Raw genomic sequence first — 564,799 nt, 5'->3', positions numbered from 1 at the left:
CACATCTGGCGACAGTGGTGAATCCTGGCCAATATGACATGCCACGTGGCCGCATCGAAACAATGGAGGGGGCCGCTGATCTGCCGGGGCCTGAGGAGGAAACTCGGAGGAGAAAGGGGTCTTCGGGGATCAGCGGGGATCGGCTAAGCCGGAAAGGGCAGGGGGCAACAGCATCGGCAAAGGCTCGGAGGGAAGGGGGCGGCTCACTGGTCAAGCCCGTGGGCAGGGATGCAGGAGGGAGAGGGTGGGATGGGCAAAGGTGTGAGTGCTCCCCCTGGAGGGTTGAACCCCCTTTTCTTTCTCCAGCTCACTGGAGCCCCCCCTGCCCAGAGCACCCCCTCTTTGTGGGGTGAAGCCTCATTCATGGAGCAGTGCACCTCCTGGGGCTACGCGAGGACCAATGCCATCTGACAAGCTAAGCCCCCCACCCCTTAGCGAAGCAGGACACGAGGCATCTCGTTCTCTCTGAGCCAGCGGCAGACGGGGGGCTCTAAGAGAGATTGTCCTGCCTTACCCAGGACCCCAAATCTGCTGCCCCAGTGGCCCCCAGCCCATGGTCTGCATGGACCTCTTTCCCTGCATGTCTGAAGGACAGACCCCACAAACATCTGCATCCTTAGATCAGGGGTTGCTATTTGGAGGTGGGGAGGTGGAGACTGAGCACAGGCGGGCAGGGTGGGTGTCCACACGCACACACAAAGCCCCTCAGTGCAAACAGAAGCAAGTGGGCGGCGTGGGATGGTTCAAAGGGCAAGGGCCTGGCTCTGCCCAGGCCATCACGGTCCAGTGCAGAACTCGGCAAGGTCACAACCTGAAATCAACCTGGCCTTCCCGGTCCTTCTCAAGGATATTTGTCAAAGTAGGAGTGTAGAGCATCTTTCATTTAACAGTTGATTAGCTGAACGTATAAGTTTTAAATATTTAGACGTACGATTCCTCCCTTTGTACCCTGGCCCTGGACCCTGCGCTTTCCGGGCCAGGCCTGGGTTGGGGGCTGGCAGAGTCTGGAGCGACCCTCCCCCCAGGACTGGATGTCCAGGTGCTGCCAGAAGGGGTTCAGGAGGGAACCAACGTCCAACGGGGGCTCGTGCCAGCAGGGTGGACAGGCCAAGCCTGCGGGGTGTCGGACGGGGGCCCGGCACCAGGATTCGTAGGCCTGGAGAAGTCAGGAGAGCTGTGCCCTGCACAACCTCCCAGCGAGTGGTTCTAGAAGGAAGAGTGGAGTTCACATCCAGCAAGAGACCAAGAGACCGAGGGACAGCACTGCCAGCATGGGCAAGTGTGAGCGAAGTTCAGAGGCAGATGACGAGCAGACAGAATTCCCGCAGGAGACGGAAGTAGATGCCAGGGCCCAGGTCTTGGAGGACCCTAAACACTGGAGGGGGAGGAGCTGACCCGGAGGGGATGGGCTGCCGGTTTTCACTGTGAGTCTGGCCTCTCCCCTCCGTCTGGATGGTAGCTCGATCTTTGTGAAATGCAGCATCCCCCCTTCATCATGAACCTGCAGTGGCTCCCTTGTTTCTGGTCCGCAGCCTGGGCTCTGCAACCTGGTGCCACAATCCGGGCCTCCGTCCTCCTGGCTGCCGGCTGCACAAGAGAGGCACCACCTGGTCTGGTCTCTGGGCAGCCTGTGGGTGCTGGTGCCCCGCAAGGCCAGCGTCTGGTGCTTGCAGGACGCGGGAGAGAGCAGGGGGTGCCTGGGGCATCCGGCACTTACAGCCTCGTGGGGAGCACAGCTCTTGGCTTTGGACAAAGGCCTCAGACGCATCACCTCCTCTGACCCCTGCAGCCTGACAGCTGGGCTGTGTCCCCTGGTCCTTGGTTCTGCCGTGACCGTGAGCGCCTTTGTGCTGACGTGTGGAAGCCCTAACCTGCTCCGCCTGCAGGTCCCGAGGTGGATTCAGATGGTGGGGTGCATTGCTCAGAGCGCCCCTAGGATCCTTGACTGGGCTTCCAGGGCCAGGAACCCTCCTCTGCCTGCAGCTGCCCCTCTCCCTGCAGCTCCTGGGGACGGGGTTCATGAGGGCCAGCCGGGTGCAGGGGATGGGCATCTCTGAGCTCCTGACCCCAGCCCCGCCTGCAGGGTCCCGCCAGGGAGTTAAGGAGGGAGAATTGGCTCAGGCCGACACCCCCCCCCCGCCTCACCTCCCCTCACTCCACCCCGCACCCCCTTCCCTGTCCCCTCCCCCCAGTCTGCTCCGTTCTACATCCTCCAGCCACCCTCAGGGCACACCCAGCCTCCCTCCAGGCAATGCCTCCTGCACACACTTCTCTCCTGTGCCCCAGTGTCAGATCAAACCAGGACAGGGACCGACGGCTCTTTACTAACACCTTCCTTCCAGACCCCCGTCCCCCAGAATCCTGAGCAGCCCTAGTCTGCAGGACCCTCTTCTCCTCAGCCTCCTGCCTAGCTGAGCCCAGGGAAGCAAGGCTCTGAAGAGCACAGGCTCAGGCAGGGCCCTGGCTCGGGTCCCCCTTTCCGTGGGCGGGTGCCCAGGGTTTCCTGGACAGGGCAGGTGTGGGACCTGGATGCAGGTCCTCACCTCATAGCCAGGGACCCCCGCCAGACCCCCTTAGTCAGCCAGCAGCCAAAGCAGAAGTTCAGGATCCCCTTGGTCAGATGGGGACTTCTGGCAGGTGCCCGGATGTGGCGGCCACAGTGAGCGTGGAGGGTACTCGGGCTGGGCTGACCTTCAGTAGCTCCCACTGAGGCAGCGAAACCTGTAGTTAAAATCTCGAAACGCCCCTGTGCTGACGGACCCCAGCTCCTCACATGCCCCCCACCATCCCGACCCCTCCCGTAGCCTCCCCAGAATCTAGGACCCCGCTCCAGTGCTAGGAAGAGGACCTGTTCTGATGGGTGGGTTCCTGCGCCATACGGATCATAAAATATTTTTAGCGTCTTTCCCGACGCGGGCAATGAGAAGCTGATAGCAGCAGCCGGGGCTGAGCGGGGTACGCTTTGCCGCTGCTCGGGGCACCTCCTGACCTCAGGCAGAAATTCAAGGCTGATGTGCTGCCTTGGGATGGGGGGGCTGGATGGTCATGGTCAAAAACTGACACGTGGGCCAGAAGCCCCGGAGAGCCCAGGCTGGGGTTCCTCTTGGGCATCGCAACAGGACCCCACGTTTCCGGCTGCCCCGCCTTGGGATTGGAACTCAAGAGAACACGGTGACCTGTTTCCTGGGACCAGGAGGGAATCAGGGTGAGGCTGGAAATTAATCAGACCCTCGCCTGACCCCCAGGGGTTCAGAGGTCACCTGTGAGTATCTCTTTTCCCAGAATGCACTGGGCGCGGTTGGCCCCCTCCAGGCTGGTGGGAAGGGCACTTGAGGGCACATTCTTCTCGTCCTGCACTTGGCACGTCCCAAAGACACACAGGGGGCTATTCTCCTGCTGGATGGGCAGGAACTGCCTAACTCTGGCCCTGGGCCCCAACCAGAGGTGGTCCAGGTGCTACTGGGGTCCCCCAGCCCAAGCCCTCACCTCCCTGGATCAACAAGTCACCCTCATAGCTCCAACCCCCACCCCACGTCACTCACTCGGCTGTGATCTTCTTGTGGTCAGGGTCACACGTGCATCCGCAGTGCCCAGCTCTGATCGCTGCAGTGAGTCACAGGACATTCACGAAGGAGAGGGACTCCTTCCCAGACCCCAGAGGCAGTGACTGAGGTGGTGGGTAGGGGGCCAGGTGGGCATCCAAGACGGTCCTAGGCCAGAACAGAAGCCTCCTCCCCACTGGGAATCCCACACCTGCAATCTCAACGACCTCGAGGTTTCTGGAACACCTCTCGGCCAGACCTGTTTTATGGATTATTAAAAAAAGAGAATTTCATGAGACTTGCAATTACTTGAGTCCCAGGGAGATTTATTTCCAATATTATTAATAAATTCTAATGCCACCTGTAACTTTGAGTTGCCAGTTAATTAACATGCAGTTGGTGCGTTGTAAAAGGCAAATTAAATACTTTCTCAGGCGGGGGCTGGTAACTCTAACGAGCCCATGTGTCCCGAAGGAGACAGCTGGGCTCACACGTCCCAGTCTCCCACTCGCCCATATTGCTGGGTGTGTGACATATTGATGGGCAGGTGATAACCGGGCCTCAGTGTCCCTATCATAAAAGGGGATCACAGAACCCGCCTCCGGAACTCTCGTGGCATCTGGGGTTGAAGCTGGTTTTTATTCACATAAATACAACTTGAAGGGGATTCAAGTGATAATTGGAATCAAGAGTCTGGCTCTGTGCTCCCACGGGCTGGGTGACTGGACCAGTTTCCCGAGGCTGCGTTAACAAATTGCCAGAAACTTATCCTCCACGGTTCTGGAGGCTGGAATCTGAAATCAACGTGTCCGCAGGGCCGTGCGCCCTCTGACTCCTTCCGGGAGAGAATCCGTTTTGCTTTTACCAGCTTCTAGTGGCCCCAGGCATCCCTTTGACTCCTGACTACATCAATCCAACCTCTGTCCCTGTCTTCATGGCCTTCTCTCTCCTATGTCTGTCTTGTCCTCTATGTGTCTCTCATAAGGACACTGGTCACTGGGTAATCCAGGAGGATCTCTTCATCTCAAGATCCTTGACTTAATCCCATCCACAGAGACTCTCTTTCCAAATAATGTCATGCTCAGAGGTTCCGCGATTGGGACTTGGACATATATTTGGGGGCCATTCTTCAGTCTATGACAGTGGCCTCGGGCAAGTCACTTAACCTCTCAGGGCTTCCGCTTTCCTTGTCCGACACATGGCCGCTTCTCTGAAACAGTAAGAGCAGCTGCTGCCGCGGGTCAGACAGCGTGCCGAGCCCGTCGTGTGCATTGACTCATTCAATCCCCACACCAGCCCCAGCGTCTGCCATCTTCATTTGTTGCAGGTGATCAAGTCCGGGCACCAGGAGGTTAAGTGACTTGCCCCAGGTACCAAGTCGTGGGGCGAGGATTTGAACCCAGGCCACCTCACCCTGCAGCTTACACCCCCCTTTTTGTAATTGAGCTTTTTAAAATCAAGCAATAATTCACATGCCATTCAACTCCCCCATTGCAAGCGCACAATTCAAGGTTTTTAGTATATTCACAGTTGTGCAACCGTCACCACAGCTGATTTTAGAACATCTGCATCCGCCTAAAGAAATCCCATATCGCTTAGTAATACCCCCCAATCCTCCTGTTCCCCCCACCCCTAGGCAACCACTGATCTGCTTCCTGCCTCTATGGATTCACCTATTCTGGACATTTCATAGAAATGGAATCGGACGCTTTTGTGTCTGGCTTCTTTCACTTAGTATGATGATTTCAAGGCTCCTTCATGTTGTGGCTGTATCAGAGCTTCATTTCTCTTTGTGGCAAAACAAGAACCTATATGCTTCACCACTACAATGACCTGTAAGGTCCTGGCTGCTCTGAAAGCCCCTCTGTAGGACTGACACATTCCAGAAATCTCAGTCAGACCATGAGGTTTGATCTGCGAAGATTCTGTAGGACTTGGGGAACAGAATCTCTCACCCTCTCTGCCCGCGGCACTGTCCTCTCCCTTTACCAGATTCCTGGCGCGGCCAGAACCCTGGCGAGGCCGGGCACCGGTGGGTGAGGTAGAAGAGCAGCCGTCAGGCCCGGTCACTCATGAAGTGCAGCTGCTCTGCCCTCACCTGGGGCAGAGCTTCCAGATCTTTCTCACGACACAGCTCGCAGAGAACAGGATATTATTTGCACAGCACTCGGGGGAAAAAAAACAGCCAGAAATGCACCCAGCGATGTGCCCAGCCCGGGGGCTCTGACTGTCCCAGCACCACCCTGGTAGCCTCCAAGGGCCGCCACCCGAGTCTACCTGGAGCCCACCTGCAGCACAGGGCTGGGAAGCTCTGATCTCGGGGGTCAGGGCTCTCACCCAAAGGATGCTCCTGCCGGGTGTGAGGCGGGAGGAGGTGCTGGCTGTTCCGGGGCCAGGCCTTCAGACCGTCCTCTGTCGCTGGTTGAGGAGGGGAAGGGAGGGCACGAGCCGAAGGATGCCTGGACCAGGGCTCGACAGGCCTCGGTACCCGGGTCCTCAGGGAGAAGAGAAAGGGGGTGGGTGGTTAATTAAGGCTGGAGACCCAGGGCCACCAGCACTGCCTACAGCTGTGCCGAGTGGAAGGTCAAGGGCACCAGGCTGGGGCCCCTCGCACTGACTGCGATAGGGGCCGCTTTGGTTATAAGCCAGATGAACCCATTCCAAGTACCTCCGAGAGTAACAGGGCTTATTGCAAGGCTCCAGGGACCGCAGGGGACCCAAAGGACAGGGGCGGGAGCAGGGGCAGGCCCCAAGGGAACAGCGCCGGAGCCGAGCCGGCCCTGGGGACCTCTGCAGCGGGAGGAGGTTGCTGATTCTCGTGGCTCTGCCGCGCGTCCATCCGTCCTGTGCCACGATTTGTCGTCTGTCTCCGGTCTCAAGGCTGCTGCATCCTCCCACCGTAGCTTGCCACGGCCTCTCGTTCACTGTCCTCTCACAGGAGGTGGCTCTGCGGTCACCCAACATTCAGGGTGGTTATCAAGCATCTTCACGGTCTCCACTCCAAGGGCTCGGGCTCCCCGGCCCCTCCCCAGAGGAGGCCTCCTTCTCCTGCTCTTGGCAAATGAGCTCAGGTCCAGGTCTCACCCCCTACAGCCCGGACACAGATACCTGATAGGCAAGGAGAACTCTGGGGACCTAAGTCCAGAACCCCAGAGAACGGGCAGTGTGGGCTTCGCTGCCTGGTGGTGGCGAAAGCTGCCTTCCCAGGAGGGGAAGGAATGCTTAGGGCCCCAAGCTGGGCTCCTCTGGGCCAACAGCTGAAGTCTCTGCTTTGTTTTACATCATAGCTGTATTCTCAAACATGACCGTTCCACCCCCGCCCTCCAGCTAGTCAAGGACCTTGATGACATCCATCCAGGCCTCAGGATGTATCAGGAGTGCATCGCTCTCCACCTTCTCACCCCACCGTCCATGGCCCACCCCCCCATGCTCCAACCGCTCTGGCAGGCCCAGCTCATAACCGATCAGACGTGAAAGGACCTTGGCCTTAATTTTCCCTTGGCATCATGGCTATAAAAGGAGGATTTTTTTTTTTAAAAAAAAAGACAAAACCAAAAAGTGCATCTTAATTAGGGAAGATGTTCAGTGAGGCCAGACTGAGCCCTGCTGGGCACCAGCCCTCCACTTGGTGAGAACAAATGCTTTTAACACAGCCCCGTTGCCAAGGTGATCACCGCATCTCAACTTACTGAGGTGGCATTGCAGATCTGTGGGGAAAGAACAGATTATTCAATAAATTATGCCGGGACATTTGCTTAGCTATTTGGAAAGAAATAAAATTAGCTCTTTCCTTCACACCATACTTCAATATAAATTCCAGAGGATTTAAAGAATTAGATGTAAAAAGGGAAATTATAAAAAAAACCTAGAAGACATTATAGACAAATATTTGATCTTGGGGTGACTAAAGACCTCTAAACATAAAAGCAGTGGAAAAAATAAAGAGAATAAGATAGGTAGAATTTAATACATAAAATTTAAATCTCTTTGTGTTTTAAAGAACCTTTTAATTAAATTTATTGAGGAACTACAAATAAGGCTAAGATAGTTGCAACAAATATGACAAAGGGTCATATATAAAAAGCAATCACAGGACTTGCCTGGTGGCGCAGTGGTTAAGAATCTGCCTGCCAATGCAGGGGACACAGGTTTGAGCCCTGGTGTGGGACTATCCCACAGGAGCAACTGAGCCCGCGCACCACAACTACTGAGTCCGCATGCCACAAATACTGAAGCCCACACACCACAACTACTGAAGCCTGTGCGCCTAGGGCCTGTGTTCTGCAACAAGAGAAGCCACCACAGTGAGAAGCCCACACACCACATCAAAGAGTAGCCCCCGCTCGCTGCAACTAGAGAAAGCCCGCGCGCAGCAACAAAGATCCAACGCAGCCAAAAATTTTTTTAAAATAAATAAATAAATAAACTTTTTTAAAAAGCAATTACAAATAAATAAAAATGAATGTTCCAATAGAAAAATGGCCAAAAATAAATGCACAAAAGAAGAAATAAAAAAAGGCAATAAACATATTTTAAAATATTCACCTTCGCTGGTAATCAAAGAAATGCCCAGTAAAACACCAATGAGATTTTCCTCTCTCACCACTTATGTTAAACATTGTACTGGAAAAACAAAAACAAAAACAAAAAAAACCACATTGTACTGGAGATTCTACCCAGAGTAATTAGACTAGAAAAATACAGTTTCCCGGATTGGTGATTGCTGGAAATTTGTTCATTTCATCTAGGTTATATAATTTCTGGCATACACTTATTCCTGGTATTCTCTTATAATCCTTTTTATTTCTGTAAAGTCAGTAATAATGTCCCCACTTTCATTTCTGATTTTAGTAATTTGAGTCTTCTCTCTTTTTTTCTTGGTCAGTCTACCAAAAGGTTTGTCAAATTTTCTGATCTTTTCAAAGAACCAAACTTTGTGTTTTGTTTTTTCTCTGTTGTGTTCCTATAAGGTAAAAATTTAGGTTATTGGTTTGAAATCTTTATTCTGTTTAAATATAGGCAATTAGAACTATAACATTCCCTCTCAGCACTGCTTTTAGCTATATCTCACAAGTTTGGGTATATTGTGTTTTCATTTTTATTCATCTCAAAGTATTTTCTAATTTCCTTGTGATTTCTTCTTTGACCCATTAGTTATTTAAGAGTGTGTTAGTTGATTTCCACATATTTGCAAATATACTTCTGCTATGGATTTCTAATTTCATTCTGTTGAGACAGGAGAACACATGCTGTATGATTTCATTCCTTTTCAATTCATTTAGTCTTGTTTTATGGCCTAACATATGATTCCAACTGCAGATTCCAACATATGATTCCACGTGCACTTGAGAAGAATATGCGTTCTGATGTTGGAGCGCTCTGTAGATATCTGTTTAGGTTCAGCTGGTTACTAGTGTTGTTCCTTTAATTCTTTAGACCTGGTTTCCTTTAGTTCTTTGCACATATTTATAACAGTGTATTTAAAGACTTTGTCTAGGGCTTCCCTGGTGGCTCAGTGGTTAAGAATCCACCTGCCAATTCAGGGGACACGGGTTTGAGCCCTGGTCCGGGAAGATCTCACATGCGGTGAGCAACTAAGCCCATGTGCCACAACTACAGAGCCTGAGCTCTAGAGCCCGCGAGCCGCAACTACTGAAGCCCGTGCGCCTAGAGCCTGTGCTCCGCAACAAGAGGAGCCACCGCAATGAGAAGTCTGCACACCGGAACAAAGAGTAGCCCCTGCTCATTGCAACTAGAGAAAGCCACGCACAGCAATGAAGAACCAAAGCAGCCAAAAATAAATAAAAACAAGTAAATAAATAATAAAGAAAGAAAAGCAACAAAAATATAAAAAAATTTTAAAAATAAAAAATAAATAAAGTCTTTGTCTAGTAAGTCCAGTGTTTAGGCTTCCTCAGGAACAGTTTCCTGTGAATGGGCCACACTTTCCTGTGTCTTTGCATGTCTCATAAATTTTTATTGAAAACTGGACATTTAAAATAATATAATGAGGGCTTCCCTGGTGGCGCAGTGGTTGAGAGTCTGCCTGCCGATGCAGGGGACACAGGTTCGGGACACAGGTTCGTGCCCCGGTCCGGGAAGATCCCACATGCCACAGAGCGGCTGGATCCATGAGCCATGGCCACTGGGCCTGCGCGTCCAGAGCCTGTGCTCCGCAACAGGAGAGGCTACAACAGTGAGAGGCCCGCGTACCGCAAAAAAAAAAAAAAAAAAAAAAAAAAAAAAAAATATATATATATATATATATATATAAAATGAAGCAAATCTGGAAATCAGATATCTCCCCTCCCATGCAACACCATTTGCCAAGGGGTTGTTGTTACCGCTCTTTGTTGTGATTGTTGCTGCTACTGTTTATTTCTTTAGTGACTTTCCTGAACTAATTCTGCAAAATCTGTGTTCTTTGCTGCGTTTGGCCACTGAAGTTTCTGCTCAGTTAGCTTAGTGGTCAGCTAATGATTAGAGAGAGATTTCCTTAAATCCTTTAAACCATTAAGTCTTCCAGCCTTTGTTGAGGGGCTTTGCATATGTGACAGGGCATATACCTTCAATGCTCTAGTCTTAGCTTTCACTTCCTGATTGTGCAGAGCCTCAAGGTCAGCCAGAGGTGAGAAATTAGGTCCTTCCTGGGCGTGTACAGAGCTATGCACATGCATATGGCCTTCAAGCAACCCAAGAATATGTTGGAGCTTTTCAAAGCCCCCTATGGACGTCTCATTGGCCAGCTTTTCCTTTTAATATTTTCTTTAGCCCCAACTGGTACCGCCACTTCAGGCAGCTACAAAATTAAACAATTGCAGCTGATTGTTTTTGACAAATACCCTGGAGCTAGGGCACACAGAGCAAAGACTGAGGTCAAATAAAGACAATCCCTGAGAATGCAGCTTTTCAGGGAGCTGCCAGACAGGTCAAACAGTGACAATTCTCTGGCCATGGGGTTTTGGGGGAAGCTCCAAACCTTTTCTTTCCCTTCTAGTAGCTGCTGGGCTACTGGTTTTCACAACCACCATAGTTGTGAGGCTATTGCTTTTCAAAACCTACAGTGGAGCTGTGAAAAGGGAAATGGGAATAAGGCAAGTTAAAACTTCACAAAGCTTGCTGTTCCAACTGTGATTTGGCCATATAATTTAAAAAACAAAGCAAAACAAAACACTCCTCAAGCGTTTAAAGCCTCTGGTTAATTTCTAGAGCCATGAAAAAGTTGATTTTGACAATTTTTGCCAGCATTTTCATTGCTTTTATGAAGTAGCATATTTTTGGAAGTCCTTGCTCTGTCGTTCCGGAAGTGCTTCCCTCCCACCTGTTTGTGTACAGAAAATATTATAGGAACACAGCCATGCCCATTCATTTATATATTATCTATAGCTGCTTTCACACTACAATGAAGATCTGAGTAGTTGCAACAGAAACCATATGGCCGGCAAAGCCTAAAATATGTACTCTCTGGCCCTTACAGAAAAAGTTTGCCAACCCCTTTGGTAAGGCAAGAAAATGCTATAAAGATTGGAGGAAACAAATTGCTGCTATTCACAGATGAAGAGATTTTTGCATTAAAAATGGTTTTTTTTTAAATTTGTGAACAACTTGTTCGCATTAGTAAGTGAGTTTAACAAGGTCACTGAATGTGTTATACCAAACCCAATTATAGGGCTTCCTGGACCCAGCTAAGACAGTGTAAGCGCACTCCACCTTACCCCCCCCACCGATGAGAATGAAAAAGCTTGGACAGAATTCATAAAGCAGCTATCTGAGGACTCTGGAAAGTCAGTCCTAAGAAGTGGACTGGGGAGGGAAATCCAAAGGCAAAGAATGACTGAAATAGCTGTGAGTTTTCTGGTTTGTTTGTTTGTTTGCTTTTCTCCACATCTCCTGGGTTAAACTTTAGCATAACCCAAATCCTGGAAGTGAAGTAAAGTGAATCAAAACAGAATAAGCTCTAAGAAAAACCCTGTCTTCTGGCAGGAGAACCAGGAATGGGGCATCTTGCAAGACTGAGAGCCTGGTGGGTGGGGGTGTGGTGATCCCAGTTTTTTTCTTTCACTTTTAACTGTCTCGGTCCTGAGACAAGCCCCTGTCAGGAATCTGCATTCCTGGGGTTCCAGTAGACCCACATGCACCTAAAACTCCGAGAGAAAAAAATTCCCTCTGATCAGACAACCCCGGCACTTTGCAGGCAGTATCTTGTATGCCTCTTAATTTACTTAATTTACTTCATTGTTACTCCCATTTTCTTGGTGAAGAAACTGAGGCTCAGAGAGGTTAAATAGCTTGCCCGGGGTCACGCAGCAGTGAAGTGGCCGAGTTAGTATCCAATGCAAGGCCTGGCTCAGAGCGTCCATTGACCCATGTCCGCTTCTTGAACCTGTGCACACACAAAGGAAACCAGCCTCCAGCCTCCCAGGCTGACGAGGAGAGGCCTTGAACTCCACTCTGGATCAGCCTTTTTCGAAGCAGATGAACTGCTGTTGATGTGTTTTGCACATAATTTTCAGCGAGACAGAATCATTTAGAAAGCCATAAATACACATTCAGATGCTCACGATGGATAATAAACTGGGCTCCAACGAGTCACTTGAGCCCCCATAAATCTTGGCTGCATTTTCTTCCCTGGTGCCGGTAAATCAGGCCCTATCTCTGCCTTGTCTCTGTCATCCTGCCGGCCCCTACCGGCCATGCACCATGCCGCAGGTGGAGCGTCTGGCAGCTGGCCTCACACACACTGCCCTCGTGCCCCGCGCGCACCCGGCTGCTCCCCTGAGGGACCCAGGCGTCTGGCCCATCTTAGGCGTCCTTTGTGCTTTTCTGAACAGCAGTCACCCTGCACATCATGGTTTACACAAGCCTCACGGGGTTTTCACAACATGCAATTTTTTTTTTTTTTTTTTTTGCAGTACGCGGGCCTCTCACTGCTGTGGCCTCTCCCGTTGCGGAGCACAGGCTCCGGACGCGCAGGCTCAGCGGCCATGGCTCACGGGCCCAGCCGCCCCGCGGCATGTGGGATCTTCCCGGACCGGGGCACGAACCCGCGTCCCCTGCATCGGCAGGCGGACTCTGAACCACTGCGCCACCAGGGAAGCCCAACATGCAATTTTATAAAAGCAGGCTGTAGCTGTTCTCTGTCTCTCCCTCTCCTGGGCTTGTGCCTCTGTGGGCTATTGTTAATAAGCTGACAATGCCAGGGGCCGGGAACACCTCACAGGGTCTGGAGTCGGGCACAGTGGGCTGACAGTGGTTCTAGAGATTTCAGCCAAGTCCCTTTTCTGGGCCTCAGTGTGCCCATTTGCGAGATGGAAACAATAATCCCTATTTCCCAGGACTGTGTTATTCAGGGTAATAATGCACAGGTAACCAGCGTGAGAGAAAGCCTCAAACCTCCGTTTGTGCATAGCCCAACACAAAGTTTAATTTTTGCTGCAAAGTCCGATGTGGAGGAGGCCTACTTCCATCTCATAGCTTCATTATCTGGAACGTGAGGCCCTCCAAGATTGCCACAGCGGGAGAAGAGAGACATGGAGACACATTGGCTCATAACAGCTTCAGCCCAGAAGGGATGTGGGTCACCTCCGCTCACATCCTATTGGTCAGAACCAGTCACATGGCCCCAGGCTAATCGCAAAGGACGCTGGGAAATAGAGAAGCACACGGCTGATTGGTGAGCATTTACATTCCTGCCAGAGTGGTTGAAAATGTTTAATTAAATGCAATTCACCAGGGACAGCAAGGAAGGGCTCTAGTAGAAGCTCAAGATGTCAGAGGTGAATCTAGATCAGTATTGGCTGATGGGGGATTTACACCCAGCCCTCTTCCAAAATGGTGTCTGTTGGTCCCTGCTCATGGATAAAGCATTTGCCATCATGCCTTCCTTGGGACCTGGTTGGGAAGGACCCAGAGCCAGGTTCCTAATAGGTGCTCAGGAGGTGGGACTCACCCAAGGTCAAGCAGTTTTCCGTGATACACTCTGCATGCTCCCTGCGAGCCAAGCTCTCTCCCGTCACACTCCCGCCACCGGCTCCTCCTAACAGCACTTAGCAGCTCCTATTCTTTCCCAACCCCTGGTGCCTCCCAGCCTCCATTGTGGTTTCAGGCTCCCGTTACTCAAGAGAATGGCTCCCGCCCCCCGCCCACAGCTGGGTCCCATCTACAGGAAGCCCTCTGTGATTTCCCTGGCTCTTGTGTTTGGGGAGAGGGTAGGTGGTTCTCTGAACTGTGGCTGGATAGGGAGGAGGTGATCTGGCATATGAGGGTCTTCCTCGTCTCAGAGCCCGCCCGCCCACTGAACAGCCTCCCACAGCTGGGCCATGTGATTTCACAGCTGGAACTCCTCATGCCTTCTGTCCCCCTTCCTCATGCACAGAAGCAGCAGGTCATGGTAAGGCTTGGAAGCAGGAAGTCCAGGAGGCCAGGGCCTGGTGCAGCTGGAGGAAACAGACTGATTTGGTGCCCTCTGCTATCAGGGTGGGAGGTTGGAGACCCCGAGGGCCGCTCTCCCATGGCTGGAGACGGCTGGGCTAGAAAGAATCAGCCTAAGCTGTCGGGGCAGATGCCCCGTGTTCCAATCCTTGCCCGGCTCCTAAATGAGCATGTGGCCTAAGCTGATGGTTTCATTCCTGGGCCTCAGCTTGCTCATCAGTAAAATGGAGATCTGTATTCATTCTATCCAGCTTACAAGATCAGCTACAAAACACTTGAGAACAGGGTTCAGGGTGGGGGTGGGCATGGGAGTGGAAGGTCGGGAGCCAGGGGACCTCTGCTGGGGTCTAAAATCCTGCCTGGGACCAGCTCTGGGCCAGGGCAGCGACTCAGTTCCTCTGGACCCAGGTGGAGCCCAATGGTGAGCACTGGACCAGAGGGACTGTTTCTCCTCTCTCCTTCCTCCCAGCCTAATGATGAAATCTGCTGCTTATTCCTAGTGGAATTCTCTTTTTCCATCTCCCATCCTCAAAATCACCCCATAAAACACCAAAAATAAACACTGTGCCTGGCTTTCATTTGGGGAAGGGTTTGCCTGTCCCCTTTAATTACTTCTTACCATGACATACCAGCCTTTCATCTTTGCGTGCCCGGGTTGGTAACCCTACGAGGCAGGCCACAGGCGGTGCGACTGGACCTCTTTGGTCAAATGAGGACTCAATACTTAGAATTCTGGGGTAAGCATGGGGGACTGCCTGGGCTAGGCAGCCAGCGCTGAACAGATGAGGAGACATTGAACCTGGGTTTAGAGGGATCAGTAGAAGTTTGTCAGGTGGAAGAAGTTGAGGGAGAGCATTCCCAGCAGAGGGAACAGTATGTGCAAAGGGGTAGAGAGAGGAATGGAATGGAATGTTTTAGGAGGAAGTAGAAGTTCAGTGAGGCTGGATATTAGGGTGCCCGAGGGGGGAGAGGGGGGCCCAGAGGTGCCGGGAGAGCTGGGTTGCATAGCCCTTGAATGCCAGGCTAAGGAGTTTATCCTAAGGGCCATGAGGAGCCGAGGAGGACCGTGAGTGAGGTGGGGACACCCCCGGACACCCCCGGACACCTGGCCACCAGGGTCAGCCTTTGTGACGCAGCTGCTTGTGTCGACGGAAGGTTGGGGGGGTGGCAGGGTGACCCATTTCCCCCGCAAACTCAACTTCCCTGGTGGAGGAAGTCTTGAAAGAATCTAAGAGGAGCCTCCACATAAAATGACTCTCTTAAAAAGTCAACATTTCTGCGATTTTGTAGAAATTAATCAGGAACACATGTGTTCTATTTTTCATAAATCGCGAGGAATCAAAAGGGAAGGAAAAACCTCTAAGGGTAAGAGATGTCATGAGATCCACCACCCGCTGCAAGACTCCACGCCACTGCCTTGCAGCCTGGGGCTTTCCTTCCACCTGGCATCCCCCGTGCATCCCGGTGGACATGGGCCCCAGGCTGGTGTGGGACACAGAGGGAGCTCAGACGCAGCCCAGATGCTAAGGTGCTCCCGGGACGAAGGGAACAGCAGCCAGTGAGGGGCCAGGGCAGTCGCTGTGTGTGCCGGGTGCGGGGAGAGGACGCCCGGCACTGGGGGAACCCAGAGGAAGCCTCCAGCCCAGCTGACTGAGGGACCAGAAGAAGGAACACTTAGAGAACAGATGAGAGAGGTGGGAACAGATGAGGACTGCCTTGAATGCACTGCTAAAGAAGCTGGATTGTCCCCTGTATTTAGGGCCCCGGGCTTGGGGACAGAAGCTCCATTCAGCCTCCCTCTTACAGTGGGACCTATCCCAGACCTGGAACCTCAGTGTTCTCCTCTGTCAAATGGGTGTAATAACGAGGCGTACCTCCCCCAGGGGAGCCGTGCGGAGCCGTGGATAGGCGCGCGCTCACCTGGGCCTCTGTCACCCTGGTCTCACCCTTGCTGGCCTCACCTGTCCTCTGTGGGGGCCGCGCTCAAGGGCAGAAGAGGTGAGGAAGCAGTTTCTCAGGCCTCCACCCCGCCGATGCCCTGTTCCACAGCAAAGAAGAGGGGCCCAGGCCTCCCGGGGTCCCAATATCCCTGCATCCATCCCGGGTGGAGCCAGACCAGGGGGCCTGCCCGAGGCACAGAGCCCCGTAGGCCCCTCGTTCTTCAGCCCCCAGATCAGGGGCTTCCTCCCTCCCCACCTCCCTCTCCATTCCGGGCCCCCCCAACCCTGAGCTGAGCAGCACCCAGCCCGCCCCCGCTGTGGGCGCCGTGCCAGCCCTGTGGACGGGCGCTGGGATAATCTGGCTAGACAGGCTGCCACCTTGGCACGTCCCAGGGCGCCCGGGGCGGTGGGGAGCCTCAAAAGGAAAATTAATGTCTCTTATCAGCAATTAGAGGAAATTATTTCAATAGAAATCTTGTTTTATATCTCCCCATCCTTGTTTTTCAATCCCCAGCCTTTGATTTCTTTCTTCTCTGGGGACTCTCGGGAAGGCATTGAGAGCCTGGGCCGCGCACCCGGGCCTAGGGAGCGCCGGGGCCTCCCCTGTGGGACCCTGGGGTCTCCCAGCGCGGCTGGCGGTCCGTCGGCAGCCGGGGCCGTACTCCCAGGTGGGCAGTCGTGGGTGGGCCTCTGGCTGACTGGCTTTTCTGCTGCCCGATGCGGGTGACTCTGGGGCCCAGGCCTGGCCAAGGTCACGGTGTCAGGGGGTGGCACGGTGCTGAGAGGGGGGAGCCCAGGATGGGAGGGGCCCAGAGGCCTTCTGGGTGAAGGCCAGCAACCTTCCTCTCTCCTTGGGGAGACCCCCTCACATCTGCACCCTTCATGTCTCCCCAGTGCCTCAGACAAGGTCCCAACTCTGCAGCCTGGAGCTCAAAGCCTTGCAGATTCATGCCTTCCAGCTCCCCTGGCCTGGTCCACCCCTCCACCCCCATCCCCCGCTGCAGCTGCTCTGGATGCCTGGCTTGACCCAGAAGGGGGCCGAGCAGCTGTGGCCTGAGGTCCCTTGCACAGCCCGGGCCTGGAATCAACAGCCTTTTCGTTCTCTACCTGGCCAGCTCAGGCACCTTCTTCCAGGTTCAGCCCCGCCTCACCTCCTCCGAAATCCTGACTCGGAGTGCACCCCCCAGAACGTTTGGTGCTCCCAGCCCTTAGCACAGGCCGCTGCCCTGCTCCTGTCAAACTATTCACGGGCCGGCTGCCCTAGGAGCTCCTTGAATCCAGGGAGCAGGTTTGCTTTAGCCCTAAGTCCCTAAATGGGCTTCAGCCAGCTTCTGCTTGCGTGGATGGGTTATGCTTAACCCATAGAATGCCCTGGAAGGGACACTGTGCTAGTTCCAGTCCCGGCCTTTAAGGAGACTGGCCGCTTCTGCTTCTTCCCTCTTAGAGAACCCCCTCTTGGAATCTAGCCGTCATGGTCAAGCACGTGGAGAAGGTACATTCAGGCACTCTGGTTGACAGCGCCAGCTAAAGTCCCCGCCAACTTCCAACAATGAGCCACGGGGATATTCCAGCCCAGTCGAGCCCCTCGGTGGCTGCAACACAAACGAACATGACTTACAGAAGAACCTCCCAGCTGAGCACACTCAGCTCGCTGCAGGATCACGAGATTTAGCAAGATTGTTTCTCTTTTAAACCACCAAATTTGGGGGCACTCGGGTGCAGCAACAAATAACTAAAACATATAGCATACGCATTTACCAGGTGTGTATGCATTTCTAAGTATTTAACTACTATTTTTCAAAAGATTAACCATTCTACACTATAGAACAGGAGTCCAAAAACTACAGAAAACAGCCAGCTGCCTGTTTTTGTGCAACCCGCAAGGAAAGAATGGTTTTTACTTTTTTTAAAATATGTTATTTATTTATTTCTTTTTGGCTGTGTTGGGTCTTCGCTGCTGTGCGTGGGCTTTCTCTAGTCAAGGTGAGCGAGGGCTACTCTTCATTGCAGTGCGCGGGCTTCTCATTGCGGTGGCTTCTCTTTGTTGCGCTCTAGGTGTGGGGGCTCAGTCGTTGCGGCACGTGGGCTCAGAAGTTGTGGCTCGCGGGCTCTAGAGCGCAGGCTCAGCCGTTGTGACGCACGGGCTTAGTTGCTCCGCGGCATGTGGGATCTTCCCAGACCGGGGCTCGAACCCGTGTCCCCTGCATTGGCAGGCGGATTCTTAACCACTGTGTCACCAGGGAAGTCCTGGTTTTCACATTTTTAAGTGGCTGGAAAATCAAAAGAAGGATATGATTCGGTGAGTGGTGCATGAAGATTATATGAAATTGAAATTTCAGTACGTAAAGGGTGATTGGAACACAGGTATGCGTCATTTGTGTACGTATGATCCTTGGCTGTTTTTGCACAGTGGCCAACTTCTGTGGTCATGGCAGAGACCAAACAGCTGCAGAGCCTAAAAGATCTGTCTGGTCCTTTACCGGAAGTTTGCCAACCCCTGCTGGAGGACATTAAATGTGCTTCATTTTGAACTTCAAACACCACATCAAAAGATTTGTATGTGTTTCTAAGCATTTATTTCCTTGGTCCACTAAGTATTAAAAAAAAATGTGGAATTTTTGGCTTATTTATTTGTTTATTTGAAAGTCTGAAAGTTCGAAGAACTATAAAAATGGTCAAAGAGTGTACAAAAATTTAACAGATTATGGGAGGAATGCTGAGAAATCGTTCAAGGAGAGGTCAAAAGGAAACGTTCTGGTGATGGGGAGGAACGGAGGATTTTGAAGAAAGAGATTAAAAATTGGGGGCTTCGCTGGTGGCTCAGTGGTTGGGAGTCCGCCTGCCGATGCAGGGGACGCGGGTTCATGCCCCGGTCGGGGAGGATCCCACCTGCCACGGAGCGGCTGGGCCCGTGAGCCGTGGCCGCTGAGCCTGCGCGTCCGGAGCCTGTGCTCCGCAACAGGAGAGGCCACAGCGGTGAGAAGCCCGCGCACCGCAAAAAAAAAAAAAAAAAAAATTGAAAAGAGGGCCCAGCTAGACAGGGTCACCGGCTAAGGCTTTCGAAGCATCCAGGCAGACTGCCTCCTCCTTCCCTTCCCCCCACCTCCCCCGCACCATCCTGCCCAGGCCAGCGCTCCAGGCCTCACGGCTCTCTCTGGGAGGGGTCACAACAGCTGTCCCCCTCCTCATCCCCTGCCTGCCTTCCTGCCCTCCACTCAAAGGCCCCTACAGGCCTGAGTCAGCCATCAACCCCGCCCCCACCCTAGCTCCCCCTCCACAAAGCCTTCCCCCACCCCCAGGCCAGCATTCACCACCTTCTCTGTGCTCTTCTTCTAAGATCCCACCTGCCGTATCATACCATGGAGACCCACTTATTGTCCTGCTTCTAGGGCTGGAAGCACCTCCAGGGCAAATGGCTGGATCCCAGGGGAGGTATCAGAGCCCAGCTGCTGAATGAAGGAGCTCCACAGCCCTTACTGAGCGGTGAGGACCAGAAGCCCCAAGGATGCTGAGTGGGCCAAACCATGTAGGTTTCCGTGATGCAGCACCCCCTCCCCACGCCCAACCTGTTGGGACCAGGGATGCGGAGAGCTCAGGGTCTCCCGACCGGCGGGCACATTCGGGGTCACGCCTGAGCCGCCTCACCCTTGCCTGGCCTCCACCTCCCTTTCACAAGCCAGAAGCTGACAGCCGGGTTCTGGAGAACAAGAAGCCCATTCAGGGTGCAGGGCCCGGTCGGCTTGCTTTCAGGTGCATGATCTCACCTTTTGGAAACGCAGACGGCCTGCCAGGGGGCCTCGTAAAGCCTTTGATGACCCACGTGCAGGACACAAATCACAGGCCCCCGGGCCTCCGGGGCCTGGCCGACACTCACATTCCAGTCCAGAAAGGGGCACAGGTGGGCGGGGCCGCGAGCTGCACAGGCAGGCAGCAGGGTGTCCACCCTGACGGCAAGCCCAGGCCTGGCTGGGGCCCGGGACCCACCGAGCGCCCAGAGCAGAGGTGGCCCGGGGCCCTAGGCCCTGCTCCCTGGGAGCCGGCAGTACGTTCGCTCCTGTTGGTCGACCTTGACACAGCTGACTGGGGACGCCAGGCGGACACACACGACCCCAAACCGATGGCCATAACACACCGGGCCCAGCTGGGAGCTGGAGCTAGAGGGACTTTGGGTCCAGGCTTTGTCCCCTGGTGGCCACCAGCTCTCTGCAGGGTAGGGACCAGCCAGGGGAACAGCTGGCTCCCTCTTGGATGGAGAATTCCCTGGCCGGCAGCTCATGGGAGCCCCAACTTTTCTGTGAGCTCACAGGGCATGGCCCGGGAGCCAAAAGTGACCCAGAAGCATTGGAACCCAGATGGCCAAAGAAGCCACTGCCCTCTGTCCTCCTGGCACAATTACTTGGCTCCACCTGCAAAGACGGGACCGTGGCCTCCGGCTTCTCCGAGTGCCCGCAGGACGGGAGATCAGGACAGGGCACGCTCACCTCTCCCTATGCCCAGCCTCGTGTCCAGCAGTGGCTTCTGTCATTGCTTCTGTGGATGGCAGCACTGGCTCGCCATCTATTCCCTGGAGGGAAGGCCAGGCCACGTGGCCCACGTGGGCCCCCAAGCCCGGGAGGGCAGCTCCCAGCGCCCTCAGGATAAACCTCCAGCTCTGGCTGGAGGCCCACGGCCCTGCCATCTGACCCTGAGGGCTTCTCTCAGTCTCAGGGCCTGCCTCCTGATCACCCGTGAACTTGGCCGTCTGCTGGCCGCCCCCTGGCCGCCCCCGAAGCTCCTCCTGTTCTGGCAGCTCAGGCTCATCGGTCCCCAGGCTTCTCCCTCTGGCCCTGGCAGCAAGGGGTCCCTCCTCCACGCCCCCCAGGACACTGTGCAGCCCATACGTGGGTGGTTTATGGATGCACCCACTGCTCTCTGGACACAGCTGCTCTGGAACAGAGACCAGGGGTGAGCTGGCCCTGACTCCCAGCCCCCAGCATGGACCTGGCCAAAGGAGGTGTCCACTGGTGGTTTGCAAAGTGACTGGTGCATTCAGAAAGTCTCCGGTCAGCAAAAGACAGTCTGGCCACACCCTTAAGAGTAGAAAGATGGCGGGCTTGGAGGGCAGGAGGCCCTGGGCATCCTTGGCCATTGGACGGGGGTCTTAGCTTCTCTGAGCCTCCGCTTCCTCATCGGCAGGATGGGAATACTATATGCACCATCTTTTTCGTTTTAGCCATTCCGGGGGGTGTGTACCTTCTTGACGTTTTAATTTGCGTTTTCCTTATGAAGAATGACGTTGAACATCTTGTCTTTATTTGCCGTCTGGATATATTGTTTTGTCACCTACCTGGGTTTTTGTAGATTTGGGGTTGTTGTGCCATGATTGATCTGTAGGATTTTTTTTTTTTTTTTTTTTTAGGTGCGTAGGCCTCTCACTGTTGTGGCCTCTCCCGTTGCGGAGCACAGGCTCCGGACGCGCAGGCTCAGTGGCCATGGCTCACGGGCCCAGCCGCTCCGCGGCACGTGGGATCTTCCCGGACGGGGGCACGAACCGGCATCCCTGGCATCAGCAGGCGGACTCTCAACCACTGCGCCACCAGGGAAGCCCTGTAGGATGTTTTAAAAGTATATTTAGGAGATGAGGTCTTTGTCAAGATCTATTTTCAGTTATCACAGGGCTAAAGCGAGGTTTCAGAGAGATCAACCACAGGAAGCCCCAGGCACAGGGCCTGGCACCCAAGTGTTCAAAACCTGTCAGTTTCTCTCCAGCCTCAGGCACTGCCCATCTCCTGTCTCTCAGGGCCCACCTCTTTGCTTCATCCCCGGGCCGTCTAAAACGCCCCCTCGTCCTAGACCTTCACCGTTTCCCTGGTGTCTGCCTCGGGGTCCATGACCTGCCCCGTCCCTGAGCACTCTGTGGCTATCCATGTCCTCTGTGCCCACCCCCCGGAAACAGCCCAGAGCCAGGGACGAGACCCCCAGGACAGGCAGCGGGGAGAGGAGCACTGGGCACAGAGTCTTCAGCCTCAGCCTCTGGGGTTTATTCTGCCACTTCCTGCCTGCGTGTCCAAAGACAAGTCGCTTTTCCTCTCTGGGCCTCAGCCTTCTCATCTGTAAAATGGGCTCTCCTGCCTGCCTGGCCCACCTCCCAGATGGTGGCAGGCCTGAACCTCAGAGTGGGGGTCCAAGTGTTGTGGAGACTGTCGAGGGCTAAGTACCAGGTGGCTCAGGCCGACCCCCCCACCCAGCACTCGGTGACAGGGAGCTCACCCCCTCACTGGCAGGTTGCATAGAGACAGGCTCCGTCCAGGAGGGCCTCTCTGGATGGTTGCCCAGGGAGTGTCCGCGGCCCCTGGTCAGGGCTCCTCTGGGCCAGCTTGATCTATGGTCCCGTCTCCACGTCTCCCAAACTGGACAGCAGGTTTCTGGGGCCCCCACCTCCCTTTCCATTTTATTTGGAGATGCTCAAGCTGGCCCAGGCCTCCTGCTTCTACAGCAGACTCCTATCTCTCGCAAACGCTTTAAGCTTGGAGGTGGGGCAGGAAGGAGAAAAAACCAGTAATTGCAGAGCTGGTGGGGGCACTTCCAGGAAGGGGCATTCCACTCAACGGAGGCCCATGTGGAAAGAGGAAGGCTGGACCAGGACGGCCATCCCAGCAGCCTGAGCCTTGTGGCCGCATCCTTGGCCCTTCCATCCCCCACCTTGGTGGCCAGGAAGCTTGCTCCCCAGCGGAGGTGTTTGGAGGCCTAGGGCCGTGTCCTTGGCTAATCCAGCACCTTGATGGGCCCACTGTGGGAGGAAGGGAAAGGTGTGAGCTTTCGAGCTGGAAGTGGCTAGAGCTATAATGTAACCCCCTTTGCGGACCGGAAAACAAGGGGTCTCAGAGCAGATCACAGGCAGATGGTAGCAGGCATGTCCTCCCACCCCCATCATGGTCCTGGGAGACCCCGGATTCCCAAGTGGGTGGTAGGGTTAGGCTATGCAGGGGACCCCTGGAGGCCTACAAGAAGAGGAAAACTTCTCCCACCAAACTTGGAGGAAGGTGTGAGGCGGGCTCGACAGATGAGGTCCCTCCACGGCTGCTTCTCTCTGCACTCAAGGCCCCAGGGCTCAGGTAGCCTCAGCCCTCTCTCCAGGATGCGGAAGTTCCCTTTCCTCTGAACATCCAGCTCCTCCCCAGTTGCCAGCCTTCTGGTGCCCCAGGGATGCAGGACTGTGGCAGCATGAGGATGGCTTTGTGGACCAACCATCTCCGGGCGCACGTGGACCAGCGGGGGCCCACCTGCTCAGGGCAAGGACGTCCCCGGTACCTGAGAACAATGAGGAGCTCACGGTTGCCAGGAGCTGGGTGTCCCTTCCGTGCCTCATCTCTGACCCTTGCACTGAGCCATCGACGAGGACACTGAGGCAACCCAGCGCTGGGTGGCTCACCCAGGCCCCAAAGCTAGCGAGTGAATAGTGGAGCCAGGACGAGAAACCAGGGCAACCCCAACTCCTGCGCTGGAGTCACTGTGACACACCACTGGAACCAAGGGTTTCAGCCCAACTACCCAGAGTAACTCTTACCCGCAACCTTGCAAGGCAGCTATGTTATGTGTCTTAGCCTGTGGTGACAAGTAGGGGATGAGGACCTAGACTGCCTGGGTTCAAATCCAAGCTCTGCCACTTACTGTGCAGCCTAGGGCCAGTGTCTGACCCTCTCTGGTCTCAGTTTCACCATCTGTAGAAGGGGATAGTAGTAGGCTCTACTTCCCATGGTTGTGGAGGAGTTCTACATGTGAATGCATGTGAAGCACAGCGCCTGGTACACAGAGCGTTCTCTTAAGTGCTGCTGCTGCCTTTTACAGGAATCTGCAGGTAAACGAGATTGCCTTGCTTCCAGCCAGAAGCTGAACTGAGGCAGCCGGGACTCACATGCCAACTCGTCTGCCCTCAGATTGCACTTTTAACCTTGCACCCATGGCTGCTTCGAAGATGCAGGCCCGGAAAGGCCCTGGGGAAGCCGGGGCCGGGCGAGGCTCCTCATCCGTCAGTAGATGGCGCTGTGCGGCCATAAGGGCCACCCTCGCAGCCAGAGTGAGAGCTCACGCAGCAGGCCTTGCAGACTGAGGCCACCAGCCAGGGCCAGGCCCTACACCGGGTGCTGCCCTCGGAGGGATGTACCACCCACCCTGTTTCTCTGATGAGAAATACGAGGGCCCAGAGTGGTTAAGCCATTGGCCTGAGGTCACACAGCCATAAGGCTCTGAGGCTCTCCAGCCTCAGATGCTCCAGTTGAGATCTTCAGCCCTGTCCTCCTGCCACCCACCCACTCCACTCTCCAAGGGGCCTCTGGAGCTTGATGGGAACCAGGCACCCCCTCTCCGCCCCCACCATGGCTGGACAATTCCAATGAAGCTGAAGCCCCCAGCTTTGAAGTCGGAGCTAAGCCCCCGATTAGGGCGGCTCCAGGCCGGCCTGTCCCTCCCGGCCCCATCGCCAGACCCACGCCATGGGCTTCCCCAGCCCAGTCCAGCATCCTCGTGGTACCGAGAAGTCTGGGGCCCAGAGACGGAGGGACCTGCTCAGCAAGACACAGCCCATCTCCTGGATGCCCTCTTCTTGGTCACTAAGGAGCCCCAGGTCCCCCACGATCCGTTACAGGCCCCAAATCACATCTCACAGTCCCCCGTCATCACCCAAGAGGCTGCATGCTAACATGCCCCCCGCTTTTTCCCTTGACACACACGCATTAGAACCCATCACCCCAATAACAGGTCTTGGACAGGAATGTGACCCTGACCATGTTCAGGGGTGTGAACGGAAAGAGGGGGGGAGTGTGGTAGGTCTGGAGCTGGGGAGGGGGAGCTCCCTCTGGACCTTGGCTTCCTCATCTGTTCACCAGGGTTCTTCTGGCTCAGTCTGCCCTGGGCTCTGTGATTCTGGTTGGACCCCCGTGAAGCCATGCGGGTGTGGGGGGCGGGATACCCCACTGTGCACCAGGCAACGAGCTAGGTGCCTTATGCACCCCTATCTTTCTGCTCTGAGGAGCAACTCGGGTTCTAAAAGCCAACCAGCCCCATCCCTGCCGCGCGTTCACCTTCTCCGGCTTGCATACCTCCAGTCACGGGTAGTTCACTCCCTACTGAGGAGCCTGTCCCCAGGATGGCTCAGAAAGCCAGAGAGGTCCAAAGGCTGGGTCCCTGTTACTCCAGACACCTGCCCAGCTCTGCCTTTTGGGACCCCTGAGCCAGCTGCACGCTCTGCCCCAAGACAGGGATTTGAAAATAGGTTTTCCCGGACTTCCCTGGTGGTGCAGTGGTTAAGAATCCGCCTGCCAATGCAGGGGACACGGGTTCGAGCCCTGTTCTGGGAAGATCCCACATGCCGCGAAGCAACTAAGCCCTCGAGCCACAACTACTGAGCCCGCGTGCCACAGCTACCGAAGCCCGAGCGCCTAGAGCCCGTGCTCTGCAACAAGAGAAGCAACTGCAATTAGAAGCCCACACACTGCAACGAAGAGTAGCCCCCTGCTCGCCGCAACTAGAGAAAGCCCGTGAACAGCAACGAAGACCCAACGCAGCCAAAAATAAATAAATACATAAATTGTAAAGAAAATGGGTTTTCCCCACGCTGCATCCACAGACTCACAGGACACTCCCCAACCTCCCTCATCCCTGATCCTGCCCCCCCCAACCCCCCCGCTTTAGCTTCCCTTCACCTTTGTCAAGTGAGACCCGAGGGCTGGACGTGTGAGACAGACAGGAAGAGATGAATAGACAGACACTTGGGGGTCCCGGGAGGCCCAGATGAACCCTCAGCCAGACTGAAATCTTGGCCCAGCCCAGGGGCTCAGCTCACAGAGGGAATGGCGTAGTTTTCCCACCAAACAGACTCTATGGCTACTGGGGCGTCCCCTCGGAACCTCACCGCTTGCCTTCCCCACCCCCAGGCCTGAAACTCCACCGGGATGTTTCTTTATTGCTCTGAGGTCTAGCGTCCCCATTCCTGGCTGAGGACACCATTGGCTCCCCCTAGCCCCCCACCCCTGCCACTTCCTGGCTGTGAAGAGGTGCAGAGTCACCCCCAGGGCTGCCACGGAGACAGAGCGATGGTGGCGCCGCATCAGGCAGGGTCTCTCCAGCAGCCACGAGGTCCTGGAGGGGCCTCACCCGCCCGCGGTTAGCAGAGCCTCCCGGGGAGATTCCCCGCCCAGCCGGCTCTAAGCCCCGGGGTCCACCCTGGAAAGACCTTCAAAGGACTTGGCCATTCTTGAGTGAGCGCCAGGAGGGAATCTGCTCTCAGAATCAATTTAGCCGGCCACGCGGGTGGAAGGAATTTGCCATTTCTCTTAACAGTGACCCCCTCGTGATTTATACGGGGGCCACTGTCCGAAGGCCCCCGTGAACGGATCACAGTGGAAAATGAAAGGCCTAGACCCAGGCGTCTCACTGGGCTAATTACCCTCAATAAGACCCAGCTGGCTGGGGGAGCCGGCGGGACCGGGGCAGGGCAGGATCCCTGCACGCGGCTCCCTGGGGACACAGAGACTTGCCGTGGCCACGCCTGGGCTTGCTGCTCATCACCCTCCAGGGCACGCTGGGGCCACCAAGCATTCCGGGAGAGCCAGCCCGGCCAGCTTACGAGTCAGGTCACCTCTGGGGGGTGGCCACGGCCTCAGGGTTTGCCGCTGCCCGAAGAGCTGGAAATCCCCGGGGCCCAGAGAACCACAGGGTCCCATTCTGCCTGTGTGGAGACTAAGGCCCAGACAGATAGGCAGGTCCCATGGGGCCTCGGGCATGGCTTTGGCCTGCGTGCAGGCCCTGACCTCAGCCTCTGGCCCGTGGTGTCTTCCTGGAGGCCCAGACCTCAGTGCTGGCCACGGAAGCTGCCTCCAGAGGCCTCATGCACCTCAAGGTCAGCTGTCTGGGCCTCCTGGAGTTGGTTAAATGTTTCCCAAGAGTCTGTTTTGTGCCAGGTCCAGTGAGGGTGGCTAGGGGTAGAGTGATGGGCAAACTCCAACCTGATCCCAGGTTTACAGCTCTCTGGGGAAGGCCAACATCATGTACATCTCCCCAGCAAAAGTACTTGGTGCCATGAAAGTACACAGAAGGGGATATGACCTATTCCAGGCCTCAGGGACAGGGCATGTGACGTGGAGCTGAGAGCAGAAAGCTGAGTAGGGGTAATTGGGCACTTATCCAATGGGAGAGTGGGAGAGTGGGTGGGAGTGTCCTAGGCAGCAGGAGCAGCATATGCAAAGGCCCTGTGGCAGGAGGGAAGGTAGGGCACTCAAGGAACTGAATGAGGCTGTGCAAGGAAGCACAGAGCCGTAAAGATGGTGGTAAAGGGGCAGGTGGGCAGGTGGGGGAGGCCACAAGTAGTTCTTGTACCTTTAAAAAGGTGATTCCAGATATGATGACTCAGGAGGGAGGAGTCATTTTCTCTCTGGCTTTCAGAAGCCTCAGCCCCCACCCCTGGAAGGGGCAGCTCTGTGGACCACCCCAGCTGCCTGGACCAGAGGAGGACCCGGAGGAACCCATCTAGGGGTCGTGGAGCGCCAATCCAGGTGTCCCTCGGGAACTAGACAGAGAGTCATGGAGACTGAAGGCAGCTGGTGGTAGGCCCAGGTCAGGGGCAGCCAAGACCCCCAATGAGCCCTCGCTGGAGGGGGAGGGGCCCTGAGCAAGCAATGCCGTGAACAACGCCAAGAGAAGCAGAGGCCAGGGCCTTGGAGCCACAATAGCCTCACGACTGGTCCCCCACTCCCCTCCCGCCTTCTTCGCCCTAGGCCACTGGAGCCTCCTGTCCCTGTGGGTCCCCCACCCAGAGCCCAGGTGGGTGTTATATAGGTGCTACTGATTGCGCCTGGGCCCTGGAACAGAGTGGGTGTAAGTGGACAGCTGTCTGAAGGGCGGAGGAATGAATGAGCAAAGGAAGGGCTCCCAGTCTCCCCTCCTGAGCTGCCTGGAGCCCCTCCAACCTTCCCCACTGGCCACCCCGTGAACCCGTGGAGCCAGGCCGATGCAGGGCCAGCAGGCCTGGTGTCACGGAGTAGGGCAGCCCGGAGCTGCCAGATGGGGGAGCAGGTAGCCATGGCTCCCGCTCCCTCCAAAAGTTTGGCTCTGGCCTGGTTCCTGGGGACACAAACAGGTCTGACGAGTTCCTCCGCAGCTGAGTCCTTGATTTCCAGGAAAGCTAAACTCTTCGAGAGCAGAGAAAGCAAGGCCTGGGAGGAGGGATCTTTTGGAATATTCCTCTTCCTCTGCCTCGGGGCTTTCCCAGCCCTGCTCTGCAGATCTTGCCCCTTGTGTCCTGAGCCTGGGAGCCCCAGGCTGATGGGGACGCCTCTCTCCCCACCTCCCCCCGAGGGAACATGGAGTGCAGGAGGGCAAGGGACAAGGAAAGGGACCTCCTCACATGTCCCCGCCCCCATGTCCCAGTGCAGGGTGTAGCAGTGCGGGGTAGAGCTTATGGGCACGGGCTCAGAGCCATGCTGCCTGGGTTCCAGGCCCAGCTCTGCCATTGACCTTGTCACCTACCTCGTTTCTGTTTTCTGTTTTGGTTCTCTTTCCCTTATTGATGTGTAGGGTTTTTTTTTTTTTTTTTTTAAACCCTTGCTTCCATGGACTTTACATCCTTTTTAAAAACAAATTTATTTATTATTTATTTTTGCTTCGTTGCTGCATGCAGGCTTTCTCTAGTCGTGGCGAGCCAGGGCTACTCTTCATTATGGTGCACAGGATTCTCATTGTGGTGGCTTCTCTTGTTGCGGAGCACGGGCTCTAGGCGCGTGGGCTTCAGTAGTTGTGGCATACGGGCTCAGTAGTTGTGGCTTGCGGGCTCTAGAGCACAGGCTTAGTACAGGCTTAGTAGTTGAGGCAGACGGGCTTAGTTGCTCCACGGCATATGGGATCTTCCTGGACCAGGGCTCGAACCCGTGTCCCCTGTACTGACAGGCGGATTCTTAACCACTGCACCACCAGGGAAGTCCCGATGTGTAGGATTTTTTTTTAAAGTATATTCGGGATTTAAGATCTTTGTCAATATCTGTTGTTGCCGATATCTTCTCCAGCCTGGGCTTGCCTTTTCACGCCCTTCATGACATCTTTTGCCGAGTGGAAGTTTTCAATTTGAAGTCCGGTTTCTGCCCTTTTATTATATGGTTGGTGCTATGCATGCCCTGTTCAAGAAATCTTTGCCTCTTCCTTCAACATCCCTTGAATCCACCCCCTCGCCCCCACCGCCTTCTTTGCCTCTGTCTGGCTTCTAGCCGCCAGGTCTCTCCTGGCCCTCTCCCACCTCCTCCCCACTGTGTCCCCACCCCAGTTCTTGTCTCCCTCACTGCATGGTCCTTCCGCCGGGGACAGGGCTGGCTCATCTCCATGTCCCTGGGACTGATACCAGGGCTGGCACGCACTAGGTGCTCAATAAACGCTTCATCAATGAAGGCGCTGTCCCGTGCCCCAGCTGGGGACCTTCAAAACTGCCAATTAGTTCTAAACACCAGCTCATCAGGAACATTTGAGCAAAGCCAGGAAGTAAAAACTTTGGAAAAACCAACAACATAGGAATGTTTAGCTTTCTCCCCAACCGGAGCATTAATCACAAAACCTCAGACCTTGTTACATTATTTATTCTTACTTTGCCGCTGACCCACAGGCCAGGGAGCCTTTTCCTCACACACACACGCTGGCTGCAGGGGCTCCTCACCGGCCGCCCCTCTTCCCCACCCCGAGCCCCGTGTTTGCTGCCTCTGTATGTGTGTCTGGGGTGGGGGTGGGCGTCGGTGGTCCCCTTTTAGTCCTTCTCTTCACCATGCGTGATGACGTAACACAGGTTCCTATAGTCCAGATTGCCACACACATCTGGCGGGAAAGCAGCAAACATCTGCTTGATCTGGGGAAAGAGCCGGGAGTCAGCCTCAGCCAGGGCCGGTGGGGGGCGGCCAGAGACGGGGGTCACCCAAGGGCATCGGGCAGAATGTCGCTCCCCTCTTTGGAGAGGGAGGCATCAGGGTGGAGGCCACAGAGGCCAGGATCTCACCCATCCTTGTTCCCAATGTCACCATCATCTCAGCAGATCGCTAAAGAAAGAGCGCTTCCCAGGAAGATACCTGTCGGCGCTGGGCCGGGCCCTGAAAAGGCGCCACTCACCTCCTCCTCACTGAAGCGGTCCGCCTGTGTCATGAGCTTCTCTTTGATGCTGTTCAAGGGAGAGGAAGGGTCACATTCAGGGTTAAGGGCCACTCTGCATGTGGACACGCAGATGCTGGGGCTGATGGCCCAGGAGGACACCAATCAGGGCTGACCCTACAGCCCCCAGAGGGCTGTGTGACCTCGGGCGGCCACTTCGGCTCTCAGCCTCCGTTGTAACGTGGACTCCCCCCTTCACATCAGATGGGAACCCAATGAAATGACCTTGGGACCCCGACATGACTGGGGGGGGCCGCTCTGATGTCCCATCGTGCACTAATGAGCGACCTCTAGGTCACTGAGGGGAGCCTCTTTGCCCTGGTTCTAGACGCACTGCCTCTTCAGCATATGATTTTTGCTGACATCTGTAAGGTGCTTCGGAGCGTGCAAGGTGCTTGCACTCAGCCAAGGAGCAGGAAGGCTACCCAGGTCCGTGTCGTCCTGCGTCGGCCCAGGTCTTCTTTGCTCCTCACGGCCCTGGGAGGTGAGTATTATTATCCCCCTTTTACAGAGGGGGAAACTGAGGCTCGGGAGGGGTACTGGCGTGCAGCGGCAGGGGGGTGGCTGTCCCCCTGCGTGGTCCAGAAGAACAGCTGCCCACAGGGGCCAGAGCTGCCCGGGGCCCGGAGGAATGGCCAGAGGTGGGGCATTTGAGGCTGTGGGGGAGGGATTGGTGCCCCCAGGAGCTCAGAGGGCCCCATAGAGCTCTCAGGGGGTGCAGAGGGCCGGGGTGGGACCAGCACCCGTGTGCCCTGCGGCGCCGGCAGCCGCCGCCCTGCTCCAGACCGACGCACATTTTCCACTATTTATGTTACTGAAGGACAGTCACAGTTTCCAACTCTCCACGCTGGGGACTTTTCACAGACTCTCTTTCAACCAGAGCCTCCTCTGTGGCCTCTGCCTGGCAGGTAGCCCCGTCTTTCAGAGCCCATAGCCCGGGGATGGCGCCTGAGGTTCCCAAACTGGGTCTCCAAAGGCTTCCTCCCAGCCCTGACTTTGCTCCAGTGGGAGGGAAGGTGGATGGCAGGAGAGGGGTGGGTTCGGGTCACCCCGGGGGGTTCCCCCAGTGCCCCTCTAGGTCTCCAAGGTGGGGCTGGGAACCCGGACTCTGAGGAAGGGGTGAAGGAGAGGGCCGCAGCCTGAAGAAACCCTCGGGAACCTCGGGAACCCCTCCCCGACCCCTGAGGAGAGGGTGACTCAAAACTCTGGGGGGTGAGGGGCTGTAAGAACGTCTGGGAGACAAGCTAGACCCTCCCCACTTCCTCCCTGCCCCCCTGCCCTCTCCCACCCGACCTCCACCACGTGCTGTGCTGATAGTGAATAGAAAGCAAAATTAGCCTCCAGCCGAGGCCCCGAGGCCTCCAGCATCGCAGTCATTGGCCCCGCGAAGCCTGTGACTAAGGAAGAAATCCCGCCTGCCCAGGGTCAGCCACGGGCCCAGGGAGGCCTTGGAGGCCCTGAAGGGACAGCTCAGAGGCTGACTCAGAAGGTTCAGTGTCTCAGCCCCTGCACAGGCTGCCTCTGCCCGGCCCGCCCCGGCCCGCAAGTCTCGGCTGTCTGCCCTGTGCCCTCCCCGGGCTGAGGCTCCCAGGCACAGCAGGCCTTAGCGCTTCCTGCCTCGGGGACGCCGGCCCAGTGGCGGCCGGACAGCTGCCCACAGCCACCTCACTCTCTCTGCAGCCCCAGCTGAGCTGGTTCCTTCCCAGGGCTACGCCTCCATCCCCACATCGCCTTGGGCCCTGGCTAACATCTGGCCCAGTCCTCTTCCCAACACCCTGGCTCCCACTGGTACCGGCCTCTTGTATTTCACTCACCCACCCACTCGCCTCCGTCCCGTTGGCCAAGACCCTTGCGGCGGCTGCAACCCTCTCTCCTCCTCCTCCAGGCTGGCCTCCGTGTTGCCCCTGCCTAACTGCTTCTTAGGCTCTCCCACGCCCCCAGGGCAGACCCACGGTCCAGGGCTACCCCGCACAGGCCCTGCCTTCCTCTCTGTGCTGCCCGCTGCCCACCCCCGCCGCCCTCCAGCCACAGCCGGCTCCTCCTCACCAACCCCAAACACGCCCTCTCTGCTCTGGCCAGGGCGATCCTTAGTCACCCTGCAGGGCCCACCTCTACCCCCAGCCATTCCTCCCTCGCTACCGGGAAGCCCTCGCCTGGGGACCCCATATTCCCCATACACATCCACACAGAGGGGGACACCGAGGCCCAGAGAGGGGAAGGGACGTCTAGTAATGGCTGAACTGGGCAGGGCAGCAGCCTCCTGGCTCCTGGCTGGAAGCTGCCTGAGATGCCTGAGTTCCAGGCAGGACAGGAGACTGGGCTGCGACCCACCCTGACCTGACCCCAGCCCATCTATCACCTGAGACCTTGGGGGAGAGAAAAACCAAAATGGAAGGCAGAGGAGTCTTACAAATCAGCCTTGACGAAACCTTTCCCTTCAGTGTCGAACACCTTGAAGGCGTGGAGAATGGTCTCCTCCGGGTCCGTACCTAGAAGCAGCACACACAGGCAGGGGGAGAGCATCAAGATGAAGAGGCCAGGCAGCGGCTGGGGGTGGGGCAGGTCCCACGGCCCCTGCAGAGGCCAAGGGCTCAGGGAGCTTCCTCCCCAGCTTCTAGTCCACAGTGAGGCCAGAGAAGGGATGTTTCAGAGAAACAAGGAACAGTAATCATAGCCAAGGGCTCTGCATATAGTAACATTCAGCCTGCACAGATGCACCTGGAAAAGCCTACTAGGCATTTACTATGTGCTTAACCCTCCTGCCCATTGGTCCCATTTTACAGATGATGAAACTGAGGTTCAGAGAGGTTAAGTGACTTGTCCAAGTTCTCACAACTGATGCTATGTGATTCGGCTATGGATGGAGGAGAAAGAGCTTTTACTTGGGGGCTGGAGGTGGGGGCTCTGGCAGTGGCACTGGAGGAGTCTGAGAGGTTGTTCAGGCCGGAGGCAGGGCAGGTGGGTCCACAGGTTTGTGGGAGTGAGGGAGCACATCCAGAGCAGTTCTGGTTTTATCACTTTTATAGTGTGGGCTTTGGGGAAAGATGTCATTAGAAGAAATGGTTCTACTAACACAATGGGATTAAATACGCAGCCCCCTGGTGGTACAGATGGGGAAACTGAGGCCCAGAGAGAGGAAGGGTCTCACCCAAGGTCTCAGGGACTGTGTGAATGACAGCAGGTGGCCTGGTGACCCTTACCTGGTGCTCTTCCCCCCGTCACGCTGACCTCCCTTCTCACTGTGGAACCAGGGGATGTCCCCTTCCTGCTTAAGGCTCAGCTGTGTCATTGGTGAAATGGAGACAAGGCCGGGGTTTGCTGCCCGCCTCCCAGGATCAGTTAAGATAAAGGGTCATTAATGGTAAAGGTCTTGACCGACATTATCACGGCTACAGGCACATCTGAGTGCTCTGTGCCAAGTCCATCCTGCAGCTTCGGCGCTGTACCCCGTGGGACTCCCGCACACCCCTTGTGGTAGGCCCTGATGCGCCAGTTTGTCAAAGAGGAAACTTAGCCTCAGAGAGGCTCTGTTACTTGCCTGAGGTCTCCCGCTATAAGGGGAGGAAGGGTTTGAAGCCAGCTCCTTGAACCTCCAGAGCCCCTTTCTTGCTCTGCCATGCTGTGTCCCCCCCATCAGACTGGGTCAGGGCCAGCTGTGTCCCCCCCATCAGACCGGGTCAGGGCCAGCTGTGTCCCCCCCATCAGACCGGGTCAGGGCCAGCTGTGTCCCCCCCATCAGACCGGGTCAGGGCCAGCTGTGTCCCCTCCATCGGACTGGGTCAGGGCCAGCTGTGTCCCCCCATCAGACTGGGTCAGGGCCAGCTGTGTCCCCCCATCAGACCGGGTCAGGGCCAGCTGTGTCCCCTCCATCGGACTGGGTCAGGGCCAGCTGTGTCCTCCCCCATCAGGATCATCCAGGACAGGATGATGTCTGAGTCACTCAACATTCCTGAGACTGGCCCTGAGTGACTGGGCCGGGCTCAGTGCTGGCCTTGCCAGCCTGGGAGCTCCTAGAGGCAGAGCCGTGGGCTTCCTCTAGGTAGGGTGGCAGGGAGCCAGTGTGCCCAGGCCAGAGGCTCAGTCCAGGGCCCGTCACAGCCTGGCCTTGCAGGAGGAGAAGGGGTGGCCATGGGATCACGGTTGGGGAGCTGCTGTGCAGTCTCTGCCTCCCAGGGTCTCCGGGGAGAGACCTCCGTGCCGGGGCAGCCTGGCTCCAGCCTGCCTTCCTCAGGACTGGCTGCATGTGGACCAGCTGCCCCGGGTTCAGGCCCCATGGCTGGACATTTACCACACCCGATCCTCTCCTCTCTCCTCCCAGAATGGGCCTCTGCTCTGCAGACTGCAAACCTCATCAAATGGGCTGCAGAGAGACTGCTTCCCCTCATTGCTGTTGGGAACCTCATGACAGTGTCCTTGTCCCAATTAGAGGGACGAGGTGGTGCCTGCCCAGCCCCGCAGCTCCTGTCCCCACCCCAGGCTCGGCCAAGTTTGCATGACAGGCTCAGCTGGAGCTCCAGCCCCGGAGCCCCTGCGAAAATGAGAAAAAGCTGCAGCCCTGGGTCAGCGCTCTTAGCTCAGCTGCGGACAGACGCGAGCTCCAGGACTTGCTTTAAAGTCACGGCTGGAGTCATGCATGCCTTTTCCTGTGAGTGTATCCCTGCCTGCCCCCTGGACTTCTGCGCTCTTCAAGGTGGTGGCCATGGTCCCAGGAATAACCCCTAACAGCTGCCCAGAGGTGGGCCTGAGGGCACTGTTCTGTCAGCTGGACAACACCGGGCTGTCGTGGGCTTAGTGGTGGCCCCCAAAAGATACACCCAGGTCCTCATCCCCAGGACCTGGAAATGTCATCTGGAAAAAGGGCCTCTGCAGATGTAAGGAAAGGCTCTTGAGATGGACTGATTATCCTGGCTTATCCGGGTGGGCCCTAAGTCCAATAACAAGTGTCCTTACAGAAGTGAGGCAGAGGAGAGACAGAAGAGGAGGGGCAGCGTGGCCACAGAGGCAGAGGTGGGAGCGAAGCAGCCACCAGAAGCCGGAAAAGGTGAAGCACGGGTTCTCCCCTGGAGCCTCTCAGGGAGCCTGACCTGCCAGATCTCAGATTTCTGGATTCCAGAACTGAGAGAATACATTGCTGTTTTGTTGAGCCGCCAAGTTCGGGGTCATCTGTTACAGCAGCCTCGGGAAACTAACGCAACCCCCATTTTACAGACAAACAAACTGAGGTGCAGAGAGCAGATCAGCCTTGCCCAAGGTCACCCTGGGGGGCAGTGGGAGACCAGGTCTTAAGCCCAGTTGTAGCCGAGGCGCCAGGGGAGGGTATCAGGCAGGGGCCGCCTGAGCATGGGATGGCGATGAGACCCACCCCGCAAGGGCAACCGCAGCCCAGGCTGGCCCTTCCTTCCGACCACGGAACCCCAGCCCGGCCTGATGCTGCGTCTCAGGGGAGCGAAGTGGTTAGAGCCAGAGGCGGGGTTACAGTTCCATCCCTGCCACTTCAATGCTGGGACGCCTCGAAGGAGGCCCCTGATCCTTTCCCTGGAGGAGAAGCCCATCCTGGACTGGGGTTGGCCACAGAAGCTTCCAGAAGCCCCCTCCCCCATACCACCTTCTCCTGTCAGCAGCGGGTGGTAAGGCAGAAGAGACAAGATGAGCCCAGCGCTAGGAAGGGGGGGCTGCGGCTGGGGCACCTTCCTGGTGGTGGGCAGAGGGTTTTCTGGCAAACTGTCCCGCTGGGCGCCTCACAGCCCTGCAAACCGGGCTCATTACATTCACCCCACTCTGTGATATAGAGGTGGAAACCGAGGCAGGGTCTGGTGTGTGTGCCCCGGGGGGCCGGTGTCTGGGGCTGCACCATTCTCCCAGCTGTGGCGTGCGTTGATGGAGGGTACGTCAGCACACAGGGCCCTGCCTACCCACACCCACTCGCCCGTCCCCTCCCCGGGGCCCCCTGGGGACTCACTCACCCTTCAGCTTCTCCCCAAACATGGTCAGGAAGACGGTGAAGTTGATGGGCCCTGGGGCCTCCTTCACCATGGCCTCCAGCTCCTCGTTCTTTACATTGATGCGGCCTGGGGGAGACACCCAGGAGTACAGGGAGGGTCAGAGGGGACCCTGCCTGCAGGCAGCCCAAGAGAGCAGAGCTTGGGACCACGGAGCAACCTGCAGAATCCCCCAGCCCTACCGTCTCACCCGCCCGCCACTCAGCCCTAAGACCCTGCCCCCCTGCTGGGAGACTTCAGGATGGAGGCATGTTCAGCTGTGGTCAGCACCGGGCTGCCCCCGCCTCACCCCCCCCGCCACCACCCCTGCCTCCTTGGAAAGGAGAGCAAGTTGGTGGTTACACCCATTTTACAGATGAGGAGACTGAGACCCAAAGAAGCTGAAGCTGAGGCACACAGGAGAGGAAGACCTGGGCCTCGTGGCTCACGTGCCCCAGGAGGGACGCACCGGCTGCCTGGAGATGGGGACTCGGGCTCCTCACGGTCCCAGTGGCCAACCAGATCTCTGGGAGCTTAAGGTTCAGTCCGGAAGTGAGTTGCTTACGCCCCTGTCCCCCAACCCCAGTGCCCCCATCCAGGCTTAAGGCCCATCCCTGGGCCCTCAGAGAAGGCAAAAGCCTCGCTGGCAGCTGAAGACCACCCAGTAACCCAAGTCCCGCCCCTGGATATCTCCAGCCTCTTCCCACCCCCCTGCGTCTCCCCCTGCTCTGCTGACCCCTCCCCTTCCCCCTCCCAGACTTTACACGGGCCACTACTGTCCCTGAAATGCCCCCCTCCCTCCCCTGGCCAGTCCTCCTCTAACACCCGGGCGTCTCCCCTGACCTGCCAGGCGGTGGCCGCCCCTCCTCGGCACGCCCAGAGAACACCAGCCCCTCACACCCCCTGTGCCAACCGCCCTGGCCTGCCCCCAGCCGCCCACTCTTTCTGGACGGCCAGGGCTCGGCCCACCCCCAATCCCCAAGCCTCTGGCTGCTGGCCACCCACCCAGGGCAGCAAAGGTGTCCCTCAGGTCCTCCTTGTCGATGAAGCCATCCCGGTTCTGGTCCATGATGGTGAAAGCCTGGCAGAGACACGGGCACTGAGCAGCCACCTGCCCACCTGCCCAAGCCCAGGCCCCCTCCCCAGAGAGGTCCCCCCCTCCCTGCAAGGGGCTGTCCTCTCAACCACTGTTGCCAGGGCAACCTCAATACAGGCCCTCTGGCCACCCGGTCACCCAGCTCAGCATGACATCAGCATGAGAGGGATGGTTAAGCTGCCCTGGGCTCCTACTGTGTGCCAGCACGTGCTGGGGCTTCGTGGCCATACCTCATATCACGCTCCCAGCAACCCCATTTGACAGAGAATGAAACTGAGGCTCGGAGAGAGGAAGGGCTTGCCCTAGGTCACACAGCAAGCAAAGGCTCAGGGAGAGAGGGGTCGGGGCTGCCCAAGGACGGCTCGTCACATCTCCAGAGTCTAAGCTATAGCATGGCAGCTTCTAAGGAGAGTGATGTCGCCACCCCCCCAGGGACTGAGGGCTGACCCGACGCCTTGCCGGCTCCCTAAGGGCTTTCCGTGCATTCCTGTAACCCTCCCAGCGGCCCTGGGGGCGGCTGACCAACCTCTTTAAACTCCTGGATCTGGGACTGATCGAACATGGAGAAGACGTTGGAGCTGGCTCCTCCTGCTCTTTTCCGGGCTCTTCTGGGTGCCTGCGAGGTTCCAGGGGAGGCCTTACAGAAGCCCCTTCCTGGGAAGGTCCCCCATTCGCCCCACGCAGCCCTCAGGGCTCATCTCCTGAAGGACACTGCCCGCCCCCACGGACGCCAGCAAACAGACCAGGCTCCTCATGAAGCCTGGCAGAGAAGCGGGGCGTTTCCCTGCTTCTTCTCACCGGCAAGAAGCCAACAGAGCGGCTTCCCCGCTGGGCTACCTGCTACTTCCCTGACGGGCCCCTGACTCCAGAACACAGGAGGTCAGTGCCCAGGATGCGGAGCAGAGAGGGGCGTCTTTTCTAGCGCCAGCCGCCACGTGGGGGCCCTCCTCTCCTGCCACCCTCCCCAGTGTTCAGGGTAACACCCAGATCCCTTAGCCCTGTGAGGTCTGTCCCTTGTCCCTCTCCCAGAGCATCCGCCCCCCCCCCCACCCCAACCTGGATCCCCCCAACTTGCTTTGCGCTTCCTTCTCTCCCAACTTTTGCTCCTGCCATTCCCACTACCTGGGACACCTTCCCTGCCTTCCATCGGGATGAATCCTCATCCTTCAGGCTCAACTCCTCTGCCTCCTCCTCTGAGAAGCCTTCCCTGACTAACCCCGACCCAAGGCCAACTTAGAGCTCCCCCACCCCCCTGCACCCCCCCACCAGTCTTGGGCTTCCACACCCTGTGGCACGTAGCACACTGTCCTGCCGTATCTCCCTGTGTCTGTCCCACCACTGGGCTCTCCTCCCCCACCCAGGGCCTGGCTCCGATCGGGGATTGGTTTGGAAATAGCTGCCCAGAGCTCAGGGCACATCTCGGGGCAGTAGGCAGAGCGGGTGACCACCCACGTGGAGGGTCTCTGGCCAGACTTCCTGCCTCCGTGTGTTTCTTTCTGGATGTCATGGTGCCTGAGAGTCGTCCACTACTGGGCATTTGCTGAAAGCTCTCTGTTCCCAAACCCCTCCAAGGGACCTTTCTCTCAGCAGCCGTCACTAAGGTCCCCATGTGCAAGGAGCCCCAGACTTGGCTTGTGATGGGGGGAAAGGACAGTCGGGACTTCACAAAGGAGGACGTGGAAGGGGACACTCCACAGACGTGGGCATCCCCACACCCAGCTCGGGCCTCCATCTCAGCCCCTTCCACCCTCTGTGCCCAGCCCCTGTCCACCCCATCCCAGAGCCCGGGCTTCCCCGGCGCCCCCGCGCCCGCCCCCAGCGCCTCTGTGGTCTCCCCTCCCCGCGGCTCACTCCTGTCTGCTGGCCTAATGTCCCCACCCGCGCACTTGCCCCCAACTCCCCTGGGTTCCTGGGCTCCCTTCAGGAGCTGCAGTGCCCGGCTGACTTATAATTAGCTCTTACTGCGTCCTTTGTCTCCACTAATCCTTTGAAAGGGGGCTGGCAGGGCGGCCAGGACATTGTGATGCTGTAAAACCCCTGTAATATTTATAAATCCCTTCAGACATCATAAAGAAAAGAACCTCCCTGTGGAATTCATCTCACATAATTACATATACATTTCCTTCTGGTTAATAAAAAGCAATCACTTCCATCTGTGGGATATGCTACCCTTTCTCTCCTCAGAGCTGCCCTCGGCCACGGCATCCCCCATCCCTGTCTCGCCCCAGCCTTTCAAGTCCATCTGGGGGAAAAGTCACCCTACTGTGTGACAGACCCTGTTCTAGAACCTTGCAAGGAAGGAAGGGGTTGTTTTCTCCTACTGCACAGGCAAACCTGAGGCCCAGGGCCCTGGCCAGACTTCTGACCTCCTAGCCAGGACCCTTTCCAGCCCAGCTGTCTTGGAAATTCCCTTTTATAATGTGCCTCTAAAAAATAAAAATCCGCTGAAGGAAACATCTCAGGGCAGAAGGAGGTCACCCAGACCTGAGTTCTAAGCCTGGCTTTGCTACTCACAGCCTCTGTGATGTTAGGAAGATCAGTTTTCTGCCCTGAGCCTCACTTATAAAACCGAGACAACGTCTCCCTCAAAGCATCCGGACATGTATTAGGTACCTGCTGACCTCCAGCCAGGCCCTGTGCCCAATCCCAGGGACCTAGAGCTGAGTCAGGCCCGGTCCTTGTCCCCAAGGAGCTCACAGCCCAGCTGGGAGACAGACAATCAGTAGAGGGTGATGGAGGTGGGGGAAGATGCTGAGAACACAGAAGAGCCTCTGTACTGCTGGGGTACTCAGGGCAGACCTCCTGGAGGAGGTGGCTTCTGAGCTGAGGCTTGACAGAGTTCTCAGGCCGGGAGGCACTGATGAGGGTGAGTGAGACAGGGGCATGAAAGAACAGCACCACTGAAAGCCTGCAGGGAGACCCAAGGGGCTGGAGCACAGGGGCAAGGAGAAGGTGGCAGGGCAGGCCCCACATGGCCTGAAGGACCCCACAGCAAGGCCAGCAGCCCCCATGCCAGGCTCCACAGACCCAGGCTGTCCTGGAATAGTGACCCCGACCCCCGTAGGAAACATGTTCGCCTAGTGAGATCAGAGCCCCACTTTTCCCTGAAACCTCCAAGCCTGGCCCACCCTGTCCCCCTCCACCCTCCTCTTCCTCGACCCCCGCCCCAGCCTTCACCTCGGCAACCCCCACCGAGTCCAGGAAGGCAGAGGCCCAAATCAGGACCCACAAGGATGGACTGGCCGGGTGCAGGGATGACATCAAGGGTGAAGAAAAGGTCAGGACAGTCACAACATCAGGTCAAGGTCAAGGATGTCAGTGAGAGAGACAAGGTCAAGGTCAGGGTGAGTTCAGGCAATGAGGTAAAGGTCAGAATCACAAATGAAGCCAAGGTCACAAGATGAGGTCAAGGTCAGGAGGTGGGGCAGCACCAGCCTACCATGGTCTGGATGGCTCCCTCGAGCTGCAGCAGGGCTGGGGGAGCGCGGCGACAGCTCTTTAAATAGTGCTCCAGGTCCGGACAACAGTTTGGAAGGTGACAAAGGACAGGAAGGGGGCCTCCCTGCCAGGCACCTGTCAGGGGCCATTGAGAGCGGGTGGAGTTGTGGGATCCAGAGACTGTCCAAACCACAAGGCTCGCCACCAGTGCAGGCCAACAGGATCTCTGCAGCCAAGGGACAAAGGCCCAGGAAGGGGCTCCTGGCTGAGGACACACGGTAAGTTGAGGCCTGGAGACAGCTGGGAAGACTTGGCCTTGGGCCAGGCCAGTTCAGGAGAGCTCCCAAGGCAGGGCCACCCATGCCAGCTGGGGAAACTCAGGGCGGCACCGTGGCCTGACCCCTCGAGCTGTGTGACCCTCGGTGGGACACCCTCCTCCGGAAGGCTCGGTCCTCTCACATGGAAAGCGGGGAGCACGTGACTCTGCCTGGTCAGCCCGTGGAGAGGGTTTCTGCATCAGCCTGGCCCGCAGCGACCCCTCAACCGATAGTACTACTGCCACCATTACCCACCCCAGCCTGGGCCCCCTGAGGGCGTTGAAAATAGTCCAGGGAGTTGAAAGAGCAAAGAGACAAACGAGAAAAATGGAGGTGACTCTGATGAAGGAGAACTGAGAAATCACATGCCCATCCACTCTGGCCACACACACAGCGGGACGTAGCCCGTCCCCGCCAGGCCTGGGCCAGCCCAAGAATTCTCCAGTTCATGTGACAAGCCGAGCCTGCACCTGCCCCTGGCAGGGGCCCCCTGTGTCCAAAGCAGCAGCCCGGCTGCCCAGTCCATCCAGCCAAGTCGGCCCCCACCTGGGGCCACCACGTCTGATGGGCTGCCAGGGCCGGCAGCGCTGGGCTCAGGCTGTGGGTCCGCCCGGCCCCAGGCACAGGACGGCTTAACTGTCCCCGGAGCTGGCCTTAGGCCTCCAGGCCCCAGTACGGCTGATCCCCTGTCTTGGGGGAGGGAACGTGCTGACAATGAAAACGAGACGAGTAGCTAACATTTACGAAACACAGCAAGTCAGGCTATGTCCTAAAACTTGTGTCTTCACGTTGACTCCTTTACCCCGTTTTCCAGGTGAGGAAACCGGGGCACACCCGGGTTGAGTCACTCACCCAGGCTGATGAGTAGCGGTGCCAGGATGGGGGCTCCTCTCGAGTGGTTCCGGAAGGTTTTACCCATTACGACGCTCCCCTCCCCAGGCCATCCTGGACCAGCTCACTCTGACCAGCCCCTCTGACCTCCCCGAGAACTGTGATGGAATCTCCCGCCCTGAGCTGGGCCAGGCCCCGCCATGCTGGCCCCTGGCAGGGACCAGCCACGTGGGCTACAGGGGTTCAGCAGGTCAGGGTGAAGGGAAACTGGCTCTGGGCACAGGAGCCGGGATTCCAGTCCCAGCCCCGGCTCCACCCACTGTGGGAGCTGAGCTGTGTGAGCACGGCAGGCACCTGCCCCTTTCTGGGCCTGCGTGGAGGAGGGGCAGGTGGCCACTGTCCGTGCCAGCTCTGGCAGCAGCCTTTCCTGGCCTGGTCCATGAGCCTGGCCCTGGGGCCTCCTGACTCTGGGCTTGCTGAGCGGGGAGAGACGATGCCATCCGGGGCTACCACCCCTGCTTCCTGCTGGCCGGAGGTGTCCATATGCAAGGCCTGGGTGTCCCTGAGCTCCTGCTTCTGGAGATCACTGCTCAGGACAATGCAGGGGCTCCTGAGGGCCCAAGACAGTCCTGAGCTCTCGGAGAGCTGCCAGCCTGCCAGGAGGAGGGAAATGCAAGAGGGAATCGCAGTGAGTCACAACAGAGCTTACAAATGCTGAGTAAATGAGTCGCCATGGTTTCCTTCCCTGGCCGCCTCCTCCTTCATATTATGAAAGCAGGAAGAGCTGGTCAGAAATCTGGTGGAGACCGTGGAAACCCCCCAGGAGACATGGTCGGGAAACACTTGTCCCTGGGGTGGAGGGGAGTAGAGGGAAATGTGAGGCGCATGCGGCGGTCCTGAGAAAAAGAAGCTCTGAGTTGCACCCTCGCTGTGGGACTGTCTCTCAGCAACACACAGACCCTCAGTTTTCCCCATCTGAGAAATGGTGCCAGAAAGCTGGCTGCTTGGAAGCGGCCATCAGGCAGCCCAGTGCCCTGGGAAGGAGTCTCTGGCCCGGTTTGGAGGGCAGAGCCCCCACATGGATAGAATTCTTTTTTTTTTTTTTTAATAAATTTATTTATTTTTATTTTTGGCTGCGTTGGGTCTTCGTTGCTGCGCGCGGGCTTTCTCTAGCTGCGGCGAGCGGGGGCTACTCTTTGTTGTGGTGCGCGGGCATCTCACTGCGGTGGCTTCTCTTGTTGCAGAGCACGAGCTCTAGGCACACAGGCTTCAGTAGTTGTGGTGCGCGGGCTCTAGAGCGCAGGCTCAGTAGCTGTGGCGCATGGGCTTAGCTGCTCCGCGGTATGTGGGATTTTCCCGGACCAGGGCTCGAACCTGTGTCCCCTGCTTTGGCAGGGGGATTCTTAACCACTGCGCCACCAGGGAAGCCCCTGGATGGAATTCCTGATGCAACTTACCACCACAGTCCCCCATCAGCCTGATGGGGCTATGGCAAGTCTGTTGCCATCACCAGGTCACGTTGTTTGGCTCGGCTGACCGCTGGGAGACGGCCAGTCGTTGGGGTCAGAGAGACCCCCTGAGGGGTTTGTGGTCCCAGCCAGGTGCTCCCAGGAGCAATTAGTCTCAGAACTGGAATTTCAGGTGGGCCCCAGGGAGTCAGAGGACTCAGACGCTTGTGAAGAGCACCCCACTTTCCAGAGGGCAACCCGAGGTCTCAGGGGTGACCAAGCCAGGATGGGAACTTGAAAGAGACCAATCGCCTTAGGACAAGGCCACCCCGCTGCAGGGTGACAGCCGTCACCCAGACCACATGAGAGCAAGCTGGGGCAGGTGGCTTTACCCCTAACCTCTCACCACTAACTCTTTGTGATCGGCAGGCTGTCCCCTGCCCCCCCAGGCCCACTGCCCTTGGATACTGCCCCCACCGCCCCAGCCAGCCACCACCTTGACCTCCAGTGCTTTCCAAATCCTTCCTTCATTTTCCTTCCTCCAAGCCTTTGCCCAGGTCACATGCCCCCCCCTCCCCTCCCCCACTGGAGTCACTGTCTATCTCCAACCTCTACTCCGCAGAGCAAGGACCACCTGCTTTTCCCTCACCACCCTTGCCCCACCTAGAGGCTTTCAGTCACCTGGCCTATGGGAGCATGGAGGGAACCATCAGCCCTCTGAGTCCAGCCCTGCTAGATGCTGAGTGTCTTTTGCAGCCTCCCCATCAAGTGGCTGTTGCTTGCATACCACCTGTGATGGGGAGCTCACCACTTTCCAAGCAAAGGCAACTCAAATTGGCAAATGCTCATTGATTGTCTACTGTGGCCCTCCACTGGGTGTTCTGGGGGACTAAGAACTCATCCTTGACAATTCCTGGGCTTGGGTCATTGTAGTAACCCAGTCAGACAATGAACGCTGAGTTTCTTCATTCACTCATCAATTATCCATTGGGTGCTACGCACGGAGCTGAACAAAACAGGTGTGGCTCTGAGAGTGAGGGGACCAGACAAAAAGTGCCAACACCCGCCCGTTCAGAGGGGACATTATGGGCTGGGACCCAATGAACTGGGCCTTGAAGGATGAGGAGGACGCAGTGGGAGAGGTCACTGCTCTGAGAGGAGAGCACATAAGGTGTGGGTGTCCTGGGGCACCCATGGAGTTGCTCAGATATGAAAGGCCGAGTGGGAGGGGCCAGGGGCCAGCGGGAGAGGGCAGCAGAGGGGGCAGGGCTGTTCAGATGTGGCACCCCGACCACTGAGAGGGGACCTCGAGGGCCCAAGCAGGACCCAGCAAAGGATTCCCAGACCGGGCTTGGGGCTCCATCGTGTCTTGGTTTAGGGCCACTCTTGGCACACTGGCAGAGGAATCCTGTCCATTCTCCTCCCGCAGCTATTTTTATAGCAGGATGCTGTGGCCACAGGCCCCTTGAACGGGGTGCCTCTCCCACACTTCTGCAGATCAAGCACACTGGGCAGCCCTCTTGGCCGCTGCTACGAAACAGGCAGGAGGCATCCTGGGAGACATTCTTCTTAGCTTTAAAGGCTTCCTTGTCTTTTCTAAGTGGCTCTAAATTAGAGGAAGTCTCCAGACAGGGGTGGGCCTGGGGAGGAGGGACAGCAGGGAGTTTGGGAAAAGGCAGACCTCCCCCTAATTATCCTTAAGATCTCCGTCATCCCGTCTGCTAATTAGAAAGTTGATGTACGTGAAAGGCAATTTCCTTTGGGATAAGAAGGCGCACAGGGTAAATTGGCTCTGAATCTGGGTTCTGCTGGAAACATTAACTGCAGAGTGGTGGCCTGAGTCTGGCCCCCCGTCACTCGGGAGGGGGTGGATGCCTCAACCATGAACACAGGGACTACTGTGCCAGCAGCGTGTGTTGGATGTCCCTCGGCCAATGCCGGATTTATTGGTCTGGATTCTGAGTGGGGAAAGCGGTCTTCAGGAAGCTTGCATCTCCCTGGTATTAGGGCCCCGCCTCCCAGGGATTATTTGGTGAGCCTAGTTGTGGGAGGGAGGGGACTGACCCCTTTGTCCAGCCTCTTATCTCATGACTGGGGATGTGATGGGGAGGTGGGGGATGGTGAAAAGCAGGTATCAGAACCCAGACCTCCTGAGCCCTGGCTTGACCACCCCCCCGGCCCCCCCCCAGGGGAGGTCCTTCTCACGTGCTCGCATTGCCTTCCTCAGAGTTAAGTGGCTACAGAGTTTGACAGGACGTATGGCGACCAGGTCACAGCCAGGAGGATCCAGGGGTCCCCGGGTAGAAGTGGGGGCTCTCACGGCAGCATCACTGCAGAGGGTGACGTGACTTGTCTTTCTAGCCTCAGCAGCCACAGGGCGGGTCAGACCCAGCAGCAACTTGTGCTGAGGGGGTCACAGGGATGTACAGCAGCACAGGAGTAACCTAGGGATTGTAGCTCACAGCCAGCTGAGCTCAGACATGCGGTTGTAAAAGTGCAGGTATTCTTGGGTTGCATTCATAGAGGTCTAGGTCCTCGATACAGGGAGGTGACAGTGCTACCTTCTGTTGACCTACACAAACCATAGAAAACTTAGGCTTGAACCTAGCACTGAGCTTTGCAGGGGAGGGCTTTTTGGAGGATAGCCATGTGAATTGTGGCTGAGGGGCTGGGGACTCTCAGCTGGAGATTGACAGCCTCGGTGGGAAGCATAAATGTGGCAGTTTATGAGCTGGGCCATGCACGGCCTGTACCCACCCAACTGGGAACACTCTTCAGCTCTCCAGCCTCCACTATCCTTCCTCCAGGTATTTGCCGTCAGGCTCACAGGCTTTCTCCAAGCTCTGTGCCTTGGGAAGAACTTTCCCCTCTGTTATCCCCTTTTAGTTCTACTTTGGGTTATGAGCTATTGCTACGTAAAGAATCACCCAAATCACAGTGGCGTGTTCACGGTTTCTGTGGGTCAGAAATTCAGAAAATGCATAGCAAGGAAGGCTCGTCTCTACTTTGTAATGTCTGGGACACTAAGGCCAGGGATGGCTGGACAGCTAGCACTGGAAACCTCTGAAGGCTTGACCACGCATGTGTTTGGGGTCTGGGCTGGGAAGGGGAGAGGGGGACAAGCGGTGAATGGTGGGGACCAGCCCCCTGGCTCACAAAGCACAGACCTCATCCCATCAGACAGCTGAGAAAACTGAGGCCTGAGGCAGGGAAGGGCTGGCTCGAGGTGCCACTGGAAGACTTTTACCACATCCTGGAAGAGACCTGGGAGCTGAGTCAGAGGGGATGTCCAGACGGGCTTCCCACTCACTCTTCGCGTTGTGGGACATCCTGGCGGCAGATGGTGGCCCAGGCAATGCTTGGACTCGGGGGCCTCCCAGGGGCCTGGAGACGGCCAGGCAGGCCAATTTGCTGTACTAACGTGTGCTTCCTGCGGCTCAGGGCCTCCTCACAGCCTGTCCTGTGAGCCGGGCCAGAGGCAACAGGACAAACTATAATAATGTCAGGCCACGCCCCGCTGCCCTGGCTTAGCGATTAGCCCAGTTGCCCAGCGTCCAGCAGCTTCCGCCCCCGCCTGGCTCAGGGTGGGGTGAATCAGAAGCCAGGACAGGGGGTGGGCCACTTTTTAATGCCCCCTACCACCCCTACCCCCCAGGAAAAGAGCCTGTAGATGGAGCTTCCTTGCCCTGTGAAGGAGATCGTGGAGCCGGGCCCCCCTCCCACTCCACAGGCTGGAGCGCCCACAGTGGAGGGACGGTGGAGAGCAGAGCCCTCCCTGGAAGGCATCCCTCCCCAGTGCCCGGGGCCTGTGGGCTGATCTGTAGGGGGAACAGCAGTATAGCTGCAATCTTCTCCCCAGGGTCTGGGGGCTGTGGATAGACCAGAGCCCGAATTTGGAATTAGACCTGGGTTTGGGTCCTGCTGGGCCTGACTTCTCTGTGACCTAGTACACATCACTGAATTGCCTCAGGGTCTCTGTTTCCTTACCCGTAACCCGAAACTGTTTGTATTTAAGAAAAAATTTGATTGAAGTGTACTTGATTTACAATGTCGTGTCAATTTCCCCTGTGTAGCAAAGTGACTCAGTTATACATATATGTATTCTTTTTTCATATTCTTTTCCATTCTGGTGTATCACAGGATATTGAATATAGTTCCCTGTGCTCTACAGTAGGACGTTGTTGTTTATCCATGCTGTCTATCAGAGTTGGCCTCTGCTAACGAAATCGGTTGTATTTACTCAGCAAGTTGGTTATGAGGGTTAAAACCTCGCGTCTGGAACTTGATCGGTGATTATCAATTGGGGCTACAAACCCTGTCTGGTCGTTGGCAGAAGACATGGCTGTCAGAGACAAGATCCCCCAAACTGCAAGGCCACGTGGCCCAGCCGTCCTTGGGCCCAGGGTCTAAGCCGGCTATTATGTCACTGCACTTCCAGATACTAACTTGCAGGGGAATGCCGGCTGCGTCTGTGTCACGCACGTATAGGCCTGCACCCCAGCCCGAAGCAGAGGACCCAAAACACAGTGGGCCCTTACCATCAACAGCTGTGGACTGTGCTTCGCATTGATGCCTTCTGCAGACGCTGGCTCGACCACAGGCCGGGCTCGCATCCTCCCCTGTTCAAGAAACAGATTAGCTTCAAACTCGTCCCAGTTGTGTAATAACCGTTCGTTGAGACCTTCTGGAAAGATCAAGGAAGTGTCAGCATCTTCGGTGGAACGGAACACAGATATATTGGGAGGATGGTGGTTGGGAAATGTGGAGGTCGTGTGTGTGTCTGTGTGCGTGTGTGTGTAGATAAATGCTCACCTCCTACAGTAGGAAGTCCTTAGATAAACTTGACACTGAGGAGCCAACTGGTAGCAACACAAGCTTGTTATTTAGTGCTACGGAGGGAACCCTGAAAGAATCAGCTGGAATTGAGAGCGGTGGCCTCTGCGGCAGGGGAGAAATGGGGCAGGAGGAGGGGTAGGCCTGTGGAACTGTGGAACTACGTAACTCTTATTACAGCCTCTCATTGAGGGGCCTGCTTACATTTGACAAATTAAAATTAAAAGGAAGAAGTATGTACAGTTGAGTCGACCTCTGTCTCCCTAGTCTTCGGGGCCCTGAGGGCGATGGGTGGGGAGCAGGGCTGCCTTGGGCCTGGTGTAGCCCACGCAGGGCTGGGCACATCGTGGTCCTCAGGGAAGCCACCCGAGGTCACGCTCTCACTGTCACCAGACCCTGGGGCCCGGTGGAGCAGCAGACGCCCCGGACCTCCGAATGCTCACGCTGCGGGGAGCCTGCAAGGCGCTCCAGTGGCCCAGGGGCACTTTTGAAGTCCCAGTACCTTCTAAGCATTCCGTTTAACAAGCTGGGTGCTGCAGGCACCTGGATGAAAGATGCTGTATGAAGACAGGAGACAATTACCCATTAAAGCCATTTTCTTAGAAACAGGAAGGTCCCATTTGCCAAGAGTAAACAGTGGGGGCGGGCCCAGACTGGGAAAGTCGTTCTGGGGGCCTCAGAAGCCGGTGTGAGTCAGAGCTCAGGGTCAAGTAAGGACAGAGCTCCCTCCCCCGAACCCCGAGGGTGAGAAGTCAGCAGAGATACAGCGGCAGGGCCCCCCCACAACCCCAGGGTGGCAGGAGAGGCCCCACGCCACGGCTCTCCACCCTGCCTGGCAGGAATGGAGGAATACCAGACCAGCCCAGATGGAGGGACACCTCCACGGAACTCAGGGACACCCACATCCTCTGCAGATGTAACCTCGATGAAGGGACAAACGGGGAAGCGAGCCCTGGCGCTCCCTTCTCACGAATCTCACAAGCCGCTGTTGAGGACCTCCTGCGTGATGCTGGGGGCCTGGGCTGAAGCACTGGGCGGGACAAGCATCCTGCCCTCCTGGGGCGCAACTCTTAGTAGCCAAGCCTCTTGGGTGCTTACGGCGGACCAGACAACTCTGCCAAGTGCTTTAAGGGCTGTGGCTCTTTTTACCTTCACCCTGACCCTCGAAAGTGGTCTGTTAGGATCCCCATTTACAGAGGAGGCGAAGTGACTTGCTGAGGTCGCCCAGCTAGTAAGTGAGGAGCTCCAGGCTCTGAGCAAGTAACCACTGCACTGCCCACCCCCCAATCTCCTCGGCATCTGCCCTGCCTGCAGCTGCGAGGCTGGTAATCCGGCTGGTGTCCATCCCTTGAAGGGCAGCCTCACCTTGCAGACTCCCAGCCTCCAGGAGGACTCGAACCCCTCTCCAGCCCATGCCTCTTTCCTGGAGGTCCCTCAAAGCCAGATCAGGGAGTCAGGCACTCCCTCCATGCTGACTGCACCCCCATCACTGAGAACCATCCATTCAAACTTCCAAGCCAGTGAGCTGGGGCCAGTTCCAACTCCTCCTGCTCCCTGCTCTCCAGATTTCATCAGCTCACAGAGAGGAGAGGCTGCATGTCTCTGACGGGCCAAGTAGAACCTGGGGTCAGGACCCAGCAGCCCAGAGCATATCCACAAAGAGACTCGGCTCCTTTTACCACGTGTCCTAGTTACCTGGTTACTGCTGGCCGACGGCTAATTCCTGCTCCCCTGCCCAGTGGGAAGGTTCCTTGTAACCTATAAAGTCCCTAATAATGGAAGCAAGTCTTACAATACTCAGGTCAAATGTACAGGCATAGCTTAGTCTCCCAAGATCACATGGTTCTTGGAGACGACTGTATGTAGCATTTCACAAAGCAACCTATTGTGTTCTGGCATCTACCACGTGCTGAGTGGATCTCAGATCTTAGCTACCCCAGGGTATCTCCGATAACCCGTCCTCACAAATGAGGGGCTTGATCCTCCAGGAGTGTAAGTTCTGCCAGGAGTGAGGGACAGCTACACCAGAGATCAGCTCTATCCCTGATGCCTCCTGAATTAGTTTTCTATTGCTACATAAAAACATAACCAGAGATTTAGTGACCTAAGACAACACACACATTTGTTACCTGACAGTTTCCTTGGGACAGGAGTCTGGGCACAGCTCGCTGAGTCACCTGCTCAGCGTCTTACAGCCAAGCTGTCAGCCGGGCTGTGTTCTCATCTGGAGGCTTGACTGGGGAAGAACCCGCTCCCACACTTATTGTGGCTTTTTCAGAATTCATTCCATTTCCCGGTGTCCGTATGGCTGAGGACTTTTTGCTGGCAGTCCACTGCAGGTGGCCTCGGGTCCTAGAGGCTCTGTGCTATTCCCTGCCACATGGCTTTCTCCAACATAACTGCTTCGGGAAGCCAGTAATGAAAGTCTCTCTCCAGTCTGCTAAAACAGAGTCTTATATAATGTACCGTAATCATGGGAGTGGCATCTCATCACTTTTGCCACATTTTGGGGGGTTAAAAGCAAGTTACAGGTCCACACACACTCAAGTGGAAGGGATTGTACATTGGGGGTCATATGAGGGTCTGCTCCTGATGTGCCCCCAGGAAGGAAGAGGGGCGCTCCTGACCCCAGTGGCGTTGCCACTGGCCAGGCAGCCAGGCAGCACCGGCGGCCAGAAGGGCACGCACACACTTGCACGTGCGCAGGTGCACACACCACGCACCTTCCTGCTGGGAGTTTCACATCAAAGACCCCATCACGAGCTCTCACTTTCTCGGATCCTCATCTCAGGAAATCCTCACCTGGTCCCCCGAGCAGGAAGCAGGGCAGGGCTTACTGTCCCTTCATGAGCACAAGAAACCAAGGCTCCCAGTTAGTCTGTGGCCAGGCTGTCCCCTGGCCTCCCGCCCAGTGTGTAAGCCCTCACCCCCGTGCCTAGGCTGTGTCACCTCTTCTGTCCTGCAGCGTCAGCGCAGCCTCAAGCTACAGCCCTCTCTAAGCCCTGAAGGAGTCAACACACCGCTTCCCGGCAAGAGTGTTTCTGCAGCCTTGTTTACAGTTGCTGAACTATTTTCGTCAAATTAATTAGATACATGCTAAATCCTCTCCAATGTGTTGTGCGATAAATTAAAGATGCTAAGATTGTGAAATGCATAACAAAACCTGTTTATTCTGATAAAAGCCCACATGACAGCCCTGAGACAAGCGTCTGATGGTCCAGGATCTGCTTCCACCGCCGGCTTTATCAGAGCGGGGCTTCTGGCCAACAAGCCCCTCGGTGGCTGGGGTCCCAGTGAGCCCACGTGGCTACCCAGAAAGGGGACCTGAGACTCAGAGGGAGGCGATGGCTCCCACATCACCAGAGCAGATGCTGCACGGAGGCCAGGGCTGCAGAATGCATTGTCCTTCCCCAGAACCTCCTGCTGGCTTCCTACTGCACCGGGTCAGCAGCTTGGAGGAATGATAACAGCTAATATGGGCCTGGTGCCATAGCATATAAACTCAAGTAATCCTCACGCAATTCTCAGAGGGCAGTGCTGCTATTACCCCATTGTACAGAGGAGTAAGTAAAGGCGTTGCAAGTAACCAGCGGAGTGCACACAGCCTAGGACATGGAGGAGCCGGAATGGGGCCAGCAGTCCAACTACAGAATTCTGTGCCACTCATTCTATGTACACGGGCTCCTCCTCCAGCTCTGGCCACCCATCCCCAGGCCAGGCTATAGTCCCAGAATCCCTCTGGGTCCAGGACACACACCACTACCACCACCACTCCATCCCACAGCTAGTGTCTGTCTCACTGTTCCTTCTCTGTGCAAAGTGTGCCCCGTGGGCCACGTGAGCATGACGGGTCACCTGTGAGAATCCCCTGCACCCACACAGGGGCACCCTGCAGCTCCTGAGAAAAAGAGGGCAAGGGCATTGCAGCCATCCAATCTGAGGCACAGAGAGCCTTGCGACCATCAGCCTGTGGCCCAAACCCTCCTTCCCAGAGCAAGTGGATGTATGGATTCAAAGCGACTCCACAGCCACTACCCATGTGGGTCGCTTCGCCAACCCCAGAACTGTGCTGTGTTATCCCATTTTGTGGATGAGGAAACTGAGGCCCAGGGAAGAAAAGGGACTTGCCCGACTCCCATAGAGAGATTGTGGGATAACTAAGTTTAGACCTAGAAAAGGCTGAGCTGCGGGTACCACCGCCGCCTGGTCATCACTGTCACTCAGCCTCCCTCAGCCTAACCAGGTGTTCTGGGCATCTTGGGACCCAGAGCGCACTTAACAGAGGTCCCGATGCAGGCCTGACTCCACTCCAATCCTAGCTTCCACCCCCACGAGTGGGCATTTGCAGTACCCCACTTGCTGAGCCCTTAAGAACCTCAGAGCAGGGGGCTTCCCTGGTGGCGCAGTGGTTGAGAGTCCGCCTGCCGATGCAGGAGACGCGGGTTCGTGCCCCAGTCCGGGAGGATCCCACGTGCCGCGGAGTGGCTGGGCCCGTGAGCCATGGCCGCTGAGCCTGCGCATCCGGAGCCTGTGCTCTGCAACGGGAGAGGCCATGGCAGTGAGAGGCCCACGTACCGCAAAAAAAAAGAACCTCAGAGCAACTGTGGATTGTTACACCTTGTAAATTCTGAATCCCAAAAGCGATGGTAACTGTTAGCAGTACTGCTGCTGCTGCTGCTGAGGAAGAAGAGGATGAGGACAAATTGGGTGAGTTCCAAGCTGGTCCCTCCATCCGAGGCAAGCACCCCTTATTCCTATGTGTCCACTCAGGTGAGCCCACACTGCCCAGGGCCAGGCTTCCCAGGAGGGGAGGCAGGACACACACCCTCAGTGCTCTCTCCCAGAACTCTCTTGCCCCTTTGGTGTCCCCAAGTGGTTTGGCCCTGGCTCCCTCGCAAGTTCTTTGATGACAGTTTGACCACGTGGCTCCCGCCCCGTGATGTCCCCTTGCTCCTCAGCGCATCGGCTCCCATCCCCCTGGCACGTGGGAGGTCTGCTGACTGGTCACTCATAGGCACAGGAAGACAGAGGGCAAAAGGCCACTGTCGTCCAGTGGGACAGGGCGAGGACACTGGAAGCCCAAGGAACCGCAGGAGAACCAGAGGGAGTGATCCCTTCTAATGGGGGCCAGTGGGGACGGTGTGGCCCAGGGAACAGGTGAGCAGAGGTGAGCACTGAGGCTGAAGTTCTGAAGGATGAATAGGAGTTTTCCAGACAGACACGGGAGTGGTGGCCAAGGTGGGGAGTGGATCCTGTCTGCAGGATCCTCTCCCTCTCGCTTTTCCCAGAACAATCATTAGCGACACTGTTTCAGCAGGGGTGGAAGGGGCGATTCAGAGTGGCTGACCCAGGGCACAGGATGAGGAGCAGGTGGAGACTTGCCTGTGAAGGTGGTGAGTGTGGGTCTGGCAGGGTCCCTGAACCCCAGGTAAAAACCTTGGTCCTCGTGCATGGCTGGGAGCCGCAGAGAGATTTGGGGCAGAGAGAAATACGAGCCACAGACACAGAGCTGGACCAGAGCTAGAAAACCAGAAAAGACTGATAAAATAGTGCAGGCAAGAAGTGACAGAGGCCTGGATGGAGGAGCACATGGTGGGGGTGTGGCCATTAGAGGGACACTAAGGGCATACAGCCAACAGGACATGGGGAGCAAGTAACTATGAGCTGGGGAGGAAGCGGGCATCCAGGCTGCTCTCACTTACTCTGATGTGGGTAAGGGGTGGGCATCATTCGGGCTCAGCGAGGGAAGCAGAACCCCGGCGAGGGTTATAGTATAGGAATTAGCACCCGTACCGCTGGGGAGGGTCTGGGAAGGAAAGGTCCAAAGTAGGGAGCTTTATGGGTACCAGGGAATGTCACCAGCCAGCCCTCTCTAAGCAGGGGTGCAGGTGGAGCTTGCAGAAAAATCTGGAAGCCAAATGGGTCTGGCTGCTGGAGAGGGAAGGCAGAGCCAGTGTAGACTGGCTTGATGGAAGTGACTTCACAGCTTCTGCTCTGTGAGATCATAGCCAAGCATCCGGTGGAAGGCCCAGGACACTGTGAGCCATCAGGACCAGCAGTCCTCAAAAGGAGGACGGAGGAAAGGGCAAGGACAAACCAGAACCTGCTGGCATCTCTGTGTCTGTCTCTCCCACCTCTAGCCTTGATGGCCTCAGAGCACAAATTTCTCTTCAGGCCAACTAGAGGGGAGAGGATTCTAGGGAACAAGGTTCCAGCCAAATTGATCGGCTTGAGACACCACAGGGGGATGACACAGCCATTTGCTGAGACCCCACACCCAGGAGGAGGTAGGTGCAGGGCCACCTGGTACAGTTGTGCACGTCGTTCACTGCTCAAGGGCACTTGGCTAAGGGATCCACAAAGGCTGAACCCCTGATCCTGGCATGAAGCTGCATCTACCTGGATTCAGGGGTACCTTTTTCTAATTTATATAAGATATTCTTTGAGCCTGGGCAGGGTGCAGGGAAAGAGGATGTGTTCCAGGTGGGATGGGGGGGTATCTGGGTATCTGTGGGGGATAGGCTTCCCCATCTGTGGCCAACACCAAGGAAGGGATCATTTCCCTTTAAGGGCCGGGCACACAGGTTTCTTGTTAATGGCTGGACTAATCAATAACAGGTGTGAGGCATAAGGTGCTGGTCTTAAAATCCCCAGAGGGCATAGCTAGGCCCAAGGAAGAAGCGCAAAAGTGGGCAGAAGCCAGCTTGGTCTGAGGGAGAATTCTGCCCTAGGCGAAGCTATTTCAGATACAACAAGCTGACTTTACAGATGATGAGCGGCCCCCCACCCCCCATCACTGGAGATATGCAAGCAGGACCTGACGGATGCTTAGAGGGTTTGGTGCAGGGGATGTTATGAAGCATCAGTGGCCATTCAGCTACCTGACCCTCCTGGGCTGTGAGTCAAACAGGAGAGAGATCTCTGATGATGGGAGGGTGGGGCTCCCCGCAAGCTCACCCCCACACTTTCTCTCTGCTCACTTCTTTTTGGAACCGCCTTGGGTGTTTAGAAGATTAATTTCATGTTTGTGCAAAGCAGGGGATTAGGAAGGGAGGAGACTGAAGTTCTCTGTAGGCTGTTAAGAAAACATCTAAAAAAAGATTGGCAAAATCGTTGTGGATACAGGTTACAGTTGAATGCCCTGTTTACTACCAACAACCCAGGGCTTTTAGTTGTAGGTAATTTGCTCTCATGCTCTGCAGTCTCAGAACCTAAACCCTTGGGCTCTGGGATGTTAAAAGACAGAGCCTGGAGGGGTGGCCTCTGTCCCTCAGGGCAGGGAGAGTGGGGCATCTTACCACCACCCCTGTCCTGCCAGGGTCCGGGCTACAGACCTCAGGCTGAATTCTGCCATGGGGACCCCTGGCTCCTCTGTCCACTGCTGCTTCCTGCATCGCTTCTCAGTGCTCCTGGGGGAATCAGGGGAGAGAATGAGGCTCAGAGAGGGCACAGGCTCACACAGAGCAAGTTGCTGACTCCTGGTCTAGGGCTCCTTCTCTGAGCTGCCACTTGCTCTTTGAGATCAAGATGGTGGGAGCTGCCGGACCATAGCAGGCCTTTCCGGGAGGGCCTCGGGAGACACAGCCCACACCATCCATCATCCTATCCTTTTTTTTTTTAACAGCTTTGTTGAGATATAATTCACATACCATACAATTCACCTATTTAACGCATACAATTCAAGGGCTTTCAGCATATTCACCTTGTTGTGCAACCGCCACTACAATTGATTTTAGACCACATCTATCACCCCAAACAGAAACCCTGCACCTTTCAGAAGTTAGCTTCCAACCCCTGCCAGTGGCTGCCAGAGCCTCCCCCCATCCCCTGGCAACCACTCATCTATTTTCTGTCCCTGTGGAGTTGCCGACTCTGGACATTTCATACAAATGAAATCTTATAGTAACTTGGTCTTTGACTGGCTTCTCTCACTTAGCGTAATGTTTTTGCAATTCACTCCCGTTGTAGCATCCATCAGTTCTTCACTCCTTTTCATGGCTGAATAATATTCCATTGTATGGATACACCATATTTTGTTTATCCATTCACCCACTGATGGACATTTGGGCTGTTTCTACTTTGGGGCTACTATGAATAGCCCTGTTATGAACATGTGTATATAAATTTTTTAAAATTAATTAATTATTAATTAATTTGGGGCTGCATTGGGTCTTCGTCGCTGCGTGTGGGCTTTCTCTAGTTGCGGCGAGCGGGGGCTGCTCTTCATTGTGGTGGGTGGGCTCCTCGACGCAGTGGCTTCTCTTGTTGCAGAGCATGGGGTTCTAGGCACGTGGACTTCAGCAGTTGTGGCACGAAGGCTCAGTAATTGTGGCTCGTGGGCTCTAAAGCGCAGGCTCAGTAGTTGTGGCGCACGGGATTAGCTGCTCCGCGGCATGTGGGATCTTCCCGGACCAGGTCTCGAACCCGTGTCCCCTGCATTGGCAGGTGGATTCTTAACCACTGCACCACCAGGGAAGCCCGTGTGTATAAGTTTTTGTGTGGTCATATATTATTTCTCCTCAGGGAACTGGAATTCTGGACATAAATAATAATTATAAATGGGGAGTAATTATGTTGGAAGAAGTGGGGCTGGAGGGAGGATAAATAAATCTTCAGGTCTTGGTGGAAGAAGTCGTCGGATACTTAAAACTGATAAATCAAGGGCTTCCCTGGTGGCACAGTGGTTGAGATCCCGCCTGCAGGTGCAGGGGACACGGGTTCGTGCCCCAGTCTGGGAAGATGCCACATGCCGTGGAGCGGCTGGGCCTGTGAGCCGTGGCCCCTGAGCCTGCGCGTCCGGAGCCTGGGCTCCGCAACGGGAGAGGCCACAGCAGCGAGAGCCCCGCGTACCGCAAAAAAAAAAAAAAAAAGTTGATAAATCAAGAAATACCAACATGGTAGACATATGTCATCCTTGTCAACTACTCTGAGTCTGGGCTCCTCTCCATTGTTTGGGGAATCTTCCTCCCATCCAAAAAAAAGAGAAAATGACAAACACTCTTTCCCAGCCTCCCCCACAGCCAGAGTCAAGCTCATGCCCAGCCAATCAAACGCACCCCCTCAGACTCGAATACTAAAGTCATGAGGTGGAGAAGCAGACTCGCGCAGGTTCCATTCTGGTGAGGCTGGAGGCTGCTTGGGGAGACAACACTCAGATTCTAGAAGCGGCAGGGACCACAGAGCAGTGTCCAGCACTGAGGGCTCTGGAACAAGAGGCTGCACCACGCCGATGCTGGAACGCGAATTGGGGTGTCATTCCTATGCGAACCTCCACCCTCTAGATCTCCAGCCTCCCGCTGATGTTGTAAATCTCTCGATATATATACTTCTAATAAATGCCTTTTCTACTTCAATTTCCCGGAGTTGGTTTCTCTTGCCTACAACTCACATTGCTGACAAAACAAGCGACACCGGCTTGTTCTTAGAGATAAGAAGGTATCTTAAGCATCCGAGGATGCTTAAGTCTCACAGTTGACCCTCCGAATCCGTGGATGATTCAACAAACCGCGGACCGTTGCTGTTGAGCGAATCTGCGGATGTGGAATCCAAGGATATGGAGGGCAGACTGTATACATATTTACTGGGAAAACAGCTAAGTGGACCTGAGCAGTGCAAACGCGTGTTGTTCAAGAGCTAACTGTAATAAGTGGTTGTCGCCAAAGAGGGGGACGTGGGCAGGGCTCCAGTGCTTTTCATTATATAAGCCCCTCTGTATGATCTCTCTTTGTTAAAAAATTTAATTTATTTATTTATTTATTTTTGTCTGTGTTGGATCTTCGTGGTTTTTTTGTTTTTTTTGTTTTTTTGTTTGTTTTGTTTTGTTTTTGCGGTACACGGGCCTCTCACTGCTGGGGCCTCTCCCGTTGCGGAGCACGGGCTCCGGACGCGCAGGCTCAGCGGCCGTGGCTCACGGGCCCAGCCGCTCCGCGGCACGTGGGATCTTCCCGGACCGGGGCACGAACCCGCGTCGCCTGCACCGGCAGGCGGACTCTCAGCCACTGCGCCACCAGGGAAGCCCTGTATGATCTCTTTTTAACCCATGTGCATTGATTAATTTGATTAAAATGTTAAATATATATTTTTAAATTTCAGGGGTCAAGTTCTAGTTGATGATAAGGCTGAGGTGTGACAGTGGGTGGAAGTGGCTGAGGGATGTGGTGAGGAAGTTGCCGGCCAGGGTGTGGCATGTGTGACCCACAAGGCAGGAGGCCATTAGGGTCGTGTGAGAGAAAGCCGGGGGGTTGGGGGGCTAAGGTCTTCACTGAATCGGGGGGTGATGGGGATGGGTGAACCGGGGGTCCACAGATCCTCAGAGCAGTTTCTACTGCCAAGCCAGGCTGGCGCCCTGCAGCCCTGGGAGACAAGCTCTGTACTTGGTCCATTGCTCCAAGCTCCCTCCAGGCCTCCAGGCTCATCTCCCTGCCCTCCCACAGGTTCCCCTCCCACTCCATGGCCAAGTCTCCCCAAAACCTGAAAAAGCCTTAAGAAACATCCCCCAGGCCCTCATAAAGCCCCACACTGGTATGTGCACGGGAGGGAGTGGATTTGATTTTCAGACAGATCAGCAGTGTTGTTTGGAATGAACTGAGAAACTAAAGAAGTTTCCCCAGAAGGAGAAGATGGGGGTGGGGCAGAAGGGAGGACCAGGCTGCCGTTGGCCCACATCTGCAGAATATCCAAGGAAGAGAGGTAGAGCCTTCTGAGTGGTCCCGCATCTGGGACCTCATATGGCTGAGCCATCAGCCATGGGTCCATGCTACAGGCAGTTAGAGTTGGGTTCAAATAAGGAAGCCCTTATTAAGGGCTTATTAAGGAACTGTAACTCTAAGTGGTTGTTGCCAAAGAGGGGGACGTGGGCAGGGAGGCGCAGGGCTGTAGGAGTGAGTTCCCCATCAGGGGAGGTGTGTAAGCAGAGGCTGCACCTCCACCCAGCTGGGATGGTGTTGGCAGGATTCCTGCATGGGATGAGAATCCTCCAACCCTGAAATTTTAAGGAAAGGAGATGAGGAAAAGGAGCAAAGGGAAGGAGAGCAAAACAGGGCCCAAGGCAAGAAAGGAGATGCCACAATAGCAGCTGCTGGAACAGCAGCTCAAGATGGAAACATGCCCTTATTTGTGGGGAATTTGTTTCAGCAAATGAGAGACAGTGATGATGCCCAGGCTGTCTCCTAAAATTAATACCATCTGGAAAAAAATACCAATTCAATAGGACTCATTTTTTCCCCCCACGAATGAGCTAAGTCAAGTTTTGTGCCCATCCTGATTTATCTGTTTAGAAAGAAGCTCTTTATTTCCAGGAGCTGGACCATCCTTCTGGCCAGATGAGGGCTCATGACCGCAGAGAAGTTCCATGTCTGAGGCTTTTTGGTAAAACGACGTTTCTTGTGAAATATATCAGCTCTACACAGAATGGAGTAAATGTGTAGGTACACTTTATATGATAAACATGAACTTGACACCCAACAACCCATCTCCTGGCTTAAAAACTAGAATATTACTAGAACCTTAGAAGCCCCCTGTGTGCCCTTGGGGGTAACCGCTGTTCCAAATTTCAGGTTAATTACTCCCTTGCTTTTCTTTAAAACCACCTACATGTATCCCTAAATAGTATGTTTTTCACTTTGCTTCTCTGTGACCTTAAAATAAATGGACTCATACTGCATACATTTCTCTATGACTTTCTTCTTTCAATAAATATTGCTTTGAGATTTATTTACATTGAGGTACGTAGCTATATTTACTTTGTTTTTATTCTCCATAACATCCTACCCCATGAATATGGATATGTTTTGATTAACTTGTGAACTGAGACATTTTTTAAAAATTTCTAAATGTATACTGGTTTTCTGGTTATCTATCATTGATTTGTAAATTAATTTACAAATTAATTCTAGTCTTATTCTAAGACTAGAATATAGTCTTATGATACCCATGCTTTGAAATGTGTTGAAGCTAGCTTTATGAACTAACGTGTGGTCTTTTTCATAAATATTCATGTGCACTTGAAAAACATAAATATTCTCCTCTGGTTGGTACAATGTTGTCTACGTATCCACTTGATCGAGTCTGTGATATATACTATTAAATATTTTCTGGTTTTTATGTACTTGATTTATTAACTATTATAAGCAATAATTTTAACTGTCCCATATCATTTTGGACTTCTGTATTTCCTTTCATGTCTGTCCATTCTTTTTAAAAAATTTTTTATTTATTTTATTTATTTATTTTGGGTTGTGCCGGGTCTTAGTTGCGGCCGGCGGGCTCCTTAGTTGTGGCAGGCGAACTCTTAGTTGCAGCATGCACGTGGGATGTAGTTCCCTGACCAGGGGGATTGAACCCGCGTCCCCTGCATTGGGAGGTGAATTCTTAACCACTGCGCCACCAGGGAAGTCCCTGTCTGTCCATTCTTGCCTTAAATATTTTAGGCTATGTTATTAATGTATAAAAAAAATAAGAATTTTTCTACCTTCCTGGTGAATTATCTCTTTTTCATTCTTCATTGATCTTCTTTATCTTTAGTAAAACTTTTAGCCTTAAAGGCAATTTTTTTTCTGACATTAATATAACCTTTCCATTTTTCTTTTCTTTTTTCATATGCCTACAACATATTTTCCCATCCTTTGCTTTTCAATCTTTCTGTGTCCTTACGTTTTGTGTACATCCCTTGTAAATAGCATATGGTTGAATTTTATTTTAATGCTGTTTGACAGTCCTTGTCTTTTTTTTTTTTTTTTGGCTGCACCGTGCGGCAAAGCGCTGAGTCCTAACCACACGGCCGCCAGGGAATTTCCGACGGTTCTTGTCTTTTAACTAAGACAGTTTTAGTCCATTTATGTTTCAGCGATTGGTGATCAGTTCGGGTTTATTTCTACCATCTCATTATATTTTCTAACTTGACCCGCATTTTCTGCTTCTTTCCTCCCGCTCTTCTCCTGCCTTCTTTTGACCTGTGTATTAATTTGATGTGACTGCAGTAATATTGCAACAGACAACTCCACAATCTCAGGGGCTCACGACGACAAAACCGTATATCGCTCCCTCTCAGGCTGAGGTTGGCTGCAGCTCTGCCTGCTCTTCCTAATTCCATATTGTGGGTCGGTTCCCAACATATGCTCGCTGGGACTAGGGTAAAGCAGCAAAGGCTCTCTAGGGCGGGTAACAGTGGCAAGAACACGAGAGACAAAGCCAAATCGGGCAAGGACATCTCAAACCCCTGTTTGTGCCACATCTACTCACGTTCCACTGGCTAAACCAAGTCACGTGTTCAAGCTCAAGCTCAGTGTAGTGGGGCTATCTAATTCCTCTCGTGGAGCGGGACGCAGGCAGGGTGAATTCTTGCTAAACGGTAATATATCCCGCCATGAGTGAGCGACTGAAGATTTTAGAGGCGGTTTCCTCTCTCTTTTTTTTCCATTTTATTTTCCCACCTTGTCCCCATTTGTTTGAATAATATATTGCATGTCTATCCTTTTAGCCATGCTAGCTATTTTAACATTCATACTTAATAAATTCCACAGTTAACGTACTTCCCCCTCCTGACAAATATAAGAACCCTAGAACTTTTTAAATTACTTTTTTTTTTTTTTTTTTTTTGCGGTATGCGGGCCTCTCCCGTTGAGGAGCACAGGCTCCGGATGCGCAGGCTCAGCGGCCATGGCTCACGGGCTTAGTTGCTCCGCGGCATGTGGGATCTTCCCGGACCAGGGCACGAACCCGTGTCTCCTGCATCGGCAGGCGGACTCTCAACCACTGCGCCACCAGGGAAGCCCAAGAACCCTAGAACTTTTTAAGTGAAATCACTTCTCCTTCCAATTGCCATGCTTTCTTTGATCAGCATTTTAGCGCTCAACTGTTTCCCCGCACACACGTTAGGCGTTATTATGTTTTTACAGGCGATGTTTATTTCTTTGCCCCCACATTTACCATTACTTTTTGCTCCTCCTTCCCTTCTGCATCTCAGTCTTTTCATCAGAGATCCTCTGCATTCCTCAAGCACAACGAAATTTCATTTTATAAAAGTCTGGCTGAATATTTGCTTATCTGAAAATGTCTTTATCTCACACTCATGACGAATATAGAATTGATTCATTCAGCATATATTTACTGTGGGCCTACTAGATGCCAGGACACATCCCAGACATTTGGGACACTTCAATGAACAAAACCCCAAAACGCCCTGCCTTGGAGGAGCTTACATTTTAGAAGGCAAGGTAGGGATAATAAGCAAAATGGACAAACGAAGTGTCTTGTATGTTACAAAGTGAAAACCCACATCAAGAAGAAAAGTAGAGCAGCATAAGGGAAGTCAGAAATGCCTGCAGAAGAGCCGGTGGTCAGGGTAGAGCTCCGAGAAGGTGACTTGTGAAAGAAGAGCATTCCAGGTGGAGTGAAGGGGGCTGGTGCAAAAGCCCTGAGATGAGATCAAGGAACAGAGTGGATGGAACAGAGTGCGTGAGGGAAAGGCTGTGAGAGGCAGTCAGAGCTAACAGAGGGGCTTGTAGCCGTTGTAAAGGCTTTGAGCAAAGAGAGCAGCTACTGGAGCATTTCGAGCAAAATGACATTTATCTGAGTTTTTGTAATGATCATTCTACTTTCTGTGTTGATAGGTAAAACTTATTTTATAACAAATTCTGGAGAGGGTGTGGAGAAAAGGGAACGCTCCTACACTGCTGGTGGGAATGGAAGATGGTGCAGCCACTATGGAAAGCAGTATGGAGCATCCTCAGAAAACTAAAAATAGAATTACCGTATGATCCAGCAATCCCACTCCTGGGCATATATCTGGACAAAACTATAATTCAAAAAATACACGCACCCCTATGTTCATAGCAGCACTATTCACAATGGTCAAGACATGGAAATAACCTAAATATTCCTTGACAGATGAATGGATAAAGAAGATGTGGTACATATGTATACAGTGGAATACTACTCAGCCATAAAAAAGAACAAAATAATGCCATTTGCAGCAACATGGATGCAACTAGAGATTATCATACTAAGTGAAGTACGCCAGAAAGAGAAAGACAAATACCATATGATTATCACTTATATGTGGAATCTAAAATATGACACAAATGAACCTATCTATGAAACAGAAACAGAATCACAAACAGAGGACAGACTGGTGGTTGCCAAGGGGGAGGGGTTGGGGGAGGGATGGAGTGGGAGGTTGAAGTTAGCAGATGGAAGCTTTTATATACAGGTTGGATAAACACCAAGGTCCTACTGTAGAGCACAGAGAACTATATTCAATATCCTATGATAAACCATAACAGAAAAGAATATACATAAAAAGAATGTATATATATATATGTATAAATGAATCACTTTGCTGTATAGCAGTAATTAATACAACATTGTAAATCAACTATACTTCCATTTTTTTAAAAAGTAATTTTATTTCAACACATTGAAAATACTGTTTTCCACTGCCTTCTGACTTCCATTGCTGCTGTTGGAAAGTCAAGAGGCCCTGGGAGATTCTGGGATGCTTATGGTAGACCCAAGTAGGAAGTACAGTCTCTTCCCTATGGGCCTTGTAGCTGGGGGTCCCCGGGTTCTGCTGGGCTCTCCTTCTGGCCCCGCCTGCAAGCATCTGAGCCCACGATCTGGGCCCACTCAGGCCTTGCCAGCCCTGGGGAGGAGGGTGCCCCCTAAAAAGTCTGTTGATGACCATCATGCACTTCTACCTGGAAATTGGGGGTAGGGTTGGGGGAAGGGGAGCAAGGCGGAAGTAGGGGGCTGGGCGGGCTTGGAGTGCACGCAGCCCCTCCCCTCTGGCCAACCTGCCCCTGATGTCTCTGCAAAGGGACCTTATTAGCGACTGGGAAGCTGGTCCCACCGCCACCCCCAGGCCTCGCAGGAGCTGAGAGACCGCCTTTCTGCAATCCACCGTTATCCCTTCCCTCACCCCGTCCCACTACCAGGTAATTCCACTGTTAATTAAAATCCTGCAGCCTTTAATACCACAGATCATAATTGCTGTTTTCACCAACCCCGGATTGGCTGTGCAGGCCTTGGGGGGACCTGGAATTTTGTTTCCTGAGCCTGACTTTGGCAATGCTCTCCAGCTGTATATTCACTTGTATTCAGCCAAGACTCCCCATGGCTTCAATAGTGGGATGAGGGGGCCAGTGTCCCCCACCCTGGGGGCCACCCCAGAACACCCTTGATATCTCCTAGGGGGAGAGGTTAAAGAAGGAGGCAGGCCCTCCACCCCCCAGAGACAGGGCTCCAGGTATAACTCCCAGCAACACAGCCTGGATGCAGACCGGCTCCCACTCACACAGTGGGCCTGTGAAGGTGTCCCTCTGGCCTTGTCCACCTGCGGCCGTGCTCATTCTCATCTCCATCTCCTCTGAGGCTCCCCACTGCCCCGAGTCCCCATGTGCAAGTGAGGAAGCTGCAGATCAGAGAGGGAGGAGGATTTCCCAAGGCCACACAGCAGGCAAGCAGCAGAGCTGGGCTTCCTCCAGCCATACCCTCCACACTGACTTTCACGAACGTTTTCACTTTCTTGCTCTCCACCTCCACATCCTTCTCCTCCCTCCCGACTCCCTCCCACTCCCCACAGCGCTTGCTTCTCTTCCTCGGTCATGCTGGGAGTGGACCTAGGGTCCTGCAAATGTGCGGAGGCGGGCCGGGATGGGGGAATGGGAGGGGGACCAGAGGACCATGGCTAGAGGTCACGAAGGTCCAAGGCTGGGGGCCCCCTGTGGCCACAGTGGAGCCAGGACAGCTGAGTTTGGCCCTGCCCCGATGATCCATGGCAGTAGATGCTCTACTGCTCACCCCAAGTCTCCTTAAGGTCTGAAGCATCATTCCCAGTGGCTGGGAAATTGATCCATTACTCTCTGCTGAAGAGTCAATCCACCCGAGGCCAGGACCTTTCCTGGGGCAGCCTGTGCCCAAGAGTGACGGGTCCAGGGCTGCAAAGTTCCAGCGCCAGCGACGAGGCCCTGCAGGGTTGGCTGAGGTCTACCTCTAACTCCCGGCTCTCCCTGTGCGCCCCCCACTGCCGTCCCTCCACCCGGGCGCTCACCCCTAAAGCACCCCCGTTCAACTTCCCGCACACATACTCCATCTCAACTCCACTTTCAGGGGACCTGACCTTTTAGAACCATCCTTCCAGGTGGGATTCCAGGTCCTTCTCCCTTCTCTCTGTCCACCCCCACTACCCCCTCCACCCAGGAGCCCAGACCCCCAACACCACTGCCCGGTACCCAAACCCAGCTCGTGCTTCTGGCTCCTCTACTCCTGCAGAAGGAGGGACTCAGCAGTCAAGCTATAAATACCCCCGGCACCCCAGCTGAGAGTCTCTGGAGGCCGAGGACCCCTTCAGGGCCCTTTATGCCTCTGGGGTCGGCTGTGTCATTCCCATTTTACAGATGAAGGAACTGGGAAAGCTGTCGCCTGCCCCAGTCTGCACCGCTGGGAGGTGTCAGAGCTGTACCACAGCTGGTCCTCCTGTTGCACCCAGCTCACAGGTGCCTCAGCTGACCTCCTGAAACACCCCTTCCCTCGCTGCCGGCTCTGTGAGAAAATCAACCTCTTAACTCCCCTGCCCTCACCGATGCCTCGGATGGAGAATCATGTTTACAAAGAACTGCTTTCATTCATTCACGCACCGACTCATTCATTCATTCACTCATTCATTCATTCAACAAATACGTTTTGAGCACCTATTTTTTTTACCGGCACTGTGTTTGGTGCTGGGGACACCTTGGTGAAGAAGATGGACAAAGTCCTTGTCCTCACGGAGCTGATATTCTATGGAGGGAGACATACAATAAACACGATAAATAAGTAAAATAAATATACACTAGGTAAGATGGTGCTAAGTGCCAAGGAGAAAAAGGGGGGGGACATGAAAGGCTTGGGGTGGGGCCTAAAGGGTGACAGTTAAGACAGTGTGGGCAGGGGAGGCCCCATGGGCAAGGGCACTTTAGACTGCAGGGTGCAGGGCCCATTTGTGAATGATAGGGCACCTGGAGCCCTTTTCCTGGGCTCTTGGTGGGGACAGGGACACTCCTCCCAGCAGGGTCTATACCGGCCCTGCTTGCCTTGTCTGGTGGTGCTGGTGGGGCAGCCGGCAGGGCTCGGACCACCCACCCAGGGGAGGCAGCTTGTGAGAAGGCAGAAGGTCCCCTTGTCCCTGCGGACACCTCTGAACCCTGCCCAAGCCCAGTGCCCCGCTCTGGAGGCCCTTCCTAACACCCAGGACCTCGGGTGCATCCTAGGGAAGAAATACCTGCGCGCTCCTTGCAAAGACGACTGGATGTTGGCAGAGCACCAGAGATCCCAGATGAAGGCCATTACCTGCCCAGAGGTATCATATGTTCCCGGAGCAGAGGCCAGTGGGCCCCACCTACTAGCTTCAACCAGGGCCCCAGGCTCCCATGGGAGGTGTACCTGGTAAGGTCCTCCTGGGCACAGTTCCTGAGAACACCCAAGCGTCAGCACATTCCACCGATCTGATTAACTGGCTTCCATGTCTTTCTCTGGCACCCAGCCAGTGACAAGGCTCAGTCCCAGGCGAGAGCTCTGTGACATACCACTGGAGACCTTTGGTGAATCTGTGCCGGCCACCCTCTCTGATGGAAAAGGCTTCTTTCTGAGGAATCAGGGACAAACGCCATGCTCTCCCCAGTATGTGACCAAAACATCTCTCTTTGGCTCTTATGTGTGGAGGAAAGGCTGAGGAAGGTGCCAGAAGGAGGGATGAAAGCATGGCAAATACAAGACAAACTGCCCAGGGTCCTTCGGATCGGAGCTGACCCTGGGAGGCGTCTGAATTCACAAGGTTCGGGGAGTTAAAAAGAAGTACTCTGCTCGAGGCCGGAGGATGATTGGGAAGAGACGAAGTAGCAGTGGGCAACAGTTACAAATTCAAAGGCAAGGGAAATGCCGTGGATTGGGCAGACCCAGGACCCCGATATAAAGTACGCCCCATCACCTCCTTTTTATTGGTGAGGAAGCTGAGGCTCAGGGAAAGTAAGCCCCTTTCCCAGGGAGTACAGTGCGGAGTCAAGCCAGGGTCGTCTTCTTTCCAAGAGACAGTCCACCCCCCAGGATCTGTACCTACCGCACCCCTCCCCAGGTGGGCCCTGGTCTCTGACACTGGACCTGCAGGGAAACGTCCTCATTTGGTGTTGGGGGTGAGCTGCTTGAAGACCCAAGGAAGTGTTTTGTTCAGAGCTCTGGCTAAGAGGGACACCGATTCTCCACGACTCCTTGGGTTTCTCTGCCCCATTCCCTCGGCCAGCCAGTGCCCCAGAGCTCGCCCCCCTCCCACCCCTCACTCCAAGGCCACCTTGAGTGCCAGCAGGAGGCAGTGTGGCGCAGAGGAGAAGCGCAGGGTCACTGGAACCAGACCGACCCGGGATTGGATCTCAATGCTGTGCCATCTTGGGCAAGTTACTATGCCTCTCTGAACCCCGTTGTATTAGTTTCCCGTGGCTGCTTGTAACAAGTTATGGCAAGGGTAGTGGCTGAAAACAACACACATTGGGAATTCCCTGGTGGTCCGCTGGTTAAGACTCCACACCCCCAGCACAGGGGGCGCAGGTTTGATCCCTGGTCAGGAAACGAGATCCTGCATGCAGCAACTAAGACCCAGTGCAGCCAAATAAATAAATTAGATAAATATTTCAAAAAACAAATCAAGGACCCTGTGATTACATTGGGCCCACCCAGAAAATCTCTTAGCTTAACATCAGCTGGTTAGTGACCCAAATTCTCCCTTACCACTTAAGACAACATGTTCCCGGGTTCCCGGGAATAGTACACAGACATCTTTATGGGAGAGGGCAGGGGAAGCAGGATTATTCTGCCCGCCACACCTGCTTTCCTTACTGAGTGGTTATGAAATAAAGATGAGTTTGCGGAATTCCCTGGCGGTCCAGTGGTTAGGACTCGGCGCTTTCACTGCCTAGGCCCGGGTTCAATCCCTCGTCGGGGAACTGAGATCCCACAAGCCCCTGTGGTGTGGACAAAAAAAACAAGAAAGAAAGGATGAGTTTGTGTGATAAAAGCCCCAAGCACAGCGGTTATCAGAAGTAGATGTTTCATAAGTGCTCCGAGTATGTGTTTTTTTATACTAAATTATTTAAGTAAGAAACCGTTTCAAGGGAAATGCAAATGCATCGGGGAAACGCACATCGAAACCGCAAGGAGGCAGCACCTCACACCTGTTAGATGCCTATCATCGCACAGGGAGATCAGCGCAGGTGCTTCCTGACCAGCTAGAAGGGTGGGCTAAGGAGGGTGGGAGGGCGGGAGATGCAAGAGGGAAGAGATATGGGGCTATATGTATATGTATAACTGATTCATTTTGTTATAAAGCAGAAATTAACACACCATTGTAAAGCAATTATACTCCAACAAAAACGTTTAAAAAAGTTATTAAACATCTTAAAAAAAAAAAAGACGAGAAACCAAGAGCTGGCGGGATGTGGAGAAAAGGGAACCCCTGTGCACTGTTGGTAGGAATGTAAATTGGTGCAGCCCCTATGGAGAACAGTATGGAGGTTCCTCAAAGAATTAAAAATAGAACTTCCAGATGACCCAGAGATCCTACTTTGGGATATGTATTCAAAGGAGACGAAAGCAGGATAAAGAGATACCTGTATTCCCATGTTCATTGCAGCATTATTCATAATAGCCAAGATCTGGAAACAACCTAAGTGTCCATCAGTGGATGACTGGGTACAGAAGAAGTGGTGTATACATGATATGGACTATTACTCAGCCACGAGAAAGGAGGAAATGCTGCCATTTGTGACAACGTGGATGGACCTTGAGGGCATTGTGCTGAGTGAGATAAGCCAGACAGAGAAACACAAGGTATCACTTATATGTGGAATTTTAAAAACAAATTTAAAAAGTCCAACTCGGGCTTCCCTGGTGGCGCAGTGGTTGAGAGTCCGCTTGCCGATGCAGGGGACGCGGGTTCGTGCCCCGGTCCGGGAGGATCCCACGTGCCGCGGAGCGGCTGGGCCCGTGAGCCATGGCCGCTGCGCCTGCGCGTCCGGAGCCTGTGCTCCGCAACGGGAGAGGCCGCAGCGGTGAGAGGCCCGCGTACCGCAAAAAAAAAAAAAAAAAAAAAGTCCAACTCATAGAAACGGAGAATAGAAAAGTGGTGCTGAGGGCTGGGGGCTGGGGGAAATAGGGAGAGGTTGGTAAAAGGGCACAAACTTTCATCTATAAGTTGAATAGGGTCTGAGGAGCCAATGTATAGCACAGTGACCAGAGTTGATAACACTGTATTATGTAATTGAAATTTGCTGAGAGTCAAACTTGTGTTCTCACATACACACACGTGTAAAGGGATAAACGTGTGAGGTGTTGGATGTGTTAATTAACTAGATGGGGAGAATCCTTTCACTATGTATATGTACATCCAATCACCATGATGCTTCTTATAATTTTATTGGTCAATAATACCTCAATAAAGCTGAATTTTTTTTTTTAAAAAAAGGATAGAATGTGATTTCCTCACTAAAGGGGTCACTTAAAGGATCCATGGGCAGGTCCTCCCTGCATCCCCCAAAGCCCACCCCTGGTCAGCTACAGGCCTGACAGTGAGGGGGTCCCTAGGGGAAGTTCTCCCCTCAGCTGGAGGTTCTCACCCCACTGTTAGGATGTCTTCTTGGGAGGTGAGCTGGCCTGAGTTGTATGCCAGGATTTAATTAACCCTGGCACAACCAGAACTCCAAAGCCAAACTCTGGAGCTGCTGGGAATGACCCACCCCAGATCGGGCATTCCCCAAAACAACCCCAGGTACAACGGGCTGGGGGACCACCTCCCAGTCAGCCAAAGCCAGCTGGCTCCTGGCCTCTGGAAGTGCTAGTACTGGCTGTGCACTGAGCTTTCTGACTCTTCTTCAGATACTTCAAAGAACCCCGGCCTAAGGGAATTTGCTATTTGACGTCTTGTGCATTTAAGTGAAATTCAAGCCATTGATTCAGAGTCTCGTGTCACTGGCTTTTTACAAAAACATACAAAGTCCTAGAATCCTTCAGCAATTTTTCTTGAGAGACAGGAAGTCAGATTCCTCTTGTGAGGTAAGCCCTGAGTCTTCAAAATTCTAGGGAGGAAGGGCAGGTTTAGGCTGCTCAAGTCCTTACTGCGGGACAAGCTTCCACTCCTGGCTGCTATGGACAGTTGTGCAGTCTGTGCACTGCACAAGTGTACCCAGCTGGGGTGTGGGAAGACTGAGCATGGGGGCTGAGATCCAGCCCACACTGTGCTCACCAAGGGCATGTATGCCCTCCAGTTGGCTCCTCCCAGAGTGGGAGGCACAAAGGCACGGTACAGGCTCAAACTCAGCTTCTCAAACTAGATGTCCATCAGGGATAGCACGTGGTCCCTCTGCACACGATCAGGACACTGCTCAGGCCAAACGTGACGCACTTCACAATTGTATTGTCACAAGCTGACAATAACCAATTGCATAATGTATATTTCCTGTTTGAGGAGATAAGTCCATGGATCAAAATTTAGCTGTCTTTACAATGTCGAATTTTCCATCCAAGACACTTAGGCTCAATTTTGGTGCTATTTTGTGTCAACCAGTTAGCCATTCACATGGCACTGGGCCTGGAGGCAGCCCTGCCCCCACCCTTCAGGAGTCCCCCCAGGACACTCTGGGACCTCCTGACCTCACTTTTTGGGAGAGGGTCAGAAAGCAAGGGCAGAGGCGAGGTCTGAGAGTGACTTGAGGTCTTGGAGTGCTGTCCAGAGGGGAAGGCATTGAGCCCCCCTTTCCACTATACCTGCACATGCTCTCAGCTGGTGTGGACAGGCCATCTCTGGGGAAACATGACTCTCTGGGCTCTGAGAGGCTGCCTGGCTTGTGTCCTGTTTGTGAGAAGGCTCCACGTCACCCCAGAATCCTAGGCCAGGTCCTGGTGGCATGACCAGCACAAGGTGTTCTGGTTATCTACTGCTACGTAACTAGCCTCCCCCACCCCCAGACATAATGGCTTTTAAGATGTTATTGTTATCTTACTCATAGTTCTATAGAGCTGACCAGGTTCAGCTGGATGGGTGGCGCTGGCCTGCTCGTGTAGTTGCAGTTAGGTGTCAGCAGGAAATAGGAGTCACCTGAAGACTCAGCTGGGCTAGAAATCCAGGATGGTTTCTTTATTAACATGTCTGGGGCCTCAGCTGGGGCCTGCCCAGATCTCTCTCTCTCCCCGCACCAGACTTCTCTATGTGGTTAGCTTGGGCTTCCTTACAACATGGCAGTCTCAGAGTAGTCAGACTTCTAGCATCGTAACTGACTTCCCCCAGGGCAAGCCTTACCAGAGGTCCAAGTGGGAGCTGCACAGCCCTCTTTTGATGTGGCCTTAGAATTCACATGGTCAAATTCACTGCATTCTATTGGTGAACACAAGGCCAGCCCATATTTAAGGGGAGGGGGCCATACAAGGGTATGAATACCAGGAGGCATGGTTCACCGTGGATGCCACCTTTGGAGACTATCTACCACCACGACTATCTACCACCACGGGGTCTTCCTACAGCAGGGGCAAGGTAGGGGGAGAAAAGGACAAAGGCAGCCAGGGAAGGACAGCTTGACTGTTCCCTCTGGCTCAGAATTGAGAGGGACTTTTTGAGAAACGTTGTCATTCATTGATTCCACAATTGTTCTCTGGCACCTGCCACCTGCCAGGACTCGGCATCAGCCCTGCTCTCAGGGTGCCCAGAGTCACCTACTCTCAGGAATACAAGTGTGTTTTTCCTACAGGAAATTGTCCTTCCAGGTGGAAAAACAGTGTGAGATATTCACACTGTTTTTGGATTGAATAGTCCTCACTATTCAATCCAAATCACGGATTAAATATCTATATTTTTAATTAACTACAGCCTACTCCATGGTCCAACTAGTTTAGAAATGCCCAGAACTTTTTCCTCAAGCACAATCTCAAAATTGTGTAACTCATTAGCAGATTTATAGCCAGTCCAAGGAACTACACAGCTCTATATCTATCCACCCATGTGATTCTGATAAAGCTCTTCCCTTTCCAAGTCTTGGTCTTCTCCTGTAAGAGAAGGGAGGGAGATGAGGTTGACCAGATGACTGGACTCCAAGAGACACCATCATGACCAGTGGGCTCCAACTACTTCTGTGGCCTTGGGCAAGTTGCTGCCCCTGTCAGGCTCTTAACTTCCCACCTGTAACATGGAAAGTCAGACAAGATGACTCTAGGGTCCTTTGAGCACCGTCATTCTTTAATTCAGACTCCCATCTGGACTCACTTCAGCATACGCAAGAATGCATCCATTGCCTTAGGACCGGGACTCAAGCCCAGCTGTTTGGTGCAGATTGTTATTCCCAGGTCCAAGTCTCCCTGCAGTCAAACCATTGTAGACAGGCAGACACTGCCATGGAAACTGATCTGGAACCCATTCACTGGCTCCCAGCTACAGCTGAGTGATGGGCCAGGCTGGGTGGCAGCTTTGTGTAGGAGAAAAGATTGAGATGAGGGGTCAGCCAGGCTGGGTAAAAATCTCAGCTTCTACTTGGTTATGGCATGACCTTGAGAAATTCCTTAACGTTTCTGAGCCTCAGTTTCCCCATCTGTAAGATGAGGGTCCTCACGCACACCTCCTGGGAAAAGCCTAAGGATTCAAGATCATATCTGAGAAGTCTTGATGTAGTGTCTGTTATTCCTCAAACTGCATGCTGGAAAGCAACGTCTGTTTTGAAGGCAGTGGCGCTGATTCTTGTCACTGGCTCAGAGGCTTCCCTGAGATAATTTAAGAGGTCTGGGTTTGGGAGTGCTCCCCTGGCAGATCTGCCACCTCCCCTGTCGGCCACAGGATGGATAGGCCCCTAGCCCAGCTGGAAGGGCTATCCATGCCGCTGTCTCCAAAGATGCTCTGGGCTGTCACACTCTCCCGCACGCTGTGCTAAAAAAACGACTCCAAAGAAAAGTAAGCAGACACTCCAGGCCATAAATATTTCAGAGCGGAATGAACGTCCTTCCCACAGCACCGACTTGCCATATATATTATTTATAAAACCATAACTTGAGTTGAAAGGTAGTCGTCAAAAGAATAGACGGTCTCACTCAGATCCACTTGGTGACTGGAAAAACAATCTAGAAGGAGAGAAAATGGTGTCTGAGCTATGATGTCACAGGAGGTCATCTGGCCCCGCCCCCTGGCTCCAGCCCCGCCCAGAGGGAGTCTGGCAAGAGGGACAGGATGGTCCATCAGTGACAGGCACTGGACACCAGCAAACTGCTGGGTTTCCACAGCCCCAGCCCTCACTGGATTTACAGGAAGTCTCCATTAAATTACAAACAGAAATCCACAAGTTAAAAAAAAAATCTTCATCCACCTTTATAATAGGGAACGGAGCTCATCATGAGAGAAGAGGCTGGGAAGGGTTGCCAAAAGCTATTGGATGAGCAGGAAGAGCGCTGGGCCAGGAACTGGGAGACCTGGGTTCAAATCCTGGTTCTGCTTTTTCATGGTGTGACGTCCAGCAGGTCACTGTGCCTCCCTGGACTTGATTTTCCCATCTATGAAATAGGGGGCTCAGTGGTCCTCAGTCCATCAGACCCAGCATCCTTGTCCTGCAGCCAATGCTGGGTAACATCTCTTATTCTCTCTAGAAATAAAGTTCGATAATATAACCTATCCGCATACACAATTTTAAAGATCAACGTAGTAAAGTCTCAACCCAGTGATATGTACCTGTTCACATATTCACCATGAATATGGCATTTCCAAACACAAGCTGACACTGTGCTCTTCTATTGGCCACTCAAATACCAGAAGCAGCCTTGCATTTGGGGATGTGATCATCTAACCGTAAGCACTCCTGGTGAAATCGTGCGACAAAACAAAGGACCTTCTGCCTCAATTTCCACTCTGGCAGCATGCCTGCGAGAGTCGGTGTAGGTTAAAACTGTGCAAAAAACAAACAAACAAACAAAAAAACCACCGTGTGTTAGGATGTAAAACAGAGTTCAGTTCTCGGCTCAGATCATTTTCAAAAGGTTTCTCACCCATAGGAATGTCTGGCCGGACATTTGCAATTTGTGTGGGCTGCAGTAAGCATTCTTCACGGAGCGGGGCCGTTGGGCACATCACAGAATCCGAGGCACCCCCCTCCCAGCATCGTGAGGACCAATTAAGTGCCCCCACTCACGTCCAAAACACCCCCAGGATGGAGTGAGTCCACAGAGCCACCAGACAAGCTGCTCCCACAGCGCTTCTGCACTGCTCTGGGCATCGGATGCCTCCCACGTGCGCCTCAATGACGAACACTAACCTTAGGGCCAGCCACGAGGCGACCACGCCAGTTCCTGCCCTGCTGTCACATTTTGGTGGCAGCGGTGACTGGACTTTCCAGACACACCCACCTCTGCTTGAATGGAGGCTGGAACCAGGGTATGTGGAAGCGACGCCTGATCCTTCCCTGGTCCTTCCCCTCCCACACTCTGCCCATTTGGGAAGTTGGGTGTCCGATGGGCACCCCCCCCCCCCAAGCGGGGACTCCAAGCCATCCAAACAGCAGTGCCGTGAGCGTCCTAGAGGAGGGGAGGGGCCCGAGCCGGGCTCCTGGGGCGGTGAACACCCCTCGTGGCGTCCTTACCGTCAGCATCAGCCAGTGGGAAAGGAGCAGAAAGGGGACAGCTGCCTCAAAGAGGTGACAAAGGGAGCGTGGATTTTGCCCCTGAGCGCTGACAATGGTGAGGGCTTGTTGCTTGATTGAATATATATATGAATCTTAACTCTTTCTAGTAGCCCAACTGGGAAGCAGTGGGAGGGTTGGAGATTAGCTGTAATTAACTGTAAGAGTCAAGACATCTTGAAGACAATAGCTGTGCTCCAGAAAGTCTAGGAAGCTCCTGGATCCTTCCTGTGAATAAACATCTCCCCTACAACCCGTCAACCGCCACATCTCATCCGCCGCTGTCTGCAGCCCACCGTCCTCCGGACAAGAGCAGATACGCAGAGCCTTAAGGGGGCCATCATTCAGGCGCAGGAGAGGCTTCCCATTACAACTGCCTCGGATGGCTGGTGAGCTGGGTTTGGTTTTCTTTCTATTATGTGATCGCTATGGGAAATTTAGAAAACACAGAAAAGCATGAGGATGGAAATAAATGTCACTGGTAATTCCATGACCCAGAGGTAGCTCCAGTGAGCATTTGGGGGGGGGGGTGCATGTGTTTACATGTCTATGCATATATGTATACACATATACGAACAAACATGTACACACATACATATACATATACATATACATAGATATGCTATAGGATAGTAAGAATGAACTTTAACTTAAACTTCCCTATTTTTTCTCCCACCTAAGGAGTGGGATTCCCAGCTGCCACATGGAGAGTGACGGTGACCCAGGGCAGCCCCGTGGAGAAAATGAGCAGACATGTGTGCCTCCTGGCACAAGGAAGAGGGCTCAGGAGACCCAGAAGATACTCCTGGCATCAAGGCCAAGTCCGCTGCTCCAGAGCTGCACAACACTTGGGGGCTGATGAGGAAGGATTGGGATCCGATGGGGCTTCTTCCTGGGGGCGACCTGTTCAATGTGAATATAGCACCATTCTCAGCTCCCCAGCCAGAGAGGCTGCCCTGAATATCCTGCCCTCTGCTGGCGGTGAGCAAACATTCCGGGACATGAGTGTCCCATCAGAGAAGATCCGGGTCTTTGGGAGGCACTTCGTAGCTGCCTGGCCTGTGCCAGGAACCAAGAGGATCCCAAAGTTCTGAGGGCGGTGCCCGGCCCTGGACTCACAGCTTCTTCGGGGGGGCAGGCTCACCCATGAAGCGCGGAGTGAGAGCACAGCCACGTGCCACCACAGGGCAGCCTGTGCAGGGCTTAAGGGCGGCCTTGCTGACACACTGCTCTGCCACTCACCAGTTGCCCTTTAAGCCTCAGTTTGTTCAGCTTTAAAATGGGTATAAAGATTGTTCCCACAACATCAGTGTATTGGGAGAACCCAATGAGATAATGCATGTAAACTGCTCCATAAATGGTCACCTTATAATTATTATATCCAGAATTTCCCCAGGCCTTGCCAGACACTTTCTTATAAGAAGCCTTACTTCCCTGACTCTCACCCCCCTGCTCATGTAGGCCCTCCCGCCCAAAACCTCACTCAGCAGCTGGAAGTGCCCTGGGTGTATTGCATGTGAGCTCATGATTTTCTCTGCTACCCACGGGACCACCGTGATACTTTCTCCCTACTGGCCAAGACCACCTGCCTGCATAGGAGACCCGTCCTCTCTGCCTTCCAGGGCACCCCCATTTGCAGTCCCCATTCTGAGATGTCCCCCTCTGTCACCCAGGCTCTGGGCAGAGGGCCTGGTACCTCAGGATCCTACAGTTCCCCAGCCCCAGTGCCCCAGCTCTGGCCAGCTGCCGCCTCTGCATAGACCAGACCCCAGGCCAGGGACCAGGCTGGGTTCTAGTTCACCTTCACCCCCTGCTCAGACTGATGGCTCCGAGTGGATGACCCCTCCCACCCTACCTTCAGCATACTGGGACATTTTTCCATGCCCACGGTGGACACAAATCTGCCTTCCAAGGTCAGCATATCATGGGGGCGGAGCAATGGGATATGGGGCGTGGTTGTGTGGTACATGGGCTGGGAATAGCCTGGAAGACTTCTCAGAGAAAGCAGAAGCTGAGCTGGTGAGGCCTGAGCCATGATGGGGCCTGATGCCAAGAGAGGGGGTGGACCTCCCAGGAGAGGAAGGATGTGCCCCCAGGCCCCAACCAGAGCCAGATGTCACCCAGCCGGCTGGGAGCCCATAAGGTCACAGCATCCCCCAGGGACACCCACCCCCAGGGACGGAAGCCGCCGCATCCTCAGACTTTTTAAGATCCAATACCTTTTTTCTCTCCCAGCATTTGAGGGGGGAAAAGAGCACATGGCCCCACTGAGATGGGAGGGAACAATGTCTGGTGTCACTGTGTCACTTCTCAGAGGGCAAAGACTCCTCCCCTGTGTTTGCAATACCTGCCTCAGGGGTAGATGTGAGAAGGAAAGGCAGAAGTGGACATAAAAGCCCTAGAACTGCAGGCTGGGCCCATGTGCATCGGGGCCATCATTCATGCACAGGAAGGCCTGATGGAATCTTCCAGACCGGTGGCTTCTGTCAATGGGACAGCACGTCCCAGGAGGCCTGCTCTGGCCCCGGGAACCTCCCCCACTTGCTCATCCCAGGGGTACTATGTTCTTCTAGTTGGTGGGCACGGAAAATCGTCCAGGAAACGTGCTATGTGCGCACGCGCTTCCTCAAACGGTGTTTCCACCCCCAGGTCCTGGCAGGACCCGAGGCCACGTCAGGGACAGTGGCCCCTGTCCCCAGCTTCAGCCTGGACCCACCTTCCCTCGAGGTCTCTCCTCAGCAGCCCTCGGGGTCCTCTCAGAGAAGCGGCCTCAGCTCCTCCTCGGGCCCCCGCCAACCTCCCCCCCATCTGGAACCACCCCCCCCCCGCACACAAATTAAAGAAATAGAAATAAAAAACTGGATGAGTTAATTTGCTAAAATGAAATGGAGTGCAATAACTGATTACATTTTTCCCCAAAGGAAACTTGAGTTAATTTGGCTGGTGACTCATATGCCAGACTGCCAGTTCCAACACAGCATCCCAGACACGACTCCTCGCTGGGCCCAGCTGGCAGCCGCCCTCCCCGCTCACTGCTACAAGGCACCAGTTCCCGCCTATGAGAGGCGGGGGCCGGGGGACAGAGTGCCCACCGGATAGAGAGCTGTTTGTGGCACTTCTGAAACTGCGGGGCACACACACACACTCACACACGTAAGTCCATACGGAAGCATGTGTGTCTACATCACACTTGGCAGACGAGCATACACACATCCATATATGCACACGCATGCACACACGCGCGCGGGGGATGCCACAATAAACTGAGATGGGCCACTCAGTAAATCATCCAGCGATAACCTCTACATACCAATACTGGGGGAAAATCCAATTAAAGTAACTCACTTCTCAGTCATTCCTATTTTCTCAGCATCTTAAAGATCCTAGAGGGAGAAGAGGCTAGCCAGGGTACTAATGTGAACTCTGCTGAGCTTTGGGTGGATATTCCTTGCCCTGCATCCCATGGGTAGAGGCCCCAGATGGGCTTTCTCGACTACTTAGGGAGTATTGAGACCCCACTACTACCACCCATACTCCTCACTTGGTCACATTTCTAATGAAAGCAGCTCCCAGCTCGGGCAGAAGCCCCCAAGGCAGGCCCTGGAGTTAGAAGGCCCCCAGGCCCAATCTTGTCATTTACATGCTGTGTGACTTTGAGCAAGGCAGTTACCCTCTCTGAGCCTCAATTTTTTTTTTCTATAAAATATTTTCCTCATCTGGTTGTACAATAATATGAATGTACTTAATACCACTGAAAGGTACACTTAAAATGATTTTATGTTGTATGTATTTTAACACAATTTTTTAAATTGGGGGAAAAAAAGGCATAAGCTTTCCCTTCCTCTTTCCCCCTTGCCACTGGTTGGGATGTAGAAATGATGGCAGGAGCTGGGGCAGCCTTTTTGGATTCAAATATGGAAGTCACCTGTTGAGCGTGGCAGAACAGCAAGATAAAAGGACAGTGGGTCCTGTGACATTGCAGAGTTGCTGTATAAGTCCTGGATTGCTTGTGTTCGGACTGTTATATGTGAGAGGAGTAAACTTCTATGTTTTTAAAAAAATATTCGTGCTCAAACATGGAGAAAACGAAAACCCTTCAAAAGGGTTCATTCATTGGGACAAAGACAAGAGATACTCCCTAAGATCCCTCACCCAGTCATCCCCAGTGAGGGCACATGACCCAGGGTTCTGGGTTCTGGTCCAACTCACCCACCAACATCTGTGCAACCTCAGGTAAATCATTGTTTTTCCCAAGCCCCAGTTTCCCTATCTGTCTCCGGACACTAATACTGTCAGCCTCAATTTTCCGCATCTGGTTAACGAGAGGTCCAAGCAGCAAAATCACTTGGAGGAGTGGGGAGGAGCAAGACCGGTGTCCAAGTGGACCTGACAGAGGGCCAGAGCAGAGGGCGGAGGGAGCCCGCGGCACCCAGCCCTTGGTCCTCTTGCTAAACCCATCTTACAGGAGAGGGAGCTGGGGAAGAGCAAAGAGGCCTGAGAGGCTGCCAGAGCCCAGGGAGAGTCATGAAGAGTGGGAGGAGGAGAGAAGCAGGAGGCCTCACCACTCAGGTACCGGGGGTCAGAGCTTTCTGGAGCCAACACCCTCACTCCCAGATGAGAAAATGGGGGCAGACGCCCTCCGAGCTCAGGGCTCTGTGTGGTCTCCCGCCCCTCCAGTGCCAGCTCACTCTGTGGGTCTCCCCGGGGCGCCGTGGGGGTAGAGGGGCAGCCAGTCTCCTAGAGGAAGACAGCAAGGACCCCAGTGGTCAGTCTCAGCACTTGGGGCGGGGATGGGGGAGGCAGTCGAGAGATAGGGAATTGGTGGGATGTGGAGAGGTGGAGAAAATGTTTGCTGGTCTCCCTGGAGGGCATCTTGCTTCCTTGGGAAACCCAGGAGTAGTTATCAGAGATGCCTGTCCCAGGATAAGCGCTAAGAAATCTCTCCTTGTGGGTTGACACCCCGCAGCAGTGCTCGGAGAGACAGGACCCCGTCCTAGTCTCCTGCCTAAACTCGGGGCCCAGGGCCCAAGCAGAGAAGAACCATCCACCCATGACATCACAGCCCGGGGGAGCAATGGCCAGGTTTCTGGGCATCTGGCACCAGCTGCGCCCACTCTGAGGCTCACCCAGGCCCAACCGTGACCTTGATACTAGCCAGTACTCCTCTGGACAGCCTTGAGGTCGGTTGAGCCCTGCTGAAAGCCTCCCTCTGTCACTTACAGAGGGACCCTGGGCCAGGAGGTGTTATAACCTCCCTGAGGTTCAGCCCCTGCCTCTGTAAGGAGGTACCCACACGGGGGCGCTAAATGAGCTCGTGGCCCTCGCCCAATGCGAGCCCCCTCCCCCTCCACCGTGGACATCTTGGCCCCGTGGCTCCTGGGAAGGGCATTATAAAAGGACAAACAGTGCCGGTCAAATTTGTGGTCGGCACCCTCCAATTTCCACCACAATTGTCGTTTCAAGAAATAAAACATGTGCTGACATGTCCCTTCTTCTCCAGAAAACAGAGACTCCAAGCACGGCCGACAAATAGGCACAGTAACTGCCTGGGTCCATCAGGCCCCACTGAGCATCTGGGTCTCTGTCCCTCCTCACTTGGGGTCTGGAGCAGCAGGTTCTGGACTCTTCCAAGCCCCAGACATAGCAGAAGAAACACGCAAGTCCTTGGGCACCTGGCTTTCTGAAGCACATACCAAATGGCTGCTTTATTTGTGACTCTATGAATGTCCTCATATTTTCCACCTGAATATCCTTATATGGGATTCTCAGACTGAAGTAAAGCTGGGGGCTCCCAAGGTCCAGCTTTACAGAGAAATTTCCCTGAGCGGCCATGGCCCAAGTGAGTGTCTGCTGAGAGCTGGGGGGGGGGGGGGGGGGGGGCGGAGCTGAGGCCTAGGGATAGGGTCAAGGAGACAAGGGGCCCCACTGCACGGAGTTTGCAGGTCCCTCTGGGGACACAGGAGGGCACCCAGCTGCCCCAGGAAGGGATGCAAGGCCTGGAGGAGGGTAGGTTGTCCCCAAATGCACACCCAAAGGGGCAGCTCTGCCCAGTGCTGCACTCACACTTTCACACACGGATGTGCATTCAAAGCACATACAGAGACATCCATTCACGTACACACACAGACACACGCAGACGTGCATTTACACACTCTCACGTACCTACACACACACCAATACCACCACCACACTAATGCCCCCAACATCCCAAAGCAGGTATGCAAGCCTGCCTCCCCTGAGGTTCCAGTAGCAATGGGCCCCCAGTCACTCCTAAGCCCTTGGACCACGGACACCTCCAGCCTCACAAGCAGGAATTACTTAGCGCCACGGGGTCGGCTTGCAACCCAGAGCGCACAGGGGCCCACAGCCCACCCCACCGGCCTCTGGCCTCTGGCAGCCCCTGGCAGGTCCTTGACCCTCCCATCCCCGAATCTTCTGGCTCAGGACCCCACCCCAAAGCCTGCCCCTCCCTCCTTATTTCAGCCCTACCCTGAGCCCCAGACTTGTACCCAGACCTCCCCAACCCCTGCTGACCCTCCGGACCTTTCTTCCTCCCCAGCCAGTCTCAAAGTTTCCTCCCTTCTCTTGCCTCCCCTTTCCGCCCAGAGACTGGGCAGGGTTAAACCACAGGTACGGGGGTGGGGTCAAGGTCAAAGCTTAGTGTGCCTATCTGCTTCCCTCCAGCCCCTGCCACCACGCATACAGACCCTTAGGCATCAGGTGTCACCTTCCGCTCCTCTGGGCGAGGTCCAGGGGCGGCCCCTCCCTCCTGGCCGCCCTGTCTCTGGTCGGGCAGAGGCCAGAGGAACTCAGGACCCAGACAGAGGGCTGGGGACGAGGTCGCGCCGTCGCTTCCCCAAGGCGCCGCTAGGTGGCGCCGCGCCAACGAGGATCGGGATGGACGGGAAGGTCTGCGCAGCGAGAGCCGGGTGCCGCGCCCACTCCTCCCACGCGGCTGCAACCATCAGGGTCCTCGTGCCTCGGGTCCCCATGTCCCCGACCCCGGCCCAAGCTCTCCTCAAGGCTCCAGGCTCGCCCTGGGGCTCAGGTCACGCCCCCTGGGACCCTCTTCACCACTTCTGCACTTGGTCCCTGAGTAGCTCACCTGGTCCCACTGGCTTGGCCAGCTTCCCCAAGGCCATACCTTCTCTGGAGGCGGTGATCCTGATTCCGGGGTACAGTGCGGAGGTGGATAGATAGGAAACTTGTGAGGAAGAAGAGCCTGAGTGTCTGGGTTGGGGCCAGCCCCCCAGATGGGACCTTCCCTCCCTCTGAATTTCTTTATCTATAAAGTGGTATTGACCCCAACCCACAGAGTAAATGAGGTCAGCATGGATGACTCCTGGCACCGGGCATGGCACAGACTTGGTACTCAGTGAGCAACAGTCCCTCAGTTTCCCCTTATACCTCCCAGGGATGGTGCCTTACCTCTGCCTTTGCCCTCCTGGTTCCGGGGTCCCCGTGCCTCACTGTAGTACAGACTGCAGCCCAGAAGCATCTAATGAACAGCTACCTGCATCTCAGCCCGCCACCCCCAGAACAGGAAGGTCATATTCTCCACCCCTTGGCAAAATTGGCCCAGTCCCCGCCCCCCTTTCAGCATCCTGAGAGACAGGAGAGGCCTCTAGGATGCTCCCATTCATCAGACTCCTCCTGGCCTCTGAGTCTGTCCTGAGGATAGTCCCACTCCCACTGCCAGGCTGTGGGCCCCTTGGGACAGAGATATCCCATCCGCTCAGTGGGGCCTGGCACAGGGAGGGGGACGCAACAAATGCCCAATAAATGCTTATTAATTTGATTCATGTAAGAAGGAGGGCACTAACGACACACATTGACCCCACTCTGCATCAGGCGCTGTGCCAGCGGCTTCTTTAATATATTCTTCCAACAGCTCTGAGTGTTTTTCCCACGAGGAAGCTGGGGCTCAGAGCTGTCACACGGGGGGGTCAGTGACAGCTGGAGTTGCCCTGCTCCAGGGTGCCCCAGACCCTCTATGCCATGAGCCCCTCCTTCCCTGCCTGAGGCTAAACCCCAAGGCGTGGTGACCAGGCCACTCGCAGACTTTCTGACTCTGTGGTCCACTTCTGACCCTCTGAGGCTCCCACTGTCCTCAGTCACCTCCTAGCCTTTGCAGGGGCTGACCACCCTGCCAGGAAAGATGTCTTCCCAGCCTCATTCCATAGGGGCCACCCTAGCATCGCCTCCTGCAGGAAGCCTTCCATGACTACAAGGGTCCCCAGCCTCAGAGCCTCACTTGGTCCCTGGCTCAGACACACTGTGGACTCAAGCAGCTATTAGGGGCCAGCTGAGAACACATCACCACAATGCTGTGTTCCATGCGGGAGCCTACACCACATCCCAAACCCAGTTTACAAACAAGCTTTTAGAAGGGCATTTATGGTATCCCATGGACTGAAGTTTAGTGCCCCCCCAAATTCATATGCTGAAGCCCTAACCCCCAGTGTGATGGTATTAGGAGGTTGGGCAGGCTTTTGAGAGGTAATTAGGTTTAGATGAGGTTATGAGGATGAAGCCCACACAAAGGGATTAATGTCCATAGAGAAGAGGAAGAGAAACCAGAGTCTGTCTCTCTGCCCTGCGAAAGACACAGCAAGAAGGCGGCTGTCTGCAAGGCAGGAAGAGGGCCCTCACCAAGAACCAAATCTGCCAGCACCTTGATCTTGGACTTCCCAGCCTCCGAAACTGTGAGAAAAAAAAAATGTCTGTTGTTTAAGCCCCCAGCCTATTGTATTTTGTTACGGTAGCCCAAGGTGACCAAGACAGGGTAGATGATGAAACCACGGCTCAGAGAGGCCAAGTGACCAACACAGTCACACAGCAAACCAGAGCAGAGACTAGACACAAACCAAGGTTAAAAAAAAAAAAGAAAAGGGACTTCCCTGGTGGTCCAGTGGTTAAGAATCCGCCTTCCGATTCAAGGGATGCGGGTTGGATCCCTGGTCGGGGAACTAAGATCCCACGTGCCATGGGGCAACTAAGCCCACGCGTCGACTGAGCCCGCGTGCCACAACAAAGATCCCGAGTGCCGCAGCTAAGACCCCATCCACACAGCCAAATAAATAAATAAATAAATAAAAATATTTTTTAAAAAATAGGTTTCCCTGGTGGTGCAGTGGTTAAGACTCCGCACTTCCACTGCAGGGGGAGCGGGTTCGATCCCTGGTCAGGGAAGTTCTGCATGCCACGAGGTGAGGCCAAAAAAAAAAAAAACCACACTCACTCAAGGGGCAGGGCAAAGTGAAGTTGTAGAATACAGCTGGGAGAGGGGGTAACTGTGCTGGGGGTGTCCTGCGCTGGGCCCCAGGCCTCTGTCCCCGCATCACACATCATCACCCAGTTTGTGTAACCGAGAAAGCTCTGCCATCCAGTTACCAGGACTGATACCCTATAGGTATGCTGGGCTGGTTCAGGCCGGGCCAGCCCCTGCTGTCCCCAGGACAGCAGAAACCCACTAACTCATCATCTTAGCATCTCACGCTGAGATTCATCAGGCATTCTTGAAATCGGCCCCAAGACAGCATCATGTGGGACTTCCCTGGCGGTCCAGTGGTTAGAACTCAACACTTCCGTTGCAGGGGCACAGGTTTGATCGCTGGTGGGGGAACCAAGATCCCACATGCCGTGTGGCACAGACAAAAAAAAAAAAAAGATGGCATCATGGAGCCAGCCCCGGGCTGGGGATTGGAATTAGGATCTGGCCCTGCTCTGCCCCTGCCCCTGGGTAGCCCTGGGCCCTTCTTGGAGTTTCATCAATACAACAACAGGCTGGGGGTGGGTGGGCTCTGAGTAGCAATGTGCCGGAGGCAGCTCACCCGCCACTATAGAGAGATGCTGTGCCCCCGGCCCCGGCGGGAAAATTTATACCACGGAAAGCAGCAAGCACTACTGCTTTTTCCTCTTTCTTTCCTTCTTTCTCTCCATCTCTGTGTCTGTCTCTCTCTTCTTTTAGAGCCGGTTGTTAATCATTTATCTTCAGGGCCTGGGAGAGAGGCACATTGCTCCTCCACCGACAGGACAGGCCAGCCCAGGAAGCCGGCCGGCACCTCCCAGCAGCGGGCCTGGGCCCTCTGGTGCCCCTGGACCTGCCAGGGCACACGGAACAAGGCAACATCTGTTTTGCCACTTGCTTGCTTTCTTCTTTCTCTTGCACGAGCGCGGGAAACCAAGCTGATCCCCCCCCCACCCTAATTGCCATGTGCCCCAAGCTTGTCTGGTCCCAGAGTGTCCCTGGAAGAGACAATACTTTTAACAGAGTCACTGCCAGGCCTCACACGGACCATCGAAAACAAGGAGCGAGGGCTTGTAAGGTTCACCTTGCCGGGGCGGGCACGCAGCAGTAAACCCGAGCCACAGAGGGCCTCTTCACTCCTCGCCGAGGGATTGCAGGGGGTTCAATCAGTGAGCTTGGAAGGCAGGGCTCTTGTGAATTTGGGCAGCCCCAGTGCGGAGCTGGCCTAATTTGGACACGGGCTCAGCTAAACCTGGCCAGCGAACACTCTAAGGGAAAAAGAAGGAAAAAAAGGCTTTGCTAAACTATAAGCAGGATCGCGAAGGACATGCTTAACGTGCTGAAGGAAAATGATCACTTTCGAACACTCAAGGCAGGCATTGAAGCGCACTCCCCAAACCCATAGCCTGATTACGACTGCCCTTTGTTCCTAGAGATTGACAGCCTCCTTAGCTCTACCCAGAAGGCAGAATTGCTGTTCCTGCTGAATGTCAATAAAACTCCCTTTGAAGAACATCCAGCCAAGCATTGGGCCAGCCAGCTTTGCTCTTTTCCATTTAGCAACATTTCTTAAATGACAGCTGTGGGTAAGCCCTGATGAGTCCACACACCCGGACACTTTCTGTGTCCCGTTGGCCTTGCCACCCCTGTTGTGGGATCTGAGTGCATTAGACCCCAGGCATCTCCAGGTACGCAGGCGCCACGGCTGACCTCCCGCCTCGGTCTCTCTCGCCCCGCGATGCGTGTTGACGGGTCCTGCTCACGCGCTGGCTTTTCATTCCGTTTCAGCCATCGAACTTGCTTTACACGTGAAATCGTACGCAGGACCCTGGGATGTAAACGGATGAGAACAGAACAGCTCCAGGTGAAGGGCAAGTTGCTAGCTGCCTCTCTTCCTGGACCTTCTCGGAGTCTTCCGGCTTTAATAACTTTGACTTCCACTGAGGTCTGATCCTTCCCTTCATCCGGGAGCCCAGGTTTACAGGTCACTCTAACAGGCGGATGTAAAAAAAAAAAAAAACAATACAAGAAACGGAAGCTGGAGGCTACAATAGCAATCCCCAGAACTGGGGTTCCTCATCTTCCTGGGCTCCACCTTTAGCCACTTTGCCCCTGTTTACTCTGCGGATACTTCCAGAAACCTCCAAACAGAATTTTCTTGTTTCCTGGCTGCTGGCGGCTCTCTCCCCTCTACTGCACCATAGCATCACTGTAGCAGTGATGTTTCTGGTACGGCCTCTACCAAATCAATGGGATGCTGGGTTGTTGAGACCTGGCCCCCCACTGCCCCTACCTGCGCCTGGGACAGACTGGACAGGGAACCACCTCCCGTGACTGCCCAAGTGACAGCTGGCCCTTCAGTGGTTCATTCACTCAGCATCACCTCCGGGCCAGGCCCTGTGCTGGGTACCAGGGACACGATGGGGCCCGGGTGAGGCAAAGCTGCGTCCTCCGTGCATTGTGGGTGGATGCTGGGAAGGAGGTAGGCAGCCCCAGCCTGGAGCCGTATGTGCACTCATGAGGGCAGGAGGGGAGCCTTTGGGGGCACATGGGAGGAGCTGGACTCAATCTGGGGGTCAAGGACCCCTCAGGACTCTGCTGATCCAGGAACTGTCCGCGGCTCCCGGAGGCGCCATTGCCCTCATTTTCCAAAAGGGCGCCTCGTGGGGCCGACAGGTGGAGAAAGAGTGGCGCATTATTGTGCAGTTTTTCTTAAGTCTGTGATAAGCTCCTTCTATTAGACTATAGATCTCGTCACATAAAATAGATTTGTGGACTCGCAGCCAGGGAGAGCCATGTTCCTGAGCCGCGGAAATAGCTCATTTCCACCCCCCCTTCCTTGAGTAACTGATGGTCATGAATTTTTCACCCAAATGTCGCCACTAAAGGTGTCACCAGCCTCCCTCCCCTGGCGATTTTATGATCTGGCTCTAATGGGGTGGGGGTGGGGAGCACGGAGAGAAGGGAAAGTCTGTGTTCTGGAGCCGGAAAGGGGACTCAATGTAGGGGGTCGGGGGGGGGGCGGAGAGTGGGGCGCAGAGGCTGGGGTTTCAGCTCTGTTTATTGAGCAGCTACTGTTTGGCTGACCAGAGCCTAGGACTTTCCTCCTACTAACTCATCTCAGCCTCCAACAAGCTAGGAAGGGAGGTGGGCACGTGGGCTGGGACTCAGGGAGACTGAGTAACTTGCCCAAGGTTACAAAGCTTATTAAAGTAGCAGAACTGGGACTTCCCTGGTGGTCCAGTGGCTACAACTTGTCTCTCCCTATGCAGGGGGCCCGGGTTCCACCTCTGGTCAGGGAACTAGATCCCACATGCCACAGCTAAAGATCCTGCATGCTGCAACAAAGACCCGGCACAGCCAAATAATTAAATATTTTAAAAAGTAAAAATAGGGCTTCCCTGGTGGCTCAGTGGTTGAGAATCTGCCTGCTAATGCAAGGCACACGGGTTCGAGCCCTGGTCTGGGAGGATCCCGCATGCCGCGGAGCAACTAGGCCCATGAGCCACAACTACTGAGCCTGCGCGTCTGGAGCCTGTGCTCCGTAACAAGAGAGGCCGTGATAGTGAGAGGCCCGCGCACCGCAATGAAGAGTGGCCCCCCGCGTGCCACAACTAGAGAAAGCCCGCGCACAGAAATGAAGACCCAACACAGCCAAAAAAAAAAAAAAGCTTTAAAAATAAAAATAAAATAAAGTAGCAGAACCACAGGCATTGGATAAGTATGAGGCTCCTGGTTTCCGCCTCTGCTCCCTCCAATGCAAGACGGGAAAGGAGAGGGGCTGGAGGTGGGGTACACTGCAAGGTACAGCAAAGGAAATACATCTTAAAAGCAAACACCAGAGTTTCCGGGGCTGGAGAGGACAGACCAGCATCAGATGCAGAGCCTCCCATTCGGGGGAACCTCTGGCCTTTGTTTTCACCCTGCCAGTGATGGAGAGCTCACCCCCTCCCAAGCCCACTCAGTCCGTCTTACAGCTCTGACTGTAGATGAAGCAGAATCAGCCCCTCTGTAAGTCTGGCCTCTTCATTGAGCCATTCTTCTGGGGACTCTTAAGACAGTGGTCATCCAGCCACACAATTCCGCCAAATATCAGAGGCAGCTCCATGGCTCCCAGAGTGCCCTCTTGCCCGCTATCTACTCAACACACAATCCTGTGAGGTCGGAAACCCAGGCCAGGGTTACCGTCCCATTTTTCAGATGTGGACATTGGGGCCTCATATGGAGCTGGTGGGGGGAGGGGCTTGGAAGAACAAGGCTTTGTCCCCGGCACTGGGTAGCCGTGCCCAGTTCCTGCCACCCTCTTCTCTCCCCAGCTTCACGTCACCTGCTCAGAACCAGCACTAGCTGGTCTCTAGCCCTGCTGTGGGTCCAGCCCTGACCATGCTGAGCCCTCTGGCCCCATCCCCAGGCCCCAGGGCACTAGCTGGGAAATCAGGGTTACCCAGGGAGGCCTGCTGTGGGACGGGGGTGCACCTGCCAAAACCTGCCCCTAGTCTGCCCAGACTGAGAAGCAGGGGGCCCTGATTCTGGTCCCCTTCGATCCCTCCCCAACACAGCCTCAGCTTCCTGCTCTGAAAGAAGAAGGAAGGGGCTTCTGCAACAAGGTGAGACCCCCCCCCTCCATCCTCTCTGTCTCAGTCGCAGCCAGTGCATCACCCTTTGGGACTTGTTGCCTATGAAGCTGCCAGGACCTGTGATTGGGGCCCGGGATGTGTCAGCTGGGCCCCTGTGTCGTAGCGAGGCGTCCAAGGAGAAATGACGGCAGCCCTTCAGCTCTCCAGGACAAGCGGAGGTCCGCGCCCCAGCCACTCTGCAAAGCCTTCTCCCCCAGGCTGAGGAGTGGGGGCAACGGGGAAGAGGAGACCCATCCAGCGCCAAGCCCCCAGGGGGGAACTAGAAAATGTCCGAGGATTGATTGACACTTTACAAGAATCAAACACTTTGCTCGTGGCACTCTGGGCTGCAGCCAGATTATTGCCTTATAAATGAGTAAGAAGCACGTTGACTGATTCACGACCAGGAGGAATCCAGCCGGAGACAAGGTAACAGGCGATTACAATGCAGCCCAGTAACTCTAATAGGTGCTGTGAGAGAAAAAAGAAGCTCAGAGGGCTTGCTGAGCAAGTTACTAGCTCTGCCCAGAGGCACGGAGACAGCCGGGAAGACTTCCTGGAAGAGAGGACAACTCAGCTGATAACCATTGGGGGCACTTGGACTGCGATTCTCCTGATGGAAGATGGTGATTTACACCCTGGGGTGGGTCAGCTGTGTGGAGGAGAGAGGGGCTGGGGCAGTGGAGGGGGCGTGGATACAGGGCCGGGGCCAAGCTCCAAATTGCCTCAAAGCTTAGGGTTTCATCTTGAAAATACGTTTTCAGATTACTTATCACACTCGTGAGTAGACAGACACATGGGACAGAAAGGCAAGCCCAGAAACACACGCTAAAACACACTGGAGTTTAGCGTACAGTAGAGGTGGCCTCTTAAATCAGGATGGTAAAGATGAGAGTTTTAATAAATGGTGTCAGCACAACCGGGAAACCATCTGGAGAGCAATAAAGTTGGATCTGTTCTTCACTAGAACACCAGGAGAAACTCCAAGTGGATCCAAGATTTTGCTGTAGAAATTAAAACCATAAGAAAATCAGAGGAAAACATGAGTGAATCCCTTTATAACTGTGGCATGGGGAAAGTCTTCTAACCACTCGAAACCCAAAAGCCAGAAAAGAAAAGATGATGAGTTAAATAATAAGAATAACAAATTCTACAGGATAAAGAACCCCATAAGCAAAGTCAAAGACAAACAGGGAGAAAATATCTGCAACTCACATCATAGCCAAGGGGCTAATCTCCCAAATATGTAAATCCGGGAAACAAGAAGAAAAAGACCAACAATCAGATAGACAAGTGGGCAGATTTGAACGGAGCATTCAAAGGAAAAGAAATATAAGTGGCCCTTAAACATATGAAAAGATACCCCGCCTCATTCACGTGAAAAGAAATATGGATTAAAACTACACCAGGATGCCATTTCTTACCTATCAAATGGGCAAAAATCCAAAAATAGGACAACACAGCCTGTTGGTAAAGCTGTCGTGCTGGGAAACACACACTGTCATGTGTTGCTGGTAGGAATGCAAAATGGTACAACCCCAATAAGAGATGATTTAGTCATTTCTTGTAAATGTTACAGATGCTCTTACCCTGTGACCCAACAATCTCACTTCTGGGAATTTGCTCAACGGGACGGACACCGTGAACACGTGAGGAAGGAGGTAGGTACAAGCATGTTGGTCGCAGCCGTGTGTAGCAGCAAAAAGCTGGCAACGACCCAAGTGTCTATGGGAAAGGACTAGTGAAATAAACAATGGTACATCCACACAGTGGAATACTATGCAGCTATTGGAGGAGGAGGGGGAGGGGGAGGAGGAAGAGGAAGGAGGAGGAGGAGGAGACAGCTCTATATGTTCTCACATGCAAGTCTCCAGTATATACTGTTGGAGTAGAACAGCATATATGGAAGCAAATACGTACTGCTTGATGCATTTACGTAAAAAAATACTGAAGGACACCTAAGAAAGTGAGCGTTTCTCTAGGGAGCAGGGGGATGGGTGGGCCGGGGCATGGTTGGAAAGGGAGCTTCTGATGGGTGCTTTCTCATGTGGATTTCAAACCATGTGACTGTATTACACATTCAGACTTTGATAATGATGTTAAAGTAAATAACTTGCCAGGTAAGCAAACATCGATGTTTACAGGTATTTCTTTGTCCCTAAGACCTGGGCCCATAGGAACCTGTCCCTCAATTTGAGTAAAGGGCTGTAGGCAGTGGGGAGCCCCTGAGGGTTCGGAGCAGGGTAGACACACGTGGGCAAGAAAGCCCACAGCCCCTTGACCAGGGCTCAGAGCCAGTGGACATCTGCAGGACAAGGGCACCTGTGGCTGGAGCACTGGGGGGCAGCTCTGGATCAAGGTGGAACCTCTACGGGCCCAAGCCGCCACACCCCTCAATCTCGAGGTCTAATTTCCCTGGAGGCGGCTTAGCACACAGCTCCTGGCTTCTCTGCAGTCTTCTTTCTACTAAGGAGGACTCCCTGATGTGGGGAGAGAGCAGCCACCTCCGTGGCTCAAAGAAGCCCATGAGAGCCAGGTTCCCAGGGTCCAGGGAGTCGGCTGGCAGGACCCAGGGCCCTCAGCCAGCAAGAGAGCAGGTGGCCAGGGAAGAAGCTCTGGCGCTCAGTGGGGACCTCATGGGTCTCTCTTCTTCCTCTCTTTCAAAATGAAGATTTCCTTCTCGCCTCAGACAAGGGATAGGTGGGGAAGGAGGGATTCCTAGATGGCTCTCCACACCCCCTCCTTCAGGAAGCCTTCCTGGGTTCATCAGAATGGTGGGACACCTCTTCGGACCCCTTCTGCTGGGCGGGCTGCCACCTGCCCAGGGCTGGGACCCTTGATCCTGATGGCACATCCCAGGAGCCTCCCTGTAAGCACTGGCATCCTGGTCCCCTATCCCGGAGCACCCAACCCTCACTGTCCCGGCCCCAGCATGGGTGGGGCTCTGCCGTCCACATAAACACACCAGCAGGAACACTTTGCAAACTTTAAAGGGCTGTGCACCAGTAATGTCTCCCTGGGGTGGAGTGGGAAGGAGAGCAGGAGGCTGTCTGACTTGGTTCCCGACCGTGGGCCTGGGTTTTACTGCCCACACTAAATGCCATGTTTGTTTGCACCCCACCCGGCGGCTTGTACACTCCTGTATATGGAAGGTTGTAATTTTTCTGCATGAATCACAGGTAGGATCACACCCAATTTGCTGGCACTCTGCTCCTTAGGGCGAGCTCTCTGGGCGGTCGCCTTTTTCTTCTAATTATGCTGTTTTTTACTGCTCTTTTAACTATAACAGAAACACCCAAAGAGGCAGGGTCTGGCGGGCAATTAATGACACGAAAAAGGCCACATAAAGCCACCAGATTTGGGGGCTGTAGGAAGCTCTGCGTCTGAACAAGGCACTGTCCATCTAGTTGGGTATGAAGAGGTTGTGTGGGGTAGTGGCTAGTGCATGTGCTCTGGCATCCCGTAGGCTCTGGTACGAACCTGCTGTGTGACCCCAGACAAGTCACTTCACCTCTCTGAGCCTCCATCTCCTTTTCTGCATAATGACACTGTCGTGGGGAGACTGTGCTGCCGATGGAGTGAAATGCCTGCTACTCAGGAGACATTCCACCAATGCTGAGTCCTCCTCAGGCCCTGCTACACTTAGTGCGGTTTTACAGACATGTTTCTTCACCCTGGGCACACAGTAGGCGCACAGAGCATCAGAAAGAGCAAGGGGCTTTGGAGTCCATTTTTCATCCATTCCGTAAATACTAACCAAACACCTCGATGTGCTATGGGCCGGGGATCTGGAGACCAAATATCTGCCCTCAAGGGGCTCACAGTCCAGCCAGAGAGGAGACCCAGAGCAGTAACAGGTGACACAAAGCAGGTGGCAAGTACCACCATCAAGGGAAGCCCAAGGGGTGCCCCTCCCTTTCCAGAGCAGGCATAGGACCAGTTTGATGGCGCAGAAAGGGTGATGCTTGCCTGACTCTGTGTCCTGGAGAAAGAGTGGCGGGAAGTGGGGAAAGGAGGAGAGCCGTGTCTCAGGCAGGGCAACAAACTGTGCAAAGGTCCAGAGGTGAGACACAGCTGGAGGAGGTCTGGGAACAGCTGCAGCATGGACAGGAGGACATGATACAGAGAGAACAGCATGTGCCAGAGCCCTGAGGCAGCCCTGCAGCTACAGGGGGGGATGGAGCATGGGAGAAGGGCCATGATGAGGACTTTGGGTTTCATTCTGTGTGCAGTGGGAAGACGTCAATAAGAGCTGAAGCAGAGTGGGGTTAGGGGGATGATCTTTGATCTAATTTTGGATTTTAAAAGATATCTGGGAAACAAAAAGATCACTCTGGCTAAGTGGAGACTGATCACTGGGGAACTCCTAGGAGGCTCCTAGCTCTGTCTGGGAGACACATGATGGTGGCCTGGGCCAGAGAGGCTGCAACAGAGGAGACGAGGTGTCGACGCATTGAAACAGGCCTCTGTGTTGAGCCGAGGTCTGGGGTCAGCAGCCCCCTGGCAGCCCCACTCTCACCACCAGTCCCTTTGCTGGGCAGCAGGGCCAAAGTGCCATTTCACATTCAGCCAGCACCTGCTCTGAGAGCCCTCCTGTCCCCCAGCCTAGCATCCTCTTGGCCACGAGGTCCCCTCCTGCGGAGGCACCCACAGGTCTTAACATACCGTGTCCACATTAACCCTGTGCGTCACGTGCTCTTGGAGTCCCTAATACCAATGGGGAAACCGAAGTTCAGAGAGGAGAAGGCATTCACTCAACATCACACAGCAAGTGGAACCCAGGACGGACTGGCCCACTGCCCCAGGCTGGGTCCCTAACTGGAGCCCACCTCTTCCTCTGAGCCAGGAGGCTGAAGGGAGGTGCTGGCAGAAAGCTGCCCTGCTGCTCTTTCTTTTTTAAAAAAATTAATTAATTAATTTATTTATTTTTGGCTGCATTGGGTCTTCGTTGCTGCGTGCAGGCTTTCTCTGTCCCCTGCATTGGAAGGTGGATTCTTAACCACTGCGCCACCAGGGAAGTCCCTGCCCTGGTGCTCTTGGCAAACAGGGGCAGGACCGACGGCCTGAGCCAGGCTGGGCCCACACAGCCTGAAGATGGCAGCACTCTCACCTCCAGAGTGCCGGGGCACACCGGGTTCCAGAAGCAGGAGAAATGAGAAGGCACTAAAGATAAAAACTTTGAACCTCCCTCCGTCCCCGGTTGTATGCTCTAGGCAGCTGTAACCCCTTGGGGCTCAGTTATTAGCTGCAAACTCTTCCACTTAATTCCCCAAATCAACAACAGATGTAGGAACTCAGCCTCTTGTCCACCCCTCGCTAATGCTGGGGTCCCCTCCGCCATTGGTGGCTGTCCCTCCCCTGGCTTGGACGCCACCAGTGACAGAGCCTTGTGCTTATCAAGGGAGTTTATGTCATTTGACAACAGCTACCAGAAAGTTCCTTTGAGAGGTTGGATCCTGGACCACTTGCCCCCTCATTAGCAGTCCTTTTGGTTAAAGTATGGTCTCCCAAAGGCCACTGCAGGGTGAGGGTGTGGGACACTTTGTAATGGGGACACCGGCCTCAGAGACCAGAGTCAGATTCAGGACGAGGCTTCGTCCCTTCCTAGCCAGAGTGGGGGGGGGGGGCTCAGGATGTCACCTCTCTGAGCCGCACTTTGAGCAAAGCAGAGCTCGTATGACTGGCTCGTGTGGGTCCTCCCAGGACCGCCCCCCCATGCAGAGCACACACGGTTTCCCCCCAACACCCCCCGCAGTGACTATGGGACTCTGGGATAAAGGGTGAAGTAAGTCAGACAGAGAAAGCCAAATACCATATGATATCACTCATACGTGGAATCTAATTTTTTAAAAATGATGCAAAAGAGGATGTGGTACATATATACAATGGAACATTACTCAGCCATAAAAAAGAATGAAATAATGCCCTTTGCAGCAACATAGATGGGCCTAGAGATGATCGTACTAAGAGAAGTAAGTCAGGCACAGAAAGACAAATATCATAGGATATCATTCATATGTGGAATCTAATTTAAAAATGATACAAATGAACTTATTTACAAAGCAGAAACAGACTTACAGATATCAAAAACAAACTTATGGTTACCAAAGTGTGTATATGGGGTTAACAAATACACACTACTAGGTGTAAGATAGATAACCAACAGGGACCTACTGGATAGCACGGGGAACTCGACTCAACACTCTGTGATAAACGATCTGAGAAAAGAATCTGAAAAGAAATGAATTTGTCTATACGTATGACTGAATCACTTTGCTATCCCTCTGAAACTAACACGACATTGCAAAGCAACTCTACTCCACTACAATTTTTTTCAATAAATAAATAAAAATTTTAAAAAATTTCGGGACTTCCCTGGTGGTCCAGTGGTTAAGACACTGCGCTTCCACCGCAGGGGGCACGGGTTCGATCCCTAGTCGGGAATTAAGATCCCACATTCCCGGCGCTGTGGCAAAAATAAATAAATACTAAAATAAAATAAATTAAATTCAGAAACAAATTCTTGAAAGGGACCAGAGAGGCCAGCCTCTCCTCCTCCCCCAGGGGGCCCCCACCTCCCTGTAGATCTGTACCCACATCCCTCCAAGGCTGACCCACCCTCGCCCTGTTCTCCAGGGCACTGCAGGCCCCAGCCCCATCCGCCCCCATCCTCCCACCCACCCAGGCCTCGGCCAGCCACCGCCTCCATCCAGGCCCCCTCCCTCCCTGCAAAAAGCTGCAAACGCTTCTGAGGGCTGGAACATCTGGCTAATGACGGGGAAAGTGCTGAGACGACAGGTTATTTCAACACTGCCATCATCCGTTGGGTATTTCAACACTCAGTGCTTGTGCAAGAGACATAATGGGACCTGTCATAAACTCACGCCGTCTCAAAGCTCGGGCACGCCGCGGCGGGGCTGCCGGGGATTTGTTGGGGTTTCGAGATAGGCGCTGTCTTGGGGCCTGCAGCCTCCTCAGGGTTATTCTGGCTCGACCGCAGAAGGCCCCGGAGAGAAATCTCAAGGTGTCAGAGAAAACCGAGAGCAATTACCTCTGGGGGTAATTAGATGGTGGCAGAGATAGATCGCCCACCTTCCTGCCTTCCCGCCTTCCCTGCTGCCTGCCAGGGACGGGGAGAGGCAGGGAGAGGGAGAGGGACAGGGGGGACCAGCCTGTCCCGTCCCACTGGGCCTCCCCCACTTCACCCAGCCCCCTGCGGGGAAGAGGCCGCAGATGACCTCATGGAAGCAGCAGCTGTGAATCACCGCCCTAACCACGTTCCCACTTCCCTGGGGGTGGGCAGGCATGTGGGTCCTCAGAGGTACGGCTCAAGGCCCGCAGCTGACCCCCTTGCCATCACGGCGGCGTCTCCAAAGAGCCGCGGGGAGGCTCCCGGACCCCGTGGCCTCTGCAGCAGATCAGAGTCACAACGCGGAATCCTTGATCTGGCGCAGCCCCCACCCAAGATTTCATCTGAACCCCAAGCCCTCCGCCTTTAGGAAGCCAAGTGGAGGATGGAGGAGGCGTAGCGTCAGCTGCAGCAGGGAGGTGAGGTCCAGGGGAGGGGAATTGCCAACCCGCACAGAGACACCTGCACTGGAGCAATGCTGAGCCCTCCACCCCAGCTTCCCAGCTCTCATGGGGCGATCAGAGGCGCTGCCCCGAGCTGGCAAAGGGGAGAGATGAGTGGGCAGAGACCGCCCCCCCCAAAGCCAAGTGGAGCCATGCTGAGCTCAGCCAGGGTGAGAACTGGCCCCCACCCTCCTCCTGAGCCTCCAACCCCGTGCCCCCACCCCGCCCCCAACACACACATCCCCGGAGCGTTCCAGGAGAGGGTCCGGGTGGGTCCTGGCAGGACCTCGCGGAGGACAGGAAGGGAGCCAAGGAGTCCCACCTCTGGAGAGGAGGGGCAGGAGGTGCAGGAAGAGGACGCCAGGGGAGGGAAGAGTGTGGAGGAAGACACGGGGTCTGGGACACGTCGCAGGCCAGGTGGGGAGCACGCAGACCCAGCCAAGGCCGGGGCCTCTGGTAGGGGAGGCCCAGGGGCGAGGATTCCTTTGAGTGGGCACTGGGGAGCCACAGAAGGTCTTTGACCACGGGGGTTCCAAGTGCACCGGGGTGCTCTGAGCCCTTTCCTAGGCTCCATCTGGCAGCAAAAAAGAGGGTGACGGGTTCCGGGGGAAGGTAGAGGAAGGCAGAGAGCATGACCAGGAAGCTGGACAATAGCCAGATGGGGACAAGGGCCAGAACGGGGGGGGCGGGGGGGTGGAGGAGAAGCAGAGAGAGGGGTGTGGGCCGGAGGACGTTCGGGAGTGGACCCCCTGGATCGGGTTCCACACTGGGAGGGCTGGGACCAGGAGGGGGCCCTCCCCAGAAATGGGCCACAGAGGCTGGGAGGGGTTCACATGGGACTTTGGGGGTCTCTGTGGAAATCGGCCCCCAGAGGACCCCAGCTGCTGCCGCGCCCCTCCACCAGCGGTGATGCTGATCAGGACTCTGGACAGTCAGACCCTCCCCGAGGGACAAGTCAACCAAGGAAATGGTTCCCTGAGGCGCTTGGCTCTAATCCAGGACCCAAACCCCTTCCTCCCCCGCAAAGTCTACTCTCCCCGGATGCCATCTCCTCTTCCTGCAGATTCCCCTCCGTCGGCCTCTCAAGGGCTTCGTTCAAGGTCCCCTGTAGGGTCACAAGAGCAGACTGCCAGCCCCTTCAGCTGGCTCTGCAGAGACCCCCACACGGCCCACGCCTGTCCCTCCGCTGTTCAGGCCGCACCTCAGCCCCCACCTGCTACCCGGGCTCCTACCGCAGCCTCCTCGGGGCCGAGTCCCCGTAGGAAGTAGGAAGTGTCGCCACCTTGGTCTCAGCCAGCCCCTGGCTGTCCTGGGACAGGGACCTGTCAGCGGAACTGTCACATCCCCTCCGCCAGAGGCTGTTTTCCAAGTATTGTCTTTACAGTGGTGGTATTGTATCACCACCTCCAGACAGGCAAAGGCTGGGTAGGAGGACGGTCTCCTCTGACTGGCGCCTGGGTCAAGTTGATACTCACCCCTGTCCTGTGTGGCCGGGGCTGTCATCATCCCATTTTATAGACGAGGGGCGCGCCTCTCCCATGTGGCAGGGCCCTGTCCAGTCAACCGTGGCCTCCAATGCCTGGGATACCCTTGACCACGATGAAGTGGCCTCAAAGTGGATGTGACCTGGCCTTGGGGGTGGCAGCCCCAGCTCTGGCCTTGATTTTGGGGCCATCGTATTGGGGAGTTATTTACCACCACGGGGGTTCTGCTTCCTCCCTTGCAAAAGGATATAGCGGCCTCCATTTCTCGGGTCAGGACATGGCATCAGGGCATGGTGGAGGAAGGCCTCTGAGTACAGGCTGGCCGCTGGGGTTTCAGCTGTGTCTCTTAAAGCTGGGCTCCCTCGTTGTTCTGGGCCTTGCTTTCTCATCTGCAAATGGGGTATAATAACGTCTCTCTCATACATAGCCCAGGGCAGGTGCACTGGGGGTACTGTGTGATGTTTTCAGCGGGATGGTCAAGGTTCCATCTGGTTCTAGAACCATCTATTGTTCCTTAGCAGACCATTTCCCCAGGGACAGCTCAGCACCTCTGAGGCTGAACCACCAACCCCTCGCCAAAAACAGGCCCGTGATCGCAGTAAAGCCACAGCGGCAAAACCAGAAATGAGCCCTTTCCCCAGCAGCCCTCAGAGAGCTGCCAGAGCCGAATCCAGGGGTGTCTGGGGGAGGGGGGCTCAACACCCCTGAGGCTGGGCAACAACTCAGGAGGCACCACAAGCCCCTGCCCACCCAGTGGGGGCAGAGCAGCTGACCCTCTCTCTCTCTCTCTCTCTCCCGCTCATCCCCTCCGGGTACCCCCGCCCCCGTGGGTGCCCGCACCCAGGCGCTCTTCTTTGCACTTGACGCGTCCCTCCCGGGGGAGGCACATTCAAGGGGTTTGAGACTGACTCACACGATAACCAAATACCAAGGGAGGCAAATGCACTAGGTACTCAGGATGCGGAGCAGAGAAGGGGGAGCCAGCCCCGCACCAGGCCTGGGACGGTGGCGGACAGGAACGGCCACGTACCCTCCTCCTGGCTCAGTGCCAGCCTCTGGGGTCAGAGGTCCCTGCTCCCCACCCTCCAGGAGACACTCTCAGCCCATGGAGGGGCAGCACCCGGGAGGAGGAGAGGCCCCCAGCCCTGGCAGGGCGGCCGTGGTGCGGTGGGAGACCCAGAAGGGCGCCCAGTCTGCCCTGATCCCCGGGACGCTGGAGCGGCCTGGCTGCCTGGCCTCCTGCTGGCAGAGGGGCAGCGAAGACCCGGCAGCCCAGGCCCCGGGCCTCCCGTTGTAGCCTCCCCCACTGCTCTGCCGGATGGCACCGTCTCCTAATGCATCTGCCTGTTTACATTCCCCCAACGAAAAGCAGCTTTGTTTATGGAAAAGAGCTATTTTAGTTCCACATTTTCTCTCTCCACTCCTCCAGCTCGCAGGCAGAGTGGTTGCTGCTCCCTTGGGGAGCTGAGAGGGTGACGGAGTCCATCTCCTCCTGCTTGGGGAGGGTGCCTCAGGCTCCCTCCGGTGGAGACCCAGGACAGGGGACCAGGGCACAGGGCTGTCTCCTCCCGCAAGGTCTCTAGGAAAAGGACAAATGGCCCACACAAGTCAGACAAGTCTCGCCCGGGGGCAGGAAGACGGCGGTCCCCGCGAGCCGGTGACTCAGGACATCACTCCCTCAGTGCACCCCACCCGCCCTGGGCTCATCAACCATGTCCTTCTCCTCCCCCTGCCGGGTGAGTACGAGTATCCCCATTATACAGATGAGAAACTGAGGCTCCCAGAGGTGAAGTGGCCTCTCCAACATCACAAAGCTAGAGATACCCAAGGCCTTGACTCCAGATCTTGCGTCTGTTCCCCGCCGTGCCGCCCTGGGATGGGAAGAGACGCACCTGTGTGATGGGGGGAGGTTGGGTGGGCCTCCATGGTCGTAGCCATTTCTGTAAATAGCCATGGCAAACATTTCATTCCAGGCTCCAGAAACAGCGAACAAAGCGTGAGCGGGGATGGTCAAGTTCGACAAGCAGAGGTGTTTCTCCAGAGGGAAGCCGCTGTTTTCCAGATGGGAACCCCAAATATCAGAAGGGGTAGGAGGAAACAAGCCATCCCTCCAAGAAATAACAAGAGGCGGGTTCCCTACGCCCATGTGCCTGCCTTCCCAGGCAGGAGAAAGAGGGGTGACGGCAGAAGGGTCCACAAAATGCTCACTGTGGTCCCGTGTAGGATGCCTCTCCCACCCTCCCTTCCTCTGTGGCCCTGATCCCTTCCTCCACGCAATTTGTCATTTCTGGTGCACACATGTTCCCTAGATTGCCGAGGCAGGTCAACAGCTGTCACCATGACAACAGAGAAAAAGAAAAAGAAAGGTTGATGGAGGTGGAACACAGAGCTGTCATTGATGATTGGCCAAATGGATGAAGGAGCAAAAGGACACGTGACAGGAGAGGAAGCAGATGGCCCACGACAGGCCTCTGGGTTGGGCCATAAGGTCAGGTCATGCCAGACAGTGGGGCTCCCTCACCAGCAAGAGCCTCACCCAATATGTCAAAGGGAACCTATTTGTCATGCCTTTGCCTACCCAATGCCGCTAAACGTGTCTCCTACGTTTGCGGAATACCCCACCTTAGGAGTTTTCCAGCTTCTTTCACAAAAGCCAGCCTGCCACCGTCCAGCCTCCCTTGCAGCTAGGGTTTAATCGTGTGACCTGGGCTCTACCAATCACACACCCACCAGACTCACATGGGAGGGGTGACCCAGGAAGCAGATTCCCTGTGGAATCCATTCTACCCGGGGAGAGGTGGACTCCCGTGTCCAGATTCTGGGGACGGTGCTGTGACTGGTGTGGGACCCCATCAGGGGGCTTGCCCTGGGTATGCCCATCTGCAGTGGGATCCTGGTTCTGGTACTCTGGCTTTCTGGAGAGTCTGGGCTATGGGGTATCCTTGTGGGCCTTACCCAGCTGGAGCTGGTTTCTGTGTCTGAAATTCTAGACTCTGGGGTGTTCATCTCACGGTGATGGAGTAAATGCCCCAGGAAGCCTCATGCAGGCTGGGCTCTGTGTCGGGCAGCAGGCCGGGTCCTCCCTGACCTGTGAGATGCCCACCTGCTAAAGCGGGACCAAGACAAGGGTCTGAGTAGGGGCTGCCTTGAGATCCCGGGGCCACCCCATGGCTACGGGGCGTGGCTCTCCCCGCCATGCCTCTGCCCCTCCCCCCACAACCTCCACTAACTCCTTCTCCTCATCCTTTAAGACTCAGTTTCTCACGCTCTCTCTCAGGAAGCTTCCTGGCCCATCCCTTTGGGGCTAGGTGCCTCCACAGTGCTCCCAGGTCACTTCGGCCAACACCCTTCCACACTGCATGGTAACTGCCCATTGCCACGTCTCTCTGTCTCCCTGCTAGATGCTGACTCCCTGGGGGCAGAGGGATCGTGTCTGGTCCGCCCTGAGCAGTTGCACCAAGCACAGTCCTGGCACTTAGGAGACAATCAGGGAATGTTTGCTGAATGACTGAGTGAGTGTTAGTGAATGTGCTTGCCCTTGGGAGAAGCTGGCGGTCTCCAGGCTCCATGAGAGCAGCAGAGAGAAGAGCAGTTAGTTACAGGGTGGCCCTGGGGCTTGGCGGCCAAACCCACCCCTGCCAGAACCCCCCCTAGGCCAGGCTTGGCTGTGTCTGTGCAAAGCGGGTGCATAGGGTGGGGTAACACCTGCTTCTCCATCTCCTGTGGGTCTCTCAGCAAATCCAATGGAAAAAAATTTCCCAGGAAGTAAATCTAGAGCCACCGGCTGACTTCAAGGCCCCCGTTCTCCCACACTGATCTGAATCTCGGCCATTTCAACCTCTCTGTTGGTTTGCCAGGGATACTTGTCAAGCAGATGTCCAGGCACAAGGCAGCAGTAGTGGTTCCCTGAGCAGCACTGAGTAGAAGTCAAGTGCATCCCTTTGGAATCACTCTTCCTCCCCCGACATGCAGGCAGGGGAGGTTCCCCAGAAGTTCCTTGGGGGGAATCAGGCCGCTGTACCCCACCAACCGGGCTGCAAGAGTCAAAGTGTGAGGGGTCTCTGCTCCTCCAGGCGGCGGCCACCAGAGATTCACGCCCCAGTGTTGCAAGCTGGGGTCAGCAGGGTCACGCAACCCTGCAAGGCTGAGCCAGGATGATTCACAGCCACCCCGGCCCCTGGATGGTGGAGGAACGTGAACTCATTTCCCAAGAGGTCTGCAGAGTCTTGGGTGGGGGCAAGGCCGGTCACATCTCGGTTGCCCTTGACCTGGAACTGAACGTCAGTTTGGGGATGGTCTTGGCTCAAGATGGCTCAGTCCTCCACCACCGCCATCCAGATGTAGAAATCCTTTTCCTTACTTTCCATCCCCAAACCCACTCACACCAGGCATTTGTGTGGATGGAAAGATTACTGACTGTTGGAGAGGCAGAGGCATGTGCTGTGCAATTATAGGAACCTACTGAAGTCCTTCCCCCTAGATGTGTCTCTGCTATCTCTGCCTGGCACCCCCTTCTCCTTCTTCCTCCTGCCCCTAAAATCCTGCCTCCAGCCCAAGCCCCTGGGGTCCTGTTTTCTAGAGAGTCTAATCAATTTTCTGAAACAGGAGGACTCACTTCTAAGGGGAATTCTGTACCAGTTCTCAAAACGATGGGTTTTTATCTCACCGCCCTGGTACCAGACTCATCTTCACAGAAGATGCACTTCCCTCTTGCATCTTGCATCACAGGGACCCAGAACTGAATGGAACACAGATCCAGACGTCGTGGGGCCCTGGGGTGGAGAAGCCCTCAGGAGACCACCTGGGCAGAGCAGACAGGTGATGCTGGGAGGGGGAACCCACGACACAGACCCAGGGAAGACGGATGCGGGGCAGCTCCCTCCACTTGGAGGAGCCAGAAAGGGCTTCACTGACGAGGTGATGGGAACGACAGCCTTGAGAGGGCTTCACGAGGAGAAGCAGCAGCTGGGACAGAATCTGCCATCAATTCCTGTCTAAGACGAACTGCTCACCTGGCACTGTCAGAGTCCGATTTTGTGTCTGCCTTCTCCATCAGACTGGGAGCTCCTGGAAGGTGATCTCCCTTCCAGGGCCAAGTGCAGTCAATCTCAGCCTCAGGAGGAAGAAAGGGAGGGAGACAAGTAGGGGGGCGAGCTGCAGAGAGCCCCCGGGAGCCCAAGGCCACAGGACCCCTGATGCTGCGGCAGAGACAAGAGGCGGAACTGGCTGGATTTGCACCCTCCACGTGGCAGAGGACGGGATCACTTCACTGAAAGTAAACAGGGCGGGGGGCCGGCGGGTCCTTGGGCCACGCCTATGAAAGGCTTCTACATCAAGCACTCGTGACCCACCAAGAATCCCATCGCAAGCCCTCTGCGCTGACAGGAGCCACGGGCTCACATCTGGCCAGCACTTGACGGTAGGAAGATGCTTTCGCACCCATGAGCTCAGTGGAATCAAGGTGTGGACCCTACAGGACTGAGGGAGAGGATGGACAGGGAACACAAGGTAAGCTCTAGACTCCGCACATTGTGAGATTATTAGCCAGGAGGGTACCGGGTCCCTGCTGTCCCCCTGTTCCTGGAACTCACAAAGCCGTGAGAGTGGGCAGTGTGGCAGTTAATTACAGGCTGCCCTGACTTGCTCTCTAATGACTCTTTCAGGATTGGGAGGCTCCTCATCTGTACTGGATCCTCGAGGGCAGAGGACGTACTTCCTGCATCTTCTCTGGGCCCACCGCCGCCCCGGCCCCCACCCCCCTCAGTGCCAGCCCTGAAGCAGGTCCACGGCGCACCTCCAAACCCAGCGGGCTCAGCCACTCCCTCTGCACACTGGCTACTCATCAGACGCATCCGGGAGGTCTGCTAAAATACTGATGCCTGGGCTCCGCCTCCAAGGAGACGGATTTAACTGGTCTGAGGCAGGGCCCGGGCATCATTATTCTATTAATCTAAAATGATCATTCTTGGGCTTCCCTGGTGGTGCAGTCGGTGGGGGTCTGCCCGCCGACGCAGGGGACGCGGGTTCGTGGCCCGGTCCGGGAAGATGCCACGAGCCGCGGAGCGGCTGGGCCCGTGAGCCATGGCCGCTGGGCCTGCGCGTCCAGAGCCTGTGCTCCGTGGTGGGAGAGGCCACAGCAGTGAGAGGCCCGCGTACTGCAAAAAAATAAAATAAAATGATCATTCTAGTGTGCAGCAAGGGCTGAGAATGCCTGCTGTAGCATCTCCTGCCACAAATGCAGCAAATGCTCCTGGGAAATGTGCCCCTGGGAGACTGGCTGTTGGTACTAAGTTTTGTTCCTTTCCTGATCTCATCCACCTCAAAAGCCTCCATTCTCCACGGCATCAGATGGTTCCTAAATCTCAACATCCAGCCCAGAGAGACTTCAGGCTCCAGAATAGAACCCCCCAGGGACAGATGCATACAGTACAGAGCTCCACCTGTACCGGGGCCTTGGTGTATGGCGCCACCACCATTCTGAACAGCGGTATCGGTCATGCGCTTTAGGCTGTCCATGATGGGAAGCCAACTGCAACTAGTCCAGGCAACAGAAGGATTTGGTGTATGGTCTGTAGCTGTGGGGTATGGGATACAGGTGGGTCCAAGGGGCATTGGGTCTAAGACTCACTAACATCACTAAGGACCACATCTCTTCATGCTGAAATATGCTAGGGAAGGACTCTGATTGGCCTGGTCAAGTGTCTGCCCTACACCAATCAGCTGAGGCCAGGGGCATGGGGTCATGTAGCACAGAAAGGGATGCTAGGGCCCATTCTCATATAAAGGCAAAGGGACTCCATTTAAGATGGTGGAGTAGGGCTTCCCTGGTGGCACAGTGGTTGAGAATCCGCCTGCGGATGCAGGGGACACGGGTTCATGTCCCGGTCTGGGAAGATCCCACGTGCCGTGGAGCAGCTGGGCCCATGAGCCATGGCTGCTGAGCCTGTGCGTCCGGAGCCTGTGCGTCCGGAGCCTGTGCTCCGCAATGGGAGAGGCCACAACAGTGAGAGGCCCGCGTAAAAAGATGGTGGAGTAAAGCCGTCATATCTTTAACAATCTTTTTTCCCCCAAAGACTAACCATTTATAGAGTTAGATGAATAATGACAATAACAGCAAAATCCAGAGAAGGCATTTTTAAAATTTACAATGTTGTGTTAGTTTCAAGGGTACAGCAAAGTGATTCACTTACAAATATATCTATTCTTTTTCAGATTCTTTTCCATTATAGGTTTTTGCAAGATACTGAGTGTAGTTCCCCATGCTCTACAGTAGGTCCTTGTTGTTTATCTATTTTATTTATAGTAGTGTGTATGCGTTAATCCCAAACTTCTAATTTATCCCCCTACCCCACCCCCGCTGTCCCCTTTGGTAACCACAAGTTTGTCTTCTATGTCTGTGAGTCGATTTCTAGTTTTTCTTTTTTAAATTTATGTAATTAATTTATTTCTGGCTGCGTTGGGTCTTCGTTGCTGCGCACTGGCTTTCTCTAGTTGCAGCGAGCGGGGGCTACTTTTCGTTGCGGTGCGCAGGCTTCTCATTGCAGTGGCTTCTCTTGTTGCAGAGCACGGGCTCTAGGAGCACGGGCTTCAGTAGTTGTGGTGCACGGGCTTAGTTGCTCCGCGGCATGTGGGATCTTCCCGGGCCAGGGCTTGAACCCGTGTCCCCTGCATCCGCAGGCGGATTGTTAACCACTGCGCCACCAGGGAAGCCCCTATTTCTGTTTTGTAAATAACTTCATTTGTATCATTGTTTTAGATTCCACATATAGTGATATCCTATGATATTTGTCTTTCTCTGTCTGAAGGAGAAGGTATTTTTGTTAACTGGGTGTATTAGTTAGAGACCTGGTAAGAAACAGATCTTGCACTAAAGGGGTCATTGAAGAAACTTAATAACGAGACTAATTACAAAGGTGAGAGCGGAGAGAACCAATAGGGTTGGTGAGGCACCAAGGCTTAACTGTTACACCCGCCTCTCCAGGCGTGAAAGGGCGCGGGAGGCCAGCAAAAGCGGCAGCGCGGGAGAGGCCTGCCCAACTCGTGGCTGCCTTCGTTGGATGAAAGCAGCCACTGCCAACCTTGAAAGAGTAGGCACTGGGGGATACATCCACCGCTCTCTCGGCCTGGTCCTCTAATCCCTCACTGGCTGAGCATACCTGGAAGCCAGAGAGAGCCCAAGTGATGCAATCCATAGTGGTCAGGCTTGCAGACCCAGCGCAGGTGGAGAAGCACGGAAAATACGTCCGAAGGAACAAAAGTGAATCCTGCACGTTGGGCATCCACCCAAGGAATGTAGCCTCTCAGCTGCCTTCACCCAGGGGCAGTAACTTTAAAGTCATCCTTGGGACTTCCCTGGCGGTTCAGTGGTTAGGACTCGGCGCTCTCCCTGCCGGGGCCCCGGTTCGATCCCTGGTTGGGGAACTAAGATCCCACAAGCCGAGTGGCGTGGCCAAAAAAGAAAGCCATCCTTCCTCTTCACTCGTGTTCTTCTCCCGTAGTCCATCACCAAGTCACCTTCCAAACATTTCTGGGGTCCATCCCCTTCTCTGCCTTCATTTTCTCTCCTCTGGACTAGTGCAAATGATTTCTCAACTGGCTTCTCTGTGTGCAGTCAAATCCACCCGCCAAGATGCAGTGGGGCTTGACCATGGATGGTCCTTCCCAGCGGAAACCCTTCCAGGCCCCCCATGCCTTCAGGATAACAGGCAGCCTTACCCTGTGAGCTCCCGAGGTCCATACCTGCTCCAGGAGAGTTGGAGACAGATCTCAAGGTTGATTGACAGTCTGGCTAAGGAATTGGGCCTCCCTCCTTAGGCAGTGGGACAGTAAAGGAGTTTTGAAAGCAGGATTTTGCTGTTGTTCTTGTTAACTTTTTATTTTGAGATATTTCAGACTTCCCCAAAAGTTGCAAAAACAGTATGAAGAATTCCCATGTGATCTCTATCCAGATTCTCGAAATATTAACATCTTACACAGGACAGTGATCAAAATCAGGAAACACTACGACCTAATCAAAAACCTTATTTGAATTTCCCAGGTGGTCCCAGCCTTGTCTTTTTCTGGCCCAGGATTCAATGTAGAATCACCTTGCTTTTAGTTACCATGAGTCTTATCTCCTTCAAACAGAAACAGTTTCTCATCTTTGTCTCTCATGACCTTGACACTTGGAAACAGTACTGGCCACTTGTTTTCTAGAATGCCTCTCTATTTGTTTTTCTCTGATGTTTCTTCACCATTAGTTTCAGGGTGGGCATTTTTGGTAAAGATGCCGCAAAAGCGAGGTTGTGTCTTTGTCAGTGCATCATATCAGGAGGAAAGTGATGTGAGTTTGCCCCCAATATTGTTGACATTAATTTTGACTATTTGACCTAGATGTTGTCTGCCAAGTTTCTCCAGTGTAAAGTTGCTATTTTTTGCCTTTGTTATTAATAAGTATCCTGTGGGGAGAATACTTTAAGACTCTACCCTGTTTCTCGTATAGATTTTGCCCACCGATTTTAACATCCATTAATGATTCTTGCCGGAAACAGTTCTTACTGTGGCATTTGCCAAATGGTAGTTCTCAAGTCCATCATTCCTTCTAAGTTTATTAGTTGAAATTCCACTGTAAGGAAAGGGAAAGCAGGATATCTACCCAACAGAAGATGGTCTGCAGGGATCAAAACAGCCTGCCTGATATATTGCAAATCATATACCTGATAAGGGACTTGTATCTAGAATATATAAAAACCCTTACAACTCAATAACAAAAAGACAAATAACCCAATTTTTAAATGGGCAAAGGAGCTGAACAGACAGTCCTCCAAATTTTTTTTTTACAAATGAACAATAAGCACATGAAAAGATGTTCAACATCACTAATCATTAGGGAAATGAAAATCAAAGCCACGGTGAGATATCACTTTATCCCCTTGGATGGCTATAATAAAAAAATAATAAAATAAACAGATAACAAGTGTCGGAGAAATTGGAACCCTCATATGCTGCTGATAGGAATGTAAAATGATGCAGCTGCTTTGGGAAACAGTCTAGCCTTTCCTCAAAGGTTAAATACAGAATTACCATATGACCCAGCAATTCCACTCCTAGGTATATACCCAAGAGAAATAAAAACATACGTCTACATAAAAACTTGTACACAAATGTTCACAGCAGCATTATTAATTCCAAAAAGTGGAAACAATCCAATGCTCATCAAATGATAAATGAATAAATAAGATGTGGTCTATCCATACATTGGAATATTTTTAGCAATAGAAAGAAAGAATTTACTGATACATGCTACAACGTGGATAAATCTTGAAAACATGACGCTAAGTGAAAGAAGCCAGCCACAAAGGACCACATACTGTATGATTCCATTTATGAAATGTCCAGAATAAGCACATTTATAGAGACAGAAAGTAGATTCGTAGTTACCGGGGGCTGAGGCCAGGGAAGGAACGGGGCATGACTGCTAATAGGTACAGGGTTTCTTTCGGGGGTGACGAAAATGCTTAAAAATGGTGGTGATGGTTGCACAATTCCATGAATATACTAAAAACCGTTCATCTTACACCATAAATGGGTGGATTGCATGGTATGTGAATTATATCTCAGTAAGGCTGTTATTTAAAACACACACACACACACACACACACACCAGCGACAACCGGCCGGGAGCCTCCTGGGAAGAGGAGGCCTCTACAGCCCCGCCCCGCCCAGCCCCCCTAGTTCCTGTCTGCAGCAGCCACTGTTTGCTTACAAAGGTTACTTGCTCCCAACAAGCCAAGCAGAAAAGCGGCATCCTCGCAGGCCGGGCAAACCCGGCAGCCACTGGACAGAGTTTCTCGTGATTCAGATCAGGGAGATGCACAGCTGTATTTTGAGCAGCTATCTCTGTACTCCCCAGTGAAATATCCTGAGCCAGACTGTGGTTTTGTGCCTTGAAGTCCAAGGTCATGAATCAACATCAGCTACTTATCAAGACCCAAGGCTGCGGTCACCGTGCCTGCAGGAGCAACAACTCATATTTCTTGGCGCCTTCGTGCCAGAGTGCTGGGCCGCACCCTGGTGCCCCCTGGGGGCCGTGCCCATGAACCTGCTGGACTAACCGGACACTGGCCCGGACCATACCTTTCCCACAGCCGTCACGGCTGTGCCACTTGGAGCCTGGCAGTCTGATTACCCACTGGCCGGTTCAGTGACCCCTGGCGAGCGAGCTAGGCCGGGCCACGCCGGCGCTGGCTTCTCTGGCTTTGGCTTTCTTGCTCTTGTTTACGTGATATTGTAAAACACAACACCACGAGGGGTGGACGAACTAGGGGAAGGGGGTTAAAAAGTCCAGACTCCCAGCCATAAAATAAATAAGTCCTGGGGATGGGATGTAAGGCGTGGGAACTATAGTTAGTCAGACTCTATTGTCTATTTGAGTGTTGCTAAGAGAATAGATCTTAAAAGTTTTCATCACAAGAAAAAAAAGTGTTTGTAACTGTGCGGTGACGGATGTTAACTAGTCTTATCGTGGTGATCAGTTTGCAATATATACAAATATCAAACTATTATGTTGTACAACTGAAACTAATCCGATGTTATAGGTCAATTATATCTAAAATAAACAAAAACAACAAACAAAAAACACAACTCAAATCAGGGCCACTTCCTTTGGTTACAGCCCTTCCCAAGATAAAGACAGGGCTCCTGAACTTGGCCTGATGTGTCTTCTAGGAGCACTGCCCACTCGAGGACCTGTCAGCTCACGGCCGTCACACTCCCGACCACACTGGCCTCACTTTAGCTCCTCCAAGTCCCTCCGTCCCCTCTCACCTCGAGGCCCGTGGACAACCTGGTTAGTTAGCTCACTCTGTCTTGAGACCCCTGCTAAAACTCACCCTTCAAGGAAGCCTTCCCCGATGCCCCAGGACTCTTGCACATCTCTTTCCAGCACTGGTCAGCGTGTCAGCGTGGCTGAGATTATTGAATTAATGTCTGTCTCCCCCTTCAGGCTGTGCACCCCCTAAGGGCAGGGGTCTGTCTGCTTCACCCACACTGACACCCACCACAGCTGGCCCAGAGCCTGGCACACAGCAGCCGTTCAAAAAGCCTTGTAGATAGAACAAAAGAATGTTGTTCTGAAGTCTCCATAAAGCCCATTCTCATGTTCAGCTTCCTGGATTTTCCCGTTCCTCCCAAACATAGATCAGATCACATCCTTTCCACGCCTAGAACCCTCCAAGGGCGTCTCACCGTAACGATAATAAAATCCAAACTCCCTGCCTCGATGGACAGGGCCCTGCAGTGCCTGGGCCCCGCACCTCTCTCTTATGTCATCGGGGGAAGGCCCTGGAGGGTGATAAGCCGAGAACGGCTTTGCCTTCTGACCTGCCACTTTGACCTCTTTGTGCCCTTTGACCTCTCCAAGTTCATTTCCATCTCAACCTTGTGCCAAATCAATCAGAAAGGGGGGCCAGCACTGAGGACAAGCTCGAGAGTCACCTGTGCAGGGCCAGCACCCCCGTGGGACAGCAAGAGGTGGAGGGTGTGCACCGGCTGCCCCCCGTGCAAAGGCACGTTTTATCCCTGACATGGTTTAGAATTGCCAGCATACGGTGATGGTACAGAGCAGACCAACTCTGAGTCAATTTCGTTATTGTTGCTAACTCCTCGACAGACCACGCGCCGCCTTACCGCGTGCACCCGGTGCCCCCCACTTAACACGACACAGCTCTGCGGGACGATGTCCACTGCTCGTTCCCCTCTCAGTCAAGTGTAGGAAGAGGGGAGGCTGCAATCTCATGTTCACCCCTTAGGCGCTACCTGATACGGGATAAGGCAGATACAGGCATGAATTTTATGTCACCCCACACGGCTGGCCAGGACAGTCATTTCCTGCCAGGGAGGGGAGTGGGGACTCAGTGACGTGGTCAAACTGCAGGAATTCAAGCAGTGACAGGCTTTCTGGACTGGGCTTGGGAAGGGCTATGCCATCCCCACAGGATCTGTCAGCTTCCTCTGTGATAAGCATGGACATTCTGGATCCTTCTTCCGAGCCTCTGTAGAGGCCGGGAGGAGGCTGGGAGATGGTGCTGTTGGAGGAGGCGGGGGGGGGTACGAGCAAAACAGGAAGAGCCTCTGAACATTCTTCCTGGCTGTTCCCTCTGCCACGGCCTCCCCTCGTCCCTGACCTCTGCAGATCTCGCCCTCGTATCAGGGAGGCCGAGTTCTCTGCACTTTTTGGATGAGTAAACTGGAGCAAAGTTATAGCCAATGGGGAGCCGACTAGTCAGACTCCAGCGGGAGGGGGTGTCTGTGCCGTTTCCCTTGTCGACTCCTCTGGGCTTTCCTAAGTCCCCCGGCAATAAATGGCAGCAAGAAAAGAAGCAGGGTCGGGGCCCTACTCTCAGAAAGGATCAAACAAGTGCCTGCTTAATCATTAGCCGGGCAGTGGAAATCCTTGTGAACTGTAAAACTTCAACAGAAACACCAGGGAAGGAAACAGTGGCCAGGAAAACAGACTTCTGTTCCAGCTTCCGTGGGGGGATTCAAGACAGATTCGGCTGCTCACATCCAGCCCTTGTGAGGGGCGCACCACTGGCCCAGGCATTAGCACCCACAGTTTGATTCATTCTGTCCTCACCCCAACCCTTGGAGGAGGACTAATTATGCCCATTTTACAGATGAGGGAACTGAGTCTCAGAGAAAAGCAGTAACTTGTATAAGGAAGCCAGGCTCTCTGCTTTCTAGCCCAGGGCTGTTTTCAAGGGAAACGGCGAACTCTAACCTTCCCAGCCCACCCCCACTCCCCTCACTGGCTCCCTACACAAGCCCTCCCACCCCCCGCCCCCATGTTCTCAGCAGGGAGAAAGGATCTGATTGACATGTTTTAATTACTCAGACTGCTGTGTAAAGAACGGATGGCAGGGGGAGGGGCTGTGGCCGTACAATGTGCAGGCAATGGAGGAGGGCAGAGGAGACCGGGGTGGTGGCCATGGACACGGTGACTAGTGGACGGGGTACATTTTGGAGCTGGAACCTACACGGAGGTGTCAGAACGATTCCCAAGTTTCTGGCCTGGGCAACTCGGTGGAGGGTGGTGATATTTCCTTTTTTTTTTTTTTGGCCCTGCTGTGCAGATTGCGGGATCTTAGTTCCCCAACCAGGAATTGAACCCGGGCCAGGACAGTGAAGGCATGGAGTCCTAACCTAACCACTGGACCACCAGGGAACTCCCAGTGGTGATACTCCCCGAGGGGGGAAAGAGTAAGAGGTGAGTTTGGGACATGGGGAGTTGGACACACCCTAGAGACAGCCAGGAGGAGGTGCTGGGGCCACCAGGTGTGTGGGTCTGGCTCAGGGGTGAGAGCCAGTGGGCGAGAGGGTGCGTGAATGACCAAAGGGATCAGATAGGGGGTGGATGGGCAAGTGGGTGCCGTTGCTAGCGGTCTGAGCCTGGAGTCACTCTTCAGAGGACCTAGGAGGGGAGACTCTCTGAGGAGGGAGACCGGGTCGATGCAGCCCCTCCTCCCACCTCCTGCTCCTCCGCCTCCAAGGTCAACAGCTCAGGGGCGCTGAGGACATTCCTGCAGTTTCAAGGAGAGCAGAGGCATCGGTGCAAGGAAGGTGGATGCAGGCAGCCTCCAGCGAGGAGGGGGAGGAGAAGAGAGGGGCGCAGAGGTGTGGCCGGGAAGCCCTTTCCTCAATCTGTTTGCACAGCTGTCCGGGCCAAGCTGGGCGGAGAGTCACTGGCTGCCCTTTTCTCCCTCCACCTCCAGGGGAGGGCGACTTGCTGTAAGGTAGGGAACTCGGTGACCAAGCCCTGGCCCTGGGGGCTCTCCTCCTCTCTCCGTCCTCCCCTGCTTCTCTGAGCCCCTCGAACAGCCCCCCTGCACCTAGAACACCCTCTCCTCCCTGCTCCCTCCCAGCCGCCTCCCCAGGCCTGGAGCCCTTTCCCCTCCTTTCTTTGGCTTTCCCACCTGTATGCGAGGCCCTCCTCCGTTCCCCATGCCCCCTCACCACAGCCTATATGAGAGCACCCTTTTCCGGCCCCCCCACCCAACGGTGAGCGGCTGAGGACACATCCTGGGCAGCCTTGGCATCTTTTCAACCTCTCACCCCCCACACACTAGGTGCTGAATCAGTGTTTTGGTGTGTTCAACTAAAAGCACTTGCTTCATATTTCTCGAGCCATGTTTAAGATCTCTCTCTCTCTCTCTCCCTCCTCTCCCTCTCTCTGAGAGGATAGTGTCCAGGATTGGGGTGGAGGGCTTCTTCTCCAGGAGACTTGCCCCAGCTCTGGATGGTTAAGGAATTTTTTTTCTCACCAGGTGCCATGTCTGCAAAAGGCACCACCCAGCCTATCTCCAGCCCCCAAACCTTGCTGAGCCATGGCGCTCCTGTATGGCCGGCGCCACGCTAGCCTCTTCACCTGCCTTATCTTGGGGATCCTGTCAATACCCCCATGACGTGGGCACTCATCTCCCCATGCTGTGGTTTAGGGGATACCTTCAGAGGGTCAGAGGATCAGGAAGGTCAGTGACTTCCCAAGGATATTCAGCAACCTCGGAGTGACTTGTCTGGCCTCAGGGTCCCTGTGCCTGGTCACTTTGCCTCCACTTGCCACGTGGAGGGGCCTGAGCTGCGCCCAGAGGATCACGGGAGGAAATCACGTGACAGTGACTCCGCTCCCCAGCCCCGCACCCCGGCAGGGGCACCGCAGTCTCCCCTCTGTGACTCCCCCCAGGCTAGCCTGAAAGCCAGAGGCATGGTGTCTCCAGCCTGGGACAGAGAGGTGCAAGCCTCACATCGACACCAGCAACGGTTTACCCACTTGGCTTCCTGTTAGGTTTTTTTCTTCCTTCCCCGCAGGGGTGTCTCTTATCTTAAACTTCTTAGGGGGTTTGTGCCGTCTGCTTACCATTGGGTGACAGTTGGTGCCGGAACCAGCCTCTTGGGACAAGCAAGGCGGAGCAAAGCAAGCCCCCTCAGTCACCTGCACGGCTGCGGGGTCCACACGGGATGGGACAAGCGGGCCCCCTGCGGTCAAGGACCAAAGCCCCACCCGGCTGCCCTGCTATGTCAGGCTCTGTCTTCTGCATGGGGTTGACTTAGGCGAGTGGAAGTGAGCTGTGCTGCCCTGAGCTCCTCCAGCTGCGGGGAGCAGGCAGGGAGCTGCAAATCAAAGAATCCACCAAATAGATAAGTGAGAGGCGGCTGGGTCTGCTGGGCCCAGGGACTTGCTTTGGTCTGGGAATTCGGAGCTCTGGGTTCTTCGTGACCACGCAAAGTGAGAGAATCGGCTGCAGAAACTGGACCTTCCTCATCCTCCCGCTTCCTAGCACTCCTTGGGTCAAGACTTCCTGATGGGGGCTTCCCTGGTGGTGCAGTGGTTAAGAATCCACCCGCCAGTGCAGGCGACACGGGTTCGATCCCTGGTCTGGGAAGATCCCACGTGCCGTGGAGCGACTGAACCCGTGCGCCACAATTACTGAGCCCGCGCTCTAGAGCCCGCGAGCCATGTCTACTGAAGCCCACGTACCTAGAGCCCGTGCTCTGCAACAAGAGAAGCCACCGCAATGAGAAGCCCGTGCACTGCAACGAAGAGTAGCCCACGCTCGCCGCAGCTAGAGAAAGCCCGTGCGCAGCAACAAAGACCCAACGCCGCCATAAGTAAATAAATAAATTAGTTAAGAAATTAAAGCACATCAACTAAAAAGAAACAAAAAGACTTCCTGAGGCCCAGCAGTGAGAGCTCTGTCTGACCCTGTGGCCCAGCTCTAATAAGTGTCTTCCATTCTCCTGGTGTCTCCAGGGTATAGCCCAGCCCCTAGCCCTGGGCTCCGCATCACCCTGGACCCCATCTTGCCCTCACCAATCTGCTCAGAACCCTTGGCAGTCTAGAGCCACACAGACACCTGGCCGTCCTCATACCCTCGCAGACACCAGAGCCTCTCCTCAGCCTCACTCGGCACTGCCAGGCTGCTCCCGCCTCCTCCTATCAGCTCCTGTCCCCACACGCCCGTTCACCCGTGATGCATCCTAACCAAACGTGACTCTACCTCTCACCCTGGGAGAGTTAGGGTCTGGATCCCTGATCACCAACCACCTGGAGACCAGCCAGCTCCCAGGCACCCTGAATAGCCCTCTGGGCCTGTCCAGGGTCCATGTTCAAGGCTGACCCAGATCTCACTAATCCTGAACCTCTGTCCAATCCTCTCACCGTGCAAGGAACAGGTGCAATGAATGAACAGAGAGGTAGAGCTGAGTTGGGTTCATTGGAAGCAATTCTCGTACAGTAACCAGAGTCGGAGGCATGGTCTCAGGCTGGGTTGGCCAAACTCTAACCAGGGATGGAATAGGAAATGTTCTCACCTGTTACGTAGAAACAGATTCTCACAGCCGGGAGGGGAAGCTAGACCCTCGGAGTCCTGATTTTCGCTCAAGAGCAACCAAAACTCAGGGAAACAGCCCAGATGGAATCCCGAGAGCCTTACTAACCCGCCACTCTAGAACTCTGAGATTCGGGAAAGAAGTCAGCGCCGAAGAGGGCCATGTGGAAGGTAAGTAAGCAAGTGACACCTGAGGAGGGAGGAGAAGGCGTGAGAACCCCAGGTGGCAGTCCTCAGTCAGTGCCTCTGCTGCCTGGCACCCCACCTCACCCCCCAACACACACGCGCACACACACACACACACACACACACACACACAACCAGGCAGTGCAGCGCTGCCCAGAAAGTGCTTGAGGGAGGACAGAGAAAGCCAAAGGAAGGAGAGAGACAGCTGAGAAGGCAGACTAGTGCTCACAAAACACACTGTGAAGACACATGCGGGGACCTCACGTGCCCCGGGACGGTGGGTAAGATGGGGATACCGAGGCCCCAGGGAGTGGAAGGAAAACTGACTTGTTTGACAGTTTCTGAAGTCACTCATTCACTTTCCCATTCATTCCTTCAACCAATATTTATCGAACATCTTCTAGGTTTATAGTCCAGTGCAGAGATAAGAGCATAGACTCTGGGGCCAAACTTGCTTTGTTTCCCCCGGCCCTGCAATTTTTGTTTATTGTTGCAAAATACATATAACATAAAATTTACCATCTTAACTATTTTTTCAGTGAGCACTTGACCACAGTCTGGGCAAAGGGACTGTCTGTGCTTCTGGCTCCACCTAACAATATCTTTCCAGTGCTTTCTGTCTCCTGGTGGGCAAAGGCTGGGAGGGACGTAATATTATGGATAGAAATCCTGGGCCTTGGGATTGTTCTAGCTGTGCCTCTCTTGGGCAAGTGGGGTGTGTGTGTGTGTGTGTGTGTGTGTGTGTGTAGGGGGCGTCTCTCCTCTAACTTTGAAAAGCTCAGAGACCCTTCTGGAAGCCTGAGTCAGCCTGCAGTCTGCTTTTGCTCCAGAGGCAGGACCAGCCCCTTCGATGTGAGGGTGAGGAAGCTTGGGTCACCTTCAAAGTGACTGGGGGGCGGGGTGGGGCAGGGCTGGACCCCACGCTGACCACTCTGGGGTGGAAATCCCCACGGGGAAGGCGGATGGTTGGTGGGGAACAGGGCAAAGGCGCTTTAGGGGAGACAGGGCCTGAGGGAGGAAGGGGTGTGTTGAAGACCCAAGAGGTGAGAATGACCAGAAATGAGAACGTTGGAGGGGCAGGGTCACCTCCCCCCTGAGAAGGGAGGGTCCCTTGCTCTCCTCTGCATGGACAGAGCAGTGGCTGTTCAGGAAGGTGAGTTTGGCCTCACTCAGGAGACAAACGCTCACCCAGAAGACGTCATGGGCTCTGGAATGTGGAGAGAGGGCTGGGAATGCAATGACAGGGGCCTGGCAACCCGCAGGACAGGAGGAGGGCCCGCCCATCCCTGCCCAAAGGCTGGTCCTTCTCCTTTCATCAGGGACACTTTACAGAATGACAAGTGACCAGAACGGACTCTTTGAATGTCCCCACTGGAAGGGCCCTTAAAGATGCAGCCATCTATCCTACCGACTGGGAAACTGAGGCTCAAAGAGGTGGTCCCAGCCCCCCCTGGCCCCCCCCCGCGAATGCATCCCCCCCCCCACCGCTCTGCCCGCGCCAGGCAGGTCCCCTATGGGAAACCCTCTTAAAGAGTTTTTCCTTTCGCGTGAACTTACCGCCTCCATCCAGCCGCGCGGTCTCAAAGGTGAACATCACTTAAATGCGTTACAGATGTTCTTCCTCCCATTTTTGGCTACCGCGGCGCGGCGCGCCCGGAGCGGAGGCGGCCACCGCGCGATCCAGGCCGCGTTTTGCGTCCCGCCCGCCAACTTTCTCAAGCTGTAGTTATTTGATAATGATTTTTTTTTTTTTTTTTTAAACTCTCCAAATAATTGTTATCCTCCCCGCCCGGTGCAGCTCAGGTGATGGGCACAGACTGCAGAAGCCTCCTCCTCCGGATGCAGGGCTGCCGACCCAGGCGAGAAGCCACTGCCCAGGCGCCTTCTGCAAAGCCAGGGTCGAGGTCCGGCTCTGGCCCAGGCCAGCCCAGCAGGACGACCCCCAACTGCCCCCCATGAGGCCTCTGCATGACCCACCACCCAAGGTCACTTCTCCCAAAGCCCACTCTCCAGGGGACATGGCTGTCTGACGGATGACTGAACAGAGAGGCTGTGCTGGGTCCAGAGTTCCATGCTGCAAACATTTATTAGGCACTTACTGTATTCACAGGCCCTGAGCAAAGCGCTGGCCTCAAACGCAAGCAAGAACAGCCTCTGCCCTCAGGGCTCCCGGTCCAGAGGAGACTGGGGTTACACACCCCTCATCTGGAAAGAGGAGAGGGGCTTCCAGGGTGGAATTCTGGACAGAAGCAGCTCAAAGTGGCAGGGCTCCCCAAGGAGAGCTCCACGACAGAGCTCCCCCAGCACCCATCACCTTCGACCCTTCCTCGGCCCCCTGCGAAGGGCCGCCGCCAGCCTGGATGAAGGCCTCTCAGAGCCTCTTCTAAGAAGCTACAGGGCTCAGAAAATACCTACCCCCCAGGTGCGGGTACGTAGGGGCAGGGCCCGGGTTCTCTGAAGCCACCCAAGCAGATAGCTGAGAGGCAGGCCCCCAACAGAAGCACTAAATCTGTTTGGAGTTTGCCCCCCAAAGGGAGAAGTTGGCTGGGCAGCTGAGCACCTGCTTCCCCATCTGAGGATCACGTGTGGCTTTTGATGCTAAGCCCCAGTGGTTTGAGCGGAGCCCTTTGCTGGGTTCATGAGTCCACGCTCAGCTCAGTTACACCCCCAGAGAGCCCAAAGCGCTTTTGTTACCCTGAATTAAGTTTAAGTTTTAAAATTCATACATTTGAGGTGGAATTTGGGCAGCCAGCCGCAGGGGGTGAAAGAGGAGGAAGTGGAAGGGTAAGAAGGCAGAGGAGCAGGGCTGGGGGTGCTGGCTGGGGGGCTGCCTCTCCAGAAAGGAGTGTTCTTGAGCAAAATCAGGGAGCAGGGTGGGAGGTGTGGCAGCAGCCCCAGTGCCCAGAGAGGATTTCCGGGCGGCCTGGGGGGCCCCCAACTTGTTAACCGACAGTGGTTCCTCATCCTTCACTAGATAAAACCAGTCTCTCAGTGGGGCCTCATGGGCCCCCTCTTCTATGTGGCCCTTAGATGGACCTGTACCAGCTCCTGCCTCGGCCTGATTGCTGCAGTAGAGGTGACACATTCCCTGCCCCAGAGTCACTCTAGGTTCAGGGAAAGCCAGAGGGTTATTAGAGCAGACTATCCCCTGAGTGGCACCTCCTGCCAGGCACACAACCGCCACCAGGCACTCAGAACTCAGAGCCATCGTCAGCCCTAACACGCTCTGTGTTGCATTTTCTCGCGCCCTTCTGCGGAATCCCCCAACCCAGACGCACTCCTGTACTCATTCAACTTTGCTGCCCAGTCTCCACTCAGCCAGTGCCAGACAATCCCCAAACGTTTGCATATAGCTCCAGCAGAACGAAAAAAACAAAGAGAGAAGAAAAGTTGTCTACATTTTCCTTGCCCTGAAATATTCTGAGATGATCAACTCTCCTATTTGTGTATGTCCACCACTGCTAAGTGGCGGTGTAAATTCTGTTGAAATTTGTGATTCTGTAAGTGGTGTATGAAATTCATCATTTGGCAATTTAACTAGCAGCCGCTTAATAAATTTACCTCGCAGGTCTTAAAAATAAAAGCTCATCCAAACTTTTCAAATCAGAAAATCTTTAGAAAGATCTCTTTCTTTCATTTTTCACATATGTATAAGTTTTATGGTTTAGGCTTTAACAGCTTTTTCTCTTTTCAGTTCTCTGCAGGTAGGGGGACACATCATCTGCCCAGTCTGGGGCTTGCACAAGGTCCAGATCGGGGCTGCCCCCTCCGGGAAGTCTTCCGGGCTCCCCAGGCTGGGTCAAGTTCCCTCTGTCCTGCTCCCACAGCCCCCGGAATTCCACTGTTGCCACCCCAGCACACAGTCTTGTTTGCCGACCCCTCTCCCTCGCCGTGAGCCCGTGGGAGCAAGAAGTGGCGTCCCATTCTTCCCTGTGGCCTCAGCAGTGCAAAGAAGCTGTCAGTGACTGTTTGGGGAACCAAGAGCCAGCCTAAGGGATTTCCCTCCTGCTTCAGCTTGTGGCCCTGAGTCTTGCTGGGATGAGGCGTGCCCAGGTGGCTCTTCGCAAGCCTGCCAACCCCCCTCCCTGCACCCCCCATGGGTGTTAGGACCCTCTTTGGAGACTTGGAGAAATCCCTGTCTTCCTGTCTCCTTGGGTCAGCTGCAGCCTTCACAGCATCTCCCAGAGCCGCCTCCCCTTCCAGTGCAGCCTGCAGGAGGGGGGTCAGCTGCGGGGATGGAGGCCCCTTGTCTGCGCAGAGGCAGGATTTATCTCAGTTTGGGGAGGTCTGGGGCCCCAGAGCCCCTAGATCATCATTAGTTCCATCAAAGAGGCGGCTATGATCTGATGGGCAAGATGCATCGTGTCCAAATTGGAAACAGCCTGGTGGGCTATGGGGTAGGAGCCAGGCGGGGAGAGGGCTCGGGCCGCCCTGGGGGGGAGCCCAGGACACTGGAGGAGTCCCACAGACAGTGCACAGGAAGAGGAGGAGGAGGAGGGAAGAGAAAACATTCCACTCGGGCTCCAGGGAAGAGAGCTGCACGAGATGGAGCACGGCCAAGTCTGCAAGTCAGCTCGCCCTCCCCAGGGAGGCGGGAGGAGGTTGGGGTGGGGAGGAATCAATCCGGCCCACGAGATGAGGGCCTACTGTGCGTCTGGCCCCCATGCCGCACACCTGCCTGGGCCCTGTCTCACCAGCCACAGAAGCGCAAAGCAGAGCTGGGGTTCAAGGCCAGGTGCCCCGGTCCCCAGAGCTTCAGCACCTCCCTGAAAAGGCAGAGCAAAAGGAATATTGGGCTTCCCAAGCTCTCCATCCTCATATCTCCCTGTTGGCAGGCAGCACCGAGGCGGTGCTGATTATTAACTCCAGGTTAAATACAGAGGTAGAGAAACAAGGCAGAAATATCTTCTAGGTACTGGGAAGTGGAGACACGAGTGGACAGGAATGGGATGTAAATGCCACCTTCAACTCGGAAAGTAAAGTTGCAAGAGCTTTCCCATCCTGCTGCTTTTCACTGATGACCACGTTCTTTCTATACACAACCCCCCAGTTCCAGAGATGTCCTGCACCCCCAAAGGTGGCATCTGACGCCCATGCTCTCCAACAAGCCCCTCTCTCTAGGGGTCAGAGCGGAGCTGGAGCCACAATCCCTGGGCTTCAGTGCTTGACAAGGGAGGGAGGGGCTCTGCCTTAGCGACCCCCTGCCTCCAGCCCCCAGTGGGCCCCTAGAGGGAGCCCAGGAAGGGCATTAAAATGTCTGCAAGGGGGGCGGGGGGTGGTGATTCTTTCATGGGACAGATAAATGCCAGATAAATGCTCGGGCTAGGAAGCTGCCCTGAGGGAAGGGAGACAGGAATGAGTGACCAGACAGACTTCTAACCACGGGTGTTCCAGAAGCTTTGCAGACAGACCTCATTTTATCACACTTCACTTTATGGCACTTCGCAGATACTGCGTTTCTTACAAATTGAAGGTTTATGTCGACCCTGCATCAAGCGAGTCTGTTGTCACCCTTTTTCCAACAGCATTTGCTCGCCTTGGGTTTCTGATCACATCTTGATATTTCTCGAAATAAATAGCACCAAAAGTTGACAATTCCCTGAAGGCTCAGATGACGGTTAGCAATTTTTAGCAATAAAAAAATGTTTTCTTTTCTTTTTCGTGGCAGCACAGCATGGCTTGCGGGATGTTAGTTCCCCAAGCAGGGATCAAACCGGACCCCTGGCAGTGAGAGTGCCGTGTCCTAACCACCGGACCACCAAGACTTCCCTAAAATATATATATATATATTTAATTTTTATTTATTTATGGCTGTGTTGGGTCTTCATTTCTGTGCGAGGGCTTTCTCTAGTTGTGGCAAGTGGGGGCCACTCTTCATCGCGGTACGTGGGCCTCTCACTATTGCAGCCTCTCTTGTTGCAGAGCACAGGCTCCAGATGTGCAGGCTCAGTAGTTGTGGCTCACGGGCCCAGTTACTCCGCGGCATGTGGGATCTTCCCAGACCAGGGCTCGAACCCGTGTCCGCAGCATTGGCAGGCAGATTCTCAACCACTGCGCCACCAGGGAAGCCCCCTAAAATATTTTTTACATTAGGGTATGTACATTGTTTTCTTAGACATAATACTACTGCACACTGAATAGACTATGGTGTAAACATAACTTTTATATACGCTGGAAACCGACACATTTGTGTGACTTGCTTTTACTGGGGTGTTCGCTTGATTGGGGTGGTCTGGAACCGAACCTGCAATATCTCGAAGGTATGCGTGTACGATAATGGTGAAAAATGGGAAACAACCTAAACTTCCAATAACAGTTAAATAATTTCATGTGGTGGAATATCATGTAGCCATTACAAATGATGCTCATGGATTTGGTTTATCGATGTGGAGGAAAGGCTGTCAATAAGACTTAAGGGTTAGATAAGCTAATTTTCTCTTTTTTTTCTTTTTTTAAAAATCGAAGTATAGTTAACTTACAATGTTGTGTTAGTTTCAAGTGTAGAGCAAAGTGATTCATATATATTCATATATAGAATATACATCTATATATCATTTTTCAGATTCCCTTCCATTGTAGGGTATTGCAAGATATTGAGTATAGTTTCCTGTGCTATACAGTAGGTCCTTGTTGTTTACTTACTTTATATACAGTAATGTGTATATGCTAATTTTCTTAAAGGACCCATCACAGTGCCTGGATGTCACAAACACTCACAAACTGGTGACCCCAGGTTGGGTGTGATAAAAGCAGGAATGAAAAAAGCATACACAGAACAACCCCAATCTTGTAAAACAACCACCTCACAAATGCATGGAAAAAGGCAGGAAGGAAATGCAGTAGAATATTGCTGAGCTGTGAGATTGGAAATTTGGGAGTTCATTTTTCCATAGTTGCCAAATTTTCGACAATGAGTGGCTGTGTTTTAAATTTTTTTTCATTCGTTAAATTTTTCCCCAACATTTTGTGATGAAAAATTTTAAACCTATAGCAAAGTTGAAAAGATGTCACAGTGAAGTACACATACCTCTTCCTAGGTTCTACCACTGAAGTTTTTTTATAATACCTTATTCTGTATCCATCCATCTATCCCTCCCTCTATCCACCCATAAATCCACCTTATTTTTTTTCTTATGCATTTTAAAGTAAACTGCAAACAACAGTACACTTCCCCCTAAATACTTCAATGTGCATGTCAGGAAAAAATGTTTTTAATAGTCTTCAAGAAGCCAGAGGCTGCCCTTACCCCTGAGAAAAGCGGCCCGCAGCCCCACCCTCCTTGCAGAAGGCAGGTCAGGAGGAACTGGTGCTGGGTTACGGTGAGGCCCAGCCCTTCCGCCTTACTCTCTGGGTGACCTGGTCAGTCCCCAGGGCCCTGAGCTTTCTCCACACCTGAGGCAGGGATAATGAGAAGCAAAAAACCTCTGCTCTCCCAATCATCTGAGGGTGTGGTGCAGATTCCCCGCGATTCGGCCTGCACTCACCTTGGGTTTCCTGCAGGGATAAAGTTGTCAGATGTAGCAAGTAAAACTACAGGACACTCAGTTAAACTTGAACTTCGGATAAACACATTTTTCAGTATAGGTATGTCTTGTGCAGTATTGGGGACACGCTTATGGTAAAAACATTATTCAGTCTGTACTTTACAAGGCAAGATGGGGAAACAGAGCCCTAGGAAGGGAGGCATGCCAGAAGTTCAGAACCAAGTTGGGATTTTTGATAGTAAAGTCTCATGTTTGTGCTGTTCTTTGGATTTCACAAAGTGGTTTTCTGTCTGTCATCTCGCTTAAGACTCTCTGTCACTCTCCAGAAGAGTAATATTTTATTCTCATTTTATTTATTTATTCATTCATTCATTCATTCATTGGAGTATAGTTGATTCACAATGTCGTGTTAGTTTCAGGTGTACGGCACAGTAATTCAATTTTTTTCAGATTCTTTTCCCTCACAGGTTATTACAAAATATTGAGTAGAGTTCCCTGTGCTACACAGTATGTCCTTGTTGGTTATCTATTTTATATATAGTAGTGTATATATGTTAATCCCATCCTCCTAATTTATCCCTCCCCACCCCCTTTCCCCTTTGGTGGCCATAAATTTGTTTTCTATGTTTATGGGTCTATTTGTTTTTTTAAATAAGTACATTTGTATCTTTTTTTTTTTTTTTTAAGATTCCACATAAAAGTGATGTCATATGATATTTGTCTTTCTCTGTCTGGCTTACTTCACTTAGTATGATAATCTCTACGTCCATCCATGTTGCCACAAATGGCATTACTGCATTCTTTTTTACGGCTGAGTAGTATTCCATTGTGTATATGTACCACAACTTCTTTATCCATTCATCTGTCAATGGATATTTAGGTCACTTCCATGTCTTGGCTATTGTAAATAGTGCTGCAGTGAATATTGGGCTGCATGTATCTTTTCGAATTATAGTTTTCTCTGGATATATGCCCAGGAGTGGGACTGCTGGATCATATGGTAACTCTATTTTTAGTTTTTTAAGGAACCTCCATTCTGTTCTCCATAGTGGCTGTACCAATTCATATTCCCACCAACAGTGAAAAACCTGTGAAAACACAGTGACCCATTTTAGTGTTGGAGAAACAGAGTCTCAGAGAGATCCAGGGCCCCCACCCAGCTGACAAGGCGCAGAGTCAGAACTCAGTCTCAGTGTCTGGTCTTCAGGGGAGGCTCTCCCCCACCTTAGTTCCTCTCTTTGAGACCCCAACAGACCACAAATGTTGGCCCTGAGACCCACAAATGGGGCTCCAGGACAGGGCCTACCAGCCCGCAGCTCCAGTGTTCGGGGTCCACCATCTATCTCTGCAACGGTTCATTTTATGCGTCAATTTGACCAGGATATGAGGTGCCCAGATATTTGATTCCTGGATGTGTCTGGGAGGGTGTTTCTGGATGAGTTTAGCGTTTGAATCAGTAGCCTGAGTAAAGCGAATTGCCCTCCCCAAGGTAGGTGGGAACCATCTACTCCATCAAGGGCCTGCATAGAGCAAAAAGGCAGAGGAAGAAAGAAGTGGCAGGTCAGGCCACCCTCGGGGGTGACATGTGGCTTCTGGGGGAGGACACAGCTGCAGGTGGTAGCAGCATGGCGTGACAGGGGCTGGCTGCCAAGGCACTGCAAACAGGAAGAAAGTAGGCACCCCTGAGCTGGTAAGCCCTGCCCAGTCCTCCAGCTCCCCACACCTGCTCTGTCTCCTCCAGTGGCAGCCGCCACCTGGAGCCCAGTGCAGCATCCTCGCCCAGTCGCCCCGACACTCCTCCTGGCCCCAGGCTCTTTGCCTCTAGCCCACCAGACCTTCCTGTCTGCCTGCCTTCAGCCACCCTGGAGACCTGCCCTGTCACCCATCCATCCATTCATTCATTCATTAGAATTTGATCGAGTGTTTGACAGGCAGAGGAAGACAGTTCACTGACATGCAGTGATAACTCCCTCTCCAGCAGCGGACCTGAGAGAAAGGTGGATGAGGTATCTCCGGTTCGTTATTCTTTTTTTGGCGGTACGCGGGCCTCTCACTGTTGCGGCCTCTCCCGTTGCGGAGCACAGGCTCCGGACGTGCAGGCTCAGCGGCCATGGCTCACGGGCCCAGCCGCTCCGCGGCACGTGGGATCTTCCCGGACCGGGGCACGAACCCGCGTCCCCTGCATCAGCAGGCGGACTCTCAACCACTGTGCCACCAGGGAAGCCCCGTTATTCTTTTTTTTGAGAAGCTGTGAATGGTTTCACAAAATACCATGGTGATTCCTATTATGTCCCTCCCTCAACCACTCCACATTCAACTGAACTGGGGCAGCCAGTGTGGGGACCTCTGAGTTAAGGTTTCAAGGGTAAATTATGGAAATTGGGCCCATCCCAGGGTCAGCTTCTCAGAGGTGAGACAGAACTCGCAAAGCCCACCCACCTCTTAGACGGGGCTACACGGTTCTCTGAGGCACCACCAAGCTCCTTGTTTCCCTAGTTTTGATGCCAGCACCTGCCCAGATGCTCTTAGTATCAGCCACCAGGTCTAACACAGGGTCAAAAAAGAATCTCCTCACCTGCCGCATGGCTTGGCCAAGCCGGAGACAAGTGCAAGGCTAAGATGTAGGCACTTAGTGGGTGATGGTGTTGACCCCCAGCTGGGACAAGCCATCATGACAGAGGCTGAGCTCTGGTGAGACTCAGGTTCTAGGATCTTTCTTACGTGGCATCTGCAAATGTAACCCATATGTCTGGCCATTGCTTCACATACCTGTTCATTGCAGTTAAACAGTTATTTAAACACATAATTTGTGTTGCTGTAATCACTGGCTGAAAAGTATGCCTTTAAATTTAGTAATACAGTAACCAAACCTTTATGAGTTGACTATTGTCAGATGCTGTTCTGACAAAATAGAAAAATAGTCACCATCTGAATTTCCAAGATCTTCCCCCTGCCACACACACCCTGCCTCACGCCAGAATTTTTCTTCTCTGAAGGGAAGGGTTTTTTCCTTTTGTTTTGTTTTTACTTTGAACCCCTGAGATTAGTTTTTGGCAAGTTTCCTTTACTCTCTACCAAATGGTTTTGAAATAGTCATCATTTCTCTAGATGATAAACACTAAAAGATTGCTTTTACTTTTGAAGGCAATGAAAACATGTCTATGGTTTCGCTTTGAAGCTCATCAGGAAAAAAAAATAAAACCCTCCTATAACATTCAGCACGTGTATAGGAATTCTCGATTCGTGGGCCACCTGCGTGTCTGATAATCATTTAATGATGCTTCCAAAGTTTCAATAATCTTTGGAAGCCTCTCAATCACAGCAAACAAAGCCTGGTGATGGATGACCCAGTGTGACTTCAGCAAACTACCTTCGTGTCGCCTTGCCACTCCTGTTACATGTGTTTTGGGTAATGGCCAATCTTTCCACAGATGAATGTATAGCGTAGATCAAAGAGTTGAACGCTGTGAAAGCACATAGAAGTTTTTTCTTGTTTCTATAAAGTCCTCAGCATTGCACCATCCAACCAATAGGTATGATTCCTTCTCATGCCATGCTGCAGGGTGGCCAAATTTTCCCCACGATGTCAAGCCTTCAGTGGTGGATTTGACCCCTACTTTGTTTTGAACCCCACTTTGATTTGCTGCAGATAACTCTCTATGACCACATCTAAGTTGATCTTCGCCGTCTTTTCAATACTACCAAAATCCATGCATCTCTATAATTGGGAAAGTGATGGAGATTTTTCTTACATAAACTACAGTGATTCTTTCACTACCCAGCCAGTGGCCTTGTCACAGGTTATTGAATCGGGAACTAATGATTTCACCTGCTGTGTCTTCTAATGTTGCAGGTTTTCTTTTTCTGCTGATTTCATTTTGAATTTGCTAACTTCTATAGGCATCACCTGATTTATAAGTTAGACTACCTCGCTTTATCTCTTTTGGCAACTCTCTCCAAATTGCCTTGATTCACAGATGAAATAGATTCCTCATGACTTCTTAACAATAAACACTGTTTTCCAAAGAATAAAATACGTTTAACTCTGCATTTCAGGTATGTTCTAGTTTCCTCAAGCTGTTGTGAGTGAACAGATAATAATCTGTTAGTGACAGTTTCACCAGGAAATCAATATTCTCTCCCTCCCAACTGCAATGATTTCAGGTGCATTTTACGTCTTCTGTGTTTTCAGAATTTTTACAGAGATTTTCCCCCCCAAAACGGAAACTCATTGTGAATGATTCTCCTCTACAGGTGCATTTTGTTGGCAAATGTGTCTCAATTGCCACATCTGTAAAATGAGGATGAGAAAGATTCCTGTGTCATGGGATTGTGTTAGGACTAAAAGATTTAACACGTCTAAAGCCTCTGGAAGCATGCCTCGCATAAAGTAAGCATCCAACAAATATTTGCTATTATGATTGTGTCTTTGCTCACCCTTCTCCTTCCACCTGCATGCCCTCCCACTCCTGTTACTTTGTGAACTCCAGTTCATCCTTCAAAACAAAACGCAGAGACTTCCCTGGTGGTCCCGTTGCTGAGACTTCGCCTTCCGTTGAGGGGAGTTCGGGTTTGATCCCTGGTGGGAGAGCTAAGATCCCACATGCCTTGCTGCCAAAAGGCCGAAACATAAAACAGAAGCAATATTGTAACAAATTCAATAAAGACTTTAAAAATGGTCCATGTCAAAAAAAAAAAAAATCTTTACAAAAAAGAAGGGAAAAGAAACAGGAGTTTCGGGCTTCCCCGGTGGCGCAGTGGCTGAGAGTCCGCCTGCCAACGCAGGGGACACGGGTTCGTGCCCCGGTCCGGGAAGATCCCACATGCCGCGGAGCGGGGGGGCCCGTGAGCCGTGGCCGCTGCGCCTGCGCGTCCGGAGCCTGTGCTCCGCAACGGGAGAGGCCACAACAGTGAGAGGCCCGCATACCGCAAAAAAAAAAAAAAAAAGAAACAGGAGTTTCCTAAAAAAAAATATGCAAAGTCCAGCTGTGGAGCCCTCTGTGACTGCTCTGGGCTGTATACTCCCTTCTGTGTTCCGTGCACCTCCATGCCAACATATGTCGCATGGAGCCCCGAGTCCACTTACCTATCCACATCCTCAACTAGACTGAGTCCTACTTACCCTTCCCTGATGCCCACAGGGCCGGCTGGTTGAATGAACGAGTAAAATTTCAGAAACGGTGATGGTAGATTTTTAGCCAGTATCATCTTTGAGAATAAACTCTAAAGACCACATTATAAAGGAGAAACCTGATTTCTACTTCTGCCATCTCTCTTCAAGTTGTAAAAGACTCACTAATGGTTCCAAAAAGAAGAAAAATGTGAACAACTCGAGAAAAGGTTGGACTTTTTTTAGAGAGATAATAAAATAGAAAAGCTTTTTTGTTTAATTAGTCATTATGATCAGGTATCTATGGAAACAACTGGATGTTCACTCTCAAAATAGACAACCATCTCTCTGTCGAACAATGCGTAATCAACACAAAAGTTGGCGCTTGGAAAAACAAGCTTCCTCCCTTCAACGAGTGCTTCTTGATCTTGAATGATATGGTGAGAAATCACAACTCAGTCCCTGCCTTCAAGGGCGCCACAGGTTAACAAGCAACAGGCAAAGACTTAGCAGTAAGGGAGATGAGGTGGACCAGGTGGGAGAGAAATGCAGGGGCAACAACCTTGAGGAGATTGGGTGGGGGCCAACAACATCAAAGGGGAACTTCTTGGGATCACATAAAGTTCTAGAACTCGATGAGGGAAAATTCTAGAACTTGACGGAGTGATGGTTACGTGAGTGTATACAATTGTCAAAATGCACTTGAAAATGGGTATATTTTATTGTATATAAATTTTATCTCAATAAAGTTGATTTTTTTTAAAAAAAAAAGCCCTGGAGCGGAAGAAAACGGCTGTGTTTGCTGATGAGTGCTGTGAGGCATATCGCGTAAGGGCAGGAGTGGGTGTGGAAGGGAAGGTTCTGAGCTCCATTTCGAATATGCTGAGTTGCAGGTGTTTGTGGTCTTCCACTAAAAGCACCACCGTGAACCCGCAGCGTCAGTGTCACCTGGTAACAAAGACTGTGTGCTTGACCAACGTCTACTCAGGCTCCCCGGAACTTTTTCAACTCGGCCCTGATTTTGGACTTCCGTGTTCGTTTCTTCGTGGTCGAAGTTTAGCAAGAATCCTGCTAAGTCATTTTAACCAGAATCCCACATTCTCTGTATCTGATCACCCTCGATATTTGACCAAATTCCTCATCCCCTTCCACCATCCCCCAGGTGATGGCTTGTCACCCTGGCCTGCCTTCTGCAAGTATCCTGTGAGGGTGGTTTAACCAGAGCCCACTGACCCCTGATGTTTCACTTTAGTCGTTTTCCATACGCTGGCCCCCCACCCTGCTCCTTGGCTACAAATTCCCACTTTTCCTTGCGGTATTACGACTTGAGCCCAATCTCTCTCCCCTCCTGCAAGACCCCACTGCGGTGGCCCCTCTACCTGGCACAACAGTCCTCCCTTGAATAAAATCTTCTTTAACTATCTTTAACAAGAGTCACTGAATAATTTTTCTTTAATACCAGGAGCTTGTTAGAAACTGCTAGATCTCAGGGTCCGCCCCAGACCTATTGTCCAGAGCGCTCACATCAGCGAGGTCCCCCGGTGATCCCTACGAATGTCAAAGTTTGAGAAGTGCTGATGTAAGGGGCCCGGAATAGCGCCCATGAAACACCCACAGCTGTGAACACTTAAGCCCACAAGAAAAGCAAAAGGGACAGACAGGGTGGTGGGTCTACATGGGGCGCCCCAGCCCTTGGGTGGCAGCCTGGGCTTATTTTCTCAGGACACGTAGATCTCTGCTCACAGATCGGCTGTCGTCGGAAGGGTCCTCTGTGAGCCCCCTTTGTAAAGCAGCTCCCCTCACCTGTTCTGCACAGCTCTGAACATTCCCTAATATTATGTTGTATATGAATTGTTTTATTTTGTTTACTTTCTGTCTGCCCTGACCTGAATAGAAAAGCCAGAATGGTAGGGACTTTGTTTTGTTAATTGCTGTATTCTCCAGGGCCCAACAGTACTTGACATTGAAGAAGCACTCACTAAACATTTGCTGAATGAATGAATGAATACAACCCGGCTGTCAGGTTCTGAGGGTAGTGAGGAATTCCCTCACCAGTGTGTCGGGATTTGGGTGAACGCATCCTTATTTCCACCCTCTATCTCCTCTGTGGTTTGCAGATTCAGCCTGTCACACGTCACTGTTCCCAGGGAGATAGGAACCTCATCTTCCTCTTGACCTTGGATGGCCGATCTTTCCCTTCCCCATGTCGCCCGAACCCCCGGCAGTACCTCCATCCCCTGGGTCCTTCTTTCCTCATCTGAGAATGTTCTCTCCCATGTGCCAGGCAAAGTGCCAGAGAGCTTGTAATTCTGCCTCATTGCCCCTTTAATGCTCACAATCAGCCGAGAAGGCAGACACAATTACACACAGAATCAAGGCTCAGAAAGGTTAAGTAACTTCCCTGAGGCCACACAGCTATTAAAGAAGCAGAGTGGAGACTCAAACCTAAGTTCCCTGAGTTCTGTTGTCTATCTGTCCCAATGGATGTCAGTTCTGGGGTCTGAGTGAGGGCCTGAGAACACAGACAGGGCTCTGCTCATGGAGTCTGCTCTCCTGGAATGTTGTCTGACAGGTCAGGCAACCCTCTTTGGTCCCTACTTTTAGAACACCCACCAGGAACACGTGGGACTCAGGGAAACAGGAGGTAAGAGGCTATGAGGTCACACCACGCTGTGTACTGCTCCTCCGGTTCTGTAGATGACTCAAGGGTCAGGAGCAGAGGGGGCTGGGTGAGTAACCAGGCAACCCAAGCAGGGTCCAAGCCACCATCCGGAGCGGCCTCTCCCCCTGGGTCCCGATGCTGCAAAGAATAGGTCTGGCCCTACCTCCATGACAAGCCTGCTCTCGGCCTCAGCAAGTAAGCAGTGACAGACAACTCATTACCCCATCACATTTCCTGACAGCTCTGGTGGGAAAGGGAAAGAATGTTCTTCCTTATGTTGAACTGAAACCCTTCTTCCTGGAAGCTTTATGGCCTGAAAGAACAATCTTTCTTCGAGGGAGGGAGGGTCTCCTGTCCCACTGAGTTTCCTCCCAGTGAAATGATTGTGGGTCCCCTAACTGTTCCACACATGACAGAGCTCCCGCATCACCCTGCTCCTTCTCTAAAAACACATATTCTGGGCTTCCCTGGTGGCGCAGCGGTTGAGAGTCCGCCTGCCGATGCAGGGGACACGGGTTCGTGCCCCGGTCCGGGAGGATCCCACGTGCCGCGGAGCGGCTGGGCCCGTGAACCATGGCCGCTGAGCCTGCGCGTCCGGAGCCTGTGCTCCGCGGCGGGAGAGGCCACAACAGTGAGAGGCCCGCGTACCGCAAAAAAAAAAAAACACAAAAAAACCCCATATTCTAGGGAACAGGACTGTCACCTCCTTTTTTTATAGATACTAGGCCTCTAGTAATGTAGCCTATATTCACATTTGCTCTCTGGGTGGCCATCTCCTAGAGCGTGGAATTTAGGAGCTGAGCTTTGAAGAATGACAGGATTTTAATCCAGCATCTAACACAGTGATGAGCAGGTTTTTGGTCTCAAAAGTACATATAAAATAGGCAGAGAGATTAGTTTGGCCAAAGCTATAAAGTCGGGAATGACCACGGCCTACTTGGAGGAAAAGTAGATCTGGCCAAGCCAAGTGTTCATGAACAGGTAAGTTGGGACAGATCGTGCAAAGCCTTGAATGACAGGTTCGGGGGTTTGGACTCCTTGCAGGTCAAGAGATGTGACTGAAGGCTTGTTAGCAAGGTGACATGATGGCCCTTGATTCAGAAAGTTTATGGGATGGGCTGTTGGGGTGTGTGCGGGGGGAAGGGAGACCACATTAGAGTTTGCCCTGCCATCCAGGCAGGAAATGAAGAATTATAAAACATCACCCTGGGAAGATAACGAATGATCTACATCTCCCATCATCCACGGTGAGAAAATCAGGGCCCAGAGAGGGAAAGTGACTTGTCCAAGGTCACACAGCTATCAAGGAACAGAGCCTGAACCAGACATGATTTTTTTTTTTTTTTTTTTTTTTTTGCAGTTTGCAGGCCTCTCACCGTTGTGGCCTCTCCCGTTGCGGAGCACAGGCTCCGGACGCGCAGGCTCAGCGGCCATGGCTCATGGGCCCAGCCGCTCCGCGGCCCATGGGATCTTCCCAGACCGGGGCACGAACCCGTGTCCCCTACATTGGCAGGCGGACTCGCAACCACTGTGCCACCAGGGAAGCCCCCGCCCCTTTTTTTTTTCTTTTTAAAAAAAAATTTTCAGCCCAAGGAATTCCCTGGCAGTCCAGTGGTTAGGACTCTGTGCTTTCACTGATCAGGGCCTGGGTTCAATCCCTGGTCAGGGAACTAAGATCCCACAAGCCATGCAGCTCAGCCAAAAAAATCAGCCCAGATGTCTTTCTGTTTCATGGGCCCTCCCAGGGGGCAACTCAGACCTTGGCACCCAATAGGTATTCAAAAAATAAATGTAAACTTGGTTCGATATGCTGCCTGGCCTAGGTTGGTGGTGATAAGGAGGTATTCCAGAATAGGCAGTAAGGAGAAGAAGTTGGGGCAGGGTTCCACTTGTCCGATGCAAGGGGGAGCTATGCTAGAGCATCTCCTCCAGGGGTCAAGCTGCTGAGGGCCCCTAGGGATCCAAATGGCTTCAGAGACCTCCCTGGTCCACAAGGCCAGGGTGTGGGGACACCAGGGAATGATGCTTCTGACCTCTGGAGAGAGGCAATGAGCACAAATCCCTGCCAGGCCTGTGGAGGGGGCCCCCCAGGGATGCTCTGTCATCCTCCCTCCAGGGTGGGGGACCCAGCACGGGAGAATGGACTCCACAGGGTCAGCTGAACCAGTGGGCTCACCGGGTGACCTTGAGCTCATCACTCACCCCCTTTGTGTCTTGGCTTTCTCATCTGTAAAATGGGGATGATGATACTTACCTACCTCATCGCCGAGTTATGAGAATTAATTAATGTTTATAAAGGACCTGGAGATCCACAGATGAAAGGTGCTATAGAACTACAAAGTATCATTACTGTAATTACATTACACTATTATATCTCAGGCCAAGGGCTTTCTGCAGCTTCGCTTATTACCGAGAATGGGAGATGGGGTGTAGATAAAACCCAGTCTCCTTCAACCGTTGTTCCAAACTCCAACCAAAGACATGACAAGCGTCTCCAGCCCAGAATTCCCCAGGGGCAGGGAGACACGGTGTCTCCTCCTGAGAGCAGCTGTTCTGGGGGGTTCTTAGGAGATCGGGGGCTATTCTGAATTCATCCAGAGGCTAGACTCTATAGGCCAGTCTGACCCTGGGTCATCTGGCCAGGCTTTCTCTTTTTGGGGTGCCCTCTTTGTGTTAAATTGGAGTCCTGGTGGGGTCCCTTCCCACAATGCCCCTGGCCCCAAGTCAGACCCAACTTGAGGCCAAAAAAAAAGAAAGGGCCGCTTGGCCTCCGATGTCAAGCTCCCCTGTGTTATTGAGCCTCTGACGATTCCACCATCACCATCATCACTATTTCACAATACCCCGACCTGACCAGGTGGGCGAAAGGGAGATCAGAAAGAAATATAATTACCTTTTTACGAGCTTATGACATGGTTTCACCCTCCTCGCCTGCCAGCTTGTCCAGTCGCTCACAAATGATGATATATGTACTATAAATTATATCATTATCGACCTATAATTACAGGCAACATCTATAAGAATCCCACCGGAGGACACTAGGCTCCAAGATTAAGTACCCTCGCGCCCTCGGTCCCTTGGGAAAAAAGCCTGGTTGCCAGGAGGAGAGGTTACGTTCTTCCAAATATCAGAGATGCTTGGTTCAAACAGAGATGCCCCCTCCCATCTTCATGCATGCACCCCCGGGCTCCCCCAGAATGGATCGGCTCTCCCCACAGAGCGCACAGAGCCTGAGACGTTGGTGTGGACAATTCGGACGTGTGAGGGCAAACTCTCCGGGGGAGGCTGAGAGCAGAGGGGCCCTGGCAGGGGGAGCTCTTGGGGAAGGGACAGAAGGAGGAGACCCTCGGACACTGCAGCTCGGTGGAACAAAAGCCCTGCGGCTCCCTCGGGCCTTGGGAAACACACTCAGGAACATCTCTGCCTCCCAGGACTAGCTGAGCATGGGTGCCGAGACGCCCTCCCTCCACAGGGGCAATAGCCAGGCCCTGGCAGTGGTCTGGGCCCCCCCTGGGCTGGACCTGGCTGAGGTGGGCCATGGACCCTCTGGCCTCTCGGCCGATGACAGGGAGCTGGGAGGTGCCGAGCCCAGCCCAGTTTGAAGGGAGATGGCAAGCTGGAAGTGGGAACAGGACAAGGACCGCTCCCCTAGTTGCACCCTCAGCTCCCCACTGGGTGCAGGAGCCTGCAGTCCACTCCTCCCTTCCTTCCTCCTTTCCTTCCGTGGGCCTCCTTTGCAGCTGTGAGCCAGGCTCTGGGAAGCAGCCATGAAAAGGGCACAGGCCGGTCCTTAGGGGACCTCATGGCCCAAGGAGTCCCTACCCTGAGATACATGTGATACCTGGACAGGACTCTGGGGCAGAACAGAGGGACATGGTGGGGGGGGGGGGGCAGGTCAAGAAAGCAGAAGCAGGGATTCGAGAGATGGGTAGGGATTTTCCAGGTGGGCAGAGGAGACTTTGAACCGAGAGACACCCCCACCCCACCCTCCGCCCATAAAGGCATAAAGGGATGGATGAGACAGTCTGGTACGTTCAGGCCTTGGGGGAATTCCTGCAGGACGCACGGGGCTAGCAGGGCAGTGGGGGGAGGGGAGGCTGCCTCCTCCCTGGATGGGACCAGTCCCACCCCATCCCGCCTCACTGCCTGTTCTTCCTCGTGCAAACCTCCACTCGACCCGCCGGAGCCCTCGGCGTCCCCTCAGTTCCCTGTACACTCCACGGGTCCTTCTCCCTTCCTCCTCCTGCCAGCCCAGGCCTGGGTCCCCTTCAGGCTCCAGCTCAGGGACCCCTGCTCTGTGATACCCCCCTCCTCGAGGTCCATCCAGAAGGGCTGGTCACAGCTGGCGTGTGGAGTCGGGGTGGTTCTCTAACCTGACCTGCAAACAGCCAGGTCCTGCTCGGCTTCTGGAATCGGTCCCCAAGCCCATCCACCAGCAGTGAGAAGTGGCGGGGAGGGGCCACCGGGGCTTTGCCCAGAGTCACAAGTGGCAGGCTGAAGGCAGCCAGGAGCCTCCCCTGTCTGGATAGCAGGCGACCCCAACTGAGGCTCGTCCTTGAGCCACATCTTGTAAAAAATCATTTGCACATTTGGATTCAAAGCCCCTCAAACCAGTATAAACACCACCATCCTGAGTATCATAAAAATCACGCTGAGCATTTATGGAAACTAAAACATGTGTATTAACATATGGCAAAAATTTCACTTACTGCATCTTTTTAGCATTGGACTGATGCATGAGGCATCTGTGCTAAAAGTGTTTGAATGGAAGCATCAGAACTAGAAAAAGGCTGTCGCAAAGACTGGGCTGCTGGCAGGGCTGCAGGGAAGCCCAGGATGGGTCCCTGGTGAGGGCTGGGGGCTTTGGCGGAGGGGCAGGGGCTCAGCCCACCAGCCTGCACGTGCAACACAGTTCATTCACCCAGACACTCCAGGGCAGGCTCCCTCTCTCCCGCTCCCCTCTCCCTCTTTCTCTTCCCTCATTTTTCTCTCCTCCTATCTCAAAGAGCAGATGGGTCTCAGGGGAGAGGTGGTCAGGGTTGAGAACAGGAGAGAGATGCTTTCCCGGTTCTTTTTTCCCACCTCGGCTCCTGGCAGGAGAGAGCTGAGTCTTCCAATTCCCCACAGCCAAATCTGATGGGGTCCTGGAGCAGGGCTTGTGTCAACTTCTACCTTGAACCAACAGCTAAGGGTTCCCTAGGCCCCTCCTAGGCTCTCCTAGGTCACTGCAGACTCCCTGGTTTTCCCATCTCAAAGGCCAGCCAGGAGCATTCCTCTTCTTTCTCAAAGGAGTGTTCGGGGTTCTAGGGTACAAGAGGTCCTTCTCACCAGAGCCCAAATCCTCATGTCAGGCTCCATTTCCAGGTATGGCAGATCCAGGTGAGGATGTCAAGGGCTTTATAACACTGAACATCTGGGTGGCCAGTGGGTCCTTGATCTTAACTCAACACCAGCTTCAGCCTCAACCTGGCAACGGGGGGTACCCCCAGGCTGGCAGATGGAACTCTGACCTGATTCCTCAGGTCAGCACATGGGCAGGGATGCCATGGTCCAGAAATGTGCTGGTCCCCCTGAACTGCTTTGGAAGAATAAGCCAGCCTTGTAAACAGCTACTAGCCCAGGGTGAGTTATGGTTTAGAGGAGACCATTTTAATATGTGCTTTGATTTATTTTGTTACTATGTGACTTTGAAAAGAGGACAGATGGGCTTTCAACTTCCTTCTAAGTGAGAGAGCATCCCAAAGGGTGATGCCAAGAGCATGCGTGGTGAGGGCTTTGCGACCAAGTCATTCTTCTAATTCCGTGACCGTCAAGCGTGGAGGTACTGGAACCTCAACACGGCAACACCTTGCAGGTTGGGCCTGGGGCTGGCCCTTTGCCATCTGATCGGGGTCTCTTCTAATTGGGGGCTGGGAGGGGGGAATGAAAAGCTGTGTTCCTGGAAGCCAGTTAGATCATCATCACCATTTCACGATCATGCTAGCCGCTAAGAGGGGACCCTCCGATGTGGATGGAATGGGCCCTTGGGTGTTCTTGTCCAGAGCTGAGCAAGTCCGTCTGTCTCTCAGGCGACAAGATCACAGCCTAAGACAGGCAGCATGGGGTAACCAAGCCCGTCTGGAACCGGGAACCTCCACTGATGATTCCCAATGGCAGCTTTCTGGGTCCACGCTGGTGATTTGCTCTGTGCCCGTGTCCTGTTTGTCAACTGAGGGGATAGACTGAGGATTGCTGACCAGATCCCCACAGGACCTTTCGAAGAGTACGGAGGCTCAGCCTTACAGGGAAATGAGAAAATTAACCTACTGCCCTCCTACCCGTAGAAAGCTCCTAGCTGCCTCCAGAGATGCAGGTTGCAACGTGCTTTCATACACATTGTCACGGTTGAGATGTGCGGAGGGCACCCTGATTGTCATCTGTTTCTTACATGTGAGGAGACTAAGAATCAGAGATGAGAACTGAGGTGACCAGCCCAAGGCCACATGGTTGATGGGTAGGGGCAGCCTTCAGAACTGCAAACAGCATGCCTAATCCTGGTCTGTGGGCCCTCCTTCCCCCAGAGGACCCCCAGTCGGGAAATCTGGACACTTATATTGAAAGCTTATCTCCAGAGAGTGGATCCCACTCCCTTCCTTGCACCATGGGTACTAGCTGGGTGCTTGCTACCTCCTTACCAGAAAGTGGCCTCCCCTAGGTCACCTAATTGCCTGGCCCGCCATCTCTTTAACCATCCGAACCTGACATTGAGACAAAATAATAGCTAGCTTTCCCTCCTTGCTTTGATAAAGATCAAAGCCCCAAAGGTAATGTCAACCCTTGCCTTAAGCCAGCATCCTGGATTTGGAGCTTACCCCAGCCCTGTGAGGTTTCTGGCCAGGCAGAAGAGACATGGGGCTTCCCAGCTCACTCTTTCCTTTTCTGTTCCTCTAAAAGAGAGAGAGAGAGAGAGAGAGAGAGAGAGAACAAGGAAGCCTGGGGCACAAACAAGCTGTAAGAAGATAAGATGATACCCTCTTGTCACCCTCCTGGTATTTTGATGTCCAGAGATGGCAGCCCCGTGCTTGCATTGGCAAAGAAAGTGGGGTCATTGACCTCCCTTGCGACATCTTTCAGAATGGGCTCCTCCCTGCTTTAATTTCAGCCTCAAGGTGCGGAGAAGAAACAAGAAAAACACATCCTCCTGTTAATCAGTGTGCAAAATGGCTACAGGCCTTTTCCATGCTTGCAGACAGAGAGCGCCCCTGAGGGTCCCTGTGGGGTCCAGGGACCTTTTCAACTGGATCTGTCCCAGCTTCTTCCTGCTGGATGAAATTCCAGAGTCTTCTGTCCCGAGTAGCCATGGAAGCCAGGCTGTGGCCTCTGGAATAAAGGTCCAGAGACAAATGCACGGAAACAGAAAGACAACTGTGAAGTGGGGGGTCGACATTGCTATGTCTCTGGCATTCGATATCCCCTATGATGGGAGGAAGAGGCCCTTCCTGATTTCCCAAGGGAACTTTGAGTGACCCCACTGGAAGCAGGCGTGCAGGTGTCCGATGGGTATTTGCCAAGGGGCAGGACCTGGGATAAAGGGGCTGGAAAAGGAGTGCTTCACAGTGGCTCAGACAGCAGGAGACCCACTCAGAACATTTAGCCCACATGGGCCCACTCCATGGACATAGAGTGATGGGGAAAATGTCACATGGAGAACCTGATACCACCGGCTGGGTGACCTCATGCTGTTACTTCTGGTCTCTGGCCTCGGAGTCCCGCTCTGTAATAAGAGGTGATAACTGACCTCCCAGAGTTCCTAGAAGGTCAAGTGAGATGGGCGTGCAGGAGCCTTGCACTCTGTCAAACCCTCTTCAAAAGTCAGGAGGACGCCAGCGTGAGTAGACATTGGTCCAGAGTGGAGTGACATTTCTGAAGTTCCCCTGAGAATCCACCACCCTCCGCATTCCTCTGGGAAGAGCCTGTGTCTTAGAACAGTCCCTGAGGAGTGGACAGGAGTCGGTACATTTATCATTTAAAAAAAAAAAAAAAAAAAAAAAAAAAGAGGCATTGTCTGCGCTGGCCGGCTCATGGTCACACAAAATTTCTGGGTCCTTCCCAAGCAGGCAATGACATCTGGTAACCCCATTGTCTGCTATCTGCAGGGAAGAAAGTGTTAGACGCAAGGGGCAGATGGAGTTTGCCTAATGTGTCTGTTCTCTTCTTCGCTGCCTTTTCAACTCTTCTTGGGAATGCAGCAAAATAGCAGCTGTTCATAATTTCATGAATAAAGAACTATGTAAATTTCAACTATGAAAATGTGTTGCATCTCTTGTGGGCAAAGTGTGGTGTATGCCCCTGCTCCGTCTCTATTTCCGTCTGTGTGCATCTTGGGGTTTATCTAAACTGCATTCTCCAGGCAACTGCTCAGTTTCAGAATCCGTCTTGGTTAATTGATGACAAAAGCTATCGTTCCCCGTCCCTCCCGGCCAGAGCGAGAGGCTTGCAGGCCAGGTTCCCAGGTACCAGTTCCACCTCCATCGCTTCTGAGTGGGGTGTCAGTCTCCATGTGTTTCTTTTTACCGCTGTAAAATGGGTATATGATGTTTCTCTCTTTCACAGAACACTTGCATGATAATTACGGATTTGTGAACTGCCTTCCAGCAGCCTTTGGATGGGGAGGCCAAGGACCTTCATGGTCTTCTTATAAATACCTGCAGGAGGTGAAACTTGTCAGCCAGCATTCCATCCTGATTAGGTCCAAATAGGTACATACTGCTTGGGGGCTGTCTTCTACCCCGTTTTCTGTACTCCTGGGGGCTTCAGAAATAGTATTTACACTATGTTTCTGAAGAGCATGCTGTACTCTTTAGTAACAATCTTACCAGCTCAGCTCAAAAATGGCAGGAGGGTCCCTCTCTGTCTGATGGGTGTCATGTGGAGAGAGATCAAACCTGTTGCGAACGGATCCAAGGTATGGAGCTAGAACCCATGGTGGAAGCTGTAGTGAACCCACATTCAGTTCTTTGGAAGGTGGAGTTTTCTGATGGTGCCCGAAGAGATGGACCACGCCCCTCGGGAAAGATGGCGAGTTGATCAGAGCACTACTATTATCCTTCAAAATGCACATGGATCACCAGGGGACCCTGTTAAAAGGCAAATTTGACTTAGCAGGTCCAAGGTGGGGCTGAGACTCTGTATTTCTATGCAGCTCTGAGGCTGAGGCTGCTGGTCCCGGACCACACTTAGGACCAGCTGATCTCTGACGTCTCTTCCAGCCCCAAGTTCCTGCACTTCTGTGCTTCTGTGATCAGATGACCACTGAGGGGTCCTGGTCTGCTTGGGCAAGGGAAGGCGCCTGAGGGGAGTTCAAGGGCCTCCCTCCAGGGGGCGTTCTTTCTAGTGCCTCCCACCTGCATCCTCTTCAACCAGTGGTTTTCTGTTTGGTGATTAGTAAGAGGGACACCAGTTGCCTCTGACCCTCCTCATTGTGGACGTTTGGGACTCTTGCAGTTGGGCTGCTTTGGAAAGCTCGGCCCCAAAGGGCATCCACAGAGGCTTGGGCTGGTGTGGTCAGTCGGTTTCAGAGACAAAGGTCCTTTCCACAGCCAAGGTGAACAAAAGAGAGCAAGTGACAAGAAGGTCATTGTGCCCACAGGTAACTGGCTGGTCGGGCTGAGGGACTTAGTGAACATGACCTTGTTTCTGCAACGGTGTTTTTGTTGCCCGAGGCTCCCTCCCTGTCCAAGCCCCGAGCACTCCTGTTCGCTCCGCGTCAACTCTGAACTCTGTCACTTTGGATCCAGCACGTATTTTCCAAAGGTTTCCCTCCTCTGGCCAGGAAGCAGGACTGGTGGAAGGGAGCACAGAGGTGGACAAAGCACGGGGCTTCGTCTCACGTTGTACCATGAAGACAAAGCAACCAGTATACAGAGAAACGGAGGAAGACTCCTGTGGACTGGGTTAATCAGGGAAGGCTTCCTAGAGGAGGTGAGATTTCAGGTAGGCCTCAAGGATGATAAAGCTAAAGATCACGGAAGTGGATCAGAGGTGAGGGTGGGGAGGGGGTGAAGAATGCACGTCCCAGAAAGACCCCCACAGGAAAAGCCTATTCAAGAAGCCCCTCGTGCTTTGGAAAATAGTCTGAAGTTCCTCCAAAGGTTAAACATAGAGTTAACCTTTGACCCGGCAATTCCACTCCTAGGTATGTACCCAAGAAAGAAGAAATCAAATCGTCCCATGGAAACTTGTACACAAATGTTAACAGCAGTATTATTCACAATAGCCAAATACTGGAAACAATCCAAAGGTCCATCACCTAATGAACGGATAAACAAAATGTGATGTATCCATGCAATGGAATACTATTCAGCCATAAAAAGGAATGAAACACTGACACAGGCTGCAAGGTGAATGAACCTTGAAAACATCATGTCAAGTGAAAGAAGCCAGACACAAAGGACCACATATTGTTTGATATCATTTATATGAAATTTCCAGAATAGGGAAATCTATAGAGACAGAAAGCAGGTTAGAGGTTGCCAGGAGCTGGGGAGGGGACTGGAGATGGGGAGGAATAGGGGGGTGACTGTTAATTGGTATGGGGTTTCTTTTGGGGGTGATGAAAATGTTCCAAATATGATTGAGGTGATGGTTATACAACTTGGTGAATTGCAAACAAACCATTGAATGGTACGATCTAAATGGGTGGATTGTATGGCATGTGAATTGTATCTCAAAAAGCTGCTGAAAAAGAAAAGAAGAGGAAGCACAAGGGTAGTTCTTGGTCTAAGAGTCATCAGTCATGTCCTTAGAGTTTTACCCTTGAAATGCAGCCCTGGTCCCCTCAGCAGCCAATTTCCAGTCTCATCCCTTCCTACCTTCCCGCTTATATTAGGTCATGTTCCCCAGGAAGCAGAATCTGAGGCAGAAATTTGGGCCCAGGAAGTCTACTGGGAATGGATCGAGATTTTTAAGGGAAGCAGGTTTGAGCAGGGGGAAGGATTGAGCTGCAATGCGGTCACAAAAAGGCCTCAGCCAATCCCATGAGGTCCGCTGAAACTGGGATGGCCCATCGGAATTGTCTCACTTTGAGGCAAGGGGGCTGGGCCTCTATACCCTCTGTGGTAACCAGTCACAGGATGAGGGCTGCCCCTGGGCAGGGGCATGACCTTGAACAAGGTGGATGTCTTTGGGAAAGGGGCATCCTTGGGGAAGAATTCAGCTGAGTTCTCCCAGCAGCGGGGGGCAGGGGGGACAGAGACTCTCAGTGCTGAAGGGAGGACCTAGGCAGTGCTTCCATTATTCACTATGTTGCTCTTGCAAAGGGCTGGCTGACCCATGCTTCACCTGGTTAAGAGGAACTTCATCTCCAATAACTGGACCTGTCCCCTTGGCCTCACAGCACAAATAAAATGAGAGAAGGCAAACTTGGTTTGAAAGGACTGTTATAGGATATTCTGTAACAACAGCTGCAGTATAGAACATTTCTGGAACCCAATTCTTGACATCTCCTCCATGTCTTCTTGGTTTGTTTTTTTTTTTTTAAACTGAGATAAAATTCACATAATGTAGAATTCATTCCTCCTTGTTTTTAAATCTTCTTTTCTCGCCTTCTACTGTTTGAAGGTGTTTGGGTACGAGGCTCACCCTTGAAGCAGCAACACGTCTGACAGTAGAGAAATAAAGATCAGCGGAGCATTTAAAAAATGGCAACAATAATGACAGTCATGAGCTGACTCGCTACTTATTGGAGAAATAAGAAGTCACTCCTTATTCAAAGAGATGGGATTCTCAGAAAAGTTATAATATGTCCCCTCTTGGTTATGTATACAAACCACTGAAAAACATCCATGTGAAATAAAAAGAAATGGACTCTTCCTTTGAATATTCTTTCAGCGAAAAAGGAGGGTTTTCCCGTGCTGAATTTACAGTATTGCAGCAGCTTTTAAAAAATATATATACAATGTTCTGTCCCACACATGAAACCAAATTGGATAATCAAATACCTGAGTCATCTGAGAAGCCACCTTCCAATACCCAGAGTTCCTACCTCCAAATAAAATTAAGTAGAAAAACAAGTTTAAAAAAAAAAAAAAATCCTTAAATAATTATGGAAGTGGGCAGAGTTTTTTCTGCGATTGAAATGGTTGCTAACGCTTGTATGAGGAGTGAAAAACATCTCATGTAAATTTAATCTGAGTGTTTTTGTTATTAAAAATCTCATGTGAATCATGAATTATGGGAAACATGACTAGGGAGAGCTGTGAACAAGTTGATTCAAGTATGTTAGGCATCTGATGACCTCACATCCCAGTCCAGCTTGGCTTCTGGGACTGCCAGGATTTTATCAGGTTCAGAGCTTGCTGATGGCCTAATGCTGGCTCCAAGCCTCGGCTGGCTCCTTTCACAGGCTCAGCGAACTGTGGAGAACCAGCCTGATCACCGGTGACCGCAGTGGGTTGTGGCTGGTATCACTCTCCCACTCTTAAATATGGGGAAACAGAAACCCTGGAAATGAAGGGCTTGGCGAGATAGACCTCATGACCCCTTGACCTTTGACTCTTAACTGAAGAGTGAACCAGGCTTCTTCCCTCCTTCCCTCAGCAAACATTCTTTAAACCGCTACTATGTGCCAGGCCTGTAGGTGGATGGGAATGCAAAGAGAAATAACACTAGGTCATCTCCTCAGATAGCTTAGTCCGGTGGGAGAAACTAAAAAATTACCGAAACGTGGTCAAAGAGATTGCGGGTAACGTTAGATTCTGGGATGGAATCTGGGATGTGCGCTGGGGGCCAAAGGATGGCCTTGACCTCAGGAGTCAAGACCACCTGCCTGCCCAGAGGGGCCTGGGCCATTGGTCCCCATCTTCCACTCTTTGTAAATACAAAGCCAGCATCCAGCTGCTATTTTTTTTTTCTTGGCCGCGTGGTGCGGCTTGCAGGATCTTAGTTCCCTGACCAGGGATAGAACCGGGGCCCTTGGCAGTGAAAGCGTGGAGTCCTAACCACTGGACCACGAGGGAATTCCCAGCATCCAGTTACTTGATGACCACTTCCCTCACGTCACCCTTGTCCATGACCTGGAAGCCGAAAGCAAGAACAAGCCTGTGCAGACCTGATTGCCACATCATCTTCTAATCCCCTTTTTTCAGGTCTCCCTAAGACCTGATGCAGCCCAGCCCGGACTGGAGGAGAAGTCCGCACTGACCACGCCCCTTGGGGGCGCTGCGTCCACCTGGCCTCCTTTGAGAGTTTGGCCAGAGGACTTGAGACAGCCCCCGTGCACCATGGGCAGACCAATGGACATCAAGGTGGAACCACAGCGATAAGTCTTAGCCCCAAGAACTTGAACTTCTACCACGCACCAGACACCACACCCGGTATTTTCCATGCATTACTTATGTTTTAAGTAGACCCTCCTCCAAATCACAAAGTCATGGAATATACTCCTCAAAATGGGTCCACAGTGGTGGGTGGAGCCCAGCAAGGATGCCAGGCCATAAGCTAGATAAGTCTTTGGCAGTGTGGCCAGCTCCCGTGCACTTGCCTGCTGGCCTCCAGTAAAACTGCAAATTAGCCCAGATCACAGACCTTCAGAGTTGCTCCCAAATCCCGGAACCCACAAACGTTCAGCTCACCTGTGCTGTGGGTCTATGGAATTATCATCACGTTACAGATGAGGAAGCCTTACTTGTAGTAGAATCTATTCCAATTGCCACCCGGTCTCAGAAACCGCAAGTCTTCCTGGAGAGCGGGGGGGGTCTCCTATAAGACTTCCCTGGTGGCGCAGTGGTTAAGAATCCACCTGCCAGTGCAGGGGACATGGGTTCGAGCCCTGGTCCAGGAAGATCCCACATGCCGCGGAGCAACTAAGCCCATGTGTCACAACTACTGGGCCTGCATTCTAAAATCCGTGAGCCACAACTACTGAGCCCACGTGCCACAACTACTGAAGACCGTGCACCTAGAGCCTGTGCTCCACAACAAGAGAAGCCACTGCACTGAGAAGCCCTGAGAAGCCTGAGAAGCTCAATGAAGAGGAGCCCCAGCTCACCGCAACTAGAGAAAGACCACGCACAGCAACGAAGACCAATGAAGCCATATAAATAAATAAATACATTTATTTAAAAAAAAAAAAAAAAGGGCTTCCCTGGTGGCGCAGTGGTTGGGAGTCCGCCTGCCGATGCAGGAGACACGGGTTCGTGCCCCGGTCCGGGAAGATCCCACATGCGGCGGAGCAGCTGGGCCTGTGAGACATGGCTGCTGAGCCTGCGTGTCCGAAGCCTGTGCTCCGCAACGGAGAGGCCACAACAGTGAGAGGCCCGCATACCGCAAAAAAAAAAAAAAAAAAAGACTTCCCAGGGTCCCTTGTGAGCCATTTCCAAGAGTCTGTAACACTTTATTTATTTATTTACTTATTTATTTATTCTTTTGGCTGCATCAGGTCTTAGTTGCGGCACGTGGGATCTTTCATTGCAGTGCGTGGGCACTTTGTTGCGATACACGGGCTCTGTAGTTGTGGCGCGTGGGCTTAGTTGCCCCTCAGCATGTGGGATCTTAGTTCCCAGATCGAACCCGCGTCCCCTGCGTTGGAAGGCAGACTCTCAACCACTGCGCCACCAGGGAAGCCCCGAATTTGTTTTCTTTATTCATTTTCATTCACGTAATTATAAATTAAATTTATATTTTGAAATTCCTGCTGTATCAGTCAGGGGCCTAGTGGGGAAACAGAATCAAACGTAGATGATTCAAGGGAAGTGAAGAAGGGACTAGGTATGAGGTGTGGGCAAAATTAAGGGCGCCAACTAAGGATGTTGAGGCCCTCCCCTGCCCCCCACCCATCAGCAGTAACAGTAATAGCAGGAAGCGGTTACTACCCAGCGGCCTGGGCAGGGGGATGTGGCCATGGGGGCCTGATGGAAGCTAGAGTTGTGGGAGGATGCTCAAATTCCAGACGCAGAGCAGGAGTGGGGAAGTTGGCCAAGTCCCAGCCACTGCTTCCTCCTGTCTCCACCCTCCAACCTCCCACAAAGCAGGCACCTCCATTAGCCCAACCCAATGGGAAACTGCAAGAGTGTCCTCCCTGGGGCTCAGGTATGGGATTCCAGGGCAGACAGTGGCTGCAGGGGTGGAGGAGGTTCACAAGAATAACAGTAAACTTTGCAAGCATTGGAAAGGGGCTCCTCGGAAATAGGCGAAGTTGTCCAGGGCGAAAGCATTCCATAGGAGAATGTTGCCGCGATGGCGGATTTGTTGGTAAAGGAAGAGCCTTAGCACAGAAGGAAAAGGAAAGTTAGGCTAGTCGGTTAATCCGGGCTCGGGTGCGTGATTTAGTCTCAAGATGGGAGGAATGGGAGGGCGGGGTAGGCGACTGTGGTGGTTCCTCCCTGGCCTGTCTGTATTGATCAACTAAACCGATAACCGCCAGCTATCTCCATCCCTTTGTGCCGTGAATTCACAGCCACAATGTGTGTGCATCTGGCCCTTCACGAGAGTTCATGGAGGCTGAGTAACGTCTGGAGGGAGAAAAAAAAAAAAGACTGCGTATGGTAATATGATCCCCAGCAATTGACAGCTGGTGATAGAGGGGCTTTCAATCTTTTTTTCTGTCTCGGGCTGAGCAGCTAAGTCTGGTGTTTAGCTGTAGTTTGTATTGATTTCCAAAATGACAAAGAAAATTTCCAAAGCTGTCAAACAAACACGAGACATTTATGAAATGAAGTGGCGTTTCATTGCGATTTCTGCTTTCTTCTTCATCTATTATGGATATTTCATTAGCAATTAGTCAGAAACTTCTGAAGCTAGCTTTGAAGTTTGTCCTTTAGAGCTTTCATGTCAATTTCCTTTAAAACACAAGAAATATCACTGCTATAAATAAAGCACAAGGCTCAGCACGGAGGGAGAGAATGCAATGCAGAAAGGCAAATATAATTTCCAAGTATATGCAATTATGAAAAATAGAATAACAAAGTAGGCAATGTTTCAAATTAAGTTCCTAAATGTACATTTCATTTAAAGTTAATAAAATATCACTTAGATTGCAGTAATACCATTTAATTATTAAAAATCCTATCCAACCAGATTAATAACTATGTAAAAGATGCTTGTCTAAATTCTAAATTTCCCCTCCATTCAGCAGTCCCTCATTATGAAGACTATCCCTCATTTTAGAAAGAATTTTCTTCGGTCCCTCAAAGACCTGCTGAGAACTCATTTTTAACACTGTGAATTATTTACAGCAGAATCTTGGAAACACAAAGCAAAATAGGGCAGTTGTCATGGACGCGTCATTTTAAGTTTATTTTTCACCTACTATATCTTCTTGGGCTCAGGCCAATTTTAAAGAAACATCATTCACAAAGGTCTACAACTAGCGTGTGCTGGTACACGTGCTAGGTATCTTCCCAGAGAGCGGACGTCTGTTATTACTCTTTGCATCAAGTCCCTGAGGCAAGTATCATTGCCCCCATTTTATAGACGGGAAAAGAGAGGCTTGAGGATGTCACAGCCAGTAAGCAGCCTGATCTGACCCCACGTGTCCCGCCTCCCCATTTTCTGCTTTCTCCACGAAAACACACTGCTAGGGCAACTTGTCATAATGACCTACTATAATTCTCAGCCTGTTGTTCACATCAAATTCCATTGCCAGATTCCATTGATCTGGCTTTTGTTGGATCACTAGCAACCTTAACGCCTGATAACAGCAGTGGGGCCGACCCCTTTCCATGAGATGCTGTCTGTCTCTAAATTGATGGTTTTATTAACCAGTGACACGCCATGGAAATTCAGTCTCACAGGGTAAGAGTTTGGGGGCCTGGCAACCAGACAGGATGTGCTGGGGGAAGTTTCTGTCTATGTTTAAAATATGTTTTTGAAGTTTCTCCCGTCCTTTTGTGGTTGCTTTCTACTTGATGGTTATTGTAATCTCAGCCTCGGGGCACTAAACAATCAGACCTCAGTTCCTCGTTGGGAGCTATGTTGGGTGGGAAGGCTGTTTTTATTCCACAGAATCCATTGCTTCTTTCGTTGAGTTTGGGCTTCAGAGCCTTTGGACTCAGGGAGAAGCGTCAGGGATTCACTCAACCTCAGCACCTGCTGGCAAGTCAGTGATGAGGCCAGTGGCTCAAGGGTAGAGGCCCAGAGTCTGAGAAAGGCAAGGCCATGACCCGTGGTTACAGCAGAGCCCAGAATTTGAAAGGTTGTATATGTACGTGTGGCCATGGGGGCAGGGGTGGGGGAGGGGTTGGTGGGAAAGGACATATGGTCCCTCCTGCTTTGTGAACTGGGGGACAAGGGGACGGGGCCTTCCACTACCAGTACTATTTACTCTTCCGGAACTTACAAGACATTGAAGGAACCTTGATCCAGAGGCCCCTGGCCAGGGGTCTCATTCACTACCTCCAGGGACAAAAGCTGACTCACCATGGGCCCTTACTATATGACTTGAGGACAAAATAACAACTGTTAATTTCAGCTCCTCCAAGAAGGGATGCTGTCACTTCCAGCTGTGGGTCATTATTTGTGAGTATTTAGGAGGGCCAGGGGCAAGTAAGAGCACCTGCTTTACCTTTTTAAAAAAATATACTTTATTTTTTAGAACAGTTTTATTTTATTTTATTTTTTAATTTTTTGGCCATGTGACACGGCTTGCGGGATCTCAGTTCCCTGACCGGGGATTGAACCCGGGCCCACGGCAGTGAAAGCGTGGAGTCCTAACCTCTGGACTGCCAGGGAATTCCCTAGAACGGTTTAGATGTGCAGAAATATTGAGCAGATAACACAGAGAATTTCCATATTAGGATCCCCCTTAACATCTCGTGTTAGTACGGTACATTTGTTACAATTAATGACCCGTGTTGATGTGCTATTATTAACTAAAGTCCACAGTTTACATGACGGTTCACTCTTTTTAAAAAAATTCATTATTTATTTATTTATTTAAAAATTTTTATTGAAATACAGTTGATTTACAGTGGGTGTTAGTTTTAGGTGTACAGCAAAGTGATTCAGTTATGTGTGTGTATATATGTGTGTATATATATATAGTATATTATTTTTTCACTTTCTCTTCCTTTATAGGTTATTAAAAGATATTGCGTATAGTTCCGTGTGCTATACAGTAGGTCCTTGTTGGTTATCTATTTTATATATAGTAGTGTGTATATTTTAATCCCAAACTCCTAATTAGGGATTAGGACTCCCTCCCCCACCCTAGGGTTCACTCTTTGTTCTCTATTCTTTGGGTTTTGAGAAATGCATAAGGGTATGTATCCACCATTGCAGCATCATACAGAATAGTTTCCCCGCCCTAAAACTGCAGTGTTGTGGACCCATTCCTCAGGCAATTTGATCATCCTGAAATTAAGCAGAAACCGTACTCCTGGAACAAGAAAGTATGGATAAGTGTTGTACTCCGATGGGCTGGGAACATTCTATGACGTGGAGCTGGGCTGGTGAGCAAACACTGTGAAAGCTATGGAAAGAGTTAGAGACAGAAAAGTAAAAAACGGTTATTGAGGGATAGTGAGTCCAAAAATCCCTTCTGGAGTGAGGAATAAGGTGGAGGAAGCGTAAAACTTCACTGAGGGATGTCCATGCCCACCTCTAATGCTTCCAGTGCATTAACTCTTTAATCTTACAAGGTAGGTGCCATAATTATTCTCTTTCACAGATAAGGAGGTACAGGCAGAGAGTTTAAGCAGTGTAAGTCCAAGGAAACAGAGATTTTCCTGTTTAGGAAATAGGATTTGAATTCAGGCAGCCCGGTATCAGGGAATGTGCTCTTAACCTCCATCGTTAGGTGGAAGTTTGCTACATCACTTCCTCTCACCTTCACCCCAGCCCTATGGGATGGGTTAGTTATGATTCAGATATTCCAGGTGAGGACAGAGAGGCTCAAAGAGGTTAGGTAAGCAGCTCGAAGCCGCCCAGCTACAAAGCTACAGAGCCTAGGGTTTGCACACAGGTCCGTCCCGTCTGAAGTCCACGCCCGTGACCTTCTCTGCCCCTTGGCCCGGTCTCCTCTGAGAAGGAGGGTGGGAGAGGATTTTGCTCCTCTGAATAGTGGTCGATGCAATTGTTCCAGGGAGCTGGAGGGAGGCAGGTTTTAAGAGAAGCAGCGACAGGAAATTTGGTCTATTGTTTGAAACAAGAGGTGCAAACAAGACTCCTCTTTGAAGTGCTGAATACCAAATTCTGCTGGGAATGGAAAGGCGAGAAGCTACAAGATTCCTGAGCTGGTGTCAAATGCGCATGGCGGAGGGCAAGAGGGGAAGAGGCGGCCCTCGGAGAAACTGGGGCAGGATTTGTTTGAAGGGAACGTCTTAAATAGATCAGGCGACAGAGGACAGAAGCAGGGGGCCAGGGATCATTCTTTTTTTTTCCTAAGGGAGCCCGGTTTTGAAGGAAAACATAGCATCCAAATGTGGGGATGGGAGGCGACCGGCTCAACAGTAAAATGCCGAGCGGTTCCAACAGAAAACAAAACCAAACCCGCCACCTGGTCCGACTCGGTTGGTAATAAAATGCTATCGGATGAACGGAGCTTGTGTAAACGAATGCCACCTCCCACTCACAAGTCAGCATTAAATTTTGGAACGAGAGAGGGGGAGATACCGAACTTGGGATTCCTTGCAATCACTTTACTAAACTGCATGCCTTCAACTCTGATAGTGTATCCACGACCCCACCCTCCCAGCCAGACTCGTAGCCAGAAAGGGATTGTTAATCAGATACTTCCACTGACAGTCCATTAGAGCAGACTCCCCTAAGGTGAAGAAGTCAGAGCCCTGGGCAGTTAGCAAAGAGATTCCCAGCGATGACTCGGGAAACACACCCGTCGCCAGCCGCTTAGATCGCCAAACATCCCGTCTTCCTGGACTAAAGAGGGACTTTTGACTCTGCCATTGTCTCTCGTTTGCAATCGATGTCTCATTCAAGACCAAGGTCAGGTGATCAATCTTTATTATAGATGCCCTGGACCAGGGTGTCTGGAGCCTCCACTGCGGCAGAGAAATGCCTGGAGATGAGAGCTCCACCGAGGACTCCTCGCCAGCGGGCTGCTGCAAGGTAAGATGGAGGGATCCCTCCTGGGCAGGTAATACTCTGGACTTCCTGAAGGCGTGAAAGAGAGGCAACCTGTCCGACGACCCAGGTAAGTTCTGACCAGGTTGGGGCTCAGGTGTGACAGAGCAGCTGCAGGTAAGCCTATGGCGGTGCAGAAAGCCCAGATTTGACTCACCAGTGAGCAAGTCACATTGGAGAAGTCTCTTTATCTCTCCGAGCCTCAGTCTTCTTATATGTAAAGGGGACTAAGGCTTCCTGCCTTGCAAACCTGCTTCAAGGATCAGAGATAAAGGTGTGTAAAGCGCAGGACAGAGGGCAGATGCTGGATGGATAATAATTGTTGTTATTAGGTGGTTTTACAGGTAAAGATAACTCTTCCAGGCATGTGCCTTTCAATCTGGCCTTTCCACCCTCAGGACATCAGCAGATAATAGGATGTCCTGCGTTGGCTCTATCCCCAGCCCCCTTCCAAGAGTTTCCATAAATATGTTTTATTTGGGGGAGGTCAGACCTGAGAAGTCCCCAAAGGGGAAAGATGTCCAAGGGAGGTGCATGGCTAAGGCAGAACGGGGCTGGGTGCCTCGGATCTAGATGTCTCAGGAGCCGTATCTACAAGCTATGGCAACGCACCTGCGTGTGTTTGGGATTTTCAGGGCCTTTACCTCCATCAGATATGATTTTCTTATCCCATCAAATAACCTATAAGATGGAACCAGTTACATGTTTCTAATGTCTTTTCAGCCAGATTTTAGACTCTCACCAGGGCAGGAGCTACTGCCCACCCCCACCCCCCCGGTGCACATGCCCGTGTACACACACACACACACACACACACACACACACACACACACACACACACCCATCCCAGCCTGATACAGACTTCAGGAGCAGGAGCAACTGCAGATTTGCATTGACTTTATTTCACATCACATTTGGGAAAGCAGGAAACTTGGCTTCTCTGTTGGTGGTTGTGGTCTCAGCCCTGATTTCTGAAATGAAAGATCCCAGGTAAACAGGCCTGGAAGCAGAATATGAGGATAGCCCTCCCCAAGGTCAGACCTTTCAAAGATTTTAGTCTGGTAATGAGGGCTTACGTTGCCAAAACAAAGAAGGCTGAAGGATTACCGTGCTCTGTAGCATGAAGCATGTAAGTCAGGAAAGTGAAAGGGGTTTAATCACCAGCAATGACATGGCACAGGATGGGAAGGCCATGAGGAGTGGTCCCCTCTCACTCTGGGATTTCTCCTCGCGGTGCTCAGCTGTCCAATGGAGAAGGGGCAGGGAACTCCCTCAGGCTCCGAACCCGGCACACAGTAGGCCCTCAATAAATATTTGCTGGAGGAATACATAAATAAACACATCAACTGCTTCCGAAAGGCATTTGGGAGGGTGCAGCTGAGATCACGACATTAAGAGGTGATCATAAAATTGAACAGGTGCTTGGCAGCCTGATTGAGAGATTCAGCCTCTCCGTCAAACAACTTTTTGGTGCTCTGAACCTCAGTTTGCTTTTCTGTAAAATGGTATTAAAATATAAGCGGGAGTGCAGAGAAACAAAGTTAGGGTAGGTGGATATAATGCAGTTGAATGGATTAAATAATAACAGCTGACTTTTATTGGGCGCTTAGTGTATGCAGGTAGAGCTCAAAGCATTTTCTGTGGATTTTCTCGTTGAAGTCTCCTGCACGTAATGAAGCATGAGCTTCTGCTGTGGAAACTGAGACTCCGCAAGGTTAGACATCATGCTCAAGGTCAAAACGCCTTTCACCAGAATTTCGGTCCATGTCTGACCCCGTGGTTATGTGCTTCAATGCAAACTGCTTCTCCTTAGCTCTGCTGTTTAGATGGTGGCTCGACTGATAGGACAAGGGTCTTTTTGGACGTGGTGAGTTGGAAATGGGAACTCAGGGGGAATGGGTCATTCGCAGCAACTGCACGTCACTTGGCATCACCACGGCTCATCACCCACGGTGGAGGACTCCCACTTGCCTCTTCCAAGATGCCACCAGCATCTTCCCATTTGGCCATCCTTTACGATCCCAGCCTGCTCTCCACCTCCTGGGCTCCCAGCTGGACAGCCCACGCACTGTTTCCCTTTTTTGTATGAGTTTAGTCTGTGCTGCATTGTGTCTGCTTTTCCTGACCCCAAATACCCTCCATCTTTCTTTCCAGCTCTTACATCCTGCCCTGTCCAGCACCCCATCATTTCCGAAATCTTTCGCTCATCTAAACTGAGAATGAATCTCAGTTCATTGCTCACATCCAAGCTGATGCTATGGCATGTATCAGCCTTTTATCAGTTCCTTTCCTGGATATTGTTTGTCTTCTGCTTAAGTTGAATCATTGTTCCTCACCCCACCCACACATGTTATTGCTCTATTCCCCCCAAAACTGTAAGCTTCTAAGGGCAGAGACCTTTTCCACTGTTTCTGTGTTTCTTGATAGTGTCTGACAGAGTGCTTTGCTCAACAGATAGTGATTGGTGATTGGACAGTGGACACCCCAGCATTACCGGTTACATCCTTATCTGCTCCCCACCCCCCAACGCTTTTTAAAGAACACAGAATCCTGCACAGCCAGTTTGGCATCTGGCCTCATCTCTGACTTCAATTTCTCTCAGACACCTTTGTCTTTTTGGCATCTGGCCTCATATCTGACTTCAATTTCTCTCAAACACCTTTTGTCTTTCCTGCTGTGGAAACAGACTTCGCAAGGTTAGACATCATGCTCAAGGTCAAAGCACTTTTCACCAGGATTTCAGCCCACGTCTGACCCTGTGGTTATATGCGTCAATAAACCGGCTTCACTTTAGCTGTGCTGTTTAGATGCTGGCTGGACAGATAGGGCAAGGGTCTTTTTTGACTTGGTGAATTGGAAATGGTAGCTCAGTGGGAATGGGTCATTTGCAGGAACCACAGGTCACTTGGCATCACCACGGCTCATCATCCAAAATTGTGGACTTCAATTAGCATTAATAGAATAACACTTTGCACCTTTATAGGCTCTTTCCTTAGAGAACTCAAAAGCATTTTACAAGAAAATATTAATTATTCCCATTTTACAGGCAGGAAACCCGAGGCAAAATCAAAGAGTGACTTAGTGGCAAAATTAGGACATGATTTTTCTCTCTTTGTTTTCAGTTGTCTACATAATCACTAGATCATGCTATCCCTTCTAGGTTAGAGTTAAATTACGGTTGAAAGACATGACATACCAAGCTTTTCACCATCCTTACTTTAAATAATATTTGCTCTTTTCCTGCATTATAAAAGTAGCATATGCTCATGTAGAAATTATATAAAATACAGAAATATTAAAGGAGATAACACTTACCCATAAATTCATAGTCCAGAGACACCTACTGTTCTTTTGGTATCCTATGTGTCTGTGGAACACGTTATTCTTTGTGACTGAGCTCACCGTATATCCTGTTTTCCTCTTAAGTACTAAACATTTCCCCATGTCACTATGTATTTTACTAAACATAATTTTTAATGGCTACACACTTTCATCATTTATTTAATAATTTCTGTACTGTTGGACTTTTATGTTGTTCCATTTCGTTGTTTTTTGGTTTGTTTGTTTTGTTACCAGAAATACTTCTGGGATGAAAGTATTTGCATTTTATTCTTTTCTTTAACATATATGCTTTCCAGATTGTGTGTGTGTGTGTGTGTGTGTGTGTGTGTGTGTGAGTGTGTGAGCATTTTAATAAGAAAAAATTATTGCTAGATTAGAGGCCCACTTTCCTGGCTTCTTCCTTCTATCTCACACACAAACAAAATTTTGACATCCTAGGAGATTCTGCTAGCTACTTAGACCTCTAAAGATATCGTAATACAGATTCTCAAAGCTGACACTAGATCAAATATTTACTGTGAATGAAGCTTGAGGGAATGAAAAAAGTTTTGTACTCCCTGCTAGATAGATCAGCTTCCCTCTTTTCCATTGGAACAAGCTTTCAAAATCTTACAAACCACACTTACCCAGGAAAAAAATAATATACAGTCTGACAGTGCTTATGACAAAAGAAAATCTAATTACATTTCATGAAAACAAGCCTTCATTCAACTCCAACTGTACAACTGCAGAGATGTGTCATCAAGGATCTTGGGGAGAAACAGAACAATATTTTGCTTCATGTCATGAATACAATTAAAAAAAAACAAAACTGTGTCCCTGCCCTATATGTCCTGGCACCAGGGACATACTTGTGTGTTTAAAATATTGGATGGCAAACTGATATCATAAGAGCAATATTAATAATGAAAGGTCAATATAAATAGAATGCATAGGGGTCATATCTCCCAGGAGGAAAGAAAAGGAACTAATATATGGTCTTAGCACAGAACTTGAACTTGCATTAAACAAGATAATAATAATTATATAGTCCTTTACATATTTCAAGCCTTTCATGCTCCTGATGATGTACACTATTAATTCCTAGTGATTCAGCAGTGTCATCGGTGAGAGTCATCTAGGATGGCATTTATTTCAATAGCATACAGGAAATATGTAATATGACACGTATGTGGGCCTCTCATGAGGAGGAAGAAGGAAAAAGGGGAAAATGAGACGTGATATTCTAATAAATTCTAAATTTCAAGAAAGTTTATATTAGAATATAAGTTTGGTAACAAAGAGACTGGGGCAGGGGGCTGTGTGGCCGGTGAGACGGGGCTTGGGCGCTTGTGGGGTGATGAGAAGCCCCGGCTCCCTCTTAGGGGTTTGGAAGTCCCGAGGTAGTGAGCCCTTGAGTCCATTAAGCTAGATGTATTTTTCCAAGCGTAAGACGGAGCTCTGTCTGAAAGATCCAACTGCAAGCTTTTTTGTTTAAGACACGCAGAGAACAGAACGTAATCGTTAGAGGTGTGGAAAGACACCTAGAGCTAGTGGCATTGACATATGCTGTCCAGAAGTGGAAAGCAAACTTAAATGGTGGGCCAGAAATTAAGTCTTTGAAGATTCCAAAAAGGGTCTTGGAACTGAGCGATGCTGTCACCAGAGAGAGGCTGAGGGGGTTGGTGAATAGGAGAGTCTATTGTTTAGAAATCATTATAGTTTGTTCTTACAAGTTTGGCAGGTTCTTGGTGCAATTATATAACTACACATACATTTGGCATATAGAGATGAATTATGTATTCTGCATGTAATTACATGTAGCAAAATGTGTACTTTTATTTGGTGGGTATTTTTACATAGTACGGTGAATCGTGTACTCAGAAATAATTAGCATAAAGTATTATCTAAAAAACAAAACAAAAGTTGTTTGGTTTTCTTGAACTTCAGAAAAAAAAAAAAAAAAGAATCTGGAATCTTCCTTTCATTTATTCCAATAGTCCATGCCAAATTGTTCGGGAAGGCCATTGCCAAAGACAAAAGTAAGACACTGTAATTTCCCTCTGTTGTCCATCATCTTTTGATTTAAGGAAAAGGCCTTTTCAAATTTAAAGTGTCTCAATACTTCTGTCTGGCCTTAGATATTCCTAAATTTAAAACATTTGCAAATTCAGTCAACTTGAATGAATACCTAGATATAAATCTTCAGCTTCTATATTTGTAAAACTGAGACTCTTGTATGACTCATTAGGAGTATTAATAATTTTTTTACTGTGCATCAAAAAGTAGCAATGTCTTTATGTTTATCTGTGAATAAATTATGAAGGAAACATTTAGCATTATATATTGTCTCTGGTTATCTGACATATTTCTTGTTGGAAACAATTCAAAACCAGTTCTAATTTGGATGCAAAAATATTCAGAAAGTGAATTAGGTTTTAGAACTGAATCTCCTTTGAGTTTTCTTTTTAAGCATATCACATAGGACAGAAGATTTCTGAATTTTTTCATTATTCTTGGCGTTGGCTTAAAAACTCTATTCTCCAACTTTTTCTGGAGATAAAGTTTCTAAGTGAAACTTAATTTTATGAGTTCATTATAAATAAGATCTTAGAACATAGAGACTCTTTTGTGAGGGATAAAGAGGATGGCTTTTTTTATAATGCCCTAATTGTAAGACATTTTTCAGTTTGGAAGAAATTCTTGATGGTTAATTCCTTCAAGGAATTAGGTTAACTATATCAGAACGATTACTAAATTAGAATCTTTAGGAAACAGGGTAATATATTTTCCTTTCTTGGGGCTATCAAAGGAGGACCAATTTAGTAATAATCAACCCATATGGCATTTTAGAGAATTTGCCAATTTTCACCTTAATTGATTTAATCAACTATATGTAGCTGTTGGGAGAAAGGAGGGTCCACCAACGCCAGGAGGGTAGGAAAGTGTGAACTTCTGAAAGTGCTTTACAGTGTTCTGTAAGTTACATTCATTAGTATTATCACATCCCCATTATAGGCAAAATAAAGTGGGTCAGAAAAGAAATTTAGGCATTCTGGACTCATATTTATTTGTCTGACCTGGTACGAAACTGTAATTATTTAAAGCGTTCAGGAACAAACATCATTTTGGTCAGTCGTCCCATCTGATTACCTGGGGGTTGATTTTTGAAAGATTGGGATGGTGAATTAGTCATATACTTGGGAACTGTGAGCTTTCTTTCCCTAAAGGGAGAGCCAGAACATCGGTGTCTCTGGGTTGTTTTTCTTGTGCTTCATTCTAAGTAATATCGTTTGCAAGTCAAGATGCTTCTCGTTTCCTGGGCCAGTTATCTTACTAACCTGCCTCTGTCTCAGACTTCGCTCTGGGTTCTTATAGCCATTATTCTATTGTCTTTGTAGATGCTAATAGAGAGCTAGGTCCTAAAACCTTTCCATTTTCTGAATATTTTATACAGTACACAGCTCGTATAGATCCACTATATTTGGATGTCAGCAGGTCCTCCTGATCTTCTACCAAGGGGAGGCTGAAAGTCAATATAAAAAGAAAGAAAGAAAGAAAATCGCCTTTTGAAATAAATATAATTTGTTCTTGGTCTATGTCTATACTCAAGAAAAAGAAAATGTACTTTAAAAAGTTTTTTTAGGTCTCTGCTGATTCTTTCAGGCAGCTAAGGTAATTTTTGATCAGTGATTTATCTGGAGTGCTTTTCCTTTAAAATGGTAGCATTTTGTGGTGCTGGTAAACTTATTCTAAACGTTTTTCCCCCTGTAGAGAGCAATTAGCCTTGTATAGCTCAAAACTTTGGTAGAATTAATCTAAACTTTATTTAAATAAAGCTTAAAATTTGGGCCATTCAATGTAGTGCTTTTTCCACTAAGTCCAGTTAGCATGTAAATAACGTAAGTATAACCAGAAATGTAACATAGGTATTTAATACTCATCCAAATTTATTTCTGAAATGTTGCTGTGGATTCAGAATCCTGAATTCCAACCAGATGTATTTCTGGAGTATTACACAGGTCATATATATTTCACTTTTTTTGGTTCAAACCCTGGGGATCGACACGATAATTAGATTGAGAACATCTGCACCAAATCCAAACCATTTCCCTGATCCTTCCTTGAGCCTTCCCCACGGGAGGGATTTTTTTTTTTTTTTTTAAAGCCCTTGCACATTTTATTTGTCTAGTTACCTTTCGGGCAATTCCGAGGTCTCACCTGCCTCCCACTGCACAAATAGGAGGGGAAGGCAGACGTACCCTCAAGTGTGGGAGTGGGAGGAATCTTTAGATGTGGCATTTCGTCGGGACGGCAATCGCTAGAGGTGGCAATGCTGTTTCCCGCTAGGGGCCTGGCTTTGGGACAGGGCGTGGCCAAGCGCGGGGCGCGCGGGTGGGCACGTGCGCAGGGACCAGAGGACGCGAGTGTCGGGGCGCCGCTGCCCTCTACCGGGCGGCGCGGTCGGAGCTGCAGCGCGGTCGCCGGCCGACTGCGCGCGCGGGCTCGGGCGCCCCACACCGAGCCGGCCCTCGGCGTCCCGAGGTCGGGAGTGCCCTGCCTGGCGCGGCGTCACTGCATCTGGGGCCAAGGCTCCCGGCGCCCGCCCGCTCCCACCCACCTGCTTCCTGCCCTTGCTGCTCAAAGCTACCGCCGGGACGCCCAGGGAGCCCTCCTTGCAGACCTCGGGAGTCGTGCGTTGTCGAAACTGAGGCTCCTGGTCGCCAGTGGCAGACCTGGGGGCACGTGTGTTCTCCAAATCTCGGGGACTTTCATTTCCAGTCCCTTCATTCAAAAATGTTGAGTTCACTCCAACGATCAACGCTAAACCCTCGAACTCAGTTGAAATGTAATTATATCCCACTTACAAGTTTTATTTTGTGTTCCTTACAGATTTTATTTACATATAATTTTCGAGATTGTGGAATGTGGGGATTTGTTTTAACTAATTACACGTTAAAAGAAGGGCGGGAGAGTAAAAGTACAGTATTCCTACTGGAAACTCAAACACACACGTGTGTTATAATCAATTAAAGATGACGACCATAAAACGCGTACTTCTTGCCAGGTTTCTTCGAAGAAAGAAATCAATAGAGAATTGACTTTGGGGTTTATATTTTAGCATTCCTGTAAACTAGGGACCATGCTTTTTGTTATGAACGTACCCACACTTTCCAAGTTTTTGCACCCAAACCGATGTGTCTGAACTACAGGAAGTTTCTAAGGCTGTTCCGCTTAAGCGGTGCGGGGGGATACAGAACTGGGCTCCAAGACTTTTCCTGTCGTGGCCTAAGCTGGCGCAGCTCCGGCGGACAGGGGCCATTGGGACCCCCGGCCACCGGGGGCGCGGTGCGGCGCGGGGACCACGCGGCCACTGTGCGGGACATTAACGTGTGCAGCGACACGGGGGTCAGGGCTGCTTTCCCCCGGCTCCAGTGCCCCCAACATGAAACGCCGTTCGTGGCTGGCTCGGTCTCTGAATCCGGCTGGGTCGCAGGGAGAGGGTGTGCGGCAGCCGACCGCCAGAGCGCCTCGCACCAGCGCCGCAGCCGTGGGCCGGGTCCACGCGGGGTCGGGGCTCGGGCAGGTGGTCACGGCGGATCCGCGCGCTCGGCGCCCTGCCGGAGGGCGAGTGAAAGCGACGCGGGGCCGGTGCCCTCCCCAAACGGCCGCCCGCTCCCAACAGAGGGCCCAGAAGGGGCTGCGCTGCGTCGTCGCCCGAGACCGCGACCCCCCGGCGCCCGAAAACCGCCCCAGGTGAGCCGGGCCCGGGGCCTCCCGCGGGGGCCCGGAGCGCCCCTCCCGTCGCCCTCCAGCGCCCCCTCGGGGCCGGGGAGGCGGCCGCCGCCCGCAGGGGCCGGGGGCTCAGGAGGGGCGGGGGTCGCGGGCCTGGCGGCGGGCGCGGGGGGGCGGGGGCAGGGGCCGCCCGAGCGAGGCCCGGCGGCCGCCGCCGCGCCCTCGGGCTCCGACTCCGGCTCCGGCTCGGGCTCGCCATGGCTGCGGCGGCGCCGTGAGGAGGAGTCCGCGTCCTCCGTGGCGGCGGCGGCGGCCGGCTCCAGGCCGGGTTTTGGCGCCGCCCGCCTGCTGCCTCCTGGCGGCTCCTGAACTCCAGCCCCCTCTCTATCAGCCTCTCACTCCGTCTCAATATGTCTCAAGATGGCGGCCAATGTGGGATCGATGTTTCAATATTGGAAGCGCTTTGATTTACAGCAGCTGCAGGTCAGGCTTCTCCTCGCTCGGCCTCTCGCCCGGGGGTGGGGGCTGCGGGCGGTCGCGGCCTCCCCCGGGGCCCCGGGCTGCCCGGCCGCCGGGGGGCCGCGGCGGAGGGGAGGAGGGGGGTGCCGGGGAAAGCGGGGCCGAGTCGGGGATAAGTCCCTCTCGCTCCCCGGCCCCCATTGATAACTCGCTTGATCAGAAATTGATCCTCTTTGTTCAATTCATCGATCAGCCCAAGATGGCGCCGGGAGCCGCCGCCGCCACCGCTGCCCCCGGTGTCGGCCCCCACCCCGGGCGCCCCCCCGGCCCTGCGCCGCCGCCGCCACCGCCGCCGCCGCCGCCGCGGGACCGGGGAGGGGGCGGCCCCGGCGGTCCGCGGGGTGCGCGCGCGAGCGGGGAGCGGGCGGCGGGCGGCGGCGGCGGGCGCTGCGCCGGGAGGGGGCTGCGGCCCGGCGGCGGCGCCCGGCCGCGCGCCCCGCGCCCCCGGCCCGCCGTATTCCCGGGGAAAGTTTGTGGGGAGTTGCTGTGGGGGTGAAGCGCCTGCCTCTCCAGGAGGAGCCGCCGCCGCCACTGCCGGCGGCGCGGCGGAGCTGGGGCTGGTGGCGCTGTGGTGCCGCCGGCTCGGGGGAGGGTCAGAGCGGCCACCGGCGGCGGCGGCGGCGGCGCGGCCCGGCTCCGGCCAGGCGGGCGGGTGGCCGGGCGGTCGTCCGCGCTCCCCGGCCGGCCCGGGCCCCGGCCGCGGCCCCTGGCCGCGGCCCCCGGTTGTCAACGGGCGGGGACCGCGCCGCCGCTCCCCCGCCAGGCGTGGGGCGCCCAGCACTGACCCCGGGGTTTGTTTACGTCCGGGCGGGTGACCGGGGGCCACCCGCAGACCCCGCAGCCGCCCCGCTCTTTTGTGTGCCTGCAGGAGCGGCGCGGAACCGGCCCCTCCGCGTCCGGGGACCCCGGTAGGGGCGCTTGGGGAAACTTGCTGGGGGCGGCGGGCGCCGCGCACGCGGAGCCCGGGTGTCGGGTGTCCCGGGGGCGCGGGTACGGGCGCCGGAGGAGGGCTGCAACTTTCCCCGAACGCAGGCCCGGCTCTGCGCCCGGGCGCGCGGTCTATCCGGGCCGGGGGCGCTTGCTCCCCGGCGCCTGTCCGGGCGGCCCTCTCCCCGCGCCCAGGGGCTCCCGCGGACCCCAGTAAACACCCCCCACCCCCCGCTTCTCTCTGACCCTCTCCTCCGAGGCCCTGTCCTCCCAGCAGGGTCCGCGAGGGGCAATGGACCGCGCCGCGGGTCCGCTTCGAAATGCCTACTCCGATCGGGTTCTCGAAACCAAAGCCCCGGGGGCCTCGCTGGACTGTTGTGTACCGGGCTGTGGTCCACGCGCCGAGCCGCGGGCGCCGAGGGGGCATCGTGCTGGGGCTCCACATCCGGCGCCCGAGCCGCAGGCGTGCCCAGGGGGCGCGTTCCTGCCTGCCAACCCCCACCCAGGGGAGCGGCGCGCCCTCGGGGTCCGCCCGGGACCTGCCAGCTCCGCGCTCGTGGCGCCTGGACGGCCCCGGGACTGTGCCAGGTGGATGTGTGTAGCCGGAGCCAAGTTGAAGGTGAGCGGCGTGTGGGCCAGCAGCTCCGCGAGCGCTGGCGGTGGGGTTGGGGGGGTGTCTGCGGCTTAGAGGGACCCTGGGCGGCCTGGCGCTCCGGGGCGGGGGGGGGGTGGGGGTGGGCCCTCGGCGTCCCTGGGGGACGGCTGTTGCTCCCAACTCTAAGATGTGCTTGAAGGTAAACTTGGCCGAACTTTCCTAACCGGGAGGACTGGTGATAGTGACCTACAGTACTTTTAGGAGGAGAGCAAATGAACTCCAGATGCGGGCTTGTATGCAATGAAGCGGATTGGATTAAAATGTATATAAACGGAGTCTGACAACTTTAATTGTGTGTGCTTGTTTTCTGCTCTTGCCTACGTAAGAGCGGTAAAGCAGACTCATAGTCGTTATGAAATTTCTTCAGATTTCTCACTTAACTAGCAAGAAGACTATGTGAAATATGTATTTCCGATAAGATTAAAACTTAAAGGAGTTCGTGTTTATTGACTAAAATAGATTACTCCAAAGTGTCTATTGTGTAAATTAGATTCCTGAATGTAATGAACACAGCTGAATGGCATTTTTGATAAATTGGTCTACCCTGTTTTAGTAAAAATAGCTCCCTTTTACCATAATTTAATTCCTGAGCTTACTGTAAAACCCGTTGTGGAGTTTTAGGAGACAAACCTTAATTTTTTTTTTTTCTTGTCTTCCTAAATGTGACATTGTAGCTTAACACCAATGCGGTTTCTTCTTTAAGCATCCTGGCAAAACTGCCTAGGAGGTGGATTTGGTTTCTAGGGAGTTATTATATGAACTCTTTGACCCCGCCCTCCCCCCCTTGGTGATTAGCTAGTTCTTCAGGGTAGCATGGTTAACTGTAACTTTACTGAAAAGTTTCCCTGTCAGTTCATGTCAACGCACTTTCAGATGTTCATCTTGAATTTTAAAAATTCTTTGAGCATCGTTTTTTTTTTTTTACTGAGCAGCCATTGACTTTTGGTGATAGATAAGGATTTGGCCTTCGATGATTTCCTGTTGCCGCTTCATCGCCTGTTTGAAAACCTTCAGTTGCCTGTGGAACGCCCAAGTTCCAGGAGAAGGCTAAACTAGTTCTTTCTCTGGGCCCTGAAGAGGCCTTTTGAATTGATATCTAGTTTAGCGTCACCTCTATTCCCACAGACAGTAAGTGAGCCAGTGGGACTGCAGTTTGAGAAGAGAGAATTCATTAGTTTCAGACTCTTCTCATCTTTCCAGAACCCCTTACACCGCGATCGGGTTGCCTGCAGAGCCCAGCGAGGGTTGTGGTATTGCTAGCTGAGGGTAAAGAGGCTGGCTGGGTCTCGGAGGGTCCAGGTGAGTTGAGGCAGTCGTGCCCTCGGCAACAATGCGGGGAGCGGGGTGCTGAGCTCTGGGCCCTCTGCTCGGTCTGACTTGAAGCTGCCTTGAGCTGTGCAGTGAGTGCCCAGGAAGAGAGTTTCTCAAGACTGAGCTCTATTTTGTTTCCTTTTTAGTCCCAAAGTCTTGTTGGTATGGGAATTTCAGTGCTCTGGCCTTGTTAAGACTAGTTGGACAAGTTTTTATCCTATCCCAGACTTGTGAAAACCAGGATTTTTTTTTTAATAAGAAAACCACTATTGTATAAATTTGCCTTTTAAATACACGTTTGGAAAGAGGACACTTTCTAAAACGAGCTCATGTAACTCTATGTTAGGGTAGCTTTTTGCCAGTGCCTGGCTTTCCTTTAGGGCGTTCATTATTCCGACGTGGTGACCAGTCTTCCCCTTTAAGGAACCTCTGCAAAAGTAACCTTTAAATGTTTTCCTCTTTTTCAAAATAAGAAAACAATTTCATTTTTGCTGCAAGTCCATTTTCTGGTTGCTTTTATTTTGTTTTCTCCTGTTAAGGAAGTGTGTATGTTACCAGCCCTCCAGAACTCTTCCCTCTAGGAAGTATATTATTTTGATTAAAATATGTATCTCATCTAGGACCCTTTATAAAATAATGAGTAAAGAAGTGGAGGGGTTCCATACAACTGCTGTTTTTGTTTTCTTGGTTCTCTTAATATCATTGTCTTTGAGGTTGAGTGTGGGAAGGGGGTTATTATCAGTTGATTAAAGTTTTTTTTTTTCTTCTATACAAAACTATGTGTAGGGTTTTTTTGGGGGTTTTGTTTTGCCTTTTTTTTTTTTTTTTTTTTTTTTTTAAAGGTGTGAGTCAGTGAAGGGGTTGAGCTACGCAGCACCTTCTGAGGCAGTTGGATCCATAGAGGCCCTGTTCTCCCGCTTCCCCAATTTCACCCATCTCCTGCCAGTAGTTAGTGACATGAAACTGACAGACTCCTAGTCCCCTCAGGAATGACTCCTAATCCACTGAGCTAACCTTAAAATTAAACATACTGTCTGGTGAGCTGATGGAGCCCAAGACCTTTAGTTGCTGTTGAAGAAGTTCTCTGCCCTGTTGTATGCAATTCAAACGAACCCACTAGGGTTCATGTCGGGCCGGGGGTGGGGGGTGGTGTGGAGGGGGGGGTGTCCCTGTGCAGAGGCACCAGGCTGTGCTTTGAGACCCTCCACTCCGAGTCTGCCTGGAGCAGTCAGCAGTCCTAACTGCTCCTGAGGCTGTGCTCACATTCTGTGTCTTAGGAGAGAAAACAGGGCTCCAAGTAGAAAATCCATGTGCCTTTCAGCTCATTTATAAAAGCACAAGGAACATCCGCAGTGAAAGGAAGGAAGGACAAATTTGTTAGAGGAAAAGTTGTACATTTTTAAAAAGAGAAATTCATCCTGTGAAAAATCCTGCAGAGCTAGGCCAGATTCCTACCTGTGCTTCCGTTTTTTTCAGGTCACACGTTTGGCCTCATGTAAGTGTCACATATTTAAAACACAGGTATATCTGATGGACTGTAACATAAATGCTGACTAAAAGTTACTATAAACATTAAATATACAGGATCATATATTTTTAGAAATTATTTAAAAACCCACTTAAAATTAATGTATTATACATACATTATGTATATATAGTAGCTTTCCCTATGAAAGTTCTGATTTTTACAAGTAATTGTCAAAGATAGAAATTCGTGTGTTTCATCCTTTTGTTTTGTCTGAAGCTCTGCATTATGGCTGCAGAGAGAGAGTTTTGGTTTCAGCTGAAATTCCCCTGCCTCTGATTGTCTAAACCAGACCCTTAATCTTATTTTAACATACTTAAAATGTTCAGAAAACCCGGAAGAATTGTTTTGTATAAGTAGCGAGTGAATGTGGTTTAAACACTCAAGCAGTTCTGGTATCTAATTGGAAACAGGTGGAATTCTTGGAATCCTGTGTTTGAATCTTATTATATAGCAAAGCACAGAGACACTTCTTACTTATGGCCATTCATTTTGTCGAAGCTGTTTAAAATGGGGCTCTGTGACCTCTCCCTGTGCCCCGCTGCTGTTTACCTGGATGTTCAGCTGCGCTGGGTGTTTTAGGGACCGGATACCTGTGTGTGCTTGGACTCCCAAGAGAACTGTGCATGTGTGGATCACGGAGTGAAAGGGGAACTTTAATGGCATAATTAGATGAGCGATTTAATATCTGTATTATATAACGAATATAGCAAAGAAATTTGTGATTTCTGATAAACATTTGTTGACATGAGTATTTGGGTACCTTTTCTTACACCCTTATAAACATTTCAAATTCAGAAAGCAATTACTTTCCCTAAGTACATTTAGAGTTGTAACCTTAAATAGCAACCAAACCAAACAAAAAACCTGGTTAGGAGAATATTTCAATAAAATGTTCATGGTGGAGCCCTCTGAATTATTTCAGTCATTTTTCCTGTTCTACTTTTCAAAGCCAGCTAATAGCTGAAACCAAGTTTCAGTTGGTGTTCAGGTGCTGATTTGTGTTGAGCTGTCGGTTCTCACAGTCTTGGATTTGCTGAGCTGTAATCAGTCCTGCTTTTCAGCTCTCCTCTGAAAACGCTGGTAGAGGAGAACAGTCTTTGGCTGGGCAGGAGGTGTTCCTGCAGGGACTTACCTGGGATTGAGGGGGTACCTGTGGCATAGCCTTCATTTGTACCATGGCTTGAAGCTGCTTTGAAGCACCTGGGCTAAGCACCTGGGCTAATGCACCTGTGACTTAAAAAGTCTGTGTGGTACCCTGTTCACGTAATGTGACATAGTTAAAAAAACACAATGAAGGAAAAGAGATCTTCCTGAAAGACACATATCTATTTGTTGCAGACCGCATCAAGTACCTTTCCTTTGAAAAGTAAACAACTCTCTAATAAGAATAATTCTAATTCTTGCTGTAATTAAATTCTGATAGGATGATGTTAGTGTGCAAAATAAATGTTGTCAGTTTCTTCATTTGAATCTGAAGGCGTTTCCTTATGCAGGAGGCCCCGGGCAGGCAGCAGAAGTTTTGTGTTTATGAGTCCTGGGCCTGGGGCAGCCCGGGAAGTTCTTCAGATGTATGATTGGTAGGATCCCTACAGGGAGAGAAGGTTTCCCCCCAGCCCAACCTCAGGAACCCCATGGGACAGGTGACCGGCAAGGAGCAGGGTTGGGAGTGTTCAGTCCTTCCAAGAATTTACCCAGCACTGCAGAGCCACTGGAAGAATAGGGAGGTGCACACGAAACTGACTAGATTCTGCTTCCTTCTTTGAGGCACTTGTGACGCCGGGAACACCAACTATGTGATCCACACCTTTTATAAAACACAAGAGGCCACAGCAGGGCCTACCCAGCCTTGCTTGTGGCCGGCTCACTCAGCTGACAGTTGAAATCCTGGATGCTTTTGACTGTGATTTATGAAGTTAATGTCGGAAGAAATTACCAGAGCTCTCTCTGAAGCTTGTGCTTTCTTAGCATTACCCTGAGTATACCAGCATGGGGCCGTTTTCTTAGACATCTTTCTCTTTGACTGTGTTTATCTAATAAGTTAAAGCAGTTAACGTTTTTTTAAAAAGTTATGCATAGTTGTGAGGTGTCTTGAGTTTGGTTAAGGGAAAAACAAATTGACAAATTAGCTGTTTCTTAAGTGAACATTGCGAAATTGTGAGAAATAGACTGCCATTCTTACTGTCATTAAAATTTTATTTGGGTGTTGACAGCTTTTTGCTAAATGTAAGGCGTTCAGTTCCTGTCCACCCAGCTGTAAAAAACAAAAAACCCAACCAGCTCAGAAGCTTCCTTCCAATTTTCCAATTTCTCCCAAAAAGCAACACGGTCTTTCTTAATCACTGGGTCTTTTCCCCTAATAAATTGTTAACATTTTATTTTCTAACATAGTTTTACATTTTTAAGGCCAAAAAGAATATGAACTCATTCTAGGCATCTTGGTTCAGTTGTTATTTTGGACCCGCAAGGGTCTTTGGTTTGTCGCCACCTTCCCTTGGATTTTTGGAGGAGAAATTGCTGTTTAGATCAAAATAATTTGATTTAAAGCGAGTAAGTGACACCAAAGGCAAATCCTTGTCTTGAAGAGCCGGAAGATGCAAGTAGAAGCAAGGCCCGTGAGCTGCTGGCAAAGGGCGGGCCGCTTCGGAGCTGCCCTCGGCCCGGGTGCTGCCCGCCCCAGGTGCCCGCTGTCACCCTGCTTGCCACTTCTCGTCCCCCTCTCGGCTCCCGCCCTGCCAAGCCTGTCCGCTCCTTCGTTGTGACAACTGTGTTTTTTTTTTTTTTTTTTTAAGTATTTGTGGAGCTCCATTATTTTGAGATTCTTGGAAGAAAGATACTATGTAAATGAAAATTAAAAATAAAATTCTTGCTGGAGGGAATTGTACATTCAATTTTTTGATTAGGTTTGGAAAAGATTTTTTTTTCCCCTTACCCTGAAAATCAGAACATTCTGTTGCTCCTGTCACCATTTTTGCTTCATTCTGAAAGGTGTGGCAGATAATGGTGAAACGCATCCTTTTATTTTCTGTTTTTCACCGTGACAGTTGCCCTAGAACTTGAACCCATGCAGTTCTGTGTACAGTGAATTCTTTGTTTCACATGGTTCTACTCTGCCCAGCTGCCCATAGGACACGAACCTTTTAAGGGGGAAAAGATTTTGGCTCATCACCGTGCAGAAGTTACAACTAAAATACATAGACCTGCAAATAAAATTCCACCTTCCCTTCCCCTTCACACAGGAAGAGGTGTTGTAAGTTGCACGTTTTTGAAACAGAAAGCTGTGAGAACCAGAGCATTCATGTAAACCAGTGTAGAAACCTCAGTTTACTGGAATTGCTTCATTTCACTTGTACCTCGGCCCCTCGTTTACATAACACAGTGTGCTGTCGCACCGGTCAGCCAGGTAGGGGACAGGTCAGGTTTGGAGTCATGCTTCATCTCCACAGGCATGTGTGGGACCCAGGAGCCAGACAGGAAGCCCAGGCTGCTGCCGAAGCGCCCTGTCCAGGTGACCTGGGCTGCCAGGGACCTCAGGGGCGAGCGCAGAGGACCAGTGAGGTGGCCAGGGCCTGGCGAGCACTTACCTTGGAGGGCAGCATGACGCAGGCAGGAAGTTGTCACCTGGAGCCGACCACCCCCCGGGGGGGGGTAGGGGGAGGGACACATGCTCTTCCCCCCACGGTTCCTCAACCCTGGCACCCCAGTGTGTCAGCATTGATACGGGATTGGAAAAGGAAGGATATTGCCAGTTATGGTTGAAATGTCATTGTCAGGAGGAGTAAGAAGTGGTTTGTGGTGATTGTTTTACGTTGCTCTGTGTTGGTATGTAATTATGCTGTCATTTTAAGACACACTGATACTTTAATAAATCTCGTGTGTGCGCGTGCATGTGCGCGCACACTTAGTTTTGAAGGCTGCTTGTATGTGAGAGCCAAATCTTCCTAACTACAAGAGCTGAGGGTGTAGCCTTTACCTGTTTGAAAATTGTCTGTCTGAAACAGGTCGCAATCCATTACGTACGTGGCTGCCAGATGAATCTTCCCAAATCATTGATTTCATCGTGTCATTCCTCTCCTTAAAGACCCACAGTGGCTCACGTTGGCACACAATGGCGACCACATTCCTTAGGAGGCAGAGTTCCTGATGGTTGTCTCCACCCCGCCTAAACCTTTTCCCCACTTAGAAGGACCCCAGATCTGTGCTTCACTGGGGAAACTCCTCCTCCTCCCTCTGCACACCTGAGTCTCCAGCCTGGTTGATGCACTTCTTGTTCGTTTTAACCAACGCCAAGGGAGCCCCTGTGTGCCAGGCACTGTGATGCAGGGTGAGAGAGGTGCGGCTCCCCCCCTGCTGGAAGAGCGGGCAGCCTGCTACGGGCAGAGGTGCGCCGGGTGGCTGGGAGACGGCTGTCACGGAGCATGCGCGTGGATCGGTGGAGGGCTGCAGAGGATGGGTGTCCAGATCCGGGTGGGGTGAGCGGGGAAAGCGCCCAGAGGCTGGTAAAGCTTGAGCCGAGTTCTGTGCCCCTGGGGAGGCATGGGAGGGGGCGTTCCAGCAGAACGGTTGGGGGTGGCCGGTGGTCCCTGAGCTCTGGCCGTCTCCTTTGCTGTGTCTCATGGCCCCCCCACAGCACCCACTTAGCTTCCCAGGCACGTTCCGTACGTTGCTGTGCACCTGCTGTTCACTCTGCCCTCTGCTGTGGCACCCACCACAGTTCTTGGCACCCAGTGAGTCCTGCTGCACGAGAACTGCGGGCTTCTCTTAGGGAGCAGTCCTGTGTGTTTCTGATTTGGGACTCACTCAGCTAGTTAGTTGAAGAAAGCAAACGGAATTCTTCTTAGGATTGTGAAAGGTAGGCAGGGTATATTAAAATGGCTGTATTTGAAAGCTACTGATAGATACACACCGATAGAACATGCATTTCTTTTTTTATTCCCATTTATTAAACTCCTTCTTTGCAAAAGTGACATATATGTTGGTTAAAATGCACATAATTGTATTTGTGGCACATAACACAGAAAACTCACGTTTTTAAAAATAGAATCGGGCAGAACAATTCTTTGACAGAGATTTATTCCCTGACTCTGCTCACAGCCTGAATGGGAGGAAACTTCCCCATGTGAATGGGGAAAGTTGGTATTGCAACGATCAGGAGTCCAGCAGTGCAAGAGAAAGCGAGTGGCAAGAAACACGAAGGCTTGGGGGTCAGCGCTGGAGAAACGTCTCCGGAGTGCTCGGCCCCCAGAAGCTGTCCTGTGGGCCTGGGCGAAGGCTCCCGAGCAGCTTGTTTCACGGCAGTGGCCTTCATAGCCTGCATGCCTTCTCTGCTTCTTCATTTACAAAGAAAGTACCTAGGGTATTTTTGTAGGGGTGACGTCAGTGTCTGGCTGCATCAGCATTTGCATGGATTTGGGGAAGTGAGGGCTGCCAGGACATCACCAAGGGGGGGCGCTGAGAGGAGCCACGGTCCCTGGGGTCCAGCCTGGGTGACTGATGAGGGGGGGCAGGGCCTGGTGTCCAGAGGGACGGGGAGGAGGAATAGGAGCCACCCCAGGCAGTGGAAGAAGACATGCTCCTTTGTTGGGCTTTGTGGGTTTTGGGGGGGCTGGCAGGAATTCGGGGTCTGAGCCCCGGGAAAAAGGAGGGATGAAGTGCAGTGGAGAGGTTTTGATGCTGAAGTCTCCAAGATGGGTTGAAACCCTGGGTTTGAAGCCTGTGGAGGATTTGTTTGCTTTCTGGTTGGTGCTTGAGAGTTTGGCATCATTTGCGGTGGGGAGGGCTGAAGAATTAATCTGGTCTCCCCCCCACCCCCCACCTTGTGTCTTAACTTTCCCATTTCTGGAGCTGGGATTGCAGTGATGCTTCAGGAAAAGGCAGAGAAGAGAAGGAAAGTATTGGATTCCTCATATTGTAGCTGGTTTTATGTCCACTAGTGACAAGACAGATGCTTTAAAAATTTTTTTGAATTATATATATATATATATATATACATACATATATATATATATGGTATCAGCTCTCATTTCCTGAGTATTGACCCTGGGCAGGATCTGGTTTAGGCTGTTGATTTCTTTCCTGTCGCCCACACCACAGTCCCGTGGAGGAGCTACGACCCGGCTGGAAGGTGAGAAGCCGCGAGGAGAAGGTGGATGCCTGGGACTGCCTCTGTCCCGTCCACACTTTCCCTGCCACCCCTGCTGTCCCTGAGAGGAGCTCTCCCTTGAAGCGGGGTCGTCGTGATGAGGCGACAGGGGGAGCAGAAGGGGTCCCCTGTCCACAAGCTGCCCGGGATGAGCTTGGGGGTGGGTGAGTCACTTAATGTGAACAGCTGGGGATTGAATAGAGAGTCTCTGAGGTGCACGTGAAGGTACTTGGGTGACCGGTGGACAGACACCTTCTGGCCAAGGCCTCGCTGGATCCGAGACATTTTCTAGAGCCTCCCCTGCCCTGAGACTTCAGAGTCAGCTCCCAGCAATAGAGCTCCAGGGAGAATTACCTGAGAGAGAATCCTTCCCGAGGCAGTGAGTACTCCCGTTAGCAAACTTTATCTTGATAGTTGGGGTACAGTTACAGCATTGGGCTGAACATAACCCTCCTTGTGTCACCTGCTGTCCTCAATGCCCCGTCTGTGCACAGAGCAAATTTGTGGGAAGGATTTTGGGGAAATGGAAGGCAGGTGAGGGGCCTGATGGTGGGGCCTGGGCGGCTGGGCGGGAGGGAGGGAGGGAGCTGGCTCAGGGGAAGCCAGGCGCTGTCCCATGGGCAGCTCTGCCAGGAGTGCCGCCTGTGGAGCGTGTCTCTAACCAGGACTGTTCTTTGACACACCTGGCCTGACGCTGGTGCTGGGCAGCAATTCGCCATTAGGTGCTAGTATTCACCTTTAACCTCGCGAGGGCCAGGACGAACCCGCCCCCCTCAGCCCCTGGGCATCTAGTTGCTTTAGCCACTGTAGTGAAACTGGATTCATATCCACTCATATCACCGAAAAGCGCCAACCACACGGGGTTTTGTTCCCAGCTGCATGTGAAGGCGGTGCTGGGGTGTGTTCAGTAAGAGGCCAGCTCTGTAAGGGGTCTTCACCTGGACGTCCATCCCTTGATAAGAAGCGTGATCAGCTGACACGCCTTATTTTCCTCAAGGAGTCATCATGGAAAAGCTGAGTGTTCAGGCTACTCTGAATTCATATGATTATTTTGCATGCCTGATTTTTGGGAGATGACGCGGCTCGTTTTGTAATGAAGTTGTACATTGAGTAAGAAAATGTGCGCAGAGGTGCGCTGGTCTCAGAAATAATGCAGCATGTTTGAGTGGGGGTTTGCAGTTTTGTTTGTTTGTTGAATGACTCATTCTTTTTCGCAGACTGTTGGGGCGTCTCATTCATTCATTTATTGAGTGGGTCTCCGTGGTGCCCAATGTCTGCACTGGATCCTGTTCAAGCCCCTGGGGTACCAAGAGGAATGAGCCCTGCGGCCCCGCTGCTCAGAACTGCAGGACACACGGGGCGTCCTCAGGCGTCAGGTTAGGGGCTGAGGGTGTCTGGTGTGTGCGGAGGGCAGGACAGGGGCCTGGAAACATGGGCCTGGGACGTCGTGCTCCACTGACCTCCCCTGTGAGCCACGTGCTGCTGTTCCAGCACAGCCTTCTAGTGACCCGAGCAGCAAGACGTCCCTGCCCTCAGGGAACTTACGATCTAGCAGGGGGGACAAGACAGAAAGTAAACACAGGAGGAATAAGTGCATTACAGAAGTGCAGGTATGTGCCCGGGGCCTGGGCCCAGACAGCCTCTGTGCAAAGCCCTGCTGAGTCAGTTCTGTGTTCTGAGGGCCCTGAGAGATGCTGCTTTTCAATGCGAGAGGGCCAATTCAGCACACAGATTTGTGTTTAGGAGGATTCTTCCAGGAGCTCCTTATAGGACAGGCTGATCAGAGTGTGAGGGGGAGGGGTGGTGAGGGATGGAGCAGGGAGGGTAGGACATCCTAGTCCAGTAAGAGGTGGAGAGGGACTGGGCCAGGAGAAAAGATGCCAGGCTGAGTGCTGGTGGCCGGGAGAGGAGGAGGAGGCGCCCGGGTCCTGACATGTCCAGGGAGGCTGCTGGGGTCATGGTGGCGGCCGTGGCAGAGTTGGGCCGAGTGAGTGGCGTTTGGACAGGCCGTCAGGGGAGGACGCTGGGGCTGGGGGAGGGGCGGGGAGCAGCGCCGGAGGGAAGGAGTGGTCTTCAGATTCCGGGCGAGCAGCCTGCAGGCCTGTGTCACCTGGTGCCTGGTGCTGACCCTTCCAGAGGTGGCCCTTGCGCACGGCCACTGTGCTGGGCCCCAGAGGTTGATTAAAAGCAGGTGGGGTGCCGTCCGCCCTACTTGAGTGTCGGGTGTGACTCAGACGTGCGCGGAGTCAGCGTATGGTTTCTTTTATTCATCCCTGCTTGCTTTTTGTCGGTAATCCTTTGTAATTCCCTAGTTTCATGGTGTAATTTTAATGGAATTAAACTTGAACACTTCAATTTGTAATTAATTCTGTTCGGCCTCAATTACAATGACTAATTATAATGTGATACCTGGTGGCAAGTCAGGTACGTCCTGCTGGCGGGTTCCTGTCTGCCAGCTATTAGGATGGCCACTCTCTGGCCCCAGGGGTGCGGCTGCCTTTGGGGCTGCCCGGTGCCTCTGTCCCACCCCACCAGGGGCAGCTCCAGGACCTGTGAGGTGTGCAACATGGGGGAGGTGCCGGGACGGGGCTGGTGGGCGGGGAGGCCTGTTTTAGGATGCAAAGGCTCAAACGTGTTTTCAGGTCAGAGAGCTAGGAAAGCAAGTCTGGTGGGGGGGTGGTGGCCAGAGGGGAGGAGCAGGGCACGACTGCGGGATTCCTCTACTTTGGGATATTGGAGGGAGGTCGCACTCAAGTCAGCGTGAACACGGCCTGAAGAAGTGAACGTGGCCTGAAGAACGGGCAGGATGGTTTAGGGAGAAAGGAAAATGTGCAAGAACCGCCGTGGGGTGAAAGAAGGGGGTGGGGTGGAAGCCAGGTTTAAAATGTCACTGTGGGAACTCTTCTCAGGTGGCCAGTGTGCAGGGCTCGGCCAGTGTGCAGGGCTCGGGGACCAGTAAACTGCCTCAGACCCCACGATGGAGCTCTGTGTTTGTGGGCTTCCTCTTTGCATGTGGTGGTGGTAGTTTTATTTTGTGTTAGGAGGAGGGGGTCTTGCTGAGAAATCTGAACCCCGATCGACCGTTGCCCCTGAAGCTGGGCACTCCCGTCTCCCGCTGGTGGGGAATGGCAGCCCTTCCCAGAACTGGGCTGGGAGGGGCGGTTGCATGTTCGCTCGAGGGCGCCGTGGTGGGCCTCCCGCCCCTACCCGCACAGCCTCAGTCTCCAGACACTTCTGCCATCCCGCTGTCCTCCAGGGAAGCTTCTTGGAGTGGACTTTCAGCAGTGGTGCCCACGGGTGGCATCCAGTGTCTGGTGGCCTGTTAATTTGAGAGGCTCAGGGCATCTTTTCAAAAGCTGCTTCTTACACCTGCGACTAGAGAGGTTTTCTTGATGCTCATCTGTGAGTTTTCCAGCATTTCCCCTTGGGATCGTGCTGGCCAAGGGGCTGTGTCAGCAGCGCAAGCTGAGGCGGAGTTTTGGGTTAGGCCATTAGGGCACCCAGGTGTCTTACGGGTTTCTGCTCTTTAAGGGAGAGTTAGTTTCACACTTCGGAGAGGGAGCGTGATGGCGCAGCACGTGCCCGGGAAACGCCGTCCTGGGGCACAGACAGGGCGGCTCCCTCGACGTGATGCCTGATACCTCTGCTCGGTTACTTTTTAAGATAAAATTCATACAAAACTCACCATCTTAACCTTTTTAAAGTATTCAGTTCCTTATTTTTTGGTATATTCGCAATGTGGTGCAACCATCACCACAGTCTAATTCCAGAACGTTTCCAACACCCCATCGAGAACCCCATACCTGTCAGCGGTCGCGCCCCACCTGCCCCGCGTCCCCCAAGCTCTGTGTAACCTTTAATCTACTTGCTGTCTCTATGGGTTTGTCTATTCTGGATATTTCACCTGTAAACGGAATCGTACAATATGGATGTGGCCTTTCGTGTCTGGCTTCTTTCCCTCACTGTGATGTTCTGCCGGTTCGTCTGTGTTGTAGCAGCTATCACCGCTTCATTCCTTTTTATGGCTGAATAATATCCCATGGTGTGGACATACAACTTCTTGATTATTCTTTCATAAGTCGATGGGCATTTGGATTGTTTCCACCTCGGGGCTAGCATGCAGAAGGCTGCTGTGAACATCTCTGTGTGAGCGTTTATGTGACCATAGGTTTTCAGTTTTCTTAGGTACGTACTTAAGAGTGGAATTGCTGGGTGGTAGGTGGTGACTCTGTTTAACTTTTTGAGTCTGTTACTTTGTGGCTTCTCCTGTGTAACCCCTGTTTTCTCTGGGGGTGCTCATTTTAAGGACCGGACTGTTGTTCCACCTTAACTCTGTTCTGTTCTGCTCTGGTCTTTCTCTTGACTCCTGCTCGGGTGCCTTACGGATGGGGATTCCCCCCCCCCCCGCCCCCCTTTGGGACCACTGTTATGTGCAGGTGGGTTGTGGAGAGGCTGGGAGCAGCTTGAATGAGAGCCCACGCTGTTGGCCGCCCCCCTCCCCCCATCTCTCCCCTCCCCGCCTCCCCTCCTTACTCACCAGCAAGGGGCCTCTCCCCTGGCCAAGTGTGATGGGCATTTCACTTCGTTTTGGCCAGAGAGACGGGGACTGCCAGGCAGATTTGGTTATGGTGCTGCTTCTTTGATAAGAGGCGACGAGCCAGGACAGACTGCCATTTCCTGCCTGTGAACACGCCTGTGGGAGAAGAGGCTGCCCAGGCCTGCAGCCATCATCATCTTAGCACCGAAGTGGGAAGCTCCGGATGACAGGCAGCCGCCGAGGACGTGGAGCAGGGAGGTGGCAGGCGCCCGGGCCCTCGCGCCTGCAGCCGCCCTCCGCCAGCTCCCTGTGACGCCAGAGGAGCATTCTAGCTGAAGTCCAGACCCCGGGAAGCTTCTCCTGACTGCTTTGGCTGGGTGTGGACGTGCAAGTCAGCTTTCTGAGATGCGCTGGTCCTGGCCGAAGGCAGACCTGAGGGCGTGAGAAGAAAGTGAGCGCTCGAAGCTCTCTTTTCTGATGGCAAGCAGGATCCCATTTGCCAAGCCAGATGTCCTTCGGTACTTGAGATCCAGCCGATAAAGCACTGAGCGTTTAGAATGGTCAATATAAGTTAAGTACGATTAGAAGCTGCTGTAAATTGTGAATGAAATTGACAGGTTCCACAAGTTACAGCAAAATACCAAATCTTCTTCAAGTAGAAGATGTATGTGTATCTCTGTGGTCTGTCAACCCACACAGGTATATCATCTTACCTCCTTGGAATAGAAGTGAGGGGCTGCTATCAACCCAGTTCACTATAATTCTGAAAGTTTAGAGACACCTTGCCAGTTGTTTTATGTCAAAGATTGAAATCCTTAAGTCAAGTTGTAAGAACTTTAATGCTCTCATTTCTATACTATGGGCAGGAAAGATCAAATCCCTATTTTCTGCCTGCCTTCAGGGCGCGCGCGCGCGTGTGTGTGTGTATGTGTCTTGTGTGCATGTGTACACACACGTGTCTCCCCCCACACGAGTTGCAGTAATCACTTCTCAGTTCACATCATGATTCATCTTACTAAATTTTTTCTCCTTTCTGCTCTATCCCCATTTCTAGTCCCCTCCTCTCCTCATTCTAACGTGTTTAATATGCCTCTATGTGGAGGTATTCTTGTAAAGTATGTGGCCTGTTTTGTATGTGTAAGTAGTTATAATTCGTAAGCGTGGCATCGTGCTCTAAATCTTTCTCTCCTTCCCTTTCACTTCTCACTGTTTTTGAAATCTGTCCATGTTACCCCCCATAAATTTCATCATTCATGAGAGTTACATCGGATTCCACCTTAAGAATCCACTTGTCTTAGTCAGCTCAGGCTGCTATAACAAAATACCATACACAGGAGTGGGGGTGGGTTAAATAGCAGACATTTATTGCTCACAGTTCTGGAGGCTGGGAAGCCCAAGATCAAGGTGCCTGCAGATTCAGTTCCTGGGGACAGCCATCTTCCTGCTCTGTCCTCAACATGATGAAGGGTCTTGAGAGAGAGTGAGTCTTTCCATAAGGACACTAATCCCATCATGGGGACTCCACCCTCCTGACCTCATCTAAACCTCCCAAAAGCCCCACCTCCAGACACCATCACATCGAGGGCTAGGGCTTCAACATAGGAATTTGGGGGACACACCATTCAGTCCCTAGCACCACTCTAGCTCACACGTCCATTTCCCTGGGGGGTGGCCCCCTTTGGTGGCCTCGGGCATCCTTACGCGTGTCTCCTAACAGATGCCCAGGAGTAGGATTGCTGAGTCCCAGGGTGAAAAGTGTTCTTAATTTCGCCGAGCGCTGCACCATGCTTCTCTCCCACGGTCTCATCAGCGCTTCCTAGAGACTTTTGCCATCCTGACGGTTTTAAAGTGGCCCTTCAGCGGTGTGATTTTTCTCTGATCACCGGTAAGTTTTCTACTTTTATAAACCTCATTTTATACTTGTTTAGGTTTTCGGATTTACTTTTTTGTAAATTGTCTGGTCATATATTTTATCCTTTTTTTTTCTTTTTTGAAATGGTTTACCGTCTTTTTGTTGATTTGCAAGAGTTTCTTGTATGTTTACATGCTAACCCTGTGTTGGTTTTCATGTTTATAAGTATCTTCTCCCAATCTTTCACTCGTTTTGTTGATTTGTCTGTAGTGTCCTTCAATAAACAGAAAAACCTAATTTTGATGAAGTCAGATCTATCAGTTTTTCATTTCCGTCTTGTTTGAGAAAATCTTTCCCCATTCAAGATCACAAAGATACTCATACTTGGACGGCCATAGAGATTTGTTTAGATTTTTAGGTTGGAGATGGTTTTTTGTGTAGAATGTGAGATAGACAGTTTTTCCAGCACCGCCTGCCAAGTGGTCCAGTCTCCTACCCAGTGATTTGGGAAGTTACCTCCACTGTATGCAAAGTCCCCATATACACATTGGGTATGTTTCTGGGTTGTTCTTTTATTCCACTACCCTATGTGTTTCTTCTTGCACTGGTGCCACACCATTTTAATTTCGTGGCTTTATACATGTTTTACTTTCTGATCAGGTGAATTTGACCTTTGCTTTTATCTTTCAAAATATCTCGGCCCCTCAAGGTCTGTTATTCTTTTGTGCCCATTTCTGTCAAGTTCCCCTTAAGTTCTGCTGGAGTTATATTGGATTTGGATCAAATATACAGATTAATCTGGGGGAGAATTAAGAACTTCCAAGTTGTCCCGTGACCGAGAATATTTCTCCATCTGCTTAGGTCTTTCTCCAGAAAGGTTTTGTGCCTTTGTCATTAGGTTAATTCCTAGTTCTGTACAGTTTCTGTAGTATTGCGAACAGTGACTTTTTTATTTTTAAATTTTTTTCTGATTTGTTATTGTGGTGTGGAGGAAAACAACTGTTTTTGTTCACTGATTTTGAAACTGGCCAGCTTGCTGAATCTCTCATTGGTTTTACTAGTTCACTTGAATCTGTTGTATTTCTCTGGGGAGGATATCATATGCAAAAAAATGACACTTTTGTTTGTCCCATTCCTTAGACTCCTCATACCAAAGTGACTTGTATTGTCAGCTGGAACCCCAAGGACTCTGTTGCAGAGTGGTGATGGGGCTTTGCCTCTTCTTTCCTAGTCTGGGGATGTGCGTAATGGAGATTTTTGATAGCAGCTTTAATCAGGTTAAGGAACTACAGGACTCCATTGTCTCCACTTTTCTGAGAGCTTTCATCATAAATAGGTGTTGACCTTTTCCTTTAAATCTATTCATGTCTGGGTGATTTTTATCCCTCAGTCCATGAACGTGGTAAATTACAGTGATTGATGCTCTGATGTTGAAGCATCCATTGCATTCTTTGATCAACCCTTCTTTGTCTTGTATTTTAAAATATTGTTGGATTCGATGTATAGTTGTCACATCTGTGTTACTAAATAAAATTGGCCTACAATTTTCTTACCCTTATCTGGTTGGAATTGAGGTTATGCTGGTCTCACAAAATGGGTTAAACTGGTTTTGGAACCATTTGTATAAGATGAAGATTATCTGTATCTGAAATTTGTTAGGGCTCCCCTGTAAAACTGTGGGGCCTGAGCCTGAGAGTGTGCTGGGAGGCATTTATCATTTCATTTTCTTTGTTATTAGTCTGTCTGAGTTTTCTGTCCATAGACTGATTTTGGCATTTTATAATTTTCTAGATGTGTATCCATTTCATCTAGGCTTTAAGTTTTATTCTTGTGTGATTGTTCATAATATTTCCATTATTTTTGTAAATCTGTTTTGTGGCTCTTGCTATTTCATTTTTCTTTCTGCATCTGTATTTCTGAATTTGTCTAAAACTTATTTATTTTCAGGCTCATGTAGACTGTTGTTCATTTTACTAATCTTTAAAGAAAACCCAGCTTTTGCTCTTTTTAACCTCTTTGTCTCTATTTTTTGTTTATGTGGCTGACTTCTCACCTTTATTTCACTCTTGTCTCTTTGAGGTCACTCTCTTTTCCTAACTTCTTTTTTTTGAAGGCTCAGCCTTTTAATTTGATTTCTTTCTCATTTTCTGATAAATATATTCAAAGCTGTAACGTTTCTTCTAAGTATTACTTTAGTGGTGGTCCACAAATTTTGGCCTGTAGTGCTTTCATTTTTATTCACTTTGTAATTTTGTATTTATTTTGTAATTTCCATTATAATTTCCTTTTTAACCAAAAGGTTATTTAATAGCATACTTCTTTTATTAGAGTTTTGACATTTTTCTTTAATAACTTTTCTTATGCTATTGGTGTCTGTTTTTATTGCATATGGTCAGAGAATATAGTTAATGTGGCACTGACTTCCTTGGAACATGTAAGAGAATTTTTGGTGCATTTACACAGAATGTGTTTTTGTGAATGTTCCACATGTGCTCAAAAATAATGTGTTTTTTGTTTGGGGATACATTCTTCCCTATATTATTTTGAGCTTTTTCATGTTACTTAATTCTTCCGTATCTTAGTTTTTTTCTTATAGTTCTTTTTTTTTTTTTTTTTTTTTTTTTTTTTTGCTGTACGCGGGCCTCTCACTGTTGTGGCCTCTCCCATTGCGGAGGACAGGCTCCAGACGTGCAGGCTCAGCAGCCATGGCTCACGGGCCCAGCCGCTCCACGGCATGTGGGATCTTCCCAGACCGGGGCATGAACCCGTGTCTCCTGCATCAGCAGGCGGACTCTCAACCACTGAGCCACCAGGGAAGCCCCTTTCTTATAGTTTTGACAGCTGTGATGTTATATTATGTTAAGGCTATACTGTTAGGTGCACATATGATTATTGTCTTTATATCTTCCTGATTAATTGTTCCCTTTTCTGGTGTATATGTCGACTCTTCATCCTTTATGATGTTTTTCACCTTAAATTCCATTTGTTTTGATGTTAAAATTATTCTCCTTTTTGTTTGTTTTTTCCTTTGTTTTTAGTTTCTGTTTGCCCCATAAAGCTCCTTCTCTTTCATTGTTTCCAATCTTTCCATATCCTTTTGCTTTAAATATGTCTATTATAGATGCGTGGTGCAGGATCTTGTTTTTTAAACCCAGGATGAGAGTCTGATTAGTGGATTTAACTCCTGTACATTTATGAAGATTGTGATTATATTAGGACTAATGCAATTTTATGTTTTCTTTTTGCCATTCCTTTTTTGGGAGGGGGTTCTTTGTTTAAAAAAATTTTATATTGGAGTATAGTTGATTTACAATGTTTTGTTAGTTTCAGGTATACAGCAGAATGATTTAGTTATACATTTATGAGGGTATCTTTTCTTGTAATGTTTCATCCGGGTGAATTTCCTCTGCTGTATTTTAAAATTGTGCAGTCTGTTTTATTCTTCTGAAATTCAGAATCTGGATTATTCCCGAAATTATTAAGACCCATCCATGTGTTTATTTTTTTCCTATCAGTTTCTAAAGTTTGTCAATACCTCTGTCCTCTTTCCTGTTTCACTGGCCTTTCTTCTCTCTCTTCTGGTTTTGACCATGCTCATTTTATGTTCTTGTTCTTGAACTCTGCCTTCTCTCCTCAGGCTGTTGGACTAGTTGATCTGTCTCTTCTGGTGTTGGCTGTTTTTCCCTGTGACCTGTTGTCACCTAGGCCCCAGGGTATCAGCTGATTCCTTGCCCTGGGTGGGGAGGAGTTTGGTGGAAAGGGGTGTGCGCAGGGTGGAGGGCTTAGGCGGGGTGCAGTCGGCCCCTGGGGCGAACTCCTGGTGCCTTGCTCCAGCCACACCTGTTCTCCTGGGGCTGCCTCCCTGTGATGTTCTTGCCCAACCTTCACTGTGTTTCGGGATCCCCTGGGGGAGGGGTCACCCGCCGAGATTCTGATCCTGCTAGTCTCAGGTGGGCACTGGTATTTTTTCAGAGCTTCTCAAGACATGAGTGGGGTATGATGTAGACTGGCTATGGTTGATCAGTGTTGAAGCTGGGAGGTGGGTGCTTAGGGGTTCATTATACTCTTTGTTTACGTTTGAGGTACTGTCTGTGTACAGCTACAAGTCGGATTACCTCCTGGCTGAGACTGACTGACACTGACCCTTGGTACAGGATAGAGGTGGAGGGTGGGGAATGAAACCTAGCAAGAACCAGCAAGAACCTGTGGGGCTCCTGGGCAGGAAGCCTTTCAGACAGTTGCTAATCAGGGAAGGGAGGGATGCAGAGACAAGGGAGGAGCAGCCAAGAAACAATAGTGGAGCCTTGGGGCAGGGTCCTGGTTTGCCTCAAGGGATACACGTAGCAATATCTTTGAGCTCTTTACAGAACTAAAACCCCCCCCAACAAATGGAAGATGTTAGCATTCTTCATTCCAGAGAAGACCACAGTTTGATAATCTCAAGAAGCTCAGCAGGAGACCACCTGGGACCAGATTAAAGGAACCAAGAGAAGCTCATTAGGAGAAGACCCCCTGAGGCCAGATTAAAGGAGTGCAGGCCCTGCACACACTGTAATCTTTATCAGCAACCCGCCCTTGAACCATTGCTGTAAAACTCCTCACCAAATCCTCCCGGTTTAGGGACTCACAGTTTTGAGGGGCACCGGCCTGCTGTGTCCCCATTTGCCTGGCGGAGCAATAAAGCTATTCTTTTCTACTTCACCCAGAACTCTGTCTCCGAGATTCAATTTGGCACTAGTGCACAGAGACTGAGTTTTCCACATCAGGAATAGAAGAGGCTAGCTGAGGCTGCCAGACATTGACGATGACTTATGTGGCATGTATTCTATTTATCTTGGAAAGTGCTGTTCTCATCTAGACCCTGGTTCTCCAGTGGTCCATGAACGAGCAGCAGCAGCTGGGAACTTGTGAGGAATGCAGAGCCTCAGGCCCCACCCCAGACGGACTGAGTCAGAATCCACATTTTTATGAAATCCCCAGGTGATTCATATGCACATTAAAGTTTGAGAAGCACTGGTCTAGGTTTTTTTAAAGGGATGGTTGGTTTCATTTAATTCCTGTTTTAATAGAGCGACTCCTCCCTTATCATCCCAGTGGAGCTTTCCAGAACAGAGGTAGCAGCCAGTGCTCTGAGCAGCTAGGAAAGGTGCACACCGTCTGTGTGGTTATGCAAGGGAGGCCCTTGGGCCCTCTCCCAAGCCTGTTTTAAACCTACGTCCTTTTTTTTTTTAACATCTTTATTGGAGTATAATTGCTTTACAGTGTTGTGTTAGCTTCTGCTGTATAAGGAAGTGAATCAGCTATACAGATACGTATATCCCTGTATCCCCTCCCTCTTGTGTCTCCCTCCTCCCCTCCTATCCCACCCCTCTAGGTGGTCACAGAGCACCGAGCTGATCTCCCTGTGCTGTGCAGCTGCTTCCCACCAGCTATCTATTTTACATTTGGTAGTGTATATATGTCAGTGCCACTCTCTCACTTTGTCCCAGCTTACCCTTCCCTCTCCCCATGTCCTCAAGTCCATTCTCTATGTCTGCATCTTTATTCCTGTCCCGCCCCTAGGTAAATCAGAACCTTTTTTTTAGATTCCATATATATGTGCTAGCATATAGTGTTTGTTTTTCTCTTTCTGACTTACTTCGCCTTGTATGACAGACTCTAGGTCCATCCACCTCACTACAAATTACGCAATTTCATTTCTTTTTATGGCTAATATTCCATTGTGTATATGTACCACATCTTCTTTATCCATTCATCTATTGATGGACACTTAGTTTGCTTCCATGTCCTGCCTGTTGTAAATAGAGCTGCAATGAACATTGTGGTACATGACTCTTTTTGAATTATGGTTTTCTCTGGGTATATGCCCAGCAGTGGGATTGCTGGGTCATATGGTAGTTCTGTTTTTAGTTCTTTAAGGAAGCTCCATACTGTTCTCCATAGTGGCTGTACCAATTTACATTCCCACCAACAGTGTAGGAAGGTTCCCTTTCCTCCACACCCTCTGCAGCATTTATTGTTTGTAGATTTTTTGATGATGGCCATTCTGACCTGTGTGAGGTGGTACCTCATTGTAGTTTTGATTTGCATTTCTCTAATGATTAGTGATGTTGAGCATCTTTTCATATGTTTGTTGGCAATCTGTACATCTTTGGAGAAATGTCTGTTTAGGTCTTCTGCCTATTTTTGGATTGGGTTGTTTGTTTTTTTGATACTGAGCTGCACGGGCTGCTTGTATATTTTGGAGATTAATCCTTTGTCCGTTGCTTCGTTTGCAAATATTTTCTCCCATTCTGAGGGTTGTCTTTTCATCTTGTTTATGGTTTCCTTTGCTGTGCAAAAGCTTTTAAGTTTCATTAGGTCCCATTTGTTTATTTTTGTTTTTATTTCCATTTCTCTAGGAGGTGGGTCAAAAAGGATCTTGCTGTGATTGATGTCACAGAGTGTTTTCTGCCTATGTTTTCGTCTAAGAGTTTTATGCTCTCTGGCCTTACATTTCGGTCTTTAATCCATTTTGAGTTTATTTTTGTGTATGGTGTGTTCTAATTTCATTCTTTTACATGAAGCAGTCCAGTTTTCCCAGCACCGCTTATTGAAGAGGCTGTCTTTTCTCCCTTGTATATTCTTGCCTCCTTTATCAAAGATAATGTGACCATATGTGCGTGGGTTTATCTCTGGGCTTTTTATCCTGTTCCATTGATCTATATTTCTGTTTTAGTGCCAGTACCATACTGTCTCGACTACTGTAGCTTTATAGTATAGTCTGAAGTCTGGGAGCCTGATTCCTCCAGCTCCGTTTTTCTTTGTTAAGATTATTTTGGCTATTTGGGGTCTTTTGTGTTTCCATACAAATTGTGCAATTTTTTGTTCTAGTTCTGTGAAAAATGCCGTTGGTAGTTTGATAGGGATTTCATTGAATCTATAGATTGCTTTGGGTAGTATAGTTATTTTCACAGTGTTGATTCTTCCCATCCAAGAACATAGTATATCTCTCCATCTGTTTGTATCATCTTTAATTTCTTTAATCAGTGTCTTATAGTTTTCTGAATACAGGTCTTTTGTCTCCTGAGGTAGGTTTATTCCTAGGTATTTTATTCTTTTTGTTGCAGTGGTAAATGGGAGTGTTTCCTTAATTTCTCTTTCAGAGTGTACAGGAATGCAAGAGACTTCTGTGCATTAATTTTGTATCCTGCTACTTTACCATATTTATTGATTAGCTCTAGTAGTTTTCTGGTGGCATATTTAGGATTCTCGGTGTAGAGTATCATGTCATCTGCAGTGACACTTTTACTTCTTCTTTTCCAATTTGGATTCCTTTTATTTCTTTTTCTTCTCTGTTTGCTTTGGCTAAAACTTCCCAAACAGTGTTGAATAATAGTGGTGAGAGTGGGCAACCTTGTCTTGTTCCTGATCTTAGAGGAAATGGTTTCAGTTTTTCACCATTGAGAATGATGTTGGCTGTGGGTTTGTCATATATGGCCTTCGTTATGTTGAGGTAGGTTCCCTCTGTGTCTACTTTCTGGAGAGTGTTTATCATAAGTGGGTATTGAATTTTGTCAAAAGCTTTCTCTGCATCTATTGAGATGATCGTATGGTTTTTATCCTTCAGTTTGTTAATATGGTGAATCACATTGCCTGATTTGCGTATATTGAAGAATCCTTGCATTCCTGGGATAAATCCCACTTGATCATGGTGTATGATCCTTTTAATGTGCTGTTGGATTTTGTTTGGTAGTATTTTGTTGAGGATTTTTCCATCTATGTTCATCAGAGATATTGGCCTGTAATTTTCTTTTTTTGTGTGACATCTTTGTCTGGTTTTGGTATCAGGGTGATGGTGGCCTCGTAGAGTGAGTTGGAGAGTGTTCCTCCCTCTGCTATATTTTGGAAGAGTTTGAGAAGGATAGGTTTTAGGTCTTCTATAAATATTTGATAGAATTTGCCTGTGAATCCAGCTGGTCTTGGGCTTTTGTTTGTTGGAAGATTTTTAATCACAGTTTCAATTTCAGTGCTTGTGATTGGTCTGTTTATATTTTCTGTTTCTTCCTGGTTCAGTCTCAGAATGTTGTGCTTTTCTAAGAATTTGTCCATTTCTTCCAGGTTGTCCATTTTATTGGCATAGAGTTGCTTGTAGTAATCTCTCATGATCCTTTGTATTTCTGCAGTGTCAGTTGTTACTTCTCCTTTTTCATTTCTAATTCTGTTGATTTGAGTCTTCTCCCTTTTTTTCTTGATGAGTCTGGCTAATGGTTTATCCATTTTGTTTGTCTTTTCAAAGAACCAACTTTTAGTTTTATTGATCTTTGCTATTGTTTGCTTCATTTCTTTTTCATTTATTTCTCGTCTGATCTTTATGGTTTCTTTCCTTCTGCTAACTTTAGGTTTTTCGGTTCTTCCTTCTCTAATTGCTTTAGGTGTGAGGGTAGGTTGTTTATTTGAGATTTTTCTTGTTTCTTGTGGTAGGATTATATTGCTGTAAACTTCCCTCTTAGAAACTGCTTTTGCTGCATCCCATAGGTTTTAGGTCATCGTGTTTTCATTGTGATATGTTTCTAGGTATTTTCTGATTTCCTCTTTGATTTCTTCAGTGATCTCTTGGTTATTTAGTAGCGTATTGTTTAGCCTCCACGTGTTTGTATTTTTTACAGATTTTTTTCCTGTAATTGATATCTAGTCTCATAGTGTTGTGGCCAGAAAAGATACTTGATACGATTTCAGTTTTCTTAAATTTACCATGGCTTGATTTGTGACCCAAGATATAGTCTACCCCGGAGAATGTTCTGTGAGCCCTTGAGAAGAAGGTGTATTCTGTTGTTTTTGGATGGAATGTCCTATAAATATCAGTTAGGTCCATCTTGTTTAATGTGTCATTTAAAGCTTGTGTTTCCTTATGCATTTTCATTTTGGATGATGTGTCCGTTGGTGAAAGTGGGGTGTTAACGTCCCCTACTATTATTGTGTTACTGTCGATTTCCCCTTTTATAGCTGTTAGCATTTGCCTTATGTATTGAGGTGCTCCTATGTTGAGTGCATAAATATTTACAATTGTTTTATCTTCTACTTGGATTGATCCCTTGATCGTTATGTAGTGTCCTTCTTTGTCTCTTATAATAGTCTTTTTTTTAAAGTCTGTTTTGTCTGATATGAGAATTGCTACTCCAGCTTTCTTTTGATTTCCATTTGCATAGAATATCTTTTTCCATCCCCTCACTTTCAGCCTGTATGTGTCCCTAGGTCTGAAGTGGGTCTCTTGTAGACAGCATATGTACTGGTCTTGTGTTTGTATCCATTCAGCCAGTCTTTGTCTTTTGGTTGGAACATTTAATCCATTTACATTTAAGGTAATTATTGATACGTATGTTCCTATTACCATTTACTTAATTGTTTTGGGTTTGTTTTTGTAGGTCTTTTTCTTCTCTTGTGTTTCCTGCCTAGCAAAGTTCCTTTAGCATTTGTTGTAAAGCTGGTTTGGTGGTGTTGAATTCTCTTAACTTTTGCTGATCTGTAAAGATTTTAATTTCTCAATCGAATCTGAATGAGATCCTTGCTCAGTAGAGGAATCTTGGTTGTAGGTTTCTCCCTTTCATCGCTTTAAATATGTCCTGCCGCTCCCTTCTGGCTTGCAGAGTTTCTGCTGAAAAATCAGCTGTTAACCTTATGGAGATTCCCTTGTACATTATCTGTTGCTTTTCCCTTGCTGCTTTTAATACTTTTTCTTTGTATTTAATTTTTGATAGTTTGATTAATATGTGTCTCCACGTGTTTCTGTTTGGGTTTATCCTGTATGGTACTCTCCGTGCTTCCTGGACTTGATTGACTATTTCCTTTCCCCTGTTAGGGAAGCTTTTGACTATAATCTCTTCATATATTTTTTCAGACCCTTTCTTTTTCTCTTCTTCTTCTGGGACCCCTATAATTCGAAGGTTGGTGCGATTAATGTTGTCCCAGAGGACTCTGAGACTGTCCTCAATTCTTTTCATTCTTTTTTCTTTATTCTGCTCCCTGGCAGTTATTTCCACCATTTTATCTTCCAGCTCACTCATCCGTTCTTCTGCCTCAGTTATTCTGTTATTGATTCCTTCTAGAGTATTTTTAGTTTCAGTAATTGCATTGTTCATCACTGTTTGCTCTTTAGTTCTTCTAGATCCTTGTTAAATGTTTCTTGTATTTGCTCCATTCTGTTTCCGAGATTTTGGATCATCTTTACTCTCGTTACTCTGTAAACCTACCTCCTTTTTTGTTTTTTGGTTTTTTTTTGGCGGTACGTGGGCCTCTCACTGCTGTGGCCTCTCCCGCTGCGGAGCACGGGCTCTGGACGCGCAGGCTCAGCGGCCATGGCTCACGGGCCCAGCTGCTCCGCGGCATGTGGGATCCTCCCGGACCGGGGCACGAACCTGTGTCCCCTGCATTGGCAGGCGGACTCTCAACCACTGCGCCACCAGGGAAGCCCCTACCTCCTTTTTGACGCACAGTTCTGATAGTATCGATTATCTGATATTCAAGGTCCTAACATATTAAAACAACAAACGGGAAGCAGGCAAGTGAAGTCCCAGTGGCAGTCCCAGAGGTCTGCCTGGGAGTAGGAGACCAGAAGACAAGATTGCAGGCCGGGGCTGTTTGCTGGAGAGGCAGCTCCTCTCCTGTGGAGGTTGTTGAGGAACATAGAGATTCACTGCCGATTTCAGCATTGACCTTCGGTATGATTTGTCTGAGCCACTAGGAAGGGACTAGCTGACGTTGTGATGAATATACCTACCACAGCCATCGTGTGGAGAAGGTAGTATTGTCACCAGTGCCGTAGCACATGTCAGGGCCAAGACCGGAGACAAACGCTTGTTTGGAGAATGCACTTTGGGGAGCGTCTCCTCCACTCATTGTGCTGGGTCCCTGGCACACTGTCCCCTGGTGGTGGCAGCTCTCAGCGTGAGAACGTGGGGTTCCTAGGTGGCCTGCCTTTGGGTGGCCCAGACCCACCAGCTCATCTGACTTGGGATCTCCATTTACTGGCTGTGTGACCTTGGGCACTTAACCTGCTTCCTCTCTACAATGGTGATGATAAAACTCCTTAGTCTCTAGGGGACTTGCTCACACTCAGTTTAGGACAGAACCCGATACACTGTCCTAAGTGTCTTTTAGCCTCAAAATGACAAAGTCAAGGAAAGGATGTAGTGTTGGCAGCTCACCAAGAGACACGGCCTTCTAGTAAAAGCGTAGTACTGGTAACCCAGATGGGAATGTCCTATGTCACAGTGTCAGTACCGCCGTCTGGGTCACTGCATACGTGTCAGTGTGTTGTTTACTACTTTTATTTCTTTTATGCTTTTCCCCAGAGATTGTGTTCCCCTTATATGATGAAAAATATCTGCTTACACGTTAAACCCACCTCCGTTTGAATAATGCATTCAGGCAAAAGCGTGCCCCTGGGTGTGAGCCGCTCGCACATTGAGTGTTCCGCAGGCAAATGGAACATGTGAGTCGTGCAGTACTTGTCACCTTCGGCTTCTGACATTTGGCGGCAGCCTTCCTACAGAGAGGAGGAATTGCTGAGCGGAAATCCTCTCAGATCCAGACAGTGAAAGGATCCTTCCAAAGAAGCCGCTGATTCCTAGCACCGACTGGGACAAGTGATGATTTGAATATTTTTCCTCCTCCTGTTTTCTCAGCCTGCTAGGCCTACATGGGGGCCAGATTAATCCCGATTTACCACTTCTGTGCAGAGTGCGGCTCTGTGCTCACCGGATGGGCTTTCACCCCTAAGGATGAGAACCAGTTCTGGTACCTTCTGAAATGCACAGCAAATAGCAAACGGAGAGTGTGTAGACCAATAGCATACTTGCAGGGCATCTCTCTGCCGCTGTAGAGAGCTTGGGTTTGCTCTCTCTGGTGTATTTAAGATCGAATACATTCACGATGTACAACTTCTTCTTCTTTTCTTTTTTTTTCTGGCTCTTCTTCCAGCCATGAGCAGGAAAAGCTACTGTGCCTTGTGACTTACCTGTCGGGCTTGGAGTTCTGTTTTCTTGGCAAAGATCTTGAAGACTTTGCAAGTAGGTGTTTCTTCCTTGGCGGGAGATTGGGGCTCTTGGGCGGTCAGCCCTGTCCTTGTCTGCAGGGGAGCTGAGTTGGGGGCTTGGGAGAGTGAGCCGAGTGGCTAATGCGAGTGCTTTGTCCTCTCTCGAGTAGTTTTGGCTGAACTTTGAATGTAGGAAATTCATATGAAGCACACTTTGATCTGACTTTTAGATAGACAACAGAGCTGAAATTTGGAGAAGGTGGTCAGATAGTTGTACAGAATATGCGACCAGCAAGGGTTTCAGAAGCAAAGTCAGAAAAATCTGGTAAACAATCTTGGGTGACAAGGAGAAGAGAATGCAACGCTCAAGCCTCCACGGTTCCCTGCTGCACAGGTGCCCCGAGGTATCTGGCAGGCCCAGAACTCCAGGAAGTGGGGGCCACGGTTGGCTCACATGTGCAGGCCTCCTGGGCTACGGTTTCAGGCCTGGCAGCCCTGGGCAGCCTCCTCTACCTGACATTTTCCAACCCAGGTAGGAGCAAAGCTCCCAGGTTCAGCCACTTGCAAATAGGTAACGGATGAGAGAGGTTTGGGAGTGGGAACAGTTACAAGGAAGAATTAATGCTTTTCCACGTGGCGCCTGTGGTTATCACAGTTTAAAATTGTTCAAGGTTCCCCCCCAAAAAAGTTGTACATCTTGAATGTATTTAGTCTTAAAAAATTGTCTAAAGGTAATAACCATTGTTTTTTTTTTATATTTTCTTTGTTTCAAAACACTTAATTTTCATTTTTTCTCAAAGTTCGCTAAGGCTCAGTATTTTTTTCTTAAATATTGAGTTCCCCAACCAGGGATTGAACCCTTGCCCCCTGCAGTGGAAGCACAGAGTCCTAACCACTGGTCCGCCAGGGAAGTCCAGGAAGTCTCCCGTTGGTTCGTCTCTGCTCCTTTTTTCTCTTGTTTTGGTCCCACTTAGAAATTTCGTGAAATGTCTGGTGACATTTCATCATCTGCCTCTATATAAGAGCAAGGCACTAGCATGCTTATAATGGAAGCTCGTGTATGTGTGTCTTGAGGGGGTGGTTTTGGGGGCAGTTGACTGGTGGCCTTCGCTGTAAGTGATCAGCCCCGGTGCTTTGCTGGGGGGAGTCCCCCAAGTGTCCGTGTCTGTGCTCTTTTCTCCTGGGCTTGACAGTTTCTCCCATGGATGCCCTGGGTTCCATGCCGGGTGGGGTCGTTAAGCCTGGAAGTCTGACGGTCTGTCTTGAGGCTGAGCTGTGAGCTTCCTGTGGTCTGTGAAGTCTGCTGTGGCTGTCAGCAGCTGGAAAGCTTCTAGGATTCGGTGGACTTCTCCTTTGCAACCGTCTCCTGTGAGACTGGACCTTTCTGTCTGGAGGGAACGGAGAGAGCTTGGGTGTCAAGCTGCTGACTTTAAGCTGGAAGCCACACGTTTTCAAAATGCCTCACTTAATGTATGGGGTAAGGCTGTATGTCGGTGACGACACCGGTTTTCTAGGAGACACGTCACAGCAATCTTCTGGGAGCTCCTTGCAGCCAGGCTGCCCTGAGTGACACGTGATTAACACGCGCTGGGGATCATGTTCAGAGGGACTTGAAATGCCTCGAACCGTGGGCTCCCTAGCCTAGGAGCCTTGACTGTGATGGGAAGAAAGAAGCCGTGTGGGCTTTGGAACCCAAGGCCTGGGTTCAGATCCTCCACCGTTTTGTGGTTGGATGTCTCCACTCCCTCGTCTGAAAGGCGAGACCTTCCTAACTGGGTTGTTATAAAAACAAAAAGAGGGAATATATGTGAAGTGTCTGCCGGTAGCTGCTCTGTAAATGGGAGCTATTATTAACCGTAACATCCTTACTGGACTAAGAAATGGCACCCCCCGTCTCGTCTCGCATCTGGGTGGCACCTCATTCTCAGTAGTGGTTATTCACACACACACTCAGAAGAGCTCAAAAGGGACTTGGCTTGGATTGTGCTGCTAAACTGCAGGGGTCACGTCCCTCCCTCCCTGTTATTTCGTCTCTGGCCTGTAATCTTCCCCAACACGTTGATGCTCCACTTCCTGCGTCCCCCGCTTTTGCCGGGGCTGGACCCCATCCCTTGGAGCCCCCAGCTCAGGCCCTGCCTCCCTGTGAAGGCCTTTCTGCCTTCCCAGCCCCAGGAGCTCCATCTCCTCGGAAACCCCTCCTTCCTCTGTGGTGATACTGAGCCCCATTCATCTGTCTTGGTGGCCTTGCCTGCCAGGGGCCACCCTGAGGGGCATGGCCTCTCTCCGTAGAGTCTGGTCATTTCTCCTCAGTTGACCAAGAAAGCAAGGCCTGGGGAGAGGTAGGGTATTACCTGAATTTACAGGCGTCACAGTGGGAGAGTCAGCAGTGGGTTTGCAGGAATTTTACCATCTAAGTCACAACATTCAGTCTGGCACTTTGTGCTAACCGTAAGTTTTAAGTTGCCAATGATACATAATGACCAGAACGTTATTCCTCAGTTGCCGTTTGTTTATTTCACTGGCATTGCATCTTCATCCTTTCTCTGCGCGATCCTGATGGTTTATGGGAGCCAGTGTTCCCCATTCCCTCACTGAAGCCTCTACAAGTGGGCCCAGCCAGGAGTCTGGTGGGTCTGGAAAGTGACGGGGACGCCACGGAAAGATGGTGGTGCCAGCATACTCCATTCCCTCTGGGTGGAAACCCTTCCGAGGGCTGGGCTTCTCTCAGCCGGACAGACGCAGCCACGCGATCTGTTTCCTGCAGGCCCGAGGGAATGCTTCCTCCTTGCGGTTCGTGACTTCACAAGCTGCCCCAGTCTGACAAAGTTCAACTGTTTCTCCAATTCTGGGGACGCTGGGGCAGCCGGTCGCGCTTTGAGGAGAAGCCTCCTTCTTACCCCTCTTCTCTCTGGTTCCCTCTTCATCACTAAACCGAAACTGCTTGCTTGCAGCTGGATGCATGCTGCAGTCCCTCCTCGGGCCTCGTCCTCTGTGACCTCCGCCTCCTCGGGCTCCCACGTGTGCAGCTGACCAGGCCCCGGGTGTCGGAACCCCCCCTCCCCGGTCAGGCCTCCGCTCGTGCTGCCCCCTCCCTCCCTCTCCATCCTTCTCCCCCCGGCCTCTGAAGTCCTGCTGCCGGCATCAAGTTCCTGTTTCTGTTTGAATGAAGCCCTTCCGATCCCCTCCAGCAGATGGAATCTGTCCTCCTCTGACCCCCAGGGGCGCTCCTGGCCTGCCCTATATTTCTGCCCTCGCCGCACCTAGGGTTACGGTCCTCTGGGTCCCTGTTTTATGCCGGCTCAGCTTATCAGCGCGAGTGGGGACTCGGCACCTCCCACGGTGCCTCGCATAGAATAGGCATAGCATTCAATAAATGTCATAGTTTTGAAATATCTGTTGAAATAAAAAGAAATGCTTTTTTTTTCCAGGAGTCAAAATGCATGGCTTTCATCCACTTTCAACACATAAAAGATGTTTTCAACACAGAAAGGCCTTTCACTGCTCTTAATAGTCAGCTTTTGGAATGATGTGGACTAGAGTGAAAGATGAGGATGAGCCCCCCTGAAATCAGCGGTTTTGAATTAAACAAAGCAGCGTGAGGATGGAATCAGGTGGAGTGAGAGGATGGGATTTAACCAGAGGAGGATTAACGTGCTGGGTGCCTTGGAGCTCTGAGGGCCCGTCTTCCCACCCATGAGATGGGAGAGGACGGACGGGGCTGGGCCCCACTCCTCCCCCGACCAGCCCGTTACCCCCTTACCTGGACTTAGGTCAGAATGACTTAGCCCTCCTGCAGCTTCGCAGAATGGCAAGGAAGTTTCTAGGGTTTTTCTTATTTCTTTTGAGTTTTTTTTTGGGGGGGGATGGGGGGGTCGGGTTTTTTTTTTCCTTAGCTGTTCTTCCTGGTGATTTTCGGAGATCAGCTTCATCGGTAAGGATGCTGAGGCCAGAGAGCGAGGAGGCCCCAGGCCCTCGCCGCTCCGTGGACGTGTGTTTGCACTGGGTGGACTGTGCGTCCATGTCCCGTGCTCTCGGTTTCCCTGCCTGCTCCACCTTGAGCACAGGGCCTTGGGGTGCTCTGCGTCCGGTAGCCAGCTTTGCAGAGTCTGCATGTTTAGCTGTCCGTGTGAAGACAGACTAACGACACTAAGTACGATGGGAATTCCCTGGCCGTCCAGTGGTTAGGACTTGGTGCTTTCACGGGTGAGGGCGTGGGTTCAGTCCCTCATCTGGGAACTAGGATCCCGCAAGCCGCACGGTGCAGCCAAAAAGTGAATGAATGAATGAATAAAGAAACAAAATAAAATCTCTAAATATGAAGCCAACCTACTCAGGCCTTTCAAGACGCACTGAACTGACCTCTCTGTCTCAGTGAGGCCAGGCAGCCCCAGTCTGACCGTGAAAGCGGTGGAGGTGATTCTCCGCTGCCTGAGGCAGGCTGTGGCATAAACTTCAGCAACAGGTGAGCGGGGCTTCTTGTCTCCATGCTGGCTGGGGACGAGCCGAGGCCTTGGCGTTGGTCAGCTGGTAGAACTGACCCTGGAAGATTCTGGGGCCTCCAGGTTGGCCGACTTGCCACGGATCGTGTGGACAGCGCTGCTGCTGACTTTGTCTGCTCCCACGTGGTCCCTCCCGTCAGGCCTGTCCCCTGTGGGCGGGTGGGCGCTGGCACTTCTCGCGGGAGCTGAGTGGCCCCCTTAGGACCAGCCGTCCCCGCGGTGCTGTCTGGAGGGTCACCTGGGGCTGTTTCAGGAGTGCAGTCCAGTGTGGATCAGTGTTTGCATCAACGGCCCGGCTCTGACATTTTAACTGAGGGCTTTTTTTTTTTTTTTTTTTTTTTTCCCCTCTCGATCCCATGCCCCCTGCATTGGAAGCTCAGCGTCTTAACCACTGGACCACCAGGGAAATCCTTAACCGAGTGCCGAGATCGGCTCTGCTCAGTACAGGGCTAATGCTGGAAACGAGAGGATTTTAAAGCCCGACACTGTATTTCAGTTGTTACCCAGGAGGAGGGCTCATTACCAGGGAACTGATGAAAAAAAAAAAATACCGTATCTAGATTCCTCAAGGCTATGGCAAAGCTAAAGCAGCTTGGAAGCGGGCAAATGGACAGAAGTCTCGCCCACAGCGTTTTGGTTTCTGTTTGGGGTTGGTGACGGGGGTTCCACTGCAGGGCCGGCGTTGGTTTGCCTCGGGGGGTTTTACTTCCTTCAGGTCTCAGATGTCCCCTTCCTGCCCCTTAGAAACTAGCACCCCCTCTTGGCCCCTCACCCCCGCCTCCCGGACCTTTTTCTTCTGCAGTGACTTACTGTCACGTGAGCCACTATTTATAAAAGCTACCTCCTCCCCCCTGTGTGAACTGTGGTGCCTTAATGAAGGTACACGTTGGCCCTTAGAACTGCAACGGCTTTTAATCACAAGAATGTCCTCTTATTTATCCATAGATTGTGAAAACATTTGTACCTTTTCTTTGTTGAAGAAATCCAGTAACGTCAGGCTTTCTAGATTCAAAGTAGGTCAGATGGCTAGCGATTGAAAATGGATCGGCGTCCGGAGTGTCTTTGGAAATGGGAAGCTAAAGTCTTTGAGCCTGTGTTTTTGTTTATCCCCTTATCATTCAAGTGACTGGGCGGAGGCTGCCTTTGCAGTGGCTGCTGACCGGGGGTTAAGGGCAGAGCTGCAGGGAAACTAAGTTAAGGCTTCCCTCCCTCCACCTGAGCTGCGAGGGAGGCGGGCTTATGATTAACTCAGCGCTGTCTTAAATGCAATTTCTGGGGGCTGAAAACATTAACTTTAAAAAATGATTTAAAATTACCAATTGACCATATCCGGGGCCGAACCTGCATGATTCAGCTCCTTTTAAAAATATCTTTTCTCAACAGATTGCTTCCTTAACATTTTAATTTGTTGATCATAAAGGAAGCTTGCCAAATATTAGCCGTTCTTTTCCATTTCCTACAGCTTCAAGCTTTCCTTATTTGGCATATTTCAGTGGAACTGTAAGGTCACTCCCTATTTTTCTTCCCAAATAACTATATTTATTACTGTCAAGTATTGGCGGGTTTGATCCAGCTGTCATCAGAATGTTTGGAAATACTGTTTTTTGCCAGAATGCTGATTTAATGATCTAATACTGACATGGCTTGTTTTCTCTGCTGACTTGATAACTTGTTCAATAAGCTACCCTCTTTTTTTTTTTTTTTTTTTTTCTTGCCATAAGCTTTATGGGGCAAGTGTCTTTTTTGTTTTTTATTTTTCTTTTGGCTTGTGGGATCTTAGTTCCCTGACCAGGGATCAAACCCGTGCCCCCTGCAGTGGAAGCGTGGAGTCCTAACCACTGGACCGCCAGGGAAGTCCGGGGGGGGGGGCGGGGAGTGTCTTAAAGACAGTCATAGAAAGGTTTTTTTTTTCTTCCTTTTCCTTCTTCTTCTTCCCCCACCCCCTCCCTTTCCTTCCTCCTCTTTCTTTTTTTGGAGAAGACCTAGATGGTAACAAAACTCTCCTTGAAGAAGCTGGCGTTGCTGCTGCCTGGTATTTTGGAGAGTACTTAAGACAATTTTTCCTAGTGAAACCTTTCAAATATACACCAAAGCAGAGGCAGCTCTAGTGAACCCCCATGTATCATCACCGGCTTTACCAGTTAACGGCTCACGGCCTAATTTCATCCCTACCCCCACCTATTTCTAGAATTTTGAAAAGGCTATCGTATTATTTTATCCGTAAACATTTCAATGTGTATCTCTAGAAGATGATGCGTCTGTCTTTTTTTTTTTAAACACCGTAATACCGTGACCACACCTAAAAGATAACGCTGGAAAGAAGGCGTTTCACCCGAGTGGCACCGAAGGGAGACAGTCCGTGGGTGTCTCGGGGGAGAGGTGGCCTGGCCGAGGACTCTGCCCTCCCCCGCTCCAGGGCCTGGGGCTGCTTACTGCTCTTTTTCGAGCCTTAGTTGCTTCATCCAGAAAACCAGATGCACTAGTTCTTCTGTCGGTCTCTGAAAATCTTCCTTTTTAAAAAGAATATTTCACACATATGTATATATGTTTTAGTTGATTTCTTTTTTTTTTTTTTTTTTTTTTTTTTTTTTTGCGGTACGCGGGCCTCTCACTGTTGTGGCCTCTCCCGTTGCGGAGCACAGGCTCCGGACACGCAGGCTCAGCGGCCATGGCTCACGGGCTTAGTTGCTCCGCGGCACGTGGGATCTTCCCGGACCGGGGCACGAACCCGTGTCTCCTGCATCGGCAGGCGGATTCTCAACCACTGCGCCACCAGGGAAGCCCATTAGTTTATTTCTTATTGTGTATAGTTGACTTGTCTCTGAAAATCTTGAGTCTCTGAGCGTGTGAGGTGCTGCCTTGCTTCAGAATCGGTCCCTCAGCCCCGTGGAAGGAGAGGGGGGTGGGGGGTGGGCGGGCGCTGTACTGTGTCGGGTTCTGCCTCCTTCCTGCCAGCTGCGGGAGTTTGAATGTCTGACTCCAGCTGCTTCCATCTGGTAGTTGGACGTGTGCTCCTGGTCGTCTCTTTTATCCTGGCAGTGTTTCACGTGCCACGGATTCTCCTTTGTTGCCCGCGCTGACCATCTGAAACTCTGCGTAATAGTTGCTTCTCGAAGTGGTGGAGGCTGTTTTCCACATTTAGTGGTTAGCGGTTAAGGGTCAGGAGCAGGTGTCACACTTGCAACCCATTTTCACCCCAGTCTTTTGGAACTGAAATGTTTTCGTTATTGGAATTGAACAGACTGCCTGGCGCTGCCGCAGATGCTGGAGCTACAAAGCTCGTTTGGTGCTGGCTGGACCTCCGGGAGCCCCGTCTGCGGGGAGGGGACGGGTGCCCAGTGCCTTAACTGCTACGGGGGGGGGAGGCCTCACCAGGTGTAGGGCTTGGGTGCAGGGCTGGGGCGGGGTGGGCAGCAGGTCCCGATCTGGCGATAACGGTGCCCCGGGGCCTTGAAGCATGGGTGGGGTTTCTGTACATCCAGGCTGTTGGGCGGTGGTGGGTGGTCACGTGTCTGACACCCATAATCCCACTCTCAGGGTTAGAATCACCGTTAACGATGTGATTCGTTTGGGTATTTCTGCATGGATACATGGATTTCTGCTATCCACTCCTGCAGTCAGCAAGGCAGCTCAAGAAACACGTCTCGAGCATCTGGCTACACGCCAGACTCTCTTCTTGCTTCTGGGGTGGTAGGGAGAGGTCAAGGCGATTCCTGCCCTCAAGGAGCTTACGCTCTGGTAGGTTTACGTAGTAAATCGCACCGTATAGTAGATGCCGTTTGTATTCTGTTTAGTTCACGTCACAGATTACACCAGGCCATCCATGGATTATTCGCCTGCCCTGCCAGCCTGCTGTTGCCCTTCAGCTTGACAGAGAACAGCTGTCTGTGAAATGTGACCCTGACAGGCCAGCCTGCTCCCTGCCCCCAGCCCCCAGCCCAGGCTCAGAAGGTGTTCAGGGAAGGCTTTCAGCTGGTGGGCTCAGGACCTGCCCCCTTTCCCTTTAAGTTGCCTGTAAAAGGGTGGGGGTTTCCTCTTTGTGAGTAATTATACTGACTCTGTATGCATCGAGGAGCATATTTAAAATCCGGGTGTAATTTGCAACCCAAACATGCCCTTAAATCATTTCATTACCAGGGTTGGCATGGGGGCAAGTGTTGTGTTGGTTTTCTCACGGTTTACAGTTTATGTGCTCGAAAATGTCACATCTGAAGTTTAATGCCCAGAGAGGATAAGACCCTTTATTGTTCAGTGTACCTGGAAAATGTGGCTCCACATTCAAATACCCAAGCAGAAGAGCAGAGTGAGGCCTTTTGTACCCATTACCCAGCGTCGGTAGTTTTTCACTTACGGCCAACTTCGTTTTAGCTGGACTTTGTCCTTCTCTACCCAACTTAATTTTGAAACAGATGCCAGGCCCCATATTCTTACTTCATCCATAAATATTTCAGTGTGTATCTGTAAAAGATAAGGACTTTAAACCACAGTACCATCATCATATCTCCCCCTCAAATGGCAAAAAATCGGTAATATCAACTATCCAGTCCATACTCAAATTTCTGTTTTCTCATAAATGTCATTAAAAAAAAGCTGGTTGAATCAGAATCCGAGTAAGATCCCTATATTGTGATTGGTTCATACATCTTTTAGTCTTTTAAGTCTCTTAATCAGCAGTTCCCAACCCCCCACCCCCTTGTAATCTATTTCTGAATCTGAAGATCAGATTTGGATTTTTTTGTTTGTTTTTCATTTTTTTGGCTAGGTTTCTTCCTAGGTGATGGTATGTGTTTCTCTCAGGAGGTCAGGGCTACGCTCTTTATGTGTAATACAGGGATTTTTCCCTTTCTAATGTTTAACGTTACAGAATACACATAAAATGTACCATCTTAACTATTTTTAAGTGTACAGTTCAGTGGCATTAAGCACATTCATATTGTGTAACCATCCACAGCTTCCATTCACAGCACTCTTCTCATCTTGCAAAATAGAAACTGTACCCATTATACGCTAAGTCCCCATCTCCCCGCTCCTCCCATCCCCTGGCACCCACCATTCTACTTTGTGTATCTGTGAGTTTGACTACCGTAGGGACCTCGTAGAAGTGGAATCTTGCAGTATTTGTCTTTTTGCGACTCACTTGCTTCACTCAGCATATTGTCCTCAAGGCTCATCCGTGTTGTAGCAGGTGCCACAATGTCCTCCTTTTTTTAAAGCTGCATAATATTCCATTGTATGGATGGACCACATTTTGTTTATCCTTTCGTGCATGGGTGGACACTTGGGTTGCTTCCACATTGTAGCTATTGTGAATAATGCTGCTCTGAACAAGGGTGTACACAACATAACTCTTTGAGACCCTGCTTTCAATTCTTTTGAATATATCTACACCTAGGAGTGGATTTGCTGAATCATATGGTATTCTATTTTTAACAACTTGACGAACCGCCATGCTCTTTTCCACAGTGGCTGCACCATTTTACGTTCCCATCAACAGGGCACCAGGTTTCTTTCTATTTTTTCTTTTTAAAAAAATTTATTTATTTAATTTATTTATTTTTGGCTGCGTTGGGTCTTGGTTGCTGTGCACGGGCTCTCTCCAGTTGCGGCGAGCAGGGGCTACTCTTCGTTGTGGTGAGCGGGCTTCTCGTTGCGGTGGCTTCTCTTGTTGCAGAGCACGGGCTCTAGGCACACGGGCTTCAGTAGTTGTGTCTCGTGGGCTCTGGAGTGCAGTCTCAGTAGTTGTGGCGCCCGGGCTTAGTTGCTCTGCAGCATGTGGGATCTTCCTGGGCCAGGGCTCGAACCCGTGTCCCCTGCAGTGGCAGGCGGATTCTTAACCACCGCGCCACAAGGGAAGCCCTATTTTCTGGTTTTTTGATAGAAGCCATCCTAGTGGGTATGAGGTAGTAGTATTTCATTGTAGTTTGGATTTGCATTTCTGTAATGACAGCACTTATTTTTAATAACTTATTTAAACTTTATATTTCATCTGGGGGTGCTTCAAGGTGGGGCATATATTTAGTGAGCCACCTTAATTATGTCTTTAAAAAATAAATGGGGGACATACTATTTCCCCAGCAGTATTCACAATACATATCATTTGTTTGAAATGTTTTGTAGAATCACCCAAATTAGACCAGTCCTCTCAGTTATCCACAATGAAACTGAGACCCACAGGGGCTGGGTCTTTGTCCATGGCCTCAACCGTGGGAGAGGGAAGACGAGGCTGGGCCCCAAGTTCCCGGGTCCGATGTCCGAATCTCCTGCTGGCCCTGGCCTCCTTGTCCTTTCTCCCCACTTCTAGGCCCGGCTGTGGTCCTTCAGTGGGGAGGGCCAGGTGCACAAAGCCCTATTTGTTTGGCTACACATGCCCACCAGCACAGTTGCTCTTATTATAGAGCAGTTATTCTTATTTGTCAAGAAACTCAGAACAACTGTTTTTATTCTTCACAGTGGATGCTTATGCACATGACCTTTTGAGAACATATTTCTGGATGCTGCAGAGGCACTGATGTTCATGCAGATTAGCTAAGTTAAATCTTTCTTTCAGCTGAAAATTGCCTCTGTCCCTTTAAGAATTCCACTTTGCAGAGAGTTACTGTGTTTCCTTCTCCTGTTGTTAAACGTTGATTAGTAGCCCCATATAAATTAGGTTATTACTTTCAGATGACAGTAGGACCCCTTGGTAGAGCCGGGTTCAAGTCTGATGTTAGTTAAACCTTACTTATGCGGTGTTCAAGTCTGACGTTAGTTAAACCTTACCCTGCTTATCGCGGTGGGGGACAGACAGTGCCCGATGCACGTGGGCAGGACGGGGTGGAAGGGTGGCGTGACAGTCCAGCTGCAAGCAGCCATGTAGCATGTCCCTCTGGGGGCAGCGCATCCATTTACATGTTTCTGTGTAGTCTCTGAACACAGATATTTATGAAAGTGGGAGGCATATGCCTACACCTACGTGTATGATGGCCGTGATGGAAAATTCACTCATCCAGTAGTTACACTAATTTTTATTGTTCGGTTAGTAAGGACCAGGCACAATGCCAGGTATCTGGGATTAGCACTGAGAAAATGACAGCGCCTGCCCTCATGGGACTGGCATTTTGGTGGTTTCAAGGGAAAGCAGCACTTGTTTTTAAGGGACCTTGGCAAAGCAGACGACCTTGAAATCTACCAAAGGCAGCAGTACTTGGCATGCTTATTTTACAGTCTCCAGACAAAAGAATCATATCAGACCCTCTATTGCAGACATGAACATTTATTTTAAGGACTCAAATTAAACTAGAGGAGATAAATGAACAGGCATAGTTGTTTGCTGATCATTCATGGCTGATACGATGAGCAACTCATTAAATTGTTGGTAACAAATGGAGTCATGAGAATTTCAGCCCTGAGACACTCTGAACAGCACAAACCATAAAGCATTGAGTTAAAGGTGATTCTCCTTTGTCCTCCAAGCATCTGATTGATTTCAAAGCTTATAAAGAAGGCACCACTGGGGCCTTTGGGAAAAGTGCCATGTAAGAAAGTTCAAAAAGTTTCATAGAAGTTAATTTGAAGTTTCAGTGTGATTTGATTTTCCATGGGATAATTAATATGCTGTGTATCACTACAAGCATTTTACTTTCTGTTTTCTTCTGTATGCTGAATTTTCCAAAGTGGAGAAGAGTCACACAGCAGTGGATGAAATAAATGATGGTGGTTCCTTGCACAGATGTGTGTGATGGAGCCAGCTCAGATGGCAGCATCCCAGTCATTCAGGGGGCTCTTCGGATGCTCAGGTTTTTTGTTTTTTTTTTTTGCGGTACGCGGACCTCTCACCGTAGTGGCCTCTCCCGTTGCGGAGCACAGGCTCCGGACGCGCAGGCTCAGCGGCCGTGGCTCACAGGCCCAGCCGCTCCGCGGCATGTGGGATCCTCCCGGACCGGGGCACGAACCCGCGTCCCCTGCATCGGCAGGCGGACCCTCAACCACTGCACCACCAGGGAAGCCCGATGCTCAGTTTTAACGGCAGATTATTTATTAAGTCTGGCCTCCAAGTGGCGAGTCTCACAGCCAGAGCCTCACAGAAGCCCTCCTTGTCCTGGAGTGCCGGCAGCCACCAGGATGAGGTCACACCCAGAGTGTCAAATGCATGGCTGTCACAGACCTGAGGCTCGACTGCAGGGGAGAAAGGGGGAGGGAGGGAGGGTGTTGAGGACACTAGCGAAATTCTCTGTGCATCCTCCCCTGACACCTGGCCTGGGGGGCGCCTCACAGGAACCAGTGAGTGTGTCAGCTGATCAACACTTCACCTGCTGTTTTTTTTTTTTTCCTCTGGACCTTCATCTCTGGGTGTCCCCGGAAGCTCAGACTTCAGATAATTTAAGCCAACTTCTTTGTAGAATCACTCACTCGTAGCTTTAACTGTCACCTCGATGTCCAGGTGTCAGAAGTCCAGTCCTTCCCGACTTGGTCCCTGGGTGGCCCACCCTCCCTTCAGTCTGTTGGGACCCGTCTCATCCGTTCCCATCTCCCTCTGCAGAGCCGGCTTCTGAGGTCTTCCCGCGGGCCGCCAAGCCCTGGTCTTGTTGGGGCCCAACACCTGCTCTGGCCAGCAGAGGGTCTTGACCTTGCCCCCTCTGGTCCCTGAGGCTCTCCCAGTTGCAGGCAGCGTCAGGGTGTTGGGAGGCGCCCCCCTCCCCCCGCCCCTCAGTCTGTCTTGCACTGGGGACGTGCGAGCTGCCTGCACTCCAGGCATGTGGACTGCCGACCGGACACACAGCACCGTGACCCTCAACAACCGCAGGCTGGGCCGCCCTCAGGAAGCCCCTCACTGCCCGGGGCGCCGACTCTTCACGGGAAGAGCTCACCATGGAGAACCTGGTCTGAGCTAACTGTGCAGGAAACACCATGAGCAGCAACGATCTCAGAGCAGACAGATAACAAATGCTTTAGGCATCGCCGGGAGAAAGGTCCCTGTGCAGGCAAGGATGCTGGGCTGATCCGAAAGGGCGCTGGGGAGGGGGCGAAGCGTTAGTGGGAGCTGGAGAGTAGAGGGCCTAGAGTGCCGGGAACAGTGCTTTAGGCCTGACCCGCCGGGAGGTGGTTCGGCTGCAGGGACGCGTCAGGGAGCCTCCCTGGCTTCGGAGATGAACAGGCAGAGGGCCTGTGACGGTGGCAGGGGCGAGAAGGAGTCAGAGGAACCCCACCCAGGTCGTGGTAACTTGTTTGGAGGCAGGGAGAGAGGATGAACCCAGAAGTGCACTTGGGCCCGAAGGATTTCGGTCAGAGACCCAGATGGCGGGAGATATGTGGGGAGGACACACTGCCTTTCAGACGTCCTGAGTAAAGAGAACTGCTTGAGAGACAAGGGTGGGTCTGTCCTGTCTCTGCCCGATTCCCAGTGCCTGGGACACAGTAGGTGCTTAATAAACCCGGGGATCAAACACACGAGGTTGAGCGGAGTCAGAACTGGCCGCGGGTCCTCCCTCTACCTGAGCCTTCGTTGACTCCGCGGAAGTGAGTTTCCCAAGGGATAGGATGAAAGGAAGAGGGGCCGAGAGCTGAGTGCTGGTGCGGGGAGCCTGCAGTTCGGGGTGCAGTGGAGGCGGGAGGGTGCCCAAGGTCAGCGGAGGCCAGGAGGCTCCCGGGAGATGGTGGTGACGTGGTTACAGGAAGCCTTGTGTCCTCACCATGGAGAAGGTGGACGAGTGAGTGGGCTGGAGAGAGAGAGTAGAGGAAGGGCTTGGCTTTCCAGTGCCCCCCCGCCCCCTGCCCCCGGCCGCCTCTGCCGAACCCAGACACTGTCGCTGACACCCGCTCTGGTCCTGCTCCCCCCAGAGCCTCACTTCCCACTCCTCTTTCGGGACGCCGCTTCATGGGCCGCAGTGCACTGTCCACCCGCCACGTGCACCCACCAGCCTCACGCCCCCCACCTCCCGGAGCCAGGAGCCACCACCACCTGGAGCCCGGACGAGGTCACGTTGGCCGGCCAGAGCAGCTGCTCGGCCCCCACGTCTTGTTTTACAGCCGGGACCGTCGTGTTGTCCGCTCGCCTCCCGGCCCGCAGTGGGGTGTCCCAGGGAGCAGAGAGGAAGTCAGAGCTCCTTCTTCACTGCCCTTCGTAAAACTCTTGTCTAGAAATTAATGGGCCAGAGGATCTAGGGGACCTTGTCCAGTGATACCTTGAAGAAATCTCGCAAGTATGAACTTAAAGGGAAACATCATAGCTCTGTCACTGAGAGTGTGGGACGGTAAATTCCTTAACCTTAAGTGGCTGAGCTGGTTTAACAGGATGTTTCTCTTTGCGGTGGAGTTTTCATTTTTCCCCTTTTAAAGTTGTTCAGATAAAGCTGTGAGGGTGGTATAGAGTTTTGCTTTTTTAAGTTGGTAACTAGTAATTTTAGGATAGATGCTTATGGAGGCTGTAAATAATCATTTAAAAACCCTTACCTAGTGCCATGCTCATACCAGTTTTTTGGTTTTTTTTTAAACTTTTTATTTTGGAGTGTAGCCGATTCACAACGTTAGTTTCAGGTGCACAGCAAGGGGACTCGGCCATACGTATACATGTATCCATCCTCCCCCAAACTCACCTCCCATCCTGGCTCTCATATCAGTTTTAATAAATATTCACGTAGCTGGACTCACCTGTCTGCCGGAGGGGCTGAGCGGGTCCCCAGGGTGTGGGAGTGACCCAGAGTGGGTGGACGCCCACGTTCTCTCTGACGTTTTCTGCTCGGAAAGAGAAGGTTGATTTTAGTCCGTGATCACAGCCCCCAAGGTGGGGGAGATTGTGAAGTTACTCCTCCTGCGGTTTCGTCAGCAGAACATAGGCCTCAGCTCCATTTAATTTGGTCCCATCATGAGGACTAAGAGGGGATGGTTTCAGTTACATGATGGCTTTTAAAGCTAAAAGCCTTTAAACAAAACAAAACAAAACAAAAACAAACACCCATCAGAGTGGCGAGATTTTAAGTCTGAAGCTCTGGAGGGTTCGCAGTGTGATCTCTGTGTCCTGTCGGTGGGCTCGTGAGCCAGAACAGCCACTTCGGAGAGGGATGTTGAAGGTGCACAGGTACAGGGGAGCGGGCTCCCTCCGGGGTGAAATGTGCTAGAGGTGCTCTCGGGCATGTGTCCCGGGCGACGTGTACAAGACCAGGAGTGAACACCTGGGGAGAGCGTGGAGGTCGTTGGGGGAGAGTGGTGTTGCCCAGGGGAGTTGTAGAAGGCAGGCTCCACGTGCTGGTGGACCTCACAGGCACAGCAGAGGGCGGAAGGGGCCAGCCGGAGGGCCCACACGGCGTAATCCTGTTCATGTGGAGTTAAATAATGTGAAGCCATACCTCGTGTTGTTCATGCCCCCATGAAGAGCTAGTGAACACAGAAAGATTTTTTGGGAGAAAGATAAATGCCAGATTCTGGAGATGTGATTATTTGAGGGGGAAGGAAGGGAGAAAATGGGACTGGAGGAGGGTATAATGGGGGTGCCGACTATCATATCTTACCCCTTTAAAAGCAGCAAATATGGCAGCATGTGGAAATTTGATGACGCTGGGTATAGGTACGTAGGAATTTATGCTTTTCTGTATGGTTGAAATATATCATTATTAAAAAAAAATAACGTATACTAGCTGTCTGAACGTATGTGAACAGGCTTTAGTAATCTATTGTATTTATAGCTTAAAGTTCTCAAGATCGGGGTGTCTTATATGGGACCCTCTTATATCTCTCTTTTTCCCGTTCTCTTAGAGGATTCTAAAATTATGGTGGCTTTAATTTTATTTGTTGAAGAACTTTTACGGTCTCTTGTTTTAAATATCGGAAGGTTGGTGAAACTTTTTAGGTCTCTGTACATTTTAAGAAGACAATTTTAAGGTGTATTTTCTCCTTTGGATTATGCCTTTTGATAGAAAAATAGGTCCTTGCCTCTCTTTCTGTGTAATCACGATGAATTTTCTAGAAAAACAAGGACAGGAGAACTGAAGGGAAGAGACCCACGATGCCCGGCATCTCCTTACGTGTGGCCCTTAGGATCCTCGGGATCCTGGGCAAAAGTAAACTGTAAATTATACCTAATATTAACCAGGCCGTGGGTCTGGGATGGTTTCATATTGTCACTGGAGCAAGAGATGCTTCTCAGAATGAGATTTCTGGCTTAATTGAATTAGCATCCTTGCAGTCAGGACGGGAGTGAGATGGTACATTCCTGTCGTGCCAGTTGTGGGGGATGACATTAAAGCCAGCCGTTGATGGAATAATATCCTTTACTCACCTGCTGTCTTGCTCTGAGGAAACAGGAGCTTAATGTGCCCCATTCAGTTAATCCTGACAACATCCTTGAAAAGGTGAATAGAAGGCAGGTAGTATTATCTCCCTTTTACTCAAACAGGGGCTGAAACATGACGAGCCTGAGCTCCCCGGGAGCCTCCACCCTCCTCTCCGAGCTCTGGCCAGGGCCGTGGTCAGCGCAGCTCACGGGGGAGGAAGGAAGCACTCAGGATGTGTCGCCTCGGAGGCCGGCCCTGCTGGGGAGTCTCAGGATCGCGATCACTTCTGATGCTGAGGACAGTCCTGTGAGGCCGTCGGAGGGGGTCATCCCGGCCTCTCCTCGGGACGTCCAAGTCCCTGGCCCGAGTCCCCAGGCTGGTCAGCGGCAGGCTTGGCTCTGCCCTGCCAGACCCTAGGTTCCTGCCTGGTCACCAGGCCTTGTGTCCAGCCCCGGGGCGGGGGGGGGGGGAGGGGGAGTGGTGGGGATCCATCGGGATCTGTCCTCTGAGAAAACAAAGCTTCAACCTGCTTGAAGCAGAGTCGGCAGCGACCCCGTTGTGGTGGCTGTCACGTGGTTAAGACCACTGAACGGAGCTTCACTTGAAAGTAACTTGGGGTCGTGGAGCAGAGAGGGGTTCAGGGCATCCCACCTCCTACTTCTCGACCCCCGGCAGGGCTGCCAACCCCCGAGCGTCAAGAACAGATGTGACTCGCGTGGCATCTGCCGATAGACTTCATTCTGTTGCTTAAACCGTTTGCCAGGGCCAGATCACTCTCGAACGATTCTGGTTAGAAGTTGTGGGGAGGGTCAAGAAAAGGAAACAAGGCTGACGGGGGCCCGTGGTCTTCGCCGCTGTGTCTCCGTGTCCTGACCCGTCCTTCGAGCCAGGCTGATTCAAGGTGAGGAAGAGGCAGTCAGGAGGATGAACTTGCCCCAGGCCGCGTGTTATTCAGTGGCGGAGCTGGGGTCCAGACCCAGACCTCTTGGATTCCAGAGCGCACCGTCTCTCGGGTACGATAGACCTGCGGCCATGCCTTTGGCCAGCTGATGTTTGTTTTGTTGTTTTTTTTAAAAAAAATATTGCTAATCATTCATGAGAAATGAGGATGAAGGCTTCGATTTCAGCCACTTAGAATTGGACAAGTATTGCTCTTATTATAAGCAGGGCTCTTTATTAACCGAAAACACTTGGCTCTTAGATGTGGTGTTTAATTGCTGTTGAATATATTTTTGTCACACTGCCCTGTGATAAGCCAGAGAACGGTTTGTGCCAGACACAGAAGGAACGTGAAGGGGGGCTGACAACCCTTCTGCTCGCGCAGCTCCCCATTGGAGCCCGCGGTCTTGTGTTTGCTGTGTTGGGTCTAGTTTCAGTTTACCGCACCTGGTCTGGAGGCTGATCAGGACCTGTGACGGGGGAGACCCTCCCCGGGGGGGGGCGCTCAGGTGCATCTCCCTCCCTCCCTGAGCCGGTGCTCATCTCTTCCTGGCTGTTCATCCTTGGTTGTGCAGGCCTTCTAACGTTACAGCACTGATAGAGGAAGATCAGCTACTGAACTTGGCCTTGGTTTTGTTTGTTTGTTTTGCAAAGTGGAAGTGACTTTGTGATTTGAAAAAGTAAGAAATGCTAGTAAAAATTAAGAAACTATGAAAACATGACGAAGGAAATAAAACTCATCACTAATCTTATTCCTGTTAACATTTTGGTATATGTTCTTCCAGACGTTTCCCTGGCTGTGGGTTTACAAAACTAGGTGAGTGGAATAAACACTTTGGATACTGTTTGGTAACAATCTCTCCCCAACCTAGAGTTCACTATGCTACTAAGAATATCTTTCAATGTTAGTTTAGAAAAACTAACACGCTCTTTGTTGAACTTACACGTTCCGTGGTGTTCCACTGATTTCCCATGTTTCATTAAATTGTTCTTCTCTTTTTCAACTTTGTACTACCTTAGACTGCACTGGGATGAACATCTTTGTGCATCCATGCATGTTTTTGCTTTTTAAATTATAGTACTTTTAATGTTTGATTATTTCCTTAGGTTAAATTTCTGAAAGCAGAAGTGCTGAGTGAACGGTGTGTGTATATTTTTAAGACTTCGGGTACATGTTACCCAAACTTCCCAGAAAAGTTGGACCAATTTATAGCAGCAGTTGCACTAACTTCCCTTGTAGTACTTTTTTCTGAGTAACATCTCATGGTTCCCCCCGCAAAAAAAAAAAAAAAAAAGACATAAAGAGAAGTCTCCTACCTGCCCTGCACTGCCCACACAGAAACAAATACGAATACATGTTGTTTCCCCCTTTTACACCCATAGTCTGGCGTGCTGACATACTCTTCTGCATCTTGCTTTTTTACTTTTTAAAAATTATCAGCATTCCTTGGGCTTTCCAAATCAGTACATGAAAGCTGAAAATTCTATTTCTATTTCTCTCTCTCCCTCTCTCTCTCTCAGAGCTCCGTGACATTCCCTGATATGGATGGCCATACCCGATGTACCAGGTTTCCCATGGATAGATATTTGCGTTGCTTCTAGTCTGTGCTCTCACAGCAACGCTGCCTTGAAGGGCCCTGTGTGTTCACCGTCTGACACTGGTGCACGTGTACCTGCAAGGAGAGTTGCGGGGTCCCTGCACACGAGCATCTGTGATGTGCTCGGTGCTGCCACCTTCCCCTCATGTGTCCCTTTAGACTCCCCCCAGCGCAGCTCCGCTCTCCGCTGCCCCGCCACAGAGTCCACGCTGGGCTCTAGTTCTTTCATGATCCCTCTAGCCGTGCATCGGTTGCTGTGAGGACCCTCCCCTCCGTACCCCAACGTGAGAGAGCCTTCCTCCCCTCCCCACTGAAATAACGCCACTTCCTTTTACGGGCAGGCAGTGGCTCTCCATGTGCCACCAGGAAAGCAAGTGAGTTCTGTTAGAGCCTGACCTCACAAGGAGCCAGCCATGGACGGTGGCGTGGCAAACTGGGGTTTGGGGTAAACGGTCCGACAACGCAGAGCTTGAGGAACCGAAATGATCACAGCTGAGACTGTGACAAAATGCAGGCGGGGCCCAGTGAAGGCAAGTGGTGGCCATGTCCCTGTTGGATGTAGCCCCACTGGTAGCAAGAGTCAGCAGTCAAGCTCCAGCCAGAATTGGGGTGGCCCAGACGAGCCCACCTTCATGCACTTTTGATCAAAACGGGGCAGATTCCAAACCACAAAAGCAAACTGACACTTTTTTTTTTTTTTTTTTTTTTTTTGCGGTATGCGGGCCTCTCACTGTTGTGGCCTCTCCGGTTGCGGAGCACAGGCTCCGGACGCACAGGCCTAGCGGCCATGGCTCACGGGCTTAGTTGCTCCGCGGCATGTGGGATCCTCCCGGACCAGGGCACGAACCCGCGTCCCTGCATCGGCAGGCGGACTCCCAACCACTGCGCCACCAGGGAAGCCCCAAACTGATACTTTTAAACACCATGTGGTTTTAAAAAATTTTATGAATGAAGAGAAGAAAGATGAAATAACGACTTACAAGCTTTTAAGTAGAAGAAACTCTTTTCTTCAAAATACTGTTAGGGTCAGAAGCCTGTTTGCATTGTGATAAGGGGGTACTTGCCCTATCCGTTCTTTGTAAATGATACGAACCTACATGCTTGAGTATCTGGGATCGTTGGATTTCAGGGGCTTTTCAAACTCCCCTGGGAGCCGGTGTCCCCAGGGCTGACTTGTGCAGTGGAGCTGAGTCCAGGAGGAGTTCAGGGGCGTCCGTCAGAAGGCAGGGCACCACCTGGGAGCTTAGGGTGACCTTGACTCTCTCGCTGCCCCTCCCTGTGTCCCTTTCGGATGGCTTTAACGTACAAATATTTGTAAATCATCTACCCTGTGCAAGAGTGGTCTCCTCTAAAAAACACTTTGAAATTAGGGTGGATCCCTCCCTCCCTTCTCCCTATTTTATTTCTAGGTTGGAGCCATTTAGTATAATGTAATTTTCTGCTTTATTCTTCTAGATAAACACATTCTAACCATTGGCATTTCAGAGTTTCTTTCTCAGGGACAGTTAGCCCCTTCCTGGATGAGGCTGGTCTTGCATGGCTTCAGTGGCGTTCGGTGTTTCTCTTGGGCTTGCTGCCTCCCACTCTGAAGGCCCGGCCAGCTAGCAGTCTCCTCAGGCAGTGGACCCCACCGTCGGCTCGCCTGGCCCACCCGAGGGCTGGTCTGCTTTCTACTGAGACCCAGCGCGGTTCTCTTCTCCCACAGCCTAGCCCTGCCGGGAGATGACGTGGTCCCGCCAGGTGCTTGGCGGGCGGCCTGCGGGGCCCCTGGTGGAGGTGCACGCGTAGCAGTGATTTGCCCGTAGGGTCTGCTCCCGCCCAGAGGCAGCACAGCGGCTCCATGGACGGCTTCCTGGTGGGTGATCCACGGTCACCAAGCACACGTGGGTTCGAGTTGGGGGGACTGCAGGATGATGCTCTGATCTTCCCCCAGCTGTGGACACTGGGGATGGGTGGGGACAAACAGGAGTCAGCTGGGACCGAAGGGAAAGGTGACTTTGCTGCGGGGGAGGGGGGAGAAAGGGATGTGTTTGTGGATGCAGTGGACACCCGGACCGGAACGGTCGGTCGGAGCACCTGTGGGAAGAGGCTCGCTTGAAAAACAACAGCTAAAGGCGCACAAGCCTCAAGGCATCTACAGAACGCATTATATAATGTGCTCCATTGAAAGGAACATCGTGAACCAACATAGGAAAGGGATCTTTTAAAATGGCTTTCCTAAAGATACTCCTAGGAATGGGTCAGAGGGTTTGGAGAGCTTGCCTTCAGAAAGCCCTAATCCGGCATGGAGATTGTTGACGGAATCCTGTTGTGAAATGTTCAGAAGCCCGTATTCCTTCGGAACGGCCTTGTTAGGGATGGCTGTGTACAGAGTGTCGGGGGGAGGGCGTGCAGGCGTGGGCTTTGGGGGGCCTTTCCTCCTTATCACACATCCCCCAGACCCCTCTCACTGGCCTTGTAAAGAAACAGATGGCTCCCCAGGAATAGCTCCGCACTCACGTTGGCTCCTGGCTGTATAAAGAGAAAGGACAGGGACCATAAAAATTTGAAATGTCCCAGGAAAGGCAATTATTTCCTCAATGAAATATCGATGGAAGGGGAGCATTTAAAACGACAAAAATTATGAACCCAGATTCAAGTCGAACCAGATACTGCACTTTAACCTTTTTGAGAATTGTTCATTTAAAAGCAAATAGGATGAAATATAGACTATAAAAGCAAATTAAATCATTTTTATGCTTCCTGGGCTTTTGGTGTCACGTGGTTGGAAGAGCTAACAGAGAGAAGAGCGGGTTTTGGACGGAGGACGGTGGGGCTCACGTGAGATCAAGCGCAGGCTGTGATCCTTGAGGAACAGAAAGAAGCAGCCGGCCGGCAAGGGCCCAGGGTGGAGAGCCCCACGGATCCCAAGAGGCCTCCAGAACGGAACCCTCTGTTAGGAGCATTTTCTCGAGCAAAAAATGCCCGTCTCGTGTCCGACCAGAGGGAGCAGGTGTTTAAGAAAGGTGTGTTTGTCTGATTGATTTGGGGGGAGGCCCCCAGCAGTTGATGTTTTATGTGGAGGTTGGGGGAAGCTGGGGCCGGGTTATGCATATCTACCTGCAGGAATAAATAATTCTTTTGACACATCACGAGGGGAAAAAAAAAAAAAAAAAAAGCAGCTTCAGATTTATCTGAAAAGGAAGTGGGAAGTTAAAGTTGCTGGAGATCTCATTACTGTCTGTCTCGCTCACCGTAATTAAAAAATGCCTGAATGATCTTAATAACACATGATTCAGCTGACAAGCACTAATTGCCCCATATCAGGCCAAGAGAAGATGAATGTTGTCAAGAAAACCGCAAGTCAGACAAGCTGATTCTCTCTTAGTCTGACACCGTGTTCCATGTACAGACCAGTTTTTACTGGAGCCTTTCCAGTATCAGAAGAAGCTCTTTACCTTGCCATTCGTTTCCATCGCTGGCAGGCCCGAGTTGTTTGTGACGCACTGTGCTCATTACGCCTGCTTGCTAGCTCGAGAGCCTGGGTCTGCAGACAAAATGGAAATGTGTTTCTTGCTCTTATCTTGGTCCTTTTTAAGGAAAGAAATCCGTCCCTATTCAATCCGAATGCCCTGGTGGGCTTGTCACTGCATTACACGACATCTGGGAATTGATTTTCTGACGCCGCCGATTTGTCAAGAATCCCGCGTGCTTTTTCAGCGATTTGACAGAACCTGTTGGACCGCCGCATCCTGTGATGGGCTCCTCGGCCGGCCGAGAAGGGGGAACCAGGGCCTTGTCGCTTGGGCATCCCGAAACCTCCTCGCAGGGGGTGAATTTTGAGGAAGGAGCGGAGAATAATGATACTGGCTCAGCCCTACACCTCTATAGGATGGCTGAGTCATCCTGTCCTACCAGAGCCTAGCCGTAGTCTGAACCTAGTGAAGCTCAGTTCCTTAAAAAAGGCCGAGCGCCTCCACACCAGAGCAGAGCTCCGGGGAGACAAGGGGCCCCAGCGGGAACAGCGCCCCGGCTGTCCCTGGCCACCCACCGCGTCCTCTCACACCCGCAGGCCTTGGTCCCCCGGCGCCAGGCCCTGTGCTGTGGGGAGGCTCCCTGTCACGGGGAGGGAGACGGGTCCGTCACCTGCCCTCACCCGGCTGGGCGAACCTCTGCAGGAGAACGCGGCAGCACGGCACACCGGGTCCAGATCAGGCCGGCATGCGCCGCGGTACCCTGTGCGTGCCCCCCCGAGAGGCAGGCCAGCGCGGAGTGGAAAGGCTGGCCTCGCAGGCTGGCAGCGGTGCGCTCCGGCTGTGCGGCCCGGGGCCGGGCCTCCAGCGTCTCTGAGCCCGGGTCCTCGTCCGAGAAAGGACGTCGCGGGGCCGCGGGGAGGTCTGAGCGAGGCGCCGCTCAGCGTGGCGCTGCCCGAGCACAGTGCCGGGCCCGTGTGGCGCGAGGCGGTGTACGTCTGTTGATGTCACCCTGCAGGGCTGGGGAATCGGATGAGGGGGTTCGCGTGGCCCAGCACCGCGAGCCGCACACGTTAGGAGCAGAGTCGGTTGCTGAGACAGAAACTTCCCTCCTACGGAAAGAGGCCGATCAGGCTGGCAGATAAACGAGCAGAACGCAGAAAGCCACTCAGTGCACTGGCTTGGTGAAGTGGCAGCGACTGGTCCCCGAGTGTTCCCCGCTGGAGGGCGATGCCTGGTCCACAGGAGCGCCCGGAGCCGCCCCACGCCGAGCCTCGGGCTTAGCCTACTTAGCGAAGATGACTCTCACCAGAGACCTATTTTCCTGAAATTAAAATAAAATGAAAATCTGTGATGATTATCAAATACCTTTAGTGTGACTTAGTTGTAGGGGGAAAAAAAAATCATAAAGGAAGTGGTGCATGGAAATAAAGCCAGGGTGCGCTGGTTTTTTTTTTTTTTTTTTTTGCGGTACGCGGGCCTCTCACCGCTGTGGCCTCTCCCGTTGCGGAGCACAGGCTCCGGACGCGCAGGCGCAGCGGCCACGGCCCACGGGCCCAGCCGCTCTGCGGCATGCGGGATGCTCCCGGACCGGGGCACGAACCCGCGTCCCCCGCATCGGCAGGCGGACCCTCAACCACTGCGCCACCAGGGAAGCTCCAGGGTGCGCTTTTTGCTCTGCATTCAGAACCTGTGTTTGGTGGCCTCTCTCTTTCTCTCGTTACCTTTTGACTTTGAGACTCAGGGCCTCGAGCAGTGTGCTACCCACGACGCCGCGCAGCCCTTCACGCACTGGTTCGGGAGGACCCAGAAGAAGGATCTGTGGGGGTCCCTGCTCTGAGTGGGGCTCCTTGGTCAGAATCTGGCTTTCCTGGTGACCTGGTGGCCTCCAGGGTCACTGGAGGCCCGGACCCCCCGGTGGCAGTGGACAGGCTGGCTTGGCCCCTGCCTCTCCAGCTCTCAGGTTGTCCCGGGATTTGAAAGTCAGGGGGTAAAGGCTTGGCAGACCTCAAAGTCCCCGCTGATTCTGCGTAATGCGAGTAACAGCACCTCTGTGTGGTGGTGTGCCACCTTTGTCGTTTAATTTATGCATGGCCCTGAGTCAGTGGGAACCCCGACCAGAGAATCTAGATCAGCAGCTTATTCCAGACCTCAGCCTGGCTGGCTCAGATTGTAAGTTCTAGGCTGTGAAAGGGACGGCTGTTCATTTAACCTTCATATTTCACCGATTTTTCGTATGTGGGAGTGGTGCTCTTCACCGTTTTTTTTTTTTTTTTTTAAATCAAGTTATTTATATTATGGGCTAAGTCTGTCACATGGTCTGAATGCGGAATGTTGCCATCCTTTTAAACAGAATCCTGCCAGTAATTTCTGTTTACAGTAGAGCTGTTGAAAATTATATTGGGGTGAAACTAGCATAATATAGAAATTGTTGGCTTGCGTGCGATTTTTATAATATGTACATACAGACAAAGTGGGCTTTAGTTCAGAAGGCTATTTCTATCTGTTGTTGTGCTTTTGTTAGCTAATGTTCCAGAGCGGGCCGGGTGCTGTTGGGAAATACGGGGGATGGGAGTACCTCGCCGTGGACCTTGAGATCTCCCGTCTTACCTGTAGCATCGACCCGGTGGCGTCCCAGAAATGTCTGATTCCAGAACTCCTTTCTCCTCTCCCATGTCTGGATCCATAATTGCTGCAGGCCTAGTTTGTAGATGGGGTGGGAAGGCAGTGTACCCCCGTGGGGGCCTCCTCTGTTTCGGGCGGGTCATTGTTTGAGCCCCCCTGCAGGGTGGGAGCGCGTTAAACTCCCAGCTCCGGTGTCCCAGCCGACCCTGCGCGTTGGCTACGCAGAGCACCTGGGAAAACAGACTTCTCCCAGAGAGAACAGCTAACGGGCGGGGTTTTGAGACAGAACTGCATGCCATCGTCAATTTCATGGATTACAGTTAATTCTGTTTGATGCCCTTTCCCCCCCTCCCTTTTTGCCAAGTCCTGTGCATCATAGAACATCGACTTGAGCACAGAAACGCTTAAAACTTGATTTGGCGCTTAAATGGATATTTATACGGTGACACCACAAATGTTGGATGGACAGGGGATCTTTTCTAATGAGACCTTCAGTGATTCGAAGCCGTTTCCCCCCTTGCCTTGTGCAATCCAGGGCTCCTCTTCTGCCTAGTTGTGGTGGTGCCGTAGCAGCCAGAACGCTCGCCTCATGTCCTCACTGGGTTTCAGGCTCTCTGAAGCCCGGGCCTCCTCCCCTCTCTCTGTGTGCCCTCTGCCGCTGTGCCTATTTCTGTGATTTGCATGTAGCGGAAATAGTTGTTGAACCGAATTATTTTTACACACGGGCCTTTCATATGGCCGGTGTTCTGAGGTCTGTTTCCTTTGGCCGGAGGCTGGGAGAAACCTTCCAGTTCACCGAGGAGTGATGATGGCTTCGGGTACAGGGGTGCCCTGCGCGGGGCTGGGTGCGCCCCGTCTCGCCAGGAGGATCTCCAGCCAGGAGAGGGGGCCGAGACGGGTGCCCACATCCTCCCACGGCCCCCGCTGCGGTGTTGGGGAAGTCTAGGGGGCCTTCGGGGTGATTCTGCTCCAAAGAGCAGGTTGCTCCGGCGGCCCGGAGGGGAAGAGGGGAGAGAGGAGGGGATCTGCCTAGAAGACCCCTGACCTCAGAGGCCCCTTGTCCTTAAAGGCCCAGCTCAGTGCTGTTGAGCTTTCCTCTTCGTATTTCGTGACTTATTTAAGAAATACCCGGGCTTCCCTGGTGGCGCAGTGGTTGAGAGTCCGCCTGCCGATGCAGGGGACGCGGGTTCGTGCCCCGGTCCGGGAGGATCCCACGTGCCGCGGAGCGGCTGGGCCCGTGAGCCATGGCCGCTGGGCCTGCGCGTCCAGAGCCTGTGCTTCGCAACGGGAGAGGCTACGACAGTGAGAGGCCCGCATATCACAAAAAAAGAAAAAAAGAAATACCCATGTTTTCCAAGGGTATGTTGCCTGGCTTTTTCTGATGAGGCTTTTGGCTTCAAGGAGCAATCAGTCACCACAGCTCGCACTTAGAGAGCGTGTCCTCTGTGTTTGGGCTGTTCTGAGCGCCTCCCACCTTCCAGCTCCGTCGGTCCGCACAAGCTTCGTCCACAGCAGAGGAAAGCGAGGCTGGGGACCAGTGCTCAGCTGGCCCTGGGGTCCCCTCGCCCCTCAGGAAGACTTGCTGGGAGACGCAGTTGGAGAGTTTCTGAGCCTCTCCCGTCTCCCAGATGACCCAGATGCCCACGCTGTCATGAGCCTGCCGTGTGTCACCTTCCAGAATGCCCGTCCCAGCCTTGGGGATCCTGCAGGGACTTAGCATCCTTGAGATGCTGCAGCGCTTGGCGGTCAGGTGGGCCTGGCTTTTGGAGGAGGCCCGCCCGGCCCCTCCTGCCCCTCTTTCCTCCCACTGGCCCTGGGTCACTTTCTCCTCTTGTGGTGTGGAGACAGCTCAGGCGCGTTTTCCGGCCCTCCCAGGTCTAACGCTGCTCTGCGGCGGTGACAAAGGAGCCCTCGGGAATCAGCCGCAGGCTTCCCCCACGCCACCCCAACTGCAGATCAGGGAAAGCAGTTGTGCCCAGGAACGTGTGTTCTTGCAGACGGGGTCAGTGATGAACCCTACTGGGAGTCGCCTCTGGGCTGGTGAGCGCAGCTGGTGAAGCTTTCAAGGGGCTCTGCTGGTGGCAGTTGCTAGGAGGCACCCCTGGCCGGGCAGCAGAGATGCTGCTGCCCTTCCTCCCCTCTTCGAGACGTGGACACAGTCTCACCTCTCTTTTTAACCACTCTCTCCTCCTCGTCCCCTCTCTTTCTGAATCGTGTGTGCACGAAGCCGGTAAGAGCCATCCAGGACACCAGGACCAGCGTCAGGACCACCCTCGTGAACCCAAGGCCGAGATGCCTCCTGACCTGGATGAGGGCCTCCGGGAGGAGTCGGTGGGCGGGACGGGATCCACAACTGCCGTGTGTGCCAGCCAGTAAAACAAGTGTCCTCCTCTGGGGCTTGTTCTCCTGTGGCATTCCTTGCTCTTAGTGTCTGGGGATTGAGAAACCGAATCCTACCACTGTATCTGGTGCCGAAAATGACCTTTATTTTGCCTTGAAGCTTAACAATTCTCAGGTGTCTTCTGCTGTATGTGCCCCCCAGCAGTTATGGGGCCCTGTGCACGCTCGCCCCAGGAGAACACATCCAATGCCAAGACACTGACATGTGAAGTTGAATTTAGGGACTTAGAGGAGAAAGCTCCCTGAAGGTTAGGTCGATAAGTTCAGTAAACATTTTTCAGTGTTTCCCTTGTACCTGGCACCGTGCTTGGTCTCTTTCAATTCCACTGGATAATAAATGAAATTCGTATTTGTCTCTAGACTCCCAGACATCTGTACACTCATATTTACTTCTAAATGAATGTATTGAGCACATTGCTTAATTGTCCTTCTCCCGGTCCGTACTGTCAGCTTGACTGTCTTGTTCACTGCGATCGTTTCAGTTCCCAAACTGTATGCGTGCATGCATGCTTGAGTGAATGAATGAGGCCCATTTTTTTCCTTTTGCCCCAGGATCTGGCACGTAGGAGACGGTCATTAAAGATTACCGAGTTTAATCAGTCCTCACAAAACCCTACAAAGTTGCTGTCACTCGTATTTTGCAGATTAGAAAATTGATGCTCAGACAGCGAGAATCTTTCCCCAGGATGGTCTGTGGAAGAGCCGTCCCCTTTCCCCTGTCCGATGCCTTCTCCCCGGTACCGCACAGCCTCGCCTCCAGGTGCACATTAGCATTTGGGTTTTTTTTTTTTTTTTTTCCCCTTACTTTGGTTCTTCACTTTAAGCTCTAAAGGATTCATAAAATAGACTTGAGAGGAGTAAACCAGGATTTTCTTCTACAACATCCAGTGCTTGTGAAGTGTTCAGGAAATAATTTCTTAGAAGAAGGAACCCTGCAGTTGCAAATACAATATCTTTACTGGTTGCACGCAGGGCACTGAAACTCTTCGTTAATCCAAACGATTGGAGATGCTCTGTTTTCTGGAAATCCAAGCTTTCCCACCCCTGCTTAGCTTAGACAGGGTTCCAGGGTCTTTGCAGCAGAGACACAGCTGCCCTGAAAGTAGTAACCATTCCTACTGGCACATGGTGGGGTGTCCCCAAGGATGTGGGGAGAGGAGAAGCCAGTGGTAGGAACGGACTGGAAGAGAGAAACGTGGGGTCACGGACGGATGGGTTTTAGTGTCAGGGAGGCCTGCTGTGGGATAGGAGACAGGTGAGTGTTCAGAGATCCAGAGTCTGTCTGCTCAGAGCAGGAACCCCACCCTGACACATGGGGTAAGAGGGCCGTGGTTGGACAGAGCAGGGCGTCAGTTCCAGGGGAACCGAAATCCTAGCTGGTGACCAAAACGGGGACGTGAGAGCTTAGGAGTCAGAGCAGACCTGCAGGAGGGCTCCTCCCCTCCGCCTCTTCTCCATCTTCCCCTCCCCCTGTCTTGCCCTGCCTTGGGTCAGAGCTGGCTGGACAGCCACCCCGACCCTGGACCCCGCTGTCTGTCCTGGGCAGGAGTCCGGGCTGGAGGGTGCAAAGTGCCTGGCAGAGCCGTACGCTAGATTGGTTCGTGGGATCAGAGTGAAACGCACCCCTTGTGTTTTTAAGCTGCTGCTTCTGTGGGTCAGCGTGGAGCAAAATGGTGGATCTCTTTTATGAAACATTTATATAAAGGTTGTTTGGAAAAGTAGCAGCTCAATTCTATTTGTGCGTTTTTGCTCATTGTTGAGAACACAATTCTGTCTTCCTCCTTTCTGAATTGTAATTATCTGATTAAATTGTAATTTAATCGTTATTTACTTAATGAATTGGACAGGTTAACCTTGAACCTTTCCATGGCTGTGGTTTTTACCACCTACTCCTTCTCACTTTACACGCGAACATGAGATCTTTTTTATTCTGAAGTGTGGCTTGACATTGTTTAAGCTGTTGTTTGCTTCTTATTTTCGACTCTTTTTTGTCACTTAAGTAGGATGTCTTAATTCTTATTTCGTGTTAGATTATTTAGCAGAATTTATTTTTGCTTTTTTCCTCTTTTTTAATATGGTTTTGTGTTGCATTTTGAATACTTTCCTAAGGAGGCATGTTTTAGAATTACTATAGATCCTGTAACCCTCTTCTCAAAGACATTTAACTGTTAGATGTAAACACCAAAAACACGTTCTTCAATCATTTCATTTAGAACTGCAGTCCAGGGAGACTGTCTGGAACGTGCCCCAGAGTCTCAGACCGGATCTTCTTTGAGTGCAGAGCGGACATTCAGACTCACTTCATGACCGGGGTGTACGTCTGATCTGCACTAGGTGCTGTGGGGAATCCAGAGATGAGCAAGACAGCCCCCGTCTTCTAGGAGCTGTGCCAGTGGCGTCAAGAAGACCCACTAATGACCGGAGAGCACATGGAATGTGACACATGCTGCAAAGTGCAGGAGAGGAAGAAGTGGTTCTGACCAGTGGTAGAATAGAACAGGGTTCGTGGAGATGGTGGCATTTGAATTCCATATTTGGGGTTGTTGGGTTCCATGGTAATCTTGGGGCAATAGTCCTTTATATTTAGTTCCCCCCTAAATTCGAAGAAGTGGTGGCATTTTGGTTTTTAAACTAGTTGGTGTGGGTGTTGGATTTCTGTACGGAGAGCGTCTGCTCACTTTTTTCCTGTCTCCTCCGCTGCAGAGAGTCAGTAAATGTTGAATTATTTCGAAGGCCTTGTTGTGGTTGTTGCTGTTAACGATCTGGGCTGTACCTTTTGTTTGGCACACTGTAGACTGGAAGTCCCAGCCGGGTAGGGCAGTGCACATTTTAGCTTTTTGTTCCTACAAATGGACTTGTCAGAGGTGGGGGACTCACTCAGGGCTCATTGAATGAGTAGGATCCCAGAGCATATTTTTTGCGTTTCAGTGGAGAGTTTGTCCCTGTTCTTTCTGTCCCTTTCCTTGCTCTGAGCTGGCCGCCAGCAAGCCGAGGGCAGTTGGACTTCTTAAGAAAGCTGCATCTAGAAGCAGATCCGCTGGTCAGATTCTTTTAATTTTAGGGCTAGTGATGCTCCTTTTTCTCTCATTTGGTGAAGTGGTGTGATGCTTTAGCACATTTTAAATAGGATTACGCAAGCTGCTGTTAGCTGGCTTCAAGTGTCTTTTAATCTGGAGAGAAAATGTTACTTCCTTCATTTGCGAAACAGCGTGTTTCTCTCACCATATCCCAAGAGTATCTCCTGGTTGTCCCGTTTTTCAAAACTGACTGGGGGCTTCTGATTACCCTTATTTAGACATCCAGGGCAGAAATTGCCACTTCAACAAGGAAATTTTGTAATGAGCCAGAGGAAATGGGCTGGTCATTACCGTGTTATATATATGCAGCCTAAAAATCTATGTGGATTTTTCTTTCATGAGAATGTGACTGTTTAACTGAGAAATGTTGTTCAAGTGTCCTTTGCCCTTCCCATCAGTCTGTTGTTCATGCTTATATATCCAAGCTAGAGTCAGTTAAAATTGGTGCCCCTTTGCCAGAATGCTTCTTTTTCATTTTTGGTGCAGGATTTTGTGTTGCTAGATCTATTTTTGTTTAATTAGGCCCTGCAAGAAAATAAGGGAGAGCTGTATTTAAATTTTCAGACCATTGAAGAGCCTCAAACTATCCTAGATGAAAAGCTCAAAAAATTAACTTTACTATTTATTATATGAATAAAACCAAGAGGGAGAATAGTTCCAGAAACCCTTTCTCTTTTTCCTTGTTCAGACAGCTGGCTCAGATTAATAGCAGGCCAGAAAGCAGGCACATTTGCTACTTTTCCTCGTTCTGTTACTAGAAAATAACTCTCCAAGCAACAGACACTCTCAGTCTCCTTGTATTTGGGGGTCAGGTTGTAAACTTTATAACTCACTCACATAATAAAATGTCTGTTGGTCACATTATCCAATTTTGCTCTCTGGTAGAAGAATCCTAGTCTCTCCTTTTATTGGGATTCCTTTTGCAGTTTTAATCCAGAAAGCAAGACCATGTGCATGTGACAGACTTGCCTCGTCCGTGGAAAGTTCTAAAAACACCAGTTCCAGGGCTGTGGAACCAGGCTGGCTGGCTTCTGGCTCGAGAAAAGCTTGGAGGGAAGCACGCCTGGGGCCCAGCCAGAGAATGTTCCTCTCAGCATTTGACCAGCGGTACCCCATTTGAGCTGCGGGTTAGCCAAAGACTCTTCTGTAGAAAGGTGGTCAGACCCAGTTGCATCAAACCAAGATGAGAGACGGAAGGAAGGAAGGGCGACCCCCACCCACCGGAGCCCCGGTATTTTTCCCCTCCTTTGGATCCCCCAAAGTGGATTGGCTGTTGTGGTAGAAAACGTTGTCAGCCCTATGTAAATGAGAAGGAAAGCGAAAGTGCATCTCGTGCAGGTAATTTCTATGTAGATAATTCGCCATAAAAATTTATATCGCAGTCCTTAAAGCCTTCAGAGATGTAGTCTGTTCTAGGGAAAGGTGATTTATATGGTATTAAAACACGTTTTATGTCCCAGTCCTTTAGATTTAATGTTTATTGCCCATAGAAATGAAATCTTCTTGTGGATATTTAAAAGTTTGGGTACTGTGTGAAATACATATTCCAGTTAGAACCTGAACCGCTTTGGGGATGTGAATGAGGGGCGGATTCTCTGCTCTGAAGTTGGCTCCGCCCGCGTCGGGCCCACGTCTCCGCTCGGCACACTTAGGAGGTTGCGCGGGTTCGGCGTGTCGTCACCGCGGTCGGGTTGCCAGGTAGGAAGATGTCTTCTGTGGGGAGGGTGTTGATTTCTTTAAAAAACCTGAATCCGCTGACAAGTCCAGAAGCATGCCCATTCCTCAGAAACTCGGGCAGTGTGTGATCAGAGTGTCATGCCAACCTGCAGAGGTACGTGAAGGATGGCCCGGCTTTTAAAGAGCGGAAGTGCTCTGGCAATGCAGTATCAAGTGCAGAGCGGTGTTTGGACCTTCGCAGCCGCTCGGGTTCCCAAGTCACGGCGCGCTTTAGCACCGGCCTTGCCGAAAACTCCGAGAGAGTAAATCATACGGCGGGAGGCGCGGTTGCCGCGAAGGGGGAACCATGTGAGCATCTGGGGGGCTCCCGAAGGATGTCTTTTGAACAGACAGCCCTGGAGACGAGGAGCTGCTTTGCTTGTGAGCTGAAGCATAGTCTCTGTAGGCCTAGCGTGTGCTCCGCGGGCCTCTCGTCCCCACCCCTGATGCTCTCTGTGCGCGGGCAGTGGCTGCTGCCTGAGCGCGGGGACGGAGACGGTGGCCTCGCTGAGCCTTACGCCCCAGGCTGAGCCCTGGGCGGCTTTCCAGGCTCCTTCGAGGCTGGGCATGTTAGAAATTTTAGAAATGACGTGGGGAATGCTTTTCCTGGAGGTTTGCAGGAAAAGGTGGAACTCATCAGCGAGGCCACCCCAGTATAGCCACGGTGGGACTCGCAAGGGCAGGGCCGTAGGAACACTGAGCCTGCCCTGGGGTACTGGCCGCTCTTTGAGGCCCAGAGTCGCAGGGAGAAGAGACGGGGTGTGGAGACTTTGGTCAGAATGTTTGGCCACGGATGCAGGCCTGTCAGTGAGATTTGCTGAGTGGCTGCCCCATAGCAGGGCTTGGCTCAGCCTCCAAGGGCAAGAGGAACCCGAATTCTTCAAAGAATCTAGGGAGGGCGGACAGGGAGAGCGACGGAAGTTCTGAAGCCCTCAGGATGGAACTCGAGTGGCTTCCTGCAGTGATGTGCCCGGCCAAGCCTGCCTCCAAAAGATGTCGCGGTGATCTTTCAGGCAGAATCAGTGGAGAGGTGACAGCTGTTGCCTAATTATTGTAGTGGTGGCAGTGAGTAAGAGGACGGATTCCTGAGGATTCAGGAGCCACAGTTCCTTGTATCACCAACAGGATGAAGCGGGATCCATGCCCCAGGAGAGCAGACCACATCGACAGCCTCCCGGTTTCCAGCTGCCTGAAGCAGCGCAGCTGCTTTCCAAGGCGGTGCAGAGATGTTTCTGACAGCAGTGAAGTCTCAGAAAGGGGCGTGGTGGGGAAGCAAGCGGCTGGCTATAGGACAAAGACCCGCCAAGTGCAGGGCGGGGGTGGGGGCTGGGGGGGTGGGAATGATGGTCGCCACCCAGAGTAGGTGTGTCATCACCCTGCACGTGTTGAAAAGTAAGAGGGTGTGTGCAGGTGACAGTCCCCTCCCCGCCCAGGGAAGTAACCGCAGTCAGCTTTGTGTGCAAAGGGCCGGCGACCAGGCTGCCAGCGTGGCTTCCCACAGCTCCGCCTGCCCCCAGGAGCAAGTCGGGGAGCTCACACACTTCAGCTTCACAGCGGCCCCCCACTCCATCGCCGTGAACCCCACCATCTGAAGGGAACTCGAACGCGCAGACTTTCCAGTGACAGCGTGTGAAGTGAGGCCACTTCCACAGCTCCATCGACTAATATTTTTGATATAAAGCCTTGCCAAAATTAATTCCAGTCTGAAACTTGATGAATTCTCAGTCATGGAATTTACAAGTTTCAAATGGAAAAAAAAAAAAAAATTGGCTTGATTAAAAAATAAATGTATGTGCCAGAAATTTGGAGCCCGTCCCTAACAAACCGAATGTGTGGTTCTTTTTCATTTCGGAGGGTCTGTTGGCCTCTGTGTCTTTACCAGGGAAAGTACATATTCACACCAGAAATGCACAGACCACTAGCCATGACCCACCGGCAGCGGTCTCTCACACACACGAGCTGGCAGTCCTTTATTGTCCTTTATGCCTAAGGCCTGCCTTCGGTCCACGTGAAGAATAAGATGCCACCTGGCTCCACGGGGGACTCTGACCCTGGTACAAAGCAGGTCACGCACGTGCTGCCACGTGTGGAGCACGTGGTACCGGGAGGGCAGCCTCCTTCCAGCCAGCACATCCACCCGATTTCCTCTCATCTTCCTAGGCCTTCTCTGAATGTACGTCAAGTAAACCATTCAGGACACTGTGTGTGTTTCATTTTGTTTTCAGTGGGGTGTCAGACTTCCGTCGCCCATCTCTGTCCCCTGAGTAACAGCACGGAGCTCCACGTCATTGGATATTGACATCTGTGGTTTGACACCTTGAAGGCTGAGCCACTCCTGGGTGTGTTGGGTTAACACAGCAAGGAGAGAACAAGAGGCTCTTTATTTGGAGTCTGGGGATTCTGCTCCCGAGTTAACGAGGAGACTTCTAACAGCGAAGAACGAGCTAGGCTTCCCTTAGTTTTGCTGGTTTAAGGATCGCACGTGGGGGCATCGTAAACACTTGGCTCTTTTCATGCCCGGCTTCAGTGTTGAATCACACCCAGAACGCAGCACGACCAGCCCCTTTCCATCCCCAGATCTCAATAGGTTTAGCTGTAAGAATCGAAAACCGAGGAACCACGTTTGTTTTTTGGTGTGTGTGCGGTTCAAGAGAAGCTTGCGTTCCTGGATTCATTTAAGTAGGAACAGCAATGCAGAAAAGCTGGATTTTATCAATAGTTTTTGTTTAAAAAAAAAAAAAAAAAGTCCACACCCAGGTGTCCCTGTAGTGCCAGAGCTGCCGGCTAATCCGTTGCGCCATCCTCCGGCCGTGGGAGCCGGTAGCGCGCCCCTGTCTGCCCCAGGAGGCCTCTGGCAGCCGGCCGGGCTCGGGATCCAGCAGGGCGAGGTCACCGCGGGAAAGGGCAGATGTGCCGGGAGCGGGAAGCCCGCTCCCCTGCTTTAAACCACAAATGTCTTTTGATAACTAGTAAAATTGGCAAGCAGAGTGATTGAAAACATGTGAGACGTAACTGGATCTACGTTGCAAGTAGTACATATTTGAAACGTTTTCCCCAATGTAAAAGTTACTCTTTAAGAGCCTTAAACTAATAAAAACAAGGAAATTCCATGTTACGGCTGCCACTCGGCCTTTCCATTTTTATTCCAGCAGTCAGACTTGACAGGTCCGCCGCTGATTGGCTCTGGGACCCCCACGAGCATGTGAAGCAGGGGGGACGGAAGCAGAAGCTGGCAGCAGCCGGGGTGGAGAAAGTCCCCACCGCTTTTCTGTGCCAGGCTTGTAATTCCATTTTAGTATATCCTATTTTCCCTTCTTGTGGCGGCTTCCTGTATTACTTTATTGACTGAAGCCAATTCAGGATTCTTTTAGAGACGTTTCTGGTTCCTTTCCTCTTTCTTGATCTCACGGCAGATTTTACGGGGCGGCAAAAATCCCTCGCCCCGTGGCTCCTTTTCTGAACCGCGTGACCAGCTCTCAGCCTCTCCTCTCTCAAATCCATTCTCCCTGTCGCCGCCCGTGTGATCTTTGTAAAGCACGGCAGTGCTCCTCAACAGCCTGGAGTCAGCCACACGTGGGTTCAACACAGACTCAGACGCACGTTCAGGGCTCCGATGAGGTGCCCCCGCGCTCTCCCTAGATCCACTTCCTGCCTTTCTTAGTGACCCAGCAAATAACAGGTAGCTCTGGTCTCGAGACCCCACTGTCTTGCTTTTTGCACCAGTAAGCTGAGGGAACTGCCCCCATCCCCGGGGTAGGGGAGGGGGGCGGACGACAGAAAAGGGAGGCTGGGGGATTTGAAGAACCGCGTCACCAGTTCCACCGTTAGGACATCATCACAGAGCCTTAGAAGAGGCAGGGACCCCAGGGTTTCCCCCTTTGTGTCCCCAGAGCCCACCATCCCCACATCAGCCCCAAGCCTGGTGCGCTTCCAAGAGCGTCCTTCTGTAGTGGAGGGAGCAGCGTTAGGTGCAGAAAACGTGGCCGTTTACATCTCCGTCCGTAAATGTGTGATCTCGGTCAGGTCCCCTTCACCTCTGAACCTCGGTATCCTCGCTCATTGGTGGAACAGGAGTGATGGCTGCTGTAGGATCACCGTGGCCATGAAAAATGACAAGGGGTGTAAAGCATGAGGTGATAAACTGTAGCTGCAGCGGTTTTTATCATGTCTCTCTGCCCCATTCTTTGCCTTCTGGAATCCTCCCACCTCCCCCCCTCAATGAAATCACACCCATCCTTTGGGGCCGTCCCCTGCTACCTTTCCTATGAAGTCTTCCTCGATCTTTTGTTTTCGTATTTGTTTGCTTTTTTTTTTTTATTTTTTGGCCGCGCTGCAGGGCGTGTGGGATCTTAGTTCCCCGAACAGGAATTGAACCCGTGCCCCCTGCAGTTGGAAGCATGGAGTCTTAACCACTGGATGGCCAGGGAAGTCCCAAGTCTTCCCCCGACCTTCCCTCTCAACTCCCAGCTGTCTCAGAAGCACTCCTGGCATGTCCTGCCTCACAGCATCCGGCTGTCTTTCTTGGTTGTGAGCTCTGAGCACTGGTACGGTCTGTTGCCCCTTTGGGGCCCTGTCTTGTCCTTGCAGGAGGAGCTCGGGAATGCCCCTGCTGGATGGATGAGTTGACTGAGGGGCCGGGTGGGAGGGGAGCAGCGTCCCTGGGGCATTTGGGCTGAATGGCTGTGCTAGTGGAGGGAAGCCTTTGGTTTCCTTCGGCCCTCGTTTCACACAGGTGTGCACACTTGATCCCACCGTCTTCTGAAACCAGTCACATCCTTTCTTCTGAGAGTCTTCTGAGAGTCTTCGGGATGCAAGCGGAGTCTTCATGGTTAGTCCATGATTCATTGGACCTCCCCAGTTCAGAGGTTCCTGCCGCAGCCGTGCATAACAAGCCTTTGCTAGTGGCGATTATGTGCAGTTTCTTTAGTATGATACAGGTGTCTAGAAATCCAGTGAGACCCGTTAAGCGGACACTTAGGGATGGAGTTTTATAGCTAGGAGTAAAGCAGGAAATCCTCTTTTGTCTCAGTTCTTGCTGAAAATCTTGATAGGATAAATATATGGGTGTGCTTTCCAGAATTAGGAAGTAGAGTATGCGGGACACGATTGATTGCTTTTGTTTTTGATGATTGAAGAGCTTGATTATCATTTCGGATCTATGGCAATATTTCCTTTATGTTTACGTTAGCCTGGCAGGATCCAATGTTTGCTGGCAGAGACGACAGTGGCTGCTGCTTGTACAGTACTGCCTGTGGCTTCCTGCCTGTGATGGGATGATGTGGTCAGAGGAAGAGCCAGAGAGTGTGACCAAGGCCACTTGGCCAGCGTTGCCTCTGATGCTGCATGGGCAGCGCCCTGGGGTCCCCGCCTCTGACTGATGCTGCCGAGGAGACCATGGGGTGAGAGGTGTCCTTTTATAAATCACACTCTCCTGGGAGCCGCCTTTTGCCCCCAGAGCAGATCAGGACCTTCTCCTCCCCGCTGCTCTCAAGAAATCACACAGAGAACCAAGAACAGAGGGTATAGAGAAATGTCATTCCTGGGCCATAACAAGTGGCGTCATTTTACTGAGCTCAGAAATCTTCTGGGTGTCTGTGTAGTTAAGAAATAACACCCAGAGTTAGGGGAAAACAGATGATGAGACCCTGAACTGGGAGGGGTCACAGAGAGGTTGGGAACGATTTGTAATTGGCATTGATTTTCTGCCTCAAGAACTAGCCCCCTCCTCCTATCTGCACACACACAGCCCCCTCCCCCTCCCACCCCCAGCCCTCATGGGTCACTGAGGAGGCCGTGGAGTCACCTGTCCACACCGGGCAAGAGCTTGCAGTGGCTGAGGGCTCTGGATGTGAGAATCTGAACCCATTCCAGAGTCAGTAGTAGTTTGCTGTAATTGTGCTGGTCCATTGTGTGTCCTCATCCTTTCATGTGAGTTTAGAGAGTTAACAATAGCTCTGTAGCTGGCTCGATAAAGTCTGAGTTAAAGTGGCCCTCCAGGGGCTTCCCTGGTGGCGCAGTGGATAGAACTCTGTGCTCCCAGTGCAGGGGCCCTGGGTTCGATCCCTGGTCAGGTAACTAGATCCCACATGCATGCCACAACTAAGGAGCCCATGTGCCGCAACTAAGGGGCTGGCAAGCTGCAGCTAAGACCTGACGCAACCAAATAAATAAATATTAAAATAAATAAATAAATAAGGTGCCCCTCCAGCTTTTTTTTTTTTTTTAGAAAGCTCCCCGGACAGGGTGGAGTGGGCAGACTGGCAGCAGCACTTCCAGGGCAGCTCCCGGAGCAGCTCTTTTTTTCTTCCCGGGTGTCCCTCTAGCATAGCCAGAGGTGAAACTCTCCGAGGATTGAAACGGCCCCTTTAAAATCACATCCCAGCTCTCGGCACCGGAAGCCCTCTCATGTGATGTCACCTGTTGCTGCCCAGCACCCCGGTTCCCTGATAGCGGCCAGCAAGCCTGGTGCCAGGAGAGAGTGAAGGAATCACATGCGACGTTCACTTTGCCACACGAGTGTCACTGTGCCGGGCTATCTGGCGGGCAGCAGTTCTCCATGGCCGTCCAGCCAGTGGCAGGCTGTGGTAAACCTTGCTCGCTTGAAAATTAACTGCAAAAGTGAAATCAAAGCTGGCCCAGAGGTGGCATCTCTTGTCCTGAAATGAGCTATTCGGATGAACCTGCTTGGCATTGTCGGTAGATGTCTGTTAGGGGTTTGGTTTGGCGTCTTTCAACTTTTACTTAACAAATTCCAGGCAAAAACGTTTTGAGAGCTTTCTGGAGTTCTTATTTGCTAATTAAAATGGGAGAAGGGAACACAGCTACAGGTAGAGTGCTTGTGCAAGCCACAGCTGTGATTTAAAAAAAAAAACCAAACCTGACAGTTCCAAAATGAAGTTATTAACACTTCACCTGTAACTGTGATAGCTTTTAACTTTCATGCTCTGTCTCTTAAGCCCCCCTCCACCCCCGTAGTGTATAAAAAAGGGAGCTAAGTGAGGAAATTGTAGGATACTTTATCCTTGCAGGAGATAAGAAGAACTACCCTTTCTGTGGAAGTTCTTTAACTTGCAAGAGCTTTTCTTATTCTTTATGTCATGCAGTTTTCCAACAACCCTTCGAGCCAGGGTAGGTGGCATATTTTACAGATGAGGAAACCAAGGCTCAGGGCATCTTGGTGACCTGGACAGATTCTTGTAGGCAGGATGGAGCTGGCTCTTCCTGAAATTCTGCCGCTTGCCTCCTAGACTTCAGTAATGGTGGGAGAGGCAGGGCCATGTGAAGAATCACCTGATATTGGGCCCCAGGCCTTCCACCACCTTCAAAATAATTAAAGAGAAGAATGTCCTCTGCTCCTGGAAATCACTTTCCGCTGATTGCCCACTGAGCCCAGCTATGTATTCCTAGTAATAACCCGCAAAGCGCGTCTGTCCTAGCACACACACTGGGTTTGATTCACAGCCTGCGTCTGCGCCGGCAGATGTTTGGGGCCGGGGCAGCCCCGGCAGAGAGCGAGTGAGCTGCAGGCCGGTGGATGGCTTTGCCGCCAAGTGTTTTCCCAGAGAAGTGGAAGGGAACCTTTGCCAGAGTGGCTGGTGCCCTAACGAATTGATTCCTGCCAAACAATAGAAATAAATATTTTCAACAGACAGAAATTTTGGCTCTTAAAGTATTCAAATTAAAGGCTTATTTCTGAAACAAATACTTTAGGAGGAAAACATTTACCAGCGTAGATGAGATTGGAATCACTCCTTTTGGCAGTGGTATAATTTTTTTTTTTGAGATTAAAACACGTTTTTCCTGCTCCCGCCTCATTTTTAGCCCATGGCCTTGCCTCCTGTTTCCTGGAGAAAGTCAAGTGCGTTAAGCTGGAGCTTGGGAGAGAGACATTGCTGGGGTTTACCTCAAGGAGCTCCGGCTTCCATGGAGTTAGTTACCCAGAGCTGGATTCAGATCTCCTTTCCAACCACGTCGTGGTGTGATTTGGGCAAAGCCTGGTCATCGGATCATCAGTTTACCCAGTTTGTGAAATGGGGCAGCAGTCTCTGCTTCGTAGCAGTTAATAATGTTACCTTCAGAACCTGGGGAGTCCTTCCAGACTGTCGCTGTCCAGCAGAACTTCCCACGTTGATGGAATGGTCTGTGTCTGTGCCATCGAATACAGTTGTCGGTGGCCCTCAACATGCAGCTACTGCGACTGAGGAATTTGTAATTTAATTTCGATTCACACGTGGCTAGTGGCCACCGTTTTGGCGAGTGCCTTTCCCATTCGTCTGCTTTACCCCAGTAATTGGTCCCTGGTTCCAGTTCATTGGTTGGCAGCTCAGCCCACTGGAGATCTCTCGAGTCTCTCTCTCTCTCCATTGTGAGTCCGGGAGTTTAGGCGGATCTGTTCTCTCTGACGTCCGTCTCCTGTCCTGCAGCCAGACCAGTGGGCCAGTTGCACTGAGCTAGGCAGGGAAGTGAACGCTTCAGGCAGAGATCTCCCCCACCCGCCAACCAGATCAGCCTTTGTGGACATTTTAACATTTTAACAAGACTCCACTTAGTTTCGGCATTTGCCTCATAATGTACAGTAAGCATAGGAAGACTGAGAAAAGACACGGAGCCAAGGGCCTCTTCCCTGGGCACTTGTTAGCAAGTACGTCGCGTCCACGCCCGGCCTTGGTCTCCTCATCTGTGACGTGGGATTAGCCAAGCTCCTGTGGCTGCCTCTCCCCCAAGTGGGCTGAGGCCCACGGGCCAGGGAGTGCCAGCGGCCACCTCAGCAGGGGATGGCAGAGGCTGTGACCTGGGGGGGGCAAGTAGAAGGTGGGAGACTTAGCCGGGAACAAGACCGCCAGGGGAGAAAGTGAGAGCTCAGGAAAAGGAGACAACCAGGCAGCAAGGACCGACCCTAGTGGCACCTTGGGGTGGGGGTGGAGGGTGGGGCATGAAAGGCTTTTGGGCTCCTTGGAGAAGTTTTAAGTTCAGAGAGGGAGAGAGCACTTCCCGCCATTTGGAGCCGTGTGTGCCTGAAAGGCTGAGGCTTGCCAAGGCAGAATTTCGTTTTGCTTTGCCATGTGGCCAAAGAGCAGTAAAGAATGCAACTTATGAAACAGACATTGTTGTAGTTCAGAACTGGGCAGATGGCAGCAGTTTCATTCGTTTCGGTTAATAACGTAAAGCAGAATCCTGTTAGTTAGGGTTAAAAGGCGTCCTTCCCTCTCCCTGCACTGGTCCTGGGCCACAGCGACCCGGGCCTCTGATGGCCTGTGTTTCATTATGCATCACCGAGATGCCGTCTCTCACATCTCACTGTTTAAATGAGAGTCTGGCCAAGTATTACGTGTAGTGCAACGCTGGGTAGATACATCCTGGCATTTTTGTGTCTGCGTAGTGGGTTTCCGACGGGGTGAAAAACAATAAGAAACAAAATCTTGTTCTCTCTTGAAATTTCTCTGTGCCGAGGAATTCACAGAAAGGCTCGTAGCTTTTGTTAGGATGATTTATTTATTTTTGTTCAATTTTATTTTCTGAATAGGTAACGTATTCACTCGATCCAAAATCAGGGTTCCATTTAAAAATGTAAGAAATCTGCCCCCCACCTCTGTGCCAGCCCACCTTTAGATGGAAAGACCTCAGGCAGTAAGTGTATGTTGGAGTGAATTGTTTCACTTGAATTTCTTAGATTGGGAATTAATATCAAGTCATCTCCCAGAATCAGGAAATAATGAGTACGTACTAGATGTATGATACGTACTTGACGTATGATAACCTTTTCTTCAGAGTTAAAGGAACATGAGAAAACGATCTTTATTTGAGGTGGGCTCTAACATTCTCACTTGTACCAGGCATTTCATCTTATTTCATCCTCACAGCAGCTCTGTGTGTATCAGCGTTCCCGTTTCAGGTTAGAGGGCTGGCTTGGTTCAGAGCTAAAAGGTGGTGGGAGTCTGTATGCAGACTGGTCTCCGCGCCGCCCTGCCGGCTTCCCCACCCGCCCACCTAGTTCCTGGTCCCTGGCTGTTCTCTCTATTTCCCTGGGCACGGGGAACCCCACTGTGCTCTCGGAGACCCCGCCAAGGCGTCGCCTTCTGTTCATTCGACTCTAAACTCCAAGACGGGAGAAGATAGCTAACTACACCGTGCAGGTTTCTGCAAGGGTTGAAACGGCGTTTTTGATTAAGCCCCCCAGACAACTAGAAACTTCGGCTGTAGGCAGTCCCTTGCACGTTCCCATGCCGCTTGGCCGTTCCCTGAGAACCTCAGGGTGTGATTAACCCAGAGAGCTCGCCTCCTGTCCGCCCAGCGCCGTGCTGGGGCTCTGCGCTGGGTGCCCCCAGGAGCTGTGCTTTCCCTGCCTGAGGGCCTCCTCCTGGGATCTCCGTCTTGGGGAAGCAGACACAAGCCCTGCCGGGGAGGCCCGGGGGGAGCCTCAACGGCGAGCCCTCCACGTCTGCTTTGCTGCTCTCTATTTTACCCAAAGCACTGTTGGCACGGACTTTTCCTGTCCCTGTTTTTCCTGTTTCCTGTTCTCACGGTGGAGCTGTGATGACAGTGGCTTCCTCGGCTGCGGGGAGACCTTGCCCCGGCGCCTTCAGCAGAGATGAGCCCCTCGTAGCCAGATGATCCGAATTCTTAGAAAAATGGTACCATCCAAGGAACCACCCACGGTCCTTTGAAGCTGAGCCAGAGGAGGGTGTGGGTCTCCTCCAGGCACCCCTGCCCTCCCTCCTCATCTGTTCTTGCCTTCAAGAAGTTGCCTCTGTCAACTTGTCCCCTGCCTCCACAGCCTCTTGAACTGTTCTAGACTGTTCTCTTTCGTTCAAGGGTCAGTGCTTGGGCCAGCCTTTTTCTGGCAGCCTCTCTCTTTCCGACTGGAAGCCTTGCTGTCTGCAGTTCTTAGATTTGTGCCCTCCCCCTTTGTTGGTCTCTCTGTCGGGTGTGCATCCTTCCCCACCCCAGAATTCTCTCAAAGGTGCTGTTATTTTCATGAAGCTGTTTCTGATTTTTTTTTTTCCCCCAAGCAGAAGTAACCTCTCTTCCTTTGAACCCTTTTGCACTTACTCTGAACTTCTGTTGGAGCATTTAGTTTATTTTGCCATTCTTTTTCATTTTCCTTGTTTTTTTTTTTTTTTTTTTTTTTTTTTAGCTTACTCTTTCCTTTGACAGATTCTAACTACAGTAGTCCCTCGGTATCCATGGGGATTTGCTCAAATCCCTTAAATAATATGAATAATATGGCGTAGTATTTGCATATAATCTATGCCCTCCCGTATACTTTAAACCCTCTCTAGATTACTTATACTACCTTATACAATGGAAATGCTGTGTAAATAGTTGCGGGATTGTGGTGAATTCTAGTTTTGCTTTTTGGAACTTTCTGGAAATTTTCTTTTACACGAATATTTTCAATCCCTGGTAGATTGAATCCCTGGGTGCAGTACCCACAGGTACGGAGGGCCAACCACGATGTGCCCCAGCACCAGGTGAAATGAGCAAAAACAGTTCTTCCCAGAGCTTACAGCCTGTGGGGCGCCCAGAGTTAAACAAGCACCCAGGCTTGTTTAATACGGAATTGCAGACAGGCACGGTTTAGGGAATTGGGTGCACACTTTCTGGGCGGGAGGGGCAGGGGAAGCGGTGTCTGAGCAGAGATCCGACAGGTTCAATGGGAGAGAGAAGGGAAAGTCTTCCAAGCAGAGGAAAGAGCCTGTGCTGAGGGCCTGAGGTGAGTGAGGGGCCTGGTGGACCCCGGTGGTCTCACCCAGGCTCCCTGGGAAGCCCCTGAAGGCTTTTGAGCAGTGATGACAGGTCCCCTTTCCTGCAGGGTGTGTGTGTGTCCTGGTGACCTTATAGCTGTGTGGCGATTAACACCCATGAGGGGACAAGGGCACCTCGGTCTGGCATCGAGGGACCCTCCCTGAGGCCCCCTGTACACACGCCAACACCTCCTGCCATCCTGCCTTTGGTCGCTCTGCTTTTCTCCGTTTGTTCCCCTTTCCTGCACAGCCTGCCTTCTGTTGAGATCCTCCTGGGCCGCGTGCAGGTCCGTCTAATTCTGTAGGACTGTGGCTTCCTGGGTGGGGGTGCTGACTGCTGGCCCGCAGCCTGACCTCACGTGACAGAACACTGTAGCCGGAATTCAGATCCTTGTATCGCCCGGTGGTGAATCAGAGACTGTGAGTGGGAAAGTGATGGCTAAGAATTGAGTGTCTGAAGGAACACTTGGGAAATACGGGGTCAGACTTGGTTCCCTGCCTAAACTTATAAAATAAGTGAGACCGTTAACGTTTCCCCAGGGAATTCTGCAAGGTTCTCCTTGAAACAGAGACCATCATCCGTCCACACACAGACCCGGGAACAGGACAAAATGCACTTCCTGCAGGGCCCCGTGAGGGCTCTGCTGGGACTGAGGCATTCATAGGCTCTTATCAGTCCTTCAAAGCCCACGACTCGTTATAGGGGAAAAAATGAGATTTTAAAAGACAAATGTTTACTCTTTAGGAGGGGTCGTTACATTTACGTGTACAAAATCCACAAGATACAAAAGGGGAGACAGTGAAAGGACCTCCCCCCGCCCCAGGGCCCCTGCCCATTCATTTTCCTCCCCGGCGTGAGGAGTGGAACCAGGATCTTGAACCCGGGGAGCCTTCCAGAGCCATCTCGTGTATGAGCACAGTGAGTGTGCGCGTGCGTGTGTGCGTGCGTGCGTGTGCTCACAGTGGGTGTCCTGGTCAGTGTCTGTGACTTCTAACTGAACGCAGTGTGTCCATTCTCACCCCAGCCGCCTCTCAGCAGCCCTTTCACCACTTCTGTGCCCAAGCCAGCCTCCCCGGGGGGACCTGACCTGGGTCCTGCTCCATCGAAGCCCCCTTTCATGGTCTCTGACAGCACCAGTCACAGCCAGAAGTTGTGCTGGGGACTTGGTGAGCCCAGAGGAGGAGGAGGAGGTGGTGGGTGACCGGCGGACCCAGGCCGTCCCGCACACAGGCCCCAGCCGAGATGGGCATCTTTCACGAAAACCTGGAGCCCTTTCTTGCAGGCAGTGTGTCCTGCCTTACCTAACCTCGGCCTGTTTTCACTCCACCAGCCTGGTCCCCTCTGTCTTGTTGCTCTTCCTAGTGTCCTCAGCTGGACTGTGGGTACCTGGAGGTCAGGGTCAACTTCCAATTCACCTGTGCATCCCTGGAGCCCCCAGCTTCGCTGGGGATACTGGTGGCAGAATGCGTTCTAGCCTGAGGTCAAGCGTGTGGCTCTGATGGTACAGAAAATCTCCCCTCGATGGAGAGCTCACCATGCCTCAGGGTGGACGTGCATTGCCTTAGTTATCTCCAGGGAGGGGACATCACTGATCCAAACCACACAGGTCATAAAAGGGGTGGAGCCTGGAATCCAAACCAGGGTTCTCTAAGGCCACTGTCTGAAGGGCCTCCAGATGTCCCGTGGAGGAGGCCGGAGGTGGGGGGGCTGATGGAAGGAGGCAGGTGGGTGGGCTTGGGGTTTTCACCCCTTTCTAGTCAGAGTAGCTTCCATTTGTCCAGTGATTCCATTGCAGGAAATGAAACAGAAAATGTTCCAAGGCCTACTTCATGCAGAAACCATGGCTGGCCTTCCCCTTTCTGCACAAGTTCTCTCTCTCCATTTTCCCTAATAAAGACACTTTAAATTCTTATATAGGATTTGCTGTTAATTAGTTGACAGATAAGCCCTGAAGAAGCCTCAGATGAACCAACTCTTTGAGTCAAAGTTAGCGACAGTGAAAAGACAACACTTTACTCGCGTCTCTGATGCAGTTGGCTGGTGTGTTTTCCCCACCAGCCCAGGGGCCCCAGGGGCAAAGAGGGCCTGTGTGCATCTGCCCAGAGCACTGGCAGGCCTGGCCTGGGGGCCTCAGGGAGAGAGGATCTCGCAAAAGTTGTGGCAGCATTGCAGACACACACACACACACACACACACACACACACACACACACACACACACGGTTTTTTTTGTGTTTTTTTTTGTGGTACGTGGGCCTCTCACAGTTGTGGCCTCTCGTGTTGCAGAGCACAGGCTCCGGACGCGCAGGCTCAGCGGCCACAGCTCACGGGCCCAGCCGCTCCGCGGCATGTGGGATCTTCCCGGACCGGGGCACGAACCCGTGTCCCCTGCTTCGGCAGGCGTACTCTCAACCACTGCGCCACCAGGGAAGCCCCAGACCCCCGTTTAAAACCAACAACTGACATTCACTTTAAAGGCGAGGGGTTCCAAACTGATCGTTGACTTTATTAAGAGACGTGTTGTTTTCTTTGGGAGACACTTCCCCCAAAGTTTCTTTTAAATAGGCAGCTACATGGTCGCTTTTTATTTGTGTGTGTTTAATAAGTCTTTAATACTTGGCTGAGAGGCTGGAGTTCAGGCAGAGAGAAACTTCCAGGGTTGGGAGCTCTGCCCTTTGAGGATCTGTCAGAAATGGAGAAAAAGCATCCCAGAAATCAAAGTCAGTGAGGAAAACAGGATTTCAGCATCCACAGCTCTTGGGGCAGTTCCCCAGTTTCATGGGGTGAGGTGTCCAAAGCCAGAGGTCTTTCCCTGGACCTTGTCACCCCCTGACATCAGTCATCCCATGACGACTTTGAAAGAAAACCCCAGAGTTTCTGCAGCCAGGTGCCGTCCTTGCAAGATGCTTTGTCGTTACCATTTCTAGCTCTTTCGGCCTAGTTGGAAATGCCCCTGTTCAGGGCCCATGGGTTTGCTACCAGTTTCCATCACCTGGGACCTGGGGGTTGCCAGGTGTTTCCGGCAGGAGAACAGTTGTGAACAGTTCAGAGAGGACGCCCTCCTCTGCCCCTCCCTGGGAAGGTCGGGGCTTGACTGAGTGGTGTTTTCAGTGACCGGCCACCTCCTACTCGTCTGTAAGCCCTGAGACTGGCCAGCATGCAGCACGTTGTGCAAGAAACAGCTGTTGTTTTGACAAAAGGACGCGCTTGCCTCACTTTTTGAATCACCAGAGTGAGTCAGGGGTCATCTATCCCAGGCCTCTGTCCCTGGGCAGGTGGACACGGAGACCACGCACACTCGTATCTGGGGACGCAGCATGTAAAGTATGTTTGTGTAACTATATGTGTGTGCGTTTTTTTCACATTAGCAGTTTTTGAATGTATATAAAATTAATATAGCGACTTTTCTAGTCAGATAATTCATATACGTAGCAAAATAGCCGAAAGATACATGAAGAGCAAGTCCCCTCCTCCCCGGGGCCTCCTCAAAGCCAAGCACGGTTTCAAGTTCCTCCATCTTTCTAGAGACAAGCAAAGCATATGCAAACATGTGTATAGATACTCCTTTAAACAATGTAGCATAGTTTTGCACTTTGCTTTTTTTTTTTTTTGCTTAAATATATCTTGAATATCATTCCATCTCATATTGTGTGTATGTTTTTTGTTTTTTGTTTTTTGTTTTTTTTTTGCGGTACGCGGGCCTCTCACCGCTGTGGCCTCTCCCGTTGCGGAGCACAGGCTCCGGACACACAGGCTCAGCGGCCATGGCTCACGGGCCCAGCCGCTCCGCGGCACGTGGGATCCTCCCAGGCCGGGGCACGAACCCGCGTCCCCTGCATCGGCAGGCGGATTCTCAACCACTGCACCACCAGGGAAGCCCTAGGATTGTATTTTTGCAAAATAATTCTTGAGTGGATATGCCGATACACTATGAGCTATTGCTGGACATTGAGGTTGGTTCTACGCCTTTTTTTGTTTGTTTGTTTTTTGGTTCTTTGTGAATTTTTTTAAATATAAATTTTTATTTATTTATTTAGGCTGCGTTGGGTCTTTGTTGCTGCGAGTGGGCTTTCTCTAGTTGTGGTGAGCGGGGGCTACTCTTCGTTGCTGTGCGGTGGGTTCTCTTGTTGCGGAGCATGGGCTCCAGGTGCGTGGGCTCAGTAGTAGTTGCTCGAGGGCTCCAGAGCGCAGGCTCAGTAGTTGTGGCACATGGGCTTAGTTGCTCCACGGCATGTGGGATCTTCCCGGACCAGGGCTCGAACTCGTGGCAGGCGGATTCTTAACCACTGCACCAGGGACATCCCCTTTGTGAATTTTTTTTTTTTTTTGCGGTACGCGGGCCTCTCACTGTCGTGGCCTCTTCCGTTGCGGAGCACAGGCTCCGGACGCGCAGGCCCAGCGGCCATGGCTCACGGGCCCAGCCGCTCCGCGGCACGCGGGATCCTCCCGGACCAGGGCACGAACCCGCGTCCCCTGCATCGGCAGGCGGACTCTCAGCCACTGAGCAGCAGGAAAGCCCGCCTTTGTGAAGTTTTGACACCTTTCAGATGTGGAGACTCCGTGTGCTCCTTGTTACATGTGACCAGTGACTCAGGGGCTGCGGGTTCTGTATTTTAGGTCCCCACTGACACTCCCCTGAAACATTAAATTCCCCTGTTACTGGATCATCGTATATGGCAGTTGGAGGACAGACTGGCTGGGTGGATAATAAAACAGTATTTGGCTTCTGTTTCATAGCCATTCCCTGCCTTTGTGTTGTCCCCACACCTTGATGTTCTCCAGGACTGAGACTGTGAGCCTTGAACCTGAGCAGCCAGACCCAGGGTGGCAGAGGCTCATGCTTGGTGGGTGGCGGCACCTGGTGCCCTTTGGAGAGTCCTGTTGGTTTCTCACTCGGGCCTGCAAATGTCTGCACGCATGGCGAAGGGGGTGTGGCACGCCCCCCACGCCCCCCTCCCCCCCCCACCCCCACCCCCCCGCCTGGGTCCCTGCCTGCCAGCAGCAGGTCACCTCGGGTGCCCTGGCCCTGCTACCTCGCAATAGGGGTGGGTCAGTTTCCCTTCCGTCAAGCGACCTGTGCCAGGTTCAGCCCTCCGCAGTCAGGCTTTCTGATGGATCTGCCCACGGAACCCCTTGATACCGGGCTGGGCCAGACCTCAGAGTGAGAGGTGTGGGGACCGAGGGGCCCAGGGAGGCCCACAGACTGTGTGCTCTTCGACATCTCCTGCAGTGCTGCCCCCGTGGTCCCCGAGTTCTTGCCACGAGGTCTGGGACCCCGCAGTCAGCTGTGTGGCTCCAGCATCCAGCACCTGTCGGCAGAAGTCACCAGACACCCTCTGATTAAGTGACCCCCCCACCCCAGGAAGTAGGGTCTTCACTGAAAGCTCTTTGGTTTTCTCCAAGTTTTCTGCATCTGTGTGTGATTGGAACCAAACATCAACCTTACTTTTTTGGTCGTATTTCAATATTGGCTTTTTATCCCCTTTCTTGAAGTCTCCTTTTATAGCTTCTGCTGCTGCTGCTTAAATATAGGTGTCTGGGCCCTCCTCCTCCTTTTACCAGATTGTTTATATTTTTGAGAAGCCTTCTGTTTATCTGCGATTGCTCTCTCCTCTGTCTCCACCCCACGCTGCCACATTGGTTTCAGTTGCTCTTTTTTTCCCCCCTGCCTTCACTTGACTGGGATGTGTTTCAAATGTGGTCTATCAAAATGTGCAGTGTTTCCCTCTTTTCTGCAGTAGCTTTGACATCTGTTCTTGAATCCGAGCCCACGTTATTCTTTTGGACTCGCTTGCCCAAGAATTGCCGCCATGCCAGAAGCGCGGAAGGAGGGAGAGAGTGCGGTGTGGTGGCATCTCCCCCACCCCCTGTGCCTCCCCCCAGCCCCCCACCCCTTTAAAAACTCTGCCATTTCCAAGTTGACAGCACCCTAGATGTTTGTTCCAGCACTCTGCCGCCCCGTCTGGCAGCGGCCCACCCTGTAGCGGAATCAACGAAGTGCTCAGCAGCAGGGCTCGCAGACGCCTTTGGTTACTTCCGCCAAAAAGGAAGCCAGGCGGGTGGAGGGTGGGTGTAGAAAGCCTCTTGGCTTCCTGGATGTCTGTGCATGGATCTTCAGCTTGGAGTTTCCTCGCCTTCCCTAGCTCTGCTGGGCCTCGGGGCGACGGGCTGTAGCACTGAGAAGCCACTTGGAGCCGCCGCTCGCATCCTAAGCAGAATGTGCCCGTGTGTGTCTTCAGTAGCCAAAGCCACCCAGCACGAAAAATGCGACTCTCGGTGGCTTCGGGAGTGTGTCCTTGCACTCCTGCTGTCCGCCCAGGACGCCACCCTCCTGGGCCCATCTGCTGCAGGCTTGTTGCAAACAGAGCCTCTTGGCTGCTCTTCCCAGAGCTTCCAACGCTAGGACACAGGTTCTCTGACGCTCTGAGTGTGGGTTTGCTGTGTGCAGCAGAGGTCCTCTCACGGGAGACCCACTCCTGGTGGTTCTCAGAGTCTCAGGGGCAAGTCTGAGGGTTGGGGGCTGACACTGTTTCCGGGTGCCTCACTTCCCAAGTTGACACGACGCTGGACATCCTTATTCCTGGGACTTGCCTCTTAAGGTCCCTTTTGAAAACAACTAACAGGTCCTGAACATGATGTCTGGCCTCTAGTAAGCCCATGCTAAGTATCTGTCGACCAAAAGCAAATCAGATGTGACTACAGAAGATGCCAGGCCCAGAGAGTCAGACAGGCATGCCCCGGGGAGCCGCCTGGACTCAAGCAGCAGGACTGGGGCCCAGAGACGTGGCAGGAAAGACGCTCGTGAAGAGCAGAAGCGAGTGACTCCGGGGAGGGGTGGTGTTGGGGCACTGGCCGGACTCTGGTTTTAGCAGAGAAAAATGCATCTGCGCGTCCTGTCGCAGGAGCAGTCACTTGTGACGCGCCCGTTGACACACAGCACGTCAAGCCGAGCGGCTTTGCTTTTTTCGAACCAGTCGGTGCACGGGGGCAGATGGGAGCCTCCTGGTGGTGCCCCGGCCCCTTTCCGCTGGCCCCCAGCCCCTCCTGGACCACGAGGTGGTGGTCCCTGGAGCCACGGGCTCCCCCACCGCCCCGTCACCCGGTGCCCTGGTCAGGTGCAGATGTGCTCTCCTCCCGTACAAAGTGCAATTACAATCTCGCCTTCCCTTTTTGTTTCTCCCCACAGCGGGAACTCGATGCCACCGCAACAGTATTGGCGAACCGGCAGGATGAAAGCGAGCAGTCGAGAAAGCGGCTCATCGAGCAGAGCCGAGAGTTCAAGAAGAACACTCCAGAGGTGAGCGGCGGCTCCCTCCCTGGCTCTCAGGAGAGGGGGTATCTTACTACCGTTGTAGCGCACGTTTGTTCGGCGGGTGTGTCGCCGAACGTGTCGTAAGCATTTCATTCCTAGCAGACGGGGTGGGGGGGGTGCGGCGGGGGCGGCGTCTGCTCCTTCCTTTTGGCTGCCCTTGGCCCCAGCAGCGAGCCCCTGTGCGGGCTGGGGACCAGATTGAAGCCCGAGTGAATTCTAGATGCAGATGCTGAACCAGCTGGGGAGCCAGGGGCAGGGCCCCAGCCGCTCCGTGCCCGTGTGCTCACGTCTGTAGGCAGGACCTCAACGAGCATATGAGTACAGCGACAGAGCCGGGTGGCAGGGCCTCAGAGGGGGCCCCGCAGGCTGCACGCATCCGAGGGTGCAGTAGGCCGACGCTTCTTGCGAAACAGACATTTAGTCTGGTCTGTCCTTTTACTTGCCTTTGTGTTTCCTGAAATAGGCTTTAAAGGGCACTGGAAATGTGCTCTTCGTGAGCTCCTAAGTTTTCTTCTTTGGAAGTATGTGTTCGGAGGACAGTGTTTAGAGCGGCCGGGGCGGCCTCTTCCTGCCCTGTTGTCTCGGTCCCTTGTTCCCTGAGTCCTTATCAAAGGCTTCAGAAGAAATGAAAAGACAGGAGAGTTTTACAGACAGTTGAGCAGACGTGAGGATGGCTTTCCGCGAGCTTCTGCCAGTTGGACCCACAGTGGTTCTTGTGCCGTGGGCTCGTACCCAGCCTCCTGCAGCCTCCACTCAGGTGTGAGTGCGTGGCAGGTGTTCAGAGCTTCAGCCCTGGCTCCCAGGCCTCCAGATTCTTCCATGGAGAACAGAGGAACAGGCCTGGAAGAAAAGCTGCTTTCTGGGAGGGATGCTTTTACCTTTTATAATAGTCCTGGAAAATGATGTGTGAATTGAATTTGCTTAAAAGTGGAGCCATTTGAAGTGCTCCAGAGGAGCTTGCTGTTTAAGGGAGTGTTATTGTGAATCATTTGAGGAAACAAGTAATTAACCCTCTATTTTTCAGAATAAGTATTTTCGGAGGAAAAATCGTGGTAGTCCAGTGGAAAGAGATAAGACTCGAGCAGCAGACCCACCTAAGAGTTTTAAATTTTAGATTCATTGCTTACCCTCTGCACCCCACCCTGCCCTGAAACAGGGATCTCCCGTGTTGTATCAGGACCAGGCACGCGGGTCAGAGTCATTCAGGCTTGGGGGGTTGCTGTCCTCCATGCCGCTGGGGGGTTGGGGGTGGACCGCTGGTCTCCACGTTCCACCTCGTCATGTCATGAGCAAAGGCAGGATCAGAGGAGGCAGTCGAGCGACAGGCCACCTTCCTCGTCTTGGGCTGCTCAGAGCAGACCTTCCCGGAGGAGGGTCTCGCCGCGGGGTTTCTTGCACTCTTGTCTTTGACTCTGTTTCCCTAGACCAGCCCGGGTCAGGTGCGTCTCTCGAGCCACCTTCAGCACTGATCTAGCAACTAGTTGTCCCCGCGTCCTGTGTTCTCACTGCTCTTCCCTTGGTGACCATATGTCCAGGGGTGGCCGTAGAAAAATCTAAAAAAGAAGGGCAAGGTCATGCTTCTGAGGCATCAGACAACAGTAGGTAAAGATAATTCGTCCTGTGAGGAAGTGCCGTGAAGAGGACTGGATTTCCTGGGTGTTCCTCTTGGGTCCCAAGGTCCTGTCAGCTAAAGGTGGTGCCAGCCGAGGAAGGGCGTGTCCCCTCCGGCCACCTCGGGCTCAGCGAACGGGCCCCGTCCCTCCATTGCCATCTAAACAGGGCTCGTCTGGCAGGAACTGGGCGCCGGCTCCCATCCACGGCCTGTGTTGAATCCCAAGCCAGTTACTTGATGAAACCTAGCCTCAAACTTTGCATTCTTTCTCCTAATCCCAGTAAATGGAAGAGGCTTGGGGAGGAGCAGCCTGGTAGGGAAAAGCCATTTGGGGCATTGCTTTCCAGGGCACGTTTTGTTTGTTTGTTTGTCCTTGATTTTTTTTTTTTTAATTTGTTTTTATTTTTATTGGGCTGTAGGATATGGGTTGGGAAATATCTCTGCAAATTTTGCCAGGGCACGTTTTTAGACACCGTCCTCCATGGAGAAGGGGATGCAGAACCCCGCCTAGAAGGGGTGGACGTTGCCATCCTGCTTGTCCCTGGCTCTGCCAGCTGGTCGGGGCTGGTGCCCTCTCAGGCTCCTCCTGCCGCAGTCAGGAGGCCTTGCTGCAGCGCAGATTTCCAAGATGTGTGGAAGGGTAAAGGCGCTCACCAGCTCTTGCCCTGATGGCTCCCCTGCATTTCCCAATCCCGGACCCATCCTTGAATTTGGTGTGGGTTCCCATGGGAACTTGAGGCAAGACCCTGTAGAGAAGACAGGTTCACCTATGCTGCCAGCCATCCAGAATCTTCTGTAGATTTGGAAACCTCTTAAGGCTGCAGTGGAGGTGGGGGTGGGTAGCTTCAGCGAGGTCCTCCGGGGTACATGATGGCGGTACTTAGGGCTCCTATGGTATTGGGGTGTCTGGGGGCTCTGACGAGTGTGGGGCCTGGGTCATCACCTTGTTTGGAGCTTCAGTCCCGAGGAGCCTGACCCGTCTGTGACATCAGTCATTTCTTCTGATTATTAAACAACTGAGGACAGATTAACACGTACTGTCAAGGGAACACTTCTGGAAATTGAACGTGTGAAGATGAAGGTTGCTTAGAACTTTGTTCTCAGGGGTAAAAAAAAAAAAAAAAAGTTGGCTTGTTGACAGCGGCGGTGGGGGGGGGGGGCGGGGGGCATCTCTGGGTGTGGACCCAGACCTGCATCCTCACGCCTCACACAGTCGGCCGAGTGAGGACCAGGCTGGCAGGGCAGAGCCAGGGCCATGGGTCTTGCTGGTGTCACCACACCAAGTGCGATGATTCTGGATGAACACGCTGATGTCCCTCTTTGTTCCGGGAGAGGAGAAACTGTCCTCCCAGTGTCTGTTGAGTGTCGAGTAAGTCTTTTAGGCAGGTTCAGGCTTCAAGGGGCAGTCAGAGGCGAGTGAAGCTGTCTGCCGGCAGGGAGTTTGTGTTTTTCTGTACTGGTGCTGCCCAAGGGCAACTGGGAAAGCCCGGGTCCGGGGGTGGGAGTGTGTGTGTGTGTGTGTGTGTGTGTGGACATGGGCGGGTCAGTGCCCACCCCACCAGCCAGGAGCCCAAGAGGCACCGCGGAGGCCGGAGCCTTGAAGATTTTTCATTTAGAATGAAGTTCTTTCAGTTTCAGTTTTATGTCATTAAATGAACATATTCCTAGTCAATTGATATTCTTGCTTCTGTCTTTTTAAACTCAAAATTGTGGTTAATCTGAAGGAGATGCAGTTACTCTGCATATGAAGTTTCATGCCTTTTCTGACTCAGAAAAGAGTCCCTTTTGAAGAAAAACGTTTTAAATTTGAATTTTGTGACTAAACATCCATTCCCTATTGAGTTTATGATTGATAATGGAACATAAAAGACCGGGGGGGGGGTGATTTCTAGGTTGTTTCACTTTTTATATTTATTGCTGCAGGTGTCTTACCGGCTGGTGTCATTGGGCAAATGACTTAACCTCCCAAAGTCTCAGTTTCATCATCTGTAAAAAGTGTAATTGGCAGGGCCCAGCTCTCAGGGTTGCTGTGTGTGTGTAGTGTTTGTGTGTGTGTGGTATGTAGTGTGTGTAGTATGTAATGTGTGTGTAGTAAGTAGTGTGTGCGTGTGCGTGTGCGTGCACGTGTGTGCGTGTGTGTCGGGGGGGAGAGCTCCACACAGGCCCAGCACCGAGAGCCTAGTGCCTGTTTGTTACGAGCATTAACTTGGAAAACGTACTACGAAACACATGAGATACAGTTGTCTTCTCCTCAAAGCCAGCTCAAGGAACTTAAAAAACAAAACCCACAACAAATATAGGTTGTTTTCACCCAAAGTGTTCCAAAAGTTGGCGTGTAATAACAGTTAATCATTTTACAAGTATTTTTGAGCACCTTCCACGTGTCAGATGGTTTGGCCCTGGGGATAAAATCCTATCCCCGTTCTTAAAAAGTTCCTTATATTCTTACCAAGCAAGTAAGCCATCCTGATAAGGCATGTTAAGTATAGGACAGTGTCTCTGGAATCTTCTGAATACAGACTTTCCCCCAGAAGCACTCTTAGATCAATGCTGGTAAATTCCAAGCTGCATGTGTCACAGTGATTCTTGCTATAGGTGGGCAGGGCTGCTTTTTGAGCCTAGGTTCTCAACCTTTGAAGCATTGGGGAAGGACCTGCCCCCCGAGAAATGCACACGTTTGCACATAGTTTAGTTTCTCCTGGACCCCCCTGAAACTCATCCAGGAGCCCCTGGCTTAATGCACAGCTGCAGGGCACACGTTGGTGGTCTCAGGGGTCTCGGCGCACCACCCTCGAGCTCTGTATGTGTCTCCCCCTTCACCTTCCTCTTAGTTGTGCCCAGACTGGGGTGGGGGTGGGGATGAAAGATGGGGGAAAGGGGCTGCGTGAGAGATGAGTGCTGAGGCCTTGACCTCTGGACAGAGGCCACTGCACTTCGGCCCCCGGGCTGGATTTTGGGGACCGGGAGGTGGGTAGAGGAATTGGGCCACCCCCGCTGATGAGGGGCCCTGCAGGCTGGCGGCAGGGGCAGGTGCCTCCGTGCTGGCTGGCACATTCTTCCTGCCCGAGGCTGGTGAAGAGCATGGCTAGGCTGGAGGCAGCTTTCTTGAAGCTCTTGAAGCCTGGTGGGTTCAGTGCAGGCCAAAACCCCGTGCCTTTTGCTTTTCTGTTGCTTTGATCAGAGAGCCAGGGTGCGGGCGGGATGACCTTTGATGCCTCAGTGTTGATAAACCTAATGGCAGATCAGAGGACCAGGGATGTGGAGGGCCCTGCCCAGAACCTGCCTAGGGCACACGCGGCTCCTTACCCCTGGAAACTGAGTTACTTCCCGTGGGGGGTGGGGATGGAGATAGGGACAGCAATGCTAGGGTTTCATGATTCTACCTAGGAGTTGCTTTTTTCTTGGTTTTCTGTTTGGTTAACTTTTAAGTTTGCTCCTGGGACCAACGTTTGTCTTGACAAGGATCTCACAGCTGCTACTCGGCCAGGCTGGGACTTGAAAACTGGCAGCCTGGCCCCTGAGTTGGTGCTTTTAGCTGCCTCCTCGATGGCCTGAGCATCTGGAGCGGTGCAGGCCCGCAGAGTCAGGTCACGGGAGGTTTGCAGGGGGTGCCGTCCCAGCTCAGCAGCTCCAGCTATTTGAATATGATGCTCAACTCTCAGAAGAAGGGTCTTCTTCAGTGTTAGACTTGCTTCCAGATGGAGCACAAGGGATGGTTTTTGTTTTGTTGCCTTTCTTTTCAACAGCAGAAGAACCATCCTTTATGGGGAGGAGGAAAGGAAAACCTCCGACTGGAGATGCTGCAGTTTTATCATAAAACCATCTTTGGGCCTCATTTTTGTCCTGGCAGAGTGTCCAGCTCCTAACCCAGCATGTATCTTAGGCACCTGACTGTCAGACTTTGCTGGATTAATCTATGTTTCCTATGAAAGGGGTCACCATCTCTTCCGTGAGGTTTAAACTCAGCTGCACTTCGGGAGCTCTCCTTGCTCATTTTTTCCCCTGATGTATTTTTGCCTCAACATTTCTTGCTCTCTTGAGTGTTAATCCTCGTGACACCTGGTCCACCAGGCTCACATCCTGGGTCTGTTTCCCACATTTCTCCTGCGCAAACGCACGTGGCCTCTTTCTCCCGTCACCACCTCTCGCTCCCGTCATGACAGACAGAGCTGGGTCCCCGCCCTGACCCGGTCACGGCTCCCTGACCACCCTCCATCCCCGATGGGGAAGGTGGCCCCGGGCCTGGCGCCACCCACAGCCTCACAGCCCCGCCTCCTGGGTCAGCAGGCCTGGCTCCATGAAGGGAACGTTCTCTTTCCTGCTGACATAACCGCCTGTTCGCTGGCGTTCATTTCCTGAGCGCCAGAATCTTAATTTGCCCTCTCTGCTCTGGCTGGAGTGTTTTTCTGATTTTTACATTCTTAGAAAACCGTTATGGAATAGTCAGGAGTCGTCTTGACATACAACTCGGGAAGCAATCTTGCACCACGGCTGAAATGAACTAGATTTGTGGATTTCTCCCCAGCTCGGGCAGGTGGGGGCAGGGCGGCGGCGCCTTCTTTGGGAAAGTCCCCAGTCACTTTCTTATTGATCAGGATGGACTCCTGAGTGAGGTAAAAAGTCGCATGCCCCCGGCCCTGTCTCCTGCACGCGTGAGCCAGCTGCTCCCCTTCTGCGGAAGTGAGGGGCACAGAAGGACGGAGAGACGCTGCAAACTTTGAGGCTCCTTTTGCGCTCCCTGTGAGAAAGGAGTCAGCAGGCTGGGGGAGGGAAGGAGGGGGCAGTAATATAGTTGTGGCCCGGGCCCAAATGCATTTAGTCACTGCCTCTACAGCCTTTATATAGACACTGCAGGCAGTGACTCAGCCTGGAAAAAGAGCGTCACTTAAAAATAAAGTTGCAACTCAGATGGACACGTCCTGCACAGGCTGCCTCGAGACGGCGTGGCCGGGGCTTGGTGAGAAACCTGTTGGGGGGGGGTGTCTTTGCCCCACATGGCCCTGCAGGGGTCCCAGGCCGGTCAGGTGGCCGAGGTGAGGATGGTCGTTAACAGCTGCATGGTGGAGTTGGCATGAGCATTAAACGAGCTCATATATGACTCCCCAAGCTTTTTAAACTATCAGACAGTGTTCAGACGTTCTTCGCCACAACTGGACATGCTTGCCTGTTGAGCAGTGACTGAATTCTTCGCTCTTCTCTTGTTTTCAAGAAATTGACAGACTGTGGAGGCCTGTGTGGCTTCTGTGTTTGCTTCCGTCCCCATGAGAATCAAAAAAGACAGTGCACGTGGGAGACTAGAAATGTGAGCTTAGTTTTCCTGGTGTCTCCCTGGACATGGGAGTACGTTCATTGACGACCCACTGCACTGATTTGACAGATTGTGACTTTTTTTACTAGTTTAATCCCACTTTATTAAATACACATGATCATACAGAGCCCAAAGCCTGGAGAGTTAAACACCAAAATGCCAACCTTATATTATTTCTGTAGTGAGTAGGGGAGGGGTACAGGTGACATTCATTATCTCCTTTCTGTTCTTCTATACTGTCAACAAATTGTGACTTTCTTTTTAAACCATAACTAGGACTTTTTTTTTTTTTTTAAGTTTTATTGGAATACAGTCATGGTTTCTTGTTTTTTAAGTTTTATGTATTTATTTAGGCTGTGCTGGGTCTTCGTTGCGGTGCGTGGGCTTATTTGCGGTATGTAGGGTTTTAGCTCCCCGGCCAGGAATCAAACCCAGGCCCCCTGCATTGAGAGTGCGGAGTCTTAACTGTCGGACCACCAGGGAAGTCCCAACAAATTGTGACTTTTAAAGAGAAGGGCAGACCAGACGTGCCCCTAGGGACGCGGGCCTTTCAGGAAGGGTCGTGATGGGGAGGAGGCCTGTAAGCTTGAAGACCGGGGGATGCAGGCGGACACCATCTAGGAGCACGGACACCCCCAGTGCCCACAGACCACTCACATCGGGGATCCAGGAATCTAGACGCAGCCCCTCTGCTGAGTCTGCAGCTCTGGTACAGTTACTTCCTCCCACTTCTGAAGGGGAAAGGCCTGTTGTAGGCCGGAGCTGTGGCTCCATCCGTTATGTGTGTTTAGCTGTGCACCTGGGGCACCGTGGATTCCGGGTGATCGTATTTATAGCGTTCGTTTAGGAACCTTGTCTATACAAAACAGAATCTTTAAAATACGTCTTAACGCATATGTGTGGAATCTAGAAAAATGGTTCAGATGAATGTATTTGCAGGGCAGGAATAGAGACACAGATATAGAGAACGGACATGTAGACCCAGTGGGGGAAGGAGAGGGTGGGATGAACTGGGAGATTAGGATTGACATAAATACATTACCATGTGTAAAGTAGCTAGTGGGAACCTGCTGTACAGCACAGGGAGCTCAGCTCGGTGCTCTGTGATGACCTAGAGGGGTGGGGGGGTGGGGGATGGGAGGGAGGTCCAAGAGGGAGGGGATATAGGTATACATAGAGCTGATTCACTTCGTTGTACAGCAGAAACTAACACGACATTGTAAAGTAACTGTACTCCAACTTAAAAAAATGTTAACTATACTGCTCTACAAGATTCATTTCTCAAACAGGCCGATAAAATTTTACTTAACACTTTAATTTTATTTTCTGTACAGAATTTTTTAAAAATTTCAAGAACTGCCTTTCTTTGGCAGTTCCTCAAAATGCTAAACACAGAATTACCCTATGACCCAGCACTTCCACTCCTAGGTATATATCCAAAAGAATCGAGAACATGTCCACACAAAAACTCGTATGTGAATGTTTATAGGAGCACTATTCGAAATAGTCGAAAAGTAGAAACAACCCAAACGTCCATCAAGAGATGAATCAATAAACAAAATGTGATATATCCATACAATGGAATATTATTCAGGTATAAAAGGAATAACATGTTACAATATAAATGAACTTTGAATCATTTTGCTCAGTAAAAGAAGCTAGACACAAAATGCCACATGATTGCATTTATACGAAATGTCCATAATAGGCAAATCTATAGAAGTAGATTAGGAGTGGCCAGGGGGATGGGGAGTGACTGTTGATGCTCATGGGGTTTTTTGGGGGGAGATGATGGAAACGTTCTGGAATTAGATAGTAGTGATGGTTGCACAACTTTGTATATATGCCAAACACCACTGAACTGTACACTTTATTTATTTATTTATTTATTTATTTATTTATTTTTGGCTGTGTTGGGCCTTCATCGCTGCACACGGGCTTTCTCTAGTTGCGGCGAGCGGGGGCTACTCTTCGTTGCAGTGCGCGGGCTTCTCATTGCAGTGGCTTCTCTTGTCGCAGAGCATGGGCTCTAGGCGCACGGGCTTCAGTAGTTGTGGCTCGCGGGCTGTAGAGCGCAGGCTCAGTAGTCGCGGTGCACGGGCTTAGTTGCTCCGCGGCATGTCGGATCTTCCCGGGCCAGGGCTCGAACCCGTGTCCCCTGCATTGGCAGGGAGATTCTTAACCACTGCGCCACCAAGGAAGCCCTGAACTGTACACTTTAACAGGATAAACTTTATGATATGTGAATTATATCTCAATTAAGGTTTTTTTTTTTTAATGCCTTTCTTTGTGGGGTGTGGGAAATCCCTGCACAGGTGGTCTGTTCACTTGTTCTCTCTCATCCTCTGAAGAAATTCCCTACATAAAAGGGTCTTGTGGATTTCATCTGGGCAGTGGCCAGCTTGGTTTGGAAAAGGCTGCTTCAATATTTGGCCAAATTATAAAGCCCAAATAATCAACTTGGGTGTTTAATCATTCCAGAATCACCCACTGTTAAGTCATAAGAAGACTTTAACTAGAAAAAGTTTAAAAATTAAAAGTGAACTTTTAACTGTTACCAATTAAACCCTTTAAGCCAGTTTATCAACCCAAGAGGTTATTTTCTGGTTTCTTCTGGGTCCCTAGGAGAGAAAACCTGCCTCGAGGGTGATAGATAGATGAGTAATGAATGCAGCACAAACGTCATTCAGCCCCCAGTCGGTACCGGCTGGTGGCCACGTTATTCCCCCTCATTCCGGAGAGACCCTGCAATATGCTCCCAACGCACCGAGGAGGCCTCTAGAGCAGAAGAGGACTTAGCTCAGACTCGGACACATGGAGTGAGTCTAGCTCCATGGCTTAGTGGCATTGGGACAGAAACTTAACCTCAGTTCCTCCATCTGCAAAAATATATTCTGCTTACTTCAAGAGGTCATGTTGAGGAACATGTGAGATTTCTGGAAAGTAAATGGCCGGTCCCGGGCTGGAGTGGAGTGGACAGCCAGTAAGTGGTGACCAGGATGTTTGGGCTAAGTTACCGTGACCAAGATCACCAGGCATTCTGGGACGCAGACCCCATATGTATAAATAGAACTGACAATATCCCAGCTGCTGGGCAGGTGAAATGAATTCAATTGTAAGGAACATATAGTAGGTGCTCAATAAACACTTTTCTTCCTGCATTCTTCCCTCCCTTCCTTCCGAGCCCTTTCATGGGCCCAGGGGCCGTCTGAGGTTCTGAGATACAGCAAGACACCGAGAGAAGGTTCTGGCTCATGTGGGGAGCAGGCAGACAGTGACCATGTAAACAGATGACACACAGGATAATTTCAGGTGGTGATAAGAATGAAAACAGGACAGTACGGCAGTGAGTATGGATGGGTGAAGGATCTTCAGGAAGTTAGGACAGTTTCTTGAATCAAAAAATGGAAAATGACCCTTTGCATAGCTCCCTGCTACCCTTGCTGAATTTGGGCAGATTGTTAGCTGCGGGGTCCCTGTAATTTCTTTCAGCTGGAGGCCGGATGGCCTATGTTTGCTCTTATTACTCAGTGACTTTGAGACACCAGATTCGGCCCCTCTGCTTCCTAAGACCGGGAGCTTTTCCATTCGGATGTCAGAACGTTCGGTCGGTAAACACTTGAGCTGGAGGGAGGCCTTGCTTTGTTTGACTGCCTTTGGCCCAGAAAAGTGAATTCGTAGGTAATCAATGAAGAGTTAATCTCTCGGTCTGTGTTGGTTATACAGGAAGCAGGCGGAACTGCTTGAGGAGCCCTGACCTGGGGGCCACGCGTGGCATCTGCAGAGCCCTCCGGCCCCGCTTGCCTCCCAGGAGCGGCCTGTCCCGACTCACTCACTGAAATGTCGCAGGGCTGCCGTTCCCTTTCCTTCCTGAGCCCGTGTGCCGCTTCCTCTACGCGTCTAGCCGTTTTCAAAGGGCCATTTTAAGCATAACAGACAGATTCTCTGAGAGTTTAATAACTGTCAGAAGGAAAAGGCTGTAATTAGATGCATGTGGCATGGAAGTTTAGTCGAGACCACTCTGAGTTGTATAACCTCCGAGCCTCCATTTTCTCATCCAGAAAATGGGAGTGATGAAACTCTCGCGGGGGTAATTTATGAGTCAGACAGAATTGCCGTAGACGGGCCAGAGTAGCCTTGGCGGATAGCGGGAGCTCAATAAATGGCCTGTTGAGTGTATGTTATAGAAATCTAATCTTTTAAAAGGAGAAACTGTGTTCACGAGTGAATTTTAAAGCTATAAATGAGCACTAAAATTAAAACAAAACAAAACAAAACTTTTTTTTGGGGGGAGAGGGGGGCCTCGCCGCTCGGCACGTGGGATGTTAGTTCTGACCAGGGATCAAACCTGTCCCCCCTGCAGTGGAAACACGGGGTCCTAACCACTGGACCGCCAGGGAGGTCCCCCCCACACAAAAATACTCTTAAAGCGTTAAGTAGACCTGTAGGTCTATAAGCTGTAGACCTAGTTTCTAGGGCAGACTTGAATAGATTCAGTAAACTTAAAATACACTCCTTCCATATGTGTCTAGATGGTCATTTTCTCTCCCTTTGCATTGGTGCTGCTGTTCATGGAGTGGAAATATTTGCCTAAACTCTCTCTTTGGAAGCTGTTCTTTGGGAGCAGCCCATAGCTTGTCTTTCTGGTCCATAACCTCAACCGAAGTACATTCTGGGTAGAGAATGTCATTCCACATAGGGTGTAGTAACAACCCGGGTATAGACAGGAGCTCACAGCTCTTCTCAGTAAACATCCTCGTTGTGTGCAACTTGTTAGGTGTGATGGTTAAATGGGAAGGCCATAAAATTTGGTTGAAATTGTGGTGAACTGTTATTTATTACCATTTATTGAGTACTTACCAAGAGCCAAGAATTATGCTAAGTGCATCACGGTCACCCAAGGAGGTGGGCGTCCTTAGTGCCACTTTACAGAGTGCAAGCCACCTGCCCCCCGGGCAGACAGACTCCCAAGAACGAGGCCATAACCATTGTGCCAGGCTGTCCCCTTTTAGCTTCCAGAAGTCAACTTTTAGTCAGTTAATTGTAAGCGGTTTCTCTTCTGTTCGTTAAAAAAACAACCAAAAAATATATATATATTTTTTGAGTATCGCTCTGAAGTGACATACCCATTTAAAGGGTGTTGTATGTGTTGGGTGTTCGTTTTGTGGGATTATACCCAGGGAAGAGCGGTTAGGCTAAAACCTGGCGTTTACTTGAAAACACTGGTTACCTTACGGGAATTTTTATAACCCAAAGCACAGGAAAATCTTCCTTTCTGTTTTGAGATTTTTGTCAGTCAGGAAAGAGACAGATGACAGGTCCTGCTGACCCTGAGATCTGTTGTCTTAAGTTTTTCTTTCTTTGCCCAAGAGGGCTATGGGCAGGAGTAGTTGGGGCTAATCATCGAACACTGATTTTTTTTTTTTTTTTCCACGCCGTGGGGCATGCGGGATCCCAGCTCCCCAACCAGGGATTGAACCTGGGGCCACGGCAGTGGAAGCGTGGAGTCTCAACCATTGGATCGCCAGGGAAGTCCCGAACACTGATTATTGACTACTGTCGGCTCTTGGTTTTAACTTGAAAATGTAAGTTGCAGAAAGAGTAATTTACAGGGAGCATTACGCGCCTACCATGCAGAGTGTGATAATTTTCTTTGTGGTCCAGTATTTTAACAGGAAGACATGATGGTATTGTTGATACAGTTAAAGGGACAGTTGTATCGGGAATCAGGACACTTGGATCCTGATTCTGGTTCTGCCACCGACTGGATTTGAAGGCTGAGCAGGCCAGGTACCCTCTGTTGTTTGATGGCCGTGCAGCGTGGCCGAGGTCCGAGGGCGCTTGAGCCGGGCCCACTCCCTCCCCGTCTGGTGCACTCCTGTTCATCCTCTATGGGCCCAAGTCTTCTGGGCTGCCCTTTATTCTCAACAGGCCTCACCTGCTTTACCTCTTGGGGTTTTTCTATTCAGAATTCATCCTGCACACAGCAAAACGTCATGGTGATCCCATTGTATGTGGGTTGGGGTATACCCGGGCAGCTCTGTTTTTAAGGCTCTGGTCACTGCAGGGACACAGCGGGAAGAGCTCATAACAACAGCTGACACTTACTGAGCGCTTACTGTGTACCCAGCACTGTTCTAAAGACTTTAACTGTATTGGCTGATTTAACACACAGGATCCCTGTGAAATAGGTACAATATTTCTCTCCATTTCAACGAGAGGAAAACTGAGCCTCTTAGAGGAGGGAGGAGGTCCACTAGGGCATCACAGCTCAGAAGCGGAGAAGCTGGCTGGAGGTTGGGAATGCAGGCCCGCTGGCGGCAGGTCTGAGGCCCCTGCGGTGGGATGGGTCCCCGGAGCCGCCTCCCCTGCCTCACGCAGCCGCCCCATTGCCTCCCTGGCAGCCAGACTCCCCAGCACAGTCCGGGGAGGGCACAGAGGCTGGATTACTTCTCACATGGGTAACTTGCATCCTGGGCCACTTCAGCTGCAGGGTCCCCCCCCCTCTTGGCGGTTCCCTACTTCACACTTGAAAGGTCACTGTTGTAGTTCCGAAGTCCAATTGGGGCCCCAATTTCACCCCATATTTATTCATCCGTACACTGTCTCCGCACCGTTGTCAAGAGCGTCTGCCGTCAGGTATCCTGAGATTGGACAGTTAGTGACAGTTGTCTTCCTGGGGGATCCCCCCCACCAGCCTTGGGGAGGCGGGGCCACGTCAGCTCCTAACACCTCCCACTCCACCTTCAACGTTGTGTCACAAGAAGCTCTTGCATTTGTAAGGTACTGGGTAAATTTTAACCTGCAAACGTTTTGAGTCAAACAGACCCTGGCACACACATCTTCCAAGAACTTCTTGTGCAAGGGAGTGGCCCTTGGGTAGAAAGACCCAGAAGGTACAACTGCCTTTGCCTCCCCTGGGTCCCACTCACAGGCCTCACACAGGATTTTACCTGCATGACATAGTTCTTTTATATGCAAAGCCATGTGACCGGGTTTTTTATTATTATTATTATTATTATTTGCGGTACGCGGGCCTCTCACCGTTGTGGCCTCTCCTGTTGCGGAGCACAGGCTCCAGACGTGCAGGCTCAGTGGCCATGGCTCACAGGCCCAGCCGCTCCACGGCACGTGGGATCTTTCCGGACCGGGGCACGAACCCGTGTCCCCTGCATCGGCAGGTGGACTCTCAACCACTGCGCCACCAGGGAAGCCCAGTTATTTTTTCTATGAAGTATTTCTAGCATACCAAAAAGCATAAAAACAAAACACACGTTTCTGTGCCTTTCATGACGACTGGAAAGATGTTAACGTTTCGTCCATTTGCTTCTGATGCCTGTTTTTCAAACAGAAATAAACTGTTATATATGCAGCTAAAATTCCACCTCCCTGCCTTCCCCCTCCTTTCTTCCTTAGATATAAACCTATCCTGAAACTGATGTTTCATTGCCGTACGCTTTTTGCATTCATAGCAATGTTTATGCACTCATAAACAATAGATGCTGTTTTATATATGTATATCTATTTTACTATTTACACACATGGTAGGCAAATGGTATCTTGCGATATCTGTATATATTCTCTGCCACCTGGTCTTTTAAAAATTCATTCCACTGTGTGCATGAACCACAGATGATGTATCCATTGCCCTCCTGAGATGGCACGTGGATTTCTGGTTGTTGTTGACACTCTTTATTATCATTACCCGTCCTGGGGAGTGGGTTCAGGAATTTACCGAGGCGAGCCCCCCACAAGTGTGGCCCCCGGTCACAGCTTGGCCAGGTGGGTGTAGCCAGTTAGCTGCCCTCAGTGGCTACATGCTCTCATGCCCCCCGTCTCCCAGTACCTGTTCCGGCCACATCCTCATTGGGTTTTGCTCTATTTCCTTATTTCTAACGTGGGAGAACATCCTTTTGTACAATGACTGGCCTGTACAGTTTCCTCTTTTGAATCTTAACTGCTTGTATCTTTTGCCCATTTGCCCATCGGGCTGTTGGCTGTTTTCTTACCGACTTGTAGGAAATGTTAATATCCAGAATCTGGGTCCTTTTGTTGCATGTGTACATGGCTGCTCTCTCCTCCCAGGCCGTGGCCTGGCTTCTCACTGTGTTTATGTTGTCCTTGGTCACATGGAAGATTTTAATTTTAATGCAGGTGGCTTTTATTTTTCCAGTTCTTGATGTAAAGTTTGCGTTTTTTAATCTTATTTCAGAAATTCTCCCTATGCTGATGTCATAAAAACAGTCTCCGGTATTTTCCTTCAGCAGTTTTTTGGTTTTGCTTTTTACATCAGACCTGTAAAGTATTGTGTGGATGGTGACTGGGTGAGGCTATAATTTTATCTTTGTCCATTGAGGGCCCCTCGACCCAGAACCATTTACCATGGAGTCCCCCTTTCCCGGGGGTTAACTTCTGCACCTCTGCCAGGCACCACGCCCGCCCCTAGGCCCCCAGTCTGTCCACCCCAACACTGTCTGGATGATTATTACTATATTATTGCCATAATTATTTCCATACTATTACTAAGTCTTGATATCTAGTAGAGGAAGGCCCATCCTCATGGTTCTTCAAAGCCATCTGGACGGTGCTTCCGTATGACTTTTAGAATCATTCATTCGGTGCCATTTGGAAAATTCTCTCGGGATTTTTCTTGGAAAAGCGTCGAATTTGTAGATTAATCTGGGGAGACTTTATAAGGTGTTTAGGCTTTGGATGGAATTACTCTAGATCTTATTCTTAGGTGGATTTCATTCCATGCCTGACTCCAGGGGTCCATGAAAATGACACACTCTTAACTCACTCTAGTTCGTTGTGTGGATACAAAACAGTCAACATTGAAGGATTGATCATTGTAGTCTGGAGCCAGGCATAAAAATAAACCCCACTCTGTTATCATAGGTGGCTGTGATTAAGATCAGGGGAAAGGTCAGCTGTGGGCCTCCTCACATTGACAGTTTCCTTCAGAAGATTAAGTGGTTCTTCATTTTTGGCCCAGGTCATCAGTAGCTTAAAGCCATTACTGTCTATTGGCTGTTTGGTTTGTTTGAAATATGGGGCTGGTCTCAGCCTGTTTCCCTGGGGTCAGGTGTGTTCACATAATCAAAGTGCCAGGACCCCATATCGTATGCGTGTGTGTGTGTACGTACACAAAGTAGCCTTCTCCGGGGAGGGATGCACAGCGCCAGGATACAGAGATGTCCTTTCGTGCCTTTGCATTTAAAAATGTGCGTTCTTTAAGTGTTTTCGAGCTTATTTTTGAGACGGGCTTTTTCAGCCCACGGTCACATGTGCTTTGGAAAATGACCGTGTGTGATGCTGTCAACCCATGCAAACTGAAGAAAAATGAAGATGGCTTTTCTGTCGACGTGTGTTCAGGGGTTTTCATTAGCCCAGTGCAGTTCCCATGCCCTGTTCCGGGAAGGGTGGAAACTTCTGTTTCCTTTCATTAGGAGTTGATGATGAGAATATTTTTATTTATTTTGTTTACATATAAACAACCCATGAAAAGTATTCCATGTATATTCAAATGATTACTTTGCCACAGTAGAGAAAAAAAAAAAAAAATGCTGGTTCCAACAGTGACAGGAGACCAGAAAAAGAAAAACTGACCTGTGAATAGGGATGAAGAAATTAAAGTGAAAAATAGGACCAGGGCAGGTTGGGCTAGTAAAGTGAAGAGTAGAACTTGGAGTTTAATTTTTTTTGCTGTTATAAAGGGAAATGTTTATCTTTCTTTCTCTCTTTGTCTTTTCCTTTCAAATCCATTTGTACTTGAAACTAGATAAAATGTTTGTATTAATTTTCTTGATTATAAGTGTGGGAAAGGAGTTCCATGGTAACCCTTCTTAAGTAAATGAGCTCATATGTTAGAACCAAAAGAGTTGAGAGTAATTTTTATTTTAAAATTCTTTTTGCATTAACACATCTGCAATGTTGAGGAATATATGGAAAATTGAAATAGTGCTTCTATCCTGCTGTGTCTCCAGTACATCAATAAATCACCTTTTTTTTCCTTTTAAAATGTCTGGCCTTGTAATTTATGTTTGCATAACCCATTACTAAATTCATAGTAGGTGTTTTAGTTGGCAGGCATTATTCCAGGGGTTCTGAGGATCTTAAAAAAAACACAAAACTACAGAGCCTTTGTTAGTATTTATATGTAAGTGGACACTTCCCTGAAAAAAAAAAGCCAACAATATTAAAGCCCATATTACCACATTATCAATTGTCATGGATTTCTTAACAGACTTTATTGTTTTTCTTTCTTTCTTTCTTCTTTTTTTTTTTTTTTTTGCGGTACACGGGCCTCTCACTGTTGTGGCCTCTCCCGTTGCGGAGCACAGGCTCAGGACGCGCAGGCTCAGCGGCCATGGCTCACGGGCCCAGCCTCCCTGCGGCATGTGGGATCTTCCCGGACCGGGGCACGAACCCGTGTGCCCTGCATCGGCAGGCAGACTCTCAACCACTGCGCCACCAGGGAAGCCCCACTCTTTTTTTTTTTAAATGTGATGGAACTGCACATTTTTAAAAAAAATTTATTTTTAATTTTTGGCTGTGTTGGGTCTTCGTTTCTGTGCGAGGGCTTTCTCTAGTTGTGGCAAGCGGGGGCCACTTTTCATCGCGGTGTGCGGGCCTCTCACTGTCGCGGCCTCTCTTGTTGCGGAGCACAGGCTCCAGACGCGCAGGCTCAGTAGTTGTGGCTCACGGGCCCAGTTGCTCCACAGCATGTGGGATCTTCCCGGACCAGGGCTCGAACCCATGTCCCCTGCATCGGCAGGCAGATTCTCAACCACTGCGCCACCAGGGAAGCCCTCTTTCTTTTTAAAATTAAAATCGGCAGAAGAAAATGATGTTAAGATCATACTAATTTCTAGATAATTTTCCATAGGTTTCATGTTGCACAGAAAATAAAAATTTGTTTCCCTAATTTTTAAATTTCTTAAATGCCATTGACTATCTTAGTTATAAAGTGAAGATGAATGTATTCATTCATTTACGCTGTTTGGTGCCTGAACAGAAATAGCAACGTTCAGGGTTAGTTCTCATACTTGTGGCTTACCGTTGAGACTTTCTAATTTTTAAGCAGACATTTGAAAATAATCATTATGTCTTCTAGCCCTAAGTTAGGGAAACTTTTAGGGCCTTACTCTGAGATGATGAAAAAAAGTTATTTCTGTTTTGTATTGTAAAAAAAAAAAAAAAATTTTTTTTTTTAAAGTGATCTTCATGGTAGCTAGAAAACCGGAAGGGCCACTTATGGTTTTTGGAAAAAATTTGTTTTATTCGATCATTCTTCCCTTCTCTTTCCCCAACCCCCATCAATTGGTTAATAAAACGTTTTCAGTATAAAATATGTATTTCAGCCCATTGAAATCTCTGTGGCCACTCAGAAGAGGAATTGTTTCTCCCGCCGGGGAGCCTTAATATATTTACCAGGAAGTCTGTAGCCCCCTCAGTCTCTTTGTGAAACAGAATACAGGTCATTGTTCAAAGGATATGTTTAAAAATTCAGAGTTTAACCTGTTCAGACTCTCTTCTAAAAGTCCACTCGTGCCGTAGAAGTTTGAAAGTCTCTCTGCCTTCCTCCTACTTAAGTTAGGCACTAAAAGAAATGACAGCTTTCTTTTGTTTTTGTTTATGTTAAACGTAGCTAATGTGACATTTTTTAAGTGCCTTATTTTCATTACAGCTTTAGTTCCTTACCAGAGACATTTATTCTGGTGGTATTGCTCTGACAACCTCTGCACTTATGAAATAATTTCTGTTGGGTTCCAAAGGTGCCTCTTCCATTTCTGCATTTATTTCTGGAAACTTCGGGCTCTTATGCGCTCTTCCTGGCAAGGTGCAGGGTTTCGAGAATCTGAATCTGTCCGACTTTCTAAAAACGCAGCTCTCAGACCAGAGCCTTTCCTTCCAAGAACAATGAAGGTAGATTACAGAAACGGTGTCACAGCTTTCAGGAGATAAGAAACACACTTTCTGGCTTTTAGTGAGGTTTTCCTCCCCCGCCCCATCCTCCCTGGAGTTGGTGGCCCTGCCTTCCTGAACCCTGTGGTTGTGTCCCAGAAAGCGTTTCCACCAGGCAAGGGTGCTGAGCCAGAAGTCGGGAGAAAGGAAAAAGGAGGTGTTTATCGTCCCGAAGACGCCTTCCAACTTTTATTATTAACTCCTTTCCAAAGTAAACTTTCGGGTTTGTTTCAAGTCACTTCTGGCCAAAGTACAGTTGGGTTTGCTGTGTCCTCTAGGGGGAGAGGCGAAAACAGCATCACCGTGGGCGAGGACGAGGTGGCGGCCTGTTCGCTTAGGGAAGGGAGAAGGGAGGGGATCCGAGTGACAGCTGGGGGGTGGTGAACAGTTGGGATTGAGAGTCAGCTGCGGGCCGGGCCCCTGGGAGGCACTGGGGTATCCGGGGCTCCCCACGGGCACCCCCGGCCCAGCCAGAGAGCCGTGTGTGGTTAGACTGTTTGGATAAAGAGTAATAAGTGACCAAATGGTGAGGGCAGTGCTCAGAGGACACTTGGAGCAAAGAGAAGGGGCTCCCGGGGAGATGCAGGAGTCTTGACCCGGGCTGGGGCCAGCGTGGGGCGGTCCCCACGAGCGATCAGTCCATGGGGGTGGGAGGGGGTGGCACGTTGTGGGGCTCTGGCCGCTGCTGGGGAGGTTCCAGAGCGAGGCTGAGGAACAAGGACCTTGCTCTGCCTGAGGCCCTGCCAGGGGACCACAGGGTGCATGCCCAAGAGTGACCCGGCCTGGCCTACACGTCGCAGAGTTGGGGCCCACGCTCTGGCGTGGAGCATGGATGCCCTGGGAGCAGAGGTGGGACCGGAACCGCTGGACCCCTGCTCTGGGGGGCTCGGTGGGAAACGGCTGCTCTCTCCACAAGCAGGTGATGTCATATCCATTCAACAAATACCTGTCGTGCACCTTCTCTGGGCCAGGCGCTGAGGATGCAGCAGTGAACAGAGTGCCAAGCCCCTGCCCTCGCGAGTGCCGCCTTCAAAGGGAGGAGACCGACCACCAGTGAACAGACAGGACTGAGTTCCAGGGGATGCTGATCGTGGGATGGGGGGAGGAGAGACGGGGAATTTTGAAAATGCTTGGCTGAGAAGGGCAGGAAAGAGGCGGGGTGGGGGTCACTAGGGAAGGACAGGTTTTAAGGGGGTGGTTTTACCCACCCCAAGGAGACCAGAGCTTGTTCTAGGTGGGGGCAGGCTGGGGGAAAAGGGGAATCCATGTGTGGTGGGGTGTAATTCCAGAGCAAGGTCAGGGTCACAGAGGCGGGAGGAGAGGGAGTCTACGTTCCAGGGAGCGGCATCCGCTCTCCCAGAGAAGGAGGAGAAGTTGTCCTTGAAGGGCGAGCAGGGGGCTGAGTGCTCGGGGAGAGTGGACAGGTTTACAGTGGTCGTGAAGACGGTAGGAGAGGGAGAGGGATTTGGCAAAACGCAGTCAGGAGGATGGGGCGGTAGGCGGTCTCGGATGTGTGGTGGCCCCTGGCCACCAGGTGTGCAGAAGGGAGACCGTGGGCGTCCTGTTGAGGATGGTGAAGGACAGGTGACCAACCCTGCTGGTTGCGTTCGGGCTTCCTGTCTCTTCCTTGACTTGCCTCAGTCTGGATGCTTTTGAAATCACGCCAGACCAGTTACTTCCAGGTCGCAAAGCCAAGGTTCTCGTGTCTCCGAATTTTAAAGGTGAAGAAATCAGCTTCGCTTCTAGCCATGCAGGAGCCACCCTATGTCAGTATTTTCCTAAGTTAGCTAATTATAAAAGTCTCCTGGGTGTGTGCTTGTTAAATAAAACTACCATCCCTGGGCCCCACCCTACACGGAGCGAGACATAATCTCCCAGTAAGGGCCTGGGGACCTGCATTTAGAATCAGCGCCTCGAATTCTTACTCAGGAGCCTGTTGGGGCACCCAGCCTCCCTTGATCTGCCCCCAGCTTGGATGATTCCTTCCTCCATGAGGATGTAGGATGTAGAAAGCCAAGGCTGTGGCTGGCATTTCTCCATCTCCCCACAGCGATGCTCGGGGAGCGTGTGTCCAGTGACCAGCTGAGACCTTGGGTGGTCAGGGCGTGCGGGCGGGGTCAGCCTCGGTCATGAGCGTGGAAAGGCAGCCCGTGAACGACGTCAGCGCTGCCACTCCTGGGGGGGCTGGGAACGATCTCGGGGTTCCGGAAGGCCTCTGGAAATGAGCATCCTCTCGAACGGGCAGACCTGGAAGCGTTCCCCGGGTTGTCTGGTCCAGTCTCCTTATCACGCACGGTAGGAAGCTGAGGTCTGTGGCCGGCCGAGGCTCCGCCCTGTGCAGGGACGGTGCCGGGCGTCTGTAGGATTGTTTTTGACCAGAGATCACCAAGCTTTGGCTTAGGCCAGGATCGTTCACAGGTCCCAGCCCGTGGCAGGCGGTGCCCCGGAGGGAGCAGGCACCCAGGCTGGAATGGAAGTCCCCCGACCTCAGCGGGAGAGCGGGCGGGCGTCCTGTAGAGATGACTCTGCTTTGGAGTGTGGTGAAGGTTAGAAGCCAGGTCTGCAAGGCCCCGCCCAGAAGAGGACTTGGTGGTGATGGTCTCTGTGGTGCTCCCTTGACAACACCTCCAAGTACGAGCGTGCTTGTGTGTGCACGTGCGTGTGTGTATTCTTTGGGTGACTTAAAGCGGTTTTACAAGCAGAAAGTACGGTTTCAGTACCGATCACGGGCGCTAGCGCTCAGAGCTCACGGCCCAGCAGGCACTGTGCTCACATGCTCTGCCCGTGTCTTCCCCGTACTCCTCACAACAGGCCCCGGAGGCCAGCTGGCTCACCCCCGTCCTGCAGAGGAGGAGCCCGAGGTCGGAATTGCCTGGGGTCGCCCGGCCAGGACGTGGCAGAGGCAGGACGTCGTCGGAGCCGGCCAGCCCGGCCCCAGAGCCCCCCCGCCGTGCGCGGTGCTCTCCACCCCTGGAGTTCGGGACCCTACGCCGCTGAGCGCTCAGGCCGAGCAAGTCTCCTGTCTTTTCCATTAGTGATGTTAGTGGTTTTCTGCTTATTCATTTCATCCTCACGACACTTCCTAGCAGATTTGAGTTGAACGGGCACCATAGATTTTTATAAATCATGGGAGACCGTCTTGAGAAAATTCTTGCTCTCTTCTACCCACACTTTTACCACCTACCCATCCCTACCTCCCGCAAAAGCTGGGAAAAGGGCGAACACTAATGACCATAGCGAGTATCCTGGTCTAGCTCCTCACGGGGCTTTACAGATACCGGTCAGTGAGCATGGCTTTCATCTTTCTGGCCGCACTCTAATTCCTTTTGTAGTACTGGCGTGGAGATGTTGGTGTAAACTCAGTCCTTCGCTTGGGGAGAGGTTTTTTTTTTTAAAGTCAGGTTTATACCCCTTCACCCCTTCTTAGGGGTCCGCTTCTGAGAATTTCGGCAAGTGTGTACCTTTGTGAACCACCCCCACAATGATCGTGCAGGACGGCACCCCAGTCCCCAGATTCTTCTGTGCCTCTTTATCGTCAGCCCCTTCCCTACCTCCAAGCTCTTGGTGACCACTGATCTGTTTTTCCGTTCCAGTTTTGCATTCTCCAGGCTATCACGTAAATGGATCGTACAGCCCCCCCTGAGTCTGGCTTCTTTCCTTCAGTGTAATGCGTTTGAAACTCGGCCGTCGTTGAAAGTACCTGTAGTTCCTCCCTTTTTAGTGCTGAGTAGAGTTTCTTTGTATGGATGTACCACAGTGGGGTGAGGTTTGTGCTGTACTATATCTCAGGATCCCCAACATCCAGGCCCCCGGGGGGTTTAAAGCTGCACACGGCCTCGCACCCAGTGCTGCCCGATACCCTGACTGGTTTGATAGGGAGGCCGGGCAGGTGCACTCTGATCCCTGCCGAGAATGGTCATGTCAGTGCTCTGCCGTTTCTGCTTCAAACCCACCCTCCTTCTGAGTGCGAGGGGTCTTCCTTGAAGGAGGCGGGGTTAGTACTAAGTTGGCAAAGCTGACCGTTTTCTGGTCCTGTGTCCCAAAGGATTTGAGAGTTGCTGGAAACAAGCTCACACAGAGGATGCCAGCCCCCTGTTGACGGAGGCTGCACCTGCGCTGAGGGACGGGTGTAGCACTTCAGTAAACCAGGCATCTCGCCCCCTTTGTGCTCTTGAGTTGTAGATGCTCTTCTAGTATTTCCTTGTGTTGTTATTTCATCCCTCCGTGATGTGCTTTCTCCTACTTGTATGCTCTGGGAAGGTAAGAACAATGCCTCCCCTCCTCCCCCAGCCTTGGTTGGATCTGGGATTGGTTGATTGATTACATGCTGTAATGCAGATGTGCAGTGATCCAGCCCGCCCTCCCCCAAGAATGCTGTCGTCACAGCTGTGGACGGGGTGGGGGGGGCGGGTGGGTAGGGAGAGGGGCTTAGCAATCACTAGCCCACCTTGTCATGTTCTTCTGGAGAAAACTGAGGCCAGACAGGGACACCAACTTGCCCAGAGTCGCACGCCAGTTCATCAGAGGGGCCCAGGACGTGGCGGAAGGTTCTGCATCCCCACTTCCCCCACCCGCAGTCCACTGCCCCCCCACAGCTCATCTCCACACTGTAAATTCGAAAAGTCAGAAGGAAGAGGGCAGCGTGCTGGGCTTCCTTGAGGCAGGTGGCTCTTTTAAATCTGGGGCTTGTTGCCAATCTGACCTCGTTTCCATGGAAGCAGCCAGCGGGGGCAGCTTGTTCCTGTCCCCCTGAGGTCTGGTGGAGCCTCAGCCCCTGACAGCTCGCCAGCTTGCTCACTTGGAGGAGGGGACCCAGGAGCCCCGCCAGAGGCTCTTTCCACCTTGCTTTTTGCTGCAGGAGTTCGGCGGCGTGAAGGGAAAGTTGGTGCATCGCTAGCCCCAGCCTGCGCTTTCCCCAGGACTCGCACGGGGTAGACGTGTCGTCACTGCTCTGGGGAGACCTCCTTTGGGAGCCCTGCTTAGAGGTGGGCTCCCCCTGTAGACTATATGGCCCTCCCATCGTTGCTGGAGAATCTCAAAGACAGAAAAAGAACTATCCAGTACGTTTATTTTGTGCTGCAAGCGAACTCTCGGTGGAATCTAGTTCTTGAAGTTAATTTCATCAAGCTACTGGCTTTTCTTTCTCGCTGAGATTGCCGTTCAGCGGTTGTGGTGTGATAACCCGATCGTGAGAGCAGATTTGCCTTCTCTCCTGTCCGGCAGTTTTAATGTCTTGGCATTCCTGAGCCGGGTCTGCTTCGTCTCATGCTGGGATCACGGCTCAGTAATGAAGCCTTTATTATATTCACTCGTCAACAGATAACATTCTTTGAAGAATCCTGAGTTTTTAATTACCCCGCTTAAGCCTCTGGACACACGGGTTCTAAGGGGCATTTTTGCATTGCTAAATTCCAGAGTTGATTGCAAACCTTAAAAGACTAGAAAATGCTAGGAGCAACTTGTAAAGTCACAGACCCGGGAAAGGTTCCCCCCTTCCTCCCCCTTCCTGCCCCTCCCCTAATCCTGTTTTTCATGCCTTTTCGGTCGGTGGTGTAAGTGCACTTTTATCAGACGTGCCAGCACACATTGTTTCCCAGGTCTGTTTTTGCATTAAACGTACCCAACCTCTGTTCCAGTAGGTGGAGAAAGATGCTTCAATCCTAGAAGCACCACTCACCTACCTTTTTAGGGTATTGCAGGTTTAGCTTGAGGGCTGGAGGGCTTCCAGAAAAGTATGACTAAGGGAGAAAAGGGCTACTCCCAGAGCTAACAGGGTGGAGCATTGCAGCCAGGATAGGAAAATTTCCCAGCAGGGAAACCGTCTTGTCTGTAATGCAGACACGCTGGGTCATAGATTTGCTTTCACAGAGTAAGTGAAATGGAACAAAGTTTTCTGAGTTCTCATTCCCAAAGGCCCAGTTTCTGCAGGTGTGTCTTTCGGTCCCAACTTTCGTATCCGGTATTATATCAAACAGTTTGCACTTCATGCCGTGTCTGCTGCAAACCAAACAGCTGGCTGGCTGCAAAGGGGAGTGTCGCCCGATCATGCTGCCAGCCACCTGTCCTAGGGCAGCGTCTCTGCCCCCCTCCACCGGCCACCCCAGGACCCTGCTCTTTCCCTCCCCTGCTGTCGTTTCTCCTCTGCTCGTTAGCAGCTGGCGACGCACCCCTGGCCCTCTGAGAGCCAGCGTGCGGTGTCCACCAGATGCTGGTCTGTCACTGAACGTCTCTGCAACTCAGTTCAACCTGGATGGGAATCCTTCCTTCTTAGGTGGCTGTGATTAAATAATCAAGGCCGCTTCCCTGCTCAGTGTCACTTAGCACCCCGTGCACAGGTGTCTGGGGGAACATTTGCTTTCCCTCCCAACCTGGTAACTTGCTCATATACTGAGTCGCAGGAAAATGAACAATTCATCTAACTCTGGGCAAGTTAAGTGATGCTTTCCGACACGCATGTGGCTGAGCTCAGCCCTTCTTGGGGCATCTTCTGGCCCAGTTTTGGTGTTTTCTCTCCGGTGGGCTCTTTTCAGTATGATGCGTCATAGGCGGGATGCTAAGTGAGAGACAGGCTCAGAGGTGTTGGGGGTGAAGGGAGTAGCGGAGCCAGATGTCGGTGGGAGCAATGTTCTCTAACAGTTTGAATTTTTGTTTTTTAAAGAAAGGCAGGGATAGGTTTGTGGGCACCTGTTGGTCTTTGGAGGTTCAGAATGCAATTTTGGTCACTGCCGTAAACACAGCGCAGTGCTGTGTTTAGGCATTCAATAAATGCCTAAATGTGTATAGGCATTCAATAAATACCATTAAAAGAAATGAATAAGTAACTTGTGAAAATATGGCTAATGCTCTTGCCTTTTTCACAGACAACTGATTGCAACTTTTTGTTGATTGTATCTTTGTGCTGTCCTGCAGTGGTGCATGAAAATCTGTATAGAGCACACCTTTGCCTTTTCAGAGTGCGGGGGGGGGGGGCAGCGGGGGGGGGAGATTTGTTTTTTCCTCATCATTAGGATAATATGGGCCAGTTGGAAAACATTCAATTAATGAAGAAACAGAGTCACCCTAAATTCTGCCATCCCGAGCTAACCACCGTTAGCGTTTTGCAAACAGCGTTTCGGACACCTCTGTGCGTACGTGCACATCCAGGCTCAGTTCTGCTCGGTAATATTAAAAGGCGCCGACTGCGTGCCAGGGACTCCGGGGACCTGCCACTTACGTGCTCTTCTGCGAGCTCGTGTGTTGGGGACGTCTGTCCAGCGGGTCTGCCCTGGCCTGGCCGGCCTGCACTTTTCACAGCTGTGTAGTGCCCCAGTGCTGGGCACCCCCAGGCGCATTTAGCCAGTCTCCTCTTGGTGGAAGTTCAGGTTGCTTGTTGTTGTTATTTTTATTTTTTATTTATTTCTTTATTTTTTTGCGGTACCGCGGGCCTCTCCCCGCTGTGGCCTCTCCCGTTGCGGGGCACAGGCTCCGGACGCGCAGGCTCAGCGGCCACGGCTCACGGCCCCGGCCGCTCCGCGGCACGTGGGATCCTCCCGGACCGGGGCACGAACCCGCGTCCCCCGCATCGGCCGGCGGACTCTCAATCACCGCGCCACCAGGGAAGCACAATTTTTAAATAAACCGTGTCTAAATCACGCAACGTGAGCCGCCCGCGGGTTCTTGCCGAAACCTCCATTAGTGCCGTGACTCAGGAAAGAGTGCTTGCTTTTCCTTCGGTTACTGGGCTCGGCCATTCCCAGGAGTGAGTGACCCAGGCCCGGAGAGCGAGTAATTGACTGTCAGAGGCATGGGAGGGATGGCCCCAGCCCCTCCCGGTGGCTCTTTCCAGAAAGGGGGCAGTAGGCAGTGGGGCTGGCCGTGTGAGAGGGGCCTCCGCGTTAGAGCGGGAGGGGCCCTCGGAGCCTGCCGGTCTGCAGCCCCCGCGGCCCCAGAATGGTGGGAGACTCCTGCTCTTCCCGAGGAGGGTGTTGATCAGCGATAGGAAGGCATCAGCCGTAAGTGATGCAGCCCAGCCATCTTAGTGGGAGCAGTTACCTAAACGCACCCGCTGGGAGCTGGGGAGCGAGGCGGGAAGACGCTTGGTGTTGCAGTCCGGCTCCCTGGCCCAGGGCCCCGGGGAGATGGCTACTCCGGGCGGACGGACCCGTGGCAGCCGAGGAGAGAGACCGTCACTGTTAGGAGCTCTCTGTTCTGCCCGGACTCTCCTCTGCTTTCCAGTGGTGGCCACGGAACCCGCAGCTGAGCCCAGTGTCCCGGCCCACCCCTCTTCCTCCGCAGGTGAGGCAAATGGGGGGCTGCTCGTGGCCGTGCTTCAGGAGCCCTGCAGCCGGGCCAGAGTCTTCCCGCGGAGCGAGCGTGCTGTGTGCACATCTCTGCCTCATCGTCACCTGCTTCCGTGTGTCTTCCTGTTGGTGATTCTGCTTTTGTTTTCAATGAAACCCCGTGCCTGTGGGTTGGTGCTCGGACTCTTCCAGGGTCCCATCAGCCTCCAGCGGACACCCCGGTCTCCCCAGAGAGCAGGTGGCTGCGGCCAGGTTGCTCCTGGGAGAGCCGGAGCCCCCCACGCCTCGTGCCTGCCAGCTGCAAGATGAGGGGGCCTCTTTTCTGGAGCGAGGCACCGCAGGCTGGCCTGGCGAAGAGCATGTGGGTCAAGGTCAGCCCCGCTCCTTCCGTTACCCAGAGTTAAAGCCGAATGCCGCGTGGGTGCGGAAAGCAGTCAACTTTCCCAAAGTGCTGTCACTCCTGGGTGCCATCCCCACCCCCGAGCCAGCTTTGGAACTTCCCGTTCAGCTCACACTCGCCCGTGCCGAGCCCTGGGGCAGGCGCTGGGTGTGTGCCGGGAAGGGGGTCGGCATGGGCCGTCCCGAGCATGCGGGGCAGAGCCACCCAATGACTTGGACCACAGCCCGCTCCAGCCCAAGCTGGGCCCCAGTTCTGAGGGTTTAGCTCCAGGATCTGTTTGCTTTCGACACATCCACTATCATTGAGATACAAAGCATAACACGGCTGAAGCTCGTCAGTGGAATTTAGAGTTCATGCCAGGAAAATAGAATAAATCAAAACAGTCATTAATAATTTGCTGTAAATTGTGAGTAAATTCCCTCTCTGTTTGCTGCATTTTGTAAATTATATCCAGGAGTTAATTTATTGCTATTTAAAGTTGCACAAGAACTCATGGGAACTGTGTCTTTAATGAGTGCCCTCTGTGTGCCAGGCGCTATGCCTGGGCCAGGCTCAGCTAGGTCGGCGTGTCTGTGGTCCTGACCCGCTGTGCACAGGAGCACCGTTCTGACTCTGGAGGTCACGTCTGGGGCATGTGTCTTCTTTGCGTCCTTCCCTTGGGTGTGGGTGACAGTGTTGGCTCTGTCCCCCGGGGCTGGGAACACCAGAGGTGAAAGGAGTGGCTTGGGAGTCAAGCTGAGGCATTTGCTTTCACAAAGAATGAGTTCTAGATCTTTCCGCACTGGGCCAGAGGGCTGGGACTTGGAGGGAGGCAAGCTAGAGTTGGGGGTTTGGAAGGGGATGGCAAGGGAGGCCCCAGATGAAGCCCGTGGTTGGGGACCGGGGAGGGGCTGGCCTTTTCTAACATGAGACATAGACCCGAGAGCGGTGGTGAAGTGGCCGGCGAGTCGGGGCTGCTTAGGAAGAGGAGGGCTTCAGGAGGGTTGGCGGTGGGGGCCAACGCTGCAGAGCGAATGTTAGATTTGGAGTTTTGAGGCGGGTGGGGAGTGGGCCAGACTGTAATGCAAAGGGGCAGGAGAAAGGAAGGGTCTCGTTTGCTGAGCCCCAAAGCCAAGGGCGTTGCTGGGCCCATCGCACGCATCCCCTGTGGTCATCCGAGGCGGGTCTTGGAGTCTTAGCTGTACAGAGAGAGCTTGCCCCGGGCCTTCACCTGGAGTCCAGACGGGTTCCGCTAACCCTAGGCTGCGGCCAGGGACGGCTGGGGCGCGTGTCAAGTCAGCCCGAAGAGGCAGCGCTCCTGGACCCAGTCTCCCTGCGGGCCCGGTGGAGAGCAGAAGATGCAGAGCAAAGGCAAGCACGAAAGTGTCAGCTCATCGATGGTCGGTCCCTGTTTGCAGCCGGTGGAGAGGGGACGGGACGAACGGTGCCGGTGGGTGAGGAGGATGGAAGCAGGTCCGAAGACCAAGGACTCGATGACCAGCCTTTATTTCAGATGCTTTGGGGACAGACCTAAACGTGACTGACTTCACTCCAAAATGATCTCACTCTCCCAGGAATGAGCCCGAGCTTGAACGTTTTCCCTGCAAATCCATTGGTTAGTGCTGTGCCCGAGTCCACCCGTTTCCTGAAGAAAGGAGCTGATCGGTGTGGGATGTGCTGGTGGACCCGATAGGCAGCGCCTCAGGCGGAGGGAGGGAAAGAAAGAATCCAATCTTGAATTTGAAAGGACACAGTAAGATCTCTAAAATTGAAAGAAAGATTTATTATTATTTTTTTAAGTCTACAGTGAAATAACTGTCTCAGTCTGCGAATAGAGCTAATTTGGGAAGAATCCCATATTTTGATTTCTGGAATTTTTTTTAAAGGCAACTTTTCAAGCCTTAAATTAAATATTTTTGGACGTAGGCTAAGATGACTGACTTAGCCATTCCATCAACAACACGGAAAGTGTGAAGACGGATTTGGGGTTAGCGAGGACACCCTCACAAGGTTTGGCCTCTGCAGATTTTTGACCCCTAGCAGGAAAATGTCTGTATTTTCTTAGGGCCGCTGCTCAAGGTATTAATTGGGAATAACGTCTGTTGCACCAGATCTCTAGCCAAAACATTCACATTTTGCCTCATCTGTAGAGAGACCTGAGCAGAGTTTTATCTCTGCGTCTCTTTGCTAAGTGTTCCCGCTCCGTTAGCAGAGCTATAATTAACTCACAGGACGCCAGGCAGCCAGATTCGGCCAGGCGCCAAGAAATCAGCCCCAATTACTATATTCACATTGTCAGTAATGCCCACTTCACAGCTTCTGCTAATTTGAAATGGCAAGTTCCAACTTTCCATAGTAAAATTACCATTTTTGTACTGTTCTATTACATGGTGATATTTGTCCATTATTTTGGCAATGTAAACTTGGTATTATAACGACAATTAGTTGCCAAGCAGTTTCTGAGATGATTTGCAATTACGTCTCTTAAATGCAAAACTCATGTTCGCCCTGGTGGAGTGAGCAGTGCATTCCCTCTGTGCCCTAGATTCACTGTAGGGACCAGCTTCTCGTAGGAGACCGAAATGCCCTGGGACTGTGTCATAAAGGCGAGTGTTTAAGAGAAGGAGCAGCCTGCGAAGGTTGCCCGTTCTGCAGATTTTCGGCGTCCGCGTTGTCCGATCTCCCAGTGAGAGCAGGCAGTGGCCCCACCCCTCCGGCTCCCTGAGGTCCCTTGGGGCCGGTGCTCCGGTTGCCTCGCCAGCCCGCCCAACCACCGAGGGTCTGGTCTGTGCCCTAGACGGGCAGTCACAGCTCCCCCTCCAGCCTCCAGTCTGTGCGGTGGCAGTGGCAGTTGGTTTTCCTGCTGGCACACAGCGAGGTCCCCAGCGTTCCAGAGAGCCTCGTCCCCGGGGGATTGGGCCGGCTGGCCTGGTTGGGTTGTGCGTTTTGCGCTTTTCAGCAGAGAAACTTCAGGAGGCATGATCTAGGCCAGTGTGCCACTCAAAGTGTGTCAGAGTGCGGCCCGGGGACCGGGAAACGGCCGTTACTGGCCTGCAACTAGATAAGCACAGGGGATCAGAGCAGGCGTTGAGAAACGTTTGCAGCCTCTCAATATTGCAGTGACATCCACGTGGCGTGTTTATTGTATTTTTATAAAAATACCAGTCCACAGCAGATTGGAAATTTAGAAATCTGCGGTGCGTCCTTCCCTACAGATGGTTTGAGAGGCATTGATCGTTATTCAGCCCCCAACCCCTGACTGGGCTGCACGGTAATGGTTTATTTTGGATACGACAGACTATTTTCTTTTTCTGCTAGGCCGGGGACCGCAGGGCACAGTCACTGAGGGGAGGGGCTTCTGAAAGGAGAAGGCAGGCGTCCCCAGGTGCAGACAGGGACCCTTGGAGGAGACCGATGACCCTCAGGGGCCGGCAGCCGAGGTGCGGGCCCGTCCGGGGGTGCCGGTGTCCCCCGTGCGTGTCCATCAGGACCCCGCTTCTCTCTTCGAGCCCCAGACCTTTCCTTTCACGTGCTGGCTGGGCATCTGGAGCCCACCTGCCTGCTTTCACAATTCCCAGACCCGAATGGGGAGGATGGGGAGCAGCAGCCCAGAGACGGGGGCCCGGATTCCTCCCTCCCCCTCAGCTAGTCAGTCACCAGTTCCTGAGTGGAGCTTCTGACCGGCTCTCACACCTGCTGCCTCCTCTGTGCCCACTGCCCTGCGCCGGGGTCGGCACACCGCGTCCAGCCCACCGCCTCTGTTTGCGTGCCGCACGAGCCAAGAACGGTGTCTACGTTTCTCAATGGTTCAAAGAAAACAAGAGTATGTTATGATATATGAAAACTAAGAAATTTAAATTTCTCGGGACTTCCCTGGTGGCGCAGTGCTTGAGAATCCGCCTGCCAATGCAGGGGACACGGGTTCGAGCCCCGGTCCGGGAAGATCCCGCGTGCTGCGGAGCAATTAAGCCCGTGCGCCACAGCTACCGAGCCTGCGCTCTAGAGCCTGCGTGCAACAACTACTGAGCCCGAGTGCCACGACTGCTGAAGCCGGTGCGCCTAGAGCCCGTGCTCTGCAACAAGAGAAGCCACCGCAACGAGAAGCCCGCGCACCGCCACGAAGAGGAGCCCCCGCTCACCACAACGAGAGAAAGCCCGCGCGCAGCAACGAAGACCCGACGCAGCCAAAAATAAATAAATAAATAAGTAAATAGTCAATCATTTAATTTTAAAAAGAAATTTAAATTTCTGTGCTCATAAAGTTTTTTGTTTTGTTTTGTTTTTTAAATTGTGATAAAAGCTACCTAACATAAAATTTACCATTTTAAGCATTTTGAGTGTGCGGCCCGGGCGTGTTAAGAACCTTCAGGCGGTTGTGCATCCATCGCCACCATCCGTCATCCCAGACTGAGACTCTGTAAATAAAGTTTTATTGGAAGGCGGCCATACTCGCTTGTTTGCCTGTTGTCTCTGCCTGCTTTTGTGCTGCCAGGGCAGAGTTGAGTAGTTGCAACAGAGACATCATGGCCTGCAAAGCCAGAAATATGTACTCCCTGGCCCTTTCCAGAAGTTTGCTGACCCCTGCCCTAGTGCATATTCTTGTCACGTCCTGTGTAGTTACCGTAGCAACCATCTAACTGGTCTCCTGACCTCCCGCTTTCATTCCTTTCCAGTCTGTCTGCCCTTGGGCGATTTTCCTAAGAGACAAGTCTATCGATGAACCTCCGTTAAAATCCTGTAGTGGCATCTCACAGACTTACCTTGTGTTGCTGGGAACACCCAGAAAAGTAAGTTATCAAAGGCTCTGAGAAGTCCTGCAGAAAAGAAACCTGCCGAGCGTTGATTAATCCAGTATCATCCAAAATGAACTGGCGCAAAATTGTCATTGTTTTTTCCTACTCACCTAGAACAACCAACAGCGGGGGTTGGCAAACTTGTGCAGGGCCAGATGGTAAAATACCATAGGCTTTGTGGGCAGTCCGGTCTCTTTGCAACTACTCAACTCTGCTGGGAAGTCGCCATAGATAATACGTGAATTGATGGCCGTGGTCCAGCAATATTTCACGTAGAAAAGTAAAACAGGCCGTGGGCTAGATTGGGTATGCCGAGCCCTGCCCTTACACGACAGTGGCCCCCAGCGTGGTCCCAGACCCGCAGCATCACATCACCTGCGCCCGCTCCAGACCTGATGAACTGGGAGCTCTGGGGGTGGCCCCACAGTCTGCATCTTGACCAGCCCTACCTGCCAGCTAAGCTGTGAGACTCCCCTGATGCAGAAGCACAGGACACACTTCAGGAACACCCCAGGAACAAAGCCAACGTTAGCAGGGATGGAAGGCCCTTCGAGAGCTGGTCTCTGTCCAATATCCCTCCCTCGCTAGCACATTCTGTGCTCCAGGTGAACTACCTGTAGGTTCTGGAACGTGGCATCCTTTCCCCAACCCATGCGTCTGCGCAGGAACCTTTGTGTGTGGAGCAGCTCCGTGCTCTTGCTGCCGCCGGCCTCGTCCCAAACTTCTAGTCATTCATGACTCAGCCCAGGTGTTCCCTGTCTTGGACGCATGTTTGGTCCCAGCCCCACCGCTGCCCCACCTGCAGGGTCTTCCTCCTCTGCGCTTCTGAACCTGCCCGTGCTTCTCGTGTGTGTCATGATGCAGTTAATGGCTTGGATGGGGACTCCTCAGATGGGGCCATTTTACTCTTCTCTGTGTTCCCAGCACACAGTGGGCACCCTGAAATATTTGTTGAGTTTGCTCAATGAGCAAAGGAACCCTACGCTTGGGGCGTGGCTCTTGGTGTCTGTGGAGGCGCCTGGTCCCCAGGTGTGAGGACAGGGAAGTCGAGTCCCCACTGGGAGTTCCTGGCTCGCCCCGGGGGGGTTCTCGAGAGGCTCACGGGCGGGCGGGAGGCTCTGGGTCAGCTCCTCCTCTCCCCGCCTCTGACTCACTGATTGATTGATGTTTGGAAATTGTGACTCACCTCGTTGCAGAAGAAAAAAGGAAATTTTACTCTGCTCTCCCTCCCTCCCTTTCATAAAAGCAATAAATAAAAGCGGCTGACATTCTGCTTGGTGCAATAAGAAGCGTTTAAATGCATTTCTGGTTTTCATAATTGGTAGCTTCTTGTAGAAAGGTGCTTATTAGAAGAAAAAAACCTTTCTTGTGTATCTGTTTTCAGCCTTCTTGTCTGTAAAAATCATAAAGTGAGCTGGTGTGGGAATTGCACACACCCCTCCCCCCCTTAAAAAGATATTTGTGGCAGTTCACGTTTTAGCAGTGGATAGTTAAGCTACTTCTCTTTTAGTAAGAAATGTGAGGTGTACCCTCTCCGCCTTCAGAGTTTGAAAATGAATCCACCGGGGTGGTGAGTAATGATGTCTTAAGCTGGTTTATTAAACGTGAAGGAATAAGATGTTCTAGGTTGACATCATGTACCAAATATAGATAAAGCCTGGATCAGCTGGACTCGAGGCCCGGGGCTCAGGCCAGTGCCAGAACACAGTTGAACCTGATGATGCCTGTTTTGTCTCATGACACTGACGATTGAAGTGGATGCGTGGCCTTGACATTTTTAAGAGTCTCCTCCTGGAAAATACAAAAAAAAAAAAAAAAAAAAAAAAAGAAAGGCGTTAGTTCACTTATCACTGTAATATTGGAATTAAAGCTTGGCGTCTCTCGTTGGCCTTTTATTCTCTTCCTGTTCAGCACGTCCTAAATGCGTTAGGCTCTTGGTTCTGCAAAACTTACCGGTGAAATCAACATCTTTTCAGAATATGACTCTTAAGTAAGGGCTCAACAAATGTTAGTGGTAATTATTTTATCACTGCCATCCTTCTTGTCTGCCAGGCATAAGGCCTGGCGTCTAGTTAGGTACCTTGCCGTCTTATTTAATTTCACGTGCAAAACGGCCTTGCAAGGCAGGTGCCATGCTCTCCCCATAGAGGGAGGAGGCTGAGGCTTAGAGGGACAGGGACTCCCAGAATCACTTGCTTCCAGCTCCACAGCATCCGCAGGTGAAGCCAGGAGGCCCACCTGGGCCTGTGTGCCGCGCTCTCTGCTGGGCAGGACCCGGCTCCACGGCGCTCTGGTTTCCCTGGTGCTGACGCCAGGAGTCTCACCAAGGAAAAAATGGATCACAAGTGAGTATCTTAACCGGGGAGCTGTTTAAGTGCAGGATCCTGGAAGGGAGAAGACAACGTGGGATCCACCTCGTCCCTTCTCCCTGCTGGGTCCGCTGCTCCCGGCTGTGCTGCCACCGGGAAGGGGTGAAGGAAGAGGAGCCTCTCACCTGTCAGTAATGAAGGCAGTAAACCCCTGCTGCTTGCCCGCCCCATGCTGAGCCCTTTGCATTCCTTCTCTTACTTAGCCTGACAACTCCCTGTGAGGCGGGCATAGTTTCCTGACCATTTCACAGGTGAGGAAACCGAGAGACTCACCCAAGCCCCTGAGCTGGTGATCGGTAGAGCTGGGCCTCCCTCCGCCGTCCCCAGCAGCCGGTTCGGCCCCGGACTGCAGTTCAGGAGTCCCAGGCTGCAGCCAACTGCTGGCCCCGTCACCAGGCACCCCGGCCCCGGGGCTCAGAGCTGGGTTGGCCTGGGAAGGGGCCGAGGAGCCGGACCCACTAAGGGCAGTCACGTGAGGGGGCAGCAGAGGTTGGGGGCCCAGGCTGGGACCTGGGATTTGAAGCTGCCCACGGGGCGGTAGGGGGGGGCAACGTGCGACAGAGCTGAGGGCCACAACCTACCCTCCACCCTAAAGCAGCCGGGACTTGCCAAGCAAGCCTTGTTTCTAAAAGTCAGAAAGGGAAGCGAGGGCGTCTCCCCACACCTCACAGGAGGGATGCTGCGCACGCAGCCACGTCCAGAAGGAGCATCGCAGCCCCCCCCCCCCCCCCCCCCGCACCCTCCACCGCGCCGGGCTTAGGTCATTTCCATTTCTGGGTTGGGAATGGCCTTTTGCAGATACCGGTTATATTTATCACCAGCTAACTTATCAGCTTACAACACCAGATACACAAAATTGTAACCTGACTCATCAAAGAATAGATAGTTCATGACTTGATGGTAAAGTAGATCAGCTTTAAGAAATCAAGTGGGTTGTGGAATCCAGCTTTTCCCCCAGAAAACTTTGTGAAATGGTCTAATAGGAATGTTAGTCCAGACCTTTCTGGAAACAGTGACCTTAAACATACTCCATTGACTCAACAATCCGGTTTTCTTTTCCCCCCTCAGGGAAAAAAATTAGAACTGTGGTCAAAGCTTTACGAGTAAGAATGCTCACTATAGAGTTATTTATAATACTAACAAATGGGAGGAGCCTAATGTCTGATAGATGGGAATTGTTAATTTATGTTAAATTCGTTCAATGAAATGATTATGTAACTGATATTCTTCTCTAAGAATATTTAATAACATGGAAAATGATCATGATATAAACTAAGGTAAGATACTATATCACCCTAGTTTTATGAAAGAAAAATTTAAAAAATAAACGACATGAATACATACACATTCAGCATACTTTCTAAAAATACCTGTTACGTATACAGAAGGCCTCGTGTACGTAGGTACGTAGAAGAAAGACTAGAAGAAGATAGTTCAGAGTCTTAGCAGGGATTATTTCTGGACGGTGTGAGATTGATTTTTTTTTTTTTAATTTCCTTGTCACGCCTTTCTATATTCTCCAGATTTTCTGTAGTGAGAATGTTATTATTACTCTTTAACTTGAACACAATAACTAAGAAAATGTTCAACTTTTTGCAAAAGAGAAAAGAATCTTTTTGGAAGGCTCTGGTACGTAGTAATCCATCCACCAGGCATCTGTAAGTGGGAAACAGTGGTTAAGACGGGAATCTCAGCCTGCCATTTACTCACTGTGGTCCCGGGGTGAGAAAATCAGCCTCGCAATCTCAGTGTCCCCATCTGTAAAATGGGGGCGTCCACCTCGTAGAGTTGTTGGGGTGATGAAGTGAGACAAGGTACTCCTCGAGCCCCTGGCGGGAACACGCGTCCAGACCATCTGCTGTTACCGCTCCTGCTCTTTGTGGCTGTTGTGGTTGAAGCCCCAGCCGTGTGCCAGACCCCGTGTGAAGTGAGACCAGCGTGAAAGTGGGTAAAAACAGCCCCGCTCCCGGGAGCCTGGGACCTGGCGGTGGGAGGGGGCGCACGGGGCAGAGAAACGCAGCGCTGGAGTCAGGGAGGGCGTGCCTGCCAATGCGGGGGGCTCCGGGGGGTGTGGAAACGGGGTGTCATGGGAACCCAGGCGGAACTGAGAGGGGCGAAGGTCGCCCCTGCCAGCCAGCTCAGGGCCGGGCCGAGGCCCGCAGCCAGAGTCCGGAGCATTGAGGAGACCAAACTTGACTCGGTGGGAGGGGCGACCAAAAGGGAGCCTGGGGTGACCCTGAGGCTTTTGCTGGGGCATCTGTGCTAGAGAGCGTTCTTTTGACGTCAGAAGGAGATGATACCTTTATTTTAAGGAAAACCAGACTCTCTTCCAGAATGTTCACTGCACCTGAGTGTGTGTGTACGTGCGTGTGTGTGTGTGTGTAACAGGAGAGGGAGTGTGGCTGTGACAGGAGCATTCGCCTGGTGTCACCATTTCTGATCTGCCCCCTTTTTCTGCTCCCCACCTTTTCTAACTCACCCGGCAGCGCTGTTTGCTATTCCTTGTCACCCCACCCCATCGAAGGAGAATCTTCCTCTGTTCTCCCGAGCACCTGACTTTTCCAGAGCAGAGGGCGCTCCTGCCCCGGGACGGGCGCAGAGGAGGCCGGGTGCCCTGCCCTCCCCCCCGCCCCCCACCCCCGGCGCCGCTTAGAGCAGGGAGCAGAAACCAAGTAAGCAGAAGCCCAAGTAAGATCTCTAATTATTTCTGTTGAAACCGATTATACTGAGGGTGGAGCGCATTGCCTTTCATTTCTTTGTGTGCGCGTATTTTTTTTTTTCCCCCTCACAAGAAGTATATTCTTTTCTTTCCTGTTTGTTCCTGCTTGATTCGGGGAGGCTGCTGTTTTCATTGCCTAATTAATGGGGAGACTCTGTGGAGGATTTCATCGTGGATGGATTCTCTGTTTGAACACGGTGCAACCTGTGGCCCCTTTAAAACATAGTTAACATCCTTGACACTTTATAGGGCAATAACTAGATTAATTTTGCAGTGCTTTTTGAATACCATTTTTCTTTTCAAAAGAATAGGTGTGGGCTTCCCTGGTGGCGCAGTGGTTGGGAGTCCGCCTGCCGATGCAGGGGACGCGGGTTCGTGCCCCGGTCCGGGAGGATCCCCCATGAGCCGTGGCCGCTGAGCCTGCGCGTCCGGAGCCTGTGCTCCGCGACGGGAGGGGCCACAGCGGTGAGAGGCCCGCGTACCACACACACAAAAAAAGAATAGGTTTGCTGTTTTAATAAGACTCGAATGCCATCGAGACGCCTTAAATTGGCACAGTGGCTGTATAATAGCTTGGTCCCTTGCAGTGAACTTGAGAGAGCACTTTATGGCTGCCCCGTTGTTGAAGCTGGCCTCGGCTAGACGCCACTTCCACCCTGGACCGTGGTCGCTAACTGTGTTTACCGTAATGTGCTTGTCAGTTCGCATCGCTCACTATCTTTTCAGCTTAGAGTGAGGTTCACTGTGTTTGCAGTTTTCACTAATGAGATTCATTTTGTAAAGGAGAGTTGGAAATTAATTGGATGATTAATTGTGAGATTCTTATTCTTATCAAGGAAAGCTATGGAACTCGTGGCTTCAGATAAAATTCGTAATGAGCCCTTCATACTTTTAAAAAAAATTTGTTATTTTTAAGAGCCTGGTCACGTAAAGAGAATTGAGTGCGACAGAAGAACAGAACATTTTTTTCTCCCTGTGCATTTACTACAACTTTAATTCCATTGTAAGGCAGCGTGTCGTGGTAACAGAGTATGCAGCGTATGAAGACCCATCCCTCCCTCCTGATGTCCAGTAAAGGCCCCTTACTTGCCCGTCACCGTGCCCTGTGACAGAAGAGGAGCTCGGCGAAGCCCTTTCTGTGTAGTGAGGCCTGGGCTTTGGGGATGGTTGGATGTAGGGGTGAGGGAGGGAGGGAGGAGGGAGCTTCCTGGCTGGGGCTGTTGTAGGTGGCGCCATTAATGAGAATCCAAAAGGGATTATTTGGGGCATACGATGAAGAATGAGCTTGGAATTCAGAGAGTTTGAAATACCAGTGGGATAGTAGATACAGACATATAGAGAGCAGGAGAGAGAGAGAGAGAGAGAGAGAGAGAGAGAGAGAGAGAGAGAGAGAGAGAGAGAGAGAGAGAGAGAGAGAGAGAGAGAGAGAGAACGAGCATGGGAACATCGTTTAACCCCCTAATCTTTGGTTTTCTCTGTCCATGAAGTAGACAGAAAAAGAGCTTCTGTACAAGGTTGCTGTGAGGCTCGAATGAGCTAAAGGCAGGTGAAAGTGCTTTAGAAACTCTAAGCTAGCTAGAAATATTAGTTATTATTGTTATTATCATTCTTACATTAAAATGTAATCTGCCCAAACCATTTGGGAAGCATTGCACGCTAGCCCCACCTGGAGACTTGTAGTACGCATATTATTGTCTGTCTGTTCAGTGGTTTGCTCACCATATTGATTAGTATTAGAACTAAAGCAGTATATTTTAGAAAGCAACCAGGAGTAGCCATTCTCGGAAGTGTTATACAAGCATTAAAAATTATGTTTGCAGAGAGAGTGAAGTGTCTGGGCAGGCTTCAACAAAGCAAGCAGCTTAGGAAGTATATAGGGTATACTATTACAATTATAAAAGAAACGCACAGGAAAAAATACTTGAAGGATCTATGCCAAAATAGTAAGTGGGTACCTTAGGGCGTGGGACTTGGAGTAATTTTTCGTCGTTGTTATACTTTTCTGTGCTTTAAGCATACGTTGCCATGCCCTAACATTACTTCTGTAATCGAAAAGATAAATTCATGAACAAAACAACAGCCTCTCACCACCGCCCCCTTCCCCACCCAATATACAGGTGAGAATTAGGTGCTTGAAGAACTAAAAGGACAAAAGGATTGATTTCATCTTTTTAATATTTTCCCGGTTCGTCCTCCCTTCAACACTGTTTTCATCTGGCAGAGAAAGCGGGACTCTGCACAGAAACGGTAGCAACCAAACCGAAATGTACCCGAGCAGAGTCTCGAATTGCTCTGCCCTTTTGGGACCTCCTGCCTAAATTTTTTGATAATGAAATTTGATCCTGACTTCAGCTAAAGCTATTGTGTATTAATCTCGCATTTCTATTTAGCGTAGAATGTCTAGAATGTCTATTTAGTGTAGAGTGTATTCGGCGGCCTGTAGAGACCAGAGATAACGAATTGTTATGTATCTTCTGTTTTGCCCTTGTGAGCCACGGAATCGGGTTTGCAGCCACGTGGAAGTGGATGCATTTCTGTGTCCCCCTGGCACGCATGAGAGGATGGGAGAAGTGTGCCGAGTGTTCTTTTCTCGGAGAAGTGGGTTTCTCCAGCTCTTTCATAATTCTTGACCCCTCCCTTTCATTACAAGGATTAGTCATCAATTTCAGATTTCTTATTTGGCCTGAGGCACTTACTGTTTAGGTGTAGCTGTAATGTGTGCCCGTTTCCTGCCTGTGGGATCTCCCTTTTCACCCCCTTCTAGGGCTCTTGCTCTAGAGCCCTCTACATCCCGCGGTTTTTCCCAGTGCCTGCTGTGCTGTCACCTGCCACCTTCTCCAAAACCATCCCCTTGTCTCACCCCGCAGGAAAATTCTCCCTGTAGCCGTTACCCCTGCCACCAATTTTAGTGCCAGAAAGTGTGCTGGCCTCACTGTACTTGGATACCCAGTCCTCTCCTTTTTTTTTTTTCTTGCGGTACGCGGGCCTCTCACTGTTGTGGCCTCTCCCGTTGCGGAGCACAGGCTCCGGATGCGCAGGCTCGGCGGCCATGGCTTACGGACCCAGCCGCTCTGCGGCACGTGGGATCCTCCCGGACCGGGGCACGAACCCGCGTCCCCTGCATCGGCAGGCGGACTCTACACCACTGCGCCACCAGGGAAGCCCAGTCCTCTCCTTTTAAGTGGTACTTTGCTGCTGATCGGGTGGGGGAGAAATCACGTTGGTTAATTGCTCATTCCCCCATTCGTATCTTCACCTTTCCCACTGGGGGCGGGGGCGGGGGCGGTGTGCGGTGGGAATGGCAAACAAGGCGGACACAGATCGTGCCCCCCATTTTGGGGCCTGGTACTTCATCCCTGGATCCGGGGACTGGCCTTCGTTCATTCTTCTCGCCTCTTCTCACTCTTCAGAGGTCGTTGCTGCTGCTTATGGGGTGGAGAGCAGGGGCCGGAGGACGTTCTGTGGAAGAACGGAAGGGCTGAGGGTCAGGGCTGGGCTGGCAGACCGGGTCCAGTCCCGATTGGGTCCCTGACGTGTCAGTTTCCCCGTCTGAAATGGAACAGTAACCATGGTAAGGCTACCAGTTGCTTTTTCCCCATGAGCACAGGCCAGTCTCTTAACCGGCCCTTCACTCATGTAATTTCACTTTACCTTCTCTGCAGCCCTGCGATGTAGGTTGGCTTGTCTTGTCCCTGTATCACCTTCAAAGAACCCGAAGCTCAAAGATAAATCACAAAATGGTAGAGCAGGAATTTGGACCCAGTCTTGGTGACCAAGGCCTGCACTCTTGTTACGCCGAACAGCAGACTGGCTTGAATGATCATTTCCCAAAGCGTGTTCCAAAGAGGCCGAGTTGCGAGAGGCGTTCCTGGGAGAAAGGCTTAGTGACCGGGTGACTTTAGGAAGCACTGGGCGCCGAGGACCAGGGCCCGGTCCGCGATGGTGTTAATCCTTGTCTCGGGGCTTTGTCCGTGGATTTAACGCCGACTCCCCGGATGCCCGGGAGGCAGCGCAGAGTTGCGGTTAAAGGATGCAAAGTGGGCCTTCTGGTCCTGCCAGTTACCGTGTGACCCTGGGCAAGCACTTAACCCCCTCCGTGTCTCAGCCGCGAACAGTTTCCCTCTTCGGGTTGTTACGAGAATTAGATGGGTTGGCACAAATCAAGTACTCAGCACAGTAGCTGGTGCCTGGTGAGCGCCTGGTGCCTGTTGGCTATTATGATTGCTGTCATTGCCATTGCTGGTGTTGGCTCAGGGCACAGAATGGCTCAAAACACACTCGGCTTCTGAGAAGTCAAAGGAGAGAATGCTGGCTCTGTTTTATCCAGAGTTTCCCTTTCTGTTTTGCCATCATACTCGTTTGATCACAAAAACACCCACCTGCATGCGGAAGCCTCAGCTCCACGGGACACGCCGTGGAAGTACTGGCACAGGTGGTTGTGGCGACTTTGCGCAGCCTCAGGATCCAGCACGCTGACCTCAGTGCCTTCACGGCGTCCCCAGGCAGTGGACTGTCGTTGTGTCAGAGTTGGAAGGGCCACAGCCGCCTACCAGCCCACCTGTTTGGTGACAGGCCTCCCATGGAGGACAATTGGACCACGGCAGAAGAGCGATCTGTTTCCTACAGCCTGCTAAAGAAATAGAAGGGCTTGTGAAGCAGGAGGAGAGGAGAGGGGTCCTTTCCCTTCCCAACACGTGTGTGTGTGGGGGGTTTAGTGGTATTTGGGTGTGTGTATAAGTTTGATGGTGATGTGGGGTGTGTGTGTGTGTGTGTGTGTGTGTGTGTGTGTGTGCTTTAATGGTATTTAGGTGTACGTGTGGGTGTGTGTAGGGTTTAATGGTGGTGTGTGTGTGTGTGTGTGTGTGTGTGTAGGGTTTAGTGATGGGATGCGTGTGGTTTGATGGTGATGGGGTGTGTGTGTGTCTGTGGTTTCATGGTATTTAGGGGTGTGTGTGTGTGTGTGTGTGTGTGTAGGGTTTAGTGATGGGATGCGTGTGGTTTGATGGTGATGGGGTGTGTGTGTGGGTGTGGTTTCATGGTATTTAGGGGTGTGTGTGTGTGTGTGTGTGTGTGTAGGGTTTAGTGATGGGATGCGTGTGGTTTGATGGTGATGGGGTGTGTGTGTGGGTGTGTGCTTTAATGGTATTTAGGTGTACGTGTGGGTGTGTGTAGGGTTTAATGGTGGTGTGTGTGTAGGGTTTAGTGATGATGAGGTGTGTGTGGTTTGATGGTGATGGGGTGTGTGTGTGTCTGGTTTCATGGTATTTAGGGGTGTGTGTGTGGGGGGGTTAGTGATGGGGTGCGTGTGGTTTGATGGTGATGGGGTGCGTGTGTGTCTGTGCTTTCATGGCATTTAGGTGTATGTGTGGGTGTGTGTAGGGTTTAATGGTGATGGGGTGTGTGTGTGTGTGTGTGGTTTAATGGTGACGGGGTGTGTGTGTGTGTGTGTGTGTGTGTGTGGTTTGATGGTAATTAGGCGTACCTGTGGGTGTGTGTAGAGTTTAACGGTGGTGGGGTGCGTGTGGTTTCATGGTGTTTGAGTGTGCCTGTGTGTGTTTTTGTGTATGTGAACTTTAATGGTGCTGTCGTGTTGTGGTTTCACGGTGTGTGGGTGTGGGCGTGGGCGTGTGTAAGGTTTCACAGCGATGGTGGAGTTCGGCAGGGCCCTCCCCGCCTTTGCCACCGTCACACCTGTTGTTCTGCATCAGGCCCACCCCAGAGGGCACGACAATGAACCCCTTTCCGGACGAGGACGAGAGTCGTTCCCACACTTTGCCTCTGCGTGTCCTGGGGGACAGCAGGTCTGCAGTGTGTGAGGAATCGTGTCCTCACGCAGCAGCGTGCAGTTCGGGTTGGCTTCCTGACTCAGCTTTGCGGATCCCACAAGAGCTGCGACGTCTGCCAGCCCCCCGTAGTCGCCTGAGGTAATCAGCTCATGTTCAGGTTCATGGCAATGGGCATCAGTGTTGTGTCCACAGTGATTTCATGGAGGGCCCTGGTGAGCTATCAATCATGAGTGGAATCCACAAAGAATACAGCTTTAATGCATCACAAATGTGACCTGTCTAAAACAGGTCTGTTGGGACATAATAAAAATTAGATATTTAATCATGTTGGGGGCTGTCTTCGAGTTTTGAAGTCTTAGCCATCTCAGATCCCCGGGAAGAGAAGGCCTCTGCCTTCTTTATGCAGTGAAGATACAAGGTAGTTCTTACAGTTTTTAATGTGCTTACAAAATTGGGATCATCCTTTTCAAAAGCGTCCTCCTCAGGCCGTGAACGGTGCCCTGTCCGTGACCTTCACTGTGAGAGTTCAGAGAGGAAGAATTTGCGGCACCTGGTTTTATTGGGACACTCTGAGCATTGGAGAGGGCGCCTGGTGCCGTCCGGTGTGGAGTGAGGGACCGGGCTCCCTGGTTTGCACCCGGCTCCAGCGCTTTCACTGCACAGTGACTTGAGAACGCCACGCCTCCGTGTCCTCAATGAAAAACGGGGGTGACCAGGACGTTGTCACGCGATTTTAATGAGTCCGTGCAGATACGCGTTTAGAGCGGAGTGTGGACCAGAGTAAGGGCACGTAAGCATCGGTTACTGATGTGGCAGAGGCTTGACATCCACGTAACTCCCAGTGATCAGAGGAGGTGACGACGTGCAGAGAAGATGCACCGCTTGCTACTGAGATTTAGGGAGAAGCCAGGAGCCCAGGAAGCATCTCTGGGTGCATCTCTCTTGTGGACACTGGTGTTTGTCTGTGCTGGACACCAGCACTCTGGGTCCCAAATCGGTCCCCGCTCTTGATGCCTCACAGTGCCAGGCAGGGGGCAGACCTGAGAACAGACATGCGGTTTTTAAAGATATAATATGATATAGTACCAGTGTATGCCGATAAAAGGCAGCGAGGGGCGGAATGGTTTTGAAACCCCCAAATGAGAGGTTCATTTCAACTGGGGGATCTGAGAAGAGAATATTTGAGTTACACCCGCCGGGGTGAGCTGCGCCAGTGGGAGTTGCTCCAGTTAGGGGACGTCAGGGGGTGTTATCCGGGGATATCGACCAGGAAGCGTGTCCAGCCCCCCACCCCACCCCGAGTTGATCTCGAGCCAGCAGGTCCCTGGAGGGTAGATTCAGGCATCCAGACTCAGACAGGAGCCTCGCTGGCCGCCCGGTGACCCAGTGCCATTGTCAGCGGGCTGTCCTTCCCTCACCTCCTCCAGGCTGGCTCTCCCACCTTTCAGGCGGGTCCCTGACGGAAATCCTTCCGGGTCAGCAGGCTTCATGGGGGCCCGAGGACCTTTGTGGCTGGGGGCCTGGGCTAGACCACTAGCAGCAAGAGCATCTCCCACCAGTGCCCACGCCAGTACCAGAGCCCCACTGCACCTCCCACCTGCTGCCACCTGCTCCCGGAGCCCGGCGAGGTCAACTCACTTCCCATCGGGCCCCAAAGGCCATGCCCAGTTCGCCGCAGCTGGACTGACTGAGACTTCTCAGCCACCCATTTTTAGATCCTGGTCTAGCGTGAGTCCCTTTAACGGGTGGCTAATCTCACTCTTTTTTTTCCACGGTTTTATTCTCAGAGGGTAAAAACTTACCTTCCGTAGTTTGGGGCTATCTTGACCCTTGACCCTGTGTTTTGCACTGGCTACTGGCATTTAAAGTGGGGAACATTCTAGAGGAAGGGAAGTATAGTCTGCCGGGAATGGTGAGCTGTCCTGTTTTGCTGAACTCTCGGGCACGGGGAAGACATGGAGTAATGTGTGTGATATGATCGAAAAGCTCTTTATTGCTTATGGAGCAAGAGGGAGGAGGAGAGAGAGAAGGCAGGTGCGTGGGGGGTGTCCCTGGGGAGGGTTGTTGAGGGAGGGAAGGATTTTGGTGGGATGGCTGTGCGGACGGCCGAGGCCTGCCCCGCCCCTCCCCCAGTGGGAGCCAGGACTTCCCTCAGGTGGCACTTGCCAGCAGGCAGTTTGTGTCCTTGGAAGGAACTGGAGCGAGAGGGAGAAGTAATGTGAGGGGAGGACTGACGTGCCTGGGTTTATAGAGGCTTTTCCCCCAAGAGCTGTCCTCGTGGTCATCGAGGTGACTGTCCTGTGTCTGCGAGTATCTTTCCTCAGACGAGCCTTTTTGTGCCCCGATGTCCCGAGCATTCACGGTGACCAGAGACCGTGCTAGGTGATCAGGACCCGGTTTCTGTCCCACGCCTGGTGGTGACCTGATCCGATCTGTGCCCCGGAAAGGCCACTCTGGGGCAGGTGGCGATGAGCAGCGAGGGGCTTGCCTTCCGTCACACAGCTGGTAACTGGCAGGGCCTGGCTGGCCGACTCCCCGGTCGCGCTTGTGCCTTTTCTCTGGGGCCCCTCGGTGCTGCCATGTGCCCCGGCTTCGATATTCCCAAGTCCCCTCTGAGACACAGTTGAGAAGGGAGGGCATGGGTGGCCTTGGTGGCTGCCCCCTGTGTCTCCCAGGGCTCATTACCCACCACTGTCTCTGCCTGTTTTAATCCGTGATCCTGCAGGGCTCCCCTCTGAACAGGTAACAGCACGCCATCAGCATGATTCCGGCTGAGATCTCCTGGGATAATGCCTAAGGGCGGGCTGGATGGACGAGTAGAGGGACCTTTACAGAAGGCCGTGACGTGGACCTTTTCCTGAGCATCTACTCCGAGCTGGCCTCATGCCAGGCCGTCCCCACCATGGGAGAGGGACTTGACACATCTGTCCCAGGGCCTGCACCGAGTCCCATGACTTGGGTCGCAGCTGCCTTTGAAAGGGCCTGTTTGGAATCTTTTTCCATTTAACACATTTGCAACTTAACTAAGTGTCTTTTTCAAGCGCTAATAAAGCCTTAACAGCTTCTGAAACACCGCACTAGACCTGAGAGTAGCTGACAGTTTGGATTCCGTCTCCAGTGGGAAGGATTGCGCACTGCAGGTTTTAGGAGCTTTTAAAAGCTTCTCGTTTGTGTAATGTTCATTGAACACAAGTTCTTTTGCAAACAATGGCCTGCAACTGCTTTAAAGAAATAAACTCCACTTGCTTGGCTGGGGCATGTATCTGTCAGTGGTAGAACCACAAACACGCATTCTGTTAGCTGAATTGTTTAATTAAACCATATCCTTGAAATGATCTGAGCCATGTGAAGGGACAGTACGGGTACCACACTTACTGAAAAGGTATGTAAAGGGTCCCCAGAAACAAATAACCAGAATTTATCCTAGACAAGTCATTTCCTCTCTTCGGACCTGTTTCCTCATCTGTAAAATGAGGTAGCAGGCCAGGGACACCCACAGAATCCTTGGGGTAATGCAGGGTTGAAGATTCGCTGTTACTTGGAATAATTGTAATGCCTTAGGGTTTTATCCATTTCCCCCCGCCCCCCCATCTTCCCTTGAAAATTAAACGGTAGGAGAGTCCCTTATCGAATGAAGGTTCAAAATAGGAGAATCAAGGGACCAAGATGATGGCCCAAGTGGTTCTCCTGGTCAACCCTGTCCAAGCTTGGCCTTTGCTTTTAAAGTGGCTCAGAACCCCGGGCATGTGGGTGGCGAGGGCCCCGGAAGAGTCTTGAGAATCCTTCAGGCCTTTCCGGGATGTCCCTGCTGCCGGATGGGAGGCAAGGCTGTGGAGGAGGGAGCCGGAGGCTGGTCCGGCTCTGCAGCCCGTCAGCTGTGTGGCCTTGGGCCTCCCTGTGTGTCCTTTCCCCGCCCCCTCCCTCGTGGAGGGCGAGGGCTGGCCAGGCCCCCTCGTGGGCCTGACAACTCCTGGAGCCGGAGCCTGGGGTGTTATGGGGAGCACCCAGCAGCTGACGGCTCTCATCAGCCAAAGAAAGTCCGGCTACTGAAATGAATAGACCCCCGGGTTTCCCCCAGCCTTAAAGAAAGCTTGAGATTAGATTGGGAAGACCCAGTTCTGTTACAAACCAAAGTGACCAAATCCTACTTTTGTAAATTTCACTTACTTTTTTTTTTTTAAACAAAACTTGAATCCTCACAGTAAAGCAAAACTCTGATGTCAAGTTAGTCCTAAATTTTCAGCTTTTCCAGCATGCAGGTTCGTAGAATCATTTGCTTTTCAGTGGTTGAAAGGAACTTAAGATGTACCAGTTATTTCAAAGTTGTGAAGCAGAGACTAAAATAGTCTGAAGCTGAATTTTTAAGCCTCTTTTGGCGGGATCAAAGAAACCCAAACTTCTAAAAATACCAAATTAGCTTTTTAAGCATAGTTTCTATCTTTAGTTGAAAAATGTGTGCAGTGTGGGCTCCTGGAGCCTCCTCAAATGTATCCATTGATATTAGCATTTACCCTGAAAAAATGAGGCCGTTTGACCTGCGCTAATAAAGTCACTTTCTCTGCCGCTGACTTTCCCCTCCCCGGTGTCAGGATTCCACAGCTGTAGACCAAGACCTCCTCCCTTTCCCTTTCTTGAGTTCAGCCCCGTCTCGCTTCTTGAAAACCAAGATGAACAGACACGGGATTGAGCTTGCAGTTTCCATGTCAGAAATTAAAATGGATATTCCTACTTAGGGCATAATCTGAAATATTTGTATTTGGGTTGCAAATGTGTTATAGGATGCTCTCTGTAGCAGATTGGCCTTTCTAATTGCCGTGCTTGTTAAAATTTAAATCAGTTTTAACTTTCCTAACAAACGTTGACTGACAGCCACAGAAAATGGCCCAGAATCCTGGTGAATGATGGGGGGCCGGGCCGGCCTGGGGTAGGACAGACCATTCGGAGTCGTTAGCCTTGACTTTCAGTGCTTCCATTACAGATGTTTCAGAGACAGAGCTCCTTGCCATACCCAGCTGGCCGCGGGGGCGCACGGGGGAGGCGGCTCTCCCACTGTGGTCGTTGAGGGAGACACCATCTCTGATACAGGCTTCAAGTAGACAGGCCAGACTCCAGCCAGATGGGGTACAGGGGAGTGGGCGGTGGGCCACACACCCAGGATTGCAGGCCCTGACCTCCAGGGGTGGGCCACGGTTCCCCCAGGCCTCTCCTGGGAGTGCCGAGGTGCCCAGCGCTGTGCAGGGACTTTGGGTGGGATCTCTGCCGCTTTTGCCTTGTTAAGAGGAGAGGCGACGAGGGAACGGGACGGGGGAAAGAAGGGCAAGTGACTTTTCTTAAGCGCCTGCCTTGTGCCAGGCACCAGGCTGATCACATTCACGGAAATCGGCTAATTAAATCGTCACAACATCCCTGAGAACATTCTTTCCCCATTTTGCATCGGAGGAGACTGAGGCGCAGAGAGGTTCCTGGCCTGCGCAGGGTGGTGGCGCTAATACTGAGTCCAGGTTGGTCCGACCCTAACACCCTGCTCTTGCCACTGCGCCGTCCCTGCCCTGTTGGTTGGTTGTGTTCTGCCTACTTCCAGAAAGATTCCGGGTGGCTTGCAAAGGTGTAACCAGCGAGGCAGTGAGGCTGGGAGCTAGTGGGAAGGAAAAGAAATAAAGGGAGGGAAAAAAGTGGGGTGACCATCCAAAGTTATGTTCCCCAGACACTGTGCGCTTCACAGCGATGAGACACAGACTTGACTGTGAGCTTCCCAGCGCCCAGTGTAAAGAGGGCAACCAGATGAGTCACATGACTCACAGACACAAAAACAAAGCATGTCTTTAGGAGAAAAGCACAGAGCCTCTGGTGTTGGTAAAAGTCTTCCCGGGATCCTCATAGAGAGTATTTTATGCTCGGTTTTATTGCTTACACGTTTCTGGCAACCAAGTGTCATTGGCGTGTGTCTTCTGGATTAGTAGAGGTAGCACTGCATTTTTCTGAAAGATGAAGGAAAGAAAATTGCAGGCCCATTGTTTGGAGTGGACACATTTCTAGAGGTAGAGACACTTCTGTCTGGATTTATGAGGTGTTGGTGACGCTTTGATTTCAGATACAGGGCAAATGTGGTGTGTAAAATACTGATCATCAGAAGTGGAAAAGAACCCCCAGCCTACCTCGCTTGAATCGGCTTGGCTCTGAGTGGGGCTTGGGTGGTCTTCCGGAGCCCACACTACCGGCAGCCTGGGAGGGGCCCAGAGTGCAGGGGGGCCAGGGAGGCTCCGACCCGGGGGCACATCTGCTCTCTCTGACTCTCCTTTGACTTTTTTTTTTTTTTTTTTTGCGGTACGCGGGCCTCTCACCGTTGTGGCCTCTCCCGTTGCGGAGCCCAGGCTCCGGACGCGCAGGCTCAGCGGCCATGGCTCACGGGCCCAGCCGCTCCGCGGCACGTGGGATCTTCCCGGACCGGGGCACGAACCCGTGTCCCCTGCATCGGCAGGCGGAGTCTCAACCACTGCGCCACCAGGGAAGCCCTCTCCCTTGACTTTTAACTCACCAGTGGCGTGTTCAGCCTCATTCGTGGCGGAACTGACTCTCAGCACATTCTTTGTTTGCAGGGGTTTGGGTTCGGCCACTGAACAAGAGAGAGATTCCTCCCTCCTCACAACCCTTAGTTCCATTTCCAAAACTCCTGGGAGGGACTCACCTCACGCTCATGTCACAGCCCCTAGGAGGCACACGTTTTCCACGAGAGTCTCTCTCAGTCCCTCCCCGCCAAGCCAACGCCAGGATGCAGCCCGCTGATGGGAGACTTGGGGACTGAAGGGAGTAAGTCCTCTTTTGCTTTGGCCATTTCAGTTAGGTTTGATATGCCTGCAGAAAGATGCTGGCTTCATTAGGTATACACTCAGTCAACTTCCCCAAACCGAACTCATCCGGGTACCAACACCCAGATCAAGAACATCACCAGCACCCTCAGAAGCCCCTCTTTGGGGCCCCAGAATCGGAAAAAGTTTTAAAGGCAGAGGGAAAGGAAAGCAACATTTAATAGTTAGCGTTTATGGGACAGGCTCTGTGCATACTCTCCACATTGCCCCAGATCCTCATTTGAAAGATGAGGAATCAGACCCAGAAAGGGACGGGTGGCTTGACCAAAGCCACGGCCACAGAACCAGGTCTCCTCAGATCCCCACACAGCGCACTTTCATCTAAACCCTGCTCCTGACTTTCACACTCTCCCTGTCTTTTATAGATTGTTAGGAAGTGAGATAGCATATTAATATTTCCAAAACTTCTTATGAAATGTTGAAGTGTTGTGTAATGATTAAGATGGAAACTAGAAACTAGGAAATGGGAGCTTTTAATCCCAGCTTACAGGAAATTCTAACTAGTAGGAAATCTAATTCAGGCAGTCCTGGGAAACATCACACGCTCTGAGATGAAAGTCAGCTAAATTGGGATCTAATTCTATAATCTAAATATAGATGTAGATATATTACAGGTTGGCCTTTTCAGCTTGGGAGAGGATCATTCACTCTAAAAAGTGCCCTTTGTGTCATAGGGAAGAGCGGCTGGCCAGGGTGACAGCCCAGAAAGGCAAGGAGGGGCTTTGACTTTTTTATACCTTAGTCTTTACTTTCTTAAATTTTGTAATAAGACTGTATTTGTGCATTACATGTGTAATACACGAATTTAAAGGGCCAGAGGGAAGACTCCTAGCAGAGTGTTTTCAGTGTGGACGGGAGGTTTGCGTGTAGCGTTGGCCTTTCCCGCATTAGTGATGATGGAGGGTGAAGGTGTCAGCTGCGGTCGCCTGTCCCAGGGACACAGAGCCCCACCTGGAGTTGACTAGCTCATTGGCCTTTGCGTGGCAAGGGCTCTTTTATTTTAAACATGTTTGATTACAAAATTAACGTGCTTTTAAAAGTTAAACCACTCCAGACGTGCAAGACATAACAAAATTTAAAGTCGTCCCCCCGGCCCCAGTTTCAGAGGTCACCCCTATCAGTTACGTAATTATTTGTTTTGATTCTTGTTTTTTCCCTATGAGAACATCTTTTTCCCTGTGTCTTGTTCAGTGATGCATCGCAGGCGTAGAGAACAGTATTTTGCGTGAAGTAGGTGGTGTGTCAGTGTCTGTGGGGTGCGTGGACACTGCAGCAGACCGTCTTTGTACGTGAGTCCTTGACCATTTGTGCAAGTATTGCTGCAGGACAGATTCTTGGCTGTGACGTTGCTGGGCCAAGGGGTGTGTGTGTGTGTTTTCCTTTCCTGGTTCTGCCGATCTGGCATCCAGAACGGTGTCCTCAGTTGTCACTCACTCTTCACCAGGTGACAGACAGGAAGTGGGGCTGTCCTTTTCCTCACGACCTCACTAGCACTGCATAAGTCAGTTATCGAATCTTCCACTGGTAAAAAATGTGTGTATATTCCTTTAAGTTCGTACTTCCTCAATCGACAGTGAGGTTGAACATCTTGTAGTGTATTTATCAGCCAATAGTATCTCTTGTGTAAACTGTCTCAACGTCCTTTGCTAATGATTTTAGTGGGCTGTTTGCCTCGTCTTCTTGGTCCTTTTTGGTGTTTAGAGAGTGTGGTATTAATTTTTTCTCATACCTTATCTATTGCAGATATTTTCCCCAAATCTGTCATCTGTCTTGTAAATATAAACATGTTTTTCTACATCCTCTTATGGTAATTAAGGAATTCTGGTTTTTCATTTGAATTTTTTTTTTTCATCTGACAGCAGTTTTGTGTATGTGGTTTGAGGTGTAGGATCTAACGATTTTTTTTCCCCTGCAAGTGGATAGGGAATTTTCCCCATGCAGTATTCTTTTAAATACCCTAAATAAAAGAATAAAATTTTGTCTTTGAGAGATGGGAGATTGTGAACCCAAAAACACGCATAGCAAGTTTTACTTAAAAACCCGGACCCGGCAGCAGGAGCAGGTCGTTAAATTCATTTTAATGAATATTCCCTAAAAGCCAAAACTCCTAGAAGTGGTGGCCCGAGGGCTTTCCAGAAAGCTGTAACTGAAAGGTTTCTTGCCATCGGCCTTCCCTCTTCTTTCCCTTTTTCGAGCAGCCATTAAAGATCTGATGACGGGGGTGAACGCGACAGCATTTTGGCATTCAGGATGGTGGCGTAATCACACATATCGAAAAACTCTAAATTTACATCGCTTGGTCTACTGTGTCTCATTATACTGTAGGCGTAAAAATTTCATGGGCCTCTTTTGTACAGCCGTCTGGCTGTATCACGGTTCAGGGGAAACAGAAGTAACTAGAACTCACGTTACCGAGAATTATTGAAATTAGGCTTTGTTCCATTTAGTCGGTACTGAAACTAGAATTTGAATATCCTTTTCCTTTTCTCCTTTTCACTTCCCATTAATAATGGAGCTCAGCTCGTACAGCCGCCCAGCTCGGACCCTCTGATGCCTTCCCGCCCGCCCTTCCCTGGGCTGCGGAGCGCCTGCACCGTCACAGCCGCTCCAGCCCCGTTGGCATCGCCTGACCTTGCCTGTCTGCGCCCCGCGGTTCCTTCTCCCCGGCGCTCCCGGGAATCCCACCACTGACACCCCAGTCTAAGGTTGTTACCCTGTGCTGGCCACACGCTGCCTCTCCTGTCTACCCCGGCTTGAACGTTAGTCCCACAAGAGCAGGAATCCTCCGTGGTCATTTCACGCTGTACCTCCAGCACCTGGCACAGAGCCGGGGACATAATAGTAGGTGCTCACTAAATATCCATTGACTGGCTGGCTGGATATTCTTGTGGGAGGGATAATGACCAGGAATCACAAGTTACAGGGCGGCTACCCACCCTTTGCCACAAAGCCGGGAGGGTCCGTTTAATCTGCGAGGAACTGAACTCCTGGGCAAGCTGTACGTACGGATGTAAACTCTCAGAGGAACATTTTTACTGCTCAGAAAATGTTCCAGCAGGCGACTAGAGAGACACTAACATGCCCCAGCCTGCAAGGCTGGGAAATGGGTTCCAGGCTGGAAGTGGGTTCTGGGCTCTCCTTGAAGCAGGCTGGTGCACAGCTCCCTGGCAGGAGACGGGCTTCGAAGGGGAGGCCCTTGGGGCTGTCACCCCGGAGCAGGTCATCACACACAGAAGTGGAGCCAAGTTTAAATCTGGTAAGGCTTGAAAGTTTGAGTCTTTGGCAAAAGCCCAAGTTAATGAAAAGCCCAAGCACAGAAAATTGATGTTATTAGATCTTGAATTGCAATTAGAGAAACCATGTAATTAATTATCAGTGTACTATTGTAAATCAAATATTGGGCTAAAAGGATCACTTCTACAGTCTTACGCATGTAACAGTAACTCAGAAGCAGCTGGAAGTAAAAGAGACCTGGTGGGCCTTCATAAGCCTTTGAGCTTGGGCGAGGCAGCGCCCCCTCACTGGGTTCGGGTTTCTTTCGTCTTCGTGCATTTGTTCATTCGGGAACTGTGATTTGAACACCTGTGGATGCCAGGCCCAGGGGCAGGTGCTGGACGGCGAGCAGGGCCTCTTTAGTGAGCTGGTGAGCAAGGGTCTTCCAGACAGCGCCGCGCTAACGAAGCAGAGACCAGCGGGGTAACTGGGCCGCGGAGTCGTGATTAATATTGTGATAAAAAGAGGGCCGCCCGGGGCAGTGATACTGCCTCTCGAGAACAAGATCTTACAGCCTAAGAACTTTCATGTGAACGTATCCGATCGTTCCCTCTCTGGTGCTGGAGCAGAAAATGCCACTACAAAGGAAGTGGCGGGTCGCTTCCCAGGGGCCCTGAGACTTCGGCTTTTCCTCTCTTCTCACCCAAGGGACAGCTGCTGTGATGTTGACAGCCTCCTCCTCCTCTTAGTCAGCCCTTTACTGTTTACTTCCCCAGCCGCATTGGGCAAGCCCCTGATCCTTGTGGTCTCAGAAGCCGTGGCTCCCGGCATCATGCAGGGCTCTCTGTCTCCCCAGGAGGAACCCACATGCCCTTCCTCTCCTCTGTCTGAATCCAGCCTATGCATCAGTCTCCTAGGTTCTTGACTCCAGAGTCGTTGTTGTTAATTTTTTTTTTTTTTTTCTTCTGGCCGCGCATCGCGGCATGTGGGATCTTCGTTCCCCGACCAGGGATCGAACCCACGCACCCTGCATTGGCAGTGCAGGGTCTAAAACACTGGACTGCCGGGTAAGTCCTGCTGATTTTGTTGTTGTTGTTTCAAAGCCACCAAGCTACATGCTGTGTCTTTCGGAATTTTGAAAATAAACGGAAAATTAACGTGTGCCCGTCAGGCTTGTTGCGGGAGCGCTACAAATGCCCCTCCCTTGCCTCAGAGCTGAGCAGGGGTAGGTGCGTGGCAGGGACACTCCTCCCCTTCCTTTCGTGAATCCTGCCCCAGCACTACCTCCTACCCCCCCATGCACACCCCCATTCCCTTTACTTTGCTGTCTTTTCTCCACTGCCCTTCCCATCTCCTGATCCATTATCTATCTTTTTGTCACCTGTCTCTCCCCATTAGGCTGTAAGTTCCATGAATACAAAAACCGGTTGCATTTCTGCAGCCACCAGAGTGGCTGGCCCTGAAACCTCCGTTTCATGAATGATGACTCTCAGGTCAGAGCACAGAAGGTGGTCTGGCCTGGGCTTCCTGGAACCACCCGTTGATAAGTGGCTGGTAAGCCATTCCCACGAGGGGCTCTCAGTTATTCTCTTTGACAGATACGTGTTTATTGCGTCTAAAGGGTTCCGAATGGTGTTTAAATTGTGAAGGCAAACGTCAGGAACTCTGAAGTTTCAAGTCTTGACTCTTAATGAATACGGGGAGGGGAGGTTTCGCTCAGTCACATAAGCAGGAGGGAAAGTCAGCTGTTTTTTTCTGTATTCACCAAGATGACCTGAAGTAAGAAAGTAGCAAACGCAAGGAAGAAGACCAAGCCCTGGGAGGTTGTGCAAGTGTGTATTTGCAGGTATCTTCTTGTCTTGTTTTTTGTTTTTGTGTGTGTGTGGTATGCGGGCCTCTCACCGTTGTGGCCTCTCCCTTTGCGGAGCACAGGCTCCGGACGCGCAGGCTCAGCGGCCATGGCTCACGGGCGCAGCCGCTCCGCGGCACGTGGGATCTTCCCGGACCGCAGTGGTTGGGAGTCCAACCACTGCACCACCCGGGGAGCCCTTCTTGCCTCGTTGATTGCTGGATCTTCTCTTTACCTGCATTTCAGGCTAAAAGGTATGACTCAGCTATGGCCAAGAACACACCAATAAAAAGTCGTTTGCCCTTCGAGCTTTCCCTCCTTCTGTAGTTGGGAGCACTGGTTGGCTCTGAGCGCCCCTCTTCCTCGCCGAGGTCTTGTGGGCTGGAGGGGGAGGCTGGGAGCTGGTGCCGGGCGGTGGTCACCCCCGCCCTTGGCCTGCTCTGCGCTCGTGGGTGCAGGAGCCCCTAGCTGTCGGCCTTCCCCTCCTCCTCCATCACCACCACCACCACCACCACCACCACCAAAATGCCTGAACATGCTCCCTAGACAGTGCAGGAGGGACTGGTGCCAGGAGAAGGAAGGAAAGGTCACAGGGCCTCTTGAGTTTCCTCACCTGCAAAACAAGGATGGTTAATCCCCCTCCCTGGGCGGTGTCAGGGCAGCCTCAGAGCTTGCTGTGCGTGGCGGTGTGCTGTGCCCAAGTGAAGCCCCTGTCATTTACCCAAGTCATTCGTTCAACCAGTAGTTAAGGACCTGAATAGGAAGGAGTATCCCACAGCCACGAAAACCTAGAGTCGTGAATATGTTCACGTGGGATGCATTGTGGGTGTTTCAAATACAAAATCTTTAATGCTGTTGTTTGTGTTTTCCTTAAAATAATTATTCTTAGGGTGGCAACCTCTCTTGTAGAAATTAACTCTTGAAAAGAAAGGGAAGAGCAAGGATTTGCAAAAGACTCAGCCAAGTGGAGTCTCTTCCCCCGGGAGCTCTCCCTACCCGCCCCAACTCCACCCCCCATCACCTAGTGCCCCTTCCTCCGTGGGGTGTGGGCTTGAGCCCTTTTTCCCCTGCCCCTGCTGCTGCTGACCGTACTCAACAGTTACTTATGTGTGGGTCACAGCCAGGAGACTGTAAGGTGCTGGGTATGGACCCTGTGTCTTACTTCTCTTTATTTCCTCGTTGGTTAACACGTAGGTGTACCTCCTAGGGATAAGATAAGTGCGTGAGCCACCCTTCTAAACCTGTTTCCTAATCTGTAAAGGGTACCCACCCTGCAGGATGGTTGCAAGACAACACATACAAAAATCTCAGTCTAGGTCCTAGTCCACAAAGGACACTCAAGAAATATCCTCTTTGGGGCTTCCCTGGTGGTCCAATGGTTAAGACTCTGAGCTTTCACTGCAGGGGGCATGGGTTCGATCCCTGGTTGGGGAACTAAGATCCCACATGCAGTACAGTGTGGCCAAAAAAAAAAAATCAATCAATCTATCAGTCAGTCAATATCCTCTTCCGTCTTCTGTGGCTTTCATTTTCCAGTGCTCAGATTATTCTCTTAAAAAAAAAAAAAAAAAAAAAGGCCTGTAACCAGAACGTGCCTTGCACTCAGTCAGGCTATTTTTACTTAACTGTTTTGTGAGTGTCCCACAGACCACGCACTCCCTGAGCTGCACTTTCAACACAGTGCCCTGCGTGGCCCAGACCCAGCTGGGGGAGGCGGCTGCAGCCTGGGAAAAGTAGATGTCAGTGAAAAATGCCGGAGGTGGTTGGCATCCGCCAAACCTGGTCATAAACCCAGTGCGTTCTCAGTACAGAATGAGCACTGTTAAAAATAAAATGTACAAGAAGCAATATATTTGAATACAAGGGCACTGCAAACAGTTTCGCAAGGTATTAAGAGCACATTAATCTTATTAGATATTAAAGTTTGCAACTTTTCAAATAATGCCGTTTTCGTTGTTTCAAAACGGCTGAGAATTATAGAGCTATTTGGTGTGGCTGTCAGAAGGACTCATGTCATTTATTGGGGCCCTGGTTTTATTTAATAGCCAGATGAATGGAACAGTTAATAAAAGAAATATTGCTTTATTCCCTGACATTTATGTCCTTGGTTTCCAATAAAGAATTGAAATTATGAATAGTTGATGGTTTAAATTGATGTTTTATGTTGAACGCTAGCTATAATTTGCCCTCTGAGGATTGTAATACCGAGAAACAGATGGTTTTTCACAGTAACAAATTGCTATGTGTATACAGTCTCCAGTCTTGGCTTTCAGACACTTTCACCTTTGGTTCCGAGCTGCCCTGCCACTGGCAGCCGGTGCGGGGGAGTTGGGGGGAGACACAGCGTCTCTGGGAAGAGACTTCCTGCTCCGGGGGAGACCCAGCCAGGCCCCCCAGGGTTTCGGCTGTGGTTCAGAATCAGATCACAGGGAAGTGCTGTGCCCCAGACTCGGCCGGTACCTGCAGTTCAGGCCGGGCGTTGGGAGCCCGGCTGCCTTTGGAAGCGGCTCATCCAGGGTCACGGTGGCGGCTCCGAGGCAGCACCCGCAGCCCCGCTGAGCGTGACAACCCGAGGCCCCACGCACTGCAGACCTCACAGTCCTTCTAGAACAGGCAGAGAGATGCAGCGGGGACAAGTTGTGCGCGCCCTGCAGGAGAGAGATTCAGAGCTGGGGTTCTGGAGCCAAGTGGCTCGAGGCCCTGGCCTGACTGCCCTTGACCGGCTGGGTGACCTTGGGAGAGACCCTGAGATCCCTGATCTCAGTTTCCTCATCTGTAAAGTGTGAATGACAGCAGAAACCGCCCACCCACACCCCCTGACACCCCCACCCCCCCCACCCCGTTATGGGGATTGAATGAAATGATCCCGTAAAACAGCACTTAGTGCAGTGTGGGGCACACAGCACAGTGCCCAGTAAATGCTGGTGCCGCTGAGCATGAGCAGCAAAAATTACAAAGCGGGGCTGCCCTGGTGGCGCAGTGGTTGGGAGTCCGCCTGCCGATGCGGGGGACACGGGTTCGTGCCCCGGTTCGGGAGGATCCCAGGTGCCGCGGAGCGGCTGCGCCCGTGAGCCATGGCCGCTGCGCCTGCGCGTCCGGAGCCTGTGCTCCGCGACGGGAGAGGCCACAGCAGTGAGAGGCCCGCGTACCGCAAAAAAAAAAAAAAAAAATACAAAGCAGATTGATGTGCGGTGATTCTTAGTGTTGGAAAAGCTTTCTTGTTCTTTAGGGCAAGTTCCCACAGGGGTTCTTTAAACGGGCTACGCCTTAGGGCTGCAGAAATTTACTTTCCAGAACCTTTTTAAGGAACGTGGCTTCCGTGGAGCCAGGCACCTGACGCGGTAGCACTGCCAAGTGTCTCTGTGGTGTTGGCCTCAGAGGCGCCCTCCCGGGAGGAGGACCAGGGCTGTCTCTGGCCCAGTGGCCACTGAGGCCCGTGCATCTCCGACAGAAGCCTGGAGCTTGTTAAACTGTTGACATGTGCACCAGAGCCCCAGCTAGACGATTCAGGAACACTTACAGTTAGGAAATGGTGTCTGGTTTTATGTGTAATTTTGCACAAGCAATAATAATAACACTTGGCAACTGGAACTGGTCTTAGGGTTTGATCTTAAGATCAAAATTTGTAAAATTTCATCAGTTGAGAACGGTGGTTCTATCTTCTCCAAGAAAAATGTTGACTTTCGTGTATTTCCTTATTTAGGTGGTGATCCAGGAGCTTGTTTTCAAGGCATTTATTTATTACTTAGAATGCGAAGCTCCTTCCACAAGGAGAGAAAATATACAAGTGTTTGAGCTCTCGATTGATTGGATAAAAAAAACCTGTGCATCTCGTGACTCGCTTAAGAGAGAACCAGCAGTGTTTCCCAAACATCTATTATGGCTGCACTTTATCCTTTTACTCTGTCCTCCTAAGGAGGGTGAGAGGCGGGGCCCTTCCCGAGGCCCCATCACCGTGCTGGTGAGTCACGGAGCCTGGAGCAGGCGCGGTCTCTGCTCATCTGCCTCCGTGGAGGATCCCGGGGATGAGCTCTGGAGGCCGGCCCCGTGGGCACCATTGCCTGCAGCTTGGGTTCGGGCTCCAGCACAGAACTGGTTGAGTGGTCGTTATCCTACAAGTTCTTGTCAACCGGTGGTGGTTTGGAGATAAGAAGTAGTACTGGGTTGGCATATGGAGACCAGGGCCAGACCCTGGACCATACTGCTCCGGAGCAGGTGTCTTTCTAGACCTCTTCCCCATTTATTGAGCCTAGAATGTTCTTTCTCCAGCACTAAGCTCATCCTCTCACGGCCCTGCTCCAGATCTTTTGGCATCTCCCTGCAGCCTGAGGCCAAGTCCGACTCCTTCCCTGGGAGCCATGGTGACTTGGCCCCAGCGTGTCTCCAGCCTTGCTGGCCTCCGTGGAATCCAAGTCCATTTCTCTGGGCACTTCCTGCGCCCCGGTCTGTCCGCCCTCTGCCCCTGCCCCCACTTCGCTTCGCCCACAGCTCAGCTGAGACGCTGCCACCCAGGAGCCTCTGGAACACAGGGGGCTGTGATCCTGTTTACCTTCAGGTCAGCTCCCTCTCCTCCTGCGACAGCACCCAGCAGGCACCGCACGCGGGGAGTGGAGGTGCCTGCGGATGTGGGTGCATGAGCCCTTGTGGCCTGAGCGGTGCTGCTTTTATCCTAATCATGAGATTCTTCGTGGGGAAGGGGGTGCGTAGGGCCCGCCGATCAGTTACAGCTCAGGTACTTTGAGAGCACAATAGTTTACCGGTGATAGTTCCTAATAGATTTTCATGGAAGAAATGATGAATCCAGGACCACTGCTTGTTCTGAAGTCCGTTGCATTTTTTTGAATTAAAGAGAAATTTGTTTTATGGGTCGAGCGTTAGGGGCCGTTATCCTGGTTGCTCCATATGACGGTGGAGACCCTGCAAGAAGCAAGGGCAGGGACAGTGTCTCTGGGTCACTGCGTTGTCCCGGTGATCGGAGGGGACTCGGGAGCACTTGTCAGACAGGAAAGGGCAAGTTAACAGAATCGCTCTGGCCTGGTGTCATTCTTTACACAGATTAAAAACAAACATACAATTGTACTTTGCCTTGGAAAGAAGTCTTAACTGTTGACAGGGAAAAGCCAAGGTCAGGAACGGGGAAGGTCTTAGTGGCAGAAGCTGCTCCGCATGAGTCACCCGGGTGTCTGCTAAGTGTCCCCAGCTCATTCCTCACACCTCGCCTCATCCCGTTAGGGGGCCGGGGTGGGAGGTGAGAAATCCAGGCTGAGCCCTGAAGTTCTCGGTGAGCCACGAAGAAAGGGTCACCTCTCCTGGCTGTGAGAGCTCGAAGCTCTATTTGTGGTGTCCAAGCCCTGGGCGGTCCTCTCAGATGAGTCAGCGCCTCTCTCCCCCACCCGTCCCGCCCCACATCTCCCCGAAGTCCCAGGGCTCTCGGCTGCTGTTTCCCTTTCATTCCCGAGTCCACAGTGCTGCTCAGTCTACCCTGCAGCTTGCAAACAGCCTCCCGGTCTCTGGATGTGGCCTGGCCAACCCTTTCCATCACCACTGTCCCCAGGATCTTCCCACTTGCCAGGGCCCTTTGGAATGAGACCTCCACACGCTGCCCGCACCCCGAGCCTCTTTGAGATGCATCCCGCACGCCGGTACCAGACAGACACGGCCTCTGCCGAGCGCTCAGGCATCCCGGGCTCAGGATGCTGGGATCCCCTCTGGAAGCGAGGGCTCCCGTATTCCGAGGCCTTTGGGCTTTGCTCCTCCTCCTGGTCCTGCCTGTCAGTATAGTACTGCTCATTCATCCTCCAGGGCCCGTCTGTGAGCCTTCCCGGGCCCTCTCCCCTCCTGTAGCTCCTTCCTCGCTCCGTCCTGCCTCCCTGCAATTGTGGGCCCCCCTCTTCCCCCAGACGTGGAACCAGAGACCCCAAACGGCATTTGATCCCAGCGTTGTGCCGAGTGGCAGCTTGCCTAGGACTTTGCGTGCACTGAGCATGGTAACGGGGACATTAATAGCCAGGATGGCTAGCGCAGTGGCCAGGCGCGGTGCTCAGCCCTCTACAGCCGTTATTTCACGTAACCTCGCAGCATCCCAGTCGGCTGGGGCATCGTCATCGTCTCCTGATTTCAGATGGGAATCAAGACACGATAACCCACCAGGCTCAGAAGCCCTAGGAAGATTTCCAGGTTTCGACAGAAGGTCACAGAACTGCTAAGGGGCAGAGCCCAAACCCAAACCCGAGCTTTCCACCGCCGGCCCTGCTCAGCGTTAATTTCAGCTGCAGCCCCTGGTGTTTAAGAGTTAAAGGCATTTTGGAGGTGATGGCCGCGGCACTGTGGTTTGATGGAGGCCGAGGCTGGCGCGGTGATGCCCTGGGTTCCCGAAGTGAGTCGAGGCGCACCCAGAGGGCAGCTGCCCCGTCCTGACCCCCAGCACGGTTTCCTCCACATTCTCATCTCCTGCCCCGATCCTCTGTCAACCCTGCTACGCTGGTTCCAGCGGCGTGGAGAGCAGGAGGGCAGCTACACGAGTAGACCGGGGTAGACGCGGGAATGCCACGTCTGTTTGCACGCACTCTCTGTGGCGGTCATTTGCGTGTGGGGTCTTCGGCTCCGGGGAGCGACTCTCGGTGAAATGGCAGCCCCACCACAGTGGAGAACGGGGCGCCATGAGGCAGGCTTGGAGGCGGAAGGTGTCTCTCCACACCGTGGGTTCCCGCAGTCTTGGCCCTGCCGGGAAGAGCAGTACGTGTGGCGCTTACGTTAAGAGCCAGTCTGCATGTGTCCCCGCTCATCTGCCCCATAACTTGGCCGAGCACGGATCCTCGCGTCCCCCTCTGACAGATGAGGAGCCCTGAGGCTTCGTCTGGCCCAGGGCCCGATAGTTAGTCGGAGAGACAGCCTCTTTGGCCCCTTGTTCCTCCCTTTTCCTGCGTGTCTCTGGGCGCGTCTGCTGTAGATAAATGCATGAACGGTTTTGTGTTAGAATAGCTTCCGCACGCAGATAAGACTCGAGGGGGTAAATGGAGAAAATGAACTGGAAACCAGACCAGGTGAGTACAAGAGCTGCTGCACGGGAGTAACAGGAACGGGATTTCCCCGCGTGTGGTCAGGGCACTGGGGGGGAACCTCTTGGCTGCCTCTCCTCTGCCATCATCCCCAGCTCTTGGCCTTTGCGCCCGGGACTCGCGGGGGCGGCGGTGGGGGGTGGGGGGAAGCTGCAGCCCCAGGATGAAGGCCACGGGAGGATTCCAGAATTCCCTTTTCCCTTCACTATGTAGTTTTTCATCAGTGACTGAGCCCATTCAACGTTTTTTACACCTCCCGCCGGATGTGAACTGGGGCACAGAGACACAGGTGGGGCGCGGAGACACAGGTGGGGCGCGGCAGGCCATCGCCATCCCCACCCTGGGGTCAGAGGGGAAATACTTCCCCGGGGCGGGGCTCTCCTGACACCCAGCACCTCTAGTCTCACGTCGTTAAAAAGAAAAAGGCTGAAACACTGGGCTGCCCTCCAGCACCGCCAGCAGAATACTGAAGTGCCAGCTAAACGTTGTACCCAAGAGAGGCCAGGCACGTGGGTCTCGTGGCCAGGGTCACTGGGGCTCAGGGCGGAAAAGGGCGTGGGGATTTCACGCTAAGCTCCGTGACCCTCAAGGGCGAGTGGGGAGGGGGCCGGCCTAAAACCCATCCCTACCTGTCTCCCGACAGAGCCGCTCTTTTCTCAGCCGTTCTACAGTTTTGTGCATCCCTGTAACGTTTTGCTTGAGAACAGTCTTCAAATCGCTAACGTAGCCTCCAGCCTCTTTGTTTTTTGATTTGGGAAAATTGAGCCTACAGCAGGGAGGTTGGACCAGCTAGTGAGCTGGGTCTAGGCTGTCACCTCATCTCAGGTGCCGCCCGTGGCTGCTGGGTGTCCGAGGGCAGGGCAGCGTCCTGTGTGCCCAGCGCCCAGCCAGGGGTCCGTCCATGTTGGTAAATGAAGTAAATAGGTGTCTCCTGGGGGGCCGTGTGGACCACAGGGTGACAGCGATTTAGGTCTTCTGTCCTCAGAGAGGGAAACTCAGGTACGAAAGAGCAGAGGTCTGACCTCGGTGCTTGCTCCGGAGGAGGAGCAACACCACGAGGCTGGGGCGTGGGCTGCCCAGGCTTCAGTCTTTGGTCTTGTCTTGCGTCGAGGGGTTTTTTTGTTTACGGCAGCTATGTGCTTTCAGAAAATAAAAGTTCCAGTTTCAATGGAGAATGATAAAAAAACGCACCAGTGTGTCCTCCCTCCAGTCTTCGGGTCTGGGGGTCCTCTGAGCACCCCGAGGAGGCCCGGGCTCCGTGCCAACCACATCCAGTTCGGGGTCCGTCTCCCCGGGCTTCGGCTCTCCCCTGTACGACAGAAGGGCTTGGCCTCAAGTCCTCCCCTTTTCTGACGCTCGCCAGCCTCTGTGCAGGGTGATAGGTCACACGAAGGCCATTAGAATTCTGGAGAATACACTTGGCTGGTCCAGGGCAGGTTCCGGGGAACTCGGAAGACGGCGGCCCAGGTCGGAGATGGGAGGTGGGGGCTGAGAGCTGCAGCTGCTCTGATGAGGGGAGAGAGGCCTCCCCGGGGAGCACATACTTTTCCATTTCACGGTTTGTCCGAGAACTGCTGACACAGGAAAGAAGCAAATTGCCACTCAGCGAGACTGGGCCGCTGGTTTGTTCACTCACTCACTCACTCATTCATTCATTCATCCCTCCCTCCCTCCCTCCCGCCACACACGCAGGGCAGAGCAGGAGCAGCTCCACACTTCCTTGCTGTGTGGCCTGCACAGGCTTCTGAACCTCTCTGAGCAGTTTGGGTGGGGTTGGTCCTCCTGGCTGTCGTCCCCTCCCCGCCACCCACTCTTCCCTCAACCCCTTCCTTCCGGCCTCAGCCACTGTCCCTGAACCCTGTCTCCAAGCCCAGAGGACACTCTCAGGCCTCGTCTCCGGCACCTTCACCTGGAAGGTGCACTCCTCCCGCTGTGACCGCCCCTGCCTGGCTTCTCCCCCACCTCATCACACCCTCCCCGGCTTCCTGGGGTCCCCTGTCTCCATCTCCCTGATGCTCCTGGGAGCACCACGCAGCCCTTGACACCTTCCTTCCCTGCAGGAGGCCGGGCCCTTCCCAGAGCTCTAGTTAATCTCTGTCCTCTCAGCTCCTAACCCGCCCAGCTCTGGGTCCACTTAGCCAGCTGCCTCGTGTGCATCAAAGCCGGCGTGGCCGCGGCTGGTGGAGTCCTCTCTGCTTGCTCGAGCTTTCCGCCGCCCTGCTGGCAGCCCCGTGGCCCACAGAGCTGCGCCCGCCTGAAGCCTGGGAGTGGCCTTGTGACAGCTCCTCCCTTATCAGCGTGGTACCAGGACTTGCGGATTCTAGCTCCTAAGGGCCTCGGTTCGTTTCATTTTCTCCCATCGTACCTTAGGAGTCACCGACGTTTTATTTTTTAATGATTATTTTATGTAGAACTCCTACATCTGCTAGTGTGACCTTGGCAATAATCTCCCTGGGACAGCCTGGCCGCCTGCACACCTTGAATTGGCTCTTTTTGCCCAGAGACTTGCCCTTGGACCTGCGCTGAAGGCTTCAGCTTTCTCTGTTGTTGCCTTCGGGAACCTACTTGCTACCTGCCTTCCAGGGCTGTTGCAGAAGACCTTGGTTTGGTTTCTGGAGGGCATTCAAGACCTCGGGGTGTTGTCTGGTTTGTGCAGAAGAGAAACGAGGTGGTTTTAGCACCTGGCTGAGGGCCGTTGTTGGGAGCCGTCGGGGTTTGGGGTCTCCAGGCACACTGCCCCCACCAGCTCCTGCCATTTGCTTGGATTTCGTGGGACCCCGCCTCAAGACCCCTTAGAGCCACCCCGACTTGCTTATTCCCGCCCTGTAGACTCTAGAAGGCAGACCCCCTGCGCTGTGACGGAGCATGTTGCCCACAGCGTCAGGCTCTTCCTGTTCTTTCTGTCCTTTTAAAAATGAATGAGTCTGGGTCCCTTCTTCTTATAAGACAACCAGCTGAACCTGCTTGTGTTAAATTGTGGCCTTATGCCTTTTGATTAAACGACCTTAAATATCTCTGAGGTAAGGGTCATTTAAGATCAGTGCTGTCAGAATGTCAGATCATGGTTTACTTGGGAAGTAATTTTGGTCACAAGATTCAAACGTGCAAGAAAAAACCCCACAGACAATATTATAAAATGTCTAAGATGGTACTTGTAAGAGGCTCAGTTTACATGTACAGAACTTTGGTCGATGTTGAAAAGCACATGGGTCTGGCCCTGGTCCCACAGGCAGGCCGACATCCTGGTGAACACAGAGCGATTTGTGTTTACGGGGACTTAGCAGATTGGTGGGTAGTTTGCAGTAAGCTTGGCAGTGCTTATTCGTATTTATCCAAGAGCTGCGGGGCCATCTGCCTCGTTTACATTTTGGTGGAGATGTCTGACCTTCTCGTGGAGGAGAGTTCCCAGGGAGACGGTGCACGTGAGGGTGGCTGGACGGTGGCTGCGGGCAGGGGGCCGGGAGGAAGGCTTCTCTGAATCAGATCCCGAATCGGGTCCCAGCTGACCCCCGGGAACCCCCCTGCAGGCCTTTCGAGTGGACAGTGCCCCCCCCCACCCCGCCCTGCCTCTCGGCAGCCGGGCCCAGCTGCTCAGGCATTTTGCGATGAGTCATTCTTTCTGGTTTGTCTCTGCCTCACCGGGTGTGACCAAGCCTGGGGACCCCGAGCAGGTCTGGAGGTGGCAGTACCACAGTGAACACGGCAAGAGAGAAAATGAAATGACGATCCCCAAATGCACAGCTTTTTTTTTTTTTTTTTTTTTTTTTATGATGACTCCCTCCGTCCCTCCCTCTTGTCAACACAGCCTCCTTGCCAGCTCCTCTTTCTCCTTTACTGTGGCCCTGTCCTGACCTTGCCCTCTGCTGCCCACCCAGAAACACCGTGCACCCCCTTCGTGTGCCCGCCCAAAGCAGCCTCCTCTAGAAACTTCTCTGACTCACTCATCTAGATGGGGCCGCTCTTCCTGGGACCTCTCCTCGGCACTGAGTGCACTTCAGCCCTGCCTGGGTTGTCCCTATCAGGGCACTTGTCTTATTTCCTCCCCATCTTACAGGCGAGAGAACAGACTTGTGATGAGGAAGCTGCTGGAAGCACCAGTCCATGAGTGGAGGAGGCTGGGGCCAGGCTTCTCCCTTCCCAGGACGAGGATGTCAGGGAGGCTCACTCTGCGCCAGAGAGCCTGGTCTTAAGGCCCACCCCTCCCCCCGCCCCTCCCCCACCCAGCTCTGCTGGCCCTGCGGGCACCCACGCAGCAGTTCTCACCGGCCCGGCCTCCGCCCCCAGCTCAGGGATTCCAGGCCACGGGAGCACATGCTGCCCACTTCACTGTGTCTGAAGTCGCCCGGCTCGGGCTTGGGGCTGCGTGTTCCCCTCCGCTTCATGCCGTGTGCTGGGCGCCCACGGTGCCCACCGCAGAGCCGAGCCCGGCCTCTCGAGACGAGGCAGCCGCTCCTGCCCCAGGGGGGCTGGGGGTGGTGTCCCAGCCCAGGACATACCCCTGGCCGAGGGTCACCCAGGACTGCCTGAAAGGCATCGTCATTTCATCGGCCGCCAGCCCCGCCCGTCCCGGTCCCTGTCGTGGGAGAAGGAGGTCTGGGGGGTTTCAGGAAGGAGAGAAAGGGAGGGGTTGGCTTTCCCCACTTCGGTCTTCCTGAAGGTGAACCCATCCCTGGTGAAAAACATTGTCCTTTTGGAGCCACCAGGCGGCCTCGGCATCTGGTCCCCAAGCAAGCCCAGGAGCTTGGGCAGGGAGCTGCTTCCTGGTCTGAATGCCTGCGTCCAGCTCTTTCTTCCTCCTTTTCTGAAGTCCAGGGAAGCTGTTATGTCGGGGGACGATAGATAAAGGCCCCTGACCCTCCCAGGTTTATGGCCGGGCTTTGAAGTGTGTTTCCTCTCAGCCCTCGGGCCACACCTCTGCATGGCCTCCTGTGGCGCTTCCCTCCTGAGATCCTGGCACGCCCCCCGGCCAGCTTCCTCCAGGCCCTGCAGACAGGCAGGAAGGACGGATGGCTCCGCTGGGCCACCAAATCCTGCACCTCGGAGCATCTGCTGTCCCATGCCAGCTCCAGGTGGGGAGAGCTGATTGCCGGGGAGGGAAGGGCCAGTTCCTGGGGTGCCGCCTGGCTGTGCTCGCCTGAGAGGTGACTCCTCCTCCTCCTCCCCCCACCCGGCCCCCCCACCCACCCCCATTGGCTGCGCCTCCATACACCCCTTTGAACTTTACTGATGACAAGCGTGTTAGAAGATTACTTTGAAATCTCAATTCTCCAGCAAAGACACCAACCCCGGGGGCCGGCTTTACCTCTGATTTATGTCGGCCGCATCCAGATGGTGGGCTTGCCACCCTTCCCAGGGGGCGAACCCCACAGTTAGCGCGTCTGAGTGTGGTTTCTGCTCCCCTGAAGCCTGTGACAGATCGCCCGAGAGGAAGGACCTCCTGACAGAGTGTGATGTGTTCATCGCGGCGGGGCCACTGCGGCCCAATCGCTTCCAAGATTAACCATCCCATGGAGTCTGCGCTGCCCCATAAGCCATCGGGCTGTGGGATTAAGATTACTGATGAACGTATGGAGTCGGATCTGGTTTAAAACTGTCTAGGTTTTGAAGTTGTTAGGTTTGGTAAGGAAATGAAACCCTTTGTCCCAAACCGGGGCCCGTTGGTCTTGTCAGCGTCACGTGCGTGCAGCATGTTTTCAGGCGTCTCTATTTTGAGCTGTTTGGAAAAGCAGCTGCCCTGATTCGAGACACATGTGTCTCCAGCTTGCTTCCCGACGTTAGCACGAAAATAGAAATCGGTCTCTGTCTGCAGCCTCTCTCGCCGGCAACTCATCAATGAAACCGCTTCCAAATGTTTTCCCTAAGCACGTTGGTTCCCCTGGCTTCTGTCTCAGTCGCCTTGTGTGGAAGGTCACATTTTTGGTTCTAAAGAGTTTTCAACAGTTTCTTCTCTGGAGAGCAACATCTATTCCATATACAGTGATCTTAGAAAAATTCCTGGTAGAATCAGTCACCCCCGTCCTGCATTAGAATCCTCCAGAAACCACCGGGTTGTGGGCCCCTCGAGGCCACGGCAGCGCCTGCATCGTTGCTCTGTGTGCACCTGGCTTCCTCCTGCAAAACGTTCGTTTGCACTTTAGCAGACTGTTTATTGGATTGGGTCCGTGCGGTTCCCCGGAACGCTGACGGGCTGGGTGATGGTTCGCCGGTGTTCAGGGAAAGGTGTTTTTAAACATGATTTACTTCCGGCCAATGTCCTGCAACCTTCAGTTGCAAAATTCACAGGATAGCTCGAGGTCTTTTAAAAATGACAGAGCCCAGCCACCTGCCAGACTCAGGCTGGAAGGGCCTCCGTGAGCATTTATCTCAGATACTCCCTATAGCTCCCTCCCTCTTGAACACAATGATGTTTGAGTTTTGGGTTCCTTGTCTTTTAACTGAAAAGCCCTTGTTTATTAAGCTGTGATGGTGGGGGGAGGACGAAGCATGGGAAGTGGAAATAACCTTTCCTCCACCGTTACGTTCTTTAATAAACATCTGCATTAAATGAGTCCTATTTGCCAGGCCCTGCGCTGAGAGTAGAAACGTCAGCAAGGCAGGGGCCAGCCCGCAGGGGCCTCTCGGGGGGGCTTCGGGCCTGGAAACAGGGTGTCTTGGGTGTTGGGGGCCCAGGACCAGCCCTCAGTCCTCCGTGGGGGGCGGTTGGGTGGACTTCCGTACAGGAGGTTACCCGGCTGGTGAAGCTCTAGAGCAGCCCGGGTATGTTGTAAGGCCTGCCCTCCTCTTAACTCTGTGTCTTAGACCTGCTCTTCTTGTTTTGCCTTTTTCACACTATGTTGCCCTGATTTGCATGTTTATCCTCCTCGTGGAACTCCAGCTGTAGAGGCAGGCGGCAGTCTTCCTGGCCGTGCACACGCGGGGGGGCACGCACAGCAGACACTCAGTAAGTGTGTGCCGAGCAAAACCCACTCCTTCCTTCCGGAGAGACTTGTCACCGGTTACCTCGCCCCTGCTCAGAAGGGGCTTAACTGCTTTTACTGAATCTCCTCCAATTTGAGACATCACTGTTCGTTCTTTAGTTGTGTCAGAGGAAAAGTGTGATTACTTTACAAAAATCTGACTAAAAAAGGTGGTTTGAGAACCATAGTGTAAAATGAGGTAAGATGGCGTGTGGTGTTGAGCTCTGCACGTGGCCTTGAGCTCGGGGCCGGGGCAGGGGCGGGGGGTAGAGTTTGGTTCTGTTGCTCCGTGGCTCACCCCTGCTCACGTTTCCTTGCAGATCTTGCCCCCGTGGGGTCTCTGGGGTCTCGTCTGGCTCTTAGCAGCTCGGGTAGAATTCCAGGTGGTGGCCTCCCATGCTGTCCGAGCCCAGGGACGCCTGGAGGTTGGGTCACAGTCCTCGGGGGGCTCAGCTCCTTCCTTGCTTGAGGCTGATGCAAGGTCTACTTGGTCGTTTGGGATGGGGCTCCCCGTTGTCAAAGAATCACAGCGTATTTGTGGGCCTCCAGGGAAATGGGGGTGCACTGTGGATCTGACCACAGCTGTGGGCCACCCAGCCTCTCCCACACGCAGCATCTGAGTTGTTAACAGCCTGCCCCACTCCCCACCCCCCGCACCCCGGGCTACAGTTCTTCCCTCCTGGACGGGGAGGTCTTCGTTGCTGCCGCCTACGAGTGACTCTCCAGATCCCGCGGTGGGCGGGGGGATGTGTCTCTGTCCCACCTCCTGTCACACTCCGTGACTGGGACTGGGGGGAGCTGTCCTAATAAAAGAGGTTACTTCTCAGCTGCCCAGAAAGGGACCTGGCAGGGGCTGACCACCTGCCTTGTATTTGCAAATAGTAGAGTCCATCTGCCCTATCAAAAGGGGCCTGGGATCGGAGGGAGGGGGCGCTCATGGTCAGAGCTGGGCTTCCCCGGGGTCAGGGGCTTGGGCTCCGTGCCAGCCCCACCCTCTGTCAGGTCGCCCGAGGCTTCTTAAGCCGCAGATTTCTCACTCTCAGGGTGGCATGCTTGTCTATCGTAGGCCATTCCATTAAGTGACCGGGATTCAGGAGGTGGTAAGGTCACCACGGTGTCACTTAAATTAAACCTAAATTGCGACCCCCGATTTCAGAATGACCTCGGATGTAAAAATCACCCGTCTCCCTGAATTGCTCCCTGAGTTGCTATCCAGTGCTTTATGGACACGACGCCTAGATAGTCTGCGTTTCCTAAAAAATACGGCTCAGTCCTGTGTCTCCCTTCACACACATCTGGATGCAGAGTCAGAAAGATTTTCCAAACGGCAGGGTGCGGGCCAGCAAGCTGTCCCCGGGGAGGTGGGCTCAGCCAGGGAGGAGCGGGGAGGTCAGCCTGACCTGCTGGTGAAATTGGATCAGGGAGCCGCAGGACAGACAGCTCGGGTCAGCTGAGCGAGGCCCCCGCGCGCTCTGTATTTGTGTGGACTGGGAGAGAACGTCAGGCTTCCACGTTTACGAGAAAGGAAAAGAAATTTGGCTAATAAACCAGTTCATAAATAACCTCAGATGACAATAGGCTTCTATCCCCAGAGTCTCCTGAGCTTTTTTAAAAAATGCATTCATATCCCACAACTCATATGATGTTCACAGCACCCTTTTAGCTGGAGTCATTGGGTGGGGGGTGGGACTGAGGCTGGGGCCGGGTGCAAGGCCTACCCGGGTTCCACAGGGAGAGAGTAATGAGGCTGGCTGGCGTGGGCTCTGGTCTCCTGGCTCTGTCCACGTGGCCTGAGTTCCCGGCTGTGAAGCGGCGCTCATCCTTCTCACAGGTGCACCCACCTGTGATGGGGGCATGGCGAGGCCAGAGGAAAGGAAGAGAATGACAGAAATGGAGGCCTCAGACTTTCTCTTAAAGGGCCGGTTACTAAATATTTTAGGCCTGGCCATCCAAGAGGCAAAATCAGGATATTATGTACATACTTATCTGTTCATTTTAAACGCAGCCATTTAAAAGTGTAAAAGAACATTCCTAGCTCAAGAGCCATAGAAGTACTGGCAGCGTAGTCAAATGGATTTGGCAGCTTTCGACCCCTGGGTGGAGCTACCTTTGCATCCAGCCAGGGCTCATTTAAGACCCAGGTCTGGACTGCTGGCCTCTTTCCTTGTGTGCAGTTTTCCTGCCCATGGGGTTCCCAAAGCTCTGCCCCACCCATTCAGGGTCCATCTCCGCTCCCTCCACTGTGGGCCCCGGGCCACCTCCTGACTGAGCCTGGGGGCTCTTGAGGAGATAGTCACCAGCACGGGCTGCGGGAAGCACATAGGTCATTCTGCCTTCTGGAAAGATCATGCTCCTTCTGGAACCTGCTTCTGTTAGGCCCTCTCCCAGAAGGAAGATCAGCTCCAGAGGTCCCAGAGAGAAAGGGAGGGAGGGCGGGCAGCAATGGGGGTGGACGTGTGGATGGGGGTTACCAGAGCAATCTTCCTCTTGCAGAGCGGGGAGATGATGGAAGATTAGCTCAGGAAGATAAGGCCCTGGAGTCGAAGTCTCAGATCTAGGGAAGAAGCAGTAACGTTCCCGGGAGGAGCTGCAGCCTTTCAGAAAGAAAGCCGCATACGTTTCATTTCAGCATCTCTCCTTTTAACCTGGGAATGGAGAAGAAAAAAGACTGGCGGGGCTTGACTGGTTCACAGGGCCCCCTCCGTTGGTTTGGACCAGCTTGAGAAGCTCCAGTTGGTAACCTGTTTTTTAACCACCAGGACAGTTGTCTCATTACTGTTTAAACAGGGAAACCTTATCAGAATCTCTCGACTGCTAACCACACCACACTCTTGCCTTTAAGGGGAACCCGGGAACGCCGGCGCTCATTAGAATCCAGGTAGAAGGGATTTTTTTTTTTTTTTTTCCCCAGGGAAAGTAATGTTCTCAGTGAATGAGTTTGGCCCTCCATGTTGAGAAACTGATTTAATCTGGAACAAGATGCGTGTGGCAGAGATGGAATAAAGCCATTCGCTGCATCAGATTCAGCATCGCGGCCTTGACCGCAGCAAGAGACCGCTGGGCACTGGGGGCACGGGGCACCGGGCAGCAGGGAGACGACGAGGCTGCAGGGTACCCTTCTTTCTTCCAGCTTCTCCACCAGGAAATGTATCTCTTTTCGATTTTATTGTCATCCTCCTCCTCATGGCAGTGGCCCCCAGGGAGCCACCTTGGGCCACGCTCTGCACCTCTGCTACTGACCTGCCAGAGGAACAGACTTCCTGTTCCCCAGGGCGGAGGTCAGGGTTCCAGAGAGCCGGCAGAGGACGCAGCTCGGGAACCCCTGGGCTGCGTGCTCCAGCAGGTCCAGTGATGTCCCGAGTCGCGGCAGCCAGGCGGGGCCTGCCACGGGTGGCAGCTTTGGGTGAAATATAGCTTCAGAGACAGCAGGGCGCAGCAGCTTTGGCGCCAGCCGGGCCCGAGTCTGCATTATTGCCAAATGGCCTCAGGTGAAACACAGCCTCTCCGAGCCCCAGATTTCCTCTTTACACGGTGAGGATAATCGCAGGCACCTGCAGGGCTGTTCCGACGCAGACAGGAGATGGCACCATACAGCGCCTGCCACCAGGCTGGCCACAGGAGCGGTGCCCTGAGCACGCCTCGGGGAACGCGGCCAGGTGTCCCCATCGCTCTGAAGGACCTGCGACAGAAAGGCGGTGCGGGGGCAGCAGGGCCACTCGGTCCAGACCAGGGAGCCGAGCCTCTTTCCATAAGTGAAACGATTCAAGCGAGCTAGGACCCAGGCTAGGCCTTGGCCTCTGCCCTCTGCCCTCTGCCCCTTCTCTCTTACCATGGGATCGTTCTGCTTCCGCACACCAGGGTGGGGGACACGGTTCGCCCAGCCTCTCTGAACTTCTTTATGTCTAGTGTGTGCTTCTGTAAATTTAAAGTTCCTTCGTTGGGTAAAAGCTTTAGAATGACTAAGATTCCTTTTGTATTGCATAATGTTCTTGCCATTGCAAAGATTAGCAGGCGTAATTTCTGTGCGCCTCCGTGAATGGCGTGCCTCGCTTAGCTTAATCTCTCTTCGGTACATGTTACAACATAGAAAGAGAGTGTCTCCGGCACACATGGGGAGCTTGAAAACGAAAGATCCCTCTGATCCAAACTTTCAGAACGGTGGACCTCTTTTTTTTTTTTCTTTTTTTTTTTTTTTTGCGGTATGCGGGCCTCTCACTGTTGTGGCCTCTCCCGTTGCGGAGCACAGGCTCCGGACGCGCAGGCCCAGCGGCCATGGCTCACGGGCTCAGTTGCTCCGCGGCATGTGGGATCTTCCCGGACCAGGGCACGAACCCGTGTCTCCCGCATCGGCAGGCGGATTCTCAACCACTGCGCCACCAGGGAAGCCCGGTGGACCTCTTAAAAAAGAAAAAAACATGGTGAACGGCCTCCCGTGCTGTCAGCGCCGGATCCGCTGACGTAGAAATGCCGGGTGCCCTCGCGACGGGGATGGGAAGTCATGCCATCTCCTCTGGGGGAAGAGGGCGAGGCACCGAGTTTGGGGTAACACTGGAGGAAACCGGCCTTCCTTGGCCACAAACTTCTAGGCAGGCATCACCTTTGGAAATCTCTGTCTGGGAAAGCCCTGTCTGCCAAGCCCTGCGGAAGATGCCGTGAGCCGCACTTGGCGGCCTGAGGGACCGGCTAGGGTAGAACTTGGGAGCCCAGGGGTTTGAGAGAGCGCGCTGGCCACCCCGACGTCAGCAGCCTGGAGGGAACGCCCCGTAAATGCCAGGCGCTCGACTAAGTGCTGGGGAAGAAATGACGGCCTTGTTGTCAATCAGGTGAGATGACCTGAGTGCCCACCTGGAACAAGGGACACTTTGCAGACCGTGTAGAGGTTCGGGGGGCTCTGAGCGTTGCGTCTGTGGACAGGGACAAGGTCATGGTCTTCGTTGCCATCGTCATGGTAACAGCCCCATTCGGGACCTAGCGTGTTCATTCATTCAGAAATGTTTCCAGGCTGCCTACTGTGCGCCTGGCAATGTTCTCATAAGGCTAGCGACATCCTTCCTACCGAGCGGGAGGGAAGGCTGAGGCGCAGAGAGGTGGAAGTTTAGTAAGCAGCCTAATTCGCTCAGCTGTTCAAAGGCAGAGCTGAGACTCCAGCCCAGGTCAAGTTGAATTTTTCTGTGAGGATGACTTTGCAGATGTGCTTACATAAGAAAGGGAGATTTCACGGAGTGACTGAACCGCGCACAGCGTTTCGTGAATCAAATCTGCGTTCAGGCAGTAGGGTATTGGGCGTCTGTTGTTTACAAGGCCACACCCAGGGGAGTGTGTAGTCTGGAGGGAAGAGGAAGGAGACAGGTAGTGATGAGGTATAGTTGGTTTGTTGGCACGTGTCCCTGTGTGTCTGCGTGTGTGTGCATAGCTACATGAAAAGAGTGTCCAGAAGGGGCCCCGGTGAAGCACTGATGGAGCTCAGGGGGGGGGCGGGGAATCGTGTGTGTGGACCCCAATGACTTGCTAACCTGAGGACTCTTCCAGAAGGTACCATTCAGACACTGTCTGTTTACATTGCTTGGCCCAAGGCGTGTATTACATTTCAACTTATTGAAACTTATTTCTATGACTCCTCAGAAGGATGTTTTGTCTAGAAGCCCTCTCTGAATATATCATCTTATAGTAGATCCACGGTGCCACCTATTCTCATGGCATTGCTACCACGTCGGGGGAGCTGGGTAAGAGCCTCGTGTTACCAAGAAAGACCCCTAAGAGGTCCAGCAGAGCAGGTGCATCAGAGCACTGCGGGCCCAGGCGTGTCGTGGGGGGACATTCGGACGAGGGCGTGTGTGACCCCATGATCCCCTGGCCTGCAGAAACCATTCATTCCCCTGAACTCTTTCTCGAGGACCACCAGAAAGAAATGCCTTTCTCGAAAGCTCTGACGCTTCCTGAGGATGGCGCTGGTATTTGGGAGTCAGAGGCACCCTCTTCTGTTAACCCCGTCTGGGAGGGAACTGCCGTGTGGAGCTGGTACCCGGTCAGGGCAGGAGACTGAGTTATGCCCCCTCACTCGAGGGGGGAGTTTTTATTATTTTGCCCAGACACTTGAATTTGAAATACATACTTTGTTACAGGTAATTTTGGAAGACTCCAGAAAGGACTCCTCTAAGGGGTCTTCCAAAGTAATTTCACCACATTAAGTTTTAACCTTAGGTTACCATCTTGTTGGTTTTGCATGATTTGTTTTTATAAATGGACCTTCCGGTGGTCCTCCAGGTATATGAACATTCCCATCAGACACCTTTTGTTTACATAGCATCTCAAGGAGCCACCTGATGGAATGGAGTCACATGTCTTAGGCTCCCGTGCACATCTGCAGGCGAATCTTTCCAGCCTCAGGTTGGGCACCTAAATGTTTGAACACCGTGCTCTACAGCCAGTTTTCTTCACTTCTCTTTTGTGGGCCTTCAGCATCTTTTAAAGGTTATGTCTGAAGACTTTGCGCTTTGGAGCTTCCCTGGTGGCGTAGTGGTTAAGAATCCACCTGCCAAGGCAGGGGACACGGGTTTGGGCCCTGGTCCAGGAAGATCCCACATGCCGCAGAGCAACTAAGCCCACGTGCCGCAACTACTGAGCCTGCACTCTAGAGCCCTCGAGCCACAACTACCGAGCCCACGTGCTACAACTACTGAGCGTGCGCTGTGGATCCCACGAGCCACAACTGCGGAGCCCATGTGCCACAACTACTGAGCCTGCGTTCTAGAGCCCGCGAGCCACAACTACTGAGCCCGCGTTCTGGAGCCTGCGAGCCACAACTGCTGAGCCCATGTGCCACAACTACTGAAGCCCGCATGCCTAGAGCCCGTGTTCTGCAACAAGAGAAGCCACTGCAATGAGAAGCCCATGTACCGCAATGAAGAGCAGCCTCCGCTCACCGCAACTAGAGAGAGCCCGCGCACAGCAACGAAGACCCAATGCAGCCAAAGATAAATAAATAAAATTAATTTTAAAAAAAAGACTTGGCACTTGCAAAGCTATTTCTCTCTGAAACCTGACGCACTCTGTCCCCCACCCCCACCATGTGTCCTGCTCTCACTCTGTCCTCGGGGGTGGGCAGGCCTGGGGCCACTTATCTTTGCATCTCTATAAGCTTGATTCTCAGTACACTGTTTATTGGGTGAGTGAATGAATGAATGAATGAATGCAGGAAGCATTCCACCAGAGAATTTTTTTTTTTTTTTTTTTTTGCGGTATGCGGGCCTCTCACCGTTGTGGCCTCTCCCGTTGCGGAGCACAGGCTCCGGACGCGCAGGCTCAGCGGCCATGGCTCACGGGCCTAACCGCTCCGCGGCCTGTGGGATCTTCCCGGATCAGGGCACGAACCCGTATCCCCTGCATCGACAGGCGGACTCTTAACCACTGCGCCACCAGGGAAGCCCCCACCGGAGAATTCTTAAACTCTTAGCCAGTCGTGGAATTTCCCCACAGCCAGCTTTTAGAAGGCTGAAAGTATTTTTGATATTTATCTCTTTAACGAATATGTTAAAAAAAAAAAAAAAAGCGCCAACCACTGTTTCTCAACTGATTCCTGAACGTGTGATAAGAAGCACGATTCCTTGTGGGAGAAAAACCTGTTCAGGTTAAATTCTTATAGCCTCATATTGTTCAGCTAAGATGTAGCAAGAGTGTAAATAGCTAGGTGCTTTGACCTACCTCAAATGTTCGCCGATGTAAGACATTCTGTCCTCGTACCAAAAAAAAGAAAAAAAAAAACCCAGAAAAAAGCGTAACCACCCCAGCTTTGGGGTTACGTCAGGACTGCCACTGGCAGCACTGTCTTGTGTGGCCAAGCTGTAGATCGAGAGAAAATTTGAAGAACAATAACAAGGTAGGAAAAACACCAAAGCTCAATTTGAGATGCTGGGAGATAAATAGATGTATATTTGCCATATATGGTAATAAAAGAAGTCCAAGCAGATGCTCTTGGCATTTATGGACTTCTCAATGATTCATCAGCAGGACTAACAGCTTCAGCCAAGAGATATAGAATTTGTTAAACTGTATCTCTCTCCTGAACGGTTTCACTACAAAGAAGCCATGCTGTGTATTCCAAAGAAAATTCCACGACTGTGTACAAGTATTTGGTAACAGGCCTGAGAAAGAGGAATTCCAAAAGTATTTGAAAGCCATTTGTTTACCAAAGCAGAATCACTCTCTGAGTGTTAGCAGCTTTCTGTAGATTTTCTGTAGGTTCCCGCAGCAGCAACTCTTCCTCTCATGCCAGAAACAGAGGGGTCTGAGCTTTTTCGGCTGAACTCATGGACACACCCTTCTCGCTGAGGTGTGTAGGTAGGTAGGTGTAATTCGGGGCTCCATCTCCAGGGACAGGGTTACAGATGAGCACCTAGGCGTGTGCACGCTCCTACAGCACCAGCTCCTTCGAGCCCAGCGGTTTCCGAGCTGTGCCTCGTTCCTGCCGTCCAGGCCCGCAGCACTGCTCCGCGCAGCAGACCTGGACGAGCCCGACCTCGCTGGACTTCTCAGCGGGTGGCTGCTCCCTGCTGCGCCTGTAGAAGCTACATTACAGCATCCCAGAGAGCAAGCGCGAGGGACACCGGGTATCCCCACGACACGGCAGCCGCATCCCCCCCCGGGAGTTCCCGTGAAACGTGCTCATTTTGAAATGACACACGGGCTTCAGAACAAATCAGTACCAGGAAGATGTCGTTTTAGACAGGGTCCTCGAGCTGTGCAGACTAACCAGACCGGAGAGTCACTGGATGAAATCATCTTCGGGCCCCGAGGCCACAGCTTGATCGGCGGGATGGGTAGCTCACCTTTCCTCCCCGCCCTTGCCGGGCATGGTAACCCTCATCCCTGACCTCTGGGGTCTCCGAGGGCCTGCTGGAGAAGCCTGGGTGAAACTAAGGAGGTGCTTCCTTGGTGCCCTCGAACGGACTTCCTTCGCTGGAGTGAAGTCGGGGTCCCCTCCCCAGAGCGTGCTAGCCAGCCATCCAGGATGCCGAAGTGTACCCAGGCCAGGAAGCCCCCAGGGAGTCTCTCTTTGCTCTGGAAGCTTTTGTTTCTCCTCAATTGCTAGGTTGGGGTAATCCCTTGGGAAGCCTCTGAGCATCTTTAAACATAAAGTCTGATTCCAAAGGTTTACTGAGCCACATGTTTCTTAGGCTTGGTTTGCAGCCATATGATATAAATAATTCCATTTAGAAATTAAGAAATTATGGCCTGCATTTCATATGCAGTAGTATTTTCCAAAAAAGCAAACGCATGAAAAAAATTATAATATATCCCTGTTTGGATCCCTTGTCTGTGGGGCCTTCTGGTTGCCTGGGGGTCACTAGGAACCTTGTTCCGCTGCTAAAGCACAGGACCCTGTGGCTGAAGGAATTCTGCCTTTGTTTCCATGTGTGCGTCTGAGTGGGTGTCTGAAAAAGCATTTAGAGTGCGCTCTGCGTCTGCTCGTAGATTTTCCCATCGTGCATTATTAATTATTCCTCTGAGCAGCTCTGTGAAGCGAGTAAATATTAGTAAACAATATGTACTGATTATTAAGCCAAGACAAAGGTGTATCTTTTCCATGCTGCTTAATTTTAGGTAAGCTAGTTGCACACAAGTGATGCATAAACTTGAAGTAAGGCCTTCGGGTGGGAAAACAAAGAAAACTGAGATCAGATCCGGGAAAGAGGGACTCTCCTGGTGGTCCAGTGGTTAAGACTCCGTGTTCCCAATGCAGGGGGCCCAGGTTCGACCCCTGGTCAGGCAACTAGATCCCACATGCCGCTACTAAAGATCCCTCAGGCGACAATGAAGATCCCACACGCCGCAACTGAGATCTGATTTTTTAAAAATTGAAATATAGTTGATTTACTATGTTGTGTTAATTTCTGCTGTACAGCAAAGTGATTCAGGGGTGTGTGTGTGTGTGTGTGTGTGTGTGTGTGTGTGTGTGTATAGTCTTTTTAAAAAATCCTTTTCCATTATGGTTTATCACAGAATATTGAATATAATCTCTTGTGCTTTACAGTAGGACCTTATTGTTTATCCATTCTGTATGAGATCTGATTTTAAATCTTTTCTTTTTCTGTCTCCTTGGTGAAATCTGTCCTTGTTTTATGATTTTGCCTGCTGAGTCCAGGATCTGTGTGTGGGGTCTGTCTCTGCCCCTTTGGTGCTGGTTTGAGATGATGTTTTGTTTTGTTTCGTTTTGTTTTTCATGGTTCTGACTTTTATTCCTTTTTTTGAGTAAGTTTGGTAACATATATATATATATTTCTTAACATCTTTATTGGTGAGATGATGTCTTAAGTGTCCCCACTATCGTTTGAGACCTGAGACTTTATCTTCTGATTACAAAAAGTGTGAATGTTCGTTACAGAAATTTGCATTTAAAGAAGATAGTAATCAATCACCTGTAATTCAAGACATAAATGTTAGCGCTGATGCTTTAGATCTTTCTAATTTTTTTTTTGGTTCATAAATATTACATACGTTAAAACAATAGAGATTATGCTGAACATATCGTTTGTAGCATGTTTTCCCGCAACTGTAGTATCTTACATAATGAAAAAAATGTAAAACGTGTGGTGGACCAGTAGGTTTCCTGCTAATATTTATTGTACTTATAAAATAATTCTCCTTTGGAGAAATATGTCTAGTTGAGCTGTGCATTAGCAGGTACCGTATTTATTTTCTTTGTGGGCTGTGCACAGGCTGAAATAATGCCTGGCTGTTTGCTTGGCCACGTGGACAGCACCGTGTCTGGGGATGCTGTCCCTGGAGAGCCACGGGGGGGGGGGTAACCCAGTTGCTCTGTAAACCTTAAAGTCATCTTACTTTTTTGAACTATCACTCACCCCTCATCCTTAATTTTTAAAAGAACGCTTTTGAGGTTAAAAGGGTATAATTTATTTAAAGCCAAAGAAGTGAAAAATAAGCCGTAATCCCATTCATCTACTGTTTAACCCTGACGTAGTTCTCACCGTCCTTTTCCAAACACGTGCAGATGCGCGTTTATTCATTTTTTACAACGTGGGGGTCGTACTGTAAGCCCATCTTGCAGTTTATGGCTTCTTCTCCCCTCTTTCTCCCCATTTAACCCCTGATCATCCTCCAGATCTGGGCTCAGGCGCCCCTTCCTCCGTCCTGCAGGAAGTGCCTGCTGCCCCAGCCAGGTCGGCTTCATAAACGTGCCCCCAGCGCCACGACCCTCCTCTTCGCAGGGCTGCCCACGTGAAGCCGCACTCCTGTGGGTGGTCAGGGACTAACGTCCCTCTCCCTGCTGAACAGGCGCCCCCCGAGGCGCAGGGACCGATTGGTTTTGCTCATGATTGAAGGAGCACCTGTAACGGTGCCTGGGGGCCTATGTAACATCTACTTGACAAATATTTGTTGAACAGAAGGCAGTCATGGGCCTTAGTCCGTGGTATTAGCTGTCCTTTGAAAAATAATTTTACTGACTACCTAACGTTGCAGCTGTATTGCTTTACGAAAGTTTATTTAATAAGTAACCCCTGGGCTTCCCTGGTGGCGCAGTGGTTGAGAATCCGCCTGCCGATGCAGGAGACACGGGTTCGTGCCCTGGTCCGGGAAGATCCCACATGCCGCGGAGCAACTAAGCCCGTGAGCCATGGCCGCTGAGCCTGCGCGTCCGGAGCCTGTGCTCCGCAACGGGAGAGGCCACAACAGTGAGAGGCCCGCGTACCGCAAAAAAAAAAAAAAAAAAAAAAAAAAGTAACCCCTTACTGTTGGCATCTACGTTATTTCTGATTTTTCTCTCTTCCAAACACATGCTAAGCATTCTTTTTTTTTCCGGTACGCGGGCCTCTCACCGCCGCGGCCTCTCCCGCCGCAGAGCACAGGCTCCGGACGCGCAGGCTCAGCGGCCACGGCTCATGGGCCCAGCTGCTCCGCGGCGTGATGCCAGCTCAGGCCGGGAGAGCGAGGTGCCATGAGACGCAGGGGAGGGTTCCGGGGCGCAGAGGCGGCTGGCTGGCCCAGCTGCTTCGAGGGACACCAGCAAGTCATCAGTGAACCCATAGACTTGACCTCTGGACAACGACCAGTTCTCTGCTCCGAGACTAAAACCTTAAAGCTGCTATTTCTCAAACATTTTGGTCTCTTAATATTGAGGGTTCCAGAGAGCGTTTGTGTACGTGTGCGTATCTGTCGGTAGTGACCATGTTAGAGACATGTTTAAAGCACAAGAAATCACAAGCACACGTGCCAGCACTTCAGGGTGATGACATCATCACACGTGACACAGTGTCTGGAAAACTCCACTGGGCATCTCTATGAGAATGCGAGTGGAAAAGGAAAACAGCAAAAATCGTTCTGACCTCATGGACCCCTGGAAGGGTCTGAGGCATCCAGGGGTCCCAGACCCCACTGTTAGGGGCATTCGGGCTCTCCCGTACCGCTGAGCTGCCGCCACGTGCTACCTTCAGACCAGAGCCTCTGTGCATCTCGAATCTGTGTCCCAGGCACCATCCTCAACCTTCATCCCCTTAGGGCCAGGTTCGGGCATCACCCACCTGATAAACCTGCCACTTTTCATCATCAAACGAGTCTCGCTAAAGGAGGCCGCCACTTGCTGTCACCCAGGAGCTCAGCGGTCCTCGGCTCTGCCTGGCTCCTCGGGTGTCCATCTGCCTGCGGATGCCCTCAGCCGGTCCTTGCCACTCAGCCCCAGGAACCCTCCGCTCAAGCCCTGCACGAGCTCCCCTCCCCTCAGCTCCACAAAGCCAGGCCTTCCCATTATGCAGTTTTATTAGGCACAGCGCTGAAGGCACATCCATCAGTATTAGAGCCTTTCTGCTGAGATACAGAACATGTTTTAAATGGAGCAAAGAAATTTAAATGGGAAGAAATTATAGCATGAGTGAGTTTATCCCTTTCAAGGTAATCTTATTTAATAACCAAAAAACTCACAAAGATGTGCATTTTATCCAAACTACAAAGGCGACGTGGCAGGTTATATATTGTGGTAATTACATGTTTGGGGTTGCATTCCTTCCTTCAACTCGATTTCTATTATCTCAGAAAAATCAACCATTGCAGAAAAAGGACTATTCATTTATTTCATTGCCGGGTGGCCCATACCCTGTAAAAATAGGTCAAGAACCATAATCTAAATTGACTGCTGATTAATAATTAAAGCTAATGGAATTTTCTCAAATCTGTGAACTAAAGTCTTTGAGAAATTGCCAGGACATACTGTCTGCTGTTGTATAGAAAGATATTTTTTATTTAACACTTCAGCTTAAATGCCATTTAAAATTACTCTTTCCTATCACAAAGACTGGAAAGGAGTATGTGTTCATCCCTAAAAGTAACCAGAAGTAGGGTGCTCCATTGATAGCTGCATGACTCATCTCCAGATGATGAGGTGGGAAGCGAAGGTTTCAGGATCCTGGAACAAAGAGAAACTTCACTTTTCACTGAACTGCATTTTTAAGTTGAGTTCTACGATCTGTGCATTATACAATATATATTGTCTTGCCTGAAAAGCTCCATACCTGGTCTGTGCTCTTGTATACAGGATAAAGGGAGAATTCCAGACACCTTCAGTGACATAAATACCAAGAACTATCTTTCTTTGGTGGAGAATTATTATTCTCTCATTGGTGCCATTAGGACCTTATAAAAATACACTTGACAAATATGCAGAGAGGTTTTTTTTTTTTTTTTTTTTTTTTTTTTTGCGGTACGCGGGCCTCTCACTGTTGCAGCCTCTCCCGTTGCAGAGCACAGGCTCCGGACGCGCAGGCTCAGCGGCCATGGCTCACGGGCCCAGCCGCTCCGCGGCATGTGGGATCTTCCCGGATCGGGGCACGAACCTGTGTCCCCTGCGTCGGCAGGCGGATTCTCAACCACTGCGCCACCGCGGAAGCCCCAGAGAGGTTATTTTTGGAAGAGGTGGCTTATCAATAAGAAAGCAGATTGGTATACTACAGTCAATAAGACTAGCCCTAGATATGACACACTGGTAGGTTTTTCTTTATTAACAAGGATGATTCGGCCATCAGCAGCATATTTTAGAATCCCAAGGACAGCAGAAGGAAGAATCAGTAGCTAGAGGCTTTTGAACAATATGTCTTCAGCGTTTGGGCTCTAAGTTGTAGAAAGGGGGTCGTTTTCTTGTTTCAGTTTGATTAAGTATCTTGGTTGAAAAAGAAGTCACCAATTTGCTATTCTTACTTTTTAGCAGAGTTGCAGTTGTTAAACTGCAGTACTTATATCCAATGTTGTATTTACTATGTTTTAATGTATTTATAAATGATGGACCCCGTTTCTGAAATTAAACTTTTTTCCATTTCTCTTTACGGAAACACTCTCTATGGAAATTTCTTGATTTGAAAAGGAATTATTCCATTCAAATGCTCCGATCTGGCATCTGTATAATCTGTATATCTAGCGCCTAGAACCTTTATTCTGGGGTAGCCAAGGTCGCTGGGAGATGGCAGTGGGTGTTATCCGTGGCCATTTTGAGGACCCCATTGCTTTCTTCTTCTCTAGAGCTTTGTTCCAGCAAGACTAAGGGCTTTTTAGGTGCTGCTCGTACAACGTGTCCAGAACGGGGAGCATAAGACCCCGGAGCGAGGACCCCAGCGAGGGCTGTGCTGAGATTTGTCACACAGGAGTGGGGAGAGTGGCACTTGGTCCAGAGAGAAGATTCGGGGCGCAGAGGAAGGTGTTGGAAAGACGTGACCTGGGCCCTCAGATACCTGCAGGGCCCCGTCACCAGGCCCAGAAGAGGAAGGCTCAGCCATCCTCGGTCCCCTGGTCAACCCCGGGGGTGTGGGGAACTGCTTCTCTGATCTCCCTAAGAAAATGCGTTATTAAGCAAGTCAGTGACAGTGCAGTCACTTCGAATCTGATCTTTATTCTTTTCTTTTCTTTCTTTTTTTTTTTTTAAAGTGATTTATTTACCAACAAATTGCTACTAGTAACAACATCATTTGTGCTCAGGAGAGCTTCCCTCTGAACGCCAGCCTTTGGTAGGTGGTGCCTGGAGCCGGTATTTGAAAACTCCCGATTCCACAATGAGGCACAGTCTCGCACCAGCACCGTCCCAGGAGGGACAGAGTGGCCTTGGGAGCGTGAGCCGTGTGGCCAGGACACCACGCGTCCCCTACCTCGGGCAGGAGATTGGACCAGACGACCCTAGATTTCCAGGTTAACCTGACGAAGGAGACAATGAACTAGTTGCTCGGTTGTAATTGAAGAGCAACAGTCCCTCACGCCAGTCTCGTAATTCTCTCTGGGCCTGTCCCGTGTGATTGGTCAGCGGAAGGCTTCGCGGGCCTCAGAGTGAAATATCGTGTTTTGGAAACCTTTTATATTTCAAAGGTACACAGGCCAACGTGAAGAATACAATGAACCCCATGTCCCATCCTCCATCTATAATAATCATCCGCCGACCAACACACACACGTGTCATCCTTATTCTCACCCGTTACCCCTTCCCACTAGATTATTTTGAAACAGAAACCGTATTTCATCCACACATATTTTAGGAGGTATCTCTAAAAGACAAGAGCCCTTTTTAAAAAGCGCGGCTGCACTACCTAAAATACAGGCCACGTCGTTTAAAAATAAAAACGACTTGGGATCTCTTTTAACTTCAGTTCATTGTGTGGCCATATTTTATCAATCGTAATACATACACTTTTACACATTTCCCCATCTTCCACGTTAGAGCGAGGATGAAAATCAATGACATCACAGTTGAATAAGCAGCATTTTTTCCCCCCTTGGTGTGGCATGAAATAACAGTACCTCTTACACTTGACGGTATCAAACTTAGTGAAATAGGCTATGTTATGGAATGGTTTTCTTTGAATAAACACCTAAAACATTCTCCAGTCAGAATGTCTTCGTTTTGAGGCCTGAGTAACGAGGAGGGATTAGTGAATTCACTTGGAGATATTTTCAGCTCCGGGCGGGTTTGTAGCATGGAACCTCCTCAGGCATAAGCATTTCCCAGGGTTTTAAATACCGGCCAGGCTTATATTTTTTTGCCTGGCCCCTGTCCACGCTTTACTCCTTCCCCACCTGAACACAGTGAAGGACGGAAATGTGAACTGAGACCAGGAGAGAGGGGGAGGCTAAGAGTTACCCCGGGCCGAGGTGGTTCTGAAACAGAAGCCGGAGAGGTGAAGCCACTTCTGCGGATGCCGCGGGGCTGGGTCCCTAACGGCTGCTGTACCCGCACCGGGGCGGGGATGCTGGCAGCCTTGTGCGGGTCACCAAGGAGAGCCTTTAACAGGCGCCCTCCACGCTGCCCCCGGTGCTCTTGGGGAGACCCTGTTGTCACCGAAGAGAACAGGGCCCCGCCCCTGGTCTGCGCCACAGAGGACAGGGTGCCGCCGAGATGCAGTCAGACGGTCGGAGTCTTCCATGTGGGCAGAGTCGTTCCAGAGAAACACACCTAAGTTACAGAGAAGCAAGAGGGAAAAGGAAAAGGGCATTGTAAAACATGTCGGGAGATCTGGACTTTAGAATCTTCTGGAAATAGAGATCATTTTATGGCTTGGAAGACGCATTGCCCCCGCCCCCGCCGCCCCCCGCCCCCCGAGCCATGTGGCTTATCCCCCAGCAGGGATTGAACCTGGGCCCCGGCAGTGAGAGCGCCAAGTCCTAACCACTGGACCGCCAGGGAGTTCCCGGAAGATGCATTTGTAATTCACAGCCTCTTTTTGTTTACACGTGAGGCCTGGCTATTCCCCATCATCTGCTTGTCCTTCTAAACCTAAACGGCCATGTCCCGGGCACCGTTCTTTCCAAGACTCAGAGGTGGGTCCGGGTGGCCACCACCAGATTTGAATCCACGGTATGAGATTCTGTGATGCCGGCCCCGGCATCACGTTGTCAGTGTGGATGGGAGAAGTGTCGTGGGTACTGGGAGTGCCAGGTCCCAAAGAGGGGACAGAGCCTTCCAGAGACCACCCAAGCGCTCGAAATGGGCAGAGAGTCAAAGATTCAGGCCATCTGGGTTCAGAGACTGTGTTTCTCGCTGGCACCTCACAGGTGTGACTGCATACTGCGGGGTGATCTCATCATTTTATTTTTGTTTTGCTTTTAAATCAGAATGGTTTCTCCAGCAGTCGTCATTAGATAGAAGATTCCTCAATAGCATTTTACTGCTCGGTTTTCTGACCTAAAAAATGAGCTGTGAATCAGTGGTTTGGAGACTAATGAAAATGCTTTTCACATAGAAGCACCTCTTGATAAACATCGCTGCTTATTTGCCGCGTGCTCCAGGGAGAGAAGGTCGCAATGCAGTCCTCTGGTTTTGCCAACAGACATCCGATATTAATCATCTCAAAGGCATTGCTCTCTACGTGAATTCAATTCAGCTTCAATTCTACAGAATTGAAGAAAATTTGAAACAGCACTGAAAAACCTGTTGCTGAATTAAGTGTGGTAACCCTAAATTTAAGTTTCTTGACCGCGTGTTAATTTCCTAATTCTCATTCACGCCCGTGGGTTTTTTGTTTGGTTGGTTTTTAAAATTTACTAATTTATTTATTTTTGGCTGCTTTGGGTCTTTGTTGCTGCGCGCGGCCTTTCTCTAGTTGCGGCAGCTGGGGGCTTCTCTTTGTTGTGGTGCGCGGGCTTCTCATTGCGTTGGCTTCTCTTACTGTGGAGCACGGGCTCTAGGCCTGCGGGCTTCAGTAGTTGTGGCTCACAGGCTCTAGAGCACAGGCTCCGTAGTTGTGGCTCAGGGGCTTAGTTGCTCCGCGGCATGTGGGATCTTCCCACACCAGGGCTCGAACCCGTGTCCCCTGCAATGGCAGGCGGATTCTTAACCACTGCACCACCAGGGAAGTCCCGCCAGTGGGGTTTTGATTGGTGTGGACCCCGTTTTCTTCAGTTTGCAGTTGCACAGAAGGGCACGTGGTCCCCTGCAATGACTGGGAGTGGTAACAGCTGTAGTTTTTGGTGCTGTCCAGAGAGCGTAGAGCACCCTGTTCTAAAAGGACAATGCAGGGACGTCTCTGGTGGCACAGTGGTTAAGAATCCACCTGCCAATGCAGGGGACACGGGTTCGAGCCCTAGTCCGGGAAGATCCCACATGCTGCGGAGCAACTAAGCCCATGAGCCACAACTACTGAGCCCGTGAGCCACAACTACCGAAGCCTGCACGCCTAGAGTCTGTGCTCTGCAACAAGAGAAGCCACCACAACGAGAAGCCCGCGCACCGCCACGAAGAGTAGCCCCCGCTTGCCGCAACTAGAGAAAGCCCGTGCACAGCAATGAAGACCCAACACGGCCATTAATTAATTAATTAATTAATTTTTTTTAAAAAAAGGACAGTGCAGCACGTCATGTCCTCACTAACCAATGACGGAGCGGTCCACGGGTCAGAAGTCAGCACCCTTGGTTCTGGGTTCTTAGTTTGGTACTAAACCAGGTAATATTTGGAGGTAGCAGCGTTAGATAAGGAATTTCTGAGAGTGCCCAAAATAAAATGGGAATGAGTGATTTTTTTTAGCTGGTGACTCCAAGTACATCACTTTGTGTGTGTATGGGTGTGAATATTTAGGGCCTTTTTTCTCTCCAGCTGTCTTCAGATAGATGTGTGTGCTTGAGTACAAACACACACATCCAGCTTTAACATCTTAAGAGGTTATTTTAGCAGGTCTGCCGTGAGACGCGATTATGCCCAAAGACACGATTTTTTTATACTGGGCTGGTTAAGACCAGGGGCAGCGGAGACCAGTTTACTTTATTTACTACCATCATGAGAGGCGTGGCTCTTCCACCCTCCTGGAGCGCTCTAGAAATACTTCTGCCATCTGCTGACCTTCTCAAAGCTGGTGCTCTTGTGGGCCTGGCCCTGTGCAGTCTGGCGGGGCTTGGGGTGGACCCCGGGCGAGCCGAGGGAGAGGCACTCTTTTGTGGGCTGAGCGCCAGGGCTCCCGGGTGCCTGCCCCCAAGGCTGCGCCTCCACCGCGGCTCTCCTTCCTCTTCTCTTCGCAGGGTCTCAAATGCCTTGGCCCCAGCAGCTCTCACATTCCACGGCCCCATCCAGCTTCGCCGTTTCCCCTCCGAGTTTGGGCCCATTACAAGCCTTTTGAGTGGTCCGTGTGTGACCCCCACACAGCTGGTGTCCAAGGTGATGGATTCCTTTGCAAAATCTCCATGTGGCCGTGGGCCTTGGAGGGAGCTCTGGCTTCGCGTCCTGACTCTCCCCGCTGTGCGGCCTTGGACAAATCTCCTTCCTTCCCTTTCAGAGCCTCAGGCATCCCTGTCTGTGACGTGTGGGTACCAGTCCCTTCGGCTGGCAGAGTTACAGTGAAAAGCAAACGAACGTCCTGTGTCTGAAGCCCCTCACTCACTCAGACACTCGCCAGATGGGAACGGTCACTAACTTCCGCCCGCGATCCCTTCCCCGTGGGGCCCCCCCGACCCCGTGTCGCTTCTTCCTCCCCCTCACGCTCGCTGCAGCCTCTTCCTCAGCCCCTCACACGTTGGTTTCCAGCCCCCAGCTCTGCTCAGCTGCGCTCAGCGCTGCCTGGATGTTCAACCCAACGGTGTTCCCAGGCCCGGCGTCTGTGGCAACATTTGACACCAGGACCTTTTCCCTCCTGAAACTGCCTCCTTTTGACCTTGTGTTCCCCCGACTCTCCTACTTCTGATTCTGGCTCTTTCACCGCTTGCCCCCTCTGGCCATCGGGGGGTGGGGGGGGCTCGCCGGCCTTAACCGGCTCCCCAAGGAGAGCCCCGATGCGGGAGCCCATCGCTTCGCCCCGAGCCGCCCGACGTGCTGGCCACCGGCCACGTGCGGCTACGAGGGGCCACTTGACATGCCGCCGGTCCAGACGGAGAGGTGGGGGGGGTGCCCCCGGTTTCAAAGACTGAACACCAACAGAGAATGTACACTATCTCGTTGATAGTTTTTATACTGGTTGCATAGGAAACGACGATACTTTGGATGTACTGGGTGGGTGAAGTGAAACTAAAATGGATCTCCTGTTTCTTTTTGCCTTTCGAACGGGGCTGTTGAACGTTCAGTCACACGGGTGAGTGCCACGCAGTTTGCGCTATCGCCGCGCTGGCCTAGGGGATGGACCCCAGCCCTGAGGGCTCACCTCCAGGCGGGGCGGTCTCTCACTTGCCCGGCTCTTAACACACTTGGAGAGATTGTCTGCTCTTTAATTTCCTCACGCGCCCATTCCATGCCCTCTGAGCTCCCCCCCCGTGTGACCCGCCCGTTCTAGGCAGAGGCAACAGAGGTCTTTCTGCTGACTGGTCCGTGGCCTCAGAGGGTGCCTGCCCTGTGCACCAAGCCCAGGGCCGCCCTGCAGCCCTCCCTGCGGTGCGCTGGGGGGGAGCAGGCTGCGTGGGGGGCCTCTCTGGGACGAGGGCCCCGGCATGAACTCTAACCAGCTTCCGTAGTCCACCCTTCTGGATTTAAGGCCCCTCGGGCCTAGGCTTCCTCAGCAAAACGTCCCCCAGCCCCGCGTTGGATGATGGAGTTTGGGGGGGGCGGGCGTGACCAAAACCCATCCCCTGCCCTCAAGCAACCCCCCCCCCCGTCTGCAAGGAGGAGGGTGCACTCCTGACTCTGACCACAGCCCCCTTCACAGACTCGGAGTGAGAGGAGACAGGAAGCGTAGCCCACGCCTGACATCAGAGCCTGGCTGCTTCCGGTTCTGCAGTATCCAGTTCAGGTGTGTCGGAGGCCTCAGGGGTCCCCCTTTCAAGAGCCCGAGGGCCGTCAGGTGCTGCCAGCTGTCAGGTGGAGCGAGGCAGGCCCTCGGCCCACGCCCAGGGCTCCCAGAGCACCTGAGGCCTCCCTGCTAAGTCAGAGACCACCCGAAGCCCATGGCTTCCCACCAGCAGTTGGGAGGCAAGCATTGCGTAGAGCTTCTCATCCTTGACCTGTTCATGTCTTGTTTTTAAATTAGATTAATAGGAGTCTGTGGCCTTTTGAGGGGAAGATCCGCCACACCCCTGTGGGAGCGAGGGCGCGCACCGTGAACGCTCTTTACCCCCCACCTGTGGTCAGGGTGGACCCCGGGGATACACGACACCTCATTAACGAGTCACCTTCCTCACAGCAGCCTTTTGGGAGATGGAACAGCAAACTCCATCCGTCAGCTTGTGTTTGCAGTTTGTGGCCAAAGTACCTCAGTGCAATCACGATGCCCGCTTGTCCCTTCCTGGGGGAGGCAAGGGGACTGGCCCACCCCGCTCAGAGTCCAGAGGGCTGTTTCCACCTTCACGTCCCCCCCCACCCCACCCCCACAGAGAATCCAGGCCGTGTCACCCCCTCCCGGGGACACAGTGAGCTCCCTGTGTGTAGACCTCCCGAGTAGTTACCTGCAGTGGCCGAGTTTCTCCCAAAGAAGCCAGGCTTATCCCTTGTGATGGAAACGAAGGCTTTACTGACCCTGCCCGGGGCCCGCCCGTAATCTTTCCTCACCCCTCACTCTCCCTTTCGGTGTCGTACCTTATCCTCCATGTTGCCGAAAAGCACAGTGGGCCAAGTGAGATAGTGTATTAGTTTCCTCTTGCCGCTGTAACAAACGACCGGGCTTGGGTGGCCGAGAACAACAGAAGCTTGTCACCTGAGGTCAGAGTCCAGGACGGGTTTTACCGGGCAGAGTTGTGTCCTGTAGAGGCTCCAGGGGAGGCTCCAGCTTCTCGGGCCGCCTGCGAGCCTTGGCTCGTGCCCTCCGCTTCCTTCTCACATCCCCTCTGACTCTCACCCCCTCCTCCCTCTCATCAGGACCGTTGCGGTCACATCAGGCCCACCTGGACCCTCCAGGGTCGTCTCCCCAACTCAAGGTCCCTAACCGAATCACATCTGCCAAGTTCCTTTTACCACGTAACCTAACAGAGTCACAGCTTCTGGGGATGAGGACACGGACATCTTTGGGGGCTGTTACCGTGCTCATCGCAGCCAGCCTTATTTATTTAAGAAGAGGCTGGCAAAGAGTTTGATTATTTTTTTTGCCGTGGAGTTTGGTGTGAAAATAGAGAAAGAGACCCAACGGAGGAACAAAAGGACTTCTCCAAGGAAGTCACCTTTAGGGACGCAATCTATAGGAAAATGTATAATCGAAGGGGAAACTGTAATTCCTCTTGAGCACATGCTTTCACAGGTTGCAGTACAAATCAACGTGGGTTACTCGTGTTTGGCAAAGAGCTTATGGTACAGCCCTGTCTGTTAGGTCACTCTGCAGCAGTGGAGATGTCCTGTGTCTTTGCGGTCCAGTGCCGTGGCCACCCGCCTCACGTGTCTACTGAGCACTTGAAATGTGGCTCCTGCAACTGAGAAGCTGAATTTTTTAATTTAATCAAGTTACATTTGAACATAAAGAGCTGGTGGCAACCGTATACAACCGCAGGGGCTGGAACAAGGGAGCCTCGCCGGGGTCTGTAGGTAGGCGTTAGGAAGCCCTCTGCAGAGTTTTCTCCCAGAGGCGAAGGTCCATAGCTGGCCTCAGATTCTTAGAAGGGCTTCCTGGCACCAAAATGTCACAGGCCCCAGTCCAGAGGGAAACCACAAAGAGCAGTGGAGCACAGGATACCTGGAGCCGTCGTTCTTCCTAACGCTGCAGAGCCGTGCGCTGTGGTCTCGAGCTGGATTCAGAGCGTGGGATGGAGGCCCCTTTCATTTGGGTGCTTGGCCAGAGGAACACAAAAGGCAGTTACCAAAGGAGCAGACGCCAGCGAGCCCGTGTGTACACACAGCTCAGCTCAGGGCCTGAGTAGGCCCAGGGCCGGGGGCTCCGTAGAGAGCTGCAGCGTTCCAGAGGCAGAGAGGCCAAGGATTCGTGTCCCCCAGCCCTCGCCTTGGCCCCTACAAAAAATCCTACACGTCTTCCCAGCTCAGATGCTGCCTCCTCTGCAACACTGCTCTTCATCTCCTTAACCTGAATTTATTCTTCCTCTTACGTTCTCCCACAGCACAGGGGCTCCTTTTCTGAAATAACGTTTTCCTTTCTCCCCATGTTATGGTTGGATTGGTACACCTTTCTTTACCAATACTAGGCAGTTTTACTTGGGCGTCTGCATCAGCCTCGGAGCTTCAAACACATGTAGACGCTTAGGCCTTGGCCCAGACTTACTGAAGTGGGTCTGGCACATAGATTGGCCTCGGTAAATACCTTATATGCCCCAGCTCTCAGTAAAGGAGATGTTGCCTTATACGAGTCCTTTCAAAGTGTTTGAAGTATTTTCTCCGTTACTTCTTTTTTTTTATTCTAGTTTTTAAAAGTTGAGATAGAGTTCACATGTAAGATTGTGTAAGTCTGAGGGGTACAACATGTCAGTTTGTACAACCATTTATGTATTACAGTATAATGGCCACAGTAGCATTAGCTCACACCTTTATCACGTCTCATCGTTAGTATTCCTTTTATGCTGAGAACAGTTAAGATCTAATCTCGTAGCAACTTTGAAGTTTATAATACAGTATTGTTGTCTATCATCACTGTGTTGTGCATTAGTCAATTACTTCATTTTAAATAAGATAAAATATTCGCAGGTTCTGAACTGGGTACTGGTGGCTTAGGATAAAATTTCCAGTGACTGTATCAGACATGGATTCAAAAATCCATGTATCTCCCATGAATCGTGCCCCAAAGTAGCAGCTGAAATGCAGGATGGTGACCCAAATCCACTTGAGATACAAGCCAATCAAGCCTACCTTATAATATTCTATGGCATTCTAAGCAAATTGTCTTAGACTGACACCAGCAAAAACTTTCGTCCACAGCACATTCAAAATGAGGTGTATATAACCAGGACTCAGAGAGAATAAAGCTTCGTGGTGTTCTTCAGTGAGTTCATTTGAACAGTGGGGCACAGTTGATATTCTTTACGTGTATGAGGGAGGGAACGGGACAGGAGAGGCACCGGGGTTGCTTTATGTAATGGTAACCAGCACCGCATTCGAAGCTGTTTTTCAGAGACCTTAACGAATGTTTCCTTCTCTTTTCTTCTCCCATGGCTGCTTCCTGACCCGCCTTCTCACCCCAGGATTTGCGCAAGCAGGTAGCGCCACTGCTGAAGAGCTTCCAAGGGGAGGTAAGCGTTTATGTTTCTTTTGCATCCTGAGCCGCCTTCCTGTTCATCACGCTTTCTTCCTAGTCTCATAAAGTAAGTGCCACTGGCAGAAAGTGCTTGCTCGGAGGGAGCCTCCCCAGCCGCACCGACCCATCCGTGTGCAGGTGACGGGGCTCCTCAAAGTGAGGTTTCCACCGATTCCTCGATTGAAGCCCACGTGGGAGGAGGGGAGGCGGGATTCGGGATGTCAGAAGCGGCCGAGGAGTCCGGGCCGCAGTGGCCGGCATATTGCCCTTCCCACGATGGATTGGGCTTGTTCAGACCCCAGCCTCGGAGCCCACAGACCTCCCCGAGCTCACCGGTCCCCCGAGCTGGATGGGGGCTGCAGCCACGAAGCCTCCCACGCAGAAAGGATGTGCTCCGTCAGTCAGGTGCCTTCGTGCACAGCCGTGGGGGAAAGAAGAACTTCAGAGGCAGAAGCCACGAGGAGTAGGTTTGGGCTCAGTATAAGGAACGTTTTCTCATGGATCCTTCCAGAGAAGGGCCAGGCAAGGTGGCAGGCAGGCGGCCAGTCGTCTGAGACCTGTGAACCCCGAATGCTGTTCATCACAGATTACGCGGGCAGCCCGGGTGGGTGACTCGCCCGCTCCTTCCCTGCCCTTTGTGTAGACGCTCGGTGAATTTCAGAAAACCAGAAGTGGTGTTAGTGTCGGGGAGTTATTCCCTCTCAGCTTCTCCTGTAGAAATGATGACCTGGTTAATAACAGCGAGGAGGAGGGGCAGGACTGTTTTGAAGCCTTCGAAGGAACCCACGCCAGTGGGATCTTAGAAATTTTGTGAGCCTGCAGCTTCCCAACTCACAGAGAGCCCGGGAGGAGGGGCTGGATGCGGGGAAGTGAGGGGGCGAGTTGGGGAGTGCCAAGAGGCTGGGATCCTGGCCCCCCAGGCTCCCAGCGAGAGATCGGGGCGGCCATTTGGCAAACCCTTCAGCACGCGGGGGACAGCAGAAGGTGTGGGATCCCAGGAGGCGGTGGAAGGCAGAGAGGCGATTCCAGGACGGCGAGGTTTGCCTGTGAGGGCAGCAGCCGCAGTGAGGCTGGCGGTGGCTGCAGATTTGAGAGCAGTGCAGGCGGGGCCCCTCTCTCTGTTTATAATTTCCTGCCGCAGGAAGTCGTCGTTACCCCCCCCCACCCCGTGCTTGGCTCCCTAAGGCACCGAAGGACATCAGTAGCCCAGGTACCGGAAGGACTTGAATTGCCCTTTCCTCAGAATTGCATCTCCAGACCCTCATTTTCTGAGTAAAGCCATCACCTTACACCTGCCCACGTGTGATCTAAGCTCTTCCTCTACCTGTTCAGCAGCTTTTGTGAGACCCATCAGCTTCGTGTTTCTCCGGTTGAAATAGCTCAGGGCGCTCTTTCTGTTGTTTGCTTGTTTTTCATTCTTTCTGAAAGATTTCCAGCCTACCTAAAAGTGGAAAGACTGGTGTAACGAAGAGCCGAGCACCCTTTACCCAGACTCCTCACCTGTCAACGCTGTGCCACGTTTGCTCCCCTCCCCCCACACCCTCAGCGACATGGGCGTCTACTAAAATTAAGGGCATTTCCACAGTAACCCCGAGTATCACACCTGGGAAAATAACACGAATTTCATGATATCAGATATTCTATCCAAAATCAAATTTCCCGGGCTTCCCTGGTGGCGCAGTGGTTGGGAGTCCGCCTGCCGATGCGGGGCACGCGGGTTCGTGCCGCGGTCCGGGAGGATCCCACGTGCCGCGGAGCGGCTGCGCCCGTGAGCCGTGGCCGCTGCGCCTGCGCGTCCGGAGCCTGTGCTCCGCAACGGGAGAGGCCACAGCAGTGAGAGGCCCGCGTACCGCAAAATAATAATAATAATAATAAATACAAAATCAAATTTCCCGTTACCCCTAAAATGTCTTTTATAACTGTTCTACATTGCATTTGAGGGATTATATATATATATATATATATATTTCTCTTTTAATATAGACACTCTCTCCACCCCCTCACCTTTGTTATTGTTATTGATTTTTTTTTTTAAAGAATCTAAGCCAGTTATATAGATTATCCCACATTCTGTTGGGGCGATGGGTTCACTTCTGGCAATATATATTAAATTTAAAATGCCTGTGAGACATCTAGGCTTCCTGTTTGCCTGATTTTTTTTTAAGGCTATTTGAAAAGTAAATATTTTTATAGCACCGTTAATATCTACCAAGCTGCTGCTAATTGCTATATTTATGTTAAATAATGTGTGCTTTCCAATAAGCTGATTTGAGCAGAGGGGGCTAAATCCTGCTCGTTTCTGAAGAGTGAGCTTGCATAGCGGCGGGTAACTGCACGGGGGGACCGCGAGCGCACGGGTGACCGGGGCAGCATGTCTTGACGCGGAGATGGGGCAGGCAGGATCTGTTGTTTTTCTAGAAAGCCACCTTCTCTAGTAACCAGAGGCTCATTCTCGTACCCATCACCCGAGTGTCTGCTGCTGCGGTTTTATTGATCAGATATATTCTTTGAGTTCATCCCAATGTGCTTGAGTTCCCCTAGAAGAAAGTTACTGTGTTAGTGAAAAGGCAATCTTCGCCTTAGAATTTGTATAGATTTCTTCCGTACTTGAGATCCCCAAAAGAAAAAAAACAAAACAAAATAAAAATAAAGTTTTCGGACAGCGAGATATTCACAGACAGAGGCCTTTAGAGTTCTTGCGAGAAGGCTTCTTTATTGTGTGTCATAACGTCACGGGAAACGCTCGCCGGGCCGGGGCGCCGTTTACGCCCTTAGGTGTTTCCTCACGGTCCTTGGTGTAAATCCAGACGCCCTCCTGCCTGGGGTTTGTGGGGCCCACGTGGTTCAGTCACTGCTCACCTCTCTAGGGTCCGCTCACTCCTTCCCTCCTGTCGCAGCGTACGTGGCCATCCTGAGTCTCTGCCAGGTCCTTGTGCACTGGGCGTCCTCACTGGCCCCCAGGCCTTTGCACGGCTGACCTGCTTCCTGAAACGTTCCTCTTCCTTCCTCTTTACCTGGCTCACTTCCTCAAGGAAGGTCTTCCCTGAGCCCCAAAGGATGGTCCAGGTACCCCCCCCCCCATCGTGTGCTCCGAGCTACTTGTGACACATCTGTCATCATACCCGAGAGCCACCTGTCACTTTGTCTCGGTTCTCCTTTCGTCTGTAAAATGTGTGAAGGCAGCCGCTGTCTGTTGTCCTGTTGGCCGTCGTGTTCCCAGCACCCGACGCAGCAAGTGAGAAGCAAAAAGTATTTGGGCTCTCACAGTGGTTATTGATAAATGATGGAACAGCCAAGGTTCCCCCGGGGGCAGTTTTTAAAGCACTTTGCCTCTCTTCTTTCTTCAGGATCTGTTGCTGTTCATAAGGTGAGAGGGACACTGGAAGGTATGCTCAGGAAATACCTTTAGAAGAAACTAGTAAATAATGATTTTTTTATCCTTGATTGAAAGATTTGGGATCATACAGTCATAATTGTTATTCATAATTGTTATAGCAAAGTCCTCAAGTTTAACTCTTACACCCAGCCAGCTGATTGACGAGGCAGAGGTGGGGAGGGTCAGCCCAATTTAAGGTTTATTTTAGTCCACTAATCAGGCAGTCCCTTCAGTGAAGTGACAGCCGCACTCTCTAGGAAAACGCTAAGTCTTCCAAATTGCCTCCCCCGCTCCTAGCTCCTCTCCCTGAGAAGGGTCCTCGTACAGAGGTTGAGGGGGTGAGGACTTGGCTTAGGCCCTACTTCTCTTGGCTGTAGGGGAGCTGCATATTTAACCCAAGTGTCCTCAGGGAGGAAAATCCTCTTAAGAAGTAACTTAGTTGCTTATATTAGAGGGGAAATAAAAGACTAAAAATCCATGAGCTTAGCATGCAGCTTAAAATGTTATAAAAGTGTGATAGAATAAGCTCAAAGAAAAGAGGAAGAAGTAAATTTAAAAATGCAGTAATAATATATAAATTAAAATGAATGAAAAAGAAAAGAAAGACCCAAGAAAGAAACAGCCCCAAGGTTGGTTCTTTGAAAAAACAACTACAGTAGACAAACCACCTTCCTAAATCAAAGGTAAAAAAGGTTAGGAAGGAAAACAGGATAACTCTGCAGCTGTAGTAGAGATTAAAAAGAGAGTAAGGGAATATTATAATCAATTTTATGCCAATAAAGTTTAAAACCTAGGCAAAATGGACAGATTTCTGGTATGCTGTGATGTACCAAAGCTGATTAAAGAAGAAGTAGAAAACCTGAATAGCCTTATAACTATTGCAGAAATATTTCCACAAGGTCTAGACAGTTTTATGGGAGAGTCCTATCAGTCATTCATGAAACAGATAGTTCTCGTCTTTTGCAAATTGGGAAAATTTCTTTTCCTTCAGAAAAGAGAAAAAGAGAACACTTCCTAACTCATTTTATGAAGCTAATGTAACCCTACCAAAACCAGACAAGAACAGTATAAGAAAAGAAAATTAAAAGCTGTCTTGTTTATGAATAGATATGCAGAAGTCTTTAAAAAGGTATCAATAAATTGACTCCATCAAGCTCCATGCATCCCAAGAATGCTGTATGGTTTAACAGAAAAAAATTAGTTAATGCAAGTTAGTAATCATTCTCAGATTAAAAAGGAAAAATCTCAAAAGTTACAGGAAAAGAATTTGGTACATTTCAACATTCATTCACGATTAAAACAAAACAAACAACTACCTGAAAACCAGGAATAGAGGGGAAATTTGTTAACCTGGGAAAAGGTATTTATCAAAAACCTACATCAGTCATCATATTCAGTGATGTTAAAAACATTCCGTATAAAATCAGGAACAAGACAAAAATGCCTACTGTTGCCACTTTTGTACTGGAAGTCTTAGAAGACTGGTCTTCATGGAAGACTAGAAAAAGAAATAAAGTACAAGTATTAGAGCAGAAGAAATAAAACTCATTTTTCAAGTGAGCCTCGATTATTTAACAAGGTTACTAGATACAAAATCAATATAAAAAAGTAATTGCATATCCCTACATCAATAGCAAACTGAAAAAGGATACCACTGCAGATAGCAACAAAAAAATAAAGGATACCTAGAAGTAAATATGACAACACATAGGAACTCTTTCTGGAGAAAAGTATAACATTCTTATTGAACAATATTAAAGAAGAGTTAAATGGAGAAAGTCAAGGTATTCAAGGAAAGAAATTCCCACTACTGTAATATTAAGGACATCAATTTTCCCCAAATTGATGATACAGTGAGTCATTGTAGTTTCAATCAAAATTCTAACAGTATTTTTTTCATGAAGCTTGAAAAGCCGATTCCAGAATTTGTATGCAAGAGCAAATGGTCAATAATGACAAAGATAATAGTAAATAGGAATAAGACAGAGAATTTGCCCAACCAGATTATCAAAGCTACAGTAATTGGCACAGGGACAGATAAATACAGCAGTGGGACATAGTAAAGAAATCAGGAACTGACCTGTGCATATACAGAAGCCAAATATATTGCAAACGTGGCATTGTAGATCAGTGAGGAAAGGGTGGACTTTTCGATAAATGGTCTCCTGGCCATTGGTTATCCTTATGGAATTAAATGAAATCAGATCCCTACCTCACACCATATGCAAACACAAATTACAGGTGAAGACTTAAGGTAAAACTTTAAACCTTTTAGAAGAAAATACAGAATATGATGACTTTGGGTTGGGTAGGATTTCTTAAACAGGAAACCATAAAGGAAGACATTGTTACATTCAACTACATTAAAATTTTAAAGTAAAAGCTTTCTTCTTCTCATGGAAAGACAGCCTAAATGAAGCGAAAGGTGAGCCCAGTGCTGCCAGCTCAGTTTCACCTTAATGAACTAGGAAAGGGTGCCACCTCCCCCAAGACGTTTTCCTTATCTGTTGGAAACTTATCATAATAAAGATTCAGACCTATCTGAACGTTTTTCATAATAAAGATCAAATGCCCCTGATGTGAATGTTGCCCCCTTGGGCCGTACTGTGAACCCATCATACATGGGGTAGTTGCCATACACATAGCCGACAAAGGATTAGTATTCAGGAAATTTTTTTTTTTTAACTTTTACCTATTAGTAAGAAAAAAACAAACATCCCAATAGGAAAATGGGCAAAACCATGAACCGCATTCTCAGAAGAGAAAATCAGAATGGTCAGTACACATACGAAGAGATGCTCAACCATATAATCAAGGAAACGCAAATTAAAATAATCTAGATGCACCTTATGCATATCTACCAGGCTGGCCAAAATTCAAAAGTCAAGATAAGAGCGTAAACGGGTGCAACCGTTTTGAAAACCTATCTGGCATCAGATTCTCCAGCTGAAGAAGTACATATAACTTTGACAGAGCATTTCCTTCCACTCCCAGACATACACCCTAAATAAGCTTAAACATGGGCCCCAGGAAACAAGGTCAGGAATGTTTGCAAATGGTAAACAAGTGGAAACAACCCGCTTTCCATCAGCAGTAGAAAGAATAAGTAAAGAACGTTGTAGTCATACGGTGGAATACCGTATGACTACAGCAGGGGAAAGTGAATGAAATGCAAAATGGTGCAATACTGAGCTGATACTGTTGAAGGATACGTTTGTATTATTATAGAATAGAAGCATAACGAAAAGGTTAAACAGGAAATCCAGAACAGAGGTTGCTGCATATAGGCACGAAGGTGGTTTCAAAGGTCATGGGAATGTTGTCACTCATGGGTGTTCATTTTATTATTTGTAACTTACGTACTCTTGTAAGTATGAACTACTTCTTTCCAAAAGAGAGAGTCGTGCTTACAAGGCAGTAGCTACATAATTCTATTTTCGCACGTCTGAAGCTGAGTATTATTTTCTCGTATCTCTTTGCATTTTTCTTCTGCGATAAAGCACATTCGTGAAGCTGTTCAAAATGGCATTTGTGGGACAGTTAGCAAGCGCCGTGCTCAGTGCTTTTCAGGCATGTGCTGCCTGGTCTCCGCCATCCCGGAAAGGAGCCGTTGCTTTGACCTTCCTGCCAGTGGATCTTCAAAGCTGTATCCATCTCTCCTGTTGGCTCCCACTGTGGGAGGACATGCCCCTTCCTCAAACACTCGTTCCCCGCCCCCCACCCCGGGGCTTGGATCCCGGCTCCTGCTTTCTCAGGAACCACGGTCCTGCAGGGACCCCCTCCTGTGTGTCTTCGGCCTCTGCTAGTTCCTGGAGGGTTCTCAGCAGCATTCCGACAAGTGGGTAGCATGTGCCGTCTCGGGAGGTAGGGAGGGAGACAGACTCCTTTCTCCCCCAGCCTCTTGGCCAAGCTTGTCCGAAGAGCCGTCCATGCGATGTGTATACCCACCCCTGTCTGGCATCCACCCTGCTCTTCCTTGACCCTTTAAGTCCTCAGCTCTCTCACCCCAGTGACATTCAGCCCACCTGACCCTCTCCTGATAACCTCTTCTTTTGACATCCCGTGATGCTGTGCCAGCTGAGTTTTCTGTTCACTTCTCTGCCTGTTGATTTTTAGTCTCCTTGGACTGTTCCTCCTCTTCCCTTCAGACCTCTGAAGAACGGCCTTCTTTGCTGTATCATCTCTCAGGATCTGCCTGTGGAAAACTCAGGTTTCTCTCTCTAACTTGGTCTTCTCTTTGGAGTCCCAGCTCCTTCGAGAATGCCTGTGTGACACGACCTCGCCGTTTTCCGCAGGAAAGACTTCTTAACCCACAACCCACATCCCCTTCTCTGCCTTCCATGCCTGCTGAACTCCCTCCTCCTCCGACCTTCACCTTCTTGGGCATAACTTATGCCCCAGGGGGCCTGGCCGCCTCTGCGGCAAATCCAGAACGCCTCCTCTCTCCCACGCCCCCACCTCCTCCATCCCACCTCCAAAGGGCACCGTCACCGTCTCCCACAGGCTCGTCCAGTGCCGTGCCGTGTGTCACCGAGACCAGTGCTTCCCTAACTGGTCTCTGTTCCCGCTCTTACCCACCCTACCCCCTCCTCTCCTCTATGCATCAGCAAGGATTGGGTCCTTTCTTGCTTCCAGGGCCTCCCCAGTGCCCGGGGCCTTCGGGGTGCCCTGGCCTGGCCGCTGGCTGCCTCGCAGCCCCAGCTCTCCCCCCAACCCCCCGACCGGCCCTCTCCTACTCATCCTGTAGGGCTCGCCTCAGGTGTCACCCCTCACAGAGGTGTCCTCTGACGGTCAGTCCAAACTGAGGCCCCTTTACTTCTCTTGTAGCAAGTTGTTCCGTTCGGAGTGCCTTCCTCCGTGCGTGTGAGTTTGCGCATCCGCCGCTCTCTCTCGATTTTCCGTCTGTGTCGGCCTCCTCCCTATACCCAGACCTGGCCGCAGTGAGCACGCGGTAGGTGCCCATTGGATGGCTGGGTAGGAGCAGCACCCTCACTTCACAGATGAGGAGACTAAGCCCAGAGCCGGTATGTAAGGCACGCGTCGTCACGTGGGTGGTAACGGCGGGCCTGGGCTGTCTGGCCTCGCGGACCGTGTTCTCCGGTGATGGTGCTTGGGGAGTGGGGAGGCGGCGCCCTCTGCCCCTGCATCCTCTCAGTCAACTCCCTGGTCTTTGATGAGGACAGTTGATGTTCATCTAGTGTAAAGCTCTTGACAGACACAACTTCAGGCTCCCTCCCCTTCCAACCAGCCCCTCCCGTATCAGATCTGGCGCTGCATGCCTGGTCCCCCGTGGACATAAATATCCACAACTGCGTGCGGATCCTTTGGTGCAACCCAACCTGTGCCCCTTGGAGGAGTGGGGTGCGTGTTAACTGATGTCACGGCGTCACCTGCTGACATGGCCCACGGGAAGGACCAAGCCATCGTCTGGAACTTTCCTTTATACTGAAGGTCCGCGGTATACATAGCACCAGTGGCACTCGGAGCCTCATTCTGGCCGTGTGAAATCCCACGTGGGCTCTGATGCTGGGTTTTACTCTCTCTGTTCATTTCTTCATTCAGTAAAACCCCCGAGAGCCGACTGTGTGCAGCTCTGGGCCGAATAGGAGCTGAGGACGCAGCCGTGGATACGGTTGACAGGCGCCTGTGTCCTAGTGAAGGGACACAGGAGTGATGTCAGATGGTGACAGTGCCGTGAGGGAAGTGATGGGAACGGAGACGCGCAGGAGGGGCAGGGCGGCTCCTCCAGAGACGGTCCTCACGGGAGGTGACGTTGGGGGAGGACCTGCGTGATGAGAAGGACCAGCCAAGCACGGAGCTGGGAGAGTGTCGGGCGGAGCGGGGAGGCGCCAAGGCCCCGAGGAGGGACAGTGCTCGGGGCGAGCGGGGGCCGGAAAGGAGGCCGGGGCGTGGGGAGCCTGGGCCGGGGGAGCGCCGAAGCCAGGCCAGAGCAGCCAGTGGGGGATGGCTGGGCAGGGGTCTCACGGGCCACGAGATGGGAAACTGCCTTGAAAGGCTCTCGGCCCAAGACGTCTGAGTGCGGCGTAAAGCAAAGGACCGGGCACGCTGGCGGGTCCGTCTGATGGATTTAATTTAAAAGTAGATGAAATGGATTGAGTTGGGTAAATAGTCCATGAATTAGTTAAAAGTGACTGAGTTTCCAGGGTGCCCCGTGGCCTGTGTCCGTTGTCCTGTCACATATTTATGCGTTCAGATCTAAAGGCCAGGCTCAGGAAAGCCAGGAGGTCCGAGTGCTTTCCTCCCAAGAACGTTTCGCAGGGGGTTAGAGGCGCTGGGCGCTCGCCCGGGTGCTGCCGCGCTGCGTCTGCTGTGAACTCGGGCGGCTCCTGGGCCCCTTTCTGTCTGGCTCTGCGCATCTGGAAAGCGAGTGGGTGAGCGGGGGAGTCGGCAGGGAGCCCCGTGGCTCTGAAGTCCCGTGTGACTCAGTGGCCTGGTACGTGGGTTGACTATCAGCCGCAGGACAGAAGAGGGGACATTTTCCAGCGATTATATCTGTTCCTTGAAGGGGCGGCGGTTCAAGGTAGCGAGTTTCCCGTTACTGGGAGTGTTCAGACAGAGGCCAGGGGACCACCTGTCAGGGACGTTTTCAGCTCCTACCCAGTCTTCAAGGCCCAACCCGAACTTTGGAGCCTCCGAGTCATCTCAGAATACCCTCGCCGGAAACAGACCCTTCCCCTCCTCATCTGTGGTGGGGCTTCGTTTGTATCTGTCTTGTGATCTTTGAGCCTGGAGACATTGTCGTTATTTTCTAGTTACTGGAACACAGTTTAACTAGCCCTATACTAAGCCTGACACTTCTGAAATCTAGATGGTAGGGACTGTGTGTGTTACACATGCGCACACACACACACGTACTTATGTCCGCATCATACCTGTACTTAGCAAGTACCACATTAAGTGTTGTGGGCAGGCTGGTAGTCGAGAAAATTGGACCAGACAGGTGGGTCCCAAAGCTGGTCCCCGGATAGCCCAACCGGCTGCCTGGGAATCACCCACATGTTTCCAGAAATACAGCTCCCCGGGCTCCTCCCTCCCAGGTTCTGATTCAGCAGACTGGGGAGGGGACCGAAGAATCTGTCTTTTTACGAAGTCCCCACTGATTCTCATGCGTGGCTGACTGTAGGACCCGGGGGCTAGGCTCCCCCAAGGGCAGTTCCTCCAGGTCAAGTTCTGGGTCTGAGCGCCCACTCAAGCACCCTTGATCCGTGTGTCAGGAGCTCCGTGATCCCGCTTCAAAATGTATTTCCAGGCGTCACGTCCTTGGCTTCTGCTTCGGCCAGCCTGGTCTATTTACCGTCACCGAACATGCCTTGTGGTTTCCTGCCTCTGCCCTTTTCCTAAAGTCACGGCCTCCGTTATTATAACCTTTTGCTCTTCCTCACCTATAAAAATCATTTCCATCCTTTAAGAGCGAGCTACAAGTCTGCCTCCTTTGTTCCTTTTGCAGACCATCTCAGCCTGCTGCTAACTTTTTCCTTTCAAGGGCCTGCATCTTCTCCCCGACTGTGTATCTCCCTCTTTGCCTGACCGAGCTGGTTGAGGGAGGTACTCTCAGCTGAAGTTTCCTCCCTCTTACCTTCTCCTCGTTAGCAAGGACTCACCGAGTCCTGTGTTTGAGGCTCTGCATCAGGTTCCCAGTGACCCACAAGAAAAATAAGGTGGCCTCCCCTCCCTGGGGCCTCAAAGCCATCTGCCAGTTTGAGCCCAATGTTCCCCCCCCCCGTATTTTTTTAATTTTTATTTTATATTGGAGTATAGTTGATTAACAGTGTTGTCTTAGGACTTCCCTGGTGGTGCAGTGGTTAGGAATCTGCCTGCCAATGCAGGGGACATGGGTTCGAGCCCTGGTCTGGGAAGATCCCACATGCCGCGGAGCAGCTAAGCCCGCGAGCCACAACTACTGAGCCCGTGCGCCACAACTACTGAAGCCTGCACGCCTAGAGCCCGTGCTCCGCGAAGAGAAGCCACCGCAATGAGAAGCCTGCGCACCGCAATGAAGAGTAGCCCCCGCTCGCCACAACTCGAGAAAGCCCGTGCGCAGCAACGAAGACCCAATGCAGCCAAAAATAAAATAAATAAAATGTATTCACAAAACAAAACAAAACAATGTTGTCTTAGTTTCAGATGTACAGCAGAGTGATTCAGTTATACATATTACATGTATCTATTCTTTTTCAAATTCTTTTCCCCTTTAAGCTACTACAAAATATTGAGCAGAGTTCTCTGTGCTGTACAGTAGGTCCTTCTTAGTTAACTATTTAAAATATAGCAGTGTGTACATGTCAATCCCAAACTCCCAATCTGTCCTACCCCCCCCACCCCCATCCCCACCCCCCCGGTAACCATAAGTTTGTTCTCTAAGTCTGTGAGTGTGTTTCTGTTTCGTAAATAAGTTCATTTGACAGGTGAGCACAGGGCGGGCCAGGCACCCTGAGGACACGGCAGGCTCTGGCTGGAGGTCAGGGGAGGCTGCCGTCCTGACCCATTTCCAGGGGAACTTCCTCCTCAGCCGACACGACCATCTTCAGACTCTTGGGCCTCTTTACGCGCCTGGTAGTCAGGGTGACTGTGGTGGCAGTGGTGACGGTCGTGGCAGCCGCGACGACCGTGTGTTTTAATTCTCTTCCTCCGAAAGCCAGCGGCCTGGTGACGGCGGCGTCTTCCTGTAGGCCCTCTCCATGATGGCTCAATTAGGGGAGCAGTAGGGCTGTGGTTCAATATTCAGGCCAGCTTCCTAATTGAAAACACATTTTCCCCTGCAAAGCTGCAGCTGGTTTGGTTCTGCTCATGCAGAAAAGGATATAACCTTGCATAACATAGGAAATGAACGGTTGAGAGAGAAGCCAAATTCAATTTCAGTCAGATACGTTGAGGCTAAGCCCGTGATCTATGGAAGCCGGTGAGCGGGCCGAGCGCACGTGGAGGGGGTGCGCTCAGCAGCCCATTCATCACGGCCGCCCGCCCGGTGCTGCCTCCGCCGCCGCCGCCTGCGCCACCGCGCCCGCCGCGCCTGGGCCGTGGCTGGACCGCAGCCAACCACTCCAGAAGTTAACCTCTTAAAGACCTGGAGCTGCTTTCTGTTGAATAAATGTAATTTTGTGGTCAGAAATAAATGCTTGTGATGGAGCCGGAGCTTTGAGAACAACAGCCCGCCAAAGCTATTACAAATTGCTCCACGCCGGGGAAGCCAACAGCATACATGAAGATTCCGAGGGTACAGCAAATTGATTTCGGCCCAGAGCTCTGCAGCTCTTCAATAAAAGTCCTATTAAGCCATTGTATGTAATGAACAATCCAGAACAAATCTAATAGTTTCAACAGATAATCATTTTTAACATCCTCTCGGTAACCGTCGGCAGAGTTCGTGCATGTTTACAGCGCACAGCCGCGCGCGTCAGGCCCTCCCCGGCCTTCCTTGGCTTCTGTGCCGCAGGACCCGCGTCAAGTGCCCTTGGACGTGGTGCTCCGCGAGGGTCCAGCAGCAGACCCTGCTCCGGGACGAGGCCACGGAGGGCTCCGGGCTGCTCTCCCAGGGCCTGGCGCCCAGTAGGTGCCTGGGAAATGTTTGTTGAAATGGACTGAGTTGAAATGCAGAGAAGGGAGCTCAAAGAGCTCTAGAATAAAACAGTAAGAAGATGACGCTGGCAAAGCTGACTCAGAACCTGAGGCTCTCGAGATCAGAGGGTCACAGGTAATTAATTCGAGGTCCCACGTGACAGAGGGACTGGTGCCAGTGCCCAGAGGAGCCCCAGGACTTGCCCAATTGTACTTAACGTTCCCTGACAGCTCGGGAAAGAGGGTCTGTGTCAGGGAACCCACACTGGTGGAGCCACCAAAGTGATCTTGTAGCCAGCTGGGTGGGGGTCACTTCGGCAAGGGCCACCACACGCTCCTGGACTGCTCCACTGCCCTGTTTGTGGCCAAGCTGGGACCCTGGTCATGCGGAATTATGTCATTCTCCACGACCGTGAGCTTCTGGAGGACAGGGTCTACTCAGTCCTTCTTCCATTCAGTGAGTGTCGACTGAACATCTACTGTGTGCCAGACTGGACCCGAACTAGACCCTAGTATGTGGTTTTGGCTAATTAACTCAGACGCGGCTTTCATGGAGCTTGACGGTTGAGCAGGATCCGTATCCCCACATGGTACAGTGCTTGGCACATAGTAGGCCCTCCGGAAACAATGGATGGACGGGGATGGATGGATGAATGGCTGGATGTGGAGGGATGGACAGGCATGTAGATGGCTGGGTAGGGGTCGGTGGATGGATCGCGGTGAATGGCTGGTTGGATGGATAGATGGCTGGATGGATGGATAGACGGAGAGTTAACACCCCTGGCGTATAAATCAAAAGCAATCTCTATTGATTAAAAAATGGCTCAATTCTGTGTGTTTACACTCCCAGCCCCATTCAGGAAATCATGTGATACCAGGAGGCAGTTGTGATGTGAAGGTTAAAAGCACTGGACGTAGAGTTATAAGGCCTGGGTTTGAGGCCTGACTGGCCAGTGACCTTGACCTTCACCAAGTCAGCTGATCTCTCTCAGTGCCTGTTTCCTCATGTAATAAATGTGAAGAATTGAGGGCAGTCGATTCGAATGAGGATTAGAAGTAGTGTTTGAATGTGAGAATAGACTGACTCTAATAGTTTTTTTCCTGGACTAAAGTTATCCAGCTTGTAACATTCGGTCGTATGGTATTTATTTGAATACTGTGGAATTTAAATTATTAGGGTATTTTATTTTCTGCAGGTCTCCCTCCCCTTGGAAAAACTCAGTCTGGATGTTAATTAGGTTTTACTAATGCTCCATCGATTTAATGCAGTAATTCCTTAAATGAAACTGACACCAAGGACCAGATGGTCGAGAGAAGGACTGTGAACCTATGGGCGTGACTTGGGGCGGGGAGCACTGGGACACTGATAATAGCCCAGGGAAGTTCTGTCGCTTGAGCGTGGATTATTCCACGACCCACTTCTCCCACATCTTCAGACTGTGCCGCTGCGCTCTTTGCCAGTAATTACTCGCGTAGCATTGTGCTTCTACACACCACCATTTCCATGATCTCACGAAGCCTTCCCCCCACCCCACCCCGTTCAGGGGACTTTATCGCCAACCAGAGTGTGAGTGGGTGGGAGGGCAGTTGTGTGAGGAGTGGAGTGGGTTCCTGGAGGGAGGTCTATGCCCCCAGCTCCAGGCTCTGGGCTCCCCTCGCCTCTCGCCGTCTCCTGGTCCCGTCCTGGGATCTGTGGCCCCCTCACGTGCGTGTGACCCTCAGGGAGCCCCACCAGCTCCTGGTTCAGGTCCCACCCCTGCCCCCTACGACCCTGGGGCCCTCAAGCCCCAATCATCCTCAGGCCCGAGACCGCGGCTGTTTGGGGACTTGGGAGGGTAAGTGTGGGACGCAGGGCCAGGCATGGTCGCAGGGCAGACCTCTGAGCGAGTGTTCTCTTGAAAAGCAGCAGACGAGCGGGCATCCCTGCCCTGGGAGCAGTCGAGGCCCAGCTGGGAGCACCTCCTGGCGTTCCCATCTGGGGCTGCACTGTGGGCCGACGCCTCTAGGGGTGTGGCAGCCTACTCGGGGTACTGGACACACGCGCTGCTCCTTCCTGCTCTCCCCGGCTTCTCTCCTGTGTGACCACCCGCCCCTCTGGCACCTCCTCTCCAGGGAAACAGCTTGGAGTAGCAGAGAAAACCAAACAGACACGTCCCAGATTTTGAAATTAGACAGATCTGGATGTGAGTCCTGACATCATCTTTTACCAGGGTGACCTCGAATGAGTCACTTTAGCTTCTCCGTGTCTCATCCTTAGAATGGAACATCCGCCCTGCAGAGCAGAGGCAGTACGTGTATGTGTAAGTATTTAAAGATCATGGCGTAAAGCAGGGCTGGAAAAGTGGAAGTTCTACTTATTGATCACAGAATCTTCCAGTTCCTTCACCCTCTTAAATTCCCCCCGGGAATCAGCCCCAGCTCTCGGGGCCTCTCACCGCGCGCCTGCCCCATCCCTGGTGAGGTTATCCTCTTTCCTGGGCTGTGCTGCCACCTGCCAAGGTCTCCCTGCCTCCTGGGGCGTGGCCTTCAGGTCCAGAGCAAGCTCTTCACTTCCCGGTTGACAGCCTCTGGGTTGACAGCCTCTGGGACTCCGGTACCTTTCAGGATAAAGTTCCCACCCCCACCCCCACCCCCGCTTAGCCCCCAGGCCCTCCCCCTCCACCCCACCCGCCAGCTAGGCACCAGGCACACAGCAGCTCCTGCACTTCAAACAGGCCACTCTGTGTGTGCACAGGCTCCCCTTACCCCAAAGCCCTGCCCCTCCCACCACTAAGGAAGCTGACCTAAAGTGCAAAAACACGAGATGCAGAACAGTATCTATAATATCCTACCGCGTGCGTGTGCGTGTGTTTTAAGGGAGGCGAGGTGTGTATAAAGATGCTTGTAAACGCATAAAATATTTCAGGAAAGATACTCAAGTGAGTCTTTGCCTCCCGACCAGGCAGCTGAGTGACAGGTGGACATGGATGTGAAGGAGACCTACTTTTCACTGTATATTTATACTTTTGTTTTTGTCTCTCTTTTCTCTTTTTGCAACTAAATGGGTTTTATTATATTCAGAGTTGTGCAGCCATCGCCACAATCCAATTCCAGAACATTTTCATCACCTCAGAAAGAAAGCCCGTGCCCATTAGCTGTCACTCCCCATTCACTGCACCCCCAGCCCCTGGCAACCACTAATTACTTAAGCACTCTCTCTAGATTTGACCATTCTCGACATTTCATGGAAATGAAATCATTCAACATGTGGTCTTTTGTGACTGGATTCTTTCACTCAGCATGTTTTCACGATTCATCCACGCTGTAGCATGTATCAGTACTTTCATTCCTTTTTATGGCTGAATAATATTCCATTGTGTGGATAGAACACATTTTTTTAAATCCATTATCAGTTGATGGCCAGTTGGGCTTTTTCTACCCTTTGGCTCTTTTGAATAATGCTGCTAAGAACATTCATATACAAGTTTTTTTCATAGATACACATTTTCATTTTTCTTGGGTATGTACCTAGGAATGGAATAGGTTTAATGTTTTGAGGAACTGCCAGACTGTTTTCCAGTGTGCATCATTTTACATTTCCATCAGCAGCGCGCGAGGGTTCCAATTTCTCTACATCCTCTCTAATGCTTATTAACTGGCTTTTTGATTACAGCCATCCTAGTGGGTGTGCAGTGGTATCTCACAGTGGTTTTAATTTACATTTCCCTAATGACTAGTGACATTGACTGTCCTTTCACGTGCTTATTGGACATTTGTGTATCTTTGGAGAAATATGTATTCAAACCTTTGTCCATTTTAAAATTCAGTTTGTCTTTTTATCGTTGAGTTGTAAGAAGTCTTTTTGTATTTGGATACTAATCCCTTACCGGGTATATGATTTGCAAAAAGTCTCTCCCATTCTGTGGGTTGTCTTTTCATTTTCTTGATAGTGTCCTGTGAAGCACAGTAGTTTTAAATTTGGTAAAAACCCAGTTTATCCATTTTTCACTTGCCATTTGTGCTTTTGGTGTCGTAGCTAAGGTCATGAAGATTTACTCCTGTGTTTCCCTTTCAGAGTTTTGTAGTTTTAGCTTTTACATTTTGGTCTTTGATTCATCTTGAGTTAATTTTTGTCTACAGTGTGAGATTGGAGTCCAACTTTGTTCTTTTGCACATAGATAACCACATGTCCCAGTATCATCTGTTCAAAGGCTGTTCTTTACCTACTGTTCTTTCTCCCTTGTCAGAAATCAGTTGGCCATAATGTCAGGGTTTACTTCTTGACTCTCTACTCTATTCCATTGTTCTGTACGTCTGTCCTTAAGCCAGTGCCACACAGTCTTGGTCAATGTAGCTTTGTAGTAAGTTTTGAGATGGGTGTGAGTCTTCCAACTTTGTTTCTCTTTTTCAAGATTGTTTTGGCTTTTCCATATGAACCTTAGGATTGGCTTGTCCTATTCTTCCGTGAAGCCAGCTGGGATTTTGATAGGCATTGCATTGTACCTGTGGACTGACTTGGGACTTTTGCCATCTTAACAATATTAAGCCTTCCAATCCGAACATTTCTTAATTTCACTTCCAGATTGTTTTTGGCTAGTGTATGGAAAGACAGTTGATTTTCGTATATTGATCTTGTCTTGTGCAACCTTGCTGAGCACTATATGTTTTTATACCTAAACTTTTTTTTTTTTTTTTTTTTTTTTTTTTTACTATATACATATCATCTGTTCACAAAATAGTGTTTTTAAAATCTCGGGTAGGCATTCGTCCTCTGGGAAGCCTCTCCACAGCCCTGCTGCGATTTGCCTGTGGGAGGTAGGGGGGTGGCACCCTCCACCCTGTGTCCCCTGGGGGCAGAAGTGGAGGCTGTGGCCCCGGAGGCTAGGCTAGCACACCTCCTGGCACGGTTTAGCCGCTCCTTGAACGATTGTATTGACAGAGTGAAGGGGTGAACAGACTAGTGAGTCAGACAGGCATCGGCACGAGATCCTCCTCTGAAGCCCTGTGCTGTTTGCAGAGGTTTTCCTGCTGTTAAGCCGTGATCTGCCTTCCTGTAACTTCTACCTGTTGATTCCGGTTTGTGCTCCAGGGGGAGAGAAGCTGGCTAATCCTTCTTCCCCACAACAGCCCTTCAGGTATAAGTCGACAGCCAGGACGTCAGACGTACGTGAAAGGGCGTGGTAAACTGTAAAGGAAGAATGTCATGCTTGCGGCTGTTTTACTGTCTTTCCTACTCCCTTGCTGTCCCCTCTGCCACAGGTCTTGTCTGTGGTCCCTCCTCCCCACTCACTCTTCGTGGTACTCTCTTCTGGAATTCTCCAGGCTTATTCTCTGAGGATCTTTGGGGTTGGGGGCATAGTTACGGAATATGTCGTCCGTTGATATAAGACGTGATTTTGTGTCATTACCCAGGTCTACACTGCGCTGCCTTTACAACCAAAACTGTCCTCTGGGCTTTGTAACCCCTGCTCTGAGCAGTGGAGGGGCTTCCAACAAGTCCTGTTCAGCTCTCTGCGATGGGGAGTGTCTCCCACGTGATTCTTCCTCCCTGCTCTCTGTGTGCGGGTTGGAAGTCATGAGGGAACGTGACCTTGAGAACCAAAGCCGGTGGCGGCAGCCGGCGGGCTCCCACTCCCGTTTCTAATCTCTCTTCTCTACACATCACTCCAGAGGTGGCCAGGGGGCCGGAAGAGGGTCCCCTCCCCTCTGGCGTCCTCTCTCGTCTCCCCATAGAACTCTCACGGCAGTCGCGGGACTGGTACTTGCCAAGCATTAAGTAGATGTGTACTTAGAGAAGAATTACTGGGCTCTCGGCTACCGCGATCTTCTTTCAGAAAATATGTTCCTCTCTTACGTGGCCGGGTTCAGTTAAAATTAGAACTCGGAAGCTGTGGCTGCGTCCGCTTCTGTTTTGGACGGGACCTTGGTCAGCCTCATGCCGTCTGGAATTCCACGTGGCTCTTCACATCATGTTGTGCTCTGGAAGGAATTCTGCAGCCAGACGTAGAGACGAGACTGTTCTCTCTTTGCCCTGCAGCTCTCGCTGACCCTCGCTGGCCTATAGTCCGGCACTGCACATCGACTTGAAACTTCCGTCAATGGTCTGTGTTTATTTCTAAATCATTAGCTTGTAAGTTCCCAGGGTGCGGCTTACAGATCGTTCCTGGGTGTGCCATTGCTGCCGTGGTCTCTTACGTGTTGTTTCAGTGTCTCTGTCCTCCAGGACCTTAAGCGTTTTGGCTTCCTGCTCAGTTTGCTGGCAGAGGGGGACGGCCTGTGGTGTGGTGGGAAGAGTGCTGATTTGGACTTATTCCGGAAGGCAAAGATGTTGACTCACGCGCTGCAAGCTCCCGACCATACCAGAGACTCACATTTTATTTCACAGCTCAGCAATTCTCTAAACAGGTGAAGAGACAGAGGCATAAATAGCGTAAGTAACCCGCCTCCAGATCCTCCAGTCACCAGCAGCAGGGCTGGATTCAAACCCAAGTCTGCGTTCCTTCAAAGCACGCATTCCTGCCCCCAGCCTCAGCGCTGTGCTGGGGTGTCATCATATGGGGAGGAGGGGTTGCTTGGGGACCTAGTTCTGAGTGACTTGGTCGGTTTGTGCATCTGAGAAGTGGCGCTGCCGGCACAGCGGCCCCGTCACCATCGCACGGCACGAGAGTTCTCCCCATCTCGCAGACAGAGAAACGGAGGCACCGAGAGGTTGACTCGGGTTGAGGTTGGCGCTGGAGCTGGGGCTCGGCCCTGCCCTTCCGGCGCCGCATCCAGGTCCTGGCCCGGGTGCCTCTGCCCTGCCTGCCACCTGTGCGTGGCAAGGCCGGACGACGCCCTGAAAGGATGAGCCGTTTCCATTTCAAAATACGCTGCACTGGGCAGACATGAAGACCCGTCATCGTGTTTGGTATCTTTTTGGTGATCCCTGGGCCCTTGCACCAAGTCCATGCCGTCGTCCGTCTGTGCTGCACAGCTGGTATGACAGGGCTCTCTGTGTGTGGCCGGGGGGGTGGCCCAGCTGGGCTGTGCCCGGCATCCACAGCGCTCCGCTCAGGGTACCCGGTGAATAGCACCCCTTTCATCATGAGCTGGGTGAGCGACAGGCCTGGCCCCCAGACTCAGGCCACCCCCCGGGGGGCTGCTAGTGTCACCGGCCCGCAAGCAGAGCCTCTGCGTTAACAGCAGCCGCCGCGGGCTCTGTCCCTCCCAAGAGCTGGGCCCACTTGCAGGCACTTTGCACACATTTCTTTAACACTTACAAAAAGCCCATGAGGAGGTCTAATTTTCTCCGTTTTAGAGACGACATCCCCTGGCTGGTTCCTCTCCACCCGCGAGCCCCTACCTGCCCTCCCCTCCACTGACGCCGCTTCCCCACGCTCCTCTAGCTCTGACGAGGGCAGTTGGCTCCCCTAAACCAGATCAGAGCTGGGCTCTCATGACTCCCCACTTCTTGGACTAAAGTGCGGTGGATAGTAGCAGCCTTCTTGAAGCTCTCGATGGTAGGACACTACCTTCTCCACCCTGAGCTTCCACCGTCACTGATGCTGCAGGAGTCACCAGTGAGTTTCGAGGAATCCCCTGGCCTGGGCAGCCTGGAATCTACCCTCGTTCCTTCACAGACACACCCCAGGCGGCCTCCTGTGTTAGTCAGGACCTGGGTGCCGAGAGTCGAGACGAAGGTGACGCTGGCCCGGCCTGGGACAGACTACAGGGTAGTGGGAAGGCGGCTCCCAAATGGGAGGCATCGTCGCTCGGTGCGGGAGGTGGGCAGAGAGGGATTCACAACAAGCTCGGGTGGCACAAGAGCCAGGCGACCAGCAGCGTCTGGGGAAGTCGGGAGGACCCCACGGAGGAGGTGTCACGTAGGGCAACCCATGAAGGGAGAACTGGGTCCCCCGCGCCTGGAGTGAAGAGCGTTCCAGGTGGAGGACCCAGTGCAGGAAGACGGGAGGGCGGAGGGGCGGGGCATGGGCGGGAGGGGCGGGGCATGGGCGGGAGGGCGGGGCCGGGCGTGGAGAAGCACGGTCAGTGGTGGGAGGTGAAGTTGGCAGCGTAAACAAGGGCCGCGTTGGGAAGGGGTCCGGAAGCCCAGTCCAAGGAGTGTGGATGGTCGTCGGGGGGCCGGGAGAAGCTGTTAGGGCAGGGCGGCTGCGTGCTCCTTCTGGGCTCTGGGAGGATGACCCAGGGCCACCGTGGGGGACGCCTCACGCTCCATGGCAAGGAGAGGCCGCCGTTGGGGAGATCCTCTGAGTACCGGTCTGCGGTGTCCAAACTGGAAGTCATGGGGTGGGGGCTTCAATTAAGGCTTTCCCTCCATCAAAGGAGGGAAAGAGACTTTAATTCTGAAATTGATGTATAAGGCCAGGTGAGCAGGACTTCTTGACTGCTCAGTGGTCGAGGCTGGAAAAGAAGGCGGATCTGCACATCCGGCAGTATGACACCATTTGATCCTTTTCTCAGTTCTAAACAGAACATCTTCCAGTTAAAATTCAGGCTTGTATTTGATCTCCCCACATTTTCTTCCTCTGCAGAGAACTGGAGACTCCTACTGAAAATTCGAGTAACAAACCCTAGAGCCTCAAACCCATTCACGTTCTGAGTTATAGGTGGGTGGGGGAGTTTCTGCAGGGAATGTCCTTTAAGACATAAGCAAGCCCCTGAAATGTTGCAGCAACCCTCTGGAAAATGCTGTGTAAGAGGCGGCCTTAACAGGCTAATTCTTTTAAAAGTGGTGATCTCGTTCATACCAAATCGAATGCTTTGTGAATTCTCCTTTAACCCCCTGAAATTTTGATGCTTAATTTAGTTTATTTGTATGCTGTTTCTCCTCCTAAGTACAGCATGGGTCAGTAATTATCACCAACACCGAAAACCAGCTTGTGACTAGCTCTGCACTGTTGTCACATCTTCTCTCTCATTCGATTCTCTTAGGGTTCCTACAAGGCAGGTATTCTCATCAGTATCTTTTCCTAGACACATAGAAAATGAAATTCATAGAGGCATAGGGTATGTAGCTGGCCCAGTATTTATTCCAAACTGCATGATAGAGCCGTGTCTTAAATCCATTGCTCTGATTTTAAATCCTGTGCCCTGGGCTTCCCTGGTGGCGCAGCGGTTGAGGGTCGGCCTGCCGGTGCAGGGAACGCGGGTTCGTGCCCCGGTCTGGGAGGGTCCCTCGTGCCACGGGGCGGCTGGGCCCGTGGGCCGTGGCTGCTGAGCCTGTGAGTCCGGAGCCTATGCTCCGCGGCAGAAGAGGCCACAGCAGTGAGAGGCCTGCGTACCGCAAAAAAAAAAAAAAAAAAAAAAAAAAATTAAATCCTGTGCCCTTTCTCCCTTGATCACATACCATCTTCCCCCCGTGCCCTGCCCCTGGCAAAGATAAACAATCAAGCTTCACAGCAGACAAAGAGAAATCCTTTGGCCCTCACGATATTGGTCGTTTATTCCTTATTTTTACTTTGTGCTGTCATCTTAGAGACGTGATCACCCGTTAGGACTTGTAATAGGCCGCTTTGCTGGATCGCGCTGCAGTAACAAGCAACCCTAGATCTCAGCGGCTAATGGCGACAAGAGACGATTTCCCATTCACGTTACGTGTGGGCCGTGGGTTGGCGGGATGGCCCTGGAACCATGTGTTGTCTTTACTCAGAGATCCCAGTGGAAGAAGCGGCTCCTCTAAGGTCACGCTATTCTCCCGGCAGAGAAAGAGAGCTCCCCAGAGCGGAACCACACACACACTCTTAAATCTACACTCCAAGTGTGTGGCACCACCACTTAATATTCCACGTGGTCAAGTCTGCCACCCGTGGGCCGGGAAGTCCCCCCCCCAAGTCACGTGGCAGTGGGCAGAGATGTGCGATGCCCCCACAGGGAGGGCGGACGGTGAGGGGAGCAGTGACTCAAACGCCACACAATGCCCCAAGCCCCACAGCACAGCTCTGCTGGCTCCCGAATGGCCAGGTGCCCCCTCACCCCTTCTAAGTCTCGGGGGCCTTGCAGTCGATTTCCATGAACTTGGCCTCTAACCCTGGTCTCTGACTTTTCATCCTTTTGGAAGCAAATATTGATTGAGATTTGGAATACGGTAACCTTTCTGTAGACCTTTATCTTGAATTTTCATCCTCATTACAGAAAAACCAAACTCCGCATTATAAAAGTGATGCTGTTGAAAGGGTAACTGTTGGATCCAGGAAACTCATGATAGAAGCGCTGGGCCTTTCTGTAGAGTGGGGACACGGATCTCCGTGCAGGAGGCTGGCCAGGGCTCGCCAGGCACGCACGGTGGGGGAGGAGGCCTCCCGTGCGCTGACGTCAGCCAAGCGGCCCTCATCACAGGAGCATGTTGAAACACACGCCGAAAATCAAAGAACTCTACGTGTTGAGCATTTTCACAAAGACTTAAAACTGCATCCCTTAACCATTCGATCACTTCTGCAGGTAAAACAGTTGACCAATTTAGGTAAATTGTCATTCACACAATAAAACTGTATTAAACACCTACTACGTACCCGGTCGTCGGGAGGAAAGCCTAGGGTGGGCTCTCGAGGAACCTAAGATCTCCCGACGGAGCCTTGTCTGCAGTCCTGGACCTTCCGGGCGATCCCATATGGTGACGGGGGTGGCCGGCAGCCCAGAGATGGATCAGCTGAGCCTGGAGGATGAGAGGAACATTCCAAGGAGGCGCCTGCCAGGCTGCGGGGAAATCACTCTCGTGTATTCAGGGAACAGGGAGTAGCCGGGCGTGGCAGGAGGTGAGGTTGATCCCCGGAGCAGAACAGGTTTTACCCAGGGCCTGAGTGCCGTCCGAGCTTCTCCAGATCTGTCCCGGCTCCGCCACCCGCAGCCCCTCTGTCCTTTGCCGCCCCTTCACAGTGGCCTTGCGGCTGTGGGGATGGTAGAAAGGATCTATCTCTCCCTCGGGTTATCTTTGCACATTAAGTAGCCAGAATGTCTAACCTAGGATCCGACTTTCAACCGTCTGTGCCTGAGACCTCACCCCAAACCTCTTCTCATTCACAAAGCTCCCCCCCGTGTGAGGGGGTGCCATGCCGGGTCCTGGCTCCAAGGTGGGCGCAGAGGGCGTGAGGATGAAATGACCCCGTCTCCTTCCTCCCTCGCTGAAGGATAAGGAGGACACACAGGGCTCCACTTCCCGCGCCAGTCACTGAGTGCTTCACCCGCGGGAGCTCGCCCACCCACCCGCCCAGCCCTGGACCGTGCACGGCCGGGCAGCCTGGCCCCAGGGGAACCCGACACTCGCATCCTGGGGCCAGTGAGACCTGCACTGGCTCTGGAAGCATGGCTAGGCCTTCTAGGGAAGGCCCATCCCAGCAGAGGTGGGGCTGGGAAAGGGAGAGGACAGACCAAAACTCAGAGCCCGAGGCCTGTTCCTGGACAAGGGCAGAGGCCGTGGGGGGGAGTCAAAGAGTGAGCGAGCAGAGAGCCTCAAAATCGCCAGAATCAACAAATTCTTCCGGGTTTGGAAACCTTCGAAGGAGGCTCGGGGGACCTCCTCGAGGAGCGCCTCACCCCCGCGTGGGGTTCTCATCACCTCTCTTAAGAAACCTCAGTCCAGTTGCCTAACGAGTTAAACTCAGCAACCTGGCCTTGTTCCCTCAGGACTGGGTTGAATGTTCTTGCGTCTGTGGAGGGGGGACGGGAAGACGACGCAGGTTCATGGTTCCCGTACTAATTTGCTAGAGCTGCCGTAACCAAGTACCGCGAACGGAGCCGCTTAAACAGCACGTGTTTACTTCTCACAGTCTGGAGACCAGAAGGCCAAGGTCAAGGCATCGGCAGGGCTGGTTCCTTCTGAGGAGCGTGAGGGGCTGCTCCCGGCCCCTCCCCTGGCTTCTGAAGGTTTGCTGGCCATCTCTGGCACTCCTTGGTTTGTAGGCGCATCACGCCCACCCCCGCCTTCACGTTCACATGGGGTTCTGTGCGCGACTGTCTCTGGGTCCGAATTTCCCCTTTTTGTAAGGACAGGTCCTGTTGGGTTAGGGCTCCCCTTAAGGACCTCGTCTTAACTTGGTCATCTGCCAAGACCCCATTTCCAAATGAGAAGCCACATTCGCAGGTACTGAGGGTTAGGACTTCCAGGGCAGGGGCACAGTGCAGTCTGTAACAGTCCCAAGTGTGTTGTGTAGAATCCCACGTCCCCCCACCCCCTCAACAACCCATAAGGGGGAGAGAAGACAGTGTTCAGGATCCTTCCAGATCCCATCTTCTGCCCACTCTAGAGGCAGCCGCCTTCGTGGGCTCAGAATCCCTAGGAAGCAGGGGGCCCTCCCTAGGCAGATCCGGAGCCGAGCAGAGGACCGTCTGGGTGTTGGGAGGCGCAGAGAGCCACCAGGGCCTCTGTCCTGCTTCCTGGGCACACTGCTGCCCGTGGCACCTCTCTTAGGAGGTGGCAGAAAGGCCCGGAGCGCAGGGAAAGCTCCAGACGTTTGGAAAGGCCACTCCAAATATCCAGTTTTACTCACAATGTCTACGTAGGTGGTGGTTAGGTACCGTTGAAATAATGCTATTAAGACGTTTCCCAAATTTTGTAATAGACATTTGGAAAGACATTATATGTTCATGAAAGCAGAGTACAGGAGTTTCCATATGGTTGGATTTCAAATACACACGCAGACATTTGTGACAGCTTTATTGAGATGTAACTCACATACCATGTAATTCACCCATTTGAACTCGGCAGTTCATTGACTTTTACTACAGTCCCGATCAATGGTAGAACTTTTCATCACCCCAGAAAGAAACCCACACCCCTTAGCCATCATCCTCCCGGCCCCCAACTCTAGGCAACCACTAATCTGCTGTCTCTATAGTTTGCCTACGTTTCATTCAGAATTAAAGGGAGCTACAGACAGAGACGTGACTTCCACTGGCCAATGGCAGAATCATGGTGTTGATTTTCTCTTTATTTTTTGATATATTTCTAATTGTACAATGAGCATGAACTGCTGAGAATCAGAGGGGAAAAGAAGAAAACCATCTTAAAAATAGAGAGCCATCTTCTCGTTTTTAAGTAGTCCTTGTGGATGATTCAGAAAGCGTGCCCAACACCTAAATCGCAAGCTTATTTTATCGGCGGGGGGTGGGGGTGGGGGACGTGGCTGAGTTCTCGGCGACTGACTTCGAGTAGGAATTTGCCAGCACAACTTGGTAGAAGTTGGAGATGCACGCGTTGCCCTTTTCTGCTCTGTATTGGATTTCCCGAGACCTGCCCTGCTCCCCTTCACGCAGCCTTTGTGTCCCCCTCCCCGGGGTCTCCCATCCTGAATCAGGTGACCTCTCTCCGCCCTTAACAAATTGTTGGTTGGCTCAGGTGTGAGGCCCTGTAATTACGCCACTTCCTTTTGCCTCTTTAATAACGTTGGAGACAGAGTATAATTCTGTGAGGGGACAGAGGACTATATAATTTAGTGTCCTTTTCCTGAGCCAATGTGAACTCCGTGCATGTAGCATCTTGCACACTTCAGGGGTAAAAAGTGATCTGTTGTCTCAGCAAGCATGCCAGGGGAGCGAAATACTTACTGAGTCCGTCCAACCACAGAAGCCTCTTTGGATGTGTGTCCCGCTTGCTTGGGACGCGTCACCTTTCTTTGATGAAGAGACTTGTCACTGGAGGGAAACCAGCTCAGCTGGGTTTGTTTATGAGACACACTGATCCTGGCCACCGTCACAGGAACTCGCCGTTGCCGAAGCTAGAAACCTGGGCACCATCCTTAACTCACCTGGACCCTCCATGTCTCACATCAGCTCAGCGGGACCTAATCTCTCTGCTTGGCCTCTTTCCCTCAGTCCCCAGCGCCACTGCCCTGCACATTCTCACCAGGGCAGCGGCAACAACCTAGGAACGGTCGCCTCCTTCCTGGCCCCTCCTGTCCTCCTTCCACTCTGACTCAGGCCCAGACGGTGAAGGTCCTCCTCCTCCACCTGCACTGACCCCCTCACCCATCCAGTCTCACACCCATGTATCCATATCCACACACACACACACACACGAGCAGCCCCACATTTCCTGGGTTTACAGCCTGATCCACAGTTCTCAATCTGGATTCTGTGGACAGAACACACGTGGACACATGAGTGTCCTAAAGTAGAGTGTGTAACCCTGTGTGTGTGTGTGTTTCTAGGAGAGGGTCCTTGGCTTTCATAAAATTCTTTTTTTAAAAAGAAAATTTATTTTATTTTAATTTTTGGTTGCTTTGGGTCTTCGTTGCTGCGCGCGGGCTTTCTCTGGTTGCGGTTTGCGGGGGCCACTGTTCGCTGCGCTGTGAGGGCTTCTCATTGTGGTGGCTTCTCTTGTCGCAGAGCACGGGCTCTAGGCACACGGGCTTCAGTAGCTGTGGCACGTGGGCTCAGTAGTTGCGGCACACGGGCTTAGTTCCTCCGCGGCATGTGGGATCTTCCCGAACCAGGGCTCGAACCCGTGTCCCCTGCATCGGCAGGCGGATTCTTAACCACTGCGCCACCCAGGGAAGCCCCGGCTTTCCAGAAATTCTTAAAGAGGACCTAAGGACCCCCCAGGTTTCAGAACTTTGGTGTTTGAATGTGTTCCTCCCCTTTTGCGTCACCTCTTCACCCGGTGAGCTGCTCTTGAGGACTCTGGTCAAGTGTCACCTGCTTTCTTGCTTGACGTCCCCTTCTCGGTGTCCCCACGGCTCTGCTTACCGAGCACTTTCCCAGCTGGGATTTCACTCGTCATTCACACAACCTGTTCCCCTACTGGACCCCGAGCCCCTGGGGCTGAGGTCTGTCCCTCTGTGTCCCGCCTCCGGCACAGCGTCTGGTATGTGGCCAGCTCATAGTCTACACTGGTGGAAGAAGGAAAGAGACCACATTCCCCGTGGAGAGTCCTCACTCCATCAGGCGATGGGAGCGCTCCTGCCTCGCTCCCCCGCACGGGCGGGCCCACGTGGGTTGCCTCCCTCTCGCATGTCTGCAGACGTTTAAGGGTTGAAGGCCCAGCTGTCCGGCATTTACATGGAGCAATCAGACTTCCATTTGACGTGTAATGATTTTTAAATTACTTCTTGACAAATTTTGAGCTCTTTGTTTTTCTTTTCTTTCTCCCATTCCTTTTCAGATTGATGCACTGAGCAAAAGAAGCAAAGAAGCGGAGGCAGCCTTCTTGAATGTCTACAAGAGATTGATTGATGTCCCAGGTAAGCCCAGCGCTTGTAGCCCACCTGGTGGCATTGTGTCTGGTGAGTCATTGGACTTCTGGCTGATTCTTCTCAGCCTCCCTAAGGCAACTTCCCTGGGGAAACTGGGGCGTTCTGGGAATATGAATTCTCCAAAACACAGACTTGGGAGGAGTATGGAAATCAGATGCGTATTTGCTGAAGTAATAGATTTGCCTCCAGTTGATGCCTTTGGAAATGCAGAAACTCAGACCTGCGGGGCTACCTTTAGCTTTGGTTTAATTCAACTTTTTTTTTTTTTTTTTTTTTTTTTTTTTTTTGGTACGTGGGCCTCTCACTGCTGTGGCCTCTCCCATTGCGGAGCACAGGCTCCGGACGCGCCGACTCGGCGGCCATGGCTCACGGGCCCAGCCGCTCGGCGGCACGTGGGATCTTCCCGGACCAGGGCACGAACCCGTGTCCCCTGCATCGGCAGGCGGACTCTCAACCACTGCGCCACCAGGGAAGCCCCCTAGCTTTGGTTTAAAATGCTGCACGTTTCACAGAGAAGAAAGAGAACCCGTGTGTGCGCTGTGCAGACGTCCTGGATACTCATGATTCTGGGCTGACCAATTCCACGTTCAGGAACGGCCCTGATAGGGCACCTGGAATGCCTTGCTCCCCTCCCAGGTCATCCAGGGAATCAATGGCCTCTGGCCAAGTCTTTCACTTAATATCCAAGGGCAAGCGGTAGCCCATTTAACTACAGTATATATGGGTTGTTTTTTTCTTTTGAAGGAACCAAAGAGTTAACTTTTTTTTTTTTTTTTTTTTTTTTTTGCGGTACGCGTGCCTCTCACCGCTGTGGCCTCTCCCGTCGCGGAGCACAGGCTCAGGACGCGCAGGCTCAGCGGCCACGGCTCACGGGCCCAGCCGCTCCGCGGCATGTGGGATCCTCCCGGACCGGGGCATGAACCCGCGTCCCCTGCATCGGCAGGCGGACTCTCAACCACTGCCGCCACCAGGGAAGTCCGAGTTAACATTTTAATAATGCTTGCTATGCATTCAGAGAGATAATGGCTCCCCATTCCTTATTCTAGAAAAGTGAGGCGACGTTTAGAACATCCACTGGTCCCATCGATCCTCTGTTCTCGGGTGGTACACTCACCTAATCCGTGGGGAGGTGATAGACACGATCACATGGGTCCCAACTCAGTCCTGAAAAGACTCAGATCTGAAAACTAGCCACTTGAATGTCATCCTCTGCTGACCAAGGAAACCCAACTACCACCACCCTCCTCTCCCCACCCATTAGAGCTGCGCACTTGCCCTCATTAGGCAGCCTCTGTGCATCACTGATATTACTAGAACTGCTTTAACGAAGCAAAGCAGAAACAAGTCTCCTTTGTTTCTGTATTGTATTCTAATTCAGGTCCACTGAGGGCTTTGCTGTCCCCTCTGGGAGCTGGGGTTAAGAGAGGCCACACCAAGCTACGGGCAGCAGAAAGTACCTTAGACACTTAGGACAGGGGGTAAGGAGATCCAGATTCTCCCGCCAGGGCCTTGTTGTGAGGTCTCGGTCACATCCCTTTTCCCTCTCTGAACCTCAGTTTTCTCATCTGTAAAATGGAATAAGGTAGGGGAACAGCTTAGTGATGGAGAGGGGTCGTCTTTGTTCTAACCTTTTGCTGTCTTATGAGCTTACCCGGCTCTTAGTTCCAAATTCTAGCCCTTTGATTTTCTGCAGGAGTTTGTATCCACCTAGGGGTTTCCTGAATACTCTGGCTGAGGCTCATGTGGAGGCTCCTTCACAATAAATGGATCATTCAGGGCTCTCTTTCTCAGGCATTGGCAGTTTGGTGGACCCACTTGCCTTTTCTTGTGCAAGTGCTAGTTTTGTGTTGGTGACTTAGTTGAAAGGCACCTGGTTTATTTTGCCTTTGCCAGAGACCCAGAGAGCCTGCAGCTACTGTTTTCTAAATAATCTACACTCTTTTTAAAAGTCTGATTTGTCTCTGGGTTTTCCCTTAGTGAGGTTTCTCCACTGGGAGGCCACTTGAACAAGTCGTTGGGTTTCTCCTTCTGCAGTTATTTTCCGTCTTGACTTCTTACAGACAAAAACGAGACCACTTTTCTCATCAACACACGTCTTTGCCTGAGCAGTCCTTATTCATATACATATATAATTTTTATGGAACTCTGATCGTAACATGACTATATAGTTTTAGTCTGCTTTTTTCACTTAATGTTATCCCATCGGCATTTTCCTTATGTTGGTGATATTCTTTGTAATTATCGTTTTTGGCTGGCAGTTTTAAGTTCAGGTGGTGGGGGCGAATAATGTTTGACGTTGTCTGTAATAATGAGTTAATCAGAGTACATTTGCACACCACGTAGATCACTTTTACACCCGCCTTCCAGGTATTTCTCTTACAAACACTGTGGTCTGACACATCTAACAACTACTTGAAAAGCAGGAATGGAGCTTGGAGCCCTCAACCTGTGTTTTGAAGTCCGCTTATCGCTCAGATGAAGTAATCGTGTGGCTGAGGCTTACAGGAAGGGCCTGGTCAATAGCAGTGCATTTACTGATGGTCAGTCACACAGCTGGGGAGACGCGGGGGGCCTTCACTGTCTGTGTGCTCCAGGCTTCAATCCAGCTGAATCCAGAAATGTAGGTGGGGTGTGTCAAGTTCTGGTTTCAAGATATAACAACTTATGCTATCTTAGGAAAATAGAGGAAGCTCTTGGAAATAATGGGAAGGGTATTTTGGCCATGTGGCCCAGCTCCAGGAGCCCGGGAGGAGGTGACCAGTCAGCCGTAGCACATCACCACCACCACCACTGCCACACTTTGGGACATTTTCTTTACCTGTGTGTTTTCTTGTTCTTTATCTGCTGGTCCTACTAGAATGAAAGCTCTCTGAGGACAGTTTTGCTTGGCGCTCTGTGCCTAGCACCTGGAGTAGGGCCTGGCATAGCACAGCTGTTGACATGTGACATGAGGCTGTCGACCCAGAGCCACCCAGGGTCCTTGGCAGCGGAATGCACCAGGGGTCACGCTGGTGGCCCTCGGAGCTTTGTTTCAGTTCGGTTCTCGCCCCTGAGTGTCAGCCTGTATATCCCCCAGGACAGCCCCACTGGGCTGACTGAGGGGCACCTGCAACGGCCCAGAGGAAACAGTCTCCTTCTCTTGGCAAGCGACACCACCTGCCACCCAGCTGCTCACGCCAGAGCACCGGGTCAACAAGCCCTGGTCCTCCTACCCCCCAAAGGTCCTCGATTTCATCCCCTTCTCTCCATCCCAACCTCCGCCCTGCACTCTGCGGCTCAGGCCACCTCTCCCGTGTCCACAGTGTGCTGGTGCCATGCTTCCCGCCGGCAGGAATGGCTCCTTCTCCTCGCCGTGGGCAGGCGCAGCCCGTTCTGAGCTGATCTCTTCCAGCTCCTCCAGATTGACTTGTTGAGACGCTGCTTCTTGACCTCCCAGGTCCGGCCTAGGTGTGCCCTTTGCGCACACACACACCCCCCGCTCCCCACACCCTGTGTCTGTTTACCTCTGTTACAACTACAGTAAGTCCCCTACCTACGAACGGGTTCTGTTCCGAGAGCGCGTTCATAAGTCCAGTTTGTTCATAAGTCCAACCAAGTTGGCCTAGGTACCCAACTGACACGATCGGCTATATAGTACTGTACTGTAATCGGTTTATAATGCTTTTCACACCAATAATACGTAAAAAACAAACACAAAAAATAAAAGAAGCCATTTTTAATCTTACAGTACCTTGAAAAGTACACAAGCACAGTGCAACAGCTGGCATACGGGGGCACGTGTGCATCCCTGAAAGTTCGCAACGCGAAGGGTCGTAGGTAGGGGACTTAACTGCACTTGCTCGTCAGCTCTTTTCCTTCCTAGCTGGGCAGAGACTGGTGCAGGGTGGTCTCGTCCCTGGTTATGTGCCTGGTCTCTACCCCGGCGCCTGTCACGTAGCAGAAACTCGAAAGACGTTTGTCGAATGAATGACTAAATTAATGGATCAAATTATTTCTTCGGGATGCTTCCTGAGGTTTATCGGTATCGCACCGTAATTGTTCGCATTGAACCCCATCCTGAGATTGGACACTTGCCGTTGGGGAAGAGCCCTCTGGCGCATCTTAACCAGCTAAGCTGCGAGAGAACAGAATGTGATCTTTCCTGGAGGTGGAGCAGTTTACTAGCTCTCTGAACTCTGCTTTTGCTTTGCTGTCACTCCGTAAAGATTTGCCTGCCTGCAGAGACATTTACATGACGCTTAGCATTCGGGGTTCATCAAACCAGCACGTGCGCTTCAGAGGCCTTGGGTCTTGGTGGCCAGTACTGACGTCCAGAATCTGTGTTGGGTCGAGTAGCTGTGCGGCTGGCACCCCAAGCTTTACACACCCAGCCCCGAGCACGGAGCCGGGGACCCCCTCCCCCACCCAGCCCTTTCCTTCCCCCGGTGGTGCGACTCCATCGTTCAAGGCAAAGGAAGCAGCGGTGTGACCCGGCTCCTCCCTCTTCTCACTGTCCACGTCTAAAACTCCCAAGTGGTGTTACTTCTCCTTCCAAAAGCCTCCTTCAGATCAAAGACACTGAGTAAACATGGAAAGTCCTAATTGTCCTGATGCATCCTCTGAACAGTTGCCATAGTTAAGACCCCATGTTTACCTCTTTCTCACTTGTCAGCAGATCGCTCCTCATTCCCTCGTCAGTTTTGAGGGTATTTTAAGATGCTTTTTATCAGAAATATCCTGCCGCTTCAGCCAAAGCACGCTCTCCTTCCCTGCTGCTGTGACCCTCTGCTCTGTGGAGCTACCGGCCCCGCACCGGCCGGGCCGCTGTGTCTCAGGGACCCTGCTGAGTGCTGGGGATGGAGCAGGGAGCAGATCCACTGACAGCTTCCTGTTCTCGTGGGCTCGAGAGTCTGGTGGGAATGTGGGCATCCAAAAGCCTTCACACAGGGACTTCCCTGGCGGTCCAGTGGTTAAGACTTCACGCTTCCAATGCAGGGTGCATCGCTGGTCGGGGAACTAAGATTCCCACAGGCCGCGCAGCACAATTTGGCAAAACAGCCCTATACTTTCTGCTCTTTAAAATACCAGCCAGGGACTTCCCTGGTGACGCAAAGGTTAAGAATCCGCCTGCCAATGCAGGGGACACGGGTTCGAGCCCTGGTCTGGGAAGATTTCACAGGCCGCGGAGCAACTAAGCCCGTGCGCCACAACTACTGAGCCTGCGGGCCACAACTACTGAGCCCGCGTGCCACAACTACTGAAGCCCACGTGCCTAGAGCCCGTGCTCTGCAACGAGCAAAGCCACTGTGATAAGCCCACGCACCTCAATGAACAGCAGCCCCCTCTCACCACAACTAGAGAAGGCCCGCACGCAGCAACAAAGACCCAGTGCAACCAAAAATAAATAATAAATAAATAAATAAATTTTTTTTAAAGAGTCATCCTGACTGCAGTTTGGAAACAGATCGGAAAGGGGTCCAAGGTGATGTGGGGCGGGAGAGATGAGGTAGCCTGGTTTCGGCTGGTGGGGGTGAAGCTGGAGAGGAACAGACGCTTGAGGAAGGCGACTTGGATGGCTCTAACCCAGGACCCAGTTAACGCAACAGTACTTCCGCCATCTTTGGTAGCAGTATTGTTTACATGGTTCCATCTGGTTTACAAAATTAAAAGGAAGACCAACAAAAAGTTTGCCAAATTAGCCTCCTGTCCCTAATTCGATTATCATCCCTCATTGTTCTCGTTGAAGGTGGTCTTTGCCTTTGCCTTTATCAATATCATGGCAGTAGGAAAATAGTTCTACAGTTCGATTCATAAAGTTTTACATCATTAACCCAGATGGCTTCATCTGTGATTCTTATCCCAGATTTTATATAGTAATTTATGTGATCAACGTAGCGATACCTTCCACTTGCAAATGTTTACATTTTTTTGTTTTAATAACCTCCGATTGGGATTTATATTAATTAATTTGCTAATGGCTACTCTCATGAGGAAAGACATCATAGGCATCTGCCAACAGCATGACTTGGTTGAGGACACCTGGGCGAGGCCCCCCCGGGATGGGGAGCCCTCTGCGACGGACTCCCTAACCAGGAGACCAGCGTCCTTCTGCACTGGAATCTGCGTCTGTGGGTGAGAGCAGAGGTCAGTGGCTGTCAGCCACAGTGACCCCGGCTGTACAAGAAACAGTTCAAGGTGCGCCGTTCAGAAATCATACTCACACGTTCCCACGGCCAGCACTTCTGGTGCCGGGCCGGGCACCGTGCACCCAAGATGCAAATGCAGCTGAGACGTGGCCCCTGCCCTCCCTCGGGTGGCTCCTACTTGCGGGGTGGGAGACTGTACAGCACCTTTGAGAGAATATCCCATAGTTAAACAGCTGAAATAGGCAGCCTTCGTCCCTTACTGTAATGGAAGGAGAAATAAATGTCTCGGGTCTTAAAGTGTGAGCCTCTCAGATAGCTGGGAAAATTCTGGAATGACCTCCTCTTAAAGGCCCTTGCATAACTGGAATTTTACTGTGTTCTGAGCAAAATGACCACAGTATATGCATAATCTGCCGGGAATTCATCTCGTGTGGGTGACCTGCTCTTGCTTCTTGATACTTTTCAGATTTTTTTTACAATGAGCGTGTCTTTATCTCTACAATCGGGGGGTGTGGGGAAGCATAAATTTGTAGAATATTCAACTCGCAATCTCAGTTTCTGAATAGCCTTTAGTGATGGATTCCAGATAGGGCCGTAACCAGTACTCGGTGGAGTTATTTGTCCACACTTAATAATCGGTATAAAACACAACTGTGCCTTTTCAGTTCCAGAAGCATCTAGGCAAAGGTGTTCTGGGGGGAAGTTCCTAGAAAGGAGACCAGGTTGGTGAGCTGGGCACTGGTGCTGCAGAACTTCTGTTCTCTGGCTGCCGAGTCCATTGGAAGAGGCCCTGCTTATTCTCATCACCTCCTGGCCTCTCTCTGGGCACCCCCCACCCCAACAGAGAGTCATCTTTCACTCCTTGCTAAGATGTAGTTTAGGTCCTACAGACACAAACCCTTCAAACACAAAAGCAGGGCCCAGAAGGATTGATTTTAAGATTTAAATCTAAGGGAGCACATGACCAGTGATATAAAATATTCATGGACTCGTGAAACTCCGCTGGCGCTTAGCGTTTCCTGACTGGCTCCGCTCACTTCATTTCCCTCGGATAACTGGCCTGCGATCAGAAGTAGAAGGTGTTAGTTTTCAGAAGCCTTGAAAGAGGGCCAGCAGAAGGGAGCCCGTTTTGTAGGCTGCTCCGTTTTCGGCACCCATGCCAAGATGCCCCTTCTCCCAGGTGCTGCTGAGGGGCGGCCGGAAGTTTCATTCGGGGTTTAGGAAAACCTTCTCTCCTGGAAAATATCGCCATCAGCCCTACATCTGAGGATCCAGAAGTAAAGAGGGACATCATCAGTTCTGAGAGCTGCTCTCTTTTTTTTTGGCCGCACCGCGTGGCATGTGGGATGTCAGTTCCCCGACCAGGGATCGAACCTGCGCCCCCTGCATTGGAAGCACAGAGTCTTAACCACTGGACCGCCAGGGAAGTCCCCGAGAGCTGCTGTTTAACGTTTCTGCCTAAGACTGAAATAGTGAGCTGGTCCTTTGTGCCTGTCAAGCTGCTTGAAGTGAGGACACGCTCTCAGTTACAACCAGAAAACACTGTTCTTTCCATCCTTTTTCTTTCTTCCCCGTCTGTCCCCCGATCAAGGCTGTGTAGTAAGCACTCCTGGCAAAAAGGACAAGACCTTGTGATTAGTTAGAAATATCCCTTGCTTCTCCTACCAAGCTTTTCATGGACATGCATCCTGGTGGCATTTTTGAAGGCTGTGCCACGTGGCCACCCCAGCCTGTTCCTGTGAGGCTGCTCCAGTCCGTGTCTTCTAGTCGCCCGGTGTTGGCAGCTGCCGGTGACCAGGCCCCTCCAGAGAGAACTCCCACCTCGGAGCCCCCCTTTGCATGCTTTCAGTTGACCTTCCTGAGACATCTTCATTCACATATGAGAATCAACCACCAGCACCAAAAACGGACAAGAGAGGGACCAGGGCCGTGGCCATGGGATGAAGCTTTGGGTCGCAGGTGCCCCCCCACCCCGTCCCCTCTGCTGGGCTGCAGGACCAGAGCTGGTCCAGAGCAGCCTCGGGGGACAAGGGGACAAGGGACAGTCACACTCTGACCAGTGCTGGGGTAACTGCAACCCAGACGAGCCGGCAACCTCTCCACCCTCCTTGACCAGCTTGACACAAACCTGGGGCCCAAGGAGCCGCTCATTCATAGGCTGAGGAAGCAGCTCCACACGTGTTAAAAGAAAGGCCAGCCTGACAAGATGGGCGTCCGAGTCTCCTGCTGCGCCACCTGCAGCGCTCTCCCCCGGCCTCCTGTCCCCGCCCCCCGGCCCATCCGGAGAGCTCACTGGAGGTGACTTGGTGACTTGGCTTTCGGTGTGGCCCGGCGGGGTTGTGGGCTGTGGGGGTGGCGTCTTCCTCCCTCTGCTGTGACTGTGGTGGTCCTGGCACACGCGCTATCTAGACAGCTTCTCATCAGTTGCTCATCAGCATGCTAATTGCTGTATGACTAATTATGCCCTGAATTCCAGTTGATTTTCTTAATGAGACAGCTGGGTTAATTATGTAATCGTATGATTACATTAGCCTAGAGTGCCCTGGCGGAGGGGAGCGTCTGCTGCGCTCTGATGTCATCGCGGGGATGGCGCTCACGGTGCCGTCCACACTCGGGCCGGTGGCAGGGGCTCTGTGCACACGTGGGCAGGGGTCCAGGGAGGCCAGGCTTTGCGGTCTTCACGACAGAAGCAGCCACCACCGCCTGCCCCCCCCCCCCACCGCACACACACGCCCCGGCACCCCACGGCCCGATGCAATCGGAGCCCCACTCCTCAGCCCCGCTGCCTTCCGTGTGGTTCAGCAGCGCCTCTTCCTCCTCCCGGGATGTCCTGCCCCGGGACTGTTGGTGTGACGGTGATCCAGGGCATCCTCACCAGTGTCCCAGAGTCCCTGCAGGACCACACTGCACTGGTTTACATAAAGTCAGAACAGGCCAGACTGGTCCCACCCTTACTGCCACCATCCCCCTTACAGGTGCCATCTCACACCTTCTTTCCTTCCTGATCTCTGCACACCTCGTATTTCACGGAGCAAATACATGTGCTCGGAGGATGACATCTCCCTCCACTGGCCAGCTCTCTCCTCTGAGAGTCCACTGGGCCTGCAGAACCCACCTCCCCCCCCCCCCCGGTTATGCTCCTCCTCAGACCCTCTCTTCCTCTGCAGGACTCTGAATGTGGGATACCCTAGGCTCGCCCTGGGTGACTCTGATGTCTGGGTTTTTTTTGAATTTTTGAATTTTACTTAATTTATTTTTTTATACACCAGTTCCTTCTTAGTCATCAATTTTATACACATCAGTGTATACATGTCAATCCCAATCGCCCAATTCATCACACCACCACCACCACCACCACCACCACCCCTCCGCCGCGTTCCCCCTTGATGTCCGTACGTTTGTTCTCTACATCTGTGTCTCAGTTTCTGCCCTGCAGACCCGTTCATCTGTACTATTTTTCTAGGTTCCACATATATGCGTTAATATACGATATTTGTTTTTGTTTTCGTATTTGATTTGCATTTCTCTAATAGTGATGTTGAGCGGCTTTTCACGTGCTTCTTGGCCATCTGTATGTCTGCTTTGGAGAAATGTCTACTTAGGTCTGCCCATTTTTGGATTGGGTTGTTTGTTTTTTTGATATTGAGCTGCATGAGCTGTTTATATATTTTGGAGATTAATCCTTTGTCCGTTGATTCGTTTGCAAATATTTTCTCCCATTCTGAGGGTTGTCTTTTAGTCTTGTTTACTGTCTCCTTTGCTGTGCAAAAGCTTTGAAGTTTCATTAGGTCCCATTTGCTTAGTTTTGTTTTTATTTCTGTTACTCCAGGAGGTGGATCAAAAAAGATCTTGCTGTGATTTATGTCAAAGAGTGTTCTTCCTATGTTTTCCTCTAAGAGTTTTATAGTGTCCAATCTTACATTTAGGTCTCTAATCCATTTTGAGTTTATTTTTGTGTATGGTTTTAGGGAGTGTTCTAATTTCATTCTTTTACATGTAGCTGTCCAGTTTTCCCAGCACCACTTATTGAAGAGACTGTCTTTTCTCCATTGTATATCCTTGCCTCCTTTGTCATAGATTAGTTGACCATAGGTGTGTGGGGGTTTATCTCTGGGCTTTCTATCTTGTTCCATTGATCTATGTCTCTGATTTTGTGCCAGTACCATATTGTCTTGATTACTGTAGCTTTGTAGTATAGTCTGAAGTCAGGGAGTCTGATTCCTCCAGCTCCGTTTTTTCCCCTCAAGACTGCTTTGGCTAGTCGGGGTCTTTTGTGTCTCCATACAAATTTTAAGATTTTTTGTTCTAGTTCCGTAAAGAATGCCATTGGTAATTTGATAGGGATTGCATTGAATCTGTAGATTGCTTTGGGTAGTTTAGTCATTTTCACAATATTGATTCTTCCAATCCAAGAACATGGTATATCTCTCCATCTGTTGGTATCATCTTTAATTTCTTTCATCAGTGTCTTATAGTTTTCTGCATACAGGTCTTTCGTCTCCCTAGGTAGGTTTATTCCTAGGTATTTTATTCTTTTTATTGCAGTGGTAAATGGGAGTGTTTCCTTAATTTCTCTTTCAGATTTTTCATCATTAGTATATAGGAATGCAAGAGATTTCTGTGCATTAATTTTGTATCCTGCAACTTTATCAAATTCATTGATTAGCTCGAGTAGTTTTCTGGTGGCATCTTTAGGATTCTCTATGTATAGTATCATGTCACCTGCAAACAGTGACAGTTTTACTTCTTCTTTTCCAATTTGTATTCCTTTTATTTCTTTTTCTTCTGTGATTACCGTGGCTAGGACTTCCAAAACTATGTTGAATAACAGTGGTGAGAGTGGACATCCTTGTCTCCTTCCTGATCTTAGAGGAAATGCTTTCAGTTTTTCACCATTGAGAATGATGTTTGCTGTGGGTTTGTCCTATATGGCCTTTATTATGTTGAGGTAGGTTCCCTCTATGCCCACTTTCTGGAGAGTTTTTATCATAAATGGGTGTTGAATTTTGTCAAAAGCTTTTTCTGCATCTATTGAGATGATCACATAGTTTTTCTTCTTCCATTTGTTAGTGTGTATCACATTGATTGATTTGCATATATTGAAGAATCCTTGCATCCCTGGGATAAATCCCACTTGGTCATGGTGTGTGATCCTTTTAATGTGTTGTTGGATTCTGTTTGCCAGTATTTTGTTGAGGATTTTTGCATCTATATTCATCAGTGATACTGGTCTGTAATTTTCTTTTTTTGTAGTATCCTTGTCTGGTTTTGGTATTAGGGTGACGGTGGCCTCATAGAATGAGTTTGGGAGTGTTCCTTCCTCTGCAATTTTTTGGAAGAGTTTGAGAAGGATGGGCGATAGCTCTTCTCTAAATGTTTGATAGAATTCACCTGTGAAGCCATCTGGTCCTGGGCTTTTGTTTGTTGGAAGATTTTTTAATCACAGTTTCAATTTCACTACTTGTGATTGGTCTGTTCTTATTTTCTATTTCTTCCTGGTGCAGTCTTGGAAGGTTCTACCTTTCTAAGAATTTGTCCATTTCTTCCAGGTTGTCCATTTTAGTGGCATAGAGTTGCTTGTAGTAGTCTCTTAGGATGCTTTGTATTTCTGCAGTGTCTGTTGTAACTTCTCCTTTTTCATTTCTAATTTTATTGATTTGAGTCCTCTCCCTCTTTTTCTTGATGAGTCTGGCTAATGGTTTATCAATTTTGTGTATCTTCTCAAAAAATCAGCTTTTAATTTTATTGATCTTTGCTATTGTTTTCTTTGTTTCTATTTCATTTATTTCTGCTCCAATCTTTATGATTTCTTTCCTTCTGCTAACGTTGGGTTGTGTTTGTTCTTCTTTCTCTAGTTCCTTTAGGTGTAAGGTTAGATTGTTTACTTGAGATTTTTCTTGTTTCTTGAGGTAGGCTTGTATAGCTATAAGCTTCCCTCTTAGAACTGCTTTTGCTGCATCCCATAGGTTTTGGATCGTCATGTTTTCATTGTCATTTGTCTCTAGGTATTTTTTGATTTCCTCTTTGATTTCTTCAGTGATCTCTTGGTTATTTAGTAATGTATTGTTTAGCCTCCATGTGTTTATGGTTTTTACCTTTTTTTTCCCCTGTAGTTCATTTCTAATCTCATAGCGTTGTGGTCAGAAAAGATGCTTGATATGATTGCAATTTTCTTAAATTTACTGAGGCTTGATTTGTGACCCAAGATGTGATCTATCCTGGAGAATGTTCCATGCACACTTGAAAAGAAAGTGTAATCTCCTGTTTTTGGATGGAATGTCCTGTAAATGTCAATTAAATCTATCTGGTCTGTCGTGTCATTTAAAGCTTCTGTTTCCTTATTTATTTTCATTTGGATGATCTGTCCATTGGTGTAAGTGAGGTGTTAAAGTCCCCCACTATTACTGTGTTACTGTCGATATCCTCTTTTAGAGCTGTTAGCAGTTGCCTTATGTATTGAGGTGCTCCTGTATTGGGTGCATGTATATTTATAATTGTTATCTCTTCTTCTTGGATTGATCCCTTGATCACTATGTAGTGTCCTTGCTTGTCTCTTGTAACATTCTTTACTTTAAAGTCTATTTTATCTGATAGGAGTATTGCTCCTCCAGCTTTCTTTTGATTTCCATTTGCATGGAATATCTTTTTCCATCCCCTCACTTTCAGTCTGTATGTGTCCCTAGGTCTGAAGTGTGTCTCTTGTAGACAGATATATGTGGGTCTTGTTTTTATATCCGTTCAGCAAGCCTGTGTCTTTTGGTTGGAGCATTTAATCCATTCACGTTTAAGGTAATTATCGATGTGTATGTTCCTATGACCATTTTCTTAATTGTTTTGGTTTTTTGTTTTGTTTTGTTTTGTTGGTGTTTTGTTCTGTTTTGTTTTGTTTTGCGGTACGCAGGCCTCTCACTGTTGTGGCCTCTCCCATTGCGGAATACAGGCTCCGGACACGCAGGCTCAGCGGCCGTGGCTCACAGGCCCAGCCACTCCGTGGCATGTGGGATCTTCCCGGACCAGGGTACGAACCCGTGTCCCCTGCATCGGCAGGCGGACTCTCAACCACTGCGCCACCAGGGAAGTTGGGTTTGTTTTTGTAGGTCCTTTTCTTTTACGTTTTCTACTTAGAGAAGTCCCTTTATCATTTGTTGTAGAGCTGGTTTGGTGGTGCTGAATTATCTTAGCTTTTGCTTGTCTGTAAAGCTTTTGATTTCTCCGTCGAATCTGAATGAGATCCTTGCCAGGTAGAGTAATCTTGGTTGTAGGTCCTTCCCTTTCATCACTTTAAGTATATCATGCCACTCCCTTCTGGTTTGTAGAGTTTCTGCTGATAAATCAGCTGTTAACCTTATGGGAGTTCCCTTGTATGTTATTTGTCATTTTTCCCTTGCTGCTTTCAGTAATTTTTCTTTGTCTTTAATTTTTGCCAGTTTGATTACTGTGTGTCTTGGCATGTTTCTCCTTGGGTTTATCCTGTATAGATCTCTCTGCGCTTCCTGGACTTGGGTGGCTATTTCCTTTCCCATGCTAGGGAAGTTTTCAACTATAATCTCTTCAAATATTTTCTCAGGTCCTTTCTCACTCTCTTCTCCTTCTGGGACTCCTATAATGCGAATGTTGTCCCAGAGGTCTCAGGCTGTCTTCATTTCTTTTCATTCTTTTTTCTTTATTCTGTTCTGCAGCAGTGAATTCCACCATTCTGTCTTCCAGGTCACTTACCCGTTCTTCTGCCTCAGTTATTCTGCTATTGATTCCTTCTAGTGTATTTTTCATTCCAGTTATTGTATTGTTCATCTCTGTTTGTTCTTTAATTCTTCTAGGTCTTTGTTAAACATTTCTTGCATCTTCTCGATCTTTGCCTCTGTTCTTTTTCTGAGGTCCTGGATCATCTTCACTAGCATTATTCTGAATTCTTTTTCTGGAAGCTTGCCTATCTCCACTTCATTTAGTTGTTTTTCTGGGGTTTTATCTTGTTCCTTCATCTAGTACATAGCCCTCTACCTTTTCATGTTGTCTGTCTTTCTGTGCATGTGGTTTTTGTTCCACAGGCTGCAGGATTGTAGTTCTTCTTGCTTCTCCTGATGTCTCTTAGACTCTCAAACTCCACATGAGCACAAGAGAGCACCAGATCCCCCCCAGCCTCCCCTCCCCCCGACCCCAGAAAGTAAATGGCATCACCATTCATGCAGTTGCTTCGGCCACAAAGGCAGGAGTCAGCTTGCTCTCCTTTCCCTCCCTCACACTTTAGAGCTGATCTGTCAGTAAGTCCTGCTGACCTCGCCTCCAGAAGGCACCCCGAATTTGACCACTCACCCCATCAGCCACCCCTAGTCCAAGACTCCATTACCTGTCACCACTTGAATCCACTTCCTCCGCCCATCCTTTGCATGCAGCCCACAGGTCTGAGTGGTCTCTGAGCTACTTTTGTTCATGTCCCCCAACAGTAAAAAATTTTGAATTTGTACCCCCCCATATATACTACTTATTTATTTAAATGATATACATGTGACTACAGTAGTGTGTGAAATACATTGCAAATCATATACTAAAAACAGTTAAAAGGACGTGAGGAAGAGTAAAAAGGACTTAAAATTTACGTTTTATTAGCAGTACAGAAAACATTTTGCTCTCACTAGAAAAAAAAATTTTTAATCCACCTCATTGAGGCATAATTATATACAATAAAACACCTATTTTGTGTACAATTTGATACAGTGGCCAACCACACAATCAAGATATAGAACATTCATAACCTCTCGAAAGTTCCCTTATGATCCCAAATGCTGGCGACCACTGACCTGCTTTCTGTCGATCTAGATGAGGTTCATTATTTCTGGAGTTTCACATAAATGGGGTCCTTGGGGAGGTTCTCTGAGGCATCTGGCATCCTTCACTCAGCGTGGCATGTTGGGGATTATTCACCCGCGTTCATTGGGGAGTGGTATTTCCCCTGCGTGGATGTATAATGATTTGCCTACCCAGCCACCTGTTCATGGACGTTTGGATTGTTTCCAGTGTGTGGCTATCGTGAATAAACCTGCTATAAGCGTTCATAGACAGTTGTGTATGGACATTTGTTTTCATTTCTTTTAGATAAATACTTAGGACTAGAATTCCTGAGGCATGGGGTAGGTGCATGTTTAGCTTGATAAGAAACCGCCAAACAGTTTATCCAAGCAGTTGTGTCATTTTACCCCCCCCACCCCCAAATATGTGTCCTCTCCACCATTTGGTATAGTCAGTGGTTTTTTTTGTTTTTTTGTTTTTTGTGATACACGGGCCTCTCACTGTTGTGGCCTCTCCCGTTGCGGAGCGAAGGCTCCGGACGCGCAGGCTCAGCGGCCATGGCTCACGGGCCCAGCCGCTCTGCGGCATGTGGGATCTTCCCGGACCGGGGCACGAACCCGTGTCCCCTGCATCGGCAGGCGGATTCTCAACCACTGCGCCACCAGGGAAGCCCATAGTCAGTGTTTTAGATATTAGACATTCCAGTGAGTGTAGAATGTGTTTCACTGTGACTTTAATTTGCATTTTTCTTGATGACTAATGATGCCAAATTTTTATTCATGTGCTTTTGGACCTTCATAGATCTTCACTTATAAGGTGTCTGTTTAAATCTTCTGCCTGTTTTTTTTAATGGGTTGTTTGGCTTACTATTGAATTGTAGCTTTGCTGAAGTCTAGATACAAGTCCTTTGTCAAATATATGCACTGCATATATGTTTTCTCCCATTTTCTTGTCTTTTGAAGAGCAGAAGTTTTTATTTTAATAAAGTCCAGTTTATTTTTTCTTCTATTGGTTCTTGCTTTTTAGGTTATAAGAAATCATTGCCTAGTCCAAAGTCATAAATTCTTTTCTCCTTTGTGTGTGGGTTTTGTGTGTGTGTGTGTGTGTGTGTGTAAGTTACATAGTTTTATCTTTTACCTTTAGGCCTATGATACATTTTGGGTTAATTTTTATGTATGATATGAGATAAGGGTTGAGTTTCTTTGAAAATTAATGGATGGTATATGTTTGAGTCTTTTTTTCTGGACCCTCTATTTATTTCACTGATCTGTATGTGTATCCTTATGTTAATATCATACTATCTTGATTCTTGTAGCTTTATAATCAGTCTTGAAATCAGGTAATATAAGGCCTTTCTCTTTGGTCTTCTTTTTCAAAATCGTTTTGGCTAATTGAGTTTCTATGTAAATTTTAGACTCGGCTTGTCAGTTTTTACAGCCTGCCAGGATTTTGATCTGGATTCCAATTTATCTGTAGATCAGTTTGAGGAAAATTGACAACACTGTTGAGTCTTCCAGTCCAAACATTGTATATTTCTTTATGTCTTTAATTTCCCTCAGCAGTATTTTGTAGTTTTCAATATACAGGCCTGGCCCATAATGTTCAGTTTATCCCTAAATAGGTCATGTTTTTGGATGCTGTAGTAAATGGTAATTTTTTTGGTAATTTTTTTCCAATTCTTTGATGCTTTTATATAGAAACGTGATTAACTTTTATATAGTAATATTATATTTGTGACCTTTTAAAACTTACTTCTTAGTTCTGGAAGTTTTTTTGGAGATTCCCTAGACCATTCTATCTTGAATGTCCATTGTGCCCTTGAAGAGATTATGCACTTTACAACTGTTGGATGGAATGTTCTGTAAATTTCAGGTCAACTTGGTTGATAGTGTTACTCAAGTTTTTTATGTCCATATTGATTTCCAATCTGTAATGTCATGTATTTCTTTTTCCTTTTCTTTTTCTTTTTTCCCACACTGGCCAGGACCTCCAGTACAATGTTGAATAGAAGTAGAGAAAGCAGACATCCTTGTGTTGGTCCCAACCTTAGGGAAATCATTCACTCTTTCAACATTGAATATGATGTTAGCTGTAGTGGGTTTTTGTAGACACCCTTAAAAGGTCGAGAAAAGTCCCTTTTAGTCCTAGTTTGCTGAGAGTTTTTGTCGTAAATGGGTATTGAATTTTGTCAGATATTTTTCTGCCTCAATTGAGCTAATCATATGATTTTTCTCTTTTATTCTCTTAATATGGTGAAATAGTTTAATTTTCTAGTGTTTAACCAACTTTGCCTTCCTAGGATAAGTCTCACTTGGTTATGATGTATTGTGCTTTTTAGAATTTGCTGGATTTAATTTGCTGATATGTTACTAAGGATTTCTGCATTTAAGTTCATTAGGAATATAGCACTGTAGTTTTCTGCCTGTTTTTTTTTTTCCTTTTAATGTTTTTATGAGTTTTGGTATCAAAGTAGTAGTGCTGGTCTTATCCAATGAGTTAAGCGCTCTGAAAGAGTTTACGTGAGATTGCCATTACTTCTTCCTAAAACATCTCTAGTTCACCAGTGAAGCCATCCAGGCCTGGGATTTTCTTTGTTGCAAGGTGTTTGTTTGTTTGTTCTTCCATCGCTCCCACACCCCCTCTCCCCATTGTGAACCACAACTCTGTTCTCTATGTCTATGAGTCTCTGTTTCGTAATGACTTCATTTGCGTCATATTTTAGATTCCACACATAAGTGATATCATATGGTATTTGTCTCTCTCTTTCTGACTTACTTCATTTAGTGTGATCATCTCTAGGTCCATTCATGTTGCTGCAAATGGCATTATTTCATTCTTTTGTATGGCTAAGTAGTATTCCATTGTATATATGTACCACATCTTCTTTATCTATTCCTCTGTTGATGGACATTTAGGTTGTTACCATGTCTTGGCTATTGTGAAAAGTGCTGCTATGAACATAGGGGTACATGTATCTTTTTGACTTATAGCAAGGATTTTAATTATAAATTATCTTCTTTAACAGATAGAGGTCTATTAAGATTTTTTTATTTCTTCTTGAGTCAGTTTTGGTAATTTTTCAAGAAATCCATTTCATGTAAATTTATTAGCATAATGTTGTTGATGATATTTCATTACCTTTTAAATATCTGTAGGATGGGTAGTCATGTCCCTTTTTTCATTCCTGATCTTGGAATTTGTGAATTCTTTTTTTCTTTCTTTCTTTCTCTTTTCTTGATCAGTCTGGCTAGAGCTTTCTGGAGTTTCTTAAAATGGAGGCTTAGGTCACTGATTTACTTCACTGTGGCCAGGGAATGTGCTTGGTATGATTTCTGTTCTTTTAAGTTTATTGAGACTTGTTTTATGGTCCAGTATATTTCTATCTTGGTGAGTGTCCATGTGCACTTGAAGGGAATGTGTGTTCTGTAGTTTGCTGAGTGGAGTGTTCTATAAATGTCAGTTAGGTCAAGTTGGTCAACAGTGTTGTTCAAGTCTTTTGTATCTGCACTGATTTTATATTTAGTTGTACTGTTAATTAGCAAGCACAGAGTTTTGAAGTCTTTATTATTGTGGATTTTTCTTTTTCTTGTTTCACTTATATTAGTTTTTATTCATGGTTTTGAAGCTTTGTTTTGTAGTACATTTACTTTTAGGATTGTTATATTTTCTCAATGATTTGATACTTTCAAGTTTATACAGTGATTTTATTTTTGTTAATATGCCTTGTACTAAAGTTTGCTTTGTTTCATTTTGATATAGGCACTCCAGCTTTCTTTTGATTAGTGTTTTCATGTTGTAGCATTTTCTACCCTTTTACTATTAACCTATCTTTTTGTTTTATTTAAGTTGTATTTCTTGTAAACAGCTCTGTCGTGTTTTTTTTTTAATCCAGTCTGACAATCTGCCTTTTAAGTGGAATGTTAGATATTTTATGTTTCATGTAATTATGGATAAAGAGAGGCATAAGTCTACCATCTTACTATTCACTTTCTACTTGTCTTACCTATTTTTTTGTTGTGTCTTTCTTGCTTTATTTTGATTATTTTTTGTGATCTTATTTTATCTCCTCAATTGTCTTATTAGCTATAGCTCTTTGTTTTATTTTCTTAGTGGTTACTTTAAGGTTTACATTAAGTGTCTGTAATTTATCACACTGTACTTTCAAATAATATTATACCAGTTCACATACAGTGTAAGAATCTTACAGTACACTTTCACTCTCTCCTTCCTGTGCTTTGTGTATTGTTATTTATTTTACTTCTCTGTATGTTATAACCCTACAATACACTGTACTATTTTTGCTTTTAAATAGTCAATTATCTTTTAAAGAAATTAAAAATGAGAAAAGTAGTACTTTATGTTTACCCATGTATTTACCATTTCCAGTGTTGTTTATTCCTTTGTGTAGATGCAGGTTTCTGTCTGGCATCAGTTTCTTTTGGTCTGTAGCATTTCCTTTAACATATCTTATAGTGTAGGTTCACTGGCAGTGAATTCTGCCAGCTCTTGTTCATTTGAAACACACAAACAAAATGTCTATCTCACCTTCATTTTTTTTAATTAATTTTTTTAAATTAATTTATTTTTTTAAAAAAATTTTTGGCTGCATTGGGTCTTTGTTGCTGCAAGCAGGCTTTCTCTAGTTGTGGCGAGCGGGGTCTACTCTTCGTTGTGGTGCGTGGGCTTCTCATTGCAGTGGCTTCTCTTGTTGCGGAGCATGGGCTCTAGGCACGTGGGCTTCAGTAGTTGTGTCTCATGGGCTCTAGAGCACGGGCTCAGTAGTTGTGACGCATGGGCTTAGTTGCTCTGCAGCATGGGGGAATCTTCCCGGACCAGGGCTCAAACCCGTGTCCCTTGCATTGGCAGGTGGATTCTTAACCACTGCACCACCAGGGAAGCCCTCACCCTCATTTTTGAAGGATATTTTTTGTTCGGTATAAAACTATATATTGGCAGTTTTTGTTTCAATTTTTCTCTCTCTGGACTGACTGACATCATTTCTGACAGGAGGTCTTCATCAGCCTTATCTTCCTTCCCCTAAGAGTCTTCTTTTCTCTGGCTTTTTTTTTTTTTTTTTTTTTCTGCATTGGGTCTTCACTGCCGCGTGCAGGCTTTCTCTAGTTGTGGTGAGCAGGGGCTACTCTTTGTTGCTGTTTGTGGGCTTCTCATTGTGGTGGCTTCTCTTGTTGCAGAGCGTGGGCTGTAGGAGCACAGGCTTCAGTAGTTGCAGCATGCAGGCTCAGTAGTTGTGGCATGCGGGCCCTAGAGCATGTGAGCTGAGTAGTTGTGGCGCGCGGGCCCTAGAGCGCGCAGGCTCAGTAGTTGGGGTGCATGGGCTCTAGGGCACGCAGGCTTCAGTAGTTGTGGTGCACGGGCTCAGTAGTTGTGGCTCGCAGCCTCTAGAGTGCAGGCTCGGTAGTTGTGGCGCACGGGCTTAGCTTAGTTGCTGCGCGACATGTGGGATCTTCCTGGACCAGGGCTCAAACCTGTGTCCCCTGCATTGGCAGACAGATTCTTAACCATTGCACCACCGGAGAAGTCCCTGTTTTCTGGCTTTTAAGATTTTCTTTTTATTCCCCTTTTCAGCAATTTGATTGTGTTTATTGGTGTTCTTTACATTTATTCTGCTTGGATTTTGTTGAGTTTCTTGGGTTTGGGGATTTATAGTGTTCACCAGATTTGGAATTTTTGCCACTTCTTTCAAATACATCCCTTGCCCCTTTCTGGGACATGTATGTTAGATTGCTTGATACTGTTTTACATGCTCCTGAGGTTTTAGTACCTTTTTTTTTTTCAGTCTCTTTTCTGTGCTTCTATTTAGACAGTTTCTGTGACTATGTCTTTGAGTTCTCTGATCTTCTTGATTTTGCAGTGTCTAATGTGCTTTTAAGCCAATCTAGGGAATTTTTTTCATTTCAGATACTGTGTTTTAAGCTCTAGAATTCCATCTGGGTCTTTATAGCTTCTGTTTCTCTCCTTATTGTGTTCATGTTTTTCTTTAAATCCTTGAGCATGCTTATAATTGCTTTAGTCTTTGTTAGCTACTCCCATTATCTCTTGTAATTTCTGGTTCTGTGTTTATTAACTGATGTTTTTTTTTCCTTATTATCCTGATTCTTTGCATGTCTAGTAATTTTTGATTGGATATTGGACATTTGTAGTTAACTGGATTTTGTTGTCTTTCTTAAGAGTGTTGAAATATTTGGGGCAGGCAGTTAAATTACTTGCAGATCAACTCAATTATTCTGAGACATGTTTTTAAGCTTTTGGGGACAGGTCCAGACTAGCCTTTACTTTAGGATTAGCTTAGCCCTCCAATCTGGTGTGTCCCTCTGATGTCTTCTACTGAATGTCCTGGCTGTTCAACAAGCCTCTCTTCTCTGGCTGGTTGCAACTTGAAAGCCTCCCAACACTGCAAACTCTAGGAGTTGTTTACTTAGACCTTCCTTGTAGTTCTTTGTGCAGCCTTGTGGAGTTTCACCCTGTTGTGTGTATGTATGTATCTTATCTTTTAGCAACAAATTTTATATTACTCCTCTGCAGCTTTCTCTAGCTCTTTCTCTGCATATCTCCCTCCTTTCCAGGGCTCTGCCCTATAAATTCCAGGTACCTAAATCTCCTGATCTTTTGATCTTTATCTTCTCAATCCAAGAAGACCATCATTCTCTGCTTGCGTTCCCCCTTCCCTGTGCTGCAGTCTAGAAAGTGTTTCCTGGCAGAAAGTCAGGGTGATCATAGGGCTCACCTTACCTGTTTCCCTCTTTTGGGAATCACCATTCCTGCTCTGCTGGTCCTACAACATCTGTAAATGGTTCTTTGTTTCGTTGAGATTGCCTAGTATTCTAGTTGCTTATGGCCAGAGGGCAGGTCCAGTGCCAGTTAATCTTTCATGGCCAGGAGTAGAAATCTCCAAGTTTTGTTAATGTTGTTCTTGATTTTAATGGCTGCCATAAATGGCTGGAAAAGATAACTCACAAAGATACATAGATCCAAACCAAAGCAGTGCATTATTAGCTAACTTTACAAAAATATGATTCATATCTTTGAAACCTGCTATAAGAAAGTATTAGTTGAAATTCAGCTAGTAAGTTTTTATTTATCATGGTATATCAATTCTTCTTGCTAACTAGTCAGAAGATACTGTATTTTTTATATATTAACAAATGGGTTTGAAACTCCTTTTGGCAAATATTTCATCAGGTTTGAGTCTGTTGATAATAGGTAACATCTACTGAGTATTAACTCTGTGCCTGGCGGTATAGCACATATTATCGTAGTTAATCCTTACAACAACCTAATGATACTGGCACAATTATTACGCCCAGTTTATAGATGAAGAAAGTAAGATACAGAGATATTAAGTAGCTTGTCAAAGGTTGCACAACCAGTAAGTGGCAGAGCTGGGATTCAATCGCATGTAGTCTGGCCCACACTCTGAACAATTACCCTCTTCCCCCTCTTGTCTGATATGAGGCATTGAGACATTTTTGTAGACAATGTTATCTTTGCCCATAAGTTTATATGATGATGGGAACATTTCCAAATATCCACTTTTAGAGTGCTGTCACTGTAGATGAGTTTCATTCAAGTAGTTTTTTTTTCCCCACTAAGTATTAAAACATTACATTTACTTCAAAGACATAGATTATGTGTTTATATTTTTTAAATTTCTGCCAGGCAGCATATTACTGATAGCCATCTGTCATCACAGAACAGGGCAGCTAATTTAGAACACTTAGCTTTTTAAAAGAAAAATTGTATAACTCATCTTTAAGCTAAGAACTCTTAAATACTTTGCAACTAGAAAACCAACAAACATTTTCGTGGTTCAGAGTACTGCAGTTTTCTTCTCATGCCACAGTGGCTCATTGTGCAAGAGTCCTATTCTCTGGTGGCTTTTTCCATCAGGAGTAGAACTGAATCCAAACTCGATCCCTTAGCTCACTGTAGACACTGTATTTTCATGAGACTGACCCGGTACCTACTGTGCAACAGGGCACCTCCAACATTGTATTTTCAGCTCTAGAATTCAGTTCGATGCTTCTTTATAACATCTCTTTCTCTCCTTAATTGTGTTCATATTTTTCTTTAAATCCTTGAGCACAGGCCTCCCACTCTGACCACTTGTCCTTGGCTGCTTTCCCTTCCCTTCATCATACCTCACTGGCTTCTCTCCATGCCTTGTATATGCCCATATCCTCTGGGATATGGACCTTTGCACTGCCTTTCCCTCTGCCAAGAGTCTTCATGTTCTCTCCTCTTCGACGTCCAGATCTCAATCCCAGGGTCACCTCCTCAGAGGCCCTCCCTGTGCTTCTGTCTCCAGGACCCATTCCCCATTCTCTACACCCTGTCTCCTCTCTTCTTCAATGCTTGGCAGTACTGAGAGCATTCTGACTTGTTTCGTTTTACTGTTTGTCTGTCTCCCTCACTTCAGTGGAATGTCAAGTCTTTGAGAACAAGGATTTTCTCTTGTTCGCCACCGTGTCCCCCCAGCACCTAGAACGGTCCTGACGTCATAGAATGTGTACGTGGGCACCGGCAGTTGGACTGAAGTATTTTTGTGGCTGTGCCTGACCCTTCCCTGCTTCTTGCTCCCCTGCATGCTGTTTCTTCCACAGGGATTCACTGCCCCACAGTCTCCACGGGTCTAAACTCTGACTCTTCTTTTTAGAAAAACAAAACCCAAAAAACTCCTTTTCCCAGTTTCTCTATCTGGGAGTGGTCTTCCATGTGGCCCTTCTTGCTTTATCTGAGTTATTCGTGAACATGGTTTATCTCTGTGAGGTTGGGCCCAGCTGACTCTGCTGAATGTCCATCCCAATGAATCAATGCCTTACCCGGAGCAGACAGATGCTTAGGACCTACTTGTTACTAACATTAGTACTTGAAGAGACAGTATAATTTAGTCGGCTGCTGGTTCAGAAGGCAGAAATCTTAATTAGACTTTTGCATACCTGTTTGCCTGGCCGACTTCTCACCTCCCCCTGTCCCTGGGTGAGATGCCAGCGCCTGACTCGCTGCAGAGCCCCCTCCCCCCACCCCTCCCCCACCCCGGACCTCTGGCTGTGATAGCTGGAATCAACGAGATAATGTACCATGCACTTAGGGGAAAGTGCTGAATAAATACAGGTGACTTGTTGTTGTTTGTTAGAATTTTGTTCGAGTCCTGTGTTGCATAATGAGCTGTAGAATGCCTCCAAGAGTGTTTTAGGGATGAACTAGGAAATGACTGTAGAACACTTTGCAAGTTTGTCACACCGGGTGCGTGGCATTGACAGGAAGGCATGTTGAATTGGAGGCGGCAGGGAAGATGGGCTGCAGGTTTCCGTGTGACGCTGTTCCACATATGGGTGTGTGCTCTTGCCTCCCCCAGACACTTCCCTAATCGAGCTGCTGAGATCAGAGGCTTGTGACGTTCAGAATAAGACCTAACAATACTTGTGTGGGGTTTAAATGGCATTGGAAATCATTAATGAGGCAAAAAAAGCTATGATTTCCCCTAGATTCACGTGCAGGCTGGGGTTTGGCGTGCCGAAATTCACTGTTTTGGTCTCTAGCCCAAACATGCTCGAGTCATTATATTGTCATGTGGTAATTAACTGTTCCTTTAATACAAGTAATAAATATTAAGCCCAAGAGGTACTTTAGCAATGCCTTTTACATAATCCAAAATGATATTCAAATGCTGTAGGCATTGAGTCATTCAACTGTACTGTAGTAAAGTTTGGAGTTTAATACGCAGAGATTTTTGAACATTCAGTTCATTATTTATTCTATGACCAGTTCTGCTACTTAGGCATTAACCTTTAATCATGTTCAATTAAACATATATGCCGTAATGAATAATTACAAGAGTGCCAGAATTTTCGTTTACAATGTAATGCTTTGAAAATGTGTCTAAAGGTCCTAGTTACCATTCACTTGATAGTGTGCGTATTATTTTTGTATGTTACTGAATTCCTTGCTGAATCTAATGAGGGAAACGATTTTTTATTCGAAGCAGACACAGTGGGTCCTGGCCTCTTAAAAGGAATGGACTGGAAAAGTTGTCAAGAGAAATTTGGGGGATGGAGGGCAGCATACTAGCTTAGCTCTTTAAAATATAATTTGTACTGGCAGTTGTGCTGGGAAACCTACAGCAATGAGCATTCATAGAATTTTATAGAAGCACAGTGGTTCTCCTCAATTCTTCCCTGACCCCTGTTTCAAGTTAAAGTCGTCGTTTTACATGGACAGAGCCACGGGCAATACTCTCTTTTATCTCCTTCAGGTCATTTGCGCAGCATAAGGCCATGTGGGGCGTGGGAAGAGGAGCTGGGGTGGGAAGGTGTCCGGGGAAGATACTGAAATTTAAAAAAAAAAAAGCTGCACCTGGAATGTTCTGAGGATGTTCATTCTGCGGTGCTGTTACCGCTCCTACTTGCAGGGAACCATCTCCCCGAAATAGCTTTTGAAGTCTCACTGAATATAAATATTTTAATGCTGATAAAAATAATAACGAGAGGCCACAAATGAGAAGGCGATGAGGTAGTCATAAACTGTATATACGCTCAGAATCAGTGCCCGGCTGCCGGGGTTTCGCGTGATGGGCGGTGTTAAACGCTGTGCTGGACGTGCCGCGGGGCCTGCCTTTTGTAAACCCCACCGAGACGCTGGCTCCTCAGAGCTCTCCTGGCTCCCGGTGGCCCCGCCGACCGAGGCGTGGTAGACGGAGCCTTCGTTTCCAGGAACCAAGGGTGGTCTGAAAAATTAACTGCTCTGGTATTTGAAAATTCAGTGAGCGCTTGGATATATACCCTTGTTGATCCACTGGGCTCTGTGTTTAGCATTCCTCAACCGGAGACTAAATCTTTGCAGCCGTCTCACAAGTGATGCTGGCGTCCATACCAGAAATATCTTCCGTAATCTTTTCTAAGCCCAGCAGACTCGGGTATGCTTCTTCTCTGACGGGGCCCCGGAGTCCCAGAGGAAGTGCCCCGCTGGGGCCCGGCAGGTGGATTATAAGTGCAGCAGAAATCAAAATAAAGACCCAACTGATGCCAGAAGAACGTTTAGTGTCTGTCCATTGCGCTGAATGAATGGTAAAGGCAAAGTCCACGCCTGTACCCCGAATTCCACATCTGCAGTGTCCGATTTTAGGTCCAAATCTGTTGCAGGAAAGGGGACCCCCTTCCAGGGCCCAAGAGCGGGCTCTTGTCTAACACTTGGAAATGAATTGTCCGAGGAGACACAGGTGCTGACAAAGCCAGAGACTTTATTGGGAAGGGGCGCCCGGGCGGAGAGCAGCAGGGTCAGGGAACCCCGGAGAACCGCTCTGCCACGTGGCTCCCAGTCTCAGGTTTTATGGTGATGGGGGGAGTCTCCGGGTTGTCTCTGGCCGATCGCTCTGACTCGGGGTCCTTCCTGGTGGCACATCCGTCGCTCGACCAAGATGGATTCCAGCAAGGGTTCTCAGAGGCTGGTAGGACTTAAGGACTGGCATCTCCTCTCTCCTTTTGACCTTGCCCGAATTCTTGGTGGTAGCTTGTTAGTTCCGCATTCCTTACCGGGACCTTCCGTTGTAAGAGAACTCCTGCGAGTGGCCACTGTTGTGCCTGGCCAGGGTGGGCGGGTTCGGTCAGTGGTTCCCCTCACAAATCCAGTTTTTTTGCAAGTGATTCTGACGGTGGAGAACACATTGGATTGGCCGCAGGACCTCTCATAACTGGCCCAGATGTCCTTCTCCTGCTGCTTGTACTATAACCAGGAGTGTGGTGGCCTCCTGGCTGGCTGGCCCACTGGTGCAGGACAGGTCACAGCAGCTGGGTCACAGCAGCACCTCTGAGGAAAGACAGAAGCGCCGAGAGCAGAAACCCGGGGTTCTCCCATCTTGAGGTCACTAGCTTGGCAAGCCCTGACTCTTTCCTGAGCATCCTTCATCAGTAAAGGAGGACAGTGACAGAAAGGGGAGCCCGCCCCCTCAGGGGACTTTCCTCTTTGGAAGGACAGTCACTGGATCTCACTGACCTGGGTTTGAGATCTCTCTGCCCAACTGACCAGCCGGAGACCTGGGCCCATCACCCCACCTCAATGAGCTTTAGTTCTCTCTTCTGTGAAAGGAACGTGATCTGTGTGTCATGTCTCTCTCCCAGGAGTGTCCTGGGGCTCAGATGAGAAAGTGTCCATAAAAGTGTTCTGTGATGGCCAGGCGCTCTCCGGGTATCAGGTGTTATTTCCAGCTTCATAAGAATTACTGGAGACTTGAGGCCTTGGGCACCGTCGCACTCCCTGCCTCCTCCGCGTGGGCGCTAGGTGATAGGTGATTTTCCCGGGCTCCTGCCCTTGCCGCCGCGTGTATCTTTCTTCCCGTCCGATCAGGGAATGGAAAATCCTTTAAGCGTCACACCAGGCTAGGGAAGTGGGCAGATCCCAGGGAGCCCGTGGCCGTTCCCACCCCGTTTTCACGTACTGGGTCAGTCAGCGTGCACACCCCTTAGCAGCCGCCGAGAAGCACCCAGTCCATCCAGCCGCGGGGCCTTGGAGCGCTGACTCCCTGGGAGCCGGGCGACATGCTCCAAGCCTCCTCGAGGCCCGGAAGGTGGCTCGAATGGATCCAGAGGGGGGTGACGTGCGTTTCCCTCTCCTCGTGCAGATCCCGTTCCGGCTCTGGACCTCGGGCAGCAGCTCCAGCTCAAAGTGCAGCGCCTACACGACATTGAAACAGAGAACCAGAAACTTAGGGAAACTCTCGAAGAATACAACAAGGAATTTGCTGAAGTGAAAAATCAAGGTTGGTGGAAAATGTATTCCTTCCTTCCTTCTTCTTTCTTTTTCTTTTCTCTTTCTTCTTTTCTTTCTTTCTTTTCTTTTAATTGCCTTCCCCATACTGTTGGAACTAGCTCTGATCGTCACCTTCATCATAAGTCCGGGTGGGGCAAGAATCAGAGTCATTAAAGAGAGAGGATAATAATGCTTAGCAAGTGAGAAGGAAAACTTTTAGCTCTGCACAACGACTGCATAACATTGCCCTCCCGCTGGACCCATCAGGATTCTTTTAAAGTTCTTCCTGAATCATCATGTGATAGGATCTGCCTTTTCAAAGGCGGATGCGTTGCCTGTGGGTGACACCTGTCAGAGAGCCAGCTCATGATCAAAGGGTCACATCCAGTAAGTCATTTAATAATTGAGGTCGATACATTAAGGCTTTAGACGCACGTCCCTGGTCACTGTCACCTAGTCATGACGAAGTTAACGAAGGAAAACAAAACAACTTGTTGGCAACAAGGAGAGAGGGCAAAGGTTGCCTGGCTCTTCCTGTCAGGGAAGAACAAAGAAATCTCTCCCACACCTAAAATCCAGACGTGTCCCAATCGGGAGCCTCGTGGCTTCCTCGTCTCGAGGAAAATCGCTGCCCCCTCTGACAGCCTCTGTAGGTTTCTCAGCCAAGTCCAAGTAGAAGTGGGCCTGTTTGGTTTTGTGTGGGGGTGTGGGTGAGGAAGGTGACAGAAAAGAGGGCAAACGGCTTGGGGGACTCCTGAGGGCTGGAGAAGGAATTACCTGATGACGATTTTTTTTTTTTTTTTTTTTCTTGGCTGTGCTGGGTCTTCGTTGTTGTGACCGGGCTCTATGGCACGTGGGCTTCAGTAGTCGTGGCGCACGGGCTTAGTTGCCCCCGAGGCACGTGGGATCTTCCCAGACCGGGGCTCGAACCCGTGTCGCCTGCGTTGGCAGGCGGATCCTTAACCACCGCGCCACCGGGGAAATCCCTGATCACGATTATTAGAAGCATCCTTGGGTTTTGAGACCTTTGGACACCGGCTGGCAAGGAGGGGGGCCGTGCGTGGAAAGGAGCCGGGCAGAGGCAGGAAGGTCCAGGCCCGGGGAGTGAGGACAGCAGGCCCGAGGGCCCCTTCCTCGGGGACACCACCTCGTTCTGGCCCACAGGGAGCTGTGAGCCTGTGGGACTCAAGGGACAGTTTGGTCCCGCTGGGGAGCTAGGTGAGGACTCGGGAGCATGGGGTCCAGTGAGAGAAATGCTCCCTTCCCGCAGCAGGACTTGGCTCTGATCAGAATCACCCAGCGCCCAGGCGAAAGAGAACCTGTGAATTCTGGTTGCGCACATTTCCTTCCAGTGACCTCTGGCATCTTATTTTGACAGATCCACCGTTTGGGTTTCCTTCAGTTTGATTTGGTTTTGTTGTAGGGCATGGTCCCCCCGCCCCCCCGGCATTTTGTCAGCGCCCCAGGGCCAGTTGCCCAGCGCAGGGTCATTGCCTCCCCAAAGGCCTCACCTGATGGACATTTCTAAATGAAATGCAGAGCCTAAGGGACTTCCCTGGCGGTCCAGTGGTTAGGACTGGACTTGGCGCTTTCACTGTAGAGGGGGGCATGGGTTCGATCCCTGGTCGGGGAACTAAGATCCCGCAAGCCACATGGCGTGACAAAAAAAAAAAAAAAAAAGGAGAGAGAGAGAGAAAGAAATGCAGAGTTGAAGACTCAAGAAGAAAGGCTCCAAAGGCCAGCAGACCGGGCCGGGGTCCCTTTATTGCCACCACTTCGCTGTGCAACCTGGAGCAAGTGGTCTCACATTGTTGAAGCCTCGTTTTCTTGGGTGGGGGCAGACTTCTCCTACTAACCCTGAAGGGCTGTTGTAGGATTAAATGAGATGCAGCCGAGGCGCTAAGCGCCGTTCCCGACCCTCAGTAAATATCAGCTGCTCTTAACTCAGCGCTGTGGCTTTTTCCAGAAATCGCCCCCCCACCCCGTCCTTCTCTTTGTTTATTGGTATCTTTACAGATTTTCCCCCGCTGCCAGGACAATGCTGCTTTCCTCTCTTTTCTCCCCAGTATAAAAATGATTTGAATTTGGAAGGGCTTGAGGTGCACACCACTTGTTTTAATCATCGCAGCTGTAGTGTGGATGGATCAAATGTTAGAGCAGGACAGGAGTTTCTTTATCACACGCTGTAATTCTCCCCCACTCCCCACTCCCCACTCCCCACTCCCCATGTAAAGGCGAGTGAACGGGCCGCAGACGCAGCCCGTGGGAGCAGAGCTCTCCGGTGTCCTCTCCTCCACGCCGCCCTCCCTTCTCCCCTGCTCACACGGAGGGGACCCCGCTGGGACACGCCCAGGGCAATGTCCTGGACCCGGGTCCAGGTGCCAGAGGAGGGACCGAGGCTCCAGGACGAATCCTCCCCTGGCTCACTGAGCAGCCCACCTGGGCTGGATGTGACCCTACTTTGATCATGAGCTGGCTCTCTGACAGGTGTCACCCGCAGGCCACGCATCTGTCGTTGAGAAGGCAGATCCCCATCAGACAGAGTGGGAGCCCCGAGCTAGTGCCCCAAGCTCACCTGGAAGGAGCGTCGATGGGTCACACTGAGAAACGCATTGGGCTGAGCGCCAGGGCCCAGGGGCTGCCCCGATGTTTCCAACCCATCGCTCAAGGCAGAAGTGCTGCACGTTTACAGCCGCACTGACCGTCCACTGAAAGGAATGCGCAGATGTTTCCAGAGGTGACCTGTCGTGTCCGCTTTGGATGTGTTCCGCACCCTCCCAGCCTGGGCCCCATCACTCCATGTTAGCCACTGTGCTCACAGAGCGTTTCTTCAGGCCCCAAACACCCGGCCCGAGAGGCAGGAAGCGCCCCCGTTCGTCTCTCAAATGCCCTGCCAAGGTCATTGGTCTTAATTCCCTCTCTCCTCCTCTGAGGAGAACCCTCTGGTTCCATTGGATGAAAAAGGCCAATTTCTTATCTCCACGGAAGAGCCTCTAGCTTTTATGCAACGAGCCGCGTGGGTACAAATGCCCGGCTGCCTGGCTCCTGCTTGGCCTGGCGTGTCTGTGCAGCCCAGGGAGCAGAAGCTGGCGTGAGTTACAGCCCGAGGGGACAAGGGCCACCAGTCCAAGCGCTTACATGGGCAGAGACCCGGCAGGCGACGTTGTTGCGTGGGCCCGGAGCCCCGCGGTCACAGCCCCGTCGAGGCCTCACCCTGCTCAGCCCAGCCTCATGCCCCAGCCTCTTTCTGAGCACCCACTGTGTCAGGTGCTGGGACCACCAAGAAACTCAGCCTTGCCTCCCACGAGACGGACCCACGGCCAGGCAGGTGCGGTCCCCCAAGAGCTCCACCAGCCCTGGCGCCGGGGCCTCGGTGCTCTGCCTGGGGCTGGCTGGCCCGCACAGGGAGGTGGGGGTGAATGGGGCGGGAGCAGGTAGAGCGGTCCCACCATAGAGCCACTTACGAGTCTGAGTTAGGACCCTGCCCTGTTCATTGCGTCTGCTCCTGTGTTCCTGTTTTGGGTCATTGAAGCAACTGCTGTAAACACGCACTTGGTGGTGGGGGAACCTGGGCTTTCCAGGAGCGGCCCTGACCCCCAAGGGACCCTGCGTCCTGAGCACCGGACACTGCAGGGCTTCATCGCACAGCACTGCTCCCCACGCCTCTGGCACTCACCCTCCCTCAGCTGCGGCTCCCCTGGGCCCAGTCATCGGTTCTGCACACGCAGCCTGGGTCCGCCAGACTCTGGCCCCGGTGGAGGGTGCTCTCAGCACCCAAGCTCCGGGGCTGGTCCCTTCCAGCCGAGGAGACGGGCGCCCCATCCACTTAGCGCACCGTGTGTCTCATCACTTGTGAAACAGCAAAGCTGCAGCCCGTGGCCGGGGAGGTCAGCAGGCTTCTTCCAAAATGTGCGCACAATTGTGAACCGTTTTCTCTGTAAGAAAGTACTTAAACCCACACTAAAACGTTATTAATCTTCCCTCAGTAGAGGACTAATTTAAGACTCATCAATAAGATGATACTATATTTTACCATTGATTCCCCCCTCTTTTTCTTAAGTTGTATTAGAGAGACATAGTTCTTCTTCCCGGCAAAATCCATTGATCCTCCTCAACCTAAATGTTTAAAGTTCAATTTAACATTTGGGGAGTAAAAGGTCTCCGAAGGGACTTGTAACCATTGATTTTGTGTCAGAGTTGAAGAGCTAAAGTTTAAAACACACCGATCCTCCTAGGTTACGAAAGCCTAGTATATATAGCCACATGGAACCATGCTTCTCTTACTGGAGTTTTTTTTTTTTCCCCCTTCTGCAGAGGTAACGATAAAAGCACTGAAAGAGAAAATCCGAGAATATGAACAGACTCTGAAGAACCAAGCCGAGACCATAGCTCTCGAAAAGGAACAAAAGTTACAAAATGATTTTGCAGAAAAGGAGAGGTGAGCACGTGTTGGGATCTGCACGCACTGACGTGCTGACGTAATGTTTTACTTGTACGCTTCACATCACAGGACAGTTTTTTTAAATGGACCTGTGAAATAAGCCCAGGTTGGAAACCAAAGTCCTAGGGGCTCTAAGGCACAATTTTGTTTGAAAAACAAAGGTGCCCCTTGTTCTGTAATTTGTGAGATTGTGAGATGACCTTGGGTGAAATGTATCAGTCTTTCCCCTTGGTGGGTGGTGTCAGGTATGTCAAAGGGCGTGTCTGTCGGGGCCACGTGGTGCAGGGGCTTGAGCACAAAACGTGTGTGCTTGGCACATGGGGGTGGTACCCGAGGTAAGATGAGAGGGGTGGGACTGTCCCCTGCTGTGTGTCTTCTCTGGGAAGCCCAGGGCGATGCTGAGCTCCTGCTACCTTCTTAAGTGAATTTTGATTTTTCTTTTTATTTATTTATTTATTTATTTTTGCGGTACGCGGGCCTCTCACTGTTGCGGCTTCTCCCGATGCGGAGCACAGGCTCCGGACGCGCAGGCTCAGCGGCCACGGCTCACGGGCCCAGCCGCTCCGCGGCACGTGGGATCCTCCCAGACCGGGGCACGAACCCGCGTTCCCCGCATCGGGAGGCCGACTCCCAACCACTGCGCCACCAGGGAAGCCCTTAAGTGAATTTTGATATTTAACATCTCTCTCCCTCTCCCTCCCTCCCTCTCTCTCTCTCTCTCTCTCTCTCTCTCTCTCTCTCTCTCACACACACACACACACACACACACAATATCTTTTTATTTTTTTAATTTTTTTGGTATCTTGCCTCGTTTCATTACCTCACAGTGCTTCATATATCAAGGAGTTAGTATCAGTAAAATATCTTAATGCACCATCCAAGGGCTGTGAGTGTTAGGTTTCCACTGGCCTGCTTCACCCAAATCTTTGCCACAAATAATGAGTTGCTTTTTCACTAGTGTGATGATTTAATGAAAGTTAGATTTCTTATAAAAACCATAGGAGTGTTGAACTTACCAGTTCAAACTGCATAAGTCCGGCCTCTCAGAACTCTGGTGAAGCTAAGGTTTAAACATCTAAGCCTGTCGTGAAGAAACGGGAGTTCCATTAATGAGAGGCAATAAATGTCTGGCTACAAGTTAAGAGGCAGGCCCGGTGGGGGGGTTTTGTGGGTGTTTCCCGTGGACTTGGAATGCGGCTGCTCGGACTTCTATGCGGCAGGCTCCGTGGAGATCTCGGGCATCACCAAGGCCTCTCTGGGGCACCGTTAAACTGGCTTCATTTAGAAAAGAAGAAGAATGCCCACTACACTCGTTGCTAGGCCCTCTCGAGATGTTGTCTCAGCAAGTGCCCGGGCTAGACCTGCGGAGCAGACCATCTCATTTTACAGATTAGGCACCTGCCCACACTCTCCCAGCGAGGCACCCAGAGGTGGGGGCAGAGCCCGACCCACCGCTGTGGCCCTGGCCCCCCTTTGCGCTCAGACTTGGCCGCCCAAAGCCCTCACTGCAGGACCAAAGCCAGCCCCTCGGGGCCAAGCCCAGATCTGCAGGGGATGCCGCATCTACGCTTCTGGGAGAGCGGGGCTGGGTGCAGCCCCTGGGGAGGAAGTGAGCCCCACAGAGTCAGGGCTGAGAAGGACGAGCGGGTTCGTGACCCAGCAGATGTGGAACTGGCGCTAAATATGTCTCCTAGGAAAGCACTCTGTGCCCAAAGGGATTTCTCACCAAATTACTGATAATTGAGGGGAGGGGGGAATGCAAGCCATTGAAATGCCTTGCCAACAAGAAATGGGTGCGTAAAAGTGGCCACCCCTAACGGGAACGTTATACGGCCATTATAAAATAATAGTTTTGTTGAATTTACAATTACACCAGAAATGTATCCGGCATAATGCGAAGTGAAAACTGCACGATACTGAATTATAGACAGCGTGATTACATCTGCAGAGAGCAAACTTATGCGTTACAAAAGTAGGGAAATAAATTTCTATAGGAATTTAATATTATTAAGTTGACTTTTCAAACTAGGTGAAAGGATTGATCATATTAAAAGATGCAAATAACTGACCACTGGGGGTGGGGGATGAAGCTAGATTTTTATCTCGTTCTTTACACCAAAATATTGAAACGGATTAGGATTTAAGTATTAATAATTAAATCATGTACATACTGGAAGAAAATGTGCGCATTTATTACTTTGTTTTTAATAATTTTGGAGTCGAGAGATCTTTCTAAACATAAAAGAAAAGTTATATAAATACAGCTGCCTAAAATTTCACACAGACTTTTGAGAACAAGTAACAGTGGACATTTTTAAACCATCAAAAAACTGGGAAGAAATATTTGCACCACATAAGAAAAAGGGCTGATTTTCTTTATAAACAAAGAACTCTTACAAATTAATAAGAAAAAGAACCAGCGCTACAAAAAATGGGTAAAGGAGTTGAGCAGACAGTTCATACAAAGGGAAATTTTCAGCTTTACTCCAGAGTAAAACTAAGTTTCATTTTATCCAGTGTCGGTACAGCAGAACACTCTCAAATGCTGTTGGCAAGAGTTTAAACTGGTGAGGCTTTTTGTTGGAAAGTTTCTCAATATCTGTCAAAACAACAAAAACAGTTGCACATACCCTTTCACCACTGTAGTTCCTCTGCTAGAACTTTATCCAACAGATTCATTGTCAGAATTATGCACCAATACCTCTGATGATCACTGTGGAATTGTTTAGTAGAAAGGGGTGATAAACCGTCTAAATGTCCATAGAGGCTTGGTTAAGTCAGTTGTTTAATAAGAATGAGGTCGAACTATATATGCTGGGGTAGAACATTTCCACAGTACAGAGATAGGTGAAAAAGCTAGCTGCAGGATACCATGCTCTAATCCCTTTAGTATTAAACGAAAGGGGCGGGGGCTGTTTATTACACTATAATATATCACATCTGAGTTTATATTATGCTACAGTATATTACACATTACATTGTATTTCTATACATATAGAAAAATTCTAGGGCTTCCCTGGTGGTGCACTGGTTAAGAATCCGCCCGCCAATGCAGGGGACACGGGTTCGAGCCCTGATCCGGGAAGATCCCACGTGCCATGGACCAGCCAAGCCCGTGCGCCACAACTACTGAGCCTGCGCTCTAGAGCCCACGAGCCACAACTACTGAAGCCCGCACACCCAGAGCCCGTGCTCCGCAACAAAAGAAGCCACTGCAGTGAGAAGCCCACATACCGCAACAAAGGGCTCGCCACAACTAGAGAAAGCCTGCACGCCCCCAACAAAGACCCAACGCAGCCCAAAATAAATTAAATAAATTTATTTAAAAAAAAAAAAAAAAGAATGCAGAAGCCCTTTATTGTTTTTAAAAAAATAGTAAAGAAAAATTCTAGAGAGCTACAAAAGAACTTTGAGGAGTGCCCGTGGAGCCAAGGGAAAGGACATTTTACCTTCCATGCTCTTATAGTATCTGTGGTGGTGGTTTTTTTTTTTTTATTTTAACACAGAGCATTTATTAGTTTTATAATTGAAATATCTGCAAACACAAGCAGTGCTTTTCCATAGATTTCCATAAATTTGGGTACCTTTTTTAACTGTGCCACTTCTACTTTTCCGTATTCCCAGGTTTCTTCTTTATGAGAGCATGTGTTATATTCATATGATGTAAAAATAATAAACTTATTTTTAGAGATTTTTCTCCGATGAGGAGGAAGGAATGCTATTTATTGACCAGGGAATTCATTTGGAGATCATGGGAAATATAAATACGTGGAATGTGGCTGCAAACATTCCGAATGTCCCCATTAGGTATTAGAGTTGCATTTGCATTCCATCCCAACAGAAACGGAACAGCTGTCAAATCTCTTCAGTACATCCTTTATTCCAACAAATTCCTTCATCGTGTCAGCAAAATGTAAATGTATCATTCTTCTTGGGCTAACTTCAGGAAACAATGAGTGCATGATGATGATTTTTTCTTCCTTTTTTTTTTTTTAAATATCTGGCATTTCAAGAACGAGCTACATTTAGGATAACTTTCTAGATCAGGTGCCTCACGTCAAGTCCCACAGGAAATACACCTCCCCTCATGTGATGTGCGGGTACAGAGTCTGGGTGTTAAAGAGCAAGGCATCAGGGCTTCTGGCATTACGAGTTTGTAACTGGCCGCGAGCCTGTCACCAGCCGTGTGAGGATGGCTCGTCGCCGTAGCTCCAGAACACACAAGATGTGTGAGTCGCTAAACAAGATGACCAATCTGGCTTCTTCCTCTTCCTTTTCAGAAAACTGCAGGAGACCCAGATGTCCACCACCTCAAAGCTGGAAGAAGCCGAACATAAAGTCCAGACTCTGCAAACAGGTGTGCTATTCTGCCTGCCGGTCAAGCTGCTACAGGCCAGTCTGACCTAGGGCAGGTTTGCTCCACCTCCCAGTCCCTCCAGGTCCCCTCTGACAGCTGTCACCACCACCGCCGCCGCCGGTGAGCCTGGAGGAGGGAGGGAGCCCACGCCCCAGCGTGCCTCAGACCCCCCTCCTCCACAGCTCCCCACCTCGACTGCATGAGTCACCCACACTGAGTCGTTCCTGTCGAGGTGGGAGGCTCTGAATCCCATTTGCATCACTGCCATAAGCCATCCTTTCTTCCTGCTCTTTTTCCAACAAACAAGTCTAAATCACCAAACTGTCAAGGGCTGACATCTCATTTGGAACAATAATGAGGGCAAAAAAAACCCTTATTTCTACCCTGTGAAGTTAAGAAGAACAGTAATAGCAGACCTTTAAAACTTCAGATGCCAAAAAAGGTTATGCTTAAGTTTTTATCGCTTCTTTGAACTTCTTTCTGCCTTTTTTCTTTCTCTTCTGCAAGAGAAATGGCACTATATATTTAATTTAAATGTGGGGGGAAAAAAAATCAGAAGACGTCATAGTCCAAGTTTTAAAAAAACACAAATGACAGAGTGGGAGAAACTAATCATAACAAATTCACAGTCAAATAATATCCAAAGAATATAAAACTCACCTACAAATCAATAAAAAGAGATAAACCGTCCAGGAGAACAGTGGGCTAAGGATGAGAACAGGCAGTTTGCGGAAGACATACACGCGGCCAATACACATGTGAAAAAATGTTCATTTTGAGCAGGCAGGGAAATGCTAATTAAATCAGTAAAAGATTGTTTTGCCTGTCAGACGGTCGATTTTTTTTTAATTGATAATTTCCAATGTTGGTGGAAGTATAGGAAAATAGTCACACTCTTAGTGTTGACGTGAATGTAAATGGCCTCTTGGGAGGCCAGCTGAGTGATATTTATCTGAAGTTGGAACATCCGTGCTCTTTACCCAGCACCTTCCTTCCTAGGCGTCCTGACTCCCTGGGCACGTGGCAAGCCCTGCACAAGAGCCAGGTTGTTACTGCCATGGCCAGTGTCCCGGCACGGAGAGATTTCCATATGTCTGCCGAGGGCAAAGGGCAAATCTTAGAAGATACATCTATCATCCTATTTATGAAGGGGGAGGGGTGTGAAATATATATATACACACACACGTACACTTAAATATATATGCAATTAGGTGTGGAAATATTTTTTAAATAGTGAAATTTATTTAAAAGCAGGAAACTCACACAATAAACTAGTTAACAGTGTTTATCTCAGAAGAGGCGCATGGGATGAGGTGAGGTGGCAGTGGAAGGGGATTTTTCTGTTCCATGCTGTGTATACTTTTGTAATCTTTGCCTCCTTTGAAATGAGAATGTATTATTACGTGTATACTTTTTCTATCTGATTTAATGTGAACAATTCGTATATTATGGTTTTATGTCCTCTGCCTTTCAGCTCTGGAAAAAACTCGAACAGAATTATTTGACCTGAAAACCAAATATGATGAAGAAATTACCGCCAAGTAAGTCTCTGCCTGGCTCCCTCCATCGGCATGCATTTGGTCAGGGGTCACCCGACTTTGCTAATCCATGAAAGATTTCCCTGCTTCACCCTCCCGTTTATTGACTTTGCAAAGCGGTACGGGGTTTCGAAGATGCTCGGCCTCTGAGCTGCTGTAAGGAACAGGGTGTCGTTCCCATGACTTGCTTGCATCAGTTTAAAACCCAAGATGTGCCAGTAAGCTCTATCTGGTGCTCTCAGAACGAGCCTTCCAAATGACACTTTTTTCCTTAATTGCTGTGAAGCCTGGCCACCACTGTGCCTTTGTCAAAGAAAGTTTGAAACAGAGTCAGTGTAGAGAAGATGTGATACTTGGGACATTTTGTGGAGCTTGGTCTATGCCAATAGCGTCACCTTTTACCTGTGCCTTCACTCCTACACAGGTGTACTTGTTCAAATCCCACCTTACGGTGCTGGGCGTCCGTGTGCGGACACACCCAGAGGGGGCGTGTGTCTTTGGGCAGGTGTATCGCACAAGGGTCTTGTGGGGAGGAAATCAGTGTTGCGCGGCAGGTACACTGTGGCTAGCCTCCCCTCCACGCAGACACCAGGAAGCAAGAAATAATGTTGACGTAAATCAAGAAAGATGAAGGAGCAACAGATCATCCCCTGACAACGCCAGGCTAGAGTTGGAACAGCTTTTTCCTGTCCCGCCTCCCCCAGAACCCCATGCGTCCCCAGCACCCACCCCACCCCACCCCAGCCTGATAGCTGTGTCTCCAGTGAGAAGCATCGCCTGCTGTGCTCACACCGGGCCTCAGTGGGCACTGGCGTGTGGGGCCGCAGCTCTGAGCAGCGTCGCCCTCCTCCCCGGCGCCTGCCTCGTGTGCGGCCCTGGTACTCGGCACCCCTCCGTCCCATCACCTTTGCCTTTGAGGTTGCTGCTGGGCCAGCTGTGCTCAGGGCACGTTGAGGGGGCAGTAGGGCGGCCCTTGACCTTTGCTCTGGGTTATTTAGCAGCTCGAGATCTTGAGAGCCCAGCTACCCACGTCTGGTGGTCAAAACCAGTTTTGACCATGAGCAGAGATCTTCTGCACAAAGACTAAAACATCCTGGTCAGTCTGGGCGACTCGGGCTGACTTGTTGGCATGTCTGATCCCGGGGGACCCTGCCAGATCACTGTCCCCTCTCGGTGTGCTGAGATGAGACTTTAGGTGGCACAGAAAGAGCCGGTTCTAAGGTCCCGTGACCGTTAAAATTGCGCTTTGAAAACTAGTGGTTCTGGTATTAACCCTTCCAACCCCGGGCATCAGTGTCAGTGGGCCGGCAGGCGTGCGTCTCCGCTCTCCCCTCCGAGCCCACAGCCTGAGAGTTCCTCGCCCCCCAAGACGTACCCTCCGAGGCACCAGGCCAGCTGCTGTCACCCTGCGGTTCCTCGGTGTCCGTGTCCGGGTTCCCTCTTCTGCCCGCGTGTCATCCTTGTTTTTCTACTATTTCCGCCTGGACTTTATTCTACTATGTAGGGTGTTTTTCTCAGTAAATTCGATTTTTAAATATTATAATGTTTTAGTCTGATACATAGCTCTAGCCTTAAGTTTATCGCATTTCTTTTCGAAAAGGCTTTGATCTGAAGGTGCTGTGCTAATTCCCTGATTCATTCACTCTTATCCACATCATCTTACTTGCTGACAAAATTCATGATGACTTTGGGGGTGATAAATTGGATGATTTCATTCGTTTCTGTTAATTTATTTTTGTTAAACCACACCTCTTTCTAAAAGGCATAGATACATCTTGCATAGCTACAATCAACCAAAGTTGGCTTTATTATACACTTAAAAAAAAAAAACTTTTGTGAACCCAACCTCTAAGCCCATGGTTTTCAAACTGTGGGTCACAATCGCGAAGTCACTTTAGCGAGTGGAAACTGGCTAGTTGGGTAATAAATAGAATATAAAACAAAATAATGGAATAGAATAGAAAATGTCATGGCTCATGGCACACAGTAAAGTTAGGCATTGTTTTGTGACACTTTTAACTCGTGTGTAAATCTGAAAGTACAGAGTTATTGAGCCACAGCATAAAATGTAGTTCTTCCTGTGGATCTCAGTCAAAAACCATTTCGAAAGCCGCTGCTCAGAGACTGTCACCAAAGCTCGACTTCCAGAAGCCAGTGTCTCCCGCCGTGTTCCCCGCGTGCACGGGGTGGGGGGTGGGGGGCAGGTGTACCTACTGCCTGGTGACACCAAGCATCTGCAGAAACTATTGGGAGTTGACAGCCAAGAATGCCACCTGTCATATGATGGCTAAGTACTGGGCCCTGGCTGAGAATCACAACTTCTTACTTCCTTCTTGGGCTTCTAAAAAGCCACACAGAAAATTTGTGTCCGTGTCATTGGTTTGCCTTAGGGGGTGAGGAAGCAACGGTACCGAGAACAGCCATCCAGGAAGGACTTAATCCTCCCCTGCTCGCGGCTGTTGGTCTCTAGGGAGGGCACGTGGTGGCCAGGAGCGCCAGGGAGACAGCAGGAGGGAGGAGGGGACGTCTTGTCCCTGTCCCCAGCCTCTCCCTGCCTCACTGTGCTCGGGGCCAGGGTGATGCCTGGGGATGATTCCCATCTCTCAGCCAGCCAAGAGCTCAGTCGCCTGTTTCCACGTCATCCTGCTCCCTGGGAGGGGTCAGAGGTGGCTTGAGATGTCGGGGTGATTTTCAGTCTTCAGTCTTGTCCTAAGTTACCATTTATAGATGCAGGGACCCTGGGCTTTTCCTAAGCCACCAGCTCTGTCATCTGACAGGTAAGATCATTAAATCTCAGGTCACCTGCATCAGCAGGGCTACCCAGGGGAGCACCAGAGGCCGGTCCTCCTGCCCCCAGACCTCTCCTTGAACTCTGAGCCCACCGGCCTTTGCGGTGGTGGTGGACGGGGGCTCAGGGAGAAGTGTCTCTAGGCTGTTTCCCATCACATCGGTGTATCTTGAGTCCAGAAAGTTTCTTTTCCCTCCAAATCTAGATGAGAGAAAACCCACACGTTACTTGCTCATTTTCACTGAACTAGAGTAAAAGTGAGAATAGAAGCAAAAAGCATGGGGGTCGGTTGTCCTGTCACGGAAAATGCTTTGCCTCTGGGCTGTGGCTCTTGTTACCAACTGCTGACGGGGCCGCGGGCGCTCTCGGGGTGTGTCCCCTCCTGTGATCGTAGCAGGAGGTCCTCGTCTCCTCCAGGGACAAGCCAGGGGGCAGAGGTGTGGCGTGCACGTGGGCGCAGAGAGAGAGCGCGAGCCTCATGGGCGCGCCTCCGAGCCACTCATCAGAGGCGCTAGCGTTCCTGGACGCCTCCTCGGGGAGGCTCGGTGGCCGGGGTGGGGGGGAGAGAAGCTATTGCGAGCCAGCGTGACCCCTGCTGTGATGGAGGGGACGTGCGTTAGCGCAGCACCTGTGCCGTCGGGGTGTCCACAGAAGACAGACAGCCCACTCTAGCTATGTCGGTCAGGAGAGAGTTTAACATGGGCACAGCGGGGACGAGGGAGACCAGCGGGGTGCGGGCACCCGGAGCGCGCACTGGCCGCACCTCACCCCGCCTCCATTTGGGGGGGGCCACCTGGAGAGGAGCTGTGGTCCCTGGGAGGCGACGGGGATCCCAGCAGTGCCAGCAACCCCTGACCTTACCCTCCTCCCCTCCCCGGCCAGGGGAGGAGCGGGGGGAGAGGGAGCTGGCGATGGGGATGTCGGGTCTCCCAGTGCACACCACCCCACCCCTCTGGAGTCAAAGGAAAGGACCGTGGAGGAAGCCTTCCTGAAAGGGCTGACCAGGGGCTTGAGGCCGAAGGACGAGCCGCGGCGAGGGGTTGCTAGAGGCAGAGGAGGAGCGCCATTGTGCAGACACCAGGGCGGCGAGGCCGATCTCCTGGAGGACCAGCCCGAAGCTCCGGCGGTGGATCTGCCAGGGCAGGTGGGCACGGCGGGCTCAGGGGCTGGACTGAGGCTCGGACGGGGGTTGGCGTTTCCCAAGTAGAAATGGACGGCTGCCACAGGGCAGCCTAGGGCCAAACCCTTACTGTAAGTGGTTCCCAGAGTAAGTAAGCCACAAACAATGTAGAGAATGGCCTGAGATAATAATTGCTACTTTCTTTTAACTTCGGAGACAATCGCTTCGATCTTGGAGAATCCCACAGGGAGCTGCCCCCTCCGCATTCTTCCCCCCTTTCATTTTCTGGGAAAGGTCTGTCACTTTACCATCTGCTTCAGGCCCAGCTGACGTATACTGTCTGTCTTAGACTAGACAGCTTTTCATTAATACGTACAAATATAAGCCCGCCAGGGGCAAATCTCACAAATGGTCTTAAAACATTTCAAAACAATGTATCTTCTCCCTTCGAAAGGAGGGCTTTTAAAAAATGTGTTGACAGAAAATGCAGGAAGGGGATGGGGGAGGTACTGTGGAAGGTGGGCTTTGAGCGGATTGCCGGGGTCCGCTGCTCACCCTCTGTGTGTCCCTGGATAAGCTAATCGACCTCCGTGACTCTCTTTTCTCGCCTGTACAATGGGCGTAATGGTAGGACACTGGGGGGCTGTGGAGAGTAATGAGGAGGTGTGCGTGCAGCGCCCGGCACGGTGACAGCCGTGGTCACCGTCACTGATGGCTGTCAGCTACTCTATTGTCGACGAGTAGAGGCTGTTCCCGACAAGCTTGCCCTGGGCTCGGGTGCGTGCGTTTCTGAAATTAGACCTGCCTGATCGGCATCGTCTCCGCAGGAGGTTGGAAGAGCCCACGTCGCCTGTCCGTCCCTGGGAGATGTCACCAGGGTGACCATCCCCGCCCCCCACTTGGGACCGAAGGCTGCAGGTCAAAGGCAGCGAGGCCGTCGGGCGCCCCCGTTGACTGGGTGCAGCCCTCGGCCTGCGTCAGCTGGACCGGCCCGGCTGGCTGTGGCGGCTACAGCAGCAGGAAAGTTTTCCATGTGTAGGCTTGAAGCGAAATGTAATTAGCCTTTATGTGCAGAACAAGGCCTCATTGATGAATACAGCTGGTCTTTGTTTTGTCCTGTCATTGAGAGTGGGAGGTAAAGTGCTCTTCTTCATGTTTATTAATGCAAGGTCCCTTAGACAAATGGCAAGCACAGTTTACTATTTGTTGGAACATCGGGGGGCTTGCCAAAACAGTTGCTGTGGAAGAGGATTGCAGGGTTTCAGATTATAGCCATTTCTGGGTTAAATAAATGAATTATTTCTCAGCTTTTTTTTTTTTTTTTTTAAAGTCAAAAACGTACGTCCTTCTCAGCTGGTCAGGCTGTGTACAGATCTTCTGCCTTCTCTTAGCAAATAGAGATTTAGCACCCCACTTGACATAAACTTGGAGATTCTAGCAAAGTCGAGCAGGTTGGACTTTAAGATTTCAGTGGTTCCCCAGGATGGCCTTGGAGGAGGGCAGACAGCTTTGGGGGCCCCGGGAGAGAGGCCTGGACGGCTCTCCCTGCCCCCCGACTCCACGCCTGTCTCCTGCAGCTGTTCACTCGTAGTTGGGCTTAGGTGGCCGCTGCCCACGGTGGGAGGAATGTTGCCCTCCCTCCCAGCCAAGATACCGGCATCCTGGACGCAAGTGCAGGAAGTCCCATTTTTGCTCAAGTCCACGGCCACCTCTTTGCTCTGTCCCCCGGAGTCCTGGTTGCAGAAGGAGCTTCAGTTGTAACACACACAGTCAGCTTATTACATTCCTCTTGACTTGTGGGCGGAGGCTCTGAGCCTCTGATGAAAGAAAATATTGAATTGCACTGAAATGCTGCATTTTTTATAGCTAATGTTAGTCTTAGAAGAATTTGCACCTTCCAAACCTTTCCTGCCGGTAAAATTCATATTTCTTAAGGTTACTCATGTTGTATTCCTTGCCTGTATGCTTTTTAAAAAGAACCACATGGTATGCACACATACTTACATAGTATATTACAAAAGAGATGTTTATGAGGAACTTCACTTGGGTTCATTTCAGAGTATTTACTCTAGCGTGTATATAAACAAGTGTATAATCACAAAATGCATTATGCTCTGAGAAAGCAGAAAACTCCCAGGCGAGCTTGGCTTAGGGCTTTATTGAAATTGTCTAAGGGAGCCTGTACCCTGCATGCACCCCGTGTTTTGGAGGTAGGGGATGCCTGTGTCCCAGAAATGGGCGTGGAGGACCTCAAACGAGATTTGAAAATTCACGTGAGGATGCCCACAGTTGAAGCCTCGACGGGGACCAAGACCGTCCATGCATCCGGGTCACTCTGGACTATATGTCACGGCACCTTTTTTTTTTTTTTTTTTTTTTTTGCGGTACGCGGGCCTCTCACTGCTGTGGCCTTTCCCGTTGTGGAGCACAGGCTCCGGACGCGCAGGCGCAGCGGCCACGGCTCACGGGCCCAGCCGCTCCGCGGCATGTGGGATCTTCCCGGACCGGGGCCCGAACCCGCGTCCCCTGCATTGGCAGGCGGACTCTCAACCACTGCGCCACCAGGGAAGCCCTCACGGCACCTTTTTGCATGATACCTTGTTTATTCTTTCCAGCAGTGGTGGAGGAAGTGTTTGTTGTGTTCGTAGCATAGACAAGGAAACAGTCCTGGGAACGCAGAGGCAGGCCTCAAATCCAGTCCTTTGGACTCAAAATCCAGTGCTCTCTGCACCCCCCCCCCCCGTGGCCTAGAAAGTCTCTGTGCTATCTTCAAAGGGTTGAGTTACCGAGTGCCGGGTCACCGGGTGACCGGCCTTCTTGAAGGATTTCACGTCTTCTCTCCCTCCCGACGAGCCCCGTGGTATGTACCCCTCGTAGACCGATTTCTCTTTTATTTGTTTTTTTTACAATTCCACATGCAAGACTCAGGAAACTGGGCCAGGTAGAGCTCAGTAAGCGGAATACTCACGTTCGACAGATTGTGCTTCCCCGATTGCATTTGAAAAGACCAACCTCAGTGTCCGGAAATGGAGTCTCCCTGCTGTACCTTTAAGAATGTAACATTTTCTATTTCCTGGCTTTTTGATGAGTCAACAATTTCCAGTACGGGTTGCTGTAATTATCCTGGTTAGATTAATTTCCCTAAAAATAGAGAAGCAGCTACTTTGATCGTTTCGAGGGGATGGACTTGAATAAAGAAACCCCTGTCCCTTAAACCTGAGAGAGAAATCAAACTTGCTAGGAACAAGTGATACCTTTCTTTTTTTTCCCACACCTTATCTGCAAAAGGGTGTGTGCATTTTGTAGAATTCCTGGGATTTCCCCTCTCTCTCCAAGCATTTTTCTTCACACCTAAAATTCAGTGCCTGCATGAACCCTAAAGGGTTTTCCTTGGCTTTTGCACTGACTGAATCTGTTTTGCCTTTTCCAAGTAGTACAGCCCTGATCTGGAGTTTTCCCCAGTCTGGGAACTGCGTAGAAAGTAGGGCGTGGCTTCATATTTTCAAATCCAGGTAGAAAGACCTCTGAGTGCCAAGGATTCTTCACCTGTTCCATGGACTCCATGGTCTAGAAATTATAAGGCATCAGTGAGAACTGGCAATCTTTACCTTTCCTCCCTTCAGCTAATCTTTTTTTTTTTTTTTAATATTTATTTATTTATTTATGGCTGTGTTGGGTCTTCGTTGCTGCTCGCAGGCTTTCTCTAGTTGCGGCGAGCGGGGGCTACCCTTTGTTGCGGTGCACGGGCTTCTCAGTGCAGTGTCTTCTCTTGTGGAGCAAGGGCTCTAGGTGCGCGGGCTTCAGTAGTTGTGGCACAAGGGCTTAGCTGCTCCGCGACATGTGGGATCTTCCCGGACCAGGGCTCAAACCTGTGTCCCCTGCACTGGCAGGCGGATTCTTAACCACTGCGCCACCAGGGAAGTCCCCCTTCGGCTAATATTAAAACTGTGTTAAAATGCAGGCATTCACAACTACTGAGCCTGCGCGTCTGGAGCCTGTGCTCCGCAACAAGAGAGGCCGTGATAGTGAGAGGCCCGTGCACCGCAATGAAGAGTGGCCCCCACTAGCCACAACTAGAGAAAGCCCTCGCACAGAAACGAAGACCCAACACAGCCAAAAATAAATTAATTAATTAATAAAATGCAGGCATTATGTCAGGTGCTAGAACTACTGAGTAAAGAGGGCAGGGAGGGGCTTCCCTGGTGGCGCAGTGGTTGGGAGTCCGCCTGCTGATGCAGGGGACACAGGTTCGTGCCCCGGTCTGGGAGGATCCCACATGCCGCGGAGCGGCTGGGCCCGTGAGCCATGGCCACTGAGCCTGCGTGTCCGGAGCCTGTGCTCTGCAACGGGAAAGGCCACAACAGTGAGAGGCCCACATACCACAAAAAAAAAAAAAAAAAAAAAAGAGGGCAGGGAGAGTTAACAGGTGTGATATGCACACAGACATTCCTCACACACTGCACACAAAAACACGTGCCACACACGTGTACACATAGCTGTCCTATATGCGTGTGTGTATAAACATGTTTATGAATATGGAGATAGCAGTCACATTCATCCAGCATCCTTGGAGGGGATCGTGTAGAGAGAAGTATTCATAGGCTGCCACCTGGGTTTGGCACGCTTTTATACAAATTTTGGGTTTTTAATGATCCTTGAAGTTCTTCTGATCCACCGTAAAGGACAGTCTTGGAGAACTCACAGTTTGAGGCTAAAGGAAACACGTAAGGGACTGTTGGAGAAAACGTCCATTTGCAGAAGATCAAAGCACAGCAAATGAGCTGCAAAATGGGCATCGTCGCGGGCGCTTTCCTGCTTGTGGGGCTCGAGGAACAGGATGGGCGTGTCCCTGCAGACCGCCCAGAGTTGGCCAACGTCGCCTGACCTGCCTCGGAGGAGGGCCCTCACCTCGGCCCCTGCACACCACGGGCCCACTGGCATCATCGACACATGGGGCTTTTGTTGAATGAATCACTCTGCGGGCGCCTCCGCTGTGGAGACGGGTGGATCCAGGGGTGCAGCCGAGGACCAGTCTCGGCGGTGCTGAGAGCCCGACCCGCAAGTCCGTTTGCTCTCCGGAAGGGCAAACTAAGGAAGCTGTTGGAGTCTAGGAAGAAGGCAGGAGCCACCGGAACCTTTGAAGTGCTTCATGAAGACAGAATTGTAATGGAGGCCAGTCTGGAAGGTTCACGCTGCCTTCTGCCCTCAGTGAGATTCCTCCCAAAGCCGTGCATTTCTGACCCCCACGCCCGGAGAGTCACTGGCTGCAGTGGGGGCCGTGGCCTCACTGGGCATTGTGACACTGCACATCTTTGCTTCCAGAGTGTCAGGAAGAAGGGGATTTGACACACCCTGGCCAGTCAAGGGCCCTTTGAAGAGAGGCAGGAAGGCTGGCGGAAGTGAGCAACTATCTTTCGCTTGGAATCGCCCCACATCAGTGAAGACTAATTCCTTTTATGTGACATGTCTTATTTTTAATTACGAAAGCCACACGTGTTTATTATATGAAATTTAGAAAATTCTAGAAGATTTTTAAAAATAGATCATTACTTATTATCCCACAACACACAGATAACTCTTAACATTTTGGCATATTTCCTTCCAGTCTTTTTTCTATATGGTGCTCTATTTTTTTTTTTTTTAATTTTTACAAATGGCGTCAGACTGAGACTCGGTTTTCATTTCTAGTTTGTTTTTTTTCTTTTTTTACTTGCCACGTAAATACGTCTTTCTTGTCATTACCTATTCTTCAGAAATGTGATGCGTGCTGCATGATATTCCATCAGTAGGTGTACCGTGAGACGGTTACCCCTCGAGTTCCCTGTTGTTGGGGAGCCTGATTTGTCACACTGCCGTCATTGCCGCACAGGTTTAAACTAGGAAGCTTCACACCTGCCCTGTCTTTTTGTGCCTTTACGTTCTGCCAGTGGCCGTGGCACCTTCCGGTGGCTTCCCTATGGTATCATCAGACGAGGGAGTTTGGGGCCCCAGAATTCTCTGAGGGCCCCGTTCCCAGACTGCTGTTCGGTGATGCTAATAGATGTCCCAGCCTCCCCTGGTTGGTGGACAGTGGAAGGTGCTGGGCCTAGATTCAGGAGACCCCGGGTCGGATCCCAGCTCTGTCGCCGCGTGTGGCCAGCACAGCTCCCTCCCCGGGCAGCGGCAGTGTCCCCATTAGCAAAACAGGAAGATTGCACTAACCCACAGGCAGGTTTGAAGAGCCTGACCATTTCTCGGCCTCTTGAACTTTATCACCCAGGTTCTTGCCAGAAGCTGGGATCTCCGATCCTCTCCCAGCAGGGCCTGCACAGCCATTCGCAGAGGGGCCTTCGGGGAAGGGGCTGTCCAGCGTGTGGGGGTGGGGTGAGCCTCAGGGGAAGAGCCCAGGTCTCAGGGTCACTACAGGGTTTGAGTCCTGGTGCTGTGAGTGCAGACACCTTGGGCAGGGCACCGCCTTGCCTTACTCTGGCCTTAGTTTCCTCCGGAGCGAAGTGCAGCCCTCCGCAGAGAGCCGGGAGCAGCGTCTGAATGCACGCCCTCGGGAAACAGGGCTGCGGCACTGCTGTCAGCTGCAAGGCCCCCTGCCTGGCCCATTGGAAAAAACGCTGGTTCACTTCCCCCACCATCAGGTCTCTTCCAACCCTAAAGAACCCCATCGTTTTCCATGTCTGACCTGGGAGGATCAGTCTGTCTGCATCACAAGACCTCTGTATTTGCATGCTGCAGCTGTGGACTGAAGCGCACTGTTTGGTGTCACAACATCATCCTAAGAGACTGTGAATTTAAAAGTCTTAACGAGTTACCATTTGGGTGCTGCTAACACTGGCCATAAAAAGTTCCAAGTTCAAATGATTGCAGGACTGTTAGTGCCTTAACCACGGAATAACCACCGTCGGAAATCTACGTGCCATGTGTGTGCGGGACCCACTTTCTTTTTTTTTTTTTTTTTTTTTTTTTTGCGGTATGCGGGCCTCTCACTGCTGTGGCCTCTCCCATTGCAGAGCACAGGCTACGGACGCGCAGGCTCAGCGGCCGTGGCTCACGGACCCAGCCACTCCGCGGCATGTGGGATCCTCCCAGACCGGGGCACGAACCCGTGTCCCCTGCATCGGCAGGCGGACTCTCAACCACTGTGCCACCAGGGAAGGCCAGGGACCCACTTTCTAAAGCGAGAACAGCATGGTTCCCTCCAGCCACACATCGGGGCAACTCAGCGTTCAGCAGAGACCTGACTCCACGTGTCCTGGAGAATTTGGGGGTCCCTGGGCTGGTGTAAAACAAATTAAGAGAGGTGCCAAACATCTGGGCACAGGCGGGGATGTCTAGGGCTTTTGTCCTGGGATTCTAAAAAAACCAAACAAACAAAAAAAAAACTTTGGGGAGCTAGCCTTCAGAATGAGAAGTTTCCTATAGGAAAGCGAGAGGGAGCTAGATAATTGAACTCATTGATTTCCTTCACGGCTTGTTTGCCCTTTCATTCTCTTCCTGAGGTGCTGTTTGTTGAGGAATGTCTCCAATTGCCAGAAAGACAGTGGGGTGTCTCATATTTCCCCACCGGCTCTCCTTTCAGCCAGAGCCGAGCTCTGAGGCGAGCCTGCGGTATGAATTTTTAATGCACAGCTTTATGGCATCACTCTGGCAGCCCGGCCGCATTGCTCTCCTGAGCTTTGAGATTTCATGCTCTGCTGAACAGAGCAAAGACCGGGGGCCTTCAGCATCAGTGAGGATTAACCCCCAAGTGACCACATGTGTACCTTCTGATGTCCCTCGAGGTAAACCTAAAGGAGCTGCGAGAAAAAAAATTCAAACTCTGTAGTGTTTGGAACGTTATCAACATAGCCTCGGCGCAGAAACAGCATCATCTTGAAATTTCATGGGATAGCGTATATTTTTAGCTTTTCATTTATCTTTTTTAAGTTGGACTGTTTTCACTTTGATGCATTTCTGTGATCTTTCCATCCTGAAAAAAAAAAAAAAAAAAACCAGTTTGTAGGATTTACAGAACATAAAGATTATTAGATACTTCCGTTTTGCATGGAAAGCCCCAGTGTAATTAGAAATTTAGAATTTGTCGTCGATAATGGAAAAAGGACCAGTTATGTAAGTGGTTAATTCTGTGTGTAGGCATATGGTTGATTGGCCCTTTCTTCTGGTAGCTTTCTGTATTTTTGAAAGTTTCCAAATTAAGGGGAAAATTTTTAGAAAAAGTTGTCTATAAAAATGGCTTGAGTTTAAATGCGTTAGGGAAGGAGGAAGCCTTCGATCAGCGGTGGTGCCAGAATAGCTAGCTAACACCCAGAAGATGAGAGTCAGGGCAGAGCCCCGTGCAGAGTCAAGCCTAGATGTTTTAAATATTTACACATGAAAGACAAAGCGATAAAAACATTAGGAGAAATTTTTGATGGATATTTTTATAATGTGGGGGTGGGAAAACCCTTTCTAAGCACCATGGCCAAGGTAGAACTCACACAGGAAACTCCCAGCTTGCTGGTGATTGATGACTGACTGGTAGATAGACTGGCAAAAATATTTGCCTTGTGTATGACAGAGAAAGTGTGTGTGTGTGTGTGTGTGTGTGTGTGTGTGTGTGTGTGCGTGTATATATACAGGCACACCTCGTCTTATTGCACTTTGCTTTATTGTGCTTCAAAGATAATGCATTTTCACAAATTGAAGGTTTGTGGCGACGCTGCATTGAGCAAATCTGTTGGTGCCATATTCCAAAAGTATTTGCTTTACCTTGTGTCTCTTTGTCACACGTTGGTAATTCAGACTTCAAAATTTGAGACTTTTTCGTTATTATTTTATTTCTTATGGTGATCTGTGGTCAGCAATCTTTGATGTTACCACTGCAAAAATATTACAGATCGCTGAAGGGTCAGATGATGGTTAACATTTTTTTTTAGCATTCAGGTATTTTTTGAATTAAGATATGTACGTGTCTTAGACATGCTGTTGTGCATGTAACAGACCACAGTCTAGTGTAAACATAATTTTATTTTGCACTGGGAAACCTAAAAATTCGTGTGATTCACTTTATAGCAATATTTACTTTATGGCGGTGGTCTGAAACCAAGCCCTCAGTATCTCTGAGGTATGCCTGTATATATAAAGAGCCCTTACAAAGCAATAAGAAAAAATTTAATACCCAAAGAGAAAGCTCTCCATTTTCTTTTTTTTTTTTTTTTTTTTAGTTTTTATTGGAGTAGAGTTGCTTTAAAATGTTGTGTTAGTTTCTACTGTACAGCAAAGAAAGCTCTATATTTTCAAATCCAACTCCTTGCTAGACATATAGGCATCTCAAACTCAAGCGATCTCATGATCCCTTCTGACTTCCCTCTAACCTGCAGGCAGCTTCCTTTCCATTTTTTTCCCTCCCTCGAGCATACGTGGTCTTCCTTTATTCCAGAGACGGAAGGTCCTTCTTGACCCCGCTGTCTAATCCATATTAATTACACCTCCTTGAGGCCTTCTCATTCCTCAAGTCTTTGTCTCCACTGTCACTGCAATAACTGGGCTTTTTTCATCTCTTGGCTTCGCTCCTTCAATATCTTAACATTGGATCTCCCTGCTGCCAATTTCTCCCTGGACTAAGCCGTCCTCCAAGTATCTGCTAAAAGTATCTTTCCAAAATATAAATTTGATCCTGTTGAAATGAGTCCTTAAAATCTTTCCATGGTTCTTTCTTGCCGCCACTGAAAAAATGATGCCATAGCGCCCGAGATGCTTCATGACACAGCTCTGCCTCCATAACCTCATTTCCTACTGATTCTAACCCACTCTGTAGGATCGTGGGCCTTTCCCCAGCTCACCATGCTCCCACACCCCGATATATAGCTACCAGCCTTTCTTCACAAGCACATCTCTGCCCCTCCACGCCCCGTTCCTGCGCCCACACTTAACAGCCTCTGTGTGCCTGTGAGAGGGGGGCTCTGGTCTCTCCCATTCCATGGAGAGAATTCAGGGCTCTTGATCTTCACTGAATCTGACTGCAATGTAGCATTTCCTTCCATTGCGAATCAAGTCAACAGACCAGAACAAGAACAGACCTGTGACTTTGCTGCAAGCGGAAATCCTAGTATTTTCACATCACATCACAGTCCTTGCAGATACCTCAAAGACCGTTTATCTCCACCGCTGCTTCAAAATGTCAGTAGTTCTTAGACCTGCCACGAGGTTCGTTATGTGGCGCAACAGTAAAGAAGAACGTTTGTTACAGGGACTTCCCTGGTGGTCCAGTGTCTATAAGACTCCACGCTCCCAATGCAGGAGGCCTGGGTTCCATCTCTGGTCGGGGAACTAGATCCCACACGCGTGCCGCAACTAAGAGTTCGCATGCCACAACTAAGGAGCCCACGTGCCGCAACTAAGGAGCCCTGGAGCTGCAAAAGGAGCCTGCCTGCCGCAACTAAGACCTGGTGCAACCAAATAAATAAATAATTTTTTTTTTTTTTTTTAAAGAACATCTGTTACTAGATCACAGACTTGGGGGTTTTCTAGTATTGTAGTAAATGCACTTGCAAATATTTATTTTCCTTAGGAAACTGATGTATTTAAAACATTATTCCAGGAAGGAGGTCCATTCTCTTCACCAGAGGGACCACAGCACCAGAAAGGTTAAGCATCCACATCAGATTGGCAGCATCTTGAGGGTGGCAACTGGACCTTCCTCATTTTTTGCCCTGGCACTTTGCACAGTGCTTCCTACGTTACACAGGCTCCTAGTAACAGTTTGTTCATGTGGTTTTCATAAAACCTACCTCTTCCGGGTATGAAACGGTTGGGGCTGAGATGGGCCTGGGTCAGATCCGCACATGCGTGGAAGCAGGTGGTCCCTGCTGGCTGTGCGGGGCGAATGCTTCCTTGAGGGACCGAGGACGCCTGCTGGCCCCCAGGGGTCTGCACCTCACAACCCCTCGACCCCCGTGTGAGGCAACGTGGGTATTTAGGTCACCGGAGGGCGTACGCCATCAGCATGACATGGGCCGTGACTTTAAGTCAGCCACGGGAAAAGGACAGGCATCAGAGAGCCTGCGGCTGGCAGTGGTAATGAACAGGAGGCGTTGTGTATTTTCAGTCAAAGCTAAGGGACGTTTCTCCCTTCATAAAAATGGAGGCAGCACCACCTATGTCAGGCAGTGTCACCTGTGTCATCGGTATCAGTGCCACCTATGTTGTCGATTCAGTAAGTCTCTCCTGAGGGCCTCCTCTGCACACAGGGCACTGGTGGGGCACTGGTGGGGCTGCAGTGCGTCAGGGCTCAGTCTTTGCGCTTGCTTAGCCCTCTCCCTGGGAGGCTCACTCACCGCCATAACTAAACTCCATCTCCCTGGCGCGGACTCTTGTGTTCACGTTTCCAGCCCAAACCTCCCCCCCCCCCACCCGCGGTCACCTCCAGGCCCAGCAGCTGCCCTTAGGCGTCATCTCAGCTTCACCCGGGTGAAGACCAACCCCTGATCTTTCCCATCAAACCTGGCAAAGGAGCGGCCGGAGTGATCCTCCCACATTGTAAGCTGGTCCCGTCACCACTCTCGGAGCCCTGAGGGCCTCCTCCTGGCGGGCTCTGTCCCCTTTCCCACCGTATTTTTCTCTTCATGACACACCCTGTGTTTGCCGGGGTGCTGAGCTCACCCCACTCACCAGGCTCCAAGTTCCGTGCATCGTGTTACCTCGTTCACCACTGTGTCCCCAGCGGCTAGCGCCGGGCCTCCCGGGCGCTTGAAAGATGTTCCCTGGGTGAACGAAAGCAAGGGCCCTGCTCTCCTGGAAGCAGTCTCTGAGCAAACAGCAGGCTGCCACATAATAGTAAACGTTGAGTTAGTGTCGGTCCTGCCAAGAAAATTAAAGCAAGTAAGAGGAAGGGGCTGTGGCAAGAAGGGGAGCGGAGCGGCGGGCTGAGATGGGTGGTCAGGGAAAGTCACTTGGTTGAGAATTAAATGTCACAGCCTGTAGCGGGGGCTCTGCTCTGTATGGTGTTGAAATGGAACCCACGTGTGCTTGCTCTGCTGTTCGTCTTTATTACGGGCATCTACTCAGAGATTATTTTAAAGGAGCGGGAACCTTGGGCCCGGCCCCGACATGAGAAGGCTCGTGCTGAACTATAGAACCCGCCCCCCAGTCCGGTCAGACGAGAAAGTAGGTGGTAGTTCCAGACGTCTTCTGGAAGGGCAGGGTATGTGGTGCCGGGGAAGTTCCACACATCTGCAACCTGTGACACTGCAGCTCCAGCCCCTACTTTGGAAGCACTGGAATCCGGTAGATCGCCCCTCGTCACACAGGTCGGTGACTCCTGGGCTTGAGTGGATTCCTCGGAGCATTGGTCTAGAATGCAGATCCCTGGGCCGCACCCCCAGGGTGTCTGGCTCAGAAGGGCTGGGAGGGGACCCAGGACTCTTCGGCCCTCCGCGCACGTGGGGTCTGCTGGCCACGCTGTGGGAAACGCCGATCCGGTTGGCTGCTCTTGTTTGGTTGTTGGTCTTGGGTTTAAGGAAAGAGTCGTCCAAATGAGGACAAAAGGACGGCGCTCTGATGGCCCCCCTGGGACCCCTGGGACCCCTTATCTCTGTCCGCCCCAGTGCTCAGGTGCTCACCTCTACGGGCCACCAGGTGTGTCAGACCCAGCGTCTGACGCACCAGCGCGGGAGCCCCTCGGGGGCTCGTCTCTGGGATCCCAGGCTCCGGGGCTGTGCCTGGCACACAGCAAGCGTCTGAATCATCCTTGAGTTCACGTGCGTACACCTTCCCCACATCATCTCAGGTCATTGCCTTTCGGGCTCTCGCACAGCCGCTACCTCCCGCCCCTTACCCAAGGGTCTAAAGAGCGAGATTCTTGGAACGTCATTTGTTAGAACGTGTCTTTAAGAGCCCACAAAGGGGAGGGTACAGGTGGGAGGTACACGCTCATGGCGGGGGTGATGGCTGCAGCCGGCACGGCCGCCACACCTGTCCCCACCGCCTGCCCAGCCCAGGCCGCTCTGTGAGGCTCTGCTGCGTGGTCTCCGGCACACCTTTGAGGAGTCCCAGGGCCAAGTGTGAAAATACCAGACACGGGGTTTTCTGATTCATAATTCTCAGGAGGCAGCCAGGTTGCTGGTTCAAGCCTGGCAGAGTGCACTCGGTGGCCTGGGAGAGCCCCAGGGTCTGAGAAGCTCCAAAGTGACGTGAAGGGCTCACCGGGGCAGGGCTGGGTGAAGACCGCTAAAGCCCTCTGCTCTGGTTTTCTAGAATCCATCCGAGTTTTAATTGCTAGGTTAGTCTGTCTTTTATTACTCTTTAAAAAATGAATGCAGAAGCTCTTATATAGTGCTATGGAAAGATCTTTTACATATGTGATTCAATGAAAAAAGCCAGGTTCAGAACCGTGTGTCTAGTATGCTACATCTGCTTGTGCATTCACAAAAAAAAAAAAAAAAAAAAAAAAAGTTAATGTCTAGAAGGAGATCTGGGGGACAGGGAGAGGGAGGCTCTTTCACTGTAACCTTTTCTGAATTTTGAATATCAGATTAAATTAGAACCTATTGGGGCTTCCCTGGCGGTCCAGTGGTTAGGACTCCTCGCTTCCACTGCAGGGGGCACGGGTTCCACCCCTGGTCGGCGAACTAAGATCCCGTGGCCAAAAATAAGTAAATAAGTAAATTAGAACCTATTTAGTCCCTCCAGCGCTGGAGCCATCAGGAGCCCCTCTTCTCTGTAGCTCAGAATCACCAGGATTAAACAAGAAAGCACTTTTTGAACCATCTCTGTGAACGCGCGCATCTTTAAAGCAATTTGTGCTGGGTCTTCAGTGAAACGTGCCTCCAGACCCCAAGAGAGGAGGTACAATGTGCAGGTGCCAAATCCGGGGGCGCACCTGCTTCCACCTGCCTTCCAACAGCGGCCCCTCGGGCAGGTCTCTTAACCTCTCCCGGCCTGGGTTTCCGTCCTGTAACGACGTCTGCCACCCCATGAGTTCCTAGGAGTGAACAAAGTGCTCTGTGGTCTCCTCGCCAGGGTTCAGGCCGTAGTAGCTGCCACTATCATTATTAATATCTGATACCGTCCAGGCTGGCTCCTGTTGGAAAGCTGGCAGTGACCATGAATGCCAAGTGCACGTCCACTGGACCTGTCTCTGTTGTTTGCAGTTAAATAATTAGCCATCCTTGTAGCAAAAAAGGAAGTCTGAGATGTGCTCTGTCACTACCTAACCAGTTCTGTGACCAGGAACACACACGTTTGTACACATCTCGGGTGCGCACGGTTCTTCACGCGTGTGTCACGTGGCTGTGCCCACTTTGCCACTGCGGCCGGACGTGCTCAGGACGTCCCACTCTGCTCACCCCCCTTTGTCCTTTCGGCCTGATATTATTTCCTACAGTTTTTTTTTTGTTTGTTTTTCAGTTTTTGGCTGCGTTGGGTCTTCGTTGCTGCGCGCGGGCTTTTCTCTAGTTGCGGCGAGCGGGGGCTACTCCTCGTTGCGGTGCGCGGGCTTCTCATTGCGGTGGCTTCTCTCATTGTGGAGCACGGGCTCTAGGCGCACGGGCTTCAGTAGTTGTGGCACGTGGGCCCAGTAGTTGTGGCGCATGGACTTAGTTGCTCCGGGGCATGTGGGATCTTCCCAGACCGGGGCTCAAACTCATGTCCCCTGCATTGGCAGGCGGATTCTTAACCACTGTGCTACCAGAGAAGTCCCTTTCCTACAGTTTTTTTGTTTTGGTTTGGTTTGGTTTTTTGGTTTTTGGTGGGGGTTTTTTGCGGTACGCGGGCCCCTCACTGCTGTGGCCTCTCCCGTTGCGAATCACAGGCTCCGGACGCGCAGGCTCAGCGGCCATGACTCACGGGCCCAGCCGCTCCGCGGCATGTGGGTTCTTCCCGGACCGGGGCACGAACCCGTGTCCCCTGCATCGGCAGGCGGACTCTCAACCACTGCGCCACCAGGGAAGCTTTTTCCTACAGTTTTTTACCACACCTGCTGATCTGCTGATTTGTCACTTTGATGGCAGAATTTTGTTTTCCTCTCTTGATGAATTAGACTTTACATAACCATTCTTGATTTGCCAGCATTTTGGTTAGTTCGGTTTCTCATGGTGAATTTTTTGTTTAGAAAAATAATTTTTTAAGATATTTTTCAGGGGACTTCCCTGGCGGTCCAGTGCTTAAGATTCCGCGCTTCCACTGCAGGAGACGCAGGTTGAATCCCTGGTCAGGGAGCTAAGATCCTGCATGCTGTGTGGCACGGCCGAAAAATATATTTATATATTTTTCAAGAAGAGAGATCATTGGGCTTCCCTGGTGGCGCAGTGGTTGAGAATCCGCCTGCCGATGCAGGGGACACGGGTTCGTGCCCCGGTCCGGGAAGATCCCACATGCCGCGGAGCGGCTGGGCCCGTGAGCCGTGGCCGCTGAGCCTGTGCGTCCGGAGCCTGTGCCCCGCAATGGGAGAGGCCACAACAGTGAGAGGCCCGCGTACCACAAAAAAAAAAAAAAAGAAGAGAGATCATTGGGGCAAAAGGGATGCTGTTTCAAGGCTCCTTAGCGTGTCCTTTGCAGGGAGAAGAACCCATTTGGAACAGCGGCGGCAGGTGCTACAGGCTCTCTCCCCTCCCACAGCCCCAATTTCCAAGGTGTACCCAGAGCTCGGCCTGGCCTGGGGAGCTTACACTGCTTGTCTCAGACCTTGTGTGCCAAATCCAGGAGATAAGCGGTGGGCCGCGTGATCCCCACCGTCTCTCTGCTGTGCCACGTGGATGCCCGTAGGTGCTTAACGTGATATTCGTTAGCACAAAACTCAGCCTTCTCCTATCTGCTTATTTGCTCTCCATGCGTTTCCTTATCACCCATGAACGTGGGTACAGTGGGAACAGGGTAGTAATTTTACATGTATTCTGCATTTTAACGACTCACTCGCATTTATCATTACTTTTACCTATCAACTGATTTTCTTTTGAGTTTTAGTGATTTCATTGTTCGGTAGTATAAATATATGAGACAGGTCCCATCAACCTTGTCGTTAATCATTATTGATATGGTTTCAATAATAGAAAATGGTCTTTCCTTCCCAATCCATTTTCTTATGATTTATTTTATGATTTATTTCATCTTTAACCTGGAATTTTTTATAGCATATGAGGTTAAGGTACGTGTCTGTTTATTATTCCTCATATTAATTCTCAGTTTGCCCAATAATGTTGATGATTCTTTCCTTCAGTATTTAACTTTGGACAAATCAGGTGTAAATAATTACATGTGTCTCTGGATTTCTGTCTGAAATTTCATTCCATTGATCTGACTTTTCATTCTCGTAAGTACCAAACTGTTTGAATAATGTTTCTTTGCTTTCTAGCTTAATACCTACAATTAGTTTACTGTTATTGGGGTCACCTAATTTTTCTATATGCATCTTGTCATTTTAGCAAGTTTTATAAATCAACTTGGGAGCTAAACGTATATTTATTTATCTTTAACGCAACCGCAGATAGGAAATGTCATCATTAGCTTGCTTTGCCACTAGCATTTTGTAATTTGATTTTATATAGATGGAATTTATACCATGTTATCTTCACTCCCACCTGTTCAATATTTGTATCCCTGTTGTAGATGAGATAATCTTTTGTTTCATTTTCTGGATATTTATTACTGGTACATAGGAGCTTAGTGTTTTGTCTTTACCAAAAAACGTGGGACTCTGCTGAATTCTTGGGTCATCTGTGCCCATTTGCTCAAGTGAATCCCTTGGATTTGGTGAGCATGTGACCATATTACCTACAAGGAGTGAATTTGTATGCCTTTGTGACAGCCAGGATATCTGATCCTCATCTTTCGTTCCTGTTCTTAAAAGGGGCGTCTCTCTTATCTGTCTGTGGAGAGCAGTGGAGGCTTTTGGTTTGAGTGTCTGTCTGTCCTATGTGAGACCCAGCACTCCTGTGAGCCCCGTTTAAGTTCAGATGTGACCTAGGTTTCAGGTTCCATGTGACTGAAACCCCTTACCTACATCACATGGTGTAGTTCGTTTTCTAGTAGGCTGATACTTCTGTATATTGCATTTCTCTCCATTTTTATATTATGTACTTTATAGATTTTCTTGCCTTGTGATTTAAGACAAGTTCCAGCTTGTGGCGTTTTATTATTTACTGAACCTCTTAGTATGACTTCTTTCTCTGTAATGTTATGTTGCTACATATAACATTGGCTAGTGTGGCTTTAAAACCTTACCGTAGCCTTTTGAAAAACTCTAGTTAATCATTTCCTCTTTACCTGAAGTGTGTTTCTCCAACATTTTGTTAGGTTTAGGATTTTCTTCAAATACGTATTTTATTTTTATAGGTGAATTTGGCCTAGTTACATCTACCAGTATCACTCTTCTCTTAACATTTTTCTTTATTCTTAATCCTCTATTTTTTTTTTCTAATTCACAGCATCTCTGTCATAAACTTTCTGATCTATTTAAGGAAGATGGACCACAGAGCTTAACTGACTCTCTGAACGTCCTGAGCCTTCCAGTCCAGCCCTGCTCCAGGTCCCCTCTCTTTACTGAAATTCAGTGTCAGATGCAGAACAACTGAGCCATTCTGAAACCTTCTAAAAGCCATATATTTATTTTAAAATCTCTTACCGTACTGTACCATTATTGCATTATATGGCAGGCACAGCAGCAAGTTATATTTCACTACATTAACCTCACCACCTCCCTCTGCAGTGAGACACAAACCTTTATAGAATACTCTGAACCTACACATTCCTGCTGGAGAATTCCTTAAAGTTACTTGGATTTTCCAAGAATCTTCTCTTGCCTTCACGAAGCAGCTACTGCTTAGCAGGATTGTCAACTACAGTGATAAGCATCCTTTATTCCCTGGCATACAGTAAATATTTTGCACAAACTTGAGGCTTGCCAGGTAGATCCCAAAGCACAAACGTAGATACGTTCTTATCATCACATTGTTAAACTTTTTCTAAACTCAGAAATTTACCACCTGGGTCCTTCCATAAGGATTAAACCCAAGCCCTACCTTGTCATTTGGAAAGTGACTGGATCCAGTTTCCTTCCCAGAATCCCAGCGACATTGTACGTCAGTGGTCATGAGCATAGCTAGCTGAGCTGTAAGGCAGTTGTTTGCTGCCTGTGTCTTCCCGACCGAGGGTCCTCGGGGTTCTATCCACTGATGTTTCCAGCCAACCGTGAGTGTATGGAAGAGGGTTTGACTTGTCCAGTAAGAATCCTTCCAAAAATGAGTTCTCTCCTAAAACCAGGAAGGTTGTTTGTTTGTTTGTTTAACTTCAGATTTTCATCACACCTACCTCCAAAAAGCATTCCAGGTACCTTTAACACAAGACACAGAATCAATGAGGCTCTCAGAGCAAAGCCTGGGAGTTCGAGCTTAGCGCTCCATGGGGAAGATACTTCTTTGAGGCTTGGATTTGAATTAGAAGCTCAACGACTCAATAACCTGATGTGACTAAGACATTCCCCGCATAGGATTTTCAGAGTTCAGTGTTCCTGTGACGCCCTGATGTACTGTTTGCTTGGCAACGCGGGAAAACTTTATGTTGCAGTTAACCTTGCTATTTTTTTCCCTGTGTCTAAGTATTGTGAACTTCCTTTGTGGTATTTTAGTGATTAGACAGGATGGAGGGTGTTCTTAAAGATTCATGGCCAAATCCGATGATGTCAGACCAAAGGGAAGGGACGGTCTTCGTGGGGCCAGCAAGTCTGGTCCCGTCTGAATTGTTTGTCTAACACTTCACAAGTAGAAGAGGAACCGCTGAATTATTCATTCTCAAGTTGCCCTAAAAAAGGCACTTATGCTGCCGAAATGCAGACTTTCGGTGCCAGTGAGAGGAAGAGGAAGGACGCTGTCTTTCCTCGGGATGCGCGGCTGCCTTTGGCCGCCTGGTTCTCCAGTTTCACTTCCCAGCCCTGCGGGGTGGAGGAGACAAACCACCAGCTGCCTTAAGTGCAGGGCAGTCAAGGGGGCAGGGGCCGTGGACGGATGCTGCAAGGGCCTCCGAAGCCACAGGTGAGCTGAGCACTGAATTGACCGGGGAAAGACCAGGAGGCGGGGAGGCTCTGGAAGCAGCTTTGAAGGCCCAGCGGGAGATGTGTAGTCAGAAGGCCCCGGGTGCAGGTGTGATCAGAGAACAGCCCGAGCCTCTAGCTGGGCCCAGGAAGGCCCAGGAAGTCATCTCGGCCTTAGGCCTGGAGGGGAAGGGACCTGAGTAATAACTAGAATGCAGTTGGAGAGCTTTTCTTCCTCTTAGTTTTAGCTTCTCTGCCACCCAACCTTTTCTTAACAGTCCCTACCAAGTAGTACTTAGGGGAGAAAGGGGGTAATTCGCATCCCTCACATTCGGGCATAAGAGCAGGGTTCTTACCCTAGACTGCTACTCGCTGCAACCTTGAGCTCCTTGGTCACCCCTCGGCCCGGCCTCAGTCTCCCTGTGAAATCCGAGCAGTGTCCTCCCGTCCACCTGTGGTGGTGGCACGCCCCCTGTCCCAAGGGAGGCGTGAAGAGCAGCAGGTTCAATGCCCAGGATCAGAGGCACCTGTCGGCCAGAGGCAGGGTGCTTACAGGTTAAGTCGACAGGGAAAGGGAGACGAAATCTGAAAGGCGGTTTTGAAAGAGCAGAAGCTCAAACGGGGCAGGCAGCTCTCCAGCTGCCAGAAAGACATGCTGACAAACTTTACGCTGAATACGTGAAGGACAGCTTGAAAAACATTTGTAGGCGGCACAACAGCAGCCCTTCCAAAACATTTCTTAAAAATCTGGAGGAAAGAAGCAGCAACCTGGGTCCGCAGCCCTGCTGGCCGTGTCCTGTGCCCACGATTCCCAAAACCATCGGCCGGCTCCTGGGGTCCGGGCGCTCAGGGTGGCAGCCTCGGTTCCCTCCAGAGCCCTCACGGAGACAGCCCCTTCCGCAGTGGGACGAAGGGTGGGCTCGGCTCTCCCCTCCAGAATCCACGTGTTCTGTAGCAGAGAAGAATATCCATGCATGGTTTTTCAGTCGTGTTCTCTTTGCAGAGATGTGCTTTTCGTGCCTGTTTTTCTTTCCTCCTCTTTGATGAATAAACTGAGATTCTGAGAGGTTAACTGACTTGACTGAGATTAGCAAAGTGCTCCTAATCGGTATTCTTTCCAAGGGGGCCCTCTGCAGCCTCCTCCCAGACACAGGCCTGCCTGTCACCTCATTTCTGTGCAAACGACGGTCAGCATCATACATACCGACTTTTTTTTTTTTTTTTTTTGCGGTACGCGGGCGTCTCACTGTCATGGCCTCTCCCGTTGCGGAGCACAGGCTCCGGACGCGCAGGCTCAGCGGCCGTGGCTCACGGGCCCAGCCACCCCGCGGCACGTGGGATCTTCCCGCACCGGGGCACGAACCCGCGTCCGCTGCCTCGGCAGGCGGGCTCTCAACCACTGCGCCCCCAGGGAAGCCCCACATACCGACTTTATAGTTGACAAGCGTTGATGGAGAGACACAAAACTGTGATGGTCTATGCTTTTTTATCACCTTATACTTTTGTTTGTTTGTTTACTTTTTATTATGTTAAATTTCCAACAGACAGTAGAGGACAGAACCCCTAGGTGCCTACTGGGCGATTCCAGTCACCCCATTCCTGGCCCACCTGTCCCCACCCCTACCCCCATTTTATCTTGAGGCTTCTTCAAGAATCCTTTCCTTTCACCTCTAAATGGTTTAGCATGTAGAGCCTCACATTAAGGACTCTTTAATATAGCCACCGTACTATTATCACATTAAAAAAATAATTTCTTAATATCATCAGTACCTAAATTTCAAATTACCCCTAAACATCATAAATGGGATTTTTTTCATTGTTTGGAGCCAGCATCCAAATAAGACCCACACGTTGCGATTGGTATATCGTTAAGTCTCAAGTCATCTTATAGATCTCCCTCCATCTCTTTTCCTTTTCCCTTCAATCTATTTGCAGAAGAACCCAGCTCACTTGTCCTGAAGAGTTTCCCACAGTCTAGATCTTGCCGTTGGCATCCCCAGATGTAGTTTACCTTATTCCTCTGTCCTCTCATTCCTGCGAGTTTGTAGTTGAACCTAGAGGTCTGATGAGATTGAGGCTGGAGATTTGGGGCAAAACCCACTTCCTAGGTGGTTGTGATTATCACCTAATGGTCTTGGGTGTTGAAAATTAGCTCTGACCAGAAGAGAAAGATCCTGATTTTCGTGCACGACAATAATAATGTGTGCATGGGTTTGCGAAGTTGGTTTTTTTTGTTTTTTTTTTTTTTTTTTACTCTCCATCAGTATTCTTATTTTAGCCATGTTCCAGTTTCTTTGAGGAAGGCCCCATTATTCCTCCCGTACAGATGGCGGTCGTGCGCCCCGATCTGCCCAAGGTCAAAGGACCAGAAGGAAGTGGGGGAGAGTCCGGCCCGTTTGGGGTGCGAGCCACACTCTGGTGGCTCTAGCCCTTGGTTTCCCTGATTTTACCTCCAGTCACTCCATCCTACTTATGACCTCATGGCACTTGATTTAAGGGAAGAAAAGGATTTTCACATCCAGCCTGCCCCCCATTGCTTTTAGAGCAACGGTTATAGAGAATGTTAGAGAAATGGCCAAAAGCATCCGAAGAGTAATCCAGACGCTTATCCCAAGAGGCTTCCATGATCTCAGAAGCAGCAGCCTTGTAAACTAATTCTCCGGCCACAGCTGTCCTGGGGCCCTGCCCAGAGAGGACTGAAGCCTGAGTGATGGTCACAGGCTGTTTCTGATCACACCAGGGTCATACTTCAGGGAGTGACCCGCCTGCTGGAGCTGCCCTGTTGGTTTGGCACAGGTGGGAAATTTGCCCCATGTGGGCAGTAGCAGACCACTTCATTGGTCAGCTAGACTCACATTAAAGTAGGATTTGATTTAAATTATTTCATGTAAACAAGTCAGTTAAATAGTGGGGCAAGAAGGGAAATTTTCTTCCCATTCAGGATTGATGAGGCTTAACAAAAATTGATTTTAATTGTTACTTGTATCATTTACATTTAAATATAATGGTCATAAAAAGGAATAAATTGTGGTTCATTTCTGAGCAGGCAGAGGTGACCTTCTGGGCATTTAACTGTCTCTCGATACAGTTTCACTTCCAAGAAGAGCGAAAAACACCGTTTCCAGAGGGTTTGACATAGCAGTCAAGCTCTACAACCATCTCTGCCTAGACCTCGATTTGATCAGAGAGGGAAGGGAGAGTTGGCTCTGGGGTGACACATTGGATCGGGGGCTTGGAAGGGTGCCAGGTAGCTTCACCCCAAAGCAGAGGTGGCTTCACCCGGGTGGAAAATGAGAGAGAGGACCGATCATACAGCTGAAGGTTGTCAAGAAAACACTTCCACAAATGATGCTTTCTCCTGCCTCCCCTGCCAATCTGTGTTGAGTCCGATTTGCACCCAGCTCCGTGGGCAGGGGGAGGTCGGGCAGCTGGGCCGATGGCCCTGCCCTCCGGGAGCTGACAGTCCCGTGGACCTGGGTCTATATATACTTTTTCTTCCAGGGAGAGTGTTGCCTCTTTTTCAAGGGCTACAAAAAGTGGTAAGAAAAGCGAATTATTTTTCTTCTGCCAAAACAACTTACAGACTCTTTCCTTGAAAGTCATATTTACAATTTGGCAAAACAGCCCTATACTTTCTGCCCTTTAAAATACCAGCCAGGGACTTCCCTGGTGACACAGTGGTTAAGAATCCGCCTGCCAATGCAGGGGACACGGGTTCGAGCCCTGGTCCGGGAAGATCCCACGTGCCGTGGAGCAGCTAAGCCCGTGCGTCGCAACTACTGAGCCTGCGCTCTAGAGCCCGCGAGCCACAACTACTGAGCCTGCACTCTAGAGCCCGCGAGCCACAACTACTGAAGCCCGCCTGCCTAGGGCCCGTGCTCCGCAACAAGAGAAGCCACCGCAATGAGAAGCCCGTGCACCGCAATGAAGAGTAGCCCCCGCTCGCCGCAACTAGAGAAAACCCGTGCACAGCAACAAAGATCCAACGCAGCCAAAAATAAATAAAATAAAATAAAGTAAATAAATGTATAAAATACCAGCCAGTGAGTTGTTGCCCGTCACACGCCCGGTGGACTGGGGGAAGCAAAGGCGTCGCAGGTCTGCATCGTTCGTTTGTCAGCCAGGATTTGGGGAGCACCTGCTGTGTTCTCTGGGATCATAGCCGTGAATAAACAAGTCATCAATATCTGAACAAGATACTCAGAGGCAGGAATAAGTGCAGTCAAAATAAATGAGCGGACAGTGCGGGGCAGGGCTGCCGGGAGACCCTCAGAGGACGGCGGCCCCTGGAGCTGAGGACCAGATGTAGACAGCAGCCCTCCACGGGGATCTCAGCAGAGGGGACAGACGTGCGGGCAAGTGTGGCGGCTTCAAGGAACAGAATAAGACCGAAGAACTCATAAGAGTGCATGTGCTGATCGAGCCACAAAAGGAAATAGGCAGAGAATGCGCGTCACTAACGGAGGGTGAAGGCTCACCCCCAGCTCAGCAGCTCTGAAGAAGCAGTTCTGCATTTAGGCCTCTTTGTCTGAAAGACAGGAGGGTCGGAAAAGTGGGAAACGAAGCTGGAAAAGGAGTGGGGTGTTGATGGGAGGTAGTTCTCTAGTGGGCTCTGCTCCCTGCAGGGATCCTGGCCCAGAAGACACTTCGGGTCTAACCAGCAGGGAGGGAGCCAAGGAGCAGCTCATGGAGCCCACCGCGCCATCGAAGGCAGACTGGCTGTGAACCCTGCCCCAGGAGAGAGGAGGACAGTCAAGTGCAGGCAGAGGAGGCTGCAGACCAGGAGCGGAGGTGGAGGCCCGGGCACCGCGGGCCCGGGCACGACTGCGGGAGGCGGCCGAGGGGAGCCAGGCCTGGGCGCTGACCCCGCAGGGCTCACCTGCCAGGCGACGCGTTGAGACCATACAGGTGGGCTGTGGGTTCAGGTTTTATAGAGTAATAGCATCCAGTCCGTGATAGCTCACTCTGTCTATGGAAAGAAGGAAATGCTTTCAAAGTGTTTCGTATGACTACCTGACAGAGAGAAGACAAAAGAAACGAGAGGCCGATCTCATCTATAAATACTTGGGGGGAGAAAAATGCTCAATAAAATACTAGCAGATAGAACTCAGGAGCGCGTTAAACGCATAATACCCGCAACCAAACGGGAGCAGGTGACTGTATAATTTACCATTTCAGCAAGTCAGAGGAGAAAAAACATCGAATTAGCTCCATAAATGCTTAAAAGGTACTTAATCAAATGTCCGTCTTCTATTAAAGAGCCTTAATAACATAGGAACAGTTGGCTGTCACGTTAACAAAATACAGACGTGTGTATCTGAAGTCCCAAATGAGCAAGATGCTTGACGGTGAACCGCTGGAGGCGTCTCGCGACGTCAGGCAACAGGCAGGGTTTCCACTGTCACCCTCGCTGTGTGACAGCGCTCTGCACGGCTTCTGCCATCACAGGAGAAAGAAACAGGAGGCGTCTTTCTGCCCCGTCATGACGGGGGAGGGGGGCCGGGGGGGCTGGACGCCGTGGAAACGCAGATTGAAGGGCCCCCACCGCGCTGTGGTCTGGTTCCGTCTGGCTGTCCGTCCCTGTGCCCTGCTGTTCTCTACCCAGCAGACTCGTCCGTCCTCCGGGATGCAGACCACATGTCCGCCTCTCCAAGAGGCTCTCTCCTCCTGTTTGCAAAGCCCGCTGTCCCTCCTTCTGGGCTGTCACTGGACCAAAATCCCTTGGGCGTCGTCACCTCCCAGCGCCCCCCCCCCGAGCAGGCAGTTACAGGGTCTCATGTGTTTGAGCTCCCGGGATGTGCATTCTCTGTCCCGTGTGCTCCCGATAAGGTGAACGCCATTGCCCACTGCACTGCCAACCGGGCACCTGGGAGCTCTGTTTCCCCATCAGTGTGGCACGTCCTAGGTGCTCAGTAAGCACCATTGAGGGGAGACTGCCCCCCTCCCCTCCCAGCCCCGCTCCTCAGGCCGGTGCCACCTTCTCCAGGTGCAGCCTTGCCCTGCCTCCCACGCGGGGCCCTGCAGAGCAGCCGTTCCTCTCCTGAGACCAGGTCCCATCTGTGTGCCCCTGTGCAGGCGGGGGGGGGGGGAGGCCCCTTTCCTAAGGACCCCGCCCCCCATCAAGGGGATTCCAGGCCATATCCGAGAGCCCCTCCTCACCCCTGGTCCTCTGCCTCCTCCTCTCCGTTTGCCCACCTGCCCTGCCTGCACGCCGTCCGGTGAGCCCCGCTTCTGGGGCTCCTCTGCCCCTTTGTGCTCCGGGTCCCGCCTGGAAAGTGACCCGCCTTCCTGGAGGCCCAGGCGTCAGACGTAGCATCCGGTGCGGGGGGGGGGGGTGGGGGAGCGTTTGCTTTACCAAACGTACTGAAATTTTTTGTTTGTCTTTAAAGCAGGGAGAATTAATCTTTAGATATTCTTCTTTTGGGGGCCGTGCCTCGCAGCTCGTGGGATCTTAGTTCCCCGACCCGGGATCAAACCCGTGCCCCCTGCAGTGGAAGCGTGGAGTCCTAACCACTGGACCGCCGGGGAGTTCCACATATTTCTTCTCTTGATACCTAAGAACTTTACAATCTAGTACTGAGACTGTTGGCTCTTGACCTGGGTCCAAGAAGGTACACTGACCTTTGAAGGTCGCCCTGGACGCTGTTTCAACTGCCTTGTAGACGTACTTTGTTTTAACAGCCCCTGATGTGTAAGATTGTTTGGGGTTGAAATATGCCCCACCCTTGCCCTGGGGCCATGCCTCGGCACGCGGGAGGCTAGTGTGAAAGGAAATGCAGGGTTTCCATGATCTCCCGGCCGTTGGCCTTGACCGTGTCCTTTTAAGTTCCTCATAAAAATCGCATGCCAGCCCAGAGAATACCCTGGAATGATCTGTGGGGAACCGATCAAATGAACTACGCATTCCAGCCCAGGCCAGAGTGATCCACGGTTTGAAGCCAGAGCAGAGCATAATGCACCAAAGGTTAATAGATCAGTGGAAACTGTTTCGTCAGCTCATAAAAGGGTGAGAGAACTAAGTTTTTACAACAAATAGTTCTGCTGAGCAAACAATACCTGTGGTTATTACAGACTTCGGAAAATGAATGATTTTAGACTAATGTCAGGCTCCAGATCCTGACGTGGTAGTTGAGCCTGCGAGATGAAAAGAATGAAAAGCCCCTCGGAGTCTTGTTGACGATCCTGCTGTGAAAGCACATGCCGTTTAATTCATTGCTATACTTTTCAGATAACGTTGATAGTTGCAGTATTAACCTCTGGGCGCTTTCATGTTACTTATGGAGGGCAGCTGTCTGGTAGGAGTCGTGTTGGTGAGGGGCGGGGGGGGGGGGGCAGCAGTGTGGCGAGGAGTGGGTCGTGCAGGCCCGGTGGCGGACGGGTTCTAGAATGCAGCCAGCCCCCGGCGGGTCGGCCAGCACCAAGGGCTGCGCCTCCCATCTCCGGAAGCGCTGGTCACGTTTCCGTACCCAGCCAGGTGTATTTTTCTCTCACCTTTTAAAAAGCGTGCCCCTTGGGAAAGTGAATCACGAGCCTACAGACTTTTTAAATGATCATTTGAACTTTTCCTCACCCGCTGCCTCCCTGCTTCCTTGCACCGCCACCTTCTGTGGCTTTTGGTCCCGTCCGCGAAGAGGAACTGCAGCCCCTCTGGGCCCCGCTGTCGCCAGGGTACCTGGCGTTGAGCTGCCCGACGGTAACAGCAGGGCTCAGTGTTGGCATTATCGGCTGAAAGCTCTGGAAATATGAGACTTGCTCTCATAATGAAAGGTAAGGGCCGCACCTGTTATCACATTCAATATTTTGGTCAGCTTAGCAGTGGCTTAGTAACCAAGGTTAAACTGATGAGAAGATGGAAAAACTTGAAATTCGTTTCCAGGGATTGCCTCAGACTGCCAAGAAGACACCTTCCTGTTGAAATGTGACTAATTTTTAATAAGCGACATGAAATCTTTTGGAGAGGATACATTTTTTTCCTGGCTATTAAGCATTCTAATGACCATCCATAACCATTCACCTGAGGAGGCGCTCAAGCCCACCCCGGCCCCCTAAATCTGGCCAGATCTGGACGCCACTTCCCAGACCCGGCAGGCCCCAGCTTTGCCAATCTAGCCTCCAGGTGAAGCCAGAGCCCTGGGAATCCCTCTCTTTTTTAGCCCAGGCCTGTGTCTGGCCCTGTCCTGGGCCGTCCTGGCCCCATGGCCAGCGGCAGTGGCCAGGCAAGGAGTGAGGAGTGGATACACACAGGGGAGGGTGGGCCCCCAGGCAGCCACAGCTCTACCCCTTATCTCCAGAGCAGAGGTTGAGGAGTTGTACCAGGGGGATCCCCTGCTCCTAATGCCGAGGGCTGAAGGTGAAGCTCTGGCCAGAGGATTTTTCTGGCGGAGGGGAGCTATGAGTGTTTACTCTGGGGGCCTGGGGTCATCCCCTGCCTTTCCTTCTTCCCTCAGCAAAAGACATTGAGCACTGCTGTGTGCCTTCGATTCATCCTGAGAGACACACAGCGGGGCTGCCTCTCGGTCCTCCCTCCTCCCCCCGTATACACTGCCAAGAAGAGTAGCTGGTACCCCCGGGGAAAACAGCAAGGCCCCAGAGGAGAACACCCCTCTCTGGAAGACAGACCCCCCAGACCCATCAGTGTATGTGATCTGAAGACAGACAGATGGGCCCCACGTACAAAATAAGCATGAGAAATAATACACTCGGGGAAACATAAAGCAAACCCAAGGAATGATTTAATAATGAACGGAGTGGGAATGACGGGTATCAAGAACAGAATAACTAAACTAAGGAAGCAGAGAGAAGAGGTGGATCACAGGTTGGGCACAGCTACAGGGGGGTCAAGTTGAAGAACCGTCCAGAAGGAGCAGGAAAGGCTCAGGACGTAGCAAATGGAAAGAAAAGTTGGAGGACGGAAGTAGACGGGCCAACAATAGCCAGATAATAGGAGACGCAAACCAAGCAGAAGAAATACCTGAACGATGAAGACAAATTAGCCAGAATTAAAGACGAAAGGGCTCGTGAAGGACCCAACAGGAGAGATTCGGGAAACCCTCCCTGAGACCCCACGCTCGGGATCTCTGCTCCTCCCGCCCAGGCCGTTCCCCTGGCCACCTGCTGGGCCCTGCAGCCCCCAGCTCCCCGAGGTGCTCCAGAGAGAAGGAAGATAGGGCACCTGGAGGTCTTGTTTCAGGTGCTTGGCAGCCGCGGGCGGGGGGGGCTTCCGTCCCCCCCCTGTAAACGCGGCGCTGGCGGGCTGCGCAGGAGCACGTCTGCCTGCGCCTTTCCCGTGGCCCCTGCCGGGGCCAGGGAGCTTGTCGGTGTCGGAAAACATTCACGGACCGACGAGGGAGAGAGCGCCCGGCTGATGCCAGCAGCCGGCGGGCTGGACGGGTGGCCGTGTAGAGCTGGACTTCGTGAATACATAGTGAATATATCTGTTTGATTAAAGTCCAAAACTGCATTTAAAAGTTGTGACTTGCCTTAAAAGAGAAGTTTGTTAACTTTTGATTGCCTCTCACACGCAGTGAAATTTGCACTCCATCAGCGGCTTGTCAAGAAAGCTTTCTGTCCTGGCTGCCGTCAGGTCCCCTTCTCTGTCACTTGAAGACCAAACGCTCTCAGTGATGGTTTTACCCTTTGGAGTCAAGGCAGTTTCCCTCTGAGATCTTGGAGGTTTCTGTTCGCCACGGTGCATTGAGATGTTCTGTAACTGAAGCCGCCCCCGGCCCCCAGCAGTTCTCTGCGGGGGCCCAGTTTGGGTGTTTGTCTTAGAGACACTGCCTGCTTCACGAAGTTGTCCTAAAAAGAGCTTCGTTTAACTAGGCCATTTGATGAGTTGTTTCGGACTTTTCTCGGACGAGTCTGAAAGCAGGATACTATTTCAAACAGATACGACGATCGGTGAACTTGATCACAAGGCATCTGTTACCCCGTTTGGGCTGCTGGGAGCTGATGAGATTGCCTTGACTCGCGGGGCGCCGTGAAGGCTGGAGAAGCCTCGGGGCCAGAGGAGAGAACACGCCATGCAGCGAATGGCAAAAGCAGACCGGCCAGGGCCTGGGTCGTTTGTCCCACTCTCTATATTAAGGGTGGATGGCTAAGACCAGAGACGTAGGTTTGGGGGACAGAAGAACCCTGGAGTCGGCCTGTCCGAGTGCCCCAACCTGTCCCAGGGAGTAGACTGGCCCACTGGCCCGTTGCTGGCAGGACAGGCTGCATTGAGGACCCTGGCCTCCAGCTTGATTGCCAGGCCCTGTGCCGGCGGGGATGAGGGTGAAAGAGACACACCTCGGCAGGGAGGGGGAGCTGTGCCACCTCCTGAGATGGAGCCCCTGGCAGCGTTGGAGGAGGGCCGGGGGAGGGGAGGGGTGGAAGTAGGGGATGAGGTTCCCAGGAGCGGAGGGTGACGGGGCAGACGGCACACGTCCGGGCTATGTAGGCCCCCCCCCCGCGTGGTGGGAGCTGCCTGAGCACAGGGCCACGGGGGTGGCGGGGGGCAGGAGCCTCGGCCCAGAAGGGCAGCCAGGGGGGTTCAGCAGGCAGAGAGGCCGGCGGGGAGGGCTTGAGCTCAGTCCCGCAGGCGGCAGAGCCAGCTCAGGTCCCCGTGGGGCGTGGAATGAGGCGGCCCCAGCAGGAGCGGACCCGCACGCCCGCTGCTGGTCTGCAGCTGTAACATCCCCCCCGCCTTCCATGGGTGGGCTGAACCTTCCGCGGGCAACAGTCTCGGCCGTGGCCTCCTCGTCACAGGGTCCCGTCATCGGGACTCGTCTGGGGCAGTGAGTTCCCTGGGTGTTCTGTTCAAACCTGCCACAGACTTTTGAAACTGACCTTCTCGGAGCATTCCTCTCTGTCTCACGCTGTTGTGTGTTGGAAGCACGTATGTGCCTTCAAATTACTCAAGAAAGTACTTTCAGAGCAGAAAAAAAGAGAAAGAACAAACAACACCTGGAAACCCCCCCTGTGTGTGAGCAGGCTGAGGGAGGATGGCGGTGACCCAGGTGGTTTTAGAGCACAGCCTGCAGAGCCCCCGAGCCTCCTCCCGCCTCCCCCACCTGCTCGTGGTTCTCTTGGTCCTAGCAAACTTCTACTCATCCTTCAAAACCCAGTTCACACATCACCTCCCCTGAAACCTTCCTGATTCCCTCCCCCAAGGAGAATTCATCTCTGCCACCTCTGTTTTTCCAGAGCATTCTGTTCAGAGTTCTGTTCGCTCTCTTGGCAGGAGGCACTGTCTCCCCAAGGAGACCGGGCGCCCCTCAAGGGCAGGCGGGCTCTCCCGCCGATGCAAGCCCACCTCCTCCCAATGGGCGGCAGAGGCCCCTTCTGCATGGCCCCTCTCCCCCGACACCGACCTGCGTGCCTGTGGGTCATGCTGCCGAGTTGGAACCGCGGTGGCCCCTGAGCCTCCCTCACTGCTGACTAACCCGCTGTCTCCCTCTCACCTCCCCAGGGCCGACGAAATTGAAATGATCATGACGGACCTTGAAAGAGCAAACCAGGTAGGACGTTTGGTGGCTTCAGGCGTGAAATCGCAAGAGCGTAGCCCTTTCTGTTCTCTCAGAAGAGGCTTCTCTAAGTTAGGAGGCCAGTTAGTCTTGTACCTTTCACATACTTCTGTCGCCATTGACGCTTTTTCTGATGTCATGAGAAATACGTGAAAAGTCCCAGGCGTGATTTCCTTGGGAAACTCTCTGACGTGGTCCCAGCATCCCGTGGTGATGCTTTTTCTTTTCCTTAATCCGCCTCTTAAATCTCCACTCCGTTCCCATGACAGCCGTTATGCCATAGAGTTTATACCAATGCGTTACCCTGTAGCAAAGTCTGTGTCTCCACCTTCTAATGGGATGAAGCCACTTGCTCTGGAGAGGGCTGCCAGCTGGCAGCCCCTCTTGGCTGATACTTAGTTGTCACAATGCTTTGTGCAAAGTACCCCCAGCACTGTGTCCAGCACGAAATAGGCACACGGTATCCAGTGGCTCTAAACGCTCAGCTGCCTGGGAAATTTGGCCACCCTACAGAGCCCCGCCCTTCCCCAAGGGCTCTGCAGAACAGGAGAACATTTTGCTTCAGCATATGGTGCTACCGCTTTGAAAAGAGAGGGGTCTCTCGTTTTAGTTTATTCATTTGCAGGGAGAAGCAGCCAGAGCTGGGTTATGTGTCTCGGCCGCAGAAGGCCACGGGCAGCGGTGGCCTCTCCCCACTCAGTTTTACAGCTGGGTGGCTCCAGGCACTTGGAAGCTTAGCGGTTTGCCTCGGGTGGCCCCGTGGGATGAAAATCTTTCTCAGATCCGTGGTCTCAGCTCTCCGCCTTGGGAGGGTCCCACAGGGCGCCTGTCCCCCTGACTGGCAGTGCTAACCCGGACCTTGGCAGACACTCAGCAAAGAGTGTCCCTGTCCATTCTTTGGCCCGTGAAAAATATCCTGAAGTCTGATTAAGATGTGCAAGTCAGTGTCTGCATGAGAATGATCATGGAACGTGGGGATTCCTTTCTTCTTTAAGGAAGACTTTGTGTGTTCGGTGTTGCACACTCAGACTCACCCCTGAGTATCCTGGGCCTGGTCCATAAGGGTTGCTCAGTAGAGACGCGTGGACTGCGTCACCCGAGGTAGCATCTTCGTGTAGTAGCTCTGCTGGTCACGGTGAGGAGGGCTGACCGCTGTTGAGTCAACTTATTTTGTACCGATTGTACCGAATTTCACACGAACCGAGTCGCTTAAACCTCACTGTTTTCCACCAAGGTCAGTGTGGTTATGACTCCCATCTTACAGATGAGGAAACTGAGGTCAGTGGCCGGTCAGTTGCAGAGCCAGGCCTGGCGCCTGTGCCGCTCCCCACACTGGGAAATAAGGTTAGAGCCTGGAGGCTCGCTTGGCCTTTCTTTATTTCCCAAATACACCCATTCAGCTCCTTGCCCTAAAGCACTACTTCTGCTTCACCTCACAGAGGTGCCTAAGCATTTATTTACCTTAATTTGCTAAACTAATTTACTTTGGCCCCTTTGTTCTTACTCAAGTAGCACTGCTCAACTTTGCAGAAACCCTACTGGTTAACCTTCCCTGTCAGGGGATTATCATTTGCATTTCTCAATTTCCACTCACCCACTCTCTCCCTCCCCCCAGGCCCATCCTGGGCCTGCTTCCCCTTTCGGTGGCACCTTGGGGTAAGCTCTAGTTTGTTAGACAGATGAGCTGACTCCGTGCATATCAAGTTAGTCCCCAGGTTCTAGGACGTTTGGCGCAGTTGATGAGCTTCTCAAAGCGCTGAAGGCCACTGGGTGGATCCGGGTCCTCAGGGACACCAGACAGGACACTGAAGAAAGGTGCCACCTCCCCGGTGACAGTTGGCTCAGGTCCGCACTCGGTACTTCCTGGCCATAGATGGCCTTGGACAAGTCTCTCCGCTGCTTACATTTCTTTTAAAAAAGGAAAAGAAAGAGATGAACTTTGCAGACATTACGCTAAGGAAAATTAAGCTGGTCACAAAAAAACAGACTGTGTGATTCCACCTATATGAAATCCCTAGGGTCGTCGAATTCATAGAGACAGAGAGTAGTAGAAGGGCAGGTAGGGGGGACTTCCCTTTCCTGGTGGCGCAGTGGTTGGGAGGCCGCCTGCCTATGCAGGGGACGCGGGTTCGAGCCCTGGTCCAGGTGGATCCCACGTGCCGCGGAGCGGCTAAGCCCGTGCACCACAACTACTGAGCCTGCGCTCTAGAGCCGGCGAGCCACAACTACTGAGCCCATACGCCACAACTACTGGAGCCCGTGCTCTGCAACGGGAGAGGCCACTGCAGTGAGAGGCCCGCATACCGCAGTGAGGGTGGCCCCCGCTCGCCGCAGCTGGAGAAAGCCCGCGCGCAGCAGCAACAAAGACCCAGCACGGCCACAAATTAATTAATTAACTAATTAATTAATTTCTTTTTAAAAGAAGGGTAGGTGGGCGTCTGCGGCTGGGGGAGCGGGGAACGGGGAATTACAGTGTTTAATGGGGACAGGGTTTCGGTTTTGCAAGATGAAAATTTCCAGAGGTGGTTGCCCGACAATGCGAATATACTTAACACTACTTTAAAATGTATACTTAAAAATGGTTAAGATGGTATATTTTATGTGACTGCGTTTTACAATTCAGTGTTTTTTTCACTTAAAAAAATTGTTTATGTACGAGAGAAAGGGAGGGAAGGAACGATAACTTGTGCAGGCAGACCTCGGAGAGATTTCAGGCTCCAGACCGCCGCAACAGAGCGGGTACTAGAATGGGAGTCACACAAATTTTTTGGCTTCCCAGTGCATATAAAAGTTAAGTTTCTGCTACCCTGTAGTGTGCAATAGCATTATGTCTAAACAAACAATGCACATACCTTAACTTTAAAATAATGCTGTTGGAGAACTAGCGCCAGTGGACCTGCTCAGCACAGGGTTGCCACAAACCTTCAGTTAGTAAAAAGCATAATAAAGTGAAGCGCAGTAAAACGAGGTCTGCTTGTACTTCCTTCACAAGATTGTTTTGCGGATTAGAGGTAAAACACCTGTAAGTGGGTGCTTAAGTTCATGCTCTGTAGTTGCTAAGGAAACCCGGGTTCTCAGGGAGAATTCTGAAGTCCTGCCCAGGAAGATACCAGCACAGGGCGGGCGGGGAGAGGTATAAGAGAGTCTCACCAGCCACTCAGGCTACATTAATAGAAACAGTCTCTGGAGGGAAGGGGGTGGTGATTCTGCAGCCGGCTGTAGCCGTTAGTCCAAGCCCGGCCCGGGGAATTATCGTTTGTCCTGGAAAACCGCACACGTTAGAAGGAAACCAGGCACATGGAATGCATTCAGGCTCCACTCCATGGCAGGGACGGGGAAGGGACCCTCAACACGAGTTCTGGTGACATCCCTATTCTCTGGGGAGCAGGGAAAGAAGACAAAGACTTGACACATCAGGAACTTGGGATGTGAAGAGATTAGAAAGGGGAAGGCCTAGGGCAACGGTTGTGGATCCTGGCCTTGCAGCTGTCCAGGGCTGGCCAGGGAAGGGGTCGGGCTTTTTCACGGCCAAGTGCAGAGGCTGATGGCAGGGAACTCCCTCCCGGTGCGGAGGTGCCTGGAGCTGCCTCCGCAGGGAGTGAGCTCCCCGTCACCAGAGCTGTGCGGGCAGATGCGGGCCAGCCCTCGCCGAGAGCATGAGGTGACGGATCGGACACAGAGCAAACAGAAAGAGGGCCTGACTCGATGACCCAACGGGTCAACAAGGATGACCCAATGAGGAGAAAAACTTCCCGGGGGGGACAAGGGGGAGGGCAGCGTCCCGGCAGGCGAGGAAGGGCCTATAGGGAAGGGCGCCGTGAGCTCTGGGGCTTCCAGGCTGTTCCGTAAAGCCCCTGCGGAAAGGTGGGCCCAGAGGACGGGGTCTAGCCAGGTGTGGGGAGGGCCTCATCCTGAGAACAGTGGAGAATCACGGGCGGGAGCGAGACATCAGATTAGAGTTCTAGAAGGATCGCTCTGGCTAAACATCCAGAGAACGGAGGGGAGTGGAGAGACTGGAAGCCAGGAGAGCGGTAAGCAGCTGTTGGGATGTGTCAGGGCGGGGATGATGTGGGGCCCCGAGGCGATGAGGCCGAGGAGGGCCGGGCCGGAGGAGGGGTACCAGGGCGGGCGCAGCGAGACATCTGGTTCCATGCCTTTCCCATCAGGGGAGAGCCCCGGGGGGAGCAATTTACTAGTTCATTGGCACACAGCATTATTTTTGCACTGGTTTATAGTCAAAATGTTCTACTGAGACCTGAAGCTCTATCTTCTCGCTGGAGTCCTTGTGTTTCTAGTGAGGAGAAGTGGAAGAGAGTCCAACTGGTGGCGGGCAGTCGGGGCTGAGTCTCACTGACACCGCTTCGTCCAGCTTGGAGGGGCTTGTGTTAATACCGTCTTCACTGGTGACAGTAAAGGTTCAGAGCTTTGGGGGCAGGAGGGGGTAGGGAAGTCTGCTCTTACGGCTTTTCTGAAATCGTGACTCAGCAGCAGTCTGTGGGCTGCAGCAGTCTGCGTTCACGCAGGTGGTGTGACGCTGGGGTAGGTCCAGCTTTCAGCCTGGCCGACCCGAGAACAGAAATCCAAATCAGTATCCGTCGAGCCCCCCAGAAACACAGGCAGGGCGTCCAAATGGGACTCCGGCCGCCAGCACGGGGCCAGCTTGGGATGCGTGGCGGTAACTCTCTCAGTGGGCCTCTCTGACCTCTTATCCTGCAGCATCGCAGACGCGGGCCCACCTCCGGGCCCCAGCTGCCCTCCGCAGTCGAGTGTGGCTGTTGATCCGGAAGGGGGACCGGAAGTTGGCTGTGCACCCTGCACAGCGGTGGCGTCTGTTCCCTTGGAAGGTCGCTTGCTGGTCTTTGTAGTCTCGCTCCCCTTTTCTCTCCCTCCAGAGTCCGGGGCCTCGAGGGGAGCAGGTTGAGGAGTCATCCCCGAGGAGAGCTTGCCTTCTCCTGGAAATGGTCCAAATGTGGTATTTGTCCTTGAGGACTACGGCGGCCAGAAGAACGGCCCCAGAGATGCCCGCGTCCCAAAATCTCCACGGCCTGCGAATAGGCCCGCCTACCTGCAGAGCTCAGTTAGGGCTGTTAATCTGCTGACCTCGAGATGGGAGGGTCCCTGGGGTTAGGCAGGTGGGCCCTCCAGAATCACCAGGGTCCTTAGGTGCAGAGAGGGAGACAGAAGAGTCAGAGTGATGGGATGTGAGAGGGATTTGACTGGCCACTGCGGGCTCTGAAGGTTGAGGAAGGGGTCACAGGCCGAGGAATGCGGGCAGCCTCGAGGAGCTGAAAACAGCCAGAAGACAGATCCTGCCCTGGAGCCTCAGGAAGGGACCAGCCCTGCAGCACCTTGATCTTAACCCAGTGAGACCCACAGCGGACGCCTGACCTCAGAACTGTGACGTAAGAAGCTGGTCTTGTTTGAATCCACTGAATCTGTGGTAGTTTGCTCCAGCAGCCTTGGGAAGTTACTGCAGGTGGGACAGCCTGCCAGCAGACCCGTGTGCCCCAGCCACGGCCCGTCTCCCTGGGGGCACTGCCCTTGGGCAGCTCACATGGCTGCTGTGTCACTAAAGGGACTTGCTCATCTCTGGTGTCCCCAGAGGTGGGTTTTCATGGCCACACGTATAAAAGGGACAAAAGACAAAGCCTAGGGCCAGGCTGGGCAGCAGGCTGGATCAGAGACACCCCCCCCTGCCTCCACGACCACCGTATAAAACCAGGGGACTCAAAGCCACACCTTAAATGGGTAAACTGGGGAAAGCCTGCCCGACAGGGGAGGTGGTGAGGATTCCCTCACATCCCAGCCTTGGTGCTGGGGGAGAAGGAAACACACCCCCCAAGGGATCCCCTGAGCACAGCCCCCTTTCCCTGGGCCCGGGGCCCGCGTTGCACGCTGGGCTGTGACCAGCCTCTCCAGCCATCCCCTGCGGGCTGCAGCCGCCCGAGCCTCTGCCTTTGCCTCCTCTGTCTGCCCCACTGGGCCGCACTTCTCCACGTTTTATGACTTCCTGGTGACAGCTGAAGGAAGCTGGAGTTTAACCTGAAGACCAGCTACAGTCTTTAGTAATTTTTCCCTAAAACTTTTAAGATTTTAAATTTTAAAATTTTTCCTCGGGGGCTTCCCTGGTGGCGCAGTGGTTGAGAGTCCGCCTGCCGATGCAGGGGACACGGGTTCGAGCCCCGGTCCGGGAAGATCCCACATGCCGCGGAGCGGCTAAGCCCATGAGCCACAACTACTACTGAAGCCCGCGCGCCTAGAGCCCGTGCTCCGCAACAAGAGAAGCCACTGCAGTGAGAAGCCCGCACACCGCAACGAAGAGTAGCCCCCGCTCGACACAACTAGAGAAGGCCCGCGCGCAGCAACAAAGACCCAGCGCAGCCAAAAATAAATAAATAAAATAAATAAACTAAAAAAGAAAGTTTTTCCTCATTTTAAGATAAGGAAAGAATCGTGGCCACCTGAGGCAGCACACACCAGGGCCCAAAGTAATGATAAGAATTCTTCAATGGAGGCCTGTCACCGCGTGGTGGCACCGCCGGGCGCCTGGCTTGTGTCATCTCACTGGTCCCCAGTTGTCCTGCAGGGCCGCCCTTCCTATCCTTCTGGTTGGAGTTACCACCAAAATGCAGAGCAGTGCCCGCACTCATTCACGTGCCCTCTCCTTTGCTTTCCCTTGTGCTTCCAGCATTTACCCTCACTTCTCAGAAAAGGACAGAAAGTAAGAGACAGCCAGCAGATCTCTCAGGAGGGCAACTCAGGCTTGGCCGGGCTCTGTTCTCAGCACGGGGTGGCCGCTGAGTCACACCCACGATGCCTCCAGCTGCCCACCGGGGCCCCGGCCTCAGTCCCCAGGCCCTGCCTCTGCGGGGACAGGGGAGGAGGAATCCCGTCAGTGGAAACGGGGAGCTGGGTGTCTCGTGGCAGCCAAGGCCCCGTGTCTGGGCGTCCAGATCAGAAACCAGCACCAGAGCTTGCCCCCTCCCTCCGTTGAATCTGGTTCTAGAAACACAACTTCATCTGGCCGGACTGCGGTCGTGGGGAAGATAGGAAACCCTGGCAACAAGGGAGACCGCAGAGCCAACCCAGCACAGCACCCTTTCCCTTCCGCCTCAGCCGCCGGCGGCCGGGCCGCATGTACAGCTACAGAGACCCACTCACCGCAGCAGCTCCCGGCGTCCAGTACCCGCTCTCTCTGTCAACAGCTCTTAGGCCCACTTTGACTTTCAGTTGTTCTGCTTTGCCCACGTTTAGCGGCACAGACCACCTCCACTCGTTTCGTTTTGTTTTGTTTTGTTTTTGATGTACTCAGGTTATAACTCCTGAATAAATAATAAAAATCCTAAGCAATCAAAAAGTTATACAGTGTGGGACTTCCCTGGTGGCACAGCAGTTAAGACTCGGCGCTCCCAATGCAGGGGGCCGGGGCTCGATCCCTGGCCAGGGAACTAGATCCCGCATGCCGCAACTAAGAGTTGGCGTGCCGCAACTAAGGAGCCCACCTGCCGCGCGACTAAGACCTGCCACAACCTAATTAATTAATTAGTTAATTAATTGATTTTTTTTTTAAGAGTTACAGTGAAGCAGCCAAGTCAAGTCAAACGTGATAAAAGGCTGTGACCACCGAGGATAGGCCCCAGGTTCATGACTGTACATGAACTTGGAAACTGAACAAAGTACAGAAGCTCTGGAGAAATTAACGAAAACCGAGGGTGAAATCATCCACAACTGAGATTCCCTTCTTCTGTGAGCCCTCGGCCTCCGATGGGACAGCACTCGGCTCCCAACAGCGAAATGCCCACGTGAGATCCTGGCCACGAAGCCCCTGCCCGGGCTGCCCCAGCTCTGGTGCTTCTGGAACATTTCACAACCAGTGTCAGTGGGCGGGGGCGGGGGGTGCTGCCTCGTTGGCTGCCACCAGAACTGCCTCTCCACTAGGCTAAGCACTGTTTTCCTTAGTCAGAAAGGCTAGAAATACGTCAAAATACCCCTTCTTCCTGGCAGAGCCATGGAGGTTTTATGCCCAAGAGTATAACTGACGAGAAAGATGAGAGTCAGTAACATCACTTGATTATCAGAAAAACGTGGAGTGGCTCATCTGGACACAAAACTCGGGGAAATCTTTTTCACTGAAGGGGAGAGCTTCCTGCAGTTATCGTGAACCAGAAGTCACCCCTGGCATCTTGGCCACACCGGTCACATCACCGCCTTTCCTGACACGGGCGCCTCTGGCCGGTGTGCAGCGGAGGGTGGGAAGTAGCTGCTCGAGCACAGACGGGCCCGCCCAGGCGCCGTGGGAATTAGACGGAGTGCAATTCCAAGAGCTCCTGGAGCAGCGGGGCGGGCGGCCACCAGCACCACCCTGGGCGGGAGTAGCTACTGTTAGAAACACCCTAATTTGTCTGCATGCAGAGCAGAGAGGGCCGCGCCGCCGTCGGTAGAACCACTTAAGGCTGCCAAACCCAGTCCTCGTACAACTAGGTGGACCGGCGAGGACCAGGCAGGCTGACTTCTTGCTTCGCTTTTCAGTTCTTTCTTAGCAATTAGTAGGCACGCACTGTCACACCACAAAGCAAGAAAACACACGAAACAGCCTTAGTCAGCCAGGCTTCTCTTGTTCGTCTCTTCTGTGAGCAGAATGTACGTCTGGTAGAAAGAAGCAGCGATCACTCCTCAGTCCACGTGCCCAGTGTCAATTAGCTACAGCTTCCCACCCATCCTTGCGTTTCGTCTCAGTCACTGTAAAATCAGGACAAGCCCGTTTACAATGCACTTAAGAATGAGGGCGCTTCTGGGTGTTAATCCTCGCGAGGTTCCTGGGAGGGAGGCAGTGTTCCCATTTTACAGATGGGAAGGTGGAGGCTTGATGAGCTGAGTTAGGTGACCTGCTCTCATCCCTGTGGTCCCAAATGCCCAGCTCCTGCCCACTGCACCACGGTGCCCTCTAGGGAGGCGCGGGCACTGGAGTGACTGTTCTTGCTGACCAGTGGGAAATACTGGTTTGCTCTCCGGGGCACTGGTGTCCTTGTCCGGGAATTACAGCAAATGACAGCTGTGTCCACTCGTTCCTCTGTTCGGCCTCACCCCCTCAGCAGCCCCGCGTGGGCCTGGCTGGCTGGAAATGCCAGCCTCAGCATTAGAAAACTTGGTCGGGTGAAGGGTTAAGTACGTCGGAATAAGCCTGGTCCTCACAAAAGAAGTGGCATTTACACCCCGTCCGTTTATGGAAATACTTGCTGGAGGAAAACAACCACGACATTATGCATGTTTTTAGGAGGAGAAAAAGGCCAGAGTGTCTTTAATTCACTGTTTACCCGTGAGAATTACTCCCAGGAGTAACCCTGCAATAAAATCTTCTTGGGCTATGAGAATAGAAAGAAATTGAATCAAAAGACTCCATTTCCACTTGTATTTATTCAGTCTGGGAAATTCAGTGGGCCGGAGCGCTAGTATCAGCAGGGGATTCCTTGCTCCTAGCGTTAAATTACTGTCATAATCGCTCAATTATTTCTTCCTTGTACTGTTTAAAATAAAAATCCATCACATTCTCTGTTTTTTCCTAGCATTTATTAGGTTGAGTGTTTAGGAAAATCAATTATAGTCAGTCAGGCATGAATTGATGAATGTTTCTTGTAATAATTGTCAGTTGTTAAACTGGATGTACTCTCTCTTTCCACCCTTTTCACTTCCTTCAGAGGGCAGAGGTGGCTCAGAGAGAGGCGGAGACCTTGAGGGAGCAGCTCTTGTCGGCCAACCACTCTCTCCAGCTGGCCTCCCAGATCCAGAAGGCGCCGGACGTGGTGGGTAGCCCAGCCCCGCGGGGACCCCGTCGCCTCGCATCTGTACCTCTGTGTGTTACAGCCGCTTTCTTCTTTGGCTTTCGAGCGGCCCTTTTCGGGGGTGATGTTTGAAACAGTCCTGCTGTGTCTCGGTGGGGAGTGCCTGTAACAGTTTGGGGATGGAACCCAGTAGTGTCAGAGGGAAGAGCTTTACTGGATGTGCATCGGTGCCCAGTGGTCAGCGTGACGCCCACCCGGTGGAGAGCCCGTCACCACGAGAGCATCTTCCCGTTCAGACTGGTGGCGGGGCCTGCTGGCAGCTGGGTGGCGAGCCGAAGCTGGAGGCTTGCAGAACTGCACAGGAGAACTGGAGGGTTGCTCTTCTCCTGGATGCGTCCTTTCAGAGTGAAAAACAGTTCATGACGTGGGAGGAGCGGGGGAGGTAATAACACAACCCACTCCGGGTCCGCGTCATAGTCAGGATCTCGCCTGACGTGCGAGCGTTCAAGGGGAGCCAGGCACACATCTCAGACCTTTGCCTCTTGATTTTTCTAAGACTAACGAAAATTGCTCTTAGCTGGAACTTTCCCAGCTCGATCAAGGCGGCTTTGAACTGTCGGACTCCGGACTCTTTCCTTCAATGCCGTGCAGCAATACAGAGCGGCGGCGTAATTAAGACCGTGGCCACTGGAGCCAAACCCCTGGGTTCCGAACCCAGCTCTGCAGTTTATCAGCTGGGTGACTTGGGGCGGGTGGCTTAACCTCCCTGAGTCTCAGTTGCATCATCCATAAAATGGGTTTTTACAAGGGTTCTGGAAGTTACTCTCAGCAAAGCCTTTAGAGCACGTCCTGCCACATAATCCGTCCTCAGCCAACCTTAGCGGTTAGTCTGACTGTGGTTGGCGTCAGCACTCTGGTCCAGGAGCCCCGGTTTCAGAGCCAACTCCGTCACTAGTTCACATACAGTGATTAACTCAGGTGGTGGCACTTACGAGGCCTGAGTTTCCTGGTGTGCAGAATAAGGAGGAAGTAAGTGATCCTGAGGTCCCTGCAGCTCTGGTGGCCTGTGATGGGTGAATTGCACTTGTAGCTGTTCTTTTATTTAATAAAGGGTTGGAGAGCCCTTGCTGTGTGCCGGGACCCGCAGTGGATCCTGGGAGATCCAGGAGGGGCGAGCCAGGCCCTTCCTGGAGAGAGGACAGTCCAGTGGAAGGCGTGCTGCTGTAATAAGGTCGCACATCAGTTTGACTACCACTACCCCACCCGACCCATGAAGCAGGGCATTGTTATTTCTTTATATAGATGAGGAAACGGAAGCTCCCTGGATGTAAAGCCCTTGCCCCAGAACGCTTGGCCCCAGCGGCCAAGCCAGGACTCGGCAGCGGCCTCCGCCGCCCCAGCCCAGAGCTTTTAAATTATTCCCCAGGAATGGGTCCAAAGCAAAGTTTTAGTGTGAGGACCCCTTTTAAGACTGGATTTTTGTTTTCTGTCTTTACGTTCACCTTCGCTAAAACACGACTTAAGTGTTTCAGGCTACAGAGAAAAGTTTTCCATTTAAGGCACCATCACAACCTTTGTACTTCATGGACTCTGGTATTAATTTTGCCTGAAATGTCCCCTTGGCTCTGTCACCAGCCCCTTGTCCAAGTGTACCTGGACTGGACCCAGCACCGGAGCCGAGGCGGGAGGAAGCCCTCGAGGATGGAATCGGTGCGGCTTCTCCTGGCCTCTGCGGTCGCTCAGGGTCCTTTAGAGAAAGCCGTGCATCCTGTGTCTACGCGGGGCTCCTGAGCTAAGTGTTTTGATTGAAAGGATTCCTGGCACCATCCCGGACCGTAACAACCAAAACATTTCAGAAGGAAATGAATGTTTTCGCAGGTAGAGCAAGTTGTGGATCCTCGGGGTGCTTAAACACTTCAGCATCGGCTAAGTGCTGTGTTTACATGGCACCGCTTCAGCCTCCCGCGAGCCAGCCCTGCCAGGGCTCCCCCCAGGGACACATTCCCGTGTAGCCCGGCAGCTCCAGCCCCAGCCCCAGCCCCAGCCCGTTGGGGAGCAAACGAGCAAGCATAGGAAACCAGGCCAGCGGCACGACGTCTGCTGGGCTCGGCTGGCAGAACGAGGCAGAGAAACAGTGGCGTCTGTAGATCCAGCAAAAGCCGAAACCGGGCCATTGGGCCATTGGAGTCACCAATTCTGGAAGGTGAGCCGCCAGTCAGCCAGCCCCTGCTCCGCCTTAGGGGCCGGGCGGGACTCTCTGCAGTTATGCCATTGCTGCCTCGTGGTGCCACCACAGTCGCCAGAGGGCGGTTTTATTTGCCTTCATTTTGTAGGTAAGCAAACAGGCTCAGAGAAGTTAAGTAATCTGCCCAAGGCCACACAGCTAGAAAACGACCGAGCTGGAATATGATCCCAAGTTTGTCCTGCTCCAAAGTCCACTCTTTACCCCTGCATCGAGCCACCTCTGCTGCATATGCACATTCAAGGAGACCGGCGGTATGCAGGCCCTTTGTCGAGTGTTTACCGGCAAACGTTAGTTTGGGACTCTGGTGCACCACACCAGGCCGCCTTAAACCTAAACGCCCGTCTGTCCATCAGGTGAATATACTGGACGTGGTCGGCATATGTCGGCCACTTAGTGTTGGCAGGAATAGCGGGGTGATGAGAAAGAAGGAAAACTGAGCCTCTCGCTCCCTCAACCCTCCCCGGGGAGATTAGCCTAGACTCCGAGTGTTTGCCTCGTCGGCTGGGGTCCCGGCCCACCGTCACCACGCATCAGGTTTCCCTCGTATTGAGTGGTGCTCCTGCATCTCATTCATATCGCGTGTGAAAATGGCTGCAGGGTAACAGAGATCGCCATCTGGCTTCTTCCGGCCTCGGCGCTCTGGTCTCTGCAGGAGGATTTACGTGACCTGTGATAGTTCACACAAGCGGTTTGGCAGAAGGGGACAGACGGTTCCGAGGGACAAAGTTTAATGGGGTGCTCCCTCAGCGACTTTGGTTTCTGGGTTCGTTCTCCCCTTTGGAAACGTGGGGAACACAGGCCCTTTACCTATGAAGCCTGGAGCCTGGGCAGGTCCCCCTGGGACAGACTCTCCTGACCCCGTCCTGGTGCCCACAGGGACCTGTTGTCAGACTGAGGGAAGTCAGTTTCTGTTCGTTCCTCCCAAGGCTTGTCCGAGCCAGGGTCCTGACCCTGGACCCCATCCGAATGACTAGGGAGTCCTTGGGCCCTGCCCCAGCCCCCTGAACCACAGCTGCCAGGGCAGGGCCCACACGAGGGAGCCAGTGGTCCTGAGTCCCTGAATCCACCCTTGCTTCCCTTCTCGGTAATGATCTCAAGGGCACCTGAACTGCCAGACGCCAACCCCCCTGCGGTTTTCCACGCCCCCCCCACCTCTCCCCACACACCCTACCCAGCACCCTGTGCGCCCTGTCCTACCATCTCCTTTTAGCTGGTGCCCACGGACCGACAGGCTCAGCTCCATCACCCACCCGGGTGCAGGCCCCTCCCTCCACCCGCAGCCCCTGGTCCACTCCCGGGCCCTTGTCTGTCTCTTCCTCCATTTTCTGCTGTGTCTTCACGATGGGACAACGGGATGCCCTCGTGTTGGAGGTGGGAGCGAGCACGCTTGGGCTCAGAGTAGGATGTTTTCAATCTTAATTCCAAGGTCTTGCTGCTTTGGGGTATATTATCTCATCTCAGCTTAGTTTATGCGAGACACAGATGGCGTTTGCTCTGTTACGAATGAGGGATCTGTGGCCCGGGTTCGTGAGTTAATTGTTGGGCCTGAGGTCACAAGGTCAGCTTGTGGCCAGGCCAGGCTGGGCCCCAAGAGTCGAGCAGCCAACTGTACCCTGGGACTGCCCGTCCCCGGGTACCCATCCTGGATCTAGGGCCACACTGAGGGCGCCTGTTTTCACACAGGTTCTCTGAACCCTCGTCCCTGCTGGGATTTGCACTCGCCCATTGGAAACCCCAGATCACCTTTGGGCTTGTTTTACAGATTCTTTCCCTAAGAGCACTTTAAACCGTTGCTATGGCTGCCATCCCTCAGGCTGGAAGATTGCTAAATAAGTTCAATTAGATACCGTGCCACAGCCTAAACCCACCACGAGGCCAACCTCCCTGGGTATCACTTTTATCGTGTCCCCCTGCTAAGTCCAGGCCCGTCCTGCCACCCTCCCAAGCAGTCACTTTCAGGTGCCAACATGCTGAGTCCTCTTCGAGCCGGCCTCTCAGCATTGATCGCCCCTTGCTTGGGCCCTGCTCCCTGCCCCTCCCACCCCTGTGCCCGCCTGTGGGGTCCCTGCCCTGAGACGGAGCCCCTCTTCTTCCGACAAGATCCACCAGCCCGCCTCCACCCCCCTCTCCCTCCTCAGGACCCCCTCTGCGTGCTCCTCTCCTGTCCTCCTCACTGCTGGGAGGACTTGTCTGCGGTCCCTTGGCTCCTGACCTGGGTTCTGGCCAGAGTTGTCTAGGACGGCGCTTCCTAAATTCTCTGTGGTGAAGGATGGTTTTATTTGTTTTGTTTTGTTTTGTTTTGAATTTCCAATCTAGTGCAGACTGATAGTTTTACAAAAGACAATAAAAATGTCACAGCAAAGTCAGATTGCTATAAAAGTTTCTAAACACTTACTCTCGATTTCTGTGCTTGTCTCACTGTGTACCAGCCACGGTGTGTGAGTTGGCACCAGTCCGTGGAGCCCAGGCTGAGCAGAACTGGTCTGGACAGCATGCACCTCTTTAATAAGTTGGCGGGAAGATGCTCACTGGGGCGCCAGGGCCACGGGCAGATCTGCCAGAGGTCAGGGGAAGTGAAGGACTTGCTTTATAACATTATACAGACCAGAGACAGAAGGGGCTCGCTTCTTTGCCCACAAAAGTTCACGTTCTTGGGCTTCCCTGGTGGCGCAGTGGTTGAGAGTCCGCCTGCCGATGCAGGGGACGCGGGTTCGTGCCCCGGTCCGGGAGGATCCCACGTGCCGCGGAGCGGCTGGGCCCGTGAGCCATGGCCGCTGGGCCTGTGCGTCCGGAGCCTGCGCTCCGCAATGGGAGAGGCCACAACAGTGAGAGGCCCGCGTACCACAAAAAAAAAAAAAAAAAAAAAAAAAAAAAAGTTCACGTTCTTACATGGTAAAGGCCTTAATTTCCTGGGAGGGAGATAAGAAAAAGTGTTGCCATGGTGACCGGCTGTCTCCCCCCCCACCCAGATGTGAAAGCCCTGTGACAGGCGCACCATGCATGGAATGGCAGGGCTGCCCCTGCCAACTGGGGCTGTGGCCGCCTCTGCTTCCGCCCCAGCATAGGCCAAGTCAAGGTGTGCGGCGGTGCACTTCCGGTGGCAGGGGATGACAGCAAGGATGGCGGCGTTCTGCGCTGCAGCGTGAGCCGTCCCCAGGTCGCTGCTGTCATAGGGACCTTCCAGTCCTGCCCTTCCTGTCCCCCTCAGTCATGCCCAGAAGCGCTCCACCCGGCACTTCCAGAACCACTTCCAGACAAGCTTCCAGAACCATTCAGGAGCTATGATTACTTCTAAAACTTGAGAGAAGTACTGCTTTCATCCTTGGGAAATACGAATTTGACTTTAAAAAACCTTTTCCCTGTTTTGCATTTTTTCCAAAATGAGCACATCTGAGGGGTGGGGAGTAAGTTTTTTAAAACAGCAGTTATCAAAAGAATTCCTGCACAAAGGAACCCCAAATATGCACCTTCCACATCTTTTAACTCTTTTTTTTTTTTTTTTTTAATGCTAACTCTGAGAATCAATTTGTCAAACAGTTATCTCAGCTTCTAGATAACAGAGTAATGAATCAGAAGGACACTGCATCTCATCTTGGGGTAAAAAATCCGAAGGCTTTGGAACCTTCCAGGAGCTGTCCTCAGAACCTTCCCCTCTGGCGCCCCCAGCCACCAGCAAGGCCCTTTCCATCACCTCCTTCACGTCTCTGCTCAAATGGCACCATCTCGATGCGGTTTTTCCCGACCACATTATTAAAAGCCCCAGCTGCCCCTTCCCTGCTTCAGTTTTTCCGTGGCATTTATCATCCTCCGACACACTCTCTGCTACTAATAAGCATATGTAAGGCATCCCATCCCCGCCCCATCCCACTGGACCGGAAGCCCTGTGAGGACAGGGACCTCTGTCCTTTTGTCCCCTGGTGTGTGCCTGCTGCATGGTGGGTACTCGGTAAAATGCTTGTCGAACAGACGAATCCAGGTGGCGGCTCCCCGTGCAGACGAGAAGGTGGGGTGGGGTGGGAGGGCGACGGGCAGGTGCGGTCCAGGCAGAGGCGGGACGTGATGCCGTATCATCCACACCACCAACCACATCCTTCCCACTGCCTGCTTCTCGCCTCGGTTGCCAGCGCCAGTAACCCCAGGCGCCCGTCCGAAGCCGGCGCGGTTTTGTCATCTCCTTTCTCCTCCGCAGGAGCAGGCCATAGAGGTCCTCACCCGCTCCAGCCTGGAAGTTGAGTTGGCCGCCAAAGAGCGGGAGATCGCACAGCTGGTGGAGGACGTGCAGAGACTCCAGGCCAGCCTCACCAAGCTGCGCGAGAACTCGGCCAGCCAGATCTCCCAGCTCGAGCAGCAGCTGAGTGCCAAGAACAGCACCCTCAAAGTAAGGGCGCCGGGGGCCCCAGGGGCCGGGGGAGGACCGCGCACGCCACACCCCACCTCCCTCCCGCATGGCCCCGAAAGGAGCCCGGGCTCGGCACGGGGTGTCCGGCTCCCCGCCGACACCCCGAGCTCTTCAGCGGGGCACTTCGGCCCCACTGTAGTGACCGCGGCGGGAGGTCTCGCCTCAAAGCCAACTCATTTGCCCCGCCGTAGCCGTTGCACACATGTGTCTCGTTTGGGTTATCTGCAAAGGTCGTGGTTAAAATTCCTTCCCTTTTGAAAGCAGAAGTGACTGTTGGGGTTTTATCTCAGGTGAGCTCCAGCCATCAGCCAAGTCTTTCCCTCCAGTGAGACCAGTATAAGGAGGCGTGAGGTTCCCCTGGACACGTCACTCAGAAGCTCCATCAGGGCTCTTGTCTGGAGAACACCTTGTCCTGATTGACAGCAGGCATGGCAGCCTTGACCTCTGTGAGGCAGCCGGAAGCAGAGTCCTGAAGCCCAAGGCAGCGAGGTGGGGTGGGCCTTGACCCCTCCCGTCAGCCCTTGCCCGGGTGGCACGTCCCTCCTGGTCAGCTGTCCTCGCATGCAGCCCGTTGTAGAAATACCCCGATCCTTGGTGCCCAGCTGCCCACGGCACGCCGCGTGGGCTGCAGTGCCGTTGGGGCGCAGGCCGTCTGCAGGCGCATTAGTGCAGCTCTGCCGGCCTTCCCCGGCTCCTGGAGAAGGCTGCCGGCAGGAGGACCCAGCACACCGAGACCGCAGCCCTCCCTGTGCCCAGACGACATGAAAGCCAGGGGTTCGTGGGGGGCACGTCTGCACCGAGCCCTGCGGGCCCCGCTCCCCACCTGCAGGGATGGTTTTGACCCTCGGGCCTGTGCCAGCCGCCAGGGTCCGGAGCGTGGTGTTGCTCCAGCACGGGGAGCTCCCACCGTCAGCCGCTGCTCTCCCTCCGGCGTCTTTGGCAGTCTAGCCGAAAGCTAGATCCTCTTGGGGCTTCTCATAAATTGGTGTCCCAAATGCAGAACCCAGAGCCCTTTACGTTATATTTTTTTAATTGCACTTTATTGAAGGTATTCCCAATCTGTTGAAGTTAGCATAGTGTGGAGATCGTCGTTGCACCCCAGATTCACACGTCCAAGCCGGCAGGGACTCCTCGGTGGTATCTCACTTGACCGGGAAGAGACGGGACCGGCGAGGGCGCGGGCATCCATCCGCTCCGCCGTCCCGGCTCTATCCGCCCACCGGGCGCCCCCGGCCCCGCGCGGCGCCCATCCGAGGCGGCTGTGAATGGATAAGTGACCGACTGCCACGTATAGTCTCTGCGCTCTAAAGAAAGTGGATCAGAGTTGGTTGTAAAAATGTCAGGAAAACTTTTTCGTATGTAAAGTAATTCCAGAATGCGGTTAGGCCCATTTTGATTTTTTTTTTTTTTAATTGAGTTTTTTTTTTTTTTTTTTCCTCCACGCGTAACCATGTTTGTGAGGCAGAACTCAGTCTCCGGCAAGTCTGTCCTCCCGGCAGCCCCCTGGCCTGACCTCGCTGGCGCCGGGGCGCCCACAGCTGATCCTCATTAGATCCTTCTCTGCCTCTCTGGGTGGATTTCATCCACTGTCTGAGAAACTGCCGGCTGCCCGGGCCCCGTGGAGGAGCCGGTCCTGCCGGGGCGGGGAGATGATTGAGGCCCGGTCACGCCGAGGCTCTCATCAGCCCGCCCACTGAGCGCCAGCACTCACTTTTCATTTCCAGATGCAGTGGCATTTCCTCGTGTTATAGCCATTTCTGGCCCCAGCAGTGGCCCTGCTATTGGATAATTGGCCTTCCCCTCCTTTGTTACGGTTCAGGGCTTCGACTCAAGTACATGATGCGTTTGACTACATGAGAGGGAGGCTGTAGACCTTACGTTTTTTATTATAGAGCAATTTCTTCTAAATCAGTTAAGGTTTTAATGTTTGCCTTCACCAAAAATGAAACGCAGTTTCACAAATTAATGTTCTTTATCCGTATCTTGGGGGAATTCTTTAATACTGTGCAGTTAATGAAACAATTCGGCAATACTTCTTCCAAAATTATTACTCCCTTATCTTCATCTGATCTAATAATCAAAACATGTCCTCTAGTTACAAGACTTCTCTGATTTTAATTATCTTAACCCCTTGTCGCCAGGAGTGAAGCTCTCCCTGATATCGAACCCACACGCAGAAAGTATCAGCCTTCCCCAAACGGGCACGTCCGCCTCCCTCGCCCAAAGGAATATGGTTAATTGAATGAGATACTTCCCTGGGCTTTTTTTTTTTTTTCTCCTAACGTGTACAATTTATAGTCTCAAATCTAAACTAAGCAGCGAAACAATTACTAGGAAAATATTTTATGAATGAGACCTGTCAAATCGGCAACCTGACGCTTGTGTGGCGGGGGTCTGGGGCCCAGCCGAGGCAGCCGCTGGAAGCAGCCAGGAGCCGCCCCTGAGCTTCCCATTTCCTCCTCCTCCCGCTCCCACGACCCCCAACCCCCCGACACCCCATCTTTTCCATCTTGGACAGTGTCGTCCAGCTTTGTGGGCTCGGGTTGGGATCTACGTCTGAGGACGCTCCAGCCTCCAGCTGTCTCTCAGCATCCTGGCGTGGTGGGTGGTCTCACCATGGACGCTGACCGTGACCTCTGAGATAAACGCCGAAGTGTTTGATGGCGATGGTCACTGGTCTCACAAGGCAGGAGGCGTAACGGACAAGTCTTTTTTTTTTTTTTTTTTTTGGCCGTGCCGTGTGGCGTGCAGGACCCCGACCAGGGATCAAACCCGCGCCCGCTCACAGTGGAAGAGCAGCGTCTCAACCACCGGACCGCCAGGGCAGTCCCAGGGACACGTCTTGAGGTTATGGAGTCTTGAGCTTACTGGGGTCTCCTCCGCCAGGACCCCCTGGGGTGCACTCTGTAATGGAGCACGTTTGGGGGACTCAGTGGTTCGCTTTTCCCAGCACCTTGAAACACTCCCTCTCTTGGCGACTAACGCTTTCTTCCCTTCACCTTCGTAACTGATTGATAAGTATGAGGATAGATTGCCAGCTGGGTGTTTACCAGTCTCTCTCCCCATAGGCTCTACTTCTTCAAGCCAGGTTCACCATCACTAGCCACATACACTGGTGCATCCTCTAACCTTCAAGTAGACATCAAAACCAACTCGGAAGTGGGAGATGCTTCTCCCTGCCTGATGTGACAAGTACTGCAGCACCGTGCCACTTGTCAAGGATAATTCTGTATTCATAATCAATGAACTAACCCGACTGCCATTACAGGGCTGCTGTTTCTGATAACGCTATTCTGGGGTCTTCTGCTGGAACACTTCAGTACAGAGGCAGTGTAATGTGACAGTCACCTGCATTCTACTCACTAGGGCACGGGAAGCAGTGCTACCAATAGCTCAGGTTTAAGATGGGTGTTTGTGAGAAAGACTAACTGAGGCCAGCCTCCCCTAGGGAGAAATGATATTTTCTGCAGATGCTTTAAAGATCAGTACTTCTCACTGGGCGTGTGGGCAGCTGTGCTCCACTCACCTGGGGGCCTTTTTCCAAACCGCACAAGCCTCCCCAACCCTCGGCACCCCTCACGCCACCTCTCGAGGTTCTGATGGGTCCTTCTGAGCCACTGTGGGGCGCAGTGTGTCCCTCGGCGGGTGGGGACAGGACAAAAGACCCACAACCACTCCTCTGCACTCGTTCGGCGCCTTTAATTCTGGACACTGCCTCTCTGGTTACATAAGTTCCCTCACCGTGTTTCCTCTGCACCGGGGCTGCCCTTGACCGCATTTTAACGAGCATCTCATCGTCTCAGTGTGTGAAGCTCCGACATCCACGTTCCGTTGCTCGCTTGCCGCGGGTGAGCATGACGATAATCGCTGTCTCGGGGAGGAGGTGCCAGCCAGCCCGTGGCCGTAGAGGGGAGGCCTGTGTGTGTCCCTCTGTGGCCCCTGCCCTCCCTGGATGGCACCAGTGAGTTTTAGTGTCACACGTCCCGGTATCAGAGAGCCCGGGAGCCGAGCCTCCCTGAGCCTTGTCCTGGCCGCATCTTGAAGGCACTGTGAACACGGACTGAGGGGAGCAATCGTGAGCCTTCCATGGGGAGAGGGGGCTGAAGGGGGCCCCCGGGCAGGGAAGCAGCAGCGGAGATGCCCCAGAGGGAAGAAACCGAGGGCCTCTTCCCCCTGGGGCACCGTGCTAGAGGCCTCAAGGCCAGTTATCTGCATCGAGGTCATATGTAAATCGCTGCAAACCGGTGGGCATTACTGGAAACGCTTCAGGGAGCTAATTGTGGGAATCTTCGGTGAATCCTCTTAGACACGTGCGCCCCTGGTCACTGGGTGAGTACGTCTAGATATTCACCTGCAGATGATCCCCAGCTTGTGGCCCACTTAGCCGACCATACAATGTCCAAGTAGCTGAAATATTGAGCCAGGACCCTCGTGGACTATGACGGCACCATTCCGTGAGGAGGAGTTGGCTCCCGTCCGCCCTGTGCCTGGGTCGCTGCTCGTGGAAGTTGGAGGTGACTTGTGATGGGGTTGCCACACAGGGGTCCCCCTCTTCTCTCCAGAGCCACACTTCTCCAGCTGGCAGCAAGGCCTCCAACGTCATGGTCCCTCTCCCCACCCCCTGGCCTGGGGGCAGGGGGGTCTCGCCTTTTTGTCTTGCGCTCTCAGCCTCCCTGTATGTAGTGCACGCACAGCGCCCGCCTGGGCGTCCCTGGGCTTCTCCCCCAGGCCAGCCTCGGCAGATCCTAAGTTTACATACTGCTGCGTCTCACCAAGGAGCAGTGGAGACCTCAGGGGGTCCCCGTTCAGGTGAAAAGGAGGGGCAGGCTGCCTAGTTCCAGACCCCAGAGAGGTAGAGTCAACCTCAGACCCCTGCCCGGACCAGGGAGCCCAGTCACACCCGCTGGGTTCTGACTGGTGGCCCCTCAGCCCCGGGGTCCACGTCAGGGTGAGGGGTCACACAGCGACGCCCCTAGCCTGAGCTGTGGGTCTTCAGACAGCACTGCCGAAAGCCTGGCTCCGATTATCCCGGAGGCAGAAGACAGAGCTGCCTGTAAACTGCAAGAGTCACCTCTCCGGCCCCGTCCGTTGTGTGGCAGAGACGTGTTGCTGCCTTGACCCCTTGCTGTGCGACCCGGAGGACGAGGTCTTTCGAGGGTCTTTGCATTAGTCTCTGTGCCAGAGGCCCCTTAAGTTGGTAGCCCTAGGCCCCATGTTATAACTCGACTAAGACAGATAGATACCTTTTATAAACTCAGTGCCTAATTTGCTGCACACCAAAATGCTTTGCATTTTAAATTAAAATACCTCATTATTTGAGTCTTAGCCAGGATTTTAAGAACTTCAGATAGATAATGCTCCTAGCAATTCAAGAAACATTTGATGAGCTCCTACTAAGTTCTGGAACCACATACGTGCTCTGTAGTATTAAACGTGTGTGATGAATGTATCATAAAACCACCGTGTCTGAGGGTGGTTTGCAGCCTGCACTCGTGCATCCGGCATTTCCTCACCACTGACCTTTGGAAACCCTTCCCCCTTCCCAGATGAGGAGCGTGAGGCCCGACAGGCTAAGCCCGTCGCCCAGGGTCACACTCAGCCAAGTGGGACTGAGCTAGAAGCCCAGCTCCGCCCTAGACCTTTCCTCCCCTCTCTATACAAGGTCAGAGTGTGTTCCTGTACAAGAGCACCTTTTCAGGAAGGCGACCCGCTTGCCAGATTCTGCGTTCATGGCGCCGGATGTGGGGCTGCCTTTCCTGCCATCGGCATCAAACAGGCAGAGCTGCTCTGGGCCTCAGTCCTCCTCCATGGATCTGCCAGAGAGCAGCAGGGACGCTTGGAGGTGGCAGCCTGGGAAGCGGAGAACTTCATAAATGGAGCCCCCGGATCGAGGACCACAGAGTGTCTTCGGAACCATTTAGTCGTATTCAGTACCACCCACCGGGGATAAAGTAGTCATAACGACAGTGATAACGGTCACCATCGTTGCTGAGTGCTTTACCACAGGCTAAGCACTCAGTATTGCCGTTGGGGCTCTCACCTCTGCACGTTCCACATCCACGGATTCGGAGGGCCCAGTGCCCTACGCCATTCTGTATAAGGGACTAGGGCGTCTGCAGATTTGGTACCACAGGGGTCCTGGAGCCAAATCCTCCGTGGGTACCAAGGGACGACCGTTTCATTTAGTCCTCAGGAAAGCACCGTCCCGTGTGTACCATTATCCCCACTTTAGGGATGAAGAAACCGAGGCTTAGCGAAGTTCAGTGTCTCTTCCGGGGTCACTCTGCAGCTAAGTGGTGGAGCCAGGACTTGGCCCGGGTCTGCCGGGCCCCAGCCCACCACTGCCTCACTGCTTCCTGCGCTTGCTCTGGGCAGCCTCGGGCTCTGCCGCGGCCTTGGGTGCAGACCCCCTGCGGGGTTTTTTTCTTTCTTTCTCTCTCTGGACGGACAGACAGATGCTCTGCAGACGTGTCGCGATAATTGAATAAGATGACATGTGGGGTGTGGGGCCGGGCCTGGGACCTGGCCCACCGCTTGATGAGCACTGGCAAAATCCTAGGGAACAGTGCCCGGAGGAACGACGGCCTGGAGCGCCTGCTGCCCTTTCCAGGCAGGACCCTCGGAAACCAGACGCTACGGGCGCCCAGCAAGAAGTTTCTGGCCAAAGAGCAGGGCCGAGGGCGCTTGGGCTCTTGGCTGCATGGGCCCGCCCCCAGCCTGCCGCCACACGCGGGGTCCTGAGACAGCGCCCCGCTGGGAGCTAGGTGGGGGCGGGCTTGGTGAGGTGCCCCCCACCAGGCCCCCATCCAGGTGTCGGCGCTCAACAGAGGTTTGCAGGCGCCATCTTGATTTCTTCCTGACTCTGCTGCCCCCGGGCAGATGGCAGAAATTTCAGTGGAAGCTGCTTGGTTCTCAGTGAAAACTCACATTTAACCAGACACACTCCTGCCCGAAAACCTTCTCATCTGGGCTGATCGAAGGCCTGCAGCCATGCTCTCAGGGAACCCGCAGCGGGACCTGGCAGCGGCAGTGGTCCCGCATTGAAGGCCCCTCGGTGCCAGCATCTGCACCGGCTCCTTGTCTCGTGCCCCTTCACTCAGTACTTGGAGGTCACCGGTCTTCCCATCTCACAGATGAGCCGCCGATTGACGTGCCCAAAGGGCCCGGCTCGTGGGTGACAGAGCTGACGCCGGGTTCTGGGCCGCGCCAGGTCCAGAAGCTTCATGTCTGTCATTCTTCCTGCCCGTCTGCTGTTCTCTGAACATGACCACTTTTTATGCGCGCTCCGCGTGCAGCGTCAGTGAGTCCCACCCTCCGCAGGTGCTTTGTGTCCCGGCAGCGCTGGGCAGTCTTGTGTTAGGAAGGGCTTCCCGCTCTCCGACCACAGAGTGAAATTATCGTGTCTTCGTGAGCACCTTCTCAGCATCTTTTGTCGGAAAAGGAGTGCGTGCTACCCTGTCTGATTATGAGGAGAAACCATTATAATACAGGCAAGAGGTCTTAAAAAGGAACTAGGGCAGAGCAGTTCTACACAATGGAAAATACACACACGAGAAACCGCCAGCAAAGGCAACCGCCAGCAAAGGCAACCGCCAGCAAAGGCAAAAGGAAAAGATGGGCTAAATGGGGCCACATGGGATTCAGGTGAGCATCAAGGCTAGTGGGCCAGATGGGAATCTTCTCCCCAAATTCTAGAATGTTCTCAGTCGGCTTTAAACTGTGATCATAGACGTGGCTGGTCAAGTAGAGCCTAAAAAGGTAACCAGAAGCCCTGGGGATGGGAAGGGCCTGTTGATTCAAGAATTGGAATTTGTTCACCCCAGGCTTGGAAAGATGCTAAGTGGTCAGGACCCCCTGCTGGCTGAGTCTTTGTGTTTTATGTCAAGCTGTCTTCCCACAAAGAACGCCTTTGGTTGAGGGGGAAAGGGCAAAAACAAACGAGGCCAAAAGCACCTTCACAGAAGGCAGCACCCTCTGCCGACTACTCTACAGCAAAGGCTCTTGCTGGCAAGAAGGCCCAGCAGGGCTCCGGGCACAAACAGCCACGTGGGTGCCCAGTGAGCTCACAGAGGTGAGTGGAGCACAGCAGAGCCTCACCGTACCTGGGAAGCTTGCCGAAGGACCCCTGAGCCTCCCTCTGAAGGGCATTCTAGGGCCAGGGAGGCAGCCATGCCCAGCCGTGGCCCTGCTGGCCAGGGTGCCCTGCGAGGGCCCTTCCTGCAGGACCGTCTGTCGGAGAAACCACTGACCACCCAGCGGACCGGCCTCCACTGCTAAAACCCCCTGCGTCTGGGGGGATCCCTCCAGAAAGACAAACGCATTTTCCCTGGTGCCTATCTGATGCTGACCTCAGTGACCAAAGGGCCGTATCTCTTATCAGCAGGGTCCCAACAAAGGTGTTGACAAGTAACAGCACGTGTCAGCTGGCCTCACGTAGTTTGTGAAAGGCCACACGCTGCTTTTGAAACACCAGGAGAGCGTCTCTTCAATCCTGTTGGCCATTTTGTGGGATTTCATACAAAATGGCCTTTTCCTTGTTCGGTTTTCCACTTCTGTAAAGCTTTTTCCTTCTACTTTCACTGGGGTTTATGTTACAACCTTATGGTTGCCGTGTGTGTGTGTGTGTGTGTGTGTGTGTGTGTGTGTGTGTGTGTGCCCACTCAACATCAGGCAACAAGCAAAGGACAAGGGACGACTCCACAGTTGTCACCTTTCACTGTGCCTGTCTGGGCTCCCTCGGGGCTGCTGGATGCTTTACAGGGGACGTAGTCAGTGAAGGGTCTTAGCCCGTTGGGGCTGCCATGACGGGACACCAGAGACCAGGTGATGTAAGCAACAGACGCTTTCGTTTCTCACAGTTCTGAGGCTGGAAGTCCAAGATGAGGCTCCAGCATTTTCTGTGTCTGTTGAGGGCTCCCTTCTTGGTTCACAGACGGCCGTCTTCCCGCTGTGTCCTCACATGGTGGAAACGGTGAGGGGCCTCTCGGGGGTCTACTTTTAGGTCACTAATTCCACTCATGACCTCAACACCTCCCAATAGCGCCACCTCCTGACGCCATCACCATGTTGGGGGTTAGGATCTCAACATTTGAATCTGGGGGGGGACACCACATTCAGTCCATGGCAAAGCCCATCAGCCTTTTTCAGACATGACCACTAATAAAATCCCTCTCTGTTTTCAGCAACTGGAAGAAAAACTCAAAGGACAGGCTGACTATGAAGAGGTGAAGAAAGAGCTAAAGTAAGTTTGGAGATGCAGCTCGGCCATTCACAAGCCAGGGATCATTGGGGACGTTTGCTAAGGAGACACCGTGTCAGCGAGGGGGCAGCTGCGGGGTCCTTGGCAGACGCTGCACCACTGGGCCGCATCCTGGGCTACTCAACATGGCGGGTGTTTGCACTCAGGCCTATGCCTGAATTCTTTGGCCGTTTTATGAAACTGTGCATAAAAATTGCCAATATGCACGGAATCAGGGGAGATACTGCCTTTGTAGGAAATACAAAATATGAGCTTATTTTTTAGCTGTAAGCTCCCCAGACAGAAGGAGAACAGAGCAAGGAAACATTTTCCAATTGAGGCCTCACACCTCCCTGGCTTAAACTGTGGGACTTTCTTCCCCCAGCCTCCCCCCGAGAGGCAGCAGCAGCCAAAAGCTTGTCACCCTTTGGTGCTGACGCTCGACGTTGTCACGCTTAGAAGCTTCCTCCTCGGGCCCTGGCGCCCTGACCCTCCCGCCTCAAACTCCTCCCCCTGAGCTGCCCTTGGCCCGCCTAGGGGCAGTCCCCCCAAGGCCGCCCCTTGCCCTCCTCCCTCGCCTCGAAGAGTCTCACCCCAGCTGCCCCCTCCTCCCCAGCCAGGTTGGCAGATACTGCAGAGGAGTCGCTGGGCCTGGGTCCCTGCAGGCTCCGGGCCTCTCCCCTGCTGCTGGCCGCCTCCGCTTCCCCGGGGGCCTTGCCACGCCCTCGGCATGCCCTTGTGCCCCCAGCTGCACCCCGACCCCTCATCACATCCCCCAGTGCTCTGCCTGACGGAGGGGACAGACGCCCGCAGCTCCCGGAGCCTTTGCCTCGAAACGACTCTCCTCTGGTCTCGGCGTCTCCCTCCCGTCTCTCCAGGCTGACCCCGCCACGCTGGCCCCTTCCTTCCTACTCCTCGCATCAGCTCTTTTCGCTCTTGCTGACATTTTTAATTTCTCCTTTTAAAATAAGCCTACACCCACTCCCCATGCTGTTCTTTGGATTCTTAATTCCATTCCCTCGGGTTTGCTAAAAAAGCCCACTGGAAGGCCTCGGCGACCTTCTCGCCCCTGCGACAGCAGCCTCCTCCCTGGCGGGGAGGCTCCCGGGAGCTCCGCTCACACCTCTCCCCGAGCGTCCTCGCCCCCGCGACACAGCGGGCCTCCGCACGCCTCCTTGGACAACCCCTCAACTCTCTGCAGGTCCAGCTTCTTTTGAGCTCTGTCCTCTCCCCCACCCCACTTCCGGGAGGTATATTTTTTACTTATCTACCCGCCTCCCCATCCCTTTCCCTCTTCTTCCCGCCTCAAAAGAAAAAAAAAACACCACCACCAATGTGTGCCCTCCCTAGTGTTGGATCGGAAGAACTGACTTGGAAGGCCTTCTCCCGAGCCCCCGCCCTTCCCAGGCTGCAGCCAGCCCCACAGCCCCTCCTCTGAGCTCACCTCTCTCACCGGGAGCCAAGGCTTCTTGGCCCCAGGCTGCTCCCTCCCGGGTCCGCCTGCCCGGCCACTCACCCGGCCCCCACCCTCTCCCAGGACAGCCTCCCACATCCCTGCCAGCCCTTCTGCTACATCTGCCCACCAGGGCCCCAGCACAGCCCCCTTCAGGTGGCTCTTCTGCTAGAAGGTGTCCCTGGCGTCCCAGTCCCTGGAGATCCACACGCCCTCCGGATGCACGCCAGCTCCCGTTCCGTCCCGTCTCTTCCCCCGAGGTCCCCACCGTACCCCAGCCCGGGAGTCTGTAAAGCATTTTGCTCCTTCAAGGCCCTTCACAAACACTGACATCTCATGAGACAGACCCGTCTCCTGCCCGGGTTTTCTCCCGCTGGTGCTGTTTGCATTTTGTCTTCCACCCAGAATCACCTGTAGGGTCCCTGAGGATGAGGAGTGGTTCTGAGTCTGCACAGCGCCAGGCATGTAGTAGGCTGTCGGGAAACTTGGTGAATAAATGAAGAGACGCTGATGTTTTCAGTATAAATTCAGACGCACTTAGTCTTTGCTTACATGATCCTGAAGAGGCCCTCAGACGATATAGCTGCAAACGGTGTGACAGCCACGAAGAAAAGACAGGCTTGTCCACACTGCTCGCCTTTTCTCTCCTGGCTGATGCAGTGAGGCCCACGGCTCTCATTATTCTCCGTAGTAGCTCATCATAAAACAAAACGATGAGCTCCTCCCGGTTCCCATTTTGTTAGTTTACACGACAGGGGCCACTACAAAGATACAACCACGGGGAAGCTAAGGGCGGTCGGTCGGCTCCTTACTGAACCTCCCGGGGGCCATGGCACAGAGGGGGCCCCTGGCCCCTGGGCCCTGGGCACGCTGTGCTCTCCGGATGGCACTGCCGTTGACCTTAAAGAAGGGCCGAGGCTAGAGTCACAGCTGGGAGGGCGCAGGAGGCCCGGTGCCCGGGATGGAAGCTGCCTTCTTTCTCACCTTCCCGCCTCGAGCGTGAGGGGAGCTCCTGGGCTCCGTGGGGCCGCATGGACGCACAGCAAGAAAGGAGTGTCCACGTGTGCGGAACGCTGCGAACAGCAGTCCTGGGCCCCCGCGCTCACTCAGGTCTCGGACTTGTTGACACAGGCCGAGAGCGGAGCGGTTTCCATGGTAAGGAGAACAAAGGAGACGTGAGCCCTCGCGCCCACACCTTGGCAGTGGCTCCTTCCCCAGCCTGGGCTGCAGACGGCCCACTGCCGCCTTTGAGCCACATGCAGCGGTGGGACCTCGCCCCTGGCCCATCCCCGGGCTGCAGCTGCCGAGTGTATCAGCGGGGCAGCGGCCAGGGGCATCGGTTCCTCTCCCCGGCTTCCTCGTTACAGCTTTTTCAGCCCTTCTCAGCTTTACAAATACATTCCACTTGCAGCAGTGTTACGTCTGCGTTCAACTTAACTTTAAAATTATACTCTGAACAGACCTGGTGTGATTCCATATGGAATGATTTACATGCTGGGCAAGAAACTTTCGCTGGCCAACTGCTAGTCGAATAGTTATTCCAGAGACGCTATCAGATGATAAAGAGCTGCCAGGGAAGTAAGTTGTTAAAAGTTGTCAGCTCCTCGGTTCCTGGAGAGCAGGAAGCGGTGACGAGACCGCTCGTTAGTGCGGCTGCCCCCGGAGGTCCGAGCAGGGGTAACGGCTCTGTCTTGCTCTCCGCAGCATCCTGAGGTCCATGGAGTTCGCTGCGGCCGAGGGCGCTGGGACGCAGGTACATGGTCTCCCTTTGCTTTCCGTGTACGTGAGCATCTGTGTCACTGCTTCACCATCGCGGTGTTTCTCCTCAAGAACATTTCACCAACTTAAAGCAAATTGTCTTTAACTTAAAAAGGGCAAGAAGAGAAAAGTTAGTGTCTTTCAAAGTGCCAGCTGCGTTCACGTGAAATTGAAATTTAACCTGGGCAGGTACTAAGAACGTGGGTACAAACACTTTCAGGTTGTGTTAAGAGATCAGCCCCAAATGGACTGACTTTGGAGTCTTTATTACCTACACTGCCTCACGTGGACAAGAAACGGTCAAGATGGCAATGGCACACGGTAACCCAGTGGCCAGTTAAGAGTTTAAGTCATCACGTGGCACCCTGCTCCCCATACCCGGAAGGCAGCCTCTTTGACTCTTGGTGGCTGGCACCCAAAGGAGGTCACCGGTGCAGGCCTTTCTGACAGCTGTGTGGCTCCCATCCCCTAACAAAGCGTAGGTCTAGATGCTCGGATTGGGGTACAGAGGAGGGAACAATTGGCTGTCTGGAAGCTGTGTGAGCCTAGAAAGAGAGAAATCCCTTCAGCTGAGACGAGTTAGCTCAGGAAGGAGCTCGAGCGTTGTCCACGGGCGTGGAGCACCCTCGGGGGGAGGGCGGGGGGGTTCCGGTGGGAGCGGGGATCCTGGGGGCCCGGCGGCCCCGCGGTGAGCCCCGCTCCGCCCCGTCTAGGACTCATCCAGGCCCCTGGAGGTGCTGCTGCTGGAGAAGAACCGCTCGCTGCAGTCCGAGAACGCCGCGCTGCGCATCTCCAACAGCGACCTGAGTGGTAGGTTGACAAGGTCTCGCGTCCGCTCGGCCCCTCCCGGGGTCGAGGAAGAGGAAGACGAACCGTGAGTCTGGGCCGATGCATGGCGGGCGTCACCGGGCGATGAGAACCTTGACTAACGAGCGTCCGTCTCCTCCTCGTCCTCCTCCTCACCCCCCCCCCGCCCCCACCCGCTCCGAGGCTGCGGGAGAGCCCACGAGGGCGCTCGCTCGCGGACGGTGGCTTTTCTGGTCTCTTCTTGGTTGTGCGGCCTCTCCCGTGGTGGTTCCGGGGCTGCTTCCAGGGCCAAGGCCCTGCCCTTCCCGGCTCAGTGGAGCTTTTCTTCCTTTGTCAGGTTTTCCTTGGGAACGCCTCCCCCATCCTTAGCCTTTCTTTGCTCGTCCCAAAGTGGTGGCGTCACTGACTGCTTCGGGTTTTGGCAGCTGGTAAAGCGTTTAAGAGTGTCTCGGGCTCCGATGATATTTCATTCTTAAAATGTGCGTGCCTTCGATCGAGTGGACTCGGTGCGGTGCATTCGCCTCAGAGCAAGTGGTGTGAGAATCCGTTGGTCCCAAAATGTCAGTGTTCGCTGCTCCTCAGGTGGGGCCCTTCTGGTTGTAGCTCAAATGCTAGAGGCCCGATGAGAGGCCCGCGACCTGCCGACTCTTTACTGTGTGTGGTACCGGCTCCTTGTCACGTTAGGAGTTTGAGTCTATGTCAAGGGGAACTCTCCAGGCTGCAACGTACAAGAAAGGTGCAAACATGAAATGCATGTTGCTTGTTTCGGGGGGGCCTCGTTTGGCTCATTTAAAAATTCAATTGAAAAACAAACCAACACACCTCATTGGCCCTTGTAAAAAAAACAAAAACAACAACAAAAAAAAACTGCACTTTTTTTTTTTCCCTTTTGCGGGGCAAACTTTGCATCTTGGTCTTGGTTTTTTTTCCCTTTTGAATCCCCCATAATGCATTATGTTTGCCCTTCCTTGTAGGGTCAGCCAGGAGAAAAGGGAAAGACCAGCCTGAGAGTCGGCGTCCTGGACCTTTGCCGGCCTCCCCTCCTTCTCAGTTGCCCCGCAACACGGGGGAGCAGGCTTCCAATACTAATGGTACACACCAGTTCTCACCAGCGGGGTTAACGCAAGACTTTTTCAGCTCATCCCTGGCAAGCCCCAGCCTGCCCCTGGCTTCTACGGGAAAATTTGCACTAAACTCTCTCCTCCAACGACAGCTAATGCAGTCCTTCTACTCCAAGGCCATGCAGGAAGCAGGAAGCACAAGCATGATTTTTTCAACAGGTCCATACAGCACAAACTCCATATCTTCCCAAAGTCCATTACAACAAAGCCCAGATGTAAATGGCATGGCCCCGTCTCCCAGCCAGTCAGAAAGTGCTGGGAGCATCTCTGAGGGCGAGGAGATAGACACTGCAGAAATCGCCCGGCAGGTGAAAGAGCAGCTGATCAAGCACAATATCGGACAGCGCATTTTCGGACACTATGTCTTGGGACTGTCTCAAGGGTCCGTGAGCGAGATTCTGGCCCGGCCCAAGCCGTGGAATAAACTGACGGTTCGCGGCAAGGAGCCGTTTCACAAGATGAAGCAGTTCCTCTCGGATGAGCAGAACATCCTAGCTCTTCGCAGCATCCAAGGCAGACAAAGAGGTGAGAGACTCATGGGTTGGTGCCCGTGTGTGCGCCCGTCATGGAAAGGGGGGTGTGTGTGCGTGTGTGTGTGTGTGAGAGAGAATGAGACGTTTGTTGTGCGTCACATCCGGTACAGCTCTCAGTCCTGCCATTGGCAGAGCTCAGGGCCGAGGGGCATGAGCTAAGGCTGTTAGACTTGGGGGTGGGGCGCCTGGCCTCTGAAAATCGCTCAGCCCCTCACGCGTAGTAGACTCGCTATTTCAATACCACGTGCTGAGTCGGGGGGAATTACCTCACGCTCGACGTTCTGATGCGTTTCGTGTCCAGCGATCCTTGCGGCCTTAGGTGCTGGCCTCACGTGGGGAGGGGCCCGTGGGTACCACCCGGCCCTAGAGCAGCAGCAGCATTGGCCGGGGGCGGTCCTCACGCAACGCTGGGTCCACGAGGAGGGCAAGTCGACCGCGTGCGCCACCCCCCCTCCCCCCGCACCAGTGGGAGCGAGGCCCACGGTCACACTCCCCGTGTTTACGTCCCGCTAGCGATCTGTTTAGCGTTACCGGCGAAACACGCCTGCCTTGAGTAAAATACGTGAAAGTTGTATTAAAACACGCTTCCGACCCACCCACCCCCACCCCCGCCCATAAAAAGATTAAAAGTCCGTCCCGTCCCTAACTGCAAGAACTCCTTCCCTCTTTAACGGCAGGGCATCCTTCTGCTAAGTCAGCAGTGATAGAGAAAGGGACTCTTCTCAGACGCACTTGAGATTTAGACTCAGAGAAGGGAGACGCTTCAGACAGCGTCCATTTGCACAAAGGGCACCGAGCCTTTCACGGCGACGTTAACCGCAACGGACCGTCTTTGGATGATTAATGCGAGCTGTGTTCCGGGGCTGGTGGGCGATCCGCTTAGCGGCCCTGCTTCCTCCGTTTGACCCCCGTGGCGCTGGTGCCGCAGGCCGCCACCTATAGGCCCATCTAGTCCCCTTTGGTGGCAGAGCCGTGGCCTCTGTGAGCCAGCCAGCCAGGGAAGGGCCTCTCCGAAGTTTCTAGTGACTCCCAAGGGGCACAGGCAGCCCTGAGCCCTCTCTGTAGTGACAGGCGGCTCAGGTTTCATATCATGCAGCCCATGTCGTCAACACCACCATCCCCCTGATTGTTTTGTTCTTACCACACTTGTTTTTCAACAGAGAATCCAGGCCAGAGCCTGAACAGACTATTTCAGGAAGTACCGAAACGAAGAAATGGGTCTGAAGGTATGTCGCAGGCAGGTGTTTTTCTTTGCAGTTAGTAACCTAGGAAGCAGCATGTCCTTAGCTGTGTATTTGGGTTAAAACTGTACAGTGTGATTCTGGCCTGGAACCTGATGGAAAAACAGAGCTAGTAAGTATAAAACAAAGCACGGGTTCAAGTACGCACGGCCCCTTCCCCCTGAGCTGCCCGCGCTCTACCGAGCGCAGGAGGGGGGCGGCCCCACTAAGATGAGCCCCAAAATGCGAATCCCACACCCGCCCCCCTCTTAGACTCAAATTACGCCTTTCCCCATTTTCTCAGAAGCAGGTGAAAGAGTAACATTTGTTGCTCTGAGAAGAATCAGGTGACTGAGTCAGATGAGATACTGCTGCTTCCTTGTACCTTCCCTGAACTCTGAAATCTGTCGAGGGCATGACAGAGGAGACAGATCCCAAATGGAACCTGCTCGCCAGCCCCCATGGCACTCCTCGGAGTTGCAGCTTTGATGGGGTTTTGTCCCGGTGGTTTGCTTGTTTTTAAATGGTTGAATGTGGCGGTTCACACTTAGTGAGGTAGTGACCAATTCAAACACGTGGACGGCTTCCGGGAAGAACCGGGCCCGGCCCCCGGGCCGTAGTAGCTTCAGTGCGTCTGTGCACGTGGCTGCTCGGCAGAGCATCACCATGTGACCGAAAGACGGAATTCTTGTCCTCTAGGCACATCCGCAGCCTTCTCTCCTTGTTCATAAATTTTAAAAAGGTAGTATGTGAGAAGAGACCCGAAAATTTTAACTTAAGCCTTCAGCCTCTTCACCTTGTACGAGCAAACGATAGCGAGAGAATCAGCCTCCACCCCTTGCCCTCTCTGCCCATTTTTCCGCCCTGGGATACTGGCCTCAAGGACACGTACAAAGCTTTGAACGTAGTCCCAAGCCAAAGCAGCTGTTGGAGTTGTTTTTAAGTGACTCACAAAAAAAAAAAAGCGTTGCCTCTTAATCCTTCGTCTTTTTCTTATACCGGATTAAATGATTCGCTCTCCCTGGTCCCACCCCACGGGTGACGTCCAGCTTGGATAACCTGAGAGCTTGTCCCACTGGCCGAATACTCTGACGCCAGGTGGAGTCAGTAGGAAGCCCTTCCTGCCCCGGGGCCATGGTACCTGCTGTGAAGTTGCACGCACAGCAGGTACAGGTAAACGGGAGGCCACGCCTAGCCTCCGCGTCATCGCCGGCCTCGACTCGGCAGCTATTTATCAGAATGACGTCTTTGTGCAGCCCTAAATTTTGTTCCAGGTGTGGGTTTGATGTCATTGGTGTGGCTTCTCCCTGCAGGTAACATCACCACCCGGATCCGAGCCTCAGAGACCGGGTCCGATGAAGCAATCAAGTCCATCCTGGAACAAGCCAAAAGGGAGCTGCAAGTACAGAAAACCGGTACGGAGTCCAAGTCTTCGAACACTGTCTTCCACGCTTAGTTGAAAGAATTGTCGTGAGCGTTCTGGTCAGCAGTAATTAACTTTGTTAAAAAAAAAAAAAAAAAAAGAATGTATGTTTTCAAGCCTTTAGGCAAGCACAGAGGGGAGCAGGTCTGTGTGATGTCTGTTTTGCTAATAGTTACCATTCTAGGTCATTCCCTAGCATTGACTCAAGAATGTACCCCTGGCCTAGAATCTCCGTGACTTAAATTAGCAAGTAGTTTGTATCAGATTCCCTTTTTTAAATGCAAGACAGGCTTTTGCTACTTGGGTCTGTCTGTACTTGACCACAGCTGCTTTATGGAACAAACGTTGCCAGGGAGGAGCAGGAAGCGTTAAGGGGTGGATGTCCCCCACCTCTGCAGTCAGTCTGCTTCAGGAATCGGCCCTCAGAGCTCCCTGAGAGCTGCCTTGTGTAAGAGAACACCCACATTTCAGCTTTTCTCCGGCGAGCTTTGACTGAGAGGCGCGCCAGGCTGTAGCTTCAGCTCAGACCTTCCGCTAGAGAGGAAACCTGAGCGCTCTACCCGGGGTTCAACACAGACACACCCCTGCGCTGCGCCCGCGAGGCGCCTGCTCTGTGGAGTCCTTCCACCACAGACGGGGTCACGAGGCCCCACCAGGCCTGGCCGCAGGCAGCTGTGACCGCTTAGCACCTGCCGCCACCTGGTCACTCCCCTGGGTTCCGCTTCCTGAGCTAGGGCCTCTCCACTGGCCCTCCCCCTCCCCCTCCCCCCTCCCCCCTCCCCCCTCCCCCCTCCCCCCTCCCCCTCCCCCCCTTCCCCCCACCTTGGTGGCCACACCCGTAGTCACCGACCCAGAAGGGGATCTGAGCTAACAAAACCACTGGAATTTGGGGATATAGCACGTGAGAATGTTAAGTTCAAAGTCCTCCTCCCGGAAAGAGTCTCAGAGCATTCCCCACCCCCCGCCCCCCATCACACTCGTGATCATAACTTACCCCTCCGGCTGCTGTGTCGCGGAGGCCGTGTGGTCGCACGGCAGGCGCGTCGGCCCCTCTATCACTGCTCGGAAAGGGTGCGTGAACGTTTCACGACGGGGGGGAAACGTTGGAGAAACAGAGCCGTGAGGTTCTCCCCGGTAATAACCTGCACGCGGTGGCAGGTGGGGTCAGGATGAAGTGGGGTGAAAAAGCACAGGGCAGTGCCGCCACCGTCTCACCTCCGTGTTTGCTCCGCAGCAGAGCCGGCCCAGCCTTCCTCGGCGTCCAGCAGCGGGAACTCCGACGACGCCATCCGCTCCATCCTGCAGCAGGCCCGCCGCGAGATGGAGGCCCAGCAGGCCGCCCTCGACCCCGCCTTAAAGCCAGCGCCGCTGTCCCAGACGGACATCGCCATCCTGAGCCCCAAGCTAATGCCCCCCTCGCCCATGTCGTCGGTGTCCGGTTACTCTCCATTAGCCGTCTCCCTGAAGAAGCCCCCCTCGGCTCCCGACTCCAGCGCCCCCACTCTGCCCAACCCCCCGGCCCTGAAGAAGGAGTCCCAGGACGTGCCCGGGCCAGACCTCCCGGGGGCGGCCGACTCCGCACAGGGCGTCCTCAGACACGTGAAGAGCGAGCTGGGCCGCAGCGGCGTGTGGAAAGACCACTGGTGGAGCGCTGTCCAGCCCGAGAGGAAGAGCAGCGCTCCCCCCGAAGACCCCAAGGCTGAAGAACCCAGCGGCGGGAAAGAAAAAGGCGGCGGCGGCAGCGGCAGTGGCGGGCAGGCGCGGGCCGAGCGCGGCCAGCTCCAGGGCCCCTCCTCGTCAGAGTACTGGAAGGACTGGCCCAGCGCCGAGTCGCCGTACTCCCAGAGCTCAGAGCTGAGCCTCACCGGAGCCAGCCGCAGCGAGACACCCCAGAACAGCCCTCTGCCCTCTTCCCCCATCGTGCCCTTGTCGAAACCCGCCAAGCCCTCGGTCCCTCCGCTGACCCCCGAGCAGTACGAGATCTACATGTACCAGGAGGTGGACACCATTGAGCTCACCCGGCAGGTGAAGGAGAAGCTGGCCAAGAACGGCATCTGTCAGAGGATCTTCGGGGAGAAGGTAAGGGACTCACTCGATTTGGGAGTCTGGGTCTTCCCGCCTCCCTTCACCGCTTAGGACTGCGTTATCTGTCTGGGGGGGTGTGGCCGCCGCCCACTCAGTTAACCCCAGAGCATCGTGGCTCGTCCGCTCCCCAACTTCCAGGGAGGCTGGCCGGTGAACGCTCCATTTGCGGCTTCCCCGTTGGGGGCCAGGTTCTGGGTGAGGCCCTTTCACCCTCTGCGGTCCCTTAGACCTCTTGTCACACTGTGAGGGGCTGGCAGAGTTGCCGTTTGACAGACGAGGAAACCGAGGCTCAGGGAAGTTAACTATGTGCCCCAAGCTAGCAGGTGACTGAATCGAGTTCTGTCCCCCCAGCCAAGTGGAGCCCAGAGGCGCCTCTGCAGGCTGTTTCAGCCCAAAGGGTCTGACCTGATCACAGAAGAGAGACGAGCAGCGTGCAGAGACCCAGAAGGCACTCGATAGAAACAGCAGTGTAAAGCATAGTTGTACCTCTCTCATAATTCAGAACGTGCTTGGGGCGCCAGAGGGGTGAAGCCACCTGCCCAGGGATGCACAGCTAGAGGTGGCACGGGCAGAGCTGCACAGAGCCCAGGCTGTGCCCAGGACTGGCCCCGAAGACCCTTGTTTCCACATCGTCCTCCCCTGGCTCGTGAAAGGCCATGGTTTGTGGATGAGCTACCAGACCCTTTCCGTTCTTGGCACTTCCCTGGCCACTGAGATTCTGGATAGTGGGGATTTACCAGGCCTGCAAAAAAGAAGATCAACGTAATACCCCAGGATAGTCTTAGATTAAACAATGAATTGCTGAGCATAATGAGAAGCGATCCAGTCCCCTAAAAGACAGCCTCCCCGGGACCTCCCTGGTGGCGCAGCAGTTGAGAGTCCGCCTGCCAGTGCAGGGGACACGGGTTCGAGCCCCGGTCCGGGAAGATCCCACATGCCACGGGGCAGCTCAGCCCGTGCACCACAACTGCTGAACCTGCTCTCTAGAGCCCATGAGACACAACTACTGAAGCCTCCGCGCCTAGAGCCCCCACGCTCCACAACAAGAGAAGCCACCGCAGTGAGAAGCCCGCGCACCGCAAGGAAAGAGTAGCCCCCGCTCGCCGCAACTAGAGAAAGCCCTCGTGCAGCAACGAAGACCCAACGCAGCAAAAAAAAAAAAAAAAAAAAAGAAAGAAAGAAAGAAAGACAGCCTCCCCACGGGCCACGTGGCTGGGTCAGCAGCGTCCTGCCCCGCAACTTCCTACCCACCTTACCAGGTCCTGCCTTGAGTTCAGTGTTTGCGATGTACTGTGCTATGAATCCTTGAAATAACGGTTGTGAGCTCTTTGTCCCGACTTTGCAAAAGGTGATGGGGTGAATAGAAATGAGGATGAGAATTTAAAGTCCCTTGAAATTTCTAGTTCAGCGTTGTAAAAATATCATTTGAGAACATTTAAATAGACATTTGTGCTGATGCCTTAAATTTAGCAGAGACTTAATAGCATTGAACTTGTTTGGCCCATGAGTGCAGTTTATTCTGGAACTTGAGAACTTTTCAAAGAGTGATCGGATGCAGCCCCTAAATATCTCTGGGCTGCATCTGTGTCCTGTGGGGGGTGTTTGTGCCCATACATATGTATGGCCATATGTGAGCGTAACAAATTCGGGTATGTACGTGCAACTTGTCGATCGTCTGCAGCGAGCTTCACTCCCGGGCCTGCTCCTCGGTTGCCACGAGCTCACCTCTGGGCCCCTACCATCGAGCAGGCTGTGATCAGGGAGAGCAGACCTTCCTAAATGCCAGGCTGGCCCGGCGCCAGCCAAGGAGACGGGCGCCCGCGTCCCGCCAGCATCCATTGCTCCCGTTCTAAAGGGGTCCTTGGCCCCCAGCACCTCGGCCTTTGCTGGCGCCACCAGGCAAAGAGGTTTCGGTGCTTCCCCCTCAGGTTGTCAGGACGACAGCCCTGCAGGCTTGGCAGGATCGAGACCCTGGGGGGAGCCCCTGCCCTCCGTTTGCCCACCCGCCCCTCCCTGGGAGCTGGAAGCTGGGCCCATGGCTGTGGCTCCCCGTGCCAGGGCATCAGCCCACCGGTGACCTTGCAAAGCTTATCCCCCCACCCCAGGCTGTTGCCACCCACCCCCAGGGGCTGGTTCCGTGCTCGGCTCCCCGTGTGCCGTCCGTGCCGGCCACGCCCCCACGTGGCCACGCGTGTATCCCTAACACGTTCTGCGGCCTCACACCAAATCCGGGGTGCTGATGCTGTGTGTCTTTGCTCGCCATTCCAGGTGCTGGGCCTGTCCCAGGGCAGCGTCAGCGACATGCTGTCCCGGCCGAAGCCATGGAGCAAGCTGACCCAAAAAGGCCGCGAACCCTTCATCCGGATGCAGCTCTGGCTGAACGGCGAGCTGGGCCAGGGCGTCCTGCCTGTCCAAGGACAGCAGCCAGGGCCAGGTAAGGGCAGCCCCGCCCTGGGCTGCTGCCGGCGGTGGGGGAGGGGAGCCTGTGCGGGGAGACCACCAGCCACGCTGTCAGCTGCTGCCGGAGAACCGCCCCCCTTCCTCCACCACCTGTTGCCATGGGACTGACTCAGTTTTTAGGAGAGGGAAGATTGTGCCTTGCTAATTTTATAAGCAGCAGAAAACGAGTTGCCAATTAGGAAAATGCTGTTTATACATAAATATAGGTAAAAGTCAAGTAGCTAAATCAGGGAATCAGGAAAGGAAATCAGCCAAAGGAACAGAATGAAAGATCTCACGGGTGACGGCTTCCGCCTGCCCTCCAGCCAGTGGCCCAGCTTTCTTACTGGCAGCGCTTTGCCTGCCAGCGTGGACGCCCAACCCCCGCCCCGTTCTGGCCCTCCCCGTAAGGAGTGGGTACCCTCCCTTGGGCCTTTGGGGCCCTCATTGCTGTGCTCCAGGTATTAGGAAGCTGTAACCGCCCCCCCCCAAGTTTCTTTCCCCGTTTAACTGTACGCATTTCTCTTGTTTAGTCCTGCACTCCATGACGTCACTCCAGGACCCCCTGCAGCAGGGCTGCGTGAGCTCAGGTAACTAGCCACGTCTGGTGTTTTGAATGAAACGTTTCCCTGCCTTTTGTGTTTTCCTCTGGTCTGTACTGGGGGGACTTGAAGGGTCCCTCGTTCTGGGTCCAGTGAGCTGCAAACATGGTACCCTCTAGGCAAACTGGATTCGTCGAGGTCGTAGTTTGTAACGGAGAAGGAGGGAGTCGACGGCCGAGTGCAGGTCCCTCCAGCGTTTTCTTGTTCCTCCCCGCGCTCTTTCATCAGTCCATCGGCTCCTAGGTGTGAGGCCCTGTGTTCGGCGCTGGGGGCTGGGGTCCGAGTCAGAGACAGCTTCTGTGCTCAGAGGGCTTCCAGTCTCATAGCAGGGGACAGGGGACAAGGAACGGGCACTGCAGTTCAGGGCGTGACACTCAGGAGAGTGGCACGGAGGTTGGAGTCCAGCCTGGGAGCAGGTGGGGGAGGGCCTGGATCCCGGGCCCAGGCGCTGGGGCTGCTTCCGGGTGGCATCTGAGAGCCCCGAGGCCTGGTCTTTGAGGTCACACCTCCGCCACACGGACTCCTGGACACGGCAGCCCGGGCTGGCCCACACCCCTGATTCCTGGACCCCCTCCTTGTCCTTCCCGTGTGCCCGCTTGTGCCAGGCTTTTCCCACCCAGCTCTCAGGAACAGCCAGCGTCATGAGCTGTTCCTCTGTTTTTCTTTCTTTATTTTTCTAAACATGTTGATTAGTCTCCATATCCCATTGATTCATTGAAAACACAAACAAAGCTAAGTGAGGAGCGTGGAGCCCGCCAGCCTGCTGGAAGTTTTACGAGGGAAAACACGTGTCGTGAGGGGAACAGCTGGGCGGCAGCGGCCGCCACCGCTTCAAAACTCCAAACCCACACACAGATGCAGCCAGAGTGTGCTGGGCGCAGCTCAGTTCCCGGCTGACGTTCTCTTGTGTTTCGGGGTGTTCCATCTTGAGGGGTGGAAGGCTGTATCGAACCCAAGCTCTTGGTTTTCTTGGCTGGACCTCTAACTGGAGTGGTTGGCCCTCCGAGAAGGATCAGGTGTACCTGCTTCTCCCCCGCCTTCCTGCGTTGGCCAGTTTCAGTAGCAGGTACTGGAGAACTTATGCAGCACTGGTGCCCATTCAAAACACATTAGAGAAAATAATGGACGTGGTTGTTTCTGCTAGAGTTTTGCGGACGTTTGCCTGGAAAATTCTCCTTGCCTCTTGCTCTGATGGGAGGCCGGCCCCCTGTTAAACTCTCCAAGTATCTGCTACCCCATCAGTCAGGACCCAACTTGGCAGAATGTGACTCACGGTTTTTTAGATCAAAACCCCTTGTTCCTAAATAAAATAAGAAATCGCCTGCAGTCCCAGGGCAGTTGTGATGGATGCCAAAACCTCCCCCGTGTCGGGACACATCCTTAAAGAATGGCTTTTTACTTTTTATTGTGCAGCAAGCACTCGCTGCCCTGCTGCAACATTCCTATGACAGCCACATTTCCAACCTGGGAGCAACTCACAGGGCTCCTGAGAGGGATGTAAGTGATATTTGCAAGAGGTCAAATTACTCTATAAAATAAGGAGATTTAAATTTGTGGGGAGCCTGCAGATTGAAGGAGGGAGGGAGGCAGGAGGCAGTGAGCCCCTGGGTACAAGTGAGCACTGTAGAACTTTCCCCTGCTTTCTGTGAAGAGGCCCAGGCAGGCCTGTCTGTGTCACCTCCGCAAGACGGGAGGGAGGTGGATGGCAGACCTCTCACTCGACGTGCTTGTCGTGAGTCAGCAGTTGGGAAGCCATCAGTAGAAATATTAATTATGGTGATTGTGGAGAAAGGTGGAAAACTTATTTCTTACATTCTAGGAAAATAGAAAAAAAAATTCTTTTTTTTTAAGTCATGATGGTAGCTAAGCAAAAAATGTTTCTCTGGATCAGGAAAGACTAGAAAGTGCTTGTCAGAATGAAAAGACAGATGATCATATAGTGGCAAGATCGTGGGTGGTAGTTTTCCTTGTTTGAAATTTCTTTACTATCAGCGTTATCCTTTCAGGAGTGTTTCTAAAAATTAAAGTAGCCGTGCCTTTCGGTATGTGGAATTGAGATTTGAAAAACAGAATTCTCTTATAATGATGAGTGTTGGTAAATCAGTGGGATGAATGACTGTTGAGACGCCAGGATCTTTGACAGCCTGAAAAAATCCGTGTCGGGACTTCCCTGGCGGTCCAGCGGTTAAGACTCCGCGCTTCCAACGCAGGGGACGCGGGCGGGGAACTAGGATCCCGCGTGCCGTGCAGTGTGGCCAAAAAAAAAACCACAGTGTCTCGGAGGAAGCATTCAGCATTGCTCCCCCAAAGGCAGGGGAGTAACGCCTCTGGCCTAGGGTTTCTCCAGGATTCTGATTCCCTGCTCTCGCCGTGGCTACCGCGGAATCCCTCCAAGAGGCCCCCCAGACCCAGAAAGGTGCTCTGTCCTTGGTGGTGGCTCCACGAGGCCTCTGGCCGAGGCAGCTCAGCGTGGTGGCAGCAGGTGGCCGCAGGAAGGCAATTCTGACCCTGGGTTGGTCTGTTCCTGACTATTGGTGAGAAACACTCAGTGTCTGAGAATCCAGGCTGCCGAACTGGCCCAGCCATCGGTTCAGCCTCCCAGGTGTGGAAGGACTTCGGAAGACCCGCCTTGTGTCCGCAGCCTCCGTCTGAGCGGATCGCGTGGGTCTAATGCAGGGCTGTGTGCTTAGTTACCATGGCGAGGAGGTGCCCCGCGGGTGGAGGGCCTCCCTCAGCTAACCGGCAAACTGCTGACACGGGACTCTGTTTTGCCCGCTAAGAATTGCTGTCTGCCTCTTTCTGCCCAGCCCTGTTGCCCTCAGCATCTCCATTTTCCTTAATGATTTCTGTGTCAAACTTGCCGATCAGGTTTATGATCAAGGAGAGAGAAACTGAAGTTTCCAGTGCATCCTCACTTCTTCCTCCTGGTGGTTGTGACCATTTCTGAACGTCCCTTTGGTGATTCGAGACTTGGGGTGATGGCCTTGGACACTGAGGAGAGTCGATGCCACTTTCAGCGAGTGACCTGCGCTGTTGAGGCCTTGGTGAGGAGAACAGAGGGTTAAATGCCAATCATATGAGTAACTTAAAAAAAAACAAAAACAGTTTTTAAAGGACAGAACTTCAGATCAGTTACCTGTTCCTATATTTCCTGATAGTCTAGTTTCACGTTTTTTTAGTATGTAAATGTATTCTTGGCTGCGTTGGGTCTTCGTTGCCGCGCACGGGCTTTCTCTAGTTGCAGCGAGCTCTTTGTTGCGGTGCGAGGGCTTTGCATTGCGGTGGCTCCTCTGGTTGAGGAGCGCGGGCTCTAGGCACACGGGCTTAGTTGCTCCGCGGCATGTGCGATCTTCCTGGACCAGGGCTCGAACCCGTGCCCCCTGCATCGGCAGGCGGATTCTCAACCACTGCGCCACCAGGGAAGTCACTCTCCACGCGTGTTTCCGTTGGCTTCTTTCAAAGCCCTCGGTGTCTTGGGTTGTCGTTAATCTCATATGGCAAGACAGAGGTGCAGGTAGTCCTTTGGGATTGGTTCTCCGGGTCTCCCATGCCAGCTATCATGCATCAGCTACCCTCGCCCCGCGTAGCAATAGCAGTGCTCAGGAGAAGCAAAGGAAGCGCTCAGAGAAGGAGAAAGGAGGGACCAAGTAAGGCTTGTTTTCTCTGAGTGTGGCCTGTGGTCATTTCTTATCAGTTAGGAGGGTGTTTTTTTTGTTTTTTTTTTTTTTGTTTTTTTTGTGTGTTTTTTTTTTTTTTTTTGCGGTACGCAGGCCTCTCACTGTTGTGGCCTCTCCCGTTGCGGAGCACAGGCTCCCGATGCGCAGGCTCAGAGGCCATGGCTCACGGGCCCAGCCGCTCCGCGGTATGTGGGATCTTCCCGGACCCGGGCACGAACCCGTGTCTCCTGCATCGGCAGGCGGATTCTCAACCACTGCGCCACCGGGGAAGCCCGTTTTTTTTTTTTTTTTAAAGAAGAAAACCTTGAGATGTAATGAAGGTGTACGTGTGTGTATCCGTGTAGGTAGTACGTAGGTACCACGTAGGTACCTAGTTAGATATGATCTACAGTTGGATTGTTTTTTTCCTTTTCATTCCTTAAAGCTCATTTCACATTCATGGTTCCTTGGTGTGATTAATCTTTTGGCCCCAAGGGAAAGAAGGAGACGAGAGACAGCTCCAAAGCAGGGAGAAAGAAAGGGGAAGGAACAGATTTTTCTAAATGCAACTCAGTCACTCATCACCTTATGGAGGACTGACAGGAGTGGCCCATGCGCTCAGCTTTGTAACTTTTTACTCTGGGAGCACTTTGTTACTGTAGCCCACAAGCTTCCGTGCCCAGATGGATTACTGCAAGCCGTACCGACGAAAGGATGGCCCAGTCTCCTCGGATTAATTATAAAATACCCAGCTCTTTCCCAGCGTGTCAGGCAGGAGCTGCGGGTTCCGACTCTGCCCCGGCCGTGGAGAATTCCACGGCGCCTCATCACTGTTCTTACCCGGCCGACCACCAGTAACGTGGGTGGTCCCACGGGTGCCCCCTCCCTGACATGAGCAGCAGGGGGCTGTATGCTGCGCGTGGCCTTACGCAGCCGGAGAGTCCCAGGGCCACAGCTCCCGGTTGGGGACAGGCCAGCCATCCTGTTTAATATGCATAATGGCTCTTGCTCGGTACCCATGAAATGACCAGGAGAACACGTCCGCGGTTTTAGTGCTTTAAACCCAGCTTCCTTGAATAAGCAATCAGTTCCTCAGTTTTGGTGACTAAGTCAGGGTGGGGCATTTGGATAGCACGTTCATAAGAAGAGGAAGGGCTAGTCGAACCCCCAGAGAATTCCATGGCACCATCTCAAGCCGGCAAAACTCTTTGTTCAGTGCCCTAGACTAGAACTGAGTTGGGGTTTTTTTTTTCCTTTCTTTTTTTTTCTTCTCTTTCATGGAAGTATATCAGTGAAAGTAACTACTGGTGCTCTCTGAAAAGAACTCTTCTAACCCTCATTTATTTTGAATAGCTGAAAAGATTTGTATATACATAACTGATTTATACATGGCCGTAGGCAACAGATCAAAAACAAAAGAGAATTCTGGAAAGCCACGTGTGAGCTAGGAAGTGACGCCTCCTGAGCAGGTGGCCCCTGTGCTCAACATCAGTCCCTGGGCTCAGCCTCTGCCACCCCACCCCACCCCCACCCCCCCACTCACCGGCCGTGACCTCGGGCGGCCGGAAGAACTAAGTGCCCATTCATTTCTCTCCTTCTTGGTTGTGGGCCCGCATGACGGCATTTCAGTGTCACCAAGAGTGCCACGATAAAGGAATTGTCTGTCCTAAGATCAGAAAAGTCAGGCTTCTGGAATCGGACGCAACCTACCTTGCCGTTTGTCTGTCATCTGGTACATGTGGGCGCAGGCCGGTGGGGGGGCCCGTGGTGCTGAGGGCGCCCCAGGAGGTGGCTGGGCCGTGAAGGGCGAAGGGGTCAGGGCAGAGAACGTTCCAGGTGGAGGGCTCTGCAGGTGCAAACGTTCATTGATGGCTGAGGACGGGGACATGTGCGGAACCTTTGAAAAAAAGCGAAAATAGTAGAAGCCCCGACTTTAGAGGCCTTCTGTTTCTCTTTTAAAATAACAGAAGGAAAGTGGATTACGGAGGAATTTTGTCTTTTCTTTATGTAGAATAGGGTTCCTGTTGCCGCCTTAAGGCTCGTATGTTAAGAAAAAATGTATGGAGATGAGGACAGAAGGGGGGCTCCCTGCTCCTCTGAGGTGGCCTCCGTCACCTGCCCCCGTGGCGGCCCTGGGCCCCAGGCTGCCCAGCCCGCCACTCCGTGGGCGGCTCTTTCTTGAGGGGAGGTGGGCTTCCGGAGCGGGGAGAGGCAGGCAAGCTGAGGCTCAGCGCACCCAAGAGCGTCCTCGGAGGGCAGGGCGGGAGGGCAAGGCTGTAGAGAGGGAGGACGGCTTCTCATGAGCTCCCCGGCAGCTGCGCCTCCCTGCGTTACCTCCGCGCCTGCGCTGCCTTTTCAGCCCTCCTAGCCGTTCCGGGCATTTTGGGGATCGCTGGTGGCGCCTGAGCATGACCCTGAAATGCCTCGCTGCAACATTAACCAGGAAGGCAGAGGAGAGGCCCTTTCGCTCCTGGGACGCCGGGGAGGGGGGGGGGGGGCGGGGGCGGGGTGAGGGTGGTGGTGGAGCCGAGCTGGCCCGGCCTGCCCTCCCCTAGAGCACACTGCACCTGCAGGCCCCGAACAGGCATCCCTGGAGCAGCAGCCGCTGAGCCAGCCAGCCCACTCAATGTTTTCGTCTCAAAGCAGCAAATGCTGTCACCATGATCCCTGGGAAAGGCTGCTTCTGCACAGATCAGCCCCCAAGGGTCTCTGTTCCTTGAGTGGCATTTGTCACTCGGTCTCTCCAAAAAAAGATGAGAGAATCAGAGTAACCCAGAGTAAGAGACTTTTATTTTTAATTATGGTTTGTGGGTTTTTGGGGTGTTTTTTTTTTGAATAAGTAAAATGCATCATGGCTACAAAACGCAGGATTTAAAAGAGCTTACACTCATTTTCAAAAGCAAGTCGCCCTCCTCCCTCCTCCCCAGGCCCCCAGGCGCTCTCCCCCAAGGCCCTCCTATTCGTTTCCTTGAGAGAGTCTTTGTATCTCGATGTTTGTTGCACACCGAAGGGAGCACACAGTGTTCAAGGTGTGTGTTGCTTTGCTCACCCGGCAATAGTCTGTAGAGACTGCCCTAGGCTGGGACAGAAAGAATTTCCTCCTCTTTCACTGCTGTAGGGAATTCCTGTATCTGGACATACCATACTTTATTTAACCCATCACTAGTGAGAGATATTTAGATTGATTTTGGGGGGGGGGGTTTTGCGGTATGCGGGCCTCTCACTGCTGCGGCCTCACCTGTTGCGGAGCACAGGCTCCGGACGCGCAGGCCCAGCGACCACGGCCCACGGGCCCAGCCTCTCCGCAGCACGCGGGATCCTCCCGGACCGGGGCACGAACCCGCGTCCCCTGCATCGGCAGGCGGACTCTCAACCACTGCGCCACCAGGGAAGCCCTAGATTGATTTTTAACAGCAGAACCTAAGAGACGATCCTGCGGTGAGCAGCCTTGAGCAGGTGTGAGCAGCAGCAGGGCGCGGGGGCTCAGAGCCGACCGCGAGGGCTCGGCTCGGCTCGGCTGCTGAGCACCTGTGTGGCCTTGGGCAAGTGACTCGACCTCTCTGTGTCTCAGTTTCTTCTTTAAAATAGAAAAAATAAAGTGCCTGTCTCCTAGACCTTTAGGAGTTTTAAATGAGTTCATGTATAAAAGCCTCCAGAGCAGTGGCTGGCGCAGAGGAAGTGCTAGTTGAGTGTTTGCTTTCCTACTGCGGCCCTTGAAACCGCTGCCATCATGTCATTTCTTGTGCACACAGACAGCTATAGAATAATGTACGTGCACACATGAAATGTCAGGCTCCTGGCCTTAAAGCAGAGAACGGGTCCAGCACTCACTCCTTGGGCGGAGACTGTCAAGCGAGAGCCTGGCTGGGCGGCAGCCGGCACGGAGGGTCCGCTGCAGGGTGGCCTGCGTGCAGCGCCCCAGATTCCTGGTTTCCCTGAGATGCCGTCCATCTTTGAAAATTGTCTGTCCACCTGCCATTCCGTGAAGTTCACCCAAAGTCTTGAGCTTCAAGAGTAAGACTACAGGTCATTGCTCAGGCCACTTGGGGCAAACTAGTGTAGAGCCAGGCCATCTCGTCTGGATACGGGGGTGACTGTGGGCACAGGTGGCCTGCAGCGCCGTCCCGCTCAGCTTCTCTTGGTTGCTTGGCCTGGACCCTCGGTGCTGGCACGCCCCAACTGCCCGTTAGGAGAAGGCCCCGGCGGGCCTTGGTCCCGGGCCTCTGGACACGTCTCCTTTCTCTTCCCCTTAGACTTTCTTTGGAGAAGGGAATTTACAGTACATTGGGCATTCAGTACAAGAGGCAAAAGTAGGTCACGGGTGCAAGTAAGGACTTCGGTTTTCAATGGTTGGCTTCCAGGGAAGGATGAAGAAGCTTAAATGCTTAAAAATCCTCAGGTAATTTTTAAAAGGCGGTAAGAGTATAATGAAGAAACTCATATGTTTGCACCTTTTATGTGCCAAGCACAGCACTAATACCTTTGATCCCTAAGTGGATCCAAGTGGAAATGAGTTATAAATAAATGTATTTTAAAATAATAATAATAAAATAAAATCAGATCCAAGATGAACACTTAACAGAAAACCGGATGCCTCAGTTCTCCCCCAGTAGCGTGTCCCTGTGTTTCAGGCTGGGAGCTGCAGAAGGGAAGGGAACCCAGCGACAAATCAGCGGCATAGTCAGAGCCCGGTTTGTGAAGCTTTGCAACAGAAAGTGTTATGACCCATCTGGCCTGTGATGCGGGTCCATGCTGCTTTGAAACCCCTTCCAGGCTAGATCCAAGGAAGCTACGCACAGTGGCCCAGGGTTCTTTCCCGTGCAAGGACAGCGCCGCCCTCAGCTTCGTGCCCTCTCCCTGCTGGTGGCCCTCAGCCAGCCCAGGACCCGGGGCCCAGCCCCCTGCTGACTGGTCCCTGGGCCAGGGTCATGGTCAGGAGTGAGAAAGGGGGTCCCAAAGAGAACGAAGCAAGCCAGGCGGCTTCCGTCGCCGGCTTCATCTTGATTTTGTGGTTTTTTTTGTTCTTCCCTTTGGAACTGGATTCCTAAATATAGCCCGAGTCTGAATTGGCAGATGTTGGGTTTGTCCTTTACAAGAGGGCCAAAATTAGTCTGTCATTTGGCACCTAAATAAAGCAGCCAAACTGCCTTTGTACCAACTTTGCAATGAGGAGGGACTGAAGTTGCCGCATTTCTCTCGACAAGGAAACTGTCTCGGAAGCTGGAGCAGCACCTCTGAGGCCAAGAGGCCAAGTCCAGAGGGATGTGCCTTCCTCCCGGCTAGACCCTCTCGTCTCTGAGTTACAGTCAATTTGTTCCACGTAGTTTAAATACCTCATGAGACTGGCAGAGGAGGATCAATACCCCACAGAAATAGCGCTCGGAGAGAACAGCGGTGGTGACTTTGATTTGGGGAGGAAAAGAGCAATCTGTCCGGAGTGCCTGGAGCTGGGTGCGGAGGGGCTCCCGAGGGGTAGCAGAAAGATGTTATAATCAATTACCACATCATAACACTGATGTATGATAATTACTGAGTGTTTCTCCTGAGATAGTGCAGCATTTGGCTGGGATGCAGTTCTTTCATGGTCCACTGCCTGATTAATATGCAAATAATAGGCTGATTGCATGATGAATGCAGAAAATGAGTTCGCTGATAACGTGAGCACTGGAGCGGGAAGATGATAAATTACTTTTACTGACTGTCGTACATTAAGTACCCTTTCTCAACAATTTCATCACAAATTAAGTAAAGCAGTATGGAGAGATTAGGAGGATGTGTAAAATAATGTACCTTAATAGCTTTTCTTTCTTTCTTTTTTTTTTTTTTTTTTTAATAAATTTATTGTATTTATTTGGTTTTGGCTGCGTTGGGTCTTTGTTGCTGCACGCGGGCTTTCCCTAGCTGAGGCGAGCGGGGGCTCCTCTTCGTTGCGGTGCGCGGGCTTCTCATTGCGGCGGCTTCTCTTGGTGCGGAGCACGGGCTCTAGGCGCGCGGGCTTCAGTAGCTGTGGCTCGCGGGCTCAGTGGTTGTGGCTCGCGGGCTCTAGAGCGCAGGCTCAGCAGTCACGGCGCACGAGCTTAGTTGCTCCCCGGCATGCGGGGTCTTCCCGGACCAGGGCTCAACCCCGTGTCCACTGCCTGCACTGGCAGGCGGATTCTTAACCACTGCGCCACCGAGGAAGTCCCCTTAATAGGTTTTTCTAATCCCATCGCATACAACGAAAATGTCACTTGGTTCTGCTCGGCACGGCCTGGGGCCCGTGTAGGGCCGGATCAGTGCACACTCAACCTCCGTGTGGCTGGGAAGCCGGGAAGCAGCCCACCACACCAGCTATTCATTCCATCTGCGAAGGATTCTCTAAGGAACATTCCATCACAGGCCAGACATCACCTGCATGCCAGGCTGCCTGGCAGGGTTATTGAGAGGGGCCAGGCTGCTCCTGGGGCACGTGCCGGAGCCTCTGCGCAGGTGGGCGCTTGCAAGCCTTAGAAATCTGGGGAAATGAATGCCACCGTCAGAATGGCAGCATGAGCTGCCTGCCAGAGAGAATCAGTACCGGTGAAGGGTGGGCAGGTCTGCCCGGAACCCTGGAGGAAGAAAACACACGCACGCGGGCGCGCGCACACGCGCACACAGTGCTTAATCTTTGATTACGGCAGAGCAATTTAACTAGAGAGTTTGTTTTTACTCAGCTCAGTAATATATATTTAGACTGTTTGTATGACATACATTTTCTCTTAATGCACAGGGCCGCACTGATAAGTGTGCATACACACAGCTGCTTCGGTACTAAGGTTATTGAAGGTGTAATTTGAAAGCATTGTTTCTAAGTCAGTCTGGATGTGTAGAAAAGCTAGGAGCGGGGGTGCACCGTGCTTCTGAGGCCGGCCCAGCGGTGTCACCAGTGCGGTCCCCGCAGCCTCACCAGCCCGGGAGTTCACTGCCGAAGTTGAATTGCAACTTAAAGAAGGTTTTTAATTTTTAACATTCCCGGACTCTGCTTTGGACGTGCGGATTTCCTTGAGAGCCTGTAAAAGATACACACGAAAAATCGTGGAAGCCTGAGGTGAGGGGCAGCAAATTTACCCACCCCTCGGGTGAGCGCTCCTGGGCTCAGGACCACGTCACCTGGGCAGCTTCCCCGGTGCTAAGATCCTTCCCCGCCACGTGCTTTCCCGGTTCGGTTCGGTTCGGTTCAGGGAGAAAAGAGGAGGGTGAGAAAGGCATCCCAAGAGTGAGGGAAGTGCAGGTGGCACACGGCAGTGCCTGATGGGAGGGCCCCTGTAGACGCGCGAATCACACAGCCTCAGCCCCTGCACCCCGTGCTGCGCCAGGACAGAGGCGACCTGCCAAGGACGGCCCTCCCACCTCCTCCCCACCTCGAGCGCTGACTTCCCGCCACGGGTCCGTCGTCCCCGTCGGTGAAACGCAACCAAAATGGAGCTCAGCCTCTTCTCCCCAGAACTGTGAAAGCACCGCCATCCCCGTGGTCACCTGAGCCAGGGCCCAGGCAGCCCACCTCAATCCCCCTCTCCCTCTTACACCTGCTCCCCCCCCACCTCTCACACACACACACACACACACACACGCACACGCACACGCACACGCTCACACAGTTTCTGTTTCCTAAACCTCCAGAACCATCTCTCCAGATTGCATATCGGGCCGGGGCCCTCCCCTCCTTCAGCCCCTTCCCTGGGGATAAAGTCCCGCCTTCTCAGTGTGTGACCCTGCCCCCCGCCACCTCTGTCTCTTTCTTGTTCCCTCCTCCCCAGCCTCAGCCTCAGTGTCACAGTGCTGTGAGCTGCCACCAGCCCCTGGACGTCCCCCTCCTAGCCCTCGTGCCAAGGGCTTTGTGACAGCCAGCTGCTTAGTGATGTCTGCCCGCGCCACCTCTGTGCCCCACCTCCCAGCACCCCGCCTGGCACTTAGAAGTTTCCCTTAGTGAACGAAGGGCACAGGCCCGCTCTTCAAGTGGCTTGGAAGGCAGGCTTGGGGATGTAAGCTGGCACAAGTTAAACAGAAACCTTGCTCTTATTAAGCAGGTTTTCGTTGTTAATAAGTAAACTGTTGTGGCTTTTAAGTCACTGTAAGGGTTCCTTAGGCAGACTTTTTTAAATGTTCACACACATACACCAGCACCTACTGTCTCCTTTTTACTATTGAAACAAAGAGTGAGTGATTTGGTAGGATTGCTGGGATTTTCGGTGACTTAAGGCAATGCCCGGGCTGGCTGAGGGCCAAAGAGCGAGGAGGGCGAGCAGGGCCTGGCCGTGGGAGGGGTGGGCACCAGTGCGTGATGCCGCCTCTTTGGGGTTGGGCTTTCCCCAGGCCAGGGGGAGACCCGCCCGGGCCCTTGGGGGTGGGGCCCGAGGCCCCCCGTTACCCCAGCACCGGCGTCGGGCGCAGGCCCTTGGAAAGCAGGCTGTTGTGTAGTGGGGCCACTTCACGCACTCCTGCATGCCTTAGTGTGTTGTTAGGTTACTTCTGTTCCTTTCTCGGTAGCAAGCATGCAGTTGGCGTGGCGGGAGGGGTGTGAAAGGTCCTGCGTGTCTCCGAGACGTCTATGAATGTCTCCACGTATTTTCTTTCAGGCCTCTGCTAATCGGTCCAAAGACCACGCATGCGCAAAAGCAAAATGCCCATGTGTTGTGGGTTTTTTGGGATTTTTATTGGAGTGTGCTTGAATTCCAACGTTGTGTTAGTTTCGGGTGTACAGCACAGTGAATCAGTTATACATATACATTTAGCCACTCTTTTTTAGATGCTTTTCCCACATAGGCCGTTATGGAGCATTGAGTAGAGTTCCCTGTGCTCTACAGCAAGTCCTTACTAGTTACCTACTTTATAGATAGCAGTGTGTATGTGTCAGTGCCGGTCAAAACCTCCACACCTTTATGTTGGCCGTGCCTAACGGAGATGCATGACTGGAGAAATAGGATAGGGGTCCTGACGGGCGACGAGCATCTATTCGGAGACTCGGAGGCAGGGAGCCCCCCCCGCCGCCCCCCAGGAAAGGTTTGGTGCTCGGGGATGTGGGACAGAGGGTCTGACGTCACCACGTGGCACGAAAACCCAGGCGGGCAAATTGGGCAGCCGTTCACTTCCGACGCAGAGAATCGTCGTTACTTCTAAAGAGACCCGGCGGCCGTGAACCCTCAGGCGGCGGGGAGGTCCCTTCAGACGGGAACCGCGTGAGCCGTGAGCACGTCCCTGTGTTTCGGCTTTGGGCTCTGTGTCCCTGCCACGACCTCCACATCTGAACTCGGCTGGGAAGCGTCCCGGGCTGGCGGTCGTCCTGCGGTGGCCTCTGAAGCTGTCATCACTGTCAAGGCCCCCTCAAGCCGGGCAGGGTCCTTCCAGGCCGCCATCCCGCTGGACCGAGGACGCCGGCACCGTGCACTCCAGAACCTTCTGCAGGTCCTTGCACGGCCGTGCCACTCGTCTCCCCTCGGGCTCCGTCTCCGCCCTCTGCCTCCCCGGGACCCCTCTTCCTCGGCTCTTTGACGTCCTCCCTCCCTCAGTCGTGTTTCCGTGCGCCAGGCCGTGACCCCACTGCTCCCCCAAAACTTCTCCTTCTCTCTCCCATCTTCCATACTTGACAGTCTGTAGAGTCGCTTGGAATTTCCTGGCTTGGCGCGGGCTCAAAGCCTAAACTATGGACATAATGAAAAGCGGTGCATCAGACCAGCCGCCAGTTAAATAATGTTTGGGTTCTTGTCAGAATGTCACAGAGTACCCTGTCATTTTGTTTCAGCAACTTGTCCTTCTGAATGCACAGTTCGCCTTATGGCATGCCAGCAGTAAAAATGTCACTTACAATAATTACTTTTTGGTGAAAATGCTTGCTGACTTCCTACCTTCAAGCTGTTTTTTACACAGTGGGGAGATAATAAGAAATGACTTTATCCTGACTGCTCAAATGAACACTAAATAGAATTTGGGTTATTATTGCTGCAGATAGAGGGCTGGGTGTGGAAATTTAAACAGTGGATTGGGTAATCTGCAGAGAGATTTGTCTCTGAAAATCATGGCGGGTGTGGATTTTCAATTGGCTTCTATTGAAAACTTAAGGCAGCTGTTGTTTACCTGCTGTTTTTGGAATATAAGATTTTTCATAATCCATTTATTTTATAGTTCCTGAAAGCTCTGTGTATTTCAGAGGGCCTTGAGTCACTGTCTTTGTTATCTGTGTCTTACTAACCGGGCTACTCTTTTGCAAGATTCAGAGCCTTCCCCCCAAAATTAATCTACACAGATCACTTTTTTAATGTAACACCTTACTATTGCCATCAGAATTGGATAGATGGTCTGTGTAGCTGGACTCTTAATGCAAATCACGCGTTTTCAGTTGCCCCAGTCCCGCTGGCTGCAGGCTCTTTGAGAGCAAGGTCTCTGTCTAATTTCTCTGATCCTTGGGGATTTCCCTGGTGGTCCAGTGGCTAGGACGCGGCCCCTGGTTCAATTCCTGGTCGAGGAACTAAGATCCCACAAGCCGCAAGGCACAGCCAAAAATAAAATAAAATAAAGCAAAACAGAAAATTTTGTCTTATGCCCGCTGCTGAGCAGAGTGTATGACACAGAGCAGGTGCTCTAAAAAAGTTTGCTTGGGCGGGTGAATGAACGACTGAAGACAGAGGCAGGCTCTTGTGATACCGCAGTGAGTAGCCGGTGGGGGCTTTCCACTCCTGCGCTGGTCAGATCCTCGCTCCACCCAAGTGACCTGGGCCAAGTCACAACGCCCGCCGGAGCCTCGGTTTCCTCGCCTGGAGTGCGGGGTTCATATTTCCACCACAGGACCATCGTGAGGATTGAAGGAACCAGTGTGCAAAGGCCCTTAGCACACAGCTGTGTTCAGGCGAGGCTGTAAAGGTGTTTCACTTCCCTTCCCTCATCCTAGAGGCGGGTTGGCTTTGAGGGCCTCACCATAAGCATTTCTGAGGTCTGGGCACGCGGATACGTGCCTCAGCCCAGCGCCTGGCCCACAGTGAGTGCACAAGAAACGTTCACTGGAGCACTGGCTGCTGTTAGAAGAGGTCACAGGATAGGGTTTCTTTTATTTATTTCTTTTATGTATTTTTTTTTGGCTGCGTTGGGCGTTCATTGGTGCGTGCGGGCTTTCTCTAGTTGCAGTGAGCGGGGGCTACCCTTCACTGGGGTGGCTTCTCTTGTTGCGGAGCACGGGCTCTAGGCGCACGGGCTTCAGTAGTTGTGGCTCGCGGGCTCCAGAGCGCAGGCTCAGTAGTTGTGGCACACGGGCCTAGTTGCTTCTCGCACGTGGGATCTTCCTGGACCGGGGCTCGAACCCGTGTCCCCTGCATTGGCGGGCAGATTCTTAACCACTGCGCCACCAGGGAAGCCCCAAGAGTAAGGTTTCTTAACGTCGTCTTCCCCTCACCCCCGGGGTGCCCCTGCTGCAGTGCATCCCCTCTCGGAACGGCACCCCACACACCCCGTAGCCCGGGCCGCAACGTGGGACACACCCCCTCTTGCTCAGCCCTCTCCCTACATCCACTCAGCCCCCGGTCCTGTTGACGCAATCTCTTAAATCTCTCCCGAACCTACATACTTCTCCCCACCCCACTGCCTGCCCTCCTCAGCCACCATCCACTGTCCCCGACGACCTCCCGGCCCCGGCCGTGCTGTGTGCAGGTTCGTTCGCTGTACTGAAGCAACAGTGAACTTGTTTACTTTCTTACTCTTTGACGTTAGGCCTATGATACTTCAAACATGAAATTACAGAATAACCCAGCGAATGCCGATCACCCAACTTTAGCCCTAACTAAAGGGCTAAACTGAATTGGTCATTATTCAAGCCTGTATTTTTAAGAAATAAAACAGCAGCCCCTCCCTAGTCTCATTCCTCCTAGAAGTCGGCTACCGTCCGTCCTGCATGTGCACTTTGTCTCTCCTGGACGTGATCTTGGACCCTCACCGCGGGTCTAACTGCCACACGCAGCACGGAGCGCGTGCAGGCTCTCGGCCTGGGCGCTAACGTTGTCGTCTCTTTCCTTCGTTCTGCGCCTTGCTTTGTGGGCTCGCCGTTACGCTTTCATGCGGGCCCACGGGGCTGTAGTCCTGACCCTCCTGCCGCTGTTTGTAGCACGTGGTATATTGTACGAACGTGCCCTGGCTCCCGACTGCCCCAAAATTAAAACAGACACCTTAACCAATTCAAAGGCCCTGCACAACCCAGCCCCTGGGGACCCCCTCTCTTTGCCTCATGTCCTTGCTACGCGCCATTTTACTGATGACTGAAACCCACCAGGCGTCTGGAACAATCTATCCCGCTTCCTTGTCACCGCTACTCCTCCCAGCTTAGCTGGCTAATTCCTGTTCATTGCCTGAAGCGCCCCCTGAAACGTCACCCTCCCAGGAGGTCTCTGATCCCCAGGCCACATCAGGGTCCCCACCCCACTGCCGTGTGCTACGTTCACTGCCGTATTCCCACTGGCCCGACTCAACAGACTTAGGCAATGAGTGAACGAAGTATGGAATAATGCATCTCCGTTCATTCTTTCTGCTGGCACTTTTGTCCTAAGTAAGTTGATAACAACATATAATTCACTCTGCCCGCATAGAAGCGTTCTATGCATTCCAGTAATCAAGATATAGAATAATTCCATGAGCCTCCCCAAACTTCCCTCGTGCCCCTTTGGAGGCAGCTCCCGCCCTTCACCACTAGCAACACTGATCTGTTTTCTGTCCCTGTAGTTTTACCTTTTCCAGAATGTCATCTAAATGGTATCACACAAGATGTAGCTGTTGAGTCTATCACCAGCATCTCAGTCGTGTGCCAGGAACTATGGAAGAAACAGCAATAAATCACGAGGAGATTTACGCTGCGTGCAGGGGACACCTTTTTTTTTTTTTTTGGCCGCGTTGGGTCTTCATTGCTGCGCGCGGGCTTTCTCTAGTTGCGGCGAGCGGGGGCTACTCTTCGTTGTGGTGCGTGGGCTTCTCATTGCGGTGGCTTCTCTCTGTTGCAGAGCATGGGCTCTAGGCACGTGGGCTTCAGTAGTTGCAGCTCGCGGGCCCTAGAGCGCAGGGTCGGTAGTTGTGGCGCACGGGCTTCGTTGCTCCGCGGCATGTGGGATCTTCCGGGACCGGGGCTCGAACCCGTGTCCCCTGCATTGGCAGGCGGATTCTTAAACCACTGCGCCACCAGGGAAGTTCCAGGGGACCTTTATATAGACAAATACGTTCAATTTAATAGCTACTCTTTTTTTTTGTTCGAATTCAGGTTTCCTTAGCGCTGACCATGTGGCAGGTTCATTCCTCATTACAACCCTGTCTGCATTTTTCAGATGAGGAAACCGGGATGTTGCAGGAAGTTAGGAATCCTATTCAAGTTAACACCGCCAGCTAGTAGAGGCAGCCCCCATCCCCAGGCTCAATGCCTTAGTGCCAAGCCCAGGGCTCCTCCTTTTTCTCTTGTTTAAATTATTTTTAGTTACACAGAAGAGCACAAAGCCTTGTTCTTTCAAAAAGTCTTGTTTTAATCAGAGGGCTCCACTTGCTAATTTTTGGAAACGAAAATATTTCTTCTCTGTTGACCACGTTTCTTGCTCTGTCAAGATGGTGAGTCATACGGGCCCCTGTCCTCCTGGCACCGAGGGGCCCGGTCGGTCCCCTCACCAGGGGTCGATGGGAGCTGGTTGGTGGGTCTGGTTCTGTGGTGCTTACTGGAAGTAGCTTTCTAGAGAATTGAATGACTTTCCAGTGTGATGTTCTGAGCCCGTGGGTTCGTGGTGTGTCCACCGAGGCCGCTCCAGAAACGCGGGCCCAGTTCTGCTCTCGGTGACCTGAGACCACAGTGGCACCTGTGTGCACCTGTGTCTGTCGGTGAACAGCTGTCCCTCAGCCAGTACAGTTTAGACACAGACTCCGGGTGGAGGCGCAGATACCAGCCACCCGGTACGTTCTCGGGCCCAGTGGGGTCTTGATCTCGGCGCGGGGGCGGGATTACCTTTGTCTGCAGCCACGGTTGGGAGCACAGAGGGACACCAGTAACGCGTGGCCAGCACCTCTGGTCGGTTCTCTCAGAGGGTTTTCCTGGCAAAAATGCATGCGAGTGTCTTGCCGAGGATGCCGGGAAGAAAGACACGTGCCTCCACTCGAGCTATCGAGGGCGCCCACCTGCGCCGGTGCCCGGAACAAAACAGGGGTGGTGCTCAGGCAGCCGTGCCGGCCGGTCCGTTCTCCAGGCAGCCGTGATTCTGACCTTGCTGTGGGTTAAAGGACACAGACCTGAGAAGAAATCTGTTTATCATGTGGGGAATTCATGCCATCCTTGACAGCAGACAGTGAGCAAGATGAATGAGCTGCCACATTGGTCCCTCGCCTGGGTGACTCAGGGCAAGTTCACAGTGCAATTCCATCGCTGCTTCAGATTCAGAAATAGCGTTTGCTGGGTTTTTTTATCCAGTTGTATGATGACCTGGAGGTGAGCAGAGAGAAGAAATCCGATTTGTAGGATTCAGATTGCCTTAAGGATTTATATGGACCATTTCTGCTGTTCACGTCTGTCTCTTTTACAGCTTTCACAAACCAGTGTTTTTCTTGTGTGTGTGTTGTTTTTTTTTTTTAACCTGATTTTCCAGGTTGAGGACACAGGGTTATGTGACGGTGGAACTCTGTCCTGGTTTAGGACAACAGATGGGTTTATCGGTTGAATTGCAGTTGTTTTATTGGGGATTTTCTCTTTCTAGGTATTCATACAAAATATCCCGTGTACCTGGAATACATTTTCCATCCTCTTGAGTTGAGAATAGGTTGTCATCCTGGATATCATATGTCCATCGAAGGACACTCCAGTTTTACGATCAGTTGAAATTCAGTTACTCCTTAGTTGTACATTTTCTTTAATCAGGTCGCGGGTATTGGGGGGCCGCCCACGTGTGCCCACACCCACTGCGTGGCCCGGCCTCATGAGCTGTCGTCTCTCTGGGTCTGTAGAGCCCTGGGACGGCGCCTGGCCTGGCCCCTCACACAGGGTGCTGTGGCATCTCCCCGTGTGCCGTGCCTGGTGGGAGCGGGGAGTGGGAGCAGAGATTGCACCCAGACTCCGAGCCAAAGGCAGGTAGGACCGCGGTGCTAGGTCACTTTGCATTTTCTCTATATTTGGAAATTAGGAAATGGCAAAAGCCTTTATTCCAGGCATCCCAAAACTAGAACGGACGCCAGGTTTTATGGGTAACGCTAACAGAGAGGCCCGAAGGGACCGCTCACCAACAGAGCACGGTGGCACTCCCTGCCAGGCACCTGCAACAAGACAACTCTCCTTACGAAAGGAGAGCATGGAGACCTGACTGCCCACACTGGCCCCGTCTCTTCCGGTGTTGCTGACAGCGTGGCATAGACAGAGAGCTAGGCTTTCAGAAGCACATCCCGGGCTCCGGCAGAGAGGAGGGTGGGCACTCCTCTTCCATCGGTGCCCTCCAGGTGGGGCGCCATGGAGCCCTCCGGGGCCACAGTGAGGACCGACCTGGGGTCCCAGCTCAGCACTAGGCGGCCGAGGACTTAGGTCTCATCTTCAAGGGTCTTCATCGCTGTGGCAACCACACATCGTAGGCAGCCCTCATTTAAAACACTATGTCCATTCATTTTGTGCTGGAAATTATGGACAAAATAAGCATGCAAATGATAATCTAGCCAAGGTACTTCTGAGTGATAGGATTAAGGGGTTCCATCGGAAGAAATCATGACAGTGATAGCACGTGACTAATAGGACTTTTTTTTTTTTTTAACAGAATGCCCTTCATTGAGCCTTCAGAGACCTTCTCTTTAAACCCCTAGTTTTTCTTCTGTTGCTGCTTTTTTATTTTTTAATACAGAAAATGAAAGGTTAATTCTCAGCCAAAGAACTATGAAACAATTCATTTAAATCCACAGACTGCCATACTGTCTCCTTCTTAAACAGACGTTTAATTAGTAATTCCTAGATAAGGAAAGTAGATGCACGTGGTGAAAGACAGCTGTTTTCAGCCTCGGTTTTCTGTGTGCTTTGATTACAGAAAGCACTCCAAAGACCTCTGCCAGCTGCAGCCCTGCACCCGAGTCGCCGATGAGCTCTAGCGAATCAGTGAAGAGTTTGACTGAACTGGTCCAGCAGCCCTGTCCCCCCATTGAAACAAGCAAGGACGGCAAGCCGCCAGAACCCAGCGACCCGGCCGCCTCAGACTCCCAGCCCACCACCCCCCTGCCTCTCTCCGGACACTCGGCTCTCAGCATTCAAGAGCTGGTGGCCATGTCTCCAGAGCTGGACACCTACGGCATAACCAAGAGGGTCAAGGAGGTGCTGACCGACAACAACCTGGGTGGGTTCCCTCCCCAGCTGCTCGCGCCGGAGGCGGCAGGTCGCCTCCTGTTGGGGCTTCTCAGGAGGAACGAGTGCAGGGGGGCCTCGGGCTGAGCCAGCCAAAGGGTTTAAACGTTCACAGGCTGTCTGTGAGAACCTAAGCCGTCCTACGGTTGTGAGCGCTCAGGGGTCATAAGGGTGTTAGAGGTCTAAGGTCAGTCCTGGCCCGGCCCAGCCCCGCCCCTGCGCCCCCCACCGGGGCCCCTCGGAAGACAGGCGTGCCGGCCGGAGCCGACTCGGGCCACGCACCCCGACCACCGATGGGGGCGTGCCCAGTGGAGCTCTGAATCCTGGGGGAGCGGGTGGGGATTGTGCAGAGCAGGGCAGGATTGGCATGTGAGCCCAGTAGCATCCGGATGGCGTCACGGGAGAGCCCGACAGGCAGGGTTCAGATTTGCTGTGGAGGCAAATCTGTGAGCCGAGGGGTGAAACTTTTCACACCAGGGAGACGCCTTCCTCCCCTTGGAGCAGAAGAGGCTCCATCGCGGCGTCACCCTGGATTTAGAGATGAGAGCCATCTTCATGGTCGCTCCAGCGGGGCTTGGCTTCTCCGGGAAGGAAGCTGCCTCCCCTCCCAGGGTGTGTGAGAGGAGTAACAGACACAAAGGCGGCCAAGTTACAGATGAATTAGGCAGCTTGGTCAAGACCCAGTCGTCCTCTTGACCTTTGACCTGGGATCTTGGGGTGTTCACGGGTTAGTCTCTTAAAGTCATAGCAGGATGCGCGTGTGTGTGTGTGTGTGTGTGTGTGCGCGCGCGCGCGCGCGCGCGCACATTTTAAAGGGTGAGGGTCAGTAGCTTTCTTCAGTCTCTCGAATATGTCTGGGACTCAGAAACGATTGAGAGCCACTGTGAAACCTCTAAAAGTAATACAGATAATTTTCTAAGAATAATCTCTTGATTTCCACCCCCACCCCCCTGCCCCATACAACTGGGTGGGTCAGGCAAATAGTAACTAGCCGTTCATATACATCGCTTTCCTGAACATAACAAGCTCCTTGGAATGAAATGAGATTCACTTGCCAGATTAGAATTAGGTAAAATTTGTTTGCAACTACCACAACGAAAACATGGTAAGGACCTAGGATGTGTTTAATAGGCTAAACTGAGAGTTTGAAAAGCAGAGAAACCACAGGTTTACCAAAATTCAGTTAAAATGACTGATATCAAAAAAACTTCTTGGGCTTCCCAGGTGGCACAGCGGTTGAGAGTCCGCCTGCCGAGGCAGGGGACGCGGGTTCGTGCCCCGGTCCGGGAGGATCCCGCGTGCAGCGGAGCGGCTGGGCCCGTGAGCCACGGCCGCTGAGCCTGCGCGTCCGGAGCCTGTGCTCCGCGACGGGAGGGGCCACAGCGGTGAGAGGCCCGCACACCGCAAAAAAAAAAAAAAAAAAAAAAAAAAAAAAACTTAATTTCTCAAATCCAAAGCTTTCCATGCAGTAAACTTTTTCTTAGAGTCCCGCTTCTTACGAGGCGGTGCTCTCGTAACTGCTGTGAGCGCAGCTGGGGGTGTTTCCCTGTCACAGAAGGAGGACGTGAGCCGCAGGGGGAACAAGCGGGTCGCCCACGGTCCCCCTGCACTGAGGGGCAGAGCCGGTGTCGTGATCCATAGGCTTTATGGGACCAGACGCTGGCCTCTGATCCGGGTCCCCACTTCCACTAGCAGGCCTGCGCGTTCCTGTTCACCTACGTCCTCCCGTCCACTCCTTCAGGTTGTGCGTGGTTCTCGTGCGTACCTTTAAAAGTGGCGGCCCCTCTTCACTGGCAGCTGAATGGCTCTCAGAGAAGAGAAATTGTCTTTCTAAGCCTCCGACGAACATTGCAGACCTAACGGCGCTGTGCTCTCCAGAGCGAAATACCCTCTGATCCGCCCGGGGAGCAGGCGCTTCAACTGCGGGGACAGACTTTAGAGTTGGAAATGGCCTGCTTTGCAGGAAAATAAAGCTGAGGAGCTCTTTCTTCTCCTCTTTCCTGCTGTGACCTTGGGTCAAGTGGCCTGTTTTCTCAGCAGGACCTGGTAACCTCACTAATCGAGAAAGGAGCCAGTGCAGACGGCCCTGTGGTTTGAGGCTGTAAAAGGGAGGGTCCCCCCGCGAGCTGCTTAACCTCCTGAGCTCGGGTTGGGGATTAACCACCTCTGATAAAAGCCGCAGGTGTCATCCAGGCCTCGGTTCATCCGAAGCCCAGAGGCTTTTTTGAGAGAAACCTTGTGTGTAGCCAGAATGCGAGAGTAATACTGACTCCATCGCCAGTGGCGTTTGTTACCCGTCTGGTTGAGGGAGTGCTTCTACCGAGGGCTCACTCTAAGCCAGGGCCCAGCTGATCAGACCGGGGCTCTTGAACCCCCATTTCTGGTTTTAACCCGACACCTACTTCTTCCACCAGATCCCTGGCTCTCAGCAGTGACATCACTCTTGGTTCTGTTCTCTCTCTAGGTCAGCGCTTGTTTGGGGAGACCATCCTAGGGCTCACCCAAGGCTCCGTCTCCGACCTCCTAGCTCGCCCAAAGCCCTGGCACAAGCTCAGTCTGAAGGGGCGGGAGCCCTTCGTCCGGATGCAGCTGTGGCTGAATGACCCCAACAACGTGGAGAAGCTGATGGACATGAAACGGATGGAGAAGAAAGGTAACGCCCCGCCGCCTGCCCCGGCCAATCGCTTTCTCATTTGTAAACGCGCTGTTGCTTTTAAAGCCTTCACACCGAGCTGAGGAGGGACACCGATCCGTGCCCAAGGGACTGTAAGGCAGGGCGGCCATCCACCTAAAAGGACTGGGAAACTCTGTGGCTTTTTCTGCCCGGCAGCCTGAACCCAAAGGCATTTAGCCCTGGGGGCCAGCGTGATCGTTCCTCAGTCACCCTGGCGACCGGTGTACCTTGACCTTTTTCTTCTTCAGGAGCATAAGGCCGCTTGGTGGTGGCTCCTTTGTTGTCTTTTGTTTTGTTGGATGGGTGAGGTATTAAAACACTTCATCGCACGCGCGCGTACGTACCGCAGGGCAGGGCTTCCACAAAGAGGTGGTTAAAAAATGCATTTGTACGTAAGGAAGTCTCTGGTTCAGAGAAGTTAGCTGCCTCCATGGAGGTCGCCCAGCCTGGAGAGCAGCAGAGCAAATTCCTGCCAGGACAGACCTCTCTCTTGCTGTTACGTTCTAGTCTCTGGGGCTGCAGAGGATACGACCTCCGAGAGAGCTAAGAGCAGCTCTCTTCTCCAGACACATCCCGAGCCCTCTCAAATGCTGAGCGGCGTTCTGCCGCGGGTTATGGCACAGGAGAAACCCCGAGGAACTTCCTTGGTGGCAGGAAGCGACACCTGCTCCGTGCCCTGGTTTGCACTGCACGTGCTGCCCCTGGTCAGTGAGTCTCCTCCCCTTGGGGGACAGGCCTGGGTCACCTCTAGTGCTGCGAGCTCACCTGGTGGCTGCCGAATCCCTTAGATGCGGAAGGGTGGGCACCAGCTGCTGGTCTGGCCGTAGGAAGCTGTGACCGCCCCCCTTCCTCAGCTTCTGCAGGGGACCTCACCAAAGAGTGGACATCACAGCCACCCGTGGGACTGTGCCCGGCCCCACGCCCAGCGCGCCTGAGCCGGGGACGGGTGGGGCCCAGACTCGTACCCTCTGAATTCACCAGGGGCGTGTGCTGCTCACCTCCAGCCGAGCCGTCAGCGTCCTTACCCAGCCGGGGAAAGGGCTGCGCTCCGACAGGGAGGGAGAGTCTCTGGTCTAGAGACTTCTCGTTTCAAAGCGCCTCCTATTTGCAGGCACTGCGCTGAGACTTCACTCAACCCACACAACTCCACCCAGTAGAGATGTTAGTATCCAGGAAAAATGAGGCCCCGGCATCATGAAACTTACCTGACTTGAAGCTGGCATAAGCAGGAATCCAGATGTGGGCTGTTAGGCTGTTAGGCTTCACAGCCCGTGCTCTCAGATATGCATGTGTTCTGCTGCCCTGGGCCAAGTGCCTGCCACGCCGGGACCACGTGCCCAGGCAGCGGCTGCCACGCCAGCCGGGGCCGTCCGGGGGGCTCCTGCCCTGCCCGCCCTCAGACTGCAGACCAAGGCTCTGACACAGGCCGCAGCCGTGGGCAGCTCCAGGCAGCTGCAGGCAGTGCTGCAGCCTCCAGAGGCCTGGTGCCACATCACACACACACACACACGCACACACAACCCCCACACAAAACTTTTTGACTTTTTAATCATGGGAAATTTCAGACATAAAAGCAGAGAGAATGGTATCGTGAACCCAATACCACCATCACAGACTTTCAACAAGAGCCCGCCCCACGCAGTTCTAAAGCTGCACGCACTCTGTCAGAAGGCATCCCTCCCGACGGCCACCTCCTGTGCACGGGCCCTGGCCGGACCACTCCCTGGTGTGCTTCTCCTGGGCCAGTAGGAAAGGATCTCAGCCTCCACAGATAGATCTCTGGGGGCTTCCTAGGCCTCCACTCCCTCCTGCACAGGCTCTGGGCGCCATCTTGTGTCACAGAAGAGTTACTGTCTCACTGGGGCCCAGGCCCCTCCTCACATCCCAGAGTCCGTCACAGCTGCAAGCCCCGGTCAACTCTCGCTGGTAGGGACGCCCATACCAGCCCCGGCGGGGGGCCGGGGCATCTGACCCCTCTGACACAACAGCGGGTGACCCAGGGCACGGCACTTCCTGTGATTTCCATAGACGATCGGTCACCCGCCCAACGCGAGGGGGCTGGCTGGACAGCCCAGGCTCAGTTCTTGGCAGCCTCTTGACTCTTCACCACATTCATTTTCGGGGCAGAAGATCTGCTTCTCAATTATGTCTGAGTTCGAATCATAACATGGCATGTTAAGTAACTCCCTGGCCTAAGTTTCTGCATCTGTAAAATGAAGGGAATACTTTTTCCTGTTGTAAGGATTAGAATGTACCTAGTATAACAACCAGCACATATAAGCGCTCACTAAATGAGAGTCATTAAAATAATTTGTATCCCTTTAAAATAGATGAAAATAAGCTTTGCCCCCCAGTCTAGCCTAGACTAAAAATTCTGCACCCACCAGGCAGTCCAGACTGTAGGAGTCCCGTGTATGCTGTGCGCCCTCAACTCTTCCGTAAAGCTTTTGCTGCTTCTCCCTTTAGCGCAAATCTTTTATTGTTCTCCTTTCTTTCATTCTTGTAAATCTCTTTCTCTATCCTAGTCCGCCCTCTGCTTTCTGCTCCCTTCGTGAGATAGCCCTGAACCTACGTGTTCACACAGTTCCAAGCACGTGGAGACACACACACACACACACACACACACACACACACACACACGCATGCGCGCGCGCACACACGCAGCCTCAGCTAGCTCGGGGGCTGGCCTCCCCTTCCTGGAGGCTACAGATGGACCCTGATAGTCCTCTGTGACATTTGAGACCCACGTGTCAGTGCTGCTGAAGGGTGTCTTCCTGGCTTCCCTCGGCTCCCATGGACACAGCCCCGGGCCCTGCTCCCGTGCCGTGGCGGGGCAGGGCGGAGGCAGGGAGCGGGGCTGGCCACCGTCTGGCTGGGCAGGGCAGGCAGTGCTTCCCAGAACAGACTTAGGTCAGCCTCAGTTCTGTCACTTACTAGCCGTGTGACCTCAGGTGAATCACTGACCCTCTCTAGGCTTCAGTTTTTCCACCTGTAAGTAGGAATGACACTGGTCTCTCGCCCGTAGGGGAGCTGTGAGGACTAGATGACAAATGTTTGCTGCTGCTGACAGATACCGTTCTTACTACTCCACGCCGTTTGAATTAAATAACGCTGCCTCTGAACTTTCATCAGTTTTAAGAAGTTTTAAGGAATTTTCAGACCGTATTCCAAATTAGTTCACTAGAATGACCTCTGTGGATGATTCATTTGCTCAAGAAGTCCAAATGGTTTTTAAGTTGAAGCGTAGTTGGTGGTTAATGACACATAACAACAGAAAGGAGCAGGCGAAGCCCACATCTCCCAGGAGTCACCCCCCAGTCACCTCGCAGCCCATCAGCACATCCCCAGGTGCCAGCCGCACCTGAGTCCCTGCACCTTGTCTCAGCCTGCTGCCCACATCTCCTCCTAACCCTTACTCCGCGGTAAAAAAAAAAAAAAAAAAAAAAGACACGTGAACAGCACACGCGCTCCCCTCGCGCCAGCTGCCCTGCTTTCCGGGCCACGCATTTCCTGACCTCTGAGCCCTGCTCTGGCCGCCCCTCCACTCCCGGGTTAGGAGCCTCCCCCAAGCTCGGCCCGGCAGGTTTTCTCGAAGCCCCTTCTCATCTCCGTCCGCCAACCTCCTGCTCACTGTCTACCTTTCCTCAAGTCTCTGGATCAGCGCCTTCCTCCACGCCCATGTCCTGCCTCATCCAGCGGAATTTTAAGACCCATCTGACCTGTCCAGCACCCAGGCCTCAAGTTCTTTGACCTCCTCAACCCTTGATTCCCCCAGATTGCATCCTCGCCCACAACTACTCTACCTCTTGAAGCCCGAGTTCAGGTCCCCCGTCACTGACCACATTCCGCTGTCCGTCCACCTTTCCACGTTTCTCCGTTCATCCCAGCTGACCCCAGATGGCCTCCAGAGCCTGGATTCCCCCTCCCAGGCTTTCCCCCAGCAGCCTGCCCCCTGCTGCCCTTCTCTCCTTCCCCAGAACACCCCCCCCCCGCCCCTGTCCCCGCTTTGGTACTCTCTGGCCATGACACTCCATCGCACGCCTCTTCCTTCCTCATCCCCCAGCAGATCCCAGCCTTGGGTTAGCGCCCTGCCTGTCTTCTTCACCCAACCTCCTTGGCGTCTGGGACCTACACGGGTCGGCGCCGCCTCAGATTTGTGTCTCCGGTTTCAGTAGAGTCCTCTGTGCTTCTCCCCACCCCCGCCGTCCCCCCCTCCATCCCCACCACCATTTCTCACTGACCTCTCTCAAGACTCCATTTCCATCTCTTCAGATCACCCCTCCTCCTGCCTTCCTACTTCATAAAGAAAACCAAGGCCGTCAACTCTCCCCACCTCAGTCCCTATAATTATACGTGTCTGTATGGCCCACCCACCCCACCTCCTCCTCCTGTATCCAGGACCCACCTCATGCACCTCCGGTGGCCGTCTCCTCCCTCACCTGTGGCCCCAGCTCTCTCTGTCTTCTCCGCCATCAGCTTGGAAACATCAACTCTCTCTCATCTTTAAAGGGCCACCCTCGACCTGGGACTTCCCTTCTAGAAGCCATCCTGCCTCTCACTTTTCTTTTACAGTTGGCCTTCTTAGAATAGTAACTCCTGCCCCCTACCTCCACCTTCCCACCTCCTGTTCACTGTTAAATCCACTGCAGTCTGGCTTCTGCTTCCACAGCTCCTCTCCATCTCCTCACCGAGGCCTCCAGTTACCTCCGAATGTTGAAGCACCCAGGACGTCCTGGGTGCTTGTTGGACCTTCCTCTCTGCAGCACTGACACAGGGAGCCGCAATCCTCACTCATCCCTTCCTCACACCACTGTCTCCTGGTTGGCCTCCCGTCTCCGTATCCTTCAGGGCTGCTGCTTCCTGGGCTATCCTCTGCATGTGGCTGTTTTCCAGGATTCCATTCTCGGCCTCTTCTCTTTTTCCTCAAGGTCGCGGACTTAACTACAAGTTCAGTTCTAGTGGTTCCAAGTTCCTCTCTCTAGCCCAGACCATCCTTCTGAGCTTAACACCTGTCTTTCCAACTGCCTACAGAACATCCCGACGTGGGTGACCCAGAGACCCCTCAAACTCCACGTTTCCAAGACGAACCATCACCTTCTCCCTTCAATCTGCTCCTTCTGTGACAGCCCAGTGACACCAGCACCCACCTCACCTCGCACGCCTGAGACCAGGGGGCCGTCCTCCGCGCTGCTCACTCTGGTCCCCCGCTGGGTCAGCCACCACGTGCTGTCAGCTCCACCCCTCACAGCTCCACCGTCCGTCTGCTTTTCTCCAGCCCCGTCACCACTGCCTTAGTGCAGATCTTTATTCTTCTTTCCTCCCGACCGAGCTTCTTCCTTCCAGCCCTTCCCACTCCACCCTCCGAGCTGTCTCCAAGGCAGCCTTTCAGAAAGAGAGAGCTGATCACATCATTCCCTTCATTAAAATCTTCCCGTCTCTTCCCACTGCTTTCTAGGTAATGTCCAAACTTGTGGCCTGCCCTGGCCGCCCATCTCTCCACCTTTAGGTCCGACAACTCCACCACCCCCCACCGCCATGTGCACGTGCGTGCGCGCGCGCACACACTCACACACACACACAGACACCACACTTTGACCGTGCTGTTTCGTGCCTCTGTGTCTTTGCACACACTATTCCCGCTTTCTGGAGCAGCCTCCTACCATCTTTACTTCGCTGCCTAGTTTTTCTGGTTAATCCCTTTGTCCTTCAAGATTCAGTTTAATCATCATGTCTCCCAGGAGGCCTCCCCGGCGCCCTCCCCAGGCTGAGCTGAGTACTCTCCCTCGGCGCCCGCCTCCGTGGCACCCCACACTTGCCTCCCTTATCACACCTTACAGGGGTCACCTATCTGTAGACTTCTCTGTGTCCCCACTAAACCGTGCGTCGTGCAGGGACAGACGGGGACCTCATGTCACGACAGAGCAGGTCCTCGATGAGTGTGTGTTGGGTTTCAGAATGGTTCTAGTCCAGGTGTTTTGAGATGCTCTCAGAAGAGCAGGGCGCTGCCACAGTCCACACAACAATGTCTGCGAGCGCAGGGCGGAGGGCGTACCGCGTAGCGCCCGTCGGGGGCGGGGCCGGGGCGGGGCCGGGGCGGTGCGGGTCTCCCCGCTGGGCCTGCACCTCAGTTTGACTCCTCTCCCTCCCTCAGCCTACATGAAGCGGCGGCACAGCTCGGTCAGCGACAGCCAGCCCTGCGAGCCCCCCTCCACTGGCATCGACTACAGCCAGGGCGCCAGCCCCCAGCCCCAGCACCAGCTGAAGAAACCCCGAGTGGTGCTGGCTCCCGAAGAGAAGGAAGCTCTGAAACGAGCATATCAGCAAAAGCCATACCCGTCACCAAAAACCATCGAAGAACTCGCCACCCAGCTCAACTTGAAAACCAGCACTGTCATCAACTGGTTCCACAATTACAGGTACGGTCCTGCTCTCGCCCAGTTAAGTCAGCTACAGCTTAGAGAACGCGCGTTCAGCCCCCGGGAAGAGGGCAACGGGTACTGCAGAGACTGGCCGTGCACCGTGCACAACAGGGACGGCGTGCTGGGGACTGAGAACTTGGCGTTTGGTCAGTTACTTGGCTTCTTATTCGTATTGGCGTTTTAAACCCCAAAGACCAGGGTCATATATATAGTTAGAGACCAGGAAAAAAAATCTCTCAGGGCTATCATTTAAAAAGGGAGAGTGTAGTCATTCATGGTTCCACAGTAGTGACCGTGTATTTGGTGATTTTTTTTTTTTTTAATGCTTTCTCAGGGTCTTTTACAGTATTGTTTTCCAAATTAGTTTTGTAATTAAATCAATTAGGTAGTGTAAGACCCTTTCTTCTGGGAAAGTCATGAGTTAATGAAGATTTGTTGAGCATGTACTAGGTCCGCAGACACTGAGCTATGTGTTTTAACCAGCACTGTATCACTCGATCCGCACAACTGTGTAAGAGATATAGTTCTTTCCACATTTTATAGCTGAAAACATAAAGCGCAGAGGGGTTAAATAACTTCCCTGAGGAGGGAAGGGCCCGGTGCTCTCCTCTAGAACAAAGGACTGGGGTAAAAATGTTTGAATTAGATAATGGAGATCCACTGACAGATAAGGAATTGTCGATCACCGCTATAACCAAGACTCCCTACTGCTAGAAACCAGGAATTCTCAGTGGCCTGATGGAAATTCCTGCCTGTTTAATGCCTTGTACGCGGCCATCTCGATCGCTAGTTCCCATCAAAACATCATTTTCTCTAGGGCTCAGCAGAACTGGGGTAGGTGCTCTGGGTTATACCAAGGTGACAAGTGCACATGTATAACCAGTGCAGGTGGAGCCCTCACGGTTCCTCACCTGAAATAAGTGGCAGGCAACATAAGATCACAGACGGTCAGGGGCTAGAGGGAGGAGTTGTGTCTCAAACTGGGACCTGCCTCATCGGATAGGCTCTGCTGGAGCTTCTGACAGGGCACAATTGTTCCCAGGTTCTGAACAAATTGGAAAATTTTTAACTATTAGATGGGAACCAAAATAATACCTTTATTGCTGACGAAGCCTGCGTTAGCAGATGTAGCTTTAGTGTGAGAGCCAAACCGACTTGCTCCCTGGCCCTGAAAACCAGGCCAGTTTATCCATCATGGCACCGCTGGCCCCGGCAGGCCCCCCCATGTGTAGGCTGGCTCCCAAGAAGACCAAGTACATGAGCTGAGCACGGCTAGCTTATTCATCCTAAATTTACCAATCAGATAAAAACAGAGGCAGAGTGAGGTCAGCGGTTACAATAACGGAGAGCTCCCTCTGCACGGAACGGAACCTCCAAAGCAGTGAACTAAAGTGCAGTGAAGGCTAGTGAATGGAAACGTAGGCAGAAGTTCACCGGAGCCTCTCCGTGCCACAGGCGTCACACAACCCTCCTTTCACTTTCTGGACACAAAGTTTCATTTGAATGTGTACTTTTGAGTCTTCTGCAAGTTATGTCCATTTTAACGCAAGAATCGCAACCCTGGACAGGGGTGCCGGAAGCTGTAGATGGCTGGGTATCTGGGTAAAGGTGCTATACCAGTCGCACAAAACGTCTCCAAAGCCATTTCCACTGGCCCTGCTGGGGCCGCCTTTTTTTTTCCCCCCCCAGATCCCCCGACAGGCCTCAGTTCAGTGGCAGCCGCTGCCTCCTGGCCGGGGCATGTGCCCTCCACGTTTCCCAGCTGGCCTCCTGACCGCCACAGTGATGCCGTCACAGGACGGGCAGCTGGTCATTGTGGAGAAGCCTCCCTTGAGCATTCAGGCAGATTCAACTACAAAGAGAGAAGGGGGAGATGGGAAGAATCGCAGTAGAACCTCAAAAGCTAGTCATGAGCTCAGGTCCAGACCTAGAGGAGATGAATGTGCAATAAATGCTTCCTGTCAAACATACTCCCCAACGAAGCAGGCTGGGAAGTCACGTGAGGTAACCAAGGGCAGGGCTGAGTTTCACCTGCAGAGACCTGGATGAATATCCCGGAAGAGGTACGATATGGCAGAGTCCTGAGAGAAGAACTGAACTAGAGAAGGGTTTTATGAGCCACAAAATAGGCTGGATGAGAAGCGGCACCAGGTCATTCAGAACTGGCGTAAAGCCAAAGAACTGAAGTCCCTTGCCTAAGGTCACCCGGAGGAAAAGTGCAGAGCAGAGATTGCAGCTGGGCGAGCACCCTCTCCGTGGCTTTAGCCCTTCCCGTAAATGCCTAGTCCAGACCAGCTTACCTGGTACGTCCCACAGAGCTTCACACAAGGACGAGCACACAGTAGCACTCAGCACACATGCGCTGAACGTGTTTTAATTCCTAAGCGAGAGGGCGCTTTCTGAGGCTCCTTCCACAGGAGTTAAACAGAAGTTGATTTATTTTTTACTGCGCCACTGGAACCCTTAGTAATGTTTGGGGTCGATTTTTGCCCCCATCGAAAAAATAAAATACAACTTTACTTCCTCTTATCCTTTCACCCTAAGGAACTTAGAAGTACTCTAGGGTGACCATTTACCCAGGAATTTCAGAACAACATAGCTCAGGACACCTGGTCTCCTGGAGAAGAACAGGTCCATTAGAAGAAACTCTTCCAAGCCCTAAAAGCCATGGCATCCTGTCAGCCTTGCATGACTTGTCTGAAAAGCAGATTTGCTTCTGGGACCTGATCTTTCTAGACCAGAAGATAATCTTCCTCAGGGACATGGAGAGAAATCTAGGCTAAGAAGGATGGCGTCTCGTAGCTGCTGAGCATATAACATGTGCCAGGCACGGAGCCAAGCGCTTTGTAGATGTTATCTCATCACTTCCTCTGATCAGCAGTGGAATTCAGTGTTTGCTGCCAGCCCCGTTTTACAGAGAAAGGTTATTATACACGTTAGCCGAGCCAGTGAGGGTGTTCCTTTTTCTTTTACTTTTCTTTTTTTGGGGGGGTCAACTTTGTGTCCTATAGTATATATACATTAATATTTAATTGTAACATCTCTGCAAGGAAGACACTAGTCTCCATATTTTTCTGCTAAGGAAACTGAAGCTCATTAAGGTTAAGGAACTTGCCCAAGGTGGCCGGCTAGTGAGTGACAAGCCAGATTTCAAACCCAGGTTTGCCTGGTTCCAAAAAGCCTGTTCTCCAAGCTGGGCCAGGCTGCCCCTGAGACTCAGAGTTAGTCCAGGGTGGGCCTGTGGCCTGGATGGGGCCAAACCCTCAGCTGCCCGTCTAGCCTCCCACCTCCGTAACCAGGGTGGAATGGGATTGGGTGTTCATCCCAACGGGCATTTCTGGCTGCCAAAGGGCTTAAAAGCCAGTAAAGAGCAGGTTCGCCCTCCCGGCAAAGTGCCTAGGAACCTGTTTATGGGAGCTGCCATCTCACGGGCACCCAAGGTAGCCCAAGGGAAGGAGAAAAGTCTTCCGTTATCCCTGGGAACTTCTGGGGGGCTTCAGGATCTCACCCGGGTAGCTCTGGCTCAGGAATCATCTTCAGGACAAGGGTCAGTGCTCACCCTATGTGTGGAGCAAAAAACTATGTAGCAGATAACCGTGACCAGAGTTCTGATATACTGGACTCAACTACAGCCAGATTATCCCTGGCCCCAGCCTCCCTACGCCCAGCACAGGACCTGGCATATTGTGGGTTCTCAAAAAATGTGACCTTTATCGAGTTGTATGCACTGTAGAAAATATCTTTGTGTATGCCTAACCCCAGGGCTTCCTGCAGGCCCAGCTTCTGCAGGACACTGGGCTTGGCGCTCATTTCCCTGAAGATGCTTTTCCACTAACAGTTGGCTCACGATCAGAGGCCCTTTCAGCTCTTTGGAAGAAACACCTAGGGAGACTTCTGACTGAGCCTAGTACTGTGCGCACGATGGGAAGAGAAATTCCAACACAAAACAGAACAGACTTAACAGCCCTTTCATGACATCACGAAGGGCTCCAAAACAGGGAAGGCCAGGGCCCTTCTGCAGCCGTTTCCTTCAGACCCAACGAAACAGTGAAGCACACTTTCCCCCGTAGGCTGAACTCAGCTTGATTAAAACATGCTTGATGCATTGGAGCACGTTATTTGGTCTCCTTCCTGCTTGATCAGAAATGACCCCTTCCTGGTTTTCTTTTAGAGGAGGGAGTTAGTTGAGATACATAATTTGTCAGAATCCCGCCTCAGCCTTGACCAGAGGCCCTGCCTGGCCCGTGGCTCAGAGCAGGACACCGGAGATTTTCACTTTTGCGCACCGTCTAGTAATTGGTTCTCTCTCACGAAGTCCAGATGAGGAGGCAGTGGTTATCATTGATGCTCTCCTTTCACGTATGAATTCAGTCGGCTTTTATCACTGTACACCAAGCACCATGCTAGGCCTGGGGTGTGCTAAGAATGGGACCTCGCCATTCACAGCCTGGCTGGAGGTGGACTGGCGTGGAGCTGGAGGAACCGTGCCATTAAATAAGTAACGCTGGCGCTCCATCCTTGTGAAGAGGGGACTGGCCTGCCAACCAAGGGACAGGTTACGCAGAGGCACCGAGTTTAGGAAACCGCGGGGTCTTTGCTGGCTCCTGGCTAGGAGGGGCGGGGCCTCAACAGCTGTCCGGCGGGTGGGAGTGTGAGATGCGGTGCGGTGGACCGAGAGAGGGCGTCGGGGCGGAGATGGCAGGAGGCCCCGGCCGCAAGGGAAGGGGGCGCAGAGCGCCCGTGCGCGGCGGCCCCCTCATGGCGCCCCCCTGCTTGTGTCTCGTAGGTCTCGGATCCGCAGAGAACTGTTTATTGAGGAGATTCAGGCCGGGAGCCAGGGCCAGGCCGGGGCCAGCGACTCGCCGTCGGCCCGGAGCGGCCGGGCAGCGCCCAGCTCGGAGGGCGACAGCTGCGACGGCGTGGAGGCCGCCGAGGGCCCGGGCGCCGCGGATGCCGAAGAGTCGGGCGGCCCCGCGGCCGCCGCCAAGTCTCAGGGAGGGCCGGCCGAGGCGGCCGCGGCCCCGGAGGAGCGGGAGGAGGCGCCGCGGCCGGCGGAGAAGGCGGAGCCGCCGCCCTCGGGGACCCCGGCCCCGGAGGCCGCCACCACCGACGAGAGCCGGCCCCGGGCGCCACCGCCACCGCCGCCGCCGCCGCCCGAGGGCCCCGCGGACGGCCCGGGGCCCGTGCCAAACCCCGCCGCCGCCGCGCCCGCGGCCGGGGAGGACGCCGCTACCTCAGCCGCCCCGCCGGGGGAGGGCCCGTGCAGGGCCCGGGACGGCGCCGACAGGAGTTCCGCTTTGCCAAGCACCAGCGCGCCCGCGGCCGCCCGCAGGCCCAGCTCGCTGCAGAGCCTCTTCGGCCTCCCAGAGGCGGCCGGCGCCAGGGACTCGCGAGACAACCCCTTGAGGAAGAAGAAGGCCGCGAACTTGAACAGCATAATCCACCGCCTGGAGAAGGCCGCCAGCCGGGAGGAGCCCATCGAATGGGAATTCTGAGAGGGCGCCGCCCGCCCGCCCGTCCGTCCCGCCGAGCCGGGCCGAGTCTGGCCGAGCCGGGCCGCACCTGACCGGGCAGGGCCGAGCTGGGCCTAGTCGAGCCGAGCTGGGCCTAGTCGAACCGAGTCTGGCCGAGCCGGGCCGAACCGGGCCGGGCAGGAGGGGGGGGGGCGCCGACTCCGCGGCCTGGACCTTGTTGCGCACTTACCGCCCTGCGGGCCACAGGGCAAAATCGCCATAGGCCAAGGTGCATATAGAAAACAAAGGAGCATTAAGCCCAATCTATGTCGTGTTTTCAAGGAAGAAAACGGAAATGTGTAGTCGAGCTTTTTTGTACCCTGAAGTGTTTTTTTTATTGCCCTAAGTGATTTCCACAGGTTCTGGAATAACTCTTACAGCTTTGCCTTGCGCCCTCCTCTTTCGTGTGGGCTTTAAAAAAAAAAAAAAAAATCAAACCCACATATTAAAAGGGGGCTTTTTATCTGCCATCTAATGGCTTCAGAGCGATAATACACTATTATCTTCTTAAACCAGGAAAAAAAGGGGGGGGGATTTTTCAGAAAAATTTAAAAAGAAAGTTTTTGTAGCTGTTCAGTTGCCACTAAGAGATTGCACAGTCAAACCGACTCTAAACACACTAGTTTGGATTCCTAAATATTTTCAAGCAAAGAATCTTCTCCTTTGGAACTTTGAATTAAAGTAAAACACATTTACTTCACATATTTTTTAACAAAAAGAAAAGTCACATCAGGAAACTATCTGATTTTGTGGTAGCTGACGTAGTGTTTTCTTGTACGTGAATAGAATCCTGACACGTAGTGCACATTGATCCATAGCTTTAACTGACTCTGGGCTTTTGCTGACCAGGGTTTGTTTAATACACTCCATTCTAGGCCAAATCAGGACAAAAAGAAAAGATCCGAATCTAGGTATTTTATAATCTGCTTTTTAACCTCTAACCGCAGAGCACGCTGATCAGACCTCATATCTCGGAGGTGTAGGAGACAAGTTAGAACTGTAGCATGTACCCGTTCATTTTGTTTAATTTATGGTGTCTCACGTCTGTGTTAGTGCGTCTTGCACACATACGAGCGTTGAAAGTAAGGAGGAAAGAGTAGGCCGCGAAGGTCGCCGCAGGCAGATCTGGGGCCACACAGGGCCCCTCGTAGGCAGCAGTCTTTCCACGACACAGAAGGCACCGCACCTCACACCACTCTCCCGGGCACCTGATGGACTGAGCCCCACCAGGGGATGCTGCTCCCTGGGCCTGGGCAGGGCTCGCGCGCGCACGCGCTCTCTCCCTCGCTCTCTCCCTCCCTCTCTCTCTCTCTCTCTCTCTCTCTCTCTCTCTCTCTCTCTGTCTCTCTCTCTCTCCCTCTCTCTCTCCCTCTCTCCCCCTCTCCCTTTCTTCCCACCACAAGCACTGATGACTGTTGACGTCGTGGGAAGCCTCCTTCCTTCCCTGCAGAAGAGAGAACGTGGCAGGCTGGGCTCGGCTCCCACCCCCGTAGAGATGGCCCAAACTCACACCAAAACGCTGATGCTCTTCACTTCCAGACCAGACCATTGGCCCTCCATTCATTTTGCCTCTTGGAACGTTCTTTTATGCACAGTTTAGGGCAGTCTAAGTACAAATCAAAAGTCTAACTTGTCTCTGATTCCTCCTGTCGTCTATGTGTATATGCGTGAGAACAGAGGTGGATGAGAGTGTGCGTGTGTGCGTGTGTGCAGTTTTATACGTCTGTGTATTTTCTTAAGTACCTGTGCACACATAGAGTGCATTACTGCCACCTTTTTTCAATAAGCTGTTTTATCAGTTATGGCTTCTACAAGTTTGCTAATTTAGACTCCTTTATTGCCATATCTTTAAACTAACAATAGATGATTTCGGTATATATATATATTTTTTTTTGCTTATTTATAGGTGCTGTATTTTATTATCTGATTGTTAGGAAGGGATGAGAGGGGCAAATATTCTTTAGAGGGATAGACTGCCGGCAGTATTGGGTATAATTTACAAGATGTAGTTGTCATACTGTATATTACTGATTGAAACCTTTTTGACCGTATTGTGTATCATTGAAACCTTTGTCTTAGGTCAACATCTTTGGATGACATTTTAATGGTGCATTCATTATTTCTTAAGTTTAATGAATATTACCTTTTTTTGATTTGGGGGGGGTGGGAGGGAGTTCTAATTTTAAAGGTATGCTCCCGCGCTATTACACCTCAGTGTGCTTGTATTAATTAACTTGTAGGACTTTGACTGTAAGATGTGAAACCACATTTCTTGCATGATGTTTTAGAAATTATGTATTTCATTTACAGTCTTTTAACCTGCAACTGCAGCACTTAGTTCAAGTTTTCACAAGTTTAAGAGTCACTACACTAAAGACAATGCCTTTTCATGAATAAGAAGTTTGCAGAAGGCTCTAGGAGGCTGGGAGGCAGGCCGTTTGTCTTTTGATGGTTGCATATCATCTCTGAACTTGAAATCTGGTTCAGTGAGCAGAGAATTCAACATGGAGGAGCTTAATAAGGGGAAAACGGATTCACATCTGGCTGAATCCAGGTGCGGTGAGAAGAGCGAGTTTGCATTCGTGACCCTCAGGACAGCAAGCAGCAGAGCCCCTGACAGTACTGTGGTGCCCTCTCCGCGAAAACCTCGAGGAGGAATTTTGTCGTCACGTGTGCTGAATCTCCAAATACCTGATTTTCCTTAGAACGAAAAGCAGGGCGTTAACAGGGAATACTAGGGTAGTATTTTCGTTTTAAAGGCATGACTGTTATTTACTAAGGTGTGAAATCGGAGGAAATTGAAAAAGTATAAACCTGTCCATCCTAGTGGCCAAATAGTAACGTCTAAAACAGCCGCCTTGGCTCTTCCAGGCAATTTAGCCATTTTTGTTGTTGTTCTTTTTTTTTTTTTTTTTTTTAAACTAGGTTATTGTTGATTTCCATTCTATCTTTTTTTGCCAGACTTACATCCGGGTGCTCGATACAATCAGTTGGTTAAATTTTGCTTGCAGTTCCATGTTTGTATTTTTTCCTCTATTTATTTTATTTTATTTTTTTTGATTGCGATCCGAACCCTATGATCTCTTGTGTTAAGCTGTCACTATAATACTTTTAAGAGCTGCCACTAAGTAACAGAAACCTGGGGGCGGAGGGGGTGTCCCCCTCCCCTTCGCGCCCCTCATTTTGAGTCCGAGGGTTGATCTTTCATCTTGAGAAGCAATATTCAAGTGCCTTGAATAGCATCCTCTCCGTGGGCTTTACCTTCAGCTGGCTGGCGTTCCAAGCAGTAGCTCCCACAGGCAGCCGACCTCTTCCTCTTTACGCTCCATCAGTTTAAAAAGCTGATTTGTACCTCTCCCCTGGGGAAAACGGTTTCCTATAAAACACTAACACTTAATTACAAGCTCCATTATACCATTTTAAATGGCTTCTTTTTGTTAATTGAAGGCAGTGTTCATAAGTTAAGGTTTTTGCCATTACTTAGCTGGCTAAGTGGAGGCTCCGCATACGATCGGTGTTCACGTTCAGCCTCTTGACCCTTGGGTCCTGCCCACGTTCTCCTGTGGTGTCTGAGGTGGAAGGGGTGTGGGTTCTGTCCCAGCCCTGTGCCCGCTTGCTCCTGCCACCTGGCTCCCAGGTGACCTCTGCCCTTGAACTTCTGGGTCAGGCAGGGTTGGTTGTCTGTGATCTCTGTCTACCAGACCGCCCTTCTTTAGAAAGGATCACCACAGCCATCTAGCTCTAACTCGGTTTTCCTCAGAGCCTACCTTCCCAAAGAACATCACGACACGAGGTGGCTTACGGTCAGCAGACTGGAGAGAAGTCTCCAGGAAATGCCAGGATCTTGACTTGTATGACTACTCTCAAGGCCGTGGCCACTACGTCTGGGAAAGTGACCGAGGCAAAAAGATGAGAGTTCATGGCCTCCCTGGGACAGTTTCCCTGAACTTCCAAAGCACAAATGCCTCCCTGCTCATCTCCCTCCCGTGGGCATCTTTGTTCCCCACCCCCCATTTAAAAGCCAGATATGCTGGTTGGTGGGCCAGACCCAGAGTGCGACAGAGCTTCGGCTTAAGTGTGCGTCTGTGCTCCCTGTGGCCGTGAGAGGCCCTCCCCAGCCAGCCCCAGGCCCAGCCGCCAGCTCCAGGAGGAAGGAAATGCCCGAGTGCCTCCATGCCTGGGGCCCCGTCGGCCCCCAGCCCTGAGCAGACCAAGCAGGGGGCAGGTTGTACTCAAGCTCTGGCATCAGCTAACCATCCTCAGATCACGCAGCAGTCGTGCCCCAAGAGGTCGGGACGAGAGTCACCGGACAGCTCTGTCCGCAGGCAGGTGCCTTTCCGGCTAAAGCTGGCCTGGATTTCTTTGTTCTCCCTGAATGCGTGTCCTTACATGCAGGGCTGATCAATGAACTCTATTGACTTTCTATGCAATGTTTTTCATTCCTCTGATTGTAGGAAAACAAACCTCCCTGAAAATAGCAGAGGAGCCAGGGGAAGCATAACGCTGTCCTTCAGGGATGAGCAGCACAGAGTGAAACAGCGATGGTGATTTACTAGGTCTTGAACTTGGGGACAGTAGCCTTTGCCTTAAATGCACTATGGCAGGCGCCTCTCGACGGGCCTGTGAAAACAAGTGTCTGTCCTTAGCCGTCCCAAGCTGCTCCTCTGAGGCCAGTAAGCCAGCTCCGTGGAGGAGGTGGAGCGTGGCGAGGTCCTGGCCAGCGTGGCAGGGTCCTGGCCAGCGTGGCAGGGTCCTGGCCAGTGGGGCGAGGTCCTGGCCAGCGTGGCAGGGTCCTGGCCAGCGGGGCGAGGTCCTGGCCAGCGTGGCGGGGTCCTGGCCAGCGTGGCGGGGTCCTGGCCAGCGGGGCGGGGTCCTGGCCAGCGTGGCGGGGTCCTGGCCAGTGTGGCGGGGTCCTGGCCAGCGTGGCGGGCTGGTGGCCGCGCCCCTTCAGCCTGGAAGTTTGGCTCCCTCCCTGGATGTCCTTTGTTTTCACACTCATTTGTCCCCTTCTACCTCACTAACCACGCTCCCACTCGATCTCACCCCTCACCCCTCAGAAACATGAGGCAAGCGGGATCCGGGAAGAGAGAAAACCTAGAAGCGTGGCGTCCATGAGTGTGTCTTGGCCTGGTGGGCAGGCGGCTTCTTCCCTCTTGTGAGCACGACATGGACAGACAGCTGTTCTCTGCGAGGCACGGGGACTCTCCTCTTGGCTTGCACCTGTTCCTGAAGCTCTCACAGCTGTTTCCTTTGCAGGCAGGGGCCGTCTCGGGCCCCAGAGGGCCTTGCCTTTGGCCCGCCTCTGCACTCTGTCCATTCCTGCTCAGCTGTTAAGACGCGTCACAGCCATTTCCCTTGCCCTGGGCTGCCCCTCCATGGCCACGTGAGGTCACTTCCCCAGGATTCCCACTTGGCCTCGGGGAGCTCTGTTGTCTCTGGCACTGGGAGGTTAGCGTTTCAGCCCCTCTGTGAGACCTCCGTGGGAATCTTCTGAAGGACAGGAGAAAATACGGCCTTCTCCAGGCCTCATGCCCCGTCTTCAGTCACGTGACCCTTGCTTCCCCAAAGAGTAGGCCAGTTTCCGCCCCGCGCTGAAGAAAACCAGCTCCCGGGGCTGCTGGTTAGGTGAGGTGGCCAGAGTGTGCTGATGGAAAGAACTTGGAAGCGCTGACCGGGAGGAGCTTACATTTAGAAATTCCCCGGCTGCTGCTGCGGTCTCGTTCGGGCCTTGACGGCGTTAGGGGAGCTTTCGTGACCCCCGAGGCAGAGCTCCTGCCCTAAGTGTCAAGATGGTGGCCTGGGGCTCCAACATGCTGTGCGTCTGCTTCCCCAGTGCACTGAATGTCGGTCCCGCCAGCGCACCCGCTTGCCAAGAGGATGGTCCAGTTTGGCGATGTTGGTAACTTCCATTCCCATCCGTCGCTGCCTTTTGGTAGACGAAAACTACCAGGAAAAGAAGGGAAAGCACGTTGCCAGTTAAAGTTCCAAAAAGATAAGGCTTTGAGACCCTTAGAGACGTGCAGAAAACTGAGGCCAGAGCCCTCGGGGCCGATCTGATCTAGGTGGCAGGGAAGGGGCGTGGGCAGTGCCGAGCTGAGCATAAAATGAGCCCTGCCCTGGAGTCTGCCCTGCCCTAGCAGCCTGCGAGCCTCACCCCTGGTCAGGGAAGAAGAAGGACATGCAATTCCCCAGCACCACCACCACCGTCTGTCCCATCGCAGGAACTGCCCCCACCAGCCCAGGCCCTGCTACCACCCCTTCCGTCACCACCTTCCCTCCAAAGAGACTGTCCACGCTGCCAGTGGCGTCCTCCCCATTTTCATTTTTGGATGAAGTGACATTTAGCTTTAACAAGACATTTCCAAAGCGCCTAGTCTCCTCCAAAATGCTAATTTTAAAAGTTGGGCATTGTAGGTGAAGGACCTTAAAAAAAAAAAAAAAAAAAAAAAAAGGCTAGTGAGAGAAAGACATTAGGCTAGGCATAAATGTGCACTTCCCCATCCCCGCTATTCGACGTTTAAAATCGCTTTGAGTTGCTTTTCGTGGATCATTTTAGCTTATCCAATAGTGTAGAGTCTGTGTTACTGTAATTTCTGTAGTGTTTAGGCTTTCATTTCTACCACAAAATATGCTATATGCTATGTATCAAGCTTTCTGTGATCAGAAAGGAAAGGTGCCTTATATCCCAATGTCATGGCTACATCCCTATGGAAAATTATCAGAAGCACAGTGTGTACGGAAGCATTGGGACTTCCGTTGGTGAAACCAGACACCGGTCAGCAAGATGCATTGAAGTGGCACGGGGCTGCTTTTGTTTTCTGGTTCCCTTTTTTCTCCTTTTTTCATTTTCCTTTTTTTTTTTTTTCTTTTCTCTCTCTCTCTTTTTTTTTTTTTTTTTTTTTTTTTTTTTTTTGCCTAGTTTGCTTTAAACAGAAAGCACTTAAATAGTTGACTATGTGTAAAAGCTCTGTGCAATAGAAATCATTTTTCTTCATTTTTAAGAGGTAACGTATTGCACACCAAATGAACTCAAAGTAAGCTTTAGACCAGGACGATTCAGGTTGTGGAGGAATAGGACGAGTCTGTCCACTGTAGTTCCGTGTGTTCATGAACTGAAGGGAAAACAGGCCTCCCCAGCATCCCCCCGCCCCCATCTCAGCTTGCCTCTTGCTGACCGCCAAGCTGGGCGTGGAGGGCCCACGGGCACCCACCAGAACTTCTGGCTGGGTGGCAGGGCGGGTGGAGGGGGTCTGTGACTCCGCAGCTGAGGGCCTTCCCCGGTGTGAGACCACAGCTATCCCTTCCAGCACTTAACCTTTTCTCGTTGAGATGGATTGACTGCTACTGACCCGCCAGCGTGCGTGAGGATAATTATAAAAGGATGTTTCCTTGAGAAAAAAAAAAAAAAATTATTTCTAGCCTCTTCTATTTATTATTAGGTTAATCCTTTAAGTACTTATCAGGAGTATATTGTTATTTTGTGTCGTTGTTGTTGTCATAAATGCTTTTTGCTATCACTCCAGTGGTTACCGTCTTCTGCCTCCTGCCCCCGCCACACACACACACACACACACGCACACACACACACACACACACACACACACACCCGCCAAAGAACCCAAGGGTCTGGAGATGCGGAGTGGGCTGGGCAGGAGGGGACGGGGAGGGGGGCCAGCGGGGGCTTCAGCAGAATCAGACATCTGTCTCCAGGGCAGCCACCCAAACACTGGTGGTCTCCACACGTCTAACTTTTCAAAATGAGAGAGATGATGAACAACAGAACAAATGTACCAACGTAAGGAAACGCCGGGTTCAAGGACGCTCGCGTGAGGAACTATAGAGGAGACTTAGAAAAAGCAAAGCTCAGTTCCCCAAAGCCTCCTAGAGCCTCTGGTCAGACTTCTGGGTTCATGACGTTTCAGGAGCCCCTGGCAGAGCGGGTGCGGCGGCCTGGTCGAGCCTGACTTCGGGTGAGAGAGGTTTCCGGCAAGGCTCACGTGGGCTGACAGGTTTCGGTTGGCTTTCGTTTCTGTTGTTGTTGTTTTCCTTGCCTGCAAAGTTGGTCAGAACCTTCTGGAGGAGCAAACGTGTTTCTTAGTCCGGCTGCGGCTTCAGGACCCACCCCAGGGGGGTGGGGTGGAGTCCCTTTTCGCCTTTCACATGGTCAAGTGTGGAGGAAGTTTGGACCAGGGGCACAGCTTTCTGTGGCTAGAGGCACAGCCAACAAGGCCCCCAGTTGCTTGCTCTTCGGGTGTTGGGGTGCAGCGGGACTGGTGGTGGAGGCCAAGGTGGGGGCTCCCCAAGGGCCCCCCGATCGCCGACTCACTCTCTGTGCCATGACTTTTCCCTCCTCTGACATCATTTGGGGTCCTGCTTCTGTCCTCGTCTCTTTGAAAGAAAGCCCTCTGATGAAATAACGCCCCATCCCTCCCCTGCCAAAGGGTTTCCATTTCCCTCCAAGCAGTCTATGCATTTCTCTCTCTCTCTCTCTGTCTCTCTCTCTCTCTCTCTCAACCCATTTTCTGCCTCCTTGGAAAAATGGGCATCTCATGTCCCACTCTCTGAGACCCCCTCAGAAAATGCTGTGCATTTTGGAGGCGTATGAGGATTCGTTCAAAGTTCCGAAAGCATTTGCGGATAGCTTGTTATAAAATAAAAGTGGGAAAAAGCAAAAGAAAAGGCGGTGTCTCCCACGTCCCTCTCCACTGAGTAAGACCTAGCTCTTTGCGATTGTGCAATAAACTACTTGCCGTGAGAGCGGGTGGCCACGCTCCTGCCCAGACTACTAACACAGCACAGGCCGGCCGGCCGCACGGCGGGCCTCTTCCACATGACTCCTAATAAGCTCCGCTGCCCCCCCCCCCCCGCGCCCCGTGTCTTGTGGTGTCTTACATTTTAGCAGTATTTTATATTTTCTGTAATGCACTAAGTCTTAGATGTTTTTAGAGCTCATTTGTTCGTACTCGCAATCACAGACTTTTTTTTTTTTAATCTTCACAGTGACCCAATTGACCAAAAAAAAAAAAAAAACCAACAAAAAAACCCCCATCATTTTTGTACAAATAGCTTTGAGAAAAGTCTCTGTTGTGTTGCTGTGAACCATCTCTAGTAACATTTTATTTCTGCTATTTGTTTTCGACACGGTAAGTCAAAAGTTGATCCGCCTGGCACGGGGGTGGGGGAGGCACCCGTCGGCCCCTGGGCGGGTCCCCGTCCCGTCTGTCTTTGGTTAAGCATACGATGTTTGTTCTCAGCACTGTACAACGGTCCCTATATGACATGGAGAAGCAATATCACTGTATGAAACTCACACCATGTATTATTATTATTCACTAGCACCGTAGGTGTGATAATTGAAGTAAATATCTTTTATACAAACACAAGAACGTGTGGGTCGTTTTTATTGAAAGGGCTCTGGCCTGAGGAGGAGCAGCAAACACTTGCATTTTGGGTCCAAAGGGCACCCCGAGAACTGCCTCCCGGTGCTTCCTGGCGCGTGTGGCGTCGGGGCAGCTGTCGGCAGGAACGTGGGGCCGCGGGTAGGAGGCGCGGGGATCCGGGCGCCTGCAGGCCCTGCTGTCCTCGGGTCTCCGTCTGGGCGCACGGTACGTGCTCCGTGAGGGCCCGCATCGCTGCTCGCTGTTACGTCGCCCTTACCGTTCGGGTACCTTTGACGTGCCGGCCCTCCCGGCACCCGCCTCCTTGTCTGTGAAACGGGGGCACCATCGCGAGTCTCACGGGCCTGTGAGGACCAGGAATGGCGGGCGACCGTGTAGGGTGTGGCGCCGGCGGCCTGGCCTCAGCCTGCTCTGTGGGGTGTCTTGGCTTTGTCCCTGACTCCTGTGATGTGAAGGAGGACAAGCTCGGGGCACCTGTGAGTGCAGGCGAATGGGTGGGAAGAGGAAGGCGGCAGCCGTGTCTTGTGGGCTTCCAGAATGATCGGGCTCCTGAGAAAGGGCCTCTCCAGCCAGCGCTCGGGGCTGGAGGTGGGAGAGCCCTGCAGAGTTGGCTGCTATGTGGTCCACGTGCTTGTGACCGAGGAGGCTTCTTGTCTCGAGATTTACAGGATTGGAAAAGAATTGCCGTCCTCACCGGTGTGTGACTGGTGGCGGGGTGGGGTGGGGGTGGGGGAGTGTATTAGTTCATTGCGCCTTGGTGTGTAGGTTTCAGCATGTGAAGCTCCCACACATGATACCGAAGCGTCAGCTAAACGGGACTCAATTTCCCCTCCATAGGAGACCCCAGAGCAGGCAGAGTCTCCCACCAGTGCTAGGGGCTCCCAGCAGCCCCTGTCTCAACCCGTCACTCGGGTGTGGAAGCGTAGAGCTGTCCCCGAATGTCTGCCCACCCACCCTCCATGGGAGAAGTTGGCATAAAACCAGTAAGGCTCTCCCAGTTCGGTGCTGAGAAACTCAAACCTCACTGGGAACCTTTTCTGTTTCTAGTTTAGGCACACCCCCACTTTTTAAAGATCCTTTAACTAAATTAAAAGATATAATGTAAAAAGAAAAAAAAAAAGAAAGCACTTAGCACAAACTCTTTTTACCCAGAAGATCTCCCCAAGTGCTTTTGCTGTGAGATTTAATTAAGCAGAACTGCAGCTGCACATGGTTTTGCAGGGCTGACTCTTGTTTTTGTAAACGGCCAGCTCCAGAGGTAGAAGAACGAGCGAGATTTCACGCTCTGACTGCAGTCCGGCGCTGTCCCCACGGAGGCAGAGCGTTCAGCCTCCCCGTGCACGGCCTTTCTCCTTTCCCTCTGGTTAAGTGGATCTGAGCAAAATTATGTGCCTTATTTGATGCACTGGGGAACTGCAGGTTTATACAGGGTAAGGCGGCACGATGAGGTAATTATTAAAGTGCGTGGGTCGCCCGCAACAATCCGGTCTGCTTGTGTTTCAAAGGGCTTTCAAGTGGCTGCCTTGGGGTGTGTTGCTATCTCCTCCATGGCCCTAGATGCTGGATTTGGGGGGCACGCAATCTGCAGGCCCACGTGTGGGGAGCCAAGGTGAGAACCCAGAGGGCTGGGGAGAACTGTTGTGACGTTGGTGGGCACCTGGGAAAAGGCTAGCAGATTTCTCCGTGGCCTTGACGTGGGAGGTGGCATTTGTGATGGACAGGCAGGGAGGACACCCAAATCGAGGGGCAGCACGTGCACAGAAGAAGGGCGCCGACCTGGCGGGTCGGTGGAGCAGGAAGCCGCGGTGCTGGGGTAGGGCGTGCGAGGTGTGTGTGTGTGGCGGGGGGGGTGACCGTACTGTTCCTAAGAACAAAGCCAGGTCTGGAGGGGGGCTTCACTGGGTGATGCTTGTTCTCTGATGTCCAGATGGATTCAGGTGCAGCCAAGAGAGGCTGCAACCGTCCTTGGAGTGACGGGGCCCCAGCCAGGGAGGAAGTGCCCCCCACTCCCTGTAGCCTCCCAACAAGTATGCACTCACTGATTGGGGTGCAGGGTCGCCCTGGGGCTCTGCGCTGGCAGATCTGCAGGCCCAATGCCGGGGCACAGCCTGGAGGGATCCGGGTGAGGCCTGAGCAGTTATCAGGTGGTGGGTCCAGCAGAGGCCAGCTGGCCCTGCCAGGCTCCTGCCGCCTGTGCCCAGCCACCTCTGCCCCAACCTGGGAGACCCTGCAGGCCTGGGGATCCCTGTGCAACCTCCCACCTAGAAGAAATGGTGCTTCCCTGCTGGGCAGAGTCCGCCAGCAAATCGCACACTGGGGGTTCACTGTGGACCACTGCTCTGGGCGCTGGGGTTATAGCAGGAGACAAACAAGGAGCTGACCTTCTAGTGGGGGGAGGAAGATGATAGACATAATAAATGAATAAGTGAATCACATGGCCACTTAGACGGTGCTAAGTGTTATGGGAGAAAAACAAGGCAAGGGGACAGGAAGAGCAAGTGGAGGAATTAAAGTTTTAAATAGGTGGTCAGGGTAGGCCTCACTAAGAAGGTAACATGTGGACAGAGTCTTGACGGAGGTGAGGGAATGAACCATACAGACGCCCAAGGGAAGATCATTTCAGGAAGAGGGAACAGCAAGTGCAAAGGTCCTGTGGTACAAACGTGCCTGGAAACCAGTACAGCTGGAGCACAGTGACCAAGGGGAGGGGCGGGGGGGCGACAAGGTCAGAGAGGCAAGGGGGAGGCGCGGCAGGTGGGGCCTGGTAGGGCTCTGGCTGTCGTTACTCTGAGGGATGCAGGGGCCTGTAGGATTTGAACAGAGGGTGGTCTGATCTTACTGTTTCAAAGGCTCTCTGGCTGTTGCTTCGTGACTAGATCGTAGGCGTGAGGGTGGAGGAAGGGAGACCAGTGCGGGGGCTGTTGCCACGGTCCAGATGGGAGGTTGCGACCCAGACCAGGTGGTGGCAGTGGTGAAACTGATTGGATTCTGGATCTATCTGGAAGAGCAAGCCAAAGGCAGGACATGTGACAGATGAGATGTAAGGAGTGTTGGAGAAGGGCAAGGATGGCCCCAGGGGTTTGGTCTGAGCCACTGAAGAACGGCCTGCTCTGCTCCTCTCAGCCCAGAGGATGCCGCCCCTTGGGGCCATGGGACTGGGGCTCCCGCTGGGGCGAAGCAGACCGTGGGGCGGGAGTGGGGGGCGATCAGGCTCCAGTTCGGACCCGTTAAGTTTGAGATGTCACTTAGACAGCCAAGTGGAGGATAAGCCCAGGGAAAGGAGTAGACTGGAGATGTACATGCATCGGAGGGTCTTCGGCTTATAAATGGCACCCGAGGTGGCCAGAGTGAATGAGAGGAGAGAGAAAGGCGTGCAGGGGCGGCGCCCTGGGTGCAGCAGCGTTCAGAGCTTAGAGGGGAGAAGGACCAGCAAAGCAACCCGAGAAGGAGCCGCCAGCAGGGCAGGAGGCCAGGGACAGTGCCCTGGAAACAGGCACCACATCAGCAGATGGGTCAGTAAGAGGAGGGCTGAGAAATGAGGACGGAGTGAGGTGTGAGGTCATCAGTGCCCTTGGCGAGGACAGTTTGGTGGAGTGGGCGTCTAAGTCTGACGGGGAGGGTGTACAGAAGTGGACGCTCGAGACTGCGCACCTTCTCCAGGGAGTTTGGCTGGAGGGGTCAGTGGGGTCAAGAGAATGGGAGGGTGTGCGTTTCAGATGGGAGGATAATGTGCTGGCGTGCTGTGGGGAGAAGCAAGGGCCGCAGGACACGGAGGAGACTTGCTGAGGACGCACATAGGGAGGCGCTGGCATCTGCGGGCACGGGGAGGCATCTCTGGCCACCCGTGGGGACACCCGGGCACAGAGGTGGGGAGGGGGCGGGTGTGCTAGCGGCTCACCTCCCCTCAGATCCCTCCAGGCAGCGAGACAGTGCACGCTGAGCCCCTCCAGGGCTCCCGCCTGGCTCCGCAGGTGGCTGATTTCATAAAGGGGTCCCCCGCGTTCGGGAAAGCCCTGGGTGTGACACCACCCGATCGCGATTGGGGTACGTTTCTGCATTTGATCGCCCGGCAGTCAGAAATCAGGCCTTGACCCGCGGTCACAGTCCTGTCTCCGTAAGTCTTGACCTTGACGGCGCTTTGCTTTCTTTCTCCCCTCTGTGAAATTGAAATGCACTCCCTGGAAAGCCCTTCCCGGATTCTCCCAGAAGGACGAGGTCCCGTAAAGCTTCACAAGGGCAGGGGGGCTGTCTCGGACCCGCCTGACGTGGGCCGCCTTTCAAAGGCGAGGGGTCTCTCTCCTCCGCCGCAGCCCCAAGCCTCGCGCTCAAGCCCCGCCCTCTTGCCCCTCCCCCTCCAGGACGCAGCCTCTCCCTCTGCACAGGCTTTTCCCCGGGTTGCAGATACTCCGTCCTGCAGCATCCTCCTGAAAAACCCCTCTCTTGGGCATGCCGCCCCCCCATCTGGCGTCCGTCCTTGCTCCCCGCCTCCGCCACTACCTTGCCCGAACGCTCCAGCCTTTCTTGAGCCCCCGGTGACCCCTCCTTACTCACTGACGGTCCCTATTCCACTTGGTGTCTTCACACGCTTCCTCCTGATCTGCCCCCTGCTTCCTGCTACCTCTTCTCCGGGTCTTTTCCGGGACACTCCTGAAAAGGTCAGCATCCCCAGAAGTTCTGGCCATTCTCACCCAGCACGCTCTGGGCATCCACGTCCGCTGCTGGGCGCTCAGTCACCCCAGGACCCGGAGGTCTCCGCAGCCTGCATCTGCAGCCCGTGGGTCCCGCTCCCCGCCATACACGTCCCCTTAGCCGTTCCACTAGCGCTTCAGACTTGCCGGAGCCCGGCCACCCGGCGGCTCGCGCCTTCCCCACCTGGGCGGCCACTTCCAAGCACGAGCCCACGAGCCTACCCTCCTGGGTTCTCTGCAACAATGGGGGTCACGACTCTTTCCAGGGCCTTCTACTGCCTTGCCCCAGGGCCGGAATTCGAGCCCAGCTCGGCCAGACTCCAGCTCAGGACCCTCCCTTGACACCAAGTGGCCACCCAGAGGCGTCATCCCAAATCTCTGGTCTGCGTGTTCCCGCCCCCAGCAGAGGAGACGGAAGGAAGTGAGGGGTGGCGGGTCCTGCCCAGGGCCTACCCGCAGCCTTGCCCCGTCACCCCCGCTGCCCCGCCTTTGCCCGGCTTCTTCCCGGTGCCCCACGGGCAGCTACCTCCACGCCCGCCGTGAGGGCACCCCAGCCAGCCCTCGGCTTCACCCAGAGCCACCTCCTGAGGAACAGCCCCCGCCAGCACTCAGCCGTGCAGCCCCGGAGGTCTCCTCGGCGGCTCCCCCGCTGCCTGGAAGCGTCCGCAGCAGCGGCTGAGGCAGGCCCTCCCGACCGGCGTCACCGAGCGGCCTGGCGCCCACTGGCTGGGGCGGCCTAGCACAGAGGCCTTGCCGGCGGGGCCCTCACACGGCACAAGCGTCACGTGTGCACGGGCAGGGGCCTGGGTACCCACCCCCCCAGCACCAGACACGGGCACAGACGCGCAGGGAACCCGGCCTGGATGTCCCCTCGTCTCCCCCGCCCCCAGGGACGGCTCCCGGAGCTGCAGGCCAGTCCTTAGCCAGGGGCCCTGACGAGGACTCGTCTCTCTGACATTTTAGCCAACGTCTGTGCCGTGCTTGGGTCCCCTCGGAACCACGCTGCGTGCACACGTCCCGGGACTGAGCAGCAGGCCACCTCTCCGTGGGCTCCCCGACCTCCACCTTGTCCCTTCTGTCCCCGGGGCCCTCATCCCTCAAGGTGGGAAGCTGCCCACCTGAGCCCTCTCTGGGCTCCACACCCTCCACTCATCCCTGGGCGGGGGGGGGGGGGGGGTCTGTCCACCCAGAGCCATTTTTGCACGTGCTCCTGTTTATGGCCGTCCCTATGGACGCCCAGCGCCCAGAACTGAACCTGTCCCCTCCCTCAGTCCAGGCCCTTCACCTCTAATAAGGATGCCCTCAGGACTTCCCCGGCGGTCCAGTGGTTAGGACTCCACGCTTCCACTGCAGGGGGCGTGGGTTCGATCCCTGGTCAGGGAGCTAAGATCCCACATGCATGCGGTGTGGCACGGTGGAAAAACAAATTGTTTTTTAAATTTTTTTAAAATTAATAACGATGCCCTCTCCCTACATACACCTCACCATGACTCCTGTCCACCTTCCTGCTATGCGTGTGTATCCTCACCGAGGCCCCGTCGCCCAGGCCGGCGGGTGATGACGCCGGGGGGGCCTCTCCGGGCCTCTCCCCTCTGGGGTCTGCTTAAAGCTCCTGTAGGCCACCCGTGGCCTTCAGGCTGAAGGCCAGACCCCAACCCTGGGGTCTGCTTAAAGCTCCTGTAGGCCACCCGTGGCCTTCAGGCTGAAGGCCAGACCCCAACCCTGCCACCCACGGCCCTCCCTCCACACCCCAGCCCTGCCCTCAGGTCCGGCCCCTTTCCCCAGCCCCACCTTGGACCCCTCACTCCGGCCGACACCACCTACCCGCCAGGTACAGAAGGAGCTCAGTGGTGTCTGACGGAAGAAATCCACTCAGAGCCTGAGGCAATGGGGACCCTGATGTCGGGGGCGCTTAGGCACAGGGGGCGGTGCACACGCTGGGGTCTGCACGGTCCCAGGCCGGGAAGCCTCGGTTCCTCCGTCCGTAAAATGGAAATCATCTGATCTGACTGATGGGGCTGTCGGGAGGTGTGTAAGAGCTGGGTGTGCGGCGGGCACCCCGGAGATGGAGCGGGGGGCGGGGGGGGAGGGGGGAGGCTGGTGAGCAGGCTGCACCCTGAGGGCCGAGTCTGCCCAGGAGGGCCGGGGGCCATTCTCCTGGCGCTGCCCGCAGCCTGAGGCCTTGGGGCATTTCTGAGGCAACAGTGCCCCCTGGTGGCCACACAGTCAACCCCGAAGCACAGCGCTCCAGGCCTCAGGCCTCAGGCCTCGGCTACCCTCTCTGCGGCTCTGAGCAGGGTTTACCGTCGCCATTTTATAAATGAGGCCCAGAGAGGGCACGTCGCTGCCCAGAGTCACACAGCCAACCAGAAGTAGGGCCAGACCTCAAACTCGGGTCTGCCCGGCTGCCAGGCCACTGCTGTCCTCGCTGCCGACGGCAGCTGAAGGCACCCACGGGGGCTGTGCTGGGAGACTCAGCAACATCTCCCACCCTCCAAAAAGGCAGGAAAGTCCCCACACAGAATTATTTTGGATTTGCTTTGTTGTAAAGACGACACGTGGCACCGCGCTGGGAGGGAAGGACGGGGCTGTGGGCCAGGGGAGTCCTGGGGGAGCCGCCCCATCCCTAACGCTGCGCTGAAGCCTGTTGGTGGGGGGGCCGAGCAAGTCTGGTGTCGGTGGGAGCCCTCACGCCCTCAGTCCCAGCTCGCTCTGAGGGAGGCCGCCTGCCCCCCCTCTGCACCTCCCTTACCTTTCTCCCCACTCCTACCCACCGCGGCCTCTCTCTGGTCATTAGCCCAGGGCATCAGCCCTGGAAGAAACTTGGGGCTCATTGGGTTCAGCTTCCTTGCCCTGTTTGACGGAAGCAGTGAGGCCTGGAGAGGGAGAGGGGCTGGTCACAGCGGAGCCGGGGAGGGGGCTGCCCGTTGCTCCTAAATCTTTGCCACAGGCCCCTTCCCCTCCCCAGAGAATTCCATGAGCAGCTCACGCCAGGAGTGCCGGCTGGGCTAATGCTGGTCCCTCGGGCAGGGGCACAGGCTGTGGGCTGGGAGGCCCAGAGCGGGGAGAGCACCGCGGGTCCCACCAGGCTGCCTCTGACGGCCACGTCTTCCTTTGGCACAGGGCGCTGTGCAGAGCTGCAGGTCCACGTCACCGAGGTCATGGCCACAGCAGCCGAGCAGAGGGTCCTGATCGCCCGCTTGGAGCAGGACCTCAGCACCATCCAGTCCATCCAGCGGCCGGACGCCGAGGTGAGCGCACCCCCGACCCTGCCCCCTCACCCCCTGCCCAGGGCTCTCTCAGCCTCACGGAATACCGGCTTTCCAAGTAAGCCGGCCCGTTCCTCAGGCCGCTGGTGTCCACCTGCCCCGCCCCAAGCCCCACAGAGGCTGTCGCTACAGCCTCTGGGTTTTGTCTGCTCACTTCACCACAAAGGCCCCATTCAGGACGCCCAGCCGCTGGGCAAAGGGCACCAAGCCCCCTGCGTCCGGGCCCTGGCTTGGACCTCTGCCCTGGGAGCTCTAGGCAGAAGCAAGGCCGGATTATCCACCCATTTCGCAGCTAGAGGACCTGAGGCCCCGAGATCAGGGAGCCCTAAGGACCCTTAGACGTCATCACATCACCCACTTCATTTTACAGATGAAGACGTGGGGCTCAGGCAGAGAAGCTGGGCTGGCCCAGGGCCACACAGCAGGCTGGCTGGCAGGGCCCGGTTCGCCCGGCCTCGGACACCCGTCAGGGCCAAAAGGCCCGGTGTGAACCCCACCGCTGAGCTCTGGCCTTGGGCTGAACCCGGGGCCCAGCCATATCTTCCGTGGCCCACACGAGGCATCCTCTTAGGTCCTGCCACCGCTGTGCCCAACCCCTGCCTCCAGACCACCCCACCTGCTCCTTGACCCCTATTGGCTTGGCCCCTGCCAGGCTGTGCTCAATGCCCAGTGTGGAGGCGCCTCCCTGACCTCTTCCTCTCACCTGCAGGGCGCAGCCGAGCTCGGCCTGGAGAAGATCCCCGAGCCCATCAAGGAGGCCACCGCCCTGTTCTATGGTGAGGAGGGGCCTAGGCCGTGATGGGCGGGGCGGCAAGGGAAAAAGAGGTGGTACGGCCTGGGCCCGGGGCCCCAAAGAGCACTCTCCCCCCTCAGAGAAGGTCAGGCCTCGACGCCAGCAATGCAGCAGAAACCTAAAAGAGGGGGTGAGCCCCCCACTTGCCCTTCTAGGCCTCACCCACCCCCCCGCCATGGGACCCTGACCCCCTCAGCCCTGCCAGAGGCAGTAGAAGACTGGTTGGTGGGCGTTGGCTCCCGAGGGAGGCCTCAGCCCTGAGATGCAGCCAGAGGGCTGGAGGGCAGGTGCCTCCTTGGGTGTCGAGGCCAGAACCCGGGGCTGCTGGGCCAGGACATGATAGTGGTGGTAGGGGGTACCCAGTCCCCTCAGTGTCCCTTTGCTTTCCCCAGGAAGTGGGAACCCAGTCTGACAGATGTAGGGGTCTCAGATCCAAGTATAGAACAAGGGGAGGGTCACTGGGGCCTGGCCCTTGGACAGTGCAGGCAGGAGGGGCCCACCTCAGGGACACCCCCCTCCCGAGGCCCCAATTCTCACGAACCACCCCTTGCTGCTCCCCTGGCCCCTCTCCCCCTTCTCCGACCTCTCGGCACCTTGCGGCTTCCACCCCATGGCACTTGGCCAGAGCTCCCTCTGGGCTGGTGACCTGAGGGCCCACTGCTGGGCTGTGCCTCCCACTACTCCAAGCCACTGTCCCCTCCCTCCTAGGACCCTCAGCACCAGGCAGCAGCACCCTCCCCGAGGGCCAGGTGGACTCGCTGCTCTCCATCATCTCCAGCCAGAGGGAGCGCTTCCGGGCCCGGAACCAGGAGCTGGAGGCTGTGAGTCACATCCTTCTCTCTCCTACACTCCTTGGACCTGAGGACACCGTAGAGGACACACAGGCTTGGGGGAGAAAGATGTGTCACAGACCATAAACCTCAGTGGGATTAGATTTGTTCTGTGCAATCAGGGAGGGCTTCCGAGAGGAGGTGATGCCACACTTTCAGGGCTTTGAAGGAAGATTCAGACACTCAAGGTAAAGGAGTGAGTGGAAACACGGGGCCAAGGAGCCAGAAGGGAGTGCAGGGACAAAACAGAGAGTCGCCAAGCAAGGTCCCTAGTGCCAGGCTGGGGTGCCACCGAAGGGTTTAAGCAGGGGACCAGCACTGCCAGGATGGATGGTAAGAAGGTCACTCAGGCAGCCAGTTCAGGACAGAAGCCTGGCCCGGGAAGACGACTTGGGGGTGGTCACCATCATCCAGGAAGAAACGTCTCAATCAGGTGGGAGTTAGCAGGGGCAGGTCCCAGGGAAGAGAGTCTTTGAACCTATGAAGAGGAACAGCGTACAGATGGCCAGGAGCTCTGTGGGGTCTGAGAGAGCTTGCTGGCTGCTAAGCACCAGCTGGTGGCCCTCCTGGAGGAGCCCCATAGGGAAAGGGGCAGTCCCGTCTGCAAAGGTGACCGTCTGCAAAGGTGACCGTCTGCAAAGGTGACTGCACGTGGGTCTTTCACACGCAGTGCCTCCTTAGGGACTCTGCAGACCAGCCCCCCCCCCGACCCACACCCCACCCCCTGCATCCCACAGAGCCAGCCCAGGTCCCCCAGTCACTCTCCCAGTAGAAGGAGGAGTCAAGAAGATTTCCGTCTTCTCAAAGAGTCACGGCTTGAGTGGTTGGTGGAAAGCCTAGACCCTTGCTCTCCGCACCCACAGCTTCCCCCATGGCGTTTCCAGGCTGAGGTCCTGGGGAGGGGGGAGACATTCGCTGAACGCCCACTGCGGGCCAGGCCCAGTGCTGGTCCAGCGACAAGGGTGGGCCAGATCCAGCGGGACCCTCTGTGATGTGGGCTCTGGAGCAAGAGGCTTCAAATGAAGGACCGTCAGGACTCCTCCCCCTGACAGCTGCCTGCATGGACAGTGGACACACGGCCCTGGGGGACAGGGGACAGTCACTGTGGAAGGCTAGACAGCCCTTAAAAGAAGGTCTTCAAATGAGATCAAATAGGGAGGAAAGAGTATTTATAATAGTCTACGTTTTGCTTTAAAAATCTAGACTTTTTACCATGTACTTGTGTTAAGTCATGGTAAAGGACACATCACTTAAAATTTACCATCTTAACCGTTTGTAAGTGCACAGCTCAGTGGCATTAAGTACATTCACAGCGTTAGACAACAAGCACCACCATCCACTCCCAGATCTTCTTCTTCATCCCGAACTGAAACCCTGCGCCCACTAAACACTCACTCCCCGTTTCCGTCCCCCGTCCCCCTGTGACCACCATTCTACCCTGACGCTATGAATTTGACTGTCCTAGGCATCCCATGTAGGTGGAATCATAGGACATTTGTCTTTTTGTGACTAGCTTACTTCACGCAGCATGATGTCCTCCAGGGTCACCCGTGTCACAGCAAGTGTCAGAACTGCCTGCCTGTTTCAGGCCGAAGCATATTCCATTGCATTGATGGACCACATTTTGTTTATCCTTTCATCTCTCCATGGACACTTGGGTTGCTTCCACCTTTTTAGCTATTGTGAATAATGCTGCTATGAACATGGGCCGGCAAATGATCTCAAAGCCCCCGCTTTCAGTTCTTTGGGGTGTATGCCCGGAGTGGAATTGCTGGATCATATGGTCATTTTATTTTTAATTTTTTGAGGAACTGCCACACTACCATGGACTCTTCTTGTCCTTCTGGATTTTTCGCAGTGTGAAGAAAACACCTATTTAAGCATTTTAATAAGTTGGAAAATGAGTTCACATTTCACCTTGCCCCTAGATTGGCAAGCATTAAAATCACGTATTGTATGGTTCCGTTTATACAAAATGTCCAGAATAGGCAAATCCATAGAGACAGGAAGTAGATTAGTGGTTGCTGGGGGCTTGGGGAGGAGGGGACGGGGAGTGATGGATGACGGGTGTGGGGTTTCTTATTGGGGTGACAGAGATAGTCTGGAATTAAATTAAATTAAATATTGAATTCCAGAATAGTTAATTTAATTTAACTTAATTAATTATTCTGGAATTCAATATTTAATTTACATAACACTGTGAATATACCCAAAAAACCCTGAATTGTACACATCAAAATGGTGATGTTTATGTTACATGAATTATATCTCGATGATAATTTTTAAGCTGATAATACCATAAACAAGCAACATGAAGAAAGTGATCCAAGAACTGTGACTTCTGCCTGGTGCGGGGTCTCCCCAAAGCAGGCAGCTTTGAGCAGAGGCTGGCTGGTCAAGGACATGGCCCCAGGCCAAGCAGGGGTTCCAGGTAGACAGAGCAGGACCTGTGCCAGCACAGAGGCGTCTCCCCACACGCCTTCCTCTGCTGGCCCTGCACACCCGCCCACCCGCCCACCCGCCTGCCCCCAGGAGAACCGCCTGGCGCAGCACACCATCCAAGCCCTGCAGAGCGAGTTGGACAGCTTGCGCGCTGACAACATCAAGCTCTTCGAGAAGATCAAGTTCCTGCAGAGCTACCCTGGCCGGGTAAGTGCCCTCCGCAGGTTCAGCCCCAGGTGTACCAGGCAAAGGAGAGAGGTGGTCCGGGCATATCCAGGCGGGAGGGTTCGGGGCAGTGACCTGCTAGGCAGCACTGGGCCTGGGGGCCCTCAGAGGGCATCCGCCCCCCCACCCAACCCCTGTGCCTGCCAGCCGTCCTCCCTAGGCTGGGGAGAGCCTCCCCCAGTGGAGCCCTTATGGAGGTTCGTTCATCAGAATCAGCCAGGAGGCGGTGAGGTCCAGCAAGAGGCAGGGGTTCACAGGACTCAGGCCCACAGGAGTCACGGTGACTCCTCTGTGAACTGGGGGTGACCCACTAGTTGACCCCAGGATGTGGGAATTTAACCCCAGGGATGTTGAACATACAGGACAGGCCTGGGGAATTCTTTTTTTTCCTTTTTAAAAAAATTTTATTTATGTATTTATGGCTGTGTTGGGTCCTCGTTTCTGTGCGAGGGCTTTCTCTGGTTGCGGCGAGCGGGGGCCACTCTTCATCGCGGTGCGCGGGCCTCTCACTATCGCGGCTTCTCTTGTTGCGGAGCACAGGCCCCAGACGCACAGGCTCAGTAGTTGTGGCTTGCGGGCTCCAGACGCGCAGGCTCAGCAATTGTGGCTCACGGGCCCAGTTGCTCTGCGGCATGTGGGATCTTCCCAGACCAGGGCTCAAACCCGTGTCCCCTGCATTGGCAGGCAGACTCTCAACCACTGCGCCACCAGGGAAGCCCTTTTTTTTTAAATTAAATAAATTAATTTATTTCTTTTTGGCTGCATTGGGTCTTCGTTGCTGCACACAGGCTTTCTCTATTTGCGGCGAGCAGGGGCTACTCTTCGATGCGGTGCGCGGGCTTCTCATTGCGGTGGCTTCTCTTCTTGCAGAGCACAGGCCCTAGAGCACATGGGCTTCAGTAGTTGTGGCGCGTGGGCTCAGTAGCTGTGGCTCACGGGCTTAGTTGCTTCGCGGCATGTGGGATCTTCCCGGACCAGGGCTCGAACCCGTGTCCCCTGCATCGGCAGGTGGATTCTTAACCACTGCGCCACCAGGGAAGTCCCTGGGCCGGGCAAATTCTTATGTTTTAAACTTATATTTAAAGACCAAAAGACAGAATTTGGTCCAACATTCCAAAAACCTATCAAGAGAATGCAACAGAAAGCCACCCACTCTGTTCTGAGCCGGGAGGGCCCTCCCTGGCTTCTCTCAGCCCCCAGGCCTCACAGGGGACCACCTTGTTCAAAAAGAGCCTTCTGAGGCTGTGCGGAGGCAGACGGGCAGTAGAAAGATGGGGTGACACGCTGGTGACACGCTGGCTGGGGGCCTCCCTGGGACAAGAGTCTCACCACCGGCCCCCAAACCACCGGTTGGAGCTGTTCTCAGGCCACCAGAGGGCACCCAGGCTCCGCACAAACTACACCGTGGGTGGCCCGCTGCGGGGGCTGGGGGTCCCTCGTCTCCCGGGTGCTGGCCTGGGCTCCCCAGCCACCCTGCACCCTCCCAGCGAAGCCCCTCCAAACGCACCTCCCTGTACAGCGCCCCGCCCTGTCCATCTTATACATTCCAGCCCCGCTCTGGGCCTTGGTTCCCCTACCTGCCCTGAGGCACCGTGGCCCTGACCCCAGGCGGAGACCTCTGACCCTGGGCAGTGCCCAGGACACGTGGCACCATCCATGTCACACTGTCACCCGGGGCCTTCTCCCCGCCTCCACCGTGCTGAGGAGGAAACTGGGGCTCCCTATGTGCTGTCGGCCTGCAGTCCTCGGCCCTGGCCTTGCTGTTGGGTCCCTTGACCGTGACAGGGGTCTCTCCTCCTCCTTTTCTTGCAGGGCGGCGGCAGCGACGACACAGAGCTGCGCTACTCGTCCCAGTATGAGGAGCGCCTGGACCCCTTCTCCTCCTTCAGCAAGCGGGTGCGCGGACCCGGCCGCCTGGCTCACCTGGCCTCAGCCTCCCTCCAGACCCCCCCCCCAACCAGCCCCGGTCTCACCCTGCAGCCCCCACACTGCACCCTGACACAGCAGACCATCAGGGCAGCCCCCAGGCTCGCTCTGGTACCGTGAAGGCCCGGGGTCCACCCGGGGTGAGCCCAGAGTGCTAGAAACACATGCTGAGGGCTATGGGAGAGTGTGTGACAGCGACGGGTTAGCCCCAGGCGCACACGCTGGGGGACAGGCAGACAAGGGAAGAGCTCCCCCCGGTGTCAGGTGACTTAACGGTGGGGTCGGGAGCCCGTAACTCCCACCCGCCCCGGAGACCTTCCTGCTGTAGGCAGGATCCGCCACTGCGGTGGGGGCGGCAGCTCCCGTCACTGGCCCCGTTCAAACAGAGGTTGGGGGAGCCTAGGATGTCACCCTGAGTGGGGCTGGGCGCCAGGGAGCCCCTGGCAGGCCCCCCGGGATTCTGCAGGGACAGCAGGGCAGGGCCCCTCTCTGCAGTGGCCTGGAGCGCCGGGGAGCCTCTGGGGCCCTCTCCTCATCCTCCTCCTCCTTCAGGAGCAGCAGCGGAAATACCTGAGCCTGAGCCCCTGGGACAAGGCCACGCTCAGCATGGTGAGTCCCCGTGCCCCCGCCGCGTCAGGCCTGGGCCTCTGACTCTGGGCACCTTGTCACCTGCCCTCCAGCCCAGTCTGGAAAGCCCCAGGGACCCCGCTGCCCCTCACCGGCTCCGTCAAGAGGAGCTATGCGACCCGAAACGGGGTCCCTCCCCCTCCGGGACAGCAGCGTAATTCATGGTAGGTTCTGGAACTGTGCCGCAGGGGGCGCCATCCCCTAGAATTCCTGTGGCCCAAGTTCCCAGCCCAAACACTGGAGAGAAAGGCCGGCTGGCTGCCCTTCCCTCCCCTTGCTGCCCCGGGGTGGGTGAGCCCTGCAGGGGTGGGTGAGGCCTGCCCCAGCCCTCCTCACGCCTCGCTTGTTCCCCAGGGGCGGCTGGTTCTCTCCAACAAGATGGCCCGCACCATCGGCTTCTTCTACACGCTGTTCCTGCACTGCCTGGTCTTCCTGGTGCGTGTCCAGGCGCCGCCGGGGATGCATTCACCACGCTCCCCCCATCCACCCCCAGGCACAGCGTCTGCTCTTGGCTACTTCTCTCCCCATCAGGGGCCTCATCCCACCCTGGGGACCACAAGCCCACCCATCAGGCTCTTTGGCTGGGGCAGCAGCCCGGCTGACTCCTCCCAGGGCCCCGGGCCCCGAGGGGCCTGGTAGAGGGAAGGGCCGCTGCGGGAGGCTGACAGGTGGGAAAACAGGTCTCCTAACTGACTCTACCGAGGGACCGCCAGGTGGGCTGCACAGAGAAGGGACATCGTGAGCTGAATCTCCTCGGGTACAGAGGGGCCTTCCGGTCGTGAACACAGCACATGCAGGGGCCTAGTGATGCCTGCGTGTCCACCACGTGTGGGGAGAGGTGGGGGTAGGGCGTGCCTATGGAAGGCTCCAGCCTCAGGGACCCCCACCCCCAGCGAGGGCAGTCAAGATGGCCCCTACATGGCTAGCCTGGGCTTCCACTCTGACCCCAGGGCCCAGGAGGTGCCAGTGGTACACCCAGCAACATTAGGGATGGCAGCTGCATCCCCTGACCATCTGTGAAACCGGCGGGCCAGAGAGCATCTCTAAGGCCCACCCATCCTGGAGCCTGGGCCACGGGAAACGTCACGTGTCGGGAAGCCAAGCCCGGGGGCCGTGGGTGGACGGCAGGAGCGGCCGTGAGCAGCCCAGGCAGCTCACCGTGTCTCCCCTCGGGCAGGTGCTCTACAAGCTGGCGTGGAGCGAGAGCGTGGAGCGAGACTGCGCCACCTTCTGTGCCAAGAAGTGAGGAGCCACCCCCGGCCCCCAGCACCACTGCGTTCTTACGTCCCCTGCCTCCCCCCAGCCTTCCATCGCCGCCCCCATCTGGCCCGCCCCGCGGCCCCTGCCAAGCCCACTGTCCCCGGCCCCCACGCCAGCACAAGGTGCACGCCCCCGGGAGGTCCCCACGGCCCCCGCCGCCCCCTACATCTCTCTCTTTTTCACGCTCGGCCTCGGCAAAGGTTTCTGTGACCCACAGGTTCGCCGATCACCTGCACAAGTTCCACGAGAATGACAACGGGGCGGCAGCCGGTGACCTGTGGCAGTGATGTCCCGGGGCTACCCCGACACGACAGTGACGGCTGCACTCCCCACCCCTGCTTGTTCAGCTGCTTCTAATGACTTAGGCTTCCCTGGAGGATCCCCAACGTAGACTGCCCTTGCCCTCCAGCCAACAGTGCCGGCGGCCCCCGGGTCTCCCTGGACCCCCTTAAAAGATGGTCTCAGCCACATCCGGCTCCCTAAATCCAGAAAGCTCCCAAGGCCAAGCCAGACTGAGCCAAAGGGACCCCTTCAGGCCCATCTCAGGCTGGTGACCCAGCCTGGGTGTCACCCGCAGCCTGACCGACCACTAGCCCTGGTGGCAGAGACCTTCCAGCCGTGATATTGCTTTCCCACGGATTCTGGCTGTGGTTAATCCAGTTGGGATCCCCTGGGCCTCTCTGTGCCAGGCCCCGGGGTCCCCTTGGGCTCCCCTAGGACCCATCACCATCCCACCAAGGCACGGAAGCCCTTCCTTGCAGGCCAGCAGGCTTTGAGGCCAGCCCCCTCACCTCCTTTATCATGGCCCCACCCCACCCCAAGAAGAGAAGGAGCCCCAGAGGGCAGGAGAGTTTCTCTTACCCCCTCCCAGCCCCTTAGACCCACTATGATTTTTGCTTTCTTCTTCAGCAAGATATTCTGGCTTTTAGGTGAGGAGGAACAGCCACGCCCCAGGCTCTTCAGACCCAAGGACTGGTCTGAGGAGCCCAAGTGCTTCTTGGCCAAGCAGAGCTGTGGGCCATCCTAGCACAGCCACCGCAGGGCCACTGGCAGATCTTCCTAACTTAGATTTGCACTTGCATGTTCAGCTTTGCACATTTTGAATAAACACATCGTTGCAGCCACACCGGTGTCCTGCCCTCTGTAACTCTGAAGGTACAGGAGGCTGGTGGGCGGGTTCCCGCAGCGACACCCCCGGGGGCTATGGCTGGACCTCACAGCTGCTCTGCTGGCATGGGGCACTGTCCCCCACACGTGGGAGGCCTCTCCCCCTTTTCTCATCCCCAAGAATTCCCTGAGTGGGTCCAGAGCTTTGCGGAAACCCAAACCCACAGTGTCTGAGTTCTCTTTTTTTTTTTTTTGGCCACACTGCATGGCATGTGGGATCCTAGTTCCCCAACCAGGGATCAAACCCGTGGCCCTTGCAGTGGAAGCGCGGAGCTGCAACCGCTGGACCGCCAGGGAATTCCTTGTCTGAGTTCTCTTGATCAGACAACCCACTCAAAAAGAGAAATCCATTCCTTTTTTAAAGAACTGCCTGCCAGGCTGTGGTTGGATGTGTGACATCAACTCCTAGGGAACAGCTGCTTCCCTTTCTGTGTCCCCTGGAGCCGTGTACTCTCCCTTTCCCTTGGGCCCTGCCTGCCACGCACGGCAGAGCCCATGCCCACCAAGCCCCCTGTGCCAGGCTTGCATGGGGTCACCCCTGAGTCACAGGTTCTAGGCCACCTGGCCTCCAGCCAGGCCCACTGGTGTGGGTCACCCTCCCACCCAGACAGAGGGCTTCCTCTTGGTCTGTGGCGGTCGGCGATATCCCACCGGCCAGGTGGCCCATGAGATTGGCTCCACACCCAGCTCCCACCCTGCATTCCACCAGGCCAGAGTCCCCCATGCTATCCCTGTCTGAGTTTTAGCCCTGAATGCTCTAGAGTTTGTGCCTCCAGGGGTCCCCTTTAGGGTCCCACCCCAGCGTCCCTTGTCATCTGTCCCATCAGAACGTCCTCTAAGGCCACAGAGCCTCCTGCCCTCGGGGACCGCAGATAGACCTCTCCTCCCTGACCCTCACTCCTGTCCCCATGACAGAGCTGTACTCTTGGCTAATCACTCCCCCACCCCTTTCCCCACCCCAGCCACTTCCACTTCTCCCACCAGTTCCTCCTTGTAGGTCAGAGTCCCCTCACTTCCTCCTCCCTGGCGATCAGCGCTCTTGTCCTGTCCAGGGCTCCACACCCCACGACCCTCCGTGGCCAGTGACAGCCCACCAGTGGAACTCAGCCCACTACTCGGACCCAGGTTAGTCCACTGGGGGACCAGGCTCTCCCATCTCCCATGAGGGTGGGGTCCACAGCCAGGCCGCGCAGTGTGGAGCCTCCCTCCCTCTCTCCCACCCTGCAGGCGGTGGTCACGCAGCCACCCCTACGCTCCCACAAGCCTCCCAGCCCCCTTCATAGGTCAGGTTCCCAGCCAGATGTCCAGGCCTCTGTGCAGCTCCAAACGGTGTTTGGTCCACGCCTAAGCTTTCATTAAGTGTTTGCTAGCCAGGTCCCGGCGAGAGAGCAGCCGATCTGTGTGTGGAAGGGTAGGGGCCGGGTACCAGGGCCTCAGACCAGGCCTGCCTTGCTTTAGAGCGCCTGTGGAGGGCAGCCCAGGGCTGGCGGGCAGGAGGTGAGGACTCCGGGGCAGTCTCCGGCTTCACCAGTCCACCGTTCCTCTCTAGGCCCCACCCTTTCCATCCACAAGACTGGGAAAAAAACTTTCTTGGCCTGTCCTGCTTCCTGGGAAATTAGAGATGCGAGATGGCTTTGGGAAAAGTTAAAGAGCTCTCTACAAAGGTCAGAGGTCACAAAGGCCAGAGGTCACTATGGGTGGGGGAGGGCAACATGTGGAGGCACTCCCAGCTAGCAGGGAGACCATGGTAGATCACAGAACGGCCAGAGGTGGGGCTGCAGAGAGTTTAGCGAAGGCAGGGAGACGCAGATCTAACTGCCTGTGGGAGCCGAGGGCCTGGGGCAGGGGCAAGAATGGAGAGGAGGGGAGGAGCCCGGCACCCCCCAAGGAGCAAGCAATAGGTCTCATCTCTGAGCAGCCCTAACACACTGATGCCCTTCTGCTCCTCTTGGGCGCCTTCCAGGCCTGCTGGAGCCCCTCCATCTCTTCTGGGAAGCCTCCTGGAGGCCCCCAGCTCCCCAGGGGTTAGTCCACAAGCTTTCGCAAAGGCCAGCAGCAGTCTTTGTTCTTTCAGCCAGACTGGGATCTGCCCTAACCTATGCCCCGGGTTTTGGGGGTGCAGCACCAAGCAGGGGTGAGGAAGACAGGGCTGTGTTCCCCTCCCCCCCATCAGCCCTGTGTGACCTCTTAAGACCTCCCGGGTGGCGGGTGGCGTGTGGCGTCAGTGTCCTCATCACTGTGAAGGTGGGGAGGTGGGACCCGTGCTCGGGTCTTCCCTGCCCTGTAGCCCCGGGGCTATTTCCTGCACCCGAGCGCTGGGGGGAGGGGGCGTGGTGCTCGCCCTTGGGATTTATGAGAACCAGACGTTGACTTCTCCCGTTGCGACATCTGGGCTTTCTCGAGACGCCCCCTGTCCCCACGCCGGAGGGTCCGGGGCCCCCGCCGGGAGCCCACGCCCCATACACCCCACTACCCTACTACTCAGGCCACCCACCAGGCCTCCACCCGCCACGATCCCGGGGCCACCGCCCCCGGCTCCGGGGGACGCCTCTGCCCGGCGGGGATTCCGGAGCCTGGCTTGCAGCCTGCTCCGCGAGACCCGGCAGCCGCGGACTCTCGCCCCAAATGCAGCGGCTGCAAGCCAGCTCCTAACCCCTCTGGGCCCCAAGGCTCGGCAGCCCAGCCGCCGCCACCGCCGCCACCCGGAGGCAGCGAGCAGCGGCGGCGGGCGCCGAACAGGCTCGTGCTGAGGGCGGGGGGCGCGGCGGGGGCGGGACCTGCGAGGGGCGAGGGGGCCGAGCCCGAGGCGGGGGCGGGGCCGGGAAGGCGCGCGCCGCACGGGCAGAGGGTAGGAGGGGGAGCGGGCGGGGCGCGCGCTGCGCGGGGCTGGGCTCGGAGCGCGCGGGGCTCGGCCGCCGAGAAAGCCGAGCCGGGGCCGCGCTGGGCCAGTGAGGAGCGCACGAGCCTTCGAGGTTGTGGACGACGGAGGGAGGAGCCGCCGCCAAAGCCAGCTCCCTCCCGGACGGACCCCGAATCCCCCGCTGGCCATGAGCCGCCGGGCCCTGAGAGGCCGGCCGCGGTCCGGGCAGCGCTCCTCCGGCGCCCCGGCCCTCCCGGCCACAGCTGCGCGCCTGTAGGTATGGCCTGCTTGTCCTCAGTTCCCTCGTTCCCCCGTCCGTCACCCCGGACTACATCCGTCCCTGAGGGCGCGCGTGTGTGTGCGCACTGCTGCTCTGGGGAGCGCGGCCGCACGCGCCCCGGTCCGCGCGTGTTGTCTTTGTGTGCGCGGGTGGGAGGGAGCGCGACGGAGGAGACGCGCCGCCGGCGGGGATCGGCTCTCCGACCCCCATCCCGGGCCGGGCGGGAGTGGCGGGAGGGGCCGAGCCGCCTCCGGAGCAGCTGCGCCCAGGCCCCTTCTCAGGGCCCAGGCCCCTTGGTGGGGCGAGCGCAGCGGGCCCCCTGGAGGAGGGGTCTCTGGCTGGGGGCTGGGGGGTGGGGGTGGAGTGCTGGGGTCTCTTCCCTAGGCTGCGGGGGCGGGGGGAGGGCCAACCTGGAAGGAGGGTGCCGGCCACGGGAGGGACCCTATCCAGACCACCGTCTCTGGGCCGGCACGCCCTCCATTTGGCCCAGGCCTTCTTTCTCACGGTCTCCATTCTCGACCCGCCCACCCCGGGAACTCTCCTGCAGCCCTCGGTAGGGGGGAGGATCGCTGAGGGTGCCGGAGAGGCCGGCGTCTTTAAGAAGGGGCGGGTTCATGCCCTCCATTCAGTCCCTTCGGCCTCGGCCATTGATGAACCTGCGGGCAGCGCGGGGGCCCGGCACCAAGCCAAACCAGCGGGCCAAGACCGGGCAGAGGCAGGGACCCCAGCAGCCCACGAAGTGAGGTCTTCAGGGGGAGAAGTCTGCAATGACTGGGACCCCTCAGGAGCGGCGCCGGGCTGACTGGACAGCCCCAGGAGTGACCGTGGACAAGGGTAGGCCAGTTGGTGCAGGGGAGAGCCTCAGGGCTGGGAGTCAAACTTGGGTTGAACCCTACCTCTGCCCTTTGAGCCTCCATTATCTACCCTGTAAAATGGGGATGGTGCTGCCTACCTCCTAGCTGGGTGACCAGCAAGAGTTGCCCCCTCCAACACAGGTCGCTGAGCATGGGGTGAATGGGCACCTCTAAGAGAACGGAGGAGCCAGGGGATGGTTACCCTAAGAGACTTTGGCTGCCTCTGTTGGGGGGTGTGATCCGAACCACCCCCCCAACCCTGCCCCCCACTTTGAACAAATCTCTTCCATCCTGGCCTCCCTGCCTCCATCCAGGAGGCCCTCGGCTGGGAGTGACCTAGAACCCTTCAGCTCTAAGAACTCTGGAGGAGGTCTGGCCGTGGGGACAGTGGCAAGGTTCAGGGCGTTTATGGGGTTCTCAGAGACAGTTTCCCGCAGACTGCCTCCTCTCCCCCTCTAGAGGGTGTGAAGGATGGTGGGCAGGAGATCCTGATGCGGGATAATTGAATGGTTCAGAGGAATCGAGAGTTAAAGCATATGCTTTTCTTCTTACCCTTACTGTGAAAACTCTGTCTGAAGTTTCTAGACCCCTCCTCCCTACTTTGTGGGTCTCACTCAGGTGGAGCCTGACCCCCGGGGCTGAGCATTTGGTTTCGAGCTGACTCGTGCCAGGCTTAGGGCCTCTGTGGCGTTTCTCATGTAATCTTCACAACAACCCTAGGGGTTTGGTTCTATTATTATCCCCATTTTGCTGAGAAGGAAATAGATTCAAAGGAAGTGAAATGACTTGCCCAAAGTCACTCAACCAACAAGCCAGGCTTCCAAACCACTTCTCTCTGACAAGAATCTGGTTTCTACCTCCTGCACTTGCCTGTCTATTCTGGGTTGTAGGGAGTTGGGAGTTTAGGTATATTGGGCCTCCTGGCAGCTGTCCCCATGCCATTCGGGTCCAGCCTTAGAGCCTGCCTCGCTTCCTGCTCTTTCACTGTCCACGTGGGGCTGGAGGGGCGGCGGCAGCTTTGGAAACTGGGGAGGTTTCTCTTCCCCACCTGGGTGGGTCTGTTTTTATGGCTGGGCTCCGTCCCAGGGGAGAGCAGGGATGACTCTTCAACTTCTAGAGGAGGTCACGGCCCACACCTGTTCGGGCAGAGCAGTATGTGGCAGTATAGCATCTTTTGGCTCCTCTGGGGGAAGCAGGGTTTGGGCTCCATTCTCTAGACACTTCCGACCCTCTGTGTCTAGGGCCCACCTGGGGGCGGGGATAACACCCAGCTGGGGGCTCACGGTTTGGTAGAGAAGACAGGCCACGAGCCATGTGGTGTTGTAGAGGGACAAGAGGCAGGGAGGGCAGAGTGGAGGCCGGGACAGGACAAAGGGGGTCGTTCCCGGGGCCCCCTTGGGCTCAGGGGCCTGCCGGCTACTGGGGCAGAGGAGCAGGTGGAGCAGTGCCGGGCTGCATGTTGAGACTCGAGCAGTGGACAAGCAGGGGTTGGAGGAAGAGGATGTATTAAAACTTGGACGTGGTGAGTTTGAGGTGCCTGGAGATCAGCCAGGCTGGGAGTTCAGTTGTTTGGGAAAAGGCCTGCGGAAGCTTTATAAGTATCCTCAGTACCCAGGGTTCTGGGCTACTCAGAACCGAGGGGAGGCACTGGAGGTCTCAGTTAGGAGTCGCTGGTATGTGTATCGTGAACAAAGCCAGAAGGCAGACTGGTGGGCTAAGTGGTTGAAGGGGATGTCCGGCAGATCTGGGGGGCTGGGCCACGGCCCAGGGAGGTCCGGCAGGGTTATGAATCAGGGCCTAGGTGAGACCCATGACACTGGGAGAGAGGGGGAGACTGCGAGGCTCAGGCCAAGGATGGAGAGGGGTTGCTGTGTCTGCTCTGCAATGCCAGGATGGCAGGGCCCGTGCAGCTAGAGCCATCCCAGCCTGCTCTCCACCTACAGGGCCTGTCCTGGAGCTGTCCAGCACCAGGTGCTCCTGAAGGAGGATAGGCTTCCCTCCTGAGCCCCCAGGCCCCGGCATAGCTCATTGTCCTGGGGCCCGCTCCCTGCTCATCTGATGTGGACTTCCTGCAGGGCCCAGCCCCGGATTCCCCTGCCCTCCAGCCTGTCAGAGTGCCCTCTCCCTGAGGATGGCCGTCTCCTTTCCCCAGGCAGGGCCTGGGTCCCGCTACTCTGCCCTCAGAGTGAGGGCTCCCCAGGGACAAAGCCCTGCTGGGAGTAGCATGTGCTACAGAAAGGGACAGACCTGAACTGGGCTTCACACTCCCCCCTCACCAATCTGTGGCCCTGGACCCACCAGCATGGCTCCTGACACATGGTGGGAGTTCAGTACAAATGCAGTGAATGATGGGCCAGTCACCTCCCTCGCCAGAACCCCATTTCCTTATCCGTATGACGGGAGAATCCTCGCTTCCTGGCAGGGAAGATGTGAGGGGAGAAGGGTTTTAGACCGGGGCATGGCCCGGTTGGATGTGAGTCCTAGAAAGGTGACCTTGGCCACACTGTGGAGGCTGGATTGGTCAGGGGGGGCTGGCGGGGGTCGTGAGAAACAAGGAAGCTTGGGAGGAGTCCTCTGCCCAGAGGGGTGGGAGGAAAAGAGAATGAATATAAGACATTTAGGAAGTAGAAGCAGAGGAGCTTTGATTTTTAAACAAACTACTTATTTAATCCTCATGACAGCCCTTTGAGGTCAGTGCTCTTTTACCCTCTGTTTTAACAGATGAGGAAACTGAGGCCCCAGGAGGCTGAGTCACACGGCTAGGAAGCAGAGGAGCTGGGGTTCAAAGCCAGCCGGTCTGGCTCCAGATCTCAGGCTTTTAACCACTCCACTGTCCCATGCGTCAGATGGTCAGATGTGGAGGAGTGGAGACGCCCCGGCCACGGGGCCCCTGTGACGGAAGCAGCTGTCGGATGCAGCTGTGGGGCCCCCTTGGACCAGGGGTCTGCAGGTCCCAGAGCCAGAGGGGCTTGTCAAGCTCGGGGGCATCCGTGAAAGCTCGGGGGCTCAGCAGAAGGGCTTCCCCACTCGCATGGTGGCAAAGGCTGGCAGTTGCGTGGAAGGCGTGAGGGCACGGAGCTGCTCCGCCGGCTTTTAGCAGCCACCTCCGAGCGATGCTCCTCGGCACAGGCCTGGGACGTGGGCGAGCAGGATGGTCCCACTTTACAGCTATGGCAACTGATACTCAGAAAAGCCGAGGCCAGCTGAGGCCCGCGCCACCCCGACCCCCACAAACAGGGGCAGAGTCCCAAGGGTTCTTTTTTTTTTTTTTTTTTTTTTTTTGCGGTACGCGGGCCTCTCACTGTTGTGGCCTCTCCCGTTGCGGAGCACAGGCTCCGGACGCACAGGCTCAGCGGCCATGGCTCACGGGCTTAGTTGCTCCACGGCATGTGGGATCTTCCCGGACCAGGGCACGAACCCGTGTCTCCTGCATCGGCAGGCGGATTCTCAACCACTGCGCCACCAGGGAAGCCCGTCCCAAGGGTTCTTAATCCACACCTGTCCCTGTCGCTAATCAGAGCACCCTCCTCCCCAGACCCACTCTGCAGCAAAGACCCAGCCAGTTCAAGAGTTATTAAGACCAGAAGTCATGCCCACTCCTGCCTCCTGTCAGGGTCATGGGTCGAGTACAGATATTCTGGGTGGGGAAGGTCGGGAATTAATTCCAGCTGCACGTCCTTCTTGCAGGACGCCTTGGTTCAGAGCCTGCCCTGTGGGGACACCTTCTGAGGCGGGGGGTGGGGTGGGGTGGGGTGTAGGGAGTAGAGATAAGAAGCGACGCCCAAGTTCCAACAGCGAAACAGACTGAGCCCTGGGTACTCTGCCTCCGTCGCGGGCCCGAAGGTCGTCTGTGCGCTGCAGGGGCGGGTGTTGCAGAGGGGCGACCGGGGGATGCGGTCCCACGGAGGCCAGGAGGGCAGCTAGTGTGCGGTCGGCTGGGCTGGGCCGGGCCAGTGGTCCTGAGAAGCCTGGAGGACAGGACATCGGCGAGCGTGGGAGGGGCCAGCTTCCGGGAGGGCAGGGGGCAGCCGAGGGAGGCCTTGTCTCCTCTCCTTGTGTTGGGGAAACCCCAGGAAGAGGCCTCGGTTTCCCCGTCGTGAGTGGTTCGCGGTAGGGCAGGGGGAGAGGGCGGGGAGCACTGTCCAGCCCAGTCCCGAACGCAACACAGAGGAGGCTGCCGCCCAGGCCTTGCCCCCCACCCAGAGGGCAGCCTTTCAGGTTGCTGGGCGGCTGGGGTGCCCTGCAGGGCCTCCTTCCCTGCCCGGGGTCTGGTTGTCTCCTGTGGTAGGGAGGCCAGCTCCAGCTGGGGCTCCCCGGAACACTCCCCCCTCCCCCGCAGGCGTGGGCCTGGACCACGCCGGTGCCTCCCCGCCCCTCCAGGCCGCTGCCCACGGGGCGCTGGATCGATTGGTCACCGGCCCATTAGCGGGGTGGCTAGGCCGCCTCGTTAATATTTTAAGGAATGACCTGGCCACGGGGTCCGGAACTGCGTGCCACTGGGGGCTGATGGCTGGCTTTTTTTCCTCTTTTCCAATTGTCAGTGCTATTTTTACCACCGGAAGGCCAGCCGCCCCCTCTCCCAGGCGTCTAAGCGGGTGGGGGTTGGGGGATTCTCCCATCTGGTTCTTGGTGGAGGGGTTAGGAGAGTCCATGGCTTGGAAAGGCAACAGGCAGGGACCGGATTATGCTTCCCCGCCCCATCCCACCCCCTGCCCTGCCTCCCTGAAGCCCCAGACCGTCGCCCTCCGGCCCTGGCAAGATGGAAACAAAAACCATTGCTCCAGGAGGAGAAGCCAGACAGCCCAGCTGAGCCTGGAAGAACCCCAGGGTGATGGATTGGGGAGGGCAGTTTGCCCACCCAGGGCCGCTGGGGGGCCACCAGCTGACCCCCAGGCCAGGCGGAATGGGGGTGGGGCTCCCTTTGTCTCCACCGGAGTCCCCACAGAAGAAGCCGGTGAGGGTGAGAGGCAACCTCCCGCCTGCCTCTGGTCCCACCCCTGGAGGGACTGGAGGGCCCCAGTCTTCAGTGTCCGAGGGCCATGACGGGGGCCCCTGGAGGCCACTGCTCCAGCCCCCCGTGTTATGGATGGGGAGCCGAGGCCTCGGGAGACGCAGGGCCTGGCCCGAGACAGAGCCCACCTCTCCCACCGGCCGGTCCATCGCTGTCCTGCACTGACTCAGCAGGTTTCTTCTGGCCCCCTGGGGCCAGAGGACGGGGAGCTGGGACCCGGCCATGGCGTCAGTCCATCAGCCTTCCCGGACAGGCCAGACAGTAGGAGCCCGGTGAGTCCGTCCACCCTGCTTCTCTGGTACCTCTGGGTTCTCCTCCCCCTGAGGCTCTGCTTTTCTTCCCACATCTGGGTCTGTGGTCACCTGCAGAATGATTGATTGGGTGTCACACTGACTGGTCCCTGGAGATACCTCCTGGCTCCACCCAAAGCTTTGGAGAGCCCTGGTCCTACCCACAGGGTACACATGGATGATAACACAGCACAGACCACTTCCTGTGCTGTCCTTCCAGGGAGAGGCGGCCCCTCGTCCTCATTTTTTTTTTTTCTTCACCACGCCACGCAGCTTGCGGGATTTTAGTTCCCTGGCCAGGGATCGAACCTGTGCTCCCTGAGGTGGAAGCGCGGACTCCTAACCACTGGACCGCCGGGGAAGTCCCTCATCCTCATTTTTAAAGTGAGGAAACTGAGGCCCAGAGGCTGGAGTTGAGGTCAACGTCCTTCACCCAGAGAACAGTGGGGTCAGGCCTGGAGCCCAGGTCAGCAGAGTCCCCGCGCTAGGTCTCCTCTCCAGTTCTGGCCCACGGGCAGTTGGGGACAGCACACCCGTGCCCTGCTGGGGCTGAGCCGTCTTCCTCTTGGCTTGCGGCCTCCCCTTCACGGAGAGCCATGCCTGGGCCTCAGTCTGTAACTAGGGCTGGGGCTCCCGGGCTGGCCCGGCTGCTTGTGACTCCTTACCCCTGGCTGTATAGCCCCTGCCACTTCTGTGTCACCCCAGCTGGACCCAGGGGACAGTGAGGGCTGCTGTGCTGGGCATCAGGCCCATAGGCTCCTGGCCAGTCAGCAAGCGGTCAGGGCAGGGGAGGGGGGAGGTCAAGGCAGCCCCAACCTCAGTGCTTCCCAGGACAGTGCCAGCCTGGGACATGTGCCCCCTGACCTTTGGCAGATTCCTCTCTGAGTTCCACCCCTGCCTCCAGTGAGGCCTAGATGGGACCCTCCCCACCCCCCCTCACCCAGTGAAAGCCTCTCCCCTGGGTCCTGTCCCTCCACTCTGCCCCTTCTCCTTGCCAAGAATATTCTCAACCAGCAGGAACAGTGGGAGGGACGGGGATTGATGCTTGAGGATGTGGCACTGGGACCGACTTCCTCCCTGCCCCCACCTGCCCCATGGAGGGCAAAATTATGGCAAGTGGGGCATCCACACTTTGCTGCTGGCTCCAGTGCTAGCCCTTCCCAGGCTGCCCTGTCACCTAGTCTGACCCTTCTGGTGGTCTCAGGAGGGAGAGCAATGGCCCCTGTGGGGAGCACTGCCCTGCCGGGTAAATGGATGGGCTTGGAGCCCAGGGATGGGGGCTTCAGCAGCTCAGCTGCAGGGCCTCGTCCCCGCCCCACCCTCAGAAACGCCCGCTCTCCACAGGTGAGGCCAAGGCCTTGGTGATGCTGGCAGGTGCATTCCTGCCTCCACCCCCATTCCGGGCATATGACTCAGGCCTGCCTTCTGCCCCCAAAGGGTGCCTGTGCCAGGTGGGAGACAGGCATGGAAACAGATACCTGGGGCACCCTGCAGTGGGCGCCTCGCTAGAGGGATGCACAGGCGGGGACTGTGGGAGCTCAGAGGAAGCACCTGTCTCCTGGGCTGGGGAGGCAGGGGAGGTCAGGGAAGGCTTCCTGGAGGAAGTGGCCCCTGGATTCATTCTTGAAGGATGAGTAGGAGTTAGCCAGATGAGAAGGAAGTGCAGGGCGGGCGGGAGAAAGGCCCAGCATGAGCCATATTCATGGGCGCCTCAGCCCCTGTTCTCCCCCAGCCCCTCCCCCACGTCCTGAAAAGTCTGCCCCCAAGTTACCGCTCATGGCTGCAGTGAAGTCACTCTTCATCCTCTTTGCCAGCACGAAGCCCAGTGCAAACCCCACCTCCTCCAGGAAGCCCTCCGAACTCCCTGCTACTCTCCCCCCAGTGCTGGGGTGAGAGCCTCCGAGGAGACCTGCTGGTTGGGAAGGAAAACTGTCCTCCTTGCTAAGTGGCTTCATCAAGTGGCCTATTTCCTCCCTGGGGCTGTCCTGTGGTTACTGACTGCAGATCGATGGCCGACGTTGCCCCAAGGTGCCCCAAGGTGAGAGGGAATTCCCACGGTACCTTATGGCCCAGAGGCCCCGCAGATGATCTCACAGAAGTGGGGCAGCTATTTTTACCTGGCGATTAATTACAGAGTTTGGATCCCAGAGGAGAGAGGAGATGGTGCTCCCAGGAGCTGTGAGGGAAGGGCCATGCTGGGATTTGTGGGGATCCTGGAAAGGCAGGCGAGGGCATGACCCCCTGTGTCAGTTCCCCTAACACTGGCCGGCCCCCTCAGACAGGGCCTCCCTAAGGCAGGGCAGGACCACATCACCCCACTTCTTCTCCACCAGTAATTTTCACCCTGGCCTGTTGGGGAGGAGATGCATAAACAGAATGGCTGGGCCGGTGCTCCCAGGAGTGATGGGGGATGAGGAGGTAAGGCCCCCAGATGGCTAGACACACACCATGCAGGCTGGCGATCCGGAGTGAGGAAGCATGGAGGGGCCTGGGGATAGGAGGGGGAAGTGGGGTTCCCCGGTCAGGGCCTCTTCAGGAAGGTCTGGTTTGGACGGGAGCTCTGGAGGGAACAGGATTCCAGGAGGTGGGAACACAAGTAGAGCAGGCAGCCAGTCCACGGTGAGGGAAAGAAGTCTGAAGAGGCAGCGCCTTCAATGCCAGTATGAAAAACTGGTCATACTAGATCCACACTGGGAGGTGACCCCCAAAGTCTCAGAGTCAGCATGAGAATCCCTGGTCTGTCACTAACAAGCTGTGTGTTCTCAGGCCCCATGTGACGGCTTGGTCACTGACAGCAGTGACATGCCTGGTGTGCTGAACACATTCATTTGTTCATTCATTCATTCAGTGTTTACTGAGTGCCTGCCATATGCCCAGCACTGGGGACACAGCCACATGTGAGGCTGTCAAAACCGCTGCCTTGTGGAGCTGGCATTCTCCAGGGAGGGTGTGGTGCTGTGGGGGGGGGGGGTCCAGGGTGGGTGGAACAAGACCAAGCAAGCAGATAAACAGAATGTCAGATGGGGATAAGCACTGTGGAGAAAAGTAAGCAGGCAAAGGGCACGGAGACACCAGCGCTGGGTGGAGAATTTCTTATTCTAAATAGAGCGGTGGGCAAGGAGAGCTAGAGATAGTATTTGAACAGAAACCTGAAAAACGTGAGGGGTTGTGGGGAAAGGACATTCCAGGCAAGTACAAGAGAAAATCACAAGTGCAAAGGCCCTGGGGTGGGACTCAGGTGTGACCAGAGCAGAGTGGGCAGGAAGAGTGGTGGGAGATAAGCTCAGCGTCAATGGAGGCAGATCATGTGAGGCCTCGGGGGGCCATGGGTAGGACTTTGGCTTCTACTCTGAGTGGGGCGGGAAGCCATTGCAGGATTCTGAGCAGCGGAGGGCCTGATCTGTCTTATGTTTTAGAAATGACTGGGTTCCTGGGTGGAGAACAGGCTATAGGGGGTGAGGTCAGGTTCCGGGGGGCCAATGAAGAGGCTGCTAAAATACTGCAGGCAGGAGAAAGGGTTGCGTGGGTCCCAGAACAGCAGCATGGATGGCGGGGAGCAGCGGAGGGGTGGGGTTCTTGGTATATTTCAAAGGTAGAGCCAAGAGGATGGCGCATGACTTCTTCCTGTCCACCAAACTTTGGGGACCCTCAGAAGAGGGTACTCAGGGAAGCGAGGTCACCTGGAGGTTCATTGGGGACCCCACTTGACGTCTGTCATCCCAGCCTCCCCTGCCAAACCCAGGAATGACCTTGGGGTTCCCTGAGACTGCTGTTTGAAGGAGAGTGCCCCTCTTGCAGACACGTGTCCCCCCTGCCTGCTCGTCCTCCTCACACACCGGAGCTGCGCTGAAAGGCTGCACACAGCCCTGGGGGAGTGGGACAGGTGGGCGCTCTGGACACGGGTCAGGAATTCACTCACTCGCTCCTCTCGCCTGCAGCCTCCGGGGGCTGCGATGGGACGGGAGCCATGAATGGTGCCGCCCCCGGCCCCGCCGCCGCCGCCGCCCCGGTCCCGGTTCCGGTTCCGGTCCCGGACTGGCGGCAGTTCTGCGAACTGCACGCGCAGGCGGCCGCCGTGGATTTCGCGCACAAGTTCTGCCGTTTCCTGCGGGACAACCCGGCCTACGACACGCCCGACGCCGGGGCCTCCTTCTCCCGCCACTTCGCCGCCAACTTCCTGGACGTGTTCAGCGAGGAGGTGCGCCGCGTGCTGGTGGCCGGGCCGGCGCCCCGGGGAGCGGCAGAGCCCCCAGACTTCATGGAGCCCGAGCCCTCGGGGCCCCCGGCGCTCAAAGCCGCGCCCTACGGCCACTCGCGGAGCTCCGAGGACGTGTCGGCGCACGCGGCGGCCAAGGCCCGCGTCCGCAAGGGCTTCTCGCTGCGCAATATGAGCCTGTGCGTGGTGGACGGCGTGCGCGACATGTGGCACCGGCGCTCCTCGCCCGAGCCCGACGCCGCTCCGCGGGCCGCCGAGCCCCCAGCCGAGCCGCGCGACAAGTGGACGCGGCGCCTGCGGCTGTCGCGGACGCTAGCGGCCAAGGTGGAGCTGGTGGACATCCAGCGCGAGGGCGCGCTGCGCTTCATGGTGGCCGACGACGCGGCCGCGGGCCCCGGCGGCGCCGCCCAGTGGCAGAAGTGTCGCCTGCTCCTGCGCAGGGCCGTGGCAGGCGAGCGCTTCCGCCTAGAGTTCTTCGTGCCGCCCAAGGTGAGTGCCCACCCCCACCTGGGGGGACCGTGGAGGGGCTGGCTTCGGGGGCCGCACTGCCTGATCTGATCGGCAGGATGGAGTATTCAGGGTCAGGAACCGCGGATGCCGGGGGCCCCCCTCTGCGTCTGGGACAAGTCACCCCTCAGGCCCTCTTTTTCTGCCTGTGAGGTGTCAGAAGGGCCCTCTGGCTACAGAAGGGGTTCTGGGTACTGTTCTTGGAGGTATTGGAGAGCCTGGCTGCCTGGACTCCTCTTCCTCACCTGGGGCCCCTGGGTGGCTGGAGCCTCTCCCCAGAGAGGAAAGCAGCCAATGACATTGGCACACTCACAGAGGGCCTGCCGGAGGTCTGCATATGGCTCGGGAAATCTGCTTGTCCCCAGCTTGGCTGCCACGCTCCAGCCCAGCCCCTGCCCAGGTGGCCTCTTTCCGGCCCAGACTTCAAAAGCTAAGCTTCTCCTAGCTGTCACCAGCATGGCCGCTCACCTGAGTGCACTGTGCTCTCCCCTCTCTTGGGGGCTCAACATCAGAGCCCTGAGGGAACCTTTGGGTCCCCTCCAGGGGAGCAAATCCGCCTCGTTTGGAAAGAGGGAATAACTCTTAAGAATAGCGCCCGCTTTCCGAGAGCCCTCATCCTCCCAGTTGCCCCGGCCAGGTGGGCAGCTGTCCCCAGGTCACAGAAGAGAAGACGAACGAAGGGAGGGGGTGTGGCCGGCCCAAAGTCACACAGCTCGCAGGAGGCAGAGCTGAGCTAATTACACCCGTCACCCTGGTGGTCCCGGGAATGAAAGGAGCGTGGAGGCGGGAGCTCCTTGTGCACTGGGAGGTTTGGAAGGGTGGGAGGTTGTCCGCCCAGGGCCCTCACCCACCTCTGGGCCCATTCTATCCCCACTGGCTTTAGCCACCCTGCGTCTCGCCTCTTTCTCCATCTCCCTGTCTGTTGGGACTCTGGACGCCCCTCCTTGCCTTTCTCCCCTGGAGGTGCAGGGTGCGGGCTCCCCAAGGCTGGGTGCCCATGAGCCGCATGAGAGGTGATTTCCCAGGGACACACTGACTCTCTGAAGAGCTTTCTACCCAAGTCCCAGGACGCCCAGACTCACCGAGGACTTTTTGCCTGCCCCGGCCCCCACCTTTAGGTCCCTGAGAGAGTCATAGACCACTAAGCCCAACTCCACCGTTTGTCAGACCGGGAGACCGCGGCCCAGTGAGGGGTGGGAAGTGGGGTGGGGCTTGCCCAGGGCCACCCACAGGGCAGGGCTTCAACGCCTCTGGGCCCTGAGTGGCAACCACAGCTGCCTGGCTGTAAATAGCATGTCTGCTGCCCCCGAGGGAGGGGACACGGCAGCCGCAGCCGGTGCCTTCCGCCTTCGTCCACCCCCTGCAGCCCACCATTCACCGCTGGCCGAGGGCAGGGATCCTGAGGGGTCACTTTCCCAACCTCTGAGAAAGGCAGGTGGGTTCCTATCCCAGATCTGGCCTCAGACCCTCCTTGTTTCATGCAAATGTTTGTGAATTCAGGAGTGAGCGAGGTGGGAAGCGTGCCTGGTGAGGGCTCAGGTCCAGTTTCCCAAATATGTTTGGTTCCAGGGTGTATGAGCCCCACGAGGAGCCCCTGCTGACAGACACTCCCCCTGCCTTTGAGTCCTGTTCACCCACCCACAGTGCAGATTTCCTCCTCCTCTTGGCCCTGAAGGCCTAGCTGCACCCTTGGAGCAGACCGGGGCTTGGGGTCTGCAGGCTTAGGGGCTGTTTCTGGGACCCTCAGACTGCTCTTTCATACAGCGCCATGTGTCAGGCTTCCAGCATCCTGCCCCCTCGCTCACCTTGCAGGAGAAGTCTCCTGGACCCCAGGTCCCCTCGTAGCCCTGGGCCGGCCAGCCCTGGGACCCAGGGAGCAACGATGCTGGCCCCCTGCCATTAGGGAACCACCAGGCAAGTGGTATTTGCTGGACTGGATGGTAAAATAAACCTCAATGGGGTGAGCACAGGATGCTCTGGGGGCCACAAGGAGGAGAAGCTTCATAAGTGTTCACCGGGTGGCAGGGCCCCAGGACAGGCATTTCTGGAGACTCAAGCTGAGTGAGCCAAGGTCTGGGGTCATGAAACAGCCTGATGGCTCCGTCCAGGGAAGTGGTAACAGTGAGCTGGAGCCGGGGGGAAGGCAGCTAGGCCAGGACAGACGGGCCTCCAGTGCCTGGCAGAGGAGTCACTGCAGACCTGTCTGCTCCACCCACTCCAGGACCGCGGCCCCTGCCCCGCTGGCTGGCTTGATGGCCTGCCACGGTCAGCCAGGCCTCACAGACACCGCCCCAAGCGCAGCCCTGCTCTGCTGGACGGCAGCCCGTGCTGCCAGGGATTCCCGTCCGCCTGCCCACCCAACGTGTGGCCCTTCCCTTTCCTCCTAAGAAAGCCCCTGTCCCAAAGCCCAAGCCCTGCCAGGAACCTCAGTCTCAAGGCAGCCCCGGGGGGCCTTCAGGCCAGGGCCGGGCACAGAGTGGCCGTCCCCAGGAGTCCTGCCAGCTCACCTTGGTTAAATCCCACACTGGTCCCTTTTCCTCCACCTAAAGACACTGCGTGCCCGGCTCCGGGAGTCCTGTTGTGAGTGGAGGCTCCAGACCTGTGCTGTGGAAAATCTAGTCTGAAGGGGGAGATGAGCATTTTTTTTTTAATGAACTAGAATAGAATAGAAAATATCACACTCCATCACACAGTCAGGGTAAATGTTGTCTGGTGAAACGTGTGTTTCAGAGATATTTTTACCTGTGTGTGTGTACTGGGTCACAATGTCAAATGTATTTCTTACTACGGGTCAAGGTGAAAAATGTGAAAACCACAGACCCGGTAGGTGTGCTGGGCGGGAGGCCCAGCTGGGGCAGAGTTCACCCCCTCAGGGCTCAGAGGTGGGAGACTCATGTCAGCCCCAGCTTTGTCCCTGACTTGCTGTGTGACTATATGGGGAGGTCCCTCTGTTTCCCAGGAACTCCCTCAACTTACCCATCTGTGAAATGGGGATTGGGACACCTCTGTGCCAGGGCTGCCTGACATCCTAAGCTGAGGGCTGCTCTGACCTCTGGGCGTGGGGCGGGGGGAGAGGGCTTCAGGAGGCCCTGGGGCCACTGTCTCACTGCCCTTTCCTCTGGCCTTCCAGGCCTCCAGGCCCAAAGTTAGTATCCCTCTGTCAGCCATCATTGAGGTCCGCACCACCATGCCCCTGGAGATGCCGGAGAAGGACAACACGTTCGTGCTCAAGGTGGGCCCCCGCCCCCCGGGCCCCACACATCCCTCATGGGTGGCAGAGCTTGAGGGCAGTGTCGGGGGAGGTGAGGGTAAAGGACCAGCAGCAGGGCAGGGGGAGGGAGCCCTGCTTGGGGGTCCCAGGATCCTATGCAGATGTCAAGGCCATAGCTAGGATGTGAATCCTGGCCTGGGCTCCAAAGCCAAATGCCCCAGGTGTCGTCCGAGGCCACCGTGTGTGCGCAGGCCTGTTCCCATTTCCTCCTGCCCCTGGGTGAAGGTCCTGAGTTTCACTTCCTCCCCTCCCTTCCCCCGCTGGAGGCAGCAAGCAGCCACCCCGCAGGCAGGAACTGGTAGCCAGCCTGCGGCAGTTATGCAAATGCTCCTGTCGCCAGCACTGGAGTGTGGGAACCCGCCTGGTCCCACAGAGGGCACAAAGGCCCTGAGGGTGGGCAGGGAGGCACCCCAGTGAGTCTGGGGGCAGCTCCCCTTTTTCCCAGGCTCCACATCACCAGGGTGGCCTGCTTGGGTTGCTGAGGACGTGGCTCCGGGCTGCCAGGGCTGTGGCCATGGGCCTCCTTGGAGGATTAGAGGACGTTTGTGAGGTCAAGTCCCCAAGGAGGCCTGGTTCCACCCACCCGAAGCTGCATGGAGTCCCCCCTGCCCACCTCCTCTCCAGGCTCCCGGTTGGGTTTATGTTCCTACTGTCCCCGTTTGTTCAGTCATGAACTCTCTTATTCATTTAGCAAACGTTCGCCAACCCCATACCCTGAGTCACCCCAGGCGGGGGACTGAGGACGCGGCCCCTCCCTGCCTGGCACTCTCATCTGCTTGATGAGGCGGGTCAGAGCCTCCCCCACGACGGCTGGGTGGCTTCTGTGTCTCTGATTATGCTCAGGAGCCCTGAGGCCAAGGGGCTCCCCCGGCGGCCCGCTGTGGGCCTCAGTTTCCCCATCCATTCAGAGAGGGGACGAGGGCAGTTCCGAGGACCGTCCCAGCTCTGAGATGCTGGGATGCCAACTGCTCTTTACTGAGACACGCGACAAGAAGCTCAGAGCCCAGGCCTTGGCCTTAGAGACCTGGGTTCGGGTCCCAGCACCCCCACCGAGCGCTAGTGTGACTTTGAGTGAGTTACCTGACCTCTCTGAACCTCAGTCTTCTCATCTGTACAGTGGGGAGACCATCACCTCCCTCATGGGGCTGTTGGGAAGAGTTCATCAGACAATGTGTGTGCAGGATCACACTCTGGGCCTGGCTTTCTCCTCCTCGTTTCCCTTCTGGAGGCCTCTTATCCCGGGGGTGTGGCCACAGAGGCCGAGTTCCAGGCGCAAAGGCGTGTGGGCCCTCAACTCAGTGCTGGGCCAGCCGGCCCCTCACAGACTGGAGGGTCGTGATGCCCTTTCACCCCCCCCTCCCCATCCCTTACCCAGCCAGCATGGCCTCCTCCAGGGCTGCATCTCCAGGGCCTGAGGACCTGAGCTCAGCAGGGCTGGACATCGTCTCCATGGTCCCCAGTGGTGGGTCCAGGCGGAAGGGGCTGCTGAGAATGTGGGCTCCACCCCGGGACCCCACTGTCTTCCCTGCTGCCCTAACCAGTGAGCCCCCAAGGGGGAGGGGGGGGAGGAGCCGTTTGTCCTGGGCTCCGGAGCCTCCTGCCGAGGGTGCTGACTGATCTGGACTCTCGCCACCCCCTCCCCAGGTGGAGAACGGAGCAGAGTACATCCTGGAGACCATCGACTCCCTGCAGAAGCACTCGTGGGTCGCTGACATCCAGGGCTGTGTGGACCCTGGGTGAGTGCCCAGGCGCTCCTAGGATGGGAAGACAGGGTGCGGGGGGCCTAGCTTGGCTGTGCCCTTGGTCCAGCCTTCACGGGGAGCAGCTTCCTGGTGAGGGCAGGAGCTGAGCTTGGCACGTGGGCTTTTCTCATGGCAGTCCCATCCAGGTGGCTGCTAGCCAGATCACCCACACCCCCATTCCCAGCAGGCTCTGTAGGTTCAGGGTCTAGGGACCTGGAGGGAAGTTGAATCAAGTCTTGTTCTCGCTCCAGGGGAGGCTGAAACCACTAGGAGAGGGGTAGTGGTGGGATGAGCCCTAAATGCCAGGGGTGGGGGGCCAATCGGGAGGCCCCTAATCCAGTCCTGGGGCTCCGAGAAGCTGTAGTGGTAGAAGTGCCCCCCTTCTCTGCGGCTTAAAGAAAGGGCAGGCCTGAGCCTGGCAGAGGGGGCCGGGGGCGGCAGGGAGGAGGGCAGAGAGAACAGCCCAGCAGAGGCTGTGGAGGTGTGCGAGGACCTGGGACTCGCAGGGGATGTCGGGGCCTTCGGGTGACTGGAATTAGAGCCGGTGAGGAGGAGACTTCCGTGAGAGCCCCGGAAGCTGGTAGGTCGGGGCAGTGGGGAGCCATGGCTGGTAATAAGCAGAGGGCAGCTATGGTCAGCTGTGTGCAGGAAGAACAGCAGGGAGGCTGGCTGCACCACGCGGGAGAGATCCTGAGGCCAGGAGGAGGAGGGGCAGGCAGGCCAGCAGGCTGAGCATTTGGCAGCAGCTCTGGCTACGGGGGTGAGCCAAGCCCCGGGGGGAAGGGCTGCTGCCTTCTAATTAACAGCTTCATTTAAGGAAGCACAATTAAAAGTCCTGAGCGCCTCCCAGGCCCCCCGCCCCCCCATCCGCAAAGTGGTTGTAATCCCTCCCCTGCCACCCTCCCAGCCCTCCGCTGCTCCGCGAACTCGTTCCCCAGCCCTCCTGAAGGTGAAGCTCACTTTACGGTACTTTAGAGCTGGCACAGACAGGAGACAAAGGCCCAGGGCAGGGAAGGGAGCTGGCCCAGGCCCCGCCCACCACCACTCCCTGCCCCTCCATGAAGGCCTCCGCGGGATCCTAGGAGGAGGGCAGCCTGTCATGTGTAAGGGGGCAGGGGGGGTCACGTGACCTCCAGGAGAGCTGCACCCACCAGGAGACATCTCCATATAGCCCGGTCACTCACATGGTGGCCACAGAGCAAGCTGAGGGTGTGACAGAGGGACATGAAGGCAGAGGGAGGGACAGGGCTGATGCTGGCCGTGGGACCATCTGCCACTGCCTGGCTCCATGAGCAGCCTGGGGTCCGAGTCCCATGGCAGGACACGGTTGCACCTTCTTGCCTTCGCAGGGACAGCGAGGAAGATGCCGATCTCCCCTGTGCCCGGGGAAGCTGTCTGGCCAGCCGCGTGGCCTCTTGCAGCTGTGAGCTCCTGACGGATGGTAGGTGGGGACAGAGCTGGCTGGAGTAGTGGAGGGCAGGGTCGGAGGGGACAGTCGCTCAAAGATGGTCAGACAGACAGACGTGCTTCTCACCTGCCATTTCTCCAGCAGCGGACCTGCCCCGGCCCCTAGAGACAACGGCAGCCGTGGTGCCGGCCCCACACAGCCGAGCTCGAGATGCCGTCGGGGAGTCCCTGGTCCATGTCCCGCTGGAGACCTTCCTGGAGACCCTGGAGTCCCCAGGTGGCAGCGGCAGTGACAGCAATAACACAGGTGCATGGGGCTGCACTCTTCCCGCTGTCCCACCCTGCGCCCCCGCCCCCGGCCCCAGGCACCCCCAGGCCTCTCCCCAGCCCTTCCTGAGCCTCAGAAGCTGTGACATGGCATCCCACTGGGTCCTTTGCACAGCTACTCCGTGGTTCTGGCTTTTGCAGGCTAGTCCGGGAATGTGACCCCTCCCACGGGCCCCGGTTTCAGTAGAAAACGCTCACAGAAAGGGGTGCAAAGGGTTGTAACGAGGGCTTGGGGACACAGACACTTGATTTGTTCCCAGGTTCGTTGCCGACTTAGAGAGTGACCCCAGGAAACTAAGTGATCCCACCAAACCAGAGAAAACTGCACGATGATTGTGAAATAAGCATACTCTGATGTTGTACATACAAGCAGATACAGCTGGGGTATTGAGGAGTTTTGTTACTGGTTCAGGAGGTGCAAGAACATTTAGTGTATGTTATGTGAGAACAGAAACCATTTGCCAATTGCGATTTTTTTTAAAATTAATTTATTTATTTTTGGCTGCGTTGGGTCTTTGTTGCTGCACACGGGCTTTTAGTTGCAGCAAGCGGGGGCTACTCTTCGTTGCGGTGGCTTCTCTCGTTGCAGAGCATGGGCTCTAGACGCGCGGGCTTCAGTAGTTGCGGCACATGGGCTCAGTAGTTGTGGTTCGTGGGCTCTGGAGCGCAGGCTCCGTAGTTGTGGCTCACGGGCTTAGTTGCTCCGCGGCGTGTGGGATCTTCCCGGACCAGGGCTCGAACCCGTGTCCCCTGCATTGGCAGGCGGATTCTTAACCACTGCGCCACCAGGGAAGCCCCGCCAATTGCTATTAATGGTCTGTCCTTGAGACACAAGGCACCCATTCCATCATTTGATACATTCTTACCATTAAGCTATTTGCTAAACCAGTCTGTAGTTTAAATCTACATTCTCTTATTCTATCATTTTCTCCTCTCTGTGCCTCAGTTTACCTCATATGTTTAGTGGGTGGGTCGGCTCCCTGCCTCATTGTAAATTATTCAGCAGCACCTTACATGCAAAAACCCAACGAGATGATGCATCCCTTTTCTCGTTTATGTGCCCCCCTCTCCCCCTCGCCTCTCACACTGTCATCCATCTGCAGTGGAGGACGGAGCAGAGCCCGAGCCCGAGGCTGAGCCCGAGCTGGAGCTCTCTGACTACCCCTGGTTCCACGGGACACTGTCACGGGTCAAGGCAGCTCAGCTGGTTCTGGCAGGCGGGCCCCGGAGCCACGGCCTCTTCGTGATCCGCCAGAGTGAGACTCGGCCTGGGGAGTACGTGCTGACCTTCAACTTCCAGGGCAAGGCCAAGGTAAGTCAGGGAAGGCGGGGGGCACGGGGGGGAAGTATCCAGCCCAGGGGGAGTCGGGCTGAAGTGGCCCCGGTCCTGAGGCTGCACCTGCGCCCAGGAGGAGGCTCCATGGGTGTAGGGGTGGCACGGCTTCCCACAGGCCAGGCCTACCCCTGGCCATGCTCCAAATCACTCGCATCCCTCCTGCACCTCTCTGTGGGGCTACAGTCTGCCCGAGACATGGCTTCGCCATTTTTCGAAGGAGAAGTCACCCGCTGGTGGCCGAGCCCCCGGGAGGCTGGGCCCTTCTGAGGGTTTGACTTTGACCCTGTGCATTGGGGATCACGTAGCACTAGGGCTTCTGAGGGTCTCCACCGAGAGCCACCTCAGTACAGGGCTGGGGTCATGCACCCAACAGCCCCTCTTCTCCCCTGCTCAGCACAGTTCACCAGCTCCTCCTGGTCCCCAGCTGCGGGCCAGGCCTGTGCTCAGACCAGGCCAGGGGATGTGGAAGGGAGCCACACAGAAGAGGAGGAGCTGGGCCCGGCAGGGGGGCTGCAGAGGAGGGGGGGCCAGAGGAGGCTCCTGACCCCACCAGCCAGAGTAGGAGAAGACCTTGACCTGAGATGTGCAATGGACAGAGAATCCTTGAGGTGAAGGCAAGTGGAAGGGTGGTCCAGACAGGGCAGGGCAAAAAAGGCACGACTGTGAACCCAGAAGGCAGGCCCTCAAGGAAGGGCACTGTGTGCTAATAATGACCTAAGGCACAAAGGAAGACATGACAGAAAGTCCGGTGACCGTGGGGGGTTTCAGTGTGACGGAGTGGGCAGGAACCTCAAACTCCCCTCCCCCCCATCCCGTGCTTCCGCTAAGGAAACAGACCCGGCCCTGGCTCCTCGCAGGACACAGTTCCCGTCAGTCCTTGCTGGAGGAGGGGGCACCCTAGGACTCCTGCTCCAGGCCTGCACTGGTAGCCAGTGTCCCAGCCCCCTGGCTGGCCCGGCTCAGGCCCTCCCCTGGCCCCATGGGCGGCGCTTCTCTGGGGACACCTCCTTGGAAAGCAGCTGCCCTCACCAGTTCCTCTGACAACCAGGCGCTTAACGCTGTCCCTGGCAGCCTGACCCGGAGTTTACTTCTTAGCCAGCACGGCCCCAAGGCAGTCTCCTCAGAGGGCCCGGATCTGATGCATGCCCAAGCCAGAGGCTCGGATGGTGCCCAGCCCGCCGTGGGGCGTGGGGCAGGCCGGTGGGGTCGGTGGGTGGTGTCAGGATGTTTGGTAGGGGAGACAGAGCGGGAGGTTCCGCTCTTTCCAGGGCGAAACCCAGCCCTGAACTTCGTACTCACCGCAGCTGGTGCCTCTCAGAGCACGGTGTCTGTCCAGAGTCCTGTGCAGAGCTGGAGAAGTTAGCGGTGGGATAGGGCAGCTTCCTACTCATACACCTCCCGGGAAGGAAGACCTCTGCCTTCCGAGGCCTCGCTTTTCACCTTCAGATAAGAAACGTCTGGACTGTTTTTCCAAAGACTGAGAGGCACACGCTCCCTGGGGCCCAGCTCTGCCCTGGGTCTCTGTCCCCGGAGGCCCCAGCCCGACTTGACGCTGTGGTGTGAGCCCACTGTGCCGTTCCGTTTGCGCTGAGCCCCTGCCCTGGGCTGTCATGAGCGCTCCCCGGGTTTGCCCACGCCGTTCTGGCAACTTCTGGCCCTGCCAAGTGGCAGAACTCACTCATGGGAACACTCCCCTCCTCCCCAGGGCCTCTCTCTCCTGCCCTAGGAGGCCAGCTACCCCATCTCATGCCCCCTCCTGTCCTCAGCCCCCTTGTCACACACACTCCAGCGACGGCCACTCTTCCCCTTGTGAGATGCACGTGGAGCAAACAAGGGCTGAGGCCAGAGACCTGTGGCTCCCCGCTAGAGACCACAGGCCCGTGGCCCCTCTCTCTCCCTGAGGCGCCTGGCCCAGGTGGGCACTGTTCCTCTCTGCTCCACACTCTCCCGCCGCAGCACAGCTGAGTAGCGTCTGCAGCCCTTCCTCCCCAGCCACCCTGGGGGGTTGTTTCCAGCCTGCTGGGCTTTGCCTGTACGGGGACAGCGGGCAGACCCCTAGCTGCTGGCGTGGGAGGGTCACGCAAACACGAGTTCTCTTCCCAGCTCTGTGCTCTGCGGCTGTGGGCGAGTCTCTCCCTCCCTGTGCCTGGGTTTCCCCATCTCTACTGTGGAGGCTGTAATCTCTACCTTCCAGGGCTTTGGGAGACTAGGGACGGAGGGGGTGTGTGAAGGGCCTGATGTGGGTGCTCCCAGCATAGGGACAGATGCAGGCTCCCTCCAGTCCCGGCCTGGCTCTGTGGCCCTCATTTCCCATCCCCCCCACAGCCATGACCCCCCCACCTAAGATGGGCTCTTGTATGAGGGGCCCCCAACTCTGACACCACCCCGTGGCCTCTGTGAGACCTGGTCCTCCCCGTGGCCTTCCAAGGCACTTGCCAAGCATGGGGCCGGTCCACGACCCCCCAACCCCACGCTGACCACTCCCATCTATGCCCACAGCACCTGCGCCTGTCCTTGAACGGCCACGGGCAGTGCCACGTGCAGCACCTGTGGTTCCAGTCTGTGCTCGACATGCTCCGCCACTTCCACACCCACCCCATCCCGCTGGAGTCCGGGGGCTCTGCAGACATCACCCTTCGCAGCTATGTGCGGGCCCAGGGCCCCCCACCTGGTAAGACGCCCCTACCTGGCCCGTGCAAACAGCCAGGTGGGCAGTGGGGGAGGGCGTCACCCTCAGGCTGCCACCCCGCTAGACCCGGCGGGATGAGCGCCCCGGTCTTGGGCAAGTTGTAAGCGACCCGGCCATCAGGATTGGCGGGAGAGTGGCAGCCCCGAGGGATCCGCGTCCTGAGTAACTCCTGGCAGGCGGAAGTGGGTGGAGTCCCTTAGATCCCTGCGCAGGTGGGGCTCAGCGCCGAGCTGTTGAAGGAAGGAAGCCTCGGAGGGGTGAGTGAGGGTGCCCGGCACGCGGGTGGAGCGCCCTTTGTGTGTGTGCGCTGCCGCCTATACCCATGACTTTAGTTATCGGGGAGGTGGGCTGGAACCCGGCGCACTGAATTCGTGTTCCCGGCTCCCTGTGCGATGCCAGGCCACCGTCTGCACGCCGGGACTGGGGGGCTGGGGGGCGGGGCCAGGGCCCAGGCTTGGCGCTGACGGCCCGCGGTCTCCCGTTGCAGAGCCGGGGCCCTCGCCCAGCGCCGCGCCCGCGCCCGCGCCCGCGCCCCCCGCCTGCTGGAGCGAGCCGGCCGGCCAGCACTACTTCTCCAGCCTCGCCGCGGCCGCCTGCCCGCCCGCCTCGCCCTCGGAGGCCGGCGGCGCCTCGTCCTCATCCGCCTCGTCGTCCTCGGCAGCGTCTGTGCCCGGCGCCTCGCGCCCCGTCGAGGGCCCGCTGAGCGCGCGCAGCCGCAGCAACAGCGCCGAGCGCCTGCTGGAGGCGACGGGCGGGGGCGCCGACGAGCCCCCAGAGGCCGGGCCGGGAGAGGGCGCCCGGGGCCGCACGCGCGCCGTCGAGAACCAGTACTCCTTCTACTAGGCGGGCGCGGGCGGCGCCAAGGCCCTGGGGCCACCCGGACCCGCCCGGCCGCGGGGCGATGGCCCACGTGGCCGTGGCCCACGTGGCCGTCCGTCCCAGGGACCCTGCCAGCCCCCGCCCGGCGCTGGGTGGGAAAAGCGAAGCTCTTCAGTGAAGACATAATGTTATTAAAGAGCCTGTTTTAGGGACTGCACCTGGCTCTCCGTCGTCCTTTATCCTGCCTTGGCCTCGGGCACCGCTCCTCCTAGGCCTGCCAGGGAGGAGAGAGAGCCACACACGGGCCCCCTGTTGAGCCCACCGTGGCCTGGCGCCTGCCCGGCCCCCACCCAGGTCTGTCTTAGGGGACCCGGCGCCCCGTTGGGCGAGTGAAACCAGGAGACAACCGGCAGTCCTGAATGAGGTGCAGAGATAAAGCGCTGGGCCCAAGAGGCCCACAGGGATTGGGGAGGGGGCTTTGGCGGAGCTGTGAGAGAGGTAGGGGGGGAGGCATAACTGAGCAGAGGCTTTGGGGGCAAGAATGAGGGGTGGGGGAGGGTAGAGGAAAGATGAGAAAGGAGGGCTCATCCTGGGACACAGTGAAGGATGGGAGTGAGGCCAGGTATGGGGGCCTTGAACGCCAGCGTGAGGAGCTGGAGCCTGGTGAGGAGAGAATAACTGTGTCCCTGGGTTCGTCATTGAAGTCGTGGCAGTGTGGACAGGATTTTTCCGCGTGAGCCCACTGGGGGATTGGGCAGCGGAAGAGGCTGGGCTTCTCACCTTTGACCTAGATTCAAACTTGCAAGTGGCCTAGGGGGTCCTCCCTCCACCCAGTCCCTACCCCAACCCCTTGCCTCCCTGCAGGCGGAGGTCCAGCTGTGGCTCCCACCTGGAGACACAGCCTGCTCGAGGTCCAGCACCCCAGCCCTCAGGCAGTGGTCCCTCTGAGAAGGATCTTGTTCCTGCTGCACCAAAGCGCCCTCCCCCTCCCCAAGTCCAAACTCTGCCTCCCCGCGGGGGGCCGCGGGCCCGTGGTCGCTTTGCCCAGGAGTGCCCTTGCAGGGCGTGCATCCGTGACGTGCATGTCAGAGCCCCAGACAGTTAACCCTCCTGAGACTGCTACTGCAGCACCTGCAAGCCCTTCCCCGTATGAGGGGCACCAGCGCCCCTGGGGGGCTCCCAGAGCTTTTCTGCTTGAGCTACCCAGTCTCGACTCACCAAGTGACCAGGAAGTGACCGAGCAGCACTCCTGCTGCCATCACGGTGAGGGAGTACAAGGCTGGTGCTCAGAACAGCCCGTACCTCAGCTTCTGGTATCTCCATCCCTGCGGCTGGAGCTGCTCCGTGCCGTTGCCCGTGTGCCGTGGTGGTTTGGGGTCTATGCCAGGCCAAGTGCAAGCCCCCATCCCTCTCGGGGGTTGTGGGGGTGAGGCTCAGGCTGGGCAGAGGACAGACGGGGCTGGTGAGAGCTCTGCTTGGCTGCCTCCTGCCTCTCCAGCAGCGGGAGTCTCCCCAGTGGCAAGACGGCTGAGCCCCAGCATCACCCCCAAGCCTGAGGCTTCATCCTTGCTCCCTCAGCGGAAGGGTTCAGTGGCCTCGGGGGTGGAGTTGAGCCTTGAACACGGGGTCTGCCATTCTTCAGCCCTCCTGCCTCTCCCTCCTGACACGGTCGGCCACCTTGGAGGCCACTTTACCTGCTGAGAGCTCCAGGCAGGAATCTGGGCCCAGGAGGAAGCAAAAGGCACTGAAGGCTGAACCGGGGACCCAGAGCATGAGAAAGTGGGAAAGGGTCTGTGCCCTCTCTGAGGATGGCAGCCAGGCACTGTTCCTAAGGTGTTCCCAGGTTAAAGTGGATTCGGGGGAGAATGGTGGAGAAGATGATGGCCATCTCTGAGGGCTCTCCAAAGGCTGTGGCGCGGAGGTCCGGCAGCAAGAGGTCAAGTGAAAAGAGGCTCTGTCTCCACAGTGTGGCTCCCAGGGTGAGACCCTCAGGCCTGTCACTCAGAGTGGTGCTTCCAGAAAGCCCGGACTTGGTGGGACTCTGGGGAAGCCACAGCAATCGCCCAGATGGTGGAGACATTCTCAAGATTTTGCTCCTCGGCAAGCATTTCAGATGCCTGCTTGGTGCATGGCCAGGCCCATGGGGTAGGTGGGTGGGTGGCTAGAGAGACGAGCCGTGCGCTGGGACCACACAGAGGACGTGCCCCGGTGACTGGGAGGGCGCGGCAGCCTGCAGAGGCCGGGGCAGGGAGTGGGAGATGAGACCAGCTGGGTCGAGAGGCCCTTGAGTGCCAGTTCAGAAATGGAGGTTTTTTGGGGACCAGAGCCTGTTTGAAATGGGGGCTGAGATGGTCAGTTTTCTATTTTAGACAGATCACCCCGGGACCCAAGGATGAGGAGAGGATGGATTGGAAGGGGCAAAAATGAGGCCAGGGTGTCTGTGGTGATGGGTGAGGGGTGATGAGCTGGACCAGGATGGAAGAGCGTGAGGAGGAGACCAGTGACGGAGGAAAGATCATCCGTAGACTGTGGAAGCGGGGAGGGGGGAGGATGGGGGAGGTGCAAGGGAGCCTCCGGCTTGAGGCTTTGGAGGACAGTACAGCCCTTACTGGACCCACTTGGATTGCTCCACCCGAAGGGGGCTGTGGAGAACACAAGCTCCAACCCCATACCCAAAGACAAGGAAGAGACGTCTGCTGTCTTCACTAAGACGCTCCAAAGGACTGTTGGTCTCTTTCCAGCCCGGGACTACACCATCCAAACCTTTTCTGTCCATCTTCTAGCTCTCCTTCAGGTAAGAGGTGGGGTTAGATGTCCCCCTACATAAGCCACAAAAGGATGCTTTCGGCTACCCCAAAAATCTCCAAGATAAAGCACTCAGAGCCGTGGAGAGGCAAGCCACTGCCATCAATGCACTCTTCTGGGAGGGGGCCCTCGACCCAGAGGCAGATCCACACTGAGGCTAGATCTGGGCCCTTGCACTTGACCAAGGGTGACCTGGAAACAGGGTTCCGGGGTAAACCACGGGTGCAGGGTCTCCCTGGGAGGGCGCCCAGGCCTGACCACATGGGGTGGGTTTTCCCTTCTGCAGCCACCCACCAGCCAGACCAAGAAGTGGGGAATGCTGTGTCCTGCCTCCAGACATAAGGCTGGCCTTGCTCCACGGAGGTCACTGCCATAGGATTAAGGTATGTATGCTGGGGGAGAACGAGGGTCCACACTGCCCCATCAAAATGGGAAGCTGGGTATTTTATGGCCCTGAAGGTGTCAGTTTCCTTCAGAAATGGAACTGGTGTACCAGTGATGATTCAAATCATTTTTTTCTGGCGGGCGCTTCTAACTCAGCCAAGTGTGAGCCCTTTTGGGGTGGAAGAAGTAAAATTCCTGGCACCAAGAAGTGTCCTTATATGCCTAGTGTTAAGAGACAGCAAAGTAGTACGCTAATGTAAATGTTGAGTAGTGAATCTCAGTCATTCCCCCAAAATCCTTCAAAAAGATGCATCTGGCCCAAACTGCCATCCTGCAAGTAGGAAGTTTTCTACAGTGATCCCCTCAAAAGGCCAGGGGTTCTTAATCTCTTTTGTGCCCCAGACCCCTTGGCGTTCTGGTGAATCATAGAGACCCCCGCACAGTTTTAAAGCACTTTTTAAAACTCATGAAGTAGGCTTGCAAAGAAAATTGATTATACTGAAATTCAGTCAAAACACTTAACATAATCAAAAAGTAATCAAAATACATTTTTTTTAACTTGTGATGTGATAATATATGTGTTTGTTTATTAACACTTTAAATAGCAAGTTCTAGTAGCACCTCTATGGGCTGAGGTAATTTCAAAGTAGGATTAGTGTAAATGATACTTCAAAGTTTCTGCAACAACCAAGATGTACTATGAAAATATCACTGATTTCTATGAGTGCTTCTAAAGTGACAGGTGCTGCTACTGCTGCTGTGGTTTCTCCTTAAATGAAGGAAATGTAGTTTTTAGTTAGAGCTAAATTAAAATAAAGATGTCATTTTATTCCCCTTGAAGTAAATGGACTTACTGAATGCTTTATCCCCAAACCATCCCAGGACCTCAGGTTAGCAACCCTGGTCTAAAGAATGAAGACAAAAAAATAGATAAATAAAAACAAAAAATTTAAAAAAAAGAAAGGGAAGATAAATCTCCTGTATTTGAAATAGAATGTTCAGAAATAGCAGAGAAAAAAACGGTGTGATGAGGAATCATAAAAGCCCTCAGCTGGTCCCTGATCTAACAGTTGGCTTGTAGCAGAAATTAACCTCCTGGTTCCTACTTTAACATGATCAAGAATCCTGATCTTACAAAACGAATTGGACAAGGAGCCGGTCTTAGAAGGAAGAGGAGGCTTGTGTGTGATCTCTCACTTGACCTTGTTCTCCCCTGTTTGGGACTGGATGGAGAAAGCTAATTAAAGGGGAAAAAATTAAAGGTTTTATTTTTAAATTTATTTTTTTATTTAGGCTGTGCTGAGTCTTAGTTGTGGCACACAGGATCTTTGTTATGGCACGTGGGATCTTTTTT

General features: G+C 52.6%; 3 protein-coding genes and 2 long non-coding RNA genes across 18 annotated transcripts; 2 read left to right on the top strand and 3 right to left on the bottom strand.

Moving 5' to 3' along the window:
- Window positions 1-29,498: 29,498 nt before the first annotated feature.
- On the bottom strand, window positions 29,499-41,802 carry MYL10 (myosin light chain 10). Of its 2 annotated transcripts, none has more exons than XM_067011764.1 (7): window positions 41,749-41,802; window positions 37,668-37,757; window positions 37,051-37,126; window positions 36,031-36,135; window positions 32,478-32,556; window positions 30,029-30,077; window positions 29,499-29,771 (listed from the first exon to the last, which is right to left on the bottom strand). In XM_067011764.1, the coding sequence occupies exons 2-7, from the start codon at window positions 37,701-37,703 to the stop codon at window positions 29,673-29,675; spliced, it is 444 nt and encodes a 147-aa protein (XP_066867865.1). In that variant the 5' UTR covers window positions 37,704-37,757; window positions 41,749-41,802; the 3' UTR covers window positions 29,499-29,672. The 2 variants fall into 2 exon arrangements, with proteins under 2 accessions (XP_066867865.1, XP_058894698.1); XM_059038715.2 differs by lacking the exon at window positions 41,749-41,802 and adding an exon at window positions 40,581-40,614.
- Window positions 41,803-159,688: 117,886 nt separating this feature from the next.
- Window positions 159,689-534,604, top strand: CUX1 (cut like homeobox 1). Of its 8 annotated transcripts, none has more exons than XM_067011760.1 (24): window positions 159,734-159,990; window positions 240,470-240,580; window positions 333,753-333,800; window positions 361,831-361,909; window positions 389,465-389,602; window positions 393,907-394,030; window positions 398,314-398,390; window positions 399,865-399,931; window positions 434,277-434,325; window positions 444,027-444,131; window positions 450,551-450,733; window positions 459,937-459,995; window positions 463,150-463,198; window positions 463,917-464,013; window positions 464,985-465,656; window positions 466,825-466,890; window positions 468,198-468,299; window positions 469,542-470,386; window positions 472,661-472,826; window positions 473,365-473,421; window positions 493,106-493,408; window positions 495,881-496,069; window positions 502,242-502,506; window positions 507,296-517,408. In XM_067011760.1, the coding sequence occupies exons 1-24, from the start codon at window positions 159,928-159,930 to the stop codon at window positions 508,002-508,004; spliced, it is 4,623 nt and encodes a 1,540-aa protein (XP_066867861.1). In that variant the 5' UTR covers window positions 159,734-159,927; the 3' UTR covers window positions 508,005-517,408. The 8 variants fall into 8 exon arrangements, with proteins under 8 accessions (XP_058894116.1, XP_058894117.1, XP_066867861.1 ...); XM_059038129.2 differs by having other exon boundaries at window positions 450,545-450,733; XM_059038127.2 differs by lacking the exon at window positions 159,734-159,990 and adding an exon at window positions 160,746-161,572.
- Window positions 274,512-275,994, bottom strand: LOC131741339 (uncharacterized). Its single transcript, XR_009331079.2, has 2 exons — window positions 275,576-275,994; window positions 274,512-274,724 (listed from the first exon to the last, which is right to left on the bottom strand). It is a non-coding gene; the product is annotated as an uncharacterized lncRNA (long non-coding RNA).
- LOC136792531 (uncharacterized) lies at window positions 297,803-308,596 on the bottom strand. 3 transcript variants are annotated; one of them, XR_010836455.1, is made up of 4 exons: window positions 308,096-308,596; window positions 303,423-304,367; window positions 301,305-302,678; window positions 297,803-298,383 (listed from the first exon to the last, which is right to left on the bottom strand). It is a non-coding gene; the product is annotated as an uncharacterized lncRNA (long non-coding RNA). The 3 variants fall into 3 exon arrangements; XR_010836453.1 differs by lacking the exon at window positions 297,803-298,383 and having other exon boundaries at window positions 300,549-302,678; XR_010836454.1 differs by lacking the exon at window positions 297,803-298,383 and having other exon boundaries at window positions 300,549-302,678; window positions 303,423-304,364.
- Window positions 534,605-535,693: 1,089 nt separating the features above from the next.
- On the top strand, window positions 535,694-560,349 carry SH2B2 (SH2B adaptor protein 2). Of its 4 annotated transcripts, none has more exons than XM_059038143.2 (9): window positions 535,694-535,772; window positions 547,881-548,647; window positions 551,796-551,897; window positions 553,581-553,672; window positions 555,028-555,119; window positions 555,228-555,392; window positions 556,516-556,724; window positions 559,248-559,419; window positions 559,925-560,349. In XM_059038143.2, exons 2-9 carry the CDS (start codon window positions 547,910-547,912, stop codon window positions 560,278-560,280), a joined length of 1,926 nt encoding a protein of 641 aa, XP_058894126.1. In that variant the 5' UTR covers window positions 535,694-535,772; window positions 547,881-547,909; the 3' UTR covers window positions 560,281-560,349. The 4 variants fall into 4 exon arrangements, with proteins under 4 accessions (XP_058894126.1, XP_066870169.1, XP_058894127.1 ...); XM_067014068.1 differs by lacking the exon at window positions 535,694-535,772 and adding an exon at window positions 537,539-537,784; XM_059038144.2 differs by lacking the exon at window positions 535,694-535,772 and adding an exon at window positions 537,712-537,784 and having other exon boundaries at window positions 555,231-555,392.
- The last annotated feature ends 4,450 nt before the right edge of the window (window positions 560,350-564,799 follow it).

This window comes from Kogia breviceps, chromosome 14, assembly GCF_026419965.1.
Source record: "Kogia breviceps isolate mKogBre1 chromosome 14, mKogBre1 haplotype 1, whole genome shotgun sequence".
Lineage (NCBI taxonomy): Eukaryota > Metazoa > Chordata > Mammalia > Artiodactyla > Physeteridae > Kogia > Kogia breviceps.
This window is presented reverse-complemented; position numbering and strand designations above follow the sequence as displayed.

Excerpts from the sequence above, each read along its gene's own strand:
- SH2B2 (XM_059038143.2), top strand. The coding sequence starts at position 547,910 with ATGAATGGTGCCGCCCCCGGCCCCGCCGCCGCCGCCGCCCCGGTCCCG. Across the intron at positions 555,393-556,515 it reads CAGTGACAGCAATAACACAG|TGGAGGACGGAGCAGAGCCC; the intron begins GTGCATGGGGCT and ends ATCCATCTGCAG. Across the intron at positions 559,420-559,924 it reads GGCCCAGGGCCCCCCACCTG|AGCCGGGGCCCTCGCCCAGC; the intron begins GTAAGACGCCCC and ends CTCCCGTTGCAG.
- CUX1 (XM_059038125.2), top strand. The coding sequence starts at position 161,246 with ATGGACCGCGCCGCGGGTCCGCTTCGAAATGCCTACTCCGATCGGGTT. Across the intron at positions 434,326-444,026 it reads ACCTTGAAAGAGCAAACCAG|AGGGCAGAGGTGGCTCAGAG; the intron begins GTAGGACGTTTG and ends CACTTCCTTCAG. Across the intron at positions 493,409-495,880 it reads GCTGACCGACAACAACCTGG|GTCAGCGCTTGTTTGGGGAG; the intron begins GTGGGTTCCCTC and ends TTCTCTCTCTAG.
- MYL10 (XM_059038715.2), bottom strand. Across the intron at positions 30,078-32,477 it reads GGTTTCGTCAAGGCTGATTT|CATCAAAGAGAAGCTCATGA; the intron begins GTAAGACTCCTC and ends TCCCTTGAACAG. Across the intron at positions 29,772-30,028 it reads ACCGCTTCAGTGAGGAGGAG|ATCAAGCAGATGTTTGCTGC; the intron begins GTGAGTGGCGCC and ends CTCTTTCCCCAG.